The sequence below is a fragment of the Sander lucioperca genome, chromosome 2 (genome assembly GCF_008315115.2).
Source record: "Sander lucioperca isolate FBNREF2018 chromosome 2, SLUC_FBN_1.2, whole genome shotgun sequence".
NCBI classification, from domain to species: domain Eukaryota; kingdom Metazoa; phylum Chordata; class Actinopteri; order Perciformes; family Percidae; genus Sander; species Sander lucioperca.
Genome location: NC_050174.1, coordinates 29,137,032 through 29,632,031, shown reverse-complemented (window position 1 = coordinate 29,632,031; position 495,000 = coordinate 29,137,032). Strand labels below are relative to the sequence as shown.

Sequence of the window (495,000 nt, the reverse complement as noted above, 5' to 3'; positions counted from 1 at the left end):
GGAGACAGGTAGACAGAAAGACAGGTAGACAGGGAGACAGGGAGACAGGGAGACAGGGAGACAGGGTGACAGAGAGACAGAGCGACAGAGAGACAGAGAGACAGGGAGACAATAAGACAGGGAGACAGGTAGACAGGTAGACAGAGAGACAGGGAGACAGGGAGACAGGTAGACAGAGAGACAGGGAGACAGGGAGACAATGAGACAGGGTGACAGAGAGACAGGTAGAAAGAGAGACAGGGAGACAGGGAGACAGGGTGACAGAGAGACAGGGAGACAAGGAGACAATGAGACAGGGAGACAGGGAGACAGGGTGACAGAGAGACAGGGAGACAGGGAGACAGGGTGACAGAGGGACAGGTAGACAGGGAGACAATAAGACAGAGAGACAGGTAGACAGGGAGACAGGGAGACAGAGAGACAGGTAGACAGAGAGACAGGGAGACAGAGAGACAGAGAGACAGGGAGACAGGGTGACAGGGTGACAATGAGACAGGGAGACAAGGAGACAGGGAGACAGGGAGACAGAAAGACAGGTAGACAGGGAGACAGGGAGACAGGGAGACAGGGAGACAATGAGACAGGGAGACAATGAGACAGGGAGACAGGGTGACAGAGAGACAGAGAGACAGGGAGACAATAAGACAGGGAGACAGGTAGACAGAGAGACAGGGAGACAGGGAGACAGGGAGACAAGGAGACAATGAGACAGGGTGACAGGGAGACAGGGAGACAGGGTGACAGGGAGACAGGGAGACAGGGTGACAGGGAGACAGGGAGACAGGGTGACAGAGAGACAGGGAGACAAGGAGACAATGAGACAGGGAGACAGGGTGACAGAGAGACAGGGAGACAGGGTGACAGGGAGACAGGGAGACAGAGAGACAGAGAGACAGGAAGACATCACATCTGATGGATCAGCCCATCTGCCCCCCCCTCACCTTCAGACCTCTCCCAGTGCTGGGCCTCCCTCCTCTCCCCCCCCAGCTCCTCCTCCACCTCTCTCCTCTGCAGCTCCGTCTCCTTCTGGACCAGTTCCTCCTGCAGCTGGAACAACAAACACACTGGATATAAAGATGGCCTCCGCTTCTGACTGGCTAGTAGTCCTTACCTAGCTACTGATCATGTGATCTTACCTAGCTACTGATCATGTGATCTTACCTAGCTACTGATCATGTGATCTTACCTAGCTACTGATCATGTGATCTTACCTAGCTACTGATCATGTGATCTTACCTAGCTACTGAGCATGTGCGACTGCCAACAAAGATGTTCCAGCAGTGAGAGGTCTCACTCTGTAGCTAAAACAGAGACCTGAACACAGGGTGAAAAGAGGAGCTGCAGCAATGAGCAGTACAACTAAAATATGAAACCATGTAAACCTGTTCTGGTACAACCTCAAAATACAATTATGAACCTGAAAATGAGCACTTTAAGAAAATAAAAGTTGGAATATTTTGAGAACGTGTGTGTGTGTGTGTGTGTGTGTGTGTGTGTGTGTGTGTGTGTGTGTCTCTGTGTGTGTGTGTGTGTGTGTGTGTGTGTGTGTGTGTGTGTGTGTGTGTGTGTGCATGTGTCTCTGTGTGTGTCTCTGTGTGTGTGTGTGTGTGTGTGTGTGTGTGTGTGTGTGTGTGTGTGTGTGTGTGTGTCTCTGTGTGTGTGTGTGTGTGTGTGTGTGTGTGTCTCTGTGTGTGTGTGTGTGTGTGCGTCTGTGTGCGTGTATGCGTGTGTGTTTGTGTGTGTGTGTGTGTGTGTGTGTGTGTGTGTGTGTGTCTCTGTGTGTGTGTGTGTGTGTGTGTGTGTGTGTGTGTGTGTGTGTGTGCATGTGTCTCTGTGTGTGTGTGTGTGTGTGTGTGTGTGTGTGTGTGTGTCTCTGTGTGTGTGTGTGTGTGTGTGTGTGTGTGTGTCTCGTGTGTGTGTGTGTGTGTGTGTGTGTGTGTGTGTGTGTGTATGTGTGTGTGTGTCTCTGTGTGTGTGTGTGGTGTGTGTGTGTGTGTGTGTGTGTGTGTGTGTGTGTGTCTCTGTGTGTGTGTGTGTGTGTGTGTGTGTGTGTGTGTGTGTGTGTGTGTGTGTATGTGTGTGTGTGTCTATGTGTGTGTGTGTGTGTGTGTGTGTGTGTGTGTGTGTGTGTGGTGTGTGTGTGTGTGTCTCTGTGTGTGTGTGTGTGTGTGTGTGTGTGTGTGTGTGTGTGTGTGTGTGTGCATGTGTCTCTGTGTGTGTGTGTGTGTGTGTGTGTGTGTGTGTGTCTCTGTGTGTGTGTGTGTGTGTGTGTGTGTGTGTGTGTGAGTGTGTCTCTGTGTGTGTGTGTGTGTGTGTGTGTGTGTGTGTGTCTCTGTGTGTGTGTGTGTGTGTGTGTCTCTGTGTGTGTGTGTGTGTGTGTGTGTGTGTGTGTGTGTGTGTGTGCGTGTGTCTCTGTGTGTGTGTGTGTGTGTGTGTGTGTGTGTGTGTGTGTGTGTGGTGTGTCTGTGTCTGTGTGTGTGTGTGTGTGTGTCTCTGTGTGTGTGTGTGTGTGTGTGTGTGTCTCTCTGTGTGTCTCTGTGTGTGTGTGTGTGTCTGTGTGTGTGTGTGTGTGTGTCTCTGTGTGTGTGTGTGTGTGTGTGTGTGTGTGTGTGTGTGTGTGTGTGTGTGTGTGTGTGTGTGTGTGTGTGTGTGTGTGTGTGTGTGTGTGTGTGTCTCTGTGTGTGTGTGTGTGTGTGTGTGTGTGTGTGTGTGTGTGTGTGTGTGTCTGTGTGTGTGTGTGTGTGTGTGTGTGTGTGTGTGTGTGTGTGTGTGTGTCTCTGTGTGTGTGTGTGTGTGTGTGTGTGTGTGTGTGTGTGTGTGTGTGTGTGTGTGTGTGTGTGTGTGTACCTTCTTGTTGGTCTCTCTCAGAGTGTCGAGCTCCTTCAGTAAAAACGAGACGTTTTTGTCTTGATCAAAAGTCTCAACTCGACCGGACGCTGTGATTGGTCCAAACACGACTTCCTGATGAGAGCTGCAGGAGACAATTTTCACTTAAAGCAACAGTAACAAAGTACATAAAGTACACCCTTTGTTTTACATGAAACAGCCCCGAAATCACCATCACCAAACCCACCAGACTCCATGTAAATAATCTGTACTTTTAGCGTGTATAGAGCCAGCATATCTCCACCAGACTCCATGTAAATAATCAGTACTTTTAGCGTGTATAGAGCCAGCATATTTCCACCAGACTCCATGTAAATAATCAGTACTTTTAGCGTGTATAGAGCCAGCATATCTCCACCAGACTCCATGTAAATAATCAGGACTTTTAGCGTGTATAGAGCCAGCATATTTCCACCAGACTCCATGTAAATAATCAGGACTTTTAGCGTGCATAGAGCCAGCAAATTTCCACATGTAAATGGGTGAATTAAGGGTTTATTTCAACCAAACCAGAGTGTTGATTGTTGGAACAGTGGAAAGATGAACCAAGACGGCTTTTGATAGTTTGATGTAGTTTCTGTCCACTTTGAATGAAGTGTGTTTTACCATGATAAAAGTCCTGATTATTTACATGGAGTCTGGTGGAAATATGCTGGCTCTATACACGCTAAAAGTCCTGATTATTTACATGGAGTCTGGTGGGTTTGGTGATGGTGATTTCGGGGCTGTTCCATGTTAAACTAAAAGGATCTTACTCTTTAACTAAAAGGTCTATCTCTGTAGGGATCCTTTCCATAATGTTGTCAGACACTTAGAATAATGATGAAATGCATGCTGGTACTTTATCTGAACACAAACACATCAGCAGCGGGTCGGCCGGCGGTCAGCCAGGCTGTGATTGGTCAGGACTCCTGTGACATCACTCCGTGTTTCATTAGAGAGTCACCTGAGTGTAGCCGGTCAGGCGTTTTAACCTCACATTACCAGACGAGCGGAGCAGAGACTTTAATAAGCAGCGACTGCTGTAATTCTCTCATATCACCTTAAAGGTCAGGCAGCGTAATAAAGCGGGTAAATAAGTCTGACTCTGCTGTAATTGACTGTTTCTGACTTATAATATCAGCTTCTAATCAACTTCCCTCTCTTTTACTATCTTTCTATTCCTGTCCTCCTCTCTCTTCCACCCATCAAATCCAATCTGAGTCTAATAGGTCACAGCGTGATGGAAACGAGACAAAAGAAGCAGAAAAACACACAAATTACACAACGGGAAGAAGTTTTCATGAAAAAGCAATAATCTTCTCTAAAAATATCAGATTTAAAAGTCTCAGTGACATTATTATTATTATTATTAATCTCTGATGCATTTTACATTAAAAACAATAAAACCTTAGGACAGAAGTCTCAGAGAGCGCCCTGGTCTCTGAGACATCATCAGTCTTTATAAATATTCCTACTCAGTGTGGTTAAACACTATATTTTAAACATAGATCTCAGATCATGTGACCTCAGAAGGCCGTCACACACCGACCAGACGGCCGTCACACACCGACCAGACGGCCGTCACACACCGACCAGACGCCCGTTACACACCGAGTTACACACCGACCAGACGGCCTATCTCCGACTGTCCTATCTCCGACTGTCCTGTCTCTGACTGTCCTGTCTCTAACTGTCCTGTCTCTAACTGTCCTGTCTCTGACTGCCCTGTCTCCGACTGCCCTGTCTCCGACTGTCCTGTCTCTGACTGAACATGTCAGGTCGGCCCTGATGAAGGCCGACGGCTCCTCCAACGGACGACGGCACGAACACACCGACCAGACTCGAGTCACCGACCTCGCCAGACGGTCAGACGGCCGATAATCGGCTCTGTGTGTAGCTGTTTTGAGACATACGGCCTGAGCGCCCTTTTCAAACAAAGACAACGTGGCCGCCATGCAACTGTAAAAGCCTAAAAGTCTCTATGAGAAAAGATGGCCGGAGGTCTAAAAACTACAGACGTTGTAGTTCACACCTACATGTCACCTTGAAGAACTCTGATTCCATATTTGCCGGGGTCCCTGAACGCAGCAGGGGTCCGTGCCCAGGTCACCCACTTCTCATTGTCATCCACTGAGAAACCAATCACTGAATCTGTACTTTCCTAATCCCCAACAAGAGCAAACACACTACGGGCCCAATCTTTCACCGGGCGCGGCACAAAGCCCGACACAAGTGTCTCTGCTAGTTTAAGACCAACACAGTTGTCAGTTTCCGTCCAGCACCCACGTTGTTTTAATAAGAAATGCACCTGCTCCCATCGGTCTTACAGGGAGGTGTGTTCAGGAGCATTCTGGTTACAGGGAGGTGTGTTCAGGTGCATTCTGGGAGTATTGCTATCTTGAGGCAGCAGGAAGTGATGGCTCCATTGACCAACAAAAACCTGGTCTAAAGTCAATAACGCAGCATTTCATTGTTATTTTAACAGAGCATTAGTAAAATGCTCCTAGGCTCGTGCACAGCGCACACACACTATGCTTGTTACACACACAGGGACGCACAGCAACACACACACACACACACACAGGGACGCACAGCAGCACACACACACACACACACACACACACACATGCAGAAGATTACAAATAAAAATATTAGGGTGTAAATCCTCCATCATAATAGCAATGCTCCAAGGTCCAAACGCGCCTGGCTTTTAAAGGGAATGGGAGATGATCTCTGATTGGTTCTCTCTCTTCTATCTCACCTGACCAGCTGATAGCTCACCTGACCAGCTGATAGCTCACCTGACCAGCTGATAGCTCACCTGACCAGCTGATAGCTCACCTGACCAGCTGACTCCCAGAAACATCAGGGGCGTCTCCGCACACCTCTGCCCAGGGAGAGGGGCTTCGGCTGGGGGAAGCATCCACATCCATCCGCCCTGCACAGGGCGGTTGCTGTTTTGAGTTGCTGAGTTGCTGTGTTGAGTTGCTGGGTTGCTGGATTGAGTTGCTGGGTTGCTGGATTGAGTTGCTGGGTTGCTGTGTTGAGTTGCTGGGTTGCTGGGTTAAGTTGCTGGGTTGCTGGGTTGAGTTGCTGGGTTGCTGTGTTGAGTTGCTGGGTTGCTGGGTTAAGTTGCTGGGTTGCTGGGTTGAGTTGCTGGGTTGCTGGGTTGAGTTGCTGGGTTGCTGGGTTGAGTTGCTGAGTTGCTGGGTTGAGTTGCTGGGTTGCTGGGTTGAGTTGCTGGGTTGCTGTGTTGCCGGTGGGGGCAGACGCTGTCGCAGCTCCACGTTGACTCTGGGATTAGCTGAGAAAATAAAAACAGAATCAATGATTTGCGAAGAAAGCAGAGAGCTCAGGTTACTGGTGTCAAACCCAAGGCCCGCGGGCCGAACACGGCCCCTCGCAGATTTCGATCCGGCCCTCCTATTAATTTAGGTTTACAATAAAGTTTGGCTCGTCTAGTTGTGCACCAAACCACAACTATTACGCCACACTCAAAGCAGAATTTGGAAGATTTACCGACTCTGAGACTCAGAAGAGAGTTTTCATATTTAGGCTGTGAAACAAGCTGCTGTAAAACATGGAGTCATCGCCATTCTTGATTCTTCTAAACTCCTACGATGGCTAAGGAGCTCTTTAAAGGGGAAATGAAGCACTCAATCAAGTTTACATGATTTACAAGATGGACTTCCACTATAATCAACAATTATATAAGAAACATGACAATTGTAAACATATAAAAGAAAAAAGAAAAACTGTTATATCTTTAGCGGCCAGGGCGACGCCATTGTGCAGTATTCTAACGTACTCACGGGGTTGGTTGGCTCTGGGCAGTGAACGACAGAGATAGTGAAAGAGACAGTGAAAGATGGAGATAGTGAACGACAGAGATAGTGAAAGAGACAGTGAAAGATGGAGGTAGTGAACGACAGAGATAGTGAAAGAGACAGTGAAAGATAGATAGTGAAATACAAAGACAGCGAAAGACAGAGCTAACGTTAAGTTAGTGGAAGAGACAGTGAAAGACAGGTAACTTAGCTTAGTGGAAGATGGAGACTGAGGAGCCACAGGACAGAAGAATACAAAAGGGAGGCCACTATTGTATTGCTCCTGGATGTAAAAACGAATTTTACAGGGTCAAAGCCAAGGACAAAACAGTCCATTTTCATAAACTGCCGCTGAAACGGAAAACTGTACTGCTGCGCTGGCTAACGGCTCTGAAGAGAAAGAGCCCTCCGATGGGCACTGACTCTAGGGCAGGGGTGGCGAACCTGTGGCTCTTGAGCCGTATGCGGCTCTTTGCCTGCTCCTGTGAGGCTCTTACTGTGTGGCTGGGGGCTGTGTCATTGGTTGATTGTTGTTTTTAACTTTTCTGAAACATACAGTATTTCAGATAAGTACACATTTGAATGCATCTGCCAATACATTTGCCAATTATTTTAAAATGGAAAATAATGCAGCAGAGTTTTGAGGACAGATTCTGCAACCTGAGGAAAAACAGCGGCCACAGATCACCTTCCTCGTTAACCCTTTCACTGCTGAATCCGACTGTTTGAAAGCCCCTTTAGTGACAAATGAGTGAGAGAGTTGCTTCGAGTGGCCACAACCGAGTTCAAGCAAGACCTGAAAAGGACTGTGGATAACAAAGACTGTCAGGTTTCCCACTGAGTCAATCCAAGTGAGAAAAAAAAATGAAAACTGCTATGTATTATGACTGTCATTAGATCTGGAAGACACTGTTGCTGTTGTAGTGTGGACGTGCATGTGTTGTGTGGCTTTTTGCTATGGTGCGTTTTTTTTTGTGGCTCTTTATACCTAACTGGTTGGCCACCCCTGCTCTAGGGTTTGCAGTGAACATTTTCTGGAGGAGGATTACATTGAGGAGAAGACCTTTGAGTTTGGTAAACTAGTTGTTCGCCGGACCAACAGACTAAAGCCTGAAGTTGCTCCTTCTGTCTTCAATTTCACTGCCTATAATGTGTACTCTACTGACCGCCCAACATACTCCGACAACAGCAAGACAGAGGCATCAGTCCGCCATAAGGACAGGGCACTAAAACGCGCCAGCCAGACAGGGAAGAGACAGGTAGGGCATTCAGCGACCCACAGAAGTCAGCATCAAAGATGCCCACACCAAAATCAAATAAACAATATTCACCAACATCTATTAACCTCGTAAGGGTCACTGTACCGTCTATGGTACAGCTTGTCGCTGTAACCTCCATTCATAAACGTTTTTATAACTTTAAAGCATTAAATCTTCAAAATATACAACCATGCGACACACCAATTGAAAGCTTAGACGCTCATGATTCCATTAAGCCCACACACAAAGCATAAGATGATTTATAGCAGTTACACAACTGCTACAAAGTTATAGAAAATAAAACAATACAGCGTAAACAGCGCAGCTGGCGTGTAGTGCATTCATACCTGTTTCCTTGTCCCTTTAGCCACTGCGGGGATTTTTTGCCCTAAACTTTTTTTTCTTAAATCCCCAAGAGTCCAAGGAAATGGAATATCCAAGCCATTATATCCAAAACGAGCTGTTCGCCTCACAATCTTGACGTTTCTGGCCGAATCACAACGGAAAATCGCTATACTGTTACTTAGCCTATTTGTATCGCTGCACGCTTCTCTCCTAAGGCTCCTAGCAACTTGATGTGGGCGTCACTCTATTCTCTGAGATCTCAGGTTTCAATAGACATCTGGTATAAGCCAATCGGTGCAAGTTTGCCTGTGATACACCAATAAGAAAGCTGAAGACTCCTCTGACGCGATTTGAGCCCACGTGTACTCAAGCGACATTTGCTCGGACCAGTTAGATTTAAATGCTATAAGACCTGTCTACATTTTTAGCCAATGAGCAGACAAGTCGATAGATACCAAATGTGCCAGTGAAATTTTAACCCTGTAATGGCTGGAGCTGTGTCAAAGCAAAAACAGGGCCTCCTATACGCACATCACACCCTGTGCAGTTTATAATGACTTATTTCTATACATTTATGTATATAGTTATTTCAAGTATGTGTATTTGTGTATTTATTTATTATTATTTAAGTTACCCCTCCCAACCCAAAACACGTCCCCCTAGCCTAAATATTTCCATAGCAGCATATGATTTATCTGATGTATCAATATAACAGCCAAAATGACAACGAAATTCAAAATAAACAACCATTAAAAACACCTGAAAGCATTCACCTAAAACTCACATCCTAATTTGATTCACTAGCCAGAGAAGGTCAACACAGTTGAGAAAGAAATATTTCTTACCGTGACTCCAACTTTCCATAGCAGTCAGGCTTACACTTCACTTCAGACTCCAGGTTTTACCACCCTGAATTGGCTCGCAACAAAATAAGCCTTTTTGATTGGCTGATGTCATATATATATATATATATATATATATATATATATATATATATATATATATATATATAAAAAAACGTTAATTGTAACATCTATGGACAATCATGCAACTTGCTACATGAGTAATATCCATCTGACTTAAACTAATGTTATAGCATATTAACATTTAAAATTATACTGTCAAAGAGTATATTATAGTTATATTTATATCGTCAGTGTGTGTGTATATATAAAAATACACAGTAACTATCTCTCACCAGGGGAGAAATAATGGGCAATAGTGAGAAAATAATATATATATATTTTTTAACATCCCTCAGAAGTGTAACAAACATCCCTTATAAATACACACACACTGACGATATAAACATAACTATAACTATATACTCTTTGACAGTATAATTTTAAATGTTAATATGCTATAACATTAGTTAAGTCAGAGATATATATATATATATATATATATATATATTTTTTTTTAACATCCCTCAGAAGCGTAACAAACATCCCTAGTGTTACACATTTTACTCTTATGTTAATAAAACACCAAATAAAAGTAATTTTACTGATTTAATCAACAATTACAGCACATAACTGGTATGGACATTGAACCAAAAATTATTATTATTACATGGTTATTGTAAGAATAAAACAACAAGAAACAGTGTTTCAGTATAAGATTCTTTTATATGCTTTAAACCAATAGTCAGGATCTGAGTACAAAGTATTCCATGATAAGGCTGTCAATATCAGTTGGGTACCTAAAAACAGTAAATGTGTTTACAGGTTAGGCAGACATGCATGCGTCTGGTGGCCAGTAGCAATTTCCCAGAAGCTGACATCTGTAAGGAGATAGAGCAGGAGATAGGCAGTGTCCACATCCTCTCGACAGTCAGTGTCAGCACCCAGACCGATCCCCCTGAAAAGGAAACAGAAGAGGGAGGCAATAAGCAGTACATTTGCACAGGCTCTTTGACAGATGACATACTTAACAACTACATAATAAAAAATGACCATTCATATTTTACTTCTGTGGAAGGCTTCTCCCCAGCTACGGCACTGTCATCTCAGCAAGATCTGGAACTTAGCAGTGAGGGCTGTGAAGAGTCTGAGGTAGAAAGTTTAATGGAAGAGAGTCAAGATAATTGCAATGAAGATAAGTTTGAGTTGGGTAGAGAGGAAAGCATCAGTGATGAGGATCAAAGTTTCAGTGATGTTGAGGATGAGGAAACAAATGTCTCACAAGAGCGAAAAAGTATTGTGTCGACAGGAGAATTGTTGAAGCTCTTTCACGTGTGTCATTGGGAAGGCTGTGGCAAATGTTTGGTGAGGCCACCGGCAGTCTCCAAAAGTGGATTTGGGCTTAGGATCAACACAGAATGCATTGATGGCCATGATTTTATGTGGCATTCTCAGCCTTTAGTTAGAGGAATTATGGAATGCAATGTTTCTGTACCTGCTGCTGTATTTGTCACTGGAAATGAGTGCAGTCCATTCATGGAGGTGTGCGACACCATTGGTCTGGAAACCATCTCAAAAAGACAGTGGTTCAACATACAGAAGGCATATGTCATCCCAGAGGTCAACAATACCTGGACAGTACACAATGAGGCTGTACTGAGTGCCTTAGGTGATGAGCGGCTCATCGTGTCAGGAGACTCCAGATATGACAGTCCAGGTCACAACACCTCATATGGAACCTACTCACTCCTGGACATCAAGTCGAAGTTGGTGGTGGCACAGGAAACTGTTCAAGTCACAGAGGTGAAGAACAGTTATTGGCTTGAGGTGGATGGTATGGAAAGGTGCCTTTCTAAGTTGGGAGAATATGGTGTGACCATATCTGTTTTGGCAACCGACTGCCACCCATCAGTGCAGAAAGTCATGCGTCAGGAATATAAATCTATACAGCATGAATATGACCTCTGGCACATTGTTAAGTCTGTCAAAAAACGACTGCTGCAGTGCCACAACGAAGAGTTGTTTGAGTGGATCAGAATGATCACAAACCACCTCTGGTTTTGTGTCACAACATGTGAGGGAAGTGTGACTAAGTTGAAAGAGAAGTGGATCTCAATCCTGCATCACATTACCAATGTGCACCATTGGGTATCTGGTGAGACAATGACCAGGTGTGAGCACCGTACCTACACCCCTGAGGAAGAGAGTCAGCGTCCATGGCTCCTCCCTAGCTCTGCTGCCTTTCAGCACCTGCAGAAGATAGTGCTTGACAAGCAGCTCCTGAAGAAATTGGAGAAAACCACACTGGGCATTCACACAGGACAGCTAGAGAGTCTTCACTCCCTGTACACGAAGTACGCCACAAAGAGGAAGAAGTTTCTGAGGGAGAGTTTGGAGGCACGTCTGCGGGTTGCTGCTATGGATCACAACAGTAATGTGGACCGGAAGACAGCTAAAACAAAGGAAGGTGAGGAGCAACATAAACACCAGTACTCCAAGTCTGCTCAACAGTATGTGGTGACCCCACTGAAGGTGGACAAGGATTATACCTTCAGGAAGAACATAGTGGCAGGAGTGATCAATAGGTGCAAGTCGACATCCATCCGGGCAACACTGCAGGAGCTGAAAACGGAGACTGTTATCACGCTGGCCCAGCACAAAGGTGTGGAAAAACCAGAGAAAGCGGTGTCTGTTGCCAAGCATCTGAGCAGATTCGCATCCTCACAGTCCCGTAACAGAGTAACAAACCCTGACTGAGAAAGAGCAGAAAGAACAACACAAAATTTATTAACATGTTAAAGTGACTAACACTATCCTTGTCAAAACTGTTTTTTTCCTTGATTGTTAATTTCCTTAATTGTTCCATGATTACACTGTATATTAGAATTAATTTAGAGCATTTTTTTTCTAAATGAGTTAAATGGATTTACATTGTAAATTTCCCATTATTTAAAGTACATTATTAGTGCAAGTCTGAGCTCTCAAGGCTTCTCAAAACTACTAAATAGAATTTAAATGCCCATTAAACCACTTGATGAAATGTTACAATAAATCCTCTTTAATGGCAAACTTTGAATGCAACTTAAAATTCATCATATGCATATTCAAAACCATGATATTCCAGGGATGGAAAACAGCCCTGATGGAGCCAACAACACAGGCTGGAATCGGAATCCGGTTCTTCTTCCCCAAACGCCCTCTTGCCCAAAGGGTAAACTGCCGGTATGCAGTCAACCTAAAGAGACTGATGAAAAAAAAAGAAATGTATTGGTTAGGTTTCAAATAATATTTTTTTTTGTACATTTCATGGCCTTATAAAACACTTATTTTGTAATGTATATGTACACATTTTTTAGTAGTTTAGTATAACTACATGTATTCATACATTTACTCTCCAGAACTGTTAGCTATTCATGCAGTTCCACATGATTTAGTTCATAAAAGTTGTTTGCATCTGGCTGTGTAACAAGCTTTCAGAATAAAGTGACAGTCAGTTACCAGGGGAGGTCTGCTGATTGTTGTTTTCACCACAGGGCCACAGAATTCTGTTCAATACAGTTTGTCTTTATGGGTTTTGCACTGCCGAATAACGTTGGTGATGTAATCTAGCACATTACATTATGTATTATTTGTATCTGCTATCAATTACAAGAGGGTGAATAATTCCTGTCAGATTACAGAATATGGCTGCGTTAGTGATGATCTCAGTCAAAAGTTATTGACAATAAACCTGGCTGAATGTAGGAATATCCCGACATCAAACTGTCTACACCACGGTGTTTTGACTGCAAACAACTAGCTAACGTTAGGTACAGTCATTATTAGCTAACAGCTGTAAGCATGAACTAACTCATGCTAACTTAGTGTTTAGCTAATTTAGTGAAGTTTATTAGTACCAGATAAAAAGACGACGTCTAACGTTATATGTAAACAAACTGCACATGGAAACATTGTTCGCGATGTCTGCCATCATATTCCTGTCTCTGTCAACACCATGTAAATTAGAATGTATTTGCTGTAACGTTACTGCATACAGTTAACCTTATCGGACCATTCGGCAGCGGTTGAAGCTAGCTTGACTTACCAGCTATTGATGGGACGCTCCAGTGTCTCCGCTCTGACCTCCTTCAGGGAAAGCATTGCCACTTCCACCACGTCTACCTCCCGGCACAGTATGGCAAATGTGCACGCCATAGTGATGCAGGATTGACCACGCAATACATGGTCAAGATCAGCCTCTTGACAGCAGATGGACTCCGACACGGTGGGCATCGCAGTACAACAGCCACACTGACACCAGGTAGTGTTGCCAACCCGCTCTTCGCCCCAAACCACCACCGGCTGTTCGACATATCGACGTACCACTGCTCGGTTCCCACGCCGTATCGGCTCAAATGCGTACGCAATGGGACACACGGACTCAACAGGTCTTTCAAGTTCGTCTTCCTCCATTTAAAATCAAGTGCGTATTCAGTACGGTCCAGGAACGCTTCACTCTCTTCACTCACCAACAGAACCAACCAACCCTGTTACGTAGACTGTGACGTCACTCCAAAATGGCGACTTGCTAGGTAGATAGCTAGCTAGAAATTACGAAAATAATTTGGTCATATCTGTGGTTTTAACAACTTTTTAAAATAAAATTTTAGGCAAGGTGATTTTTTTTATATATGTAGCTACTACCAGTGCAAAAACATGGACGTTTCATTTCCCCTTTAAGGCAGCTCCATTGTTTCCTGTCTTACATTATTGGACAAACTGATTAATCCACTTGTGTCTGACCATTGTGACTCAGACACATGTGGATTAATCAGTTTGTCCAATAATGTAAGGCAGGAAATAAAAGAGCAGCCTTAAGTTCAGGAAGTGGTGGAGCTGTGCATAGAGCCTATTCTATTATCATAGATTGGATAACAAAGTTATCCTAATGCTGTTTTTTTGGTTTTGAACTTTGCCAAATCTGATCGGATAATGATTAAAAGTTTTGAACTCATGGGCCCAGGCGATTATGTAATAATTATGACAAACCTACCCATAGGGTGGTGGTCCAGCTGTTGCTATGGGTAGCCAACCATCCCATTTTCGACGGTCTGAATAAAAATAACGTTACAGTTCGGAGTTTCTTTGTCAATTACTTGTTGGACAGACACCTAATTACCTAATCCCCACCTTCCAGTGGACCACTCCGTCGCCACAACTGTTATTATTTCACCTTATGATAATGTCAAAAGATTTTCATTCTTACCTCTTCGGCGTGGCAGGGGCAAAAGCCAACAGGTGCAGCAGCAGTGACCAACGGACACTTCTCTCCCCCCAGCGAAATTACGAATCCCACTATGGTAGCGCTAAGACCCGCCCTCCAATCACTACTATTGGCCATTATTTATTCAGGTCCTATCCCCTGACCAATCCGCTATCCTAACCTTAGGATTCGTAAGTTTGCCTCCCCCCAGAAGTTAACGGTCACGTCTCCCGCGCGTGCAACGTTCTTCTTCTTCTTCTTCTTCTTCTTCTTCTTCTTCTTCTTTTTTCGGCGGTTACTGCACTGCCCGTTGTGCAGTGTGGGGCAGAAACATAGACTGTATATATTAGTGGACAGCGCATCCGGTTCAGCAAAATGCGGCAAATGCGGAAGTGCCTTAAACCTGCATTCTATCTGAATTCCAGCAGGGGGCGACACGTGCGGTTGCAAAAAGGAGGTCCGTTTCTATAGAAGTCTATGGCGAAATGACCCACTTCTCACTTGATTTATTACCTCAGTAAACATTTCAATTAAGAGTTTATATTCTCAATCGCTAGTTTTAAGTCTTCTGCAACACAGAATGATGTTCATTTTTTGAATTATGGTCTCGTTGATTTTAAAATCGGCGATAAAGCGGGGGATGTTTTAGGGCGTGGCTATGATGTGATTGACAGTTCGCGGCCTGTCAATCATGACAGAGGTTTAGCAAAGCTTATCCATGGCATGTAAACTTCACTTTGGGGGTTGACCAGCTTTCGTCTTCGTGACTGTGACACTTGGTCGCCTAATAATGTCTTGTTCAACGTTCGGTTGTACGACAAGACACTCAAAGGAGTCGGCAGTTCAGTTTTTCCGGTAAGTAACGTTACATTTTGTTTTAATACCGTTTTTCGTTAGCCAACGTTAGCATCCCAATGAATATCAGTTAGCTAGCTAGATTGCACCTTGCTAACCAAGCTAGCGGGCTAACTAATAACGTTATGCAGACCAGACCGTATAAACGGATTAAAATTAATATATTTAACGTTACAGTCGTATACAGTAGGGATGCACAACGGTCTCGCTGGTAATCTGTTTTTAACCATATGTGATGTTCTTGCTAATCGATGCGCATGTAATGGTAATGTTAGCTTAAAGTCAAAGCCTGATATAGCTAACGTTATAGTGCAAATTCATATAAATCCTATTCGAACGGGATTAGAATCATTTTGGGACCGCGTGTGATTTAGGAAGTACCCCCTCACATCTGAGTTTAGTGTGGGGCATTCGCACGGGACAAGCGGAGATGCTTTTACTTGAATATACTGAAATATATGTACCCCGCCCGAGAGTTGGGCAACGTTACCCGGAGGCGCCCGAAGGACAGGCACAGACACCCACACAGCATCACCGTCACCCTCACCTCGGACAAAGCCGCGCTGGAGCGTGTCGACGGACAGGGCAGTGGGCCAGAATATCCGTTTTTGCAATAAAATGTCGCACATGAAAAAATATATATATTATTGTAAAGTTACATAAGTGTTCTATCTTGAAAAATCTTCAGTTCTGCAGCCAAATGTATTGTATAAAGCACCAGGTTCAATATTCTTTTCTCAAAATTCTAAATATATTATTTCAGACTGTTAATGTACCTAACAAGCATGCTGCAGGAGTTATTAACCACTGTTGCTGATGCTGTTACACTGAGGTCTTTCTTCCACTTACTGTAGTTGTGTCTGCTAATCTATTTGAAGACCTTCTGTCAGCACATTAATCTGTTTTAAGATGAGTCACATACATGTTACAATCTATATTTACAAATTCTGTCTCTCCTCCCTCCCTCTCTCTGTCTGTCTCTCCTCCCTCCCTCCCTCTGTCTGTCTCTCCTCCCTCCCTCTCTCTGTCTGTCTCTCCTCTCTCCCTCTCTCTGTCTGTCTCTTATTGCAGGAGTGGAGTCTAGAGTGTGGGAGTCTGGGTTCCAGCTGCCTCTCATCTACCACAATCAACCAACAATTTGTGATAATACTTTTGTTATAATGAATTTGCAATAACCTTACACAGATTAAACAGCACCTAGTGCATTTTCAATTACCTACTAAACACTTGACTATGTATGTCAAAATAAATATGTCTATAAATTAATCTAAAAGGATTTTGGTGAAGTGTTTTCATGGTGATTAAAATTGACAAGTACATAAAGACACACAAGAAAAGCACAAACTACATTTCCCTGATCCTTCTTTGTCAACATTCAAATATGGTAACATTTGAGAAATCATATTTTTGTTAATTAAAGCCAAAATAGACACTTTTAATCAATTACAAATTCTATCAAATTACCAATGTCTTCTTGTATGACTACAATATTGTGTATGTTCCTATAGTTTCTTCAGAAAAACAAATGTAGCTTTAGAAAGACCTTTATTTCACATTGAAATGGGCATTAACTACAAAAACTACATAAACCACAAACAACACTGGCAATATTTTTAAGATTATGTTAGGGTTAGGGGTTAAATTGATGAATTAAATAATGTAGTTCACCTTTTACAATCCAGTGTAAATTCCACACATAAAACACTGCTGTGGGTCAAGGTAAAGGCAAACTTAACTGTCACAAGACATGTCTGCATAATAAAAAGAGGTAGTTGAATCACTAGTGCCACATTGTTAATTACAGTAGAAATGGTTGACATTACAAACCACAATATAAAAATATAGCTTAACATATAAAGCTTAAAACACTTGTGCAGCACTCTGTTCAGTCAAGTCCAAATGCCTGGGTAAAGAAATAAAAGCTGCCTTTACAATTAAAGTGAGTATAGTGCGACAGTCTGTTGGTTGTCTGTAATGTGCAGTGGAAAAAGAAAAAAAAACCTGCGAGCCTTGGCGATCTTCCCCGGATTGTTAACAGCCCTCCACCTGCATCTCTGGGTGATGCCAGAGAAAACAGTGTGCTAAAAGATGCTAAAATGCTACTTAGTTCTACTTAATTTTTACATGATCATTTGATTCATAGTTAATTTAAATATGTTGATTACTGCAGCTTTAATCGTTGCTATATACTGTATCTAACCATATGGAGCACTGCCAGTTCTCACATGGAACTTTATGGTGGCAGCTAAAATATTTGCTACAGGATATTTGCACAGCCTTGCACATAATACACTGACTCATATATGGACTGTGTTGTGTTGATACAGTACTGTATGCCTGTGGGCAAGATTGGGATTCTAATTCTCATATACATATCGACATCCATTTACTGGAGCATTCATTTAGCTTATATGAGCATTCCAGTCATGTATCTTCTCCTGAGTGTAGGGATTTCAGATAATGTGACTTGCTTGCCTTTAGACACTATGCCTTTAGACAGCATGTGAAATCGAAGGCAATTGACTAAGATGTAGATGGTAGACCAAATACTAAAGCTCTTCACTTCACCTTGATACAGCCTCAAGGCTGTCTGATATCACTCAAAAAAAAAAAGGCCGAAGGTAGGGGATGTCCTTGTGCATCACAGCTGGTGTTGTGCTGGTGAGAATAACTTGGTTAATTTTATGAACAGAGGAAGGTGTGGTTTTTTTGTGTCCTTCTCAATCATCTCAGAAAGAAATATGTCCTTTGGTCTTTATGAATGTTTGATGAAATTACCCTCTGACAAGAGGGCAGAATATAACTGGGAAATGGATTCAGGTTGAAATGTCAACTAAGATCATGCTGAATGTGTCATTTATGAGGGCAAGGATACAGCACAAGGACAGGCTGAAAGAGGAAACACTGACTCCCAGCAGTGATTGACAGTGACACGTGTCTCTCGCTGAGAAATATGAAATTACGAGGTAACCTTAAAGATAGAAATGCATAAATGCATGAAGGAGAGAATAACGTCCACCTGATGAAGATGAATATTCTGTTCAATGTGTTCTTATAAATAGACAAAACTGGGGTGACTTGTAGCTCACCCAGTAGTGTGTGCGCCCCATGTAGGCTGAGGCCTTGGCAGCGGCCCGGGTTTGAACCTGCGGCTCTTTGCTGCATGTCGTCCCTCCTCTCTCTCCCCTTTCCTGTCTTCAAGCTATCCTATCAATTAAAGGCCATAAAAGCCCCAAAAATAAATAAAAAAACAAAACTGATTCACACGCACATTCATTTTATTTGAGTTTAATCAGTTATGGCTTGGATAATAAAGGTTTAACAATATATTGGATTACATGAATATGATTCAATTTCTTTGATAACATGTAGAAATGATCAATACTAGTCTGATCATCTGTGGAAAACGGAATTGACTAATGTGTCATCTGGATCAGATTCCTCAAGATGACAGGATGATGAAAATTACTACATTGTGATATATAATCATCCTGGGTTTTTATTAGCTATTCTAGTGTTTCGTGGTTTAACAAATATATTTTGGCTTTGCTGCACTTTTGCACATTTAAGTAATGGCAAGTGTCTTTATGTCTTTTGTTTGTGGATATAAAATTAAAAATGAAGAAATATGCAGTAACAGGTGGGATGAAAAAAAAAACCCTGAGGGGTTGTAAAAGGAACCCACCTAACATTAAAATTAAAGGCTTGCCACCAATTTACGAATTAACATACATATTTTTTAAATATCTAAAGGACAGAAAAGAATACAAATTCAACAAGACAAGGTAAGGGGTACTACAGATAAAAAAAGAAAAAGAAATACAAAAATTATTACAATAACATATATTTTGCACTGCGTTCATTCACTACCATAACTGAATGTATAAGGAGTGAGAAACACTGTTCCATATAACTGGACACAGCACCTGATTGAAAACTGACCTGATCTGCAGAACTGACTATATAAAAGATAAACAGATCTGGATGATGGTGATTACAGGGGATCTGAGACCTAGTTACAAAAAAACTGTAAAAGCAAATGGGAAGTGAATTTTTACAAAATTGAAATATAAAAGTACCGATCTGAAGTTTATTGATGTCAAATATGTTTAATAACTCCATGGTTTTAAAAGGGCAGTATGAGCATTCCAGCTAGAGTAAAGCCACCTACGCATGATCTGCGGTAGAACCGCGAGGTATGGCGCAGAGCAGAGAGGCAAAGCACAGCGCAGGAACGTTCTGGAATTGGTTGCGTCTTGAAAGGTCAGCGGCAAAGTTGAAATAATTTGGACTTTGAGCACAGCGCTCGGCGCAAATCAGAGCTGTGCGCGATGCCAAGTGTAGCACTGTGCTTAGTTGGCCGGCACCGCTCTCCCCATAGGAAAACAATGAAACTGCCAGCGCAAAGCAGTTTTACCCCAGATCATGTGTAGGTGGCTTAAGTGACCATTCGAACACATTTTTTTTGTAATAAAAAGATAGTTGAGACTGGTTTTATGTGCTTGTCCATACTCAACCCAGTCTCATGGCACTTCGTGAAATGGTCATGTTATTTATTCTATTGATTCGTGTACATGGACACGTTAATCTTGTTTTTTTTTCTGGTGGTCAACACATATTTTAAACTAATGTATTTCAATGGGAAGCATCTTTCGTGATCACAGCACGACTACGGTAGCGAGTAGTATAGATGCTTCCCATTACGTGCTGACCACCACGAAATAAACGATATTAACGTGTCCGTGTACACGAATCAATAGATTAAAAATAACGTGACCATTTCACGAACTGCCGTGAGACCATCTCTTTCCATCTGTGTGCATCCATGTCCCAGAAATGCTTGTTACTAACTTAGCTCTGGGGAGCTTATTCTCGGAATCCTTATGTTTTTTGTGCCCAACAGTTTTCCTTGAATTAGGGTGGCACCTAAATCATGGTTGCAGCTGTCGCCGTAGTCCTGCTCCGCGTCCAGCTATGCCCTGCTACACCCTGCTACTCTCTGCAGTGCCCTGCCATGTCCTGCTGTGCCCTGCTACGTCCTGCTATGCCCTGAACTACTACAACTACTATTTCTAGTCATAGTTCCATTATCTTCATTGTGACTATTATTGCCCCTGTTCATCACACCCCCAACTGGCACCGCCAGACACCGCCTACCAAGAGCCTGGGTCTGTCCGAGGTTTCTCCCTAAAAGGAAGTTTTCCTCACCACCCGAGGTTTCTCCCTAAAAGGGAGTTTTTCTCGTCACTGTGCTTGCTCTTGGGGGAATTACTGGAATTGTTGGGTCTTGGTGGTCTAGACCTACTCTATCTGTAAAGTGTCTGGAGATAACTCTTGTTATGATTTGATACTATAAACAAAATTGAATAGAATTGAATCTAGAACAGGCATTGACATTGGTCGCCTGATATATGCCTGGCTGCGTCATATACCTCAATCATTAGGCATCATTCATTTTCATTTTTGCCACAGACACAATGTCAGCGAACACTTGGTACTATGGATTCTTCAAGACAAGTATTAAGGTCAAGAATGTGAACATGTCAGTTTTTTTAGTGACACCTGTGTTGCTTGTTATTTGTTACTTTTTCCATTAGCAGTCCAGAATGTTCTTGTTACACCAGAATAAAAAGACTCAACATCTATAATGTAAAGTGGCACTTCAGCTTTATGTGACTTAAGTGAAATTGTTATACTTAAAGTAAATAATATGGCCTAATTTGATGCTACACTTGTCACGTCTAGTCCCTGTGTCAAGTTTCTTTGTTTAGTTGGTTTCATGTTTTCTGTTGGTTTTCCCATTTCCTGTTTTATTTTGAAGTCTGTCTTTTCTTCCTAGTCTTGTCTGGCTTACTTCCTGTCTTTTGGTTTTCCCGCCCTTGTGATTGTCTTATGTGTTTCACCTGTTCCCCAGCCCTAGTGTCACCTGTCCCTCGTTTCCTCATTACCCTGTGTATTTAGTCCCTGTGCTTTCTGTGTCTGTTGTTGGTGGATTGTCGTTTGTCTTCTGTCGTGAGTCTTTGTGTGTTAGTTTCTTCCAGTGTAAGCTTTTTTCTTGTGTTCTTTGTTTGTTTTTTTTTCTGTATTTTGGACATTACCAGCTTGCGTGTTTTTGTAGCTCTCTTTGTGTTTTCATTAAATTATTCTTATTTCTACTGCTGCTTCCTCCTCGCATTTCTGCACTTGGGTCCAAGCCAGATTCTTGACAACACTGTTGTTACTCTGCACTTGCTTTTTGATCATTACAAGTAATATTGCAAAATGAACATCCTAAAAAAGCAGATATACTGTCTCTCACATTACATAAATTATGAACAGGTAAGTAAATAGTCTTGAATAGGATTCTTTTTCTTCTGTCTTGGTCTTGACTGTCGCTCATTTGGACTGGGTCTTGACTTGGACTCAAACCTCTTTGGACTCGGTCTTGACTACTCCTAGTCTTGACTTGTCTTGGACTCGACAAAGGTGGACTTGATACAGCCCTGATGTCTACACTCCATTAGTGAGCCCATATAAAATTATGTACTCCTTATGTATAATTATGTATAAATTAACAAATACAAAATGTCACCATTTAAATCAAGTAAGTGAATAAATCAGTGTGAGATTTTAGTCCCAGGGAGGACTGCAGGGTGCGCAAGCGAGCTCATTCTTGTCTCATTTGTGGTTTTATAAACAGAGTGGAGAAAGGGGAATGAAATGAACAAAAGTGTCTTTCCATTGAGTTTTCCACATTGTTTTTCACTGCCTGTAGTTTGACATAACTCTTAATTACGCCATCTTGTTGCGCTTTCTTTTTCTGCAATGGTTTAATGCTTTTCTGACAGGAGAATTGGCGCTACCTACTGCTTATCTCCAGTGTTGTACTGTAACAAAGTACAAATACTTTTTTACTGTACTTAAGTAGAATTTTCATGTATCTGTACTTTTAGTTATATTTCTGGAAAGTTTTACTTTTACTCCACTACATTTCCCCTAAGCATCTTCATTACTCGTTACCTGCAAGAAATGTTTTTGCAAGTTGGAGTGAAAGATTTTTTTCACAAAATTTAAATTCTGTTTGAATTCAGTGTTTAAGAAGGTGTGGAAACTATAAATATTATGCTTTACTATTAGGAAGGCACAATGAAGTTCAGAATCAAAGTTTTTATTCTAATTAGTACATTTAATATCAGAAAATTACTTTTGATACTTAAGTACAGTAAATATCAGATACTTTAAGACTTTTACTCAAGTTATATTCTAAAAGGTGAGTTAAACTTCTACCAAAGTCATTTTCTGGTAAGATACTTGTACTTTAACTCAAGTATTGCTTTCAAGTACTTTATACAAGACTGCTTATCTCTATGAACCAACTCCTAATAATCATGTATTGGTAGTGGATGGTAACAAACATTCATTCGCATTTTCTTTTGCAGATTTTCTAGAAATTAGGTTCAAATTTGGTTGGAAACTTGGCTACTTATAGAGAGAGGTGAAGACTGAGAGACAGGATCCCCTTCCTGCCACAGATCCATCTGGACCTTGTGTTTTATTTTTTCTGTTCCTACACATTCCACTTCTGTTACAAACAAAATAGTTATTGGCTATTTTCTGTTGTCACATATCTGCAAAGGTATTACATATTTTCATGTGGGCTCCTCACCCACTGCTGTTGGCATCCCATGTAAGACTGTCTAGATCCATCACTGGCTATGCAGCTGCACATGCAAGTGCATGCATTTGACGCTAAAACACTAAATGCAGTACTTAAATAATTACATGAATTTCATCCATATGTAGCAAAACCCCTTATAAAACAAAGTCTAAAACATTTTGAGACATTTCAATGCCCAGAACAACACAATTTCTTATTTGTGAGGTAAGAAAGCAGAAGTAGCGTGTAATTTGTTTGACTTTGTGATTATATTTATCCTGCTCTAATGCTAAACGATTCAGTAACTGTTTAAAATGGGACTTAGTCCGGTGCACTGATTGATCCCTGTAAATAAAGCCGCTCAAGTCCATTAATTATTGTTTATATTCTGGTGTGTGCTGTTGTCCCTGCGGTACATCCGGGGTCCGTTTCAGAAAGTAGGTTTAGTGAAAACTCTGAGTTTGCAATACTGCAAGTAACATCTGTCATTCTCTGCACTGTCAAGATCATATGTGATGCTGCATATCTCATAACCAATGTGGAGGCCAAATGGCGTGGGTCTGTGCATGACTCACGGATATACCGTGTGTCTGCTCTGAGCAACAGACTGGAATGTGGTAAGCAGCCTAAAGCTTTGTACAGTATTATTCTCCCTCCTTAAATACACTCAACACTATACATTACAGGAGAGTTTGAAGGCCTTCTGCTGGGTGACAGGGGTTACCCATGCCAGCCCACTCTGCTCACCCCTTACTCTGACCCTGAGCCAGGCCCCCAACGCAACTTCAGTGTGGCCCACTGCAGGACTAGAGCCCGGGTAGAGATGACCATAGGCCTGCTGAAAGCTCGTTTCCAGTGCCTACATCACCTCAGGGTAACCCCTGAGAGGGCCTGTGACATTATTGTGGCAGAGGATCACCCCGCTACTCGCCTCGTCACAGCCGCTCTCGATCCCGTTCTTAAACCTTTCTACCACCGATGTGTTGCCATTTTGATGTATACCCTCCTGTTTTTACCTCTTATGAGTTTCTCCTAATGTCAGCAATTGATTTTTCATTTTTTATTCCAAATCACTTTAATCCTTCTCTTCAGATGTCTATATTGCCACAATTATAGGAGAGCAACACCCTGCCCTAGAAATAGAGGACCCTGATGAGGACCCCATCCACCCTGCAGATTTCCAGGATGGAAGAGTGGTCAGAGAGATTATATGCAGGAATCACTTCCACTAAAACACAAGCACCACCCAAATAAAGAAAAATAATTCAAATTCTATTTTGTCTTTTTTATTTCCTAAAAACAACAGGTTTTCCGATAAGTAACACAATTCACCTGTGACCATGCATCCACCTCTAACTTGTGTTTCAGGATTTAAATTTCCAGATCTGTCTTCTGAATCTGGCGGTCCAACAACACCATTTCTAGATCATTTTTATTCATTTTTTTTGATGAGATGCATTTTATATAGATCCTTCACAGGTAACTGGGAATGCATAAAATCATGACATTAAAATCATACAGTTGAACATTATTTCCACAGAATGATCCTCTGGCAGTTGTTGCACATCTCACTGTGTTCATCTGTGCTGTGGAATTTGATGGACCCTCCGGTTGCCCAGCCATTTTCTGTTAAAAAGTAGAATATCCAGTCATACATGTCCCACTCCATATTCCACACAGCAGTATTAAGAATTGTGAATGTGAAGATGATGACTGTCAGTAACATAGTGGTGATATCTTACCTCTGAAGGCCTCTCTGGAGCCCTCTCTGTGGCAGTAAAATTAAATGTTCATTTAAATGGGCCCTTTTAATTAACAAAACTGGATAGGTGAGAGGACATTTATGTATGTGAAGGCTGTGTGTAGTGTGTTCTAACAGAGTGTAACAAATGTAATTTCCCCACTAGGAATTAATAAAAAGTATAGATTATAATTATTGTGTAAATTAAATATGAAATGAAAACACTATATTGGAACTTGCGCGTTGACCCGAGCAGCAATTTTCTCCCATGCTGTTTCTCTCTCTTTTGCTGCAGCAGCTGTGTTGCTCTTTTTGCGAATGACGGGTTCATACTCGCTGTAGGCTTGCATGAGAATTTCTAATTCCAGAGGGGTAAAATATGCCGATCGATTTTTACTGCTTGTTGCCATGGTGAATCATAGTATCATTGCTCCATTCATGCTGCCTTTTTATAGTGGTAGTGCACACGCTTAACTCTGAGTCAACCTACTCCGAGTTGATTGAGCATGTATGTATGCATCTGTATCTATGTGAATGCATGGGTTTATGTGAACAGTAGGTAGGTAGATTTACGGTGTATGTAAAGATGTATGTATAAGAGAAGCAGCAAATTGTTTTGTATTTAATTAAAGGATAAAAATAGAGAAAGGGGGTAGGACCTGAAAAGTTTGTTATGAACTTCTTCCTACTCCTTTTTGAACATGGGAATTTCTACTTTGAATTACTTACAATAATTTTGGAAGATTATGCTGAGAAGTACATGACCTTATTAAGCTGTCATGTTAATTTTAATTTTATATATGTATGCATGTCTGTATATATATATTTTTATTTTATTTTATTTTTTTTACATGTTCAAAATAAACTACTACTACTACTACTACTACTACTGATTGAACCAACTCAAATCAGCTGTTCTGGAACTGAAAACTCAAGAGTTTCCCATCTCAGGGACAATCAACTCAGAGATCAGGGTTAGACTCAGAGTTTGTTAAACCTCCTTCCTGAAACAGACCCCACAGAGCTGTTTAGACTTGTGAATCACACTGTGTTTACTGCACCGTATTAAAAGTTTCAGTGTGCCCCCACTGTGAGTAGACAGGCTTTGAGAGAAAAAGGACTGGTTTTGGAAAAAGCTTTGACAAAAGAGTGGATGCCTGCTAATGTATCTAACTTACAAATACAGAGGATACAGAGGATTGTGCCAACATGTGTAAAAATCCTCAGTTGATTAGAAATTGAACCAATTACAGAACAAATATACTGTAGCCAGACTAAGAAGCACCATCTGGTTTAAGAAATACCACCTGCTTTAGAAGTTGGCCTCTTAAAACTTCTCTGTGGAGCCTGCTGATGAAAAACAATATTTAGTAAATGTGTGATGGGAACAGACAACAACAACAGTCAGAATCAGATCAGACTCAGAAATGGTTTATTGCCATGGTAAGTTACACTTACAAGGAAGGTGGTTGGTGCATACATAAACAAACACACACATTAAACATTAACATGAAATAAACATACCAGAGCAGACATAGTAATGTCGCTCGCGAAACAATGTCTGATTATTTAAATGAAATGAGCTAGTTTGACCATGGAGATGGAAGAAATATGCACTACTACAGAACAAAAGACATTCTTCCTGCATTTACTTTCTTGACCCCACCCCAGACACATCTGACCAATAAGCGGAGTGAGCGTTCTTGCATAGTGAAACAAAACTGGACCCTGGGGAAATCGCTTCAAGTTCACAAACTCATCAACTGATTCTGACCAGAGCAAACAAACTATAGGTGTAAAAACACCCTTATTTCCATCTGGACTCCTCCCATTGCATGCCCATCTATCACTTTTTATTTATAGCCAGATGAACTATTACGGGACATTTATTTCAATAGCTTCCTCATTTTTAGCCATGCTACCAGCATGGCTATTGGAATGGCAATGTCGCTTTGGTCCAGAAATCTGTCTAAAATATCAGACATTCATGTAGCGCCATCATCAGGTCAAAATTTCACTTTGTCCAGTACTTTTGTTGATGACAGAATTAGCATGCTAGTATTAGCATTAAGCTAAAAGCAACACTGGGCCTTGGTACAGCTACACAGAGCCGCTATAATGGCTTTAGACTATAGTCTTGTTTATCATAGATACTTCAGACAGATAAAGATAGTAGCTTTGAAATACACCCCTAACTATCATGCCTAATTCATAATGCTATTCAGACTGCAAGTTGCAAAACTTGGACAATAACCCAGGGCTATCTTAGCAGCTCATAGACTAGCCAAACTGCTAGTAGAACTTCACTCACACAAAAGTATGTTGAGCTCCAACTTTTCTGCTAGGTAGAGCAGAGTTAAAAGATGCAAAGTAAAATGAGGTTACATTTGCCACCGGCTGTTTTTAACCTTCGGGTTAGAACTGCTCTGGGCAAAATAGGGACTCATTAACAAGGACTCCTGCCTAGATTCAGGCGGTAGGAAATAATGAAAATTGGGTGTTGAATTTATATATAATAGGGGTGTAATGAGACACTTAGCTCACACACAGCTCACGAGACGATACATGTTACTTAGCTCACACACAGCTCACAAGACGATACACATTATTGGGTTTACGACAACGAGACGAGATTTTAACACTATTTTAAAGAAAACTTCAATGATGAAGTACGACTGGAAAAATAATCTTTTATTTAATCAAAAGTCACAAAATGAAAAACGAGCACTGTGAAAGGTTTTGCCAAAAACTCAAATGGCTTCTCTCCTGTATAACAAACCTATTCAGACCTAATAACTGTGGCATTTCCACCGGGAATACTAAATGCTGCCACACAAATGATTTAAAAGTGGCAAGTATGGTTGGGTACCGTTCACACTTTTACCGATATGATAACAGTACATGAAATTAGGTGTCGGTACCCAACGGTACCTTTTTCCAGTACTTTCCCTCTGTAATAACAACATTTTTCAGTTGTAAAAATACTTCCAAACCCATTTATTCAATTTATTTAGAACATTGTTATTTATTTAGAACATTTTACACACCACACAAAATAAAAGACCTCCCAAACCCGGGACAGGTACAACCTATTAAATCAAATAATTATTAATTTCTTACACTGCACTGAAACTTTTATTCTTGTATTTGTATCTTATTCTATTTAAGCCCGTTTTATTTTCATTACCATTTTAAATTGCTCATTATAATAATAATAATAATAATAATAATAATAATAATAATAATAATAATAATATTGACTTTATTCAGGACACAATGGAAGGTCCATAGTGCAGTCAAAAATAGGACATTTAATATTTTATGTAAAGCACTTTGAATTGCCTTGATGCTGAAATCTGCTATATAAATAAAGTTGCCTTGCCCTACAACCTCCAGCCTGTCAGTGAGTCACCAGGGCATAGAGAATAATGTTGTGCCGTCTGTCTCCGAGTGTCAACTGTGCCGCAATCACGCCCAACCCGTTCTCATTCCGAAATCATAAAATAAGGACGTTTGGACAGTGGCTGTCAGTGGCTGTCAGCGTCTGATGTGACAAAAAAGGCGTCTTTCAGCGTGTTTGTGTAACGCACCGGGGAGGGCAGCAGTTAGATAGGATTTAGCGAGTAGTATGTAAGGGCGAATTTCCGCATAAGGAGGTTAGCTGGGGTGGTTGATGGGTCAAACACAGGACTTTCACCCAGGAGAGTGGGGTTTGCGTCCCGCTTGTCACGCTTGCTATAGTTGTTTTTTTCTTTCCTCCCACATACCACAGAACCGTACCGTACGTGACGCCTTTTTTTCACAGTTTGTTTTTGCTTTTTCCAACGTTTTAAATTGTTGTTTTCTTCTACACATTTTCAGCGCTTATTTCTACGTCCCATATTTTCTGATATAAAACAAAAATTGAAAACGGGTCAATTTGACCCGAAGTCAACACAAGGGTTAAAGCGCTAAAGGACTTTTAGCGTCAGTAACAGTATAATAATAATAGTAAAACATATTATAATACTGCTCTTAGAGCACCTTGTCGTATTTAAGTGCAACATTCATTGGCTGCTCTTAGGGCAATTTTGCTGCATAAATTCTAATACTGCTTTCAGGGCACCTTACCGTATCTCCATGCAACATTCATTGGCTGCTCTTAGGGCATTTTTGCTACACACATTGTAATACTGCTCTTAGGGCACATTATGGCATTAGGTCTACAATTGGCTGCTCTAAGGACATTTTTGCAGCATAAATTCTAATACTGCTCTCAGGGCATTTTTGCTACACGCATTGTAATACTGCTCTTAAGGCACCTGTGTCTTAAACTAGCAAAGTGTCTTTGCTAGTTTAAGATCGACGCAGCTGTCAATTTCTCGTCCAGCACCCGCGTCGTTTAAATAGCAAATGCACCTGCGTCCATCTTTACTTCCATGGGCATGCTGGTCTTACAGGGAGGTGTGTTCAGGTGAATTATTGGCGTATTGCTATCTTGAGGCAACGGGAAGTGATTGCGCCATTGACCAACAAAAACCTTGTCTTAAGTCAATAGCGCAGCATTTCATTGTTATTTTAACAACAAATTAGTAATATGCGCCTAGGCTTATACACAGCGCGCGCACACTATGCTTGTTACACACACACAGGGAAGCGCAGCAGCACACAAACATGCAAAAGATTACAAATAAACATATTACGGTGCAAATCCGCCATCATAATAGCAATGTGCCAAGGTACAAACGTGCCTGGCTTTTAAAGGGAATGGGAGATGACACTCTGATTGGTTTATTGCATGTTACTCCCAAAACACACCTATGAATTAATGAAGACACTAAGTACAACCCTTTTGAACCATGTGCCCAGCGCACTGACCCTTTTTTCCACCGTCAAACTAGCAAAAGTGGATTTGGACACGCCAGCCAGTTCATGTTGCGTTCATATAAGGTGCCCTCATATAAGGTGCCCTCAGAGCAGCATTAGAATATCTGCAAAAAAAATGCCCAATGATCTAAGCGCAAGGTGTGAAGCACATGGCACAGGTGCGTTTAGGGTGTGTCCAAATCCACTTGCTAGTTTTATAATATTTTTTCATTCAGTCAGCCTCCCTTGAAACTGTTTTGAGGAACTAATAAGGCCCGCCTCCCACTTTGAAAACCTCTCACCATCCCTGCTGTGGGAGACATTTGAGGACTTTATTAGGGGGTAAATCATGTCATACACCTGTTTTGCCAGAAAACAGAGGAAAAAGGAGATGTCTGAACTGATGACCCGTATACTACAGCTGGATAACATTTATGCAACTTCCCCTTTACCATCAGTATACAAGGAGTGCCTCTCCCTACAGGCAGAATTTCATAACCTTTCTACTATTGAAGTTGAAGGAATGCTGCTCAAATATCACCATACTCACTATGAACATGGTGATAAGGCGAGTAAATTACTTTCCCATCAACTTCGCCAGACATCCTCAGCATAATCAAATCCCCCAAATTCTAACTCCTACTGGTGTAACGACCAACACTCAGCTGATAAACGATGAGTTTAGGGACTTTTATGCCACTCTTTATACTTCCGAACAGTCAGCGGACCCCTCACTCTTTGACTCGTTTTTTTGTAATCTTGCTGTCCCCGCTGTTGCTACAACTTCCAAACTACAACTGGAGGAACCCATAACAGTGGAGGAAGTTTCCCGAGCGGCAGTGTTCTAAGTGCCCGGGACCGGATGGTTTTCCTGTCAAGTTTTACAGGAAGTTTATAGTCAAGCTGGCCCCACTCCTAACCAGCATGTTTGCCTATTCATTTGCCTCTCTCCTTAAGTCCTTATCTCAGGCCTCCTTTTCATTTATATTGAAAAACTGCCCCATTTCTTTACTCAATGTTATTATTGAATTATTTGTATTGGTATCTTTAGAACAAACAAGAAACACAAACACAAACAATCATCCTACCACATCCACCCCTCCGTCCCCGGAGACTGGCAAGCCACCATGTAAATACAGAGACATAAAATGCCGTGCCTATATTAATAATGATACTAAAAAATGTAATTAAAAAAAGGCAGTGTTGGATATCTATATTAGAATAGGCACTAATAGGTATCAAGTGACATTGTTATAATAGTCCAGGAATGGTTGCCAACTCGGAGTAGGTTGACTGAGCTAAGCGCGTGCACCACCACAATAAAAAGGCAGCATGAATGGAGCCATGATACTATGATTCACCATGGTAACAACCATAAACAAACTGGTCGGCGGAAATACTCATGCGCACAAACAGCGAGTTTGAACATGTATTTAGTTTTTTAAAAAGCAACACAGCGGCTGCTGTAAAATAGCGAGAATTGGTGTGGGAGAAAACTGCTGCTCGAGTCAATGTGTAAGCTCTAATATAGTTTATTAATTTCATATTTAATCACAGGTAACCTATAATATTATTGGTGAAAACTGGAATGGTAGTAGGCTACACCTATAATTTCATTTAGGTGCAATCCTACGGGCGAAAAAGTAAACTAGGCTACTACTAATCCCATTCTGAGGTTGCAGCACCATCATTAACAGAATTATGATTTACAATCATTTATTTCTTTTTAATGTCTCTTGGTTTGTGTCCAGGGAACTCTACACAAATGTTTAAAACACGTTTCAGAGCGAGTCACATTCTTCTGACGGCGCTTTGCTATACAGTGGCTTTTATGCTCCGCATCACCAATGTTGTAAAGAAAACTGCCGTTTGCAAAAAACATCATGCGACAAATAGGTAGTTATCTGGAAATGAAAATACATCGTTGGGGTCTCAATATCATCTCCTGACATATGTTTAACTCCCTGCGAAGTAATACAGCTTCTTCATCAACGGGATCATCGACAAAAGGAAATGTCATGTTAGGAACAAAAACGTTTTATAGTCTGCCTAACATGGTTAATAAACCAACACTGTTTTTTTATTAATGCAGATAACAAACTGCGCTAAAATGCGCCTGATACAGACTGAATGAATGAATGAGGAAATGAATGCGCGCTGTGTCAGAGGGAGGAGACTGAGAGAAGTCCACAACCATCTCCACTGTCTCTAGAGCTCAACGCTCTAAAGACAGTGGAGATGGTTGTGGACTTCAGAAAGAACCCAGCCTCACCTGCCCCCATCACCCTCTGTGGCTCCACAATTGACACTGTGGAGTCTTTCCGCTTCCTGGGAACTACCATCTCCCAGGACCTCAAGTGGGAGCTGAACATCAGCTCCCTCGTCAAGAAAGCACAACAGAGGATGTACTTCCTGCGGCAGCTGAAGAAATTCAACCTGCCAAAGACAATGATGGTGCACTTTTACACAGCCATCATTGAGTCCATCCTCACATCCTCCATCACCATCTGGTACGCTGCTGCCACTGCCAAGGACAAGGGCAGGCTGCAGCGTGTCATTCGGTCAGCTGAGAAGGTGATTGGCTGCAATCTGCCGCCGCTCCAGGACCTATACGCCACCAGGACTCTGAAGCGTGCTGGTAAGATTGTGGCTGACCCCTCCCACCCCGGACACAAGCTCTTTGAGCCACTCCCCTCTGGCAGGAGGATGAGGTCCATTAGGACCAAAACCTCACGCCACATAAACAGTTTTTTCCCCTCCGCCACTAGCCTTCTAAACAAGGCTCGGAATCCATCCTGACTCTCTCCACACCCCACCTCTGGCTCCTCATGCCACTGTACCTACTCTGCTGTAGCGTCCCTTTTCACTACTGTTTAACTTATTTTACTATTTATTTAAATTTATTTTATCGTTATTAATACGTACTGTGTGTATATGTTTATACTTATATTGTTTATATCTTTTTATCCTTCTTATATTTGTATGTGTGACATGCTCCAACAACACCATGACAAATTCCTCGTATGTGCAACGTACTTGGCAATAAAGCCCTTTCTGATTCTGATTGTGATTCTGAAACTCAAGGTTTCTTGAAGAACACCTGCTCCCGACCAGGTTAGGTTCACAGACTCAGTTACCATAGTAACTGACTCTGAGGTTAAGTTACCTCTCTTTCTTTAACGGGCTGGAGTTACCCCTCTCTCTCAGGTTTGATTAACCTCCCTTTCTGAAACAGAAAACTCAGAGTGGCACCAAAACTCAGAGTGGCACCAAACGACTCAATGGCAGAATAAGCTGTTTGGCATTGGCAGAGAAGATATGGCAAATTTTTCATGGGCGCAACCCATATACTCAGCGCTGCTGCTCATCCCACAAATGCATGTTCCTTACTAATGGGGCACCTTTTGAAAGGGAACTAAACAGGCTTTGCTACGGCATAAGATTTATTGCCAAAAAGCATTGTTACCACAGAGAAATAATCTACCAAACACAAATTTCCTTACTTTTTGTGCTAGGTTTATATTAGCCGCTCAGTAATAAAAGATGGCATTCGGGAGACCAAATCCCCCTTCCTCCCTGTGACGCTGCAGAACTTCGATCCGACTTTTTAAGTCCCGATACCGATACCAATGCATGGGCTTTGTGTATCTGTCGATAACTGATACCAATCCGATACCGTTGTTGAATTAATAATAAACTGTATACCGTCCACCTTATACACAGGCACCAGACTTTCCTAACTAAACATTACTTTCCCAACTAAGACAAAATAACATAGATGTAACGTATTGAATTCTTATTTATTTGTACTCTCAACTCTTCCAGCATGCGACACACATGCGACAGAGGGAAAAAAAACTAACAAAACTGGATCGGCCCGTGGATCTGTTCATTTTTCCGATCCCCGATCCACCTATTTTGTCAATATCGGGACCGATATCCGATCTTAATATCGGATCGGTGCACCCCTACTGTGAATTACTTCAATTTCGATCAAATTACATGTATTATTTATCCTCCCACACCAACAGGTCTTCAAGGCAATGAAGCTACAGTTGTTTCGGTATGAAACATTTCACCGCCATGCCAGAGCTTTCATTGAACCGGCAGTTATTCACCACTGGAAAGTCACACAGGATGTGAATCTGCAGCGGCTAAGTCAGTAGGAAAAAGTGATACTTGGTGGTGACATGAGAGCTGACTCCCCAGGTATTGATACTTTACTGAATTAGTGTAGTTTATACAAGGGTTAGATATTGTTTGAAGTTAAAAGGAGTGACCTAAATAAAATGCCAGACATAATACCAAAGTATTAAATACTGATTACTAATGTCACTATTTGAATAAAAACAGGCCACTCTGCAAAGTATGGGAGTTATACAATGATGGATCTCTATACTAACACTGTTGTGGACATTCAGTTGGTTCAGGTAGTTTGTCAGAATTTATTTTGTAAAGGGGTTATTGGTTGTAATTTGAAAATCAAAGTCTATAATTCATTTTCTATTAATATATTGTTTTTCTGTGTTAAAAGAGCAACAAGGTTGGTGGTAGCTGCCACATGGAAAAAGAGGGCCTGACGAGGAGTCCAGCATTACTGGAGTCGCGTGGCGTCAACCTTGATTGCATTGTCACTGATCGTCATCCACAAGTACAGAAGTTCCTCAGGGAGAGAAACATAACCCATTACTATGATGTCTGGCACATGGCAAAAGGTATATTGTCAGTGCCAATATGGAGATGAATGACATCCATAGTCCATTATACCATACAAAATCTATCAGTTTTGTTCAAGCCTTTTCCTTTCTTTGAGTTGTTACTGATAATCCTTTTGGTGAGAAGGACCTGATGTTAGATTTTTTTTTAAGCTTGCGTAAAGCTCCCATTTGGTGAAAAGACTTGTCATTACTTGGAAATTGTGACACTATGAGTAAATGGTAACAAATGCTTCGAAATTGATTTTGAAATGCTACAATAGAGTAATCAGTTTGAGTATCTTAGCTAAGTGGAATATATTTTGCTTCCATTGTAGGAATTTCAAAGAAACTAGAAGCAATCAGTAAGCAGAAAGACTGAGAAACTCAAGAAGTGGATGAAAAGCATCAACAACCACATATACTGGACTGCAGCTGGCTCAACCTCTGGTCCAGAGAGAATTGCTAAACCATGTTCAAGATACCCATACATTCGAGGATCCTCTTTACCCCAAGTGAGAGCATGTGAGCTGCAAGACAACTGACAAGAGTAAATGGCTACACACACACACTGTAGTTATTTAGTCACTTTCAGAAATTTACCAAAGATCATTGTTGTAATATTCTGGTTTGTATTGTTTTCTAATATGATATTTTCTTATTGTCTGCAGCAACTCCAGCTTTCTACAAGTTGGAGAAGTTGCTGACAAACAAAAGAATAATGAAGGATGTTGCAAAACTGAGCCCCCACCACCAAACTTCATCATTGGAGGCTTTCCATGCCATCATCCTTAGTTTTTGCCCAAAAGAATATTGTCTTTCCCTTTATTGGAATGCTGTGCAGGTAAAAGAGAGTTTGTTTACTCAATACTTTTGGGAATTGTAGCCTAAAATATCTGTCAATCTTAACACGTTTTGTCTTGTACTTCTAGACTCTACCTGGCTGCTATGCATTATAATGAAAATGCGGACCGACCACAGGCCCAAACGGAGGAAGGTGTACCTCTCTTGAAAATCTCCTTTCCTAGGAAAGGAGAGTGCAGAGCTAAACCTCAAAAGACACAGCCGACCTTATGGTAAGGGTTCATCATTATTTCTCTTGATGAAAAAACAAATACAAAAACACAGTAAAAACAAAACCCAACCAATTAAAAAGAAAAATGTTTGCGCTTGTGTTTTATGATATAGGTTATGTTGCTGACATGGACCTAATTTTTGACAAAGTCTTTGTCAACCCTACACCATACACCGCTAGGACCTATTGGAGCAGTAGGAGAAGCCAGACAAGGTGGAGGTTATTGCCAGCTTTCTGTCAAGGTTCAAACGGGGGGCAGTTTAAACCCTACGTAGTGGCCTTCCTCATCAGGAAACTGCGGATGCGCAGGACCACACAAGCTGGAATAACGACCGGATTCGGAAACAAATATTCCTATGCTCCTATGGATCATCTTCAATGCTTGTTTTGTAAAAATTTACTCTGATGTAAATAAATCTGGACACTGTCTACACTATTGGATGAAAATTAGGCACACGATTTGTTGGTGGTATAAACAGTCAAGACTTTATTTATTATTTTAACTTATGTAACAAAGTACAACTTACTGGTGTATTCCTCTCAAATGTAGAGGACCATAGTCAGCTCTGTATATTTGGCTGGCATTCTGCAGTGAGTACACACTGAAGCAGACAGGCTCTAATCCAGGATGGTCAACCATACATGTGAGCTGTTCTTCGACCTCCTGTAGTCTTCCAGGAACCTAATTAGAATTATAAATGGTAAGTATCATTTTTAAGCACAATTAGTTGTCACATGAAGAAACAAAGTAGTTTCCAATGTACCTGAGGTACCTCCAAGCAGCAAATATTCTCAGCTTCTGTGGACATGAACACATTTTCCACAACGGCACCTACCACGGAGTACAGTCTTCTCTAAACTACAAAGATTACTGATATGACTGATATAGATGCTAATACAGCTTTAGAACAATGGCAAATCATAGCAACATGAAAAGCCAACAATGCAGGCTAGCGTTAGCAGAGGTAGGTAGAGCAGCCAAAAATTGTACTCAAGTAAAAGTACTGTTACTTCAGAATAATATGACTCAAGTAAAAGTAGTCATCCAAATAATTACTTGAGTAAGAGTAAAAGAGTGCTTGGTGAAAAAACTACTCAAGTACTGAGTAACTGTTGAGTAACGTCTGATTTATTTTTTAACACAAGCATTCAATCAGACAGACAAAAATACAAAATAATCATCTTTAGGCAAAATAAATTAAAATTACAAAATAGCTTAAATTAAAATAACCCAGGTAAATTCAAGTACTTAAAAATAAAAAATAAAATAAATAAGCACAAGTAACAAATTTCCAAACCTATATACTTTTTACCAGGCTCTGCAGGCAGAACTAGAACAAGGCAGCCCATAAACTCTCAAAGTGTGTGTGTGTGTGTGTGTGTGTGTGTGTGTGTGTGTGTGTGTGTGTGTGTGAGTAAACATGCAGAAACAAAGCAGTGAGAAATCATTTCTGTGGTTCTCTAGTAAGTCTGTGTACAGAGAGTTTGTTGGGGTGAACCCTCTGTGGATAAAAAACATGCTTTCAATATGAGGCCAGGGGTGTTCCTCCTCGTTGTGTCTGCATTGCCGATGGTTGATTCTGACATTTTTGTTTTGCTACGACTGTAAAGCTAACCCGTCCCGCCGCTGAGATTGAGTATGGTCACGTGACGAGACTGTACAACTACGTTTGATTGGTGAAACACAGTCACGTGGTAGAGCCTTTAGCAGAAGTCTCTCTCTCTGTCAAAATAAAACATAGAAATGAGCTATATACAGTCTATGGAAATGAGGCGTACGCGGGGGGGATAAAAACAATGACGTAGAATACCAAAGAGGTAAAAAGAAAAGTAACTGTCACGATTAGTCAGGAAAGACTAGGTTTGGACCCAAATGCAGTAGAGGTAATTTATTTAAACAAAAAGAGTCTTACACAAAGTGTCCTCAGGCAGGTATCCAGGCAGGAACAAATGAAAAAAAACAGAATCCACAACAGCACAGAGAACCATCCAACAGGAAACACGGAAACAGAATACCAGGCAAACAGAATGTACGGGAAACAGAATGAAATGATCCGACAAGAGACAAAGACAGAACAGGGACTAAATACACAGGTAACGAGGACTAATGAGGGACAGGTGACACAACAGGTGGAACAATCAAAAAAGGCGTGAAACAAACAAAGACAGGAAGTAAAGTAGACAAGACAAGGGAGACAAGACAGACTACAAAATAAAACAGGAAACAGAACATAACAGAAAAACAAGACTACAACAAAAACTCAGAACAAAATACCGAAACCCTGACAGTAACGAGCTAATTGTAGCCTAATGTAGCGGAGTAAGAGTACAGTTTCTTCTTCACAAATCTACTCAAGTAAAAGTAAAAAGTGTAGTGATTTAAAACTACTCCTAGAAGTATAATTTTTTCAAAAACTTACTCAAGTAAATGTAACGGAGTAAATGTAACTCGTTACTACCCACCTCTGAGCGTTAGCTACATGATAATAACTCTAACAGCATACATAAACAAACCAACTAAAGTACCGTATCCAGACACAATATTTTAAACTAACCATTCGGAGACATCCTGCTCTAGCCGCTGAGTTGCAACTTCTTCAGGTGCTTCTCCCTCCGGACCAGATTCTGGGTCAAACTGGAAAGCTTTAACGACGGCGTCTCTACGAGCCATTGCAATATATCCACTGTAAACATTAGCACATGGTGCTGTGGCCAGCAAGCTGGTCAAGGCCACACCCCCACCCTCCACCTTGCCTTGCCTCTCTCCTCCTCAATAGCATTTAAAGGCAGCTCAGGCTCAGTGGTTAGCACTTGTGCCTCATAGCAAGAAGGTTCTGGGTTGGAATCCAGGACCTTCCGGGCCTTTCTGTGTGGAGTTTGCATGTTCTCCCCGTGTTTGCGTGGGTTTCCTCCGGGTGCTCCGGTTTCTTCCCACCATAAAGACATGCATACTAGAACTACAGCTGAAAATTAGCTGACTGGCTAACACTGGCGCATTTACAGAAATGTTGATTAATGTGCATTGTCCTAATCAAATAAACTTACAAACAAAGCTACAGACACAGAAATGGCACGTCCGAAGGAAAGCTCATTAATTCAACAGAATTGCAGCCACTAGAGCCAGTCCCACACTGGCTCTAGTGGCTGCAATTCTGCATCAAGGCTGAATTTCGGGAAAGAGACTTCAGATACAGTATTAGGGGACCACTAAAGTCTACATAAAAGCATCCAAAGAGCAGCATGTTATGGGACCTTTAAAAAAACAAAAAAAACAAAAAAAAAAAATGATTTTGATATTAAAATAGGAACAAAAATAGGAATCTAGGAGTAATTGACATTTTAACTGAATTTATTCTCCCCGCCAAAGAGATGGGGAGGGAACCCCATCGTTGGAGGTCAGATTTAGCTTTATCAAGGGCGGGTTTGAAGTTGTATTTAAAGAGGTCCCCATATTTTCTGGTAACTGTTACTCCAAGGCACTGTACATTTATCGCAGCTCACTTCGAATGGGTATGACTCAAATGACATAAATTTTGCTGGTTTGTTAATGGGAAAGAGCAGGCTTTTAGCAGGATTTATCTTAAAACCGGATATGTCCCCAAACTCTGATATAATACTCATTACTTTTGAAATAGAGACATTTGGATCGGACAAAAACAGTAAAAGGTCGTCTGCATACAGAGCCAATTTGTGTGTCAGCTCTCCCCTCGTAATGCCATATGTCCAGTACCCCTTATTGCTGCTGCCAGGGGTTAGATGGCGAGTTCGAACAAGAGAGGGGAGAGCGGACAACCACACTCTTATCCATGAACAGAAGGAGGCGCCAAATCCAAACCTTTCCAATACTTCCAATAGATATTCATATTCGATTCCATCAAATGCTTTCTGGGCGTCTTAGGTGATCAAGACTTCAGGTATAATTGTAGCATGTGGAGAGTAAATAATGTTATAAAGGCGACACAGATTGCCATAGAGCTGTCTACCAGAAATGAAACCCGACTGGTCCGGGTGCACTATCTTTTGCATTACTGTGTCCAATCTTGCTGCTAACAATTTTGTCAAAATCTTATAATCCATCCCCAACAGACTTATTAGTCTATAATTCTCACATTTCAAAGGGTCCTTCCCTTTCTTAGGGATAACAGAAATTGTTGCCTCTGTCATTGTGGAGGGTAGAGAACCTCGTTGTAATGCCTCAATAAATACCTCACACAGCAATGGGGAGAGCTTAGCTTTGTATTTTTTGAAAAATTCAATAGGGAATCCATCGGGGCCTGGTGCTTTCCCGCTTTTTATAAAATTTATCTAAGGCCTCAATATCCTGCCTTTCCAAGGTTGGCAACGTGGTATTATCCAAAAATTGTTATCCGATAGCCTCTGATGTATATCATTTCTCAAATAATTTTTTTAACTCATTGTTACTCTCCCGTTGGCCAGTAGTTAGTTACCCCCTGCAGTCTCAATCTCTGAAATATAGACATCTGCTTCTGCCTGCCTTAACTGGTGGAAAAGTAATCTGTGTGCACGCTCCCCAAATTCGTAATAATTAAATATAGATTTTGAGTGGAGTTCCTCTGTTCCTCCTTCCTTGTATAGGTCAGCTGATTGTTTAGCTGCATGTTTTGATCTATTTCACTAATAAGAGATGTTAGTTCATCCAAACATTGTGTCCTCCTTCTGTTCATGCTCGCTGTATATGAGATTGTTTGTCCTCTAAGGTATGCCTTCATGTCTTCCCACAGGTTACCTTTACTAGTATCAGGTGTGTCATTGATTTCCAAGAAGTAGTCTATTTGATTGGAAAGGAATGAAACAAACTCCTCATCTGAAAGCAAAAGGGGGTTCATTCTCCACGTGTCTAGAAAATACATTCTCTGGAAAACAAAGTGACAAAACCACTGCGCTATGGTCCGAGATTACAATTTCCCCAAAATCGCAAGAGCTCACTAGAGATATGAGGCGCTTATCCAGTAGGAAAAGGTAAATACTCGAGTAGGATTGGTGCACCCATGAGCAAAGCGTATATAGTCTAGAATCAGGATTTCTGGATCGCCAGGGGTCCACTATTCCATAGGCTTGGAGGAAGGAAATAATATGTTGCGCCAAGTTGGATAGGATCTGCTGGTAGGGCTTGAGCGATCTAGAGTGGGGTGCAGCACACAATTAAAGTCACCGCCTAGAATTAACTGGTGATCATTTAGTTCCGGTAGCATGGCAAAGAAATCATTAAAAAATAACTGGTACATTACATAACTTCCCCTGCACAATTACAAATCGTCCATTTTATCTGATATTACTTTAGATTTTAGGAATTGGGTATCTCTACGTACAAGTATAGCAGGACCTCGACTTTTTGCATTCAAACTAGAGTGGAAAATGTGTTGAAATCCTCCCCTTCTTAGCTTGGCATTGTCACAATTTTTCTCTGACTTCAGAGTCTTAAGGTGCAGGAAGATCTTATTTCGCTTTACCAGGTGGTTAGCACCTCGTATATTCCAACTCGTAAAGATAGTCGGTTATCTAAACTATACCATAGTTAAGCTTGCAATGTCTGACTTCACCACTGAAAATATTGTATAGTTGCCTTTGAATTTAGTAAGAAATAATGTATTTTGCCCAAACACAAATGCACCTATACACAGAACAAAAAACCCAGGCCAGTCCACCCCGCCCCTTTCTTAGCATGCCCCTCCCCAACTGAGAGGCTGCTTGACCATCCCACAAAGTTGTAGCATCTAGCATACAAACGAAATACCTTACCAATGAGTCTGAGCCTCATCCTGCTATGATACTGTATAATAACATTTTTATATCAATGCAAGCATAATCATGTCTCCATTTTATAGGAATGATCAAACAGAAATAGGCACCATTCTAGTAGCGGTAAAAATGAAAATGGTCCTAAGTATATTCAGATAATGGGCTGCCTGAAGAAAAACTACAAATAGTAATATTGCCATTGAAACAAAAATAAGAAAGGCTCTGAGAGATAGGGTAAACATATTCCACATATTCAGTGTATTCGCCCACTCCCTGTGACACTAGACCATCCCTTGTGTTTGAGTGTTTTTGTAACCAAAAGAGGAAGGACAGCAACAGCGGAAAGGTTTTCAGGGAGTAAAGTTACCATCTCAAAGGCTGGTTGGTCAATCTTAAGTTGACAGTAGATGAGCAGGTCGGTTATACCGTTACTGGGTTAGCCCTTTTATTTCAATATTAATAAAGTTATGAATATGTGTATTCATAACTTTACCAAATTGACAAACAATCAAAATGGGGCACCACCCTGGAATGAGGGACCAATAACTGAACTGTCAAACCATCTCATAGGTGGTGTTCCCTTTAATATACAGATCTTAATTAATTTGATTAATTTATCTGGTATCTTTGAAGGAACAAAAGGAAGGGTGAAATTCGAGCACAGACTTGTTTAACCAGCAGTTATTACAACAAATACACAAATAATCACAAACAACTGCTATGTAAAGTATAATAGAATTTATTTAACTTTCAAATTATTGTCAATCAATAGTTCTTCAATCAATAAATCTATATACTTGTTACAAACTACAACAAAGCAAAACAAACAGACATGTAGTGTGTGTGTGTGTGTGTGTGTGTGTGTGTGTGTGTGTGTGTGTGTGTGTGTGTGTGTGTGTGTAAGAAAGAGGGGGAGGTGCCGAGATCGTGTGGGTAGCTAAGCCACGTGATCAAGAGGGCGGAAAACCTTGTCTTGATAATAAAAATATATCCTTGGTAAGTCGAAATTATGAGATAAAAAGTCATAATTATGAGATACTTTCACTTAACAGTTGAAGAAACAGCTATTTGGCAGAGGTTCTCCTATTCAGACACAGAAATGGATTGTGAGTACATTGAGGACTACTTTAAACGTGGCTTTACAACAGACGAGATTCTGCATTTGCTTGCTGATTCACATGGGATTTTACTAAGCAAACGCACTCTTGAAAGGATATTAGCCAAGAACCAGCTCTGGCGTAGAAAGAATAAAACTGCTGTGGCTGAGGTAGCAACATTCATTGAACAGCAACTGGAAACATCTGGTCAGTGTCATGGTTACAGATGGATGCACCAAAAATGTTGGTTACATGGAATTGTGACTGACAGAGAAACAGTATGAATACTGCTACAGTTAATGGATGGTGAAGGTGTTGATCTGAGGTCAAGAAATAGACTGCGAAGGCGTGTTTACCACAGCTGTGGTCCAAACTATGTCTGGCACATTGACGGCTACGACAAGCTTAAGCCATTTGGAATTGCAATCAGTGGATGCATTGATGGGTTTTCCAGAAAGATGATATGGCTTGAAGCTTACAAAACAAACAATGACCCAAAGATCATCGCTGGCTACTTTATGGATGCTGTGATCAGTGCTGGTGGGTGCCCTGCCAGACTCAGACTTGATTTAGGAACAGAAAATAGCCATATGGCTGAAATGCAGCGTTTTTTGCATTTTTCTGAAAACCAAGCTGAAACAGACAGTGTAACCTTTGGTCCAAGCACTGGAAACCAACGGATTGAACGTTGGTGGCTGATCTTGCGAAGTGAGTGTGTCCAGTTTTGGATGGACCTATTTGACAAACTAAGAGAAGATGGCTACTTCTCAGACAACTTCTTGGACAAGTCCTTGATCCAGTTTTGCTTTCTTCAAACAATACAGGTTAATTGTCACGTTATAAAATAAAGGATTGCCACAAATTACCAAGTAAAGTCATTGCATGTGTTCGGTGCAGAAAATGAATACATTATTTTTCTCTTTGACAAAAAGAATATGTGGGTTAAGGTACAGTATTCAGAGCTTTGCATCAAATAAGTAAACATTATTTAAGAATTGTCCTGTGCAAAAAATTGCATGATGCCAAAGCCCCTTTTCTTATTTCGATAGCTGCGAAAATATAATTGCAACATTAGTTGCACTGCAGCAAATTACTTTTTGCAGATATCTATATTATTGTTCCAACCCATCATATTACAACCAGAAGATAAATTTCACATTAAACAAACCATGGTCAGGACTACTTCACCAATGCCCAATATTTTTTATACACTGCCTTTTATATATCTGCCTCACTGACTATTATTTGCCTCGTAGGAAGAACTTAATGAGGTTGTATTGACTTGGAACAACCACAGAGTCCGTCAAGTCCACAACTCCCGATCACCTCATGGACGTCCCTCCATATTGCATGCAGTCCCTCAACTGTACGGAGGCAGAGATTGTTTGCACCATGTGGACCTGGAGAAGGTTCAAGTTTGCCTTGAAGAGTGTGTGTTCAAGGACTTCCCATGTGATGAAGATGTGTTCCATATCTGTGTGGACCTAATGTCAGAGTATAATCTGAAATTAACAAATGATATTTTTGAAACAGTTAACCCCATATATCGAACTCAGACAGCTGATAAACAACGAACTCAATCTAGATCATTAACTTTCCTGGGCCTGTGTCACATTTTATATTTCAGAAAATGTGTGTCCTGTTACATTCAAGGACAAATTGAAACTGGCATACTGATTGCAACTGTAAAATTATAATATACTGTGTTTTCACCTGTGATGAATGCAGATATATTGGTAGCTATTTCACACATCAAAGATGTACTAAATATTTTCAATTCTTTCTAACAGAATATATGTACACACAACAAATTAATTTGTTTGTCCTTACACTATTTGTAAGAACGGATTAAAAATGCAAGATCCACACATGTATTAACTGAATTTTTTTATTCACATATTTAAACAATCACATCATGCAAAACTGCATATGATTTCATTTTAACTGCAATTTAATCTAAGCCTATAATAGTAACCCATGTATTGGCTTATGGAATGGTTGAACATGTCCAGTTGTCTTTTGGTAACAAGAAGAGCACCTGAATAAAGTAAAATAGTGCTTGCAGTGTAAAATTTAAATAAAATACATACACTGTAACAAGATAAGACCAATAATGTGACAATTACCTACTTGTTTTTTATGAACAAAAAATAATTTTAAATGAAGATATTGTGGGTGAAATGAAATAAGTGCTCAAATAAAGATTTCTGAAGTTATCTTCATCAAGAAAATTGTAGTTGCATAGTTAATGGCATACCCTGTTATAAATATGGAAACAATATAAGTGAGCAGCCTTAGTTTATTTGCAACAGCGAAATGTTGGAACCCTTCTGTGCAGCTCACTTATATCGACAGAAATTATAAAGTGAACCTGATGTTTAATGGTGTTTTCTCAAAAAGAACAGTGGGGCTGGTTGTTCTGTGTTTTTGTAAATTTGAAAACAAGTTGTAAAAAGTTAAATGTATCAAATATAACACTGACAGTTTCCTCCATTTTTCTCTCAAAGCCCAAATTAATCAATACATGGCATGCATTTAATAACAATAACAGTAAGCTGTCTAAAATAACTAATTTAACCTCAGGCCTATCGGTGAAGTCTAGCAATATAAATCATCAATCCTAAAGTGCTCATACTATGCTTTTTGGCTTTTTCTCTTTCCTTTATTGTGTTATATATCTTTTTTGTGAACGTTATAGGTTTAAAAAGCCCAAAGTCCCCCCCAAAGGGACTTACCATCTCCAACAGAAAACACTGTTCACCAACTGCTTCAAACTGCTCTATTGTAGTCCAGCCTTTACTTCAGAGACAAACGTGGTCACTTTGTAACACACGTTGTAATGCTCGCCTAGCTGCTAGCATGGCACGCCCTCATACTCTGCTACTGACTGGCTAGTAGTCCTTACCTAGGTACTGTCAGGGCACGCCCTCATACTCTGCTTCTGACTGGCTAGCAGTACTTACTGCACATGTGAAAAAATGATGTTACAGCAGTGAGATGTCTCACTCTGTAGCTAAAACAGAGAGCTCAACACACAGGGTGAAAAGAGGAGCTGCAGCAATGTGCAGTACAACAAATATATGGTGTTTTCTGAAATTAAACCACATAAACATATTCTGGTACAACATCTAAATACAATTATGAACCTGGAAAGTAGCATAATATGAGCACTTTAAATGATTTCCTTAAACATACCACTTACAAAACAAAACTGACAAAAAGCAGCAGAGAAATATCAGCATGTTAAAGCTGTGGCACTCAGTAAGGTCAAACAATGTAGCATACTTCCATCACACAGTAAGCCAAAAATCTGAAAAACCTACAAAGCCTAAACATCGACCTCTGATGGCAGTCCAGTTTCTGTTGGCTGAAGTCTTTGCATTTTAGACAATGTCCATTACCCACACATTGCTTTCTAAGACTTTGTTAATTTCATGTCGAAAATCTGGGTAGTTGTCATAACTGACTGGCAACTCCAGGTAACAGCCACATGTATGAGCAACAGGTCTTCTCTGAAATCCCTGAACTTGTGTGAAGCTGACAGTGATGCTCTTTCCTGTAAAAATGTCTGATCCAGTGCAAAATCTGAGGAAAGAGGAGAGGTGCTGAGTGTCTGACTCTCTAAGGTATGTACTTACATACTTGATAATTTGTTTCTCCTGGGCATTCTGGGTACTGGGGTAAGTAATTGATCTTATGATCTTTCGTGATGTTGGTTGTAGCTCTTCATAGACTGCTGCAATCCTTTTCAGCTCTGATCTAACAGGTGCAAGCGTGTTGCTCCACTGTTCAATCACAAAAGCGGGCTCTTGAATCAGTTTTTGGTGAGCAAGCTCCTTCAAGATTTGCTCAATGTTTTTTGCTGTTGGAAGCCTCTGGCAGTTGTGGTTATCCATGATTTCCAACAATTCTTCTTGGTCAACAACTTCAAAATCTGAACGACAAGATTCAAAGATGTCTTGCTCAGACTCTGATACATACTTGAAAAAGCTGTCCACAAGATCACTCTCAACAAATCCCAAAAGAGCTTGCTCCAGAAGTACAGGTGCCAGTTTTACAGGAAGGTAGTTCTCTTTTTGCCAACCAAGTGTGATTATTCGACCTACACTTTCCCATTCTTGTTTCCCAAAATCATGACGTAGGTATGGCACTTTGAATCCATATCCCATCGTGCACTGCTCATAAAAGTCATTCCAAAATTCGGACAGTACATCCCTCAAAACACCTCCATCATCCACAGCCTTTTCAAGCTTTCCATCGGGAAGAATAACTTGAAAGTAAATGTTGTCCTCCGTGATGCTTTCCTCGGAAAACACTTGAATAAGTTCTCTAAGAATCTGTCCACGATGAACAACAATCATTTTCTTCACTCCTTTTCTCGGGCTGGCTTGTTCCTGCAACAAATCCATGGAAGGAGGCAAGGGGTGTTCAAAAGACAGTTCCTGAGACAAAGGCAAGGTATTATCAAGACTGGAGTACTCCATCCCAGAAATGCTTTCTGTGTGGAAAGTCACAATGCCACTATCCTCTAAAGTATTTACATGAAATAATGTGTCATGTTCTGGCAAACTAGATGCATCAGTTGGGTCGACTGTGGTGTAAAGAAGTGAAACACAATGACATCTGAAGTATTTATCTCCAATGTGTCGGTTGCAGAAGTGTGTGGAAAGTGGCGGTAGATATCAGGTCCGTCATGTGTCTTTTCACCTTCTTGTGCCGTTGCATCACTATTCTCTTCCTCCAGATGTATTTCACTGTCAGTGTCTCTCTTCTTAGTTGTTAAATAGAAACGTAAGAGAGGTAACTTCGTCTTTTCATACAGTTCCCCGACTGTGACACTATCCTCTAATGAGTTCTGCTGAAAGTCAGTTAAATCAATGTCAAAATCAGTAAGGCTTCCCTCCGCATTTTTTCCACCTGGAAAAAACTACTGCACAGTTTTTTCAATCAAGTTCTGTTTTTTACTGTCCTTCGGGACACACTCTTTTCTGGTTCCCCCACCCTTTTTGGTGCGTACCTGCACAAATTCCTGTTCTCTGAAATGCATCCATCCCATCGCAATTTTTCTCTGATTCTTTTGAGCATTCTTTGGAGGAGTTGTACGCTCTCTCTCGGGGATATGATCACATTTGTTTCTCGAGAGCTTTCCTCTGAGTCGCTCAAAGATCTTTGACTTGCGACTGCAAGGTTCTTTTTCCTGCCGTCTGCAGTATCCAAAAACAGCCAGTCGATCACCATAGGATGGAAGATACTCTTTTAGCTGGTCATCTCTCATGAGGTGTATGACACTGGCATCAATCTAAAATGAAGAAATATTTATTAAATTATTACATAATTATGACTTTTTATCTCATAATTTCGACTTACCAAGGATATATTTTTATTATCAAGACAAGGTTTTCATCAGTTTTTTTATTTTTCACTGGCAGAAATAGGCTTCCATACAAAACTGATTTGACCTTGTCATAGTTGAAAAACGACAGTTTGGAGGGTAAATAGGACATACATAGAACCTCAAAATCCCATTGACACCCATTTCCTCTGCAAATCTCACAATTTGAAACTGCTGCTGAAAACGGGCGAATCTCAACAAAGCTAAAAGTTGACGTCAACTCCTCAACTCCTAGTCTTTGTCACTTTGCATAGGCTACACCACTGACCTGAGGTCAGCTTAGTCTTCTGAATCTATTTAGGTCACGAAGATCTCCAGAGGTCCGCTATTTAATATTAATTATAATATTCAATTCACTTCTGAGACTTTTTTATGCGAGAAATCAACTATGTAAAGGGGCCGTTTTACGAAAATTCATGGCTAATTGCAAATTTCGCAAGTTTCGAAGCACCGGTTGCGCCCCCCTGAGGCGTTCAGGGTCGGCTGTCCAATCGGAATTCAGAGTTCTTTTAGACTTCCGGCCATTGTGAAACGTCTCCTCGTGGTTTCGGACTCGTCACATGGAAGTGTGAAGTGAAAAGGCTTGGGAATTTACGTGTAGGCCCAGATTCCTTTGTTCAGGAAACTACATGTCTCTCAGAGGCAGATGCTCTGTGATCTTTTTTGGTTAAAACCAGGTTTAACACTACTGCTGGTCCCAACACCAGCGAAGCTACCTGCTTTCCCAGCGGTGTGCTGTCGGCTTTTGCCGCTTCAGTAGCCTGTTCCAAGTCTCGTCTTAGCTGGTCAATCCTGGCATTTTGACTCTCTGCCTTTTCCTCAATCTTAGCAAGTTGCTCTTCCTTCAGTTTCTCGATAGCACAGAGGTTAGCCAACTCCCCGAACTGCGCGCTCTGTTTGTTAGCAAGGGAGCTAATGGTAGCTAACGAGCCTGCGCTAGTCTCTTTGTTATTTTTCCTGCTCATTTTTCTTGCTCACCGTCCAAAGCAGCCAAAAATGTGTCATTGCGTTGTTCAGGAGCATTAGGTCGTCATAAAACTTTGGCGAGAGATAGGTTGAGTTGGTAATTTTAGCAGTTCAGGTGAGGAGCTCAGTAAGGAAGCGTCCTCACATGTTCCGGAAGTCCTCTTTCATAATGTTTTTTGTTACCTAATGTTGATTATAAAATCTTATCTAAGCTACTGGCTATGCGTTTTGAAACGATCCTGCCTTCTGTAATCTCCCCTGATCAGACAGGCTTTAAAATAGATTTTCTTTTTCTAATGTTAGACGTTTATTTAATGTTCTGTACAACCCCTCCAGCTCAAAAATCTCAGAAATCGTAATTTCCTTAGATGCCGAGAAGGCTTTCAATAGAATGGAGTGGGGCTATCTTTTCTGTACGTTAGAAAGTTTCGGCTTTGGTGAGAAGTTCATAGCCTGGGAGAAATGATTGTACACCCACCCACTTGCCTCTGTCAGAACTAATAACAACCATTCTGACTATTTCCCTCTCTTTAGGGGTACGAGACAGGGATGCCCGTTATCCCCCCTGCTCTTTACAGTCGCCATAGAGCCTCTCGCCATTCTGCAGAAGCTTGTTTACTTGGTGCATAAAAATTCCCCATGCTCAAAATTTTCTGGGGAAGGACCCCCAGCCCCCTGCATCATATGTGGCCCCACAAATAACCTTTGCCTTTGACTTGCCAGGCCAGTGGTGATTAGGCCAAATGTGTGTGCCATCTAACTAACATCTACAAACTGGGCAGCTGAAATGAACATACACTGGCTATTAACAAACTGGGCAAGCCAAATGGCGTTTTTGTGATCTGCTCTGCGTGCACTGCATTCAGTTTATTTAATGGGTCTGGGCTAAGCCCGGACGTCCTCAAGTCCTAGAAACGCCCCTGAGACTGACTCTAACCTGTAATAGAAGATCCCAACCTGTGAACCTACCCAGACACACACACAAATAGTGGGAAGTCTTGTATAATCCAAACATTGTGGCAATGTAGGCCATTCGAACCAGAGAAGTGTTGCTGACTAAGCTGACTAAAATACAGAGCTATAATGTATTAAAGATATGAAACATGAATATATCTACTGTCCAGTACAGTAAGCTGAATTTTTAATTGCATAGGGAATGAAATGCTGACTGACAAATAGTAGTAAATTATTTTAAAAGATGCTACCTGAATAAAACCAACTGTATATATGTTTCATGTATATTGAGGTTTTTGAAATTCATGTTGAAAATTAGGGAATTTATTTGGACACCAATGTCCATTTGTGTAACATTTAACTTGTTTTCATGTGCATTCATGAGGCATGTTGAATGGATTATTACTCAAAATTGACACCTATGCAAAAACAGTACATAACCAATAACTACAGAGAGAATGGTTAATGACTTAAAATGAATAGTTTTTTTGAATGTATTTAACAATATTATTGCAAAGGGAGTGTTGTGATTTATTGTGGAAACACAAAAGCAACATATCATCATCTCCCAGAAACCACAGAAAAAGGCACGCACTCCGTTCTTCTTATCCTCACAGTCCTGAACCAGGTAGTCCTGTGTCTCATATGCCTCCACTTCCTCCTGTTGCAGTACTTCCAGCTCATCATCCAAGTGCACAGCCACATTGGTCTCCAGTGTGACCGAAGATGTGTCCCCATCAGCTAGGCTCACCATGGTGGCCATCTCCTTAAAGGCGCTGACACACCACCCCGATTATCGGCCGTCGGACAGTCTGGCAAGGTCGGTGACTCGAGTCTGTTCGGTGTGTTCCGTGCTGTCGTCAGTCGGAGGAGCCGTCAGCGTTCATTTTGGCCGATATGACTTGTTGAATTGGCCAGTGGGCAGTCGGACTCAATGACCAATCTGATTGGTGGAGTGCTAGCCCTTGACTAGCAAATCAGTGCACGAGAAAACCGGAGCTGACAACATTAGTAATTGACTCTAAGGAAAGTGTATTAATACATTTATCCACTTTGTTAACTGTGTTCATTGAGGTATTTCCATTGACATTTACAGTTATTTGATTGTCTATATGTAAATGCATATGTGCTAGCTATTTTAAACTGATGTTCTGATATTCTATGTTTATGCTGTTCATTACAAGGCTTTGATCATATCTGCTAAGGGGTCTTCTTCTGACTTTAGAGTTTAAAAATTTTGGTTAATAATGTCAGAGTCAGGTAATGAGAGGGAGGGAAAGGAGCAGATTGCTGGTTATCAGTATGAAGTCCAAGACTTACAGAGTGAGGCCCACATGGTGGTAGACACATCAGAGAGACTATGTCTGAAGGAAATTAATGAAGTTAAACAACAAAGTCTAACTGATCTCCAAGGCAAGCTTAATAAGGATGATAACGCTCTTGAAGGTCCTAGACGCTCTGAACGCACATGCAATCCTACAGAGAAAATGCGTGCGCTTCAATATGAAGAGGCCAAGAAAGGAGAGAAAAGGCTGCTCGCCATGTATGAGCAATGGAAGCTCCACACTCGCAAGACGAGAGATCAACTAAAGACTTATATGCCAGGGAGCCAGCTCTGGCCTCTTATTGAAGAACTTAAGAAAGATAAAGAAGACATAATGAATATCTATTATGAAATTCAAAATCTCACACACCCTCCACCGACATAAGAAGAAGAGTTGATACGTGTGAATCGGTGACCACAGAAATCACCAACATTGCCTACAACAGAGCTATAGACGATGAAGGCGAGTTTAATGAGCAGAAGGAAAGACACCGCCTTCATGAACTGCTCCGCCATGACCATGCAAAGTCTGTCTATGGATGCGCTGCTTCTTTGATTAGCCACGGCCAGTCCGACCACTACTCTATATCTTCGGCCATGACAGCAAAATGTGCAGATGCAGCAGCTGAACTAGCAGTAAAAGAAGCAAATTATCAGATGCTGCTAGAGGAAGAAAGGCAAAAGGAATTGATAAGAGTTAGAGGAACAACAACGTAAGGCTCTAGAGGTACAAAGGCATGAGTTGGAGCGATTGCAGGCAGAGAAAGAGATATGGGCAGCTCAAGTCAAGTTGAAGATCTATGAGAAGGAGACAGAACGCAAAGATGCTAATTATGTCAAAAGGGAAAGGAACATGGAAGCAAAGAATGTGCCTGTAACTGCAGTGCCCCTCTCTCAAGTTGCATCGCCCTGTCATACAGACATTCCTTCTCTCGCTCAGATCTTTCAAGACAATATAGCCTTAAATAGGCTTCCTGTACCTGAGCCATTTGTCTTCAATGGCGATCCCATACAAATCCCTAAATGGAAGGCAGCATTTACCTCACTCATTGACCAAAGGGTAATCACACCAGCTGAAAAACTATACTACCTGAAAAAATATGTTGGTGGCCCAGCACGCCAGGTTTTAGATGGCACCTTCTACTGAAATGACAATGAAGCCTACCAAGACGCCTGGAACAAGCTAAATCATCGCTTTGGCCAGCCATTCGCCATCCAGAGAGCCTTCAGAGAGAAGTTCATCAACTGGCCAAGAATTTCATCAAAGGATGCCGAAGGACTCAGACGCTTCTCAGATTTTCTGAATGCCTGTCAAGATGCCATGCCTCATGTTAAGGGTCTCAACATATTAAATGACATATTAAATGAACCGACAAGTCACACAAAGCCTAAACGAAAACCAAGAACTACCAAGTTTCAAGGAGTTTGCTAGATTCACGTCAACTGAAGCTGAGATTGCCTGCAATCCAATTACGTCCTTTCATGCTCTTCGTCCACTAGACACTAGCACTGAGAAGAGAAACCTCAGAGAAATGAAGAAAAACAAGGCCAGCATTCTGACCACTCAGTCACTGACAACCACAAGTCAGAACAGAGGAAGGTTAAGACTCCATGTATCCTTTGTCAAGATAGTAGACACCAGCTTCACACATGCTCCAAATTCACTGAGATGGTGTTGGTTGAGCGACATAACTACATAAAAGAGAATAAACTCTGCTATGGATGCCTGAAACCCGGCCACAGCGTGAGAGAATGCTGTCATCGTCACTTCTGTGACCACTGTAAGAGAAAGCATCCTACAGCCCTCCATGATGACAACTATAAAAGGGAAATGTCTACATCAGAACCAGAGACAAATCAAGGTGCTGCTGCAACGTCGCTCAGTGTAGCAGGCGAAGGCTCATCCAACACATCCATGGTGATACCAGTCTGGGTTTCATCTAAAAATGATCCAACTGCTGAGAAACTTGTCTATGCGCTACTCGACACCCAAAGCGATACTACATTAACTGACCAGGAAGTGAGTGATGGTCTTAATGCTGACAAGTATCCTGTGAAACTGAAGTTGACGACTATGAGTGGTAAGGATACAGTTCTCACAAGCGAGAGTGTTTCTGGCCTTCGTGTTAGAGGATACAGTTCCGCAATTCAAGTCAATCTTCCGGTCGCCTACACAAAAGACTGTATACCTGTTAACCGCTCTGACATTCCCACTTGTGAGATGGCTAAACGATGGAGTCATCTAGCAGAAATAGTGAAAGAAACCACTGAAGGACTGTGTAGTAGGCCTTTTGATCGGCTACAACTGCTCAAGAGCTATGGCACCAAGGCAAGTCCTTCTAGGAGGAGATGAGGAACCCTATGCTGTAAGGATGGATTTAGGATGGAGTATTGTAGGGCGCTCGTTACAAACCCATGTTGAGTTGAGCACACGACATCTGTGTCACAGAATCACAGTTAAAGAGCTACCTCCAGTAACTCCTACAGATGTCATCCGCATTTTAGAGTCTGACTTCAAAGATGGCAGTGACGACAGCAAAACTGTCACAAGATGACATCACATTCCTCAACATACTGGATGAGGGCATAAGGAAAATATACATGGCCATTATGAAATGCCTCTGCCCTTCAAAACCAGACCCAGCTTGCCTGACAACAAAGACTCAGCCATGACACGCCTCCATCACCTTAAAAGGAAATTGTAACGGGATGAAAGGTATATGGACCATTATGTTGAGTTCATGGAGGAGGTCATTGGAACGGGAGATGCTGAGCAGGTCAAAGATGGTGGGAGTGAAGGTGAGAGATGGTACATTCCCCATCATGGCGTGCATCATGCAAAGAAGCCGGATAAACTTTGTGTAGCGTTTGATTGCTCAACTAGATACAAAGGAACCAGCTTGAATGATCATCTCCTCTCTTGTCCTGACATGTTGAACAACTTAAGCGGAGTTCTCATCCGTTTCCGACAACACCCCGTTGCTTTGATGTGCGACATTCAGAAGATGTTCCATCAGTTTCATGTGGACGAAGCTGATCGCAACTACCTGCGCTTTCTTTGGTGGAAGCAAGGAGACTTGAACTCACCGCCCAGCGAGTTTCGTATGAAAGTGCATCTGTTCGGTGCAGCGTCCTCATTCATATGTCAGAAAGCATGGCGATATCTAAAAACATCTCATTTAAAGCTTGCTTGTCAGGTGACTGTCATGAAGGTTGGGGAGAGGAATAGAAACTAGTCTCTCCAGGCAAGCACAGAGAATATGGTCTGATCTATCTTAATTCTTCATGCCAAGTATGAGCTCATTTCTAAACTATAGGCCTAATTTGGACCTATCTCAATTAAAACTTTAAATAATGTTGCTTGAGGCTGCAGGGGCTGTGCAATAGATTCATGATATAATGCATATAGGGTTGTGTTGTGTTGTTCTTGTCACGGTTTGTGAAAGATGAGCAATAGATTGTGGCTGTGTGATGTGCTTCAGTCTGGCTACATATCACTTTGTTTATGTTGTTTTTTTATTGTAAGTCAGCTGTATGATAAAACAATATGTCAAGTGTTATGTGTGAAGCATTTGAACTCAAGGCAGATATCCCTCTGGGGACAATAATAGAGGCTATCGCCTGCAAAGTGGTCTCCATGCTATGTAAAAATTAAAATGTTGTCGTAGGACTAAAACAAACACATAGTTGGAAAGGTCTCAACCTCGACAGTATCATATGTCAGTCTGAAGAGGATACATTACTCCTGCTTTGAAATATTGACCTCTGAACCTTGAACCCAGTACATGTTTGAAGGCTTGTCATTTAGCAACAGAAGGTGCTACACATAGGACCAGCTGTTATAGAAAGCTCTGGACCTTAGCTGTCAAGTAGATATGGTCACCAAAGTTTACCCACTGTAAGCACTGTCAAATATGGTAATAAGCTATTTTGACCTATTTAACGATTACATTTTTAAAATCTGATGACACCAGTGTGTTCCCCATCCAAAACAAACCCAGGGTGTATCCAAAATTATACACTGCCAACTTCTACTTATGAGAAATATACCAATATATTTAAAAACTCCCACTAGAGACGCGCCCCAGAACCTGTTACAAAGCCAGTATAGAGCGCAACAGTCCCGCCCAAAGCGGGTTCCGGAAGTAAAAATACAATGCAATTTCTCCATTGACAGTTGCAGTATAAGCCATAAAATCGTAACCGTCGATGGTAGACTTAAAACCAGCTTGCCGACATGACTAAGCGATTGTATATGCTCATATAAACGCCAAAAATCATGGGGCACTAACCTTGTTTAGAGATAAATGTCTTTTATTCGCGATGTCTTGGATAAGTACTTCATTACCCACAATCCTGAACAATCCCACAATCCCACAGTGATGCCTCTGATTGGTGGAACTCATGCTGGTGATGAGGGGGGGAGGGGTAGCTGCCTGTACGATCCGTCACGAGGATTTACGACACTGCACGAATCACGATCAGTTCCACGCTTCTGACGTTAGCCTCCACCAGGAAGCTAACGTTAGTTTAGCTAACAGCTAATTCGGCTAACCGCTAGCTGACAGCTTGATCCAGTTTAAAATAACGTTAACTCAAACTTAACACTGGGTAAAGCTGGCTACATAAGACGTTATATATGTTAACGGTTATTTTCAGGTTTTATTTTGAGGGTCTTTCAAAGTTATTACATGCTGTCTCAGCTAGCGGTTAGCCGAATTAGCTGTTAGCTAAACTAACGTTAGCTTCCTTTGTTCAGTGGTGCGCGGTTGTTTATGGGATGAGTAGTTCCTTCGCTCTGAGATGACGATATGTACACAGTGTTGTACCTTTGACTTTTTTTGAATTTTCTGTTCGTTTTTTCACTCGAAATGATACGTTGTATGTTTATGAGTCACGTCCCATCTGGTTAGCCTAAGGCATGGTCTAAAACTTTTTATATACGGATTTTTCCAGACGTCTATGGGAAAAATGAATGGGAATTTTACTTCCGGAACCCAAGGTCTCTCGGACAAGGGGCGGGACTGTTGAGGTCTATACTTCCAGGGTGGGTGGGCGGACATGTTCGACTCCTGTTTTTTGGCTGTCTGCCGTGAATGGGCTTCATTCCATTTCAGATTGCCGCCACCGGCCGGCTGACCGAGCAAACAGTACATGAGACAAATACATGAAACTGTATTTTATTATTATTGTTATCTTTGTTGTTTAAATCCTCAAATTAGGGCTGTCAGCATTAACGCGTCAATCGCGATGCAATTAAGGGCCGAGCATAACGCGTACATTTTTTTTTAATCGCATGCCGGCTATTATTAATTTATTTTACATTTCACTTGGCTTTGCGTCGTTTCTAACAGGCTACTATTTTGACCCTTTGCAGCACCTTTAATTATCATCAAGCTGCCAAACTTCCTCCTGCTGCAGACTGCAGGCATGATGGAGAAAGACAGCAGCAACACAACTCTGAATGGTGCTTTTTATTTTCCAAAACTCCCGGACGGTTCGTAGACAAGTCGAAAGCCATATGCACATTGTGTAAAGCTGAATTAAAATATCACTGAAGCACGTCAAGCTTGAGCTACCACCTACGAGCTAAGCATAGTAGTACAGTTAACGTTGATGCTAGCCGCTAGCATGCTACCCACTCAGGCAAAGCACTATTTTGGAGAGAGTGCTAATTGCCGACCTATGGATGAAACCAAATCCAAAAAAATTACTACAGCTCTTGCGAAATGGGTAGCAACTAACTGCAGACCTGTCAGCATCGTAGATGACTCGGGTCTTAAAGACGTACTACGGTTGGCATGTTCTGACCCGTCTCATTGCCGTCAAGGGGGACAGCCTGTATGACACGGAGAAAGCCGCCACACTGGAACTGCAGCAAGGTGCTGCAAACGCTGTCTCATTAACCGGTGATCACTGGACGTCAGTGAGTAATCAAAATTATTTAGGAGTTACTAAACACTATATTGACTCTGGTAAGGATAGGGATTTTTAGTTTTTTAGTTAGGTCTTTTGTTTACAGTAAATAAATAATTACAAATCTTAAAATCAAGTTCATAAAGTAACTTTCTTTGCATTCATTTGATTCACTGGTAAGAATTGCTTTCGATTGTTAATAGGTACTTAAAAACTGTTCTGAAATGCAAAATAATATAATTTTAATCAAGTGATAAAATATGTGATTAATCGCGATTAACTAAACTTAAAAAAAAATTAATCGTTTGACAGCCCTACCTCAAATACAACGTTAGACAAAAACATCAATATTACGAATATTATGTATTTTTATCTTCTTATCCGCCGAGCGGGTACGTACTACGTCACTTCCAGAGTATTCCGGTGATTTTTTTAAACGGTATTACGGTGCATAACTTACTGGAACAAAGCTGAGCAATGTGTTGTTGCTAGTGACAAAACCACTGATTAAATATGTACAGTGAAGTCATACTGTCGTTAAAGACCCGCTGATCGCTATCCGATTCTCTCATATTAATGCCCACATTGCACTGTGGGATATGGGCTTCGCATACTCAGCGAACTCAGCCCATATTGTAATGTTCTGTCTTACAGCATACTGTAATATTTCACCGGTAATAAGACCGAAATAATATTATTAAAATAAAGAAATGAATACCATGATAACATCTAAATAAATGTTGATAGATGTAGCGTTATAGTTTTAAAGATATCAATAAACAACAAAGCAATCCAGCTTCCCTGGCCGAAATAGACCGAAATAATAACGAAATACATATAAACCATGATAAGATCTCGTGAATAAATGTTGATTAAAACAGCGGTTATAGGGCTAAAAATACCAATAATAAAACTGCCACATATTTTGAGTTAAGGGGGGCGTGTTTTTTCTTTCGTCTATATCCGACGGTGAGGGATTAACATGAATGTCTATCTGACGGATCCCCATGTCAATTAGCGATTATTTTTTCAATTAGCGATTATTTTCCTATTGCTCAATTATTAACAATTTACACAAGACAAATTTCAATAAGGTTCAAATCTCTATTTATTAAAATTGTTTAACACTGCACTGTTCAAGTAAAATTAATTTGTAGTGCAACCTGAAGCCAGATGTAGACTATCAATCCAACAACAAAATAAAGTCACTTTCAGGAGGAATACAAAAAATTTTAGCAACATATGAAATCAGATGTATCAAATAATTCCCAAACTAAGGCAAGTTGCAGAGTGTCTAATATAACAGTCTGTAATCGATTGGGTCACTCATGATGATGGTAAACCAAAAAAATAACGCTGCCGACTGACAGCATTTGATGATGCTTAATGTTAAGTCATAGCGGGGCATTAAAACGAATAAACGGACTAACGTACCGTTGGGCTACTACTGGCAACACATTCCGTGTCACTATGTTGATAATCGCACATGCTTGGGAGTAAAGCTTAGATCGGGCACAAAAAAATCAAGCCCGACCCTACCCGAGCCCGTGCACGTTGTGTCTTAGCCCGGCCCGGCCCGACACATTAACTGGAATTATGAGCCTGAGCCCAATTTTAACCCGACAATTTTTTAATACGTGGGCTGTTATGAAGGACTTGTGAGATATCTGAAACAATCTGACCTGGTTGCGCAATTATCGAAGACAGTGCTACAGATGGGGGAGACACGATTTAGCACAGTTTATCTCACACTCAAGTCAGTGCAGGACAAGCTGGAGAGGCATAACTTTCTCCCCACCCAATTCGGCTAATAAAGTAAACACAAATGCTTGATCAAGGGCCCAGCCCGGCCCGGGGATAGTATAGTGGCTGGAAATTAGGCCTGGCAAACTCGATTCCTTTTAAGGAGTCTGGTTATTCTGGGTCACTCACTAAACTGATCCGGGTTGTGCGAGTCACTTGCAGTATTGTATGCCAGCCTGGTCTCACGGCAGTTCGTGTAAATGTCACGTTATTTTTAATCTATTGATACGTGTTCATGGGCACGTTTTTCCTGTTTTTTATGTGGTGGCCAGCACGAAAATGTGAAATAATGTATTTCAATGAAAGCATATTTCGTGGCCATAGCACGAAAATGGTAGGGAGTAGTATAAAGAGCTGCGTGTGAGGCGCCCTTTCCCTGTAGTGTTTTTCCTAAACCCAACCTCCGCCATCCCGTTATTGTGGCGCGTCCCCAGCGGCTGTCCCCCGGCGTGTGAGGCGCCCTTTCCCCGTAGGGTTTTTCCTAAACCCAACCTCCGCCATCCCGTTATTGTCGCGCGGCCGCCTCCCGGCATATGGGGCATCCTTTTCGGCTGTCTCCCGGCCGTCTCCCGCCTGCGTCCCCAGCGGCCAGCATATGGGGCATGTTTTCATTTTGAATCTTTTAATTTTATTTGGAAAATTTTATATCCATAAAACCAAATATTCACCAATTTAAAAATTACATGAAATTATATTTTGAAACTTTAAAAGGACTGACAAATAAGAAAGCCATCCGGATTCTGAACATTTAAAATGCCTTACAACCTCTTTAATGTAAATTCCATGCACCCCTTTTTCATGTATGTATGTATGCATTTAATGTTTTCAATGTGTATGTGTATCTGTACTTGAATAAAGTTTTTTGAAGAAAAACAAAAACTCATGAGTTGTCAGCGAGGCGAGCTTGCAATGTTTCGGACTGTCTGCTCGACCTAATTGCATTTTAATATACTACATTTATACACCAAACCTACAGTAGGCCTAGCTAGGCTACATGCAGAACATTGTATGTTATTTCAGAAGTGAAATAACAATACAATTACCCTGAGCTCAAGGAGAGACTTCACTCGCTCGTCTGCTACTGATCCACTCATAGCCGGCTGATTCGCGCGATTGACTGACTCACGCGAGAACTCATGAATCACCAACAACTCACAAGTCATTGAAGACTCGTGGAGTTCTCAAGTGAATCCCATGGTCTGCGAGCTTCCGGGAAGTTCCTATAACCTGTCTCGGACTGTCTCTCTGCTCACTCAATCGCTTCAGTTGACTTATGGAGTTGTTGCCTACGAAATTGTAAGTTATAAAGCTTTTGGCAGCTAAGATGGCTAGGACTAGTAGTAGCTAATGTTTCTAATGTTGCGCTGTTATCATTTTAGATTGAATTGTAGTAGGACTCAACTGAACCAAGTTAATGATACTAGAGACTCGCGATTCGTGAGTCAATTTAAAGACTTGGGTTAAAGAGCCGAGTGAATCACGACTCAAACAGGTTTACTGGAAAAATCGCGACCCGGCCCATGGGTCAAGTTCGGGCTCGGGCAGAGAATCTAAACTCTACTTGGGAGGGAAAGGGACAAAAAAGTGAGCAGAACTTACGGTGTTTTGCTGTTGTTATCCTGACTCAGTGATGCATTTTTACAAAGTCTACAGACTACCCAATGTTGTTGGCATTAAGAGTAAAATACTCCCACACTTTAGAAGACCGTGTGCGAGCCTTTTTCTCAACGTGTTGTTGAACTTGCGAGGAATTGTGAGTGAGATGTCTCACTCTGTAGCTAAATCAGGGTAAAAAGAGGAGCTGCAGCAATGTGCAGTACAACAAATATATGGTGTTTTCTGAAAATTAAACCACATAAACCTATTCTGGTTCAGCAGAGGTGTTAATTTTCATACAGGTATAGTGGCTTGACGGTTAACGGTTAAGTATGGATTTGATTTGCGGGGGTATTTTGGCAACTGTAATGTTATTAGTGTTGTAAAGTAGCAGTAGACTTAATTAACCAGACCCAGGGTAAGTCTGATAAAAACTGCTGTGTCTGCCTGCATTGCACAGTGCTGTGAAGGAATAATTCGTTTGAAAAAATGTCATATAAACTGTTTGCCAGATTGGATGTCTATACTAGAAAATGGGGAAAGTACCTGAACTTTCTGGAGGGCTCCTAAGAAGATTTGTGCTGGGGAGAGACGTGTATGATGGACTTATGGTGTTGTCGTTTATACATAGGTTTATTTGGTTTATTTTGTTACTATTGTGTTGAATGGTCTTGAATATTGTAGTTATTGTGTCATCTTTTCATGATTTGTGTCTGGGTGGGTGGTGATAATGGGGGGGTGTTCATGTTGCAAAATGTATGTATTGTATTTGTTAGAAAAAAGAAAAATAGAGACTGATGAAAGGTTCGAAAGGTTAACAAGTCTATAAAAATGCACTTTTGTAGATAAGTTTTCATGTGATTTGCTCCTGCCATCTTTAATTTTGTGTTGGTTTTTAATAAAACTAAAATTGTTTGTATATTTCTCACCATAAATACTTTGAATATTCCTGCCTTGCATCAAAATTAAATCCTTGCTGAGATAGAGAAATATTTCATCTTGGATATGTCAATTTGGAGACTCTTGGGAGGGAATGATGGTAGACAGTTTAATAAAGAAGATCAAATGAAGTCGCTATGATTCATCGAGAGCAGCAGTAACCGGAGAAGTCACAGTTGGCTGCCAGCATAGACTGCCTGTCTATTGAACTGACACAGGATACAGGACAGGACAGCTTTTGTACAGGCCTAGGCTGACGCTGCTGCAGCGTGGAGATTGGAGATGATTGACAGCGGGACAAAAAAACTCTCTTCTGGCCTGTCCCATCTCACTTCAGCTGATGAACACAACCTGATAGGGTTCAGAAAATACTTTGAGGGGGTGCTGCCTGATATCACCTAGCCATGCGCTCAGGCGACAGCAAGCAGACTCAGATCCTGTTGACAAGAGGCTTTCATTTCTTTCCTGGGGAGCACATGCAGCACTTCACATTTAACACAGATACAATACACATAGCGTCAGAAATGACTAGGCTCTATGTGCTATTTTTTTGATTTTATATTTTTTTTAAGTATCCAGGTAGAAGGGTGCAAATACAGTGTCTCACCAAATGCTGAGACATTAAATGAAAACAAAACTGTTTGATGTAAAAGTTAGGATTGGGAAACAGGTAATTTGTTTGAGGTTTGGAGAGAGGGACTGCTACAACCAACAAGTTAAAGCCTGGTTCACACGGCAGGATAATTAGGCCGATTTTAGCCCCGATTCACCCCTTCCGACAATCTTAAGGATGCTCCGATTATCGTAAAATAATCTGATCAGATATTCCTGCCGTGTGTGGTGTGTTAAGACTGCTCTCGTCTGCTCGGAAAGACGTCGGGACTGCTCCGATCTCAAATCGGGGATATCCAACATGTTGGATTTTTTTGGCCCGATTTCTCCTTGTGTGTGGTGTCCCCCGTGGACAAACGAGCACGCAGCCTGTGGACTGTGGCGTGTAGCCAATCAGAAAGCGAGGTGACGAGGCGGCGAGGAAAGCACCGGTAAACAAAATCAAAACAGCCGGCGGCATGGCGCACCAGAAAGTCCGGTGGACGTCGGAGATGGAGGACCAACTCGTCGACCTGTGATAACGTTTTTTTTTCGGTTAAAAATAAACTACAAACTATCGCCACTGCATCCTCTTCGTCCGCCATGATTGTTTACTCTGAAGTCACGTTTGATCTCAGGGGATTTTGCGAGATTTCCCGTCTGACCTGGGAATGCTTGGAAGTCAAATCGGTTCGTGTGTGATGTGTTGATTTTGCCGTGCGCTGCGCACCACACACTGTACGACCAAAACTGTTAGACCCTTGATTTTTTATCGCCGTGTGTGGAGTCTCTCAGTATTGGAAAATCGGCCGACAATTTTAAAATCGTCCCGTGTGAACCAGGCTTAAGGGTCAGTGATTAGTATCAGTAGGCCACTTTTCGGTAGGTTTTCCAGCTTGTTTACGTTTACTAAGGTTATCAGTGAAAAGGCAAATTACACAACTGTCCTTGAAAAATATGTAAAACTCTATACAGCAAAGGGAATTTGTCAAATATAAAATGATAATTTTGAGAGGATCAATCTAAATAAGACTTGAAGAATGCTAACTTTCTTCTTCCAAATCTGGCACTATGCCCCTCATGAATGTTTATGCTAACAAAACTTCTAGTTAGCAGCTTTTAAAACGTACTTACAGTTGTATTCTTACTTAATTTCACCTAAGATTCTCAATTCACAATTTCTCAGTCTGTATCTTAAAAGAAAAGGTGCCCATATGAACATTGAAACAGTTTTTGCTTGCTGTAATCATTTCCTCTGTTCATGGACTACCGACCATTTTAGAGATCCTTCCCTAATGAGCCATTAACGTAAGTCATATGGGACAAAATCCACGCAGTACTCAACAAGTTTATCTGCAGCTAATATGAGACTTCAGCTGTCTGAGTTAGTCAAATCAAGTGGATTTTTTTTACAAATAAAGTCTTTTTATTATACCATTTTCTCTTTGTGTTTCCACAGACAAGGTTTCCCTGTTCAGCTCCAGTAAAATAAAAGTAACAAAAAACTGTCTCAAATCTGTCCCAATTATGAAATGGATTTTTAAAGAGATCTGTTTTCTTTTTGTCTTTGCAGCTACTAATAGCGGCAATGTTGTAGCTTAAACAACAAAGCAAAAAAAAAAATCATGTATTTTTTCCCAAATGTGCAGATAACGAAAATTCAGGCATAATATAAAAAAAACCTTTCAATAATTTTCTGCATATAAATCCTCATAACTGAAAGCTAAAAGAGACAGACATTTTACTGGAAACAATTTCTGTGCTATTTAATCCTGGTAGTTACAGGCAATTTAGTGTTAAACGTACAATATTTAATTTTCTGCCCCTAGGGGGAAGAAATTCGGCAGGTAGGAGATTTTCGGCACGAACACTGGTAACGCTAATGGAGACGTATCATTACAGATGGTCACTTTTCTGACTCAGGTGCCTGGGTCTGATATGGTCTGTTTCCCGACGGTTCATTAAAATGCCGTTAGCGTCGTTAGCACCCGGCGCTAAAAGTAAGTAAAAAGTATATGCAAAAGCATTAGATTTAATTTAAAGCAGCCATATTATGCTCATTTTCAGGTTCATAATTGTATTTTAAGGTTGTACCAGAATAGGTTTACATGGTTTAATTTTCAAAAAACACCATATTTTTGTTGTACTGCACCGCTCTCTCTCACTGCTGCAGCTCCTCTTTTCAGCTGGTCTCTGTTTTAGCTACAGAGTGAGACCTCTTTTCTTCTTCTTCTGTACTATCTTTGATTGCACTCGCACATGTGCAGTAGCTCAGATGTAGATCATGTCAGCTAGCTAGCTCCATAGACAGTAAAAGAAAGGCTGTTTCTACAACTTCGGTCAGTTACAAGGCAGGATTAGCTTGGAGACTTCTAAATGAGGGCGCACATGTAAGTAGTTCTTTTGTAGATTATGGTGAACTTGTGTGTGTTGTAGCAGTGCTTTGCTATTGAGAATGAGGTAGCATGCTAGTGTTAGCATGCTAGCGTTAGCATTAGCGTTAGCATGCTGACGCTACGAGCTAATGGTTGCGGTTAGCCTGCTCGTTTCGGCTTGTGACGTCACAAGCCGTGATGATTTTGAACAGCTCACCCAGAGACTGAAGGCAGGACACATTCAGAAACCGTATCTCACTCAAAACAGCATGGATGGATTTATTTCAAAGTTTGTATGTGTGTGGAAGCACCAGAGACACAACATAACACCCCAAATCCCAGAAAAAGTGATTTTTTCATAATATGGGCACTTTAAGTAACTTTAGATTTGTCAGACATCACTCAGCTTTAAAACTGCTATTATGTATATGAATGCCATGATTATCTCACATTTTACTTATTGTTTGACTAGCTTTGCTCAGGGTAACAAACAGTTATCACAGCTGTCAAATTTTAAATAGACATAAACTTTTAAGTTGGGAAAAAAGTAAATATAGTAACCGAACCTAAGTACGGCAAGAACTCGAAGAGACATTCCGAAATCACCAATGCTATAACGTACTATTTGGCCAACGATATGATGCCCATCCACACAGTGGAAAAAAAGGCTTCAAGAAGCTTCTGAATGAACTAGACAAACGGTACCAAATCCTATCCCGCACCTATTTCTCACAGGTAGCTATCCCGCAACTTTATGCACAGTGCAGAAAGGCGGAATTTGGAGTCGGAATGATTGAATATTTTTCATCCACGACCGACCTGCACTGTTAAAACTGTTACTTGGATCTAACTCAATAAAATTAAGACAACATTTTCCAACTACCTTTTGCAAGTTTAGTGAACTAACTGATATTTTGAGTAAGGACAACTTAATAATATGCATTTCAATGTATACGAAAAGATTAAGTAGCATTTTCAGAAAAAGCCAATAAATTGAGTACAATCAATGTCAAAAATATCAGCATATTATACGCATTAGACTTAATTAAAATAGGTAACATTTAAATGAAAAAATACTAGTTAAAGGAGAATTCCGGCCAATTTTTACTTTAATCTTGATTGCTATAAATATGTGTGTACTTTTGTTTCTCGATTCTGCTGGTAGCTAGCTCGCCCTGTTAGCTGCTAGCTGTTAGCTGCTAGCTGCCGTCCGTGATAGGTGTGTTTAGCCAAAATATCACGCAGCAGTTCCGTGTGTATTTGTAGCTCATCCATTTTGTGTGTGATCAATCTGGTGTTGGTGAGTAGGAAGCTTGGCAGTGTCGATCAGTGTAGTAGTTCCCACGACCTTGCTTCTCAGAGCGATCTGCACGCTGTTTACCTTGTACTACACCGGGACTTCAGCGCGAGACTGCAGATAGCCTTCATGTTTCCATGTAGTTAGACAGTCACTGATATGGTCATAACCACTACAGTGCTCAATTACCTATTTTTGAGGGGGAATAAATTTCAAGTTTTCGTCGCCAAGATATGACCTGTCCTCTGGAGGACATAGCCAGACCACCGGGCGCTCACTGGATTGTTTTCGGGAGTGGGAGGCCCGCCAGTCGGGTCTGCTAACATGGCTAAAACTACCACACAAATCGACACTGCCAAGCCTCCTACTCACCAACACCAGATCGATCACACACAAAATGGATGAGGTACAAATACACACAGAACTGCTGCGTGATATTTTGGCTGAACACACTTATCACGGACGGCAGCTAACAGCTAGCAGCTAACAGGGCGAGCTAGCTACCAGCAGAATAGAGACAGGGTAGGTAAATTAAAACAATGTCTGAGTTGAAAACGCATCTTGTTGTAACGTATGGGCCCTGTTCATGTTGCACAGACATTTTAATTGCATTTTGTGTCTGTTAAGAGGAACAAAGGCACTCTAAAACCTGCCCCGACAACTGCCGTTTTAGCTCAGTGGAAGATTGTACACGTAGCTGCAGCTACTCTGTGTAGCCTGCACAGATTTGGGTCAGGGTTTTTTCAAACGACAGTACACACATATTTATAGCGATCAAGACTATCATAAAAATTGGCCGGAATTCTCCTTTAATGTCCTCTGATTTATTAATTTTGACCAATTTGCCTTTTCTTTGTTTTGGAAGTGTAAACGGCTTCAAATAATGAGTTGCTATTATGTCAATTTCCAACATTTATTAAATCATTGCCATATCCAAACAGTAGCAATGAGCTGGACAGTATAATCAATAACATTTGTATTCATGCATTAAATAAAGCATGCCCTCAGCTAATAAAGTGCAGGTTAGTGGAACACCTTCACAGTACAGTTTTTCACTGTGTACATACATAATGTTACAACATTTTAAAATTAAGTCAATAGGCACTTTTGTAACAATTCACAAGCCATATTCAAAATGAGCTGGACAGTGTTAACAATCAATAACATCTGTATTCATGCATTAAAGAAAGCATGACCTCAGCTTATAAAGTGCAGGTTAGTAGAACACCTTCACAGTATAGTTTTTTACTGTGCACATACATAATATTAAAACATTTTAATATCAAGGCAAGGCAATTTTATTTATATAGCACATTTCAGCAACAGGGCAATTCAAAGTGCTTTACATAAAACAAACATTAAAAAGCAAAAATCGAATAAAAAAACAAAATTTAAAACAGATAAAATACAAGAATAAAATTCACAGCGCAGCATAAAAAATGAAAGAAAGGCAACATCAAAAAGAAAGGTCTTCAGCCTTGATTTAAAAGAACTGAGTGTTGCGGCGGAGCTGTTGTTCCAGATATGCGGAGCATAAAAACTGAACGCTGCTTCCCCCTGTTTAGTTCTAACTCTGGGGACAGAAAGCAGAACTGTCCCAGACGAACTGAGAGGTCTGGGTGGTTAGTAGTGCAGTAGCAGATTAGAAATATATTTTAGCCCTATTTTAACCATTTAGGGATTTATAAACCAGCAGAAGTATTTTGAAATCAACTCTTTGAGGCACAGGAAGCCAGTGTAAAGACTTCAGAACTGGAGTGATGTGATCCATTTTCTTGGTCTTAGTGAGAACTCAGGCAGCAGCATTCTGAATCAGCTGCAGCTGTCTGATTGATTTTTTAGGGAGACCTGTAAGGACATCGTTAGAATAGTCAAGTCTACTAAAGATAAAAGCATGGACACGTTTTTCCAAATTGTGCTGAGACATAAGTCCTTTAACCCTTTTTATATTCTTAAGGGGGTATAAGCTAACTTTGTTATTGTCTTAATGTGGCTGTTGAAATTCAGGTCTGAGTCCATGACTACACCAACATTTCTGGCTTTGTCTGTTGTTTGTAACATTGCCGTTTGAAGCTGAGCGCTGACTTTCAATTGTTCCTCTTTTGCTCCAAAAACAACCACCTCAGTTTTTTCTTCATTTAATTTTAGAAAGTTTTGGCACATCCAGTTGTTATTTGTTCAATGCACTTAGTCACTTTTTATATTGGACTATAGTCCCCAGGCGTTAAGGTTATATAAAGTTGTATATCGTCCGCAAAACTATGGTAACTTATTTTGTTGTTTTCTATAATCTGAGCCAGTGGAAGCATGTAGATGTTAAATAGAAGAGGCCCCAGAATGGAGCCTTGGGGAACTCCACACGTTATATTTGTATGCTCAGATGCATAATTACCTATAGACACAAAGTAGTACCTATTCTTTAAATAGGATTCAAACCAGTTTAGTACTGAGCCAGAAAGGCCAACCCAGTTTTCCAATCGGTCTAGCAATATGTCATGGTCGACCGTGTCAAATGCAGCACTGATATCAAGTAATATTAAGACTGAAGTTTTGCCACTATCTGTGTTTAAGTGGATGTCATTAAAGACTTTAACAAGAGCCGTCTCAGTGCTGTGGTGTGACTTCCAACTGGAAGGCATCAAAACTGTTGTTTACTGCTAAGAAAAGGGTGAGTTGTTGAAAAAACGCTTTTTCAATGATTTTACTTAAAAATGGAAGGTTTGATATTGGCCTATAGTTGCTCATTAGTTACGTGTCTGGCTGGCTTGATGACTGCAGTTTTCAGGGCCTGTGGGAAGATACCTGAAAGAAGAGACGTGTTTACAATCTGTAGAAGATCTGAAGCCAAAACAACTTAAAACATTTTTGAAAATGCCCATTGGTAGAATATCAAGGCAACAGGAGGAGGTATTCAGATGTTGTATAATGTCCTTCAGGTCTTTATGGTTGATTGGATGAAATTGTGTCATATTGGAATTTGTTTTTAACTGGACACTGTGACAACACATATCCTGTACTTGATATGGAGGCATTGACTGTCTAATATTCTGAATTTTGTCTCTGAAGAAAATTGCAAAGTCATTGCAGGCATTGGTGGATAAAAGTTCAGATGCTACTGGTACAGGAAGGTTTGTTAACCTATCGACAGTAGCAAACAAAGCATGTGAATTATTTTTGTTTCTAGCAATAATGTCAGAGAAGGACTGCCTTGCATTCCTCAGTCTCTCTTTATAGATTTCATAATGGACCCGGAGATTAGTTTTTCGCCACCTGCGTTCAGCTTTTCGACGCTCTCTTTTTTCTGTTCTTACCAGTGTGGCATTTCTCCATGGAGATTTTTTCTTAACAGGCACTTTTGTAACAATTCACAAGCCATATTCAAACAATAGCAATGAGCTGGACAGTATAAACAACCAAGAACATCTGTATTCATGCATTAAAGAAAGCATGACCTCAGCTTATAAAGTGCTGGTTAGTAAAACACCTTTACAGTACAGTGAGTACATAATATTGAAACATTTTAACACTAACATTACAGGTCACAAGCATGAGCATCTGACCTCAACTTAAGTACAGCTTAGCATAATACAATAGCATAATACCTTCACAGCATGTGTGAATATATATATTTTTTTGACCTATGAACAGATTAGCATATTTAATAAAAAATACAGCGCAGTGACGATACAGACATTTCACACACAGGCCGTACGTAACGCAGATGACCTGTTCATATGAGTGAGCCGTTACTTTTTATATATATATATAAGGTTTAAAATAAATATATATATATATATATATATATATATATATATATATATATTTATTTTTTATTACATTTTCTGATATAAACACAGACAACAAACAACAAAACAACATGGCCACAAGAAAATCTTAATAAACTTAATAACTACCTTAATAAACTATGAAAGTATAACTGGGAAGACAGGGGATCTAAGTATATGTACATACACATATATACATTTACACACTGACATAAGGAAACGCTCAGACCCATTACAATTGACAGCGATGTAGCAAATACATTTCTGAAAAGAAAGAAGAGTAATAAAGAAAATAACAATGATATCAATTTGAGAGAATATGCTATGTTTAAAAAAAAAAAAAAAATTGAATGTCCAACCCTACGACCCAAAAATATCAGTAAGCCAGTTTTCCTCACTGCCATCTATCATCCCTTTTAATACAATAGTTGTAAGTCTTTTACCAGCATATTTAAAGAAAGGGGTCCAGATCCTAAAAAAATCATCCACCCTACATTTGAATCTGTATGTTAGATATTCCATTGGTAGTAAGTCAAATATCACTTTGTGCCAACTCCCAATTGTAGGTGGTGCATTATCAATCCATCTGAGCAATATATTTTTGCGAGCAGCAAATGTGACATTTGGAACAGTTTTCAGACAAACTTGAGTTCATCCTGTGTGTGAGCTGTGGTGTGATCTGCTAGCGATGCAATATTCTAAATTGAGTCTCTCTGGTTCTGTTACATATGGAGATCTCTCTAGCTAGCCATATTTCGAACCATGTTGATTCATCTATTGTAAGATTAAGATCAGCATTCCATTTGCATCGAAGATATTCTAAATTCATATTGCTAGCAGAGTTGAGCTTAGCATACCCCCAACCGAGAACTGCTTTCTTGCCTCTACCAAGAAGTAAACGTTCCATCTGTGAAGTCTGACAGTCATAGTCATACCTACTTTGGTTCTGAATGAAGCTGCGAATTTGCAGATACCTGAAGAAGTGGTTTCTCGGGAGGCCATATTTCTGTCGGATTTGTTCAAATGTAAGCATCACTCCTTTATCAAAGAAATGTCCCAGAGTTATCCCCCTCTCCTCCCACATCTTAAATCCCATATCTGAGCGGGCTGGGGCAAAATCCATGTTACCATATATCGGAGCTAGCGAGGATAATGTTTTTAGAACAACCCTTTAACTTCCTTATTGCTCACCAAGCTTGCAGACTTGTTGTAATTAAAATGTTATTGTCCCCCACATTCTTAGTTTTCCTTGAGAGGCCATTACCTGCATTCACAGATTCCAGATCTAGCCACACCGATTCTGGGTCATTATTAATCCACTCATCTATGTATCGAAGCTGTGTAGCCAGCTGATAAAGCCTAATATTTGGGACGGCTAAGCCTCCCTGCTCTACAGACATATGCAACTTAGACATTTTTAGTTGTGGTTTCTTTCTGTTCCAAATAAATGAGCGGATCCAGCCATTTACCCTTCTAATTGTTTTATTATTAAATAAAATAGGGACCATTTGAAAGTGATAAAGAAGTCTTGGTAGAATATTCATTTTCTCATTTCATGAGTAAGGCAATTCTACCCATCATTAACAGTGGAAGAGATATCCATCTGTCCAAGTCATCACATATACGCTTTAAGAGAGGTTCAAAGTTGGCCTTGTACATTGCCTCTAATGATGGGGTGATGGAAATTCCATGATAAGTAAAGCCTGTGGGTGACCATTTAAACGGACAAGAGATGGGCCGAAAAGAGTTGCCTAGCGGCATGACTTCAGACTTAGAAAAAATTATTTTATACCCTGAAAATTTACTAAATTGATTTATTACTTCCAAAACAGCTGGTATAGATTTTGTTGGATTAGTTATAAAAAGCAATATATCATCCGCATATAAGGCTATTTTATGATCTTTCCCACCAACTGAAATTCCAGTGATATCTGGGCTATTCCTTATAGCTTCTGCAAGGGGCTCGATCGCTATAGCAAACAACAATGGGGATAAAGGGCACCCCTGCCTGGTTCCCCTGCCCAAAGGAAAGTAGGATGAAAGCTGGCCATTGGTCTGTTATTTAACAACCTAACCCATATGTTGAAAGCATCTCCAAATCCAAAGGTATTTAAGGTGGAAAAAAGAAAGTGCCATTCAACTCTGTCAAAGGCTTTTTCGGCATCTAGACTTATCACCATACTGGGCAACTTCTGCTGATGCGACAATGAATTACATTTAACAGCCTTCTCATATTGTTACAGGAGTTTCTGCCAATAATGAACCCTGTCTGATCAGTGTTGAATGGAGGGCAAAACCTTCTCAAGGCGCTAGTGTTTTAGATATTTTAAAATCAACATTTAGAAGACTAATAGGTCGATATGAAGGACATTCATCAGCTGGTTTCCCTTTTTTAAGTATAACACTAATATTGGCCTCTGTAAGTGATCTATGTAAAGAGCCTTTATTAAATGATTCGTTTGGCATCTCCAAAAAAGGTCCCATAAGCTCTGATTTAAAATCTTTATAGAATTCACTGCTAAGGCCGTCTGGGCCTGGAGATTTCCCTGATTGTAAGGTCTGCAATGCCTCTAAAACCTCCTGCTTCTTGATTGGTCCATTTAGCCCCTGTTTTTGTTCCACCGTTAGTATAGGTAAAGTAAGCTTCGACATAAATCTATCAATCAAGTCCTGCACCTCCGGGGGCTCTTCACTACTATATAACTGCCTATAAAATTGCCTACAAACCGTACAAATATTAACTGTATCAGATTTACTATGTACATTTTTGTTTTTAATGGATGAAATTGTCTGAGAGTCAGTCCTCTTGTTCACTAGTCTTGCAAGATACTTACTTGGTTTATTACCATACTCATATAGTCTTTGTTTAGCAAATCGAATACTCTGCTCAGCTCTATGAGTAAGAAGAGAATTTAGAGACGCTCTTGTAGCCAACATTGCTTTCATATTAATATCAGAGGGGTATTTTGCATATGTCTTCTCCAAATCAGCAAGTTTGCCTTCTAATTTCCTTTGGGCTTCTAAAGATTTACGTTGCTTACTTCTAACATAGGAGATAATAAGGCCTCTAGCATAAACCTTACAGGTTTCCCATAATATTGATGGGGTTATATCTGGAGTTTTATTTATTGTGTAAAATATGTTAAATTCTGATTTAAAGTAGGAAATGAATTTGGGATCACTAAGTAAGTGTGGATTGAACCTCCAGGAATTATAAGAGCACTGTTTCTCGGTAAAGAGCAACTGTAAGAATATTGAGCTGTGATCAGAAATAGAAATAATTCCTATATTGCAAGACACAACAGAGGAAAGCATTAATTTAGGGATAAAAAAATAATCTATTCTAGAACTACTCTTATAAGCTTTGGAAAAAAAGGTGAACTCTTTAGAAGTAGGATGCACAGTTCTCCAAACATCAATAAACACAAACTCCTCACATGTGTCTATTAGTGCCCTGGCTCTTTTTGATGGGACCCTAGGATCTGCAGGCATTCTGTCCATAAGCGGGTTTAGGTGGCAGTTAAAGTCCCCACCTACAATACAACATTCAGTTTCAAGTTCTGCAAACTCCAAGAATGCCTTTGTGACAAAGTCAGTAGGGTGATTTGGTGGCGCATAAACATTAAGAATTGAGATGTATTTCCCATACGGCAGACCCTTAATTATAATATCACCCACTACTGTCCTTAACACAAGATTCCAGTTTAAAGGGCAATTTGTTATTTATCAGGATGCATACCCCTCTGCTGTTTGATGTGTGGGATGAGAAAAAAGACTGACCAACCCAGTCCCGTTTAAGTTTAAGATGTTCTTGATCCTTCAGATGGGTTTCCTGTAGGAGGGCAATTTCCACTCCTTTCTTTTTGAGAGAGGTGAGAATCTTCTTTCTCTTCACTGGGTGATGAATGCCCCGTACATTCCAAGTACAGAGTTTAATACTAGGGATATTCATAGTTAAATTAAGCACTTAGCATATCTTAAATTGTTGCTACTCATCACTGTCACATGTCTATCATTATCCACAGCCAACATCCAGCCTGTCTTTGGGCAGCATAAATAGCATACTAACGGGACTGAGCATGCTAATAATATGTAACAAAACAGTGGCCATTCCTGGAACAAAACTATTTACAAAGACTAACACTAAGTCCTTTGTACTGTTCTAGAACCTCTAAACTTGAGATCACACCACAGAGAGCAAGTTCAAACCCTCCTTTCAGGTGGAGGACCCCCTGCCTAACGCTAAATGCAAGCACACTCCCTACTTACTTATCTGGCACAGTAGGTTGTAGTAGTGGTGGCTGACAATATAGAATATAGATATAGAACAATAATGATATTAAGTAACCAATTTATAGATCTAATAGGAAAAGATAAGAAAATAGTAAGAGAAAACACATTTGGTAGGGTACTGGTCCTGATAGCAACCCCCTGAGATTTATTTATTTATTTCTGAAAAATATATCGCGGGCTGAATCAAGAGTCTTTCCGCAGGGGAACATATTAGGAAGTTAAGGTGAAACATAATCAGGATAAGTTCTCTGAAACCTCCCAGTGAAACGCCCGACAATTATCACACGAAAGTGGCTCACCTCATCTGTGCCTCACAGGACAGCTACAGAGAGTCAACAAATGATGAAGCCTCTTCTGGAGAATTAAACGTTTTAACCGTGTCATTCACTGTAATCCTGAGGGAAGCAGGGTAGATCATGGCATAATGAGCTCCCTCGATGTTCTGGAGCCTCTTCCGTACCTGGTTGTATTCGCGTCGTCTTTTCTGTGTAGCAGCAGCAAAGTCCGGGAAGAAGTGAATCCTCGCTCCGTCCTGACGAATATCTTTGAGTCGTCTAGCCGCATCCATCACCCTTTGACGGTTACTGAAGTTATGAAAGCTCACTATCATTGCGCGTGGGAGTCTTGAAGTCTGGGGACCCAGGAGCCTGTGCGCCCTTTCCAACTTGATACAGCCCGCTCTGGTGTCTAGTTGTAGGACCTGGGGAATCCAGGACTCCATAAACTTCGTTGGGGTTGTCCCCTCCAGCTTCTCTTGCAGGCCAATAATCCTCAGGTTTTGCGTCGACCTCTGTTCTCATAATCCTGAAGCCGTTCTGTCAGCTCCTTCGCTGTTTTTTTCCAAGACTAGCAAACGCTGCTCAGCATCAGTAGATGCATTTTCCACCATTAAAATTCTCTGTTCCACCTCACTGACACGGTCAGTGACTTCTTTCAAACTCTGAGAAATATTTGTGGTGATATCGTGCAGCATCTTTTCAAATTTTTCATCCATCATAGTGGCAATATTTGCCGTCATCGTTTCAAGGGCTTTGGTCAGACCCGGATCAGGTGTCATGCTAGTGTTATCTGCTAGCGTAGCATCGTCGTCTTGGGAGGAGGCCACAGGTATATCTTTCTTCTTCAAAAGTTGTTTAGGAGGCATTTTACCCGCAGGTTTGCTCAAGAATCAGTCCAGGGACATCACCCAGAGTAGCCACTCAGCTTTTCCGTGAGATTGGATGCCACCAAGAATAAAAAATGCCAATATTGCAGGATAAGTGTGCCAGAGCTCCGCCAAAACGTGGCTACTCGGGTGCTTGCATCACCGGAAGTCCTCGTGTGTGAATATTTTGAAACATCTTTAGTCAAACATCTCACTGATCCCACCTACTGACCAGTTTTTAGCATAGTATAAAACATGACAACGACAAACCATTACAACATCCTGAAAAATTCAACGTTATGTCCAATGTATAATGATGTTGAACAGACAAAGAAAACAGCTGTTCACAAGTGCAGAGTGACAGTCATGAGTGCCTAGGCAAGGAGCTTGTTTTTCAGAGTCATGAACTTAGGGCTTGGTTTTGGGCGCAGTGTGTCAAATCCCACGAAAAGTCTTTGAAACACCTCAAATGTTTTGGAAAGCTTGGATGGATACTCAAAATGAAGTGCATATGTCAACCCAAGCAGTAAGCAGCATGCTTTGGCCAGATTTCCAAGATGGGTAAGGACTGGTATTCCCTCAATGATGATTCCTACTGCATCTGGCTCATGGCAGACATAGATGCTCATATTCTTCATTTTCAGGTCCTCATGAACAGTGGTCTCTGCAGCCCCCTTTGAGATAAAAGATAAAGTAATTATGACAAACAATCAACAACGCGACAGACAAAGCAACAAGACCAAAGTTAAAGGACAATTCCGGCGCAAAACAAACCTAGGGGTTATTAACAGACGTGTACCCACTCTGTCGCTCTCTGGGACATGTTTTCATGCTAATCGAATGAGTTTGGAGCTTGAAAGACGCTAGCACGGACTGCTGATTAGCTTACAACGCTAGTATTCGGGGCACAGAGAACATAAAAACAAATCGCTATTTATACCACTAAAAAGGCTCAAAATATCGCCAAACTTCAACGGTAGCATAATGAGGGTCCCTAAATGTTAACCGAAGCATTGAGAATTTTGTAAGTGTACAGACAGTTTATTGAAAAGATTATAAAGGCACTCGCGTTCATGTTTACATACAAGTTTAGTGATATTTTGAGCCTTTTTAGTGGTATACAGGGCATGAAATTGGCACCCGCCCACCCGCCAAATGCGGGTAACTTTTGTGATTGGCGGGTGAAACTGTCAATCTACCTGCCACATTGGCGGGTAGCCAATGACAATTGAGTGATTCAGACTCGTAACTATCGGTAAGCAGGGTACATGGTTGCTTACGGGCCTGGTCCAATCAGGGGCCCGCATCACTGGAAGACATTGATTGACAGCCGGGGCCCCCTATCGCATTTTCATTACTCACACAATCCCAGCATCCCACGTGCAGCCACTGACCAAGCGGGAGTGAGAACGGGTTAAATTAATTTCCTAGTTTCTGATATGAAGACGAGACGTGTATGTGATTCGAACATCTCACATTACAAACAAAACGTACAGCGAAAGACTGTGCAAAACATTTCAGACCGTCCTGCCAACCTGTAGACATTTTAACATCAGTGTACGCTGTAACGATTTTTCACTCTAAAGTCAGCGCTGCTGTTTCAAATTGTCGGCTCTCTGCAGCGGGCGGGGCTGCTCCGTTTCCCCCGCGACTGACGCGCACACACAAACACACACACAGACACACAAACACACGCACGCACAGACACACACACAAACGCACACGGTGGATGCAGGAAAAAACGCAGATGAGACGTACAGGATGACCTAAATTGAGGACAGCTACGTTATTGTAAGTGTAATGATAAGTTAAAGTCCAATAAGTACTTTATTAAACCGTATGAATGTGTGTCCAAGGCCAGGATAGGAAATTAACTAAACAATGTAAAGATCAACAAGCCACTGACAATGACAGATATGTTCATATTTGATTCATCCAATAAATTATTTTGTGTCTTAAATCCACCAGCCTTTTTCATATTTTACCAACATTTGCAGCATCCTGAGCCTTTTTGGTAAAGTTCCTAGAAAATCTCAGCCTAGAGTAATTAATTAATAGTAATAAGTATTATTCTCCCCAAAACAAGTTTCCTTTTTATTTATTTTTTTATTTTTAAGAACTATACAAAAAACATTCATGTGTTATGGTGCGCATTCATCAGTGTTTTGTTGTTGTTGTGGTGTGCGTAGGCTACTCCTGATTTTGTCAGTCATCTCATCTCTTATATGCAGTGGCATAACGAGCCAACACCGGGCCCCTATGCAGGATTATCAAGGCGGGCTACCATCAATAGGACAGGATCATAGAGTCACAGCAATTCCTGTTTTTCACCTTTATGACGCAAAAAAAAAGTGGCTGGTAAAAAGTCCCTGTGGCAGGTGGATTTAAAAATCCACCTGCCACAGTGGCTGGTGGTCAAAAAAGTTAACTTCATGCCCTGGTGGTATGAATAGGGATTTGTTTTTACGTTCCCTGTGCCCCGAATACTAGCGTTGTAAGCTAATCAGTGGTCCGCGCTAGCATCTTTCAAGCTCCAAACTCATTCGATTAGCATGAAAACATGTCCCAGAGAGCGATAGAGTGGGTACACATCTGTTAATAACCCCTAGGTTTGTTTTGCACCGGAATTGTCCTTTAATATTGGAGTGGCTAGAACAGCTGCATGTAAACGATGGATAATTTCGGGTTCGGCCACCGTAGGAAGAAGGGCTAGAAAGTAATATTCAGTTGGTTGTCATATACAATTTCACTGCTAGATGGGAGAAATTTTTACACAATGTAGCTTTAAGTTACTAAATAGCTGGATGCATTCAGGAACAGCATTTCTCAGTGCATCATTCCTCAAAAGAGGCAATATTTGTCTATATGTGAATTGTTTCATTATCTGTAAAGGAACAAACTGAGTGCCATGAAACATTTTCAGTATTTCACCATTAAATGACTAAAAAATATAGCCAGAATGAGCCCACAAAGGTCCCCAATTCCTGACAGATTATGGCAAATGAAGACATAAATGTACATTAAATGACACATGGTCCTTTCCATACAATGTTTCAAATAGTTTGACAAAATCTACAACACTTTTTTCAAATTTTTTTACATCCTCTGTTGTAATAATGTCCTTGCAAAGTAAGTACATAAATTTAACAAGGACTAACCAGTGCTGGTAAAATACCCGGGGCAGAATTCCTTTTAGCACAAATATACTATAAAACAGTAACCAGTTCTGCCATTCACAAGCCTTCCAAAACTTCCTTTGCTGAAGAGATCGGGGCACTCTTGTGATATTGCAAGGAGGCTTAATTAGCAAGAGCTGTTCATCAAGTTCATTCACTCTATTGCCAATGTAATATGGCTTCTCATGGTTATCACTGTCCAGCCACATGCTTGCCATTTGGCGAACCACACCAAGATGTATATTATGCATATGGTCAGGAAGCATGCCAAGTATGATGTCAAAGTGTGGAATCTTTATCAGACATGTGGGCCCTTTAACATCCCTCACAGATGTTTTGGTATGTAAAGCCTCTCTTGCATCACTTATGGTTGAAGCGTGGTCCCTCTTTGGAACGTCTTCGTATGGGTATACCCTGAGAGTGCCATGACCCTTTTCAACATGTTCACCGGGATGTAAACAGAGGCTGCATCCATACCAACCTTTAAACTGGGTCATGTTTTGAAGTATGGGCCTAGCTACTGAATCACACATCATAAGAGCTGCCACAACTCTACATTGTTCCAAAATGCTGTTTCTTTTTATCTTAAAGCCCACAGATTACAACTTCTGACACTCTAAAGTGAATGGCTTTAAAAATGTATTAACATTTGGCTTTTTATCACCAAACTACAAGCCAAAAAGTAGAACATTTTCTTTGCGCACAGGGTAAGGAAGCTCGTTTACAATCCCATATAATGGCCAAATACCATAGAGTGATGATTTGAATACTGGCACTCCATCACAGTTAAGTGTTAAGGAGTATCCATGAGTACAGTGAAGCGGGCCTCCAATTTTGTACAGATTATAGTACATTTTACCACTTCCAATATCTTCATAAATTTCAGAATTACATGTGCCATCGCTTGACTTGAGACAATGTGCAATATCTTCCCTTTGAAGAAGATGTTCAAGCTGTGTTTGGATTGGTAAGTATATAAAGAAGTTTCCATTCTTCAGCAAGCTGTTTTTATCCCATGTTGTGTGGCATACAACACATTGTCCTTCACTATCCTGGTCACTGATGTAGTACTCACAGTTTGGACAATATATGTGACATTGTAGATGACCTTTTACTGGCTTAAGTTCTTTTAAGAACAGATGCTTTGAGGTTAACTGTGTGTTTTCTGGACAGTGAATATTGATCAAATCTAGGAGATCAGAGAGAGCCATGCCTGTGAGTCCGTGTCTCAAAACAAATGAAAGTATAAGTAAAAAACTCTGAGCTTGGGTTAGTCGTGAACCAGTGTAAAGTGGCTCTTCGTTTTCCAGAGGAAACTGTTCATGACTGACTTCTCCAAGATGTGATTCCTCATTTACGACTCATCAAGGCTATCTTCAAATAAAATGGAACATTGTTCTTCACTTCCAATAATGGATCCAAAACTGTCATCCAAGTCATCAGGAATACAGTTACTGGTATTTGGTTAAGCTTGGCTGCAATTAGGTTCATCATTGACATGAGGTTCATCCTCAAACAAGAGTGGGGAAGTAGGACATCTAGGAATAGAATCTCCACAGTCAGCATGCAGGCTCTATATATGGAGGAAAGGAAAAAACAAATTCTGATTAGAAATGTTATTTGACTTTGTTATTATTTGACTCACATACACACACACACACACATACACTGTAACTCAGTGTTCCTAGCCCCATGTGATGGTTTGAATGAAAGTGACAGGGAGTGCAGACTTCAAGGTGTAAACAGGGGAACCAGGTCAATGTAATGGTAAATGGTAAATGGACTCATACTTTCTAGTCTGCCCGACTACTCAAAGCGCTTTACAACTCAAGTCAGCATTCACCCATTTACACACACATTCATACACTGTTGGCAGATACCACCTGCTCCTCAGGAGCGTTAATCATTCACACACCGATAGGACAGTCATCGGGAGCTCAGGGGTTCAGTGTCTTGCTCAAGGGCACTTCGACATATGGAGCGCAGGGGCTGGGGATCGAACTGCCAATCCGCCGATCAGTGGACTGTCACTCTACCTCCTGAGCCACAGCCACCAGGAACATTACAATCATAGACATAAACAGAGCAGATGCCATGTTGGCCGCTGCTTTCCATTTGAGAGATGCCTCAATGTCACTGCCATATCAAGGCTTGCCATGCCTCTGAATGCATACATACGTATGACACAGGCGCTAGACAGGGGTAATCAAAGCCCACCCATGGACTTTATAAGCTTGGGCCTCTGCAATATGGCGGCAACATTGACATACAGCCCCAGTGCATGGTCAATGTGATGTCTAGTCTTTTTTATGTCTATGAGGACAATCAGTGAGGGAGCAGACAGGTGAACTAAAATAACTAATCAGTGAGGATTAATGGGAAGTGAGGTAAAGCAAGGGAACTAGGTGAGGAGAGGTTGTGTAAAACTAAGAATTAAAAAGACAATCAAAATCTTTAGAACCAATGCAGTACATACTGTCGGTAAAATGCCTCGCCGTCAGGTGAAAAGACGCTGCTGGCAACTGCAAATGTATCTGAGGAAGAATTATTGGACTACTTGCACACCTCTACTGTACCTGCACTGTACAGATTGCAAAGCCCCTTGAAACAAATGTAATTTGTGATTTGTGGGCTATATAAATAAAATTTGATATGATTTTACTACTTTCTGAAATTACAGCTTTATCAGTCTTAACTATTGGATGAACTGATCCAATGAACCAGGCAGACCTGATTAATCAGTTCATACAGTAGTGTAGGAGAGGAAATAAAGAAGTTATTTCAGGATGTAGTGAAGTTGTGCAAGTCTGGAAAAAAATAATAATAATCACCTGCCACCATTGATGATTCCTCCTCAAGTCCAACCTGAAAGGAGGGGTCAGCAAGCTGGATCCCTCTGCTGATCGTCGGCAGGCTCTCGACCCGAGGAAACTTCTAGCTTTACAAGGTAAATAGTTTTCAGAGCTGGTGCTTTCCAGTTTTGATTGCATCTCTGCCAGGCGGGGGGAGGGGGTTGAGATTTTCGTGAAACAGAGGGGCAGCAGGAAGAGTGAGGAGGGGGAGAGTAATCATTGTTGTTCTGTTCCACAGATGCTGTTGTAAACCAGTTTCCGACGGCCAAGGAAGCTGATGATAACGGACTGTTCTTTTGGCAATTTATTTCTTTGCTTTTCTATAGTTCCCAAAGGTCCTTGAAAGTTTGTATATTATTTATTTATTCATTATTATTTGTGCATTTTGTTTATAGATCCATCCATCCATCCATCTTCTTCCGCTTATCCGGTAACGGGTCGCGGGGGTAGCAGCTCCAGCAGGGGACCCCAAACTTCCCTTTCCCGAGCCACATTAACCAGCTCCGACTGGGGGATCCCGAGGCGTTCCCAGGCCAGGTTGAAGATATAATCCCTCCACCTAGTCCTGGGTCTTCCCTGAGGCCTCCTCCCAGCTGGACGTGCCTGGAACAACTCCCTAGGGAGGCGCCCAGGGGGCATCCTTACCAGATGCCCGAACCACCTCAACTGGCTCCTTTCGACGCGAAGGAGCAGCGGCTCTACTCCGAGCTCCTCACGGATGACTGAGCTTCTCACCCTATCTCTAAGGGAGACCCTCCTGAGGAAACCCATTTCGGCCGCTTGTACCCTGGATCTCGTTCTTTCGGTCATGACCCAGCCTTCATGACCATAGGTGAGGGTAGGAACGAAAACTGACCGGTAGATTGAGAGCTTTGCCTTCTGGCTCAGCTCTCTTTTCGTCACAACGGTGCGATAAATTGAGTGTAATACCGCACCCGCTGCGCCGATTCTCTGACCAATCTCCCGCTCCATTGTCCCCTCACTCGCGAACAATACCCCAAGGTACTTGAACTCCTTCACTTGGGGTAAAGACTCATTCCCTACCTGGAGAAAGCACTCCATCGGTTTCCTGCTGAGAACCATGGCCTCAGATTTAGAGGTGCTGATCCTCATCCCAGCCGCTTCACACTCGGCTGCGAACCGATCCAGTGAGTGCTGAAGGTCACAGGCCGACGATGCCATCAGGACCACATCATCCGCAAAAAGCAGCGATGAGATCCCCAGCTCACCAAACTGCAACCCCTCTCCACCCCGACTACGCCTCGATATCCTGTCCATAAATACTACAAACAGGATTGGTGACAAAGCGCAGCCCTGGCGGAGGCCAACTCTCACCTGAAACGAGTCCGACTTACTGCCGAGAACCCGGACACAGCTCTCGCTTTGGTCGTACAGAGATTGGATGGCCCTGAGAAGGGACCCCCTCACCCCATACTCCCACAGCACCTCCCACAGTATCTCCCGGGGGACCCGGTCATACGCCTTCTCTAGATCCACAAAGCACATGTAGACCGGTTGGGCATACTCCCAGGCTCCCTCCAGGATCCTTGCGAGAGTAAAGATCTGGTCCGTTGTTCCACGACCAGGACGGAATCCGCATTGTTCCTCTTCAACCTGAGGTTCGCCTATCGACCGAACCCTCCTTTCCAGCACCTTGGAGTAGACTTTACCGGGGAGGCTGAGAAGTGTGATACCCCTGTAATTGGCACACACCCTCTGGTCCCCCTTTTTGAAAAGGGGAACCACCACCCCGGTCTGCCACTCCTTAGGCACCGTCCCCGACTTCCACGCAATGTTGAAGAGGCGTGTCAACCAAGACAACCCCTCCACACCCAGAGCTTTAAGCATTTCTGGACGGATCTCATCAATCCCTGGGGATTTGCCACTGTGGAGTTGTTTAACTACCTCAGCAACTTCCACCAGGGAAATTGACGACAATCCCCCATCATCCTCCAGCTCTGCCTCTACCATAGAGGGCGTATTAGTCGGATTTAGGAGTTCCTCAAAGTGCTCCTTCCACCGCCCTATTACCTCCTCAGTTGAGGTCAACAGCGTCCCATCCTTACTGTACACAGCTTGGATGGTTCCCTGCTTCCCCCTCCCGAGGTGGCGAACGGTTTTCCCGAAGCACCTTGGTGCCGACCGAAAGTCCTTCTCCATGTCTTCTCCGAACTCCTCCCACACCCGCTGCTTTGCCTCTTTCACGGCAGAGGCTGCAGCCTTTCGGGCCCTTCGGTACCTTGCAACTGCCTCCGGAGTCCTCTGGGATAACATATCCCGGAAAGACTCCTTCTTCAGTCGGACGGCTTCCCTGACCACTGGTGTCCACCACGGTGTTCGTGGGTTACTGCCCCTTAAGGCACCTAAGACCCTAAGACCACAGCTCCCCGCCGCAGCTTCAGCAATGGAAACTTTGAACATTGTCCACTCGGGTTCAATGCCCCCAGCCTCCACAGGGATGCACGAAAATCTCCGCCGGAGGTGTGAGTTGAAAGTCTGTCGGACAGGGGCCTCCTCCAGACGTTCCCAATTTACCCGCACTACCCGTTTGGGCTTACCAGGTCTGTCCAGAGTCTTCCCACACCCTCTGACCCAACTCACCACCAGATGGTGATCAGTTGACAGCTCTGCCCCTCTCTTCACCCGAGTGTCCAAAACATACGGCCTCAGATCAGATGAAACGATTATAAAATCGATCACTGACCTTTGGCCTAGGGTGCTCTGTTACCAAGTACACTTATGAGCACCCCTATGTTCGAACATGGTGTTCGTTATAGACAATCCATGACTAGCACAGAAGTCCAACAACAAATAACCACTCTGGTTTAGATCAGGGAGGCCGTTCCTCCCAATCACGCCTCTCCATGTGTCTCCATCATTTCCCACATGCGCGTTGAAGTCCCCCAGCAGAACTATGGAGTCCCCCACTGGAGCCCCATACAGGACTCCATTCAAGATCTCCAAGAAGGCCGAATACTCCGAGCTCTTGTTTGGTGCATACGCACAAACAACAGTCAGAGTTTTCCCCCCCACAACCCGCAGGCGTAGGGAGGCGACCCTCTCGTCTACCGGGGTAAACTCCAATGTAGCGGCGCTCAGCCGGGGGCTTGTGAGTATCCCCACACCCGCCCGGCGCCTCACACCCTGGGCAACTCCGGAGAAGAAAAGAGTCCAACCCCTATCCAGGAGTATGGTTCCAGAACCGAGACTGTGCGTAGAGGTAAGCCCCACCAGATCAAACTGGTAGCGATCCACCTCCCGCACAAGTTCCGGCTCCTTCCCCCACAGAGAGGTGACGTTCCACGTCCCCAGAGCCAGCGTCTGCTGCCCGAGTCTGGTCCGTCAAGGCCCCTGACCTTCACTGCCACCCATGTGGCAGCGCACCCGACCCCAGCGGTTCCTCCCACAGGTGATGGGCCAATGGGTTGGAGAGAGAGGTGCCACGTAGCTTTTTCGGGCTGTGCCCAGCCGGGCTCCGTGGCAAACCCGGCCACCAGGCGCTCGCTGACGGGCCCTCCATCTGGGCCTGGCTCCAGACGGGGGCCCCGGGCTTCCTCCGGGCAGGGTCACTCCATCTCTACCTCGTTTTTTCATAGGGTTTTTGAACCATTCTTTGTTTGGCCCCTCCCCTGAGAGCACTTTGCCTTGGGAGACCCTACCAGGAGCACAAAGCTCCAGACAACACAGCCCTCAGGTTCATAGGGACACACAAACCTCTCCACCACGATAAGGTGATGGTTCCAGGAGAGGTTTATAGATATTTTATTTATATTTTATAACAGCACTGCTGAAAGTTTGAAATGGACATTGGTAATTGAAATTGCTTTAATTTATAATTTATATTTTGTATATTTTCTGTTCAATGGCACTTTTTAAAAATGTTGCACTGTTAAGAAATGTAGAGTCAATCACATTTCCTTTGTCTGACCATATGCAAGGCCTATTGTGGTTTTAATAGGCCTGTGTAGCTCTCTACCTCAAATTAGGTTTAGTATCTGTGCCTGATTAAAAGAAAATAAATGTGGCTATTGGTAGATTACACATTAGTCTGTGTTAATATGTGGTATAAAGGTTTGTACATATATTGCAGGTTGCATATTTATTAAGTATTCATATATTGTAGGTGTTACATGTACATATACTGTATTTATCACCATATATACATTGTATGTGCATGTATGTACACATATTGTGCATACATTTTACAATATATATGTACATTTATTTCACATATATTTCCATATAATTGTACATATATTTAAAATATATTCCACAATATATTGAACACATATCTGTACATATATTTAAAATATATTCTACCATATATTAAACATACATGTGACACTATATCTTTACATATATTACCAATACATTTTCCCATATAAATCGGAATACATTATATAATATATTGGAAAATGTAATGGAAAAATAATATATTACAATATATTTCAAGTAATATATTGGTAAATATATTTTACTTTCCTAAGGGCACATATAATAGCTAGGAAGCTATATCACATGCAAGGCTGATCTGTATTTACTGGGGAGATCAGCAACTACCCAGTTTGTGCATTTTCCTCGAGATCTTATATTATCTCTACCAGAACAACCTTCTTGATCCCCACCAGTCTGGCTTCAAAGCTGGCCACTCAACTGAAACTGCCCTCCTTGCTGTCACTGAGCAGCTTAACATCGCTAGAGCAGCCTCTCTCTCCTCTGTCGTCATCCTTCTGGACCTTTCTGCTGCTGCAATGAACCTCCAGATCCTCATTTCGACACTTCAGGATCTAGGTCTTAGGCTCTGCACTCTCTTTACTCACATCTTACCTGGCAGACCGCACCTACCGGGTAACTTGGAGAGGATCTGTGTCAGAACCTTGCCCACTGACAACTGTGGCCCCTCAGGGTTCAGTCCTGGACCCCCTCCTTTTTTCTCTGTACACCAACTCTCTCAGGTCTGTCATTAATTTGCATGGCTTTTCCTACCACAGCTACGCAGACGACACCCAACTAATTCTCTCCTTTCCCCAGTATGAAACGCAGGTAGCAGGACATATCTCAGCCTGTCTGACTGACTTTTCTTAATGGATGTCCACACACCACCTGAAACTCAGCCTTGACAAAACCAAGCTCCTTTTCCTTCCAGGGAAAGGCTCTCTCACCCAGGACCTTACTACAAAAATTGACTTGTGACAACATTGTGGTAGTCCCCACCCATACTGCTAGGAACCTGGGTGTGACGCTCGACGACCAACTTACTCCCTTACTGCCAACAATGCTGCAACTACCCAATCTGTAGATACTGTACATGCTGCACATGTATCTACAGATCATCAGAAGGATATGTCCCTTTCTAACGCAGAAGGCGGCTCATTCAGAATGCAGCAGTTTCGACTGGTCTTCAGCCTCCCCATGTTCTCTCACACTACACCGTTTCTCCACTGCTCCTGCAATGTTTTACAATAATAAACTGTTGTTATAAGTTACAGTAGGTACACTGTAAAATTACAGTAAAGAGCAGGTAAATGTACAGTGTAGGTGACAGTCTCCTTATCGCTCCACACATAATAATGCTGTCTCCTCAGCGGAGCGAAAATCTTCAGTGGATGTTAAGTCACAAGCTTCATATAGACGTCATGATTTGTCCCATAAGTCTGTTTTGCTTTTACACCAACTTTTCCACCTTAGCCAGGAGTAAAAGCTTCTTATTTTTTTAAATATATTTTTTATTTTAATTTACACTGTTTTGACTCAGCATTTTTCCTCAACCTGTTCAATGGAAGCACACTTATTGACATGATTATATGTGATGTGAGACATTTATTACACAGATCTTAAATGTTTCATGGATTACAGAGATTTTGACATGTAGAGGTTTTGTTTTTGAATATTAACTACTACTATTTTCTTTGGTCACTTACAATATTTTGAGTGACTGTTGGTCCTTGAAAGTTGTTAGAACATTAATGCAGATGAAAAGCAGGTTAGTGCCAGTGAGAAAACAGGCCTTCTTTTTCATTCCCATTCTATTTTTGCAGTTTCATTTTTAGCTGACAACAGTCCCATGAATTCTTGATGAGAAGTCTAGGTTTCCAGGGACCATTTCTCAAAGGAGACAACTAAATGGCCAAATTTATCTGTCGCCAGGATATGACCAATCACATCCAACACAGCCAATATTCTCGCTGCATGTGAATATCTTTTGTGGAAAGATGGTGCTTGTGAATCAGATGTGAAACTTCAGCCAAGCTTTAGATCTTTTTTAGTGACTTCTTTGCTTAATCTCTCTTTCCCCCTCTCTGAATTTTATACACATTCACGCACACAGATGCCACCCCATTTTATCCTTGATTTAGAAGTGACAGTTCCATTTATCAAATGGAGAGTGTCAAGAGCTGGAGTTGGACATTCTTCACCCACTTCCATGTGTTTTTATTAGAATAAAGTGATGTGTCTCCATGGAACCTTATTTTGAAGGCTTTCTAATTGAACAAGTAGTCACCTCATTTAATACCATAAACTGTGACAGTGCACAACAGATTTTTTACTAGGGCTGTCAGCATTAACGCGTTAATCGCGATGCGATTAAGGGCCGAGCATAATGCGTTCATTTTTTTTAATCGTATTAATCGCATGCCGCCATTTATTCATTTATTTTCACTTCACTCAGCTTTGCGTTGTGCCTAACAGGCTACTATTTTGCCGTACTTCCTCGTAACACATCCTGCTGCTGCAGGAATAGCAACGCAGATTTCGTTGCCTCATTCTGGTGCCACTGATATGCCAGCACTTCTCTCTGATGCTCTGAAACTGACGTTACAGGCAACAGAAACATTGCTGCACGTGACGCTAGTTAACACTATACTTGAGAGCAGCTAACGTTAGCCTACCACTAGCTAGTAGCTGGATTAAACACGGTTACAATGCTGACAGTATTTCACTGTAGAGGATTCCGACACCGGGATGTAACAATCTGCAGGAAAAACACAGATGGTGCGTTCAATGAAACTGGTAATTTACAGCATCGTGGTGCTTTCAAAGTTGTTGTTAAATGCCCTTTTCCCATCTGGTGGTTGTTTTTGTCATTCAGCAGCTATTTACTAGTGAAATAAGTTATTGTTATAGCGATTACATTATTATTAAACATTTAATTTTGACGATATAGCCTTAGCAATAAACAAGCCATTATTTAATGTCGCCAACTGTTTAGTACCCTTCTTTTTTTTTACTTTCTTAAAAAGTACCGCTTTAGCGTATCCAAACCAAACAATACCCAACCCTAATATTGACTCTAGATTCAAATGTGTGACTAGATTAAATATATAATAAACAAATACAAATCTTAAAATCAAGTTTTCTCAAATTTTCTTTGCATTCATTTGATTCCCAATCAAGATACACTGGTAAGAATTGCTTTCCATTGTTAATATGTACTTAAAAACAGTTCTGAAATGCAAAATAATAGAATTTTAATCATGTGATAAAACGTGGTTAATCGCGATTAAGAAAATGTAATCGTTTGACAGCCCTATTTTTTTACACATAAAACTCGTGTAGCAAAGGCAAATCAAGTGTTTCATAAAATCACATGTGGGTATTTTCCTACCTTAAACTCATTAATAAATATACAAATTATTACATTTTCAGCCTATTTTTTCCTTTAAAATATCCTTAATTTGAAATGTTTTTCATGCCACATTTCTTAATGGATGTCCACACACCACCTGAAACTCAGCCTTGACAAAACCAAGCTCCTTTTCCTTCCAGGGAAAGGCTCTCTCACCCAGGACCTTACTACAAAAATTGACTTGTGACAACATTGTGGTAGTCCCCACCCATACTGCTAGGAACCTGGGTGTGACGCTCGACGACCAACTTACTCCCTTACTGCCAACAATGCTGCAACTACCCAATCTGTAGATACTGTACATGCTGCACATGTATCTATAGATCATCAGAAGGATATGTCCCTTTCTAACGCAGAAGGCGGCTCATTCAGGAGGACTTTAAGTAGGTGTCACATGTTTTTTTCAGTGGCTATGTTGCGTGGGAACAGCTCTTCAGATATTCCCTTAATGTTAGTTATTTCATCAGGCCATCAATAGCCAGCTACACACACACACACACACACACACACACACACACACACACACACACACACACATCCAACAGATAGACATATAATATGAAGATGACATGCAGCAAAAATGTGACCCAGTATCTCTCTGGGAAAACATAAAACACTCAGACTCATGAATGTGGAGATGTTCTACAGCTATCTGCACACACACACACACACACACACACACACACACACACACACACACACACACACACACACACACACACACACACACATCCATTGCACCAGTCCCACAGTATTGCCATTAGATAATTCAAAGAGTACTGACCACCCTGCTGGCCAATCAATAAGACCCGGAGCACATAATTGTGTCATCAGCCAAGGCTGCAGTCAATGCTGTGATGTAATATTTAACCAGAAAACACCTGGCTGCTTTTTACTTGGTTACTGAGAAGCTCAAGTAAAGTAGATACAGTAGGGGTTAAGTCACACCTTAAGCAGTGCTGCTGAGAAAGGGTGGATGACACTTTGCCAATCTGGTGATTTAAATTATTGAAGCTTCTAGTTTGCTTCCTTCCTATTTCTTGTTTGCAAATCATTGATTTTTTTTAAATCATCATCATCATCATCATTAAATCATTATTAAATCAGATTTTTTTATTTATTTTTCATGGGCCTAGTTTTGCCAGTTGCCATTTTTTTTATATCTGGGTCGAGTAAATAAAAGAATTGCTGTGGCTATTGAAAAATGTCAGGTTTGTGCAGGACGCTTCTGCAGTTTTTTAACTCGACCTTCTAGTACCAGCTCAGCTTGATTGAGACCTCGGCCAATGTGGTACCAAAAAAAAAAAACATGTACCAGGTACTATCCACAACTTCTGTCAATGGAAAACCAAAAAAAAGTGTTAGTCAAGTTGAGTCAAGCCGTACCATACAGTGGATAAGCTGCATAATTTAAACACAAGAGATGGCAAGCCTTTGATGATTAAACACATATTTTGTGTATTCAATTTGCAAAATACTATTAGCTAGTGTCTTTTTTTTAATGTAGTTGATGCTGTCCCAAACAGCTTTTTAAAGACGATCATTGATCGATTGTCCAGTCACGGCACAGGTACAGTAGTACTGGTAACATATTTTGTTGGTCTAGGAGATTTCATAACCACAGAGCCTTTATGCTTTATCACCTAGTAACAGGTCACCCTGAATGCCATGGTTGCCAACAACAAGAAAAGGATGCCGGCCTTACATGAAACCCAGTGAGCGGCTTAAAGGTAAGACCTGCCTTCTTGAAGCTTAGTAACTAATCAAACATGACAAATGACAACCTGTGACTGTGACATTTAGTGCAATTACTACACATTATGAATCTCTCCTGTGTGTTTTCTATTGCCAGTCAAAACCTGCTTTCATGCAGATGCCAGTGTCATGAAAAACACCATTTCCAAACTTAAAGGGGTGATAGAATGCATGTTTGGTGGGTAAATAGGACATACATAGAACCTCAAAATCCCATTGACACCTCTTTCCTCTGCAAATCTCAAAATTTGAAACTGCCTCTGAAAACAGGCGAATCTCAATGAGCCACCGAGTTGACGTCAAATCGGTGGCTCCTCCTTATTTGGCTCTAGTCTCTATCTTTGTCACGCCCTGAAATTTACATACACAACTGATCTGAGACCTGCTGTTGTTGTGAATGTAGCTAGGTCACAGATCTCACACACTAGCTAGCTAGTTTAGCTGCTTGCTGCTGTACTTTCAAGGGAATTACAAAAAAGAAAGTTTGGAATATTTTCCAGGATATTGACAATGAACCACAGTTGTAAATGAAGTGTTCCAGGCTGTAAAGAGAATAGTGTCACTTTTCATATTCTTCCCAAGGAACCAAACACTCGACGGGTATGGCTGATGTTTGTCTATAAGAAGATCCCTGTGGAGTTTGACACTCAATTATTTGTTTGCTCGAACCATTTCACCGAAGACAGTTTTCAAAACCTTGGACAATTTAAAGCGGGATTTGCTAAGCTGCTGTTGCTGAAAAAAGGGGCTGTTCATCACAACCGCAAGCTGTAAGTATGATTTTTTCGCTAACAGTTATTAGCAATGCTAACGTACAGGGCTGTAGTACTCGAGTCCCGGTCTTGGACTCGCTGATATTTGGACTTGGACTGTCTCTGCCACTGGTCTTGCCAAATATGGCTTTTGGTCTCGACCGAGTCCAGGTGTCTTTATTATGTTCATAATATTGGAGGAAAAGTGAAACACAGCTTGGACGGGGAGTTTAGACAGCTAGCTAACGCTAACCTCACGTGAGCTAACGTTAGCCTAGCCTTTCAGGTAAATATTACGACTGCCTTCGGAGTTTCCTATATCTGCGTCCACGTTGTCAACATAAGACCTGTGGCGTTAGTGCTCCTTTTGTACCATCATTTTATTGAATTGAATGTTAAGCTTCACTCCTACGACATGGGCTATAGGTAGCCTGTACGTATGCTAGCGGACATTAGCTAACGTTGCTGAGTAAGCCAGCAACTTCGGCAGTAGAGTTTCGGTGAGCTAATCTCGACAGTATTGTCGTCCACAATCAACCTCTGCTGCTAAAAGCAGTCAACCTGCATTGTTGTTTGAAAAGGAGACACACTTATCATGCCTTCTGCCGGAGATCCTGGCCATTATTTTAAGGCATAAACCAACCATAGGGGTCCACTCTGTGGTCACTTATTTTTTCCCCCAGCAAGATGGCTAACTGAAGCTGTAGAATCACGATAGTTTGGTTGCTAAACTGTAACATTACATTACAAGTCGATCCCGTTAGCTTTTAAAAAAGATTGGGAAAGAACTAACGTTATCATTTCAAATTATATCTAGTCAATCTGTTGAAAACAGTGTTTTTTAGACACAATATATTTATTTGCACGTTTTTATTTCAGAGTACATCACATGAACGACAACACACAAAAGACGCAGCATGCCAAAAAGATGCTCCAAGTGTGGCATCTGGGCAAAAATGTTGCTTTCTCCTTCATTGGATTGCTATGCAGGTATGTATGCTCCCTGTGAACTTCACCATACAACAAAACAAGTATTTAGAAAGGCAAATGTGAATGGGGGACAAATTGTCTGCAGAAACTAGTTTTGTTCAGTGAAGGTGTGAGATGTGAGCAATGGTCTGGAGACATCAGGCCTAATTGCCGGCCATCTAAATGCAAATCATTTCAGTTTTAAGGCAGCTACACAGAGCCGACGGCCGACCATTGGCAGAAAAGGCATTTGGACTGATCAGTCTCCCCGAGTTGGTCAAAAAAATGCCTCGGAACACACCAAAGCGACGAGACGTAATACGTCTCCATAACAACAGGCGGCGCTAATCTGTATTGTTGCCCAAAAAATGAAAACCAGCAGCTGATTGGACGAACGCGTCACCTGGGTCTGGCTGTTGCTTCCGGATTTTGGATTTTTCAACCGGCCATTAATGGCGACTCATTCAGAATACGATCTCATATTGTACTAAAATAGTTCACCGAAACGTGTTTCTGAAAACATTTTAAGCAAGAAATAGGCCATGCAGTTGCTGAATCTGTCTTCATTTCAGATCGACAGGTCGACAGGTCAGTTTAAAAGATTTTCGTCAGATTTTGAGAGGCTTAGTCACGGTCATTCCACTTGCCATTTCCGGGTGAGTCCTGACTGCCCTGTCTCCGACTGAGCATGTCATGTCGGCCAAAATGAAGGCCGACAGCTCCTCCAACGGATGACGGCACGGAACACACCGAACAGACTCGAGTCACTGACCTCGCCAGACTGTCCAACGGCCGATTATCGGCCCAGTGTGTAACTGCCTTTAGGCTGCTCTAACTGTAAGGCACTTATAACAACACTGGTTAGAGTACAGCTTTGGCACAGCTTACAGGTTTAGCAACTGCTTTTGTTGTGAGTTAACTGGAGTATTTTTGCTTGGTGTTTGCAAAAGTTACTAATACAATTGTGTTACAAAATTTCTGTTTTTTGTTTTAGGTTGTACCTTGCAGCCATGCACTGCAGTGAGAATGCTGAGCGCCCACAACGGAAGACAGCCAAGGGGAAAAAGAGGGGATCACAACACGGACACTTCTTCCAAGAAAACCCCAGCACCAGCTCACAAAAGTCCTGTAAGCCAAGTGTCTAAATGACAAAACATACCACTCTGAAGGAGTCATTTCCAATTTACAGGCGACTGGTTGCTTCTCTACATCAGATTCATCCTCTGATTCAGGCTCAAACAGATACGGTTCAACACCTAAAGTCTCCATGTTATCTCCACCTTGGATGTTTTAGTGAGCGCCATTGGTCATGTTGCTCTGTGTGCCGCAGCGAAGCTCGTTGTACACCAACCAATCAATGTGCAGCTCATTTAAATATTCATGAGCAAACCATATAAACCAGAAAAGCTCTCGTTTCAATCCAGGCCCATTTAACAGGGTAGCATGAGGGCCAAAAGAACAGCAAAAGGGACATTTTCAGCCCAACAAATGTTACATACCCTATTAGGAGACCTTAAGGAACAGCGTGAAATACCCTATAAAACCATTCTATCACCCCTTTAAAGCTACATTGTGTAAAAATTTCTCCCATCAAGCGGTGAAATTGTATATGACAACCAACTGAATATTACTTTCCAGCCCCCCCCATTCCGAGCGCGTTCTAACTCCTACGGTGGCAGTATTATTCCAAGAAGTACGACTTCGTCCGTGAGTGTTCTTTCCAGTGTAATAATAGTTTTACGTTATTTTGGTACCATTTCATTGCTAACATCAGCTATCAGGTTCCCAAACATATGCAAGCTAATGTTAGCAAAGTATTAGTGCTATCGTTATTCTGTATATTGTACGAGATTAATAGTGTAAGGCAATGTTTACAGGAAAATCGGAAATCGGGCCCGATCACGTGGTTTCAGACTTGATCGGAATTGGACGTTACCTCCCGATCAGGACTCGGATATATATGTATATAAATTCTCATTATTTTTTAACACATCTATAGTTATGCGGTGGCACAGAGTTAGACCCTTTTGACTCCACACAGAAACAGCAACGCGTGCGGCATGACATCACTTTGTTGCAGAGACGCTATTGGTTAAATGCCGGCAAAGTAGAACACGGAAGCAGCTTGATGCGGAAAGCACGAGTATGTCTGCGGTCTGGATGTATTATAAAGTTGATGACAACAACATTGCCATAGCAAACTGTGAGATATGTAACAGAAGTGCTCTGTTTGTTAACAGAGTTGTTGAATGTTAAAATAAGGTGAATTAAATAAAAAATAAGGAACATCCTGGATCTGTTTTTTTCGCTCTTCTTTATTCTTTTTCTATATATTATAGAAGTATCGGATCGGATTTGACAGGATCTTTAGGTCAACATTCAAGAGGGAAATGGGCCTAAACTACCACACATGAGAGGGTCTTTGTCACTCTTAAGCAGGAGAGAAATGGAGGCCTCCGACAGGGTGGAAGGCAGACGACCCTCAGCAAAGGATTCATTATACATTCTCTGTAGGGCTGGAGCAATAGTGTCAGAAAATAGCTTAAAAAACTCAACAGTGAACCCATCAGGGCCTGGACTTTTACCATTCTGAAGTGACATAACCGCCTCCTGTACTTCCTTGATAGAGATTGGGTTTCCCAGTTCCCTACACAAATCCACGTTTATTTTAGGGAAGACAATCTTATCTAGAGGGTTATCACCATCCCAAACATCTGAAGGACATTGTGAAGAGTAGAGGTTTGAGTAGAAAGAACTAAATATCTTATTAATCTCGACAGGATCTGAGGTAACTACACCTGCTGCGGATTTGATTTTAGGGATCAATCTGGATAGTTTGGCTGCACGCGCCTGATGTGCTAATAACCTTCCCGCTTTATCCCCAGACTCAAAGAAACGTTGTTTAGCAAAGAATAACTGCTCCTGTGTTTTACTAGTGGAGAACAAGTCAAATTTGGATTGAAACTGAAGGCGTTCTTTATAAAGAGTAGGGGTGGGAGCCAAGGCATATAAATTGTCGATTCTAGATATCTCCTTGGTGAATGCCTCTGACTCCTCCCTTTCTGCCTTCTTTAAGTTTGAGACATATGATATAATTTGCCCATGCATAAATGCCTTAAAAGTTTCCCATAGAGTGCGTCTAGAGATCTCAGGAGAATCATTAGTGTCAAAGAACAGGGAGATCTGCAAATGAAGGAATTCTTTAAAAGAAGCTTGGGCTAGCAAAGAGGAGTTAAGTCTCCACTGTCTGGAGGGGGGAACACGGCTAGGAAAGCCAATCTCAATAGATACGGGGGCGTGGTCTGAAATAACGATGCTATGGTACTCACATGAGTGAACTTCTGATAAAAATAATTATCCAAGAGAAAAAAATCAATCTGAGAGAATGAATGATGGATGTGCGAAAAAAAGGAAAAAACTTTATTTTTTTAGCTCTCCATGGGTCAAATAATCCTAAACTGATTTTATACGTGTCAAGGACTTTGGATGACTTGGATAGCACCTGAGGATTAGAGGAAGACCTATCTAGGGAGGGGTCTTGAACTAAATTAAAGTCACCACCAATAATTAAGTAGTGGTCATCAACTTTAGGGAGGGAAGAGAAAAAGCTTGAAATGAATTTATCATCATCCCATGTAGGTGCATAACCTAGGCCATAACCACAGGCATGCCACATAGTCTACCAGAAATAATTACAAATCGGCCATTAGGGTCTTCAATGGAGTTTGAACACTCTTATGTATGAGAATAGCCGCACCCCTTGCCCTTACTGGGAATTTAGAATGAAATACATCCCCTATCCAGGGTCGCTTGATACGGTTAACCTCTGAGGAGCAGAGGTGAGTTTCCTGTAGAAAGAAGATATCACCCCTGAGTTGCTTTAAATGAGTCATTACCTTGTTACGTTTAATGAGCTGGTTTGCGCCCTTCAGGTTCCAGGAGATAAAGCGAAGATTCTTACCCTGAGTCGTCATGTCATAAAGAAACAAGGAGCAATAACTCTCCCAGGCCTGACGTGACTCCTGAGCCAAGGAAAAAGGGGAAAAAACAAAACACATAACAAAAACAACATACGCACATAAAAAGGGACCTCAAGGCATCCCTCCACATCCCTCCCACCCCCCATTCCCTTATACAAACCAAACATATCCACATCTTCAATCCCAACAGGATAACACTTTCTGCTTCCATAAACTTCTCTTATTCAAGAGGTCATCCGGGTGAACAATTTGCAAAATATACATCACATTTTTTAAAGATCATATGAATACAGAAAAGCAACATTATTCTTAACATTTAACTAACGTAACAGGCCATCAGTAAGTTTGCCTCAATATATACCTCAAGTAAAAAAAGCCATCCCACTTAATAAACCCAACTGCAGGACAGCGCATAGTACAGATAAATAAAAGCAAGCAACAAAAGGTAGTGAGGTTGGAAAGAAAAAATAAATAAATAAATGATTAAATAAAGTGCCTAATAAGGCAACGCCTGATATAAGATAGATATGAGTGCATCAGAGGCACATCAGCCAAACCAAGGTCTCACTGAAACCAACTTAACAAGTTTACCATCATACTCAGGACAAATAAAAGATTGTAATAAAATCACATATGGTACCCACATTGTACAGTCGGAAGTAAATAAAGTCCCCACTGTGACAAAGCGAAATATAACAAGTCTATGCACATCGCTCCTGGAGCATGATAAGAGTAAACACAGCCATGCGCCTACCCGTTTCCATGGTCACTATGATGCCCGCCGAAGACGTCCGCAAAACAATAATTCTTCGAGGCAGCATACAATGGCAGGAGCAAACGACCTCATCCAAACCGGCGAGGCAGGGGATTCCAGGTGTGGGTGACAGCGGGGGACATTATACAGTGCCCTATTCTTTATTCATCACTCGCTCGTTACATAATGCGTGCGCGTCCTCCGGAGTCTCAAAAGTGAACGTTTCACCCTCATACGAAACTTGCAGGCGAGCAGGGAAAAGAAGCCTGAACTTCACTCCTTTTTGGTATAGGGCTTGCTTGATTTTGTTGAAACCGGCTCGTTTCTTTGCAGTAATGGCGCTGACGTCTGGGTACACCCGCAGTGTTGTTTCGCGTTGCTTAAGCTCATGTTGTCTAGCCCAGCGAAGCACCTTCTCCCTCTCCTGAAAACGATGAAAGCATATCACAAAAGGCCTGGGTCTACCTCCCGGTCCAGGATTAGGGGCTAGAGAGCGATGTGCCCTCTTGAGCTCCGAGAGTTTGGGGAGGACATCGGGGCCGAGGTTCTTCATCAGCATATCAGATATGAACTCGGTCGGGTCCCGTCCTTTTTCACTGCCCTCAGGAATGTTAATTATCCGGAGGTTGACTCTACGGGACCTGTTTTCAAGATCGTCAAGGCGGTCTTGAAGAGAGTTGTTCTGAACTTGCAGTATCTTCACCGTTTTTTCGGTGATTGTTATACACTCAAAGTTATCCCCCACCAGGGATTCTGCAGCGGCGAGGCGGCCATTAAAGTGACTCACCGTCCCGCGGAGCGCGTCCACAGAAGTCTGCAGTGGCCCAACGGACTCCCGAATTAACGCAGACGTGTCCTTCAGAAGCGATGCTCGTTGGTTCTCCAGTTCGGAAACCAACTGGCTCGTTGATAAAATGTCTGGTGAGTCTTTGACAGGGCCAGGTGTGCTGCTGGAGTCCGAGCTCGCGGCCACCATTTTAGCAAGTTTGCTAGCTAGAGTAGCCACCACTCCGCGAGTAACTGGGAAGTTCGGTGTGTTACTCGCTCTCGATTTAGAACCACTCATTTTGCGACTCAGTTCGAGCTATAACTGTTATCCGTCACTTCCCCAAATCAATTGTGATGTTTACAGGGATATATTAGCAGTTCAACCGGGAGCCCTCTAACAAGCGACTATCTCCTACATCGTCACCACCGGAAGTCCTTGTTTTTACATTTTTAATAAATCATTTAATCATTGGTGATTGGTGAAGGTGCTGTCACAGTCATTTGTGTAAAAAGTGTCAAGGAAGCGACTAAGGACACAGCCCTGAGGGGCTACGGGGTTGTTGATGGTGTCAGTGAGTTCTTGAAGAAAGATTATATTCATTTTTTTCTTCAGTTTTTATCTTCTTTACATATCACATCTTAAATATCTGAAGTTTTTATTGTTTTTTATTGCTCAAGATGCAACATACTGCATGGTTGTCACGTGTCTGGTAATCCCTTTTGGCCTGAAAACAGAGTACATAGCACTCATCTCTATATATCTATATTTCACCATAGGTGAGATGAGCAGCCCTCTGTCTTGCCCGTGGAGAATGAGCGAGTACGAGATGTGCCAAGATGGGATAGACTTGTGCCTAATGAGTGTAGTCAATGAATCTTTGATTAAGTCAGTACGTCAAAAGTCTTCCCTTGCCAGTGTGGCTTGGAGTCTCCCTGATGTGCACTTGCACGCAGATAAGCTGCATGTAGTCACAACACAGCCTACCTCACGCATGCACACGCACACACACACACACACACACACACACACACACACACACACACACACACACACACACACACACAACCATCAAGCAAGAAGTTAAAAAAAGAAGCAAATGCTAATTAAAAATGCATGGCTTGGCTTGTGGGAGGGAAATTTGCATACGTTACTCGATATCCTAAAAGTGCTGCTGGCAATCGCATGCTACTGTACATGCAACATACAGCCCAGCACAATGTAGTCAAACTTGTTGAACATGCTCCTATTGCAAAAGAAATAACCAGAAGCAAATGGATTGTGATCTACATGCCTTTGTCTGCAGTTATGAGAAAATGTGACAGTAATCTATCCAACGACCACTTGATGGATCTCCTAAGAACAGTTTTCATAACGAGACACAGCAGAAAGAAATCATCCTCAGCTTAAGCTTAAATTCCTCCTTTTGGTGGTACTCTGCTATTACAATTATCTTGAAGGATTCAATAATGTTTTCAAGCTCTCTGGGGGTTTGAGATTAAATGTAATTGGGAGGCAGGCCATCCTGCTGCCCTTTAGGCGCATCAATTATGAATTGGCAACATTTGTTGCTGAATTAACAAGAGCCTGTTGGTGACTGGTGTCTGGTGTCTAGGGTGCTTGAAATCTGCTTTTCACGCAATGACATACAATCCCAGACATTGGATAGGTAAATCCAGGAAGGTTATGTTGAACACATTTTATTTTTTAAACAGAGATGAAATTACTGTTTCCAGGAGGACAACATGTTGTTGGATTGTACCAGACAGGGCATGAATGGAAAGGCTTGGTATATTTCTCTGTATTGTTGAGATTAACACATCATGATTAAGTCTGACAGACACACAACACAACCTTGTTGTGTTGTGTGGTGTGACTGTCACAGATAGATGAGGCTTGGACCCAAATGCAGTTAAAGAGATTTATTAAAGAGAGGAACACACTTACTAGGAGCAATAATCCACACAGCCAGGAACTAAACAACAGCAAACAGAATGCAAGGCAAACAGAACGATATGAACCGACCCCAGACAAAGACAACACAGAGACTAAACAAAACAGGTAACGAGGACAAACAAGGGACAGGTGACACTAGGCTGGGCAAACAGGTGAAACACATTAGGGCAATCACAAGGGAGGGAAAACTAAAGACAGGAAGTAAACTAGACAAGACAAGGGAGACAAGACAGACTTCAAAATAAAGCAGGAAACAGAACATAACAGAACTCACAATCATGACAGAACACCCCCTCAAGGGACGGATCCCAGACGGCCCAAAGAAAGAGCAAAACAAAAAATGTCCACAAAAGGCAGACCGGCCCAGGGAGGGCGGAGGGGGACTGGAGGAAGGGCGAGCAAAAGGTCAACCACGGAGGGTAGGGATAACAAAAAACAACAAAGTCACTGGACAGGCGACAGCAGAGTTGGGGAACAGAGGACAGTAGAGCTTGAGAACCGACGTGCCAGCTAGGCACGTGGTCCAGGGCTGTGGACAGCAGCGACGGTGGAACCCCTCCGGATGCAGAGCAGGACGACGAAGACCCTCAGGAGGCCGAGCAGGATGACAAAGGTAAAGCCTCTCTGCAGGCCGAGCGAGACAGCGAGGACTCTCCGGATGTCGAGCAGGACGGCAAAGGTGGAGACCCTCTGGAGACCGAGCTAGACAGCGAGGACTCTCAGGTGGCCGTCGAAGGCGAAAACCATCTGAAGACCGGCGGCGAAGGCGAAACCCTTCTGAAGTCCGTTGGCGAAGGCGAAATCCCTCTGGAGGCCAAGCAGGTCGTCGAGGACTCTCGAGGCCAGCGACAAAGGCGGAACTCCTCTGGCAGCTGTCGGCGAAGGCGAGACCCTTCTGGCGGCCGGTGGCGAAGGCGAAACCCCTCTGGAGGCCGGCGGCGAAGGCAGCATCCCTCAGGCGGACAAGCAGGACGGCTAAGGCTAAACCCCTCTGTGGGCCGGGTAGGCGATGGGTCAGCTGGGTTGAAGACAGGCGACGGGTCAGCTGGGCTGAAGACAGGCGACGGGTCAGCTGGGCCAGTGTCTGCCAACAAGGTTACAGGAACGGGAGTCGGCGGGTCCGCCAACAAGGCAACAGGATCAGGCGTTGGTGGGTCCGCCGATAAGGTAACTGGAACAGTCACAGGAATCAAGGCAACAGGATCAGGAACAGGCAACAAGACAACAGGATCAGAAGTCGGCTAATCCACCGACAGGGTAACTGGAGCAGAAGCCGGCTGGACTACCGACAAAACACGGGGAGCAGAGGTCGGCCGGACCAACGACAAAACATGGGGGGCAGGAGTCGGTCGGACCGACAACAAAGGCAAAGCCTCTGGGGGGCAGGGCAAAGGCAAAGTCTCTGGGATGCCGGAGACGGGTGAAGTCTCAGGGGTACCGGGGAAGGGCATAGTCTCTCAGGTGTCGGGCATGAACGTCCCATACACAGAAAAATAAGAAAGAAAGAAAAAATACAGGCAGAGGGCAGGGTCTCTGCATAAAAAAAACAACAATGAACACTTCAACAAACCTCAGTGTGATAAGAACTAAATAAAATGGCTGAAACCATCTTTGGGAAAAATGTATTGGGTATGTACTTTTACTTTTTAGTTTGGCCCATGTCCCATGTGGAGGGGGCGGGATTTATGACCTTTATTGCAGCCAGCCACCAGGCTTCACTTATACAGGTTATTATGAATCAACCTGATACAGACACCGCCAAACACTTCTCGTGGGTCATAAGTAAGGATTATCAGTATTATTATCTTTAGGATGAATTTAAATAACTTGGTGATCCTTTAACTTTACATCATCAGGTCAAAATCGAAAGTAGTTGTTTATGATTAAATACCTGCAAAATAAATGACATTCTTGTCAACATCAGTTCTACTGTTTAGTGCTAATTTGCTAATGTTAGCATGCTAACATGCTAAACTAAGATGGTGTACATGGTAAACATTATGCCTGCTAAACATCAGCATGTTGACATTGCCATTGTGAGCATGTTAGCATGCTGACTTTGGCATTTACTCAAAATGTGTGGCCTAAGTTGAGCCTCACAGAGCCGCTAGCATGACTGCAGTATAGGAAATTGCAATACATTTCAACCTGGCATATTTCCCATAAATCTGGCCATTGTGATTCTGTTGATCAAGCTAACTTTGCACTCGCCACCTCCATTTTAGAGATGGTTGGAAACGAGGTCAGCTTTCCAAATAAAGATGATTTCTACATGTATTATTTTTGTCTCTGAGTCTGACTGAAAGTAAAGAGAGTAGCCCCCTAGAATGGCTATTATGGTTAACTGCATAGGGATCTGGACAACTCATTTTAATGATCAATCAAGACGTAATATTCTAGCCCCTTATAAGAGAAAAAATATGCAAGGACTAAGGGGATTACTGTATATACTGTGCACTACCTTTCTGGCAGATTTACTTGATGCTTTTCAAAAAAAGGTACTGTATGGGTATACACTGTATGTGTGTGTCCCTGAGGGGCTCAGGAGGTCAGGGTGCCGTGCATGGTGCTACTAGCCCTCACTTGTGTGGGAGTTGTTATGGCACGCTATGCAGCCACCGGAATACTGCTCTGACAGGCAACCCTGCCTCACACACGTACACACATAACCCACCTGCAACGCTAAGCCATCCTGACAGGTCCAGACCCCCAGGACAGCATCTACTGTAGGGGATGTATGTAGGAGGAGTAAAAACAAAAATGTGCTGTTGCCATGTATTTTTTTCTATTTCTTTTATGTCTATAATTAAAATTGCACAATTAGATATTCAGACGCATGGGGCTGATTTGCCTTTGATTACAAAAGTGAAAGTCAGACAATCAGTGTTTTTTCATCTTTAATATGATGCATACAATGCAGATCAGTTGACTGACAGGTAATTGTACTTGTTGTCTGTGGAAAGCCATTATGAACCCTCATCCAACTACAACATTATGATTAAGATAATCAGAATGTCTTTATTAATGTGATTATCCTACTGTATTTTAATCCAGAGCTTTAATGTCCCACTGGTCTGCTGTTTCTAAGGAAACACTGAACAGTTTCATCTTGTGAAATTTATTAGCAAGATAATTGTGTGAGTCAACGATATTGAATTTCAGAATATAATACAGCTTTAAAATAAAATGTATATGAGCTATTAAAATCAATGAGAACATTACAATTTTTATATATTATATATTTATATTTTATATGTACAAGATTTACCTGCAGTGACAAGTGAAGGCACCAGTGAAGTCAGGTAGAAGGCTGGTCAGATGTACCTTCCCTGGTAAATCAAGCCAAAATATGCCCGATACCGGCTCCACCATCTTGTAATTTTGGAGCCAGAGTCTGCGCAGTAGTGATCGGGCGGTGGAGCTGCAGTATAGAAGTCCCGGCCCTACACTAAACTAATCGCGAATCAATCACAACTGCTGCCAATCATGACGTTTCACGTTTTATAGTTAACTACCGAAATTATTAGAACAATGAACACTTGAACAGACATCAGCGTGATAAGGACTAACTAAAATGACTGAAACCATCTTTGGGAAAAATGTATTTGACATGTACTTTGACCTTTTAGTTTGGTCCATGTCCCATTAACTAACATGGAGGAGGCGGGATTTATGACCTATACTGCAGCCAGCCACCTGGGGGCGATTGCCATGTTTTGGCTTCACTTATACCAGGGGTGTCAAACTCATTTTAGTTCATGAGCCACATACCCCTAATTTGATCTCAAGTGGGCCAGACCAGTAAACCACCCCAGAAAGATCAGAAACTTAATCTGCCACAGAGTTTCTTGTCAGCTTGATTTTGGCAAACGCAAGTTGCTTCTGCTACGACAGCGTTCTAAGGCCATTGTAGGAAAAAAATTATGTTACGGACCTGGAAGAGAGGGTTAATATTCTGAGAAAAAACTCACTGAATTTTAAGGAAAAAGAACTCGGATATCCTCTGAGATTAAAGTGCTGAATTTGGAATCAGAATTAATTGCGTCCCTGCAATTTTGACACTTTGCAAAGTCATTCAGTGGGCCTGATTGGATCCTTTGGCGGGCCGGTTATGGCCCACGGGCCGTATGTTGGGCACCCCTGACTTATACAACCTCTGCAGTGAACCAGTGTAGTATATGACCATTCTATAACTTTCTATAAACTTTGCTTAAAGGTTTGTTATAAGGGAGTCCTATGAACTTTACTCTACATTCACTGAGAACATCTGGAAATTGTTAACATGAGTAGGGGTCCCCCCAAGACAGAAGATATCTTTTTTGGAGTTGTGCCAGATAACAGGCATCGATTGGTCAGTTACCCATCCAATGGTATACTTACAAAATTACGTCCTATGATGATACAATGCATAGGATATATATGTTGCTCACACAAAGAAAAGTCAGAACGATTTTTGGAAGAATTTGCGTTGGTCGTTCTCCAAGCTCTCAGGAGTTTGTAAAATTGATGCTGAATCTTTGTTTGTAATAAACCTTTTTATAATCAAGAACAGTGTCGGCGGATTCCTCTTCATACAGCATCACAGCATTACTATTTAAGACACCACAATTTTGGCGACGAGGATGGGATCGGTTGCATCTCCCAGGTCATCGTTTCATCATGGGCACTCAGGGACTGACTCCCGCTTCATTGGTCGACTATGAGGTGAGCTTTCTCACTATTTGGGCGCTGGTCAGTTCGTGTGTGACTCTGTGTGTGCGTTGAGGGATTGCACCGTGTCGAATCTGTGTGTATTTTGTGTAGTGATTGCTGTGTGATGGGGTTCCGTTTTAAATTATTTGCGTTAAAATTAGCGCAGACAGGGGAAGTGTGAGTTAACATATGAGAAATAAGAAGAAAACAAAGCAAATGCTTTAAGGAAGCTAGAGAAACAGAGGAAAAGGAATATGAGACAAATGAAGCAAAGGCTTAAGGAAGTTAGAGAAACAGAGGAAAGGAAATTTAAGTGAAGAAATAGAGAAAAGGGAGAAAAAGTAAGGGATTAAGGAATATTCACATAGACGATGTGAAAAGATTTTAAGGAATAGGCAAATTGGATTAAAGAAAACAGTTTAACCCTGGCCAGGGCAATTCGGCTTAAACAACATAAAGAAAAAGGAAACAAGAGAAAATAAAAACAAGAAGTGATAAGGAGAAGAAAAAGGAAATAAGAGAAAATAAAAGAACACAGAAAAGAACAGGAACAATAAAGAGAAACCAACAGAAACAAGAAAAATAAAGGATAACGCCGTTAATCTGATAAAAAAAAGCCCTTTGAAAAAAGGCGATCATAGGATGGGCCGTAGTCTTGAACTTTTATTTTTAAAGTTTGAGCCAGTTCTGAGAACTGAGGTGTAGAATAACAGTTCAATGGTAAGTTTCCCAATCGATGCATTGTTGACGAATAATGTTCGAAACAGACTCCATTGGGCTTCTATACCTAGGTAGCAAAATAACAAAACAAAAAAAAGACAAAAAAAAACAATACGGCGGAAAGCAAACTCTTTTTAGGAATTACATGCATGAATGATGTCGACTTTTGTGTGTATGAGAGAGAGTGTGTGAACAGCGGTGTGTGTGTGTGTGAACAATGGTGTTTCTGCTGTGTGTGTGATAGGCTGTGCGTGCGTCATAAGGATCCTAATATATTAGATATATATATACATATATGTTTTGGTTGAAAACAGGAGTTTTAGTTATCTGTAAGGAAAGATATTCTGTTCATCATGGCTAAAATATGAGTCTCTTTTTGAAGAGAACGTTTTCTAAAGTGTTAAAATGTATGAGCCTTCTTTGGGAGGACTTTTGTTTAATAATCTTATGAGTCTTCTTCGAAGGAGAACGTTTTCAAAAACATATAAAAACTTATGAGCCCCTTTGGAGGACGTGAAAATAGATTAGGCTAACCTATAGTAAAAATAAGAAGCTTCAAATTAGTATTTGTGTTTTATGTTTTGTGATGGTTTGTTTTGTCCTGTGTCATTGTTGTTTTAATGTGGTCTTTTGAAGGGAAAAATGGAGAGACAATAGGTCTGTCTGTTGAGAGAATTTGTAAGAATCATTAAGTTTTCTCTGATTTCTTTGAGATCGTTTAAACTGCTTTATGATAGCATATTGCTATTTGCGTTATCTGCTGCTTTGAAACTAGTGAGATTAAGAAATTTTATGTTGAAGTAAGCTGAGTGATTCTTTAGTTATTCTTTTGGTTGAGTGTGAGCTGGAGTTCCTCTCACTGTGAAATCACACTGCTGACTGATCTGCGCATGCCCAAGAATGCTAGGAATTCAAGTTTTCACAGAAAGTTTAGGCCACTCCTTACCTGCACTAAAGGGCAGAGACGGAGCGGCTAAAGGAGAAGGGGGGTTGAGTGTAGCTCAGTAAAACATTAAAGTGGCTGTTGCTTGACTATGAAACTGTGCGATTAAGATCCATTCAATTATAAATGAGAGTTATGTTGATGGAAAAAAAAAAAGCGAGAGAAAATGTCATAAACACCTAGAGAAATGGCATTAGAATTTAAAATGTCCTTCTAATTAGGAAGCCTTAACTATGCTTGCTTCTGAAGCATGAAAAGAAAAATTGGGAGAAAGATTTGAGGAAAAAAGTAGGATAAATAAGGCTCAGGCCTGAAAGAAAAAGTAAAAAAGAGAGATTAATAGCTGGCATAGGTGATTTGTTGGAACTCAAATCAGTGATTGATCACCCTGGATTAAGAAAATTCCAGCCTCTATACCTCTATTGAAAGTAAGAGATGAGAGGACTGATTGATGGGCTTCAGGATTGTCACCTCTGCCATTTTAAAATGTTGGACCACTTGTTTTGAGTGGCGAGGCATCTAAAACGATTTTACTTTGAATAAAACAATTCAAAATTTGATAATACTATAAGGTTTTTGATTTTGCTAAAGTTCTCCACTGTCACGTGTGGTTATGTCATTGCACCAAGGAAATGAGTGACATTTGTGAAGGTGGAAAACAGAATGAATGAATCTGATTCCTGTAAAGAAACAGCGAGTAATTCAATCCTAATCAAACATTTTGTCTTTTGTTACAAAAGATGGTCAGGAAAGCTGAGAGAAGATGTTAAGTGTATGCTGTAGAAAGAGAAAAGAAAGTTTATGGGACAATGGAAAAAAGGCATGACTTTAAGAGAAAGTTAAGTGTACAATAAGGTATTAAGGTGGTTAAAGACAGAAAGAGAGTGTTGAGAAAGTGACAGAAAGACAAAGAAAGAGATAAATGTACTTTTGAATTAGGATACTGGAGTTCATACTAATATTGTTGTTACAGAGACAACTGTAGCATTGTGGTTATAATCTACAGGAGGGTAAATGTTTTGATGAAAATAGTAAAAACTGCTATACCATAAGCACAAAACTTAGGGAAAAGAGATAAATCATGTCATTTTCAGGAATGACTAATGGTAATCTTCAAGACAAATTGCTTTTGGATATTATTGTAATTTAATATCATAAGAAATGAATTAGGATTTGTGTAGAACAAACATATGTTTATGGAATATGATGTTTTATTGTTGTTAGACTGTTCAACAAATATATAGGTCTATAAGTCCAGTTGAAATGTTTAGCTGTTTCAATACTTAGTTGACAGGACTATTGATCATTTACAGTTTAAAAATGTGGAATATTTTCTACATTGTTACTTTTGATACTTGGAGTACATATTTTATGATACTTTTCTTACTTAGGTAATATTTTTGTAGCAACATTTTGAATCAATAAGGCCATAGGTTAGAAGCAAGAAAACTAAAATGAGTAGGATTAAAGTACAAGTAATGCTTCTCGGAGGTGTTGTGTTTTGTGTTTATTCAGTGTGCCTCGATGGATGTCAGAGCAGACCTGTCTTACTCCTCTACAAGCTGATTTGGTAGTCAACTTTGGTCCCATCCCCCACATACTTGCACCAGAAACTGCATCTGCATCTGGAGCAGCAGAGAAGGAGGGGCGACAGATTTACAACTGTCCATGGTTAAGTGACTGAATTGGACACCCAGATGGCTCTCAGGGCATGACCAGAGACTGACATTAAAGAGGTAACGTCACACATGCCTACCAAGTACTTTGGTGAAACATTCACAGATGAACAATAATTGAGGAGCTGAAACAACCATAAAGATGAATCCAAGCTCCAAAAGTAAGAAGAAAATGAAACATCTGGAAACTAAGGGCAGACTGAGGTTTAGCAAGACAAAGGAGGATGATGATGATGATGATGATGATGATGATGATGATGATGATCAGAGTGATTCAGAAGAGTGTGATGAAAGTGAAGATGGAGACAGTAATGAAGATTTGGAGAGCAGAGGAGCTACAGGATTCCATCCTGCAGCGATTAGCATAGAAGAGATTGAAAGAGACATGGAGCAATTGGAAGAGCACTTTGAGAAGCTGAAGATACAGAGGGACAAATTGCTGAAAAAAGGATCCCAGAAAGTGGAGAAGAAGTATGCATTGCGCCCAAGACAAAGGGGCACAAGGAAGAAGAGGCTTCCAGTGATCATTCAAGATTTGGAGTATAAGCCCTTGCAGAATACCGATATGTCAGATATTCTTGATAAATTGCCTACTCTTCAAGACGGAGCACATCCTTGGATTGCAAAGTTGGAAGAAATTACGACGGGAACACAGTTTGCCATAGGAGATATTAAGAGACTTTTGGCTAATCTCATTGGGATCCCAGCTATGGGAGAGATCTTCCAGAGAGCAGGACTTAAGCGATATGTGGGGACTTCTGTATATGATCCTGAGTTGTTTGCTGCAAGTAGAGGTCGTCTGTGGAGAGCGCTGAGAGATGAGTATCCAACAAATGTGCATCCAGATAACGTCCTGATTGAACCATTGGGACAAGAAGAAAATCCGAAAGCTTATGTGACAAGAGCTTATCAGGTGTGGAGACATATTACCGGAAATGATCCAGATGTGAGCCAACTGGAACAGTCAATTTTGCGAACCAAACTGCAGGAGGTGCTGCCCCTGCCAGTAAGGAGTAAACTAGCAGAGGTGATTGGACTTGGAAGCATGGCAAAATGTGCTTATACAGATCATATAGCCCGTCAAGTGAAGCTATATAGAAATGAGCAGAAAGAACAAGACCAAGAAACTCCCAGAACACTCAATCAAATGCAACTGGTGGAGAATAAGAAGAAGAAGAAGAAGCAGGTTTTGGTTGTGCAGAATCAATGCCCACCAAATCAACATTCACCGCCACAACTTCAGCCGAGCCACGTCCAACCGCAATTGCCCCAACCACCACTAGTGGTTCCAGTTGTTTTATACCCACAGCCATTTTTTGGACAGATACAGAACTGGAGAGGAAGAGGACGAGGAAGCTTAGGCAGAGGAAGAGGAAGAAGATTTGATTCATACTCTATGCAATCACCACAAGCGTGTTTTAATTGTGGACAGGATGGACACTTTGCCCGTGAGTGTAATAGACCAGGAAGAAACTCCAGAGGAAATTACAGAGGAGGATACAGAGGCCAGTCAAGGTCATTTGGAGGACTGGTGAACCCTTATAGGAGTCTGGAACCAAGATTCTAGAGATGCCCAGACGATCTGAAAGGGGGGTGTCAGCTGGTGTCATCAGGACCAGAAAGAGATCCAACAATTGAGGACAAGGACAGTCACAAGTTGGTACAGATCTGCACAGATGAGCGTTGACATCAGCAGACTGACCAGAGGAAGAGGGAGGAGTGAGAGAGATCGGATTTGCTCTGACGCATCGACGCATTGACGCACCAACACATAAAAAGGAGGTAATGCACCGACAAACACACAATTTGAAAATACAATTACTCTAAAGAAGTAATTATTTTTACTTTTAAAATAGAGTTACTGTGTGAACACACCTATGTGAAGGGTTAAGCCATACATCTAAATTAAGCAAATTGGTATGAAAACCTTACATTTTGTCAGTATCTGGTGAAATCTATCCTGTTAAATTTGTAATGATTTTCCTGTGACAGCTTCTAACAAGACTAATGACAAATATGTTACTTTGGTTGCTGTGTCAGGAAATGTTAAAAGAACATTTCACTATTTTATTTTTGTGGTCCAATGACATAGGCAACTTTTGAAGATGTTTCTATTATTTGATTGTTGCCCAGATAATTTATTGGGAAGTAATCTCATGTGTGAATTTGGATTGGATTGATGTAAAGTTGTTATAAACAGCAGATTAAGAGTGCTGTTCTCAGAATTTGGTTAAAAGTAAGCTTAGAGCAATTGTGCAACTATAAGTAAAATAGGGATGCATAGGGAATGCATAAAAACATTAGCAGTGATAATGTGAGAAAGGATAAGACAACTCCCAATCACAGATATAGTCTACTCAAATTAAAAGTTGTTTGCATTGGTTTATTTGTTGTTTATAGTGTATTAGTCATTTGTTCATGATTTCTCTCTAAGATTCGCGAATGGAAATCAGTTATTATAGCCCAATAATGGATCAGCATCTTTTGTCATTTATATAGAGGTTTAGAAATCTGATTTGAATTTCACTATTCTGCATAAGTTGCAGTGGTGTTAATGAAGTCTGTAGAGTTAAAGGGTAAAAACCAAATAATAATAACTTACAAAAACTCCAGAGTGAAGCTCTGTAGTTCATTGAATCTTGATATTGATTACAATTTTGGCTTATTAATTACTGAAACAATTTAATGGAGAGAACGATTGTTCTGCATATTACATTAGCAAGCAGACTTGGTTTTTCTTGTGTCTAATTTAAACAGGAATGTCACATAGATGAGGTTGACAGAGTTGGACATAAGGAGATTTATTACACCCACTATCTGGTAACCAAACAGCGAAGAGAGACTTTGTGTGGTAATTTGTAAAAAGCGAGTAATTACATGCAACAAAATGATTGGATCTTAAAATAAATTTGGTCTTCTCTAATCCCCAATTGGCTACACCAAGACATGTTAAAAAGGGATGTTTATGATTTGTTTGATTTAATTTGTTGAAGGTGTGATTGATGCATCAGGATAAGGGTTATTTTTTAGGAATGATAACTTTTGTTGCTGACTATCAATGGTCGGCGAAGAGGGAATTAGAAATTTTGTTTATAAATAAGGGTTTGGTTTACTGTATGCTTTTTTCACATTTCTTTGGATTTTGTAGTGATATTTAGTGTCTTCTTATTAATCAAAGGGGGGAAATGGAAATGGAATGTGATTCATATTATCATATATTATTTTTGATATTATTATTTTTTATTCTTATTTGATGTTTTTAATTCCCATGTGTTGTTTTGCAAACGATACTGGTCAGTGTTTTCTTTTCTTCCAGAGCATATGGGGTAATGTGCAGAGGGAGATTCAGATACAAATATGGACAATATGAAGGAACTAGGAGACTTCTGAACCAGGATGGTGTGGATCTGTTCAGATTTCACCACATCAACATTGCTGAGAAGCTGCAATGTAGTGGACTACATTCCTGTGTTTGTCTGATATATATACATGTTTACAGAGTAATACATACTTTGTATAATATTCTTGCATTGATTGTTTGAAGAATGATGTTTTTGTCATGAAGTGAATATATGGAGACCTCAGATGTTTTTCTCTTTTTTTTGACGCTTAGGGAAATGGGGTCTAGGAAATAGGAGTCCTTTTTTCAGATCCGAAGGGTCGACCTGCCTGAATTTGGACATTGTTTTGATTTTATTTCATTTTCTGAGGTTTTTACATGTATTTGCTTAAACCATACTTCTACATAAATTGATAAAGATTTATTTTCTAATTGATCTGGAGTACTAAGGTGGTCGCCTAGGCAGAGGGACCGTGAGAGAATTTTCCTATCTTGATTGATTGATGGTTATTTGAAAAGACAGCTGCCAGATGGGTTTTTCGCTCTCACACTCCAACGATTTCATTTTGTTACATTCTATAAATTTGTTTACACTCCGAAAGTTATATTATAAGGAACATGTTATAATGAGAAATGTTATTCCTACTCTTCTTGTTTTTCGAGACTTTATTAAGTCTCGAAGGGGGGAAATGTAGTATATGACCATTCTATAACTTTCTATAAACTTTGCTTAAAGGTTTGTTATAAGGGAGTCCTATGAACTTTACTCTACATTCACTGAGAACATCTGGAAATTGTTAACATGAGTAGGGGTCCCCCCAAGACAGAAGATACCTTTTTTGGAGTTGTGCCAGATAACAGGCATCGATTGGTCAGTTACCCATCCAATGGTATACTTACAAAATTACGTCCTATGATGATACAATGCATAGGATATATATGTTGCTCACACAAAGAAAAGTCAGAACGATTTTTGGAAGAATTTGCGTTGGTCGTTCTCCAAGCTCTCAGGAGTTTGTAAAATTGATGCTGAATCTTTGTTTGTAATAAACCTTTTTATAATCAAGAACAGTGTCGGCGGATTCCTCTTCATACAGCATCACAGCATTACTATTTAAGACACCACACCAGCATGAGCAAAACCAGGGCCCTGAAACTGATGCAGCTAAATGGAATTTATTAATTACACCTGTGCTTTTCCTACTGTGAGATGTCAAAAGTCTGCTGTGAAAAGGCCATCACTGGCAGCGCCAAATGGTAGAATTCAGTAACTGTTTAGAGTATTGCACTTTTAGTCTCACATATCAAAGGCACAATAAATGGAAAACAAATATGTCAGTAAGATACCCAGTTTGTGATTCAGTCTGAAAATACATCTACTGTATATCTCTGTACATGCTCAGAAACAACATTTGAGCATACAATCACACCAAAAGGTCTTTTAGTAGCTCTGAGGCTTTTAATAATTTTATTTCAGGGCCACAGAGGTCATTATACAACTGTTTGTATAAGATCTACAGTACTGAACATAACTGCACGTATACTGTAAACTGAACCCTATGTAAAATTGACAAGCTTTAAAATCATAGCCAAACAACAACAACAACCACACAGACACTGATCTCTTTCCAGAACTTCCAGACCCATGGATAAATTACATTGAAAGGAGCCAGTAGCACCACTTGTAAAGGCCAATAAACCATTAAACATGAGAAACTAAGATCATACTTATGTTCCCGCTACGTGCTTTTTCCCATGCGTTATCTTTGATAAGCTGAGAGAGCGATTTATTTTTCCTGACTAAGGTCTTTTTTTTGGTATATCCATGCATTTATGTCTGAACACATTTAAATATGTGTCTTCATATTTGTGTGTGTATACTGTTGGTGAGGTGTGGAGAGCCATGCAGCAAACGCCTGCATTCCCTAAACATCATATGTAAAATTGGCTCTGGTAATGAGAGCAAAGCTCGCAGTCAGCTTCAGGGAAGTTTAAGGAGGCTGCGTTTCAGCCTCAGGAAATTATGAGGCAAAAAATATTTTATTAATGTGCCATTAAAAATTTATTCATGCTTATTACTTTCTGTGATAACTTTCACCCACTTTGTATGCAGACAGAGAATTTCATTTCGTCCTAAAAGAGGCATTAGTGGTTTGATGCAATAAGCTCTAAATATTCTTTATGCAGAGATGGGTGAATTAAGACCAGCGTTAAGAATATACCAATCAGTATAGAGCTATAAAGACTCAATTATCATGATACTACTGTGTAAATTTGGAGTTAAGTGAGATGATTGAAACATTCCTTGGCTTGCATTTGTTTTATAAAGATCTGAAATGCTGATGCATGTGTGCATAAAATTACGTAACGTAATAATGTAACGTAAGTAAAATGACTTAAGTATTACACATGGGTTCAAACCTATGGAGGAATGAAAATGCCTAATTACAACAAATCTGTCAGGGTTTTGGTATTTTGTTCAGTCTTATTGTGGTAGTCTTGTTTTTCTGTTATGCTCTGTTTCCTGTTTTATTTTGTAGTCTGTCTTGTCTCCCTTGTCTTGTCTAGCTTACTTCCTGTTTTTGTTTGTTTCCCGCCTTTTTTGATTGTTCTGCCCCACCCTGATTTGTTTCACCTGTTGTGTCACCTGTCCAGTGTTAGTCCTCGTTACCTGGTGTATTTATCTATGGTGGAGCCATTGTCCGGCATCCCAGAGACTTTGCCAGTGTCCGGCGCCCCCCCCAGAGGGATTCCGTCTTCGCCACCGGCCGCCAGAGGGGTTCCGCCTTCGCCGCCGGCCTCCAGAGCGTCTTTGCCGTCCTGCTTGGCCTCCAGAGGGGTTCTGCCTTCACCACCAGCCTCCAGAGGGGTTTCGTCTTCGCCGTCATGCTCGGCCCCCAGAGGGGTATCGCCTTCACCGCCGGCCTCCAGAGAGTCTTCGCCATCCTGCTCGGCTGCCAGAGGGCTTTCGCCGTTGTGTTTGGCTGCCAGAGGGGTTCGGCCAGAGGGGTTCTGCCTTTGCCGTCGGTCGCCAGAGGGCTTCCGCCTTCACTGCTGTCCGCAGCCTCTGGTCCCCGAGTCTAGCTGTCCGCAGCCCCCGGTCCTCGAGCCTAGCTGCCCGCAGCACTCCGGTCCCCAAGTCCCACTGTCCTCAGTTCCCAGTTCCCGCTGTCGCCTGTTCCAGCGCTCCCGTTTTTTGTCCTCCCTTCGCCCTCCCTACGTTGACTTGTGTTCGGAAAAACAAGAATGAGCTAACTAATGTTAACATGAGCACTTTGACTCGGTGGGTGACAATTTTAAAGTCATGTTAAAACTATTTCCCCTCCTGTAAAACTACCTGTACAACTACTGTTTAGAGGTGAATTTGTATACAACACTCATCCTTGCATTTCCAGAACGTTTTTTGGTAGACATGTTAGCTCTAGTTAGCTAACATGACACATATTCCAGTGAGTAACAGCAGGTAGTTAGCAGTGATAACACTAACCTGGTGTCTCGAACACAACTGTTTAAGACGCATTCATCACTTGCATGTCTCCCGCAAGAGATATGCTCTTGTCAACTGGCGGCCCGCAGGCAACATCCAATCCGGCCCGCAGAATAATAATGAATTGAGAAAATGTGAAAAGGAAAAAATGCGTTCTGGTATTTAGCATTTCGAACATTCACAGCAGGTAACATTCCACGGGGAAAGCGCAAACCCACCCCCCTGTAATTGCATCTCTATTCACATTCCGATTAGTTTCGGTATTGCAGATCTAAGTCACAATGGACAACACACAGGTAAACCAAGGTTGGTGATTGCGTCGTAGTCGTTCCAAGACATGTAGCCTCAAACTGCAACTGTCCTGCTCTCCGTGCCTCTGAAATAGGCTGACATACTATTTATACACTCATAGTGACCGACACTAGACTCACGCACTGGCCACGGTTACATTCGGTAGCCTGGTGCGCGGTCTCCTCGTGACAGCCTACCTACCATGTAGCAACATTCACTTCTAACATTTAACTTAACATAACTACCAAGATAACATTACGTGTATTTGTTTGTGACATAATACTTTCCCCTTGGTAATGTAGCCTATGAATTTCCATGAACACAATTCTAAGATGCACGAAACATAAAGGCTTCGTGACAGCCTACCTACCATGTAACAACAAACAACAAATATTTAACTTAACATAACTACCAAGATAACATGACGTGTATTTGTATGTGATATCCATCGGTAATGTAGCCTATGAATTTCTATGTACGATCATCTAAGATGCATAAGAAATAAAGGCTTCTGTTATCGGTTGATAACTCAAACTTGCCGAGAACCAAGACACTGCTTGATTACATTAGACTTGAGCAGTTGCACGGTTACATTCGATCTCGTTCAGTAGCCTGGTGTGTGGTCTCCTCATGACAGCCTACCTTCCTTAACATCGAACGTAACTACCAAGATTGCTTAATGTTACATGTAGCATACTTGTACTGTATAGGTTATAATTCTTTCCCATCACTATTGTGTGGATTTGACAGAGAACCATAGACACCGTTTGATTACATTACTCGTGTGGCAGCCACGGTCACTCAGTTTCGTTCAGTAGCCTGACGTTAGTCTTCTCGTTCGAAAAACGGACACCGGTTGATTAGGTCTCATACAGTCGCCACAGTCTCTTCATGTCATTTACATAGCGTGCACCACATTTGTTAACGAGTTTACTTGTACAAAATATTTCAAAGTTATGTTTTGTACAGGCTGCATTAAATGTTATCATTATCATAGCCTTTTATTTGCAGACTCTTGTTGATGTAATGACTCGTTAAATTGCTGGTAGGCTACAGAAGCAAAGCCGTGACAGAAGCTGTTTTTTTATGTTAGTTCACATTTGTAAGTTGCTTGGATAAAAGTGTCAGCTACATGACTGAATGTAATGTAAATGTAAATTATTAAATACATATGGACATTTATTTAAGTTGTGTTAATTGGTTTGCTGTTTATGAGAAAATCTGTGGTTGTGACTTATTTTTAATGCTAAAAATGCAGAATATCAGGGGCTTCTCAATAAGGCTCATTAATGTTGGTCATGCATAAAGTAGCCTAGCCTAGGTGAAGTGTGTGTGTGCTGGGCTTGCATTAGTCTTAAAGTGCATATAAGAACTTAAATGTTGACTGACAATCAAGGCACAAAGTATCTTGGTCATATTCAGACCAGCCCCCTGTCAGTTTGTGAACTTCATTCCAGCTCCTTTTGCCACAGAGACTCAGACAGCCCATCAGTGAAGGCAATGCAGTGACTTCATTAGCTGTCAATCTGGCTACCATGAATACTGTATGCAAGGCAAGGAGTGGTCTTTAGGTCATAAGGGTCAACTAGCAGACACATCGGTACTTACTCCCCACCCCTTATGAGCACAAAACAATCACAGTAAAACACATGACGTAACTTCTCACAGAAAAGACCTATGGAAAGAGTAGCCTGACACTAAACTGTATGTATGTAAATATATTGTATCCCTGAAATACTCTGAACACCTGTAACTTCCACTTGTGTAAAAACAAAGAAATGAAAGGCCTTTTAGGTTTATGTGATTGCTATTATCAATTTAGTATCATAATGTGGTGTGGAGACTGGATTGACATTTCAGTAATCAGCAATGTGGTAGCCAATTTCAGAGGGTTAAAAGTTCACAAACTCCAAACCCCTGTCCGAAGATAATGAACTTCAGGCCAACCTCTTTTTGCCAACCTAACCTACAGCCAATCAGTGACTATAGAAACCAAGAATGAAGTTATTTCATTGGCTGTCCATCTGGGTACTATGGATACAGTAGTGAAGGCAGGTAGAGGTCTTGAGGTCATGAGGTCAAGTAGCAGACACACACACTGATGCCTTAAACCCCACCCATTTTGGACACAAAAAAACTCACAGTAGAACACATTTGTCAGTAGCAAGATGTCATCTCGGAAGAGAAACAATATTTGGGAGCATTTCAAAGAAGCAGGACATCACAAGGCAAAGTGTACAATATGCAAAAGTATATTGTCAGGTCATGGAGGTTCAACCTAACTATAGAAGACATCTGCAGACCAAACATCCACCTGCTTTGCTTCAGCAAAGACAGGACGACCAGCCTGCAGGCGATGCTGCCCCTGCTCCAGCGGCTCCTACCTCTGGCCCAGACATAGGCCTACAGAATGCACCAGCTCGATGTGAGACTCGCCGACCCCAGCAGCAGTCCATTGGGGTGTATGCCCGTCGGGCAATGGGGCCAAACAGACAGAAAAAATTGGATGAGGAGCTATTGAAAATGATTGTCCTTGATTTTCAACAATTTTCTGTAGTTGAGGACAAAGGCTCCCGAGGCTTTGCTAAGGCTCTTGACCCATCTTACACTCTGCCAAACAGAATGGCCCTATCCGGGACACATATGCCACAGCCGTTCCATAAGATAAGGAGTGTGGTAGTGGACAAAATCTGTAATGTGTCAGCTGTGTGTCTGACAACAGACTGTTGGACCTCAAGAAACACTACAAGTGTCATGGCCGTCACCTGCCACTACATAGATGAAGGCTTCAAACTCAATTCCACATTGCTAGACTGTTTCTATATGTCGGAAAGACACACAGCTGACAATCTGGCATCAGAGCTGCAGAATGGCACATAGCAGAAGACCCTCCTTCTAGCCAGGCATTATTTTGGGAGACTTTGACAGCAGAGTGGCTGTGGCAGTCACTGCTAAAAACCCCACAACAGATGCCTTAATGGAAATGAGGGGCTATTTGGCAGAGACACTCATCTCCAGGAGTGAGGATTCACTGACTTGGTGAAAGACCAGGCAAATGGTGTATGAGGGTCTTCAGTTGTAAAGGCCAGACTCTCCATCGTGGCCACTTCTGTGCCATCTGAGAGAGTTTTCTCAAAAACAGGACAAATGGTCACAGAACAGAGGAACAGGCTTAATCCTGAGAAGGTCAGGCAACTTGTGTTTTTAAATGCAAACCTACCCTAAAAATGCACAATGTTCCTTTGTATTTAGTTTTAGTGTTTGAATAATTGTATACATATATCATATAATCAACACCATTTACAACAACTTGACCACCTCCCCTGCTTCTTCAACCACCACACCTGCCTCCCCCCCTCCATCTCAGTCACTCTCATTTCTCTCTGCTGTCCCCTGTGGAGCTTTCACATTTTACCACATGTATGAACAGCGCCACCTGCAGCCTTGATCCCATCAGCTTTCATTACGACCTGTTTACCATCCATCGCCCCACTCATCACTACAATCATCATTTCCTCTCTCAGTTCCGGATCAGTCCCCACAACATTCAAGCTTGCATCAGTCACCCCCATCCTCAAGAAACCTGGTCTAAACCCGGACACCATGTCCAACTTCCGACCCATATCCAACCCCCCCTTTCTATCAAAAATCCTGGAACGTGTTGTCGCTGCCAAAGTTAAAACCCACCTCTCCTCCAATAACCTGTTTGAACCATTTCAATCTGGATTCCGCTCTCAACACAGCACTGAAACAGCCCTCCTCAAAGTCACCAATGACCTGCTCCTCTCCTCTGACTCTGGCCACCTCAACATTCTTATCATGCTTGACCTCACTGCAGCCCTCGACACCATCAACCACTCCATCCTCCTGTCCCGACTGGAAACCTACTGCAACATCAGTGGCACCGCACTCTCCTGGCTCCATTCCTATCTCACCAACAGACAACAGTTCATACACATCCCCAACTGCATGTCACGATTCACTAGGACAGGAACCCAAAAGCAGACAAGGACAAGGTAAGTAGAATGAAAAAAAGGTGAGTCTTTATTTGGCTTTGTACGTGGAAGCAGGTGAGTCCAGCTGGTGAGGCAGTGGGTGGAAGTGGGTCGGCTGACGGGTAAATGCAGATCCAATAATGATGGTGAAGCAGACAGCCAGGCAGAGGTGGAGAGAATTTCCCAGTTCACAAAACTGCAGACAGAGGAACAGGCAGATTAGCAACGGCACAAAACAGCAGAACAAACTTCTCAAACTCACTAACTGATACTCTAGTAAACATACTGGTGAGGCTAACGATCTGGCAGGGAATGGATGTCAGTTCACGGCTTAAATGGTGGAGAGGTGATGATCAGGACCAGGTGTGCAGATTGCGGATGAGATACAGGTGTGATGGTTGCAGATTCTCCCGCCTTGCTTCGTCGCCAGGCAACCAGACAGGGTGCGTTCAGGAACTCCCAGAAAACACAGACTCACAGGCGAAAAACAGGAACTAAGGCAGAAAATGAACTCAAGAGGCGGGATTCATGACACTGCACCTCCTCCATTGCTCCTCTGTCACAAGGCGTCCCCCAAGGTTCGGTGCTTGGTCCTCTCCTTCTCATCCTTTTCATCCTGCCACTCGGAAATATCATACGCAAACATGGTCTTCACTTCCACTGCTACGCCGATGATGTCCAGATCTACACCTCTACCAAATCCATCACCACAACTATATCCTCCACCCTGACCAACTGCCTCACCGATATTCAAACCTGGATGCAAACCAACCTTCTCCAACTCAACTACAATAAATCCGACTTGATACTCATTGGCCCGAAATCCCTCACAAAGAACACCCATAACTTCGGTCTCACTGTCAACAACTCCACCCTGTCTCCATCCCCACACATCCGTAACCTGGGAGTCATCTTCGACAGCAACCTCACTTTTGAAAGCCACATCAACCAAATAATCAGAACTGCCTTCTTTCATCTCAAAAACATTGCCCGTCTCCGCCCATCACTCACCTTCTCTGCCGCCGAAACTATGATTCACGCCTTCATCACTTCCAGAATTGACTACTGCAACAGCAACCTCTATGGTTCACCTGCAAAAGCCTTAAATAAACTTTAATACATCCCAGACTCTGCTGCCCGTCTCCTCACCCGTGATCACATCACTCCCATCCTTCAGAACCTCCACTGGCTCCCTGTTTCCCAATGCATCCAGTTTAAAGTCCTCATCCTCACCCACAAAGCCCTCCATAACCAGGCTCCTTCCTACCTCACAGACCTGCTCCACTGCCATGACCCCCCCCCCCCCCCCCTCCCCGTAACCTCCACTCCTCTGACGCAAACCTCCTCTCCCCACCACTCAGGACCACGCACCATACCTGGGGTGAGCTTTCACCATTGCAGGCCCCTCCCTCTGGAATTCCCTACCCATACACATCCGTGACTGTACTGACCTGAACACACCTCTTTAGATTAGCTTTCTACATACAATAGTCTTACATTTATCACCTGATAGCTACTGGTTTTATTGTTTTTAATTGCTTTTAATATGCTTATTTTCAGCCCAGTCTCATGGCAGTTTGTGAAATGGTCACGTTATTTAATCTATTGATATGTGTTCACAGGGACGTTTTTCTCGTTTTTTCGTGGTGGCCAGCACGAAAATGTGAAGTAATGTATTTCAATGGGAAGCATATTTCGTGGTCACAGCACGAAAATGGTAGGGAGTAGTATAAAAAGCCGAAAATCCGTGTAGGGAGGCTGGTCGGGGTGGTGGATGGGTCAAACAACACAGGACTTTCACCCGGGCGAGTGGGGATCGCGTCCCGTGTGTGGCATTTTGTTTCCCGTAGTCTTCCTAATCACAACCGTCCCGTTGTTGTCGCGCGTCCCCAGCGGCCCCCAGCGGCCGTCTCCCAAACAACACAGGACTTTCACCCGGGCGAGTGGGGATCGCGTCCCGTGTGTGGCATTTTGTTTCCCGTAGTCTTCCTAATCACAACCGTCCCGTTGTTGTCGCGCGTCCCCAGCGGCCGTCTCCCGGCGTGTGAGGCGTCCTTTCCCTGTAGTGTTTTTCCTAAACCCAACCTCCGCCATCCCGTTATTGTGGCGCGTCCCCAGCGGCCGTCCCCCACGGCCGTCCCCCACGGCCGTCTCCCGGCGTATGAGGCATCCTTTCCCTGTAGTGTTTTTCCTAAACCCAACCTCCGCCATCCCATTATTGTCGCGCGTCCCCCGTGGCCGCCTCCCAACACATGAGGCATCCTTTTCGGCCATCTCCCAGCGTGTATGAGGCGTCCTTTTCGGCCATCTCCTGGCGTGTGAGGTGTCCTTTCCCCGTAGTTGCGTCCCCAGCGGCCGCCTTGCGGCCGCCTCCCAACATGTGAGGCATCCTTTTCGGCCGTCTCCCGGCATGTGAGGCGTCCTTTCCCCGTAAGGTATTTCGTGCTGGCCACCACGAAAAAAACGAGAAAACGTGTGGTCTACCTATACTGCTGAAAAAGTGTTGTTTACAATTGTTCAAGACGGTTGATAACTTCTTACAATGTCATTAAAATGACTGATCACACTTTGCTGAATACTTGCATCAACTGCACAACTAAACCCATCAAAGTAGCCGATAAGGTACACAGTTTATCAACAGGGTTCAGAATTAGCACCATTTACCAGCCAAATGCTGATAAAATGTGCAAGTGGCTGGTAGATTTGCTTCACTCACCAGCCAAAAAAACAATGGTAATAACCATAACCAACCACTTTGGACAAAAGCAGTAGTGTTTTTACCACTCCTGCTGTTGTAAAGGTCTTTTCTTTACGGTGCTGTATTATCCACTGTATATTACTGAGTTAGTGTTGCGATTAATGTTTTGCTCAGACAGAAATCATTCATTTACAATGAAAGAATAAGTTACAGATGCATTGTTGCATTTCCAGTGCTGCATACAGTAACTTAGCCTACTTTGTATGTCTCATGAGCTAAACCGGGTATCACTGTCACTATGTCACGAGCCAAAGCATTAGGAGTTTGTTGTAGTAACCAACATAATAATAACTTAGATTCATATAGCGCATTTCATGAAACCCATGGACGCTTTAAACAAGTAACGTTACAGGGGGATAAGGGCAAAGAAAATAGTAAGCCAACACAACACAAAAAGGAATAAAACGTCCCTGCTAAATGGAAGGGGGACGTAATTAATGTAGGATACTGACGTACACCCACATTGCGCATTGTTATTTTATGAATGAAATAGACAAATTAGATACCTGAGGGCCAATTCCGGGTGGGATATGAATTATTTACAATCCCGTAATTGTCTCCATCTGTTAAAGCCCCAGTATCAGCCATAACTACAGCAGATAACTTCTAAAATACAATTAGGCCTGTATAAAGACATTTCCTGCTTCCTTTTACCTGGCTCAAAAGGCTGGATAGGCTAACACAGGCTATCCGGTGTTACAAATAAATCTTTGACCTGTCAGAATGTGTTACTGTAGTGCTGTCTACCTGCCGCAAATCATTCTGTGACTGCGCGGGAAAAATCGAACCCGGGCAGAGGCTTTACTAAAAACTATGTAAAAATGGCGTTCTTTTCACTGTTAGTCTCGTTTGCTGTCACAGGTCATTTAAGATCATTGTATGAAAAATCACATTAAAAAGTTACATATACTCACATTAAGTAGCCTAGTTATCATTATGGATTTCCCAAATTTTTTAAGAGTTTGTTCACACTAATAGATAGCATTAATTTAGTAAGAAAGTGAAAATATCAAACAAGGATAGTCATATTAGGTATAAATACATTTTATTTTATTTATTTGAAAGTCTGGCCCCTGGAGTGTCTGCTTCGAAAAGTTCTGGCCCTTGGAAAAATGTAGTTGATGACCCCTGCTATACAGCTTTCTGCTCATGGGCGTTAACACTACCTGAAGCGTGTAGTTATTTGTTCGACAACATACGCGTAAACGCGAGGTTGATGCCCAATAAAAAGGCCTGAATGAATTAATGTATCCACATTTTGCAACCTAGGCAGAGCACAGGTGCTGTAGAGACACAGCACCTGAGCACAGAGAGTACAGAGCCAGAGAGCAGCACACTCAGCTGCGGTTTGTGATCCCACAGACTCTCCTTTCACTTTTGCCCAGCAGCTGGGAGGCGAGGCATGGGAACTTCTTTATACTTCGTACTGAGAATCTGCAGTGTTTATTCCTGGACAAACTGCACTATACAACTCTGCTACAATCACCGAAACCTCCGTGCACTACAGATGCCCTGAGAGGCAAGGTGAACTTTTGTTTGTTTTTGCGGGCAATGTTGGCCAAGACCAAATGTTAATCTCCTACATACATGGTGTAAATTGACTGGATAGTCTCGCTGTTTCACTTCCTGCCCGGCTCTCCGAACGGAGCGGAGAGCCGCTTCATGCACGCTTCTGGGACGCGCCGTATCAAACATTGACTTGAATGGCTGCAATTGCTCGCGGGGCACCCAACGCAGCGTGGTGGAAATTAGGGGTTAGACAGTCGTGCAGAATGAAGCACTTAGAGCACGATACAAAGGGTATTGAAAGCCAAATGCGACATAAACAACATGTTTTACCTTCTCAGGTAACTATAAAAGTCCACTGTCAAACATAATGGAAGTGCATAGGCGCCGGCAGGGTTCTATTTGATAGTAGCGCCCGCCCACAAGGTCCAGATTCCTACTCAGCAAACGAGTAAGCGAGCAAGATAAAGAGAGATTGATTCATGTTTTTTTGGACTAACATTACTAATACAACACCCATTTCAAATACCAACCATCGGGCAGGGTTTACACAATTATCATTGCAGTGCTTATAAAGTAGGCTAGCTCAAATTTGCAGGAGAGTCATGCAGAAGGCCAAATACACCACACACAGCCAGGACCAGGACACACACACACCGGATCAGTTCATAAAAATTAACATTCTGATTAATAGCAGATGGGTTGTTGGTAAGTGAAATGATACATCATTAACCTCTGGGGTCAGCACCATTAGGATACATTTATCATGTATTTAGATTAATAGCTTCACAAGTTTTTAATCATATAAGCATGAAAACAATACTGACAGAAACCTTATAATTTCCACTCTCAAATGAGTCCACTGCCAAATAATGTCATTTTTAAATTACGTGAATTAGATAAAAGATAAAACACATTACTCAGTCACAGCAGGTAACATTTCACAGGCACAGTGCAAACCCAACCCCCGTATTTGCATCTCTATTCACATTCTGATTAGTTTCGGTCACACTGGTAGAAACGCCCATGGTAAACCAGATAAAATACCATGCAGCTTCAAGCATAATAATAATAATAATAATTAATTTGGAGTCAAACTTTGCATTTTGGAAGATGTACAGCCTTCTGAACGGGAATGTCTGAGCTCCACACACGCACAGACTGTAGTCTGCGAACAGGGCCGCAGTGAAGTGAAGATGATAACTAACGGTACAGCCTAGTAAGTGAATTAAACCTTTGTGAGTAACAAGCCAATACTTTATCAATGCACTTGTTCAACAGGTATCAACATGTTGAAAAGCAATATTTAAATCTGCTCTGTCTGCATGCAATCTCATCCACTGCCACAGTTTAATACAAGCACAGCAGAATACTCTGCAAGTTGTTACCAACAAGCTAAAACGAAAGCTGTCTGTATGCAGTCTCACTGTTTATCTTAGTTTGCCACGAATCTTGAAATTTGGCAAATTTTTGTAATCTCAGCTGCTGGCGGAGACAAACCCACCCCTCTGGTAAATCCACATGGCTAATTATAATGCACGTCAATGACGTGATAGTGAGTAGTGAGGTGTCTATTCTTCATTCTTTCTAAACTTCACTCAGTATTTTGACATCAGGAATAGGGTTTATTTTATTGACAATAGCTCAGAAAAATGTCCACAGCCTATGTGACTATCGTTCACTGTTTCAGAACCATGAACAGCACTGTGTGTGTGTGTGTGTGTGTGTGTGTGTGTGTGTGTGAATGTGTAGGGTTCAGTAGTGTGTCTGTGTTGGTGGGGCGTTGTCCATAGCACTGAAACGGAGCCTGATAATGGGGACACAACACTGGAGAATGTAATTAATATTTTCCTCATTAAAGTTGGTGATCGTCGGGAATGTGATAATGATTGTGACAGCCTTTAATGCATCCACCTATAATGTGCTCTTTCTGATCCCACCCAGTAAGTCAAGTGCCTTGACTTGGCTTACTGTACCACTTTATTACCATAACACCTGAAAGTGGGGGACATCAAGACAAGAGAGTTCCTCCTCTTTTCTCTGCTGAGCAGAACCAGCTTAGTTGTTCCCATTTAGAGAGAAGCTGTGCATATTTTGCACCAGAAACCGCAGCGTAACTTCATTGATTATTTCAGAATGTAAAAGTTAAGTTATTTTTCCTCTGTCAAGTTTACTGTATAATTACAGTTTTGCTACTTAAATGTCCCCTGATATTAGCTGCAGTGACATTACAATTTTACAATTACTGAAAGCAGCCTCTCTAATCATAAGTCTGTCATAGGCCTGAATTAATACAATATATAATTTAAAAGTCAAGGTAGCTCAAGGGACTGGTAGAGGGGGAGTAAAATGTCCATGCGGGTGCAGCTAGGTCTCTAGATCAGAGAAAATTACGCCTAAAAGTTTATCTCGTACGGAAGAATATAGCATCTTGTAAGTAGGAAATACTTTTTTTTTGCCCAAAAACACACTTTATCACCTTGCCTTTCCAGGCTTCTGTGCTGCCTTGCTGCTTGTTGCATGAATGCTGTCGGCAGGTGAGCATGACACTGATGTGAAATGGAGTTTCCTACTTTTATTCAAGAGCATGGTTATTTAATTTGAGAGCATGTCTCAATGATTTCATGTTCAGATTTTGTAATTCTTAACCTCAAAACCCTGCCCTCACACTGCTCACACAGCCACTGTTCACGTTTAAATTTTCTCTTCTTCTGCTCAAACTGTATGCTTGGACTCAAGATATATGTTTGCTCGGACAGATTTTCTGCTCTCAGGTTCAGTACCTGCGTGAAGCTGGCCCCCCTTAAAAAACATAGTAGCACAAATGTTTCTTTTAACAGCACAAATCAGCACAAACGTAGCACAAACGATTGAGACCATTTTGGGGAGATTTGGACATAATGGGGGGGCTGAGTGACGTCACTGGCCAGAAAATGTAAAGTTTAATTACTTAAAACCCTTAACAGCACAAACGATAATTTTTACGGCACAAACGTAGCACAAACATAGCACAAACGAATAGCAGTGTTTTTAAGAATTTTTGGATGACATGGGGGGCCAGCTTCACGCAGGTAGCTTTAGTCCTTCTCCTTACACTCAGACTGCTTCTGCTCTTGAATATCTCCTGCTCTCTTGGATTTCTTTTGGGTTTTAACACTATAAAAATTCCCTTGCAGGCGGTCACTCTGTAACCGGCAACACTGGGTTCATCCACTCCTGCCCTCCAATGCTTTATTATATGTACTTATGTGTCAACGATGTGTACAGAATTGTCGACGCACTTTCACCTGCACCCACCAGCAAACGGGATAAAGGTTTCAAGTTGTGTCAAATTATGTCGACAATTACAAGGGTGAATAACATTAATTAAGCATATCCTATAGCGCTAGCAGATAGCCTAGCTTGATGTCCGTAAAGTTATTGTTTTTCTTCATAGAATTTAACGTGTGTGTGTGTGTGTGTGCCATGAGTAGGTGTAATAAGCATGAAGATAGTTAGCAAAATGTGTTCTGGTTTTAACCAGGTTAAAAATACCAGACATTGTCATAGAATGCATACATTAAAAACAATGTGTATTGTAATTTACTTTAGCATTTTAAATATTTTATATAACCCAACCTAAGATAAGCTAAATAATGTTTCAGCACATTTATCTAACTGAAGATGGTATCTGTATGGAATATAATTAGCCTGCACATTTTCCCTTGGATTGTAAACTCAGTGCTTTAGCAAAGCTCCTTAAAGTTCCTATGACATGCTGCTTTTTGGATGCTTTTATATAGGCCTCAGTGGTCCCATAATACTGTATTGGTAATTCAGCCTTGGTGCAGAATTACAGCCACTAGAGCCAGTCCCACAATGAGCTTTAAATGCTATTGAGGAGGAGAGAGGCGGGGCAAGATGGAGGGTGGGGGTGTGGCCTTAACCAACTGCCATGCTTTGCTCGTTTTCAAGCCATGATGTCGCTCTCTTTCTCATGGGCGGGCCAAATTCTCTGGGTGGAAAAAGCAGAGAAAGGGGAGGTAACCTTTCCCCTTATGACGACATAAAGGGAAGATTCCAGATTGGCCCATCTGAGCTTTCATTTTCTCAAAGGCAGAGCAGGATACCCAGGGCTCGGTTTACACCTATCGCCATTTCTAGCCACTGAGGGACCATAGGCAGGCTAGGGGAACTCATATTAATGTTAATAAAGTCACATTTTCATGCCATGGGACCTTTAAATCTCTCCCTAATTCTCCCAGCCCTGAAAAAGAGCAATTGCCCATATTTTCTACGCATACTAGGAATACATAGGGGACTTGCACCAGATTGGTTGGATTCTGTCCCAGATCGAGGCATTCTTCTCTAACCTCGTTTCTTACATTTGTTCTCTCCCATGGTTCAAACAGGCTGGGAGTGTTTACAAGTGAGGGTTTAAGAGCTGGGAAAATTAATGAAGATCCCCTACTCACCTTAGCACCAGTCCTCAAAATAACCCCCCCCCCCTTCTTTTGTAGGCAGGGATATAACTGCACCAACCCTCACAAATGTCGCTGGCTCAGACGTTTTCCAACTGCAATTCCTCTTCCTCAATCTTATCATGCTCAGGTAGAACATTAGAGATGATCTGTTTCCATCTCTGGAACCCAGATCAAAAAGATACCTACACATCAGGTATAATTTGGGCAGTCAGGAGGCTACAGCGTGAAATTAGGATTAAGTGTATTTACACAACAAAGTTTGGTCCTCTTAAAGGGGGTTTATTCCAAAAAGCTAAAAAGTTTCCGAAAATGAATCAGTAAAAATATACTGTTCTAGACTTACCCTTGCAGACTTATGATTTATTCACATTTAGAAACAAATTGATCTGAGGTCAGTACAGATACCTCTCAGATTATAACACTCTGGCTTATTTCCCTACACGCCTCCTCATGCAGAAACCAGTTTGAGACCCTTTCCCATTTCCATTCTAATATTCAAATGTTAAAAGAGTAAATTAATGAGTCTTGCTTCATGATGGGCCATCTGCATAGCTTAATTAGAATAATCTATCTTCATGGGTCAGGACACAGAGCTCAACTCTGCTGTAACATTTCACTGGAAAATGTATTGTAAGGAGCTCCGCAGGAGTTGCAATTGTTTTTAGCATCTGTGAGAAAATTCTGAAGTGGAACTAAAGTTGAATCGACCATTTTCACAGCAGACATTTTTACTTCTAAAACAAAGGGTTAACTGATCACTAATTGGCGCACTGCAATAATTGTAGGATCAGAATTGGAAGTGGTTAATGTTAATAGTTCCAACTGTGAAATGTCTGCGGAGAAAAAAGGTTTATGTAGCTGTTTATGTGAGAAAGATAAAGGAATAAGAAAAAGATGGAAAGTGTTTAGACAGGGAAGAAAAAAGACTCATAATAATAATAATAATAATAATAATAATAATACTGTATGAAGAACCACTACACTAAGCCGTGCACATTTCAGCCATCAGACACCACAACTCTGGTATACTGAGAAATACAGAGAGCTTTTCTCTGGCAGTGATAGGCTTATCAGTGTAGTTGTTTGGCAAGGGCTTGAATGTAACGAAGTTCTGCACTCTAACTTATCAACACTGATCTTATACATGGCATCTCTGGAATCCAATTGAAGGAAATCTATTGTAGCGAATGGTGAACTTTAATCCCTGTTAATTTCTCTGGTTGTATTTTGGATTGTTGGATTTTTCAGGTATTTAATTAAATGGCTTATCCAGGCATTCCCATTAGGGCTGCACGATATGAGGAAAAGCTGCGATGTGCGATAACATTGTTTAATATTGCGATGACGATATGACTTGCAATAAATATTCAAATGTGAATGTTAGCTATACTGTTCCCATGTCTTAGTGCTTTAATAGGTTCTTTGTGAACCTAAACATTGAATAGCCTATTCCCACTGAATAATTTTTGACATGCTTTTATTGAACAAATTACACATAAATGAGGCATTATAACTATAAGAAATTAACGTTCGACGAAAATCTTTTAAACTGACCTTTGTTGATCTGAAATGAAGACAGATTCAGCAACTGCACGGCCTATTTCTCTCTTAAAATGTTTTCAGAAACACGTTTCGGTGAACTATTTTAGTACAATATGAGATCGTATTCTGAACGAGAAGCCATGACAGTCTGGCTGTGAATTTCCGGAGAAAAAAGAACCGCGTGACGCGTTCGTCCAATCAGCCGCCGGTTTTCATTTTCTGTGAAATAATCAGACTGTTAATGGAAACAATACAGAGCAGCGCCGCCTGCTGCTATGGAGACGTATTACGCTTCGCGTCGTCTCAGTGTGTAAACTGTTTTTCCTTATTCATCGTGTCAGGCTGTCTGTTGCGATGTGTTCATCGCGCTAGTTCATATCACGATGACGATGAAAATTCGATGTATCGTTCAGCCCTAATTCCCATGGTTATTTATCTATACGTGGTTTATGAATAGCTTTTCACAATATAAAATGATATATGCTGTTTGTGTTGGAATTTTAAACTCTGGTGGATTTATGAGGACTATGGTTAACTGCTCCTTAGATCTCTGCAGGGTGAATCCAGACAGCTAGCTAAACTATCTGTCCAATCTGAGTTTTCTGTTGCACGACTAAAACAACTTTTGAACGTACACGTCCTTTGCAGCGCTGTGGAGGAAGGTCTGGCAATGCAAGACTCCCTGCTGTATAAGTGGCATGATGATTGATCATAACACATTAGTTATGAGTCTGACTTACTTACATCTGTCACGCAGTGCATCCATAACATAGCCATAACATTCCTGGAGAGGGTTTATATACAGGTATACATCGTGGCCATCATCAGCCAATCAGAATGATTGTTGATGCAGACCTGGATCCATATACAGGACAGAAAACTACAAAGTAGAGCATTATGTGAAGTCAAACTGTCTCTGTTACAATCAGGTTAGTCGGGATGACCCTCACCTTGCAAAACTCTGTTTGTTTTGGGAAACAACAAAATTGGAGCTAGCAAGCTACACCCGAAAATGGCAAGTTATGAAGAACATTTGGATCGTGCAACAAGGCAGGCTTGCTTGGTTCTTTCGGGGAATGATTGTAAAGATTTACAAAGATATGTTTAAGGCATTTACCATCTAACTGGGACGTTTTAGGACCAACGGCGATACACTGGCGAAAGCAAATTATTATTTAACATCTATCCAGCTAATTTAAATAGCTCACGTTACTGTATTGTGTGAACAGTTAACTTCATTTAGTTTTGTATGTGGTGTTTTCTTTTCGTGGCACCAAAACAAGTTCCTTCCTGAGTCCATTTTGCAGAGTCACTGTCTTTGCATTCGGAGCTTAGCCCCGCCCAAGACGATAGTGATAGGTTTAAAGAAATGCTAACAACCCAGAGCATTTTTTTTCCTATCCTGGAATGTATGTGTGGAGGGGCCAGACCTTACTCCACAGCACTGTGGAGCTAGGTCTGGCAATGTGAGACTGCAATCAGGCACACTATTAGAACATAAAAAACAGGCAGGTTTAATAGAGCAACAACAAAGCCCATTTCATGTTTTATTCTCTTTATTAAAATCTTGAGTTCTTCTTTATGGATGTTGATTCTTGAGCTGTCTTGAGCACAAGTTGAAAAACTTGAGCTGCGTTTTAGAAAGGAACCTTTACTGATTTAATTTGTAGAGCTTTAGACAGGAGGCATTAGGACAGACTTTGTTGGCAATGTAATGTTATATGTAAGAAGTTATGTTCTTGTCTGACTAATGTTTTAACACTGCAACAATATGTTGGTGTTATAAGTCAATTAGGGCTGGGCACTTGTAAAGCATCTACAATAAACAACATAACTAACTAGAAAATGCTTGTGAATGCTGAACAGCTAAATTGCTTAAGCTAAACTAAATTGCTGGCTTTAAATGCGTAAGAAGGTAAAGCAGTGAGAATAGTTGGAAAAGAGGGAATGGTTTAAATTAGTATAACTTAATGAAATGTTAAATAAATGTTTGAATGTATGAAACAAAAGTGGAATATTTTTTTATTTTTCTGAAAAGCTGTCACTACGTTTTTACGTATAAATTGTGTATGGCAAGTAAATATTGTGGGCGTAAGTTATAGAGGTTTTAAGACTATTTTCCCAGGCTTCCCATTATGGTGATGTCATCACCCACTCCTCCTGAATGAAACACTCGACTTAAACAGTGATACCACAAAAGCTGTAAAATATATAATGAAGCTGAATACAACTGTAATAGCTAAAGGTTTTGTGAACAGTTTAAAGTTTGAATGACGTCTGTAGGTGAAGGTATGTTAGAGGAGTAGCATTTCAAAAAGTAAGAACCCTGAAGAGGATTTGAAGATTGCTCCATTGACTTTAATGTAAAATAAAACAATGTAAAAGCTTAATATTTTAAAAAGTATAAATAGCAGAAATAAAGTTTAAGAAGTCCCATCATGTGCTTAAGGAGTTGAACATTTTGATATTTGAATGTTTTTTGTAGCTGAACATATGCAGAAGAGGCAACAAAAAAAATTGAAAAATAAAGAATCAGATAACAATTAACTAAATTATTATTACAGATTAAACATTGTAAAACATCAGTTATTAAAACAACAAACTAAGAGAACTGTGCTGCCTTTTTGGAGGTATATCGTTTAGGTATGTCTTTTTGTCCCATTATTTGTTTCTCATTTTAATGCTCTTAAACAACATGATACAATGATACTTTTAAAACGGTGCCTGAACCGAAAGATGATATATATATATTATATATATATATATAAAAAAAGAAGAACCTTGTTCAATTGTATTTGTCTGTTCTGTATGTTCAAAAATATAAAACAATAAAAAGTTGATCTAAAAAAAAATGGAGTACAAAACGGCGAAAACAATGAAGCTAGCGAGGCTGAGTCTGTGTTTTTCAGACAACGGCAGCTACAGTCTGGTGTTAGAAGCCTCTACAGTGAAATACAGTCACACTTTACACCGTTTAGCTGTCAGCATTTTAACCGTGTTTACTCCAGCTGCTAGATAACGGTAGGCTAATGTTACCTGCCGCTAAGGGTAGCATTGACTAGCGTCCCACGCAGCGATGTTTCAGTTCCCTCTAACGTCCGTTTTCGGAGCATCAGAAAGAAGCGCAGACATTTAAGTGGCACCTAAATAAGGCACCGAAATCCACGTTGCTATTCGGTCCGGTAGATAACGGTCGTTAAGGCACCAGTGCCGTATTAGCACCGGGTCTCGGACCACATTCAAAACTGCGATTTTCACCGAAAAGCGACTAGTTTGCAGGTATGTACTACTCTTTGGCCGGCACGCAAGCCCAAACAAGTGTGTGCAGCGTGCCTGTTGTTTTGTTTCCGGTCTAGCTAGATCCGGCGTGGTGTTGTCGTTTTTCTAACGTTACTAGTTGTTGCAACAGCATGTGAAAAAAAAAGTTTGCTAGGCCAAAAAGAATGTTAATCTCGCGATAAAATAATTGACGCCGTTAAAATGGGTTTGCGTTAACGCCTTTAATAACGCGTTTAACTGACAGCACTACTTACTTTACAGACAAACATATAGCTATCACTGTAATTATTGTAAACGACAAGAAATAAAAGCAATATGATACAAAGCAGAGTAGGTGTAGTTGCAAATGTCTTTTATTCTTTTCTCAGACACTATAGAGCACAAGAGGGTGTATGAGAGGTGGACTTCCTGTGATGAAGGAAAAACGACTGATCCAAAGCAACCTAGCACAGAAATATTATTACTCAGGTTGACCAAAGCATTTCAGTGGAGTTTTTTTTGACTTGCAATAAAAAATCATACGTGCACTTCTTAATTGCAATATTAAAAAAACATTTCTATAAATTATTGTTAATGTCCTCGGTGGTGGCGTCTCTCGCATAGGCTGGCATCTCTGACATCAGCCAGCAACAGTTTGTTTTCAGTCCATGATGTGATTGTGATTTATTTTTCTCTCTCTCTACAGTACAAATGTCCAGCTCTGTGTTCAAGAGATTCCAGCTGTAATAGACTTCGAGGTTTCTGCAAAATAAAGTGCTTGAACAACATGAGTCGAAGCTAAATTTTGATCACAACACACAGTTCTGCAGTTGACACAGCACTGAAAATAACAGTAGAAGAAATCACTTATACTGTAAACAGACAGCAATTACAAAGTAATCTGATCCACAACAGTAATGTATTATTCATTTATAATTTTCCTCGTAGTTCTCATTTATACAACACTGGCTTTAAAGTCAACATCTTTAAATTGTTAACATGACATGTAAGAAACCGAATGCTACATAAGCTTAAAATAAGATATATATAGATAAAGCTGAATTACCCTTTAAAACACTCCACAATATCAATATTCTTTTTGTGAAACCATAACAGTTATGGTTTCAGTCCATTTTACCTTATCTACCAACACATTCTACAAGACTCTGTAGTGGAATGGACTCAGTACATGTCAATGTTTGACTCTCAACAGCAGTGTTCAATTTCACTAAAGCGACCAGTTACACCTCCCTGAGATGAAGACCATGCTGAAATGAAAGCATCTTAACCAGAGGAAATATTTCTAAGCCTAGAATGCTGACCACATACAGTAGGCTGTATGCTGCATTACACAGCAAAAGTAAAAGAAAAAAATTGTGGAAGACATCATGTCTTCTCATATCTGTTTAAATTGGGAGGAATCCATTTTTTAGTTTTGGTTTAGCTAAACTGAAAAGTATCATTTTCTTTTAGCATTAGGCATAATTTGTGTTTGGTAACAATGTCCCCAACAAAGTAATTTCTGAGATCTGGGAGCAATCGCTACAACAAAACAATAAGTCAGGTTGTAAACAAGCCAGCAGTTTAAAAATGATCTAAACCAGTTTACTTGGAGATATACAATCAGAGGTAAGCACTGCTCGTGTTTCTTGCCTTGCCATATCTCAGCAATAACCGGGTGGGTGCAATGTTATTATTACTGATAAGAATGTTGGCTAAATCTACGGAAACAAATGTGATACTGTGATTTTTGCTCTATACAACGGAATTATCAGAATTATCCTTTAAAAGCTTTAAAAATTATCGTCTGTTCCTTATTTCGACAAGAGTCATAGACAGAAGTCAAGCCCGTAGAAGATAATACCATTACAACATATATTAAGAGTCTGACCGGTGTCATTATTGCCATCAACCCCTTTAAGACACAAAGGGGATTTAGCTCCACTGCAAGCATGTATGCAATAAAAGCGTTAGAGTTGAGTTGCACTGTGTACCATACAGAATCTGAGGGCAAAGAGAGTGATTGAGTTATAGATAAAGCCCACAATGCTAAATAATGTATATATTTTCCTTTGATTTCAAATAAATATGCTCTGTTTCATTCAAGTAAAAGCAAACAAAAAGAGTTAAAAACAACCCTTATATTCTCATACTTAGCATCCGGTGCATTGTTAGAAAGATCCACTTTAATGCTCTCAGACTGACAGTGGATAAAAACACAGCTGCAGTGGAATGTCAAAGGTCAATGATGGAGAAACTGTTTAAACTGTACTGTATACCGACAGGTGAGAGTGTTGATGCAGTGCTAGTGTTACAAAAAAAATCTCTTTATTTTCCTCCTCGCCAGGGTGGCTGCGAGAGAGAGAGAGAGATTGAAATGATGTGGAGGAGAGCAGAAGCAGGGCAGAGGCAGAAAAAGCAGGGCAAGCTGACCACAGCTTGTCTGACATCAATCCAATAGTTGTTTTTTTATCTTCGGCCCACGCTCACTGGACACATATTTGATTCTTCAGACTGTTGAAGAAAGACAGACAGAGAGAGGAAAGGATTAGGTTTGTCAGTGATACACAGCAAGTCTCATATTTACAGTTAAATAACGCAATAAGTAAATTATTTCTATAACAATGTCATGTCTTATTAGCTTTATTCACAAATAATATGACATACTGTAGATTTGTACTATTTTGCCCAAAATAACTGTGGTGGTGGTTGTGGTCACCCTTCATCATTCCTCTCGATAATAATATTGTAACTGTAAGTTAGTTGATGAGATCTGGGAATGTAGTGACACTCACTTAACATGAGCAGCCAGATGATCGAAAACACCCATCTGGCTTTGACCTACCAATAATCTGGCTGAACTTTTGTCTTCACAGTTTACAACCTGTTGGATCGTCACACTGCTTGTTTCTTACTCTGTTGGATTTGAATCATAACAGATAAAAGTAAGAGCCTAAAGCTTGATTTATGGTTCTGCGTAGGCTCCACGCAGAGCTTTCGCCGTAGCCTACGTAAGTGGCCCGATGTTTGTGTGTGTGGGCAGCGGGTGATAGAGTGAGGGAGAAAGTGAGAGCGTGACGGCAATTAGCTTCGGAGCGAGTAGTGACTCTAGAGGCATAGTGAGAGAAACAAAGTGTCTCCCCTGTTCTTTCTGACCACGGTGAGAAATCTGTAGCATCTGATTTCATGTTGTTTATGGAGAAGGAGAACCAGGAAATGAGTAGGGGGAAATGCAACGCTACCAAGCCACGGCCAAGCAACGTGCGTCACGGCGACGTGTAGTTACATTTTTCGAGAGGTGCACATCAGGCTACGCCATAGAGTCCGGCGTAGGTTTTTGTCTCCACGTACCTTTGTATGTAGCAACAGCGTAGATTTTACGCAGAAGTATAAATTAAGCTTAATTGTAATAAACCAGAGTTGTGTGTGATTTAAATGACATTTTGTCTAGCAAATTATTCCTCAAACCATTTAGTTTTTCTACTTTAGTAATACTTATGTTAGTAATTGTAGTGGTGTACACAGATTCTTTTAGAGACAGGGGAGGCAATCAAAAAGAGACTCTTCATTTGCAAACACCATCATGGTAATGCCATGCAGACATTTGAAATGCACCACAAACTGAAGTTTAAAGCATTCGACCATGATAATTTCAGAGACTGCACTCCCAAGAAAAGTGACACTATCAGTTGTTTTAGCAAATGCCCAAAAAGACGTATGTATGTTGTAAAGGTCATAGTGACAAAGCTCTTTACTGGCCTTAGTAATTGTGAATCTTGTCTGTACGGAGCAAAAGAGTAAGAAGTGGGACGTTGTTATAGAGCCAAACAGTTGGGTAGGTCTATCCACCTAGACCTCCCTGAACATATTTGAACCCAAATCACAATCTTCCCCTAGCCCTCACCAAGTATTTGTCAAGTATTTTTTGCCTTAATCTAACCAAATCTTAAAAATAGTAGTGTCAGATCATATTATCTTTGAAACAATGATTTGTAATGGTTCTGGAAGGGTGTCAGATGAGAAAATGCTTTTTGTAACACATAATCAAAAATATAGAACACTGATCAATTTTTGAGCCACAAGCAGCAACGCAGGTCAAAGTAACTGAGCTTTGCATGGTACATCTGCATGCCTTCTTTTTATTTCAAACTGAGATCAATGATTGATGTTTTCACATTTGGTGTGCAAGGCATTTTAGCCAGTGTCTGCATGCAGGGGTTAGTCTCTCTCTGGTGTCCCCCTAAGTTTACACTCACGGGACACTTGCAGAACATTTGGGGTGACCTTTAAGGTATAGAGCTGTTCTACAGTCTGGACAAACTGCTCCAGGTGCGTGGCTGCATAAATCAGCAAACTGTACTGTTCCATCGAAACTAAAATTAAATAACCCCAAAGGGAAAAAAAGTTGCCCGTTAGTTTCAAGGCTCAATTATAACAGCGTAAAAAACTAAATGACTCTTAGAGGTAATTAGTTTGGGCAGTGTTACTCAGAGCAATTCTCAAGAAATGATACCTGGAGCTATTGTGATGGATTGAATAATAATATTTACTATTATATGTATCAGCAATATGCTAGCAATAAAGAGTACTGCAGCAGGTTTTATCTGCTAGTCAAATCCCCTTTTCCTTTTTTTCCTGTGTGCTTTATGAGGATTTTGTTCCACATGTTCAACAAAGCTCTTCTCTTTTCCTCTGATGCCCGGTGTCAAAAGGTTGCCATCTAATCCCCGTTGTTGTGTGATTGAATAGGTGAGTAGAAGCATTTCATGTATCGGTCCAGCAGCCTGGACCAACAGATGGCCTCATCTTCTCAGTTAATCATGGCACAATCGATGCCCTCATCTCTCCTCAGCTAGCAGAACTGATATACTCACAGACTCAATCACTCAACCCACTAAGGACTGTGTCAAGACAAGACAATGGCTGTCTATCTCATAGACAGTATAAACAGTATCACCAGTGCTCCCTTGGTTTAATAGCACAGATGGAAATAAATCATGAAGAAACCGGCAGTGTGCCCCAGTGGGGATACACAGTGACAACGTAACCAACGGCGGATACATGACAGATTGGCAGTTAGCATTGTTTTTGTTGCTTTATTTTTACTGCACATAATCAATGCAGTTTCCTCTGTCAGTGCAGGGGGGGATTGTATGTTGTTTTCAGGTGAACAGCAGAATAATCAGTCTCCTCTGTAAAAGGGGCATCCTGCTATGTGTATCCTGTGAGGACAATGCAAATACAACACAACAAGCTGTCATGCTTATTTTGCTGGAAAGCATAATGTGGCAGAACACACCAGTGCAGCAGAATATACAATCAGACATAAACCGACAAAATGCTTTGATTTACTATAATGAAATTTCTTTAGGTACTAGATCTAGTTCTAACCCTAAACTTTAAGAACGACACCAAGCATTTGGAAGATTGCCACAAAAATGTAGGTATTAAGAACAAAAGATGTACAAATCATTCATATGGCTCCAGTATCATCGAGCAGGAGGCATAAAAAGCATAATAAATGGCAATCCAATTTTATTGACTTTATTCTGCACAACTTCCTGCTTTAAATGCATATGTATCCCAGAGATTTAAAGCTGGATGGGAACTTTGCAATCCTTTTTATATCTTTATGTTTTCTATAAGAAGATTTATTAGCTTTTACACCACTGACACGTGCGTTTATGAAAAATAAAGCTATGACAGCTGTTTTACCACAGAGGAAACCATTTTTTCTTTTTTGGCATCCCACTTCCATTGAATGAACTCTCACACATTGTCAAAGTACTGTATCAGATAAAAAAAAGAACATGTACTATGTGTTGTAATGTCAGTTCAATGACAATATGCTGATGCACTGAAGAGCACAGTGGGCAGGTTACACAGCCTTCTACAGTGTTTCCATCAGCCTTTTCTCTATCTCCATTATAGCTGACAGGTACAGTATGCACATGGATACCCCTCCAACCCCTTCAAAGTTTTTGAATGAACTTTAAGTCCTGAGCCCTACAGTAGTTTTCCCTTGTTGAAGTGAGGAGCATTTTCTGTCTGGATTCAGGTTTAGCTGATGTTGCTATGTATGGAATTTTAAATCATTCATAACTGTGTAGACAAACATACAAAGTTGTGTGTAAATGGCCATGAAGATGTAGGCTACAGGTAAGTTGTAAGTTTGTACTTCCAGGATTCTGTCTGAAAGCTCATTCAGGTCTGTGCTTGGAAGCTTAAAGCTGCACTAATCAATATTTTATATTGCAATGGGTTGAATGGCTGTGTAAAGTGAAAGGAGTTGCTAAGTGATGCAACCACAGAGAACTGTCTGAAGAACAGAGACATTTCCCTTAGCTCCAGCTTTTTAGCATCTGCTCATTATTTTGGTTTAACAGCCAAACTTTTAGTTTTGATTCTTTATCAATCTTGTTCCCAGCAGGCAGCTGGTTTCATAAAAAAAACTCTGCTAATGATGATGATGGGGGAGCATTTAGCAGCCAAAGAGCCAGATATTTTTCTTATGAGCTGGTAGAGACCAAAAAGAGCTAAAAGAAGAGTGAATATTGAACTTAGTACTACGGTAGTCTGGATCAATGTAAATACATTTTCAGGATAAAGCCTGACATCCTGCGCATGATCTCAGTCTTTCCCATTTGCTCTCTCTATGTGTTGCCATTGTTAAAATCCCTTAGGAAACAACAACAAACTTCGAGCTAGCAAGCTACACACTAAAAAATGGCAAGTTTTGAAGAAAATTTGGATCGTGCAATAAGATGAGACTGCTTGGTTCTTTCGGTGAATGATTGTAAAGATCTATCAATATGTTTAGGGCATTTACTATCTACTTGGGAACGATTGGCAGGATTGCTGTGGACGAAGTACACACAGCAATACACTGGTAGGAGCAAATTACATTTAACAATGTATCCAGCTAATTGAAATAGCTCACGTTACTGTTTTGTGTGAGCAGTTAACTTCATTTAACATTTTTTGTGACGTTTGTTTTTGCAGGGTGCAAATGTTCCAACAAAAACAAGTTCCTTACAGAGGCTGTTCTGCAGAGCAATTGTCACTGTGTCCCGAAGTCCCCGCAGCTCAAGACAATTGTGATTGGTTTAAAGAAATGCAAACATGCCAGAACATTTTTTCCTTCTATCCTAAAATGTATCTGTGGAGTAGCCAGACCTTACTTCACAGCACTGTAAAGATACTGTAGGTCTGGCAATGCAAGACTAGGTGGACAAAAACACAACTCCAAATGAATCCTAATGTTGCTCTGTGTCTGCTGGACGTGTATATACGGAACTGTTTGCTAAACCTTTTGCCATATCAACTTTACAAGGTGATATGTCAATATTCAGCAAACAAAGAAATACTAGCATAACTTAATTTACCTAGATACTTTATATCCTTGTCTAATCTTAACCCATCAACATACGTTCCTCTAATATTCATTATTATATTCATATACACAAGGTTTATTGACCATGAATTCCAAAAATAAGTGTAAAACATTGTGTTTAGAAGTTGGTGGTCGTTGTGGTGGTAGCTATAAAAGGGACAAAAACATTAAAAAAATTGTTAATTTTCTATTTTGACCCGAGATGACATGGTCGGCGGGAAGACAACGCAAGGGTTAATCCCTTCTCTCACTCATATCTCCTTGCTATTTATCTACAGCACTCTGTCTATCAGACACTGCTTTACAAAGCGCTGTGTACACAATGTATCCACAAAGTAAACCTGTCAAATGTCTTCCAGCACACACACCCATGCATAATTATTACCTTCGCTGGGGATAAAAAAAAAAGCTTAAAAACATTATTTACAGGCATATATCTACATGTATAAGATTAATGAATTATGTATAAACCTAATTTCTAAAGCACACAATAATGGAAGATTCAATAGGTATTCTTATGACACCATTTATTACATATAACCATACAAGTAATCCTTCTCTCTCCACTTTCATTATAATGGAAATGCAGAGTGGGCTGGTGTGATATTAACATGGACAGGTATTGGAGAACATCTCACAAGACAAATGCGAAAAGAACCTTCAGACCTCAGGGGGGAAAAAAGCCTTAAATAGGGAAGAAATAGAGATTGCTAAAAATACCAGTAATGGATTGCTTCCGTTTTATATGCTGCTTTAATTTGAGGTGCTCTTGACTTCTGGTGTCATTCATATCTATAAATGTACACTCAATCCTACGCTTTGCATTGCAGTAAATCCTGTTGTGGTGCATTCAGGATTAGATGGAATCCCCTCTTTTCATAATTCCCCAGATGAAACATACAGCACAATGATCTATTCAAAGAGTGTATTTTCCCCTTTAAGGTATCATTACATTACAACAATTCTTCTTAAATAAAACCACATTTAATGTGATATGATGAAGCTGGTAATCTCAATTTAAAGGCCCTGAACACACACACACACACACACACACACACACACACACACACACACACACACACACACACACACACACACACACAGGTGTTTTCATTAACCTGGTTGATTGGACCTCTTCCCAGGACTGTGTGGGTGTGTAAAGACTGATTGATTGATATCTTCCTGAGTCTCTTGTTAGCTATGTTGCACCTGTTAGGGCAGGACAAATGACACCTTTATAATTCTTATTAGTAGATGGAATTTGTAACATAATAAATTCCCATCTAAGCTCCGGCCCACCTACAACCTAAGCAGAGTCTAATCAGCCAGAATAAATGAAATCACCTGTGAGGGTGTTCAGAGGCTTTAAAATATAATGTTCTTGAGTGTGAAGGTCTCAGGAGCAGAGTTCAATTTGTCCAATTTAGCACCTCATTACACCAGTGAGCAATCTCACAGCCTACAGCTGGATTACACGCCGCCTTTGAGAGCTGTGCGTACATTCTTTTTGTTTGTGTCTACATAGCCTGTAGTAAGTGTGGCTCCCTGGTCAGATGTTTGATCACTCAGCAGTCAGTGTATTTGTCCCTATTCACCTCTAGTGGGCTTACTGTCAGCTGGTCGGAATAGCAGATATTTAGACGGAGGCTCAACGAGCCGCCTGCAAGCACAGTAACGTTATGTGGTCGAGGGAGGTAGAGAGTGACTGAAGAGAGGGAGCGCTAAGCGAAATAAAACGTTTTCGCCGATTTATCACTCGAAATGCAACTGAAGCAAGCATCTCACTATCACTAATGTCCACATTTATATTTAGCAGTGGTGAACCGTGGTCCTGGACCCTGGGCCTTTAATAGGACCAGGGGACCACACATGGCAAAAAAACAATCAAACAAAGCAATACCAATAATAGCCAGAGCCCTATGTCACATTGAAGTTTAGCATATTAAAGGTTTATTAAAAGTTTCTTTGCCCTAAATAGCTTCACGACCATAAAAATATTTCTGTGTTCACAATACACAAAGGTCATTTTGGAAAACCAGAAACACAAAGCAGTTATAGAAAAATAAATGACAAATGTATCCATTTCATACTGACTCATGCCACTTACAATAAGTGCATTCAACCATTAAGATGCCACCCAAAAATTGCAAGAATCATGCAAAATTCATCAAATAAAGCAAAATGTAACAAATGTTTCTCTCTCTACAAGTACACAATATCACAAATATGAGCAATACAAAAACAGCACAGCAAAAAAGTAACGAGCCCAGACGAGTAACTATACAAGCAATATCGTTTAGCTGTTCAGAACCATGGCGCTCTTGTGTGCTGGTGCCCGGGGTTGTGTGTGTGTGGGTGTGATGCCGTAACGTTACTCATGTCGCTTGTCTTATTAACCATGACTGCTACAAATAGTGTCTTCTTCCCTCTGCATCCCTTAACACATTGGCAGTGGCACTGTTCGGGTCAATCTGGATTTTGTGGCATCTGTTGGAACCTAACAGTTTTGAAGGTACTATCCTGTGAGACAAAAGAAACAGGCCACAGGCCTGAAGCCTCCTCTGAGACAAGGGAGCAGCCTGTAAGGAATTCACCAGCCTGGAACGGCACACTCCTAACAAAAGAATTCTTCAAAATGGAGAATGTACCTTCTAACACGAGGAGAAACGTGGCAGACTGCTGGGAGGACTAAGAACTGCAACACTGTTGCTTCACACCTTTAGGAAAGCTGAGGCTTCCCATTGGCTGTGGGTCCTTGAACGCACAACTAGGCTCCCGGCGCTCACCGCCCCGGGAGTGAGAGATAACAGTTTCAACCGCCATTTCGGCCCCATATAGTGCTCCGGGGTGTGTCCCCCTTTTGTCCGTAACACGTGTAGAAAAATCACAGTGTTCCCAACCATTTCAACGTGGGAGTAGCCATCTTGGGCCTTTGTACTAGAAGGACGAAGAGCCTCCAAACACGCGGTCTCCCGACCGCCATTTTGAAATATCGCGTGGTTAGACCGACCACTTGAACCCGCTACTCCTCCCCTTCTCCCTCCTCCCATCCTGCATACACACACACACACACACACACACACACACACACACACACACACACACCAGCTTGCTGCTGCTTTGCTTGCTAGAACTGTAACAAAAAAAAATAGTTTGATGCCTGAAGAATTATTGATCAACCATCAGTATTTTTGAAGTTAAATAAATTCTGTTATACTTTAAATAGCAGTTGTTTGTGATTATTTGTGTATTATATTGTAGTAACAGCTGGATTATACGGGTCAGTGCTCGATCTTTCACCCTTCTTGTGTCCCCTTTAAAGCTACAAAGATAAATTAAAATTAAATTGATCTGTATTTAAAAGGAAACACCACCAATGAGACTATTTCACAGCTCAATTACTGGCCCCTGATTCCAGGGTGGTGCCCCGATTGTCAATTTGGTAAAGTTATTAATACATATATTCATAACTTTTTTAATATTGATAAAACATCTTTGATAATTTGCCAATAATTGAATCTGTACCCTACCTATTCCCAACATATCTCAGCTCACTATCATACTCGGGCAAGTAGTCCAACAACTCCAAATAATTCCATTTGTTCGCCGATTCTCTGCTCTCGTCATGGCCTCTTAACGGCAGTTCTTGCTTCCCACAAAACAACACTGTTTTGATAAGCTGCAATCCCAGTAGTAACGTTACAGCTTGTAGATGCGGGGGCCTCCCGTTATTAGCCGTGGATAGGGACTGTAATGTTTGTTGCTAGCATTAAACTGCCTCTCGTAGCTCTTGCTAGTTTGCAGTAATCCTGGCAAAGTGGGTGATTGTTGGCCTTTCTGGATGATTTCAAGTTTTTCCGTAAATGAAGTGAATCCAGCCACACAGTCTTCTTCGCTAACTGCCGCTATTTACTGCTCTAACTGTTAATCATTTGGTTTGTTGTTGTTCCTTCAACCTAGTGGAAGGTATTCGCGAATGCCCGGAAGATGTGGGGAAATCATCCCTCCCACAACGCATCAAAATATGATTGGCTAAGACACCTGTCACTATCAAATGCATGCCCCTATTCACTTGAATTACACACGCATTTGGTCCAGCTACTGAAGGCCCTGCCTCGCCAGGATGGGTCACTGATTCACCCAGATACCAACAGAAGAAAAATTGTGATTGGTCCATTTCCCCGACCGTTACATTGAACCACTGTTTGCCAAAAATAAGTGAGTCAAAGTTAACAATAATCTAGACACTATTACTATTATTTCAGAGAATAAAAACAGAAAAATAAATACAGTACAAAATGATTGAATTTCTTTTTCTTAGGCCTTAACTGAATACCTTGAAGGCCCAGAGGATTTCCCTCTGGTATTTAGACACAACAAATGATATATCCAGCTAATGAAAGCGTTTGAAAGTCAGAAGTAGGTTGACATAAGTACAGTGTAGAAGAGTTGTTGCTATGGAGATGATACAACGTTTTGTCGCGTTGCATTGGTGTGAACTAGGGGTGGTCACAGAAGTCACGGTTTGGACCTCGGTTCAGACATCACGGTTCGGTACAATGGAGGGAAAAGCAAAACAAAAATGCAGAAGGCAATTTTTTTTTATTGTACATGTCTCAGGCTGTCCACTGAGCTAGCTGTAACAGCTTGAAGTGTAGGCTATAAAGTAAGATGTAAACAGTAAACAATAAGTACCCTGCATCATCTCCAGACTCCATCTGTAACTTGTAGAATAAGACAATCAGCTAGTAGTGTGATATGGGAGACAAGAACTGCTCTCATATGTGAATGCACAGAGCAGGGGTGTTAAAAGAGCAGCTTCGGTTACACAGAGCAGTTGACGAGTTTTGGTGTTAGCTTCACACGCTAACGGCGAAGCTAACAGCTAACGGCGGATCTATATAACAGCTAATAGCGGAGCTAACAGCTAACGGCGGAGCTAACAGCTAATACCGGAGCAAACGGCAAAGCAAACGGGCCTGGAGGCCATTTGTGGTCGAGGCGAGAAGGGATACAGCTACGTCAGTGTTTGGTTGTATGGGACTAGTTTGCTTCATGTGGACTCACTGGACTGACTGACTCGACATGTAGGCAGAGCTCGGGAGCTTCCAAGCTATAGACAGTATATAAGAGCGGACCAACAGATCCCGTTGCTCTGGACGGAGACCAGTGAAGGCCATTAGAAGCACTTTTCCGGTGAGCACCGAGCGTTACTGCGCAGCCTTCAACTGAGAGAGACGACGTAAATGTGACATGAGCAACCTGTCTGAAAGTTATAAGTTTTCTGGTAGCTGTGCCAAGAGAAATCTCAATCATTCCCAATCTTGCAGAGACGGAGAGCGTAGGTATATGTAAGGAGATAACATAGGCACAAGCTAATTATTGCTAACTAAAATGCTAGTTAACATTAGTAATTAAACTTGAACAGCTAATGTAAGTCGAAACTGTCTGCGAGCTTCTCCTGTACTATACGGTAATTCCTCTACTATGCGACAGTACGTCCAGTGGTTATGACACAATTGTTAGCCAATTTTTACAAAAACGTCTGCTACGGAGCCATAACATGACCTACCATGAGGTACAAGGTAATGGAGCCTTTTATACATTGTCGTGTTTCTTTAGAAATAAACAATGGACAAATAAAGTCTTTAAACACTTCAGATGTAAAGTTATTGCTGTCAAAGTGGCGTCAAAATGAATGGCAGTCAATGGAATGCTAACGGGGGGTGAGTGCTTATTAGCATGAAAATGGCACCATAGGAGTTTCAGGTTGTGAGGAGACGCTTACCCCCTTGTTCCGAGCTAAGGGCAGGGCTACAGATTAGGTGTCCCTAATGAACCGCGTGTCTAACAGTAGTTCCGCATCACATTAATTAATTTGCACGCAAGTTTTATTTATTTTTATACCGTGTATTCTCCGTGTAAATTCGTGGACCGAACCGAGATGCCCGTACCGCTTCGGTTCAATACGAATACATGTACCGTTCCACCCCTAGTGTGAACCATAGTGAACTGGCAGGTTTCCGAACGTTGCAGACCAGTGCGTTTTAACAGACACACGCACACACATGTTGTTAATGACTGTTACTTGCTTAACTTTAGCTACGTTTACTTGAGGTAAAGGAAAGGGGATATTTTAGTTGGCAGTTAAAATATAATAGCAATAGTGACCTGTTTGCAGCCTCTTCATCTACTTCAAAGTGGGATATAACCAAAGTTGTTGCAAAAAATGTTGCTTGCATCAACAAAGAAAAATGCAGGAAAAAGGAAGGGTTACAACCTAGTGTATCTTTCTTGTGAGGAACAGCATCAGCAATGTGTGTTACTTTTCTAACGTAGTGTGGGAGTTCTGCTATAAAGAAAAGTAAAGACACAGAGGTTAGTTACGAGTCAAGAAATAAGTTTATACCACGAGCAGGTGTAATTCACTATTCATTATTAACAGCAGTTAGAAAGATGTAGGGACTAATGTTAGAAGAACTAGAGGCAACTTGTACGTGGCGAACACCTGTCTGTGACTACTACATTCCTTTACATTTATGTTGACAGTGACATGTACGTTCTTTATTTTGATGTACTGTGATGTTCAGTTTTATATGTGATTTTATGCTGCATTCACTTGAGATGGAAATGCCCTTCAACATGATGACTTCCGTAGAAAAGTCAAGATCAAAGGTTTCCAGAGACTTTGGGGACATCCCATGGCCCTTATTTGATAGCTCCTCGACTCCTCGGTCCTCGGCTAAACCACAAGTTGTTCTGTCCATCCTCAGTGAAGGCCGTCTCAAAGCTCTTCTTTGTGCCCTGAGGACCGAGGAATGAGCAAGGAGGAGGGATCATCGAGGAGCTATAGGCGAGGATACACGAGAGCAGCCTTCCCGGAAGCCGTGCAGCTGAAGGAGTTGCTAACTCTGCCCAAACAGCTGACAAATGCATGTGACGCTTCAGAGGAAAGGACGTCTCATCCCTCTAAAACACATTTGCTTGTTGCCTCTCTCCTCCCATGATTTCCTTGCTCTCCTGTGTCCTCAATGGGAGGGACTAAGACGCGAGAAAGGGAGGCAAGTGGAGGACTCGAGGAGGCAATTTAAGCAACATGAGATGCAGTTTTTGTCTTGACCATATGTATGTGTGAAACAGCCATCCTCACTTTAGTAACATCACACAAGGTTCAATGGAAGGGAACAATAAATTATCTTTGGATTATTATTTATGACAAATGCATGTATTGTATGTTAGTCTGATCACACTTGAAAGCATGTAATTTCTCTTTTTAATAAGCCGGCTGTAGGTTTTTTATTAGTAGTGGCTTTCTCTCCTGTATTACTTGAATTCTTCACTGGTGAAAGTTACTAGTTTGATAACTAGTTACAACAGTTAAACATTTCAAACATACGTTCAGATAGTCAGGCCACATGATATGTTGACTGACAGAAGGATATGCCAATCTTAAGCCTCTTTAAAACAGTGTGTGGAACAACCGCATTCTGGTGAAGTATTGAGTACTACAATCTGTGTCAGCTCATATTAGAAAGCAAACTAAGATGCTTAGTTAAATCCCATATATTTACTGCAGGATGGATACCCTTTTATCATGGTTGTGTTCACTATTTTTCACTTCCTGGCACAACCTTATGAGTACCTTTGGTGTCAACAAAATGCTGAGTGACAGTGGCAGTGTTTAATAAAACGATTATTTCTTAAGCTACTGTTGCTCAGAGAGAGAGGGAGAGGAATATCCCAATAACTGATTCATTCATGGCAACAGTAATGTTCCGCAACAGTAATGTTCCGCCATAGTAAGTTAAATGTTCATGTTAAAGGAGAATTCCGGTCGATTCCAACCCGTAGCTCTGTTGTTTGTAAATTAGGAGTACTGTCAGTAGCGAGAAAAACGAAACCAATCGGTGCTGCCTACACCGAGTTATCCTCCTGCTAGCGTTAGCACTCAACAGGCTTAAACAGGGCTTAAACAGGGCAAGTTTTAAACATGTTTTTAGCCTCTAAACATGCTCGAAATGCCATTACAAGTGCTTAGCCATGCGCAGTTATTCCTTCCAATGGAACACAGTGAATTTGACTGCAGTAGATGTGACAGAAAGCCATAAAAGTTGTGTTAATCCATACCTCTGTTTATTTCCTGGTTTATGGTGAAGCCCACACAAGTCGAATGCCGATCTCATACAATCCAATATTCCAAAATGGATTTTTTCCACAAAAAAAAAACGATTTGCCGAGGTTCTTCCCATAGTAACGCGTATGTATCAACAAGCTGTAACCTGACACCACAGTGGAGCGAGCAGAGCTGCAGTTCAAGAGTTCAACAGCTAGGTAACCTAGCAACGGCAGCAGGGGGAGGAGCTCACAGAGCTGACAGACGGAGCTTGGAGTTAGATCAGGACTAATATGAGAAAATGGTTCCAGTTTGTGCCTTTCCAAATTGCGGCAACCAAATGAAGAGATATTTGAGCTTGAGCTTTCACCGTCTACCCCTCCGCAACTGGGAGATTTTACAGTTTTGGCTGGTTGCACGTGATGCGGGTACATGATGCTCGTGTGGATACTGTATCGCAATGACCACCGAGGAAGAAAGCCTGTGCTGTAAGGAATGGGATCTCATCCAGCCTGGTCTGGATGGGTCCCCAGATAACGGACATTGTTTCGCCCATACACAGAGGTTTCCCCATCTGATCTATAAGGATGTTCTGGAAGCGTTTTTTTTTTTGTCCTGAAAGTAAATTGGAAGAAGCAGCCTAAACCGGACGGACCTGATGGCCAGCTGTCTAATGAGTGAGTACAACAGGCTTTCGTGACTCTGTCCTAGCTTAGGTACATTTGCTTTTTGTTGTAAATACATATTCAAAACACTAATCAAAACATACCTCTTCAGATTAGCTTTCCACATACAATAATCTTACATTTCTCACCTGATAGTTACTGTTTTTATTGTTTTTAATTGCTTCTAAATATGCTTGTTGTATGTGTTGTTTTATTGCTTATCTGTTTTTAATATGCTATATGTGCTGTTTTTTTACTGTAAAGTGTCTTTGAGTACGATGAAAAGCCCTCTATAAATGAAATGTATTATTATTTATTATAAGTAAATGCATCACTTCTTTAGTGAAATAACCAAAGCTCACCCTTCCTCCCCTCCAGCCAATGCAGACTCGTGGCCTACCGGGTGATTCTGGAGTGGGTTCTGAGACGAGAGCGCCTTGGCCGGGCCCGTGGCACCAGAAGAACTTTGCCTAGCTGTGTTATAGCAGTGATCAGACACGAGTACCCCTCCCCCACTGGAAGTTACATGGGATTCAAAGAGGCAGAGGACATTTTCTGAGTCTAATAATATGATTTCTAGTAATACTTGGTATTGCCATTACTAGGAATAAACAAAGCAATTGCACAGTTCTATTAGGAAAAAGTAAGAATATGTATATTGTACAAGTAAAGTAAATTGTAAGAATAAATAAATTGTAAGAATAAGTACATTGTACCGTTCTATAATATATTGCTGCACCTGTCTGTTATCAGTGGTTTTATAATATAACAGTACACATTACATTTGTGCTTTTGTGTCTTTATTTCAACAACAAAAAGGAAATTACAATATCACAATCTAGACACAATCAATGTAAAGTATGTACAGTGCAGTATGTACAATCATGCTACACACAACTGTAAAATCTCCCGGTTGCGGAGGGGTAGACGGTGAAAGCTCAAGCTCAAATATCTCTTCATTTGGTTGCCACAATTTGGAAAGGCACAAACTGGAACCATTTTCTCATATTAGTCCTGATCTAACTCCAAGCTCCGTCTGTCAGCTCTGTGAGCTCCTCCCCCTGCTGCCGTTGCTAGGTTACCTAGCTGTTGAACTCTTGAACTGCAGCTCTGCTCGCTCCACTGTGGTGTCAGGTTACAGCTTGTTGATACATACGCGTTACTATGGAAAGAACCTCTGCAAATCGGTTTTTTTTTGTGGAAAAAATACATTTTGGAATATTGGATTGTATGAGATCGGCATTCGACTAGTGTGGGCTTCACCATAAACCAGGAAATAAACAGAGGTATGGATTAACACAACTTTTATGGCTTTCTGTCACATCTACTGCAGTCAAATTCGCTTTGTTCCCTTGGAAGGAATAACTGCACATGGCACTTGTAATGGCATTTCGAGCATGTTTAGAGGCTAAAAACACGTTTAAAACTTGCCCTGTTTAAGCCCTGTTTAAGCCTGTTGAGTGCTAACGCTAGCAGGAGGATAACTCGGTGTAGGCAGCACCGATTGGTTTCGTTTTTCTCGCTACTGACAGTACTCCTAATTTACAAACAACAGAGCTACGGGTTGGAATCGACCGGAATTCTCCTTTAACAGATTAACTCAAAGAAGACCTTAACCTGAATAGGACCTATTGCAAGGTAATTATTTGCATGTAAAAACAACTAATGCCAATGGTGGGTCAGTAGACCAAACATTTAATGCTGTTGCACATGTGTGTGGTGACTCTTCACATCTTCATCAGCAATCACCTCCGGATTACAGAGGAAGTTATTTAATAAATTCCTCTCCAGCACAGCATGGCGTCTGACACTTAAAACTTACTACTGATGAGCACTTTGAATAGATAAATCAGTCAAGTGAGAGCATTGAGAAATACATTTTACGGCCTTCTTGGTGCAAATGGCAAGTAAAGATTTAGTTGCTCTACTCAGAAACCAGACTTTTGAGTATCTGAAATCCTTGCTGCTGGTTGCCTTCCTCTCCATCAAAATGTCAGTGCTCAAATGTGCATCCTCCCCAAACTGACAGCAGGACAGGCTTTTAAAGACGCTCTGGGATGATACATAGCCTCAAACCCAGCCTTAAAATCCTTCTGATCTACGCTCCACACACACACACACACACACACACACACACACACACACACACACACACACAGTGCGTTTCACTATCTTTGTGGGGACCCGTCATTGACATAATGCATTCCCTAGCCCCTTACCCTAATCTTAACCATCACAACTAAATGCCTAACCCTAACCCTTACCCTCACCATAACCATAACCTAATTCTAACCCTGATCCTAAAACCAAGTCTTAACCCTCAAACAGCCCTTTAAAATTGTGGGGTCCAGCATTTTGGCCCCACAAAGCTGTCCGGACCCCACAAGTATACTGTATTCCCGGTTTTTGGACCCCACGAATACAGTTATACAAGAACACACACACACACACACACACACACACACACACACACACACACACACACACAGATTTAAAGTCAAGAGTTAAATTTTTCAAAGCTACTGTATATCAAAGCTCCCAGCTTCCTCTTAAGCCAAAGAAAGGTCTCATAAGTAATTCACAGTGTGGCCAGTGTTGGTAACACAACTGCATGACCTCCAGTTGCACAGAGAAACCACACCACCTAGCTGCATCAACTCTTCGAACGTGGCTACTCTGCAACTTATGTATTCAAGTGGCGTGTGACAAATTGTGTCAGCACATTACTCTAGTGAAGCATTTTTCATGCATAATTCATCCTCGAGCCTACATTCCACATGGACGTTTTCAAATCCCTTTGAAGTTAATTCCCTCTTCGTGATAAACATCCTTGCTCGCTTCGGCTATGTTGCATCTTATGATTGTCTGTGTCGTCTGTATGGACGGAGTCACCTGTCCGAAACAATTTTACTGTACAGTACTGGAGTGCTGGAGAGATTTACATTTATTAATCCACCATGAAAAAAAAACCCCAGAAAAAAAGCCTCCTGAATTTAACCAGTTTAACCCCCCCAAAAAATGTTATCATAATGATAAATGTAAAATATGAACTGTTATAAAAGATAAGTGGTTGGCTTTCTCGATTCAATGTAATTGGCAAGCAAAGAAAAAAAATGTTTTCACAACCCCCCCACCTCTGTGTGAGACTTGGTTGCTTCAAGCACACAGCACAGCTGACTAATCAGAGGAATTGTTTTCAGGGCCCGTGAAATAAAGTCGGAAAAATACATATTTATATTTTATATTTATAATATTTGACTGACCCACAATGCTGCAATATTTTTTTACAGAATAGTATGGAATTAAATACAGTTAAATAATAGTATGACTATCAAATGCCTGAAGATAAATATAAATTTGACTAATACTGGAACGATTCAAAAGCGCTTTTGCACACATCTTTTCTGGGGCAGGTGCATCGGAAAAGGCAAAGGTTAAGCACACTGTCCATTACGCATGCAAATACTTTATTTCACAATGTTTCGGTCACACAGATCTTCCTCAGGTGAATTTACACTTCACATTGAATTGTGCGCTAAAGTAGTTTGGTTGACTACTGTGAACCAATCAGAATCTGCTCACAGGTGACGTCATTTGTTCACAAAAACTTTCCATCACACATAGAGTAATGTCAGCTCTCTTTTAACACAGTCAGAATATTGACAACCATTCTACATTAACAGATATTAGAAATCTGACTTGAAATATACAATCTGATCAGTTCAAATACATAATTACATGATGAAGACAAAATAAGATAAGTACATGAAAATAAAAAATAAACAAAGGAAGACATTTATTACAACATGATATTTAGGTTGAACTCATCATTCAGGCCTTTGGGAGATAGTGTTTCTAATGTGAAAATCCAGTACGCTTCACGTCTTTTGAATAACAAAACATGGTTACCACCTCTCTGTGGCAACTTCACATGTTCAATACCACAAAAACGTAGAGATGAGATATCATGTTTAAAATCGTGCAGTGTACCGCTACTGTGTGCTCAAGTAGCTTGGAAGTGAGTACTGGAGAAGTAGGAGAATCCCAAGAGGCCTGCGAATCCAAAAGGTGCCTACCATTGGGAAAACTGATGAGACTTTCATTAGGCGATGGGGGGAGATCCTCAACAAATGCTCCCTGGACCTAATGCAATTAATCGTTGAACAGACTACTGATGCACAGCAGTTAAAGACTGAAATTGAATCACTGGAAAACCGCCTGAAGCAGATGATGGGGCCCGACTTTTCTACCATCGAACGCGCCATAAAAGACACCGTCTCCAAATACAAAGACGAGCTACAGACCATCAAACTGAAGAAATACAAAAGGGATACAGACTCTAAGAATTAAATCTACAATTCGGAGAAGAAAGAACAGCAACCACCACCACAGTCGAGTGCGCCATCACGCACGAGGCCACCCAGGTCAAGAGGAGGTCGATCCACAACAGGGCTATTACACCAATGCAGATAACAGCCCGGTGGAGGATACTCATCCCAAGAGAGTGACTTCACATTCAACAGCGATTCCAGTGGCCCAGCTCAATCCGTGCCTTTTTTAGGGGAGCGGAAAAAGTTCCAGAGAGGAGGCCAAAGAAATGCAGGAGGGGGAAGTGGGTATTGAAGATCCCCGCAACCCTGGACATCATACAACAACAACAACAACAGACAGTAATTAACATTTCATCCAAGGAACTGTCTAATGATCAAACGGCACTTTTGGCCAAGGGACTATTTAAATGTTTTAGACAAAATCGGCTGAGACCTTTCTTTTCCAGAAATAAGGACACTGCCAATACACCCTCTACCACCACTGCCGCCTTTAAACCTAAGAGCATGTTCTGTCCAAACATGACTAACGCCTCCATCAATACTTTTTGTAGACTTGTCGAACGAGACTGAAAACAAAAAGAAGGCACTTACAGAATTAATCAATGACAAAGAAGTGGTAATTAAGCCTGCTGATGAAGGTGGGGGAATCTGTAACCAAGACACAACTAAATATGAAGCAGAAATTGTATCCCAACTCTCCAATAAAAAGTTCTACAAACGATTAAAATCTGACCCGACTAGCACTTACCAGAAAGAAGTGTGAATCTAAATTATTTGGAGAGGGCCAAAAAAAACAATTGGATCTCGAAATCTCAGTTCGATTTTCTGTATTGTCAGTATCCAGTCTGCCCTGTTTTTTATACATTACCAAAAGTACATAAGTCTTTGACTGATCCACCTGGCAGTATAGTGGCCCAAAACTTCTTCATAAAACCCCACGTACAAATTTTTACCAGCATATATAAAAGACACCACAGACTTCATAAATAAGATCTCGTCTCTTACGGATCTACCCCACCAATTTATTTTAGTAACTTTGGACATCGCCAGTCTATACACAAACATACCACGGCGGTTTGGAAGCTTTGGATTTCTATTTAAGAGATCGGGACTATACCGCCATTCCACCTAACTATTAATTGACTTGGCAGCTCTGGTCATGAAAAATAATTATTTTACGTTCAATGGTGAGTATTATCTACAGGTATCTGGCACTATTATGGTGTCGATATGTGCACCTAACTATGCCAATTTATTTGTTGGATTTTTTGAAAGAAGTTATGTTATGAATGCTGATAAAAACATACATCTGCCTAGAATACTGAAATGGTATAATACATAGATTACGTGTTTTGCCTTTTTCATGGCCCAGAGGAAGACCTACTGGAATTCCTAACATTACTGAACAGCTTCAATGACAACCTTACATTTACGATTGAGTACAGCCAAGACAAGGTCCAGTTCGTGGATATGTGGTTTGTTAAAAAAGAGGGTATTTTAACTCCTACACTGTATCGCAAAGAGACAGACAAAAACACCCTCCTCCTTGCCAGTAGTTTTCATCCCACCATGCTTAAGAGAAGCCTTCCCAAAAGTACATTTTTCAGATCAAGGAGAATTTGCGAGAGTACTGACGACTAATTGGAGAAAGCACAGGACATGGAGAGATTCACGCAGCGAGGCTATCCAGCAGAATGCCTTGATCAGATTTACTTAAAAAAAGTAACAGAAAAGAAATTCTCTGTCACATACATTACATCCTATTCTCCACACTCATGTGGAACATCGGGGGCAACTCAGGGTTCAGTATCTTGCCCAAGGACACTTCAACATGGGACTGCAGGGCCAGGGATCGAACTACCAACCTTCCGATTGGCAGGGAACCGCTCTACCACTGAGACACAGCCGCCCCCAAGTGGACATGGGCATGGATGTGTTCACACTTATAAAACGAGCAGGACTTTGGGGTCAACTTTAGGATCCAGGCCCAGGTCCCTAATGTAAAAGTCCCCTTACTGCCTTATATTCCATTATATTTTTATACTTTGAATTATCACTTGCATTTCCTTCACATAAATAAAGGTATTTCCAACATAAATTGGTGCATTAAAAAATTATCAGAATGCAGAAAACAGAAAGTGTTTGATGCTGAAAATGTCCGTAGTGCTTTTCTAGAGGGTCAATGCTCAATCCAAGGGGGACAATAAGCAACACTGTAGCAAGCTGTGAGCGCTACAAAACAATATTACTGTAAATGGTATCTTCAGTATTTTTCAACATGGACCCTATTTTCCCATTTTTGTGTCTAAGTGACTGATGGGAACAACATTTTTTTTAATTGGTTCAGTATTAAGCAAGGCTGCTGCAATTGGCAGTGGCCAAACAAGCTGCTATCTACCTTCAATTTACGTTCACTAAAGTGCAGACATGCTCAGATAACATTGTGTCTGACAACATAATTGTAAGAATCCCTAGAGAGGTCGACATTTTTGGTAAAGAGTAAGATTCTTTTTGTTTAACATGAAACAGCCCCAAAATCGCTATCGCCAAACCTGCCAGATTCCATTTTAATAAACAGTAATTTTATCATAGTAAAACACACTTCAGTCAAATTCAACAAAAACAAAATAAAACTATCAAGAAGCGTTGTGGTTCGTCTTTCCACTGTTCCAACAATCACCACTCTGTTTTGGTTGAAATAAACTGTTAATCCACCCATTTACATGTGAAAATATGCTGGCTCTATACACGCTAAAAGTATTGATTATTTAAATAGACTCTGGTAAGTTTGGCAATGGCAGTTTTGGGGCTATTTTTGGTTAAACAAAAAGGAACTTACTCTTTAACAAAAAGATTGACCTCTATGGATCCTTTTTATAATGTTGTCAGACACTTAGAATAATAATATGAGCATGTCATTAGCAAAAACAGCACTTTTAGTGGACAGAAATTGACTATGCTCATTTGCCTTATAGGATTACATTGAAGCCTGGTTTGCGGCTGCCGGTTACAGCTTTCTTGCTCAATACAGGACAAATTTTAAAGACTTTTGTTTACATTAGTCACTTAGACACCAATGCACTGTAAAATAGGGTCCAGGTTGAAAAATACTGAAATTACCCTTTAAAATTATATTATAATTCATACTAGACATATTACATCAGACATATATCTAGTTTTGTTTTTGATTAAGCTAAATAAATGAGAGTTGTTAGGAAATTACAAATTGTATGGATGAAAAATGGTATGTATAATAATATATAATATAATAATTCCAATATATTATTTCCATGGCCAAGGAAAGTTCAATTAATACTTGTGAACATGAACTGCTACACTCTAGTAAGTTTCATACTTGTAATGTCATCAAGTATAAAGTCTGGAGTGGCTCCATAGACAATACAGCTGGGACTGATTTTCAGACAAAATGAGCTTTATTCTCTTGTTTAGCTCTGTTCTGAACCAGAAAATGTTCCCATTTACTCAAAACATTCCCCTGGGTGTTCTCAGTGTCATCTATACCAACCATCTTTCCCAGTTCATTGTCTATGGTGCAGTTCCACACTTTATACCTGATGACATCACACATTTGAGTTTAAGCACTCTAGTTTTTGGGAGAGAGTTGTTGGTGTTACTAATATTTCTGGACTGTCTTTGACCATTAGTATAATATAAGATGTTTAAATTTTGAAAATGGGCGTAGTTATCTGTTAAATGTACTGTAATGTTTACATTTATTATACTTAGTGAAGTTGCTATGAGTTGTCTACTTATGGTTATAATGACAAACTGCTGGTAAGTCCCGTCTAATATCAGATATCCACGACGTTCTACTTCCGGGATTGCTCTCATTCTGCCAGAAATTCCGCTGGATGTCACTCTTTTCGGAAGTCCGTTTTCAGATGTCCGTTACCTTCAGCTTTGTTTGTGTTGTAATTTTAAACTCCGGTTGATTTATGAGGACTATGGTTAACTGCTCCTCAGATCTTTGCAGGGTAAATCCAGACAGCTAGCTAGACTATCTGTCCAATCTGAGTTTTCTGTTGCACGACTAAAACAACTTTGAACGTACACGTTCCACCAAAACAAGTTCCTTCCAGAGGCTATTTTGCAGCGGCAATGTGGCTCCACTCGGCACTTAGCACTGCCCAAGACGATTGTGAGTGGTTTAAAGAAATTCCTATAAACCAGAGCACTTTTTTCTCCCATTCCGGATTGCTGTGTGGACTAGCCAGACCCTGCTCCGCAGCACTGTGGAGGAGGGTCTGGTATTGCGAGACTAACTATCAGATAATCATGTAAGGTGATCCTGCTGACAGCTCTCAGTCTCTTAGCAGCTGAGCTATTGCTATAATTGCACAGATAGACAGGACAAGCTGCTGCTCAGCCCTCAGGAAGGTAATGAAGTTTTATCTCCCTCATGTGTCTCAGGTTGTGCTAAATGTGATTGTTGATTTAAAATTTGATTTAGAATTAATGATTTGTGTTCTTGTAACATGTAACCATGGAATACTTATCTCACATTTGTTAATTACCACTAAACACAAAGTATAGCAGAGGCTGATGGGAATGTCATTAGTTTGGCAGGTGTTTCATAAACCAAAATATTGGACAACTTGAAATTTTTACCTGATGATGCCCTGAAGTTAAGAGATTACCAATTACAATTCATCCTGGGGGGAACATATATGTGTGTAGTGAATTTCATAGCAATCCATCCAATATTTGTAGATACATTTTACTTAAAGCCCCGAAAGGTGAAGCTTATAGTGGCGCTAGAAGAAATTAAGATTCATTGTCAATGCATACGCAGTATGCAACGCGTATGCATTGTCAATTTGTTTGTACGCTGCTTACCCCTCTCTACGCCTCCTCCTCTCATAGACCAGGACCCATCAACATTGTCAGTCGGCCCCGCGGCCCCCTCACAGCCGGCGGCTGAGGGTGCCGGTGCCATGCGGGTGGTTCGTGATCCCACCGGAGAACCAACTCACCGGCCTTCTTCCCACACCTCGATCTCTTCGGCCAGGCGCAGGATTTTAAAGGAGCCTGTGCTCTGGCGGACTTACTCGCCCGGTCATGGCAGGGACCTCGCCCAGCCCCGATGCCGCTGGCTCGACACACCCACCCGCACGCAGTGCCATCTGTGACCCCCCCCAGCAGTGAGCGTTCTCATACTCCCTCTCCTCGCCCCCTGTTCGCACCCACCACCTTGATAGTGGGCGATAGCATCATTAGGAACATCCATTACTTTAATGCCACCACACGCTGTTTTCCTGTTTCCTCTTCACTTCCACGCCGATGATGTCAGATCTACATCCCTACCAAATCCATCACCACAGCTATATCCTCTACCCTGAACAACTGCCTCACCGATATTCAAACCTGGATGCAAACCAACTTCCTCCAACTCAACTACAATAAATCCGACTTGATACTCATCGGCCCGAAATCCCTCACAAAGAACACCTGTAACTTCGGTCTCACTGTCAACAACTCCACCCTGTCTCCATACCCACACATCTGTAACCTGGGAGTCATCCTCGACAGCAACCTCACTTTTGAAAACCACATCAACCAAATAACCAGAACTGCCTTCTTTCACCTCAAAAACATTGCCCGTCTCCGCCCATCACTGATCTTCTCTTGCCAAAACTTTGATTCACGCCTTCATCACTTCCAGAATTGACTACTGCAACAGCATCCTCTATGGTTCACCTGCAAAAGCCTTAAATAAACTCCAATACATCCCAAACTCTGCTGCCCGTCTTCTCACCCACACCCGTTCCTGTGATCACATCACAACTGTCCATCAGAACCTCCACTGGCTCCCTGTTTCCCAACGCATCCAGTTTAAAGTCTTCCTCCTCACCCACAAAGCCCTCCATAACCAGGCTCCTTCCTACCTCACAGACCTGCTCCACCGCCACAAACCCCCTTCTGGGAAACCATTAATGTCTATACAACCCATTCAATAGTTAAGATATTTCAGTCTGGACCAAAGTGGTGGACTGACCGACTGACTGACCGACATTGCCACCCAAAGAGCCGCAGGGCTAGCTTACCTCAAAATGAGAACAGCATTGATCTTGTCCACAATTGTATGGGGGATTTCGGCACAGGGAGGTTGTAGTGACAGGACACTTTGGGCCCTATCTTGCACCCAGCGCTATTGACTTTGTACACCGGCGCTTGTATCATTCCTATTTTGCACCCGACGCACAGCGGACTTTTCTCTCCACAGACTCACATTGGTAAATTAGGGAATGAACTTGCGCTCCCGGGGGCGGTTCAGCAAAAAGAGGAGGCGTGTTCTGGCGCAAACGTTCCCTAGCGCTATTTTGCAGTTTCAGAAAACAGTTCCGCCACAGACCAGGAAAAACCTAGTCTAAAGTCAGTGGCGCATTATTCAGATGCTATTTTAAGGGCGCATGCTTGGCTGTAATGTAGTGTGCACATCGCACATACACTTTGCTTCTCTCATCTCACGGACCCAGCAGTTCCCATTTTAGCAAACCATACATAAATACAAGGAAAAATATGACCTTGCTTTACACAACATTTCCATGAATCATGGATGTGTTGATGACATAAATGAGGAAATATTAGAGGACTTAAGGAGATGTGATGTTGAACTGCATGTGCCGATGCAACTTAACCCAAATGCCCCAGCAGCAGCACGGGAGAGGAGAGACAGAAGAGCTGCATCGTCTATAGTGAGGTAATCTCGGTCTAATGTTAGACTACATTGCAAAAATATCACCATAACCTCGTGATTCAGTGAGAGTGAGCACAAAACATCGGAAAGTATGTTTTTGTGACATTTCTTTATTTACATTTTGTCAAAAAGAAAAATCAACAGCAAACGTCTGTCTCCTTGGCTGTGAACCGCTCCTGGCGCCTGCTTTTAAAGGGAATGTGAGATAACACTCTGATTGGTTTATTGCGCGTTACGCCCAAACCACACCTATGAGTAATGTAGCTACTTCAGACCAACCCATTTTAGAGTTGCGTCGGGCGCAAGAGTCATTTATCCCGCCGGTATAATAGCAACAGCGCCCGAGATCCGCCCTCAAAGCTACTTGTGTTTGGCGTTTGATACTTGTGTTTCAGATCATTAAAATAGGGCCCAAAATGTTTTAAGGCATCGTTTATCACGATGCATGCTTGGGCTCAAACCCTGTGCATCTGTATGCTATACATAAAAACTTGCCTTTTTCAACAGCAAGAATGATTTCTAACAATAAAACACAGAACAAAGTGAATACGTAATTACCGTCCGTTGAATGAATAAAATGGGGATTAAATGATCAAGGGTTGGCATATCATCTAGCCTCAGTATTAGTAGTCCCCAGAGAGAACATCAGAAGAAGAAAGAGGGAGAAAGAGAAAAAGAAAGCAGGTGAATTGATAGGCATTTGCCCCACTTGGAGGTTGACAATTGCCTGCCAACTGGGTCCCTGAGTAATTTCTCTGTGGGAATAAGGGCTTGCTGAATAATAAGATAAGCATGAAAATCTCTCTCTGTGGTGTTCCTTCCTTTGTCCTTTGTCCCAACCTGTGATGATTGTCATGCCTGGGAGCTGCTCACTTCACACACATAAAGTGGCTTGTAAAAATACCTAGACTGAAAAGCTAATGGGTGCAAGGTTTTACAAATGGCCCGGCTATTCGCAGAGCTCCGGCTGTGCATTCTTGTAAATCACAGACATGGATGATGAGTGCTGGAAAAATATAGGCAGTGAAAATTTCCCCTGCTTTAGCCCACACAATGCACTGTACATGCTCAATATTTAGCCCTCCAGCGCCCTCAAAACCACAGGTGCTCCAAGTCATTTCCCACAGCTTCCCACATACGATCATTTCAAAAACACAATTGCTTCTTTTGTTCTTCTTTTTGTTGTTCTTTATTAGATGAAGTTGTTAGCAGAAGATCACCATTCAGTAACAGCATAGTGTCATTTTCCTAGTCACCTACTTGCAGTTGTCTACATCAGGCAGTTTGGCATGCCACTGGGAGGCAAGTATTAAAGCAAATAAGAAAAGAACTTCAATATAATTTTCATACCCAAAAGTCCTGTAAGTACAAACATGTTTACCAACCCTGCCACCCTGTGATGCTTTATATAAAACTAGTGCAGTGCCTGTTTGGAACGCGTCTGTTTTTTTGGGATAGGCTAATTGCTTGGTTCCCAGTATAATTATTTTTCTACAAACAAACATGTGACACAACATGCAGTCATAAAACACTTGGCTCCCAGCATTGCTGCTTTCAGCGTTGTCGGGTGGCAATGATAAATTTGCCTCTCATTTACCCACTCACATACATGTTTGCAGAGCTGCCATGCAAGGCACTGGCCCACTACATGACGCGGCCTTAGGCTCACTGCTGCACCTTAGTCAGAAGTGACGGAGAGAGGTGTGAGAGAGAAGACCTCTCACGCACGCACGCACGCACGCACGCACGCACGCACGCACGCACGCACACAAAGCAAAATAAGCAGTGTAGGACTTCCCATGTTGTGATTGGTCATTCCCTGTAGGTAGCAAGTGTCCATACCTGACCAGAATTGTATATGCACAAACAGGTCTTAATTTGTGGGAATAAGACATTCTGTCATACCACTTCATGATTTAACCAGCTCCTGGCATAAGCCTTGCAGAGACAAACATTACTGAGGCTGTACTTTTCAATTCATAATGTAAATATTACATTATAAATATTAGATTGTGATGAATTATCACTGACAACGAGAGTTGTGAGAGAGAGATTACACTCTAGATGACAAATTGCCTTTGTACAGTGTGACAGATGGAGAGGGAGCTTCTTATTGTTTGACTTGTGATATGTTGTGAGGCGGAAAATAAGGTTTCTGAGGTGGGGGTGGATGATGAGCCATGAAAGTCAGCTTGTTTGATTTTCCTGCAGGAGACTGGAGTTTGCGTCCAGTCACAGACCTCCAGAGTTAATTTTGTCCTTTTGTTAAAGGAACACGCCGACTTATTGGGACTTTAGCTTATTCACAGTAACCCCCAGAGTTAGACAAGTCGATACATACCCTTCTCATCTCTGTGCGTGTTGTAACTCTGTCTGACGCCCCCAGCGCTAGCTAAGCCTAGCACAGATCCTGGAGGTAACCGGTTCCAACTAGCCTACTTCTAACCGTATACAAACTGGGAACTATATTATCAGAAAGGTGAAGCACTGCTACTTCTGCTACTTGGGCGGAGTGATTTGCTAGCAGCACCTGAAGCCCTCTGGTGAGATGAGAGTGGTATGTATTGACTTGTCTAACTCTGGGAGTTACGGTGAATAAGCTAAAGTCCCAATAAGTCGGCGTGTTCCGTTAAGATAAGATAAGATTTAATTGTCCCAAGGAAAATTTTCTTGGATAAACAAACAATATCTTCTGTTTAAATTCAACACAACATAGTGCATACATACACTCACCTTAAGGATTATTAGGAACACCTGTAAGATTTGTCGTTAATGCAATTATCTGATCAACCAATCACATGGCAGCTGCTTCAATGCATTTAGGGGTGTCATCCAGGTCTAGACAATCTCCTGAACTCCAAACTGAATGTCAGAGTGGGAACGAAAGGTGATCTAAGGAACTTTGAGCGTGGCATGGTTGTTGGTGCCAGACGGGCTGGTTTGATTATTTCACAATCTGCTCAGTTACTGGGATTTTCACGCACAACTATTTCTAAGGTTTACAAAGAATGGTCTGAAAAAGGAAAAACATCCAGTATGCTGCAGTCCTGTGGGGCGAAAATGCCTTGTTCATGCTAGAGGTCAGAGGAGAATGGGCCGAGTGATTCAAGCTGATAGAAGATCACCTTTGACTCAAATAACCACTCGTTACAACCAAGGTATGCAGTAAAGCATTTGTGAAGCCACTACACGCACAACCTTGAGGCGGATGAGCTACACCAGCAGAAGACCCCACCAGGTACCACTCATCTCCACTAACAATAAAAAAATGAGGCTACAATTTGCACGACCTCACCAAAATTGGACAGTTGAAGACTGATTGAAAAATGTTGCCTGGTCTGATGAGTCTCGATTTCTGTTGAGACATTCAGATGGTAGAGTCAGAATTTGGCGTAAACAGAATGAGAACATGGATCCGTCATGCCTTGTTACCGCTGGGCAGGCTGGTGGTGGTGGTGGTGGTGTAATGGTGTGGGGGATCCCTTTCGCCTTAATTCTTTGTGTCATTGATTCAACAAGGTGCTGGAAGCATTCTTTAGAAATGTTGGCCCATATTGATAGGATAGGGTCAAACACGGTATTAGTATGGTGTTCCTTATAATCCTTTAGGTGAGTGTACATTCACACATACATACATAATGTACATTGACACAGACTATTGCATCACTCTGCATGGACATGATCATGTTGCACGCAGAGACTGCTGCTAACCAACAAAATTGCATACTGCCCGTTGTGCAACACATCATAATATCGTCCAATAATCGTCCACTCTTCCGTCCACCTCCCTTACTGATTGCATCTCTGAAATAAAAACCTACACCCAAAACTTCCTCAAATTAAACAGTAATAAAACCGAGGTTCTGCTTATTGGTACCAAATCCACTTTATCCGAAACCGACAGTTTTTCTCTCACTATTGATAACTCCTCCGTTTCACCCTCGCCCAAGGTTAAGAGTCTGGGTGTCATCCTTGAAAGCACACTATCCTTTCAACCCCACATCAATAACATTACCCGGTCTGCCTACTTATACCTACGAAACATCAAACACCTCCGCCCCTCCCTTACCCCCCACACTGCCACCATCCTTGTCCACAGTCTCGTCACTTCCCGTCTGGATAACTGCAACTCTCTCCTCTTCGGCCTCCCTCACAAATCCCTCCATAAACTTCAAGTGGTCCAGAATACAGCTGCCCGCGTCATAACTCGAACCCCCTCCATCCACCACATCACTCCTGTCCTCCAGCAGCTCCACTGGCTCCCGGTCCAGTTCCGTATCCAATTCAAAGTCCTCCTGTTTACATTTTTCAAGGCCATCCACAACCTCGCCCCCCCATATTTGTCTGATCTCCTCCAGGTTCCCACTCCCTCCCACTCCTTCAGATCCTCTTCCTCCATACACCTGTCTGTCCCCTCCGCCCGTCTCACCACCATGGGGAGCAGAGCATTCAGCCGCTCTATTCCCCGTCTCTGGAATTCATTACCACCCCAACTTAGAAACATCGATTCATTCCCCAATTTCAAATTGCAACTCAAAACACATTTGTTTAAAACTGCCTATTCCACTTGATGTCAATTGCTCTGGCTCTTTCTGTTGTTTCTATTGTTGTTTTATTCTTTATTTTTATTTTTATTTATATTTTTTTGCTGCTTTTAAATGTCTTATACATCCCTGTACGGTGTCCTTGAAAGGCGCCTTTTAAATAAAATGTATTATTATTAGTGCTGTCAAACGATTAAAATATTTAATCGCGATTAATGGCATTAATGTCATAGTTAACTCGCAATTAATCGCACATTTTTCTCTATTCTAAATGTCCCTTGATTTCTTTTTGTCCCATAAGTTTTTCTCATTTTAATGCTCTTATCAACATGATAGATACTTTTAAAACGGTGCCTAGATAGATACTTTTAAAACGGTGCCTAGATAGATAATTACTTTTAAAACGACAGACAGACAGACAGACTTAAAAAACGAGCACCTTGTTCAATTGTATTTGTCTGTTCTGTATGTTCAAAAATATAAAACAATAAAAAGTTGATCTAAAAAAAAAGGAGCACAAAACGGCAAAAGCAACCACTGGATGGGAAAAGGGTATTTTACAATAACTTTGAATGCACCACGAGGCTGGCGAGGCGAGGCTGAGTCTGTTTTTCAGACAGTCTGATGTTAGAATCCTCTACAGTGAAATACAGTCACACTTTACACCGTTTAGCTGTCAGCATTTTAACCGTGTTTACTCCAGCTGCTAGCTAACAGTAGGCTAACGTTAACTGCTGCTAAATGTAGGGTTGACGAACGTCCCGTGCGGCGATGTTTCAGTTCCCTCTAACGTCCGTTTTCGGAGCATCAGAGAGAAGCGCAGGCATTTACGTGGCACCTAAATAAGGCACCGAAATCCTTGTTGCTATTCGGTCCGGAAGATAAAGTTGTTAAGGCACCGGTGCCGTATTAGCACCAGGTCTTGGACCCCCCCCCCCCCCTGAAAAGCGACTAGTTTGCAGGTATGTACTACTCTTTGGCCTGCTCACAAGCCCAAACAAGTGTGTCTGTTGTTTTATTTCCGGTCTAGCTAGATCCGGTGCGGTGTTGTAGTTTTTCTAACATTACTAGTTGTTTCAACAGCATGTGAAAAAAACTACAAAGTTTGCTATACCAAAAAGAATGTTAATCACGTGATAAAAAAAATTGATGGCGTTAAAATGGGTTTGCGTTAACGCCGTTAATAACTGACAGCACTAATTATTATTATAATAGTCGGCATAATATGTAAGGGTAAGCCGCCTTATCAACATAAAATCCTGTAAACCGTAACCATGATCTTTTCCTAAACCTCAATCAAGTATTTTTTTTGCCTAACCCTTACAATACCATAACCCTAGCTTATTTGCCATAACCACTATACCCCCTTGTCTTAACCACACTCTACCAACCTGTGCAGTAGCTGTAAAAAAGAAAGAATTAAAAAAAGAATGGTATTCAATATAAAAAAACACAATAGATGACTGACGTTTGTCCTCTAAAATGAGTCTAAGGAAAGCCTGTTTTCTCTTTGACATGGGACAGCCTTGTTGTTATGTTGTATTTGCTTGACTTTAAAATAAGACACAATATATTTGCGGGTAGATGTTTCCCAAGGATGCCCCGATGGTCATTTTGTTTCCATGTCTAAATAAGCACCAGTCAATTTCCCAGCAGACTGTAGCTCCACAACAGCTGAACCAACCTTTGCATACTGTACAGATAACAAATGCTACCAGCTGAATCTTGGTTCCTTTTCAACAGACAGAGTAAATATGTTGTCTGAATTGCAATGAGGGAAACTGTCAAGGCTTATTAGAGAGTGTTCTTTCATGCTTTGAAGATGTGATCATTTGTATGCGCATGTTTTACTTGTTTGAAATAGGTTGAATGGGAGGGAAGAATCATGCCGGTGGTGATGGGTGATTTGTGGCAGGCAGGAGTGAGCCTCACGGGGCTGATTGCTCCCCAGGCTAGCCTCTCGCATCGACTGCCATACCTGAGAGAACACTAAATGAAGATTGTGGATAGACCTTTCAATGACACCCACAGAAATTCTTCACTGCTGGGTTGCTGCAGTGTTGCTGCCAATTGTAGTCAATGGGTGGGAAATCACTAAAAAATAACATGCAGCCTTGATTTTTTTAGTTGACAGTGCACTGTAACTACATTAACAGCACCGTTTGACATTTTGAAATCCGAGAAAAAGTAAATGTAAGATTGTGATAGCAGGGTGTTGTTGTTCTTGCATGACAATGAGAGTTTGACATTGTAATGTATTCAACATCAGCCGGATGACAAATCGCCTCGAGCTAGAGTGTGACAGACAGAAGAGAGCTTTTTTATCGTTTGACTAGAGCTATAAAAATACAAATGAACAACTTTGTTTGAAAAACCTGTTCCATGCAAAGGACTGTTTATTTTTTAGAAGTGAAGCACTAACATTAGCTGTTTGGACACTCTTGTTCTCGTCAAGATTATAATCGTTAACGAAAACGAACAAAATAACGAAAACTAGGTGGGAAAAAACATTGTCGTTCACTGAAATAAAAATAAAAATGAGGCATTACAAAACAATTATAACTAAAACTGTAATGTCTGTTTGCAAAACTAACTAAAATAAAATAAAATTATTGAGTAAATGTCCTTAGTTTTCGTCTTTGTCAATGTCTTTCACAGAGCAAATAACGTTATGTCTTTCGGAGTTGACATTTCCGACCATAGACCTGTTTTATTCAGTCTATGCTGTAGACATATATAGTTTTTGACTGGGAACCCAGAAATTCCGACATTCCATGTTAAATTGAACACAACATAGTCCATGCCCCTCATCTGGCATCGTGGCAGTACCGAAAGTCGGAAGAAAGCGGCAGAGTCCTATTTGATTATGACTGCGTCAGATTAAAGCAAGTGTCTTGCAGTGGAAGGTGGTAAAATATGTGGACAATTTATTAAAGAAAAAAATCCCACAAATTTGAAAGTACATTTGAGAAGCGCGCACAAGGAGGCTAATCTAGCTTACCTTAACAAGCAGTGACAGGGCAAGGAGAACGCAAAGCCCCCTTCCCCCGAAACAGAAGCTAACCCCGGTACAGGGTGTGGATGAATGGGTACAGGGCCAGGCAGCATGACGGAGACAACCGTAGGACAGAGAACACTACAGGCGGGCTTTCACGGGCGACCACAGTAGACAGTAACATTACAGTAGCCTACACAGTACAGCAGCAAATACTCTCAGTCTCACGGACTTTCGCAGGGTCTAACCAAACAGTTACATGAGTTCCACCGATCAGAGGCATCACTGTGGGATTGTGGGATTGTTTAGGATTGTCGGTAATTAAGTCCTTATCCAAGACATCGCAAATAAAAGACATTTATCTCAAAACAAGGTTGGTGCCCCATGAACTTTTGGCGTCTATATGAGCATATACAATTGCTTAGTCATGTCGTAGCTGGTTTTAAGTCTACCATTGACGGTTAAGATTTTATGGCTTATGGCAATTGTCAATGGAGAAATTCTAATTGTGAGGAAATGTCACGCAGCTGAACTGAACTGGAGAATCTATATTCCTGCCTCTGTGTTGCCACGGGACTGTTTCTAAAAGGGGCATCTGTGACGTGTAAGCACTGGGTGTCATAGTGGACAGATCAGAGCATAGGCACTTGTTCTGTTTGCGGCCATAGAAAAGAGACACAAGACACTATGGAGAGAAACAGGTAGGCGTGCATCCAGGCTCTGGCATTACAATATGCCATCCTGTTTCATGTCTCTGGGCTGATCATAGCGCAAACAACCAGGATAAACAGAATAAATCCTGCTGCTCCTGTTAGACAGTACACCCAGCTGGGTTTAACTTGACTGATAACAATACATATTACAGTATGTTTTCCTGGTGGCTGAGGACACAGCATGAGTCAGAGTACCCTACACGTAACTACTGTATGTCATCTTCCCTGACCCCCACCATATTGACTTAAAAGTATACCATGCAGTGAAAATGAAACACAAAGCCTTCCTATTATGTTTTTTTAGCGAAGCTAACACAATGGCTCTTCGGGTGACAATGTTGTTGGGTCAGTCTGTCTACCACTTGGTCTGGTCTTTTGGATGAAATATCTCAACAACTGGATTGGTGATGGATTGCCATGAGATTTTGTATAAACATTTATGGTTCCCAGAAGATGATACTGATGTTGGTGGTCTGCTGATATTTCCTCTACAACCATTATGAGGTTGACATGTTTGTTTTTTACTGAAATGTTTTAACAACTATTTACTGGATTGCCTTGCATTTTGGTATACTAATTTAGTTGATGAATCCCAATATGTTTGGTGATCCCCTGGCTGTTCCTCTAGTGTCACTATTAGGTTGACATATTTTGGTTCTGTGTGAAATATCTCAAAATATCTTGTCTGTGGATTGGTACAATGGGGAAGGGGAGAATGGAATTAGGGCGGAAAAGCAAGCAACAAACTAAGTGACATGTTCTGTCTGTCTGTCTGTCTGTCTGTAGATCTTCTCCTCTCGGCTTCAGTAATATGGACAGCACCCTTACACACAACAAACAGCGCTGTCTATGATTCTGAAACAATAGCGAAACAATTGTTCTTAAACAGCTAAGCAATAGTCACATGTATCTCGGCCAATCATTTTGTTGTTCCTGTTATTTTTCTATAGATACAGTACATGCAGCTTAAACAGAGGGAGCAAAAATACAACTGAGGGGGCTAAGCCCCCTTAAGACCCCTTGTGGTGTCTGGCCCGGCCTGTACTTTAGCTATAAGTTTATGTAAATCTATGGTCTTTATACCCATAGTAAAAAATTTTACATGTAAAATTGGAGGCGGTGGCACGTCAAGTCAGCTGTTTCTCTGTGAAAGAGCGCGAGAGAGAGAGAGAGTGAAAGGTGCGCAACAATCAGCTGTTTTTCTGCTATGGGATTGTGGCACAATGCAATCAGCTCCGTAGATCGAATAATGGTTACTACGTTTTCACGATACATTCAGATGTTTTTCAGAATTGAGGGATTCATCTCCACTGATGTGTATCTGACATTGTATAGTACAGTCAAGTTTGGAACCGTGTTCAAGGGCCCAAAGATCATGAAAACAACTCAACAGTGAGGAAAACAATACATTTGCTGTCACACTGCCTTTCCACAACAGTAGTCTCAGATAAATGGATGTCAGACTTGGAAGGGTAATAATACTAAATGGTTATCTTTAAGCACTGACTATAACCAACATAGTTATACTGCACAGGGCTTTGTAAACTAACCCTTCAACTGCTGTGTCAAATGCAGTGTTGTAATGTAATGAAGGACAAATACTTCGGTACTGTACTTAAGTAGAATTTTCACGTATCTGTACTTTACTTCGTTATTTATATTTCTGGAAACTTTTACTTTTACTCCACTACATCTCCTAAATAAAATGTATACTTTTACTCCACTACATTTACCCTAAGCATCTAGTTACTCGTTACTACAAAATAAAATCAGAAGAAATTTGTTACACTGGAAAAAAGCAGGTTTGGCTGGGGTATCACTCTTTATTCTGGGAAAGAGGTTTTAAGGCTTAAACTGATATATAATAGTCACCATATTCATTTACAGTACGCATCTGATATATTATATGGGAGAACCTGCGGGTCAAATGATTAATTCCTCTCATCGTAAGGTCGTGCATGGATGAGGCCACTGGTACAGGCCATTAATCAGAGAATAAATGTTTCTCACAGAGATGTCTTTGCTACTTTTCCAATGTTTTTGGAAAAGAGTTTGCAAACTAAGTTTGATTGAACAACTTTGATTAGTATCTCCTCTTAGCCTTGTAATAATGCTTCAATTTTGAGCTCCCCGGCTCACCTGGTAGAGTGTGCGCCCATATACTAAAGCTACTTTCCTCCCCAAAGTGCTTGGGACTTTTAGTACCTGGAACAACTTTTAAAGAACTAAAATGTTTCTTCAGACCAATGTTATGTGCATTTCTAAAGGCAAACTAGTCCGCTGACATGTGAAAAAGCAACATGGCGGGATGAGGGCTATTGGTCGCAGGGGTGACCACACACTGCAGCCTGCAGTTTAGTGTGCCCGCCCGTTTACTCTAAAAAAGACGTTGAAAAAAAATACGTAGGTATTTACTGCTGCATAGTACTGTATTCACAACTGCACGTTGGATTTAATGAATTAAATGCAAGGGAGGAAAATTAAATGAAAATTAATGAAAAGGAAAGAGTGTCTCCACAGTAAATCATCTGTTGAGTGTTTGATGTTTTTTTGGTTTGTGCTTTAGAACAGGGATCTTGAACAGGGTGTCCGCGACCCTTAGGGGGACCTCAGAGTTACCACAGGGGGGGCCGCCAAATAATTGTTTGCTAATTTTTTTGAAAGCTTCTTTTTTTCAAAAATTTAAATGTCTGTAAATATATATAAATATGAAACATTGTGCATTCACATATATGTTTAACAATAACACATGACGTATAAATAATGTATGAATATCCCTCCACCGAGTTTAATATGCTGCTCAGTTTTATACAATATATGTAGTAGGTGGTCCCAGCTCTGTCTCTCTTTCAGCTAAAGGGTCCTTGACCTAAAAACGTTGAAGATGCCTGCTTTCAAAATTGAATTTCCTCATCGCTCTTCTGCCCGTAGTTCATCTTAGCAAAGAACAGCCATATAGCCATGCAGCTTGTGGGGCTTTGTTTTCAGTATTGTAGTACATCAATGTGACCAACTTCATATCGATGTCAGATAATCAGACACACACACACGCACACGCACACGCACAAACACAAATCCCAAAAAGTAACCACCAGTGTAAACATACTGTATCAACAACTGCAGATGTCAATTGACCAAGATTGGTCTCATATAGTCAAGTATAATAGGACATTTTAACTACCCCATTTTGTTGGGGCAGACATTACATTACTAACTTTGTGTGACCATTTTTTTCATTTGTCCTAACTACCCAACTATTACTTAACATGTACAGCCATCAGAATGTGGCATTCTGTGACAGCTGGGGTGGTCATCGGGAGATTCGCTCAGGCTCAATAAACTTCTGTTAATAGCGCTAAAGTGTGCATATCACTGAAGACTGTGACAAAAGAAAATTATGCAGAGTAGTGTTTGTTTTTTTTCCTAAGAAAAGACATCTTTGGCCATGTGTAAATAGGACACCAGCATTAAGATCAGCCAAGAGCCAGGCCAGCCAAATCAAAGAAAACATTTTAATTGGCAGTTGACTAAATCTGCCGAAAAAGTCATAATTGCCAACAAAATTGACGGTTGATGAATAAATTAAAACACCTCAATTGGTTTGTTAAAACATTGTTAATCATGTGAGTTGTGACCTGGTAAAAAATCGTGCCACTGGCTGTTTGAAAATTAGTCTCTTTCAAACCATGATTTTGTTTTAAAACACATTTTCCAATTTCCACTCCACACCAATTCCTTTTAGGCTTAGATACACAATTAATGACTTTGTGTTATTCTGTTTTCAGTCTTGTAGTGATAAAGGAAACCAGACACATAAAATATTAGTGTTGTATAGCAGATAAGCCTTTATTCTGTCCGTGTAAACTGGCATTAAACAAATTACCTAAATAGACCCAAGGCACTATGTGGATGAAATCAGGATGGTTGCGGTGGAGGCGGGGGCTTGAGGGTCGCGTGTGGTTTGAGTTCCCTGTGTGTGTGTGTGTGCGTGCGTGCGTGCGTGCGTGCGTGCGTGCGTGCGTGTGTGTGTGTGTGTGTGTGTGTGCGTGTGTGTGTGTGTGTGCGCGACAGGATGGGATCTGCATGGAAACCCAGTGGTTCCAACAAGGCTGCACAGGAATCCGTGACTAAAGCAAGGGGCTGTTAATCGTCATGTCACGTCTCGTGATGCCAGCATCCCTGTGGATGTGTGCAGCCAGAAACTGACCAACAGGGGGAATTAATTCCAGGACATGCACCGTGTTTTGTGATTTTCAAAACAGACTAGTGTCACGGAGCAAAAGTGTGTTTTTAATTGCTTTAAGATTTATTTACTGCGGTTTTATGCATGCTTTTATGTGTTGTGTTTTTAATCCTCCTTGGTTTCAATTGCATGCTTTTATTCTGGCTTTTAGTGACTTTTACTCCCTGTTGACATGACTAATTATTCCCCCAATTGCCTGCACTGGAACTCTTGCCTTTTTAATTGACATGGTTTTAACGTATGATAGATGAAGGTGTGGCAGAGTGGACCTATTCCAGGAACTAGGACATTTTGATGTCCTTTTTGACTGAGAGACTTTTTGGTTGCCTGTTTGTGTTTTAGACATCTTGAAGTTAGCAGGGTTTCATGTTAAGTTGTATATTGTATAATTTTATTAAAAATAAATTAATGTTTTAAATCTCTTTGAAAAAGTAGTCCTCAGTAGTGCTCCCCACCCATGGGCGTAAATTTCATCTAACAGAGGGACGATAAACATAAACATAAATAAAATTTCTCAAAAACAATTTTTGAAGGGGACACAAACAATACAACCAAAATTGTACAGTTGTAGAAAGTATTTGTAATTGTGGAACTCCAGTAAGTAGGCTGGCAAGGCTATTTTATGCACTTTAATGAAGTGGATAAAGTGATTATTTTCTCTAATACAGATGATGCTGAACTGAGATCTGAACCCCTAGCAAGCAAGCTAGCTAGCTAACTAACTAGCCGGCTCATTTTCTGTAACCAGTGAAAGCATGTTGGGTGGAATTAGCAAATTTTGTGCGTCCTTTTCGCAGCCAGCAGAAGTACAGGGCAATGCACCACAGACGTCTGCAAAACGGACCGAATTAAGACAGAATGCTGCCAGTTACCTTTTTTACCAGTTTACTATTTGTTGTGTAGGCTGTGTGTGTTGTGTGCTAATAAAGCTCTTCTTTTGAATAAACATCACGTTCCTGGCAAATTTTCCTTTCCTCAATAAATTCATGTCCTTGATGGTAATATAGTGTAGTCCATAGCATAACAATGAAATGAATATACAACATAATAGCATATATATATATATATATATATTAGGGCTGTCAGCGTTAACGCGTTAATCGCAATGCGATTCATTTTTTTTAATCGCATTAATCGCATGCCGGCATTTATTAATTTATTTTACATTTCACTCGGCTTTGCGTCGTGCCTAACAGGCTACTATTTTGACCCTTTGCAGCACAGTTACTTATCATCAAGCTGCCACTTCCTTGTAACACATCCTGCTGCTGCAGGCTGCAGGCATGATGGAGAAAGAAAGCAGCAATGAAATCCTGAATGGCGCTTTTTATTTTCCAAAAATCCCAGACAGCTCGTAGACAAGTCGAAAGCCATATCTACATTATGTAAAGCCAAATTAAAATATCACCGAAGCACGTCAAGCTTGAGCTACCACCTATGGAGCTAAGCATAGTAGTACAGTTAACGTGATGCTACCCGCTAGCATGCTACATTATACTACGCTATACTACAGCTCTTGCGAAACGGGTGGCAACTAACTGCAGACCTGTCAGCATCGTAGAGGACTCGGGTCTTTTCTTTTGTTTACAGTAAATAAATAATTACAAATCTTAAAATCAAGTTCATAAAGTCACTTTCTTTGCATTCATTTGATTCCCAATCAAGATACACTGGTAAAAAGTGCTTTCGATTGTTAATATGTACTTAAAAACTGCAAAATAATAGAATTTTAATGAAATGATAAAACATGTGATTAATCGCGATTAACTATAGAAATTCAGCGATTAATCGCGATTAAAAAAAATGAATCGTTTGACATCCCTAATATATATATATATATATATATATATATATATATATATATATATATATATTATATACGTGTATATATATGACAGTGATCTGCCAACCAATCAGGAGTGATTTTATTTGTTTAAAAGTAGTGGCTGAGTGAGGAAATTCAAGCCAGGCCAGACATTCTCTGGACAGGTGCGATGTCGCTGCTATTCATATGCTAGTTAGGCCAGACACTCTCTGGCCAGGAGAGGTTTCCCTGCTATTCATATGCTTATTAGAGCCATTAGCATCTCCGCGGGAGCTTTCCACATACGTCATGGTTCGTTTCCGACAATATGTGGCACAGGCGAACGCGACGTTCACAGCCTGTAAATTGTCGTTAACTGCCGAAAATTAGGGAGATTTGCGGGCGTTTATGGGTGTTTACGGGCGTTTATGGGGACGAAAATCCCACTTTTCATGCAGTGTGAATTTTGGGAAAGAGACTTACTAGTATAGTAGAGATACAATATTAGGGGACCACTGAGGCCTATATAAAAGCATCCAAAAAGCAGCATGTCATAGGACCTTTAAACAACATATCAAACAAGCTAGCATCACTTTGTCCACGTTCTGACACTTTTTGATTAACGTTCTATCAAAATATCTGTTCAAATACAAATATAAATGATCTATTAATGTTTTTAGTTAATTTTATGGGGTAAAACTACAGTGTAACTTCTTACCTTTCTGATGGTATATCGTTTTGAGTGTTTTCTTTAGCTTTTACTTTACAAGAGCTGGCTAAAGTACGCTATCACCGGTGAATTAGCTATGCGCTACCCTTGGCCATAACCGGACACCCCTATCTCCTCGCTGTAAACACTGGGCGCTGCTGGTTTTTCAGGGGTATTAAGTCCCATCAATGCTGTCAAAACTACCGCATCGTACTTCCGTCCTTCACATAAAATGACATGCTTCAACAACTATGAATTATGCAATAAAACCTTTTTAGAGGGGAAAGATCGTCGCCCGAGCGTCGCCCGAGCGTCGCCCGAGCGTCGCCCGAGCGTCGCCCGAGCGTCGCCCGAGCGTTCTTACTACTTTCCCTCATCAAAGTCACTTTCATATACTAATTAGACATGTAAATGTCAGTGTACATATATGAAAATTCATACGTAGATTGTTAGATGGGTAAAGATCAATTCTGCTAACATTTTTGGTGATGATTGGAAACGTAAAGTACCGCGAAAAGACCGGAAAGTGCGTCAGGTCGGAAGTGTCCGAATATGATCAATAGCAGAAGTGATTCAAACTTTGTTCTCTCCTTAACAGTGGTGCTCCTATAGAACCATAGACAGTATATAAACTGGACCAACAGATCCCGTTGCTCTGGACGGAGACCAGTGAAGGATATTAGAAGCACTTTTCCCGGTGAGCGCTGAGTGTTACTGGGCAGCCTCCAACTGAGAGAGACAACGTAAATGTGACGTGAGCAACCTGTCTGAAAGTTGTAAGTCTTCTGGTAGTTGTGCCAAGAGAAATCTCAATCATTCCCAATTTTGCAGAGACGGAGAGCGTAGGTATATGTAAGGAGATAACGTGGGCACAGGCTAATTATTGCTAACTAAAATGCTATTTAACATTAGTAATTAAACTTAAACAGCTAATGTAAGTCGAAACTGCCTGCGAGCTTCTCCTGTACTATACAGTAATTCCTCTACTATGCGACAGTAAGTCGCTTGGTTATGACACAATCGTTAGCCTATTTTTACAAAAATGCCTGCTACGGAGCCATAACGTGAGGTACAAGGTAATGGAGCCTTTTATACATTGTTGTGTTTCTTTAGATAAACAATAAACAATGGACAAATAAAGTCTTTAAACGCTTCAGATGTAAAGTTATTCGCTGTCAAAGTGACGTCAAAATGAATGGCAGTCAGTGGAATGCTAACGGCGGGTAGGATCGCCGTTAGGATCTACGGGTTGTTGACAGATGCTTACCCCCTTGCATAGAACGTACTTGTGTGTTTAGCAGACAGTGGACCAAACCACTGTGAGGCAAGGAAAGGGGGGGCTCAATATGTTTTTAAACTTAAAACACAGTTTTTGCCCCGTTTGTATTGTTTTACTACTTACACAATTATTTTAATTACATATTATTACATTTTTAGAGTACAGAGCATGTTTTTAAATAATTTTTTAGGGGGGGGGACAACCCTCAGATGGGGTGGGTCCTGCCCGACCCCCGCGATTTCCGCCTATGTCCCCACCCAAACGAAGAATCCCTGACAACTTTATCAACTACACTTTTCCCCTTATCCCTTACCCTCTACACAATGACTCAACAGCCTCACTTCAGTGAAGTGTTCACTTCAGTAGCAGTCCCATTTGTTTTCGGAAAACTTGTAGATTTGTTTAATGATTCATTTAAGATACCTGTTGTGACTAGCAGGGAATTAGTTGTGTGTAGCTGTTTTGAAATTAGCTTTTGTTTTATAGCTGGTTTCTAGACATACTGTATACTGTAAGAGCTTGTTGATACCAACAGTTAGCTAGTGTAAAAGCAGGAAGGGGTTCAATTAGAGAATTTTCCCTTAGAATTGTAGGCTGAATGGGGGAAAATAATCACAGGATGCCCTCAGCGAAATGGGCCCATCTGAAATGTCTGTCTCAGCAACGCAGCTCTCTACAATATCCTCATCATTTATGCATGCAATGTGTAATGCACAGTATCTGAAGTGCAAAGGCCTCCTTAAGAAGCAGGGGATTTCAAGGATGCAGATCAAAGCAAAGAATACAACATATTTTGGGCCAAAAATAAGGTCTAACATTTAGCACTGCAGCAAAAATAGTTAAAAGTGATTTCCACTTTTAGCTCTGTTGCTGGAGTGAACAGTAGTGTGATCCACTCACTTGTTTTGGTGCTTTGAGCCCTGCAGATGTGCATGATACTGTGCCACCGAGTTCAGTGTGACGCTACAGACTTCACAGGTATAGCTCCGTTTAAGACCTGGAATCAAACAGAAACACATTTTAAAATCTGACATTTTCACATGATTATACAATAACATGATTTTTACTCTACTGCACATAAAAACAAACAACAACAACAACAACAACAACAAACCTAGATAGACCTGCAAAAACATTTCCTCCCTGCAGATACATTTCAGTCTCTGCAGGTAAGCATTCTTGTGTTTTCAAGATTACCATAGCTGATAGATGCTGTTGGTGATGGAGTGGAAAAAAATCAATTTGAACTAGGCAGACAATAAAATCTCATGCATTTCAAAACCCAGGGAAATGAATTCTGCGGATGAATCTTAAAGCTAGTACTTGAGACACATATGCTTTAATTTTCTTCCAGATAAAGAAATGTTTATATGCATATTTTGTGTATGTACCTGAACACATTTTTAGCAATTCTTCAATTGGAAGCAAGAATAGTGTCTTCTAGAAAAAAAAATCTAATATGTTTATTGCATAGAAAACTAATACAAATACACAACAAATGGAACAAAGCACATCAGAATTTGGTCAAACATGGTCGAAAATTAAAACAAAAAAGATGTCTTGTCAAAAGCACTACAAGTGGACATTGAAGAGTGCAAGAAAAAGAGATGGACAAAAAAAGTACACACATACCCATATACATATATTCACAGTGAGACACTACAAAACATCCGCAGCCTGCCCTTTAAAGAATCTCAGTACAGGGTCCCATACCTTATCAAACACATCTCCTCTATCTTCGTTATAGTATCTCAGTCTTTCCAAATGTAGTGTGTTAGACATTTCTCCCAGCCACAGGTCATATGTAGGCACAGAGTAAATTTTTCACATACGTAAAATCTATTTCTTCGCTATCACCATCCCAAATTCAGTAGCCTTCCTCTCGTACCTCTTAGAAAGAGATAAGGGACTTGCCGCTTCCCAACTTTTCCCAAAAGACTCAGTAGCAGTAAAAAATACTTACATACAACATATGAATGAAGTTTCCTGCATGACCAAAAGGAGTTTTTATTGATTATAGACAGGTGAGACACTAGGGTAAAATCTGTGCAGTTTCTCTAAGGAATAGTAGAGTCTGTGGAGCGTTTTAAACTGTATAAGATTGTGTCTGATATGTACTGAACACATATGCACATTCTGTAATCATTCATCCCATATCTCATCAATTAATTCCACATGTAATCTGCCCATACATGCCTACACTCCTAAGTGCTCATCAGAGTTGTTTTATGAAGGATTTGGTAGAAAGAAGGACACCGCCCCACGAGTAGCCAGGTCAAATCTATTCATTGTCTGAAGAGTTTCATGCTTGTTCAGGCTTTTCACATGTTCGGCACACTTTTCCTGATAAAATCTCTTGCTGGTAAATATCTGAAAAAGCTAGAGGCAGGAATATTATAAGCAGTTTGTAGCTGTCAAAATGATGCAAAACTGCCTTCAATATACAAATAATTTATGTTAATAATACCCTTCTGTTTTCAGGCAAAGAACACTGCATCGTTCAGGCCAGGAATAACAGATTGGAGTGTTTATTTTTTTTTATTGTATATATTTGGGGCCTTACAGTAATATAAGATTGTATCTGATCCTATATGCGAATAGTGCCATTAGTTACAAAGTTGTTACTATCTATAGTAACAGCTTAAAAAAGTCATGCTATAGCATGACTTTTTAACTGCGGTGGGGCTATTAAGAAGTGCTAGTAAGGAAGTCTTTCTGCAAAGCAGACGTTCTATGTGTAGCCATGCTGGGCTGGAATCTGAAGCAGAGGGCGGGCCAATAGGCAAGCATGGACAGATGAGCAGCCCAATAATACAGTTTAAAGTGCTCATATTATGCTTTTTGGCTTTTCCCCTTTCCTTTATTGTGTTATATATCTTTTTGTGCATGTTATAGGTTTACAAAGTGAAAAAGCCCAAAGTCCACCCCAAAGGCACTTCCCATCTCCAACAGAAAACACTGTTCACAAACTGCTCCAAACTGCTCTACTGTAGTCCAGCCTTTACTTACGTGACGAACGTGTGTCACTTTGTAACAAACGTTATAATGCTCGCCTAGCTGCTAGCATGGCATTCCCTCATGCTCTGCTATACTTACTGCGCATGTGCGACTCCCAACAAAGATGGTACAGAAGTGAGATGACTCACTCTGTAGCTAAAACAGAGAGCTCAACACACAGGGTGAAAAGAGGAGCTGCAGCGATGTGCAGTACAACAAATATATGGTGTTTTCTGAAAATGAAACCACATAAACTTATTCTGGTACAACCTCTAAATACAATTATGAACCTGAAAATGAGCATAATATGAGCACTTTAAAGTTTGATAAAGCAAAGCCTCCGACATCCTTTGCCTTACATAGATGTTTTTTTGGAAATTCGAATGGCTTTGTAGTTCCTCCAGGTCATCTAGCTTGGCCTGTTGTAGCATACACTGGGACACTAGGCTATCATGTCGCCTCTCCAGCTCAGCACGGCAGTCTCAGTTGAGGAAACTTGTTCAGTAATGTCTGTTAGAGCCGATTTAAGGTTAAGGTCCTTTATTATCGGGCCTTTTTCAGATTTAGGTCCCTTGCCTCTTCTTGTCATATTGTCAATAATGCTACAGCTCTTTTCAAACTCGCTTGAAATTAAAGACTTTAAAGTGAAGTAAAAAAGTAAGGTCAAGGTGGATCTTTCCGCAAACATGTCTACTCCATAGCTGAACCTGGCGGAAGTGCAGATACATCTACATTTTGATATAAAGTTTAGATCTTTTACCTTTTCCTCCCATGCTAGAACTAGAGCATGCTACATGCTCACAGTGACAAGTTAAACATTATACCTGCTAAAGTAAGGCAAGTATAATGTATACCATGTTCACCATCTTAGTTTAGCATGTTGGCATGCAACATGTTCTCATGAATGGTTCCTTATAATATAGTATGAAAATGTATGCAGACCAATACGTATGATATCCTACGAAATTAGGCGACTGCTGGCTGGTCACGTGATGCCTGCTACAGAGGCCGGCTTCAAGACACCGAGCGGCAGTTGCTAGCCGAGCGGCAGTTGCTAGCTGTGTTTAGCTGCCACAGAGCTCCGTGATGCTGGCTACAGAGCCCCATCATATCAGCGGCAGTTGGTAGTTGAGTTACCGAGACTAGGATGCTTTGAGCCGGGTACAGATGCCGGCTACAGAGCTCCAACGCATCAGTGGCAATTGGTAGTTGAGTTACCCGAGAATATGGGGCTTTGAGTACAGGGCACCGCGAGCTGCCGGTCGTTTCCTTGGACATAGCAGTTAAGTTTAGGCACCAAAATGACTAGTTAAGTTCAGGAAAAAGATCATGTCAGTTTGGTTTAAAACACTCCCAAGGAACATGCCTTTCCTGGGTGAAATAATTTTATTTTAAAGATTTTCTGCATAACAGTCAGAGTATGAACAGACAAACACCAAAAAGACAGGATGAAAAACAAAACAAAACAAAAACATAAACTGCCAGTTCATATAAAATATACCAGTATGTAGCTATATATTCCAGTCCAAAAACTGAAAAGAATGTCCACAGATTTTGAAGATTCAGAGTTCCATGGAGCTGGGAAGAAGTGAGGTCAAAGAAGGCCCAAATCAAGGGCAGGGTCCCAGCAAGCAAATTACATGAAAACAATTCACATCATGAGAATAGGAAAACAATTCACATAATACAGTACAACACAATCTAATACCATTAAACCTCATCCTGAGACTGTTCTCTCTTAATATGGTCCGTGAAAGGCCCCCAGACAGGGGGAATCCTATTCAGTTTAGTTTTTGAAAAGTGCAGTCGGTGAATGACTTTAAACTGAATAAGCTGAAGTCTGGCATTGATAGAACATGCCTTGATTCTCTCTAATGCCAATGACCATAGCCCATCTGAAATCTCCTCTCCTGTGTCTTTAACCCAAGCTTCTTTAATGTGAAGAGAAGAGGTAACTGATGAAAAGAGGGCTACAAACTGTGAAATCAAACCTTTGAATGTCAAGTCAGAAGTTGGTAAAATTTGTGTTGTGTGGGCACTGACTCCTTTACGAAGTTTCTACTTTAAAGATAACGAAAAAAAATTGCTGGATGGTAGCACATATTTCTCTTTAAGTTGAGTGAAAGATGCAAAACAATTATTAATATAAAGATCGCTAATAGTAGCAAGTCCCTTCTCTGACCAGTGGGTAAACACTGAGTCCATTAGACCTGGCTTGAAAGAAGGGTTGTGACATATGGGAGCATAAAAGGATAACTTGGGGAGATTCAGCACACCCTTAATTTGTCTAAGAATCTTCAAAGAGTTTGATAAAATAAAGTCACCTTTTAGTTGTTTGATGGACATATTTGGATTTGAAAATAAAACAGCACTAAGAGAAGCTCCAACAGTCTTTGACTTGTGGGACTCAATCACAGGCCAATCTGGACAGAGGTTACTCTCATCATTACATAGCCTATAGTACACTCAGATGCGCCACAATTTATCCCCCTAATTTGGAGGCTGGCTCTAATAGCTATTGCCAGGGGCTCAAGAGCCAAGGCAAAAAGTATAGGGGAAAGGCAGCACCCCTGCCTGGTGCCACGGCCCAGCAGGAATGGGGGGGGACCTGTCATAATTAGTCAATATGGAGGATTTTAGACATGCATATAGCATTCTTAACATTTTCATAAATTTAACACCAAAGCCAAATTTTAGAGTACCAAACATGTATCTCCATTCGCCTTGGTCACAGGCCTGCTGGGCATCTAACAATATAACAGCAGCGTAGGGTAGCTTATTAGAGTACATTGTATTTAACAGGCGGCGAGTGTTAGAGGAGAATCTATCTGGAATGCAACCCGTTTGGTCCGGGTGGATTATTATTACTACTTAGCAAACTTACAGGACGGTAAGATGTGACAACAGTGTCATCCCTGTCTTTTTTCAGGAGAAGACAAACATGAGCTTCATAAAGAGAGCCGGGAAATATCCCCACCTTCAGAGAGCAGTTTACCATACGCAGAAGGAGTGGAGCAATGGTTTCTATATGTGACTTGTAGAATTCTATGCCAAATCCATCAGGACCACAGGCCAAGGAGTGAATAGCTGTTTTGATTTCATCCAGTGATATGTCAGAATCCAGGTCCTGCCTTATTACTGTCACGTTCCGCTCCTATGTCAAGTTATTGTTTTGTTGTAGATTCTTATTTTTTCGGGTTGTTTTCACATTTCCTGTTTTATTTTTTAATTCCCTGTTTTCCTTGTGTTGTCTTTGTTTTACTTCCTGTTGTTTCCTTTTCCCACCGTTAGTGATTACCTGTCCCCGCCCTAATGTTTTGCACCTGTGTCTCATTGTCTTCTCTGTTTGGTGTATTTAAGTTCAGTCTTCCTCTTACCCCAGTGCGAGATTGTCTGCTTCCCCCGTGTACAGCCTTCGAGCGTTTTTCCTTGTGTCCTGAATTATATACCTGATTGTTTCCCTTGGATTTTGACCTCTGACTGTATTTTGGATTCTCCCTTTTGCCTGTCGTTTTTGGACACTGTTGCCAGTAAGTTTATTCTGTCTTTTTAAATAAACTTTTGGCATTCCTACGTACCTGAGTCGTGCATTTGTGGGTCCATACATCTGTGAGCCTGATAATTACATCATCTAGAACTGGAATGTCCAGTGTGTTGAGAAAGTCTGAGATATCAACATGCCTGGCCTTTGACTTTGATGCATACAGTTGACTATAAAAGTCAAAAAAACCTATCATTAATTTGTTTGGGATCAGTTAACAGTTGTCCAGTAGAAGATGAGACCTTATGGATCGCCCTATCAGCTTGCACCCCTTTTAACTGCCTAGCAAGAAGCTTGTCCGCTTTCTCACCCAAAGTGCTTTTATTTCAACTTAAAAATATAGTGCCTGACCTGTTCCCCAAAAATATGGTTATACTCATATTTTATCTTCAAGATGTTATTAAGAATATCATCAGATTTTGACTCTCGGTAAGAATCCTCCACAGCAATAAGTTCAGTTTCAATTTTAGAGAAATGCTTCCGTGTAGCCTTTTTACTTGCTGATTGATAGGAGATGATGTGACCTCTCATAACAACTTTAAAGGACTCCCAGAGGGTTGAATCTGAGACAGCACCATTGTCATTAATAAGTATAAAGTCTGACATCCTAGTGGAAAAGTATTCTTGAAAACAATTATCTGAGTTCAGTGTGGAGTTAAACTTCCAGTTGTAGTGACATGCATGGAGATTAAAATGTATCTTCATGGACAGAGGAGCATGGTCTGAAACTAAGATATTGTGATATGTGGAGCTGATGACTCTCGATATTCTATAGTCTAGCATCAACTAGAAAATAATCGATTCTGGAAAAGCTACCATGTACAGAAGAAAAAAACGAGTATTCTAGACCTAAAGGGTGCTGATGCCTCCATATGTCAACTGTGTCAAGTGATTTAATCAGGTTGTTGAGCATAGATACTGATCTCAATTGTGGGGCTGCTTTAGAAGAAGAGTGGTCTGCCTGAAGATCTAAAAAGGAGTTGAAATCTCCCCCAATAATTATATTGTGAGTATTATGTTCCGCAGCAAGATTGAAAACTTTGCAAAAAAAAGTCAGGGCAGTCGAAGTTGGGGGCATAAATATTCAAAAGGACTAATGGAACAGAGTTAACTGTACCTGAGAAAAGAAGGTATCTCCCACCTGGGTCAGTAATCGTGGATTCGAATATAAATGGAATAAATGGTTTTACGAATAACAATGGCGACCCCTCTTGCCTTAGAAGAGAAGGTGGATTGGTAAACTTGAGACAGCCATACAGCTCTCAATCTCCTCTGTTCAGTTGGGCAAATATGGGTTTCTTGCAAGAAAATAATATCGGATGACAGTGTCTTTAAATGTGAAAATACTTTTCCCCGCTTAAGGACTTTGCCAAGACCCCTACAGTTCCAGGAGGTAAAAGTAATAGGACTCTCTCCTGACCTACTTGAGTAATTATCCTGCATTAAAATAAAAGTATGACAGAGATTTTGGACTAACATATGAAAAATAAAAATCTGGCAAACAACACATAAACACACCCCAAAACAACCCCAGTTGGCTCTGTTACCCGGCAGTCTCCTATCAGGCGGCGCATCCCAAGTACTGATAGGAGACTGCCGGGTAACAGAGCCAACTGAGCAGCCGACTAAAGGCCAAACTAAACCAACAGCTCCGCACTCTCCTCTATTGTAATACATATCATGTACTGCAGCAAAGAGAAAACAAACAAAAAAGTGGACTCAATAGTTTGGTAAGTGGGCTCAAATTCACACTGGGCAACACAGATAATAACTATCTATTGCAGTTGGAAATAATGTACAATATGAATATGCAACTGAGACTCAAAAACAAAATACCTTTGTCTATCCTTACGCAAATAGGGTCACATAACGCAGATGCAATAGCATGGAAAATGTAAGATACACAGACAGCTAATCTGTCTCTTCTTTTGTTATAATAGAGTTGGCAAACCGTTCTGCAGCTGCTGGTGAGTTAAAGATGCTCACTGTTTTGTTGTAGGTCACTTGAAGTTTGGCTGGAAAGTGCATGGTGCACTTGGCTCCAGCATCAGCCAGCCTGTTCCGGACGCTATTGAAGAATTGACGTTGAGCTACCACATCTGCAGTGTAGACGGGAAATATCGATACTTTCCCATCTTTGTAACTGAGCAGTGCCCGTTGTCGGCTTAGTCATAGATATTTCTCACGTCTCTGTCGTTATGAAGTTTGGTGATGATGACCCTTGGCGACTCCTCTCCGGTTGACTTTGGCTTTAGGCTGCGATGTGCTTTGTCTATTTTGACCGGTTTGCTGAAGTTTTCTTGACCAAGTATCTCTGAAATCTGCTGAGACACAAACTCGGCTGGGTGACCATTTTCTTCACCCTCTTTGATACCAACGATCCTAATGTTGAGCCTTCGGAAGCGCCCTTCTAAGTCATTTAGCTTGGCACTGAGACGACCGTTAGCTACTGAATGTGTGTGTAGTGTTGGCTGGTGACTAGAAGAACGTTGGACTGTTCAACAAGTGCAGTTTACTTTAACAGCATATAACAGTTATTAGTAGCTGGCATATTAGCATAGCACTATACATCTAGTAGTTACCATATTTACTCTCCTACTCTTTATACTCAGGGTCTCAACAAGGGGTTGATGCCTAGACCTTGAGGTGTCTGATTTATTTGGGATCTAAAAGTTGTCTAATTTTTTTAAATTGTGCACCAACAACGTCCTCAGTGTCTGTGATAATGGTTGTATTGAGTCAGTGCCCTGTTGCTACAAATTATGAGCACCGTGTGTAATCGCTGTCATGTTGTACTAATCTTATTGTGGTTTGAAAAATGGTCATCATGATTGCCTTGCTCTCATAATTAAGTTAACTCTTTCATAACTACACCTCAGAGCTAAAGGCCAAGAGAATATAAATGTCATCCTACAATCATTGAATTACATTTCCATATCCTCTTTATCAAATTTCCCCCATGAATGATCGTTACTCTAAACCATCACACCAAGGAATGAGCTGCTGAAACTCGAAGTTATTTTCTTTCAGGGTAGTGGCAGGTGATGTTGAAAATGTTCCTTTTTCCAACAACTTATTTTTCAGATATTGATGTCAGCTGTTTTCTTCTAACATTTTGATGGAGGGCAATATTCCCCACAAAGAGAGAGAGAGAGAGAGAGAGAGAGAGAGAGAGAGAGAGGCAAATCTCTCTCTTTCACTTTCCTCCTGATAAGCTGCACAATAACCACTCTGTCAGTCTGCCGCCACCAGGACTGAGATTTCAATTTTGCAAGGCCGTCCCCAGACGCAGTCATGAGCTGACATTAAAGTTCTGCAGCAGGCAATGAGGGCCTGCTCTGCAGTGGCCCTTTGACAGCTTGCTTCTCAAATAACTTTTGAAAAGGTGAAAGATTATACAGCGGTCCCGGTATCCATCACTGCCAGCCACCTGCGGCTCTTCCCACACGGCGCTGCCCTGCATGAGTGATTAAGCACTGGGAGCCTTTGGGCCTCTGCAGTGCTTCCCCTCGATCACCTGTACCTCTCCCTTTCTGAGGCATTGTCTATGAGTCATTGGAGACTTGTTTGTTTTGGTTAACTTGTCCCTTAGTCGAAAAAAGAGACAGCTCAGAAGAGGATGCAGAAGAAGAACAATGTGCTCTGCAGTCTCATATATTTGGTTAGATTGGAATTGTTGAAATGAAAACAGGTTGTGGAGCTAAAGCATGCAGAGAAAAATGATATCTGATGTCTTTTATCTTCATTTGATCTTACAGGCATTTTCCACTGGGCATGTGTTTGGTTTTTTTCCATCCTCTGCCACGCGCCATACAAAATCAGGAGTGTCTCAGAAGCGGAGCGTCTTGCTGCCCGACTCGCAGATTTTATTATCTCTACAAATATTTTACAGAACAATTACGTGTTTATTAAACAAGTATCTCCTGCGTGGCCTGCCTTTGGCGAGGGGGAGGAGGGTTCTCTGCATCAGCCTTAGGCTTGGCCAGCAAGTGGTATTTGAGACTTGACGTACTCCAGTGGTAACTCAATTCACATCTAGAAGGGCTTTGAAACTGAACTTGCCATTCAAATTACCCTTTTATTTATCCCTTTCTGCTCAAGGAGGTTTGTTTCTGCTAGCCATCCACAACATTTCTGCTGCATCGCTTTCTGATTTCCCGAAAATACTGAGCGTCCCGAGGCCCAAATCACAGAAAGCACGCACGTAAATCGTGTTAAATAAATTGTGGCTTTAAAAGGAATTTGTGTTAACTCGTTATTATCGCGTAAACTTTGACAGTCCTAGTAGAAATATAAAATATTTATGTACGTATGTTACGTATTTATGAATACGGCCATAAATGATTTACAGTTTACTGTGATTTAGTTAAGTGACTGGCACTTAAAGTGTGGATGTGAGCAAGTTACCTTTTTTCATTGGAACTGTGGCCGAAAAGATTGACCCTTACAAGAGTCAAAGATTCAGCTACATCCAGCATCCGCACGTCCATATAGGCGATTTAGGCTTTTGCCTAGGGCAGCACTTTGCGTCGGGCGGCCAAATGTGGGCAAAAAAAGATATTAATGATGATAAGCAAAATCGTGATGAAAAGTAGGCTTCATTTGCTCTCTGGTTTAGGTGTTTGAAGCACATGAGAAAGTGGTGGAGACATTTGCCCTGTATTTAGTTTGAGGAGCTGAAACTGGATTATTTGGAAAACATATAGTCATGACTCTGCTGTAAATAATTTGGAACCTAGTTATTGGAGATATTATACAGACCTGTTTTGTGCGTTATTTGTGGATCTGCAAAATGCTTGCATATTGCTTCATGCATTCTTCATTATTGTTGACACTTTGAGCAGGCCGACGTTGCACTAGACCATTTGCATAATATGTATGGCATATTGGTCTTTGTGTGTCGTTGCTGGTATGGTGCGTTGCAAATAGAGGGGTGGCATATTTGTTTTTCTCCTAGAGTGGCAGAAGTACATGCACCGGTCCTGGCTACATCAACCACAGATCTGATCCAAATTTAGAAAAACCTCAGTCGCAATTTTGATAGGCAACGTGTGCACTGACAATACTTATAGGAGCAGTCAGCACAAGGAAAGTAATGCTAGCTTAGCAGCTAATGCTACTACTAACTGGCACCCACTCCTCCTGGTTACTGAAGGAATGTGCTGTTTTATTTACAGGGGCATGTGTCATAGGGCATTATTGAAAGTATTACATTTAGAATGATAACAAAGTCCAAGGAACTGACGTAAACACTGAAAAGATCCTCCTCTACAGTACTTGATGTCCTCCCCCAAAATGTATGGAATCAGCTTTGAGTTACAGTGAGTTACAGATGAATCTATATAATCTTTGTATACAATCGGTGACTGTGTATCCACATACATATTGCATCGTCTGAGAGGGAGAGATATACACCCCTGATGAAACAAAAAGTACCTTTCACTTTTGAATGCAAACCATTTACTGCAGACAAGCACTAATGGAAAGTTAATAAACTACAATCCAATCTCATTGAAAGCTGATAGAACATGGTAACTGCTAGCTAGTCTATATCTGGCACACTCGCCTCTACATTGACTCGCCAATAAGCCACAGATTGGGGTGCTGAGTTGAGTTATTTTGTTTGCTCTGTAGTAAATCTCTGGTGGTCTCTCAGCTAATTGAGACCTATAGCTTGAGCCGTTGGCTGGGAACATGGTGGCAGAATGACTGATCAGCAGTGTAGTCCTATGGGACTGTTTATGAGCAGGGAAAAAGGTGGTACAGGTCCAGGGTTCATGCTAAATTAACCAGCAGCCATCTGCCCCACTCAGATGGTGCAAGTTTAGCTCATTCCTTCTCTGATTGCAGCAGGGCGCCCAGGCTGAAAGAGCATATGCTAAATCCGAGTCGGTATGAAAAAAATTGTTTGGTAAGTTGCAACCGCGGGACATATTATAATGGATTGCTTTGTGAAATGGACTTTCAGAATAAAATCATCACTCAAAAGTGTTTTCAACCCCTTGAAGCAATAAAACAGTCATGCTCACCAAATCACAGATAAGATTGGTCTCTGAAATTGGACACAGTTTGGAAATGGGCAGTAGGTAGAGATGTAATATCTTGATGAGAACAGGCTTTAGCTGTGAAATGCATTAGCTGTTAACAAATGGCTGGCCTTCTTGTGGTCTAATCAGGTGTTTAAGTTGAACAAGTTAGTGTGCACGGTGGCAGACTTTGCCTTTTGTTTCCCCTTGAAGAGGACCTTGATCAGCCAGGCTTAAATAGATCTATTTTAAGATCAGGGGGGAGTAGCAAATATAACACACAGCTGAGAGCAACAGCTTGAGAACTGCAATTGCAGGGCTCTATAGAAGGAAGAGCTGGAAAGCACAGGAAGTGAGAAAGAGGGGGACAATGTGCTAAATCACATCTGCCTGTCGGGGTGTTCGACAGGCTAGACTACTGTCTAAATTTAGAGTTTTGGAGTGAGCACTGACCAATAGCACTGTGTTGTCTTTCGGCAGCACAAGGTATCAAAAGAAACTAAGCGATCAATATAATGAGAAAAATCCATGAGAAGTTCAGACAGCCGAAAATGATAATGTTTATTGCTGGTCAACATTGGGTACAGTGTGTTCGTACAAGCAATACTTTTTACGAATATTTTCCTTGACCCTCCCTGACTCGGGAAAAAAAGCATGATCCTCCCTCCATCATAAATAACCACATTTTATTCACACAAATGGCATATAAGAGAAAATAAAAGGCAAAGGCTGACCTTTTCCAACCATTATATTTAACAGTGAATGGGGAAAAAAGTAAACTACCAGTCTAACATACTGTGCGATCTCCATACTGCCAATGTTAACCATGTCAATTCCAGCTCTGAAATAAAAATAAGATGCTATTAGTACAGATAATGCAACAAGAAAACAGCACAGAGGGAGTGAGCGCTATTACCAAACAAACAGCTAATTTCTTAGGCAAAACACAAATCCTCCTCACAAATAATCGCATTACCGAAAGAAAACTGTCCACTTCAGGAGAATATAGATGCATGCAGCCATCCCTCCTATCACACAAGCAACATTTAATAAGCCTGCAGTGGCGCCAGCAGGATTATATTTTATAGTGTCCACAGTAACCGCCCGCCGCAAAGTAAAGGTACCCACGCACAAACATACAGGTAAGCTACTCAGCAAGCGAGTGAGGGAGCAAGAGAGAGATGACAAATTCATGTTTTTTTGCACCGTTACTGATACAACACCACCATGAAATTTGATTAGCCTACCGCACACATTTTAAAGTGGGTTCACACAATCATTGCAGCTCTAATACAGTAGCTCAAATTTGCAGAAGATTCACGCAAAAGGCCAAATACACTCAGCCAGGAGCAAGCCAAACCGGTAGACCAGTGACACACAGACAAATGCTTACAGATTGTATTGACATCAACAACCCCGTGGTTAATCCGCTGATCGGGCAGGTCAGGTCATGTAAATCAACATTCTGATTAATAGCAGATGGGTTGAGAGTGGGTGAAATAATACATAATTAATGGGAAAAATATTAATTACATTATTTTAAATGTGAATAGAGCAGAGCTGCTGTGTGTCCCCATTAAGAGAGACGCTGTGCACATTCACCCACACAGCAACTTCATTTATTATTTCAGAAGCTAAAATGTATTGCAACGTTTAGAATTAGGGTACTGAAAGCAGCCTCTCTAGTCATTAAAGTTAATTGTTAAAGAAACACCCGTACATCAATACAATACATAATTGAAAAAGCAATAGCCTACATGGACTGGTAGTAGGGGAGTGAAAATAATTAATTTGGGTGGCTGTGGGTGGATGATTTAAGTGTGAAAGCAGATTCAGATGCATGGCCAATCCACTGAGGAGCGAACGGGTGAAGCTGTTTTGGGTCAGTGTTCTCGGCTAAAAATAAACCAATCTCCCGTGCGCTGTATAACTTTGGATTCGGCAATCCATTTATTCACAGTTCTGTATAACCACATGCTCACTGTAATGTCGGAGACAAAAGTGAAGTTCTACATTAACCGGTTCAAAACCACTCTAAACATAGCAAGTTTAGCGAGTCCCGTCATGTACAGGGGGTAAAAGATGTATTTTGAAACAATAAAAATGTAAAATACATAAACTTAATTGATGTCCCTCCCCTATTGCCAAAATAAAGAAATTGTGCTTAGAAAATTATTTGACGTGCATCCCCCGTTTTGAACCAACTCCCATCTTTCAATGAACAAATCTAACGAACAGTCCCTAAAAACTTGGTAGCATATGGATAATTGGACTTATGATGAAAACTGTTGGAATTTATAGCAATTTAACTTATATCTGTCCTGACAGATGATAAAAAAGTAAGTAACTTTTTGCTTCTTTGCACTACTGTTACAAAATAAGCAACTGTTGTAATGGTGATATTGGGATCTTACAGTGGTTTGCACTGCTTTAATCATGAGACAAGGTTGTGTGAGGGCCACATCACAGATTTTACAGAACATATCTGTAGATTATTGAGCAGTACATCAAGTTAAATAATATATTATAACCTACATTTCGATATTTACTATGAAAATGAACACCATGGCTGCTAATTTCCACAATCCTTCTTTCGTATTGTACTGAGAAAGAACAATACAGAATTTCTTAGAATACACAGTGGCACTTCTTTAGATTAATCATGCTCTCTTAGCAAATAATTAAGCATGCTAAAATGCATAAAGTTCTCTTGTATCTTCTCATAAAAATATTCCACATTTGGATAATGACTTGGGTCAGCTGACTGCTCAAACCTCAGTGTTAGTTCTCAGCTCTCTTTGCTTCGCTGTTATGTATTTGTTTTTTTGGAACAATCAGATTTGATTCCAGTTGCTATGAGCTGAAGTGACCACTTGACTACCACTATTTACTTTATTCATCAAAACCAAGGTAAACCAAGATTGGTAGGAGATGACATCACTCTCTTATTAAGGTATTTAGCAACAATAAAAGATTATAAGGGTAATTCTTTCAAAAATGGCAGAAACATGCAAAAATATATCCATGATGTTCCACTTCCGGGATTGCTCCAGTGCAGCTGGAAATTCCGCCGCATGTAGCTCTTTTCGGGTCGGATATCCGTTACCTTCCGCTTTCTTTGTGTTGTAATTTTAAACTCTGGTGGATTTATGAGGACTATGGTTAACTGCTCCTCAGATCTCTGCAGTTTACGGTTTACAGTTTACTGTTGCATGACTAAAACAACCTTTGAATGTAAACATGTTCCACCAAAACAAGTTCCTTCCTGAGGCTATTTTGCAGCGGCACCGTGTCTCCGTCCGACACTTAGCATAGCCCAACACTTAGCACTGCCCAAGACGATTGTGAATGGTTTAAAGAAATGCCAATTAACCAGAGCACGTTTTTCTCCCATCCCAGAATGCTGTGTGGACTAGCCAGACCCTCCTCTGCAGTGCTGTGGAGGAGGGTCTGGCAATGTGAGACTACAAAATATTAGACTTAACCAGTTGTAAATGCAGGTACAATGACAGTATGATATAATACATAATCTTTGGTTTGTCCTATCATGTTGTTGTAAAGAAACACATTCAGTACAGCATTAAAGCTATAGTGCATAGTTTCTGTCGCCCCCATGAGGAATTATAAGTAATGACATCAAAACTGTCAGCATGGTTTAATGTACTGTAGAGCATGTGCACAATGTGTTTGCTCTCAACATGAATACATCCTGCCTCTCTGAGGAGCTACCTCACCAGAAGAAGCACTTTGTTAATATATGTTGCTCAGCCTGAAACTATCTTCAGGGCCTGTTCGAAAAAGACACGCACCAGACGCAGAGCAGGCATGAAGTATAATGGACTGTTCTTTTGACAGCCATGGTAATGGATGGGAGTGAAAACAGCTGCTGTGGCACCGCATGGAGTTTAAGTGAGTTCATATTTTCCTTCCTGTACTTTGATTAATTTTTACATATTGTCAGCTAAGGGACTGTTCGTTATTTAATTAAGGGGCCACCGGAGGAGTTTTGTGGCCTCTAACCTAAAAAGACGTGACCCTCCCCTCGTCAGTAATAATTTTCCTATGACCCTCCAAAACGATTTGAAAAAAAGGAATGACCCTCCCCTCGCGTGCAAGTTTGCAAAGAAGTACAGATTCCATTTGATTTTTACAGCCATGTCATACAGGAGTTAACCTCTGCATTCTCATCTTACACATCCCACTCCTCTGTTAAGGTGTGGTGGCCATTTCAGTAGATTTACTTACTAACATTGTTGTGGAAACACAATAAGCATGGAAACTAAATGCACACTTCATGCATTACTGCATTACTTCAGATACTAAGTTCCTCCTCTAGTAAACTAGTATTCATATGAAATAAAACAATAAAACATTGAGACCATGGACCAATTGTTTACATTCTGCAGGCAGCAGAATGTAAAATATACATCAGCGCTTTAGTAGTGTTTTAATATCCATCACCATATTCTTTGTATCACATACAGCATGTTTAACGATCACTCAAATCTTTTCTCATTTTTCGGATCACTCAAGTCATTTGTCACAGAGTCACAGACAAAAGTAAAACTGAAGAAAAGCTGACCATTCCCTCACATCAAAAACAGGTAGCATATGTCTCTTGTTGCACTGTATAGAACATACGGACTCAAGCTCTGTCCAATAAACTGACTTGTAGTTGTAACTGCAACAAAGATTGGATCATCTTGAAAAGGCTCAGTTATTCTGTCAAATCCTTTCAATATCACTCTGTCCAATCAAGGGTCCCTGTCATCTTTAGTTCAATCTCACATTGCTGCACTTGTCAAAATAGTAAAGAAGTCAAAAAGTCACAATGCAGATTTTCCTTCAGATTAAAATAAACATATGCTACATCACAACTCAGAAAATAGAATTCAGAATGGCTGATCCCAATGGGAATATACAGTAAACCACTTAATGTTTTTCCGTTCAAGCTCTTGTCTACTTTACATGATTAAAAATATAACATTATCCTCTCTGGCAAGAAATGAGATGACAAGTGGATGTATTTTATGTCTGCTAGTGTTGAAAATAACATTAGGTAAAGTACACAGCCCAAGTAAGAATGATTAATAAGACAAGGGAAATAACAGCATATACATACAGGCATATTTATTTAATTTTTTTCTGCTAGAGTCTGAACAGAAAATGGCAGAGCTAATATAGCTCTAAATTAGATAAAACTTTGAGCGTGTATAATGTCACACTTATGCAAAGTTATTGCTGAGCTAAAGACCAACAATATGTTTCTGACGTCAACCAAACCCTAACCCTTGATATAAAAAGCAGTTGGCCCATTTAATGAACTGGTGACTGTCTGCTGTCTGGTATTCCAACCCGGTCTCACGCCAGTTCGCAAGTAGTCACGTTATTTTTATTTATTGATTCGTGTACAGGTCTCGATTTTCTCGTTTATTTCGTGTACAGGTCACAATTTTCGAACGTTATCATTTCATGAACTGCCACGACACTGGGCTGCTCTGTGGGATGCAACAACGGGGAAAGTAAACGCCACAACGGGGAAATTAAATGCCACACGCCGGCGACAACAACAGGACGGACCGTCACACAGGGAAATTAAATGCCACACGCTGGCGACTACAACGGGACGGACCACCACACGGGGATGCGATCCACGGGCGCAGGGACACGAACCGTGGTCTCTGTGGCATGCAACAGCGGGGACATGAAACGCCACAACAACGGGACGGTTGAGGTTAGGAAAAGAAAAACTGGGAAAGGAACCGTAACACGCCGACAACAACGGGACGGTTGTGGTTAGGAAGAGAATAACGCGGAAAGGAATTGCAACACGCCGGACGCGATTCCCGGTCTCCGGGGTGAAAGTCCTGTATTGATTGACCCATCCACCACCCCGACCAACCTCCCTACGTGGATTTTCTGCTTTTCATACTACTCCCTACTGTTGTCATGTTGTGATCACGAAATATGCTTCCCATTTAAATACATTACATTAAAATTCGTAATCACCACACGTAAAAAAACGACAAAATCGTGTCCTGTTCACGAATCAATAGATTCAATTACGTAAACATTTCACGAACTGCCATGAGATTGGGCTGGGTATTCCAATATCTGGTTGTCTGTCACTGTCAGGTATCAGAGTAAACCTGGGACGGTTTTTCACTCAGCAGAACAGATGCAGAGGCTGCAGCTCCTGTTTCCTTTAGCTGCTGGATGAAGACAAAGTGTAGGAAGATTAAAGAGTTTATGTCTGATGTTCCAGCCTCTTATATGACTTCAATTTAAAATGTCCCTGTGCAACAAAGAGAATTAGGTAGCAATCATCTCTTTGTATTCCTCTAGTTTAAGATAACTACAGTTAGTGCCCTTATTACAAAGGCCTGTGCCAGAATAAGACTCAAGAATAATTCCTCTGGATGATTTTACCTTTCAAGCTTACAGGAGCTGAATGTTTGAAACTCAAAAAGATAGATTTGGGGTTCAGTATTAAACATAACCTATAATTTATTCAATCACATAAAGCACTTTATTCCAGGCTGTTCTCATGAACCAATCGTACATATAGCGGAGGTCGAGGTGGATGGACGGGTCCTAAAAAACACAAGGCTTTCAAGCTGGGGAGCAGAGTTTGTTAATTCTCTAACCCAGGAAACCCAGGTGTTTATGTCTAGAGAGTACTACTTAAAGGTGCAATATGTAATACTGACAGCTAGTGTTTAAAATAGTTACTGCAGTACAATTTTAAAATACTGGAGACAGTCGTCTCCCCCTGCTCCCTCCTCCCCAGACTCGAAGTTCACGGAGGTTGCCAGGCTGAGAACGCAGCTATTGTTAGCTAACATTAGATGCTGGCTACATTGACATCATCATAGAAGCCCATGCTCACGTGGAGCTCTGTACCCAACTGACAGACACACTTTTTCGGCTTAGAATTACGGTAGGAACCGCTAAAAACACAACAACCTCACCGTCCTCTCTACCCGACGGACAGACACACTTCCTAGGCTTAGAATTACGGTAGGAAGAGCTAAAAATAACACTACCTTGCCGTCCTCTTCACCTGACTGAACACACTTTATTGGCTTAGAATTACCGCAACCAGACGCGTAACTATCGGTAAGCAGGGTACGCAGTTGCTTACATGCCCGGACCAATCAGGGGCCCGCGTGTCTGGAAGATATTGATTGACAGCCGGGGCCCCCTATCGCATTTTCATTACTCGTGACAATCCCAGCAGTCCCACGTGCAGCCACTGACCAAGCGGGAGTGAGAACGGGTCAAATTCATTTCCTTGTTTCTGATATGAAAACGAGACTGTTCTCTTAATACATCCATGGACGAGACACGTGTGACTCGAACATCTCACATTTACCAACAAAGCGTACAGCGAAAGACCGTGCAAAACATTTCAGACCATCCTGCCAACCTGTATACATTTTAACATCAATGTACGCTGTAACGATTTTTCACTATAAAGTCGCTGAAAGCTGCTGCTGTTTCAGTCCTGTCGGCTCTCTGCAGCGAGTGGGGCTGCTGCTCAGTTCCCCCGCGACTGACGTGCGCACACACACAAACACACACAATCACACACGGTGGATGCAGGAAAGACCGAAGATCAGACGTACAGGATGACCTAAATTGAGGACAGCTACGCTCGTTATTGTAAGTGCAATGATAAGTTAAAGTCCAATAAGTACTTTATCAAACCGTATGAATGTGTGTCCCAGCCTAGGATAGGAAATTAACTAACAATGTACAGATCAACAAGTCACTGACAGTGACAGATATGTTCATATTTTATTCATTCAATAAATTGTTATTTTTTGTCTTAAATCCACCAGCCATTCTTATATTATACCAACATTTGCAGCATCCTGAGCCTTTTTGGTAAGGTTTCTAGGAAATCTCAGCCCAGAGTAATTAATTAATAGTATTAATTATTATTCTCCTCAAAACAAGTTTCCTTTTTATTGTTAAAGAACTATACAAAAAAAAATTGCAACTTTCACTGTCTTCCGCAACTTTTATCGCAATTTTTTACAAAAGCTCCCGCAAAATCAGGCATTTGGGCCGCAACAATCTCAAAAAAAGGCTGCGAAATCCTGGAGGGACTGCCCTTGTGTGTTTTTTCATGTGTTATGGTGCACATTCACCAGTGCTTTTTTGTTGTTGTGGTGCGCATAGGCTACTCCTGATTTTGTCAGTCATCTCATCTCTTATATGCTGTGTCTCTATGATCCTATCCTGTCCTATTCATGGTAGCCTACTCGTGGACATTGCGGCGTTATCACGTGCTGTAGTAGGGGGGCCCGCCTTGATAATCCTGCATAAGGGCCTGGTGTTGGCTTGTTACGCCACTGACGGCAACAATTGCTAAACACACTGCAAACTCACGGTCATATCTTCCCGATTTACAGCCCCCCTCTCTTGGTTTAAAATAACTCACCGTTGTCGGCTACGGCCGCTGAACAGGCTAACGTTACACGTTGTAAACAGCCGTGGCCCGTCTGCCTGGTCCTCCGGTAACGTTAGCAGGGTTAGCATGGCGCCTTTAGCCAGGACCAGTTGGGATGACTTTACTGGCAATGTCTTAATTAGTTTTTGCGAGTAACCAGCTTGGGTACTCTAGCTATATAATGGCATCGTTTTGTCATTGATTACATGCCACTTTGCAACACATTAATACAACAGAGACCTTATCTATTGTGAGCAATCTATAATCCAAAGTAACCTGAATTGTGAGAACTGAATGTGAAGACATATAGAGAGTTGCATTTTCAGTGAGGATCAAATTTTATTGGACTTCAGTTTCAAAAGAATAAATTCAATTTAAAATTATACTATTCAGATTCACTTTTTTCAATGCAATGATTCAAACTAAACAATACAATTTCAAATTATTTGATTCAAATTCAGTTTTTCAATGCAATTATTCAAGTTTAGAAATTCTAATTCAAATATAAATTATTCAAATTCAGTTTCTGGTGGCACATATTTCAGCCCATAAAAAGACACCATTATCTCTTTTAAATCCACTGCAGTGATAACCAGGCTAAAGTGCTTACACAATCTGTCCACATTAGAGTCTTAATGGACTGTCTACCGCATAATCATTTTCCATCCTATTTACAACTCTGCAAACATTACAGTTCTCACTGTTACAGTTAATAAAACATTTCTTCTTTACACTATTCACTTTGAACAGAATTTAATCACACAATTAAATCACTCAGATCTAAGAGTAATGGACTCTTTGCAAACTTAAGTTATTTGCATATTATTATGTGAAAGACCAAAATGACTTAAAGTGGAACTATTGTGCTTTTCCGTATTTTCTGTCATATCTATAATGTTAAAATGTCGGATTGTCATGTTAAACATGGCCAGATCGAAATAGATAGAAATCCCTCAATCAGATTTTCAACTGTTCTGAACGTTCCAGTTTCAGCAGTTTTTCTACTGCTCCAGGCAGGAACTGCTGGAGTGTTTTTTTAAGCAAAAAGTGTTAACATTGTACCATGTAGCTGCATGCTAACGACAGTAAAAGATGGAATCTTGGCTGCCAATGTTGTTAAACTGTCCCCAGTTACGGGTCAGATTACTCCTGAAACATTTCCGGTTATGCAGTATTTGTTTTTAAAGCCTTTATCTGTGATTTGTGACGGTGAAAAATGCTGCTATATTCTGTTAGTGTCCACTGCTAACTACAGTAGCTGCATGCTAACGCCAGATAGCTGTAATCTTGGCAGCCAATATTGGTCATTTCTCCCCAATTTCGTGTCACATTACTGCCGGAACATGTCCTGTTGTGTAGTAATTTGATGGTAGAAAGTGCTGCTCCATTCCATTCCAATCTTACATTAGCCTACTGCTAAATATTAAGTAACTGCATGCTAATGCCAAATAGCTGTAATCTTGGCTGTCAATGTTGGTCATTTCTCTCCAAGCCCCAAGCCTTTATTGGTGATTTTTCACGGTACAAAGTCTTGCTATATACTCCGTTGCAGTCAGTCTTAGGTTCCTGAGTAAAACAACATAGTGGAGAATCAGAGACTTGCGGACATGCGCTGACCTATCAGAGCAGACTAGGCTTTTTTGGGAGGGGGGCTTGAAGAGACAGGCACTCCAACAGAGTGTCTCATACAGAGGGTGAGTACAGGTGCAGCAGCCATGGGCAGTATGAGAAAAATAAAGTGTTTTTCACAAAATACAAGTATGAACCTGAAAATGCTATATAATAGGTCCGCTTTAAGAACAGAAGACATTTGAAAGAGCACAGGTGAGGAGTTACATCAATTTTACAGTATGCTGCAAAATAAGGATATATTTTCTCATAGCTGCACAGTGCTGGATACACAACAACAATATGCAGACCCCTGGATGACGACACCTCTTCCTTTATGGGAGCTGTTGAATATTTCATCACATCTTCAGAGTCAGACTGCACATTTTTCAGCAAGTTGGGAGGTGTACAACGCTGGAGGTCAGGGAGAGGGAATGGCGAGATGCCAAGATGAAAAAAAGAGCTCCAAGTAGAGGCAATGGTGGATGCGTTCTCCAGCAGCAGCAGCATCAGCATCAGCATCCACTGCCTCCCCTCTCTATCCCGACTGCCTGGCTGCCCGCAATGCCTGCTGCGGTCCCATTCTCTTCTCCACAGGCTCACAGAGCTGGTTTTGCCTGATAGGATGATTTGCCACTTCATTACTAATTGATAATCGCTGGAGAGAAAAGCTCATTAACTCAATTGCTGAATAGTGTAGCTAGCATGCTGACATTTTCAGCCTCTCCATGACTGTGTTGATGTTGGCAAATCCATCTCCTCCTTACACAGTGCATCACAGCCATAGAGCAAAAGAGATGAAGCCAAAGATAGGGATGGCTTCACGTTAGTGGAGAGGTGGAGAGGAGCCTTTGGTGCAGAATCCTGACTGACTTCAGAAGAGTGTTCATGCCTTTACGATAAAATAACAGTAATAATTACTGTTTTTAATTTACTATGTTTGAACAACCCACTGACTGTCCTTAACTCCTAATCTTTATTCATTCTGTACTAGTCACATGCTCCACCCTGACCCTTAATACCATTGCCCCCAAGGGCTCCGTGCTCAGCCCTCTCCTGTACTCCCTGCGTGGCCACAAACAGCTCCAACACTATCATAAAGTTTGCTGCCGAGGAGACAGCCTGAAGAGAGAAGGTCAGAGCCCTGACATTTGAGTTTCAAGACAACAACCTCCATCTTGCCGTCAGCAAAAGAAAGAAGCTGATTGTAGACTATAGGAAGAAGTTCCAGAGAGTAGGACACACCCGCAGCTCCATCAACTGTACAACGGGGGAGAGAGTCAGCATCTTCAGGTTGCTCGGGGTTCACATCAGCGAGGACCTGACCTGGACTCACCACAACACCATCACAAAGACTGCTAGACAGCGGCTCTTCTTCCTTCTCAGGCTGAGGAGGTTCGACCTGGACTCCAGGATACTCTGTGCACCATCAAGAGTATCCTGACTGACTGCATAACCACCTGGTATGGCAGTTGAACCGTCTCAACCATAAGGCTCTACAGAGTGTGGTGAGAACTGCTCAGCACATGATTGGGACGGAGCTGCCATCCATGGGGGACCTCTACACCCAGCGGTGCAGGAAGAAAGCCAACAGGATTATTAGAGACCAGACCCGGTGCCAGACACAAATTCACGGACGGGCATGCCATTGTTTTTGGGGGGGCACAAATTAAATAAATCTCATCATGTAACATTATCTTAATTATCTTCCAAATGAGCATTGAATTAATTCATACAGGTCTACACATATAACAGATTTTATCTGGTATTGAAACAGGTAAGTCATGGACAACTAGCCTACCATTGCGCAGAACCGGCTTATACAGAAAATAAAACGAGGAGCGTTAGGCCTCTTGAACCGCAAAGCATCAACTTAGAAACAGTCTAAATCGTGTGGTATAACATTAAGCTCAATTACCTCCCAGTCTCGACTGCATGCTTCCAATCGCAAAATCCACTTAGCATAAAGGTCGAGTCTACAGCAGAGGAGGGTGCTCGAACTTTCTGCATGGGTAGCAGAAAGCAGCGTCTATGCTACCATACCAGGTGCTGTTGTTCTTTTTTTGCCTGAGAACAAGCGTGCAGAAAAAGTTTTCAGGACAATTTGATTTGGTTTCTCAATGCCGAGATCCCCTGGTTCTGCCGCCTGTGATGAAGACCCTTGCTTTGGGTTACAGTGTCGGATAGCAGCACCGATGTGGTGGCCAGTGCTAGCTTCGGCAGTGACAATCCTTGTTCTTCAGAACTAATGTTACACCCTGTACTTTCGCCGTCTTTGTCACTTTCTTCCACCAACCTTGGTGGTCGTTGAATAACATTAAGGAAACACCGTATATCCATAGCCTAATTCTCTCTAGATCTTTAGTTTACATGAAGCTACCAGCTATTCTCAACAAAATTCTCAATAGCTGCCTGACATGCAGGCTGCATGTCAATTTCCGTTTTAACCGCATCAGTTTTGACAAACCCATCAAATCCATTTACAATTATTTTAATAAAATTAAGAACAAACACCCTTTTATTTTTATTCATGATTTATGTATATTCAAAACGAGATAGTATATATATATATATTGTACAAAACAAAAGGTGGGATTGGTGACAGGCTCGTCAGTAAAAAAAAAAAAAAAAAAAAGGCTTGTCCATCCACAGCTGACTCTGGCCCCCTAAAGCCCACCCATAACGCTGAGACTGTCAGAGACCCAAATCACCCCAGCCACAAACTGTTTTGCCTGCTTCCGTCCTGCATCCGGTCCCGCAGCATCCACAGGCCATCAGATTTTTAAACTCTTGAGCTCTGAGCTTATCACTTCACTTTACCCTAAACGTGTTACATCTTTAAATACTTTAATATACTGTTTTACAACAGTTTTACCTCTTTATATATATACGTATATATGTATAAATATGATGTTACTTCTCATTATGCATATACATTTACTGCATTTGTGTTTACATTCAGAAAATTTGCAATTACTGCCTTCTACAAATTATTACCTTATTTCACATTGTATTGTGAATATATATTATAATTTAATAAGCATTGTTGGAGGGAGCCTGATTTTTAGTGACAATGGCTGATTCTGTAATTGTTGTGCATCTGACAATATTTTAACTGTGAAACTATTAAGATCAATACGTTATAGTAACAGGATATTATCTGATTATCTGTAAAACAATGGGAAGAAGTATACGGAACTGAGCTCCTCGTGATGCTTGGAAAATGTAATTAGAATTTATCCATTTTCAATTAGTTTATGACACTTGGTAATGCAATTTAAAGGCCCTAAAAAATATTTTCTCAATTAGCTTCACATTATGAGTGAAGTCATGGGGTCTGAAAAGAACACACAAGTTTCTGCCAAACTTAAAACAGTTTTGGTTATTTTACCTTAGAGATTCCTGCATTTCTTTTGTTTCTCTGTGCTCTTCTCACATGTTTTAAAGAGGCGCTATCCAGTTTTTGCCATTTCTTCGCTGTTTTCTCGTTTTTTTGCTTGCAGGTTTTTCTATAGAGCTCCCCCTAGAGCTTTGGAATAGATATTTGGCAGCTCCTATGTTTACTTGTGTCTGACTCCTCGCTCAGCTCGGTCAGTCTGCTGTTTCCTCTTTCTCTGTTCCTCCGACAATGCTTTCCTAGCTTTCTGCTTCTTTTTTGCCGGCTCAGCCATGACGATAGTGTGAAAAACTCCATCGCTACCTTGTTAGCCGGTTCCTGAATGGGTGTATGTGTGCAGTGCCGTGAACCAATTCGATGCATCGCGAGACCTGATATCACGCGATACTTCCTGACACTGAGGTCGGTGGCTCGCCGGCCGAAAGTTGCAATGGTGTTTTTTCCGCTCACAGGCGCTAGGGGGGAGCGAGACGACCACCATTCAACTCGAAAAAAGTCATATAACCATTCGAATGACTCCAAAGCTGTTCAGTTAAGGTAAATTAAGCTAAAAAAGATGCATAGTTTCCCTTTAAGATGGGGCTTGTCGTGTTGGGTTCTTAAGATATCAAATAAAGACACAGCAGGGTAGATTCACATGGTTTAACTTTATTCACTCACAAACTATCTTCCCATACAACCCTTGTGATTCCCCTCTACTGTCCCCTGGTGCCCCGGCAATGTAACAATATTATAGATCACACCACATCTCCCTTTCCGAAAAGCAATAGACTGTGACCTACATCATTTATCACCAGGTTGCATCAAACTCTTAATCTCACTTTTGTATCACTGTGAAACATTTGGTCTACTATAATACATATCTTTACAGTGCTTATTTAGCACTCTTCTTTCCTGTGAACTCATATTGAGACCGGATTACACTAAAGAATATGAACTCATTGAGGCCTCTTTAAGCTACGAATGAACACACAGTAGACAGTTAACACACAACAGGATTCAACCTCCCATTAAACCCTTATAACACTTACATTAACAAACTACCCTGTTTTTCCCCCAATACATTTAGTATATTTTCTTTTTTTTTCAACATTTCCATTTCTTTCTTTTTTTCATTTGAATTCTCACAGATCCAGTCAATCTGGCTTTGTGACCTGCCAGACCTGGTGCTCACAGTTTGGGGAGTGCCTTAGGCCCCCCCGGAGACACCTGACCAGTGTCTGTCGAAGTATCCTGCAGGTCAACCCCTGCAGCATGCTCTTGTGTTTTACTGCTGTTGTCTGCCGACGTGGGCACAAGGTGGCGGCGATTCCTCCTTAAAGTGCCCTGTGGTCCACTGACCAGGTAAGATCTAGGTGTTTCATGTGCAGATGTCACAGTACCTGTATATCTTGTATCTGTGATTCACACTTGATCTCCTGGTGACAGGTCAGAGAGATTTATCACTCTGTGTCTGCGGTCATAGTTGCTTGCGTCAATCCATCTCTTCTCCCTTTCTTTACGCTGCACCGACCGAAGGTCTGGGATGGCTGGCTCCAACACCGCCAGGAAAGCTGGCACAGTGGCACAGGCCCCATGAGCAGCTGGGCTGGACTGAAGCCATTGCTCAAAGGAGTGCTCCTATAAGCCAGCAGCGCACGGTAGGGGTCAGTTGCTTTCTTTCATCATCATTTCAAACCATCAGGTTTTTGATGGTTTGGACAGCACGCTTGGCCTCGCCGTTGCTTTGAGGGTATCTTGGGCTGCTCGTTCAATTCATACTCAGTGGCGAAGGCTATCATGTGAGCCCCAACGAACTGAGGCCCATTGTCTGTGACTAGAATCTCCGGTATGTCGTTCCTGGCGAAAATTGACTTGAGGTGCTTTACCACATCCACACTTCTTGTCGGTCTCAGCTGTGCCACCTCCACATACCTGGAAAAATAATCCACAACAAGCAAGTAGACTTTGTTTTTCAATGTAAACAAATCAGCTCCTAGCTTTTGCCATGGCCTATCGGGTAGCTTGGAAGGTATAAGAGGCTCAGTCACATTGGCACGTTCTTTAATGCATGCCGTGCATTTCAACACCAGCTCTCCTATTTGGCTACTTAGCCCAGGCCACCACACGGATTGCTTGGCTCGTTCACAGCATTTGACTATTCCCTGGTGCCCTTCATGAATTTTCTCTAGCACTCTATTCCTCATTACTGAAGGGATAACTAGCCTAGTACCCCGCAATAATAGTCCATTGTGAGTGCTGAGAACAGCCCTTTCAGTCCAGTAGGGTCTTACTAGCACATCCAGTCTGCTGCGATCTGGCCAGCCCTCAATGCAGTACTTCATCACTTCAGCACACACGCTGTCTGCACTCCGCAACTCGGACAGATAAGCCTTGCTTGCTGGTAAGTTTGCAATTACAGAGTCCACATATATGTTTGTTTCCTCCATCAAGCCATCTCCATCAGTCACACCATTCATCAGTGGCACCCATGACAGTGTGTCTGCTGTAGTGAGCCTTTTCCCTGGGATGTGCATGATTGTGTACCTGTATCTCATGAGTCTCATCCTGAATCTTTGTATTCTAGGTGGGAGGGAATCCAGCGCTTGTCCACCCAGCAGGCTCACGAGGGGTTTGTGGTCTGTCTCCAGCTCAAAATCGAGACCGATGATGAAGTCACTGAATTTTTTACATGCCCAGGTCAGGGCCCGTGCTTCTTTCTCCACTTGAGCATAGCGCTGCTCCGTACTTGTGAGCGCCCTGGACGCATATGCCACCAGCACCCAGGTCCCCTGGCATTTCTGCAGAAGTACACTGCCTAGCCCATACGATGACGCATCGGCTGAGATTGTAAGTTCTTTGTTTGAGTCATACAACTGCAGGCCCAGAGTGGACGCTAACTCTTGTTTGAGTCTGGTGAATGCCCTCTGTTGTCAGGCCCGCAATACCACAGGTTCTTTTTTGACAGCAGGTCTCTGAGAGATTTATCTTTTCAGCTGGGTTGGGCACAAACTTGACTAGTTGATTCACCGTGCCCAGAAAGCTCCTGAGCTCACTGACGTTGTGTGGCGGATCCATCTCACGTACGGCACGTGTCTTCTCTGGATCTGGGCTTATCCCATCTGAAGAGATGATGTATCCTAGAAATTACACCTTGGTTTTGCTGAACTCACACTTGGCTGTGTTCAATGTGATGCCAGCCGCCTGTGCCCTCTGCAGAACCGCATGCCCCCGTGTGTCGTGCTCTGCCTGTGTGGAACCCCATATAAGGACGTCGTCCATGTAGCAGACGACTCCTTCTAAGCCTTCTGTCACTCCCGTCACCATCCAGTTTTGAAAATGTTCTGGAGCTGAGGCAATACCAAATGGTAAACGGTTGAAGAAATAGCGCCTGAATGGGGTGATAAAAGCGGTGTAAAGGGCACAGTCTTTTGATAATGGGATATGCCAAAACCCCATGTTGGCATCCAGTTTTGTGAATATTTTTGCAGCAGACAGCATGCCTAGCTTCTGGTCCACAGATGGGAGGATGAATGTTTCCCTGCACAGCGCTTCGTTGAGGGGAGAGCGGTCTATACATCATCCTTAGATTTCTTTGGTGCAACCACCATGCAACCACTCTGTCGGCTGCTCGATCCGGCTGATGACTCCTAGCTGCTCCATGCGCTGGAGTTCCTGCTTTACTTTTCCCATCAAGGGCAGTGGGACACGGCAAGGCACTTTCAAAGACATGGGCTTGGCATCTGGTCTGAGCTTAATTGTGTACTGCTGCTGTGCTAAACCTAACCCGCCGCACAGCTTTGGGTATTGTTGTTTTACAGAGTCCAGGTCGATGCTATCTACTCTGGCTAGCAGTCTGAGGCTAACTGAGGCGGGTCTACTCAGCAGAGCTGTGTTCAGGTGCTTCACTACATAAATGTCCTCTGGTGCGTTTATCACCACATTTCAGTATTTCTCTGGCTACACCCACTACAGAGAGAGGTACACGGCCTGGCCCAAACAATAGTTTGTTACCTGGGGTGAGGTTGTATGCGGTGCCTCTGTATATCTGTCTGTACACCTGCTCTGGTATGACAGTAACGTTGGTCCCTGTATCAAACTTGAACCTCACATTAGTATGCCTTACTTGAAAGTCTACTGTCCATGCATGTTCTCCTGCATCAACGGTTCCCAGGAATGTTGTCATCTTCTGTGACAGCACTCACACTTTTGGTAGACTTGCACACTTTGCCATAATGCCCTCTCTTACTACAGTTGTGGCAGTCTGCATTATTTGCTGGGCACTGGAATTTAGCATGCGACTTACCACATTTAGGGCATGACTTATGCTCTGCTCCTGATTGTGCTTCGTGCTTGTCTTTGTACTGTTTAGCTGGCTGTCTTTTTTTTTTCCAGGCTTGCTGTTTCGCTTTCCTAGTGTGCACTGCATCCACTAAGATAAAATTTTTCTGGAAACTGATATGTTTTTCTAGAAGACTTATACTGCTTAAATGGACATAAACCCTCTGAATTTTGGTGTATGCAATAAAGAACTACCGACCTAACTTCTTGAAAAGGTTACATGGCCGATTACGGTATAATGTATTTAGATTTGTAAAATACGACTACAAGAAGCTACTATCTGAATGTGTTTCTCTTCATGTCATTAGTATTATTCATATATGTATTTGGATTATACACACATATATATATATATATATATATATATAAGATGCTAGAAAATAATTGGCTTCATTTTCTGAATTAAATTGTTACATCTACTAATTAAATCTACTGCTATTTATACTACTTATACATTTATCTATGTTTCGCTGCCAACAAAATATATCATTAACCATGTACATGAATGAATCTAGTAAATACATATGAACCCTACCTTAAAAAAAAAAGAAAAATGTAAGCCTTAACTGAGTCTAAATAAAAGCTCACACACAGCGCATTAGCTTTTCACAGTCAAATAATGTATTTGTACTGGGGTACACCCCTTGTATATGTATACTGTACGTGTGGATATGTATATGGATGTATGTACATAGAGATGCATATCCATATACTGATTTATCTCTTGTACTATTGAACAAAAGACATGGTACAACTGGGTTGGGACTCTGTTGGAGTGGGGTTTAAAATGCTCAAACACATTCAGTTCTGTACAAATTATATCATTGTTTTGTTTAATATAATTGCTTAAAAAAAGAAAAAAAACTATACTATAATGAACTATAATGCTGAGTAGTGATGTTCAACCATGGGCCAAATGTATTAAAACCTGAAATAGACATCATGTACTCAAAACCTCAACAGCCAACATGACAAAGCTGAACTGACTGCAACCATTCAATTTGCCCTCAGCCAGCGACAGCACACCCATAGTTATAAAGCACCAATCAGGCCTGGAGTTAGGGGTCCATGTCCAATCAGCTGTGAGGACTTGTTTCTCCCATTCGATGCGGTCACGCGCCGATACCCTTTACAATACCTCTGGGCACACTCTGCTTTTCTGGCAGCCGACCCTGCACTAGCTGGAATAATATTGTGTAATTGTTATTGACATATTGTGACTGGGAGAGGATGAGCAAGAATGTTCTCTCCTCCTCTTCCTCCGTAAAATTAACAGCTTGTGACGTGCTAGTGGACTGCAGAAGGCATCGAGCTGACAGCTCTAGTCAAGAGGGCTTCCAGTTAGAGGACTCACAAATGATCAGAATTATTTCCATTTGTAACGCTGGTCTCTCTCACTAATCATTATTACACATCACATTATTGGCTACAGTGTCTGACAAGAATTACGACTTAAACATCCTTTACATCAGTACAGAAAAATACTTCACACATCTACAACGTGAGACAGGTGCATCGGAGGGGGACAAGCAGGTCAAAAGTTGCAAAGAAAACTACCGCTCACTGTCTAACTTGCAAAAATATATAAAGTTTAAGAGTAGGCAACGTTTCGGTACTAGACCATCCTTAGGCACATTTTTCCTGAAAATGATGGTCAGACATGAAGTTAGACAGTGAGCGGGAGTTTTCTTTGCAACATCCTTTACATAACATTTTAACATTTTTTTACCATTAGCAAGTTAAGACCAAACCAGAGCTAGAAGGAGAGGAACTATTGGGATAATATTTGCCAGGTGGGCAGAACAATTACTCAAAATGAATGCTAATGCTGCTGGGTGTGTAAATATGCAGCTGTTATATATGATACTGTAATGTTGAATTTACAGCTTGTTACACTGTCCCCAAGTGGCCAAAAACCTAACTTAATATAACTTAATACACCTCCAAATGAGGAATTTCACCTAGGGTTATTTTTGGAATAGTCCCAAATGTGTCCCAAAACTGTCAAACACAGGCAGGTCAAAAGTTAGGGTCAGTCAATGACAGCACCCCAAGAGCCAGCAGGGTGTCAGGGTCTTGCTCAAGGACACTTCAGCTAGCTTTAGCCTGCCTGCTGACAAGTGGCTTGAACCATAATGATTACTATATTAATGGATGACTTCTCCCATTGAATTACATTGTACTGTGGATGAGAAGCTCTGGGGTCAACATGACTGTGTGGCATTACTTAACACCTGTCATGGCTGTTCCATCAGTCACTCTACGAAAGTGTGAGTCTGACACAGGTCACAAAAGAGACACCTGTCCTGTCCGATAACCTGGTGCGCCATGTGGTTTGTTAACACAGAACCATCTGAGAAGGCGTCATTGGAAACTGTTTGGAAAAGGGCAGGCGCTTTAAAAAAAATACCTGGCAGGTGATTGAATGAACCATCTGTCTATCAAGTTCACCATCATTGTTTTTAACGAATAGTCACGGTCGTCACACACACCTAAACCACGCCGGTAGCTGCCAGTAGCTCCTCACCGGATGCTGCTTGGTTCGTTCCACTGCTTTTCGAACACAAACGCATTGCTTGAAGCCTGACAAGATGGATTTCCGTCTGCTATGTGATCCCGCGATTCTCGCATGATCTTGTGATTTGGTAAAGAATTAACTTTAGGCGGACATTTTATCACAAGACAAATATAATTATATTTATCAAAAAGGGGCTCACTAACAATGTATGCATGCGCTTTCTTGGCGCCTAACTGCTTCGACTTAAATCCTACATTTAAACGTAGAAGTTGCCACCTTGCAGTCTAACAATACATGGAAAAGAGTAGAGTTTCAACCAAATTCTATGACACACTTCATATCACTAAACAATAAAAAGACTACAACAGTCAGAATATAAAAAGTATTTCATGACTTCAATAGTGCTCCGTACCTTTCATCTCTCCCATGTCCAGGGTCTTGCCCAGCTGCTCCAACAGGTCTGCTCTAGCAGCATTCTTCTTGTGCTTTTTGCCATCATAATGTTGCTGAGCCATGCCTGGGTTGTTGAACCAGGCGTTGCATAGCTGGCAGTAGCGGTCAGAGTCGCGGCGCTGTCGCGGGGAGGTCATTGGAGACGTTTCTGGGGAGCTCTTTACAGGACTCGGTGATGCCTCTGATGGAACAAAAACAAAACACACAATTGAGGATATGCAGGGATTTTACTGGTTTAAAAGGAGACACGTGCCTCAGTGACTTGTTTTTTATTTGCCAACCCGGATGTAAAAACCAGAGTAAATCACCAGTGAGACCAAATCATTTTTCACATTCACACACTCGCATATGAAGCAAAATGCTTGCACTGTAGAGCTCAGATGGGATTAAAGAGAGCAGCACTGCAACATTAGCAGGCAAAACACAGTAGGAGTTCAGCAAAGGAAGAATCCGATTTTGATTGGCTTTATGTTAGCTGACACCGATCCATTAAAATATGCCTGAATCGAACCTGATACTGATCCCCAGGATGGGCTCGGAACATCCCAACAAATTTATGTTGTTTGTCATGGCAATTATACTTTTAACGACCAGTGCTACTTAACTATCATCCTGCTACCGTATGCTGTCTTTTCACCTCGCACCATAGTTGAGTTATTTCATACTTAGAATTGCAGTTAGCCATTTAATACAATGTAACTCTTACAATGGATATGTGAATATGACAGTGTTATATTTTTCACATGGAAATTAAGGAAGATGACCACCTCTCAGTTCTCTATGCAGGAATGCAAAAACACTGCTTAAGAATAAAATTGTTTTACTGCGTACTGCTTTAAAACATACATATTTTTACACATTTGTAACAAGAATGCAGACTACTACTGGCATGTCAACACAGCCTAAAAACACAAGTTGAGTTTTGTAGCCAGCAGACAGAGAACAATGTAAAGGTTTTAATGAGCACTCATCAGCAGCAATGTGACAATGACTGCTACTGCAGCCCCCTGAATAACAAGCTGTTATCTCCATTAAGCGCCTGAAGAGGAAAACCTAAATTCTACTTGGCAAACGGATTAAAAAGCCTGCTGTCCTTGTGGCTGCCCACTTGTCCCTTCATGCATGGATGACTGCATTAACCCTGAGCGAGTGCCGCGTTGCACTGAGCGCTCCCCAACACAAAACGACACTATGAACTTAATCAGTTTTAACCCTTGAGTGCTCGGCCCACCCTAAGTCAACATTTAGTGCTGTCCCATTACGTTCCATTACACCAGTCAACATTTCAAAGTGGCAACTCCAGTGAAAAACATAGGGGAGAGAGAGAATCTATAGAACCTTAACTGTCAGCATTTTGCTCTCTGTTTATACTGTGGGTTCAGCCTTCAGTGATTCACAGCTGAGCCCCAGGCAGAGCAGAGTTTACATTTGCATTATATTTTACATGAAAATGCTCTCATCCACAGCAACTGGCTATTATGTAGGATTTGAATCTGTGCATTTGCAGTTATACTGTAGGGTGACATTTCCAACTAATAGGCCAATGTAAACTGTCAGTGTAATTTAATCCCTGTAGTCCCCTGTGCAACAATGCTAGAGGTCAGCTACAGAAGCCCAGGGGCTGTTTTTGATTTAATGCCCTGCTCAAACAGAAAGATGCTTTTAGAGAGAGGTGTGTGCATCCGCCATACACTTTAGCAACTAAATCCAAGGATTAAAACTAGCCATTGCATAACATGCCTACCCACTAAACTTCAGATTGAAGGTGCCCCACACACAGCAGGAGTTCCATCTGCTCTTTTGCTAGTCAGTGAGAAAACTACAGTTGGTAGAACGACATATATAGAGAACTAGGTGCAATTCTCCATCAAAGCTGTTTAGACACCTCTGGCATATGAGACATAACCTGAAAGCACAGCTCTTGGTTTGAACAATAACAGTCAGGCAATTACCTAGCAGAGCAGAGAAAGGGATGACAGAATTTAAAAGAGAATATTAAAAGGCTGTGGAAAACTCAAAGAAGGTGAAATATTTACTTTGTGAGGATGATAAGAAAAAACAAACGTAAGGCAATTAGGATTTCAAACAACAACTTGACTTTATACTATACTTTCTGTTTGCTGCTTTTTACTATTTTTATTATTATTGGTATTATTAATATTATAATTAGTAGAAGTATTGTTGTTGTTATTATTGGTATTATTACTACAGCAGTGCCCAGTGGCCTCCAGTATTGCTGCTTGCAAATCTTTACAATTATTCCCCAAAAGAACCAAGCAGGCCTGCCTTGTTGCGTGATCTAAATGTTCTTCAAAACTTGCCATTATTAGCGTGTAGCTTGCTTGCTCGAAAATATATTTTTGTGTCCCGAAGCAAACAGAGTTTGAGAACGGCAACACACAGAGGGCGGAAGGTGAGGGACATCCAGCAGTTATCCTTGAAATGTACTTCCGTTATTCCAGACTAGCTACAATATAACATCTTCAGTTTCTTTTTCTTCATCTGTTCTTGAATGTACTGTAGCAAGCGATGGAGAGCAAGCTGTACCAAGCATGCCATTAATAGGGGTCCCCTCAATATACACTACGCAGTGTGTACATAACGCATTATAAATATTTCCAGTAGATCTCAAGAGCTCAAACTCAACACTGCACTTCCTTGGGTCGTCACTCAGAAATACAGTCGCCAAGTGTACAGGTCGATCGGATGAACTGTTGTTGAGAAAATCAAAGGACAGACAGACACAGACTCCTTCAAATTTAGTGAGATTATCAGTCCTAGTCCTAGTAGAGAAGGTAGCTAAATGCTAATATCGCCAATAGAACTAATACATTTAGTGTTGACTTTATTGCACACATCACCACTTAAAGTAATACAATAGTATTGAGCAAACTATGGAGCTAGTGCCTGAAGGAGATTAGCTCGGGTTTGGCATAGAGAATGAAAGCAGAGGGAAACAGCTAACCTAGCCTTGTCTAAATTTTATATATTTAAATATATCTAATTTGTAGAAATGAGAGGGTAAGCTCGGCGTATCAACTACCGGCTCTAGCTTTCTAGTTGTTGTACATGTCATGTGAGGGTATCAATCTACTCATGTAACTCTTGTCTCATTTAGATGATTAAACATATAACTCACTACACATGTCCTGACAATACTGGCCTGGTGTTATTACTTGTTAGTCTTTGTAGTGACCTATAAACATATCTGCATAGAGTGAACAGTTCTGTAATACTTTCAATTGTTAAAAAATTCAAATTCAAAAGTATATATATATATATACAGTATATGTGTATGCATATATACAGATTGTTCATGATTATGCCCAAAATATTTCCTTTAATGTCCCATTATTGCACATTATGTCCCGTGAGTCAGTAAGGCGTTGAGTTGTAATAAACTATAAAAATCCAGTGTAGTCTACGAGACCTCGACCTGAGGTGGATGAGTTGTAATGTCTGATGGCAACAGCAAGATGGTGAAGAGGGTGAGAGTAATTGTCCATGACGCTTTGCAGCTTGCGCAACATCCTCCTCTCTGACACCACCACCAAATAATCAAGCTCCACCCACAGGACTGAGCCAGCCTTCCTGATGAGCTTGTTGATTGTGCTGGCGTTGACTGTCCTCGCCCTGTTGCCCCAGCACACAACAGAAAAATAAATTCCATAGCATTGTACAAGGACAATTAATGACACCGTACTTCTTGTACACAGCCTCAGTGTCCTTAGCCCACTCCTGCTTGTTGTCCAGCCTCAGAGTTCTTAGCCCAGTCCTGCTTGTTGTCCAGCCCCAGTCCTGCTTGTTGTCCAACCTCAGTGTTCTTAGCCCAGTCCTGCTTGTTGTCCAACCTCAGTGTTCTTAACCCAGTCCTGCTTGTTGTCCAGCCTCAGTGTTCTTAGCCCAGTCCTGCTTGTTGTCCAGCCTCTGTTCTTAGCCCAGTCCTGCTTGTTGTCTAGCCTCTGTTCTTAGCCCAGTCCTGCTTGTTGTCCAGATTGTAGTATTGTGCAGTCCACATCCACTCCATGGATGGAATTTGGTTTAGGGGTATTATTTGGCTGCTGAAGTCCACAAAAAACGTGTTAAGCTAACACTTAACGAAGGAGTCCACAACGCCTCTCGACCCAGCCTCATCCTTGCTGATGCAGTTTACCATTGCAGAGTTGTGGGAGACTTCTGCAGGTGGCAGGACTTGGAGTTGTAATATATTTGCTAAAGTGTTCTCTCTTATATGAGTTTTATACTTGCACAATGTATGTCGAGAGAAAATGTAAGGGTACTTTGCTTGTATTGCGCATCTCGAAAATGATATCTCGTTCTATTTGCAAGAAATAAAGATGTAAAAAAGGACTTGGAGTTGTAGGTGAAATCTGAGATAAAGAGGATAAACAGAAATGGTGACATTTTGTTGCCAGAAACACAACTCTAAATTAATGCTAATATTGCTCCCAAACAAGTTGTTTGCTAACAAGTTTGCCATATCAACTTAAAGGGTGATGATATGTCAGTGCTGTGTTGCTTCTGTTGCCTCCAAGTAGCCAAAAAAATAAATAAAAAAACAATCAAATCAGGTCTGTGATACCTAAGCATGACTTTTTGTGGTTTTGTTTTGGCTACTCAGAGCACTTGATTAAAGCTATAGTGTGTAGTCTCCCCCATGAAGAATTCTAAGTAACGACAACAAAACTGTTGGCGTGTCCACATGATACAAGCCTTCCATGACCATGCACCCCCCCCCCCCCACACACCTCCTACACGCAGTTGCCAAGGAGGACACGGAGGATTAAGAAAAGAGGATGGACTCTTCAGAAGAGGTAATTATCTTCACTCAAGTTTCTGCGCGGGAAAGTCACCGGACAACACAATCTTCTGAACACAGCCATACTGAGAAATACAGAGAGAGTTGTGTGGAGCTGATAGTCTTAATTAGCTTTGTAGCAACTTATTTGGCAATGGCTTGAATGTAACGGACGTTCATTAATATCAAAAAGTTACGCACTAAAGCTTTAAGTTTAAACAAAATTTCAAAACAAAATCAAATCTCTTCGGTTAAAGATTCCGAAAAGTTGAGATTGAAGCGAAAATGAGAAGCATAGAAGAGAAACTCTGGCAAATTATTTTGTGCAAACATACAGGAAATAGCCCATGATTACAAGACATAAGCAAAGATCATTTATCATCATCAGTGCAACCTCTCCGTGCAGTATTCTCCTCCAGCAGAATGTAATCACACTGATTTAATATTCTTACTGATTTTACGACGAGTGTCCCGGCCATTCGTCTAGCAGCCCACCAGTTTTACCTAAAGTATTTACTTTCAATACAAGGTGACAGATTCTTCATTCATATCGGGCTGCGTTATTGCACAATAGCTTTCCAGTCCCATAGATAAGCCAGCAGGCACATAAAGGAATAAAACCCTTTCCTCACATTAAGTGCATCATTAGAGCCATACTGTTTAACACCCCTATCTCCTTTGATCGAGGGTTCAGCTGAGTTCAGAAGGCGGGGCTCATGCCATCGCCAAGAGGCAGATGGTGTCGAATCAGTGCAGCACCTGCTGCGTAAAGGACACTTTAAACTCTGTGAAAAGGCCCTCACTTCTCTTTATTATAGGTTTAAGCGGCAGCAAGATAAAAATGTGCCTTATACTGCTGCACAGAGTCAAATTCATGAGCTTTGGACACACAGTGCCAAGCACTGACAACACACTAAAAACCACTCTGAGAGGATTGTAGCTTTTTCCTGAAGTCTCACAATTTTTTTGACATTGATGTGTGAGAAGAACATTTTTTTGGGAGAATCATCAGTACACCAGGGTATGAATCATCCAAGCCTGATGGTCCTGATTTATCATCATCAAGTCAAGAAGACAGTACGCATGCCACATTTCAGCCTGGCAGCCTTGTAGCTGGTTAGTCAGAGTGTGCACACGCAAGCACACACACACAAACGCACACACACTGTAAAAAGGAGGAGAGATTAAAGCAATCTAGCAAACAGGCTTAACAATGCAGCATTTTTAACACTTCTTCCATTTCTGTTTTGGTTGAGAATTCACCTAATTTTGCAATAGGAGTTTTAAAGTTAAAATTATATAAATGGTTGGATCAAGGTGGGTATTTCACAGCTAATTTTGGATTACTGTAAAGCTTCTTTCTACTCTGAGTCAAAATACCCAGACATAAATGTTATACAGCTAAATGATGAATAATCTAATCTAATAATGCCTCTGAACCATATGGGGAAAATACAACATCTCTTTTTCTTAAGAGCCTAGTCCTCCATGAAATGCATATGTAAATATAATGTGAATGGAATATTTTAAGTGTTTTTGCCTGTACAATATATGTCCACTTTCTCACCTGGTTCTTCCAGGTCCCTCTCTTTGTCCACTCTCTCTCCATCCTGCTCTCTGACAATCACATACAAAACATTTTGTAATCAACTAGAAAATAATCTTCAAATAAAAGAGAAAACAAAACACAGTAGTCCTACTATATATAAATGTGTATATATATATATATATATATATATATATATATATATATATATGCTTCAGCACCCCTAAAAATAGCCTAGCGCCGCCTATGTTTATGTCATCAACACATCCATGATTCATGGAAATGTTGTGTAAAACAAGGTCATATTTTCCTTGTATTTATGTATGGTTTAGACTAGGTTTTTCCTGGTCTGTGGCGGAATTGTTTTCTGAAACTGCAAAATAGCACTAGGGAACGTTTGCGCAGGAACACGCCTCCTCTTTTTGCTGAACCACCCCCCGGGAGCGCAAGTTCATTCCCTAATTTACTGACGTGAGTCTGTGGAGGGAAAAGTCCGCTGTGCGTCGGGTGCAAAATGGGAATGATACAAGCGTCGGTGTACAAAGTAAATTGCGCTGGGTGCAAGATAGGGCCCTAAGGGTGCTTTCACACCTGCCTAGTTTAGTTCGGTTGAATCGCACTAGAGTTTGTTTGTCCTGCTGGTGCGGTTCGTCAGGGCAGGTGAGAACGCGGCATTCGCACTCGGGTGCGCACCAAAAGCGGACCAAACAAGCGTACCGAGACCTGCTTGAAGAGGTGGTCTCGGTACGCTTTCAATCAAACTCTGGAGCGGTTCATTTGTGGTGAGAACGTGATCCTACCTCGAACTGCACCAAAGTCTGAGCTAATGTCTCCTGTAGTCAGGTGTGTTTAGCAATCTGCGATGCAGCAGAGCAGCAAACTGTAGCAGCTTGCAGTGTTTCTATCACAGAAATAGACTGCGGTCAAGCTTGCTGTCCCGCTTGCTGTCACTCGCATCTCCGTGGTCAAACCAGCTGCCGCTAAAATTGGAGACAGACGCCGGCAGAGCAGAGCGAAGTCTTGGTGACCAGAGCAGACGTAGTAACGTCTCTCACGAAAAAATGTCTGATCATTTTAATTTTAATGAATTTTTCATTTTAATGAGCTGGTTTGACCATGGAGATGCAAGAAATATGCACTAGTCCAGAACACAGGACCTTCTTCTTGTATTTACTTTCTTGCTCCCACCCCCAGGCACATCTGACCTATATGAGGAGTGGACGTTCTTGCGTGATTTGTAATGGCACATTTTGGTATGCTTGGATTTTTCTAGGTGTGAAACCGAACCGAGGGCAAATCGCTCCAAGTTTACAAACTCACCAACGCAAACAAACTACAGGTGTGAAAACGCCCTAAGAATAAAAGAAATCAGATAGGATTCTGTATGTTCAACAACTGGTGATTTCTTGGTGGGGCTATGCTGGGGCTATTGTAATTCTTGGTGGGGCTATAACACCACCGTGTCCCAACTTGGAAAATGCAGAATTTGACCCGAACACAAACAAAGCAGGCAGACAGGATGAGTTCAATAATGTATTGCCAATGTGAAGCTGTATATATTGGCCTACATGCAGGCAGACAGGCCAACAAATCCATAGGGTCAGGCTGGAAATCCAAAGTTCCAAAGATCAGGCAGAGGTTAAAACAGGCAGGTAACAAATGACATATTCCAGGTTTGGGGTTTCAGATAAGAGATAACAGAATACAGAAGCTAGAAAGCAAAAGCAAGAAGCACATTTGAACATTTTCGACCGGGCAGGTAATGAATGAAACTGGGTCAGTATATAAACTGGGAGGCTGAATGAATTGGATGAAGGTGAGGGAGTGGTTGGGGAAGGCCAGGTTAATGTAGACGTCTGTAGAAAAGTGAGGATCTGGTGAATGGATGGAAAATGGCAATAGAAGGACCTGGGGAATAGGAAATGAGGAGGGACAGAGAGACAGACACATCCATTCATGGGTTGTCTGTAGTTGCTCAACCCAGTGCAGGACAGAATGACGCATGTTTCATTAAAGGTTCAGAAGACTGGCACCCCTGTAGTTGCTGAGCTGTTTAAATCTAAAGGCTGCATTGTACCAAATTCAGTATGTGCCAGTATGTTGCAAGAATGTGTCTGTACAACAACAAAGATTCTCAGGCCTTTATAGCACTTGGAATTTAAAGTGATTCTGATTCAGATAGTGGCGTCCCTGTCCTTCACATGTTCTAAGACAGTAATTGATGTTTGTTTCCTGGGAGAAGCGTACCACTCTTGCTGGATGAAAAGCTTACATTTCAAAAGGCAGCTTTACTTAAACTTCATTTTAAAAATGCAAATTGTATAAACTATAGAGCAGCATTTATTAAGGCTTTATTGGTGAGGAACTAAAACAAATGAGTTGTGAGGTTTCACTTTGTGATTGCTCTGCTGCTTGGACTTTATGCCGCTCTGTGTAAATATAGTGTTGGCTTTGTCATCTGCCAATTTAAAGCTCATTCATATGTATTCATTCAGCTTTCACTTGCTCTGTTTTGTGCTTCAGGAAGATATTGTTTGAAGATTTTGCTCATCACTGACCAACGTACTTAATATCAGAAGACCAAAAATCTATTTAAAATCAAATATACGGTAGGGCAAAGCAAACACCTCCCTTTCCCCCGCTCTAAGGCTGAAAGAAATACACTACATTGTTTCCATATGCCACGATGCAACATTTTATTTCTCATCTGAAGTGCAATATGTCATTTCACCTGCACAAGTTTAGACCACTGATTTGTATTTAAAAGCCAAATCCCCTCCTTGCATGGCCTTTGTATGCAGACAGATAGGCAGTACAAAGTAGACCTATTTAGCGTGAACCAAGTTATAAATCTAAGGAGATTCTGTGAGGAGAGGGCATCAAAGTGCTTTGAATCCATGCAGTTATCTCTTCCTACAATGCAATCCTTTTGGGCTTTCTACTCACCACCCTCTCCTCTGCCTACATACCTTGTACAACTAAGGAAACTAAACAATTTCTCATATTTTCACTTTGTCTCTGAGGAGGAACCTCTGTAAGCTGTACAGGTCATGGAAAACAAATAAACAAAAAATCTCCATCCCCGAGATGGTATTACTACCTGAATCAAGCTGAACCTGAACTGCAGACTGTTTGCCCTTTAGAATCTGTGAAGTTGGAAATAGGAAAAGAAGACTGAGGGGGACATTTACTAAGCCTGCTGTAAATTACTGCAATTTCTCAATGTTGTGCAGTATTTACTAAAACTACAAATATATTTGAGCACACCTGTGTGCTGCATGAAGTGTTGTTAAATTAGATTGAATGCTGGGCTGTTTGGACGTGTCTAAAAGAAAAGACACTTCTGTAACCACAAGCATGCATTTATCCCCCAAGAAGGTTATATGTGAGGCAATGATAGTTAAATAGTCTGTTCAAAAAGTCAGTGGAATCATGAAAAATCAGTATGGGAGATTTTGGCAAAAAAACAGCCAAATCTGTACCTAGTAGCGCTGGGGACAGAAGTCATCCGGACCCAATGTTTACTTCCCGGAAAAGCCAGTGTAAATCACAGTGCATTTTTCTCCTCCAGATGATGTCATTAATCCAGACATGAGGTCGTTTGATTGCCCGACGTATCTGTGACTTTTACAACAGGTATGAAGCAGCAATAGCAGCAACAATAATATTTTCGGCCATATTGATGAAGGAAAGATATGTTTGTTAATGCGTACAGCTCTACACCGGCAGGAGAAACACGAGTAGCACGAGTAACTTAATTAAACACAAATGATCCCAATATGATCCCGAGATCAAACTTACGCGATGAAAGCGACCCAATACGGCGTGTGAATGTGCCATAAAAGTCTCTATTTAAGGTTGTACTTTGCTATGAGCTAAATACTAAGGGCAGCATGCTAACATGCTCACAGTGACAATGCTAGCATAACAGGTATGATGTTCACCATCTTAGTTTAGCATGTTAGCGTTATAACATTTGCAATTAGAACAAAACACAAAGTACGGCTGGTGGACATGCTATTAGTTTTGCAGGTAAAGTAAGAGGAAAGTTTATCCTGTGGAGAACATGAATTTCTGCAACAAACCAGGCACAGTGTTATGGGTGGGTCTGACGGGCCTAGGACCACCCACTTTTCAACCGGCCCACCCCAAACTTTTCTTCAAAATAATTTTTTATATAAAATAATTTTAATTTTGTCAAGAATTATTAAAAATCGGCAAATAATCTCATAATTTGTGCAAAAATAGTCTAAATGTTTAGTTTTCAAAAACAATTTAAAAAAGCTGGTTATGTCTATTTTGTTCAGCAGACAGTGAGGTTCGGGATCAGATGTAGCTTGTCGGTATGCTAGGCTAGCGCCAAGTGATCTGAAAGTGTGAAAATCATTTCCAGTAAAGGACAATGTTGCAACAGTCGTTGTTTAGGTACCTTAAATGTGCACGAACGGTCTCGGAGCCATCGCTGCAACCAGGAGATGGAGAGCTGAGATCCACAACACCTAACACATCTTTGTCTCTGCCACCCCAGGATGCTAGCGCGGCTAGCGCGACCAGCGCCGGTGCTAGTACCTCTGTTTCTGACTCGCGAGTGGATGATATAGCCCTGTGGATCTGTCTTCCATTGATGAGCCCGCAACTCAACCAGTGCTAAAGTATCCGGTCGCTTCTTCTGCTTTAGCAAGTTTAATTGTGTAGGACCGCCAGAGGATAACAGTAAGGTATGTGAAGGCTACTCTGCCTGTATTGTATTATGTCGTTTATATGAGATATATGGATTAAAATAATCAATTCATAACTCGCTACAGAGCTGCAGGTGCATTTCTATTTCTATAACAGCTTGTTGTCAAGTTCTTTTTCCCTCATGGTTTTCTCTTGTTATGGCCAATGATGCTTTAGGGCTTGTTAATGTGATTTATTTCCTTGAACATACATGAATCACACTAAAGTAACAGTTTGTCTCGGTAGGAAATAACTTGAGTCTTGTTTTACATGACAGATGATGTTGTCAATGAACAAGTTCTGTGCCCGAGTATTGTTTGAGACTGTTGGGCAGTGTTGTTGATCTGTATTGTTGAAAACTTAAAACAATTAAACAGAATTGTGAAATATTCGACCTCACGTTATATGAGCAGAACTAAACTATGTTTTGAAGAAATACTAGATTCCTGACCACTTTTACAGTCTATAGGCCATAGGTCTATAGAGAGATGTGCTATAGCACAGCCAGGTATGGTGCGTAATGGAGATTCCAAAGCGCTCTTCTTTTGGTCAGAACCAAGGAGAGCGATAGCGGATAGGTCCGTCCTTTGCACCGAACTTTTTTACAATGCAACAACATATTTAAAGAGCATCAAGCTATTAAAATCTATATTATGTAAGCACAGATAATATAACAGTATATTAGTCATTTGTATTAGGTTAAACAGTGATTTGATAGCGTTTTTAATTTAAGGCCCACCCACAATTGGTCTGGCTATTCTTAATGCCATGCTGCTAGCATGGCTAAAAATACATTTTCATAATTCATTTTATAAAGAATGTAAATGTATGAAAATGTAAAATGGTATGAAGCCCATTAAAAAGTTTGAATAGCAGAGAAGCAGAAGGGAGCAAAAAATACTTGGACCCTTTAAATATCACTATGATTCATATACTTTAACTGTTGTTTCACTGTTAACAGACTGAGACATTTAGAGTCATCAGATTATAGTCTTAATTATATGTAAAGGAAAAGAGCCATAGCCATGTTACCATAACATTTAGCTCCAGATTTCTCCAAATCACTTCCCAGTAAATCAGTGCCTGACATTTAGCTGCAAATGTTAAAGGAAGTGACATTCATGGCAGCTATTGTGCTCACGGCCCAGAGAATTAGAAACAGGCCAGAATGTAGAAACAGTGCTTAGAGAAACCATGTGGAGGAATATGAAAATACATGTTGCTGTTATTATATAAAAATACTAATGACAATTTAACAGCCTCCCTGAGCTTTAAAATAGAAACTGAATAGGAATTGCAACACTAGCAGTTAATATTTAACTCAAAATGCATGCAGATGAGCATGTGCTATATAGGTCAATGAAAATATTGACATTTATACAACTGTACCTGAGATAAAGGGCAAATAAGGGTTATTTGTTAACCTATAAGGGCAGAGTGTAAAACAGCTGAGGAAACAGCCTGCGGTAACAACATTAAACATTCACTTCAACTGTAAAATGAAATTCTTGCATGTTCAAAAAGTTCATTTGAAATTCAGAACAGCTCATGCAGGGCTTTTCAGTACTATGACTTCACATTGATCTAAGGTGCATTTTGGAAATTTATATCATGGGTTTTGAATTGGGGTTATGGACCCAAAGGGATGATGTACACCATCTGTTCAAAGGGGGGAAAAAGTATCAAGTCGAATTTATGACGCTCTCCCACGATGAACATGAGATGAATAGAGATCCTATATATTCTCATCTGTGTTTATCGAGGCTTGTTGCAACAGCAGCACCTGCATGGATCTTTGGTGTTTTGGGTGAATGAGGAAAAAAATGCTTGGCAAGCTTGAATTTTTGCAACTGAATACAGGCTGACAGCAGGCTGGAACAACAGCGAGTCCCAAGAGGTCTACTGATCAACAGAGGAACTAGGCCAGTCTGCTGACGTTACTTATGTAGAAATCAATAGCCCGGGCCTCCCGGTGCCCTGGATTTATCTTCCTGACATTTTCTATTTGTGACAGATCTGGGTGCCTGTACAATAGAGGTGCTTTAAATGGCTGTTTCAGAGGATAAAACAAGCTCAGTCCAAAGCTAACAGTTCTTTTATTTCAACTGGAATATGGGTCGTTTGGACAAGAGCAACAGACTCAACCTTTTATTAACATACTCAATGTTTATATTCTGATATTTGCAACTATTTGTATGCACTGATAGTGAGACAAAGCAAACATTTAGTGCTTGAAGGTAAAATGTGGATCTGATATTTTTATTTCATCATATCTATGAATATTAATGCTGAGTTTATTGTCCCATGATGTTTTTTCAGGCTTTTGCTGAATAAATGTGCTTTTTTAATTTTTTGCGATGGAAATGGTCAAATTTAAAGTGAATGGATCTTGGCATAAAAAAACTGGATATCAGCAGCTGCAATCCAAAGATGTAGGACTGTTTTTGTTTTTTTTATGTGTCAGTTGGGTAGAAGGTTCCAGTGTCCCAGTAGTTTGCTGGGTGTCATTACGATTGATGGCTGTGTCACCCCCCTCTTTTGGCTGCAATTAAGGTGCCTCTGTTCTGAACCATTGGCCACAGATGGCATGCTTAAAGGGATACTTCACCGATTAGCATTAAGCTTTGTATCAGTAGAAACCCGGTAGTATTTTCGAATGACCGTGCTTCCCTCACCCCATTGTGTGTCTGGAAAAAAATCTCTGATGACGCAAAAATCGTCGTTTTGCATCATCTGAGGCATTTCTTGCCAGAGGCTATGGACTACAGCCAGTAGCAGCAGCTAGTTCCGCATGTTTTCAACCCGCCCATAGGAGGTGGGAACTCAATCCCAGAATGTCTAAATAGTGTCAGCCATCTTAAAGCTAACAGGCTTTTGCTCTGTGGAGAAAGCTGAGTAATTAATCTATACTTTAGTAGGCTAACCACGATGGCGGAAGGTAGTTTTGAAGATGATATGGCAGAAGGGGATTTTGAAGATCTGGTGCGCGAATCCAATGCTCGTGGCTACCTGTACGAGCCGCAATACAGAGGCGGCCGGAGCAGCTGCTGCAGTAGAATGTAAAATGTTTGTCTGGCAAAGACTTTTTCAGCAGTAAGCTTGCAATTATATGTGCATTCAAACTACCGCACATGTGTACCAATGGGATACTGGTACAGATCGGAGAATATGCAGGAAACTTTATTACAGACGGAATACTCGACACACTACACGACGCAGACCAGCACCTGTTAAGAATAAAACTTGAGTTGGTGTCAGGCTCTGTTTGGATACCTCCACAAGAACATAAATATTTCAACCAGCCAAAACAAGAGCAGAGAGAGATCAGAGAATCCCCCTGACACCCCACAGGTGGATGATAGGTTGTAAATGCAGCACAGGAAGCAGAATCAGCAGCACTTTAGGCCATGACTATTGTGCAGCCGACAAATGCTGAAGATTTCTGGCTGATTCAGATGAAAATTTAGGCTCTTATTGTAATTTATTTCATTTTGGGTGAACGTAAACAAGTTTCCCTATGGCTGCAACACTGCAAATACTGCCTGAAGTAGCTCTTCAGACTTCACATATTCTGTCCTGCTATTCTGGTGCTTCTTTTTTCAGCAAAATATTTTAAGAATCTGTCCAACAAACATTAACTCAAAGACAAGAGCTTTGTGTGCAAATCTACTGATTCAATCCCACCACTTTAGAGGGGAAAAAGGCTGCAGTGGCTGAGGCAGTATAATGTGGGATAAATTCAGAATGGGCGACTTCAGATAATACCACTATAAAAATGCACCAGCTTATCAGTCAACAGAAAACTTCAAACAAATTAAAAGAAAAGTAGTAGTGAGCAAAAAGTAAAAGACAAACCTGTGAAGTGCATATAAATGACTCGGTCAAGTGGAGCACCAACAAGCCGCAGTAAACAAACCAAGCTCAAGGCTGATCTATTCACATCCACACTGCTCACAGTGGACTCAGGTGTTCAATTTGAAAATATATTGTTTACCATGTTTCTCATTCACTGTTTTCCCGTGGCCTTCGCTCATTATTCTCCCACAACTGCCAATTTGTAAGTAGATTCAAGGTGAGCAGCTGTCAGCGGATTACAACAGCAGCAGACCTCAATCACCCGAAGGTAAGGAGCAGTTTAAATAACACACGCATAGACACACAAACACACACACACACACACACACACACACACACACACACACACACACACACACACACTTAGAAAAACCAGCCAACCACACCAGCTTGTTGGCCTGCTAGTAAGTTGTAACTGGGCCCAAAATACATGGCATGCAACATTTTCATAAACAAGATTAAAGGGCCGTCCACACCAACAATGGTAACTGTAACGATAGTTTATAGCCACAACGTTCCACTTAGGGAATTGCTCTTGTTCTGCCTGGATATCACGTTTTTCAGATGTCCTTTTCGGATGTCCGTTACCTTCCTCTTTCTTTGTGTTAGCATTCTAAACTCCGGTCGATTCATGAGGACTATGGTTAACTGCTCCTCATATCTCTGCACAGTAAATCGAGACAGCTAGCTAGACTGTCTGTCCAATCTGAGTTTTCTGTTGCACGACTAAAACAACAATTGAACGTACACGTTCCACCAAAACAAGTTCCTTCCCGAGGCTATTTTGCAGCGGCACCGTGTCTCTGTCCGGCGCTTAGCGCCACCCATGACGATTGTGATTGGTTTAAAGAAATGCCAATAAACCAGATGCACATTTTTCTCCCATCCCAGAATGCTGTGTGGACTTGCAAAGCGAGACTAATTGGAGACAGACACAGTAAGTTGGCAACTGACCATCCAAAATGATAATCTTAATAGAAGTGATGTGTGAATGTCAGACCATGGTCCCCAAGCGTCCCATTTTCTAGAAAATCCCAGCATTTTATGAATTGTTTTTTGTTCCTTTTCCTCCCAAAACGGTTAGTTTGACCAAAAGAAATCTGGTGATTTATTTAAATGATGCATTAATTTATTACTTCCATAATTTACTCAGGTTCCATGTCATAAACATTTCTATTTGATCTAACAAGCAAAGTATCTTTAGTTGAAGAGTTGCATAGATACACTGAAAATGACTAGGGACGTGATTAAAATCATTATTCTAATATACAATACATGACCAGACCTGTTCTAGCAATATTACTGTCATCTAGACAGAGAAAAAACGCTCCGTCCGAGATAACAAAAGAAAAAACGTGTTGTTGTTGAGCTTTAGAGGGGCTGGTAGCTGAAGCTTCACATTTACCAAATCCATGTATCATGTATTTTTTTCAGTTTTAACAATTTGCTATGTCGTTATTTATTTATGAATACAACAATTTTTTTTTTTCATATTTTGATTTTATGTTTAAGTCAAAAATAGTAAATGATTTTGATATTCCTTAGCTGTGTTCGAAACCGTTGCCTATCACGGAAATAGTGCAATATATAGTGTGTTTGCCATTTTGTAGTGGTGTTTGAATTCTCCGCGGTTAATTTCATTCACTATATAGTCCACTATAAAATACCCACAATGCACAGCTAATTTGAGCGTACATACGATGTACCCTACATTTTACTCCCTTATACCACAATGCAACGCAGTCGTGTTTTCCCAGAGGAGAAGAAGAAGCAAAAGGACCTGCACAAACTGAATAGGAAAAATGGACCAGGCTTTTGTTTATACCCATTGGAAATTTAACATGCAACATATACTGTGAACAATCTTTTACTATCCTCCTGAGTGCTCAGTTTGTTTCAGGGACGTATTATAAGTATTTTTGTTTGTTTACATAATGCATACAATGTTAGCTAATGTCCGCTAGCATACGTAGAGGCTAACTAAAGCCAGTTAGCTTTGTGTGTAACGTAATAAAAACCCACCCATCTCGTAGGAGCGAAGCTTAATATTTCATTCAATAAAATGATGGTACAAAAGGAGCACTAACGCCACAGGTCTTATGTTGACAACGTGGACACAGATATAAGAAACTCCTAAGGCAGTCGTAATATTTACCTAGCAGGCTAGACTAACGCTGTTGCGCTAACGTTAGCAAAACATCGGCGTAGCTTTAGCTAGCAGTCTAAACTTGTCTTGAGTCCGGACCTTTAACTGTCTATGGTCCGGACTCGAGTACTACAGCCCTGACAGGTAGATATCACTTAGCTGAACAACTGAACAAGCTGCAACTTTTCTGATTGATGCAATGGGAGCCTGACTCTTGCATATGACCCCAATCTGCCCTTCTCATGGCATGAAGCCATAACCTTCGCCGGTTTTTGGCAAAAGCATGCTTCCCCCTAGTTAAGTTAAACATCAGGCACCCATCACTGGCTCTGTTTGTACAATTAAGCACGCAACAACTCCTTGGCATTTTGACTTACGCTATGCTGCTACTACTACTAGCTACACGAAACACGTCTTCTTTCTGCCCCCCGGTTGCGTGTGCGCAAGCAGTGATGACGTTGCCGAGAAATCCATGTATATAGTTCACTATTTAATAAATACTATACTGTATACGGTTTCAAACACAGCTAATGTGTCCGATTTGTGGGATCAGGAAGTTACTGACTTCTTCCTGTGTTGCACTACGAGTTATTTTTGATCAGGACATATCCTTCAACGCCCACTTAAAACAAACCTTAAGAACCGTAAGCCTTTTTTCATCTTTGTAACATTGCCAAAATTAGGCACATCCTGTCTCAAAACGATGCTGAAAAACTAGTCCATGCTTTTGTTACTTCCAGGCTGGACTATTGTAATTCCTTACTATCAGGTTGCCCAAATAAGTCCCTTAAGACTCTCCAGCTGATCCAGAATGCTGCAGCGCGTGTTCTGACAAGAACTAAGAAAAGAGACCAACTTTCTCCTGTACTGATGATGCCAATATCCAAAACTTTTTTACGAATTTAAACGCCCCTGTTATCAGTTCCGCCCATAAAGTAGAACTAGAACACCTTCGACTAACAGAAATTTCAAATGCGATTTCGGCAATGCAAAGCGGCAAGGCCCCGGGTCCCGATGGATATCCAATTGAATTTTATAAAACATTTTCAACCAAATTAGCGCCACTTATTCTAGAAATGTTTAATGATTCGCTGGGTACTGGGGCCCTGCCACAGACGCTAACTGAAGCATCCATAACACTTATGCCGAAACCCAGGAAGGACAGAACACAATGTGGATCATACCAGCCCATTTCGTTGTTAAATAGTGATATTAAAATTTTAGCTAAGGCACTTGCCCGGCGTCTAGAATCGGAATTTCTAGATGGGGGAGGGAACACAAGGTGGCTCTATATGCCGACGACTTACTGTTGTATGTGTCTGATCCGGTGCGGTGTGTTTCCCACATAGTCCAGGTGTTGCATAGATTTGGTATCTTTTCGGGATAAGACTAACCTTACGAAAAGCGAGTGCTTCCCAGTGAACAACCTAGCTCTTGCAATTCCACAAAAGGACCTGCCATTCCACCTGGCCAAATCTGGCTTTAGATATTTAGGAATCAATATTACACGGACTTTCCCTAAACTATACAAAGATAACTTCATACCCCTCATTGATAAAATAAAAGACGATTTACAGAATTGGAGGTCCACTAATCTTTCACTGGCTGGAAAGATCAACTATTAAAATGAACATGTTACCCCGATTCCTCTATCTTTTTCAATGTCTCCCTATATTTCTCCCAAAATCCTTTTTTCAGTCCATTGATAAAACTATATCATCATTCATTTGGGGAGGTAAAGCCCCTAGATTACAGAAAAGGCTTCTTCAGCGACATCGATCCCATGGCGGACTGGGTTTATCAAATTTGCTTCACTATCACTGGGCGGCTAATATTCAGAAAATCATATACTGGCTTCATGCTCCAAAGCTGTCGTGGTGTGAAATAGAAAATGAGTCATGCATTCTGGCATCCTTTCCCGCCTTGGTTACTTCGAGTCTCCCTCTGTCTACTTCACCCTATACCTCTAACCCTGTTGTTATCAATACTTTACGAATTTGGTCACAATTTCGAAACCACTTTGGTTTAAGAGATTTCTCTCATCTGGCTCCTATTTGTGATAATCATCTTTTTGTTCCGCCTAGATTAGACAACACCTTTGCCTTGTGGAATAGACTTGGCCTCTCCAAATTTAAGGATCTCTGCAGCGAAGGTGTATTCTCTACCTTTAGTCATCTCTCTCAAAAATTCAGCCTCCGCGGCTCAAGTCGTTTCCAATATTTCTAGATCCGACACTTTATGCAAAATCTAGATTCAAACTTCCCCAATGCACCTCAACCTACTGCTATGGATGACATCTTCCAAATTCCCTTCAATTTGAAAGGCTTCATTGCGAGAATCTATTCCAACATATCATCTCTCGGAGACACCTCTCTCAATAGAATTAAAGGGAAATGGGAGGAGGAGCTTGGGGATGTAATACCTGAGGAATCCTGGACTGATGCTCTGAAGAGAGTTAATGGAACTACTTCATGTGCTAGGTTAGGTGTAATTCAGTTTAAAGTCTTGCACCGTACCCACCTCTCCAAGTCTAGGCTGGCCAGAATTTATCCTGAGGCGGATGAGAATTGTAGCAGATGTCATGTCGCCCCGGCAACATTAACACACATGTTCTGGTCATCTGGTCTTCAGAATACTTTCACAGGCACTATCCTTAAATTTGCAACCTAACACCTACTCTGCCATCTTCGGTATAGTGCCAGTTGACCAACGGATTATCAATAAGCATAAGGACATTATAGCATTTACAACTCTACTTGCCCGCCGAAGGATATTGTTGCACTGGAAATCCCCCCATACCAAGTACTAGATCCTGAGGGGTGACGCCTGATGTTGTACAGCAAGCATGGCCTCCTCATTTATTTTCAAGCTTTACTTTCAAATTAGCTGCTTCCACCCTCTTCTTTTCTTGAATGATACCTTCACCTATTAATATCATAACCTTTATCTATTTATCTACTTATTTAATCTCCTTAGATTGGGATGCACTGGATGTTGTAGGGAGGGGTGGGTGATGGTTGTATTTGTTTATTTGTTTATGTGTTCTGTGAAAAATCCAAAAGTATTGTCCTTCTATATAACTGTCTTTCTGTACCTTGTTCTCAATAAAAAGATAGTTGAAAAGTTGGCTCCCTGTAAAATCCAGGATTGAATTTAAAATCCTTCTCCTGACCTACAAAGCTCTAAATCACACGTGTCAAACTCAAGGCCCGCAGGCCAAATCCGGCCCCTCGCTGATTTTGATCCAGCCCGCATATCAATTTAGGTTCACCATAAATTTTGGCGCGCCTAGTTTTTTAGTCGCTTTTTCTGAAGTTTTTGTCACTTTTGCAGACGCATTTGGTGCCTTTTTTCCGACATTTTTCCCGATGTTTTGGGGCCTTTTCTGGCGTTTTTTTTCCAATGTTTTTTGTTGCTTTTTTCGACATTTTTTGTTTTTTTTTTTTGATGGCTAAGTTACTTTTTTGGGGCTTTATGTTTACCAAGCTGTAAGTGAGAAGGCTATATGAGACACACAATAATCCAGTAAAAGATCCATGACTTTTTCGATGAAATAAAAGCATGTGAACAAACTAAACATGTCCGGCCCTTGATATGATTCTTAGTTTCCAGTGTGGCCCTTAGTGAAATTGAGTTTGACACCTCTGCTCTAAATGGTCAAGCACCATCATATCTTGAAGAGCTCATAGTACCTTATTGTCCCACTAGAGCATTGCGCTCCCAGAATGCAGAATTACTTGTGGTTTCTAGAGTCTCTAAAAGTAGAATGGGAGCCAGAGCCTTTAGCTATCAGGCTCCTCTCCTGTGGAACCAGCTCCATGGTCTGTGTTCGGGAGGCAGACAGTGTCACCACATTTAAAAGTAAACTTAAAACTCTCCTCTTTGATAAACCTTATAGTTAGGGAGTGAGGAGTTGCAGCGTTCGTCTAGACCGGCAGGGGGAGGGTGTATTGCTGAAGACACGGCACCCCTTCTCTTCTCTGCTTCTCTTCATAGTCATCAGATTAATCTACCATATAACCAATGATATAATCAAAGTAGAGGAGGCAGGCCAGTACAGACCGATCTGGCAGGGGAGAGTTCTAGCCCGACCAGGCTCCTCTCTTTAACCTGTCTCTGTTAATTATGCTGTTATAGTTTTTTGACTGCCGGGGGACTTCCTTTGACACACACACTGAGCTTCTCTCTCCTTTCTCTTTCCATCTGTGTGCATCTTTGTCCCAGAAATGCTTGTTAGCTCTGGGGAGCTTATTCCCTGGAGTCCTTATGTGTTTCTTTTGTCCAGCATGTTTCCTTGGATTAGGGTGGCACCTAAATCATGATTGCAGCTGTACCGGTGGTCCTGCTCTGCACCCTGCTATGCCCTGTACACCCTGCTACGCTCTGCAGTGCCCTGCTACGTTCTGCTGCGTCCTGCTACGCCCTGCTCCATCCTGCCATGCTCTGCTGTGCCCTGCTACGTCCTGTAATGCCCTGCAGTGCCCTGCTATGCCATGAACTACTACAAATACTATTTCTGGTCATTGTTCGATTATTACATTATTTATTATGATTATTGCCATTGTTCATCACACACCCAACCGGCACCGTCACACACCACCTACCAAGAGCCTGGGTCTGTCCGAGGTTTCTCCCTAAAAGGAAGTTTTTCCCACCACCCAAGGTTTCTTCCTAAAAGGAGTTTTTCCTCGCCACTGTCACACTAAATGCTTGCTCTTGGGGGAACTACTGGAATTGTTGGGTCTTTGTAAATTATAGTGTGGTCTAGACCTACTCTAGCTGTAAAGTGTCCTGAGATAACTCTTGTTATGATTTGATACTATTGAAATTGAATTGAATTGATAGCCTAACTTTGCAGCAAATACACTTGTGCAATGTCCTTTTGTTGACCTGATTTAATGTAATAAATGTGAGCTTGAACATCAATATAAGTGTTTTGTTTTTTTCAATTAAGTCTTCACTTGTGAAGAAATACACTTTTACAAGAAACAGGGAGTATAATGTTGCTATATATACAATGAGTTAGACTGTGGCCGGAACGTGAGCCTTGTTTTATTTCAGTTTGGAAAATGAAATTTTGCCGAATTAACTACTAACAGTTCATTTCTTGCTGTGTTTCATTGGATGTACTGATAACTATCACCGAATTACTTTGACACTGAAGAAATCTTATAAACCGGTGGGTTTTAAGGTAAGTTCAGAAGTGTCCCAATCTTGTCCCAGTACACTCATACAGTGAAGTGCTTCAAATTGAGCCTTTTATTTTCCCATTTCAAAAATACCTATGTTCAAGCTCATATTTATTACATATGGGGATGCACCGATTTATTGGCAGAACATCAGTATCGGTATATTGTTGACTGCCACTGGCCTAATGACAAATTAGATGCCATTCACCGTTGGCAGTGGCCGATGTTTATGTATTGTTTTTTTGCGGTCGGACCAGGACCCAACGATTTCGGTCTTAATTTCTATCATTGTACACAGGCTCGGGCCGGGCTTGCGCTCCACGTTGCGTGGTAAATGAGCAGTCAGGTGATGCGTTTCGATGCGCAAAAATGGATGCTGAGGAGGTGAAACGGAGACTGGCCTCTGGAGGACTTATTTTGTGGCCTATAGCCTAGTTAGTCATGAATAAATTGTGTTAAAAAATGTATAAATGACTCATTCTTGACAAAAGGCAAAAGAGCTGTGTGCGTGCGCACATTTGAATAATGTCGGGCTGTAAACGGGCTCGAGCTTTTAAAAAGCTGTCAATCAAAATGTACTTGTCGGGCTCAGGCCTTGTTGGGCCTAACTTTTAAGGCCTGATTATAGCTCTAGAGTGAACCTCTATATATGGGCGTGCGCCCTAACAGGTGAGCTCCCAGGCGCCCAGAGTATGAATTTAATAGTGCACTACTCATGCCAAAACTTATTAAGCACTCATGTCAAAGAAACTACACAGTACACAAAAGAAGCTCAGTTATTGGAATAACAACTACAGTAAATGTGTTCCTCTAGTGGCCATGCTGCTGTATAGGCATAGCACCTCTGTGTGTATGTGACGTTTCAGAGCACTGAATCAAGAAAGTGCAACTGTACAGTAATATGTACACTGGACAATAATATATCAGATATTGACAACGGTATTTGTCAGAATTCAAGCTCAGAGTCAACAGTAGCAGAGATGTGTGGAGAGCACACTCTCAATCTGAACTGAAAGCTACTTAATTATTTAAAATCAGGTTCTACTTCACTTCACACGTACATAACACCACCAAACATTGTCAAAACATATGGCTGCCTGTGTCTCATTCCTTAGTTATTTTTCTTTTCAATAATAAATCCCCTTTGGATACATGTACTGTAGCTCCTTTATCATTTATAACCACAGTGCATTTTGAACAAGGGCTATACCTTTGGTTGTGATGGCAGGCTGCTCCCCCAGCAGCAGTTTTAGCCTCTTGGCGTGGATTTTACCCTGGTAATGTGACTGTGCCACCACTGCTGAGGTGAAGGACATGTTACACAGCGTGCAGCACTTATTCTTGTCCACGTCGCCCTTGTCGCTGCCCTAAAAAAAACACAGTAACATCTTATCAATGATACAACAAGGAATCCAATATGTCATTTATTTATCGTTGGGAGCTTTTAAAACATGATACAATCAATCAAATGTATTATGTAGAAAGCACAGTATACTGTTCTAGCGAGGCAGCTGGACAATGAACACATCACTAATCTCTACCACTTCTGATTCAGATGAGGGGAGGGACGCAACACTCCGCAACACTCCTCGCCTAGTCTTTAGATCCTAGTGGGATGCAAATGAAGTCGACTCGTGTCGTGTGTTTTAAGGGGTGATAGTGGGGCCAATACAGCTGATGGTGGACCACTCCCTGAGCCTCCATCTGTGCAAGCTGCAACAAAACCCATTACACTCAGAAAATGTGGAGGAAACAGAGCAAGCCGCCATGCACTGAGAGACGGATGCTACAGTTTTTTTGTTGACAAGTAAGAGGGAGGAGAGGAAAACAGCCCCGCCAGGCAGGCTGGGTCAAGAAAGGGCTGATATTCAGAGAGAAGGAAGAGGAGAGGAAAGTGAACTCCATGACCTCATTTAGATGTCTGTTCCTCCAACTGGTGTACTCTACCAGATATAGTAAATTAACAGCAGGCCTAAGCATGGAGAAATGTGTGTGCATGTCTCTTCAGGTGAATTGTCTCAGCTTGAGACAAACGAGAGAGAGAGAATTAGCCCATTCACCTCCATGATATACTCTACAGCTACGGCACAACTTTGTATTATGTTTCTGCTCATGTAGCTTTTTGTAGGCCACTAACTGATGTGTCTGGATTTAAGATCCTTTTTTATTTTTTATTTTATTTAAGGTATACTAAGCAGCATTGTCATTGGTGTCTGTAAACACAGCATTCATAGTTGGCAGAGAGAGAGAGGAGAGAGAGAGAGAGAGAGAGAGAGAGAGAGAGAGAGAGAGAGAGAGAGAGAGAGAGAGAGAGAGAGAGAGAGAGAGACAAAAGCAATGGTTGAGCAAGCTAGTGAGGTAATGAAGAGAGGGAGCCGCGCTGGTAAGAACAAAGCCGTGAATCAGAGAAAAAAAAGTTATTTTCTGATTGCTTTCAGTTACGTACTAAAAAACCAGTGACTGTAAAAAGAAACACAAATAAAAACACCCACAGTCACACCTCTGCACAACCCTGCAGGAAGGTGCCGCATTGCCGGATTTTGTGTGAATGCAGAGCTTCATCCTGTTGCTGCATGTGTGTCCGTGTCAGTCAAACAGACACACAGCAGCACAAACACAAAGCGATGTGAACGGGCTGCACCCCCCACTGGGAACACATCGCCCGCGTAATAGGTGTTATATACTGAACGCATCCAAGCTGGCGCGCGCCATCGTGACGTCAAAATGATGTCATATCCTGCCGGCGCGTCCGATTTATAGCGTGCGCCGAGCTGACAAAGCGGAAACAGGAGGCCGAACAGGTCCGCAGCCAACCGGATGCCAGGGCTCTCACAGTGACTGCTAGTCTCTCTTGTAAACTTACTGGGTTAAGATGAGTTCTTTTATAATGAATGAAAGGCTTGATCCGACGAAGTAGCTCATCCAATCAAATCGAAGCATTAACGGCAATGCTGCTGCCAGTTCTGACGTTGTTTTCCTTTTTCTTCTTCTTCTAGTCCGTAGAAAGAGCAACGTCGGTAGTCTTTCCTCATTAGCGCCACCACTGTTCAGGAGAAGACTGCAACTAGTGTCGCGATCACCAGCGCGGGTATAAATGGTCACGGCGATCTCATGACGTCACATTTGGATGCGCCACTCGGGCTGCGGTTACTGTAAAACGGCCTTAAGTGTCGCGTAGTGTAAATAAGTACCTGATCGTGCGCCTGGCCATTCAGAGTGCATCCATTTTGGCAACACGACTGGAGCGTGGTGTCGTGATGTCATACATCCATGGTTGATGCTCCACGCCCTTGACCGGCAGCTGATTGGACGAACGCGTCACGTGGGTCTGGCTACTCCCGAATTTCAAAACGACAGTATGGCGGCTTGTTCGGAATACGATCTAGTATTTTACGAAAATAGTTCACCGAAACATGTTTCTGAAAACGTTTTAAGCGAGAAATAGGCCATACAGTTGCTGAATCTGTCTTCATTTCAGAGCGACAAAGGATGGTTTGAAAGATGAAGTCTTGAAAGTCTACTTCTACTGGATAGTCGCGTCACGTTCAATGGATTAATTTGTATAAAGATGGGCATCGGCCAGCTTTATTGATGCGCAGCATTTTTTCAAATGCGCGTTAAAGTCGCTTGACATCACCCATAGGAATAAAGTGGCATGACAGAAGCGTTGCACGGCCTACGGCGGACAGATTGCAGCATGGTAACATAACATGGTCGGCGAAATAAAATAGCTGCGCTACGCTGCTATACGCAACACTTACGCCTGCATTGTGTTCCCGGTGTTATTGTGTGTAACCCACCGCGTAGTTAACCATGTTGTCAAATTGGATATTACCAGTGTTAGGCAAGCTACTTGCAAAGTGTAGTTTGCTAAGCTACCAGTTACTCTACATTATAGGGGCGCTATGCAGTTTTGGCCATTTCTTCGCTGTTTTCTCGCTTTTTGCTCGCAGGTTTCTCTATAGAGCTTCCCCTACAACTTCGGAATAGATATTTGGCAGCTCCTATTTTTACTTGTGTCTGACTCCTTGCTCGGAGTTTTCCTAGCTTTCTGCTTTTTTTTTGCCAATAGTGTGAAAAACTACATCGCTACCTTGTTAGCCGGTTCCCAAATGGGCGTATGTGTACAGTGCCGTGAAGCAATTCATACTTCTTGATGCTGAGGCCGGCAGCTCGCCGGCCGAAAGTTGCAAGGGTGGTTTTTCCGCTCACAGGCACTAGGGGGGAGCGAGACGACCACCATTCAACTCGAAAAAAGTCATACAACCATTCCATTGACTCCGAAGCTGTTCAGTTAAGGTAAATTAAGCTAAAAAAACTGCATAGTTCCCCTTTAATTGAAGCTTCATTACACTGAAGCTAACGTTACCCCCCAAAGAAATGAAGCAAGCTAAGTTACAGCAACATTGCAAAAGTACAGTACTACATCAAAGGTATTTTTTTTTCTGTATACATCCATGTACATGACATACACATCTGTGTTAGGCAGTGGTGTCAATCAGTACGTTTACATGCACGCCAATATTCCACTATTATTCCGAATATGACAATATACCGAATTTTACGCCGACCTTTGCAAGAAGCTGGTTGAAGGAATGAAGGGGGGACGCTGTGTTCACACGGTCCAACAAGTCCGCCACCGCTGGTAAACTTTGAAAAAAATTATTAAAGTAAAGTATTTTGCACGGCTGCATGTAAACGGGAATATTAGTGGAATATTCACTTTCATTAGCCATGTAAACAGCTTAGTTGGAATATCGTCTTTTTCGGAATAAGGGCAAAAACCGGAATATTATGTGCAAACGTAGTCAGTGATCCTTAGCAGTTTTATTTCAGTCCACAGCAGAAAGCTTTGCTGCATTTGAGCTTCAGAAATGTTCGGGGAAATGTAGCTTGTGTGGATGCTACCGCACTACTTGCTCAATGAAAGAGCTAAGCTACTAGAAAAGCAATTTGATTCATAAAACAGCAACGATACTGAAATTACAAAATTTCATTTCAGACATTTATTTGGCACCGAAACAATTCGTACAACACATCATAAGTTAAGGTTTGTTTTCAAAAGAGATTTGAGGACTTTCAAAAAGCCAACATCGACGTTCCAGCTTTAGCGGCAAATTATCTCTTTACACATTGCTCTAGAAAAAAAATGTGGGCATCACTAAATGGAAAGCTGAGTTTGTTCTGAACATTTTGATATGAAACACATGGGGATCAGTTATATGCAATACCTTAAAAAGGTACATTTAAGAAGATATGTGAAAATGCCCTTAGACCTCAGAGGGTTAACTAACTGTAGCACCACGCGCGCAGTGACAGAGGGGCACTGTTTCGCTCTACCAGCTAAAGAAGAACATTATAATGGAATGTTTTGATAAGGGAAAGGGCAGTAAAAGACGCAGCCGTGGGAATCATAAATTTAGTTTTTCTTCATAAGAATATTTTAATAGGAAGTCGGAATGCTTCCTTTGCCACTATACATTGGGATTCTTCTTCTGGGCACCATGGATGTCTACCAAATTTGATGGCAATCCATTCAATATTGTTCTATTTCTTCAAGACGGGATCAAACCGTTTTTGTACACATTTTACAACAGCATCTAAAGATGGAATTTTGCTCCTACATGTTAAACCTGTTTTATTCAAACCGCAGAATTGGCATTTGTCATTATAACACGTTCTGGCAAATTAAAAGAGTAGCCTACATCAGCAAACCTGTACCGACGGCTTCACAGCCATAAATCAAACTTGTATTGCATTATTAATAAACCGTATTGACAGCAGAGTTACAGTGCCTTGCGAAAGTATTCGGCCCCCTTGAACTTTTCGACCTTTTGCCACATTTCAGGCTTCAAACAAAGATATAAAAATGTAATTTTTTGTGAAGAATCAACAACAAGTGGGACACAATCATGAAGTGGAACGAAATTTATTGGATATTTCAAACTTTTTTAACAAATAAAAAACTGAAAAATTGTGGCTTGTGGCAAGTCCACTGGACAAGGCCACTACTTTGGTATACATACTGTACACATAGATAACCAAGCCTCTGTCCAATTTTGTTCCAACAGTGTAACCGCGGGGAGAGAGAAATGCATTAAATTACTGAAATGTAATGTTCATAATGGTCTGCTGAAACTATGAAATTGGGACAACAGCGTTGTTTATGCTTTGATACACTGGATCAAAGAAACTTTGATTGACCAAGCTACAAGCCCTGTTTGTAGATGATATGACTCGTGATTAAATTCTAGTGGTGCAAAATGTTTGTTTACTTTGGAAGCCTTTGCATACAGTCACGTAGAATGCGGAAACAGCTCTGATCTGCAAAAGTCAACTACATTAACACAGGTGACATTTTAAACTCATTGTGTTTTCCACGTTATTAGTTACCAGGCAATACCAGTGGCGGGTCATGTGTCTTTTCACCTAGACCCCACGTAAACATTCAGCTTGATGAAGCCAACATGACAGTGTCTATAACCACAATATATTTCATGTAACACACTATTGAGGCTAGTGATTAGGCTAATTAATTGTTTGATGCTGAAACCTGCAAACAGGGTTGGATTTGAAGCAGTAGTTTAATACAGGTGGGAGAAATCACCTCTTGCCCTCCTTTTCTTAGTGTTGAATCCATGTCACAGTGGACTGGTTTTGCATGATAGAAGAGAACTGTTCCAAGACAAAAGCTTCTCCCAAGAGGAAACCAATGTCATTGTGTGGGAGGTTCTGAATCGCAGTAAGCAGACATCCAGGTCTCCAAATAAGCTGAGGGCAGAGGATGTACACAACCATTTAGGAGGGGATGATTGCTGTATTATGTACAGTTGCTTGAATAGATAGTTTGGATATTTTGGAGTGGGGTTGTATGAGGTACTTATTCACAGTCAAACTATCCCTTTTAATGTTAATGTTTAAATGTTATTGTGGTTGTGTCAAAGTCAAATTGGCCAATGTATTATCTAGAAAAAGTGTTAGTGAGCTTGTATAGGACAAGAACACTCTGTGCCTTGTATCAAGTGCTTTATACCTTGTCCGAGGAGCTCTTTAAATCCAATGATCTTTCCTATGAAAATTAAACACACCTGTTAACTATGAAGCTAAAAGAGTCTCAATAAAGATAAATGCACACACTAGATTCACATATGCACACACAGGATTCATACATGCACACACATGATTCATAAATACACACACAGGATACACAAATGCGCACAAAATTCACAAATACACACACAAAATTTAAAAAGCACAGAAGATTCACAAATGCATACAAAATTCATAAATGCACACAAAATTCATAAATGCACACACAATTCAGAAATGCAAACAACATTTACAAATGCACACAAGATTCAGAAATGCACAGGACAAGATTCAGAAATGTTTTTCTGATGCACACACAAATATATCTTGATTTACAAACTGCTTGCAGTCTGTGAACTTCACTGCATTTGTGTGTGAATTTTGAGACTGCCCTGACTTGGCTCAACACACAAATGCCTTTTTTTAAACAGGATCTACAACCAATCAGACAATCAGATATCGCCCTACTTATAAGCCAATCACATGAACGCGTTCACACAGCGCTATATGAATGTGGGTGGAGTCATCCATTCTCGTAGTAATTCACGTAATGTTTTGCTCAACTTTAGGAGCTCCACACAGTCTGACGAGAAAGCGGCAAACTCCATACCCAGTGAAAGTCACCGTTTCTCGGTTATTGAACGACCGGGGCTCGGGGCTCCGTGGAGCTCTGGAGTTGGCTGGCTGCCAGCTGCCGGTATAACTTTCGTATATTTACAGTTTGAATTTTGTCACGCCACTTATAGAACATCTACCCCAAGGTCTTATAAAGCTAACTATGGTGTCCGATTTCAATTTAATGCATTTTTGTAAACATTAGGGGTCTCCTTAGGAGGAGCTGCTAGCTAGGCTAGCTATGTGTCCCATTTAATCCTATGGGAAAGATCGTTGCTACACTTTCGGCATAATTTTTGTATATTTACAGTTTGAATTTCGTCATGCCACTTATAGAACATATACCCCAAGGTCTTATAAAGCTAACTATGGTGTCCGATTTCAATTTAATGCATTTTTGTGAACATCAGGGTTCTCCTTAGGAGGAGCTGCTAGCTAGGCTAGCTATGTGTCCCATTTAATCCTATGGGAAAGACTGTTGCTACACTTTCGGCATAATTTTCGTATATTTACAGTTTGAATTTCGTCATGCCACTTATAGAACATATACCCCAAGGTCTTATAAAGCTAACTATGGTGTCCGATTTCAATTTAATGCATTTTTGTGAACATTAGGGGTCTCCTTAGGAGGAGCTGCTAGCTAGGCTAGCTATGTGTCCCATTTAATCCTATGGGAAAGATCGTTGCTACACTTTCGGCATAATTTTCGTATATTTAAAGTTTTGAATTTCGTTTGAAATGTAATGCTTTTTTGTGAACATTAGGGGTTTCGTTTCAGAGGTCTAAGAGGAGGCTAGCTAGCTCTCATTGATAGAGCTCCAGCCGCAGGCTTTATCAATGAGACTCGCGGACAAGAGGCGTTTATTTCCCCGATCGTTTTAACTCAACACACATATCCATTATGAGATTAACTGGAACCCGTGGTAAGAGATTGCAGGCGTAACAAGCTCGCTGACTGCGCTCTCACTCACACACAGCGGCCATTTAGCAGGAAGAGAGGAGCTGCAGGCCCTGGAGCTCTGTCAGGGCAGCGGCGTTTGGTAGTCCATTAACCCAAAAAACAGTGACTTTGCGCGGGCATGGAGTGCCGTGGCCTGCCAGCCGTGACGGAGCTCCATCTACCTCCCAGCAGGCCGGGCGGCGAGGCAGCAACACAGGCAGCACCGGCCGCTGAACTCCCGACACACAGTCGGACAAAATTTGCAATTAGCCATCAATTTTTGTAAAACGTCCCATATTTGACCTCTACATAGTTGATTTCTCGCCTAAAATGTTGTCAGAAGTGAATTTAATGATGAATAAGAAGGTGAAAATTGTTAAAAATGTCCCATTGTTGGTTGTTGCTCCGTCTGCAAGTTCCGAGTTGGCAGTGGGCGTGACTTATAAGTTCGACCAATGACTCCTACACCACATTCATATAGCGCTGTGTGAACGCGTTCATGTGATTGGCTTATAAGTAAACAATCCCCCACGTGGGGTGCGTTCTTGTGATTGGCTAAAACAAGGGAGATATCTGATTGGTTGTAGATCATTCCCTGTTTAAAAAAAGGCATTTGTGAAATGCAGTGAAGTTCACAGACTGCAAGCAGTTTGTAAATCAAGATATATTTGTGTGTGCATCAGAAAAACATTTCTGAATCTTGTCCTGTGCATTTCTGAATCTTGTGTGCATTTGTAAATGTTGTTTGCATTTCTGAATTGTGTGTGCATTTCTGAATTTTGTATGCATTTCTGAATCTTTTTAAGATCTTTTTAATCTTTTTTGTGAATTTTGTGCGCATTTGTGTATCCTGTGTGTGTATTTATGAATCATGTGTGTGCATGTATGAATCCTGTGTGTGCATATGTGAATGTAGCGTGTGCATTTATCTTTATTGAGACTCTTTTAGCTCCATAGATTAACAGGGTGCAATTTGTGAGAAAAAAAAGCAGAGGGGGGGAGGGATGTTTTTTGATCATGCACAACAAGAATTAAATTCCCCTTTCAATACCATGGATATAGTGCCACTATATAGTGGCGTCCCGGAGCTCTGTAGCGGCTAAATATAACCAGTAACTGCTGCTTGGATTTGATCGTTCTATGGCACTATGTTTTCACGTTACAGTGCCGTACTTAGTTCAAAATAAGTATATGGTAAAGGTATATGGGATATATAGACCAGAAAGGGTGGAAACCCCTTGCACCCCCTCCATCAAAATCGCACCCTTCCTTGTTACTGTGCTGGCATCAGACTACACAATATTTTGCCTGTCGAGACACAATGGCAGACGTTAAACCTCTACCAGTCTTAGGGTTTTTCACATCTTTACGTACGTAGGTGACAGAAAGAAGACTTCACTGTTCCACCTCTTTCCATTTTCTATACTTACAGTTGTGCGTTATTAATTAATGATTGAGGGCAAACATATTTGGACAGGATTGTCTTTTTCCTGGGACGTTGCATCTCAGGAGCTGCGTCGGTTGTCTCACTAAAGTCAGGTTTCCATTCAAATGTAGTGCAAATGTAAACCACGGTTTGTGTATTTCCATCCAAAACTGTTATGCGATTATTTAGGAGGGGTTAATTCCCCAGCTGAGTGCCATTAAAACATTGCAGAAGAAGAGGACACAATGAGATGACATAATTAAAAGAGCAGCAGTCCATTCTCAAACGAAGGAAAACCATGTAGAAAACATTATTGAAATATGACATACATGTTTGTTTCATGTATTAATTTGAAAAAGAAAGGTTACAGTCTCCTCATCACTCAAGATCTGATGTTTTCGTCGCCTGCTATTTTTCATCTCTTCAGTGATGACAAATGAAGCATGACTTGCTTCATGTAAATAATCAGTACATGACTTATAAAGTAAGTCTGTTTCCATTGCACTTTGTCGCATTTTGATTTTATTGTTACACCAACTTTTGCACCAGAAGGCGTACAATTTTTTTGCCATATTTCAACTTTAATATCCTATATAATATTTTACCTGTTGTAATTAAGTTAGGATATCGTTCACTATGAGGTCACATCCAGCCAGGGTAATATGATTGTGTTGAAATAAGTATCTCTGAGGACCCTCAACATGAGCAGTACCCTTATAAGGAGCTGTGAGGGTGATCAAAGTTTGATTTGTGACTTCTGGAGTTGTTGGTTCTGACAGACTCATCACTGCTGCACAGCTGCATTTTTCCCGTTGCAAAAAATAACGTTCTGCAGAGAGGTTTCTGAAACAATGTGTTTTTTGTAAAACAATTTTTTTATTTTCTTTTAATAAGAATGCCATCTCCAGAAAGCTCCTAACAGCACACTTCTGAAGCTGAAAGTTGATTAAAATGCTTTTACTTCTAGTCCTAAACAATTGATAACACAAAAACCGTAAAATACATGTATGTCCAATTGTCTTGATAGTGTCCACAGCTTTGAAATGTGCCCAACACAAAATATGATTACATTCGAGGAATAAAATACCTTTGAGTTGAGAAAATCACATCGTAAACAAAGTCGGTGTGGGCGTGGATGTGTTACACCAGCGGGGGTACCATGCTGCAATTTCAAATTGGACCCTTTACTGAAATGCTATTTGTAGTGAGCTGTAATCTGGTGCAGATCACCACTGTGTGTGTGTGTGTGTGTGTGTGTGTGTGTGTGTGTGTGTGTGTGTGTGTGTGAGAGAAGACAAAGACACAGCTCTTCCTCCCACAGTGTGTGATAACAGAAGAACACTGCTGCACTCACTGAGTCATTTTGACACATGCACGCACGCACGCACGCACACACACACACACACACGGCCCCTCGTTCCACCCTTGGCCTTGTCCTTCACTAACTATACACACACACCCTTTCATCAGCTACCAGGGTAGCAGAAGAGCCACTGGATTGTGCAGAATATCATTATAATGAGCAGATATATATTCAGAAAGAGACCAAAATACACCGGGAGATGAGACATCACCTCCAAAAAGGAAGGAACCATAATTTCATGGTTAATTAAAACTGGATAAACAAGGAGCTAATTGCAGGGAAATGTAATTAATGAAGCGGTAGGTAGGTGTATGTTACTAGATTGACAATTACCGTGTAATATACAGACCTGCCGGTCAGAAAGTAGCTGTATCAGTGTACTGTATTTTGGATAAAGGGTGGCTCTAGCACAGCGGAGTAGAGCAAGTATAATTGTAATGTGAAATGATTATCTAAGTTTAGGAATGTGGAGACATTTCTGATATCTTTTTTTCTTTCTTTTTGGTTCCAGAAAACCCACGAGTCTGAAACACAACATATCTAACCATATTGCAGCAGTCATGTATGGTGTGCTTCATTTTTATGTGCTATCATAGTGAGAACTAATCGGAGTTCTGCAGGATATACTGCTGTGCTGCACTTCTCTGCATATGTAACTGAGAGGGAGACAGAGACAGAGAGGGAGACATTGCATTTTGAGGAGTGAGATAGAGAGATAGGGACGGGGGGGGGGGGACGGGGGGGGGGGGGCTCTGCCTCATTCCCATTCAAGCGAGGCGTAATAAAATAATCTTTTTGATTTGCAAGCAGTAAATTCTCTTTGCTGTCAGCACTGTGCTGCACATTTTCATCTTGCTTTTAAATGAAGCAGCGTGCCTTTGCCTGCCTGTATTTGTGGCGTAATATAAACGGGCAGTGTGATGTCTTACTGCACTGGATTTTTCTTTTGTCACTGCATCAGAAATGCCACAGCGTCAACATGCTCAAGCTTGCAGAGACTCCATCTAGGATGCAACATTTTCTTTCTATTCCTGAAATCAACAAGCTGCATTGCTTGAGGTAATAGCTTTGGGCTTTCGGTTAGCCTGGACTGAATTGGCATGATCCTGGCCTGGCTAAGCACCATATTATACCTGGGCTAAATCTGGAGATCAGGGAACACTCATTATTCATGTGCATCTCCCCTAAGGCACACTCGCAAGAAATAGGACAGCCAAGTGCAAGGGTATCCCTGCAAAACAAGGGGAAAAAAGGACCTGCTCCTAACATAGCAAGTGGACAATGCAGTCTATTGCTGCCAACACAGCTTACGCCGACTACACACTGGATGCGTGGCGTGAGCGTGGCGTTTCTGTTGCGTGTCAGTTGCGTGGCGGCTGCGTGCCGTTTTCTGTCTTTGCACACCAGAACCATGTCTGACGCGGCACTGCTGCTGCTAGCCTTTTCTGTACACATGTATGTTTCCCATTGATAAACTGCACTCAAGCAGTAGTATACTTCATGTTAAACATAAATATATACTGATTTGATTACAGCAAAGACAACATCGGCAGTATTGACGGCAAAATAGGCTACAGAATATCTCGTTCTGTATTGACAGGTACAATATTTGAATATTGAATATTTTTTTATTACATTTATATCTGCATTTTTGTCAAAACCTAGATACTTTCAAACATCAAAATGTCATTTATGAAATATATTCGTGTCAAAATGACATACAAACATCTTTTCCTATTCTATTTTGAATGGAAACACTTCCAACATGCTTGTGTGTCGCGTGAGAAATAGGCGTCGGTCCTATTTCTAGCATGCACGTGTTTTCGACGCGGCTCGAGACGCGCCTGAGACGTACGTGTCACGCAGGCAGAGTGCAAGTTTTAACCTGTTAACATGGGTCCCGAAATATAAACGGACACGCCACGCAGCTGACACGCTCACGCCACGCATCCAGTGTTGGTGGTCACAGCTGCTGCTGCTACTGCTTCAGCCACGAACAATAAAGTGAAATTCAATTCAAATTAAATAGCAGGCAGTACCAACAGGGACAGAAAATAGACCCTGTCTGGACTCGCCTAGAAAGTGTCTCACAAGAAAAAAGTGATAGTAAAAGTGGCTTTACACCTTTTACCCTGAATGCTTACAAGACTTTGATCCTCCTGCAAGAACCACTTGCAACATATGACTTCTTGAATGACATATATGAGTGATTTAAGAGAACTGCAATCACCAATTTTGTCATAGACCAGTGAAAGATCGCTTTATAATGGAATGTCGTTTTGTATCCATCTCTATGACCGCCACAGCCCCTTGGTCACCACCCATTTTAATCATGCGACAATTCAGCAAGACTTAAAAAAAAAAAAAAAATCTAACTTAATGTCAAAACACTTATGTCATATGTAGCAAGCATGATAAAACATGCTCACAAGCAAATTATATTATTTCACACGGACATATATTAACTTCCGATCGCACAGTGGCTAGGGTAACAATAGCCATGTTAGCTAAGGCTAGCTCTAATGTTAGCTTTGGGTACATCGGCAGGGATAGGTCTACATGAAATTACTTTCTGGGCATTTCAAAAGCATTGCACATATCCCAATAACAGAATGGATGAGATAAACTTAAACAATAACATTCCGTTATTTACCGCACTATGTTGCCCTACATTGTCAAGACAATAGGCCTATGTCACACAACAACTGAAGACCGGAAGTACATCTTTGAGTGGGAATACGTCTCTTCCGGTTAGCTTTTTACAATGGCGGAGTCCGATAAGTGCCGCTGGACCAAGTGTGATGTTCTGTTGTTGATCTGGAAAAAGGGAGACCTCTAGTGGTGACTCCTAATGTAATGTAATGTTATGTTGTACTAGCAGTCTTGCTACAGTTCGACCATACATGGTGAAGTTAACAGTCACATATTTTCTCTCGGGACTTAAATTGGCCAGAAAAAACGTTTGCCTGTAAGTACGAGCTCATACAGTTATCTTGTCATTGAGTACTACGAATACTAGTAATGAAGTCCTTTGTTAATGAAGCTAAGCTTGTTTTAAATGTGTGTTTTGATCGCATAGGCTAAACGTTAGCATCGTAATGGAATTTCACATAGAGGTTAGCATTAAGCTAGCGCATTTGTTTCATACGTTTTTAACAGAAAATACATCAATATTGTTTTTGAACTACATATGTAATCGAATGAAATACTGAGATGTATTCTTTGTTCTTTGCAGTTTTACAGTACTTCCTCAGTAAAGTTTGGAAAGAATACACAAGCTTCATTCTTGTCTGGAGGAAACTGTTAGCTATCTGCCGAGCTAATGTAACAGGCTAGACCGCGCCACAGAAGCGGGGGCAGAATAGTAAAAAGGCAGCTCTCTCAACGGTCGGCATTCGTCGTTCTGTGAGTAGAAAACCAACTAAAGCAACCACCATGGCACATAGAAGAGAAAAAGAGGATTTTGATGAACTAGAAACAAGATCACAAATATCCAACTGCTCAAGGACCAGCAGACAATCTGTGGCTAATTCTATGGCATTGAAAGCATGGGCTAAAGCAGAAGCTGCACGTGCGGAGCTTGCATTTGCTAGAGAAGAGGCAGAGCTAATAAAACAACAAGCCATTCTAAATGCCAGTCTGCATGAACTGAAATTAGCAAGGGCGGCGGCTGCCGCTAACGCCGAAGCTGAAAGTCTTGAAGCAGCTGCTGAAGAAGAATATGAACTGTCAAATCCACTTCAGCAAATTAAAAATAACACAGTGCCTCTGACTCCAGTCGAAATTCATAGTGAAATTGCTGCAATGCAGATTCCTATTATACATCCAGGTCACCAGCCTTATCAGAGTGCAAAAGCAGCCAACACAGCAAATTCGGTTACAGTCTCACAATCAGATGCAAGACCACAGACGACCTCGCGTTCACCAGTGCGCCAGCCTTCCATGGACAGCGGTAAAGCTAACAGATGTGAGAATCAGGGCAATGCGTCACCAAGTGAAATCAGTGACCACGAATTTATGGAGCTAGCTCGACACCACTCGCACAGAGGAGAAGCCACCTGGACCCCAAATCAGGCACCCAGCACTGCACACAGAAAATCATTCAGCTACAGAGAGCTCCCCCACAATGTGAAACAAACCAGTGATGATTTCAAGCCTCCCCAGCCTTACTATGCACAGTCATTCCCTATGCACAACACAAACCCATCCAGTGCAGTGGCTGCGACAGACTTAGGGAAGTACCTGATGCGACGAGAGCTGGTGAGTTCGGGCCTACTGAAGTTTGATGACAAGCCGGAGAATTACTGGGCCTGGAAGGCGTCCTTCATCAGCTTCATCATCTGATGACCTGAAACTCTCTGCCAGAGAGGAACTTGATTTGCTGTGCAAATGGCTTGGGCCTTCGTCATCTGAACAAGGTAAAAGGATCAGAGCGGTACACATTCACAATGCACCCACAGGCCTCGAGATGTTATGGCAAAGACTGGAAGACGTTTATGGCTCACCTGAGGTGATTGAAAACACTCTTTTGAAAAAAGTTGAAGATTTTCCTAAGATCTCAGCCAAAGAAAACCACAAGCTAAGAGAACTGGGAGACATTCTCATGGAACTTGAAGCAGCCAGAGCAGATGGATACTTACCTGGTCTCTCGTACCTCAACACCTCCCGCGGAGTAAGCCCAATAGTCCAGAAACTCCCTCCCAACCTACAAGAGAGGTGGATTACTGTGGGATCACGTTACAAGGACCAACACAGGGTGCCATATCCTCCCTTTGCAGTCTTCGTCAACTTTGTCTGTGAACAGGCAAAAACACGCAACGATCCCAGCTTTGCCAGCATAACAGGAGCATGGTGTGCAACAAAGACAGAAAAGAGTGTTTTCCAGCCAGCCAGTCATCCCGTGAGAACATCAGTTGCTGTGAGAAGGACTGAAATCTCAACAAGTGGCGGCGACAGCGACAACACAACAGCAGTCAGGAAACATGACGATCCTGACAAACAGTGCCCACTACACAACAAGCCTCATCCATTGAGAAAATGTTGTGGCTTCAGAAACAAAACTCTTGAGGAAAGGAAAGCGTATCTGAAGGAAAAACACATCCGTTTCAAGTGCTGTGCTTCATCCACTCATGTCGCTAAGGACTGTAACAAGCCTCTGCTGTGCCAGGAGTGCAACAGCGACAAACACCCGTCAGCGCTACATCCAGGGCCCGCTCCATGGAAAACTGATGTATATGTGAGTACCGTGGATCACAGCGGGGAGCGGCAGCCGCTGGATGCAAGTGCAAGATGCGAGTATGAACACGTCAAAATCCTGCTCAAAAATCTGTCTTGAATTAGTGTATCCTGCTGGACAAAAGAACGAGCCATTAAGACCTACATTGTTCTTGACGAGCAGAGCAACAAGTCCCTTGGAAGAACGGAATTCTTTGAACATTTCGGAATTCAAGGTGCAGGATCGAGGTACACTCTGAAGACGTGCTCAGGAGTGGTGGATACAGCCGGGCAACGCGCCAGCAACTTCATAGTGGAGTCAGTGGACGGCAACATCCACATTCCCTTGCCTATTCTGATTGAGTGTGACATCGTCACAGTCGTTCCAAAGTCAAGCCCTCTGAGGAAACTGAATCCAATTGTGGACAGGGACGGCCTGCTGAGAGTTGGAGGACGCATTCCTTTGGCTGATATACCCTGGGAAGAGAAACACCCAATCATTGTCACCAGAAAGCACCACGTACCAACCTTATTGGTGAGGCATTACCATGCAAGGGTCGCTCATCAGGGAAGACATCTGACAGAGGGTGCTGTTCGCTCTGCTGGACTGTGGCTGATTGGAGGTAAGAGACTGGTGTCAAGCGTCATACATAGATGCGTGACCTGTAATAAGTTGAGAGGAAGAATGGAAGAACAAAAAATGACCTACCGGCTGAACGACTCGACCCAGGGCCTTCGTTCACAAATGTAGGTGTTGATGTGTTCGGGCCATGGACCATAAGCTCAAGACGAACTCGCGGTGGCATTGCAGAGAATAAACACTGGGCAGTCAGCAGTCAGGGCAGTTCACTTGTATGGTAACAAGAGCTGTGCATATCGAAGTGCTCGAGTCTCTCTCTTCCTCAAGCTTCATTAATGCACTAAGGAGATTCACAGCTGTCCGTGGTCCTGTCCGCTTGTTTCGTTCTGACCAGGGAACAAACTTCATAGGGGCATGCAAGGAACTTCAGATCAAATCCGATGACCATGAACTGAATACTTACCTTCACGATCAAAGCAGCACCTGGACCTTTAATCCTCCCCACTCCTCCCATATGGGCGGAGTGTGGGAGCGAATGACAAGTATGGCCCATAGAATACTGGACGCGCTGCTGTTAAAGACAAACACTGCTCACCTGTCTCATATTATAACAAGCGGGGAGTGTGATGTTCTGTTGTTGATCTGGAAAAAGGGAGACCTCTAGTGGTGACTCCTAATGTAATGTAATGTGATGTTGTACTAGCAGTCTTGCTACAGTTCGACCATACATGGTGAAGTTAACAGTCACATATTTTCTCTCGGGACTTAAATTGGCCAGAAAAAACGTTTGCCTGTAAGTACGAGCTCATACAGTTATCTTGTCATTGAGTACTACGAATACTAGTAATGAAGTCCTTTGTTAATGAAGCTAAGTTTGTTTTAAATGTGTGTTTTGATCGCATAGGCTAAACGTTAGCATCGTAATGGAATTTCACATAGAGGTTAGCATTAAGCTAGCGCATTTGTTTCATACGTTTTTAACAGAAAAGGCATCAATATTGTTTTTGAACTAAATATGTAATCGAATGAAATACTGAGATGTATTCTTTGTTCTTTGCAGTTTTACAGTACTTCCTCAGTAAAGTTTGGAAAGAATACACAAGCTTCATTCTTGTCTGGAGGAAACTGTGAGCTATCTGCCGAGCTAATGTAACAGGCTAGACCGCGCCACACACACACAGAAGCGGGGTCAGAATACCAAGGCTCTTCGCAACCTGCCTGAAGTCACCTATGATGATGTGGTTTGGTTAGTAAATGAACACTCTCAAGTAGAAACGTCAAAACTGAGGAAAGGATACAAGTTCTTCTGGGAGAAATTCATTTTCAATTACAGAGGTAAGCTGTCGCTAGCTAGCTTGAATGTCAAAGTGTATTTATATAGCTAGCACATGAATGTGTCAGATAAGTGTAATACGTGTGTCAGATAAAACATCCTTTTTAATTAATCGAAAAAATATGATTTACAATCATTGGTAGGAATACATATTTAGTTTCTCATATCTATCTAATCTATCTATCTTATCTATCGATAATCTTTCCCTCTCCTACTGCAGTGTCAGATTTAGATTTAGTTAGTTTGTGCATCAATGGGACTGTTAACTTAGGGCTACCTTCCTGAACACGTTAAAATGTAAATCTGGTTAAACCAGATTTTTAATTTTGGGATTCAGACAATATACCCACCTCAAATTCGTAATATGTAGCGCCTAATGAATAGAGCATGGTTTCTGACCTGCACAAATTCAAGTTAATGTTTACTGTCTGTGTTTTTATTACTATTGTTTCTTGTTGCTGTTCCAAAATGCTCTCTCTCTCTGTTCGGATCTGCTGTTGCAGATTGTAATGTTCTGTTTCATGTCTGCGGTTGCAGATTCTCTGTTCTCATATTTTGTTCCTTAATCCACTGATGTTTATGTGTTTCCCTGAAGTATGTTCTCCATGTCTAGATTGTGCTGAGTGCAGTTACACCGGTGCAGTTAAATGGATGCTCCTGCTCATGTGCTGCTGGAGAGGCGTTATGCAATCATGTGGTTGCACTCCTATTTCAGACGCATCACTACAGCTTCACAGGGGAGAAATGCGTGCCAACGCTTCTGTCGTGCACCAGTGAGCTTCAGTCATGGCACCGGCCAAGGACACAGGTTTGTGTGTATCCCTCAGGTCTAGCCAAACATCCTGTATAGTCTACTCAATAATAGTTTTTGAAGTTCTAGTATTTAGACATGTGACTAACGCTGGGTTTCTCCAGTGCCATGACATCAGTTGTCCTCTGGGCTCTACTCCAGTAGACTAACCTGGAAGCTGAGGGTGCGATGGATTTCCAAAACGACCAAAACACTTTCTCAGACGGAAAGTGGGTATAGAATCGGAATTCGTCGTCCGTTGCACAGTACCTGTTAATGTTAAGTGTAAAGGATAGGTCCCTTAGTTGGCTTTCTAGATCTCTCACTTTAGCTTCCAGTAGCCTGATGGTTTCAGCATCCACTACATCCATATCCGCGTCCACAACCGCGTGGGCATAGTTGTGGTCTGAGGCAGGTTCGTGATTACCGGCGGCAGACTGTTTGTCCTCCTCCACCGCAGACTCAACACCAGCCTGAACGCCAACAACGCTACTCCTAGGCGTGTGTTAACACGGTCAAAAACTGACCAGCGACGGGGCTGATCATCCCCCCAGTTATTCCAGGGAAACCGGGTTGGTATAGTATTTGCTTTAAGTCTCTTCCGACCACTTTCCAAGACGTAGATGCTCTCCTTATTGAAATGCAAACTGCAAATGAAAGTGCTGCCCCGGAGAATACTAAAAGATGGCCCCTCATCCCTCCTTATTAATCTCACCCAAGACTTGCGGAGTGTTTCATCCTTCGGGAAAGCGTGGAAGCTGAGGTATGGCTGTCTACGTCCTGATGTAGAGCAACCCGGTACACTACAACAACAGCTGCGAGTGGAGGCTGCCATTGTTGTTATAGAGCTCAAGTGACCCTTTTTAAAAGCTCTGGTTCCGGACGTTTCGAAAATTGCTTATATAGAGAGTTTTAAGTCTGGAACCAAGCAAACCAGCTATGAGATTAATAGTGAGCATAAAACATTTAATTCGGCGCAAAAAACATTTTTAAAACGGCCAAAAAGGCAAACGTATAGACTTCAATGGTAGAAGCTCACTCTAGCCGGACGCTGGTACGGTAAACGTTTCTATGGTAACAGCGAGTTGGACCAATCAGAGACATTGCTGTTACGCTTAGGATTGTGGGTAGTGTAGTTTTTTTTCTCCATAAGATCGCAGATAAAACATGTTTTCTTAAAACAAGGTTGATTTCATACAGACTACTAGCTTCTACAGGAGCAGAAACCTTCATTTCACAACCACATAGCTCGTGGTCAGTCTACCTTGGATGGTTTAGACATTATGGCTGATATTCTAAATCCTTATGGAGAAAGAGACTGTTGACCGGACCGTACTAATTCCCTACTCCGCGTTCCGGAAGCAGGAAGTGTGACATAGGCCTATTATACAATTGTAAAGACAGAAACTTTTCTTCTTTTCTCACAAGGAGGCCCTGTGTGGGTGAGATTGCAATAAAAGTGACTAATCATTAGAGGGCCAGTGCCTCCCTTGTTTTTTGCCCCCAACTTGTCAAAAGTTTGATTCGCACAAACAGAAATCTTCGAGAGCAGAGTTACTTATGAGATAGTCTCATATTGTCAGACCTTCCTCCACAGCGCTACGAAGAAGGGTCTGGCTACTCCACACAGCATTACGGGATGGGAGATAAACATGCTCTGGTTTATTGGCATTTCTTTATACCAATCACAATCGTCATGCCCCAGAGCCCCGGTGCCGCTGCAAAATAGCTTTGGGAAGGAACTTGTTTTGATGGAACATGTGTATGTTCAAAAGTTGTTTTAGTCGTGCAACAAAAAACTCAGATTGGACAGATAGTCTAGCTAGCTGTCTGGATTCACCCTGCAGAGATCTGAGGAGCAGTTAACCATAGTCCTCATAAATCCACCGGAGTTTGAAATGCCAACACAAAGAAAGCGAAAGGTAACAGACATCCGACCGAAAAGAAGGACATAAGGCGGAATTTCCGGCGGCACCATAGCAATCCCGGAATTGGAAGGTTGTGAATATAGACTACCTGTGAGAGTGTGTAGTCCCCCAGTGCTGTGAAGATGGTTTGCTATGGTTAGTTCAGTGTCGCAGATTAAGGGTGTCAAAGTTTGTTAAAGTTGACCTTGACACAAAATAAATAAATTATTCAAAACAATGTTTAGTAAAGTTTTGCTGTTTTAAATGGTGTGACAAGATCTTAAGTTAAGTTAACACAAGCAATTATTTACTACAAATTTGTGCAGTTCAGAGGGTTTGCTGAATCTGACACCTCACACAGAAAAAGAGAGATTCAGGATAATAATACAAAACTTTTCTTGCACGAGGCCCATTAATCGACACACATTTAATCCGACATTTGCCAATTTTCTTTGTCTTTTCACAAGGTTAAACAATTCTTTGCTCATCCCTATCTAAGCCTTTCACCACGTAACATAATTGTGAACAGCAGGTTCACTGTGGATGACCCAGCTGAGGGACTCGGAGAATATTGTTATCAGTTACACCAACTCAGCAAAACGTGCAGCTGGGGTGGCTACATGCTCAGCGCTTTTAATGAAGCATATGAAGCTGACATATTCACCTAAATTAGTTTCCCATTGTTGCAGTCACACCTCACCTTGATGATGAGGTCCAGGCAGTTTCCTGAATGAATTCACAGTTTGAAAATGACTTGGATAACTATTTAAAGCAACACACTGCATGATGTTTACCTCACATTTCAGCCATTGTATCAGACTAAATCCCATACTGGGGCTGCAAGAGAAGAACGCACTATTCTCTAAATCGCATAAATTGAATTGACATTGACATTCAAGCCCAAACCTTTGTATTGAGCAACACAGGTTCTGTTGGAATCCTTCGGTGGAAAACATCACAGACCAAATGATTACTTCTTGCTGTAATTCAATTAAATTCAATTAAATTCAATTCAATGTTATTTATAGTGTCAAATCACAACAGGAGTTATCTCAGGACACTTTACAGATAGAGTAGGTCTAAACCACACTCTCTCACTATCAACTCACTATCATTTACAAAGACCCAACAATTTCCCTGGAGCAAGCATTTGATGCGAGGAAAAACTTCCTTTTTACAGGCAGAAACCTCGGACAGACCCTGGCTCTTGGTAGGCGGCCATCAGCCACTGCTGGTTGGGCAATGCATTCTCATGAACGGGTTTGTATGATAATGTAGGAAAAGGTATGCACACTAAAGCATATGATATCATATGAAAACTAGGAGACCGCCGGTCTGGTCACGTGACATCAGTTACAGAGCTCTGTGCTACAGAGCGGCAGTTGCTAGCTATTTAAGCCACTACAGAGCTTTGTGATACCAGCTACAGACCTTCGTCACAGCTCCTCGTATCAGTGGTGGTTAGTGAATGGGTTAGCTGCTACAGAGCACCGCGAGCTGCCGGTTGTGATCATCCCCTTCTATTCTCTTGAAAAGGTCCACTGTGAAAGCCAGTGAATGTGGAATATTAACATTACTCTGAAGATTTAAACTTTACACAGGGGAAATGAGAAATACGGTCCCATGTGATGTGGGGATTGCACAAAGCTCCAGTCTAATCGAGGAGGAGGAACATTGTCACATCTCTCACACCTTCTAGCTGGAAATGGCTTTGTTTCTATAGCCATTGTTTAACTCCTTTTTAGAAAGGTCATTTTTCAAATAATTCATTACTGTATCTCTGCTGGGTTCTGCTTTCTGCGAGGTGAGGTTTTTGCTAAATCACAGCCCTTTACTGGGAATAATGGCCCAGCTCCCTCTCAGAGAAGCAATTCACATGTATCCCCTTTGCAAAGAAGCTCAGAGGACATTTTAATTGTTAACTGGTTTTGGGAGAAAAATGGTGTGGAGTCCAGGATCCACACTAAAATAAGCTGCAAAATACAGTTAGATCATCCTCTCCTTAGTTCATTTTTCAAACAGAAGAAAATTAAAACTTCAGTTCATGGGAAACATTTGATATACTACCTAACACTCTGAGGTGCTTCTATGTTTATTCAGCTTTGTGTACTGTAGAGTCTGTATGCGTGTACCTGCTAGTTCTAAGCCTTAAAGTGATATTTAACTGCTTTTTTTATGTCACATGATACAGATGAGATTTAGAGTATGGTTTCAAGGTAAATGTGGCTAAAATGCTGCATCAAGGCATGTAAGCAAAAATACAACAAATTTAAGAGTTTAGAGCAAATGTTAACCTTTGTGAGCACGGCAAGTTCTCCGCGTATACTTGTTTCTACATCCAGAAGAAACAAGCTCATGAACGTGCTGCGTTGCTACGACAACAAACTGTTGCTAGTGCACATGTCCATCGTGATGTCAAGAGCCTGTCAACGCGAAAGATCTGGGTAATTTTTTAGCTCCATGACTGCATCATGCGCTACTAAGCAACTCTCATTGGAATGAAGGGGGCTTCGTGCCGAATGTTGTTTCCAGTTCACTTAATACATCCATGGGTTCACACAGATAAATCTTCAGAAAGGAAAAACAGTGTAACAATTTATGATACAAATTCATGATACCAATTAAAACAGGTGAGAGACGTTGTTCAGAGATTTTAGAGAATGGAATGTAATAGATTCACAACAGTTTCTAAAAGTCGCTAGATGACGTCATACGCTCATATGCATATCATTTGCATAAAGCTTGGTGGCTGTGTCGACTGACTGCCTGCTGCTTGGAGCAGAAGAGGGAGAGACACCTGTGCACATGGCAGAAGATCCGTGGACCGTGATTACTCTGAGTAGCATGCATGGAAATCAGTTACAATATGATATATTCTGCGTTTCCCTTGATGGTCTAAAGTTGCTAAATTTGTCGCTTGTTGCTTTTCAGAAATAATGTCCCTAAAAGGGTCTGAAAAGTTGCTAAATCTAGTGCGAAAGTCACCAAGTTGGTTGTGTATATCGTTGACGTTCCACTTCCGGGATTGCTCCGTTACCGCCAGAAAATCCTCCGGATTTCACTCATTTAGGCCGGATATCCATTGCCTTGGGCTTCCTTTGTCTTGGCATTCTAAACTCTGGTCGATTTATGAGGACTATAGTTAACTGCTCGTCAGATCTCTGCAGGGTAAATCCAGACAGCTAGCTAGACTATCTGTCCAATCAGAGTATTCTGTTGCATGACTAAAACAACTTTTAAACGTACACATGTTCCACCAAAACAAGTTCCTTCCGAGCCTATTTTTTATCGGCACCGCGGCTTTTCTCCGGTGAGTAGCCAGACTATCCTCCACCGCGCTTTGGAGGAGGGTCTGGCAAAGCAAGACTACCAAGTTGGCAACACTGAATACATGTTTTGTTCCAATCAGTATTCCCACCCAAATCATCAAAAATCGTAATGTGTGTCCCAGCCATAATGTTTATTTATTGAAACCTTTTGAGAAGCAATACAAAAAAATAGCCATAACGCTTTCATTGTTGTCAATGATGTGAATCTGGTTTCCTATTATCCTCTTTTTGTTCATAGTGGCTGTGCATACCTTTGGTTTTTTACATTATTTGGAGCAACCTAGCATGACACTCAAAAGCTTGGAAACAAAGATACATGAGACAGACAGTACAGTATGTTTTTCACATGTGGTACCACCGTATGCTGTTTAACTGAGATGAACAATTGGTAATAGAAATATGCAAATAACATACATACATTATGGGCAAGTGTGAGTACTGGATTGCATGGCTAGATACTCTACACGGTACAGCCATCTGTAACAATAGTGTCCCTCTCAATTAGGGCTGGGACATATGGAGAAAATCAGATATCACGATATTATTGACCAAATACCTTTAATGTCGATATTGCGACAATATTGTAGGGTTGACAATTGGTGCTTTAACAAAATATTTTCACAATAATAATTTAGAATCTAATCATCAATAATGTGGATATGATGACTAAGTGGTTAAAGGCAAATAACAGAATAGCTAGAACAGTATGGAAAATTCTGAAAATAACATCACTTTATTGTATCTCTGCTGGGTTCTGCTTTCTGCGAGGTGAGGTTTTTGCTAAATCACAGCCCTTTACTGGGAATAAAAACCAGGAAAAGACAACACTTACCATATAATGTTATGACGATATCCAAGACGATATCTAGTCCCATATCACGATATCAATATAATATCGATATATTGTCCAGCCCGAGTCTCAATCAAAACAAAAGCCGCCTCAGTGAAGTAGCGTGGGATCGGAGGAGTTGTAGTCTTTATTTCCAATAAAAATCTATCTGACTTAGATGACTCAGGCAGAAATAATGTTTACAGACGAGTTCATGTATTAAAGTTTTATTTATGTTACCTTTCGTAACGTTCACTTTATGTTATTTCAACACCTGGCTCTATTTATCTAAATGTGTTTACAATTTTGTTTCACTTTTTTGTTTCGGTGTGTAAAGTGTAAAGTGTGAAGGAGTTCAAGTACCTTGGAGTCTTGTTCGCGAGTGAGGGAACAATGGAGCGGGAGATTGGTCGGAGAATCGGCGCAGCGGGTGCGGTATTACACTCAATTTATCGCACCGTTGTGACGAAAAGAGAGCTGAGCCAGAAGGCAAAGCTCTCAATCTACCGGTCAGTTTTCGTTCCTACCCTCACCTATGGTCATGAAGGCTGGGTCATGACCGAAAGAACGAGATCCAGGGTACAAGCGGCCGAAATGGGTTTCCTCAGGAGGGTGGCTGGCGTCTCCCTTAGAGATAGGGTGAGAAGCTCAGTCATCCGTGAGGAGCTCGGAGTAGAGCCGCTGCTCCTTCGCGTCGAAAGGAGCCAGTTGAGGTGGTTCGGGCATCTGGTAAGGATGCCCCCTGGGCGCCTCCCTAGGGAGGTTTTCCAGGCACGTCCAGCTGGGAGGAGGCCTCGGGGAAGACCCAGGACTAGGTGGAGGGATTATATCTCCAACCTTGCCTGGGAACGCCTCGGGATCCCCCAGTCGGAGCTGGTTAATGTGGCTCGGGAAAGGGAAGTTTGGGGTCCCCTGCTGGAGCTGCTACCCCCGCGACCCGTTACCGGATAAGCGGAAGAAGATGGATGGATGGATGGGTTTCGGTGTGTGCCTTTGCTATATCTGACATACATGTACCAATTCATGCCCTTGACTCTGCTGTATCAGTACTCAAATATTGCAAGCATTTGTAAATTTTTGTTCTCAAAATGTAAGAATTAACACATTTAAAGAGTAAAAGCAGTTACTATTTTTTTTATGTTTACCACCATATATTTACAATAAATGAAACTCCCAGCAAATGTTACCTTATTTTAAAGGTCATCAATATTAAAGCAGCAACTCCTATAATAGAACAGAATTGTAATTTTCTGTATGCGACCCCACAGTTAACTTAAACCTACAGAGGCCTTTTTTCCATCACTGGTTATCTCTGACCATACTACAGATGTAGTGTGCATGCATGCTATAAGAAATGTGTGTACTTGCTGTAAGTGTCTACGCGCCAAGTGTGCAATCTGTTTGATATTGCTCCAGGAGAGGTTGAGGCAACGAAGCATAAGACTGCAGTCACTTCATGTTCAGTCAAGGCAGTGCCGGACACCTGTGCCATCTCCAGTGTGACTGCTCCATCTCACAGATCGGGTGGCCACGCTGCAGGCCTGATTTAATGGAAACTGGCAGTTGAATAAACTAGACAGGCAAACACCGACTCAGCCAACCAAATGTAAATGTCTGTACTTATAACCATTTATAATGGATATTACTTCTGCTTTACAAAGTACTAAATTGTGTATTGATTAGCACAGCAAAGACAATTTGTATTTAAGAAATGTTCTCACTGATGAGAGACTAGTGTAGAAATCATGGACCTCTTCAGAGCAGAAGTGCTTCAGTTGTCCTGCCGGAAAGGTTTAGGTTTAAGATTAAAAAAGGTTTAGGTAATCCTGAAAATATTCACTTTAAAGCAACCTCCTACAATTTCAGACTGCAATTCAGTTAAACAACGCTGTCAAAAATATATACAGCTGTACACGTGCATTTGTTATGATTACATTACTCATGAAAGCTAATATTTCTAGTCCACTGCTAGTCCAAAAGCAAGATGGCCAGCTCGCCGTCTGTCTTGCAGCCTTTTAGTTTGTGAAGCTATCGCCAACAACTAATAGCCAGTCCAAGATTTACTCTTGTCTGGGCGGCCTTTTGCTCGGTCACTTTCGCTTTTTCCCCAGAGGATGAATCCTAATGACTTTGGTGATCCCCTGACTTTTCCTGTTTTCCTAGATCAAAGTCTTCACTTATCCTGTAAAATATCTCAACATCTAATCAATGGATTGACATTGAATTTGGTGCAAATTCATGGTTCCTAGACAATGTATCCTACTGAATTTTTTCATCCTGACTTCTCCTTAAGCGTCAACATGAGGTTAACAGTAGTGTTATAAGTGAAATGTCTCAAAAGCTACTGGATAGAATGTCATGACATTTGGACAGACTCTCATCCATGCTCCCAAGAGGATACATTGTTAAAACAATTATGGTTATCTTGACTTTCAATATAGCATCATCATCAGGTCAAAATTCTTATTTGTCTAATAATTTAGTTCATGATCAAATACCCGAAAAACTAATAACATTCCTATAAGCCTCAGCTGTACTTTGTGTTTACTGATAATTTGCTAATTTTAGCATGCTACCACAATTAACTAAGATGGCGAACACGGCACAATACAGTACCTGCTATACATCAACATGTAGCATTGTTGCAACAATAGTCTTCTACTAGCAATTCTGGGATCAAATGTTTTGTTCAAGGGCACTTTGACAGCAATTCTAGGTAGGGGACAATACAGGTTTCCTTCTTTCAGCTGCTGTAAGGATTGGAATCAGCAACATTTCTCTCAAAAGTGAACTTCTTAGCTTATTATGGCCCATGCTACAATTGAACCAACAGGGTACAAAATGTGTGTTGCTAATGTACCCATAGCATAACAGTACATTAATCAAAGAGCTTATTTGTCAAAAGCTCATGTATTCAGTTAGAAAACATTGTATTGTATGTAATATGCATGAACAGGCTTGTATAAGGAATCTAGCTTGCCCTGAGCCATGCTAAACTAAATGTGCTGTGTGTCAGAATGAAGTCTCCTCCTGTGCTGTTGTACTGCGATGACTACCATCACCATATTGACGTGGGCAGAACCCTGGGAATAAGACAGCACAAAGCATCTAAGGTACCATCGAAGCAAACTCCCTGCAGTTTTAATAGGTGTCTTTGGCAAAGCTTTCATACAACATACTGAGACAAATAAAAGCATGTCCCCTGTGTTCAGAAACAAAGCTGTGATGGTTCCTGGGAGTGAAAGTGTAAAAGTGGAGTGCTGTTTTCTTGATTAAAAGTATTGCCTCATGTTGCATCTGTGCAAGGGGGATTTCATCAAACATCAATCTCTCCTGGTTTGCATTCGGTTTACAACTGTCAATTGCATTTCAAGTTTATTTCCTAATTTTAATTTTAATAAAAGCATAGGCATCGATTCAATGGATGTTCAGGACCTTGGGATCTATGCTAAAGCCACCCCAAGGCAATTGTGAGCACCCAAGAGGATATCATACTGTGAGGTGGTGTTATTAGAAGCATATTTGAGTTTCAGCTGTGAGCTAAACCTATGTCTATACCTTTCTTGGTGATCTCCAACAGTCGCATATAAGGTTTGACTACAGTGGTTTCTTACAGTGATACAAAGCACATCATTTTGCATTACTCTGTGAACCGGAATGCACGTTAATCACAACTTTCAAACCAAGACTGTTGCAAAGTGAGTTAACGAGTAACAAATCCTGTTCATTAAATGGACAAAAGTTACGTGTATATGTATTTCAAGGAGGGCTGCAAAAAACACTGGCATTGCAATATAACTTTTTCTGCCACATACAGTATATTACAGTATGAAAAAATAGACTACTACATTTTTACCCTCTAGGGGAGTCCAGGGGCTTGCTCTACTGGAAGAAGATGTGAGGAGAGCATGCCCCTGGACATTGTACAATTTAAAGTCAAATGCATCAATCTGGTGCACTTTGAGAGCAAAATTAAGAGGGTAGGTCTATGAAGAAAACTTTGTGCTCTAGTAAACAATTTAATTGTAACACATTGGTTGTATAGGATATTATTATCCTGTGCAAGTGCAATTATCAATCATGGACACATCTGTATAATTGAAAGGTGTATATAGTTATTTAATTGTATTTGTATTTTTGTGTTGTTTTTATCTTGTTTAATTTCTGGAATGGATGGTTAACTCAGGACAATAGACTGTTTAAAACTTCACTCAGGGCACGTGCCAGCTGCTGACTCTGCTTTAGTGACACGCAAGCGCTCGCTCCAAACCACTTTCAATTAATCTTCTACACCCCTGCACTACTTATGCAATAAGAAGCTACTCTTTTTAAGTCTGTTTCTTGTATTTAAGTCTGTCTCTTTGGTATCAGTTGCATGTTTTCATACAAAAGGACACAGACACAACACAGTTGAAGACTGTGGTGTTTTATTATGTAGTCTTTATTTTGGTGTTCATTGCAAGATTCCTCAACAATCATTCCCAAAACACAATGTAATGTCTTGACAATTTCAAAAAATGAAAAAGTCAAAAAATCAAAAGGTGTTCAATTTACTTTGATATTACATGGAATGATTTACAGTATAACATTTGTCAGACGATTTTTCTGTCAACTTATTAATCGATTAACACGCTCATCATTTCACTACATGTATAATATACAAATCGTAAGGGAATGTTCAACTTGTGAAAAACTGTTTTGCACACTGAGGACATACAGCTGACATGTGCAATTCTCATACAGCTATCCAAATCTGATATTTGATAATTTGCATAAGAATGCTTGGATTGAATTCAGCTGCTGTCTATAAATTTGACCTGACTGAATGAACTGCAATAACAAATTAGAAGCCATTCAGTAGAGTAAAAACCACAGGCTGAACAGGCAAACAGGCAAAACTGCAAAAGACAAACAATGGGAGATAAACAATGAATAAACATAAACCTGTATGGAACAGGTTTATGTTTATTTTGTCTCCCAGGTTTCTTTTTTTTTTTTAAAACAAAATATTACGTGAATGTAATTGTGTTCAGCAGCTTCTGCATATCTGAATACTGAGAATACAAGAGAACAACAATCATCTCAACCTCAATAGATTGGTCCCAAAATCAGCCTAAACCAGAATCCATAATCATAAAACATGCTATTTAACCATTTTAGGCCTCAAAACTACAAAACCCCAAGAACATACTATTTGACTGACATTCCCTCCCCGCATAAGAGCAGGTTATAATAGCGACTAGCATGACCAGCAGCATGTACACTTGTCAGATGCCATCAGCTCAACCAGGTCCAGACGGCGGGCCATGCCAGGCCGTACACACTCCCCCAGTCTCTGGAGGCGGTGCTGGTGAGTGTATTTTTAGACATTGCCACCTTATAAGCACAGCCTGGTCGCATCACATCTGTGTTGTTTAAGTGGAGCCCTCCCCCATCGAGGCAATGTGCCCTTTTACCAAGAGCCTAAGGTCAGACTGCAGAATCGACATAAATGTATTGTGACACTTGAAAAAACAAAGATGAAACAATGTGTAAGGCTGTCCCTGGTTTGATCACAAATTTTGTCATCCTTCAAAAGCCAAACCACATTTAATGTACAGTAGGGTGGTTTAGAAGTTTTAGAAGTCCAATTGAAATCACATTTAGTCATCCCTTCTGTAGTCAAATATAATGTTAGTGTGTTTTCTTTATTTACCAGTAGTGTTAATAGTTTTGTATTATTAAAAAAGAAAAAAAGTGCCAGCATTACTGTCACGTTTCACACCCATGTCTATGTCATGTTTGTTTTCTTTATTATATTTGGCTCTTCACCCAGTCTCTCATTCCAGGTCACTTCACTTCCGGTCTTTGTCTACTTTCCCGCCTGTGTGGTCACCTGCCCTACCCTAATGTGTTTCACCTGTGTCTAATTGTCTCCCTGCCTCCCTTAGTATATATACCCCCCTTCTCACAAGCTTTAATTGCCAGATCGTCTAGAACCTTAGTGTCTGCATTCCAGCAGTCAGGTGGGTTTTTCTAGTGAGTTTTTGACCTGTTGCCTGTTTTGACTCTGCCTTTAGTCTAGCGAGTTGTACCTCTGACTTGTGCCTGTTTTTTGGACCTCACCCTTGGATTTTGATTTGGACAATATTACCTGTTTTTGGAATAAACCCGTTGGTGAACTTCACTCTGTCTGGAGTTGTGCATTTGAGTCCGTACTGGTTGTGCCTTGATAGTTACTCTGTAGGTAACGAGAGAAAAAGTAAACTTGCAATGTAGCCTACATGTGGGTAATGTTTGTTTGGTTGCCTGTTAAACAAGCTAAGGTGCAGAACAAGACTCGTGTTCATGTTTAAGTTAGGTAAGAAGAAGACTTTAGCAGGGAAGCAAAGGGGTTGTTGTTCAAAGTAGTGGCCCTTGTGTAGCAGGCTGCTGTCTGGCTCACCGTAACCACAATCTTCCCCGAACTTTAATCGTTATGTAATTACCATGTGCAGCGATGTTTTGAGCTTAATGCGATTGTCCGCATGTTTCAATGACAATGCTAACCTTCTGATGTTAAGCAGGTATACCGTTTACCATTTTCACAACCATAGTTTTGCATGTTAGCATGCTAACATTTGCTCATTAGCAATAAACACAAAGTACAGCTAATGGGTATGTCATTAGTTTTGCTGGTGCAGATGATTCATCTGATGTGCCATATGGTGTGTTACACAGAATAATCTGAGAAACTGCCACTGGAAACTGTTTGGAAAAGGGCTAGCACTTAAAAGAGAACTCCGGGCAATTTTTACGTTAATCTTGATCGCTATACTTTTTTGAGTACTGTCTATAGCAAAAACCATGAGCCGAATTGGTGCTAGCAACATGGAGCTTCTGTAGCTAATGCCCAGAGCTCCCATTAGCTAAAACTGCAGTTATGGGGGCATAAGCTAAAGAGTGCCTTTGTGCCTCTTAACAGACTCAAAATGCTATTAAAATGTCTGTGCAACATGAACAGGGCCCTTACATGACAACAAGATGCGTTTAGCAACTTAGCCGTTGTTGAAATTTACATACCCTGTTAGCTGCTAGCTGCCGTCTGGGATGAGTGAGTGTGTTCAGCCAGGCTTCGGTAATAATCATTACGCTGCAGTCCCGTGTGTATTTGTAACATAAATATCCATTTAGTGTGCAATCCATCTGGCGTTGGTGAGTAGGAGTCTTGTCCGTGTCGATCGTTGTGGTTTCCTTAGCCGGACTAGCATGCCCGGCCGGCGTCCCTGCCTCTGCTTCCTCCCCGCCCTCCTGGCTTCACGCGGCCGACAAAAATCCAACGAGCGCCCGCTGGTCTGGTGGATGTCTTCCAGAAGACCGTTCAAGCCTTCGCCGCGAAAAATTGTATTTTATTTCCCCCTCAAAAATAAGTAATTAAGCACTGTAGTGGTTATGACCATATTAGTGACTATGTTACATGGAAACATGACCAAATTATGTTTGGGTCCTGTACAGTAAAATAGTGTTTTAGACGGCTAGCTGTAGTCTCGCTAAGTCCTGTGGGAATTCAGTTGTAGCAGGAAAAAGGTAAATAGTAGTGTGCAGGTTGGAGGAGCGTAGTGTGTGAAGAGTGAAGATCGGAGTTGTTCACAAGGGAAGAAGTTTGGAGCAACGTAACTGGAGGCGTTTGAGTTTGATGATCGTCCTTATTTATTCAAACCCGAGTATACAGGCGAAGAACTAGCATCACAAGAGTTGGAAAGAACGAGACAGACAGAGGGGCAACTGGCAGATGAAGCATATGCTTCAAGGACACGGATTTCGGGCAACTGGTGTTGTTTGTGTGGGTGTTGTGACCCAATGCCTACCGAGGAAGAAAGCCTGTGCTGTAAAGAGTGGCATCTCATACAGCCAGGTAACGAAAACTGTGTCACCTGTACAGAGGAATTTGCTATTTACCTTTTTCCTGCTACAACTGAATTCCCACGGGACTTAGCGATACTACAGTTAGCCATCTAAAACACTATTTTACTGTACAGGACCCAAACATAATTTGGTCCGTTTCCATGTAGCATAGTCACTAATATGGTCATAACCACTACAGTGCTCAATTACCTATTTTTGAGGGGGAAATAAAATACAATGTTTCGCGGCGAAGGCTTGAACGGTCTTCTGGAAGCCATCCACCAGACCAGCGGGCGCTCGTTGGATTGTTGTCGGCCGCGTGAAGCCAGGAGGGCGGGGAGGAAGCAGAGGCAGGGACGCCGGCCGGGCATGCTAGTCCGGCTAAGGAAACCACAACGATCGACACGGACAAGACTCCTACTCACCAATGCCAGATGGATTGCACACTAAATGGATATTTATGTTACAAATACACATGGGACTGCAGCGTGATGATTATTACCGAAGCCTGGCTGAACACATCCCAGACGGCAGCTAGCAGCTAACAGGATATGTGAATTTCAACAACGGCTAAGTTGCTAAACGCATCTTGTTGTCATGTAAGGGCCCTGTTCATGTTGCACAGACATTTTAATAGCATTTTGAGTCTGTTAAGAGGCACAAAGGCACTCTTTAGCTTATGCCCCCATAACTGCCGTTTTAGCTAACAGAAGCTCTGGGCATTAGCTACAGAAGCTCCATGTTGCTAGCATCAATTCGGCTCGTGGTTTTTGCTATAGACAGTGATCAAAAAAGTATAGCGATCAAGATTAACGTAAAAATTGCCCAGAGTTCTCCTTTTTAAAAGAAGAGAAAAGCCTTGTGCCATTCTTTGGAGAGAAATACTCTCCAGTTCTGATATAACTGATGCTATTTGGCATCTACGCTAACCTCTTCAGGAGCTGCCATCGTTGTCTTGAACGAACAGTCACCTCTCCTTGTCAGGATACACACCTTAACTATGCCCGTAGTTGCCAGTAGCTCCTCACAGGTCCAACACAAATGCATTACTTGTAGCCTGACAAGATGGATTTTCATGTGATCACCAAAGATAATTCCTGTGAAAACCTTTATATTAGCAATAAACCAGATTCTGATTCCTAAGAAGAGTCTCAGGGTCTAAGGTCTCAGTGCTACATGTCTTTCCCCTTTAATGTACACATTCTTTTAAAATAAAGACGAAACCATTAATATTGACTTTAAGGTGTTATTGAGGTTGGAATTTTGGTTTATGCTCTGGTCTGAAATATTTTCAAGTATAAATTGATATTTTAAGGGATTATCATTTAGTATTCAGTTACACAATACATTTACCCCAAATTTACGGTATTAAATAAATGGATACTAATATTCAAGCTAGTTTTTAAGTGGTGTTCTGAGACCAATTACAGACAAAGCACAAAAAACTAACAGTACAGGGCCCCATTTCAGGAAGGTGGTTTAACAAACTCTGAGTCTAACCCTGATCTCTGAGTTGATTTACCCTGAGATGGGAAACTGAGTTTTCGGTTTCAGAACAGCTGATATGAGTTGGTTCAATCAACTCAGTAGGTTCACGCGCGTGCACCACCACAATAAAAAGGCAGCATGAATGGAGCCATGATACTATGATTCACCATGGTAACAACCACAAACGGGTCGGCGGAAATACTCATGCGCACAAACGAGTTAAAAAAACAACCCAGTGGCTGCTGCAAAAGAGAATTTGCGTGGGAAAAAACTGCTGCTAGAGTAAATAGTCCAATATGGTGTAGCCTATCATATGTAATCATAAGTATAGCCTAATATTACTGGTGAAATGGTATTGAACCTATAATCTATTTCATTTAGGTGCAATACTGCAGGCGAAAAAGTACTACGCCTACTAATCCCACTGAGACTGCAGCACCATCATTAACAGAATTATAATTCATAATCTTATTTTAAAGGGTTTACATCATTCACCTGTAATTCTGTGGAACTCCTTTTTAATGGCTCTTACTGGTTTGTGGCCAGGGAACACTACAAAACATTTAAAACACGTTTCAAAGCGAGTCACACTCTTCTGACGGCGCTACAGTGGCTTTACTCCGCAATGTTGTAAAGAAAACGTTTTCAAAAAAAAATGTGACACAAATAATCTGCTGGGATGGAGAGCATGCCCAAGATGGGTGACGTAAGTGATATGAGGACGGATAAGGTTATGTAGGCTATAGGCTGCATAACAGACTGGGAAGAAAAACGATACCGCTCAAATAGGAAGTTATCTGAAAATTAAAATGTCGGGGCTTCAATATCATCTCCCGACAACACCCTACGAAGTAAAGCAGCTTCTTCATCAACGGGATCGTCGACACAAGTAAATGCCATGTTTTTAGAAAAAAACGTTTTAAAGTCTGCCTAACATGGTTAATAAATCAACACAATTTTTTTTATTCATGCCGATAACAAACTGTGCTAAAATGCGCCTGATGAATGAGGAAATGAAAGAGTGTTGTGTCAGAGGGAGGAGACTGAGAGAAACTCAAGGTTTATTGAAGAAAACCTGCTCCCGACCAGTTTAGGTTCACAGGCTCAGTTACCTTAGTAACTGACTCTGAGGTGAAGTTACCGCTCTTTCTGAAAACCCAGAGTTTCCCTCATCTCAGGGTTAACAAACTCAGAGTTTTCACTAAACCTGCTTTCTGAAATGGTGCTCTGGTTCCCCTTTCTCCTAGGCTTTAAATATTCTCGCATGATCTTGCGATATGAGAATCCAGCTGCTGTGCAAAGTAAGATGTTGATGGTTTTGGATTGTCAGGCCACAATCACAATTTATCCTGCGGGGGACATGAATGATTGTACCAAATTTCATGGCAATCCAATGGTTGTTGAGATATTTCACTCAAAACCATAAATGTCAACCTGCTGGTAGTGCTAGATGAAAGGTCAGGGGTTCAGCAAAGTCAGTACAAATGATCCTCTGGGGACCATGAATGTCTGTAAAAAAAAAAAAAAAAAATTCATTACATCCATCAAATAGTTGTTGACATTTCATTCAAGAACAAAGTGATGGACCAACCATGGCTAAAAATGTAAAAACACAATCTGGGGTTTTGTAGAATTGTACGGTCGTTTCTGGTTATGCTACGCAACATAGTGCTCCAGCTGGAATACAAGACAGGGATTTTGCATATATGGTATCCATCTCTGCACCTTTGTCCAAAACCAAAGATTTTCTAACACCTTTGCTAATTTTTTGTGCTGATGATTAAATCAAGAGTTTCATGTTCATCCAAGCCTTGGAATCTCCAACTACAAGTCATTGCCATTATCAATGCAGAAAATTACTGGGACCATTACTTCTGAAACCATGAATACCTGAAACTTTTCCCATTTTGCAAATTTGATAGCAGCCAACCAACTGACCAGTAGACATCCTTGAGGCCCTACTATCAGCGGAACAAATATCCCTCCATGACTGACCTACAAGTAAAAAGAAGTGCTACCTAAATGCAATACTTAAAGGTACAATATGTAACATTTCTGCATTAAAATGTCTAAAAATGACCATATATATATATACACACAACAAAATTATAAACGCAACACTTTTGTTTTTGCCCCCATTTTTTATGAGCTGAACTCAAAGATCTAAGACTAAAACAATTTCTCTCAAATATTGTTCACAAATCTGTCTAAATCTGTTTGTAAGCACTTCTCCTTTGCAGAGAAAATCCATCCACCTGGCATATCAAGATGCTGATTAGACAGCATGACTATTGCACAGGTGTGCCTTAGGCTGGCCACAATAAAAGGCCACTCTAAAATGTGCAGTTTTACTGTATTGGGGGGGGGGGGGGGCGTCCGAAAACCAGTCAGTAAAAAAAAGAAGTTGCTGGATATTGGCAGGACCTGGAACACGCTGTCGTATACGTCGATCCAGAGCATCCCAAACATGCTCAGTGGGTGACATGTCCGGTGAGTGTGCTGGCCATGCAAGAACTGGGATGTTTTCAGCTTCCAGGAATTGTGTACAGATCCCTGCAACATGGGGCCGTGCATTATCATGCTGCAACATGAGGTGATAGTCGTGGATGAATGGCACAACAATGGGCCTCAGGATCTCGTCACGGTATCTCATTAAAAATGCCATCAATAAAATGCACCTGTGTTCATTGTCCATAACATACGCCTGCCCATACCATAACCCCACCGCCAGCATGGGCCACTCGACCCACAACGTTGACATCAGCAAACCTCTCACCCACATTAAGCCATACACGCTGTCTGCCATCTGTCCTGTACAGTGTAAACTGGGATCCATCCGTGAAGAGAACACCTCTCCAAAGTGCCAGACGCCATCGAATGTGAGCATTTGCCCACTGATGTCGGTTACGACAACGAACTGCAGTCAGGTCGAGACCCCGATGAGGACGACGAGCATGCAGATGAGCTTCCCTGAGATGGTTTCTTAAAGTTTGTGCAGAAATTCTTTGGTTATGTAAACCGATTGTTGCAGCAGCTGTCCGGGTGGCTGGTCTCAGACGATCTTGGAAGTGAAGATGCTGGATTTGAGGTCCTGGGCCGGTGTGGTTACACGTGGTCTGCGGTTGTGAGGCCAGTTGGATGTACTGCCAAATTCTCTGAAACGCCTTTGGAGACAGCTTATGGTAGAGAAATGAACATTCAATTCACGGGCAACAGCTCTGGTGGACATTCCTGCAGTCAGCATGCCAATTGCACGCTCCCTCAAAACTTGCGACATCTGTGGCATTGTGCTGTGTGATAAAACTGCACATTTTAGAGAGGCCTGCAACTTGTTGTGCCATTCATCCACGACTATCACCTCATGTTGCAGCATGATAATGCACAGCCCTATGTTGCAAGGATCTGTACACAATTCCTGGAAGCTGAAAACATCCCAGTTCTTGCATGGCCAGCATGGGAAGCTGAAAACATCCCAGTTCTTGCATGGCCAGCACACTCACCCATTGAGCATGTTTGGGATGCTCTGGATTTTTTTTTTTTTTTTACTGACTGGTTTTCGGACCCCCCCGGACCTCCCCAATACAGTAAAACTGCACATTTTAGAGTGGCCTGCCAATATCCAGCAACTTTTTTGTTTACTGACTGGTTTTCAGACCCCCCCCCCCGGACCTCCCCAATACAGTAAAACTGCACATTTTAGAGTGGCCTTTTATTGTGGCTAGCCTAATGCACACCTGTGCAATAATCAGAGAAGTCTGTTATTTTATTTTCAGACACGGGATGTTTCCTTTAGTCGCCTGTAGGAGGCGTCATATAACCTTTCACCCTCTAGTTACTCGTAACTTCCGTCAAAACACGGCACCCAGATGATATGTTCGAGCGTAATTGTAAATCATACAATGTCACAGAAAAAAATACTCCTAACCGTAATACTGCTTTTTCTGCCACAAGGCATCATTTTGTGCTTAATTACATGCCACTGTGCAACACAGTAATACGGCAGAGATCTTATTTATTGATACATATCTTTATTGATCCAGCTACAATGTGTTGGTTGATAAGTAGCTAACTTTAATGCTAATGCTTGGTGGATAACATTATAGGGTTACAACATTGTTTAATACGCTCATAAAAGTTATTAGTAGCATGGTTGTTTTCACCACGGATAAAAGCAGCACTGGGCTAACCCACGAATGAGTTCACCAGTAACTTTAACGTTAGCCTATAGATAGATGACTAACTCCAATGCTAATTTAGCCAGCTAGCCCAGCCCGGTCTGTCTGCCTCACTCCCCCCGGTGCAAAGAGATTCATTCGGGATGAGAGCTGACAACACAGCTGGGACATGTAGCAATAGCTAGTTACCGTTAGCCCATAGCCAGCCAACAGCCAGCCACTATCATTACAGCAATCCATACAGTACTATAAGTACTATACAGAATTTAACTCCGGTGCCGGGTGCTTACGACGCTAACGGCAGTTTAATAAAGCATCGGGAAATGGACCATATCAGACCCAGACCCCGATCCGAGTCACAACAGCGGCCATCCATAATGTTAGCTACGTCCCTGTTAGCGCTACCGGTGTTCGTGCCGAAAATCTCCTCCCTGCCGAAATTCTCCCCCCTTCACATTTAGCTGTCTTTACAGTTAGCTAAATTAACCCGACAAAAGGTGGGTTAAGCACCAAAACAAATAGTTACGATTAAAGAAAAGTGAAGGGGGAGATCGTTCCGGGTAGCTTGGAGATGTTCTGCTGCTGCACAATGGCCATCGACCGTCCTCGCCGTCCCGGCTGGAGATTCCCCCGGCAATCCCCACCCACACCCATCTCTCAGCCTCGTTGAGTAGCTAGCTAGCGTTAAACAAACCCCGTCCGCCCGGTGTTGAAACCATCCAAAAGGTGACATTGACATGTGAAATATATTGTGATAGTCACTGTGGTTTTAGCTGCTGGCTAATGTTAGCTTGCTGGCTCACTTAACTCAACTGGTCAGCTACCAATCAGGCTTGTACAAAATTCTGAATTTCAGAATTGGCCTCCATTCAATTCATGAATTTGATTCATGGCAATTCAAAGAAATTCCACACAGTCACACAACAGAAAGAATGTGTTGAATCTCATATACATTCAGTGTTAGGAAGGTTACTTTGGAAATGTAATTGCTTACTGTTATAAGTTACCCATTATAAATGTGGTTTGGATTACTGTATTTGGATTACTTTATCAATGCAAAGCAATTTCCTTTTAATTTGATTAGTAACTAATTAAATTACACATTTTACCTCAGTAATACAACTAACTACAATTACATTAATTTTGTAATTTAATAACATAATTTCATTACACGTAACCAGTCACTCCTCAACCCTGCATACATTTTGTTCCAAAATATAGATGATCAAATTCTTGAAATAAATTACCCCCTCAATGTTGTTTAATTAGTTTTGTTCCAGTGTTATTTTCATTTAAAAGTAATCAAATAACACAAAGTCGTTGTAAATGCAGTTATCATTTCTTCCAATGCAAAACTCAATGAGCAACACTGTTGCATCTAATTCTCAATAGCTCCTCAAATGTTTTATCATTGAGTCTGCACCGTAATACGGTAATGCATTATGGTTTGTTTTTTTAAAAAGTGAATAATGTGTATTACACGTTCTTGAGCAGTGACCCCAATACTGATGATATCAAATATCAGTAGCATAATACCACCAAGAGATGGTTTTCAAAATAAAAGACTGTCTGTCTGTTAACTTACTTGTAGATGCCTTTTGAAATTTGAAGTGGCCTTGATGGAGCCACAGACTGGAGCACTGCAGTGATTGCATATGGCTCTGTGGTTTCCAGGTGCTCTTGTTGGAATTGGTTTTTCAAAATGAACTAGTACAGATGACCTTTTAGGCCTGCTATTACTTTCCATGTCGCTGTTATTACAGGTGTCAAATCTATAAACGTTTGTAATCTGAAGTTGTAAGGGACTTCTGAAACTTAAAAAGTCCAGTGTTGACCATCAAACTGTGTAGAAAAGAAGCTTTCAAACAAATGTCCACCTCAAATTGTTTGGCAACAATTTATTTTAAATACTTGTTTAAAGTAAAGTATTCTGGGAAATGGAGTCATGTTCCATCATGTTCCACAAATTACAATTACAATAAATCAAACTTAATTATTTGTTCTGTGACTAGAGCTTTTAACATTCATTGCTGGGGGAAAACATTTCCTGTTAATGTAATCTGTACAAGTTGTTCAAACTAATATCATTTATAGAATATGTAATGCAATCATATCTGACATACATTGTAAAGCTTCATTGATTAAACACTTAAATTATGTATATGAATTTCTTTGACTTTTTATTGAAATGCAATTCTGCTTCCTTTAATTCAAATTTGAATTGTAATTCTAGATCCTGTTTTTGACATCAATTCAAATTCAAGAACTGAATTGGAATTTAGGAGTCATTCTCAATTCAATTCTGAATTGTGCACAAGCCTGCTACCAATACAGATTGAATCAAGAAAAACGTAATTATGTTGGGGAAAATGCAGCTATTTTATTAGAATGACATGAATAAACGTTACTAAATGTAACGTGAATAAACTTGAATGGGTAAACTCATCCGTGAACAGATGCATTCTAACCAGCGAAGGTGTTTAACAATAAAAACTACAACTCCTATAATTCCACGCAACTTCCCAACGTCAAAAGTCTGTGTTTACGATCCATTGTTTTGATTGAGAGACCCCTAGCGGCAGAAAGTTACATATTGTACGTTTAAATTTAACTATGGATATTGCAGTTATAACTAGATTTATTTATGTGAATGCTCCATGGCTTTGTTTTCAAATGTTAATGTATGCAATGTAAAATATTGGGTATAAAACTGTACTCATACATTATCCAAATATACAGTATAATAAATGACACATGACAGATCAAGAGGCTGCAGATGGTGAACTGTCAGAGGGGAAGCTGAGCAACTGCAGCAGAAAACAGCAAAGGATAGTAAACCCCCAACCTCACAAGTCCCACACACCCCCTCATTCCCTTCCCAATGAAACAGGAGCGGTCTGTCTCCCCTGGAACAGATATTAGCCCCAAGGTTTATTTAATTTGAATAGCAGTGAGGCTCAGAGGAGTTGCTCTATCAGCTACAAACCCCTCCCTTGGCTCTCACTCTTGATTCTGTATCAAGCTGCACGACCCATAGATTTTTCTGTCCCCATAGCCTACTACAGAGGTCCATGTGCCTATTAGCGAGCTGAAGTTGGCAATTGATTTGTGATACGCAGATGGGAGCATGTCACTATGGGCATATTTGAAGGCTGCTGTCCTGGTGGATGACATCTCGTTACAAGCAATACATTCACTGTCAACAATGGGTGTCACATGGAAAGTACTGTGGCTGAAGACGAGTTTGGTGGATGCCTAATAATAAAGACATGTTTACTGTTTACCACTGCAGTCACAGAAGTAAACTTGATTTTTTTAGGATAGAACTGAGTAAAATGGACTAGAAAAAATCCTGAAGTTGCATTGCATTGAATTAAACATAGGCACAAGGCTTTTAATATTTAATGATATTCACTTTATTGTAGTTTTAATAGGTGTGGCTCTCTGGATACACAAACCAGTTCCTCAGTTCATGGTATTATTAAAGGTCCCGTATCATGCTCATTTTCAGGTACATACATGATTTTGGCTTCCTACTAGAACATGTTTATGTGTTGTAATGTTCAAAAAACACATTATTTTTCTCATACTGTCTGTCTGAATATACCTGTATTCACCCTCTGTCTGAAACGCTCTGTTTTAGCGCCCGTCTCTCTAAACCCCCCTCCCGAAAAAGCCCAGTCTGCTCTGATTGGTCAGTGTGTCAAGGGCTTCCACATCTGAACTCTTTGAAACTCTGTACGGTCATTTCAGCCGGGGAATGACTATAACGGCACTGTAGCAGCAATTTCTACCTATAAATAGCATAGTTGTGACACAGCAATGATATAGCACCTATACCTGCTTTTATAATTTAAAAAAAAACACAGAAATCTTACTTTGTACAATATGGGAGCTTTAAAATAGCTCTGACTTTGTTGGTTCTAGCTATGGTAAACTTTATCCTGGGATATGTAAGCTGTAGATATGACTAACACATAATCTGAGACAAAATACATCCTGAGGCAAATTTAATACAGGCTGATTTATTGAATAGGCCCACAGACTATATGGTCATTGACTTAATCCTATTAGTTGTGTTTTCCTTTACACTTTAATTTATCTGTGAAGAACGATTAGGGAAACAAGATTAGGGAAACAAGTCCACATCCTCAGCAGTCTGGAAGCTTAGCTGACATGCACAACCAAGTAAAGGTAATGAAATATGGCCCCCTACCCTTAGTCAGGTTATATTCATGGGAATCAACTATGAAACAAATAATTGTAAATAATCATACTGTATACTGTACTGTATTTATAACAATGCATTTTGTGTATATTGAAGTGTTTATTCAAGTTGAAAGGAATGTATCAACCTGATATAAAGGGAGGAAATTATTCTGAGGTCAGGAACTTGGAAAGCTTCCCTAAAGTTTATAGCTGCACCACAAATAAATTAAGTGAAAATGATTTATTTTAGATTTGAGATCATCATTTCTGCATTTAATGTGCGATAATATAATTATGCATGAGAAGTCCTCAATTAGGTAAAGAGGAGGCTCAGAGCAGATCACATACAGGTCTTTATATGTCAGTGTTACAATGTGTTACTACAACCCAGCAACCAGTTGTCCTGATAATTTAAAAAACCACGCCAACCAAGTTTTGTTAGTAGCTTCTCAAGTAACAACAGGAAGGATTGAATGCAACAGCAATATGTTTAAATTTCCTAAAGAATACATTCGGTGATATTCTATATTTTTTATCTGTCAACAAACCCCCCAAAACAACAACGCATGTATTTTAATGATTAAGCATTTTTTCTGTATCCAAAGCCTGATATAAGTTGTTGTCCAAAAACTATTAGAAAATACATCAATGAGCCACACTGTTGCACTGGGTTACATGTTCCTCCTTCCTTAACATGAACACACACACACACTGTAGCTTATTTTGACTCAATACCACATAGTGGATATACTCACTAGAGCACCAAATCTGAGGCTGAAAAATGCACTACTAACAATGCACAATTTTCTACTGTTTAAGTAATGTTTGCTAAAAATTACAGTACCCTACGCAGTTTAAGGAAATTACTACGTCTTTTTAAAGAAAAGGGGTAAATGACCCAAATTAAATGACACATCTTCAGTGGGAACCAACCCTAAGGAACCAATGGGATTGGGGTTTAAGTGCAACAGACAGGGCAATAATAAAATGATCTCCACATCTCCAGACTTATCCTTTAGATATCATTTTTATTTCTTCGAAGATTTGACATCCTGACAGAAATACAGGATTTAACATTTAGTGTTATCTTTAACTTAACTTTAACACATGATCAGCGGCGTACTGACAAATACAAGTACTGCTGATAATGCTTATTAGATCCCCTTAGAGATGTGTTAAATGAGACCTATTATACTATTAAGCGGTCGTGACAGTTAAGTTTAGCCACAAAAAGGTGACTGTCATGCGATGACGTGACAGTTAAGTCTAGGCACCAAAACGACGTTAAAAAGTGTGGTTTTGGTTAAAACACTGGTCCCCTTAAGTAGTACTTCTGGGACATGAACATGCATTTTCTGGGTTGAAGTCTTGTGTTTTGCCTTTAACTTCTTCAGGGACATGAACTCTGTTCCCCCTGCATTGCCAGACCTATCTCCACAGCGCTGTGGAGTAAGGTCTGGCCCCTCCACACACACTGTGGCGCTAATCTCCGGACGCATAGACAGTGGATCTGTAAAATGGCCTCAGGAAGGAACTTGTGTTGGTGGAACATTTGCAACCCGCTTAAGTAAATGCCACATGCAATATTAAATGAAACTAACTGTTTACGCAACACAGTAACATGAGCTATTTAAATTAGCTGGATACATGGTTAAATGTAATTTGCTCTTACCAGTGTATCACCATATGTATTTTGTCCATTGCAATTCCCTGCCAATAGGCCCCAAAACGTCACAGTTAGAGAGTAAATGCCTTAAACGCATTCTTTGTAAATCTTAACAATCATTCCCCAAAAGAACCAAACAGGCCTTTCCCCTTTGCACAATCTAAATTTTCTTCAAAACTTGCCATTTTCAGTGTGTAGCTTTCTAGCTTGGAGGTTGTTGTTGTTGTTGTTTCCCGAAGCGACCAGAGTTTAGAACGGCAACACAAAGAAAGTGGAAGGGGAGGGACATCCGGGGGAACATACCGGCGGGATAAATGACTCTTGCGCCCAACGCAAATCTAAAATGGGTTGGTCTGAAGTAGCAACATTACTCATAAGTGTGGTTTGGGCGTAACGTGCAATAAACCAATCAGAGCGTTATCTCACATTCCCTTTAAAGCAGGCACGCTTGTTCCATGCCGGATTGCTATTATAATGGCGGATTTGCTAGGCGCACGCTCTTAATACATCCATGGTCGCACGCCAGGAGCGGTTTACAGCCGAGGAGACCGACGTTTGCAATTGATTTTTCTTTTTTGTCAAAATGTAAATAAAGAAATGTCACAAAAACATATTTTCCGATGTTTTGGGCTCACTCTCACTGAATCACGAGGTTATGAATGCATGGTGATATTTTTGCAGTGTAGTCTAACATTAGACCGAGATTACCTCACTATAGACGATGTAGCTCTTCTGTCTCTCCTCTCCCGTGCTGCTGCTGGGGCATTTGGGTTAAGTGGCATCGGCACATGCAGTTCAACATCACATCTCCTTAAGTCCTCTAATATTTCCTCATTTATGTCATCAACACATCCATGATTCATGAAATGTTGTGTAAAACAAGGTCATATTTTTCTTTGTATTTATGTATGGTTTGCAAAAATGGGAACTGCTAAGTGTATGCGCGGTGTGCACACTCTACATTACGGCCAAGCATGCATAAAATATCATCTGAATAACGCGCCACTGACTTTAGACTAGGTTTTTCATGGTCTGTGGCAGAACTGTTTTCTGAAACTGCAAAATAGCACTAGGGAACATTTGCGCCGGAACACGCCTCCTCTTTTTGCTGAACTGCCCCCGGGAGAGCAAGTTCATTCCCTAATTTACCGATGTGAGTCTGTAGAGGGAAAAGTCCGCTGTGCGTCGGGTGCAAAATAGGAATGATACATGCGTCGGTGTACAAAGTCAATTGTGCTGGGCGCAAGATAGGGCCCTATGTGTTTTGGGACCCATATGCTGACCTGACTTCCTCGCTACAAGGATTGTCACGGTCTTATACAGCAACATCACCCATCTCCTCACTTTCGGAGTAGGTGCTCTGAGTGTGTAAATTGATGTGGATGGGTATTACAGTTGAAAACCCGGGTCGACTACATGGCGTAAAATGATACGCGAAAAGCAAAAAAAGCATGTTATACCACATAAAATTACTTAACAAATTGTCGTATTATTCATATGCCTTTTGTGAGAACAGGCTGGACAGCAGAGCACAGATGCAGAGACTCCGAAGATCCGAAAATATAGTATATAAAAGATCTCCTTTAATCTATGACACCAGGCGCTAGGATTTTACTTCAAAACAGAGCTGAAAATAAGTTGTGAATAGAAGAAGTCATTTGTATTAATTAATCATCCTATTTGTCAACCAATTGATCTTTATGTTGCTGCCATACTCTTTCAAAGCTTATTTTCACTCTAAAAAAGATTAAAGCAGCTCCCAGACCTTTAAATCATAGACTTGCACAGAAACACTGAGCTCAACCCTCCCCCACACCAAGGCCTTTAGATGATACAAGCCATCAAGGTCACATCACATGAACTAGCATCAAACACTCGACTAGAGCCCTTTCCTGTTAACTCCCTGCTCAGTGATGCTGCAGTATGGACAGTGATTCTGGAAAAACAGCTGAATCCATGTAGAAACCAATTACCCTGCAGTTCCTGTTAACACAGCCAGTAAAAAGTACTCCTAAACGTTGACGTTCATTTTAGTCTTCACAATGAGTTCTAAAACAGTTGTATAATGTCTTCTGTGATTTTGAAGACATCCCTCCAATGTTTAATAAACGTATAGTTAAAAAAATAACTCTGATGATGTCATAAAAGACACTACTGAGTTGCATCATGGGAGTTGTAGGATCCAGTGTTTGTGGTGCTTGACCCATATTGTATACTAAAGGTTATAGGATATTTAGCCCTCTGTTACTTCGACTTTCCCTTAACTTAATGGAAGCGTAATACAGAACCCAATCACTACCGTCACGACAGATTTTCATATTAAAAGCCAACTAGAGGGGTATTATGTCCACTAAACCCCTAGAAGAATTTGAAACGGGAAGGGAGTGCTTAGTTTCATTGACGTCAGCCATCAGAAATATTTAGTAAATGAAAGCGTAGTTTCTGTTATGGCGTGTTCACACCAAATGCTAATGATTACATAAGAAGTCAATGCAATGGCGCAAATAGGTGAGAATTACGCATATTACTCGACACAAATGACGCAAACATTTTCAGCACGAGCGAGACGCTGTGTCGGCAAAACCCATCAGCGTTGAGAATCTCCTGCATATCATAGCCACGATCGATCCAAACTCAATTCAGAAACAAGCATTTTATAAAGTTGTTTGCTTGTGTTCCTGCGGACAGACCTGACAAAACATGACTACACAAATCATCATCATGATGTGGTTATTTTGGTATGAACATTAAAGCTTTAGTGCGTAACTTTTTTATATTAATGAACGTCGGTTACATTCAAGCTATTGCCAAATTAGTTGCTACAAAGCTAATTAATAATAATAATAATTCCCTCTTCTGAAGAATCCATCATGTTTTTTTAATTTTCCCTGTCCTTCTTGGCTACTAGCAACTGCATGGAGGGGGGAGTCACGGTCTTGGAAGGCTTGTATCATGTTTTGGGGCATTTTAGGCCTTTTATTTGCATAGGACAGCTGACGACATGAAGGGGGAGAAAGGGGGAACGATATGCAGCAAAGGGCCGCAGGTCGGAGTTGAACCCACGGCCGCTGCGTCAAGGAGTTCACCTCTACTGTATATACCCACCTCTACCCAGGCGCCCCATTTTTATTTTTTTATATCCAGGGTGCGATTTGCTGGGAGGGATGCGTGGGATTTCCACCTTTCTGGTCTACATATCCCTGCCTCTGCTGAATTATTTTTTATCCCCAGTGGGGACAAAACACACCCCCCCCTCAAAGTGATCAATGCTAATTCACCAATAGACCATTATATAGGCTACCTAAAATAGAAGATTTAAAACTAAGTAAAGCGCTGTAACATTAACAGTTTATAGTGTGATAGAACAATAAAATTTGAGCGGCAGTTGCTGGTTGTATTTAGCCCGCTACAGTGCTCCAGCATTGCGAGCCGGCTACAGGCACCGCCAGATGACGGTTCTTTCAGGGGCCAAGGTGATAACAGTTAAGTTTAGGCACCAAAACGACTAAGTTTAGGAAAAAAATTGTGGTTTGGATTAAAACACTCCCGAGGAAGGAACAAGCGTTTCCTGGGTGAAAGTATTTTGTTTTCACCCGGAATTAAACTCCGCTCCCCGGCTTGAAAGCGCTGTTTGATGTCGACACCAGGTTGCTATTTCATATGAGATTATTTTTCATTGAATATTGAAGTTCATAAATAAGTGTTTTGGCATGGCTGGCCAAGTGGCACTATATCCACGGTATTGAAAGGGAGATTTAATTCTTGCATGTTTTGCATGATCAAAAAATGTCCCCACCTCTGTTTTTTTCACAAATCGCATCCTGCTAATATCACATTTGATTCACTTGATATTGATATTGATATGGTACTGGCTGATTTTGGAGCTCTCTCTACTCCACTCAAGATTTGTATAATGCAAAAAAGAAGTTTCAGATTTGAGAATTTATTTCTTTAATTTTCAGATAAATTTTTAGCATACATGAATATAACTATAATTATAACCATCAGCATCAAACACAAGTTTACCACCACAATTTGTCAAAAACGAGTCTCATCACTCTGATCCCACATGGTTTCAGTGTGAAGGATAAAAGCATCAGCAGAACGCTGACAGGAGATAGAGTACAAGACTTATGTGTCGCAGAGATTGCAAAAAATCAAATCAAAGAGTCACAGAAAGACCTTTTGTAGAAACGGGCGGAAAGGAAAATGAGGATAGGGGAGAAGAGCAGGGAAGAGAAAAGATGGGAAACGTACATGAAAAGTGAAGAAGAAGAAAGGAAAAGGGGAACATGATGTGAAATGTGAGAGGAGGAGGAGAACTAAGGGAAGGAAGAGACAGATAAGAGAAAGATGGAAATGGAAGTTTTGGAAAAAATGATGAATGAAAATAAAAACAGTGCAAAAAAAAAATGCAGAAGAAGAGGAGAAAGGTTATGACAGGAGAAGAAGAAAAAGGACATGATGAGGGGAGAGGGGATCAAAGGGAGGGGAAAAACGGTTGGGAAAAACAATGCAACCGTAGAGGATAAAATGGATGAGGGGTATAGAGAATCAAAGGGATAGAGGGAAAGGACAGTAAAGGAAATGAAAGTATAGGATAACAAAGGATAGGAAAGGAAATTACAGCAAATTTGTGGAAATGAAATAAAAGAAAAGTAGAGGAAAGGATTAAGATAGCAATGTAATGGACTGTGGAACATAGATGTAAGTATAGAAAAGAAAAGAAGAGGAAAGGAAAGGAAAGTTGAACGAACGGAAAAGGGTAGGAGAGGAAAGAACAGTGGAAATGAGAGGAAAGTGAAGGAAAGAAAAGGAATGGAAATAAAAAGGAGGGGAAAGTAGAGGAAGGGGAAGAAAAGGAAAGCATAGGAAAATAGAGAGAAAGGAACACACAGTAGAGGAAAGGAAGGAAAAGAAAAATAAGAGGCAAGAGGAAAGGGAATGGTGGTAAAACAGATGAGCAGTGGTGTGTGACGGGGCACACAGAGGGCTGATGAGGAGATGAGAACAAAAAGAAGACAGAGGCAGAGTATAGAGTGATTGGTTAGAGGGGATCAAAATGTACAGTGAAACAGACAGAATAGCAAGACTGGATGATGTGTCCTTATCTGGTTCAGAAGCCCAGATTTCCAGACTGATAGCTGGCAAACTCCCAGTTATCAAAGTGGAGACCGGAGTCCATCCACTCCAGCCTCTCCTCACCTCCTCCATCACACCATGCCAACCTTAAAGCTGTTTCATGCTTCTTGCATTCAGCGTGGGCGGCGCAGTGCGGATGGCGTTATGACGCAAACGCGGCCTGGGCGACTGTGCGCAGAGGGTCTGCGGAGGGTCTGATCGGCGAGCCGCGCACCTCCAAGATTTTGTAACAATGCGGATGCGGTCGCATCAACGCGTTGCAGTGATTTACTACAGGAAAGAAGAAGTCAGTTCTTTGAGCCGCTTTGACTGCAATCTGTATGAAAGACCAGGTGGTTCGCGGCGAACATGCACGCCATCCGTAGTGTCCCGACCGCGTTGAACGCAAGAAGCATGAAACAGCTTTTAAATTCTACATTAAAGGAAATTGGAATGGAAATGCCCTTTCAATGTGACACTTAAAGTGCTCATATTTTACTAATTTTCAGGTTCATAATTGTATTTAGAGGTTGTACCAGAATAGGTTTACATGGTTTCATTTTCAAAACACCATATTTTTGTTGTACTGCACATTGCTGCAGCTCCTCTTTTCACCCTGTGTGTTGAGCTCTCTGTTTTATCTACAGAGTGAGGCATCTTACATCTGTTCCATCTTTGTTGCGAGTTGCACATGCGCAGTACCTAGGTAAGGACAACTAGCCATTAAGAAGCAGAGTATGAGGGCGTGCCATGCTAGCAGCTAGGCGAGCATTATAACGTGTGTCACAAAGTGACAGACATTTGTCACGGAAGTAAAGGCTGGACTACAAAGAGCTGTTTGGAGCAGTTTGTGAAAAGTGTTTTCTGTTGGAGATGGTAAGTCCCTTTGGGGTGGACTTTGGGCTTTTTCACTTTGTAAACCTATAACATAAACCAACACAAAAAAAATATAAAACACAATAAAGGAAAGGGAAAAATCCAAAAAGCATAATGTGTGCACTTTAAACTCAACCTGCACCATGTAATCTCAACATTGTGATGCTTATCTGAGCGGAGGCAGCAAAGTGGATGTAAAAAACCTTGTTTTAGTCTTTCCCCAGTGGAGGCATAGAGGAGCAGAACCAAACAACACACATCACCACCCAAACAATTATTGAGTAGGGAGTGACAGGCCACATAATTGCGTCTGTCAAACACGTCATTGTACTTCCAATTTGCATGACAGGGAGGGCTGGGAGGGCCAGACACCTCACAATGTGTCTTTGTATTTAATGAACGGTTGGCATCCCTTAGCATCAGACCACAGCAACGTCACTGTTGCATTGTTCATTGGTCTGAAAATGTGTGTGTGTGTGGGTGTTTGGGGAGGGCGGGGGGTAAGGCGGCTTTTGGGAAAGGAGGAAAATCCATTAATATTAAAAGTTTCCATATGAGTGTGGAGTTCAGTGGTTTTATGTGTGCATGTTTCTCAGTGATTACTAACACTGGGGTGAAACTCTGCGGACAGGAAGATGTATAATTCACACAGGACTCACATTGTCTGTTCTGAGCTTCTTGGCAGGGCAGCCTCCATCCACAGGATGTAGCATGTAATACAGCCGGACTTTGTTGGCGTGTTTCCGACTCTGAAGGAGAGAGAAGGACAAAAAAGTTAGTATTAAAGTAATTTAAGTGGTAGATTCTTGTTTTGATGTTTCCCGGTGATGATATCTCCACAGTTGTCAATCAAACAGAGCAGCCAGATGTGTTTTGTTTTTTCTTGAATGTATTAGAAGGCACTTTATAGAGCATACATGCCACAATTACAGTGTGTTTTAACAATCATTTGCCATGCCCTCCCTCACTCCCCACTGGCACATTTCACACAGAACCATAACTATGTGAGCTACATTGAGAGCAAGGGGGCAGGGTCCAAGGAGAGTAGATTTTTATATTGAAAACACTTCACAAAGTCAAGTTTTGAAAGGCCCTATAATTCATATTTTTGTATCAAATGACTGGAAAAACTCTGTGACAACATGAAAGTTGCTTTTACAGTAATGACAAACCTACAGAGAATTATCACCTGAATCTGCAGCTCCGCTCGGCTTTAAAGTGAGTTTCAGCTCACTGTTTAGCTGTCTGGCCCACAACTTTACTGTTTTGGTTCACTCTCACCGTTCTTATTGCATGTTGCATTGTTATGATTTGACACTGTACATTAAATTGAATTGATTGCTGATCTTCATGAATTTGACTGTTTTTGCAATGAGGTTCATTTGGCCAATTTTGTGCCAAATGTATGCATATACGTACAAATAGCACGGGAGCACCGAGACGCCATATATCTGCTTGGCAGCGCAGTTAGGGGTGCCTTTCACCCTTTGCAGGTGCTTTGAGAATTACACAGTTTATTTTTGTCTTTTTTGTGCAGGTTTAGTGGCCACAAATCTGCGCAATCCTTTTGTGATTTTACCTGTTAGTGTGTGTGATAAGGCTGGTGGAGTCAGCACCCTGTTGCTGCAGAGTATAAACACTAGGTAATCACCGTCACGTACTATTGATATTGTGATGAAAAACTTGTTTAGTGCCTACACACTACACAATTCAGTTAACTCCCTGTTAAAATCTGCTTATAGAGCACAAGGCTGTATCATATCAATCTGTAATGGAAGTTATTTGAAAAAGTCACACATTATTTACTCTACCCTCTACCCAGAGACGTTTCAGAATCGAGACGCACCAACACAGATTAGTTTCCTGTATCTGTGTCACGTGGGTTTTGCCACGGCCACACCTCTTTAGGAGACTAGCAGCAGGTCCTGACTGTATTGATTCCAATGGGAGAAGTAAACGTCAACACAGGTTATGACCGATTATTTAGGCGCATAATCATCGGAGGAGGAGGAGGAGTTTAATTGATAATGAGTGCTTGGCTCACTGAGGGTGAAGCAAGAGCCTTTTTTTTAACAGCAGACCATCGATCCCCCAGGATCTGATTGCACAGCCACGACAGGATTTGGAAGGACAGATTAGTTTATCTGAAAATGATTCTGCTTCACAGAGAGAAGCTTTGCATGTCAAGAGAAGTGATACAGAAAGAGGAGGGGAAAGCTTCCGTGATATTGTCATTGCACCAATCGTCAAGGGAAGCCACAGATGAGAGTTTATAGTTACAAGATAGCGTCTAGTGAGGCATGTAGGAGTGTGGACAGGTGCCCGGTGTGTTTCTCTGTCAGGCAGAAGGACAGCCACGGCATCTCTTCACAAGGGCATGACAGAAGAACCAATCTTGCCTTGCCAGGGCTGAGAGTGAGGCTGCAGGAATCTATTTGTCGTGCCTGTCTGTTTTTTTTTTTGGCAGAGATACCGCAACGTGAGCTTTTCGGCTTCTTTGAGGAAAAAAATGACCCAGTTTGAAAAGCATGAAGAATACATAGCATTAAACTGACTATACTCTTACTGTTTCTTTTAAACAAGTAATCCTGCATTGATTATGACACATTTCATTCAAATGAACAAGAACAAGGCGTTTTTTTTGCCTTTATATAAAACACCAGTCTTTTCGACTTGTATTTTGGGAATGTAAAGTTCATATTGCATTACCCATTGAATACAACATGCTCGTTTTAGCAGATGTTTCATACTCTGTATGAACAGAGAAGAAGAAAAATAGGAGCATTTGAAATTCAGATTCTCTCCCCCACCTATACCACTAAATAGCCAGAATATAACAAGTAAAATAACTTTTTCTTTGAACAATGGCAGTCAGCTTTGTACTGTTCAAATGGTTTGTTCCTGTGCTAAAAATATGATTTTTAGATCTCTTTTGCCATGGGATAAGAGATAATGATATGAAATATATAAAATGCTTTCCCAAATCATGGTGCACAGGGACAAGCCAATTAATCACAGTTTAACATCAATTTCCTGTGAGGTCACTGCCAATAGCTACCACAGGGGCACCATTTGCTGCAGGCTGGGCTTTGATTCACCACCGGAAATCATATCAGTGCTTTCTTTTTTTTTCTTTTTTTTTTTTTTTTAACGTGCAATCAATTGCACTGGTTCCCAGACGCATTATTTGTTATGTCATCCTAAAGTGCCTTTTTAGACACTGAGGTGACATCTATTCTTTGCAGCAGAGAGCTATTTGGGTTTCTGCAGAGCAAACATCCATCTCCAAACTGGATAGAAATGTTCCACTTCACCAGCTTACAGTGGACATTGCAGCAATAGGGCTATTGTGTATATTGGCCTTTATATTTGCACATTTAAAATTCAACTTATTTGCTAATTATTTTAATTGTGATTATATATTATTCCCTTTATTTTTTTGTATATGCAATTACAATTGTTTTTTGCACTCTGCCCAGGCAATGTTAACATATCCAGGGAGTCTGCTACTGTAGATCTGTCTTGGACTAACTGCTGCACATTAAAGTAATAATTTGATATTGTGGGTGGTCAGAATATTCAGTTTTGGAAGCAACCAGCCTGGCTCTGTCAAAAGTTAACAAAATCAGCCAACCAGCACCTCTTAAACTTACTAATTAACACATTATATCATGTTTGGTAAATTAATAAATAAAAATGGCTGTGGCTTTACAGGGACTCATTTGCCAGCCAGCATTAGTGGCTTCCTTGCTCCCGGGAGCAAGGAATAATAATGTCACAAACTCCACCATAAACCATACATTTTCCTACAGGGTACATGCCAATCTCCTTACTTGATCGTTCCTCACTCTTAAATCTTTGATATCGATAGACCCAGAACTTGATTGGGTCCTCTGTCATTCAGGATGTTCCGATGCTCCTATTTTTTCTGGGATGAGCTAGGATTGAGAAGTGCGGAAGATTCCCAAAGGAGTCCTGAACAAGGCAACGCATTCTCATGAACGGGTTATGATATCGTATGAAAAACCTATGCACAACAATTGATATGATATCCTACTGAATTATGTGGCGACTGGTCACATGACCGTTACGTTTAGCAGTCGTTACAGTTAGATTTAGCCAAAAAAGGTTCAAAAAGAACGAAAAAGGAGATGTTACTGTAAGCCGGGTAACCATGAGGTTATGGTCGTTTCAGCGGCCATTGCAGTTGAGTTTACCTGACAAAAGGTGACTGTCCTGCATTTAGGCACCAAAATGATTAGCTAGGATAAGAAAAAAAGATTGTGGTTTGGATTAAAACACCAGTCCCTTACGTAGTACTCCTGGAACACAAACTCTGCTCCCCAACTTTAAAACCCTGTGTTTTAGGACCCATCTAGTCTCGCATTGCCAGACCTTCCTCCACAGAGCTGCAGAGGAAGGTCTGGCTAGTCCACACAGCATTCCGGGATGGGAGAAAAAATCAAATCAAAATCATCTTGGGCGGCGCTATGTGCCACACGGAGCAACAGCGCCTCTGCAAAATAGCCTCGAGAAGGAACTTGTTTTGGTGGAACGTGTATGTTAAAAAGTTGTTTTAGTCATGCAACAGAAAACTCAGATTCAACATACAGTCTAGCTAGCTGTCTGGATTTACCCTGCAGAGACCTGAGGAGCAGTTGACCACGGTCCTCAGAAATCGACAGTTTAAAATTCAAACACAAAGAAAGCAGAAGGTAATGGACATCCGGCAAAAATGAAATACACCCGGCAGAATTTCCAGCGGAACCTGAACAATCCCTGAAGTGGAAGGTCGTGGATATGGACTAGGACCCATCCATTCACCCCGCCCTTCTGCTTACATGGATCTTCACGCTCTTATACAGCTATAGTTACCGTGGTGCATACTATACATACATGGAATACATACAAATTACAGTGCATTACTTTTCGTAACTGTACAAATGGTTCATTGAATGAGGGCACACAAGACCATCCTACAGTATAACACCTCTGTTAGAGCATGTACTGTAAGAGTTTGTCCCTTCATCCCTGTAAGCATCACAATATGTCAAATCATACAGTTTTACAGTCTACAACAAAACCTACAAATACAACTCTTCTTACATCATGTATATAGAATAGCAACGTGCTGTGTTTTGGACACTCTCCATGCTTCTGTGTGCATACAGGGTCTCACTGTGTTTGTGAGGTTTGTTTAACTATAGCCAATAAGTGACAGGAGACAACTGTATGCTGATATTGTTTACAGCAGACAATGTGTAACCGGTGTGGTCTCTATTCTTCTAGAAAAAGAAGTTGCAAAAAAAGTTAGGACTAATTCCATAATTGGCTCATTTGAAAATGTAATCAAAGTGTGCATTTGGAAAGCTGATGTCATTCATGTGGGAGTTTATATCCAACACTAGTTTTTGCCAGCAGGTCCCCCGTTGCCTCCTCCCACTGTACTGCACTAAATGTCAACCTGTACTACTGCATGCATCTTTCAAAACTGTAAAACAAGCGGGGTACTATTGAGAGATATTTGAGTAAAATAGCTTACTTTGTGGTTTTTAGTGAAATGTCTCAACAACTATTGGATGGATTACCATGCAATTTGGTATGCACATTAATGTGTATGTATATCTACTAGGGGTGTCACGATTCTCCAAATCCTCGATTCGATTACATTTTCGATTCAAAGGTCACGGTTTGATTCGATTCTTGATTTTTACATTTATTTTTTTTAAAGCACAGGTTGCTATGCCATTTTTAGACTAGATTTTATGCAATATAATATCTGACCTTTGTTCGCAATGTACCACACTACATTGTCAAATTTAAAACATTTATTAACAACATAATGTAACAATAACTTATATCTATAACCTGCCATCTAGTTTCTCTTTTGTAACTGCAGTCTTCTTCACAGAAGATGACATTCAAGTTCACAACAAAACAAACAAAAAACAATAAAACAGCCATGTCCATAGTCTTCTCTGAACAATGAAGTGTCTTAACGTACTATTTCCGAACAGCTGAACATATAACACACAGATTAACTGCCATGTTAGTCATGCTGCCAGTGGAAGAATATGGTACACGCCAAGGTTATAATCGTTAATGAAAATGAATGAAATAACGAAAACTAGGTGGGAAAAAACATTGTCGTTAACTGAAATAAAAATAAAAACGAGGCATTACAAAAAAACGATAACTAAACTAAAACTTTGCAAAACTAACTAAAATAAAATAAAATTGAGTAAATGTCCTTAGTTTTCATCTTTGTCGATGTCTTTCATAGAGCAAATAACGTTATATCTTTCCGACCATGACATTTCCCGTAGACATGTATAGTTTCCGACTGGGAACCCAGAAATTCCAACATTCCATGTCAAATTGAACACAACATGTCCGTGGCTCCATGCCCCTCGCCTGGCATCATGGCGGTACCGAAAGTCGGAAGAAAGTGGCAGTCCTATTTAATTATGACTGTGTCAGATAAAACCAAGTGCCTTGCAGTGGAAGGTGGTAAAATATGTGGACATTTTTTTAAAGGGAAAATCCCACGAATTTGAAAGTACATTTGAGAAGCGCACACAAGCTAGGTGGCTAACCTAGCTTATCTTAACAAAGTAACGAAGAACGCAAAGCCCCCTTTCCCCGAAACAGAAGCTAACCCCAGTACAGGGCATGGATGTATGGATACAGGGCCAGGCAGCATGACAGAGACAACAGCAGGACAGAGAACACTATAGGAGGGCTTTCACCGGCAACCCAATAGCTGCTGGTTAGTAAATACGCAGGAACACCAAAAGAGGGAGGAAGCGTGGGTTAATATGTGGATTGATACTGGGATGTCTACACAACTGTGTGAGTCGATTGACTTCAAAAAGTTCGCCAGTTTACTTGAACCAAAGTTCAAAACACCTGTTCACGTATGTCTTCTTTAGTCTGTTGGCTATTTAGGTTTTTTCCTGGCACACGTCACTTACACATTTTGCACTACTGCGGCGTCTTGTGTAGACTGTTTCTGACCATATATAGGCTACATTTAATGTACTGGTGTTATTGCTGAACACATTGTGAATGCATTTCTAAAATTGTATGATGGTTTTGTTGAGTTATTATTACATAATACTTTTTCTGACCTTTTTGAATCCAAATAACCCATATTACAAAAAAAGACTAAAACTAATAAAAACTAAACTAAAACTAAACATCTGCAGTTGCCATGCTATCTTTTGACTGGCTGTAGCTAAATTAGAGGAGGTTGACTGGCAGCACTTCAACACTAGTGTTGACGAACTGTCCGAAGAGTGGGTTAATTAACCCGAGTAGTGTCACTGAACCGGGAGAATGAACCGACTCACTCCTGTTTTTTTACCTCATTCGTGCTGATCGGTGTATGCTTAAAAATCCTTCTAACTTGAGTGGATGGTGGAGTCCACACCACAACTATAACGACAACGAGAGCGTTATCGTTAGGATCACTGTCAGAGCGATTTAATGAACGATAGAAACACTGACAGCCAATCACAATCCATCTGAGTTTAAAACTCGAAACCGCCCGCCCGCTCTCATCCCCGGCTCTCTGGAGCTCTGTGCGCCACTGTTTCCTGGAAAAGGCAGCGGTGTCTGCGCCCCGTGGACCACTGGTCAGACTTTTTTGGTTCATAAAATGAACCCGAATTCACAAATATGTAGGATATTAATAGACATAATCATACGTTGCAACGTCTGCTGTATATCATGTATAATTATCAGGTGGAGCGTGCAGTGCGTGCTTGACATCGCTGGTTGCAGAACGTTATCGCTCACACCGTTATAGTTATGGTTATAGATATCGTTCTTGGTGTGGACGGCCTTTAACAACCAGACACACTGCCATGGCTGTAGACTTTTAGTCTTGTAGAAACTGATCCAGCTGATTCCAACTACATTACTGTGCAATGATGGCAAATATTTGACAAAATTAAAACCAAATTGGATTATCATTGTAGGGCTGCAACTGACGATTATTTTCATTATTGATTAATCCGCAGATGATTTTCGCACTTAACCAATTGTTTTGTCTATGAAATGTAATAAAATGTTGAAAGAAAGTGTTTTTTTTACATGTTCCCAAAGATGTCCAGTTCACTATCATGTATGATGGAGCAATTTATTGTGTGTATTTTAACAAGTTAGTCGCTACATGTTGATTTTCACGCCATACTAAAAAGAACGGGAACTAATTGACTGGGAGACAGGAACACTGCATTTAAAGATAGGACAGTGGGTTTGGAAAGTGGCCTGGCGGTTTGAAAGGTATATGTGATTTGGAGTGAATGGGCCAAAACAAGCAAAACCCAAGTGACTGAGAAAAACAGCAGGCAACACTTTGCAGGTACACTAGTGAGAAGACATATGCACTTGTGAGGTGCTGACTAATGAAGGATACATTTAACTGATGGGAGCCTGTAGGTTATTAGTGTGAATTTGTGTATACTGCTGACTTACGGCTAGGGTTGGGCATCGTTTTGATTTGAACAATTCTGATTCCAATTCCGATTCTTCCATTTGATTCTGGTTCTTATCGATTCTCTATCTCTTATCTCAATTCCCTAACCCGATTCCTTGAGGGGTGGAGTTGAAAATGGGTCACATGCTTATTTCACGGACAAGAGGACATTTTTATTTTGATTCACTGGTGATTTACAGTTTTACCAGGCTTTTTCAGCTACACTTTAGAGCGCCGCTTACTGTGCTCCATGGCTGCAACACAACAAGCGCCTCGCCGCTACGGAAACCAAAATTTGTGCATGTTAAATTTGTAAACCAATAATCGGATTCGAAACCACATTTTCCAAACATTACACTTAGCTGACACTTGTATCCAAAGTGACTTACAATTGCTATATATGTCAGAGGTCGCACACCTCTGAAGCAACTAGGGGTTAAGTGTCTTACTCAGGAACACATTGGTTGATGTATCGCATTGGGAATCGAACCCAGATCTCCCACACCAAAGGCATGTGTCATATCCATGCGCCATCACCACCCCCTAAGCTAAATTGCAATGCATGTCCCCTATTCCAATAAAGAAACACTTCATTGGAATCGTAATATTTGAAACAATTCCAAATTGGAACTGGTTCTCAATGCTCAATCCTACTTACAGCTGCTTGTTTCAGCTGATTGTATGATTAGAAAAAATGATCCCTGAAAACAGAACTATATTGAAACTGGCACATTGTGGGATGTGTTTGTATGAGAGTGAGGCTAAGCGCACACTTGACACAATCAGGGCTGAAGTAAAATCCATACTGCATTACCACCACATCAGTGAGCTAATCAGCGCTTGTGTGGGCTCAGACATGCCCCTCCCCAGGGCCAGGGTGGGTAACTATGGAGGACAAAGGTCAAATACTCCCAGAGGAACTTCCAAAAGAAACTGTAAAACCACATGCAACTAGAAACTAGCCTTGTTTCTAGTGGGAAATAACAAAAACGGACCCTACTTAAAACGGATCTTCAGTGATATAAATATGTGAGGGAGGCAGTAGTGTAGTAGAAAGTCTAGTAGAAAGTGGATGAGTGCACATTCATTCCATCTAAACAGCTGCCAGCCAGGTGCTCTAAAGCACAGAACTTAACCCCACACAGCTCCATTGTAGCTGTTTAGTAGCTGTCAGCAGCAGGCTGCAGCTCTTCTGGGCAGGCCCTGGTATACATGTGAATCAGGGCAGCATTAGTATCAATGATGTCATGTAATGAAGGAAAAGAAAAACACAATGCAAATACTTTTATTATGTGCACTATGAAGCACCATACAATGTTTTCAATGCTGTTAAAATATCTTTTTTGTATACAAAGAAACAGGGCTAGAGCCTGATTGTTCTTGTTCTGTGATGCTACATAAAATAATTATTGAGTGTTGAAATAAGGTTAAAAGTCAAAGCTGATGATCAGGGTCAGGCATCAAAAAATGACCAATGACCAATGACCAGAGTGTTTATACTAATAACTAGAATTACCGCCTTGCAGTTGTATGTCTCCACCAACCAGTCAAGCAGAGACTTTCTTTTTAATTGGTAAAGGTTAGCCCCGACCCCTATGCTTTGGCCACGCCCCCTGTCACAGCTAATGAACTGTATGACGTAGAGTCTTGTGTGAGGTATCATTGAACTCTGCAGGGAGTTCCCTTTTCATTGGTGACGATTTGCAGCGTCTGCGTGCCGTGCAAATGCACGGTCGCAAGGAGCGGCGAACGGCGGTAACTCCGACGCGCACAGAGGAGCGAGGGCCCGTCCAACGCTGCTTGCAGCTTTAATTATTTATTATTCTTCTCCACGTAAAACTCCAGCTACAGCCTAAACCGTACATGTTGGGGGGGGTGTCTTTTTCAGGACTGGTCCACAACTCCGCAAGGACCTCAGGCGCAACAATTGATCCACTTTCACCAGTAGGTGGCGCTATAGCAGAAAAAACGTATTGGCCCTATAACTCCCAAACTGTACACCGGACATTCAAAAACCATATATCACTGTGTTCCCTGGATCAAACTGAATCTCCTGATATAGGCCATGCCCATTTCCGCCTAGACTTTTATGCATGAAAAATCGTGATTTATCAAAAACCTACTTTTTCGATCTCCTCCTAGACCGTGCAACCGATCTGCATGAAACCTGGCACGTAGCATCTCCAGACCGACCTGACAAAAAGTTATTAAAAGAATTTTTATAGGATAAAAATTGCGGATGCACCTCGCTACTCTGTGGTTTTTGGAGCATTCTACCAAAACAGCCCTGAGTGTTTTGTGACTTGGAATAGACCAGTGGCTGTGTGCTGGCAGACTCAGTGAGCCCTCTAATTATAGAAAGGCAGACAAAAACAGTTGACTGAAGTCAGGTAAGCTCCGAGACACTCAGGACCCGGGCTGAGCTGTCTTACTCAACTGCCCCTGGATGATTCAGGCACAGATATTCTACGACTACTGTTGCTGTACCCCCTCCAGTCTCTAACAAAGCTCTCTACTGCATGCAAACATGGGAAAAGCACCAAAGTCCACACTCATACAGGCATTATCTCATGAATCATCACTTGTTTACATCAAAACAGCAGGCTCATGCAGGGTTTTGTGGGGGGATTACAGTGTGTTTACTCAGAAAGACCTCCAAGGATTTGACGCGTCCAGCACAGAACGAAGCAAAGTTCTGCTAAAGCTTCTCAAAACAAAGCAGCAGAGTAGAGAGAATGGTTCAATTGTTGCCTAACATAAACAACTTGTATGTGAGCACTTAGACTAGAATAAAACATTTTTATGGCAATGTTGATCTGTCGAACCACCGGATGAATCCTACTGACTTTGTTAAACCCCAGACTGTTCCTCTAGCACCACTAGGAGGGTGACATATGTAGTTTAGCATGAACTAGCTCAAAAAAACTATGACATTGATTGCCATCTCCTAACTTTTCATCTAGCGTCAACATTTCATTTTGTCTAATACTTTGGTTTATGAACAAATACCTATAAAACTAATGACATTCCCATCAGCCTCGAACCATTAGAAAGTGTAAGCATCTCACAAGCTAAATCAACATGGTGAACATGGTAAACATTACATCTGCTAAACATCAACATGCTAGCATTATCATTGTAAGCATGTTAGCATGCTGATGTGACAATTAGCTCAAGTACAGCCTCATAGAGCTGCTAGCATGGCTGTAGGCTATTAGTCTTGCTTATTATTATTTTTATATATTATTTATAGGCATTTCATTTCTATGCCTTTATCTAATAGCAAAGTAGAGAGAAAATGGGCAATTAGGGGAGAGAGAGATAGGGAATGAAATGCAACAAAGGTTCCTGGCCAGTTGCTTGGTTTATGGTTGGCGCCTTAACTCAGCTGTCAGGGTCCCACCGTCACCAGCACTCACTCCTCCCACTCGTGCACATTCCCCAGCACTCACTCCCCCCACTCGTGCACATTCCCCATCATTCACTCCTCCCATCCGTTCACTATCTCCTCAGTACTGATCACTCACACCTGCACTTCATCAGGCCTCATCTTCAGTTCACCACCTGCACCTCATTAGTCTCCATCTTTATATACGGCACACTCTCATTCACTCCTTGTCTGGTCTCATCGCTACATGACACCTAGACTCTCTCCTGCTACGTTACCATTGCCTACCTGAAGATTCTGCCTGCTATCAACCTCTCGTCATCTGCAGCCTCCCTAAGACTCAAACTTCCCCAGCTAAGTTCTGTGTTGTGATCTGCCAGCTTACCTTGTCTCCTTTGGAATTGTGTGAATAAAGCCTGTTTCACTTACCACCAGTCTGTCTCCTGGTCATTCCGTGACAGAAGACCAGACCAACATGCAGAATACGACGGAGCCCGTGGAGAATCCTTTACGCGATCCATTCGCGGAGCTGGTGCAAGCTGTTCGTCAGTCTCTCCTGCCATCACCACCCAGTAATCCACCCACCATACCCGAAGAGATCCTCCTCTCAGCACGCCAGCATCTACTTCCGCAAACATTCGCTTCTTCGTCTGCTGCCTCTGCGAGTCCCATGGCCCGACCAGCGACATTCTCTGGAGAGACGGAGGATTGCAGCGGGTTTTTGCTTCAGGTTTCGCTATACTTTCAAATGCAGGCTCATCAATTTAATAATGATTCGGCCCGGGTGGCCTTTGTCATCTCTCTGTTGTCAGGCCGAGCTCTCCAGTGGGTCCAATCACTCTGGAATTCGGACTCTCAAGTGGTGAAATCCCTTTCCAACTTCATTCAACATTTCAAGGAGGTTTTCGGACAGGCGGCTGCTGATCTCACCGTTCATGACCAACTCTACAGGCTTCGCCAAGGGAATTCATCTGTGAGTACCTACGCTCTTCGTTTCCGCACTTTGGCGGCTGCTAGTGTTTGGAATGAGACTGCCCATCATGGCTTTTCGACATGGCCTCAACTCAGATGTCCGCCAGCTGGTGGTAGTATATCACGACACTATGGGTCTCGAAAATCTTATTCAGAAGACTAGTCGCGTGTCTCAGCGTTTATCTGCCTGTGAAGATCCTGCTACTACTGTCACTCCTCCGCCCTCGGCTCCTACTGTCGTTTCCCCAGCATCTGAGCCCATGCAGATTGATTCTACTCACCTGTCACCTATGGAACGTCAGCGCCGTATCCAACTCAAGCTCTGTTTATACTGTGGGAGCGATAAACATCTCATCGGAGACTGCCCGGTTCGACCTCAGCGCTCTGCGGTGAGTTCCATTCAACTTCCTCCGAAGATCGAAACACTGATTCGTACTCCTGTTCATGTGTTGACCTCACGTATCTGTGTCGCAGTGCAAGCCCTCGTTGACTCTGGCTCAGCGGGGAACTTCATCTCCATTCCACTCCTACAAAAACTAAGAGTCCGCAAACGCCGAAGCAGTCATGAGCTCAGAGTTCAAACCATCCAAGGTAAACCACTGGGTCGGGGTCGGATTCGCCATTTCTCTCCCACACTTACGCTCCGTATTGGATGTCTGCACTCGGAGGACATTACCTTCATGGTGCTAGAGGAATCTACTGCTGAGCTCATTCTGGAAAGGCCATGGTTAGTGCAACATCAGCCCACCATCAACTTGACATCCGGCGAGATCCTTCGTTGGGGTGAGGACTGTTTTCATTCCTGTGTCACACCTATTAAGAAGGTTCACAAGACTCCCCCTTCCAGTCCATCTTGTTCATCTTCAGTGATAAAGCCCCAGATTCACATATATTCCACTTCCATCGACAGTTCTGAGGGTCAACCCCGAGTGGAGATCCCGGTCGAGTACTGTGAGTTCCAGGATGTGTTCAGCAAGCAGTTGGCTACTAAGTTGCCTCCACACCGGTCATGGGACTGTGCAATCGACCTGCTGCCTGGAGCCACTCTCCCTAAAGGTCGGGTTTATCCGCTCTCCATCCAGGAACAGAAGGCCATGGAGGAGTATGTAGAGGAGGCTCTTCAGCAGCAGTTTATCAGACCATCCACTTCCCCTGCTGCTTCCAGCTTCTTTTTTGTGGCCAAGAAGGACGGGGGTTTGAGGCCATGCATTGACTACAGACTCCTCAACTCTCAAACTGTGAAGTTCAGCTATCCCCTCCCCTGGTTCCGGCCGCGCTGGAGCAGCTGCGTGGGGCCCGCATCTTCACCAAATTGGATCTACGCAGTGCATACAACTTGATCCGCATACGTCGAGGTGATGAATGGAAGACGGCATTCGTCACGCCATCGGGTCATTATGAATACAGGGTCATGCCCTTCGGGTTGTCCAACGCTCCAGCGGTCTTCCAGGGGTTCATGAATGAGGTATTCTGGGAGTTCCTCAACAGATTCGTGATAGTTTACATTGACGACATTCTCATCTATTCCTCCTCCCTGTCTGAGCATCGGCGCCACATCCGCGTGGTTCTGGAGCAACTCAGAGACCATAAATTGTATCTGAAACTGGAGAAGTGTGAGTTTCACACCACCTCAGTGCAGTTCCTGGGCTACATCATCGGCCAACACGGAGTTCAGATGGATCAGAAGAAGGTGGATACCATTCGGAACTGGCCTCAACCCTCCACGGTAAAGGATCTGCAACGCTTCTTAGGATTCGCCAACTTCTACAGACGATTTATTCACAACTACAGCATTGTCAGTGCTCCTCTGACCTCCGCCTTAAAGGGCCAGCCCAGGGTATTGTCCCTGTCTCCTGAAGCCATCCCCGCCTTTAAACGCCTCAAAGATGCCTTCCTGACCGCTCCCGTCCTGATTCATCCCAACCCTGACCTGCCCTTCGTTGTTGAGGTCGACGCGTCCTCCACTGGTGTAGGAGCTGTCCTTTCCCAGCGGCAGGGGACTCCTCCCAGACTCCATCCATGTGCCTTCTTCTCCAAGAAGCTTTCCCCAGCAGAGCGGAACTATGACATCGGGAATTGTGAACTGCTTGCCATAAAGCTTGCCCTAGAGGAATGGAGGCATTGGCTGGAGGGAGCCAATCACCAGGTGGAGGTCATAACCGACCACCGTAATCTGGAGTATATCCGAGAGGCTAAGCGACTGAATCCCCGCCAGGCTCGATGGGCCCTCTTCTTCACCCGCTTTGATTTCCTCGTCACCTACCGACCTGGTAGTAAGAACGGCAAAGCGGATGCTCTCTCTCGTCTGCATCAGCAGTCATCGGAAGATCTCCAACCCGAACCTATCCTCCCTTCAGCCATGCTCGTCAGCCCTATCATCTGGGATATTGATGAGCGGATCTCCCAGGAGAACCTTCTTCATCCCGCTACGTCAGGATGTCCAGTGGAGTTGACCTTCGTGCCTCCTCAGTTTCGTGCCGCCCTTGTGGACTCCGCTCACGCCGCTCCCGGTTCTGGACATCCGGGCAGCAGGCGCACCCTCTCGCTTCTCAGTCAGCGATACTGGTGGCCGTCCATCTCTCAGGATGTTTCCAGATATGTCTCTGGATGCTCAGTCGGCGCCATAACCAACACTCCCAGAAGGCTTCCAGAAGGCAAGCTCATGCCTCAAGCCCATCCCCATTCCACAACGTCCATGGTCCCACCTTGGGATAGATTTCATGACCGACCTCCCCAGATCCAATGGCCACACCTGTATCCTCGTCGTTGTGGATAGATTCTCCAAGGGTTGTAAACTGATTCCCCTGTCCGGACTCCCTACCCCCTCCCATATTCCGTAACTTCGGCATTCCCGAAGACATCGTGTCCGATAGAGGGCCGCAATTCATCTCCAGAGTTTGGCACGCTTTCTTCAGGCTCCTCGGGGTTACTGTTAGCCTGTCTTCAGGATACCATCCTCAGACTAACGGACAGACTGAGCGGAAGATCCAGGAAATCGGACGTTATTGAGGACGTATTGTCACCAGAACCAGGACGGCTGGAGCCGTTTCCTCCCATGGGCGGAATACGCCCAGAACTCCATGCGTCAGTCCACTATGGGCCTCACCCCATTTCAGTGCTTCCTGGGTTACCAACCTCCTCTCTTCCCCTGGTCAGGAGAGTCCTCGGAGGTCCCAGCAGTCGACCACTGGTTCCACCAGAGTGAGAGGGTATGGGAATCGGCTCACGTACAGCTCCAACGAGCTGTACGGAGGCACAAGGAGCAAGCTGACCGTCGTCGGTCCGATCCTCCTCAGTACCAGCCTGGTCAAAAGGTGTGGCTTTCGACTCGGGACATCCGCCTTCGCCTGCCCTGCCGCAAGCTGAGTCCTCGGTACATTGGACCCTTCACCATACAGAAGCAGTTGAACGACGTCACATACAGGCTAAACCTTCCACCGCAGTACAAGATCTCACCATCATTCCACGTCTCTCTTCTGAAACCCTTCACTGACCCTGTCTCCTCTCCTTCCACAGACCCTGACTCCGAGGTGCCTCCTCCTCCCATTCCTGTCGACGAGGAGGCTATCTATCGAGTCCGCACCATCTTGGACTCACGGCGGCGAGGTTCGCGCCTGGAGTACCTGGTCGACTGGGAAGACTACGGTCCAGAGGAACGGTCCTGGGTGCCGCGCAGTGACATCCTGGATCCCGCTCTCCTCTCTCAGTTCCATGTCGACCATCCCGATCGCCCCGCCCCCAGGGGTCGGGGTAGACCTCGTCGCCATGTTCGCCCCTCTTCTCTGTCGTCGAGAGCCGCCTCGGGAGGAGGGGGTACTGTCAGGGTCCCACCGTCACCAGCACTCACTCCTCCCACTCGTGCACATTCCCCAGCACTCACTCCCCCCACTCGTGCACATTCCCCATCATTCACTCCTCCCATCCGTTCACTATCTCCTCAGTACTGATCACTCACACCTGCACTTCATCAGGCCTCATCTTCAGTTCACCACCTGCACCTCATTAGTCTCCATCTTTATATACAGCACACTCTCATTCACTCCTTGTCTGGTCTCATTGCTACATGACACCTAGACTCTCTCCTGCTACGTTACCATTGCCTACCTGAAGATTCTGCCTGCTATCAATCTCTCGTCATCTGCAGCCTCCCTAAGACTCAAACTTCCCCAGCTAAGTTCTGTGTTGTGATCTGCCAGCTTACATTGTCTCCTTTGGAATTGTGTGAATAAAGCCTGTTTCACTTACCACCAGTCTGTCTCCTGGTCATTCCGTGACACCAGCTACCATGGTGCCCCCAATTACAATTTTACAACATTTACCCAAAGTGTTTATCACCCAAATAGTTTCTGCCAACTTTACAGGTTAACATATAACATGGTAATAACTCTTAAGAAGGTCTATTAATAAGGTTACCACTTCCTGCAAGCTTTTATTTTATTAGTGCCTTTTTAATATTATGCAACTTTTATTTTAAAAACATTAGGTTTACTAATTCAGTGGCTGGTCAGTTTAATTTTGACACAGATGAAACGGAAGAAAAAATCCAGTTGTGCGTTGTCAGAGAGCCACCTACTGTACCAGAGGTAGAGTTACACCTGTCATTCTTCCCATTCTTCCCCGCTCATGTATACTCATGTGAATTGGCATAAGACCATACCCTGGTTACTGCTGTGCATGTAAACGCAGTAAGACCCCCTCAGATGGTTTCAGAGAGGTGCTTCATAAGAAATCAATCTGACACCATGCAGCTCCACTGTCACTTTCACATGTCAGAATTCATTGGTAAAGCCATGCCAGCACTGAGTACTGATACAACTTATTACTAATATAAAACACTAGTACTACATATAGCTGTAGTATATAGATCACAACATCCCAGTTTGATTCTGGCTGGAGCAGATGGTATCTTAGCTCTCCTCACTTATTACTATCAATATCTGCTATAAACTGTCAAACAAAGACAAACTGCCAAAATAATAATCTTTAAGTGTGGAGGCTCAGGTGCTAGATTGGGTTGGCCATTAACAGTACAATATGTAATTTTAAACTGCTATGGGATCTCTCAATCAAAACACTAACAAAAGTTAGACTTCTTGATGACGTTGTGAGGTAGCATGGGATCGTAGGAGTTGTTGTCCTTATTGCTAACACTAGAACCACCAAGCACTTTAGTGGTAACCAAGTCTGACGCCCAAGAACTTGTTTGTTCGCGCTAATGGGCAATTAATGTATCATCACTCTCCATCTCCATGTGTTCCATAAGCAGCCCCTACACACCAATCACAGCCAGGCTGATAGCAGCTTACAACTATCTTACAACTAACTGCTTAGCAGTGTAAAATGTACTATTTTCATATGCTATCTACTGCCACCCGATGCATTAATAGTCTGATGTGTGTTGTTCAGTTCAGTTCAGTCAACAGTCAAAAGAAATTCTCTGAGGTTTCTGTGGGAAACACCCACAAAAAAAAACATTTTTAATGAAAAAACACTGTTTGGTTCTATCTGATGCTGGTGTGTTTCCCGTGTTTCACCGGAAGTTAGAGCGACTAGAGCGGTTATAAGACGCCATTGCTGACCAAATGACATGGTCTGTGTCCTTGATTAAAATTACAGATTTATCTGGGTTTGAACATTGTTGGAAACATTTTGGAGAAAGTAAGTACACAACCCATCAAAATATATAACATAGGTCTTACTATAGACTTATATCTAACCTTCCATTTCTCTCCAAGATCCTTGAGAAGGTAGTTGCTAATCATGTGATTTTCTACATAGCAATAGTTTATTTGAGGACTTTCAGTCAGGATTTAGAATACATCATAGCACAGAGACAGCACTGGTGAAAATTACTAACGACTTTCTAACTGCTTCAGACAAAGAACTTGTCTCCGTACTTGTCTTATTAGATCTTAGTGCTGCATTCGACACTATTGACCATACCATCCTGTTACAGAGACCAGAACATTTAGTTGGCATTATTTATTATTATATTCTCCTTATATATGCTTCCTCTAGGCAATATTATTAGGAAACACTCAATTAACTTTCACTGTTATGCGGATGACACCCAAATACTTATCAATCAAGCCAGACAACACCAGTCAGTTAGGTAAACTTCAAGCATGCACTAAAGATATAAACTCATGGATGACCTACAATTTTCTGATGTTAAACTCAAACAAAACTGAAGTTATTGTGCTGGGCCCTAAACATTTCCGAATCTCATTATCCAAAGATATAGTTACTCTGGATGGTATTGCCCTGGCCTCCAACACTACTGTCAGAAATCTAGGAGTTATTTTTGATCAGGATATATCCTTTAACGCCCACTTAAAACAAACCTCAAGAACAGCCTTTTTTCATCTTCGTAACATTGCCAAAACTGTCTCAAAACGATGCTGAAAAACTAGTCCATGCATTCGTTACTTCCAGGCTGGACTACTGTAATTCCTTACTATCAGGTTGCCCAAATAAGTCCCTTAAGACTCTCCAGCTGATCCAGAATGCTGCAGCGTGTGTTCTGACAAGAACTAAGAAAAGAGATCATATTTCTCCTGTATTAGCTTCTCTGCATTGGCTTCCTGTAAAATCCAGGATTGAAATTAAAATCCTTCTTCTGACCTACAAAGCTCTAAATGGAAGAAGAAGAGTTCATAGTACCTTATTGTCCCACTAGAGCACTGTGCTCCCAGAATGCAGAGTTACTTGTGGTTCCTAGAGTCTCTAAAAGTAGAATGGGAGCCAGAGCCTTCAGCTATCAGGAACCAGCTCCCAGTCTGGGTCCGGGAGGCAGACACCGTCACCACATTTAAGAGTAAACTTAAAACTCTCCTCTTCGATAAAGCTTATATTTAGGGAGTGGAGTTGCAGCGTTCAGCCAAACCGGCGGGGGAGGGGGTGTGTCTGCAGACGCAGCACCCCTTCTCTTCTCTGCTTCTCTTCATAGTCGTCAGATTAATCTACCATATAATCAATGATATAATCAAAGTAGAGGGAGGCAGGCCAGTACAGCCCGATCCGGCAGGGGAGAGTTCTAGCCCGACCAGGCTCCTCTCCTTAACCTGTCTCCCTTAATTATGCTGTTATAGTTTTAGACTGCCAGAGGACTTCCTTTGACACACTGAGCTTCTCTCTCCTCTCTCTTTCCATCTCTGTGCATCCTTGTCCCAGAAATGCTTGTTACTAACTTAGCTCTGGGGAGCTTATTCCCCGGAGTCCTTATGTTTTTTTTCATGTTCATGTTTCCTTGGCTTAGGGTGGCACCCATGGTTGCAGCTATCCCAGTGGTCCTGCTCCGCGCCCTGCTATGCCCTGTTACACCCTGCTACGCTCTGCAGTGCCCTGTTACGTCCTGCTGCGTCCTGCTACGCCCTGCTACGTCCTGCTATGCCATGAACTACTACAACTACTATTTCTGGTCATTGTTCCATTATGTTTATTGTGACTATTATTGCCATTGTTCATCACACCCCCAACCGGCACCGTCAGACACCGCCTACCAAGAGCCTGGGTCTGTCCAAGGTTTCTCCCTAAAAGGAAGTTTTTCTCATCACCCGAGGTTTCTTCCTAAAAGGAGTTTTTCCTCACCACTGTCGCACTAAATGCTTGCTCTTGGGGGAATTACTGAAATTGTTGGGTCTTTGTAAATTATAGAGTGTGGTCTAGACCTACTCTATCTGTAAAGTGTCCTGCGATAACTCTTGTTATGATTTCATACTATAAATAAAATTTAATTGAATAGTTTTTGAATATTTTTTAGACATTTTTATGGGGCAATACTACATATTATATCTTTAAATGTAGTTGGCAGTTAATGTTGAATTAGCCCTGAACACTGAACTCAAGTTGGTCACAATCCAAAATCCAACACCATAATCTAGAGCAGTGGTTCTCAAAGTGGGGTCCGGGGACCACCAGGGGTCCTTGAAGAGGTTCCAGGGAGTCCCCAGCAAAAAGGGTAATCATTTATTTTCACTATAATTTCATCCATTAGTAACACAACGACAGATTGTATGACTATTTTACTCATGTGTTTCATTCACTTTCTGTAATAAAACATCTAAAAGCAAAAATTGTTTCAGGTAGGGGACCCTGGGACAAAGTCTTATCAGATGGGGGTCCGTGGTCTAATCTGTATCAGTTTAGGAGTCCTTGATGTGAAAAAGTTTGAGAACCACTGCTCTAGAGGTAATGAATGCCCCTACACGTCATTCAATTATTATTTTTTTTAATTTTCTTTAAACAATCTATAGCCTGGGAATACATGAAAGATTTCTTACATCTCAAAGCTGCATCGATCAATATTTACATATTAAAAATTGATAAAATGACTATGGGTAATGAGAAAGGTGTCACTAGTGACAAACCTACAGATGTTACCCAACTCAGCTCCCCTCAGCTTTACCGAGCATTTTAGCTTCCTTCAGCTTATTGTTTCTGTTTTATGGCTCGCAACTTTACTGTTTTGTTACACAGTTATCAGCAATAAAGTTCTGACCTGCCCCAATACCAAACAGCAGACAGACAAAGTTACCGACTAGCTGGTGAACTCAGTGGAGCATATAACTGTTAAATAGCCAGGTTCTTTCTTGAATCAGTGGAGACCAGACCGAGCCTGGCTGGAGAGTAAATATTAGGCCTGTAACAATTATTACATAATTGTCTAATTGTCAATACATATATACATAATTGCCGTTTCTTTGTTTCTTTGTTGTCTTTCTCTTCTAGTTGTTGGCACTTGATCCTATACACGTCAACAAAATTGACAAGGGGGGAAAGAGAAAAAATGTTTTATGATAATACCGAGGCGTGGCTTACTTCATAGGCTGTGTATTTGCGTTATTACATATCCGGGTCACATGACAGTGATATATAACCAAAAGATGTATCCTGGGGTTCGTTTATAACTTTAATTTATTTTAAAAAATAATTAATAAATAAATATTTGTTAAAATCTGACCAAAAGAGACAATTATATTGTTAATCACAATTATTTCTGAGACGATTAATTGTACAGCAAAATTTTGAATTGTTACAGCTATAGTGAATATTGGACTTACATTCATTAGGTGGACACAAACACAACTCTAAATGAATGATAATGTTGCTCCATGTCTGCTGGATGAGGCAACCGTGTGCATATAATAATATGTTAATGTTGAGTTGCACTGTTTACATGTGGTAAACATGAATCAACTAATGCAAGTTTGGAGTTTTATGTAAAAATAGACCAATTTCACGAGACTACCATTTTCACCATATTTTCCCAAATGCATGATGAATCAACACTAGCATTTCTAACTTTTCAAATGTATTTGGATACCCATTCAAATAGATTCACACACATCTGAACAAGATTTTTGTTACTCATTATTTCTCCTTTTAAAATTATTTGAAATCAAATAAACTGGGGAATGACTGGTAAACTCATGAATGACAGGCCGGTTTGTACTTGGTCTTAACTTGTGGTAAAAACATTGGTGAAATGCATGTCTTCTAAATGTCTCCTAAACTGCAGGGGGCAAGAGGTCTATCTAGAGAAAACTTTAGATGTTTTTTTCTCCCTTCATCCCTTTGGATGGCACAGATCATCACAGACAAGCCGGAATACACAGAAGGAAACCCTTACAGGATTTGTGCTGTATTAAAGTTCAAAATGGTTTCACTGCCAGTTTCAGTCCATATAATGTACATGAAATGAGAAATGGTGGAGGACTAATGGAAGTATCTGGGTATAGGAGCATCCATGCTCCTGCTGAGCTCCAGTGGGAATAGACATATTCCCACCCTGCACTCTTTTCACCAGTATACTATCTATCATGACTTCTTTGCTTCTTTACCGCAACTATACTTGCTGTTTTTTTGGATTGTATTTAACTTGTTTTTATTTAATTTTTTGTTCATAGGTAAACTCAGTACTTTGACATAATGCTATTTTGTTTGGCAATGTTCATTTACTTTATTTCCTTTTAGTTTTGTGCAGATGTAGTGTGTGTGTGTGTGTGTGTGTGTGTGTGTGTGTGTGTGTGTGTGTGTGTGTGTGTGTGTGTGTGTGTGACTGTGTGCGTGACTGCGTATGTGCGTGTGTGTGTGTGTGTGTGTTGGGATTGCAGGAGAGCCCTTATGTATTCTTGTACCCTTGTTGATGTAATGATGCTGATTGTTTTGTGTTGCTAAGATTATTCATTTTATTACCTATTACTATTAGTTATGTATTTATTTTTATCTGTTAATTTCCACGTTTTTGAGTCGGATGACCCCCTTGAAAATGATGCATCTCATGGAGTTTATCCACAAACTATTCTGAAATATTATATAACACCTCTCATTTCAAATAAATTTTCCCTGTAGCCTTGCATTTGTCACGCTAATACATGCCAACCTATTCGCTGTTGGAAATACACCGCACTTCAGCTGACTCATACTAACACAAGCAAATGCAATCAGAGCATAAATGAAAGTTCAATTTGTTTCTCAGACAGGAACCAACTTCATTATTTACTATTGACAGTCTGATTTGAATAAACTACAGCCACTTCATTGTATTTAACAACAAATATGAAATCTCAGATGATTACTAGATAGATCTTCTTAATCTATTACTGCCTTTATAAGGTTTAACCATTTCTAGACTAAGACAGCCCACTGGAAGCTGACTGGGCTTTTACATTAGCTAAACCCTGTTGAGCAGAGATCGGTAAACAATGCGAGGAACAAACCCTGAGACAACTGACAGAACACTGTCACGAAAGTAGGCCATGCAGTCAATTCTCAAACTCCCACTAGAAATACGGTATTGACTGCAAAAAACAAAACAAAAAAAACAAACTCTGAGATCAAAGAGAACAGGCCCGTCGGCTTTGTACAACATCCCATATTAGAAAGCACAAATGCAGCTATTTTACTGGCTTCCAGAGAAATTACATTATGCAGATGTTTGTGTCGCCTCAGTTGTACTTTTTGTACTGACAATGTCACCTGCAGAGCTAAAGAAACAGAACAAGCCTGTCAATGTGTTGATGATACACACATACAGGTCTGCTTGTACCTGTCTACCTATGACCATGCCATGAAAGCTGCAGTTAGGTTTAGATGTTTCTAAGAAACAATGAACTGTCAGAAACAGATTTATATAGTAAATATATTATGATTCTGTGGGCGTTTCAAGCACAATTCTCCCCGCTAAGCATGAGGACTTTTCACTCTACTGATTTTCTTTTTTGACAGCTCACAATATTATATCTTATTTCAATTCCCCAGAGCTTAGAAGGCTTTTGTTCTTCTTTCCATCAGTAGATTTCAAGATGATTTCTCATGAAAGTTGGACTGATGCAAATAGGGTGTGAGCGCTGCAATACAAAGGAGACTAATTTCTTCTTATACTCTATATGATAAAAACCTGTCCTTACAAAACCTTGATCAAAGCCCATAAAATATAATTATTACAATTTTCACACTTATGCTTTTTGAGAGGTGGGTAGTTACTTCTATCCATCCATCCATCTTCGTCCGCTTATCCGGGGTTAGGTCGGGGGGGCAGCAGCTCCAGCAGGGGACCCCAAACTTCCCTTTCCTGAGCCACATTAACCAGCTCCGACTGGGGGATCCCGAGGCGTTCCCAGGCCACGTTGGAGATATAATCCCTCCACCTAGTCCTGGGTCTTCCCCGAGGCCTCCTCCCAGCTGGATGTGCCTGGAACACCTCCCTAGGGAGGCGCCCACGAGGCATCCTTGCCAGATGCTCAAACCACCTCAACTGGCTCCTTTCGACGCAAAGGAGCAGCGGCTCTACTCCAAGCTCCTCACGGATGACTGTGCTTCTTACCCTATCTCTAAGGGAGACGCCAGCCACCCTCCCATTTCGGCTGCTTGTACCCTGGATCTCGTTCTTTCGGTCATGACCCAGCCTTCATGACCATAGGTGAGGGTAGGAACAAAAACTGACCGGTAGATTGAGAGCTTTGCCTTCTGGCTCAGCTCTCTTTTCGTCACAACGGTGCGATAAATTGAATGTAATACCGCCCCCGCTGACCCGATTCTCTGACCAATCTCCCACTCCATTGTCCCATCACTCGCGAACAAGACCCCAAGGTATTTGAACTCCTTCACTTGGGGTAAGGACTCATTCCCTACCTGGAGTAGGCACTCCATCGGTTTCCTGCTGAAAACCATGGCCTCAGATTTAGAGGTGCTGATCCTCATCCCAGCCACTTCACACTCTACTATGAACTGATCCAGTGAGTGCTGAAGGTCACGGGCCGATGATGCCATCAGGACCACATAATCTGCAAAGAGCAGTGATGAGATCCCCAGCCCACCGAAATGCAACCCCTCCCCACCCCGACTATGCCTCGATATCCTGTCCATAAATATTAAAGAGGTGACGGAGGTCAACCCTAGCCTGAAATGAGTCTGACTTACTGCAGAGACTCAGGTTGGTAATACAGAGATTGGAAGGCCCTGAGAAGGGACCCCCTCACCCCATACTCCCGCAGCACCTCCCACAGTATCTCCCGGGGAACCCGGTCATACGCCTTCTCCAGATCCACAAAACACATGTAGACCGGATGGGCAAACTCCCAGGCTCCCTCCAGGATCGTTGCAAGAGTGAAGATCTGGTCCATTGTTCCATGACCAGGACGGAATCCGCATTGTTCCTCTTCAACCCGAGGTTCGACTATCGGCCAAACCCTCCTTTTCAGTACCTTGGAGTAGACTTTACCAGTGAGGCTGAGAAGTGTGATACCCCAGTAATTCGCACACACCCTCTGGTCCCCCTTTTTGAACAGAGGAACCACCTGCTCTGGCACTCCTTTGGCACTGTCCAAGACTTCCACGCAATGTTGAAGAGGCGTGTCAACCAAGACAGCCCCTCCACACCCAGAGCTTTCAGCATTTCTGGACGGATCTCATCAATCCTCAGGGCTTTGCCACTGTGGAGTTGTTTGACTACCTCAGCGACTTCCACCAGGGAAATCGACGACAATCCCCCATCATCCTCCAGCTCTGCCTCTAACTGGTATTAGTTGGATTTAGGAGTTCCTCAAAGTGCTCCTTCCACCGCCCTATTACCTCCTCAGTTGAGGTCAACAGTGTCCCATCCTTACTGTACACAGATTGGATGGTTCCCCGCTTCCCCCTCCTGAGGTGGCGAACGGTTTTCCAGAAGCACCTTGGTGGCGACCAAAAGTTCTTCTCCATGTCTTCTCCAAACTTTTCCCACACCCGCTGCTTTGCCTCTTTCACAGCAGAGGCTGCAGCCCTTCAGGCCCTTCGGTACCCTGCAACTGCCTCCGGAGTCCTCTGGGATAACATATTAACATAACATAACATATAGTCAGACAGCTTCCCTGACCACCGGTGTCCACCACGGTGTTCGTGGGTTACCGCCCCTTGAGGCACCTAAGACCCTAAGACCAAAGCTCCCTCTTCCGCAATGGAAACTTTGAACCACTCGGGTTCAATGCCCCCAGCCTCCACAGGAATGCACACAAATACACAAATTCCCAATTTACCCATCTCCATCTCCATCTTCGTCCGCTTATCCGGTATCGGGTCGCGGGGGTAGCAGCTCCAGCAGGGGACTCCAAACTTCCCTTTCCCGAGCCACATTAACCAGCTCCGACTGGGGGATCCCGAGACGTTCCCATGCCAGGTTGGAGATATAATCCCTCCACCTAGTCCTGGGTCTTCCCCGAGGCCTCCTCCCAGCTGGACGTGCCTGGAACACCTCCCTAGGGAGGCGCCCAGGGGGCATCCTTACTAGATGCCCGAACCACCTCAACTGGCTCCTTTCGATGCGAAGGAGCAGCGGCTCTACTCCGAGCTCCTCACGGATGACTGAGCTTCTCACCCTATCTCTAAGGGAGACGCCAGCCACCCTCCTGAGGAAACCCATTTCGGCCGCTTGTACCCTGGATCTTGTTCTTTCGGTCATGACCCAGCCTTCATGACCATAGTTAGGGTAAGAACGAAAACTGACCGGTAGATTGAGAGCTTTGCCTTCTGGCTCAGCTCTCTTTTCGTCACAACGTGGCGATAAATTGAATGTAATACCGCACCCGCTGCGCCGATTCTCCGACCAATCTCCCGCTCCATTGTCCCCTCACTCGCAAACAAGACCCCAAGGTACTTGAACTCCTTCACTTGGGGTAAGGACTCATTCCCTACCTGGAGAAGGCACTCCATCGGTTTCCTGCTGAGAACCATGGCCTCCGATTTAGAGGTGCTGATCCTCATCCCAGCCGCTTCACACTCGGCTGCGAACCGATCCAGTGAGTGTTGAAGGTCACAGGCCGATGATGCCATCAGGACCACATCATCCGCAAAAAGCAGCGATGAGATCCCCAGCTCACCAAACTGCAACCCCTCTCCACCCCGACTACGCCTCGATATCCTGTCCATAAATACTACAAACAGGATTGGTGACAAAGCGCAGCCCTGGCGGAGGCCAACCCTCACCTGAAACGAGTCCGACTTACTGCCGAGAACTCGGACACAGCTCTCGCTTTGGTCATACAGAGATTGGATGGCCCTGAGAAGGGACCCCCTCACCCCATACTCCCGCAGCACCTCCCACAGTATCTCCCGGGGGACCCGGTCATACGCCTTCTCCAGATCCACAAAGCACATGTAGACCGGTTGGGCATACTCCCAGGCTCCCTCCAGGATCCTTGCAAGAGTAAAGATCTGGTCCGTTGTTCCACAACCAGGACGGAATTTGCATTGTTCCTCTTCAACCTGAGGTTCCCAATTTACCCGCACTACCCATTTGGGCTTACCAGGTCTGTCCAGAGTCTTCCCCCACCCCCTGACCCAACTCACCACCAGATGGTGATAGGTTGACAGCTCCGCCCCTCTCTTCACCCGAGTGTCCAAATGTGTCAGTGTCATATCACATATGGCGCTACCTTTATTTATTACACAGCTTGGTTGAATACTCGATTCTGATTGGTCTATCACGGCATTTTACGATCTGTTATTTCTGTATGACAAACCGTTGCTAAGTATAACAGACCATTGCCATGGACGGAGCTCTACAGAAGAGGATTAGGGCCACGTGAAAAAATGTATTTAAGTTCTGCGTTTTTGTTATTCTCAGAATTCTGACTTTTTTAAAAGCCTAAATCTTTTTTAGGTTTAAAAAAAAAAAAAAAAAGCCAGAATTCTCAGAAAAAAGACCAAATTCTGACTTCATCTCAGAATTCTGACTTTAATCTCAGAATTCTGAATTTTTTTCACGTGGCCCTAATCCTCTTCTGTAGAGCTCTGATCATTGACTCATCAAATCAATAAAATAATTTTAAAATTTAATATTTGTGCTCATACGAAGCTTATCGTGATGATCAGCGGATCACAAAGGGAGAGAAAGGGTGGAGGAAACGGGGAGCACTAACAGCAACAGTGCAAAGAGGGCATTAGTTAGCTCTATGTTTCGCTCACTCACCGGGGCGACCTGGCTTCCTCCGGAGAGCTCTGCTCATCAGAGGTAAAATCAACTGTCCCGACCGGGACACAGGCGTTATCAGGCCGTGTAATAAGTGGGATAATGTAGAGCGAGCTGGTAAATCGGACAGTCAATGTCGGGATTCTAATTCGTAATAATGACCGGCTCACTCTACATTATCCCTACTCATTTGATTCCTTTTGGCCTTGATCTTTTTGAAAATGTAATTGCATTACTTTACTAATTACTCAACTGCAAAAGTAATTATTAAAATGACTCCAAACCCTTCACACCCACGTGTCAAAAAATTGGACATTAACAAGCAGTAGCAATCTACAGTTAGGAGATAGCTAGCTTAGCTCCTGTGACTGCATACAGCACTCCAAAGCCCCGCCCTCAAAGTGAAGCCTCCATCAAAGCCAGGTGAGTTCTGAGTGTAGACTTACAGCTGGAACACACCGCACGCATAAGTGTCGCGTAGTGTAGATACATGCCTGATTGTGCGCCTGGCCATTCATATCGGACGCATATTTCTACGTATTTCTAAAACTGTGGTAATTGTAGCCTAGCCTATGTGGCTGTGTGTGTGTGTGTCTCTCTCTGTCCGTCGTTCTCTCTCTCCGTGTGCCTAATCACATGTCTTGCTGTGAGAAGTCACCATGAACCTGGCTGTTTTATTTTGAAATGTGTTTATTTGGTAAAGTATCCAGCTGCACTGTGGTCTTCCTGTATGTGATTACCTGCCTGGCTTGACACATATGCTCACGTATCGCGCAAGAAATATAGGACACTATCGCTGCAGCGCGCGCCCAGTGTGGCGGGATAGATTGGATAACATGGCCGCCAAAATAAAAAATAGCTGCGCTACGCTGCTTACGCGTGCGGTGTGTTCCGTCACTGAATAACTTTAGCAAGCCAGCTAAGAAAACACAACATGTAAATAAGACATCTTTGAAGTTACCGGGAAGAAGATTTTGTCTGTTTTGCAAGCCATTTCCCCACACCTCCAGCCCCTGCACAATCAACACATCCTGGACAAGTCTGTTCACTGGATCGTGCAAGAGCACAGTTCAGACTAAAGCGAGCTCAGATGGAGAACGTTGGTCTGAAGTCAGTACATCACAAAATTGAGCATCTGTTGTTTGTCAAAGACGAGGAGTTCAACATTTTGGGACATACAGTTTTACTTTGTTGGCAATAGTTAGATAAGAGAAATTAATGCCACTTTTTTTGTAAAGCTACAGCCAGCAGCCGTTTAGCCTAGCCTAGCATAAAGGCTAAAACGAGGTAACAGCTAGGCTGGCTCTGTCCAAAGGTAACAAAATTTGTTTACATGCAGCTCTAAAGCTCACTAATTAAGTGTTTCCCATATGTAGATTCTACTTGGGCGCTCTGTCCAGGTAGATTGAGATCCGCCCAGGTAGGTAAAATCCAAATACATTTTTTTTCTCCAAACAAAGGTGTATTTTTTTTTACAGTGCACACAGACCAGCTGCCTCCAGACCCTCCCCCTCGTGAAGTTGCGCGCGTGCATGACAGCAATGGATCAACGCTGCACTTCAGGCTCAGAGCTAGTTAGTAGTAGTATGCTGCTGGTGGTCTTGCCATGGGAAACACCGCGACCACACTGCTGTGAAAGTTCCCTGAACGTCATTTATCAGAGTCTGGTTGTTAACCCTCTCCGCGGCAGTCTCCTCCGCTCCATATCTTTATAACGGAGCTAACCGGAGCTCACTGGAGCTAACCGCTATTCGGAGCTAATTGTTACTAACCAAGCCATGGACTCAAGCCTGAATAAAACCCGTAATTTTATCAAATTGGCTTTTAAACTACAACTCTGAGTTGTTTGATTGACAAAAATCTGCACAGATGAGATCTTAATAAGTGCAACAGGACATGGATTAAAACACTTAAAAAATGAACAATGATCTGACAAACAAAATGAACAAGAATTTACTTTAGATAGCGCTAGTCTTTTATGATTTAACAGGAGTTAGGAGGAGACATTGTTGACGTAACTTTCTGTATGGCTCATATTATAGTATTATGGGTATTTTATCTGAACTGTTAACATCTGGCAAAAAAAAAACAAAGATTTAATTAACAAAGCACATGTTTTAAATTCAACGAGCAATTTGGTGTATTTTAGCAGAATACTGAAAGCAGCAGAAAGATCGTGCAGCCCTAATAACTACCCTGAAATTATGTCAGATGCAGCATAGTGTCGCAATATTTTCATCTGTATCTGTATTATCTTTTAGTCTAATTTGTTTAAAGTGCCCATATTATGCTAATTTTGAGGTTCATAATTGTATTTTGAGGTTGTACCAGAATAGGTTCACATGGTTTAATTTTTAAAAAAACATATTTTTATTGTACTGCACATTGCTGTACCTCCTCTTTTCACCCTGTGTGTTCAGGTCTCTGTTTTAGCTACAGAGTGAGGCATCGCACTTCTATCCCATCTTTGGTGGGAGTCGCACATGCGCAGTAGCTAGGTAAGGACTACTAGCTAGAAGCTAACGCTGCTTTAGGTAATACCACATCAGCTAGCTGTTTCTCCAACTTCGGTCAGTACAAGACAGGATTAGCCGGGAAACTTCTTCTAAACGAGGGCGCACTTCCAACTTTGCATGGAATACCTGCAGACGAGGGACATGTAAGGCAAGGCAAGACAGCTTTATTTGTATAGTACATTTCAGCAACAGGGCAATTCAAAGTGCTTTACATAAAACATTAAAGAGCATTTAAAAACGATTACAAAATTAAAACATTAAAGAGCAGTTAAAAACGATTTAAAAAATTTAAGACAGATAAAAGACGAGAATAAAATGTACAGTGCCGTATAAGAACAAGTTAACCGAGTCCAACTCGGGACTCCCAGAGGACTTATGTTTTCTGTTGCAACTCAGGTTTCAAACCTTGCCTCCCAGAGGACTTATAAATTAACAATTATTTAAAGAAAGGCAACATCAAAAAGAAAGGTCTTCAGCCTTGATTTAAAAGAACTGAGAGTTGCGGCGGACCTGCAGTTTTCTGGGAGTTTGTTCCAGATATGTGGAGCATAAAAACTGAACGCTGCTTCCCCCTGTTTAGTTTGGACTCTGGAGACAGCAAGCAGACTTGTCCCAGACGACCTGAGAGGTCTGGATGGTTCATAGTGTAGTAGCAGATCAGAAATGTATTTTGGCCCTAAACCGTTTAGTGATTTATAAACCAGCAAAAGTATTTTGAAATCAATTCTTTGAGGCACTGGAAGCCAGTGTAAAGACTTCAGAACTGGAGGGATGTGATCCATTTTCTTGGTCTTAGTGAGGACTCGAGCAGCAGCGTTCTGAATCAGCTGCAGCTGTCTGATTGAGTTTTTAGGGAGACCTGTAAAGACACCGTTACAGTCAAGTCTGCTGAAGATAAAAGCATGGACAAGTTTTTCCAAATCCTGCTGAGACATAAGTCCTTTAACCCTTGATATATTCTTAAGGTGATAATAGGCTGACTTTGTCTAATTGTCATAATGTGGCTGTTGAAATTCAGTGTCCATGACTACACCAAGATTTCTGGCTTTGTCTGTTGTTTTTACCATTGTTGTTTGAAGCTGAGCGCTGACTTTTAATCGTTCCTCTTTTGCTCCAAAAACAACGTAATGTAAGTAGTTCTTTTGTAGATTAGGTGTGAACTTGTGTGTGTTGTACCAGTGTTTTCGCCTAGCAGCGGTTAGCCACCTCGTTCTCAATGGCAAAACACTGCTACAACACACACAAGTTCACCCTAATCTACAAAAGAAATTGTATAGAACTACTTACATGTCCCTCATCTGCAGGTATTCCATGCAAAGTTGGAAGTGTGCCCTCGTTTAGAAGAAGTCTCCCGGCTAATCCTGCCTTGTACTGACCGAAGTTGGAGAAACAGCTAGCTGATGTGGTATTAGCTAAAGTGGTTAGCACACACCAAATGTTTCGGCCAATGACGTAGATAGCCATGCTGAAATGAAAATGTGCCTATTTGGAACGGGCCAGATTGCTTGGGCTGTGGTATTGCTGCTTGTAGAATTCTTCAAAACCAAATCGTACCCCAAAATTACTTACAGAAGGACCAAAAACCACTTAATATGCAACTCCACTGTATAGCCTACTACTGAATTACAGTGTAGGCTACGTCTATATCAGAGGAAGACATTGTGTTTCTATATTTACCTGACAGAGAATGTTGCAGATTCAGAATGTAATCACAAAATATCACAATGAAAATGTGGAGTAATCAGACATTAGCCTCATGGACTCATGGCAGTGCGCTACCCACCTGGCCCGTTATGAGAGCTAATCAACACCTATCTGCGTTCATCAACCACCAGAAATGGAGCGAGTAGCCTACAGAGACAATCTCACATTTAGCTCCGGACTGTTTGTGTGTGTGTGTGTGTGTGTGTGTGTGTGTGTGTGTGTGTGTGTGTGTGTGCAGAGAGAGAGAGAGAGAGAGAGAGAGAGAGAGAGAGAGAGAGAGAGAGAGAGAGAGAGAGAGAGAGAGAACATTGTAGTGTTGTCTTTTTCGTCAACGATATTGCATGATATCACCACAGTTTAATGACGGCGGCATTGTCTTGTCTCTCGTGTGATGTCCATGTAGCAATCCGCTGTTGCTCCGGGAAACAAAGAAAAGTTTGGTTGTTAACGTAACATATCCAGTAATCAAGTAACGCAAAACAGTCAAAGCCGTTGAACCTCCCCCCGATGCTGTACAGAGTGTTGTCAACATTTTTTTTAAATTGCTGCAGTCAACCTAGGGGAAAGACTGTTAAATACATGAAATTATTTGGTGTTGTGTCGTAGTCTGTTCCCCCATCGGGTACTTTATTGTGATTGTAGTAATCTATTGACTGTAATAAATATATTGGCCAGGTTTTCGGTTTTCGTGAGGGAGATATACGTTATAGGCGTAACGTTACAGGTACCCTAGTAATAGGCGTATGTTTCACCTTTTTTTAAACGGCGGTATTAACGTAATAAGTTATATGTGGTGAAAGTTAGAGGCAAACTTACACAACAGTTGCGATGTTCCTGTATGCTATCCGCTCGTGCTCCAGGAAAGTGAAGAAAAGTTAGTTTGGTATATCCAGCAATCATGTAACGTTGGATGTAACGTTGGAAGCAGGAAAAAGTGTACCGGAGTCAAAGCCGGTACAAGTACATTCTCAACCTGTGAGAAACACTGTAATTAACATGTTTTATTTGATTTGTTTAATCCATATAAAAAGTTGTGCCTTAATTGCACAATCACCTAGCTAACTATTACATGGCCAGGCCTCAGATTTTTTTTTTTAAACAGAAAATAATTAAAATAACTTTATATAGGTCTACAACATGATAGAAGTTTGTAAATGTAAATGTTCGTACGCATACTTGGGATGTCATATAATATCCAAAGTTCAGTAGATTAATATAGATGTTAATATACTAATATCAGACACTCCTCCATATCAATCTTTGGAGTCCTGTATATTTTTGCCTCCTTGAAAATAAACAGTATTCTCCAGAAATCCAGCTTTGACTTTCTGGATGGCTCATTAAACTGCTCACAGCTTTTACCCTGGAGGGTTAAAGAGGATACGAGTGGGAAGCAGTAACTTCCTGAAGTCTTGTCATTGTGTTCAAAAAGTGACATGTGGAAGGGAGAAGGGGAAATAGACCTATGAGGATGTATTTCTTTTTCATTTCTCTGTTGAGGTTTTCATTTTCTACACCACCACCACCACCTGTATATGTGCATATGCAATTGTGTTATTTACTAAATTTAAATAAAACATCAAAATGTGTCCCAAAAATGTGTCTTGCAAACCTAAACCAACATAGCTCGATCAAAGCCTGTAAAATGTCTCAATGACTACAATTTACTCATTAAATGTTTTGCCGAGGTAATGCACAAAATGATCATAACATCCCACAAATCCCTTTTTACCACGCCACCAAAGGCAATATTCACAATGTTGAAAATGTGGCTTGTTTTGAATTTGTGCCTCACAGGGCTGGAAGCACATGTGGCGAGGAACAGGGAAGGGGGAGGTGGGAGTGTTATATTTAAATTAAAATCATGCCTGGGATTATGAGCTGAGTCATGCCGAAACTGTGAAAGAATTCAATCTAAGTGCGAGTGGAATCTCACACTCTTTAAATTTGACATGCTTCATCTGCTAATCGCCTCCCTGTCAGAACGATTCCGGGCTGTTTAAAACTTGTTTAATCATCTTTCAAAAGCCGAAAGAACTGTTTCACCTATCTCGCTGTCTCTCTCTCTCTCTCTCTCTCTCTCTCTCTCTCTCTCTCTGTCACGCTCTCTCTCACACTCACTAACGCCAAGTTTTAAAGGGCAGACTAACAACTGATCTCTCAGGACTATTTCCATTAATAACCCCTCTGTTTCCCGGCGAGACAGGCTCATAATTAAACTGTGTAAACGCCGCTGCATTTGAGTGAACTAAATAAAAAGGACTAAGCATCTCAGCGGTGCAGTTTTTGCTTACACAAGAAGCTTTGGGCCACTTTTATTTGTGCCAACATGTTTGGAAGCATTTTAATTACTTTATTCCTAGCACATGGCGTGGAGACAGATTCCTGAGGAGGTTTGTCTTTTTTTCATTTTAATTTAATGAGGACTTTTATTTAAAGGCAACGTAGCTTTACTGTTGATTATGTGTTACAGTCTGCACTGATCACACTAAAGGCTCTTTGGAACACTTTCCAGCCTCTTCAATTATCAGAGGCACCATGATGATTCCGTCTCATTTCATTACTGTAGATTATATTCTGTCAGCACTAGAAATGGCTAATATTTCCATCCCATTAACTCCAAAGCGCATGAGAATGACAGGAAATGATCGATGGGTGCAGTGTGGACATCACTCTTGCAGACGCAGACATAAGCATCTATAAACTCTCTGACCGACCTGCTGAAACTATTAGGAGACCTCACTGGGCTAATGATGCATGAGAAGTAATTATAAAGGGATCATGGAAATTAGTTTCTTTCTTTATCTGACAAACATGTTCCATTATGAGAGACTGCAGCAAAAAAAATGCTAGCGCTGCAACCATAGACTGTATATTAATGGACAGCGCATGTATGACGTCACCCATTGGTTTGTGGAGATCAGCTATCCATCGTTGAGTTTGCCGTTACGGGCGCAGACATCCTGGTTGCAGATGTGACAATTTTAGATGAGAGGGAGGAGCTGCTTACACTCTATGTTACGTAACACACTTTCACTGGCAATCACATCATAGCCACGCCCTAAAACACCCCCTGCTTTATTGCCGATTTTAAAATCAACGAGACCATAATTCAAAAAATTAACATCATTCTGTTTTGCAGAAGACTTAAAACTAGCAATTGAGACCATAAACTCATGAAAATGTTTACTGAGGTAATAAATCAAGTGAGAAGTGGGTCACTTTCTCATAGACTTCTACAGAAGCCGACCTCCTTTTGCAACCGAACGTGTCGCCCCCTGCTGGAATTCAGATAGAATGCAGGTTTAAGGCACTTCCGCATTTGCAGCCGAACCGGATGCATTGTCCATTAATATTAACAGTCTATGGCTGCAACTTCAGGAAGGGTCAGTCTGCTGTGAAAGTGTATATTTCTTATAATATACAGTATATTGGGGTGACCTCTAGCTAACCCCATGTAGGCTGAGTCCTTTGCAGCGGCCCTCTCTCTCTCCCCCTGTCTATCCACTGTCACTATCTAATAAAGTAAAAAAAAGGCCAAAAGAATTATCAAAAAAAATATATATATACAGTATATATATATATATATATATATATATATATACTATATGCTTGTGCGTGGCAGTTGGTGCGTTTACAAATGAGCTCCCCTATGTTTGCTGAGTGCTTGTGTAAAGTGACATGTTGGGGAGAAATTATTAAATTCAAAAAGACATTTATTTTCTTCACTCTTGAAAAATACCTCTTTGTGTCTGTTTAGAGTGATACAATTTGAACCAGAGGGCAACTACTAGTACTCATACTGAGCTACGGTGCTTCACTAATCCTCTCCTTCGAAAATCAATATTTGTAAAGGTCAAACAGAGCGGGAATGGAAAATGCAGATTAGCTCGTCAATAACTGACACACTTTCCTACACCCACATGCTACGAGCTGGCGTTGAGCAGATGTGAGCGGAGGCAGCTGTAACAGCTTAGGGTTTATAAAATGTTAACTTCTTATACTAAGCCTTCTAAGGTTACCTTAGAATAAATAAAAATTGATAAAAATGTTACCTTTCTTTTCTCTTTATGTGTATGTGCATTAAAAATATGCACATTGTGAGGATATTTCTACAAGTATATATTCCGATTGCTATTGCTATGGACATACTAACAGTTACACATGGGGCTACACCGGTATGAGCAGATTATGTTTAACCATCAATATAGGTAATTCAAGTAGCTCACGTTACTGTATTGCATGAACAGTTAACTTAATATATTGTATGTGCCGTTCTCTTTTGCGGCAAGCAAATGGTCCACAAAAACAAGTTCCTTACCGAGACTATTTTGCAGAGCCACTGTCGTGCCACTTAGCTTCACCCAAGACAATTGTGATTGGTTTAAAGAAACGCAAACAACCCACAGCGATTTTTCCTACTATCCCATAATGTATCTACGGTGTAGCCAGACCTTACTCCATAGCGCTGTGGAGATAGTTCTGGCAATGTGAGACTACCCTGAATGACACACAGAGGCCAGAAACAATGATAATCACAAACAAAGTGGTTTGGAAGTGGGGAAAACTGAGAATGATACAGTCATCCAGGCATTGTTAAGGGCAGATGATATCGCCAGAGCCAAGTGCAGTTATTAGGCCCTGTGGGCTCCTCCACACATCTAAAGCTTCATACATATTCAGCAGCCTGATTGGACTGCTGAAATGTGGGAATACAGCAAACAAAACACCCAGGACAAGGGTGGAATATACAGGGAGGTATTTTCCTAAGTGGCCAGCATGTGTAGTTTCACATTTATTTTTACCAGTTGTTAGAAAAAGTTTCTTTTCATACATTAACAATATTTCCAATCTGTCAGCAACATAATTTCTGTCATAACGGCAATTTTTTTTTTTTTTTTAAATATGGACAACAGTAAAATGTAAGACATTTCATGTCACCTACCAGTCCGCAACACCACCTATACTGCTGCTATTATATCATACATATTACACAGTACATAACAACATGTGACCTTAATATGACTGTTGAACCAATCTCACTATTTAAAGAACAGATCAACATTTTGGGAAATTCCCTTTCTTGCTGAGAGTTGGATGTGAAAGCCAATAAGCATATTTCCCAAAATGTTGAACAGGGTTCAAAAACAATCTCCAGTTCCAGAAAAAAAGTCTCCAAATGACCAAAGTGTATACAAGGGTTAAGAAATATTGAACTGGAGGGTATAGACCGAAAATATATATATATATATATATATATATATATATATATATATATATATATATATATATATATATATATATATGTATATATATATATATATATATCAGGCTTGTGCACAATTCAGAATTGAATTGAGAATGACTCCTAAATTCCAATTCAATTCTTGAATTTGAATTGAATTTGAATTGATGTCAAAAACAGGATCTAGAATTACAATTCGAATTTGAATTAAAGGAAGCAGAATTGCAATTCAATACAAATTCAAAGAAATTCATATACATAATGTTTTAACAATGAAGCTTTACAATATATGTCAGATATGATTGCATTACATATTCTATAAATTATATTAGTTGAACTACTTGTACAGATTACATTAACAGGAAATGTTTTCCCCCAGCAATGAATGTTAAAAGCTCTAGTCACAGCACAAATAATTAAGTTTGATTTATTGTAATTGTAATTGTGTGTAACATAATGGAACATGACTCCATTTCCCAGAATGCTTTAATTTAACCAAGTATTTTAAATGGTTGCCAAACAATTTGAGGTGGACATTTGTTTGAAAGCTTCTTTTCTACACAATTTGATGATCAACACTGGACTTTTTAAGTTTCAGAAGTCCCTTCAGATTACAAACATTTATAGATTTGACACCTGTAATACGGCATGGACAATAATAGCAGGCCTAAAAGGTCATAGACTACTGTTCATTTTGAAGAACCAATTCCAACAAGAACACCTGGAAACCACAGAGCCATATGCAATCACTGCAGTGCTCCAGTCTGTGGCTCCATCAAGGTTACTTCAAATTTCAAAAGCTATCTACAAGTAAGTTAACAGACAGACAGCCTTTTATTTTGAAAACCATCTCTTGATAGTATTACGCTACGGATATTTGATATCATCAGTGTTGGGGTCACTACTCAAGAACGTGTAATACACATTATTCGCTTTAAAAAAAAAAAACATAATGCATTACCTTACTTGTTATTCTCTATGGCTAGTAACTCATTACATTACTGTAGCGCAACACAGCAAGAGCCTGGCATATAGCTCATAAAGGCCTTAAACACACTTTCAACTCACAACACAACAGTAACAGTAACATTAATGTGTTAACGTTACAGCCAAATGTGATTATATTATGGCATTATTTTGTAAGGAGTTACCCCCGACACTGGATATCATATGTGTTTAAAAGCATGCAAGCACACTTTTTACTTATATTACTTATTGTAAATCAAGAAAACACTTCTTGTCAATTGTGGAATTAATAGAAATATGTATTCTCTTAAAGAGTGATCTATATTTTGGAACAAAATGTATGCAGGGTTGAGGAGTGACTAGTTACGTGTAATGAAATCATGTTATTAAATTACAAAATTAATGTAATTGTATTTAGTTGTATTACTGAGGTAAATGTGTAATTCAATTAGTTACTAATCAAATTAAAAGGAAATTGATTTGCATTAATAAAGTAATCCAAATAAAGTAACCAAACCACATTTATAATGGGTAACTTATAACAGTAAGCAATTACATTTCCAAAGTAACCTTCCTAACACTGAATGTATGTGAGATTCAACACATTCTTTCTGTTGTGTGACTGTGTGGAATGTATTTGAATTGCCATGAATTTAATTCCACTTCCTGTCATTCAAATTCAAATTCAACTTCCTGTGGGGCAGAGTCAATTCAATTCAAATTCCAATTCATGAATTGAATGGAGGCCAATTCTGAAATTCTGAATTTTGCCCAAGCCTGATATGTATCGCAATAAATTGTCACATTTACAGCAATACAAAATTGACAGCTGCAATAGACACCTCATCTGTTCCAACTGCGGTTTCACAATGGCGCAAGTCTTTTTTCTCCCCAATAACTTTATTTTAAGTTTATTTCTGTGTAAGCCTTTTTATCTAAAATCTGTGAGGCTAAAATTAACCGAACAATACATACATGCTGTGACTATAGCGGACCGAACGGTTCAAAGTTTTTACTTGAACCGTTCCATCCCCTGTTCAATACTAATTAATAAAGGTTGGAAAAAAACATCCCATTGGCCTGGCAACATAAGCAAACTGACATTTTAGTTCAAATGTTGCTAAATCGTGATTGGTGCACGGAAGTACAGTACACACACTAAAAACTCCTGGGTTATTTCTTCAACCCAGTTTCTGGGTTATTTGTGTTGGGTTAAAATTATGGGTTATTTTTTCAGAGAGTAACCATTTTATGGGTTATAGAGCTAATATTTTGACCCAATTCCTGGGTTGTTTGGGTTTCTGGGTTATTTTTCAAAGAGTAACCCATGTTCTGGGTTATAGGGTTGGCTCTCTCTCTCTCTCTCTCTCTCTCTCTCTCTCTCTCTCTCTCTCTCTCTCTCTCTCTCTCTCATTCTCTCTCTCTATAATGTATTTTTTGTTGGAGGGGTGTATTTTATGGAGTTATTATATTATCATGTCAACATAGTTTATAATATGAACAATCACACTTGTGTGTTGTGTACATTATGATAAATGTGCTTGACTGCGAGAGATCTTCAATTTTGAAACTTTCACTCAAATCCTTCACTTCCAAATCCTGCAGCTGGTACCCACACACAGATGCACACAATCAGTCTCTCTCTCTCTCACTCACACACACACACACACACACACACACACACATGCACGCACACGCGCACGCACACAGACACACACAGACACACACAGACACACACTCATGAGTCATGACATGGTATGGAAAGAGTAAAAACATGACATAAAAGATGTATAAAATCATTACATCAGATCATATCATATGTGTATAAGTTTAGCTTAGTTTAAAAACAGTCTAACGATTTTATAATAATAGCCTGTTGATTTTTTGTTTTATTCAAGTAGTTATAAAATATAAATCCCATTTAAACCAATCACAATTGTCTTGGGTGAAGCTAAGTGGCACGACAGTGGCTCTGCAAAATAGTCTCGGTAAGGAACTTTTGTGGACCATTTGCTTGCCGCAAAAGAGAACGGCACATACAATATATTAAGTTAACTGTTCATGCAATACAGTAACGTGAGCTACTTGAATTACCTATATTGATGGTTAAACGTAATCTGCTCATTAACCCCTCCCCCCCGCTGGATCTTCACACAGGAATAAAAAACAAGTCACCACCCCCACATCGTCTCTCGGTGAGTTGTCTTGACATTGGACCAGCTTATTTTCTCCGCTAAACGACACTTTGGTTCCTGGGGCAGGGAGGCGAGGTGAGCATTTTCATTTTACTGGTAGTTTGTTACAGAAAATGTGCTTGTTTAAACAGTGCTTCTAGAATAAACTCTCTAACGTTCCATTAGCTAACATAACTTAGCTAGCTAGCGCGAACGTCCATGAACGCACGGACACTACGCCGTCATGGATTAAAATCCTGCAGCGCACGCAAGGGCCCCCTGCTCAAACCAGTGCATGTCCAGGCCTGTCTGAAGTTTGCCAATGACCATCTGGATGATCCAGAGGAGGAATGGGAGAAGGTCATGTGGTCTGATGAGACAAAAATAGAGCTTTTTGGTCTAAACTCCACTCGCCGTGTTTTTAGGAAGAAGAAGGATAAGTACAACCCCAAGAACACCATCCCAACCGTGAAGCATGGAGGTGGAAACATCATTCTTTGGGGATGTTTTTCTGCAAAGGGGACAGGATGATTGCACCGTATTGAGGGGAGGATGGATGGGGCCATGTATCGCGAGATCTTGGCCAACAACCTCCTTCCCTCAGTAAGAGCATTGAAGATGGGTCGTGGCTGGGTCTTCCAGCATGACAACGACCCGAAACACACAGCCAGGGCAACTAAGGAGTGGCTCCGTAAAAAGCATATCAAGGTCCTGGAGTGGCCTAGCCACTCTCCAGACCTGAACCCAATAGAAAATCTTTGGAGGGAGCTGAAAGTCCCGAAACCTGAAGGATCTGGAGAAGGTCTGTATGGAGGAGTGGGCCAAAATCCCTGCTGCAGTGTGTGCAAACCTGGTCAAGAACTACAGGAAACATATGATCTCTGTAATTGCAAACAAAGGTTTCTGTACCAAATATTAAGTTCTGCTTTTCTGATGTATCAAATACTTATGTCATGCAATAAAATGCAAATTAATTACTTAAAAATCATACAATGTGATTTTCTGGATAAAATAATAGAATTACTTACATGTGCGCCCTCATTTAGAAGTCTCCCAGCTAATCCTGCCTTGTAACTGACCGAAGTTGTAGAAACAGCCTTTCTTTTACTGTCTATGGAGCTAGCTAGCTGACATGATCTACATCTGAGCTACTGCGCATGTGCGAGTGCAATCAAAGATAGTACAGAAGAAGAAGAAGAAGAAAAGAGGTCTCACTCTGTAGCTAAAACAGAGACCAGCTGAAAAGAGGATCTGCAGCAGTGAGAGAGAGCACTGCAGTACAACAAAAATATGGTGTTTTTTGAAAATTAAACCATGTAAACCTATTCTGGTACAACCTTAAAATACAATTATGAACCTGAAAATGAGCATAATATGGGTGCTTTAATGCAATAAAAATGTAAAAGTGCTTAAAGTGTGTAATTTAATATAAAACAAAGTTTTATTTTCTGAAATAAGGCATACTGAGGGCTCCAGACTATCTTTTTCACTAGGAGCACAGTGGCCCCCAACTGAAAATTTTAGGGGTGCAACCATAAATTTTAGGGGCACACACCGTAAATCAACATGCTAACCAAATATTCACATTTCTACTAATTTCCACTGTATTACTAATAAATACTTTGATAATAGATGCAGAAATTACAATGTTTTCAAATTCAGTGTCACTTTTGAAGATGCAATATAGAAGGTTAACCGACAGCACCATCGTTGTCATGAAAAACTAAATATATATATATATATATATATATATATATATATATATATATATATATATATATATATATATATACACCAGCTCTAATCTACAATTACAATGAATTCAACTTAAAATTAAACATGCATTGTTTAGGCTACTACTGAACCAATATTGGTACCGATACCTGAAATTCGGTTCCGTTACCCAACGGTACCTTTTTTTTGGTACTTTCCCTCTATAATTACAAAACAATTATTTCAGTTGTAAAAATTATTGTCAAACCTATTTATCCTATGTACTTAGAACATTATGTTATTTTATTAATTAAACAAAATCCTCCTCCTCCCAAACCCCCCTACAACCTATTAAATTGAATAATTATTCATTTCTTACTGACTAACTTTTATTCTTGTATTTGTATATTCTTTTTTAGCCTGTTTTATTTTCATGACTGTTTTTAATTGCTCTTTAATGTTTCATGTAAAGTACTTTGAATTGCCTTGTTGCTGAAAGGTGCTGTAGAAATAAAGTTGTCTTGCCTTACAACCTCAGCCTGTCAGTCAGTCACCAGGGCACAGAAACCACTGTTGTGCCTGCTTAGAAAGTGTAACGTCAACAGCACCGCGACCGCTTTCGGCTCTCCATTAAAATCATATCGCAGCAAACGCTGTCTGCGTGAAGTTTTGAAAAACTGTAACCACACTTGAAACCACTTTATCGGCATTTCCGTGACTCACTGTGACTTCAACAAAACTGCAGAGCCGATGTAGTTTGCACCGTCCGCAGCTATGTGTGTGTGTGCGAGTGTGTGTGTTTGTGTCAGAGCTCCGCTCTCTGTCAATTTTCAGAAAGGACAGATAAGCTTGAGCTTACGCGCTCTCAGGTACCGAAATTTCGACATTTAACGTGTAAAAAAGGGGGCAAATTTACTGGTCGCACATCTGCGACTGGATGTAAAATTCAGTCGCGCACACTCAAATTTTGGTCGCAAAATGCGACCAGTTGGTCGCAGTCTGGAGCCCTGATACTGGCATAGTAACCCAAGTCCCAACTCCTGGGTTAAAAAGGGACCAACTAATTTCTGGGTTATTTCAACCCAGAAAATGGGGTTGTTCTTTTGACCCAGAAGTTGGGTTATATTAACTACAATGTTGGGTTATTTTAACTACACTGTTGGGTTATTTTAATCCAACATTTGGGTCAAGTATTTAACCCAGAAGTTGGGTCAAAAAGAATAACCCAATTTTCTGGTTTGAAATAACCCAGAAATTAGTTGGTCCCTTTTTAACCCAGGAGTTTTTAGTGTGCAAGACATCAGCTTTTTTTCAACTGAGCCCTGCCTACTTCAAACCAGTGTAAAAAGGCTCAAATACACTCTCTCAAGTGAAATAACTACAACTTTTCGAACTTTTGGGGAAAATGGTGTGATTATGTGGAACCCCACTCATTGTAAAAAGCTGATTGAGAAAATAGGTTTTCTGTGCCTTTATGGTCTGGAAAGGATTCATCATCTGTAATTTGATTAATTCTATTTATTGCATAGCTCTATTAAAACACAGTTTGAACTGTTTCCAGAAATAAATTGGGATCTTGATATCACAAAATGATGTATCAGCAAATGCAACTACAGACATCATGTTAACTTTCATTTTGGATCCACACTCACCTATGTTTTCACAATGCTGCAGACCAACACAGCATATAAAAGTTATTTCAATTACCTAAATGAACTAGAGTCTGTATTACTGTAATCTGATGGTAAACCTGACTAAACATTCTGACACCTTACCTGAGAACCACAGCAGAGTAATAGTGTGAGGAACAAGGTACTGAGAGTCATTATATTTGAAGATGTACTGTAAGGTTACACTGTTCTAAACCTCTCTACTCCTCCTGCAAACCAACCGAGACAATTGCTGTACGGTCAGCAGCACAAGCAAATTAGCATTTAAAACATTGATAGGCAAACTTATTTTGCAATGCATCCAAGATAATGGAAAACCAATTAGTGAAGACATGAAGTGGACAAAGAGCACAGCAGTCAGAACAGCACAAGTCAGCCAAACGCTAGTCTATATCCTTGATGTTCCACTTCTGGGATTGTTCCGTCGCCACAGGAAATTCCGCCGAATGCATGTATTTTCGCCAATGTCCGCTTTCTTTGTGTTGGAATTTTAAACTCTGTTGGATTCATGAGGACTATGGTTAACTGCTCCTCAGATCTCTGCAGGGTAAATCCAGACAGCTAGCTAGACTATCTGTCCAATCTGAGTTTTCTCTCGCACGACTATTTTAGAGCGACTCTGTGCGGAGCTTAGCACCGCCCATGACGATTGTGATTGGTTAAAAGAAATGCCAATAAACCAGAACACATTTTTCTCCCATCCCAGAATGCTATGTGGACTAGCCAGGACCCTCCTCCACTCCGTAGCGTGTGGATGGTCTGGCAATGCGAGACTAGCCAAACGCTAACGTTAGCGTCTCCCCCATGCAGCTTAATACTGCCGTTATTGTCACTGTCGCTGGCTGCTGCACCAGAAAAGGATTATGCTCCGTTTTGTGAGGAGAATCAGGGGTTTATATTAGTATGGTGGCAAGACTCTAGTGCTGAAAAATACCAGTTGACATGCTTTGTCCCTGAATGTAAGGAATGAGATTATCCAGGCTGAAGTAGATAAAATACACAGAACTTTAAAAAGAATACCAGGCAATTATGATTGCTGACCAAGCAATTGGAGCAACGTTTATTGCTTGACCTCATTCGGGGGAAAAAAAGTAATCCTTTCTATCAGTGTTGATAAATTCTTAGATGATTTTGACTTAAATAAGAGAAAGAGGTATTTAGGAACTGCAATGTATTTGAAAATGATTCCTCGACATTAGTATTCCACCATCATATTACTACTCCCAAACCTAGCTGAATGACTACTCCTGTGTCACTCTTCATTCTACTTTCTCTGAGCACCAAAAACTGTTTCCATGAGCTTTTATCACAACGCTTTTCACATCAGCCCAGGGAAAACACTTTTTTGCAATATGTTGGCTTTTTTATTAAATTTCGGCTGTTCTGCTCTATTTAGTTTTTTTTTGTGCACAAATTGAAAATGCACATAAAAACATTACTACACAAACTACTGAGCACCTAAATGCACCCAATACCCAAGCTACACTCAACATCCATTGCTACATACTAATTAATTTGCTGGCCTTTGACTTAAACACAAGAAACATGCATTGAACGTTCAATTGCTTTAAAGAACTGCAATATATTTGTTTGAAAATGGTTAATGTTAATGTTAATGTTCTGCCAGCACACACACATTACTTACTCCCACACCTCGCTCCTAGGTCACTCCCCATTCGATTTATTCTGTAAAGTAACAGGCAGTGATTTAAAAGAGGCTCTCCTGCAGCGCTTGGAGCAGGGCATTCTGTCAAGAGAGGCTGCAGCGCACCCAATCCAGTACACATATAAAAAGAGACAGATGCATATATTAACATGAACCACACAAGTCTTTGAACTGTAAAACCAGAGACGGCTCTGATCCGCTTTGCAGAAGAGCACTAGCTTTGATGTGTTGAAAAGAAGGTTTAAGGATCAATTATATCTTCTGTCTCTACTGTCACGCAAGGACTGCTTTAACTTTGGAGTTTACCGACGGTATCGGTATGTGGACGAGCGAGGTAGAGAGTTACTGAAGAGAGAGAGCGCCAGGCATCATTAAAACAAAGCAGTAAATCAGACAAATAAAATGTTTTTGCCGATTTATCACTCGAAATGCAACTGTAGCAAGTATCTCACTATTATTAACGTTATCCAAATTCATAATTAGAAACAACAATAATATATCCAGCTACAAAAAAGCCAGAAAGTTGAAAGTTAGACAGAAGTACAAAGAGTCAATGGCTATGAAGATGATACACAGTCTTGTCTCTTCTCATTGGTTTAAACTGGCAGCTTTCAGAATGCTACAGACTGGTGTGTTGCAAGTAGCTGCAGGATTTATCTTGTCTCGTCGCAAATCTTTGGTCTGGACTTGCCACCGCACACACAGTGAGTGATACAGAGTGAAATTGTAAGTTGTTGTTAATGTCTTTTACTTGCTTCACTTCAGCTACATTTACTTGAGGTAAAGATAAAGGAATATTTTAGTTGGCTATAGAAAACAATAGCCTAGCTAGTGTAAACAAGTGAAATACAAGAAATAGCTTGCCTAGTAAGGTATCCAAAGCTCTCTATTCTTTACCATTAATATAGCCTGCTATCTCTATAGTATTAAAACAATATCAGTCCCTAAATATCATAGTGTCACTGTTAATGCTATTGTACCAGTATATCCTTCAATTCATTGAACAAATGGATACTGGAAGATATTTTAGGAGAGAGAGAGAGAGCGCCTAAACAAAATAATTTTATGACATTTATTATATATGCTTGATTCTGACCAACTTAACTTTCTGCATTCCTTTGCTGTAATAAATTAAACAAGTATGTAGATGTTGCCTAAATGTAGACTAGGCTATATATGAGCATACATACATACATACATACATACTACAACTTTTATTCATCTCGCCATCAGGTTATTAAATTCAGACATACAGTATCTCATAAAAGTGAGTACACCCCTCACATTTTAGTAAATATTTCATTATATCTTTTAATGGGACAACACTGAAGAAATTACACTTTGCTACAATGTAAAGTATTAAGTGTACAGGCATGGGGTACTTTCCATAAGATCATCTCTCAATGCAAATCAAACCAGCTATTAGGCTAACTGACATAAAACCATGCCAATCTCTAGGTATGGTGAAGGGTATGTGATGATGTGGGGCTATTTTAATTCCAAAGGCCAATGGAACTTTGTCAGGATGCATAGTATCCTGGATCCATGAAATAACTGGCCTTTAAAAATAAAAATTTGCCTGCCTCTATGGGAATTTAACATAGGGGTGTACTCACTTTTGTTGCCAGCGGTTTAAACATTAATGGCTGTGTGTTGAGTTATTTTGAGGGGACAGCACATTTACACTGTTATACAAGCTGTACACTTAATACTTTACATTGTAGCAAAGTGTAATTTCTTCAGTGTTGTCCCATTAAAAGATATAATGAAATATTTACTAAAATGTGAGGGGTGTACTCACTTTTGTGAGATACTGTACTTTAAATCCTTGTCAACCATATTGCAACGAGCTAGTTCAGTGTATCATGCCTGATTGGAGTAGTGTGTTTTTCTTTAGGAGTGGGAAGGGCAGACAGCATGTTTCCTGTTTCGTCATTTGGGCTGCCTTGTTGAGTGTAGCGGCACTGAGAACATTATATTTCACACAATTTAAGCTCTTCTTTTAAAAATGAAATAGGATTAGTCCAACGAATCGTTCGGTTTGTAATGTGCACCTAACCGAAAGCCTCGTACCGAACGGTTCAATACGAATACGTGTATCGTTACACCCCTAGTAATTAAATAGTCTTATTTTGACCTGCAACTTATCTAATAAAGAGAGGGATTACGTATGGTATTACTTTACCACACATTTACACGGGCAGCTAGATAGCAGTTAAGTCTTAGCCTAAAGAAGACCTCAGCAGAAGCACAGTCTGGCCTAAGTAAATCCCCCCATGCAGCTTTGATGTATCTAAAAGCTAACTTTAGAGTTTGTAAGTAAGATTTTGCAAGGGAAAGTTTTGCTGTCTTTCAATCCTAGTGACGTCCCTGCACAGCACAACAGGGAATAATTATAGACAAATCTATGCGGATAAAACTGGAACATCATCTTCTGTAGTGCAAAATGACCTCCTCTATTGGATGGAAAGGAAAAGTTTGCACGTCCTTTATTCCCATCTGTTTTGTTTTTGTACTTGCTGTCGTCACCATGACCCAAACATGTCACGATGCATTAGACCCTAACTGTGCTAAAACAGAATCCCGATATGCCCGGTCTCCAGGAGGCAACAGGCCGAGTGCTGTATTCAGCATTCACCACACAATAACAAAATTAATATTTGATTTGGATTGGTGCAGTCCACTTCCTGTCTCCTGCAAACACCCTGTACAACAAAGGAGTTCTCCTGTTACCCGTGGACACTTAGGACTAGGACTTTAAATAGCAGTCCACAGCACCACAGTGAGCACAGTGCCCTGCAAGAAATACAGTTTGACTTGTCAAGAGTTGCAAAAGACAAGTTGACTCAAAGACAAAGTAACGCAAACTTTCAACAAAGTGACACTGTCAAATAGAATCAATAAAACTTGATTTCTATTTGATGAGATTTCACCTCAACAGCAACCTGCTCTCTATTAGGAACAACAACAGAAAATCTATAAAAATGCTACACTGACTCAAGTTCTCAAATCATTTTCTTCCGGTCTCAAAAGGAGAAAAAAAACAAGCAGCCACCCTTTGCTAATACTTATGAGTGGACCAGTGTTCATATGAGTCCCTTCAACTCCTGTTACTGCAGATGTCCGACAGCATGCAGGAGTGCAGTCAGACTCACCGGTCTTGTAACTCAAAGTGACAGTAAGTGAGAGGCAGCATTTGCAGAGAGAAAAAATGTCCACTACCTGACAACACTCAAGACATGAGGGAAGGAAACCAACTGGCTGCTTAACTCAAACTGTCCTTGAGGTAGCTGATCAGGGTCGCTCGTTTGGTTTTTGTGTGTCAAGCTGAATCAGATGGTGGTTTACGCAGGTATACAACTCATGCAAACCTTCTAAAAGGAGAATTTACATACATGTACATGTGTATATACTAGGGGAGGGGGAAACATTGATTCATGTATGAATCGTGATTTGTGAGGATTTTTAGAATCGATTATTTTCCCTACAATTGACATTCTTTATATTTTTTTAACAATATTTGTATCTGTTTATACGGTACTGCTGACGGTGACTACATCATATCCGTTTCCAGCAAAACAGACCGAAAGCAGAAAATGCAGAAAATACATGTTATGTACTTCTTGAAATGAAGGCCGACTGACTGACACGTGATGTGCATTCTTTTTTGCATTTTTAGAAATGTCTCATGATATATTGCCTCTAGATGTGTATTATTCAACTTTAGTTTTTTAAAAGAAGGAAAAGAAAATCGCAATGCTCAATATAATCGAATCACAAAACTTCTAGAATTGGAATAAATGAAAATCGCAATACAAAACGAATCGGCACCCATGTATCGTGAAAGAATCGAATCAGGACAAAAGCATATCGTCCCAGCCCTGATATATACTTAATACAGTCAGGGACATGTCCAAGTATTGACTTAAATTATTATACATACATGATTGGATTTGTTGAAAAAGTGACTATATGTAACTTTTTAATGTTTCTGAAGCTCTGTCATTTTTCATACAATGGTCTTAAATGACCTGTGACAGCAAAAGAGACTAACAGTGAAAAGAACACTATTTTTATATAGTTTTTAGTAAAGCATCTGCCCGAGTCCGATTTTTCCCGCAACGTCACAGAATGAGTTGCAGCAGTGATGTGGGTGTACGTCAGTAGCTCACATTAAATTACGTCCTGCTTCCATTTAGCGCGGACGTTTTAGTCCTTTTAGTCCGTGTTTGTGTTGGCTTACTATTTTCTTTGCCCATGTCCCCACTGTTACTTGTGTAAAGCGCCCGTGTGTTTCATGAAATGCGCTATATTAATCTAAGTTATTATTACGTTGGTTGCTACAACAATCTCTTAATGCTTTGGCTCGTGACAGTGATACCCGGTTTAGCTCACGAGACATCCAAAGTAGACTAAGTTACCGTATGCAGCACTGGAAATGCAACGATGTATCTGAATGATTTTCTGTCTGAGCAAAACATTCATCGCAACTATATGACCTCCCCGTAACGCTTACTCGGTAATCTACAGTGGGCAGTAAAGCACCGTAAAGAAAAGACCTTTACGACAGCAGGTGTGGTAAAAACATCACCGCTTTTGTCCAAAGCGGCTGCTAGAATCAACACAAACTGAAAGTTACATGTAGCCACTTTAAGGAGTTCTCAAAGAATCCAAGCAGTAATGAGGATTCTGCCAGGATAACTGTTTCCAGGTGATTTCTGAATGTAGGCTTACAAGTTGCCAACTAGCAGCCAGTGTTGCCAACTCTTTTCCAATAAATGTAGCGAGCACTAGCTCCAAAAGTTGCCAGATGACATCATACGATCATTAGCATATTGGCAATGTCATTGCGCAATCATTTGCATAAAGCTTAGTGGTTGTGTCGAATGCTGCGAGGGAGAGACCCCGTGCTGTTGACAGGCGGAGCAGAGCCGGCCACTGCAATTTCTCTAAGCAGCATTGGGAATTGATAACAATATAATGTATTTGAATATATTTCTTGCTTTTCCCCTGATGTTCTGAATAAGTTGCTGAATTTATCGCTGGTCAGTTTTTAGAAATAAAGTCGCTTAGAGGGTCTGAAAAGTCGACAAAGTTGCCAAGTTGGCAACACTTAGAAGCTAATAAGACACAACATGTAAATAAGTGGGAGGGATCTCTTTTCTTTTGGTAGAGACTAGCCCCCTCCCCACAACTCTATAGCCCTTGTGCTGAGCTAACAAATCGCAGGCCAATCTGTCCACTGAACACTGGGAATAATAGATATCAATCCATCTAACTCCTGATAAGACAGCAAATAAGCTTTACTGGGATTGGTAACTGTGATGGACTGCATTTATATAGCGCTTTTATCATTTTTACCATAGACCTTTACAATTCTTATTCACACACACAAACGCTGACAAACCAATGCCAGTGAGCTACCATGCAAGGCGCTGGCTCAACCATCGGGCTTAACCGAATTGGGGCTCAGTGTCTTACTCATGGACACTTCAATACAAGGGACAGGAAGAGCTGGGAACCCTTGTGAGCTGCTACCCTGTAATTACTGAATATAAAATTGCGATTCCTTACAATACTCATTACTGAAAAAAACAATCACATCATATTACAAGGTAATGTTACTGTATGTTACTAAATAACACTTGATGCTGCAACTGCATAGCATTGAAGTATACAGGAAAGCCATTTATCAGGAAAAATGGCCACAAAACACACACGATATGTGGTGCAGACTTGATTATTCTTGTGTAAATATGTGTGTATTACAAAGTACTTTTGGCTGCACACTGCTGGACTATCTGTCATGTTTGCAGCCTGTATGTTTAGACACTTTCTCAATTTGCTATACAATCAAGATCTGACAGCATGGTACAACACCATTTTTTGCTTTGCTTGTTTACTGTAATGAGACAATAAATATAATATGGCAATGATGGATTGCTGTTAAAAAGCCATACATGGCACCTTTAAAAAAAATGCATGCATAGGCATACCACTTAAATTATATATTAAGTTCAATTGCAATGATTTCTTCATTTCCATTGTAGCTCTCTACTAAGAAAAAAAACTCAGGTGTGTGGTGTTTGTTGGCAGAATGTCAGCTGCAGGGCTCAGGTGGATATATCAACCAAGTGTCTCCGGGGAGACAGCCAAAACAGCACGACCCTAAGCCTTTCATTAATGACAATAGAGTGTAGTGTATCAGAGTCATGTAAGGTAATGTGAGGGGGCGCTTTCACCTCATAATGGGCAACCCTCTGGGATTCGGAGATGAGCTGAGCGCTGCACACTTTGCAGTAGCTGTCTGTGAAAAGCCCTTGGTCCACCTCTGTTGACTTCATCTGGAGAAAAAGACAAACACAGACATGGTTACTGACCTAGACACACTTCGTGGCAATGATCTGAACACGCAACGCTGACCAGTTTAAAATAGAAAAGGCTCTGTGTGTGCGTGTGTCTGGTGTCTTATAAATATCTCGAGAACAGTTCATCCAATCTAACTTCACACTTGCCGAGTGCCAATTGCTGAGGACCCAATGAAGCAATATCGCAGTTTTGGTGTAGTTTTGACACGCAACATGTACATGAACTGTGAAACTGAAATGACCCGCAGGCGCAAAAGACGTCACACGCAGCACGCTGTTGTACGAGCCTCTGTATAGCAGCGAGGGTGGGGTTGCTACATCCGTAGCAAGCTCATTGACTGCGGTTCAAATTGTTTTCTTCAGGAACAGCGCAGTGAAGCCACTAAGCCTGTTTGGCAATGAATACCTCTGCTGAAGTGTTAAATTCGTTAACAATTCCCGCTTTACTTTTCATCCTTTCTCTAACTGGGTTGGCAGTGATAGAAGAAGTACTCAGAATGTTTTTTTTTTTCTGAAGTAAAACTATTAGCTATTATTAGTAAAACTGTCGATACTGCACAGTATACAAGTCCTGCATTCAATTGTTTACTTCAAGTGAAAAGAGAGGCAATATATCAGCACAATGTACTTTAATTTACCTAATGTCTGTTCAAGATGGAGCTTTTAAATCTAATTTAAAGTGCTCATATTATGCTCATTTTCAGGTTCATAATTGTATTTAGAGGTTATATCAGAATAGGTTTACATAGTTTAATTTTCAAAAATCACCATATTTTTGTTGTACTGCACATTGCTGCAGCTCCTCTTTTCAGCCTGTGTGTTGAGCTCTGTGTTTTAGCTACAGAGTGAGGCATCACACTTCTATTCCATCTTTATTGGGAGTCGCACATGCGCAGTACCTAGGTAAGGACTACTAGCCAGTCAGAAGCAGAGTATGAGGGCGTGCCACGCTAGCAGCTAGGCGAGCAGTGAGATGTTTGGGTAATGTGTTGAATCCCTGGTCTGCAACATTCTGAACCATGCTTGACCTCATTCAATAACCAAATTAGTGCTGAAATGGAAATTGGTATTAAAGTTATGTCCACAAGATTTACTATCTACAGTATACAAAAAAAGCAATCTCATTTTTGTTGTTACTGTCACACAGCCTTGTTTTGTAGGTCTGTAGGGAGCTAAGACAAACCAACCAAGATGTAATAGAGCAAGTAAACAATAATCTAATTTCATTCTTTCATGGGTGTAAATCAATATTTCATTACCTCAAGCATTTGAGTTAGTGACAGAGGCTGAGCAATGAGTCAGAAAAAAACATTGCGCATCAAACATTCCACTAAAACTTGAAGGCCGTGAAGTTAAAATTATATTTTAGGATGATGAATAAATAACAACAGATCACGCTGAAAGTTTTTTCCTGGAAAGGCATTAAAATATATGGCTGAACTTGTTGCTGTGTTGGAGAAAAGGGGATTCAGAGAGAGAGACAACTGCTGACAGCTGAGCCATCTCTGCTTTCTATTACTAATTTAGCCCGGCTTCCAGCATTAGGGGCTCACATTTCATATTTGGAAGCAGTCATGCTCAACTCATCCTCATTTACACAGGCACATCTTCATTAGAAGCAGCAGGACAGATGAGAAATAAGGTCATGTGGGTTTAAAAGCAGACTCTCTCCAAGTTTGAATATTCTTCACTGAGAACGGAGATGAAATAAGGAGTAGAAAATAGTTTTTAGAGCTAATGCTACATTTTGTTTCTTCAGTTTTGCATACAAATGATGCTTTCAAATGTTTTCCAGACAAAATGTGACCATCAAATCTTCACACACATAGGTGGTAGTTGAGGCACTGCACAGAATGACAAACTGCAACATGCTTTAATATATTTTCATAAATGCCAACTGGTCTGCAGGAAAGGCTGACTGATTTTAGATTCTTCCGAATTAAATTCTTAAACTGACTAGACTTCTGTTTGTGGATACACCAACACATTTCTGACATTAAGTGCATTTCAATCAGGAGAGACTTTGTTGCAGATATGCAAAGATTTATTGTATGAATGTATGATATGACATGTACAGTCTTTGGAGATTAGACTCCATCATTATGAAATGATATATATATTTAGGGGGTTAGAAAGCCAGAAGTTGATCCCCCGATGGAGTCTAGACACTGATGGTGGTGTGAGGAACCCGAATACCGAACCGAGGAGCCGATGGAAGTCTTGTCGGAGGAGGAACCAGGAGCCGTGCAAGATGAAGACCGGAGGAGCAAGGGGAGGAGGAGGGTTGTGCTCTTAACCTGAATAGACAACTGAGCAGCAGAGAGAGACAGGTTTAAAACAGGGATGTCATGCTGTGATTGGCTCGTGAAATTCAAGGCCGCTTCTGATTGGTTAGATAAAAGTGAACAGCTGTTCAGTTTTAGAAGAGAGAGAAATGTGATTAAGTTTAGAAGTCTTCCTGCAAAAATTTACGCTGAGCTCCATTAGAGCCTCTGTTGTCATTCAATAAAGTCAAAGATATTGAATGTTATAAGTTGTAAACTGGGAAATAAATGATGCATTCTGTGGGTTGGACCTACTTCCATGTTGTTTTCTGTCAGGACCTAACATGAGAGACATATTACAGCATAGACTTCAAGTAAAGGACAAATGTGCGAAAATGAATGAATTTGAAAGTTGAACAGTTATTGTTTATTGCTTATTAAAAGGATCCCCATTAGCTGATGTCATAGAAGTCTGCTACTCTTCCTGGGTCCACACTAGACACACAATACATACCCATTACATCACAGACATTACATTGCAAGAATATATGTAAAATCACATCAATATGCAATACACTTATCCATGCGAAAAAGAAAAAGAATAATATAGTTACCAGATAGATGCCTCAGCATATACTTTTTGAATCATCCCGATATTCAGGGGTAACTTATTCCAGTTTGTTATGGCTCGATACATAACGACATAATAACGCATCGATGAGCAAGTCCTTAGGTACAACGATATGGCCATTACTAGCAAATCTGGTGTTATGGCTGTGCATATTATTACAGTAAACAATTTGGTTGAATAAAAAACATTGGCTTATTTAAATTAATAACACAACTTTAAAAATGTAGCCATATTTAAGGAGATCCTTTGTTCAATGGTGAGCCAAGAGAGGCTGGAGTGCAACTGTAAAGTGCTAGTTCTCACAGAGCACCCCAGAACAAGTCTAGCAGCCCTGTTTTATGCAACTTGTAATTTTGCAAGATTTGTTTTAGATGCAGATGACCATACAACCGAACAATAGTCCAAATTACATAAAATTCATGATTTGGATACATCACTCAACATATGTGATTCTACATAAGGTAAACACTTCCTTGTAACTGCAATGCCATGGCCCATTCTTCAACAACTGTGTCCAAGATAGGTGACTATCTAGAACCAAGCCCAGCAATTTAGCTTTGTCAACCTGTTGGATAAGTTCACCAAATATAGATAACTTCAATTTGGGTTTGGAAGCCAATTTATGTTGTGATCCAAAAACAATATCTTCGGTTTTTGATATATTTAAGACTAGTTTATTTGTTTAGATCTTATCATGAATAACTTTCAAATTGCTAGACATAACTTGATTTACTTTGTGGTAGCTGCATAATATAACGTGCAATGATCAGCATACATTGTTAAACCAGCATTTTTCACTGTACAGGACAAGTCATTAATAAAAATTGAAAACAGAAGTGGACTCAAACAACTCCCTTAAGGTAAACCACATGCTAAATTACTGCCATTTGATAGACTACCATTATAAAAGACCTTCTGTGTTCTAGAGGAAAGATAACTCCTCATCAAGGTGGTCACAGCTGGGCTGAAAATCAAATGCAGCACTAAAATCTAACATAACAGCAGTTACTTTGTTTGTTTAGACCATAGTGCAGCTTTAAGTGACGTGACGTGTGCTATAACTTTGAGTAATAAGTTGAAGAATTGGAACATATAAATTTTTTTTGTGACACCTGTTGTTATTTGTTACATTTTCCATTGGCAGTCCAGAATGTTCTAGTTACACCAGAATAAAAAAGACAACATCTGAAGTGTGAAGTTGGACTACGATGGTAGTAAGAGCCTCAGCATTTAATAAAAACTGGCTTTAATCGGTTAACTATTTTCTATGTTTCAATATGTTTCATGCGGTTTCATGGGCAGGGACACCGGACAAATGTATGTCTAAATAAGTCCTTAAACTTTCGGCCAGCATGTGACCTGAAGCTGGTCTCTAATTGGTTTCTTAAAGATTCTCCTCCAGACGCACCTCGCTGCGTCCCTGGCGAATCAGAATTGGATACATGTTATTTTATCCAATCTGATTGGTTCTCGACACCTGTCATTCAACTTTACGCTGTTGGCTGCTACTGTGCAGGCAATACCGTCAATCCGCCAAAACCTTGCTAGCGGACAATCACACAGTGACACAGATCACTTTCCTAGAGATAATGGCAGCAATTAAACCAAATTCTGTCATTGATTTACAAAAAAACCTTTTCACAAGCCGTTTGCTGGAAGAAAAAGAGGATAAAGGATCTCGGAGCGGACCCAAAAAAAAGTCTGGGAAAGTGGATTACAAGCAGCGACAGGGTCTGAGGCAGCTGAAGGGAGCTTAGCCGCAGCAGAAGGTGCAGAGGATGCGCAACAATTCGATTTCTTCAGGCGCCCAAACTCCAGTATACTGGATATTTTTTTTCAAGTTTCCCCCACAACAGGCGGCTTTAACTTGTTCTGGTTTCATAACTGCGTCGCGAGTTATAGGAGCTTAGTTGGGAGCTTCATGGAGACAGCTAAAGTTAATGTTAGCTGTCCTACAGCTGTCAGAGTTAGCTTTGACTTAATATATTACCTTCTAACAGCTGTATTCTCAGTACTGTGACAATCTGCAAGAAACGGGTTGCTTATAAATCACTGAAATAGTAGTGACAGCACCGTTTGGCTTAGTTATCAATGCCGTTAGCATCGTGGCTTAGTTATCAATGTCGTTAGCATTGTGGCTAACACTGTTACTTAGTTTAAGACAAATCATTTCGGCTGTGCTTTCTAACACAATGTCATTGTGCTAACCGAGCAACGTTAGCCTTTACAACAGAGACGCTTCAATATACTTGTTATATAATGTTTCATTACAGAGTTCTCTGCTGATTTGTGTTTGTTGCTCTATCTGTAAAGTGTCTCGATATAACTCTTGTTATGATTTCATACTATAAATAAAATTGAATTGGATTTGAGCATTTAATGTTCAAATATTATACGAATTACGATTTGTGTGTCTCTCACACGCTGGATGTCCCTCCCCTCTCGCTATCTCCGCTATTGGGGCTTAGCACCACCCAGAATGATTGTGATTGGTTTAAAGAAATACAAACATGACAAAACGTTTTCCCCTATCCCAGAATAGATAGGCAGTGTAGCCAGACTATACTCCATAGCTGACACAGCACTAGGTCTGGCATGCAAGACTACTGTGAAAGCCTGATTCAATGGTGGTAAATCCTGCAGAAAAATTTCAGCATGGCAACAACTGCCTACACAGCAAAACAACCCAAAATAGGAAGACTGACTTATCAAAAAGACAGTCTAAAAGAGTCTGACAATAAATGCAATGAAAAACATGTCAGTATTGGCAAAGCGTTTCAGAGATAGAGAGAAAATTGTTATGGTTTCAGTATTTTGCTTGTTTCCTGTTCTAATTTGTATCTTGTATTTTGGTTCTATGTCTTGTCTCCTTGTGATTGTGTAATTTATGGTCTTGTTTTGTATTATGTTCTGTTTCCTGTTTTATTGTGATAGTCTGGTTTTCTATGCTGTCTTGTCTAGTTTTACTTCCTGTGTTTTCCCACCCTTGTGACTGCCTGATGTTTCTCACCTGTTTCCCAGCCCTTGGGTCACCTGCCTTTTGTTACCTCGTTGTCCTGTGTATTTAGTCTTTGGGCGTTTCTCAATCTCAAGAATGCAAAGAACGGACTTGTGTTCTTGGGGAGGACGTTCTTGCTTGGAACAATGAACCCGCAAGTTCACAAGCACAGAAAACACTGTTAACAGTTTGAGACAATGCGTTCTTCCTGTTATTGCTCAACACCCCCTGCAAAGAGGCTACCTGCAGTGCTCCAAAATAACAGCTAGAAATAAAAGCCACAACAATATAACCACTTTGTATTAAAACAATCTCCAGACAAGAAAACCTCATAATGCTACAACTATTGCAATAATATTGAAAAATAAAACTTATTGAGCTTTAATTTTATTGTTTATAGTTTAGCTCAAACACCCCTTACTTACTTATTCAAAAGAGTGGAACGCGATCTCTACTATTAATAGTGTATTAGTTTAAGTCTTTTAAGTTTAAATAAAAAAATAAGTAGGCCTATGCACTGGTGTGCCCTATGTGTCCCTATTAGTGTTATGCGGAATTATCATTTCTATATTATTGTAGTGCACTGTATATGCCCAGGGAGATGGAAATTAGCAATTCAAATTATAAAGGTTGGTGTCTCCCCTTTAGTCTACATAACATGTCATAGCATGTTACCACTTTATGTACAACTGTTCATTTATCATACAGACTGAAACTCAACTTCTAATAAATCAGCAAACAAATACACCACAAAAATATGAACTAAATGCTAAATCTAATGTATAGCCTATGGCATAATTTAAACAAGTCTCCCGAAGAGAAACAGGTATATCTCTCTCCCCGCCTCTGCCTGCTGCGCTGTGTGTGTGTGTGTGTGTGTGTGTGTGTGTGTGTGTGTGTGTGTGTGTGTGCTTGTGGAGTTTAACTCCGAAAAGGCAGTTAACCACAGGTTCCCGTTAATCTTATGATGGACATGTGTTGTGATATTTAAACAAACGATCAGTCAGCAGCGAAATAAGAGCCTCTTATTTACGAGACCGGTCTGAGAGACCCTCCAGCTTACAGCAGGGTCTCCGAGCGTGACCGTTCAAGCGATGAGCTAGCAGCCCCGGCAGGCGCAAGCTGGCTGCCGCGTCACTTTATGGAGCTCCTCAACTCCGAAAACTTTGGAGCAAATTGTCAATTCGGCAAAGATTTTCGCAAGACTGCCTATATTTCAAATCTAAACTGTTCATTTCTCGCCTAAAATGTTCTCAGAAGTGAATTTAGTGACGAATAAGATGGCGAAAATTGTTAAAATTGTCCCGTTTTTGGTCCGTCTATGTACCGGAACCCCGACCGAATGTCGAATCACTGAATGCCGAAATGAATGTTGGGATACGGGCGATGCCAAGTTCATACAAGTTACCAACCAATGCATCCTCGGTAAAATGGGCGTGTCAAGAACATTTCCGGGAATCTTAACTGTTCTTGGTGAAATGCGAACTTGTGTATTGGGACAGTACTACAAGATGACGTTTCACAGGGACACAAGAACACAAGTCAATAGAAGAACACAGATTGAGAAACGCCCTTCGTCTTCCCCTGGTCCTGTGTCAGATCATTTTGTTATTGTTCTCGTGTTGAGTTTACCTTGCTGTCACTTATTTCCAGTTTTGATATTGTAGGTTATATTTTGTCAATAAAGTATGTAGGGGCTTTTAGAATCATAACTTGGCCATTGTGTCTGCTCTTCCTGACTGTTTGTGAGAAAAGCCATCTGGCAGATATAATTTAAAAAAAGGAGTACCAGGACATTGAGAAGATAATTTGAACTAATCAAAGAACTGTTAGATCGGCAGGAGCAGGGAACAATTGTCAAGTTATTCGCAAGCAGTGAGAAGTATGATGCAGGTTGTGAAATGTCCTTGGACTCTCACGCTGGTTGGATAAGTCTGCAGAAGATAAAAAAATACACAGGTATTCAGTAATATGAACATTGTAAAACATTTTGTAACCAGTGTATATATTTGATAAATAGAAAGCAACTGTAAAATATCCCAAAAGTAACAAATGTCGATTTCGGCCTGGGAGTGTGAGAGTCAAGGTTGACATTTTCATACATTGCGCTACTCGTGGCAGGGACGGCATGGAGCCGGGAGGATCTGGACTGTATCCAAACTGATCACAGCATCACCAGAAGATGGGACAGAAATGGATAAAAAGACAGGTTTCTAACTGGACAATATCAGATGCTGGCAAGACTCTGTCGGTTTGTTAGGAGAGATAGACTTGTCTTGTAATATCTGATCCTTGTGCACAAGTTTGTATTCTGCAATATCATTCACTAAAGCTTGTTATATTTTAACTGAACGAACCAGTAAACGAACACTTAAGATTTGAGGGTGTGAGGTGTAATGACATTTTAGAATTGGAATCAGATTTCTCTGGCCTTCTTGGCCAGACTGGTCATCGGTGACATTTTTAACACCAAATCTTACAATATCCTGTTCTGTTTTTTATGCGTCATTCTGGAAATCAGTTTTTGCCGACTGCTCTTGGGACTCCTCTTTTGTTTGAACCTTGTTTTTGTTAATACATTTTGAAATGACGAAACTCCTGCCTTCTCTCTGCTTTTGGGTCCACCATTCCCTGAGTATTACGACAGAATGATCTGACCATCATGGACCCAGCGGAGAGGCGTTTGTTTGAATAGAAGGTGTCGGAGTTTGACCAGACTGTTGCTAAATTGGTAAACTCCAAACCAACCCAGCAGTCTCCTATCCTGGAAAAGATCGCCGTACAGCAGTATTGGTTGAAGGAGAGACCGTGGGTGAGTCATTTTGTTCCCCGCCTGGATGAAATCAAGAAAAAACGTGCGTTTTCTTCAAACTCATCCAAATGACTCACCCACCTACCTGCTTACTTCCCGGCCTGCTAACACAGTGGCTACTGAGGCATTGTCTGTCGCCCAGCCTGCCCCTTTGCCTGCTTCTCCGAGTCGAGCCACTGCTCCACCCGGAGAGGACCCAAAGACTTTCACATCCTTGTTCAGACAGTTTGCTATGTGGCTTAAACAGACTGAGAAAGCCAAAAAAGCCAGCCTCCAAGCTGCTAGTCAGAGGCCCAGTACTTCCACTAGCAGCTCCTCTGATGCAACCTGGTACCCACCTGGCTACCGACTTTGGTCTCTGGCGCCCCTGAGACCGCCCCAGTGACTTTGCCAGTCCCTGGCGCCCCTGAGACCACCCTTGAGACCGCCTCCTGAGGGGCTCCGCCTTGGCCGACCTGCTCGGCCTCCAGAGGGGCTCCGCCTTGGCCGTCCTGTGCGAACTCCAGAGGGGCGCTGCCCTCGCTGTCCTGTTCGGCCACCAGAAGGGTTTTGCCTTTGCCGACGGCTGCCCAAGGGTCCTCAACGTACTGCCTGGCTGCCTGAGGGGCTCGACCTTTGCCGTCCTGCTCGGCTTCCAGACAGTGTGTGCCCTTGATGCCGCCAGAGGGGTTCCGCCTTCGCCGCCGGCCGCCTGGGAATCGTCGACGGCCTGTTCAGCCGCCGGAGGGGTTCCGCTTTCGCCGCCGGCTGCCTGAGAGCCCTCGACGTCCTGTTTGGCCAGCGGAGGGGTTCGGCCGCCAGAGGGGTTCGGCCGCTGGAGGGGTTCCTCCTTCGCTGCTGTCCGCAGTCCTGTTGGCCGCAGCCTTTCTGCCCACTGTCCCCGGTTTCCGAGTGTCCACTGTCCCCGGTTCCCGAGTGTCCACTGTCCCCAGTCCCCACTGTACCTAGTTCCCCAGTGCCCACTGTCCCCAGTTCCCCAGTGACCAGTGCCATCACTTCCTCGTTCCCCGAGTCCACGGCCCTCAGTTTTCGCCCCGTTGACTCTCTGCCTTCCCTGGACCTTCTCTGACCTCCTTGGGTGTTTTGCTTTTTGTGGACTTGTTTTGGTTTTTTGTTCATCCCTCTTCGTCCTCCCTGGGTTGTTTTTTGTTCTGTTTTGGACGTCTGGGATCCGTTCCTTGAAGAGGGGGTACTGTTATGGTTTCGGTATTTTGCTTTGTTTTCTGTTCTAATTTGTATTTGGTATTTTGGTTCTATGTCTTGTCTCCTTGTGATTGTGTAATTTACAGTCTTTTTTGTATTATGTTCTGTTTCCTGTTTTATTCTGATAGTCTGGTTTTCTGTGCTGTCTTGTCTAGTTTTACTTCCTGTGTTTTCACCCACCCTTGTGATTGCCTGATATTTCTCACCTGTTTCCCAGCCCTTGTGTCACCTTGTTACCTTGTTATCCTGTGTATTTAGTCTTTGTCTTCCCCTGGTCCTGTGTCAGATCATTTTGTTCTTGTTCTCATTTTGAGTTTACCTTGCGGTCACTTATTTGAATTTGATATCCTAGCCTTCTCTCTGCTTTTGGGTCCACCATTTCCTGAGTATTACGACAAAAATGTTACTAATAGTTTAATCTTCTCCTAACTGTAGCCAAAGGATCGAGGCTGTGGCTAGCTCACGGCTTACAGATGAAGCTCATAGCTACAGTTAGCAGAAGGCTAAACTATTAGAAATGTTTTCTCACCATGTCTAAAACACAATGCTGATATGCATTGCAATTCCAATTATTCCTTTCAATTCTGGTTCTTATCGTGGAGTTGAAATGGGTCACGTGCTTATTATACAGATAAGGGGAATACTTTGTTTTGATACAATGATTTACAGTTTTACCAGGCTTTTTCAACATAAAATAAAGCCACACTTGCTGTGCTCCATGGCTGCAACACAACAAGTGCCTGGAAGTAGGCTACGGTGGCCACTACGGAAACCAAAACTTGCACTAATAAATTTGGAACAGATGATCGGTTTCAAAACCAAATTTTCCAAATGACTCCAATAAAAAAATGTGACAATTTTTTGAAACGGTTTAAATTTGGAACCTGTTCTCAATTCCCAATCCTACTCAGCAGCAAGTTATATCCGGATGTACTCTGCCTCTGACCAACTGCACTTCTGCTCTGTACCCTGCAGCACACAGGCCAAAGCCAGACTGACTGGACAAGGATAAAACATGTCAGGGGGCAATGTGTCTGCAGACAAGAGGCTAAGGAAGAAGACAAATATAAATAAATCAGTGACGCCACTCTCCTTCTCAGTCTTGTAATCATTCGAGAGCAGCGGGGTTTCCTGTTCAGATTCTACAGGACAAACACATAAATGAGCGGCTTTGAGAGCTCTATCAGCTTGTGCCAGCATTGGGCCAAATGCCTTTTTTAGCAAGGGTACACAGATGCTGGAAATGAATAATTAATCAACCTAAATTTTGAAACAGAAGCATCACCAGCAGCACAAGGAGATGCAGCAGCAGCCTGGGAAAGAACTCTTATTTTAGATTTAATTTCCCGCAGCTAGAGGAAGGGTTCATTCCCAGTTGTTTCATTGTTAACTTTGCATTTTCACCTGAATTGCCCTGATCCTGCAATGTGAAATAAACAGATAATATACAGTTTGTTTATTTCCCTAGTATGTCTCAATAATGCATCGCAATGCTGGAGAAGAAACTTTGAGTTTTATCAGTTGTCAAGATGTGACCTCTGGCTCTAACTTTTATCTGCATGTAAAGACAGTGGGAGTTTATGTATTGTTACCAAATAGTGCACAGCTCTGGAAGGATTACTATGGCTTATTAATTATTTTTATGGTTTTGGCCATCATTGCTATCAGTCCTGATAACATTGTACCAAACTAATTGCTAAATGAAGTGTAAAGGGGCAAGATACATGAGCAGTCAGACAAGCCAAGAGTTTGACCACATAATCTTTACAAGCAGTCCCCACTAGGTTTGAATGAATGAAAACTTTATTGAACAACAATCAACAAGAGGTGTTCAAAAGGATAAAAACACAATAAAGCCCAAAGGCTTGTTTCCATTGTGGTCCTTAAGATGGAAGGGGAATACAACACATGGACTAAAAGCATTGAGGACAAAGGGGAAAGGGGTCAACTAATAATCAAGACAGACAAATAAAACAGATCTAAAACACAATAGAAAACAGGGACTAGGTTCCCTGACAGACATGCAGACACTTAAACAGCCAATACAGTACAAACAACAGTACAATATTCCTAGTACTTCAAGGATCTTTTGAGTTTGTTTATGGGCTTGATAACCATTTTTTTTATTGAAGATTTAAAATGAAAGTAGGAGGAGCTCAACAATTTAAGGTTGGAAGGTAAGCCATTCCACAAGACCGCTGCCGAGTATAGGAAAGAGTACTTTCCCATACAGCTCTTAAAACAGCAGGGCCTGTAATCTGTGGAACTTCCCCTGGTGGAATAGCTATGCGTATCACTAATTATTGAAAAGTAATTACATAAACACTTGGGTGCCAGGTTATTTCTTATCTTATAAACTAAACACAGTTTAAGTTGGGAAACTCTCTCCTCCACTCTGAGCCACCTAAGACTGGAGAAATGGTCAGGGAGAAGATGAGTTCTAGGATGGAGTTTAAGGACCACTCTGATCAGTTTATTTTGACAGATCTGTAGCTTGTCTTTAAGACTTTTAGTAATGCCTGTATACCAAGATGTACAGGCATAGTCAAGATGGCATTGAACAAGAGCATCAGCCAGGATTGTCAAGGTGTTACTATCTAAGAGGCTGGATATTCTTGCCAGGAACTTAGTCCTTTGGCTTACCTTTGAGATAATTTTTCGGTCCATAACCTCCCCTGATAGTTTGTTGTCCAGTATACAGCATAAGTGACTGCTTCCTTGGCCGTAATTTCAACATCACCTGCGACTACCCTAAACCCCATAGACTTTTTCAGTTTAACTCTGGACCCAAAAAGAATTGACTCTGTTTTGCCCAGGTGGAGAGACAGCTTGTTATCTGTTAGCCAAACACTGAGGTTAAGGAGCTTTAAACTAAGCAACCTTTCCACCTCTGATTTCTCTTTATGAGAGACTAAAATAGCTGAATCATCTCCAAATAAAAACAAATTACAAGTTATGGCAGCCGGTATATCATTAACATGTACAAAAAAAAGAGAGAACCCAAAATACTCCCCTGGGGAACTCCACACGTTAATTTAAGTGGTGAGGACAAGGTCCCTTCCACATCTACCACCTGTTCTCTGCCAACCAGGTATGACCTCACCCACTGCAGAGATGTACGAGAAAATCCCAGAGCTTTGAGTTTGTTCAAAAGGATATCATACTGAACCGTATCAAAGGCCTTTTGAAGGTCTATTAACACCATGCCACAAACGTTCCCCTTATCTACCTCTTTCCTAATAAAATCTGAAAGGTAAAGCAGACAGGTATCAGTGGAATGGGCTTTTCTAAAGCCTGATTGAAAGTCAAATAAAAGGTTCTGCTCTGCTAAATAACTGTCTATTTGTTCATAAATGATCCTTTCAACAATTTTTGATATTGAACACAGGATAGATACAGGGCGGAAATTTCCAGGATCAGATTTGGGCCCCTTTTTATATAAAGGTATCACTCTTGCCACCTTAAATTTATTTGGAAAATGGTTATTTTTAATGGATAAATTAATAAGATAGGTTATGACAGGAGTGATTATTTCAGCTGCATCTCTTAGAAATCTGGGAGGGGTGTTGTCAAAACCGGTAGCCTTAGAAGGATTCAGGCCTTTAAGTTTTTGAAGTACCAGCTCCTCTGTTACTTGTTTGAAATAAAAAGTGTTTGGCTGGACTCCCTTTTCTTCATAAAACTTATGTACCCTCTGTGGATCACTAAAAACACCAGAAATAGATGGAAGCTTCTGCACCAGATTTTTTGCAATTGTTGTGAAGAAACTGTTAAAAGTTTTGCCACCAATTTCTTAACATACAATACGGACCCATTAATATCTAGGCCTATTTTACCTTGTTTTTGCTTAGGGTTCTCTTTCGTTCCCAAAGGCCTAAGAGTTGCCCACAATTTCTTGGGATCCTTTTTATGCTCCTCAATTTTAGACAAAAAAAATCCATTAAAAAGAGCAGGCAGATTGTTTTTTTTAAACTCACTTAAAATTGTATTCCTCAAGTAAATAGTGTCCATGATATCATTGTTTATCCAAGGCTGAGATCTCTGTTTAATCTTGGTCTCTTTTAATGGGGCTATCTTGTCAAGTACTTCCAAGAAAATAGATTGAAAGTGATCCCATGCTATATCAACGTCACATATGTTGGTAATTTCCAACCAGTTACTATTATTAAGTATGTCCTGAAAGTTGTTAACATCGTACCCTTTTAAACTTCACAGATTTATGACGTTTAATCTGAGCCCTCTTAACTTTCCTGGTACAGTAAGTTAAAAACTGGTCACTAATTCCATACACAATGACACCACTTTGTAGGATTTTACATGTGTCAGATACCATGATATGGTCAATAGCAGTTTGGCTATGTTCCGTTATTCTGGTTGGAACATTAATTAATTGGATTAGACCATGCATGTTCAGGAAATCACAAAAGCCATTGTACAGTGGCCCTTCTGCATTCCAAGGTTTGGATGAAGTCATTCTGATTTGGAGGTCTATAAACAACACCAAACAATATTGGTTTGCTTTTTGGAAGTAAAATATCAATCCATACAGCTTCAAGGTTGACATTGGCCAAGTCCTGTCTTAATTTAAAATCAATATCCGACTTCACAAATATGCATGTCCCTCCCCCTTGTCTATTCCGGTCTTTGCGAACGATAACAAAGTTTTCAATTTCAACTTCGGAGTCAGTGATATGAGAATCTAACCATGTCTCTGAGGAACATAGTATGCTTGCCTTGATTTTCCTGGCCAGCTCCTGCAAACCCTTCAACGCAAAAACGGATATCTGCTCCTCAGTGAAGTCCAACGTGTTACTTCTCACTGAAGTGGCCTTGGGCAACACTTTAGTAGCCGACACTACTGGTGTCCCCAACAACACACAGTGCGTGTCAGCCTCCTCGCTTCCCCGGGGAAGCAGCCCCGTCAATGTCTCCACCGGTGTTATAATAACTCCAATGATCTCCGCGGCCCCGTCCTCGTCCCCTCCGGCACCTGGTGTCCACTGGGGTTGGATATTGCAGCACACTGCGGCCTCCTTCTCGTCCGCCTCAGCACCCGGCATCCGCTGGCTCTTGAGTTTACGACCGCCTTCGCACCAAGCAGCTCACGCTGCGTCTGCCGCAGCTGCCAGTGTCTGCTAGCCTCATCGCAGACAACGCCGGACGGTCCAGCAACATCCAGCAGACCTATAGACAACCTGCTCTCCAGGCTCACGTCCGCGACCGCAGCAAGCCGCAGGCGGCTGATCGCCTCCCCGTTCACCGCCTTTGTGGGAAGGCCGGCCAAACTCGTGTTTCCTCCGAGTGCAGCCACAGGACCAGGGCATTGGTGTATATCGCCAGACAACAACAAACAGAGTGAGATTAACAACCCCTTGCTATTTTGGTGTTTGCTCACGGTCCAGGATTTACGCTTTGGTCCAGTGTGTGGAGACTTAGCCCAAACGCAAATATGAATTACACCCCTTCCAAAGCCGAAATGTTTGTAGCCGGTGCCTGCTGTTTTTGAACTTATATCGATCTGGATTTCAAATCCTTGGCATTGGGAGGAAATTCTGTTCTGTTCAAATTCCTGTTCAAATAAACTTCAAGACTTTCAGTTCGATTTACACGAAGGCTTGACAGTAAAGCATACAATAGGAGAGCAGCAAGTACACCTGTCTCACCTGCCGCCGCCATGTTACGCGTTCTGTGGGGCGGTGGATGGTGATATAACCACCACAAATGTGGATATTACAATACAACACAATACATCTCCATAACACAATTTATCTTCCCTCCTTCCTCTGAAGAAAACAACACACAGAGATTGAGTAGCTGAATGGAGGATGACTGACTGATGACCTTGTACTGATGATCTGCTTTAAATCAGTATCCTGTTGGTGTGGCAGGGACTAATGAGAAAACATGCAGCACAGGCAGCCAACTTCAACTTAACTACAGCACAAAGAAAACTATAATGTTTTATCATTATTTAGCTTGTTTGCCAAATCCAAATCAAGTTCCAACAAATTTGAAATCAAAAGGTGGTAACGCACCACGAAGGCGGTCAGACGTCAGTCCAAGTTGGCAGATGGTGAGCGTCAGTTGCCCTAGTTTTTGCGGTGTGTCCTGCACCGTTGCCACTAGTCAAACCTCAGTGTTTTTTTTCCCAGAAGTGGCAGTGAGAGGGATTAATCTGATTGAGCAGCTGAGTAGCGACAGTTAACGTTGGTACTCTCGTCCACCTTTGTCCTCCATAGCTGAATTGATGGATTTGCAATGATGGCCTTACAGCGCATTGAGGCAATGAACGGAATATAGAAACTTATTTTTAGAAAATATGAAAATGTAATAATTTGCATCATGATTATATATATATATATACCATTTAGTTTACTTGCCAAAACAAAATTTTCAAAATTTAAATTGATTACAATGTTTCAGCATTTGTTTCCAGTCTTTTATGTTTTACGCTGAGCTTACAACTCAAAACAGCATCAGAAAGAACCAATGAAAAATGTTTTTGCTGGTGTTGCTCATAATAACCTTTGAGACTTTGGGCCCTATCTTGCACCCGGCGCAGTGCAGTGCGAAGCCCGACACAAGTGTCTTTGCTAGTAAGATCGACGCAGTTGTCAATTTCCCGTCAGCACCCACGTCGTTTAAATAGCATATGCACCTGCGCCCATTTTTGCGCCCATGGGCGTGCAAAAATATGTTTTCTAATATAGATAGCAAAATAGCACATTTTCACTGCTAAAAGTTTACCACTTTTGTGTGGGTTTAAGCTGTTAGATAGACTATCTGGCTGTGTATGGTGTGTGGGGACTGTATAGAGATTGACGGAGTTGAAAAAAGATGATTCATTAATGGCCCATCAGCCAAACAAAAGGATATATAAAGATATAGACACTCTTGGGCGTCGGGTCTGACGGTTTAGCTACCCCTAGTGTCTGGCGGAGCTAGTGTTAAAAGATTTACATACACATTACAAAATATACAAAAGAATACTGTCCTATATCGTAAATCTTAATTTAAAAAGCATAGACCTCTCTCTCTCCCTCTACACTGTGGTTGATGCTAGACTGACATCTGAGCCCCCTAGCAAGCAAGCTAGCTAACTAGCCAGTCGGACGGCCGGTCAGCAAATTAGTCATATTTAACAACTTAATGTTTCATTCACACACTCTTGTCACAGCATAAGAAAAGCACATTGCTACTGCCAAATGAGTGACAACTTTGTTTGGCTTATTTTTTGTAACCAATGTAGCATGAAGGCATGATGGGTGGAATTAGCAACCTAGCTAACTAGCCAGCCATCTGGGAGACTTCTTGCTAGGGCTGGGCGATATGTAGAAAATCCAATATCACGATATTTATGACCAAATACCGATATCGATACCGTAACAATATTGTAGTGTTGACTATTGGTGCTTTCGCAAAATATTTACACAATGAGATTTTTGATAAATAATTGTCAGTAATGTGGATATAATGACTAAGTGGGTAAAGGCAAATAATAGAACAGTTACAACAGTCTGGTAAGTTCAGAAAATGACATAACTTTACTGTAATGCAGCCTTTAAAACCAGGAAAAGACAACACTTATGCCATATTACGATATTACGATATCCAAAATCTAAGACAATATCTAGTCTCATATCTCATCGATATAATATTGATATATTGCCCAGCTTTACTTTTTGCAGCTTTTTGGCCAAGACACCACAGTTGGCCTTTATCGGCACTAGTTATTTGCCGTTTGCCTAGTGTGTCAGACTTGTTCGAATTATTTGAACACAACCTACATAGTCTATCCTAAAAAACTGTAGAATTCTCATTCATTTGCAGTGCCTCAGCTCCCTCACTTGAGATAAAAGCTTAACTTAATAAAAGAGAAGTCACTAAAGAGCCTGTGCTTCCACAAATTAGATGGTTAGGTGTTATAATTATCCATTCAGATGGTTAGGTGTCATGATTATCTGTTCAGCACCGCTCACTAGTTTTCTCCATTTTGTGTTAGCAAAGAGAACAACAAAAGCAGTGGGTCAGACAGACAATTTGTTTTAGGAACGCCCACACTGTTTGGGATTGGCACAGCCTGTTTTGCTTACACCTCAAATCTTGAATTCAGTGATTATAGATAAAGTATTAAATTACTAAAAGCAGCTGAGCACACCTAAAATGGCTGTGCTAATCTATGATGGATGTTTCCAGTAGACAATTTAGCTAGTGATTTACTGTTAGCCTTTGTTTTCTCTTCCACATAAGTTTAGCCAACCTTGGTACTGCTCTTATCAGCTTGTGTGTCTTGCTGTGTCAGACTACTTCTTAGCAATATTGCTGGAAGCCTTAAGCATTCTCAGCACTTAGCGACTAACTTGTTGAGAACGGGAATGAAGTAACATGACGCACCAGATGGTTTGTTAGACAGAATCTTGCAGAAGCCAGACTGAAGAAGAGAAAAAATATCTTGTCCATCGAGAAAAGCTTTCAGTGCCGTTCTTTGCTCTTCTTTCAATGAAGAAATAATCTCCATGTTCTGATATTACTGATGCTATTGCAGCATCTGCGCTAACCTCTTTACGAGCCACCATTGGTGTTGAACCATTGAACAGTCGCCTCTTCGTATTGTCAAACACACCTAAACTATGCCCGTTGATGCCAGTAGCTCCTCACCAAATGCTAATTGTTACAAACCACGGTGGTTCGGACACAAATGCATTACTTGAAACCTGACACGATGGATTTTAGTGTGAACCCGCTATTCTTGTGTTATCCTGTGAACGGGAATCCAGCTGCTATGCAAGGTAAGGAATGATGGTCATAACTACATCAGCATCACTTTATTCTTGTCCCTGAGTGTGTCTCTCACTCCGCAGCGCAGGAAGGAAAGCAAGGAAAGTCTTGCTGAGTGTGAAGTATACATCTCTCCAAAGGCAACCCCTGCTCACTAAATGAATATGCCACTCTCCTTGGCGATCAATTCATTAAGCTAATGGATTTTTACCGTCAGATACAACCCTGTAATTGCAAAAGGTTGACTCTCTTCTAAATGAGATGCTAAGAAAAATATTAAATTTCACCAAGTGTAATTGGATAAGGGAAGGCATCACATTGTAAAACAACAGGGGGGGTTCTCTACACAATTCAATCATCAATATCTGATCAGAGCGGCTGTTGTTTTACATTGTTACATTCAGGCTCTCTCAGCACAGCACCGTGAGCTCATTACAGAAGTTGTATTACCACTTTGGTGAAGGAGAAACAGGACAGAGAAGTCATAGAGGAAACAATGCAGAGTGCTTCAATTGGATGATCAAATTAGCAGGAAGCCAGCCTGTTTCTCACACCTAGTCAACACTGTTTACCATCTGTCTTTGACAATGACGAGCCGCCAGCAAATCAGCCGAGGCAAGCTGCGAGGAGCTTGAAGCCTGAGGCTGGAGGGGGGATAGAAAAAGCTGATGAAACAGTGGGAGGGAAGGAGTGCAGAGATGAAGGGGAGGTCACAGCAGTGAGTGCCCAGCAGCTATAAAAGGTCAGATGTAATTAATCAGGGTGGTTGTTAAGCTGGAAAGCTAAAAAAAAAAAAAAAAACACCCACATAGAACAATTGGACTCATACTGGTAGGTCCTCCTTTGACTGAGGACAGCTCAGATATGGAATTCTGATCACCACAAGGCACAGTTGCTGTCACAACGAAGAAGATTGACTTTGATACCAATGGCAAGTTTAAAGGAAGATACATTTGGAACTGGGATACTATTTTCACCTCAATGTCCATCACACAAACAGATTGCTGGTAATGGCATAGTGAGCCTTTGTGCAACACACACAAGTCTCTTCTTCATCTTAACTGTGCGTGAATGAAAGAAAAGGTGTTTCATTCAACATCAAACAACACAGCTCAAAGATCACTGGATTGTGCACAATGTTCTGTGTCAATTGTGTGCCTTTTTGTGTGTGGGGATAATCAGTTGTTATTCAAAAGCTTTTTGTAGTTATTGAAGAATCCACAGCCACACAATCAGCTCTTTGAGGTATTACTTAGGCACAGCAATGCTTTAAATGACACGCTAATGTCCACTTACCAGTGAAGCCAATGGGAATGTCATTAGTTTTGCAGGTATTAGGTCATATGTGTCAACAAATGGAAATTTTGACTAGATGATGACACTCAAAGTCCAAAGGGGAAGAGCAAAGGTGTTATTAGTTGAGACATTTCCCCCTGAATTAAAAATGTCCTGACAAGTGACCAATTTCCAAGTGACTAAGAAGGGTAAAGCTTGATTTATGGTTGTGCAGAGGCTCCACGCAGAGCTTTCGGCATAGCCTACATAAATGGCCTGAAGTTTATACTTGAGTGACGCGATTAGCTTCGAGCGAGTACCGACTAGACTCATAGTGTGAGAAACAAAGTGCTGTAGCAGGAAAAGTTCACCCTCTCCTTGATTTCATGTTGTTTATGGGGAAGGAGAACCAGGAAATAAGTAGCCATCACCATGACGTGTAGTTACATTTTTCGAGAGGTGCACGTTGTGACAACTTGGAAGTTATCATCAGCTGTTCTAATCCAGCAGAACCGCCCAAGGGGATAAGCTTCTCTCCACAATGCGTACTTCCTATGGCGCCATTTTGATGCTAACAAGCACTCACCCGCCGTTAGCATTCCATTGACTGCCATTCATGTTGACGTCACTTTGACAACGAATAACTTTACATCTGAAGTGTTTAAATACTTTATTTGTCCATTGTTTATATCTAAAGAAACACGACAATGTATAAAAGGCTCCATTACCATGTATATCACGTTATGGCTACGCGACTTTCTGTCGCATAGTAGACAAATTACCGTACAGTACAGGAGAAGCATGCAAGCAGTTTCGACTTACATTAGCTGTTTAAGTTTAATTACTAATGTTAACTAGCATTTTAGTTAGCAATAATTAGCCTGTGCCTATGTTATCTCCTTACATAAAGCTACGCTCTCCGTCTCTGCAAGATTCAGAATGATTGAGATTGCTCACGTCACATCTACATTGGCAAGCTCAGTTTGCAGCTGCGCAGTAACGCTCAGCCATCACTGAAAAAGTGCTTCTAAAAGACTTCACTGGTCTCCGTCAAAAACAACGGCGTCACTTTGTCCATTTTTCTTTTACTGTCTGTGGGTGGAATCCCAGTGTTAGTTTTCTTTTGAGACTAACTACCAAATATTGTCTCATCGCCCCAAAAAACACATGAACTTGTGTGCGCTGTTCCCCCCTCCCACAGCTACTGAAATGTGATCTTTTAGCGCCTCGTCTTGGCAGAAAATAGGTGTGACCAAACTAGGCATGGGCCGGTTACCGTTTTCATGGTATACCGCGGTTTGAAAAAGTCAAGGTTTAAAAACCACTAACATTTTCCGTCATACCGTTCCTAAGGTATGAGCTATTTTTTATGAGTGGTTAAAGAGAGAAACTGCAGTTTAGAAATCCCTCTCCCTGCCAGTGTGCAGTGTGTTTTTTGTTTTTGTGACATCCCCGTTTTTCAGAGACAGGCCACCAAAAACAGGAACTTAAAAAGTCACCAAAAGTCAATAGGATTCATCTATTGGGGACCATGAATGGCAAATAAGTCAACCTGCTAATGCCACTAATAAAAAGTCAGAGAATCAAACAAGCCATTGGCATTCATCCTCTGGGAACCATGACGGTACAATATTTCATGGCAATCTATCCAGTTGTCTGGACCAAACTGGTGGACTGACTGACTGACATTGCCATTCCTACAGACCACTTGGCTAAAACCACAACACTGTCTTTGCAGATATCTCTGGCTCTGCCTAATACCACTAGACCGTTTCTACATTGAGCAATGATCTCCAAGAACCAGAGCAATAAGAAACCAAATGTGTCTCCTCCTTAGTTAATTTATTTTAAAGTGCTATTGTATTCAGTGGGGGATTCAGCACCTCCAATGCAGAGACCTCAGATTCATTTTGTGAGAAGCTGTTGTGGCAAATCAGTCCTAGGCTGTTCTTTCCATCATTAAACTGTCAGAGAGCTGTAGCACAGAGCACAGTACTTTAAGAAGAGAGGAAAATAGGCATTTTAGTGTTTCCAACACTACCATAACTGCACTTTGCATGTCTGGCCACACTGGTACCACACCAAGTGCAACACTGATTCACAAAAACTGAGCCCAAAGTCCATAATGAAACAAGTATACATTTCATTTTCAGGTTATTCAAAATTTCACTGTTAATTTCACATTAGATATAGGTAGCAGCAACCAGCCAGCCAGTTATGTGTGAAAACCAAGACAGGAGCTCCATGGTAAACAGCCATCTTATACCTGAAACATCACCACTGGAAGATGTCATGTCATACTTAAATGCATGAACATAACTGAGCTACAAAACAAGTAAAGTGCTTAAATAACTGATTTGCAACTACAGAGAGAAAAACACACTTGGTGGGATAGTATAAAACGAGACACTTTAAAATCAAGGTAACATTCCACTGATGTCAGGTCATCCTAAAGCACTCCTACAGCCCCACTTCACTGGGTCATTACTGAATTTAGGAGATAGATGGCAAAGATAATTCATGACAAAGAGACTATAATTTAAGCAGTATTAAACAGGTCTGTGAATGATACAGTTTAGATTTTTGCTTTTTAATTTGCAAGTAATTTACAAAAAATAAATAAATACAAGACATATAGTGGAAAGTCACAGATTAGCAATGATACATTGTGGAACAGGAAAGCACTCTGTGTCAGAGCTTTGACAAATGTTCTTAAGTACACTCTCCATAGACTGAGTGTCTCGCCTGCCAGATGGATGAATCAGTATTCACTGGGCACTGGGCAACAATTCAATGACAGGAAATGATGTGTGGAGAGAAGAGAATCCAAACAGAGACAGATATGAGCCTTTTAGCCTACATCTATCTATAATCAATCTATAAACGGAAGGAATCTGTCTGTACGTCCGTCCAAGTCAAAAAACCTATTACAAACTGTGGCAGACAAACAGGGATTAATTATCACTTACAGGGCGATATGAGGTCAACAATAGATTATTGTTGTACGTATAATATATGCAGCAGCAGCAGCAAAGACATGGATTGACTACAGTATAGCATTACTTTTATGTATAGGAGTTAATTAAGTCAACCCCCATTAAGAAGAGAGAAATGCATTTTTATGTTGCATGTGTTTTGGGGTTTGTGTGTTTTTTTACTTTGCGTTGTCTCTGTATTTGCAGCACATTTCTTCTAATGGAAATGTTTTGGGTCACTTTGACACATTTGCCCTGGTTGGCCACCGTAATTTCGGGTACAATGTTTCTGGAGAAAGCTCAAAGCAGTAATATCGGAGGCCAGGCAATACCGGAGGCCAAGCAATCGGCTTGTTCCAAACGGGCACGTTTTGAACAGGCACTGCACTAGTTGTAAAAATTTAAGATTTGAAAAAAGTCAAATTCAAGGCAACAATCTGTACATTGTACCAATACGTTTCTAATTTTGCTTGATTTTTAAATGTCTTTTTGTATTTTTTGTTTTGTGCTTTTTCTTACTGCATAATGCACCACAGCTATTAGTTATCAGTTCATCAGGAGTCACTCACTTTTCTAGCTGTTTATTTGCATAACTTCCGTTCTTTCTTTAAACAGTCATCATTTATACTTCAACAACTAAATCTTTAGTGCGTAACTTTTTGATATTAATGAGCGTCCGTTACATTCAAGCCATTGCCAAATGAGTTGATACCAAGCTAATTAAGCCTATCAGCTCCACAAAACTCTCTCTGTATTTTTCAGTATGGCTATGTTCAGAAACTGGTGTCGTCCGGCTACTTTCGCACGCAGAAAATCGAGTGAAGATAATTACCTCTTCTTAAGAGTCCATGTTTTTTTTAATCCTCCGTGTCCTCCTTGGCTACGGTAGGAGGAGGGGTGGGGGGTGGTGCACAATCACGGAAGGCTTGTTTCATGTGGATGCGCCGACAGTTTTGTTGTCATTACTTAGAATTCCTCATGGGGGAGACAGAAACTACACACTATAGTTTTTTTTTAACATGGTTTAGATAAGTTTTGTTACAACAAATTAACAATTCACCATGAGGACACATTGGGCTTGTATACACCCACCCCCGTCCCCCCACCCGTGAAAATATCAGAGGGTGATCAACTTAAGCAATATTGAAAATAAAAACAACAGTAAAGAAATAATAAATAAAATAAGGTAACAAAAGTAAATAAACAAACCAAGATCTACAGAACTCAAGTTATTCACATTGATATCCGGGGCATATGGACAGCACAGGATATAAAAATAAAAGATCAATAAACAATGCCATGATATAATCAGCAGATAGTTCAGTACTACACGTCCAACTCTGCTAGCTGCGTACCAAAATCTTCACTCAGCCATAAAGTCATCGGGGGCCAAAGCATCAAGGCGACTAAGGAAAGGTTGCCATATCAACATAAATTTGTCAGCTGACCCCTTGACAGAATACCTTATTTTCTCTAATTTAATAAAATACAGCATGTCCCTTACCCACTGCGCAAATGTTGGGGGATTACAATCTTTCCACCTGATCAAGATTTGTCGTCGGGCTATCAGTGTGGCAAACGACAGAAGTCTTAGTTTATTATTATTTAAAACAAAGTTTTGTGTCACCACTCCAAACAATGCAAGAAAAGCCGATGGTTCTAAGTGTTCATCAGTGGTCCTGGAAAGCATATCAAATATCACTTTCCAATAATCAAACAATTTAGGACAATCCCAAAACATGTGAATTAGAGTAGCTTGGTGTAGCTTGCAGCGATCACACATAGGGTCTATATTGGGCGTAAACTGTGATAGCTTAACCTTGGTCCAGTGTAAGCGGTGGATCATTTTAAACTGTATAACAGTATGTTTCATACATATTGAAGATGAGTGTATTCCCCCTATCATCTTTGACCAAAGGGAGTCTGAGATTTCAATACCCAGATCTACCTCCCACTGGTCTCTGAGGGAATTAAGGCTGGTCATTTTTTCTGACATTATCAAGGAGTATATTTCACCTATCTTTGCCTTCCTGGATGAAGTAATGTCATTGACTGAATCTAGGAGGGTCTCTGGTGGCTGTGAGGGAACGTGAGCTGTATTTGAGGTTAAGAAGCTACGGATCTGTAGGTATCTAAAAAAAATGCGACCTGGGAATGTTGAACTTCTCAACTACCTGGTCAAAAGAGGCGAATAAGCCATTCATGTACATGCTTCTAAATGAACAGAACCCTTGTTTGTGCAATGTACTGAATACGGCATCTGTCATAGATGGCAGGAATGACAAGTTTTTCACAATGGGAGCAAGTAATGACAATTTACTGATCTCAAAAGATAGTCTGAATTGTTTCCATATTTTCAAAGAATGAACAACAACTGGGTTAGAAGTATATTTGGTTATAGGCTCATAGAATGGCAACCCTGAGCATAATAAGGCAAACAATGAGGTATCTTTACAAGAGTCTCTCTCTAGAAGTAACCAATCAGGTACGGCTGTTGCATCGTCCTTCTCCATCCAATAGGAAATCATTTTAATATTAGCTGCCCAGTAGTAATGCTGAAAATTTGGCAAACCAAGACCTCCTCGCTGCTTAGGTCTCTGCAGTATAGCTTTGCGTATACGTGGATTCTTTTTATTCCAAATAAAGGAAGAAAGCTTCCTGTCTAGGGAAATAAAAAAATATTAAGTTAGGAAAACTAGCACACACTGAAACATATAAAGAAGCTTGGGTAGTATGTTCATTTTAATGGTGTTAATTCTGCCTGCCAAAGACAAGGGTAACAGATCCCATCGATCAATGTCTACCTTTAGAGAAGACAGGTGAGGGGGGAAATTTGCTGGGAAAAGGTCTTTAAATTTGTGCGTAACATATCATCCGCATATAATGAGATTTTATGTTCCAACCCTGCCCTTGTAATACCCTTAACATCTTTACTGTTACTAAAAGCTATGGCTAGCGGCTCGATTGAAATTGCAAAAAGTAGGGGGGACAAAGGGCACCCCTGCCTTGTCCCTCATCTTAGTAAAAAAGATAGTGATATATTATTATTAGTGTACCAGTGATGTTCACAAGTCATTTTTTCAAGTCCAAGTCAAGTCTCAAGTCTTTGAGCTCGAGTCCAAGTCAAGTCTCAAATCTTTTGGCATGAGTCCATGTCAAGTCCAAGTCAAGTCTCAAGCCTCTGGCCATCTGAGTCGGCCCTAACACTGTATTGTTAAATCTTATGAATTCAAAGCATGTCCTGTAGCTGTCACATCATATGGATACAACTATAAAAATACAATTTGCATGTTCCCAGCATTAGCACAACACTTTGCAATGGTTAGCTTGTTACCTGTGATGATATGTGCTAAATGTAATGTCTCTTTTACTCAAAAAAATGTCGAAGTGGAAATCAGAGAAAAGTGGCAGCGCCACACCAGTTACAGAACAACATGCATCTCAGTGTCAGTCCAAATTACGCACAATAAGCAGTTTGAACTCACTGATGTAATGCCATTTATTTTCTAAGTGTTAGTACGCTCAGTGAAACTTAGTCCAGCGCGAGGGAGACCCGACTCAGAGGAGGAGAGGTTAGTGAGGCCAGCGTCTCCACGGCAGGTGACTGTGCGCACGGCTTACTGCCACTGTTTACCAAATTATTGAAAGCAAAACTAATGACAAAAGGCACAACTCCAGGAGGACTTGGTGTCGCCATCTGCAATGCATTTTGAGACATGTACGCGCACATAGGCGCATGCGTTACGTTGCACATTATGGCAAAGGGCAGGGGACATATAGCTCGTCATACGTTTCCCCGTATATGCGCCAATAAAAGAAAATATAAATACATTAATACATTTAGATTTAAAAAGCAATAATTGTATGAAAACAGGTTGTTGATGAGTCTCGAAGCTTGAGTCCGAGTCAAGTCTGAAGTCTTTTGGGTCGAGTCCGAGTCAAGTCTGAAGTCAGCTGTTTGTGCGACTTAAGTGCGACTCGAGTCAGAGTCTCAGACTCGAGTCCCCATCTCTGGTGTGTACCGCCGCCAATGGCGAACTATATAGAATTTTGACCCATGATAAAAACTTTGGCCCAAATCCGAATTTCTCAAGCGTATGGAATAAATAGTCCCACTCCACCCGATCAAAAGCCTTTTCGGCATCTAAAGATATAATAACTTCTGGATGGTCGGCTGGAGAGGGACCGTAAATTATGTTATACAGACGGCGGATACTAAAGGAGGCCTGCCGATTCTTTATGAAACCAGTCTGGTCCTGTGAGATTATAGTAAGACGAACTGTTTTGAGACGGCGAGCAACAATTTTTGCAAGGATTTTACTGTCTACCTTAAGTAAAGAGATAGGGCAGTAGGAACCGCATTCCTGTTTGTTTTTGCCTTCTTTCAGGATAAGTGATATGGTTGCTTGCCGTAATGTTTCGGGTAGTGAGCCAACCAACAAGGAATTACTATATACAGAGTTTAGAATGGGAACCAGTTGGTTTGAAAATTTCTTGAAAAATTCTGTTGGATATCCATCTGGACCGGGAGATTTCCCACACTACATACTCTTAATGGCCATTTCAATTTCTCCAATTGAAAACGGGGATTCTAACTCGGCTGCTTTTGCAGGATCTATATGAGGGATGTCAATGCTTTGGAGAAATGTTTTGATTAAGTTATCATCCCCTAGTGATTCAGATGTATACAAGTTACTGTAGAACCTCATAAAGCGCGAGTTAATGGCAACATGGTCTGTACAGACCATACCAGATTCGTCACGGATCTCAGAAATTGCCTGACTTGCTGCTCTTTGGTGAAGCTGGTGAGCAAGAATTCTCCCAGTTTTTTCGCCATGTACCTTAATGTCTTCAGCTGATGTTGTTACTGCTAAATGTGAGTCAAGGTGACCAATAATCTGGCCTCTTAAATAAGCTTTAAGCGCCTCCCATACTGTTGATGGTGACATATTAGGAGTCTGGTTGATTTCCAAAAAGAGATCAATTTGTGACGAGATAAAATCTGAAAATTTTTGATCAGAGAGCAGAAGTGGGTTGAGACGCCATGGTCTGTAAGCAGGCTTTGTGTTCGGTAGATTAAGCTTCATCATATGCGGAGCGTGGTCAGAGATTACAATCGGATGATAATCACAATCCTGAACTGAGGAGAGAAGACGCCTGTCCATAAAAATGTAATCTAAAGACAGATAGTAATTTGCATGTTAGGCCCCCTTTACTACGTAAGTCAAGGCAAAAAAAACAAGTGCAGAGAAAAAACACAATCAAAAAATAGTCAGAATGTACTAAGACCCTCATTTCCCTTCCCATCTCACCCATCTTAACTGGGTTCGAGCTTCTCCCTAACATAGAATATCAACACATTGTGCTTATAATAGGGGAACTAACCAGCTAAACGCTAAACTCAACAGAACATGAAAAAACTATTAGGCGTAGATATCAAAACGTAAAACAATCACTTCCAAAAAGGTTTGGTAAACTGACATTAACCTCCAGTTATTTATGCATGTACACACATCAATGGAAGGAAGAGACAGCTAGATACTACAGCAAACCTCTCCAGGTAGGCTTAACATAAAATGATTCAAGGTGTGATGCGTACACACACACACACACACACACACACACACACACACGCACGCACGCACGCACCTTAGCAATGTGACATTGATTTGGCACTTAATACCCCAAATGGGTGTAAAGATTAAGTTTATGCAAGGTCACCTCAGCTATAGAGATAAGTAGCCCCCTGTATTTGTTGAAAACGACATCACAGTCCAAACACACTGAAGGTATACATAACCGTCACCTGAATGACATAGGTAGTGTAAAAATAGTGTATAACCTACTGTAAACAGTCCGGAGTAATAGGCGTGCACTGACGTTAAATTTACATCATAATGGCACTTCACCTGATTTATGAGTTTGTAAAGACAGTCAGAAAATCCTCTTCAGTGAGAGACAGTTAACGGTCAGTAGTCGTCGCTTGCCTTGTAATGTCCTGGGAAATGTACTTCAGGGCTTCATCAGGCGAGGTGAAAAATTTCTCCACTCCATTGTGAGTGATATGAAGACGTGCCAGGTGTAGTATGCCGAACCGAAGCCCCTCAATCCCACGCAGCTGCTGTCTAATGCCGTTGTTGCTCGTGCACGGGCAACTCTTGCTGTGTAATCCGGGAAGACTGAGACAGTTATGTCGTTCACCTTCACCCTCCGCCGTTCTCTGGCAAGACGCAGGATATTGGAGCAGTCATGAAAGTAATGAAGTCGGGCCATGATGGCTCTAGGTGGGGCCCCTTGTTTCGGTGGCGGTTGTAAAGTCCGGTGTGCTCTATCCAATAGAGGGCATTTTCCAGCTGGAAAGCTTCTTTCAGCAGCACGGAGACTGCAGTTGTGCTACAATTATGGCCCTCTGGCACCCCAACGATTCGTATATTATTGCGCCTGGATCTACCTTCCAGGTCCTCACATTTATCTTCTAAGGCAGTCACCTAGGTTGAGAGCCGTTGTACAGTGCGCTGTAGAGCCACAATGTCATCTGAGCATCCAGAAAGTCCCCTCTCCATCTCCTTCATGGTGTTCCCCATCGCGGTCACCTGGTTTTTTTATAGCAGCCTTGAAGTTAGAGACCTCCATCTTGGCACCTTGTATTAGAGCTGAAGATCTTTGGTCTTAATTTCTATCATGTTACACGGGCTCGGGCCGGGCTCGGGCTTGCGCTCCTGGTTGCGCAGTAAACGAGCGGTCAGGTGAAGCGTTTCGATTGGCGTGTAAATGGATGCTGAGGAGGTGAAACAGAGGCTGGCTTCTGGAGGACTTATTTTATTTCTTTGTTCCAACTTCCAACTGGCCGATAGCCTCCGTTAGTCATGAATAAATGATGTTAAAAAAAATGTATAAATTACTCATTCTTGACGGAAAACAGCTGTGTGCGTGCAGCGCAGTCTCTTTCTTTCTATCCCTTTTCCGCCGAGTGGTGCGTGTGCTCGCTTGCGGTGTGAAGAGCTATTTTCGGGTTAGGGTTAGCTAACATTAGCTTCTTGTCTCATCTGGGGTCTGATAAACAGTAAATTCATCAAAGTCAGTGCCAATAACGCTATTTTCCAAACGACTGTAGCTGTCATATTTCACTGGGTTTTCATGGTAAATCAGCCGCTGATGCTTTCGTCGCTGTTTGCCACTCTGCCTGAGGAGAAACTGCTATACTCGCGCTGTTTATTTGGTTGTCATGACATGAGTAATGACGTCCTGTCAGTGTTCCAGTTGCTCACCCTCAAAGAGGAAAGAGAGCGGAAGACTGTTCGCTTGAGTTCATTGGAGCACACAGCTCTCAAGAGTCGTGTAATTACGACTTCATGACATTTTTTTAAATACTGAAGGAGCGGCGGCAATCGCTCCTTCAGTGTCGGACCGAATGTATATAGCGGAAACACTGCGTAACGTGCAAATAAACCGTAAATAAAACTCGATTTGTGATCATTAGGAGCCGAAATCGCAATCACGATTAAAGATTTGATTAATTGCACAGCCCTAATGAGCACACACGCATGATAGTGGTAACTCATAAATCAGAAGTTGGTCAATCATTCCATATGCAGTTACATGTAGTAAAGCTGACAATTAGTCATAGTTGCCCTACACATTAGGAGTATCAGCTTGAGAGGGAAGCGCTGAGAAGCTGTGGCTTTGAGTTACTCAGTGCGTTTACATGCAGTTTAAAAAAACGATTATATAACATTTTTTAAAAGTATTCAGCAATATGCCGTTTTCTCATACGCCATGTAAATACCTTACCCCGGTTAAAATCTTATAATAACCCGGTTAACAGAGGTAGAGAACTCCTTCAGTAACCGGGGTATTGCCCCATGTATACACCTTAACCGGGCTATGATCGGTTTAAGCGTCTGCGCTTGCTTCAACTGCGCCTCCACACTCCGCTGCAGTGGTTTTTGAAGCGGAAATAATCCGTCCGCACGCTGTGAGTCGTAGTCGTTGCTATGACACCATACAACAAAACTTTTAGTGGGCCATCGGCAGCATGGAGCCTGCGGTCCATCTGTTTTACTGCCTGAAAAGTGAGGGGCAGAGTAGCCCCACCTGCGGCCGCTGACTAACGTTAATGTTAGTTAGCTAACAACAGAGCGCCACCTACTGTACCGGAGGTAGTGTTACTCCGTCATGCTTCCCATTCTTCCTTGCTCATGTAATGTTTTTTTGTTTTTTTCGCCCAGCATATTTCCTTGGATTAGGATGGCACCAAGATCTTGGTTGCAGCTCTCGTCGTGGTCCTGCTGCACTCCCTGCTACACCCTGCTACGCTCTGCGGTGCCCTGCAGTATCCTGCTACTGCTCCTGTACGTCTGCTACTAGACCTACTCTATCTGTAAAGTGTCTCGAGATAACTCCTGTTATGATTTGATACTATAAAATTGAATTGAATTGAATGTAGAGGTCGACCGATTCATCGGTTTTGCCGATTAATCGGCACCGATAGTTGATTGGTGGAACTATCGTTATCGGCAAAAATCCATACCGATGGTTGCGTCCGTTGCTGGAGCGGCTGAGAAGCGCGCTGTTATTCATTACACAGTACGCGAGAGCTGAGAAGGGTCTGCTGGCATCATGCATTACAATAGCGGCCTCTAGAGGCGAAATAAAAACTATCACTGATGCCTGGTGTTGTTTATTTTCGACACGTGTTACTGCGCGCTGCACGCAGAGCACATGCTGTGCGGAGAAGGCTGACATCAGATACACGTTTAAAGCATCGACAGCAAAAAGGTATGTATACAGTTCATATTAATTTGTTGAATAGATGCTGCATTAGTAGAGAAAGAACAGCACAACAGTATATTTGTTTGCTTTCGAGGCTGAGATGACGCTAAACATTTGTAGTAGGCTAACTTACCTCAAGCGGTTAAAACACTGACAAAAATAAACGCAAGTCTGACCCAAATGTCAGAATCAGAACCCTAAAGGCTCGTCCACGATCCCAAACGGCACCTCTGATTCATATTTAGATCATTTAATAACAGTTAAATGTAGAGACTTACTGATGGCTGCAGCTAAAAGCTAACGAGTTAGCCGTCACGGGGGTGTCTTTGGTGTCTTTCTAGCCTCTACAAGTGATTTTCTATCCAGCCTGGAACTTGTGCCTTTTTTCGGGGTTGTTGAGCATTAAATCCAAACTGTTACATCCAAGATTTATCCACTTGATGTCCATAATTCATCACGTTTTCGGTCATTTCTGCCGCTAACTCCGTGCTACGTGCAAATATATATATAGTATAAAGTGGGAAAGATAGATCCCTCCAGGTCAGAGATCATCTGTTACCGTTCTAAACCGTTCTACAGAGAAGAATGGCGTCACTGTTTTGAGATTGTTTGTCCTTTATATGAATTATAATGCTCATTATGTTTATTTTTGCACTGGATGACTCCAAATATGTAGAACTGTTTTAGACAACACACATGCTTGTGTAGCATTGCTGTGGGTGTAATATCAATAAATATGGCATTATTATTTTGATTATTGGCAAAAGCGTCTGAACTTTTTTTGAAACAATGTATGTATTTTGACAACTGTAGAAGTTATAAATACTATCGGTCGATTAATCGGTTATCGGCAAATACGGCCCAACCTAGCTATCGGTATCTGTAAAATCCACTATCGGTCGACCTCTAATTGAATGTATACGTGGAGAACTGGCATAACCGGGGTAAGAGCATACCCCAATTACTGCTGTGCATGTAGACACACAAAAAACTGCTGAAGCACACAATGCAGTAAAAGTCATAATGAGGTCTTGTTAAAAAAAAGGCTCATGTCTGCATATTTTTCAGGACACTTGAAGAAGTCAGAGTTATTGGTGGCTGTTCAGACTGTCTGACTTCAAATTTTACAAGCGGGGCTCAAGACTAACTTTTTACTTTGGTTGCACTGATGCGCCTAACTTTTTCATTTAGGTGCACCAGCACATAATTTAGGTGCACCCAAAAAGTTTCACCGCGCCTTTTGGCGCCGCAAGAATATATTTTAACCATTACCTTTTGTCAGTTCCCATACACAATTGTTTACGAAGTTATTGAAAGCAAAACTAAATACAAAAGGCACAACTCCAGGGGGACTTGGTGTCGCCATCGTCAATGCATTTTTTTTTTTTATGTGAGTGCGCGCACATAAGGCATAACGCATGCGTTACGTTGCACATTATGGCAAAGGGCAGGGGACATGCAGCTCGTCATACGTTTCCGTAATGCATATGTGCCAATAAAAGAAAATAGAAATACATGAATAAATTTAGATTTAAAAAGCAATTATTGCATGAAAACAGGTTGTTGACGAGTCTCGAAGCTCGAGTCTGAGTCAAGTCAAAACCGGAGTTTAAAATTGCAACTCAAAGAAAGCAGAAGGTAATGGACATTCGGCGGAATTTCCGGCGGCACGGGAGAAATCCCGGAAGTGGTATGTCGTGGATATAGACTAAGACGTATGAAAATTACGTAGAGAGCGCACGCATGAGGACAACAGATTTGTGCTCTGTGTGCTCTGCTTTTCATCACCGGTGCCAGCTGTTGAGTGACACATGAACGTGCGCTCCAAACCACTTTCAATTAATCCTTTCAATCCCTGCACCACACACACAATAAGAAGCTACTGTTTTTATGTCTATGTCTTAATATGTTGCATGTTTTCATACAAAAAGAGCATTACGCACAACCTTATTATCACAGCTGAATATTTTATCACTGTAGCCAGAGTGGCTGGTGATCAAAGAAGCTAATGTCAAGCCCTGAATGTGTGCAATGACATGCATATAAAAACACATTTTAAGTGATATATTACAAAGGCATGTATTTAAATCTAAATATATCCAAGACACATGATCATGTCATGCAACTGCTGAATTAGAGTGATCATGTGTCATCAACTGATAACCTTTTACCTCATAACAATTATGAAGTTATGGTTATGATTAGACATTCTTCTGTGATTACATAGCATGTTGATGATCTGGCCTTTTTATTAAATATCCAGTATGGACCAGTGTGATCATACAATAGTTCCTCCCTGACCTGAACTCCAATAAAGCGGTCTCTAAATCACCCTGAAGAGCTGCTCACCCTGCTGTTGTTTAGAGTTGCTGAATAATTTATTTATTCTGGATTTCTCTGCAAGTGTTTACAGTTCCATTATGAATGTTGAATGCTGAATGTTGTTAGAGAAGATATTCCAGTTTAGCCAGTCTCTGCAAACCTGGTGCTGAAAGAGAAAATGTAGTTAATTGTAAAAGAAACTTCTTTGGAGCAGCTCTGTAGATGCAGATGTATATTTCTAAAATCAATGGATCATCCATTTTTTTTGTCAGTGTTGATTTGTAGCAAATAAAAGCATACAAAACATAATTTGCAATCTATCCAGCCAGTAAAGATTAAGTTGTCAGAGGTCATGGTCATCATAGTCATATTTATTTAGATTCTGGATAAGTCCTATACACCACCTACATTATTTCTCATTTTGCCTAACTTCAAGTGAATTAAATTAGTTTTCAATGCCCAGCACAGCAGAAAGAATCAATCACTGATGGTACAATGGCAAGAATTGTACTTTTTAAATCAATTGTTATCTTTGCTGACCTGTTGCTGACAGTGAATGATGATAAGGAATGGAGTGAGCATGTCGGTCATGAATTTTGGAGGACATCCAATGCAGCTATCTTGGGCCAGATATAAATGTAAAACCCAGTGTAGGCAAGAATCCTCAGGCTGAAAAAGATGCCATCTAAAAGTCTCAAACTGTCTGTAGCGCTGAGTATCATACACTCTACAATCCTGGGTAAAGTACAATGAGATTATGCTTCAAACTGCCATAACAGAGCAAGCAAAAGGCAATCTTTGTAATTATGTATCACATCTACACTGATGTCATTAGCCACACAGCCTATAGTACACAGATGAAGGTAAGCAATTACAGTATCATGCCTGTTGAATCACCATGTCACCAGAATATGATGACTAATTTAATTTATTGTAGCATGTGTCAGAAACACCTGTGTACCTATCATACACAATATTTCATCTCTGTTAGTTTAGGGTGTATTAACTGAAGCTGATACCAATATTTTATTATTTTACTTTTTATACTGTACTGATGCAGACCCTAGCACATGTGTGTTGCCACCAACTTTGAGTATTTCAATGTGAAAACATATTTAAAAATGTCAAAATTAACTCAATAACAAGTTAACGCAAATTCATGCATGATTAACGCATGCACGTTCTGCATCAGGAATGCAGCTAGGGCTGGACGATAAAATTATCTCCAAACGGATTCGCGATAAAACTCAGGTCCATAATGATGATAAGCTTTGGACATATTTACCTGATAACACAACTTCTGTCTGCCTTTTCGGCTTGGATACCGGACACGCCCACTTCCTATTGTGAGTGTTTGTCTGAGTTGCCGGATAAGAAGGTGAAGTTGGAAATGGGGAGAAGAAATTAGCGAAAGTGGGCAACGAAAGTGATCGTCAGAAATTGATTTAGAAACAGGAAGTACTAAAATACCAAAATTGGTTGCTTTAGGCCTTAAATTGTAACTACCGTTTTTTCAACCTGGACCCTATGTTCCTATGTTTTTGTGTCTAAGTGACTGATGGGAACAACAATCTTTGACATTGGTCCAGTATTAAGCAAGATCGCTGCAGTCGGCAGTTAGTTAATAGGGCAATTGTCCAGCTTGTATTATCCTTCACAAAAGTGCTCGTTTTGCCACTGACAGCCTCAGATTAATATTATAAGTGTCTGACAACATTATGGAAAGGATTTCTAAGGAGACTGACCTTTCTGTTAAAGAGTAAGATCCTTTTTTTAAACATAAAAACATCCGCAAAATTGCGTTCGCTAAACACACCAGACTCCATGTAATAAACGGTAATTTTAGCATCGTAAAATACACTTAATTTAAAGTTGATAGAAACAAAATAAAACTATGAAAAGCCGTTTTGGGTCGTCTTTCCACTTTTCCAACCATCACAACTCTAGTTTTGATTACATAGTTTACCGATTTACATGTGAAAATATGTTGGCTCTATACACGCTAAAAGTATCACTACTACTGCAGCATTCTTGCTTATTACTGGACCAATGTCAAAGATTGTTATTCCCATCAGTTACTTGAACACAAAAACATTGGAAAATAAAATAAAACGGTAGTTACCCTTTAACTACAGTTTATTACAACTTGGGTATTAATTTTGTAGCTCAGGCCTATTGGTTCTTTTGGTTATGATACTGTAACACTTACAATTGCTGAGATCTCGCTGCAACATCACTAAAAATAGGTCCAACTGAAAGAGAAACACAAGTAGTCAGAAGATCAGACTGTTTAGCCAAACTGTAGCATATTTTGGAAAAGAAAACGAAGGTGAACAATTTTTGACAAGATTTTCATAGACTTTTTCATTCAATTTTTACCTGATACTGTATTAGCCATAGTTGTGTACACACATGGTTTTCTTATTGAATGAGTAATGGTCCTTTTTCATGAAAGACACTTAAACATGTCACGGTAGCAAAAGCACAGGTGTAGTTAATACCACTAATGATGGCTGAATCCCATTTAGCAGCTGATTTTGCATGCTGGCTCACAGTCACTCTAGCTGTGTTTGAAACCGTTCCCTATCACGGAAATAGTGCACTATATAGTGTGTTTGCCATTTTGTAGTGGTGGTCGAATTCTCAGCGGTTGATTTCATTCACTATTTAGTCCACTAGAGGTGTGACGAGATCTTGCGAGATTAAAATGTGACGAGACTTCTCGTCGAGGTAAAAACTGTTTTGCGATATCAGTCACAAGTGCAGAGCAGCCGCCAGCAGACGGAGTCTGACCTGGTTGGTCTTATAATACATCTGGCTTTGAAGATGAGTCTGGCTTGGACCTCTAAACTAGCATAGAAGATCCCCTGCCCGTTCGCCACAGATGACTCTGAGTTCACTTTTGCAGAGAGGTAGCAGAGTTGCAATTGTACAAAGCTGCCTGTAAAACCCAACGTTATAACGTTAGAGGGTACGGCCGCTCTCTCTCTCACTCGCGCCCGACACACACACACAGACTGCAGCGTGCAGGTCAATGTGGCGCTGACTCACGCAGATCGCTCTCTTCCTCTGTCTATTTTTAAAGAATAGAAGCAGAAAGCAAAAACGTAATTTACTTTTAATGATATTAAACAAACAAGAATGTTCTCCCCTCGTCTTAAAATGGTCATAAATCAATACCAGAGCAGCCTACTTCCTTGTTTACTGCTGCAGTGAAACGTTTAGTTACATTGAAACCTTGGTTCTCTGAGTAAAGAGTATTTTTCCAGTCATATTTAATTGAAGTTTTCTTTAAAATAGTGTTAAATCTCGTCTCGTCTCATTCTCGTGAACACAATCTTGTGTCTCGTCTCGTAAAAATACCCACAATGCACAGCTAATTTGAGTGTACATACAATCAAAGATCCTCTATACTAAAGATAGTACATTTCAAGCAGTGCGAATGGTATGAAACGGTGCACACTTCCTGTCTCCTAAAGGGGCATGGCCTCGTTTGAACATGTAGTGAACGTCGTGTGGATGGATAACAAGTTGTATTTAAATAATTTATTACCATGTTCTTTTGCTAACGTTAGATATTTACACAGCTAAGACTTATTTAGCATCACGGAGATTAGTTTTGTTAGGGCGTTCACGAACGTTAGCTTCTCTGTGTTGCCAGATCTCGCAAGAGTTCGTCCTGAGACAGAAACAGGTCTCAAACAAAGTTAATTTTCTCCTGATGTGTCCGTCTGAAAATTTTTTGTGTCAGAATGTTCTGGAGATATGTGGCTTGTGAAAAATTGGTCCAATATATACTTTGGTGACTATGGGGTGAAAGAATCGCTCATAATCTGTGTTCAGGTTCACTTCTCCCTAGAGCTTAGATCGGCCCAAAAAATCAAGCCCGAACCTGCCCGAGCACGTTGCGTCCGAGCCCGGCCCGGCCCGACACATTAACTGTAATTATGAGCCCGAGCCTGATTTAAACCCAACATTTTTTTAATACGTGGGCCGTTATAACTGACGTTCTCAACTACAATTCAGAGTTGTTTGAACTACAGAAATCTGTTTAGAATAATACAACAAGGACGAAGCATGTAAACTGCTGTTAGTTTAGAATGGAACGGATCGCAAATGGATCTGAATGAAGAAACGTAAAAAAAAAAAAAGAAACAATGATGAACAACATATTGTTGTTACTGCCCACGACTTGTTTAAACTGCTTCCATACCTCCGACTTTCCTCCACACTTGCTCAAAGTTAATTCTCCTGTTTTTCTTTTCATCTTCAAGCTCCCGGTGATGCGTGCGAGAGGAGGAGACTCCGCGCATGAAGTGCTGCATTTTGTAACTGCAGCCTAACTTTTGTAGGCTACACATTTGTTACTTTTATATAGCCTATATATATATTTATAATATTTCTGATTATGGCATAGCTTTCTCCCCACCCAAATAGGATAATAAGGTAATGGATACAAAAAAATAAAAATAATTGCTTGATCAAGGGTCCGGCCCGGGCCCGGCCCAGCCCAAGGATGTGGCGGAAAATAACGGCCCGAGCCCGACCCGAGGTCCGATCTGGCTCGGGTCGGGCTCAGGCTCGGGCCGAGAATCTAAACTCTACTTCTCCCGTTGGAATCAATACACTCAGGACCTGCCGCTAGTCTCCTAAAGAGGCGTTGCTGTGGCGGAGCCCAAGTGACTCAGATACAGGAAACTACTCTGAGTTGGGGCATCTCGGTTCTAAACCGTCTCTGATACGATGTACCCTACATTTTCTCCCATATACCACAATGCAATGCGGTCGTGTTTCCCCGGAGGAGAAGAAGCAGAAGGACCCGCAAAAACTGAAAAGGAAAAATGGACCAGGCTATCGTTTATTAACATTAGAAATTTAACATGCAACATATATACAACATTTTATTATCCTCCTGAGTGAACATTTTGTGTTTCAGGGACGTATTATAAGTATTTTTGTTTCGGTTTGTTTACATGATACTGGGCGCTCCTGCTTCCATCACACAAATAACCGGCACACATATTGGCATTGGCATATTGGCATAAACAATGTTTAGAAAATGTATCTGAAATCTTGTTTGCTCATTCCCTATATAGTTTACTATTTAATAAACACTATAGGGAATAGTGAGTGAGAGAATAAGGGAATGGTTCCAAACACAGCTCCTGTCTTGACTTACTGGGACACTAACTGAGCCATTGTTCATTAGTAACACCTGTGCTTTCTCTACATGTCAAAATGTCTGCTGTGAAAAAAGACTATTATGAGCAACATTACTGATTAACTTACTTTTAGTTTTAAATAAAGAAGTTGTGATCGGGCAACCTGTCTGATCGTCTTGGACCTATGTTATCGCAATCTCAACAATAACTTTGGTGAGTACATTGTTATACATCTATTGCAGAGTTTCTGCAGGTTTCACCAAGTCAAATTTAAGACCTTTTTAAGACCATTATGAATACAATTTAAGACCTTTATCACAGCATCAACCAAGCCCTACATTCAGTTTTTTCAAGCCAAGTATCCCCAAAATTTCCCATAGCTGAGGAATAAAATCTGTTTTATGTCTGTGTAACAATCCAAAAGAGACTCGCGCCAATAACACGAAAGCTGATTGGATGAAATATAAGTTGCATTTTGGCCTCATTTGTAGTCGTAATACAGCGAAATTATATTTGGACTAAAGAAAGAAAGAACTACAACACTACAGAATTAAAAAAAAGAGCATTAGAGGTAGCGTTGCATGGACGTAGGATAATTAAGACCTGTTTAAAATAATTTCACCTAGAACACAATACTTCAGCAAATTAAAGACTTTTAAGGCATAATATTTTGATTTTGAAATGTTACTTTTTTTTTTAAGATTATTTTTTGGGCATTTTAGGCCTTTATTTATAGGACAGCTGAAGACATGAAAGTGGAGAGAGAGAGGGGGAATGACATGCAGCAAAGGGCCACAGGTTAGAGTCAAACCCACAGCTGCTGTGTCGAGGAGTAAACTTCTGTATATGGGCGCGCGCTCTCCCAGGTGAGCTACCCAGGTGCCCAGAAACTTTAGACTTTTTAAGACTTTTTACAACCCCCCGCAGAAACCCTGTATTGGTTTGTGGGTGAAAAAAGTTCACCCAGAACAAAAAAAAAGTTGTATGTGTGAAACCCAAGTTTACAATTATAAATCACAACCTAGAAGTAAAAATACTATCTGCCGCCAACCAAACCTTCGCTGTCCCCAGGCCCCCAGGAAGTATGCCGGGCTTTGAAGCCAATTTGACATAGCGGCCGAACAGTGGAATTACAACTTACATGGAAAAAGACATGTCTGTAAATCAGTGAATACATTTTTTCGAGTGTCAAAACCCCCCGAAATATTACTTGAAAATGTTATCTTCAACACAAATGAGACTACCTGCTGGTAGGTGGTTTAGTAAGGAAGAAGGGAAAAGCTGCAGATATAAGGATGAGAGCAGCTCTCTGGCCTCCCTGTGCTCACTGTGACCTGGAAGGTTTTTGGAAACTGTTACCTCTATCATCAGCAGCATTTTGTCCAGCTGGTGCTCCGGGGCCAGTGAGAGACTCAAACATTGCTCCTGGGGGGGAGGGTAAATTAGCCAGACTGGATGAGTGAAGCTACACACTCACATAGCAGAGACTGTACTTCCTATCCCAGAGCCCTGTGCATTGATCTGCCTCCCATTCTGTCTCTATCATTTTGCTTTGGCTTTGGGGAGGCAAAGGGAAGCCAAATTGTAATGCCATGCCTTGAGGTCAAAACAATGAGCTAGTTACTTTGTGTTTGCTGCTAAGTGGCCTATTCCCATGAAGTGTGACCTAACCACAGATCTTCAGAGTGAAAACATTAACATGTGCACTGGGCAGACGGCCTGCACTTCAGTAATATAATTGGCTTGGTGTTCATCCAAAGCAGATATTTAGGGCAAATGTCGAGTTGGTGTGATAATAAAATTGTGACACTGGTCAGCCTAATGAGATTAAATCTTTGCAGTGCAGACACAACATCAAGCTGGATGATTCAAAATGAAAATCATCCGCTGTCAAGGAAATATTACAGCCTATGCACACACCTGTTGCAAGAGACTGTAAATTCAGTATCTCTTAGATTATACCAAGTACAAACTGGTAAAAGGCTCACTAAGTCTCATTCACAAAGCACTTGACTGTAAGATGAAGTGTGTAGATCCATATATCGACTCCATCTAAGCTTTAAAAGACTCTCTTGGTGTAGCAACAGCCGATCAGGGAATACAACCACTGATCTGTCCAGTTCATTTTTTGTAGCATTTCCTCAATGTGTGGATCATTACTAAAAAGGTCTTTAGGTTATCTGTGACTTTTATTGACCACTATTGATGATCAGTAAATACTGCAACAGTCAACTTTTTCCTTCTGAAACAACTCTCTCTCACACACACACACACACACATCAACCATCTTTCCCCCTTAAACTGCATTCTAATGAGCAGTAATTGACTTAAACGGGCAACTATTATATAGAATTTTCAGTAGTGTTAATTTTGTCATCTATTTTTAATTTAGTCTTAGCCACATGTCCTTCTTAGTTTTATTCATATTTAGTCATTCACATATCTTTTTTTGTTAGTCAAGTTTTAGTCGACTAAAAGTCTCGTCATTTTAGTCTAGTTTTAGTCAAAAGAGAACTCAAGGTATCTTAGTCAAGTTTTAGTCAAAACATTTTAGTCTTTTTTTAAACAAATTATTTCTGAGATTATTTCTGATAACCATCTCAGTCAAATAGTGTTTCACACATCTCAAATATTGGTTAAATGTCATAATTACCTGACAAAATACACTTGTTGAATGATTTTTGTTGAATGCAACTTTGTTAAATGCGTCTGGTTTTATATTGAGCCTCTTCCTTCATGCAAATACAATCGTACACAGACACATGTTAGATAAGCGCCAGGGTTCCTGGGCTCTACAACACGTTGTTTTGTTGCCAGCGGTTGCATACATGTCTCCGGCCGTTCTGCAAGCTGTTTAAGAGCAGCTTCACCAGCAGGCTAAGCATGTCTCCTTCCCTTGCCCAGCACATCGCTACGCACTGTAGCAGCTTCTCCAGCAGGCTGAACGGGGCTTCCCCCCCCCCCGCCCGGGCCACATCGTTAACTGCATGTGTGACGGCTAGACGAAAAAAAGGGGACACGCCGAATCTCTAGATGAGCCGCAGCCAAGACGCGCTTGATTGAACCGCGCTTAGTTAGATAAAGTTGTGGGGGGAAAAAAATACTCGGAACCAAGCAATTGGCCTGTTTGGAACAGGCACGCGCTCCAAACGGGCACTGCTCATGATGAAAAAGTAGAGACGATTGTAGACGAAAATGAAGAGAGATTTTATCTTCATGCAAAACATTTTAGTCTTGTCTTTTTTCGTCAACAATAATGCATGTTAATTTAGTCTTAGTCAGCGTTTTTGGACATTGGTGCAGTCTCGTCATCGTCTCGTCTTAGTCATGGAAAAAAAACATATTTAGTCTCGTCTGACGAAATTAACACTAATTTTCAGGATAATACTTGTATTTTGTGTTTGTACTAGAACGTGTTTACCTGCTTTAATGTTAAAAAACCACATTTTTTATCATACTACCATGGCTGCTACGCCCTGTTGGAGCCCATGTCTCTTCAACCCCCCATCCCGAGTTTAGATTCTCTGCCCGAGCCCGAACTTGACCGACGGGCTGGGTTGGGGCCCGATATTTCCCACCACTATCCTCGGGGCGGGCCGGGCCCTTGCTCAAGCATTTGTGTTTTTTTAATCATTACTTTATTAGCCTAATTGGGTGGGAAGATAGCTATACCTCTCCAGCTTCTCCTGTAGCTCTGGGTATATATGTGCTGCACTAACTTGAGTGTGAGGTAAACCGTGCTAAATCGTGTCTCCCCCATCTGTAGCACGGTCTTCGATAATTGCGCAACCAGGCCAGATTGTTTCAGATATCTCACGAGTCCTTTAGCAGCAGATATGGTCTCTCCTATACATGGCATGCAGACCGTGGCGAAGGACAGAATTAATTAGGTGATCGAGACAAGAAAGTCTCCTATATGGTTCCAGGGCTTTGAATATGTTGCTGCCTTGATCTGTTACCCACACTATTCGGCTGAGGGAGCTAGGGTCGAGGTTTTTTTTTACGTTTCTTCATTTGGGTCCATTTGCGATCCATTCCATTCTGAATAAACAAACAACGCAGTTTACATGCTTCGTCCTTGTTGCATTATTCATTAAGATAATTCTAAACCGATTTCTGTAGTTCAAACAAGTCAGAATTGTAGTTGAGAACGTCAGGTATAACGGCTCACGTATTAAAAAATTGTCGGGTTTAAATCGGCCTCGGGCTCATAATTCCAGTTAACATGTCGGGCCAGGCTCGGACACAATGTACACAGGCTCGGGTAGGGTCAGGCATGATTTTTTACACTTTACAAAACCATTAGCCCGGCTACATTGATCCGTTGTGTCTTCCTGTTTATAATTAGTTTACAATGAGCAGTATCCATTTGTTGTACAGGGCTGATGATGTTTCCATCTTGACGGACAAATGCAGGATTACAGGTTCTAATTTAAAAACAAAACGGGTCCCCGATAAAGTATTTTAAAGGAGACACTTGATAGGCTACATTGATTCATCACAAAACAGAGAGAAAACTGGCAGAAGGTATTTCGGTCTGTTACGTTTGTAAAATGAACCTGTAATCTTGCGTTTGCCATCAAAACGAACACAAATCTGCTGGAGATGGCAGATTTATCTTACGCTAATTAGCTGAAATTAGGTCAAAGAGACACTGGAGTATAAGGTAACATTATGGAGTGTTTGGAATATTTCATGCCATTAGTCAGAGACAGTCTAAAGTGAATCCTTTATTTCTTAACAAAATAAACTTAAACAATATCTGATGAAATATATACTAATTACATTTTCCTTTTATTGTCAGTACATAGCTGTATCCCCAATGTCTATTTCTTAAATTTCTGTTTATATTGTAGTGGCCTTGTCTGTACTTGCCTTTTACATCAGCAAGTATTAACTAAAACAACAAGGTGTGTATTGAGTTACATGTAGAGCTGCAATAATTATTCGATTATTTGTCAACTATTAAATTGTTCGCCAAATATTTTAATAATCGATTTATCGGTTTGAGTAATTTTTTGAGAAAAAAAAAAAAAAAAAAAAAAGAATTCTCCTATTCCAGCTTCTGAAATGTGAAAATATTGTAGTTTCTTCACCTCTCTATGACAGTAAACTGAATATTTTTGAGTTGTGGACAAAACAAGACATTTGATGACGTCATCTTGGGCTTTGGAAAATACTCATCGACATTTTCTGACATTTTATAACCAAATAATGAATCGATTAATCGATAAAATAATCGTCAGATTAATCAACAATAAAAATAATCATTAGTTGCAGCCTTAATTACATGTAAACTGTGCTACTATGCATACTCATATTGTCCCAAAATTAAAATCGTTTTATTTCAACACATGAAACTCATTGGTTAAGTATGTAAAGTAACATGAGTCAGCTGCCAACAATAATACTCAGGGCCCTATTTTAACGATCTAAGTGCACGGCATGGTGCAGGTGCATTTAAGGCGTGTCCAAATCCACTTTTGCTAGTTTGACGGTGGAAAAAAGTGGCCTTGCGCCGGGTGCATGGTTCAAAAGGGTTGTACTTAGTGTCTTCATTAATTCATAGGTGTGTTGTGGGCATAACATGCAATAAACCAATCCGAGTGTCATCTCCCATTCCCTTTAAAGTCAGGCGCATTTGTACCTTGGCGCATTGCTATTATGATGGCGGATTTGCACCGTAATATTTTTATTTGTAATCTTTTGCATGTTTATGTGCTGCTGCGCTTACCTGTGTGTGTGTGTGTGTGTGTGTGTGTGTGTGTGTGTGTGTAACAAGCCTAGTGTGTGCGCGCTGTGCATAAGCTTTGGCGCATTTTATTAATTTGCTGTTAAAATAACAATGAAATGCTGCGCTGTTGACTTTAGACCAGGTTTTTGTGTGGCAAAATGGTGCGAACCCTTCCCATTGCCTCAAAATAGCAATATGCCAAGAATTGTGCTGGGTGCAAGATAGGGCCCTAATAGTGAAAGCACTGAATTTCATAATGATATTTACAAAGAAATTGTATTTAACATGGACCTGGCCAATACCTTGATTTGCTTAATAAGATCTGTATCTGTATCGGCACCAATACCAGCCTGTAGGCCTGTCACGATAACAAATTGACGATAAATTGTCCCAGAAATTATTGCGATAAACGATATTGTCATTCTGAAACCATTTTCATCTAATATAATGATAATGGCATAATAATGCAGGTACACCTCTTCAAAGATCAATAAAGGTTTATTTCTAAAGAATATTTAACACTGGAACTGGAAGACATTTTAAATATCCACAATAAATGAACAAAACAACCAAAAACAATAAATAAAATGGACTCTCAGTATGTTAACAAAAAATGCACTTGAATAAAAACCAAATACAATCAAAAACAATAAATAAAATGGAAATTAAAAACCACATACAACCAAAACAATAAATAAAATGGATGTAAACAAAATTGCACTTAAAAAAATATTAAACACTGGGCTCAGAATTAAAAGGAGTGATATAGGACTATGAAGGTAAATATGGTGCAAAAAGGGAGAGCTTGTAGAATACAATGTGAGAACTTGCAGAACAAAAAATCTGAACTTGTATGTTAAAATTTGCACTTGTAAAAATTTTATTTGCACTTGTAAAAATAAAATTTGCACTTGTAAAAAATATTCACACACGTGATCTGAATTTGAAGTCATACAAAGAAAAAAACATGAGAGCTTGTAAAAAAAATCTGAACTTGTAAATTGAAATTTGCACTTGTAGAAAATGTTCACACACCTGTATTCTGAATGTGAAGTTACAGAAAAAATATTCACAAATGTGTAGATTGATATTTACATGAACACAATGACAGCTGCAAACTTATAATGCAACATTTACTCGTATACTTTTTTTTTTTTTACTCTGGTTCATTTTCCATCACAACCACAACTCAGTGATTACAACCTCTCGAATCTGTCACTGCAACTTCACATATGTGCTCTCTCGCATCACAAAGTGGCCAATCTGCGCACCTCGAGTTTCACAACACTCTTGACGATACATTTGGTGCAAAACTAATTTGTACCTGTGGACTTAGGCTGTGGAGCTCTGAGCTAACAGAACGGGAAAAGCCTTCTTATATACAGTCTATGGGAAAATCAGGGTTTCTATCGCCAGATGAGGGACAACTCTGTCTGGCTTATTTATGTAGCATGGAAGCTTGGTGGAATAGCATGCTAGCGTTAGCTAGCTAACTAGCAGCCAGCCCGCTTCTAAATAAATACCTTTTAATTGTCTAAACACTTTTTAACAGTCAAACTTAAACACTCTCTCGACTGCATGCTTCCAATCGCAAAATCCACTTAGCGTAAAGGTCGAGTCTACAGCAGAGGAGGGCGCTCTGAACTTTCTGCATGGGTAGCAAAATGCAGCGTCTGCCTGGATGGAGTATTCCAGCCAGCGTCTGCTACCATACCAGGCGCTGTTGAAAGTTCTTTTTTTGCCTGAGAACAAGCGTGCAGGAAAAGTTTTCAGGACAATTTGATTTGGTTCCTCAACGCCGAGATCCCCTGGTTCTGCCGCCTGTGATGAAGACCCTTGCTTTGGGTTACAGTGTCGGCTAGCAGCACCGTGGCTAATGCTAGCTTCGGCAGTGACAACTTCAGAACTAACGTTACTCCCTGTACTTTTGCCGTCTTTGTCACTTTCTTCCACCAACCTTGGAGCTCGTTGATTAACATTAAGGAAACGCCGTATATCCATAGCCTAAATTATCTCTTTAGTTTACATTAAGCTACCTATTCTCTCATACAAATTCCCGATAGCTTCCTGACATGCAGGCTGCATGGCAATTTCCATTTGAACCGCATCAGTTTTGACAAACCAATCAAGCTTGTCAGTTAAAAAAGGGCTCGTCCGTCCAGGGCGGGCACAGCAGACTCTGGGGGCGGGCCCGGCCCCCTAAAGCCCGCCCATAACGCCGGGACTGCCCAGGTCAGACGGGAAATCTCGCAAAATCCCTCGAGATCAAACGTGACTTCAGAGTAAACAATCATGGCGGACGAAGAGGATGCAGTGGCGATAGTTTGTAGTTTGTTTTTAACCGAAAAAAAAAAACGTTATCAAAAGAAAAGGCGATGGTCAAAGAAGTGGAGACAACGCGAGCATGGACTATACTTGCTATATTTATCTCCGACGTCCACCGGACTTTCTGGTGCGCCATGCCGCCGGCTGTTTTGATTTTGTTTCCCGGTGCTTTCCTCGCCGCCTCGTCACCTCGCTTTCTGATTGGCTACACGCCACAGTCCACAGACGTCCTTCCGAGCAGACGAGAGCAGTCTTAACACACCACACACGGCAGGAATATCTGATCAGATTATTTTACGATAATCGGAGCATCCTTAAGATTGTCGGAAGGGGTGAATCAGGGCTAAAATCGGCCTAATTATCCTGCCGTGTGAACCAGGCTTTAAGTGGTTTACCACAGTCATTCGGTTTGAATCCGAAGCACTCCCACACTGCAGCTGTCGCGTTTGGCTTTGAAACCAATTCCATCTTTTTTTTTTTTTTTCATTCCTCCAATTCTCAACTAGCGTTTTCTCTGGCTATACTCCTCTTTTGCTGCACTCTGTGGTAGGCTACGCCAGGAGTCCCACCTCCCCACACAGAGACCATGCGGCTGACAAGTGACGAGGGTTCACTCCTCGTTACGCTAAGGAACCGAGAGGGGTCACCGATGCACCGGAGTGGTCATCCATTCTCTTTGGTAGAGGAGAGAGAGAGACGGGGAAAACAAACAAGCATGCAAATGGAAATTATCGCGGCCGGAAAAATGATCAAGCTCATTTTTATTTATCATGTGATTAATTGATTTATTGCATATCGCGACAGGCTTGCCAGCCTGTGTATCAGAATGGTACATCCCTGACTCTAGTGGCTGAATTCAAATGTCTGGACTTCCACACACTTGCAGACTCACAGACCTAACAGGCACAGGGAAGTCCTGGAGTGTCTATGGCTGTCCAAATCCACATCTCAAGTCTGCAAGGGGAGCTGGCTGGGGGGTGCAGACCATTGATGCCCAAATTTAATCGAGACAACATGAAACAAAGTAACAATGATTGCAGAACAACATATCTATTTCTGCAAGTGATTTGTTTAGTTATGAAAAGTTGGACCAGCAGAGTTCACGGAAGCCTTGAAAGGCAAGTTGAAGAAAAAGCTTTTTTGGGAATCGTTGGCCCAAAACCCAAATGTAACTCATAAATACGTACGTAGACTTAAACATTTTGGTTTTGGCCACCAGTAGTATCTTCTAGGACATAAACTTTTAGTTCTTTATTGGGCTATTTTGAGGGCAAGACAGCCGTGCTGAAAGCTTATTGCATGATACAAAGGGAATTTAAAGTGTGGCCAAGTGCAACATGAACAAAAGGTTTTATCTTCGTAGTTAACTAAAAAGGTCTACTGTAAAACATAAGGGAACTGTGTATACCGCTGAACACATGGCTACTTAATATTCACGTGAATGAGTCATCGGACTATGTACAGAGAATATTAATTAGCCATGTCCTCATATATCTACACTGTTTTAACCTAAGTCAGCGCTATACACAGTTCCATTAAGTTTACACAGTAGACATTTGTAATTTACTAAGACGGTAAAAGCTTTTGTTTATGTTGCATTTGGCCGAACTTTCAATTCACTTTGTATCATGCACTAAGCCTTGAGCACGGCTGTCTTGCCCTTAAAAACAGCCTAATAAAGAAGTAAAAATGTATCTCCTACATAGAAGATACTATTGATTTTTTTCACCTTGCCTTTCAGGGCTTTCGTAGTTCATAGAAATAGAACATAGAACGAATAGAATAGTAGAACAGTAGAACGGACGGATCAGAACGGTGGCCAGTTTTATGTGTACTGTTTCTATTGCGAAGAACTGTGACAGTTGATGTGGGTTAACTCATTCTATTTCTATTGTCAATGCACAGTGTGCCATTTTCTTTTGAACTAGTCAAATGACCATGGCAAACGGTTCAATGTATTCATCCTATTTATATGGGTTGGTTCATATCCAGCTAACAAAAATGAAATTAGATCTTGCTTGCATTTCCATGGAAACGAGAGATTTTTAAGCCCCGTCTCATATACTGCATTTTATATCCTCCTGACCTTTAAAGACTTGACGTGATCACAGTGAGCACTTCAGGCACGTTAAGAGTACATTTGATCAAAGTTTGCCAGGTCTCAATCTGCAAGTCCAGGGGCTGGATTTGGATTCAGCTGATACCTCTGCTGCATCAAATTCCACCATTCTTTTTTTGTTTTGTATCTATCTCGCTCAGATCACCAAACTTGTAATACTAAATGGCGGACTCCTTTAAAACTAAAGGGTCAGCATGATTTTTTGTAATCATTTGGTGGTAAAAATGTACCTTCAAACTCATTCACAGGTTTGTGAGTTGAATTATTAGCTTGCCAAGCAATGACTTCACTTCACTAAAGTGTCATGGTGTATTTGATTTGAAATTTGCATTTGTAAAAATTTTATTTGCACTTGTAAAAATAAAATTTGCACTTGTAAAAAATATTCACACACATGTGATCTGAATTTGAAGTCATACAAAGAAAAAAAACATGAGAGCTTGTAAAAAAAATCTGAACTTGTAAATTGAAATTTGCACTTGTAGAAAATGTTCACACACCTGTATTGTGAATGTGAAGTTACAGAAAAAATATTCACAAATGTGTAGATTGATATTTACATGAACACAATGACAGCTGCAAACTTATAATGCAACATTTACTCGTATACTTTTTTTTTTACTCTGGTTCATTTTCCATCACAACCACAACTCAGTGATTACAACCTCTCGAATCTGTCACTGCAACTTCACATATGTGCTCTCTCGCATCACAAAGTGGCCAATCTGCGCACCTCGAGTTTCACAACACTCTTGACGATACATTTGGTGCAAAACTAATTTGTACCTGTGGACTTAGGCTGTGGAGCTCTGAGCTAACAGAACGGGAAAAGCCTTCTTATATACAGTCTATGGGAAAATCAGGGTTTCTATCGCCAGATGAGGGACAACTCTGTCTGGCTTATTTATGTAGCATGGAAGCTTGGTGGAATAGCATGCTAGCGTTAGCTAGCTAACTAGCAGCCAGCCCACTTCTAAATAAATACCTTTTAATTGTCTAAACACTTTGGCGGACGCCCGGGCTGTCAATCAGAATAGGTGTCACTTTCTGGATGCTTCATTGGATATCTCTCTTAGAAACTACAAGTGAAAAACAGTTTGCATGTTAGTTTAAAAAAAGAAGCACGTTCTGCAGATCCAACATTTGCCATTCTGCTGCTATGAAAGACCAGAGGAAAAGATTCATCACGTTTGATGAATCCCACATTTCCCTCTGTGATGCGGCTGATTCTGCTCAGTTGTTTGCTTCAAAACCACTTCTATACTACTTTAAAATGAATGTGTTCACCTGAGATTATTGGAGCTGTTTGTTTCTTTGTGTGCTATTTATAAAAATCCTCAGACCCATCTCAGTTGACCTTCTATAAAAAGAAATAATAGAGATGGAACAGCAAACAACTGCTGCAAGAAGATGTTGGAAGCAACAAAGAAGCAGGGCAATTTTTGTTTTCTTTACAAAAGCAAACAATTATTGATGACATCGAAGCACTGAGCTTCAAAGTCTTTTATTTATAGGCATCGCAAATTACAGACAGCAGACTGGGGAATAATGGAAGTGGGTTTTTTTCCCCTCTATAATTTTTTCGAAAATAGAAAAGATGACTGGAGGGCCTGCAAAGACGCAGGAAAATCATTAAAGAAAGGGTCGAGGAAGGAGCTTTACTATCTGAGGCTGCTTGTAACGTGTTGCTATTTAGTGAAGAACTCTCATGCGGTGTCTTAGAAGAGAGCTGAAGTGATAGAGACAGGTTTGTGTCATGGCAAATATTTTGAGAAAGCTTCAAAGCTGCCAAAATGGAGCCATCTTGTGGTTTACAGCAGGAGATGGTGGGGAAAGAGTCAATTTTAAATTAGGCAGATTGAGATGGAGCTCAGAGCGCCTGGTTGGTGAAATGCTGCATTATTCTTTTCCATCATGCTGGAGGCTGCAGAATAAAACATATCATCCATATCTGGATCTTAAGTATGTGTTAAACTAGTGTTTTAGGAAAAAAAATGAAATATCTATGGTTTGAACAAAGTAACACCTACTGTACTCAGAAAACATTTTTCAAAAGACATTTCTATGTATCTGCTGATTACACATATTTTGGAGGGGTTTTTTTATTATTATTTTTAAGCAGAAATGACAAACACTCACTGGCTCCAGCTCCTCGAATGTGAGTATTTACAGGTGTTCTTGGTCTTTATGGTAGTAAACTAAATAGCTTTGGGTTTGGGACTGTTAACGAGACATTTGAAGACCATGGGAAAATTAAATGTTGATATTTTCCACCACATTCCGACATTTTACAGACCAAACAATGAACTGATGTCTTGATTAAGCGATAATGAAAATAGATCGTAATAATGTTGTTTATTATAATAATAAAGTTGCAGCCCTAATTTATAATATCAAAGTGTACATCCCACTAGGTAGAAAGAAGGGGAAAAAAACATATTTGGACTGTGCATGGAAAACAAAGCAATAATGCTGCATCTAATTAGTGAGAGCCACCTGAGAGACATCAAGGCAAAGACTGTAACAACCCTGTTCTGTAGTTTCTATTTTTGCTTTTCTGTACAAGAGGGAAATGATCAATGAAGTCCTGAATGGCAAGTAAACGATGCAAAGAAAGAAAGAAAGAATTGAATTTAGATTTTTTGTTTAGTTTAAGAGCTCAAAATCTATTAGTTGATAAATCAATGATTTTTTTTTATGAAAGGGGACAGTGCAAATTAATAAAACCCATGATTGTACATTGGTTGAAAATGCCAGGCTATTTTTCCTCTGTAGTCCCCTGCCCTAGGATGTTAAAAAAAAAGCTTTTAAAATACAAAGAAACAAAAAGAAAGACAACACAAGCAAAGCTGAACTTAGCACAAAACAAGACACTGCACAGAAGCAAAAAGATTAGCAATAAACAAAGCAAAACAACAACATAGGGTACAAAGATTAGACAAGACACAGCTGTTAAGAGCAATAAAAGCAATAGAACTGAGAGTAATATTATATATATATATATATATATATATATATATATATAATGAATTATTGCTTCAGTTAGCTTCTCAAAAGTGAAGCTTTGATGTTTTGTTTTTTCTCCACACAGAATAGAAGACTGAACATCTTTGGGTTTGTCAGTTAATCTCGGGCTCTGGGAGATTAAACCGAACATTTTCACTATTCTTAAACATTTTATCAACAGAATAATGAATCAATTTATCGAGACAACAAAAGACACATTATTCAATAATGCAACTAGTCCTTGGTTGCAGCCCTAATATGTTTAGCAATGTATATTTCCAGAGCATAGCAGCTTATCTATCAGGAGTCCTTTCTCTTCTGGTGTGCTATACTGATAGACCATTCATTCTGTTAAGGATGATAGCCTACATAAAAAAGGCGGTAAACTATGACCTCCAGTATACAACCAAATATATAAAAAAAAAAAAAATCAGGAAAAGTTATTTTTTTTGGCATTTGACCCACAATGTCAGTTCATGTGATTAGGATTCATATGAGCTGTAACCAAGCACTGTAAAGTATTCCACAGAGGTGAGAAAGGTGCTACATCACTGCTTCTAATCCACTTTAAATGTCACCTTGAGAGAATCGACCAGCCGTTCTCCTGCATGCAGAACAACCTCCGATGGGATGTTGATGCTGACATCGTTACTTTGCTTCATATTCGTCACTTTGTCCACAGTAGAAATATATATATATATATATATATTTTAAAAGCCAGACTGCAGAATTTACCTTATTTTGTAACTCTGAAACAGATTCCCAAGGCAACTGTAGCCTACAGATGCGTTTGCCTCTTGGATGCAGGAGTTTTAATAGCACTGGACTGTATCAGTTGTTTGTTGAAAGTTAAATCTCTGATTGGAAGAGTAAAGACATACCTACTAGCCTACATTTCTGATGTCTGTCTCAGTCACAGCCTACTCGGGGTACTTCCGTAAGGATCCCCTGGGGTGTCCCCGGCCAGACACCCCAGTCAAAGACCCGCCGCTCTCCAGCATGCGGGACCTGTTTATGAGACGTGAGGTCAACCTCCACCAGGCTGCTCTGCTGACTTTTTAAACCCCCATGTGTACCGCACCGCGCGTGCAGCCCCCGGCTCCGCTTCGTCTCCCGGCGGAACGCAACAAGAATCTCGGCGAAGGAAAAAAAAAAATCTGCATGCAACACGACAACCATGCCTCCCCCCCCCCGCAGTAAAGCATCTCCATAAAGTCACACACACTCCTCTGCACGCATGCACCGCTCTTTCTCAAGAGAAGAAGAAAACCACACGGGACTGACAAGAGAAATGCGAAAATAAATGTACCTGTAACTCCACACTGTAGCCCTGGCAGAAGTGTGTCGGGAACACCGCCAGCTGATGTTGCACTTGGAGGGAAACTGTATAATCCATTAACCAGAAGATGCTGAATAGCGACAGACAGCGCGGGATACGCGTCTACTGTTGGCGGCAGTTCTCCACTGTAGTACAATCTGCCGCTGCTCTCCGCCCTGCTGCGCTCCCATTGGCCGCACTCGCTTATCAGCCGCGTCAACTCACTTGAGGCTGATCAGGAAGTGGAAGCCCACATCAGCAAATGTCATGGTCTGCACCCAAACTATTCATACAGAGCGGAGCAAGCGCCGATGATTTTTTTTTTTTTCAATGAAGAGGCATTTACTATTAGCAGCCAACCTTTATTAACCTATGTCTATTTCATTATTATTATTATCAGCCTATTATTGTCATAGCCTAATTCGCTTTTGTTATTATTAGTAGTAGCATGGGCGATTTTAGACCCTTTTTCAATCTCAAGCTCAATCCCCCCCTAAATTTCATCTGAGCGCCCTTTTTATTTTAATCAATTTTGGTGCTTCACGTGAGAGTTTGTAAACGTGTCTGTTAGTGACAGAGGACAAACAATTACAGGTTCAAAGGGCTTAAAACAGGTTTAATATCATATGTGGCTGTAGCCAATGCTATGCACCTGTAACCCAGTCAAGGAAGCAAGTTTTTTTTTTGCAGGCTCCTCTTGCCTAAACATAACCCTCCTCTTGTCTAAACCTAACCAACCCAACCAGAGCAGGCAACGAGTACTAGCCATTCAGGGATGAGTTCCCTAATGAATATTCATGAGTCTTCCCCTATCATCCTGCAAAAAAAAATTTGCGTCAAGGAAAGGGTTAACAGAAACATAGTTTTGGCCAATCGGAGGTGGTTGTGCCAGAATCCCGCCTTTGGCTGAGTCTCTATCTAATCTGTCAGAGGGAGAACAGAAGAGCGGTTGTGAAGTTAAACATTGGGAGTCCCCGGAGAAGAAATTGGTAATTCCATGGCGCAGATTAGAACCCAAATTGAAACATAAGTAACTAAAATTGTTGAATGTTAGAACATTGTGTCAAATTGGTTGTTATTACTGTGACTTATAAAGTGTCAGGTTAGGTAAAAACGTTAGCTGACGTTGTTCAGTAGCTAGCTCAGAGATTACCGGCTAATGAAATTACTGATTTAGCAGGGGGGGGGTTAACACTTTTGCAAGGCACTGTATCCGTGTCACATTCTCATTAGGGGCTGAACCCCCCTAAAGGTCTGATCCTAAAATCGCCCCTGAGTAGTAGTAATAGTTGCCAGTATTTTGGAAATACTGAGATCACATGTCCCACTTTACCCTTCTCAGAACATTCTGACTAAATACCAAAAGTTCTGCAACAATTATGAATTGATTGTTTTTTTAATTTATTCAACCTTTCAATTGTATTTGTTTGTAATTATTTTCCAGGATAAAGGTCCAAATGCTTAGCCTTTTCTTGTCAAGTTTTGTTGGCTTAAGTGGACAGATTTAGCTGCTCTAAATCATTTTGTTGACCAGTGTTGGGCAAATAACTTGAAAACTGTAATCAATTTCTCAGTCATTACACATTAGTCATTGAAAAAGTAATTACATATTACTCAGCAGCAAAAGTAATGGGTAATTTGCACATCTGTGAAGGCATCATTAATGCTGCAAGGTATATACAGGTGTTGGAGCAACTTATGCTGCCATCCAAGCAATGCGTTTTTCAGGGACGTCCCTGCTTATTTCAGCAAGACAATGCCAAGCCACATTCTGCACGTGTTACAACAGCTTGGATTCGTAGTAAAAGAGTGTGGGTACTAGACTGGCCTGCCTGCAGTCCAGACCTGTCTCCCTTTGAAATTGTGAGGCGTATTATGAAGCGCAAAATACGACAACGAAAATCCTGGACGGTTGAGCCACTGACGTCATACATCAAGCAAGAATGGGAAATAATTCCACCTACGAAGCTTCAACAATTAGTGTCCTCAGTTCCCAAAGACTTATTGAGTGTTGTTAAAAGGAAAGGTGATGTAACACAGTGGTAAACATGCCCCTGTCCAGCTTTTTTGGAACGTGTTGCAGGCATCAAATTCAAAATGAGTGAAATGGAATGTTCACAGACAAGATGAACATAGTTTTATTGATCACCTCCCTCCAGAATGTTTTAATTTTGTCACACTCCCAGACACAGTGCATAAATGTTATAAGGGCATAAGTTAGCCATATTGCATTTAACACACATTTAACAGTTGTGAATGTCTGCATCAACCAATTTTACGGGAGTAGCTTTAAATTAGCTAGCAGTAGATCAGTATATTTCAGAGACTCAAACTGGGAGCTGCATCTGAGTGATGATATTTCGCCAAGTGAACACATTTTTGTCTAGACCAATTTGTTAAGTAAAGTTCTGGAATTTCAGAAAGTTCAACTTTCAGTCAAGCAGCAGTTAACTAAATAGCCACAAGGTTAGCGCAGCTTTGGTCAAAGTTCCACAGATTTGAACTTTCTTTGCACCCCTGCTCATCTCAGGGTACCACGGAGGTTCGTGCAAAGGTGTTGCAATGCACCACATACACAATAATGAGGAGGCACACGCTAAATATGTTTTTCCACAATATTGTGAATACACCTGACCATCCAGCAGGTAGCTTAGCCTCTGTGACTGCATACAGCTCTCCAGAAGTCCCAACCTCAGATGCACAGTTCACACACCCTCCAACTCTAAACAAAACTAAGTGACTCCTGAATGTAGGCGTACCTATGGCTAATGTTAGCATGCCTGCCAAGAATAATAACATTGTGGAATTACCAGGAGTCACATTTCTCCTCTCTTGGTAGTAGCTAACTGCCTCAACCCCACCTCAAGCCTCTGCGCCAAGCTAACGGACCTCCGTCTTTCAATGACAACAGAGAGACCATTCTGGTGTCAATCCACCATCCAACGTTAATGTAATTACTGAATTCAAATTTTAATCCTTTACACTACTTGTCATGCGTCAATATCCTTTCCGTCAACAGTCATGTAATGACACAGGTTTTCAACAAAAAGTGCAAACACTTTGCTATGGCTCCCTAACCGTAACAAAGTGGTCATTTTACCCAAACAATGTGTCTTCTACTTCACTGAAAATTCACTGAATTCAAGGTGTTTTGGAGGTGGCAGGATTCCACATCACACCTGTGTAAGTGACATATATGATTGGCTTCCAAACTTGTTGAGATGTGATGATGCTTTATCAAAGACATCTTCAAAATTGTAGTGGGGGAGACCAGGGACAGTTGTAACAGGGGATGGTTGTAACACCTTGAATTCCTCCAATCAGAAACAACCTAGAGTGATGACACTCACTGTGCTCATGCAACATGCAACATTTGAAACTTCCTGATGGCGTTATCTACAAAAGGTTGTTTTTGAGGTAAAACAATTACTTTTCTTTCTGATGCACTTTTTTGGATGCTGTTATAAGATCAAATATCTATGAATTCAAACAAGTATTATTAGAATCGGCTCGTTTTGTAAGCTAAAAATAGAAATGGTTAACAAGTGTCAAAGCAGTCATGCTAGCTCACATGAGATGAAAACATGGTTGGTAAAACTGGGACGGTTGTTACAACCGTCCTAGTATCACCAAACAAGTTTCATTTATATTTTAAAAACTAGCTAAGGTTAGGGATAGAGTTGCAGATATTGGTATTAAAGGGAAACTATGCAGTTTTGGCAATTTCTTTGCTGTTTACTCGCCGGCCCAAAGTTGCATGGCTGGTTTTTCTACTCACAGACGCTAGGGGGAAGTGAGACGGACACCATTCACCCCAGAAAAAGTCATATAACCATTCCAATGACTCCGAAGTTGTTAAAAGGGAAATCACTCAATCTTGTGGTTGAGGGTCATACTTAACATATCTAAAACCCATTTAACACCGGATTTCCCGTTTAAGTTAAGGTAAATTAAGCTAAAAAAAACTGTATAGTATGTAGTGGAGAGACTGTATTAAAATCAATTTTGCAACCTGTACATATTTCATAAAACCACTTAAATACATTGTTTCAGCAGTTGACAGATTGAAGTTTATAATATAACAAATTGGTTATTCCAGTGTAAATGTTTTTTGATGTAATGCTAAAAATTGCAAAAAGTGTTACAACTGTCCCTGGTCTCCCTGCAATGCGAGACCATGTAAAATACCTAGATATTTTGTATTCAACAATATTTGTCCAGGTATTATGTGCATTTAATATAAATGTATTTTGTTTTACAATCCATGGATGGAAGCAAATTTACCTGTTGGGGCCTGGTCCACCTGTCCCAATTCCAAAGTTAATCTGATGCATATGCAGAGTTTGAGGTGGGGGCCAGGGGAAGCTAGTGCTCCCCCTGGCCAGGGGGAGCACTGGTGGCTGAAACGGGTAATTGCATTCTTTCAAAAATGAGTGGAATAATTACTTTTGGCATGACCACATATTTTATAAATATTTTAAATAACACAAAACAACTAAATGGTGGTAGGTAATACATCTGATTTCATATAGGCCTACTGCTTTAGTAAAAAAAATATTTTTTCAGGGCTCTGGCTCTCACCTGAGACCATATGCAGGACGCAAAAAACGAAAATTACCATTGCACTAGTCTGGACATCTTACCGTGCCAACGTTGCAATAAAGGTTGCCTAAATGCCATGTATATAAATTTGCTCTCAGCTTACTAATTGATTGCGCGTTTTGTGTAGATTTGGACTTTCATACGTTTTATTCCACATTGTTTAAACGGCAAAGTGGATCTACTGATCGCTGTGGATTACTTTTTTTGTGTGTCATTGGATTACGGCAAAATACGGATCTTTTTTCTTAACGTGTCTTAACGTTTTATGGTGTGATTGCGCTTCGTTTCTGCGTTTGGAGAGACATCTCAACAGACTGTAGCACGAACATTGATTGTTCACTGATACATTTTAGTTGAATTTAAGTGTCGAGGCATCCCGCCACCGTCTGTCTATTGCGTTCCAAGACAGCCGTGCTGCGATTGGATTTCATAAGGGCGGATTGTTAAATTGTTACAATGTAATTTAAAGTTTATTTAGCATGTTTGTTTTGTCCATATGTGCTCGTGCTGTGTTCCCCAAGTGGTAGGCCAGGTCTCAGCTGCTACAATGAGTTTTTTTTTTTTTTTTTTGCCCCCTCTGGCTCGAATGTCAAACTCCGCTTATGATCTGATGTTTAGATGAGGGATGACCAAAGCAACAATATTTTTGTTTGGGTGAATTATTGCAACAATCTTTATCAGTGGGTCAAGTAATTAAGTTGCTGTAATGTAGCCTATAGTGGGAATAACCCACTAATTATGTAGCCCTTAGGCACAATGCTCTTCATCAGACCATATAGACTGCTGATGTTTGTGGTGTGCAGGTAGTGCAGCAGCTGTCATGCTACATAAACAGGATGTGTCAAAAGAGTATGAAATAGATAGTTAGAAGACAAGCTCCTAGCGATGCCCCCAGCACCTCCTGCTTCAAGGTCTACTTCAGAATGTGGGTTGAGGTTTAAAGGCGGTGCATAGCTGCAGGGCAACATTTATGTGCAAATAGAGTCGGCGATGCAATTTGCAAAATATCCCCACTGCTGAATATTTTAACTAGGTCACAATATCAGGTCAGTACAGAATTGAATTCGGTGGAGGGGGAAAAAAGAAAATATACAGAAGAGCGGGCAAATGTCTGTCATCTGGCCTTGAGCACAGGGTCCATGGTCCAGATGGTACGACAAGCTATGTTTGCAACAGGAAACATGTCACATCCTTTTTTGGCTTCTGTGCGCCATATTTACATTTTTGGCATTCATCCAGTGTGTCTTGCAGTCAGCCAGCAGGTAGGTGCTAGGCAGGGGAACTGACAGCGGTGTCATGCTATTTGTTTAAGTACCGGAGCGCACTCGTTAAATTGTTGCTCGCTTTGAAGGTTATTTAACCTCTGTTCATACGAAGTGTACATACTTTAGTCAACTATAACTATAAAATGAATGGCTGTTTTGCTGCCTTGTCATATTTACTAGTTAACAGTTAGCTAGCTATGGACTGAGAAAAAAATAATTCAATTCCCTGTGCCGCTCAAAGGCTACCGCCAGCAGCTACCTGCAACTTTTAAGGTGGAATGTTTTCTTGCATGTTACGCAAGTTGACGTTGTGAATCAATTAAGACACGTTAAATGTCAATATAACGACTTTGACTATTCCATTTGTTTTTATTGTCTCACTTGCATGACAAACGCTTTAATCGTTATTGGATCTTCAAGAGCTTAAAAATAATATCAATTTCAACCGGATTATGCAAACTGAGAATACTCCTCACTTGGAGAAAAAAAGTGGCAGAGCATCATTCCGGTGCGCTCCGACAGCACTACACCCCTGATTACTGACGGATAACTGATGTGCAGGCTGCTTTGGGAATCAAACCTGTGACTTTTTAGTAGGGAACAGAGTTGGTCTCGCCACCGTGCCACCCTGCATCCAGGCGGATAAGAGCTCTCACATCACAGCTGCATGTTGGCCACCAAATGGAGCTGTGAAAAGAGAAAATGTGTCAGGGCCAGATGATCTATTTTTGTTCATTTGTAGATTTCTTTGCATCTCATTACTCAGTACTCGGTTGTGGAATATATTCATGATATGCATTATGGAGGAGTGGTTGTAGCTGAGCACTGAGTATTAATTCTTCCCTCTTTTACATCGTTTCCAAAATCGGATTCCCACCTCCTAGGCTTAGCACGTTAGCTGCATATTTGCATCAAGTTGAATGCATTTTACAGTACACTTTTAATAAAGATTGTCACAAACTGCTGCACTTAGCAACAAAGCACATAAATGCAAAGACTCCCATTGAAATAAGAGTGCAAAAAGCACTACCTCCAGGATATCTTATGAAGCGTGAGCAGCAAAATATAGGCCATTCCTAAAGGTTGAGGATTTATGGGTGAAATCCCTGCCTCTGGTAATAGAATACCATTTCACCAGGCTCCCTGAGAAAAGAAGCAGGAGTCATATTTCCTTAGACAGTGGATCTTTACCAGAGGTTCAAACAAGTGCTCTACAATGTGGTTATATTATTCTAAACACAGCAGGTAGCTGCAATTAGCTTTTCAAACCTGGCTCAGTTTGTTGTGGGGAGCCTCCGTGTCAGCCTGCAGCACACATGTCTGTCTGTTGCTGGCATGCTGTTTTGGCTCCTGTCTTTCCTCTTTTTCTTTTTTACAGCTTGAGCTGCCACATTAAGCCACCATCAGTCAATCTCTGCCTCGTAGCCCCTAGCAACCAACCAATACCACAGCATCAAACTGACTGTGACCCTGAAAGCAGGAACATACTGTAAGCCAGCCAGTCCTACTCATCATATTTTATCTTTAAAAAAAGCAACTGTTTGAATGGACTGTTTTATGTGATATTGGCATGGCACTGACTGAATCTGTTACTATTTTACTGTATTTACATGCAAAAATAAGCAGAGTGAACATACCAAAACACAGGGATCTCACACTCATGAATGGAGAAGACTATTTTAAAATTGAGACAATATGTTCACACACACACACACACACACACACACACACACACACACACACACACACACACAGCCAATTTAGTAACTGAAATAACCAAGTGCAGCTACATCATCCCTACTGCACAATCTGATCTCACAGAATTCCATGAAATGAACACGGCCCCTTAACTCAAAATCTGTGGCAGTTTCATGGAATTGCAAAACATTCCGTGATGGGCCCACGGAAGAATTCCGTTAAATAAACACGGCCCCTTAAGTTAAGGAAAAGGTCATGGGTGGACTTACGGTCCCGTGACACGCAGGAAGAACGGGACCGAAAAGAAGAAAGCGACTTTAGGAAACTTGACATGCGGGACATGAACCCCAGTCTTCTGGGTGAAAGACCTGTGTTTGACCCAACCAACCTCCTCGCAAAGTACAGCTGAGGCTGATGGGAATGACAATTGTTTTGCAGGTATTTCATCATAAAATAAATATTAGACACAATTTACAATTGAATCACACAAATTACCTATTTTGGTTTCGAAACGGCGATTTTTCGCAGATTTTTGTTATATACATGGTCACATACAACGTCATATATGATATATGTATGTTGATTTTGTTCAATGTCAAGTCCTTATTTGATCATGTGATGAAATGATACAATATACGGTAGCTAGTTTAGGCACAATATCTGTCAAGACTGACTGAGCACATCTGCAAGCCGAACGCCTAAATGGCTTATGTGTGTGTTTCATAAGTAGTAACAAGTGTGTACAAGGGCACGTCATAATAACCTGCACTGCTGCCCGTCGCAACTACCTTACGCGACTGCATGACACCATGCGTTGCATGACATTCTAACTACAGAAATTGTTGCCAAAATCCCCACTGGCACCATCAGCCCCAAATTATCTGTTTAGAATTAAACATCTTCGTAATTTTATCCTCATAATTTGGATGGCCTCACAGAGTGTGGGGGGTAAACATTGTGTATCTGTTTGCACAGTGGGTGTCAGGACACTTCTGCTGTAGCTGCAAACACAACAGTAACTTCTGATGTAAACGGACAGAGAGCTCTCACACAGAGCAATTACCCATCTTTAATTAAAAAGTAATCATTGACAACGTTGTTACATTTAAAATGAATGCCGCAACCAACAATTATTTTTATTGTCGATTAATATGTTGATGATTTTCTCGATTAATAGATTAGTTGTTTTGTCTATAAAATGTTAGAAAATAGTGAAAAATGTAAATCAGTGTTTTCCAAAGCCCAAGGTGATGTCCTCAAATGTCTGGTTTTGTCCACTACTCAAAGATATTCAGTTTACTGTCATAAAGGAGTGAAGAAACTAGAAAATATTCACATTTAAGAGAATTTTTACTTTTTTTTTCATAAAAAAAAAAAACAACTCACTGATTAATCGATTTTCAAAATAGTTGCCGTTTAGTTGACAACTAATTGATTAATCGTTGCAGCTCTACTTAAAATGCTTATGATCCATTATGTACAGATCCATGAAGGTGTAAAATATGCACAGTGTAGACATGGCTGATGGTGAGGTTTGCTGCAGGTTGTGTACCCTGTTGAGTAGAATGTTTCCCAGAAGACATTAGATTGATTTTTTTAGTCAACTATAGATTTTAGATCAGAGAATCCATTATATGTGAATTGAGTTGGACTGGGTGACATTATTCATTTCTTTGTAAAAAATAAATCACCCTGCCACAATGGTGTTACCTTAACACACAAACACACACACACACACACACGCACGCTCACGTAGGCCTGACATTGCCGACAATGGGCTCTGGGAACTGACATGACAGCAGTGGAGATGACAAATCCTGACAGGTGAAGTATGAGTTCCACTGATGCAGGGAAAATGGGGATAAGCCAGCAAGGTTCTCACACACACATGGACATGCATTCATATGTCAGCGTACCTTTCCCTGACAAATTAATCATCTTCTTTCACTTAAGGTTCTCATACATCAGAGCAGAGATTCACATATGAAGGTTAGGTTTCAACAAGGAGAACGATTTTTGACTTGTTACTTGTGCCTCATCTTCAACTCTTTGTGGCTGCCGAATGACTATTACTGACCCTATCCTGAAACTTCCTGATGGTTAAAATGCGGTATTCCAAAATGCAACACAGGTAGCATCAGTTGACAGCTGTAGGATACAGCCACTTGGTTTTTTGAAACTGGATGTGACAATTTTTTACGAGAGGGTGGAGCTGGTGAGGGTGGAGCTGGTGAGGATGACGCGGCCAAGCCAGTGTTGTTTATGGTTGCAATGGCGCTACACTAAGCTAAACACAGTGTACACAGTGTCATGGTTAGCATTGCTAAGTATCTGACCTGATTGACAGGTGGGTGTGTAGCCACGCCCTAAAGCATCCCCTGCTTGATCATCAATTTTAAAATAAATGTAAATGTAATTTTGCAGCATTTAGCGTAACCTTTCTCTTTTTAATGCGTTTCTCTCATTCTCCTGCCCAGTCCATTTGTTCTCCACACTGATCGGCCACGTGCACGCCACCGATCGCATGTGATGACTGATCTACAGTTCTTAGTGACTGTGATTGCCACTAGGGGTGTTGAAATTAATCATTGCATCGATGCATCGCGATGCGTACTTGGACGATTCTGCATCAGTGCAGTGACAGACCAATTGCCTACTGATGGAACTTGTTAATTTTTCGTTTGCTGCTTTTTTTTTTTTTACCTTTTGTCTACAGACTCCGCTACATTCAGGAAGTGTCCTTTTTAAGAACAGATACAATAAAAAGGGGAGTTCATATATATCTGACTGCTTGAATTTGTTGATGAAAACCATGTATAGCAATATATAATAAATTTGAGGAGGTGGCGCATCGTGATGCATCATCAAATCGTTGACAGGATAATTGCAATCGAATTGAATCGTCACACCAGTGAAGATTCACACCCCTAGTTGCCACAGGTTGTTTTTCTCCCACCCATATTATTTTTCAGTTTTAACACTGGCTTGACACTCCGAGCCAATCAGCTGGCCGGGGCCAATGGGAATTCTCACGGTGCCATCCAAGGCCAGTCCAAGTTCATCAACCCTCTGTGTGTCAACTTACTGTGTTGTGCCGGCTGACATGGTAAATATTGTTCTTTACCGTTAGAGAAAGAAGGAGGTTGTTGTGGTTTTGGACATTTCTGTTAGGTTTCAGTATTTTACTTTGTATTTTGTTCTATTTCTGTTACCTGTATTATTGATTTCTGTATGTTCCCTGTGTTTGTATATTTATTCTGTTACCTGTTTGGATATTTCTTTTGCCTTGTTTGTAGATTTCTGTATGTATCTTGTTTTGTATATTTCTGTTGTGTATATTTGTATTCCCTGTTCATTGTGTAGTTTGTTTACCCTGTTGACTGTTCTGTTCTCTGTGTATATTTCTGTTTCCTGTTTTATTTTGATAGTCTGTTTTCTGTCTTGTCATGTCTAGTTTTACTTTTTGTGTTCCCGCCTTTGTTGATTGTCCTGCCCCGCCCTGATGTGTTTCACCTGTTGTATCACCTGTCCCTCATTCGTTCATTACCTCATGTATTTAACCTCTGTGTTCACTCTGTCTCTTGTCAGATCGTTTTGTATCCGTTGGTGTCCTCATGCCGTCAGTTTATATCCTCTAGCGTCAGTTTGTGTTTTCACCTTGTCTTTTTTGTGCCCTTGTGTTTGGATTCTTCCCTGCGTTGTTTTGTAAGTTTTTCCTTACCAATTTTTTCCTGTGGTTTTTCCAGCCCGTGTTCTGCCGTTTTTTGTTTTTTTAATAAATCCTCGAGCTCAAACCTTGCTCCTGCCTGCCTGCCTCTCACTCTGCGTTTGGGTCCACTTTTCCTCACTCATCACAACAGAGGTGCTGTTTAAATACTGAAAAAGTAAACACCTTGTTTGCTTCGAGTCACAGTTCAGTTTTTCAGTATTTAACCAAGATGTCTCATCTTTCCCACTTTAACCAAGTGCAACTATAAACATACAAATGCTTTAGTTGTTACAACCATATATTATAGGAATTAAATAAGTTGCCAGTAAGTGTTTTGCAGAAACATTCAGTATGGATAATTTTTGACTTTACAGATACTGTGTTCATTGGAAACACTTCATTGTGTTAATGAAAAAAAGTAATTGCAATGCACAAGACATAGGTCATGGTCTGTGTTCTTAACTATTACAAGGACCACACAGGTCAAATATAGTGTCAGAGTAGCAGGTTAGCAGTTTCCCCTCCTTTACCCTAAGATCCCTAAATGTAACACAGACCACTGCCTGACTGATCGCACAGGGTCACAGTTGACTAGTGAGTTTGATTGTATCCCCTCTTTCTCTGTCTCACACCCTCTAAATAATGCAGGGCCTGGGATTTATATTCTGCACAGACCCTTGTGGTAAATGAGCAGATATGGTAAGCGGAAGTAGATGGTTGGATCATTCTAGTGCTCCATTGTTGAGTGCTTCATTGAAATTGCCTAGTGCATCACAGGAGCACACCAGGCAATTACTCACACACATTGCAATTATGAGACAATATGCGTTTGCAGACAAAAGCACTGGGGGTTGAGTAGAAAACAAGCACAAAACACACTTTGCTGAAAGGTACATGCTCACGGATGAATGAAGAGCTTTCAGGTGGTCATAGTGGAGGTCTGCAGCTGTTGACAGAGTTGTGGCTTTTGTCACCAATAATTAACCACTCATTTATATGGGTAACAATGGCTTTGAATTCAAATCATGATTTCTAACTAAACTTAAAAGAGACCTTTTATGCTTTTCTGTATTTGCTGTCATATTTCTAATACAATGTCGGATGTTCATATTAAGCCTTGTGCAGTCTTCCTGTCAACCATGCAACTTTTGGTTTTTCTGGGTCAAGATTTAGGCGTTTTTGTTACTTTTCCTGTTTTTTTGTCACTTTTTCCGATGTAAATTTTTTCTGCTTCTTTTGACATTTTTGTTTTTTTCCACACGTTTTTGAAGCTCTTTACGATATTTTTGTCACTTTTTCAACGTTCTATCATTTTTTTTTCAAATGTTATAAAATTGAATGAAACACCCACATCCAATGAAAGGTGTGGACTGATCTTTTTTTTTTGCTTGTGAAGAGCGTTCTAGGAAACCATCCCCATTATTTGTTTTGAAAATTTGGTTGAAAGCTAGCCTAGAAATCTAGACGCACCCTAGCGGCAGCAAATGTAATTTGCAGCCAGGGTCAGTCTAGCAACTCTCCGTTGGCTTGCGAGCTGAAAAAAACAAATTCTGGTCAGGTCAATCACATCATGTATAGAGTTGGTGGGCAGAGTTGCGACGGTTCCGCTTGAATTCATTACATTACATTACAGTCATTTAGCTGACGCTTTTATCCAAAGCGACTTACAATTGCTATTGCAGAGGTTGCACGCCTCTGGAGCAACTATGGGTTAAGTGTCTTGCTCAGGGACACACTGGTTGATGTATCGCAGTGGGAATCAAACCCAGATCTCACACACCAAAGGCATGTGTTATATCCACTGCGCCATCACCACCACTGGTACAATTCCCTGCTACTTGAAAACAAAGAAGATGGCTGCTGCTGCTGGCGAACAGCGGTCTTTCGAATCGGCTTTGGCCGTGACTCTGGAAGACTTGGAGTTAAGCACTTAAGTCATTCTTAAAGTAGGAAGATGTGTTCGGAGTTTTGCCGACCGGATACAGCAAAAGTTTAAACTATCAACTAGCGTTGCTCTGGTTGGCTATAAGTGCAGAGGGAATTTGAAATACAACTGTTTATCCCGCCCCTCAGATTGAGCCCTGCCAATGGTGAGTTCCCAGACCCAACATCTTGATGTGGGTCTGGCTTGTCAGGCTAGTTGAAACCCACATTTCTGATATAAAAACCTTTTGAAATGGGTGAAATTTCACCCGAAGACAACAGGGTCAAACGTGACCAAAGCTTCAAATAATGAGGTAAACATATTTAAAAGAAATCCCTGTAAGCAAAAACCTCAGATTTCCCACTGTTATGAACATTCAGGTTTCAACAGTTTCAACCATGTCATGTCATACCGAGCCGGTTTTCTATATATGGTTATCTGCTCCAGGCAGGCACACCACTGCAGTGTTTACATTACATACTATGCCATACCGGCTAATGTTAAGCTAATGTTAGCAAACTTTAGATTGCTGTGTAACGGACATTACTGAATATGTTTGCTAACTTAATGACTCTTTTTTAATATACTGTAACTCCCCACAAGACATGTTTGTTGCATCATGACGGTGGTACTATTCCACTGGCTTTATCCTTCAAGTCATTATCTTACAAAATTAGTTAAAACCATTAATACATGTGTTTTTTGTTAGTGTTGTATTAAGACTGTCACTCTTAATTTTGGAATTGTCTATTGTCTGTAAAGGTTTTTGGATAAATCATAATTTCCATAAATGACCATGCTTTCTCTCGCTGCAGTTTCGAACGCTGTTTTATTTCATTTGTACAGCAGCCCAGTTTTAGACTTGCTGTGTGGCCCACTGAGAACCTAAGTGTTTTGCCTTCACAGGGATACCACAGGGAAAGTGTGTTTTGTGTACAACTGCATCATGAAATTTCAATGCATCAGTGACATTTATATACTTGAATGGACCCATTTTCAGAAGGGTAGGGGTGGACAGCTATGTACCAAATAGAAGTGGTCTACAGCATTTGAAAGCTGGGAACCTGAGGATTAATTTGACATGCAGCTCAGCACTGTGTATCAAGTTTTTCAAGTGAGAAATACCACGTTAAGACACCAAGACCTTGAGGAACACCATAGAAAATCCATGCTGTGATTTGGTATCAAAAACTTTTTACATTTGAAGATTTCTGCAAGAATTGCATTTTTCAAATATGAGCCTACTATAGCCTCTGAAAGACAAAAAGTCAGTTGTGCCTGCCGGGGGGCCGTCAAAATGGCGAAGGGTTAACTCAGATGACACTTCTTAAAACGGCCTTGATTGATTTTTTGGCTACTTGGGGGCAGTGCAACAAATTGTAAACATTGACATATTATTATGACACTTTTTTATTTACACATATGGCAAACACAGAGCCAAATTAAAATGAAGTTATTTTGCTTTTAGCTGCTTTGGTCTCCACCAACACCAAGTTATATATCTGTCTCTTTAGCTGCTAAACGCTACACATTCACCAGCTTGTCTCCAACTTGTCTGCCGTTTGGTGCTGAGCAGGTACAGTGGGTATATCAGAGCATTTTCACTGGAGATGCCTGCTGCTAGTGGAAACCGGGTTGACGAGAGCGGTGAGATTGAACCAAAACAGTAAGGTTGCGGGTCGTAAAAGCAAAACAATGAGCTTCAGCTAAAATTATTCAACTACAAGACATGATAGAGAAGGATGTAGCTGGTCTAAGAGGATGGATCTGGTAATCCTGTCATACAGACTCTATGGTCTGAGTCAAGCCCTTTGCTATGTGGAAGACGTGCACTCTGAGCCCAAAATAAGACTGCCAGCCCACGCAACTCTGAGTCAAGGATCCCTTGGCAGTGCACTCCCCATCTTTACCCCCTCAAGGGTGAGAGTCTGCCGCTCGTCACAGGCATCACCCTATGCACAATATGAAGCTTGTGGCCACTACTGAGGGAGCTATGACTCCAACCTGCTTTGAGGGTGTATGACAGCCCATGCCAGTGACTTGAACAGCCTTGTCCTTTGTTCAAAATATCTAACCTTTTTTCCCCCTTTCATGAGTATGTTTTTAAGGGATGCTAAAAGACAAAGAAATGAGTTTCTGAGCTGCACAGAGGAATTTATCATACCCAGTCTTTTATTGGCATTAGGTAATGGAGTTTAAATGTTTTTACTTTATGTACATTCATCTTCATTAAAGGCATTTTGTGGTAGATTTATGTATCTCTTCTTACAGAGAACTTTTTATATCGGTGCCATATTTAATGTGCAGGTCTAGGAACAGAAAGACAGGCTGGTGAATATGTGCATAAACACACCTGGCATGTTTCCAGCCATTACACTGCTTTACTATGCTTAACATGGTGCAGCTGTTTGCATGACAACACACACATGCAAACACATTCCACTTAGGTGCACTCATTAAATGAACAGGCACATTCACAGACACACACATGCTGACAGGCGCATACACACACACACTAACATACAGTCTTTAATACTGAGACAGACAGTAAATATGAAGTTGCTTGCTTTTAATTTTGCTGCATAAATCAGTAGTAAAGACATTTATTTGCTGCTGTGATAAATGTGTTTACCTGAACGTCTAAGTCATCTCTACCTGGAACATCTTAGGGAATTCAATTCTGTAAAATGCAAAAAATGAGGACTGAAACCGGCAGTGCTTCATTACAGTACTGTGCTCTGTTACAGAGAATATTACACAGAACTACTGCTATTACTGATACTGCAGTGTCACTACTGTTTCCACTGCAACTACTGTACTGCATCCCCTTATACCATTAGCGCTACTACTACTTCCTGTATTATTAGTTATTCTACTGCTGCCCCTACAGTACTACTATTGTGAATGTCATTCTTAAACACAACTACGACTATGAATGTTGATACCACTATCACTTGTATTGGGCTGCCATTCATGTACTCCAGTACAACTTAAACGGGTTCGTATGATATCGTACAAGAACTTATGCACACCAATTTGTATGATATCTTACAAAATTAGGCAACCACCGGCTGGTCATGTGACAGTTAAGTTTAGCATTTTTTTACAGTTAGATTTAGCTGACAAAAGGTTACTGGGAGCCGGCTACAGAGCACTGGGAGCTGTCATATCCTCTCAGGGTCTGTGGCAGTTGTGAGTGTCATTTGGCGATGAAAGTTACGTTTAGGCACCAAAACTACTTAAGATTAGAAAAAATATTGTTGCTTGCAAGGGCGTAGGTTTTCTTTCAACATTGGGGGGACACTTACAATGTTCTCAATGCTTTGGTTAACATTTAGGGACCCTCATTATGCTACCGTTGAAGTTTGGTGATATTTTGAGCCTTTTTAGTGGTATAAATAGCGATTTGTTTTTACTTTCCCTGTGCCCCGAATACTAGCGTTGTAAGCTAATCAGCGGTCCACGCTAGCTTGTTTCAAGCTACAAACACATTTGATTAGCATGAAAACATGTCCCAGAGAGTGACAGAGTGGATACACATCTGTTATTAACCCCTAGGTTTGTTTTGCGCCAGAATTATCCTTTAAAGGTTGGATTTTTCCTCATTTTTTTAGTTAAGGCATTAAGATATATATATATATATATATATATATATATATATATATATATATATATATATATGGTGTATTCACTTATGCTGAGCACTGTGTATACTTGTTTCTGTATGTATTGTTTATTTCACATAATTTAATGTTTGTTTGTTTGTTTGTTTATGTATGCACCATTCACAAATTGCAAATTCCACTTAAGTGCAACTTATTGTTGCAATAAACCCTTTTCTGGTATTGATTATTATTGTCAATTAGGGGTCCAAGCCAGAGGGGGCTGGGATCCGCATATGCAAGGAAACCTGAATCCCAGTACCATCAGATCTTTTTTTTTTTAACGCTCCTGTTGTGTTCTTTAACCCCCAAGTGTAACACAACTAGACACAGTTCTTGTTTTCCGTACATATTTGAGCCAACTGAACGATTATTTTGACCTCTTTTGGGGAGTGGGTTGTCTTTCAAGCTTTTCCCTGGTGAACGTCTTCTGTTTTCCCCAGGACGTGAACTTCGCTCCCCAGGATGAAAACCCTGTCTTCAGGCAAGCCTGAGACGCCCTAACTATAAGCTTTATAAAAAAAAAAAGGAAAGTTTTAAGCCTACTCTTAGATGGTGTCTGCCTCCTGAACCAAAACTGGAAGATGATTCCACAGGAGAGGAGATTGGTTGTTGAAGGCTCTGCCTCCCATTCTACTTTTGAAACCATAAGTAAACCTGCAGTGCAGTGTTCTCTTCTCAAGCTCATTAAGATATGATGGTGCGTGACCACTAAGGGCTTTGTAGGTGAGGAGAAGCATTTAAAATTATAGTCTGGATTTTACAGGGAGCCAGTGCAGAACAGCTAATATGGAAGAAATATGATCTCTTTTCCTAGTTCTTGTCAGTCCACGTGCTGCAGCACTCTGGATCAACACGAAAATCTTAAGGGACTTATTGGGACAACCTGATAAGGTATTGCAGTAATCCAGCCTGGAAAAAAATGCATGGACTCGTTTTTCAGAATCTTTTTGAGACAAGGTGTGCCTGTTTTTTGCAATGTTACGCAGGTTTAAATGGCAGTTCTTGAAGGTTGTTCAATGTGGTAGCAAAATGACTTCCTGAAAAAAGATTTCTTAGGGTTGTGCTGGAGGCCAGGACAATGCCATCTGAAGATATCTTTATCTTTATATGTGTTTGGGGGGTGTTTGGGGCCAAGTACAATACGTTCAGTAAGTAGAGTAGAGTTTAACATCAGAGTGGGTTCACAGTGGTGTTGGGAATTGGGGGGTACAGATTCAATTATTGGCAAATTATCAAAGATGTTTTATCAATATTAATAAAGTTATGAATATGTGTATTAATAACGTTACCAAATTGACAAACAATCAAAACGGGGCACCACCCTGGAATCACGGACCAATAACTGAGCTGTGAAAATACCGATCTTAATTAATTTGATTAATTTATCTGGTATTTTTGAAGGAACAAAAGAAGGGGTGAAATTCGAGCACTGACCTTTTTAATCCAGCTGTTATTACAACAAATCAATAGTTCTTCAATCAATAAACCTATATACCTGTTACAAACTACAACAAAGCAAACAAACATGTGGTGAGCATGTGTCTGTGCATGTGTGTCTGTGTGTGTGAGTGTGTGAGGGGGGGGTCAGGACAACCGCATGGTCTTGTCTTTCAGAGGCAGATGCTCTGAGTCTTTTGTCCAAAAGATAATGTTTAACCCACTGCTGGTTGGACCCAACAGTGGGTTCATCAAAGCTTTTTCCACTGAAAAAGGCCAACTGCTGCTAGATGCTGGGTTGATGGGAGCAGTAAGAATGAACCATTTGGCGGCCACAAAAAAAAACTAAATAATGGGATGAAAGACAAAAAAAACACTCCATAGAGCTAAAGGGAACTGCAGATGAACGGGATAATTATCTTTGAGTTATACAAGAATTCCCTAAGTCATTTGTTCATAAAATTCTGAGTAGTGCACACAGGCCACTTTTCCCCAGAACACACATTAAGTTGATCATACAGTATGTAGCAAGGTAACACAAATCTGTGTTGGCCAAAACTGTGGGTTTGAAAAAGTATTCATCCCTTCAAACACTTATGCCTCAAACATAGCATGCCCACACCCAGCTAACAGTAACTTAAATTTTAAATTACATTTGCCCTCTCTCCTTGCTTGATGGATTACTCAATGATATGGGTAGATTTAAGAATCAAATGATCTCCTGCATCCATTTCCTGCATTGTCTGGCTCGTATTGTTGGCATCTGTAGCCTACAGTGTCTGCGGAGCCTCTGCCACATTGGGCCTTCAGTGGGGTGATTTATTAGGAAATACATGCTAGATCAGCTCCCAGCAGCAATACATGGGCCTGTATGGCTGGCTATTGGAGCTATATTTCATAAGCCAAGAGTACAACCCCCCCCCCACCACCACACACACACACACACACACACACACACACACACACACACACACACACACACACACACACACACACCTCAAACAGAGGGAGGGAAATCAACATTGGCCAGCAATTATGAGCTAACAGTGAAATTCAATCAAACTTCTGACACTTATCCCATAGCAGCGTTGCCTGATGGAAACTTCATGGATTAAATCTTCATCGGCGGCCAATATTCATCAAGAGTCTGGTCAAATGCCCTCTAGCAAGGCATTGAACCTATATTTACTCAGTCATCCCACATTGTTCTGGAACATACTGTACATGTCTAACAACTGGACCAAAGCATGCATGCACAGATGCTCAATTCACCCACACAGCAAGCACACTAAGAATGTGAGCTTGGGTGCTAACAGAGCCATTGCATGCTAGTTATTTAGTGCAGTAAAGGCACAGCTTTATGCTTTACGCTACAGAGCTTAGGTCAGGCGTCCACAGACATGTTTCATGTCAGCACAATTATTAGAAACATGCGATGTGTGACAAGCCAACATGAGTTAGCCTGATTCCTATTAGTTGTTAATGGCTCTGTCATGCCTTATCATGCAAAGGTGCAGGTCACTTCCATCTACTGCACTGATTTATATCCTTCTGACAGAGCTGCACTTTTCAGTTCATTTCCTCTTGATCCAGACACCTTTTAATTCTAAAGCAATCACAGTGAGAGTGGTTAGCTTGGATGGAACTTTTTGGAGTTACAGACCATGATGTTTTCATCTGCAGAAGTGCTGTGATCAATGGAAACCTGGCTGAGCTCTATTTTTCAGAGTTTGTCTATGCTGGTGGAAAGTGGTCAAGCCCCTGTGAAATTGGGAGCAGGAAATTGAGTGCTGATCAGTCAGTTTGTCGGCTCTGGGAGGATATACTGTGGGCCCTGCTGGGTTATAGCACTCTAGATTGTACATTGCTAATGGGACTGGCCAGTCATGGGTCAAATCTGCAAATGGCCCACTGTTTTAAGCCTGCATCCCAGATTACGACTTCAGTAAGTGGGACAGGGAAAGTGGTAAGGGACTGTACAAAAATTTGTGGTGTGGGGAGGGGGGCTGAATCTTCCCAGTGTTTATAATATTTTCTTTGGACCCTACCCTTGACTTAAAAAAAAATAATACAATACCCTCCTCCGGAAATCTCTAAACAATACATTGTCAGGTAACATAACAAAGAGATGAAAATATAGCCACTTTCAAACTTTTAATAAAGTGCTGTTAAATATATTAAATGGTTTTACAGCCACCAAATTTGCTTTTGGCATAATGTTTTCCTATCGTTGGCTCTTACGGTGGTGGCATTGCTGTTATTGCTAGAGGAGATAGTGGATCACATTTAATCGAAATCATCCTGTTACCTTGCACTTATCCTCACCTTGCCAGACAGACAAAAAACGAGAAGAGGATTAAAGCTCAGTACCTCTGCCAGGATGACAGGAGAGGGAAGAAAACAACGCCAGGTGAAAACCACTCATCAAATCCTTCGCTAACCTCATTATAACCTCAAAGGAAGATAACTGAGGCAGAAAGGGAAAATCCCCTAGCTCTCAGCCATGACAGAGGGCTGATCGTTCCTTATCAGCAACATGGAACTTCAATTCTCTTGACTAAGGTTTTAGCGTTGGACAAGCTGCCAGCAGCCTAAACAGCCAGTAGCTTCTCATTGCCTCGCTAGTCTGACTAAAATGAATCACCTGGGTTTATTACAAGGGTTACACACCCACGTCAGGCTGTAAAGATTTGATATCGGCCTGTGACTGTTCAGCTCTGATATGATTAATATGGTGCAGTTGTTATGTAGTTATATAGTGATTAGTGAGAGTTATAGAGTGTTAGTAATTGGAGAACTTATCAATAGTTCACTGGTTGTCAATGGGAAACCGGTCATCTAGAGTTAAATCCAGTGCATCATTCAATCAATGACACTTCCACATATCGTCACTGTTCAGTGAAAACCTTGTATGTCCAAAACCGTTGCTTTACAGGAAATGATGAAAGCTAATTTAAAAAACATTTTATTAAGCTATTTTTGTCAGACAGAGTCTCCTGCCTCGTCACTGTTTAAATATTTGTAAAACCTACAGACAGACATAAAGGGTGACCAATAGCATTGGTTCATGAAAATAAATTAAAATGATGACTCATGGAGATACAAGGTTTCTGCCCGACAGCGGCGATATGTAATGAGATTATTGATAGTGGTAGTAATATGGAAGTAGGAGGAGAAGGTGGAAATACTAGTGAAAACAATAAATATTTGTTTAGAGCCACAAAAAGAATCTTAACTCAATGTCCCTGTATTTGCCTTTTCCGGGGCTTTCAACCACATTTCTTTATTCAAGTTTGTTTAGAGCAAAGTAAATAATTACAAACAAAAAAAAGTTGTGGGTCGTGAAACCAAAATAATGAGCTGAAAGACGCTTAAAGCACTTCATAGAGGTGATCATTATTTTGTAAGTCTGTCATTCCGAGCATCCCTTTCACATCACACATATCATATAATCCTCTGTTAATATAAATGTATTCATTGACACAGCTTTAAAGAAGATATGAACCAGTTATTAGTGAAATGTATTTTATCTCTTATCTGTATTGTTCTTTAATTAACACTGACAAACCAACAAATATTCTTCAGGACTCATTGAACCACGAAAGCAGTAACCTGAATCATCTAGATCAGGGGTATTCAACTTAAATTGCAAGAGGTCCAGTAAGTCAACCCTCCGCCCCTGCTGAGGTCCGAACAATTCAATACCTACAAATACTAAAGGAATCAGTTTTGTCGACATTTTTATTTAACAATGCAGACTACAATGTTCTTAGTTTTATGTTTTGTTTATGTTTTATGTTTTGGGGAGTACCTTGACCAAAGGATAGAACTCTGCTATATTCTGTCTTTCATGCTGCTTTGTTAAAGCTTTTTGGTAAAATGCTAAATAAACTCAAACAGGCTGATGAAATGAAAAACAAAGTGCCATAAACCATATTTAAATTTGCTTTGTAAATATTTATTTCAGTCCATAAAAATAAAACCTCCTCAAAGGAAAACTAAATAAAGTACTCTTTTAGGCTGACCTGATGGACATTTTTCAGGCTGATACCTCTCTATGTCAACAGTTCTTTTATGGCCTGATGTCTTCGCCTCTGGTATGTGTTGTAGCCGTGACACCTAGGGCGTCCTCACAAAACTCTTTCCTCTCTGCATTGTAAAATCTCAGATATCGTCGAAAGGCTTCGCGGTCCGGATGGAAGCCTCTTGCAGTCCAGTTTTGGACCGGAGTCCGCCAGGTGTTGAGCCCTGATCTAGATTCATGTACTTGATTTTTTTCCCTCAACTACTGAAATGACTATCCTTAGATTCCCTCCACTTGTGGTGAGCATGCAGCTGCTGATTAACAATTCACCCAGCAGAATGGCTTGTTGTTAGAAGATCAGTGGTCCTCTGGGGAGGGTACAGTCAAGAGAAGAGGGGAAACCACCACATCTCCATGTACAACAGATCAATAGTCCACAGTTAAACATATCAATCACTCGGACACTTGGGACCCAGGGCCTCCATGTACCCTTATCCATGATGATGAATAAACTATGAATCCTGGGACCATCCATCCAAACCTCAAAGGATTCTATCTTTAATGGTGGGGCTCTTAGGTACTTCTTTTCTTCCTTATGTAGTTTTTGCATGAACAATGAGATACAATAAGAAATATAAGGATTGTGCAGTATACTGTTTTTGGCTATGGTGCTGGGTAATGAATAAATATCTGACAGTGTCCTCAGTAACGCTAGAGAACAGCACCATCTTAAGGTAGTCTGGCCACAAGACACAAGTCATGCAGATCATGCCTTTTTATTTTATTGAGGTAAACTAAATCTGTACATTATATGCTATGTATATGTATATATCTACTTACATAGCTATAGATTTATTATTATTTTTTTTTTTTACACATTTTCCTTCTTCATCCTATTAAAAATAAGCGTGTTTAAAGCATTCCTTTAAAGGAAAAGCCTGTTGAGCTGCTATATTTAATCCTTGTGTTAAAAGTGGCTTTACTTCCTACATACCCCAATGCTGTGAAAATAATAAAACGCTAAAATATTTTACTGTATGGTTGCACTTAAACATGTTCTAATTTTTTGTTATATAGTTAGCGTATATTACATCTATTATGTACTAAAAACACACAAGGCAAATATAAGTTTAACTTTATAACTTCATATACAGTATTTTGTTTAATATTTATTCTATTTATATCTTTTACGACAGTGTATTGCTGCCACACCCAAACAAAAAGATCAGTATCACATTAAAACATGAAAAGCTTATTGTTTGTTTTCTTTGTCATAGCTGTGGCCTTAAAGGTGCAATATGTAATACTGACAGCTAGTTTAAAATAGTTATTGCAGTACAAATTCAAAATACTGGATAGAGTCGTCTCCCCCGCCCCCTCCTCCCCAGACAGAGGTTGCCAGGCTGAGACCGCAGCATACACAATGTTGCTAGAAGCTTGTCTCACATAGCCAGACATTACTTCACAGCACAGTGGAGTAGCTAACGTTAGATGCTGGCTATACTGACACATTGTCATAAAAGCCCATGCTGCAACTGATAGACACACTTTTTCAGCTTAGAATTACGATAGGAATCGCTAAAAACACAACAACCTCGCTGTCCTCTCCACCCGACAGACAGACACACTTCCTAGGCTTAAAATTAGCTACAGTAGGAACCTCTAAAAATAACACTACCTTGCTGTCCTCTCCACCTGACTGAACACACTTTATTGGCTTAGAATTATGGCACACTTAGAATTATAAACACACTGCAAACTCATGGTCCTCCCGATTTACAGCCCCCCTTTCTTGGGCTTAAAATAACTCACCATTGTTGGCTATGGCCGCTGAACAGGCTACATGTTGTATACAGCCATGGCCCGCTCGCCAGTTAGCAGGGTTAACATGGCGGCGTTAGCCAGGACCAGTGTTGAGTGTAACGCATTACAGTAACGTAACTACTTTTTCGGGTAAAAAGTAGTGTAATGCGCTACTACTGAAAATTTGGTAATGAAACGTAGTTCCTTTTTCAATTCGGCGCAACGTTACTTTTCCCAGGGACAGATTTGACAGCGACACTGCCTTCTCAGCTGCGCGCTCACAAGCTCCACACGGGACGTGACAGAGGCTGGTAGCAGAGTAATCATGGCAAGCGAGAAGCAGCCAAAGCTAACTTTTGAGAGCGTTTTAAGCTTCGTGGCTTTTTACTAGATGGCGCTCTGAGCCAGGCAGACACAAAGCTGACAACCTCACAGATGGATGCGGTGGAGATGGCCTCATACATACACGCAGTATACCGCTGCACGGACACGCAAGGATTTCCAGAAAAGAGGCTGCATGTGTCTACAACAATGCACGGCCCATCATGCCTGCGCGACCGGTACAAGTCGATACAGACATTACATAGTATACACTAACACCGTGTAACAGCCGCTAGAGGGGTTTCGCCTTCGCCGTCAGCTGCTAGAGGGGTTTAGCCTTTGCCGCCAGCCACCTCAGAGTCCTCGACGTCCTGCTCGACCGCCAGTGGGGATCCGTCTTCGCTGCTGTCCGCAGCCCTGCTGTCCACGGCCCTGCTGTCTGCGGCCTTTCTGTCCCCAGTTCCCTAGCCTAGTTTGACTTTTTTGTTCCTCCGTTCGTCCCTCCTCCGGTCCCCCTCCGCCCTCCCATGGTTGACTTTTGTTCGGTTTGTATTTGGGACGTCTGGGATCCGTCCCTTGGGGGGGCTTCTGTTATGTTCTGTTTCCTGTTTTATTTTGAAGTCTGTCTTGTCTCCCTTGTCTTGTCTAGGTTACTTCCTGTCTTTAGTTTTCCCTCCCTTGTGATTGCCCTAATGTGTTTCACCTGTTTGCCCAGCCTAGTGTCACCTGTCCATTGTTAGTCCTCGTTACCTAGTTTATTTAGTCTCTGTGTTGTCTTTGTCTGGGGTGGGATCATTGTTCGTTGTGGTGCTTCATGTCGTGTTATGTGCTGTCGTGGCTACTAGTTTCCTGTGTTTTTTTTGCTTCCTGGTCAAGTCTTTCGGGATTATTTTGTGTTTGCCTGCCTGCCAACCCCTGGACACTCTGATTTGTAAGTTTTTGTTCAATAAACTCCTTCTTCAAACTTAATGATTAATTACTGAATGACGGACTCAAGCACTAATGATTAGTTACTGATTAACAGACTGTGTGTGTGTTACTGTATTAATGAATAATTAGGAAATCTGTTCATGGGATCTACGGATCAAATAGTCCGACGCTGTTTTTCAGATCTGTTTAGAGCCAGCTGACGGTTTAAAAAGAAAAAAAATCTCGACAGGCAGAGTCGCATTCTACCAAGCACCACATCTGAACAAACCCCACGTTTACCAGAACTCTACTGGTTAATAAGTAAGTACTACAAACCGAAGTAAAAAACAAACCTGAAGCTGAAAAAACCCTAAACGTTAACGGAAAAGACCCGCGAACCTGAGTGACTGAGGGAGAGACATAGAGAGATAGAGAGAGTTGTTCTGTGTGAGTGAGCAGAGCTGGACACAGCAATACAATCTGTATGTGTGTAGGGGAGGGGCGCTGTGACGACTAGCCTATCACAGAACGCAGACACAGTCAGCTCCCAATGAGGATTTTTATTCAATCCGAGCACAGATATTGACTCGTATTACTCGTATAATACTCGTACTCGGCAAAAGTGCTTTATCCGTACCCGATACTCGTTTCAGCCGAGTATCCGGCACAACTCTAGTAGTTAAAGACCAAAGAAGGATTGATCCTTAGTTAGCTGCTACTTATTAACAAATGATTACCTAACCATTATTTACCATTACTGAACCATTGTGCGTACCTGCAAATAAAGTGATGCATCATACTGAGTGGTTAATCATTAACGAATGATAAGTTAAGCATTCACTACCATTAGTTAAGCATTGTGCGTACCTGGAGATAGTGATATATCATACTGAGTGGTTAATCATTAACGAATGATTAGTTAAGCATTCACTACCATTGGTACTAAGTGGTGGTTAATCATTAACGAATGATTAGTTAAGCATTCACTACCATTAGTTAAGCATTGTGCGTACCTGGAGATAAAGGGAGATATACTGAGTGGTTAATCATTAAGGAATGATTAGTTAAGCATTCACTACCATTGGTACAGAGTGGTGGTTAATCATCAACAGTGTTGGGAACGTTACTTTAAAAAAGTAATTAGTTATAGTTACTCACTACTTGTTCCAAAAAGTAACTGAGTTAGTAACTGAATTACTCTATGATAAAAGTAACTCGTTACCAGGCAAAGTAACTATTTGCGTTACTGTTAAAAAAAAAAGTTGCTATATGTCAAAGAATTTGGATTTTTTTGAGCAGTTTTTTTTGTTGTGAGGCAGAAAGATCTAGAAAAGCTCGAGCTGCTTGGAGGACTTTGCGCCGAGTCCTTCTTTGCTAGTGGATGGTGAGCTATCATCTGTGGTGGAGGTATCGGTGTTTTTGGCCACTAGCTTTGTAGATGCGTGTGTCGTTGTGAGCTACAACGGATGTCGACACACATTACATGCACGTTCTTGCCTTTGACCACAATGAATTTGAAGTAGTGCTTATATCTCCACCTTGAAAATGCCAACTTTTCATCGGATTGCTCCTGATTCGCCATCTCTGCTGCTTCATCGAATCTCTGTTTAGCTGTTGTGTGTGTGTGTGTGTGGCGTGTGCTGGCATGTCTGTAAAAACACTGGCTCTGATTGGCTACCATGAAACATGACTCTGCCTTAGCCAATCATAATCGCTTACCTCGTTATTAACCCACCTCCTCACTAGCTGTGAGCCAGGGGTGCGTTCGGATTACACAGTTTATTCAATCAATGCATAGTAACGTACCGCATTTAACGTCCAGTAACGTTAACGGCGTTGTAACGACGGGAAAAGTAATTCGTTAGATTACCCCGTTACTGAAAAAATAACGTCATTACCTAACGCCGTTCTTTTAAACGGCGTTATTCCAAACACTGATCATCAACGAATGATTAGTTAAGCATTCACTACCATTGGTACTGAGTGGTGGTTAGTCATTAACAAATGATTAGTTAAGCATTCTGAATGCTTAACTAATCATTCATTAATTAACAATTTTCGCAATCTTCTATCATCTATTCATCACTAAATTCACTTCTGAAAACGTTTTAGGCAAGAAATGAACTGTTTAGATTTCGAATAAAGGCAGTCTTGTGCAAATCGTTGCTGAATTGACAATTTGCTTCAAAGTTTTCGGAGTTGAGAAGCTCCATAAAGTGACGCGACAGCCAGCTAGCGCCTGCCGGGGCCGCTAGCTCGTCGCTCGGCTAGTTATGCTCGGAGACCCCGCTGTAAGCTGGAGGTCTCTCAGTCCGGTCTCGTAAATAAGAGGCTATTATTTAGCCGTTAACGGATCGTTTGTTTAAATATCACAACACATGTCCATCATAAGATTAACGGGAACCTGTGGTTAACTGCCTTTTAAACTCCACAAGCGCCTGCGGGCTTGACGACCTCGATGGCCGGCTGTCACACACACACACACACACACACACACACACACACACACACACACACACACACACACACACACACACACACACACACAGACATGGCCACAGCGCAGCATGCAGAGGCGGGGGATAGAGAACTACCCATTTCTCTTCGGGAGACTTGTTTAAATTATGACATAGGCTATATACATTAGATTTAGTATTTAGTTCATACTTTTTTTGGTGTATTTGTTTTCTGATTTATTAGAAGTTGAGTTTCAGTCTGTATGATAAAAGAACAGTTGTACTAAAGTGGTAACATGCTATGGCATGTTATGTACACTATAGGGGAGACACCAACCTTTATAATTTGAATTTCTAATTTCCATCTGTTGTCCCTGGGCATATACAGTGCACTACAATACTATAGAAATGATAATTCCACATAACACTAATAGGGACACGCCGGTGCATAGGCCTACTTCTTTTTTTAATTTAAACTGATTTAAACTACTACACTAATAATAGTAGGGATCGCGTTACACTCTTGATTAAGTAAGGGGTGTTTGAGCTAAACCATAAACAATAAAATTAAAGCTCAATAATTTTTATTTTTCAATATTATTGCAATAGTTGTAACATTGTGAGGTTTTCTTGTCCGGAGATTGTTTAAATACAAAGGGGTTATAATGTTGTGGTTTTTATTTCTAGCTGTTATTTTGGAGCACTGCAGGTAGCCTCTGTGCTGGGGGTGTTGCGCAAAACCAGCAAGAACGCATCGTCTCAAATTTTTAACAGCGTTTTCTGTGCTCATGAACTTGCGGGTTCATTCTTCCAAGAACAACCAGCAAGAATGTTCTCCCCAAGAACACAAGTCCGTTCTTTGCATTCTTGAGATTGAGCCTTGAGCCTTTGAGATTGAGCCTTTGTTTCTCTCACTATGCCTCTAGAGTCGCTACTCGCTCCATATATAATCGCTGTCACTCTCTCACTTTCTCTACCACACACTCCCCACACACAGAGGCGCCAGCCCTGCTATTTTCTTAAAGAGATCGACGCACACACCGACGCACAAGTATAAACTTCAGGCCACTTACGTAGGCTACAGCAAAAGCACTGCGTGGAGCATTCGCACAACCATAAATCAAGCTTTACCCCCAAAAGATTTCCTAGTGTTTCCCTTTCATGTTCCTAGTGCTCCCATGTCTGTCTCTCTCTCTCTCTGTTCATGTTTTGTTTGTGTGTGTGTTGGTCTGGGCGTGGTCTCCCTTCCTCTTCCTGCGGGCTCCCTCATCATGCACACATGTCTGCAATCAGCTCATCGCCTCTCCCAGTCTGCTCACCTGCCTTCCATCAGCTCATCAGCTTGCAGATTATCTACTACATCTCTTCAACCATTCTTTGCCAGATTGTTTTCAACCACAGTGGATCGTCACTCGCCTGCCTGTCTTCCTGCTTGTCTACCTGTCAGCAACCACCTTTATCTTAACTTTATCCCACACTCACGCCACCCCAGTTCTTCATTATCTCCATTCTTCCCAGGATTCTTATTCCCTGCCATCAGCCCCTCATCCAGATCTTCCTGTTCAGCCTGAAGGCTGCTGGAAACTGCTGCAAACTGTCCGACTTTACCGTGGCTTTTTGTCACTGCCTGATGTTTAACATACCTAGGGGGAAGCATGCTTCATGTTTTGCCAAAAACCGGCAGAGGTTATGGCTTCAAGCCATAAGAAGGGCAGATTGGGGTCATATGCAAGAGTCAGGCTCCCATTGTATCAATCAGAAAAATTGCAGCTTGTTCAGTTGTTCAGCTAAGTGATATCTACCTGTCAGGGCTGTAGTACTCGAGTCCGGACCATAAACAGTTAAAGGGAGACAAATGTAGACTGCTAGCTAAAGCTACGCCGATGTTTTGCTAATGTTAGCGCAACAGTGTTAGCCTAGCCTGCTAGGTAAATATTACGACTGCCTTTCTTATATCTGCGTCCACGTTGTCAACATAAGACCTGTGGCGTTAGTGCTCCTTTTGTACCATCATTTTATTGAATGATATATTAAGCTTCGCTCCTACAAGATGGGTGGGTTTTTATTGCGTTACACACAAAGCTAACTGGCTATAGTTAGCCTATACGTATGCTAGCGGACGTTAGCTAAAGTTGCAGAGACAGCGGCAGTAGAGTTTCGGTGAGCTAACCACGACAGTGTTGTTGCCCTCTCGCCCACAATCAACCTCTGCTGCTAAAAACAGTCAACCTGCAGTGATGTTTTGAAATGGAGACACACATATCGTACCTTTTCCCAGAAATCCTGGCCATTATTTTAAGGCATAAACCAACCATAGGGGTACACTCAGGGGTGACCCTGCTGCTAACATTGGCTATTACATTAGCCTAAAATGATAATTATAGCCATACATATATATCACAGTAACACTGCAAAATTAAAGACAGACAACCAGATCCAACTAAAATCACGTTTTATTTCATAATCCCCTCTGAAGGCTGGCGGCGAAAACCATCTGAAGTCCAGCGGCGAAGCCGAATCCCCTCTGAAGGCTGGCGGTGAAGGCAAAACCCCTCTGAGGGCCGGCGGTGAAAGCAAAAACCATCTGAAGGCCAGCGGTGAAGGCAAAACCCATCTGAAGGCCGGCGGCGAAGGCGAATCCCCTCTGAAGGCAGCTGGGCCAGGGTCCGCTAACAATGCAACAGGATCAGGAGTTGGCCAGTCTGCCGACAGGGCAACTAGTACCGTGACAGGAAACAAGACAACAGGATCAGGAGTCGGCAAATCCGCCGACAGGGTAACTGGAGCAGAAGTCGGCCGGACCACCGACAAAACACGGGGAGCAGGAGTCGGCCGGACCGCCGACAAAACACAGGGGGCAGGAGTCGGCCGGACCGCCGACAGGACACTTGGGACACCGGGGAACGGCAAAGCCTCTGGGGCGTCGGGCAAAGGTAAAGTCTCTGAGGTGTCGGGCAGCGGCACATTCCCTGAAGTGCTGGGGAAGGACACAGTCTCTGAATAGCTGAATAGCAACGACACAGTCTCTAGGACACTGGAGACCGGTAAGGTCTCAGGGGCAGTCTCTGGGGTGCCGGAGACCGGCAAAGCCTCTGGGGCAATCTCTGGGGCGCTGGAGACCGGCACAGTTACAGGGGCAGTCTCTGGGGCGCGGGAGGCTGACAAAGCCACTGGGGCAGTCTCTGGGGCACCGGAGACCGGCAAAGTCTCAGGAGTGTAAGTAAATGAACATTCGGGGAGAGCAATCGATGTAGACTCTGGGATGTCGATCGATGTAGATTCTGGGATGTCGATCGACGTAGACTCAGGGAAGCTGGATGTCTCTTGAAGAGCGGTCATCGAAGACTCTGGGCGACTGGAAGATTCTAGAAGAGCAGTCATTGAAGACTCTGGGCGACTGGACGTCTCTTGAAGAGCGGTCAGCCGAGCCTCGGGGAGGCTGCGCGTCAGCTCGGACTCTGGAAGGCTGCACGTCAGCTTGGGAACACTGGTAACACTGGTCAGCTCAGGAACACTGGTCAGCTCGGAACACTGGTAACACTGGTCAGCTCAGGAACACTGGTCTGCTCTGGAACACTGGTAACACTGGTCAGCTCTGGAACACTGGTCAGCTCTGGCTCTGGTCCGCTGGGCAGCTCAGGCTCTGGTCCGATGAGATGTTGATGCAGGGCATGGCGCTGGGAGCCATGTTGTCCCTTCCTCCGTCTTCAGCCTCCACGAGTCCCAGGAAATATAGCCAGACGGGTCCCTTCAAAAGACTGCTGGTGGTCGGGGGCGTACGCTGACCGGGTTACATCAGAGGGGCTGCTAGCAGGAGTACTGGGCCTCTGACTTGTAGCTCGGAGGCTAACTCTTTTAGCTTCCTCAGTCTTTCTAGCACACATGGCAAAATACTGAAACAATGTCATATAGGTCTCTGGCTCCTCTCCAGGTAGAGAAACATCCTGACTAAGAGAAGCAGGCAAAGAGGCAGGCCGTGCGACAAACAATGCACTAGTAGCCAAGGTGTTAGCAGGCTGGGAATTAGGCAAGCTGGTGGGTGAGTCACTGAGAAGAGTGAAGAAAACACTCTAGCTTCCTCTCAACTTCATCCAGGCAGGGAACAAAATGACTCACCCACGGTCTCTCTTTGAACCACTGTTGCACACACACAGCGATCCTTTCCAGGATTGGAGAATGCGGGCTCGGTTTGGCGTTCACCAGTTCTGCCACAGACTGATCAAACTGGGCCACTTTCTCTGCAAAAAGGAGCTTGAATATTTAATGAATAAATCCAAACAAAATGTGTCCAGCAAAACAGCAGGCAAAGAAAAATCGAAAATATGTGAAAGTCAAAACGGGAATAACAGGGACCAAAAAACACAGAGACTAAACGGGTAAACTAACAAACTGACACTCCAAACAGAACAACAATACAATGATCTGACACAGGACAAGGGGAACACAAAGACTAAATACAGAGGGTAATGAGGTAACGAGAGGCAGGTGACACAAGGGCTGGGAAACAGGTGAAAAAAAACATCAGGCAGTCACAAGAGCGGGAAAAACCAAAAGACAGGAAGTAAAACAAGACAAGACAGAAAACAGACCATCAAAATAAAACAGGAAACGGGGCAAAATACAAAACAGAAAAACAGACTACCAAAATAAGACAAAACACAGAACAACATACCAAACCCATAACAACTGCAGGGCGTGGCAGGACGTAGCAGGGTGTAGCAGGGCACTGCAGCGCGTAGCAGGGTGTAGCAGGGCAAAGCAGGGTATAGCGGGGCACGGAGCAGGACCACCAGGACAGCTGCAACCATGACTTAGGTGCCACCCTAATCCAAGGAAAACTGCGGGGTGAAAAAACATAAGGACTCCGGGGAATAAGCTCCCCTGAGCTAAGTTAGTAACAAGCATTTCTGGCACAAGAATGCACACAGATGGAACAAGAGAGGAGAAAGGAGCTTAGTAGGTCAAAGGAAGTCCCCCGGCAGTCTAAAACTATAACAGCATAACTAAGAGCTGGTCCAAGGCAAACCTGAGCCAGCTCTCTAAGGGTTTGTAGATTAATCTGATGAATATGAAGAGAAGCAGAGAAGAGAAGGGGTGCCGTGTCTATAGTTATAGGCTACACCCTCCCCTGCCGGTCTAAGCGAACTCTGCAACTCCTCACTCCCTAACTATGAGCTTTATCAAAGAGGAGAGTTTTAAGTTCACTCATAAATGTGGTGACGGTGTCTGCCTCCCGAACCCAGACTGGGAGCTGGTTGCACAGGAGAGGAGTCTGATAGCTAAAGGCTCTGGCTCCCATTCTACTTTTAGAGACTCTAGGAACCACAAGTAACTGCATTCTGGGAGCGCAGTGCTCTAGTGGGACAATAAGGTACTATGAGCTCTTTAAGATATGATGGTGCCTGACCATTAAGAGCTTAAATCCTGGATTTTACAGGAAGCCAATGCAGAGAAGCTAATACAGGAGAAATATGATCTTTTGTGGTGTGTGTTTGGGGGTAAGCACTTTTTATTTTACTATAGCTCTTTACATAAATATTTTTTTCTACTACTATGGGCTAACAGTTAACATAGAAACGATCAGACATACATTTAAATGCCCTCTGTAAATAGACAGTATTACATGGCTATGCTGCCGCTTGCTGGTAGGGGCAGTAAATTACAACTTCACCTACTTTCACTTAACTACGGTGCAGTAAAGTCAATCAGATGTCCATGATCTGCGTAACGGCAGTACAATGGGACGTTTGCCTTCAACAGAGCGACAGTAAAAACCTAATATACCATAATTACTGAGAGTAAACTACATTCTCAGTTATGTTTGCACATGTGCAAAGTGTGATAGCATTCCACGTTAACGCTTTTTCTCTCTCGCTCGAGACCTCTGTGTCCAACGTTGCTACAACTGACAGGGAGAGAGAGAGAGAAAATGTATCACTACAGCCAATCCAGTCTGCTCAAAGCGATGGTCTTTTTCACAAATAGGTTGCACGTAAGGGGGAAAAAAAGTAGCTTCCACTTAAGGGGCAATATCTTGCACCCTGCGCAGCACAGCGCAAAACCCGACGCAAGTGTCTTTTCTGATTTAAGACCGACGCACTTGTCAATTTCTCTGCAATTTACCGTCCAGCGCCCGCGACTAGGATTAACGTGTGTCTGACAGGGTGGGGGGCGTGGCATGTCGGCCAGCCATCACAATGGACGATGCCATTGGCACAACCCTAATCCTGATCAAATGTTGGCGGTTGCTAGGTCCGGGATACTCATATCTCGTATAGGTGGGGGGGTTGAGCAACTAGAGGCCAGAGGCTGTGGATGTCCTCCATAAGATCAGTGAAAATTTGTGCGTTAGTGTCCATAATATTTTTCACGAGGCGCTCCTCCTCTCCTCGCTCTGTTGGAACTGCTGCATAAAACTGTTCTGAATCTGCTCCATGCTGTCCGGGAAATGTCAGCAGTGGGCCGTCGTCTTGCACTCCCTGCAGAGGACAGTGAAACTCCTGCAGACAGAAAGATAATAACAATAAGTGCTTGGTGCTCATTGGGCCTCATTCACCGACAGTTCTTATGAAGAAATGTGTTCTTAAACCCCACTTGCGCACTTTTTATGAAGATTCTGATGATTGATCGCGATATTTATAGGGCCAAAATGCAGTGGTGGAACGTAACAAAGTACACATTCTTCGTTACTGTACTTAAGTACATTTTTCAGAATAATTTGTAACAATGTAATCATTGTAACAGGATATGTGTAGTTGTGGAACTCCAGTAAGTAGGCTGGCAAAGTTATCTTATTCACTTTAAACATTGGATGAAGTGATTCTTATCTATACAGATGATGTTGAACTGAGAACTGAGCCTCCTAGCAAGCAAGCTAACTAACAAGCCAGCCGGCCGGCCACTAAATTAGTAAAGTTTAACAACTTGATGTTTCATTCACACACATTGTCACAGAGTGGAACGCACAGTGCTCTGTCCAGATGAGTGAGAACTTTAGGCTCATTTTCTGTTAGTAGTGAAAGCAGGTTGGGTGGAATGAGCAAGCTAACGTTAGCTAATTAACTATCCATCAAACTACCAAACAAGCTAACTAACTTTAAAACTGCTAACATAGTGGACTTGTGGAAAAATACATAATTTTTTTGTCATGACAAATTGATTAATGACTCAGCATCACATGTATTAGAAAAAAGAATAACTTTATCCAGTGTTTAAAGTAAATACTTTTTTTGTTTGTTTTTTTGTTTAAAGCTGTAGTGCGTAGTTTCTGTCGCCCCCATGAGAAATTCTAATTGACAACAACACTGTTGGTGCGTCCACATGATACAGCCTTCTGTGATCGCGCACGCGCCCCCACCCCTCCTCCACGCAGTTGGCAATGGCTTGAATGTAACAGACGTTGATTAATATCAAAAAGTTAGGCACTAAAGCTTTAAAGTGAATAAAACAGCGATTTAGATGTTTTGGCTTCACTTATACAGTCTATGCATCAACCCCTGCCCCAAGACAGGACAAAAACATAAATAATTGAATAAAAATTGCTGATTGTACCTTCAAATGAATTTGTCTGTACCTAGAAATATAGGCACTTATAAACAAAAATATATAAAATATAAAAAAAAAAAAAAAAAACTATTTATTACCTAATATGAAGTCAATGTATGTCAGTTTATTTTATTTCATTTCTCTTCAGATGAACGGAAACAGGTAGGAAGGAAAGAGTAAAGGAGGAAAAATACATCAGGGTTCACCCCTCCACACATCATTTGATAGCATTTCAACCCTAACCACTGCCACCCCTTTCCAACAACCACAGGCAGGCAATCAGGACTGTTTCCATTTAAAACAAGATTCCAGGAGGCAGAGAAAAAGCCATAACCTAACCTGAGGGAAAAGAAAATGAAGCACACTATGAACACACATGGCCGTCACCTTTCAGGGAAGGCTGGGAGAGTTGGCGGGGGGTTGCCGGTTGTACGCCAGTCGTGCCCACAGAGATGGAGAGCTGCCAGGCAGCTGCATGTTTGTCTTGGCATCCCGGCATGGAGAAAATGGGGAATAAGGAACCTGCTATGCTGCCAAGCAAAAAATTGAATATCAGTGTAAATGTCCAACAATATCTCACCTCATCCTCTCCTGGCCTGAGTGAAGAAAAGGCTGGTATCCAGAGACCAGACCTGAGGTCAGGCAGTATGTGAGAATTGTTTTATCATTTGGTTTAAGCTGCTCAGAGCCGTGGCCTGTTTGGGTTTACCACATTGTGGATCAGTTGTTAGCCAAAAAAGCACTAAATTGAAATAGTGTCAACTTTCTGTCACTTCTGTATTTTCCCTGTGGCAAAATGTAATCTGATAAATCCAAATTATTTAAGGAAATAATCGTGTAGTGTCATTTTTATAAATAAAAAAAACACACATTGATTTATATAACCTCAAATTTCAAAAGGAGAGCATAAAAAGGCTGTAAATGTGTGAAAATATATACTTTGAAACAAAGATCTGGTTCCTTCTCTTCTCCTTTAGACTTTGTTAAAACAGGCCTTTTTTTTTTTAATTTTCCTTCAATAACCATATTCATATCATGGTGATAATTATAAACCTTTTTTGTTTAGGACATTACACAGATGTGTATTAACCCCCAATATAATAGAATTGGTTTTCTTTTTGTAAATCTTGTCTGAGAACTTATTTGAGAACTGGTGAACACAACTACATACTTGAGCATGAATGTTTATTGTTGACCCTGGAAACGGTATTTTAACAAACAATAAAATCCTAAAATGAGGTCCTAGTTATTTTCCATATGTTTAACTGACTCTTTTCTGCTAATTGTGTGTAGTGTTTTGAAAAAGAGGTCCCTGTATTCAAAATAGTGCTTACAGTAGTTTTTTTTCTGATTGCTTAAGCACTATTTGAAAGCAGGGACCGTTTTTTTCAAAACACTACACACAATTAGCACAACCACACACCAAACATATTTTGTTACGAAATGAAACATACACGTTTCATATGACTTAATTCTGTTTGAACCAGTTACACACTGCTGTTGCTAACCTAAAACACGTTTAGCAATTCTACTTGTTAGTGATTAGAGTACTGTAAATGAAGTACACAGAGAAAGTGCAAATATAGAATAAGTTCACCAAACACTACACAAGACCAATGCTGCAGACTGTAACTGATTGACCCTGAATGAAAATATAATTTATTTCTGTCCATATACCCAAATCAGTCAACATATCAACATGGAGAATCACAACAAAACATGTCCCAGTTGTCATACAGCTACTACAGTAGTAGTCTCTGGATTCCCGCTTTCACCCTCCCTCTTCTGACTCCTTTAATTTTGGTTGAAGCCAGGTGAACTTAGCTGCTGCATTTTGATAGTGCTTAAACCTGATTGGTGTGTCTACAATTAAGCAATCATGTGTTTACACACCTGATGGCTGTGTTTCACAGATTGGCTCATAGGTGTGGTAATGTGACAGTCAGTGCTTTGGAATTGCAAGGAAGTGACATCATGATATACGTCTGTGTCTAATGAATACAAGTGTGTTTAGTGTTTTGCAAATCACTGTGTATTTTTTTGCAAAAAGTGTGAGGCTGACATTGTGCTTATAGTGGTGCACATCTGGGCCAATGTTTTGCTCCTTCAGTGTAAAGTTTTGATAATTGTGTAATACTTTTGATTTCAGTGTGTAAGCAATCGGCAAAAACTGTAAGCAATCGAAAAAAACTACAGCCTTTTACAGTGTGACTACTGTATTGTTCTACAAGTGCCTAATACTGTAAACAGATATTTAATATTGTATCACTTGCACTACTTGCAGCGTACAAGATATTCACTGTACAAGTTGTGATATACTTTTTGTTTTCATTGCAAAATGTGTTTACTGTATGAAATAAACTAGGCCTATTTGTTTCTGTAACATGCCCTGGACACTGTGTTCTCGAATTGTTGAGGTAATGTCTAATGAATGCTCTATAGTGTTTAGTTATTGACTGGCTGTGTGTATGATCAGAAAGCACTGTTTGATTTTGCCAGCAGAGTCAGGTGTGTTGTGAATATAGTTTGAGAATTTGGTTTTGTGTTTACAGTTTGTAAAGAAAATGGGTGAGGGTTTCAGGAAATGTCTTAGCAATGAAGAAAAACTGTATTGCTAAAGCTCTGATTGCTAATTGAACAATTGTGCAACGTGTGTTTGCCCATATGAGGAGTCAGAGTGGATAGTAGCACATTTAAGGCTAGCAGTTTTAATTGGCAGTGTGTTGCATGTGAACACAAGGTATGTTATTTAAGAAGATAGTGCCAAATGTAGAGAATTGTGTGTAGTGTTTTGAAAAAGTGTGGTTTAGAACTGCAATCTGAGTGTATTGCAGGAAATGTGCTTGTATTATAACAGAATTGGTTCAGGGGGTTGGGACATGAGTTTCAGGTTGCGGCCATTGTGTCTCAAGTACCAGTATTAGTGCCATAACAATTGAGAAAAACTGTAAACTGCATGACATACAATGCTGTGTTTTGCTGTGACACTAGCTCTTATGTAGCACTAGAGGGAGCCCCATGCCAACCCTTCAGACTGTTCAGGCCTCCTTGAATGAAAGAGACTGGTATCAATCTTGTCATCTCACTCTCGGCAAAAAAATGAACGTTTGTTTCCCAAAATGTGTGAATGACTATTCATTGAATTACTTTAAATACTGTTGGATAGTTTAACTGGATAGTTTATCTAGTAACTACGAAATACTACTAACTAGCTGTCAAATACATGTAGTAGGATAAAAAGTACAACCTCTGAAATTAAGTGAAGTAGAACTATAAAGTAGCATAAAACATGATGTTTTGTTTTTTTTCACATAAAAAGCCCTGTCCTTATGGCCTACATCCCTTTGACTCTACGTACTGTGATGTGTGCCATGCCTTCCCATAATTAAGATTAATGTCAGTCTTTAAGGTAGGAACGGTGATTATATGCGGGGTTTCCCTCTCCGACGTCAGGCTACACCAGTGAAAGGATGGAAAATGTTCTCTGTGGTGAAAACAACTTTTAAATGAGAGATAGATGGAGGGTGTGATGTCTACGGAGATAACCAGGGAACCATATAATTATTCAGTCACATTGTATTTCCCTTCCATAATCTGCTTAGCTCTGTCACCAGCTGCTATTGGCACAAAATCCATCCTGGGATACATCTGAATCACACCAGTTGTGTCCAGATCCAACTCCTGCTAGTTTTTCTATCTCTGGATTTATCCTGATATCAGCATGTCGATGTTGACCTCTCATTAAATTCCAGACATCAGCCAGTTAGACTGTTCTCTCCATCAATTTGATGGACGTTTCCTTTAATGCTTCTTTAAAAGCAGCATTTGAGGTTTTTTTCACTGAAATGTCTGTACAATTTCAAAATGTTAACATTTACTTTCAGCAGCTTCAGTATTAACCGTGTTAGTGGTTTCAGCTTTCAAAAACTCGTCTCAGTCGAAGCCCAGTCGGTAATGTTTTTGCTGACATTGCTGATCTATGACCTGATACTGTTGCCGTAACAGAAACACCATGTCGTTCATTATGAGCCCTGCAGGCTTGGACAAATAGCAGTTCAATCTCCCATTCAGGGCCAGTGAAACATGAGACTCCAGACTCATTCTTCACTTTATTCTGCTGTCCACGGTTCACACCAGCATTCCTCTATTTCTACTGTAACCTAGCAGCACAATATATGCAACATATGCATACCAGCCAACTCTAGTTTTTCAACAGTAGGTATTCTTTTTTTCTGGGGACTAGATGGGATTTCGAATGCTGAAAAGCTTTCTGTGTTGTATATTTTGCTTAAAAAAAACCCCAAACCAATGCAGATGTACATGATGTCAAACATTGTCTTGTGTAAAGTATTCCAATGCTTACTGTATGTCTGAAACAAGTGAGGCATACAACCCACGGGGCAGGATTGGAGTCCATTTATTTTCAGTTCAATCAATCAAGAGAATATTCTTCAAAATGAATTGAAAGCCTGGGACTCAGTAAAGGATCTTATCTCTGTTAGTTGAATTCCAATTTCGGTCCCACACTGGTTCTCCTGCTCTAGGCAAAGTCTAATAGGATTTTGTAAAATGAATGAACTCTAAAATGCTGCTTTCATACAAATTAGGTGTCTGCGTTATTACGTAATTCAATACAATACAATCTATTTCATGGCAGAAATGTGGACTTGTCATAGCCGAAAAAGCACATGTAAAACAAATTTCATTAACAGTGGCTCAGTTCCATCAAGTGTCCCAGTTCGCCATGACAGTGAGCCAGCAAGCACAATACAAGGACCAGGGAACCAACTAACCTGAAGGGAATGCAGTCATTTCTAATGACGAGTGAGCAGTGTTGCCAGATTGGTGACAGTTTCCTCCCCTTTAAGTAGCAATATTTAGAAATGTAGTAAATACACATGGAAAAGGTTGCATGCTTATAGTGCAATGCACTGTACATGTAATATTGTTTTAAGTTCCTAAAATTATCCAACACCAGCCCGCTATTTATTAACTTTCCAACAGCACTTTCATCATAGTGGTGCTCCAGAGGGCCACCAAAACTGGCAAGTGAGTTAAAAAAAGGGTCACGTCATAATTCACCTGTTGGTTTCTATTGGCCGCCGGGCTGGGTTGAATGTGGCTTACCTGCGTCATAGTCTGCAAAAGTGGAAGTGAAGCAGACACTTTTGCGATGAAAACAGACTTATTGAGAGACAGAGGATTGTGTTTCTGTCGTGACATTTCCCAACAAAGTTGTGTTAATGGTATGTCTGCGTCTTAATTGTCTACAAATGAAGTGTTGACGCTGTGAGCTGGCCGCAGAGGAGTATGCCGCAGAGTGGAGGAGAATACTGCAGAGCGGAGGAGAACGCTGCGCCTGAAGTCTGTGACAAAGGTAGGCCTCTAATCCTTAACGCCAGTCTGGCGGTCTAGAGTTAGCTTCTGCAGTTTTGAAATGCACGAGCAAAACCAAGCACAGCCCCATATTTGTAGCCCATCATGCCATCTCAATAGTGTTGCTTTATTGACTATTATGGGTATTGCATTATCATATTTTAACTTAACGTATATGCCTCATGCGGATCGCCATGAGGGTCACGAGCCATGCAGTGAGTAACACTGGTTTATTGCAGGGATGTCCCGATCATAGTATCGGATCGGAGACGATTTGGGCATTTTTTAACTGATCGGGGATCAGCAATCACCCCGTTTACCTTACTTCGATCATGTACATCAGCTTGTAGTGATCGCCTCCTTTAATCACACATGTCTTGCCCCACAAAAGCACCGCCAGACTGCCTGGATGTCTGCACTTTCAAATCAACATGGCGCGCCAGGTCTATTTTCACATGTGCCACGGGCCGTTTTGACAGCCAATAGACAATAGATATTTGATATTTGATTGATAGACAATGCCAGAAAAGAGAATGCATGGAGTTTCACTGCAGGAGTGCTTGTTCTGTAAAGTACTTGTAAAGACAATAAAATCTGCGAGTCGGGCATCAAGACGCTCTGCTTGTGAGACGCTCCCGGTGTGGTATGGCGCGTGGTGTAGGACGGAACTAAACCGTGGAAGAGCCAATAACGCAGCAAAGACGTGCCCGAGGGGTAATCCAGGTTAGTCACCCGTTTTTTACAGAAGCGGATTACTCCAATTCTCCACAATTCTTCCGAAATCACGCTTTCAGGCCGTTATTCCCTGGAGCCGACATCGGTAAACACGAGAAGAAAATCTAAAGTTGACTATTAAGCGCAAGAGGCGTCACTAAGTTCATTTTTCGTTGTCCAGCGGGGAACTTCGTTGGGGGTGGGATCCTAAAGAGAACTGTTTTGGTGTTGAGAGAAAAGACTGATTTGCTGCACTAGGTTAAATGTATTAAGCTTAAGACATATTTTAGTAACTTTGTTTACGTAGTTATTTTTTTTTAAAACAGTGTGCAGCTCTAGTATCTGAGCAAATACAAGTATTGGATCGGGACTCGGTATCGGCAGATATTCAATATTTAAAAAAACGGATCGGATCAGGGGCTCAAAAAAGCTGATCGGGACATCCCTAGTTTATTGTCATAGCATGCTAGCATTTGCTAATTAGCACTAAACACAAAGTTCATATAAAATGGAAATGTCATTAGTTTTGCAGGTATTTGGTCATAATCCAAATTTTGACCTGATGATGGAGCTAGGTGATAGGTCTGTCAAATCCAACTTTAGGGTTGTGGTTTATGTTTTGACAGCTACAATTTATTCAAAGTTAGCTGTGTAAGCGTCTGGTCATGGTTAAATGAGAGAAAAATCCACCAAAATTGTAATCTTCAATCACAGAAGAAAGCATAGCATAACGTTAGAGTTAAAAGCAGATCATCAGAGTTTAAAGTGAATATCCATCCATCTAACCTCCACAACTTTGTTTTTATTTTAATGCCAAACTGCTTATTTCCCAACATCTCTTTCATTTATTCCTTTGGTGGTAGGGAATGTGTTTTTAAGGCACGGTCCACAGACTGAATTCCTCAAGGATTTGTGGATCTATGGCACATTAAAGCCCTGTCATCACTCTATTGTGACAGAAATTCAAGAGTTTTGCTCAATTACACTTTTGGGCTTTTTCCATTGACATAAATCACCTATAAATGCTGAAACTGAGTTCATGGGTTCTCAAACAGTTTACATGCACTTAAGGAATTGGGTTACTGTTGGCTTTCTGTAGTAACCAGCTTTTTTAAACATCATATAGCCTATGAGAAACTAATTTTCCATAATCCTGGTAGAGGATTAGAGAAACCTGATTTCCTCAGCCAGATTTCTCCTGGAGAAGGCTGATACCTTGGCCATGTTGCAGGTAACTGGGTTTCTAATCCGTTTTTGCTGCCTTCAAACAGAGCTTATAAGATCATATATTTAAGTTGAATAATGCAACGCAACACGTGAGAACATTGTTGCTACCAGTAGCATCAATGACAATCTTCAAAAGTGTTAAATTAATTTTGTCATACAATGTCATTTTTTTTTTTTTTTTTTGATTATTTTTTGGGCATTTTAGGCCTTTATTTATTGAACAGCTAAAGACATGAAAGGGGAGAGAGAGAGGGAATGACATGCAGCAAAGGGCCACAGGTTGGAGTCGAACGGCCGCTGCTTTGAGGAGTAAACCTCTGTATATGGGCGTGCGCTCTACCAGGTGAGCTACCCAGGGGCCCGATACACTGTCATTTTAAATGCTATGAGTACCACAAACAAAATCCCATTCACTGGCCTTGGGTAGAGAAAAAATCCTGAGCAACTAAAATAAAAAAAAACATTTACATGGCTATTTACCATTAAAATTTTGTTTTTCTATGATTACAATGAACTGACCCTTTAAAAATGCAACTTGTAATCTTGAATTAAAAATTAAAAAATTCCCACTTCCCCCTCCAAAGTTGTGAATACCACATCAATGGGTCATTCAAACGGACGTCTGTCAAAATTCAAGAACACAGTAAAACACGACCCAACTTGAAGGCACCATTACTTCCCAGAACCTACTTTTGGCCCAAGAACTGATTCTAATTTTGAGTTCCCAGAACACTTTCTTGTTGAGAAAGATCCACAGCGAGTCATCAGATCTTTTTATTTTTTTCCAACTCTTTTTTTATTTGAATTTTCACAACAAATGACATACGACAGACTTCTCTTCAGCGTTCAATATCATTCAGCCCTACTTGTTGGCTGAGAAACTTCAGGCTCTTTTTAACTAGAACCCTAACTTAATTGGCTGGATACTGGATTTTCTGTCAAATAGGTCGCAGTGTGTTAGGGTTAATGGTGTCTTATCCTCAAAAGCCCTTACTTCCACAGGCTCTCCACAGGGCTGTGTTCTTTCACCATTGCTTTTTATTTTATGCACAAATGACTGTAGGAGTAAGTATGAGAATAGGCACTGTGTGAAATTTGCAGATGACACTGTTATAGTGAGCCTTTTGAACAATGATGAGGTGGGGCATGGTCCTGCTTGATGATTTCATTGCTTGGTCTGTCTATCAATGTTTTCAAGACAAAGGATATGATTATTGATTTCCGTAGATCACAGCAAAATGTTTCATAAACTGTTATTCAGAACATGAATGTTGAGACAGTAGATTAATATATAAATATTTAGGAAAATTTTCAGAGCAACACAGATGCTGCCTGTAAAAAGGCTCAACAGAGACTTTTCTTCTTGAGGAAGATGAAATCATTCAGCGTGTGCAGGACTCTGATGACTTTGTTTTACCAGTGTTTTACTGAATCAGTCTTGACATTTTGTATTGTGGTGTGGTACACAGAGATGTTCACAAGTCATTTTTTGCAAGTCTCAAGTCTTTGAGCTCGAGTCCAAGTCAAGTCTCAAGTCTTTTGCCATGAGTCCAAGTCAAGTCCAAGTCAAGTCTCAAGTCTCTGGCCATCTGATTTGTCCCTAACACTGTAGTGTTAAATCTTATGAATTCAAAGCATGTCCTGTAGCTGTCACATCATATGGATACAACTATAAAAATACAATTTGCATGTTCCCAGCATTAGCACAACACTTTGCAATGGTTAGCTTGTTACCTGTGATGATATGTGCTAAATGTAATGTCTCTTTCACTAAAAAAAATGTCGAAGTGGAAATCAAGAGAAAAGTGACAGCGCCACACCAGTTACAGAACAACATGCATCTCAGTGTCAAATTACGCACAATAAGCAGTTTGAACTCACTGATGTAATGCCATTTATTTTCTAAGTGTTAGTATGCTCAGTGAAACTGAGTCCAGCGCGAGGGAGACCCGACTCAGAGGAGGAGTGAGGCCAGCGTCTCCACGGCAGGTGACAGTGCGCACAGATCCGCTGCGCCACGCATGGATGAAATAATGAAATAGTAAATAGGGCTACAGTAACAGAAATATGTGCAGAATTAAGACAGTCAAGACGGCCCAGTGTTTGGTGGACCGGGTACACCTTGTTCACTTAATAGCCTACAAATCATCCACGGGATCAATTACGCATCACCTGAGTTTGCCCACCCGACACAGCGTTTGTTCCTGGGAAGATGGATCCATGCGTCCCGCCTCCTGTGCGCCATGGATTTCTTAGCCTCAGCGACTACTAACTATAAAGATACTATTTGCCTGTTCCCAGCATTAGCACAACACTTTGCGATGGTTAGCTTGTTACCTGTGACGATATATGCTAAATGTAACGTCTCTTTCACATTAGCGTGTGAGTGACTGACCTATTTGGATGTGTTTTGAGACGCCTGATGAAGTCCGACGTTGTTGATCCGGCATCATTTATCTTGGTGCCACACACCTTGCATGTAGCTGCTCGCTTACTGCCACTGTTTACCAAGTTATTGAAAGCAAAACTAATGACAAAAGGCACAACTCCAGGAGGATTTGGTGTCGCCATCTGCAATGCATTTTTTGATATGTGCGCGCACATAGGCGCATGCGTTACGTTGCACATTATGGCAAAGGGCAGGGGACATACAGCTCGTCATACTTTTCCCCGTATATGCGCCAATAAAAGAAAATAGAAATACATTAATACATTTAGATTTAAAAAGCAATAATTGTATGAAAATAGGTTGTTGACGAGTCTCGAAGCTCGTTGACGAGTCTCGAAGCTCGAGTCCGAGTCAAGTCTGAAGTCTTTTGGGTCGAGTCGCAAGTCAAGTCTGAAATCTTTTGGGTCGAGTCCGAGTCAAGTCTGAAGTCAACTGTTTGTGCAACTTAAGTGCGACTCGAGCCCGAGTCTCAGACTCGAGTCCCCATCTCTGGTGGTACAGTGGTCTTTCAATGACCAACAAGCATAAGCTAACAAAGCTGGTAAACGTAGCGTCAAAAGGTGGTTGGGGTACAGCTACCACAGCTACAACATATATATATATATATATATATATATATATATATGATAAACGGGTCAGGGGTAAGGCTAACCAAATTTTAAACTGCCCTGATCACCTACTCTTTGGGGAGTTTAATCTGCTCCCCTCAGGTCGCCGTTTTAGGCTACCTATGTTAAGAACTAGACGTGCCAGGGATTCCTTTATTCCTGTGGCTATTAGGAACCTGAATTCACTTGATTGACATCGCTTGAAAATGTTATACAGTATGTGATTATTTATTTATTTATTCCTGTCCATGTTCATTATGACAGATTTACCTGTGTACTGTCCAATTTGGATTTTGTCATTGGTTTTGGGGGAAGGAGTGTCTCCATTGATGTGTTGTAGTGTGTCCTGTATTGTGTTTACAATGTTGTTGGCATCTGGTGGTGCTTTTTCTGTGTATGTGTTTTCAGACATCCTGCTGCACACTAAATTTCCTTTTCTAAGGACAAATAAAGTGGAACTTGAACTTGAACAGCAGAGGCCATAGTGAACGAAGCATAGTCAAGACAGTATGTAAATTCCCCTCAAGTATCTTCAACTGCATTTTTTTTTAAAAATCAATAAACAACAAAAACATCAAGAATATTTTGAAAATCAGTACAGATCCATTTTTATTTCATTATTTTATACTTTTGAGGTACCAAAGTAACAAGTGAACATCACTGATACAAAGTTAAAGAAAAAACACCCAAAACAAAACAGAGGGTTACTTCTACTTTACATAACACTTTTAATTTATGTTCATTTAGTTTGTTGTATTATTTGGATGTCGCTTTGGATAAAAGCTTCTGAGAAACCATAGCACTAAGAAACGGATCAACAGAACAGTAAAGTCTCAACTCATACATTCAACTCAACACAACTCACACATCGTGCTGCTATTAAGAGGCTGAGACTGATGGGAATGTCATTAATATTGCAGATATTTTGTCATAAAAGTACTGGACAAATTAATAATTTGCCCTGATGATGGCACGAGATGAAGAGTTAAGGGATCACCATAGTGATTACAAAGTCATTAGGATTCACACCATGGATATCTGTATTAAATTCAGACCAATCTAGCCAATAGTTGTTGAGACATTGTCGCAACAAGCAGTGGGAATTATCATTTTCGACACAAATTTTTGTTAACATCTAAAATCACCGGAGGTGACATGGAGGAAAAGAAAAAAAAAACGAAGGAAAAAAAAAATATATATAATAATCAATATGGATATCCTGGACTTTTGTGCTGCTTATGGATGTTCGAACGAAAGAAAAACAGCAAGGCATAACATTTCACAAGTGAGAATGTGTTTTATGATATATATGCTGCCTTCGACCTGCAATCTGAGCTCCAGTGGAAGCGGGAGCCGGAGAGTTCTGTGGCCGGCGGCAGCGTCTCTTCCCCTGGGAAACATCGCTCGGATCCACTGCTCTCTAACTACGCGATCGGCTGGTACATCAAAATCATCTTGGATATCATTTAAATCTGGTGCTGTGTCATCCTCCGTAACTTCATCAATATCACTTCCTTCACTTGAGTCAGCCATGACGGATCGGTAGCACGGTATTTAAAAATGTCAACCAAAACCATAGACGGTAAAAGAAAACGTGCTGTACGTTTAGGCTTATTTCGACCAATCACAAAGCATTTTATTAGTCACATGTGTTTAAAACAAATCCCTAAGCATCTCTGTCACTCACCCTAAGAATATTTCAGCCAATCACGGTGCATATAATTGGCCATGTGCCTTGAAAAAGACGACACCGCTTAAAATGACGCAGACGCAGGCTTAATGGTGACTACACATAGATGCGTGATCCGGTCTTAAAGGTAAACACACACAGATGTGTGATCCGCTCTGAATGGGTTAAGCCATGACGAGCACATATGGAGGAAGAATGAGCCACAGCCAGAGCAAGGTACCATTGTTGGTCCATAATAGTCATGTTCAGATCGCTCTCCCATGCAGCTTTTGTCAAAGTACAAGTGTTCGCGGAGGCCGAGCATAATGAATCGTACAATACAGAAATTTCTTTCGGTTCGGGTCTGTTGCCAGGAGGGAATCAGTCAGGGTTTCGGGGGGGCAGTTTGGAAAGTGGGGGAACATCTTCTTGACAAAGTCCCTAATCTGGAAAAAGCGAAAGAGGTGTGACTTTGGCAAACCATAAAGGAAGCGAGCTCTGTGAAGGACGCAAATATGCCATCCTTGTATAGGTCTCTTGTATAGGTCTTTGACACTGACGACACCATTACTGTGCCAGGCCCTGAATGCCAGGTCTGAACTTGAAGGTGTAAAGACATGGTTTTTAAGCAGGGGGGTCAAGACGGAAGGGCCCTGTAAGCCAAAGTTTTTCCTAACTTGACTCCAAATCTTGAGCGAGAGGGATACAATCGGGCATGCGCCCACAGATGTTAAAGGCAAAGGGAGCTGAGAGCAGAGGACCAAACGCAGCGGAAGGCGCGACCCCGCCTTTTCCAAATGTACCCAGACGGGTAGCGAGGCGCAGTCGTCATTCATCCAGTACAGGAGTTTTTGCAAGTTAGCTGCCCAGTAGTATCGCCTGAAGTTAGGGAGCGCCAGACCCCCCTCAGCCTTCGGAGACTGTAATATCGCTTTTCGGATCCTAGCAGGTTTGCTACCCCATAGCAATTTAGATATTGCCCTGTCAACGATAAGTACGGGGATGTGCTGGAAAAGATAAATGAATTTGGGGAGGACAACCATCTTAATCAAATTTATCCGGCCCACGAGGGAGAGTGGTAAGACCGACCAGCGGTCCAAATCACTTTCAGCTTTTTTGATCAGAGGTAAGAAGTTTTTGCGGAGTCATCAGATCTTTGATAGGAGCTGCTCCCAGCATGCTACAACCACTGCTCAAAGAGCTTCAGGAAAGTGACAAAAATAGCAAATTAGACAAACAAATCACGTGTTGAGGAATGTATAAATGGCATATCAAGCTTATGACGCTTTATAGTTCTTGAAATACAGTACAACTGAAATTTAAACAAGATCACTCTCAGAGGGTTTAAATATGAACACTTCCAAGTTGGCCTTGTAGTTGAAAAGGGCTGTTGACAGAACATAACAAAACTTGCACCCACAAAGTAATAATATGGGACACTGGAGTTTATCAAGCTTAAGGGTCAAGACCTTATGTGTTTTTGCTTGATTGCGTCAAAATATGCACATGGAAATTACTAACACTGATATTTGGAGCTCAGTCAATGCTCTTGACCGCTTAAATGGTGACAATTTGTGGACTTCAAAATGGAATGATGGGTTGGAAAAGTTTGAGAAACCCTGGCCTATGACTGTATTTTAAAAGGTTAGTGTAGAAGAACATGTCACTGAGGCATTGCTTTCTCTATAGTGTGTGTGTGTGTGTGTGTGTGTTTGTGTGTGATGAAACAGAGGGCCCCAGGGATTTTTTTCCCCTTAAGTGTACTATATAAACAGAGCTGGAAAAATCCTCCCACTGGAATATCATTCTGACATCAAATTTATGAGTGTTTTCTTAGCAGCTTGTGATTTCAAGTTTATTTAATCAGAGCAAACACAAAGGCCCAAATCATCAGACATGTTGTGAACAAGCCACTGTCAAAAGCCGTGCCCAGACTTGATATGCTCATCACAGGGTGCCAACCAGCCCCAGGTTCTTTTTTATGAGCTTTGACTTGGCAGTGACTCACAGTCTTAACTATGGTGGTGGTGGTGGTGGTGGTGAACAAACCCTAACAAAATGAAAATAATACTTGATTTTGTGTAATGCAAATTGAAAAGATGACACCTACGTATCCTGTATGAAATAAAGTTTTTCACAAGAATAATTGAGAAAGAATGTCATATTAGGTTTGTGATTGTTTGAAGAATGTTAAAGGTGCAATATGTAAAATGCTCATACACACGCATTCATTCTCCCTTGTGTTTCAACCATAGACTGTATATATTAGTGGACAGAGCATCCGGTTCGGCAAAGTGGTGCAAATGCGGAAGTGCCTTAAACCTGCATTCTATCTGAATTCCAGCAGGGGGCGACACGTGTGGTTGCAAAAAGGTGGTCGGTTTCCATAGAAGTCTATGGCAAAATGACCCACTTCTCACTTGATTTATTACCTCAGTAAACATTTCAATGAAGAGTTTATATTCTCAATCGCTAGTTTTAAGTCTTCTGCAACACAGAATGATGTTAACTTTTTGAATTATGGTCTCGTTGATTTTAAAATCGGCGATAAAGCAGGGGGTGTTTTAGGGCGTGGCTACAATGTGATTGACAGTTCGCGGCCTGCAAAGCTTATCCATGGCACGAAAACTTCATTTGGGGGTTGACCAGCTTTCGTCTTCGTGACTGTGACACTTGGTCGCCTAATAATGTCTTGTTCAACGTTCGATTGTACGACAAGACACTCAAAGGAGTTGGCAGTTCAGTTTTTCCAGTAAGTAACGTTAAATTTTGTTTTAATACTGTTTTTCGTTAGCCAACGTTAGCATCCCAATTAATATCAGTTAGCTAGCTAGATTGCACCTTGCCAACCAAGCTAGCGGGCTAACTAATAATGTTATGCAGACCGTATAAACGGATTAAAATATATATATATTTAACGTTACAGTCATATACAGTAGGTATGCACAACGGTCTCGCCGGTGATCTGTTTTTGTGTGTCTGTGTGTATGTGGTGTTATTGCTAATCAATATTACCTGATATAGCTAACGTTATAGTGCAAATTCATATAAATCCTATTCGCACGGGATTAGAATAATTTTGGGACCGCATGTGATTTAGAAAGTACCCCCTCACATCTGAGTTTCGTGTGGCGTATACGTTATCATCCCTGCCGCGGTGGCACCCACACAGCATCACCGTCACCCTCACCCTCGGACAAATCCGCGCTGGAGCGCGTCGACGGACTGGGCAGTGTTCCAGAATATCCGTTTTTGCGAAAAAAAAAAATATATATTATTGTAAAGTTACATAAGTGTTCTATCTTGAAAAATCTTCAGTTCTGCAGCCAAATGTATTGTATAAAGCACCAGGTTCAATATTCTTTTCTCAAAAAATTTTAAATACGTTATTTCAGACTGTTAATGTACCTAACAAGCATGCTGTTGCAGGAGTTATTAACCACCGTTGTTGATGCTGTTACAGTGATGTCTTTCTTCACTTACTGTAGTTGTGTCTGCTAATCTCTAATCTATTTGAAGACCTTCTGTCAGCACATTAGTCTGTTTTAAGATGAGTCACATACATGTTACAATCTATATTTACAAATGCTGTTTATTACCAAAATGTACATATCACTAAAAAAGTGTTGCGTACAATACACATTGTCTAAGATAAATTTGACATGTAGGAGTATGTTTACTTAATACTGCATGTCCTCAACTGAAGCATACATTCATGTGCAAGCTTATATATTAATATAATTCATTGTGATCTACCATGCCTTAACTACATGTTTGTCTTTTACTGTAATTACAAAGGTATCCACACTGAAAACTGAATGACCAGAGCCTACAGAAGGAAGACCTGGTATAGAGCAGCGTATTTGGTGCCATTCATCTGGTTGTGGAAAACAGATTGCATTGACCACATCCAAAGTTCTCAAATGTGTTCTGTATTTTATGTGTTAATAGTATTTTAACGATCCCAGAAAATCATTTTTGGTTCAGCTTCTTCTGCTGAAAGGACACTTTGGCAGTCATTGGTAGTTAGAGGTTCAAAATGTGAGTCCTGTAATAGATGTGTCCTCCTTGTGTTACTGTTAGCCCTGCTGCTCCTAGGTAGCTTCTCTGTCTCTCCTCTCTCCCTCTCTCCCTCTCTCTGTCTGTCTCTTATTGCAGCAGTGGAGTCTAGAGTGTGGGAGTCTGGGTTCCAGCTGCTTCTCATCTACCACAGTCAACCTCTGCTTCATATACCGGGTCATTCCTCCACTCTGCGTCATACCATACTCAAGGCGACCACAGTTCGTCTCGCTCATGATAAACCTTGCTATCTGTTTAGTCATTTGTGTATTTGCCTGTCCTTATCCTTTCTCTTGTGCCTCAGCTGCCATTGGAACCTGACTCCTGCTACCGCTTCAGTCCTGCTATCCACCAGACCAGAACCACCACCATCACTGGGCCCCACCACTAGCCAGCCTACTGTGTTCCTCTGACGGACCCGTTCTCCATCCTGGAAACCTGGACTCGATACTTGAGTACTTTAAATAAACCCTGTTAATTCACACTCCTGGCTCTGTGTTCTGTCTGCATTTGGGTTCTGTTCACCATTCAAACCTAACAGTTACCACTTTAGATGTATGTATTAGGCATATACGTAATTTATATATTTTATGTATTTAGGATTAAACTGTTAGAATTAGATATTGACATTGCATGTCATTGTATGGTTTTTAGTTTTCATACTTTAAAAATGTCAGTGCATGCAGTAAATATGGTACATTTGATTTAATCATTACATTGAATAAGTTGTTCATTTTTCCTTTGCAATTTGTGATAATACTTTTGTTATAATACATTTACAATAACCCTACACAGATTAAACAGCACCTAGTGCATTTTCAATTACCTACTAAACACTTGACTACGTATTTCAAAATTAAATATATGCCTATAAATTGACCACCCCAGCCGAACCAATAGATGTAGACATCTTCAATGCCAAGGTTGTTCCTCATGGTCTTTGCCTCTCTTTCGGCCCCACGCCACACGTAGCTGTCTCCAATGATCCAGACTGTTGCTGGATGGAAAAACACATTGTAATAGTGAGAAAAGTATCATATTTTAGGCTATAGAGAAAAAGGATAAATGAACAGCACTTTTAATTACAGTTATTTGAAAATGCATTATTACCTCAGCTTAGTTGTACAAAACAAGTCTGCTAAAAGTTTAATTTTGTACCATAAATAGCAAAAGAAAAGTAACTATTACTAACTATTACTTACTTCTGAGGCATTGGATGGGTGCACATGCCATCGTGGCTCTCCGCACTCCTATTTCTGAAAGAAAGAGAAAGAGTCATCAATTTCCATTTGAGCCCCTCGTAGTTAAATATATATGCACACTAGCATGTAACTGTACTTCATTAATTCTCGGGGGAGAATACAGATGAATCAACAACAGTCTATTGTTCTTTAGTGTAACTTTAATTTAGTTAAATTGAGCTTATTTCTGCTAACGTTAGCTCTTAAAAGCATGTTGTTATGACGGCGGCCGTCGGTGGGCAGCAGGCATTCCTCGTCCTCCTCATCTCCCAACCGGCCACGCTTTTGCTTTGTGTAACTTTGCTTTAGATTAGATATTGTTTTTGGTTTGTTTAGTAAGGGTGGACCTCCAATCTTGTTTTCTCCTGTTTTTGTTAGTTAGGGAGGTAAGTCTTTTGTAATTTGTTTTGCCCTTTTGTTTGTTAGGTTAGTTTTATCTCCCAGTCAGAATTGTTTTGTTTGTTATTTTGGTGGTAGGCCACCCTGAAGCCTTAAACGAATATATGTTATGTATATATTTTTTCGTTCTCTGTAAAATAAATAAGTTTGTTGATACCTAACCACCTAATTGTTTGTGGCTACTTGGGAGAGGGGGAAGATGGGGCCTTTTCGTGTTGCGTCCTAGGCACCCCTAGACTGGGGCGTAACACATGTAAAGGCTAAATGCGCCAACCATAGACTTATGGCGCAAACAGTAGCAAGACATTATCAGTGCATTATGGTTATTACAGTTAACCAAACGTTCTAAGAAACTTGGTTATACATTTGCTAATACTTAGCTTTAGATAATGATAAGCATTGACAATCCCCGTTTTGCATTTCGTGACACTACATTTAAATTAGGAAAACGTAAACTTCGATTTGCAGAAAATTAACGTTAGCATGTTTTACCATAAGTGGCTAGCTAACGTTACAGACAATTTACATGGTAACTTCAGATACATTTACTTTACAATGTGACTCCTCTTATATGTAATATAACTATTGGACAAAGATATATTTAAAACCTAGCGAAGCTATAGCTTACCTCGAATTATGTATGCTAACTTTCAGCAGCAGTTGCATCCAGATTGCCAGTGAACGTGTGTAAGGTAACGAAGAGTGTAAGCAGCGTTGGCAACTAAAAAAAAAAAAACAGCCAGATACTGCCCGACAGTCTATGGCTCCTCCCTCACTCCTCCCTCTTGTCTAAAATCGTCACATCCGCAACCAGGATGGCTGCGCCCATAAACGCAAACTCGACCACTCTTAGCAGATCTCCACAAACCAATGGGTGACATCACACATGCTCTGTCCATTAATATTAACAGTATGGTTTCAACCGAACCAGGAAAGAAAATTCCTCTGCACTCATTGGATAGACAACCAACGGAACTCAACTCAACTCAACTGTCAACCATAGACAGTATATAAGAATGGACCAACAGATTCTGCTCTGGACGGAGACCAGTGAAGGATATTAGAAGCACTTTACCGGTGAGCGCTGAGCGTTACTGCGCAGCCTCCAACTGAGAGAAACGGCATAAATGTGACGTGAGCAACCTGTCTGAAAGTTGTAAGTCTTCTGGCAGCTGTGCCAAGAGAAATCTCAATCATTCCCAATCTTGCAGAGACGGAGAGCGGTATATGTAAGGAGATAACATAGACACAGGCTAATTATTGCTAACTAAAATGCTAGTTAACATTAGTAATTAAACTAAACTAAATAAATTTAAACAGCTAATGTAAGTCGAAACTGCCTGCGAGCTTCTCCTGTACTATACGGTAATTCCTCTACTATGCGACAGTAAGTCGTGTGGTTATGACACAATCATTAGCCTATTTTTACAAAAACGTCTGCTACGGAGCCATAACGTGAGATACAAGGTAATGGAGCTTTTTATACATAGTCATGTTTCTTTAGAAATAAACAATGGACAAATAAAGTCTTTAAACGCTTCAGATGTAAAGTTATTCGCTGTCAAAGTGACGTCAAAATGAATGGCAGTCAATGGAATACTAACATCGGGTGATCGCTTTGTAGCATCAAAATGGCACAATAGGAGGTTCGAGCTCTGAAGCGAAGCTTACCCCCTTGCTGTCAACAGACGAGACGGTGTTTCGTCTCCATAGCAACCACTCTTTGCACAATGCACTTCCGTCCTGACTTTTTTGAAGCTGGATATATAATTTGTTGCGTCTAAATATGAATGTGGATAATGTAAGAGATAGTGAGATGCTTGCTACAATTACACTTCTAGTGATGAATCGGTGAAAACATGTTTTATTTCTCTGAGTCACAGCTTTGTTCTAACGCCGCTGGGCGCTCTCTTTCTCTTCAGTCTCTCTCTATCTCTCTCCACCATATACCGCTACCGTGCTTTCGGGCGGTTGTTGAGGCTCCGCTCCGTCTAAAACTCTGCCATTTTGTAAAGCTGTTTGTAACGTAGAAATAAAATGGATTATTGATAATTTTATTTCTATAGTTTATAGCTGACTTCTCTATTGGCCGTTGAAACAGGTGAAGTCTCTTACGTTCTAAAACCAGCCTCTGCGACTTCAACAGCTGAGTCGCAGTGACACCATCAGCTGTGTGTGTGTGTGTGTGTGTGTGTGTGTGTATGTGTATGTGAGAGAGACGTTACTTTTCGTTACTGTATCTGTCCATCAACGTATAAAGGCCGCCCTCACAATTTGATTGGTCCGAACAGCTTTTGTTTGAGCATAATTGCTCCACAACAGATCAAGTCCAGACCGAACTTCCCGACCTTGAATGTTGTGGGCGGGGCTAAGTTCGGCTGGCATCCAGGCTGGGGAGGAGGGGCTTAGGAGGACGTTTTGGGCTTTAACAGAAAGGGGGGAGGGATTGAGAAGTTGTTGATGTTCAAATTTTTTGGCTAAGTCCTGTGGTGTGTCTCAAATCGCGCACTTCTGTACTTATACTAGCTATTTGAGTACACTCAATCTGTCACTCGTTGAAGTGTGGTAAATGCAGTGCACTACAAGTACCCGGATGGTGCACTCATAACGATCAAAAAGTTGAGTGTGGATCGATGGACACTTTCCACCCTCAACGGTCGCCATCTTGGCTACGTAGCGGAAGGGGCGGAGCTAACAAAAGGTGAAAAACTTTCGATAATGGCGGCCGAATACGCGACAGCGAGACCCACGGAGTATTACAAATGTAAGTTGAACATTAGTCTTTTGCTATACTTGTATAACATATAAGCCACCTGTTTATGTATATTTGGTTAATTTTGGAGTCGGTGATGATTTTTGTACCGCGAATTATAACGTTAATTTGTACCGTAATTTGATGTGCTATCAAGCTAGCTTTAGCTAACCTTAGCTAGCTAACAGCGGCACAGTTTAACCAAAGAAGTTACGGGTAAGTCTATACTCTTTGGTTTAACCACTGGCAAATAAGTTATAACCTAGCTAATGTTACATGTGTTGTGGTATACGGTTGTTTGTTGTGTTAAACTATCGTCCTCACTGTAGACGATTTTAGCGTTAGATGTGTGATCTTGTAGATATACATTAAGCTGCGAGCGTTAGTAGTAATGTTACAGTACGTTAATGTATGCTATGTTATAACGTATTAACAGTGCTGTTTGTGTCCTGACTTATATAATCGTTAGGGACACAGACGTGGCCGTCAATGCTGCCAACTTGAGGGAAGTCCTCCTCTGCTGGAAGGCGAACGACCTGGGGGAGGAGAGAGAGGATTTCCCTGCTGGTATTGTGGACAGCACGGTGCACAGTGGCCCGGGGCATAGCGAAGGCTCTGGCTAAACCACGATAAGAGGTACCGCTGGCTAGCCAAAAGAGGAAGACAAGGGCCTCGATGACGGGTCCCCAGCCATGGTCACACGCCATGCCGAGGATGTACCGTTAAAGGATCCCCCTGGAGAGTCTGAAGTCCACCATCATATCACTTTCCCCATCAAAGTACAGGGCCAGCAATGAATAGAACAATGGGATATATTTAAATGTCTATTGGGTTGCCTCTGCTTTCACTCTTGTATTGTCACTGTAATTAATAGCTATTGCAATAAACACCCTTATATAAACATATAATATGACTATTTTCTATGTATGTTCTTTATGTCAGTTGGACACCATTTGAATTGCCTCTAAAATAACTAAAAATGGCCATTTTGGGTTATTTTTTACAATGAATTAAGAGCAAAAGTATGAATATCATCATACCGGTAAGTCTACGGTTGCATAAAACAGAGGGCAAAAACAAGCAACAATAAAAACAATCACATTCATTTTGATGAACAAAGCAGAAATGTGTTTTTCACGAGTGACAACAGTGTTGGGAATGCTCTGCCTTGGGTACATTTCACAGAAGAAGAAGAAGGAGGACTGAGATGTTGTGATGTAATTTCCTGTAAGTACATAAGGCAGTGCGCGATTTGAGACAACACTACCCCGTCAAATTTTACGCACTATGCAAGTAAGTACGTAGTGTACAAAGTGCACTTCAGTTAGTACACTAACGGAAGTGCGCGATTTGAGACACACTACTGGATCTTCCCAATCCTACCTACAGCACCTTTAACTTCTAAACTCTAAGCAAGCTGTTTTGCAATCTACAACCATGCGTAACTGCAACTTAAACCAGTTGATGGAAACGCTTCTAATTTTCATTTTCATTTTTTTTCTTTTTTTGCAACAAGTTTGCTTAAAAGTCGCTTGACAATTAGATGGAAACATTCACTGTCACCAGTCACCGTTTGTCTGCTACGGCTGCTAAACAGAAGCGGGGGTAGAATTCCGGCAGGGGAGAGATTTTCATTGCTATTACTTTCCAAACCCTGTTATATATACACTACATATATATATATAGATATATATATCTATATATATATACAAAATTAAATAAACATATAGCCTTTATTCCGATTAAATGATTAGAACTTTTTCTACACTTATATGTAGATGAATACAAATATTTGTTGTTGCATGATCTAATTTACCAAAAGCAGCTTGTCACTGTACATTACTCATTATGTGTACCTGCTCCACAGCCACAATCCCCTTTCACCATTGCAGCCCCCTCCCTCTGGAACTCCCTACCCACATCTTTGACTGTATTGACTGTACTGACCTAGAAACATTTAAAACACACATTTTAAACGTATGAAAATAAGTTGTGTTTAATTCTCTCTGCACGAGACACCCGTCTCCAGCCTGCAGTTCAGTGCGACTGTTGGGAAACACATATTTCTCTTCTTTTTCTGTCTTTTTTTAAAATGACTTTTGAAGCCAACAGCAAAGCCTAACTTTACTTTTAATGAAATCAAACAAATTAGTCAAAAATGTATACTAGAGTAACCTACTTCTACGCCATCTGTGTATCTCTACAACAACACAGTGTACACAGCACACAGTGTGAGGTACGGTTTTTGACAAGTACTGGCTGTATTAAAAAAAGCCGATGCTGTGTTAAACGTAAGGGTTTGCAGTGGTGGTTTAACTGGGGCTTGCGGTTTCAGTTTGTTGTGGCATTTTGGTGAAATAAATTTGCTATTTGTTCAGCAACATTTGTGCTTTGTGTCAGACAATGTTTGTGCCATGCTGTGTGATGCGCTCTGATGCAGACATCGAGTGACTGAGTTTCTTTTAAGTTAATTACGGCACACCTGTGCACAATAATGAATGAAAAGGTCACGTTTGCTGTGGAGCCGCAAGTTGGAATCAAACCAGCAGCCCTTTCATCAAGGACAGAGCCACCCATCCCACTAGGCCACCCATAAGTACATGACCAATGAAGAACCGTGCGTGCGTGCGTGTGTGTGTGTAAATTAACCGTAATGTTGCGTTCATCTTCATATTACTGTCTGTAGTTACAATCTGACTGTCTGGAAAAAATGCTGCGTCATGCTTATTAATCAGTGGCCATGTTTGTAAACACAGAGGAGATTGCTTTGATCTCTGTAATCAGCTAATGGGTGCAACCTGACCTCAGGAACAAACGCAATCTCCAAAATAAGAAACGAGTTCAAGGATCTGTAGCACCCACTTCGTTTTAGGTAACAAACTCATGTTAAGTGATAGCTAGCTGCCAGTAAAAAAAAAACCCTCAATAGTTAAATTACCTCACTAAATTGATTGTAGCTACCTAGCTAAACTGTAACGTTAAATTAATGTTATGGTGCCAGTGTTGTAACGTTAGTTGATATGCTTTAGCTACATTTTGACTGTGACACCCGTTTCCAATTACTTGACAGCATTACATTACCTGGGTATTTTCTGTTGTGGTAACCTAAGAAAGATTACCCAAAACATAAGAGCAACATTGTTTTTCCATCAATGTACGCTATACAAATAAATAACCTAAAGTTACAGTAGTTTAATTGCACCAGTATGCTGCCCTCTAGACCCAGTTTGTGTCTCATGTGATCATGGTTTTTAAGCAATATCATAAAAAGAGTGCACTTTTTACACAGGAATGAACATGTACACAGGGATGTACAGTACATGTAACCATATGTATGGATTATGCCAGGAATGTATGATGCTCAGCAATGTACAATATTGTCAACACTGTTTCTGTCACTTGTTTTATTTTAGGTGCGCCATCTATGTCACCCAGATTATGTTCCATCAGTATTTGCACACAAAGAAGACATCCATGGTTCCCAGAAGTTGGAGAGGTACCAGAGAAGACAGGGTAGACAATCTCTAGTTGTGTCCGTCGATTCACCTTCCATAGAGGTCACCCATGTTGACCATGAAGAGGGATGCACTGCTGTGGTGGGTACAGATCTGTCAATGGCAGACATTGACCAGCTACAAAATGAAAACACTGAATTGAAGAGAAAACTGGCTTTACTGGAGAAGAAACTGGAATCTCAAGAAAAATACCTACAAGATTACACGTCTGGCAGTATGTCCGATTTTAAATGATGACAAGCACACTCGGTCAGCCATCTGCTTCTGTGTTTTTCACTCTCCTCACTTACCTGACAACAAAATGGAATGCATCATTAACCATATTTACCCTTCCTGAGCAGTTTCTTGTGGTCCTGATGAAGCTTTGTCTAGGCTTAACTCATCAAGACCTAGCTTTTCGCTTCAGAGTGAGTTGTGGAACTGTCGCATACATCTTTCATGAATGGCTCGAGGTGATGGCTAAAGAGTTCCAATGCCTTGTCCGGTGGCCATACAGAAAAGATATCAGAAGGAATCTACCCACCCTCTTCAAGACTACAGCTTTCCAACATGTCAGATGTATAATAGACTGTAGTGAAGTGTTCATTGAGAGGCCAACTAGTTTGCAAACACGAGCAATCACCTATCAAGGCTCAATTTTCCTGAATACTTTGCCACCAAATGTGTCCGTCTCCACGTACCAGCATCTACAAAGGGAAGAAAAAAACTGACAGGATTAGAGGTGACACACTCTAGAAAAATATCACGAGTGAGAATCCATGTGGCAAGGGCCATAGGAAAACTGAAGTGTTACATAATTTTGCGGAACACCCTGCCAGTCAGCATGATCAAACGGAGGACAGTCTTTGCACAATAGACAAAATATTGTTTGTGCAGCGCTTTCAAATCTGGGGAAACCACTGATACCAAAATAAAGCAGGACTGATTATTACGTTCGTTACTACAACAAACTCTTAATGCTCTTAATCCGGTTTAGCTCACGATACATCCAAAGTAAGCTAAGTTACCGTATGCAACACTTGAAACGATGCATCTGTAACTAATTCTCTTATTGTACATGAATGATTTTCTGTCTGAGCAAAACATTCATCGCTACTATATGACCTCCCGGTAACGCTAACTCAGTAATACAGTATAAATTCAGTAATGAACACCAACAACTAGCAATAAATAATTTATTGACTGATGAATTTTAGAAAAAAACAGGCCCTTGCCCATCTGCCCTGCCATGTTGGACTGATTCTAGATCTATATATCATAAACATTTGCACACCCTGCACTAATTCATACAGCCTATTTTTTCTCAATGTTAAACAGTTATCAAATTGTTGTACTTAAAATATATCTATCAAGGCAAGGCAAGTGTTGATTATAAAAAAGTTAAAACATTGGTGATGTTTTAGAACAATATACTTTTAGGTCAAAAATGTAACTTATTTAATGTAAACTGCTGTGCGACTGAGTGACACTGAAACTGAGCCGAGAATGATTGTTTCAATGCTGATTAAGCCTAATCCTCACCCCAAACCCTAGCTTCTAAAGAATTGAATAAGTCACGTCTGTTATTTAGCATAAAGGTAGAAGCTCTGGAAGACCTATTGTTTAATCAACTTTGAGAGCCATCCCCTGTTGGGCCAGACAAAGAATGAGTATTCCTGTAGTTTGGAAACAATTGACACTGACTTGGTAAGATCCTGTGGCCACAAGACACATGGATTAGGAACACCTTTTCCTTTGAAGACATCTGACCAATACGGAGGGATTTAATTTGAGGAACCACCCTCAGCTCCTTAGGATAAATTTGGAAACTTCGCAATGGTTAAGGACTGTTTGAATGTGTCTCCCGAAGGGGAGGCATGTTTGGCAGTCCACTGCTGGCAGTGTTTTATTGATGTATTGTTTTGTCATGTTTGGACTGCAGACTGTGACCTCACAAGGAAGCATGTCTGTATGTCCGCTGCTTGCAGTGTATTGTTTTATCATTGTCACATGACTGATTGATGTGACTCCAGAACGGAGATGTATGTTTTCAGTCCACTGTCAGCTGCAGTGTAACATTTGCTTTTTGTCTTGTCATTTTCACCATGTTGTTTATTAAATCTTTTTGTTTAACTTTCAATTGGACCCAAGCCTTCTCCTTCGTCCTCAGGAATCAAACGAACACGTTGTGTGCTTTTAAATTTTCTAACACAAGGCAGCTTTATTTGTATAGCACATTTCAGCAACAGGGCAATTCAAAGTGCTTTACATAATACATTAAATAGCAGTTAAAAGAGAATCATATAATTTCATATCAGTTATATTGTACATATTTGTTTCTGTATTTACTGTTTATTTCATATCAATGTTAAATATGTTCATGTATGGACCAACCACCAAGGCAAATAAATTATAAGTGTGACTTGGCATGAAAATTATTTTCTGCACTAATGAGCTGCTTTTGAGACCATTTCCATGTAGTTGTTGCTCAACTGCAGTCTTCCCTCTACAAATTCATCCACAACGTTTGGCAGCATGAGAAGCTACGTAGCCATTGCATATATGTGATGGCAAAGTCATTGTCATAAGGCACATCAAGCTCCAGGTGTTGTAGTGGAGTCCAAATAACAAGACTGGCTGTTTGTAGCCCGAGACAGTGCATCCCTAACTGTATCTGACTATAGTAGCCTTTGGGGCCTTTTGGGTTCATAATGTACTGTCCGTCTTCCACTCTGATGTCATGGTTCATAGCAGTGAATGCATCATTAATGGATGTGCATGCACTGAGGGTGATGGGACATTTTATTTCTAGCAGCTTATTATCAATGATACCATCAGGGCTAGCTGCCTATGGAATGCTGTTTTATTCAATATTAAATACATGAATAAATAAATAGATATGACTTTGAAATACATCATGAAATAAATAAATGAGGCAATAAATATTTAAATAATTAAATACATGTAAATATTCATATAAAAATGAATCAATTAGCTAAATAAATATATTAAAAGGTTTTACTTTTAATTATTTCATGGTACTTTTATTTCATAAAGCCACATTTATTTATTTCTGTGGACTTTTATTTCCTAATGCCACATTTATTGATTTCCCTGTCTATTAATTTCCAGTTCTTATATGCAAATCAGGGAGCGTGGCTATCTCTCACATTCAGAACAGAGCTGTGCCCTGTACCCAGCACACAGTCACCTGTTCTGGGGTAACTGAACCACCAACTATCGCTGACCTGACAGAGCACCAAACCGGCAGCTCTCTGTGCTCTGTACACAGCACACAGTCACCTATTCTGGGGTAACTGGGCTGGGTACAGAGCACCGCGAACAGGTTCTGAGGCACTTTGCTGGCTGTGCTTGCTGTGATGCGCAGCTTGCGTGCATCATGCCAGAGTGGTTCTATACTTTGCTTTCTGGTGTTTCTCTCTAGTTCTACCACTTGATCAGGTCTAGTAATGAAGGCGTCATAAAATGCTGTGCAATTTAGACAGTTTAGAGTGCTACCATGCTCACTGTGGGGCTGAGCTAAACTGCTGAACACATTTGGTTCCTCTCCATGCACATCCCTGACTGCTGGTGAAAATCTGACTACCTGACTCCGAAGCTGTGTCTGTCTCACTGCTGTCACACATGGCAGAAAAGAGAGCACAATCTGGCACAACTTCCTAAAAGAAATGGAGAAAATACCTAATTTACCTTACCTGCCATATTTATATAGTAGGCTACTGAATAATTAACAATATGGTTAACTGGTGGATTTGTTGGAGACATGTGAACCATAACTTACCTTCAGGGCTTTATAAAGCTTCTTTGGTGACCCATCTGGATTTAGTGCGGGAAGGCAGAGGTTTCAAGAAATTGCATTGAGCTACTGGTTGTGCATCAGCCTGTGAGGATATTTGAAATACATTATGCCTATATCTAAAAAATTATCATTGAGGAAATAAGGCAATATTAAACTTTAAAAATTAAAATAATAAGGACATTTGTGTTTGGTAGATTATTTTTCTGTGGTAACAATGCTTTTTGGCAATACATCTTATACCGTTGGAAAGCCTGTTTAGTTCCCTTTCAAATGGTGCCCCATTTGTAAGGAACATGCATTTGTGGGATGAGCCAATGCCAAACAGCTTACAACAGTAAAACAGCCATTGACTCGTTTGGTGTTTGGTGGATTGGATGATTGAAGTTTGAAGAAACTAGACATATTGGAAATTAAACAATTTATTCATTTCACAAACAGCGTGTGGAAGAACCATACACAGCCACAACAGCCTGGCACCTCCTCCTCATGCTGGTCACCAGCCTGGTCACACACTGCTGTGGGATGGCATCCCATACTTCAACCAGCATTTGTCGCAAGTCAGCCAACGTGGTTGTGTTGGCCACTCTGGCACGAACAGCACGCCCAAGCTGATCCCACAAGTGTTCAATGGGTTTGAGTTCAGGACTGCTAGCAGGCCATTCCATCCTCTCCACTCCCACATTCTGGAGGTAGTCTCTGATAAACCCCGCCCTGTGGGGGCGAGCGTTGTCATGTTGGAGGATAGAGTTCGGTCCCTGACTGTGGAGATATGGGATTGCCACTGGTTGCAGAATCTCATCTCTATATCTCTCTGCATTGAGATTGCCTCCAATGATGCCAAGCCTCGTTTTTCCAGTGAGGGAGATGCCACCCCACACCATCACACTACCTCCACCAAAAGGTGTTACTCTATCGGTGCGGCAATCAGCATAGCGTTCTCCGCATCTTCTCCACACTTTGACCCTACGATCCAGCAGCCGTAGGCAGAATCATCCAATCCACCAAACACTAAACGAGTCAATGGCAGAATAAGCTGTTGGCATTGGCAGAGAAGATTTGGCAAATTTTTTATGGACGCAACCCACATACTCAGCGCTGCTGCTCATTCCACAAATGCATGTTCCTTACAGATGGGGCACCATTTGAAAGGGAACTAAACAGGCTTTCCAACGGTATACGATTTATTGCAAAGCATTGTTACCACAGAGAAATAATCTACCAAACCAAATTTCCTTACTTTTTGTGCTATCATTACATCTGTAGCGTTGGACTTTTATTATCATAGCTACATTCATTTTGCTAACAAAATATCACTTCACTGTACCACATTTCACACTGTGAGATTTGAAAATATAGTAGATAGTGTGTCATATCGTTAAAATGCTCACCTTCTTAGTCACCTGTGACCAAACAGTTGGTTTTGAGGTGACAGATGGGCCACTCTGGAGTCCATCTTGGACACACTGCTCCACAGTAACCAAAATCATGCCCACATGACTACACACCTCTCCATTGCTGGGTAGATCCAGATAGACATTTCATTATCAAACGGATAAGTGGCAGTAATGAAAAAGCTGATCCAAATGCTATCGTCAAATGTACCATGATCCAAATGCTATGGTCAAATGTACCATTAACTTACGTTATATATGGCCATACTTACCATGCCATGCAGGTGCAATGCCCACTTTGGACTTCGCCGGACTTTGTTGCAACAATCCAGGCGGAGTATCGTTTGGAAAGTGTCTGACCTGCCTCGATTTCCCTGTAAACGATACCTATGTCGTTTACCGTCGACACAGGTATTTCCATTTTTGTAGGTTAGGATGCTTTTAACTTTTCCGGAATGAAAATAGTTGTATGCATCCAAGCTGCGCTGAACGCCTCCCTTGTATATACATTATTCACTCTCAACTAGATATTCAAATATGTGTATCTGACCAACCTCCAGTAAATCAGACAGGTCCATAGAGAAGAAAAATGTTCTCATCATTTTGTCGAACGGGTCTGGTAGTGTAACTTTATCACATTTGAGTTTGGCCACATAACGCTTCTTTTCTTTGACTGGCAACCCCAAATAATACTGGCTAGACATAGTTTTAACTACAGTAACAAGCTAACTTGTTATTGTTGGCGGAAGTCTGCTGGAAGTCAAATTTGGGCCATAGTAACGCACATGCGCAGTACCGTTTGTTTATGTTGTTACCGTTGAAAGCGTCTATAGTTGCCGTAAGTAAAATGACCTAATCGTGAGCGCCAGAAGGCCTTTGCGAACATATTGGTATATAATTTGTGTAAATAAAAATAAAAAATGACTCTGAAATTGCAGTTTCAAAATACTGTGCGTTTGCGTTTTGGCTCAAGTGATCCACCAACCGCCTTGTCGCTCTGAGGCAGATAATTCAATAACTATAAGTCCTATAGCTTACGTACATTGGCTGAAACTAGACAAAAATACCTACGTTTTAACATATGAATCACGTATGACAAGTAAAAATGTGGGTGTGAGAGCAATTTATAGAGAATGGACTAAGATGATTTTTTTAAGGATCTGTGCTATAGTGATGACATCACCCACGGTAAGTCACGCAATACACACCCATTATCAATGCTGAAAAATGCTGAAATGAACACTAAACTTACACAGTGATTTCACAAAAACTGTAAAAGATATCAAACTGCTGACATATAGCCTAATAGCTGATTTTTTCAAGAATGGTTTGAAGTTTGAATTGCATCTGTAGGTAAAAGTATAAAGGAGGAGATTGATTTTGAAGTAGAAGAGGATTTGAAGGATTTGAAGCCTACTCTCATTGACTTTAAATGTAAAAAAAATTTAAAAGCTTAATATTTTAAAAAGTATAAATAGCAGAACAACTGTTAAAGAAGTCCCAGCATGTGCTTAAAGAGCTGAACATTTTGATATTTGAATGTTTTTTGTAGCTGAACATATGCAGAAGTTACAACATTGCAGATTAAATGTCACCAGGTTGACAGAATGAGAATGATTATTAGCGAGCCGTGTGCTGTGACGTCAGGACTTTGACTCTCTATTAGAATTAAAATAATGAACAATATGTTTTTCCCCTGTTCAAAAAGCGTGTTGCAAATGCAACCCATACATACAGTAAGGTTCCTATTGTTACAGATTTCCCCTCAACCTGTGTCCTGCACTCTCATTGGCTGTAGCTCCCCGACAAGTCCAGACATTTTAATCTGCCGGATGTCGGGATTGCGTCTGCAAGGCAATCGTTGAACAGTTCACACATCACGACACAAGCGCTGATTTGCGAGTGCCATGCCAGAGCTGATTTGCTTCTGATCAGCGAGTGGGAAATCAGGGCTAAAGTTGTGTGATGTGATGCATTAGGAATGATGAAAATAGAAAGTTGTGAAAAATTAGAAAGTCATATCTATATTAACTTAATCAAAATCATGAGATTCTAAGTCAGGATTTTTACTTAGTACTACTGCTTCCATGTCAAAATTACGGAATACTAGTATCAATGTACTTATATAACTATTGCTCTTAAATTAGTTGTTTGATTTATGAAAATAAACATATTAGTAAGTACATTTTTAATTACTATCTATGTACTATATAATTTTGACTCATGATTATATAATTTTGACTTATTCTCAATTATGACATATCTTATAATTTATTTTCATCTATGTTTTTATCCTTTTCCTGGCAGAAAAGGGTTTCCATAGGTTTTGGAGAGTTACATTTAAAGTTCCTGCTTAGCAGTACAATCCACATCATGACTCACAGAACTGATCCAACCCACGTACAGAATCATAATATTAGTTTTAATTGGCTCAATAATCACAATTATAGCCCTCAAAAATCTAAATTGTAGGCCATTAAGCAAACAGACACTAGACTGTCTTTTTACCATCACCTGCAACCATTATCAACCATAATTTACAAAATTATCTGAGTTTCTGTAGTCAAACAATCATATCTTTGCTCTTTCACATGTCTCTGAGTGGTACAAGAATCCATTTTTTTATTGAGGTTTTTACAGTGACTAATGAAACCTTTGGTCCTTGATCCTGCTTATTGTTGCACGGTTAAACATACAAAACATACATTATCTAAATGCTATAATTTAGATATACTAAATGCTGCAAATTAAATATGGCTAACATTGTGCATTTATTTCTCTCAACGTTTCTAAGTGACTCTTATGTAAATTGTTTCACTTGTTTCCTGGTAAGAGTACATTCAGTGTTACTGCTAGTAAATATGTGCATTCTTTTCAAAGACCACTTGTACCTTCAACATTTTCCAAAGGGAACTGTGCCAGGAAAACTAAATATGCAACGTGCGTTCATTTCAGGCGGAAAAACCCCATGAAGCTGTCTTTTTTTGCATAAATATATCATGATAACATAATAAGTAGGCAGTCATAGTTCAAAGTCTGGACTGAGAAAATCAACCCAGAGAATAATCACTTATGTGCTGGAGTTACAAAGGGCATGATGGAACAACCCTGGGAGAAAGATAGTAGTCAGTGAAAGCTGCTATTATACATGAGTAACTACCCTTCAATAACTGCTGGCTTGATGGCTCTGCTGTTAATTTTCCAGTAGGCTGTGTGAAATAATCAAAGACGGTTAGTCAAGGGATGCTTGGTGTGTAAATTTTCTCATTGATGTAGAGTTTCTGAACTGCCCTTGCAGGAGACACTTGTCAATTAGTCTCACATTGCCAGACCTATTTCCACAGCTTGTGTGTCTCAACAAGTATCAGATGGATTGCCATGAAATCTTGAACAGACATTCATACATGACTTTGGTGATCCTCTGACCTTCCCTCTGACTCTACCACCAGGACAGAGTTTACACTTAATCTGTGAAATATCTCAACATTTACTGGACAGATTGGAACAAAATTTGGACATTTATGGTTTCCTGACAATAAAGCCTGTTAACTCTGGTGAACCCCTGACTTATCCTCCTCTGGCGCCACCATGAGGTTGAAATTTGTGAAGTGAAACATCTGAACAAATGTTAGATGGACTGCCATGCTTACCTCAGGATGAACGCTCATCTAATCACTTTGGTGGACCTGACTTTTTATCTAGTGCCATCATCAGGTTAAAATTGTCCAGTACTTTGGTTTACAGTATGACCAGTTAAACTAATGACTTTCACCAGCCTCAGATGTACTTTGTTTGTGTACTATTTTTCGCCATTGAGCAAGTGTAGGATGCTAACATGTTAAACTTAGATGGTGAATATGGTAAACGTGATATTTACTTAACATCGGCATGTTAGCATTGTCAGTGTGACATAACATGCATACATGAATAAACAGAATCTATCTAAAATCTATATTTAAATACAAAATCAAATTTACCCAAAAACAAATTAAGTAATTCATGACAGGAAATTATATATATATAGGCCATCATACTCTGAAAAAAACAGATCACAGCTCAGAATCCCATGTCTTTGTTATTACCATAATTTTCCCTTTGTTTATATCAGATTATTTAGTTGTACCTATCAAAATAATTATTTCCTGTAAATAATAATGCTTAAAATAAGAAAGAAATTGGTTCAATAATAATGTATTTGTATTGTTGAAAAATGAAAGTTTTTCCAATTAAAATGACAGTATTAAGTAATATATAATGATCCTGCAAACCCCAAATTATATTAAATGGTTATAAATGAAAAAAAGATGCCTTGATCAGCTGCCAGTCTGCCACTTGCTGCCAAAAACATACAACAACCAGGCAATACCAAAATAAATGCATTGTGTCTTCTACCTACAAAATCTACATAAATCACAATCAGCTAATAACCATATTTTCAGCATTTTTCTTGTGGGCAAAATCTTGTAAAACTATTTAAGTTGGAAAGCCCATAAATAAGTAGAAAATGATGCCTTGTAAATAGATTTAAATATGTTCTGCCAGGGAAGCGGAACATCAAAAGTATTCTCCCAATGTGTGAAAATGATATGACTGGGAAATTATCTTTTTAAAGGATACGAAAAAAAGATAAATCTCAGAATACATTTTATATTTAGCCAACCATTTGTAATTTCTAATAGGAGGTCGACAAACTTCTAAATTATATTGTGATTGTTTAATCTTAGTTCTCCATAATAATGGGATTGCAGACAATAACTGCATGTAACAATACTTTGTACATATATTTCCATACTTTGACGGTAAAAACTTATACGTAAGAAAATCTCCTTTGTCATCCAAGATATCATTGACAAAATAAATGTGATGATCTAAAAATGAAGGCCAGCATACAGGTTTATTATCAATACAAATATCCTCATTTGGTTATAATAGCTGTTGTCTGGCCTCTGATTAATTTCTCGGTGGTAGTATTTGGAATTGACACCATAAAGATATTGACTTAATAAAGAAGCGTGAGAAATTAGAATAACGAGTAAACACATTCTTTACCCAAGATTGGGATAAGTGTAAAAAAGGATAATATTTTCCCACCAAAGAATCACTGAAAGACATAAATAAACCTAGACCCCCATCACATGTATTGTACAGGTAACTGCGCTTAATTTTCTCAGGTTTATCATTCCAAATAAAACTAAAAATGTTCTTCTCATATGCTTTAAAAAAGGCAGCATTAGGAGAAGGCAAAGACAAAAGACAGTACGTAAATTGCGAAGTTATCAGAGAATTAATAATTGTAACCTTACCATAGATCAAAGTATTTACCTTTCCAGGCCTGCAGAATTGTGTATACTTGTGAGCCTGTTAGCATGCTGATTTAGGCATTTAGCTGACAGCACAGCCACACTGCCACTATGGCTGTGGACTCTTAGTCTTGTTGTTTGACAGTTGGTGGTAATCACTGCTGATGTTTATACAGTTCTTCAATTTATGGCACTCAAACTGAAATACTGTAATTCCTCAAATAAAAACCGGTAGTCAATTAAACGCCAGGCCTAGCGGCTGGGGGCGTGGTCAACACGGACAAATAAAGACCGGGGAAAAATTTGTGTGCATAATCTCTTAAGTGCCTTTCATATAATATTAAGTAAAAGTAAAATTCAATTTCATTGTAATGTACATTATTACCAATTTAATTTAACAGATTCAACAATATATTCATGCTTTTTTCCACACTTTGTTTTTCTGGATTATGGTACTCATGTAAAGTATTATTGTCCTACCGGTATTTTAGTCAATGTAGCTGTATGTGTTACTCAGCCAAGTGTAGTTTGTAGTAACATACAGGTGCCAATAGGTGGCAGTAGCTACATTGGCTGTAACACGGGTCTCATTTGGTGCTAGCAGAGAATGACTGGCTCTGGTGCTAGTGACGGACTTTTCAACAACTTATTGAAAAGAAAAAGAGTTTTAAAGTATGCAGAGGAAAACTAGGGTGAAAAAGCTGCGAGACATTTCGACATTGACCCCAGGAGAATCCGATACTGGAAGAAACAGAAGGATGAGCTGACAAGATTAGCCGACGCGAGCAGAGCACGAGTAGCTGGAGGTGGGAGGAAAAAAGTTAGCCTGGAGCTAGAAACAAATAGCTACCGTCTGTAACGTTAATCAGATACTGGTGTGCTGCAAACCAGCAACTACTGTATGCTCTTATTGTAATCTACCAGCAATACCGTAGTACCTGCATTTGTAATTAATACCCGGTACATTTACAGGGTTAAAACTGACACAATGGTGGTGTTTGATTAATTCTGACCCAAATTGCTTTGTCGCCCTTCTGGCTGTTGTTGTATATGGTGATATTTTTGCAAATGAATCATGTCTACTGGAACGCTATGGCTTTTCATTTAAAACAGTTTATTTAAAACAATTATACTTATCAAACAGATGGAATTAGAAATAAAGGCCTGCCTCTAACAAAAGCCTGCTTCAAATAAAAACCTGTTACCTTCTGCTGTTTAGGTAAATAAAGGCCCCGTTTTTATTTGAGGAATTACGGTATTTAAAACACATTTTAAAGGCAAACTATTATGCTTTTTTGTAATTCCTGTCATATCTATAATGTTACAATGTTGGATTTTCTTATTCAAATAATGAGGTAAACGTATTTCAGAGAAATCCCTGTGAGCAAAAACCTCAGATTTCCCAATGTTATGAACGCTCCGTTTTTTCTATTCTCGGCTCCGTGTCACGTAACTTGGAGCTGGATTGCTATGATTGGTCATCTGCTCCAGGCAGGCTACTGAAGTGTTTTTTTTAGGCTACAATTACTGCAGTGTTTATTGCCACAAGTATTGTAGCTACATGCTAATAATATATGGTTTATAAGCCTTTATTGGTGTTTTTCACAGTACAAAGTCCTGCTGTGTACTCTGTTGAAGCCACTGACTGTACAGAGAGAGCAGCAACAACAGGAACGCTGTAAGCTGGAAAGCTGACCAATCTTGACTGGGCTTTTCCGGGTGGGGGGCTTAAAGAGACAGGCGCTCCAACAGAGCGTCTCATACAGAGGGTGAATACAGGAGCAGCAGCCATATGAGAAGTTTTTTTTAAAACATTAAAGCATGTAAACATGTTTTAGTAAAAACAAAAAATGAAAGTATGAACAAGAAAATTCTGTATAATATATCCCCTTTAATTCAATGGCAATAACAAAGTGAAACTAAGTGCTAAAGCCTTCAGTAGATAAAAAAGAAAGCAATGTAAAATGTGTATTGTAAATGTATTTATAAGTGTATTTTAGACAGTGTTGTGATGACAGGATTGATCAGAAAATGGAAAGTTCAAGAAGTTGCTATTTGACACCCGTCTGTGGCTCTGTTCATATTATTTGTTTGTACATTAGTAGATTAGTAGGAATGTGCGCTGTCAACAGCGCCACGTGCATTACAGAACAGTCACATAGAGCAGCATACAGTTGCACCCTGTTTTTCCCCTTGAGTAGCTTGAGATTGTTAAAATGATCCTACTCCACTGACAGAAATGTATACATTTGGTGTCAAGTGTGTTCCAAGTCTTCATTGAAGCTCCAGGTTCTCCTGGTTTAGTTGGTAACTTTGGAAACCTTGGGATTGCCGCTGAGAAATTAAAAATAAAGTTCTGTAGAACTGAACTGAGTTTGGCTGCACAGCATGACTTAGTAATGAGGTCAGTGGGGGGTTTTAAGAGGTCAAAAGACACCACTTCCTGTGCAACAGGGGCAGTTTCGAACCACCAAGACCTATATGATATGTTTACAGCAAACTCACAGTAGCAAGTTGAACCATTACTGTGTTTTTGCAATCAGTAGTATATAAAACAAATGGAATATTAACCCTGTATAAATATATAGAAATGCATTAAAGAAATTGCTCAGTGGAATTGCAATTGTTCCAAAGTTGCAATTTGATTGACATCTGTCTCTGCATAATTTCTTAAATTATTTGGGTGGGGACGGAGGCTGGACCTTATGTTTTACTTATTGAAAAGGTAAGGCTCTCCCAGTGTTGGTTCCCACGATGTCCCTAGATGATATTTTTACTACTTTGGTGATCCTCTTTTCAGACCTTTCTTCTAGCACCACCTGCAGGACAAAGTTTTCACTTTTCACTTTATATAAAATACATCTACGAATGGATTGGCACAACATTTGGAACAAATAAGCAGTGTTGGGCAAGTTACTTCCAAAATGTAATACATTATAGATTACTAGTTACTGTCATTTGAGAGTAATTAGTTATATTACAATATTACTGTCTCTGAATTGTAATGCGTTACACTACTTTTGCATTACTTTTGAGTTACTTTCACCAAAATAACAGGGGAAATTTGATTTGGCAGCTAGCTTGTGAATTTCACCACCGGATCAATAAAGTCTCCTCTTTATCCACTTTAATACATCATAGATTATTCATATTTTGTATAATCAATATAAATATGCAAAGTAACTAAAGCTATAAAAAATAGATAAGTAAAATGTATAACAGGCAAGTAGGAGAAAATGAAAATACTCAATTAAAAGTACGACATTGTTGTAAAATGTTTGTTTATAGCACTTGAATAAGAAATTCATGTTGTTTAGTTTAAAACACTCTAAAGGAAATGTTCAATTATAGTGTGATTAAAACTCACTATTTACATTATTTACAGTACTTGATTTACAGCTGATTTGTGAAAAGGTAGCCTAAACAACCTTATTTAACAGTAATTTAGTTTTACTGCGAACCGTCACAGGAAGTGCTTTTATTTTGAAGTAGGCTACACGGACGTTGTCTGTTGTGTAGCCTACTCTTGCTAGCTTACTGAGATGCAACATGTCCGTCAGGCTCCAGTTGTTCACTTTCTTGTTTGTAAAACTGCAACATACTGAACAGTAAATGGTCACAGTAAAAGACAAGCGCTTTTGGTCGTCATTCGAAGCCATTCCACTACAGGCAGAGTTACTCTCCACGGCTGATAAAATGCAATGATATTTACGTGTAGCAAGCCTCAACATTAATTCCCGACATGTTTATATCTGTCAGCCGCTGACGTACCGTCACCTGTTGGGACATACATGCTGACCGTACCGTCTCTGGTTCTGGCTCTGACCACGGGAACAGAAACAGGACAGCTCACTTCAACGCAGCGTAATAACTCCTGAAAATGTCCATATCGCAAATGTATCTGTCTCTGCAGTCATCTCAACCATCGAATACAGCGACAGGAAAATAATACGGCTTTTTTTTTCCTGTGAAAAAATGTGCGGTGTTGGTGAATTCTTTAAAAAAACAATGCACCACTAAATGTTGCGTTAAAATGCGTTGTAACTCGCGTTACTGAGATTGTAACGAGTATAATATTACCGAAATTTAATTAGTAATGCGTTATATTACTGCGTTACAGCAAAAAGGAATACATTACTGTAATTGCGTTACTTTTGTAACGCGTTACTCCCAACACTGCAAATAAGCATTGTGCCCAGACAATGTATCCTGCTAACTTTGCTGATCGTCTGACTTTTTCTCTAGCGCCACCCAAGGTTGACCTCTTTAGTTCTTTATTGAAATACCTCGACTATAGAATGGATTGCTGTGAAATTTGCAGACATTCATGGTCCCCAGAGGACAAATTCCAATAACTTTGATCTCCTGACTTTCCGCCTTTAATGGACAGGACAGATGAGAAAGGGGAGAGAGAGGCAGAAGACATGGAGGAAATCGTCACAGGTCAGACTCGAACCCTGGACCTCTGCGTCAAGGCATAAACCTCTAAATATACATGCGCCTGCTCTACCACTGAGACAACCCGGACACACACAAATGTTTGTATTCTAACACACTAAACCAACACGGTTAACATGCTAAACATTATTCTTACTTAAAATCAACATGCTAGCACTATTGTTGTAAGCATGTTAGCATGCTGATGAAGCATTTATCAGCCCCACAGAGCCACAAGCCTGGGTGTAGATTCTAGTCTTGTTTTACAATAAAACTCAAACAATATATGTTTCCAACAGTGATTTATAACGGTTTAGAAGGCACAGACAAGGGATGTTATCCTGTTGATACAGGTGTCAGATAAGAAAGCACTATGTGTCATTCTCGAGGGCATTGACAAACAACGGATTTTGTCATTGAGGACTTGTGGTCCCTTCCAACACGGTATCACGGCAGTTCGTGAAATGGTCACGTAATTTTTAATCTATTGATTCGTGTACACGGACACGTTTATCTCGGGGGGGGTTTCGTGGTGGTGAGCATGTAATCGTAATGGGAACACGAAGGTTGGGTTTAGGAAAAGAAGAACGGGGAAAGGAAATGTGACACGCGGGAAACGATCCCTGGTCTCCGGGGTTGGGTTTAGGAAAAAAAGAAAGGGGAAAGGAAACGTGACACGCAGGAAACGATCACCGGTCTCCGCGGTGAAAGTCCTGTGTTGTTTGACCCATCCACCACCCATCCAACCTCCCTACGCGGATTTTCGGCCTTTCATACTACTCGCTACCGTAGTCGTGCTGTGATCACGAAAGATGCTTCCCATTGAATACATTAGTTAGCAAAACGTGCTGACCACCAAAAAAACGAGATAAACGTGTCCGTGTACACGAATCAATAGATTAAATTACGTGACCATTTCACGAACTGCCGTGAGACTGGGTTGTCCCTTCAGCAAAAGCAAAGACACACAACCCTCCCCCTTATTTTGTATATATTGGGTGGATTTGAGATAAAACTGTTAATTTTGATGTGAGATGTTTGCAATCACATGAAAGAATAATGTGCATTAATGTAAAGTAGGTAATGATGATGCATGTCAGAGAAATGAGTGCAGTTAAAACTTGGTGAAAGTGAGTTTGGGTGGGTTTACACTCCCCTACATCCTGGTCATAACTTTACTAAGTAACAGATGCTTGTGGTTTATAGGGGGAACAATTTATGAAATTCACTTAAAACTGTTGGCTTTGGAAGCAGGAGAGGCATTTTTGAGAGCAACAACTGAACTTTTAACAGGCTGTCAGGATGGATTTGGATGATTCTGAGCCGTGGAGCTTTCTCCTCATGCATCAAATAAAGCACTGTATGGCTAACACAGCCGAAGAATTTATTGTAAATGTGCCTGTTGCAAACAGGGAAACCCTATACAACTCAGTTTGCACGCAGTTTTATTTGCAGAATAGTTTGCTATATTTTAAATCTTTATAGTGCGTAATAGCAAACTGATGGCGTTATGTGAATTTATGGTATGTCAGGAAAGGTTAGACAAATGCTTTATGGAAATGTAGAATAGATTCCTTTTGTTTTTGATGACCAATTGTTAATTCTTCTCAATCATCTAAAAACATTTTAAGATCAGAAACCCAAGTTGACCCAGCTGCTTCCATTACAGCACAACTTTGAATTACCCTCTGTGGTTATTTCTGACAGGTCTTCATGGTTTTTAATGACCACTCATAAATTCTCATTTTTTCACCAAATGTTTTTACAACGTGTGGCTGGTCACTGGTGATAGCCAGTGAAGTGCTCCCAAAACAGCGCAGCCATGTTGACACTGGCATCAAACAACTTTATCCAGAGACTGAGTATTTGCTCAAATCTTCACCCAAGTTCATAGACAAAGAGGATACGACTCAGTGAGAGGTTTCTAAAGATGAAGAGGTTTAACTGCTTGCTGAAAGCTTTGAATTAAAATCGGAGTCAATCAAAAATCTACCACTGCTGGAAGGAGACCTGATCCCCCCCTCATCCTTAAGACCAGTCACTTATGCAACAAAAGCCTGATTTGATTACAACTTTATGTTATCCGGCTGAGGTAATGTACCCAATGTAACCAATGTATCGATGTTTATTGCAAATATTTGCTCACCTTTCTCAGTAAAGAATAAGAATCATGCATTGCAGGAGTCATTTCAGGGATCTGATCCAGGACTTTAGGAACATAGTTACTGGAACAGCAATCGTACACTGACATCACCCTCTTAAAACTAATGGCTATTATTCAAAAACATATGGCTGCCTGCCACATGTGTAGTCCATCCCCACCCCCTCCTCTTGCTCACTTGTGGTCTGAAAAAGAAAACAATTGTTTCTCTGTTTCATTTTCCTTTCAGGCTATTCCCTTTTCTCCCTGGATTTCAATAGTTGATATAGTCGTAATCGCGTGCTGCAAGCTGTACTACCGAGAGGAAAACAGCCTGAGGTTTTGGGCGTTGAACAGCCAGAAGATTGATATAATAATCTATCGATTTGATTGCGATCACAGAATTCCAGAGGAACCTGGTCTCTAACGCAGTGTGCCGACTCATCCCTCTTCCTGAATCCTGCAGACAAGCCAGAGACATTAATGGTTTGCTCTGTAGCACAGGGTCTGCAAAAGAGCCAAAAACAATCCTGTATTTATAGTGCGTTCCATTTGTAGTCGGAAGTCGGATTTTCCAAGGTCAAAGTTGGAAACACATCCCCAAATGTATGCAGTCACACACTCTGAAGAAGCTCTAGTCATGCTAATGTTGTATTTTAGAATTTCAAAATCCAGTCCAAACTGAGTTAAAGAGGATGTATTTCATATGTGTAACTACAGGAAATCCTTAAAAAGTTACATTCTAACTGTGATTTGTATATATGTTCCTGATTTACGATGGCGCATAATATAGGTGACTGAGCTGCCAAGACAAAATCCTCAGAAATGACCCCATAAAACAGAGAATACAGCTATACCATTAAATACAAAGGATGGTTTTATAGCAGTCGGGGCAGTGGCAGCAGCTTTGAAGGCATATACATGGATTAAGAACAGAGAAGTGCCTCACTTTTTAAAACCTCAAGACTCAGCCATGGTTCAGAGATCCATAAAACTAAACATTTGGACCTGGTGAGGAGAAATAACAAAATAAAGTAATGTTAGGGTGGCTTATTTGCTGCCAATACTGCACTATACGTCTTAATAACACTTTATTGTTTCCTCCTGTTAATGTGAGGATGTGAGTTGCATTTAAATGGACAGTGGTGTCTAAAAGTTCTCCAGATGTGTCTTTGAAACGCAGAGGGGAGAAAGAGGTAAGTAGAGCCTCCTGTATGGAGTTATTAGTCCCAGACTCACTGTGATCTCAGAGGTCGGAAAAGTCTTTGGGAAGCAGTTTTCTGAAATGTTATGTGGTAAAGTTTTTATAGGAAGTACCTCTAAAACTGTACAGAAAAAGTTTCAACACTTGTGAATAATGTGAAAATACATAACACCAACTTCTGTACACGTTTAAGTTATAATAGGTAGTATATTTGTACAGTAGCCTATCATTGGTTCCTAATAAAGATATAATATATTTTTTTAAATGTTCACAAATATAGTTTCATTTTAAAAATAGGCTCAGTAATTTCCAAAATCGCTGGGCACTGTAGTTTTTAGCAAATGTTACACAAACAGGAATTTGGCATCTTAAATTGGCATTTAGTGCTCTATTGATTAGGCCTATTTACTGGCAGCAGGATGGTACATGTGGGATTGAGTCAAATGTGTGTGTTCATGGTAATTAAGGAATATGTCACCCAGTGCAACAGTGTGTCTTACAGATGTGTTTGATAGTTTTTGGATAACCATGGAGCTGCGACACACAGGAATAAGATATATAAGGCTTTGGATACACAAACAATACTAGTTAGTAGGACCTAGGATTTATTGTTGATTTTGGTATTTTCATGGGATTGTTGAGAAAATATTATCTGCATAATGCCATGTTTCCACTGCATGGCACAATTTGACTTAACTAGTTTTTGATTTTTGGTTTACAAAAGTTGTGGATAGTACCTGATACTTATTTTGGCACCACCTAAGTCTTTGTTCCAAGCAAGGTTAGTGGAGAAGGTGGAGTTAAAACAATTTGAATCGTCACGGTGTCATGTGTCCTCTTCAAACCCACCATTTTTAAATAGCCAAGCTACCGTCAATAGTGACAGCATTTAACTGAGATTTTTTTTTAAATGGCAGCCCAACGAAACGTTCCTTTATTCTGTTGCCGATGAAAGGATCCAACGAGAGTTGCCTCGCGCAAGATGATGTTACAGCCGTTTTATGCGTTGTTGCTATGGCGATTAAGAATCCCACCTACATTGACAGAATATATATGCAGTGGAAAACACATTTTAGAAATGTACCTGCTAACAAAAGTAAGTCGAGTAGAGTTGAGTCGAGCTGTACCATGCAGTAGAAATTAAGCATTAGTCTTTGGGGTTTCAGTTTGGCAACAGAGGTGGCTACCAGTTATTATGGCAAGTGCCTTTTGCTACAACCCAGAATTCTGTCAGACATGCAACAGAAAAAAACATCTTGTCTATCTAATAAAGCAGATTAAGAAAGACCGTCAATAGTGTAGTCTGCAGGGTTGGGAGGGTTACTTTAAAAATGTATTCCGATACAATAATTAATTAGGCCTACCTGTTGAAAATGTAGTCAGTAACCTTATCTAAGTATTACAGTATTAAAGTGATGTAACTAGATTACTTTCCATTACTTTTTGATAACCTTTATTACAAATATGCAAATAAAGACAAGAGAAAATAAATCTCAATAAGATTACTTTTTTATTTAAACTTAACAACAAAACAATGTAACCTTAGAAATGAAACTAGCGAAAGCAAGATTTTTAGCATCAAAAATGTATCCTCTGCTCTGTGTATTTTCAAAGAATATAAGCATATTCAGGCAGTAGCTTAGACCTACAATGAATGTGCGCAACACAAGACCACATTGGTTTCACCAGATTGGTGTGAGACCCGTGAAGTATTGTAATGGGGAGAAGCTGTAATGTGCTGCCATCGACAATGTGGGAGTCAATAAAGAGTTTATCGTCTTGGTTCAGACTACGGAGCCTCCATGTTATAATTATATCACCTTCAAAAGTATAGATGAAACTTATAACCCTTGACTACAGTAGCATATAATTTTTTATTTAAAAATGTATTATAAAATTGTAAACCTATTTATGAACTACTACAACTACTATTTCTAGTCATTATCTTTATTGTGACTATTATTGCCATTGTCCATCACACCCCCAACCGGCACCATCAGACACCGCCTACCAAGAGCCTGGGTCTGTCCGAGGTTTCTTCCTAAAGGGAGTTTTTCCTTGCCACTGTCGCATTTACGCACTTATGCATGCTCTTGGGGGAATCACTGGAATTGTTTGGTCTTTGTAAATTATAGTGTGGTCTAGACCTACTCTATCTGTAAAGTGTCCTGAGATAACTCTTGTTATGATTTGATACTATAAATAAAATTGAATTGAATTGAATTGAACCCTGTTTTTAGTAAATGTATCAGTAATCTGATTACGTCTTTTGTTATGTAACTTATAATACAGTTACCTTTTTTGTATCCTAAATACATAACACCTTTCCATGTATTCCATTACTTCCCAAGCCTGGTTGTCTGACACAGTAACACTGAACTAATAATATAAAAATAAATATAGTCTTCTGTGTTACATTAACTAAGCTCATGCATCAGCTTTTGTCTTCCACATTGCTCCGGTATGTGCACACGTTCGTCTGAACTCACTGTGAGTTGGTTCGCAAATTAAATCCTGGCAGGAAAGGTAAAAAGATATATCAAGAGACAATCACAGAATGCAAATACATTGAATGGATACTGCTAAAAATATTCTGGCTATAAATAGTGTGAAAATGGGGATTGATATAATGAAAATCTTAACTGACTTTTTTGATCACTTGGGGGCAGCACAACTAGCTTCAAGCACAATATTGCCATATTAACACCTTTTAAAGTTCATATAGCGACCAAGTGAGGAAACAGTGACTTATTTAAACATCCGGAAGACACAGAGTTAGCATTCATCTGGAGTAGTGTTTCTGTCCACCTGACAAATGTAAGTCCTATATATTTATTCACTACATGAAGATGTTGTTTTATTACATTATATTATATTGTATAGGTCTCCACCCCTGAACATAAGAACTGTCATTAAAATTAACATTATTTTTCGGTTCTTTGCACGTCATTTTGCATTGATCACTCAATATTGGGAGCTACATTTCTCACTATATTATTAAACAGCTGTTTAGCAGACAATAAAGGAAGTGTAGGTTTTCATCAGGGCAAAGGTATTTGCTTAAACAGAAGCACATTTATGCAGGTTCTGGTGACCATATACCTGAAAGCTCTCTATCCAGTCAGACTTTCCAGTTGTCAACTTAGCATGTTATCACACAGACTGTATTTAAGTGTGTGGTATTAATATTGGAGTGATAATTGAATATTTTCCTAGCCTCTGAGATGGAAACAATCAAAATAGTACTTCATCAGCTTTGTCAATTTGAGGTTTTTGGTGAGACGATGAATCAAACAGGAGGTTATGCAGATCTTCTCTTAATTGTACAAAGTTGGATATCGTCCACGGGTTTTCTGGGTCTCTTTTGAAGGCAGCTGAAGTAAAGACTGGAAAGCAAAGTCCACATCTGAGATATATTTTCCAATACAAAAGCCATTATTGGAACCAGATGGGGCAAGATGTTGGTCCGTTTGATACTTCCTGGATTTTAACAAGCCTTTTTATTGACAGAATTGTTTCATGTTTTGTTGTTTACGCTTGTTGCACTGACATGATAGATTTCAACTTGTAAAAGTATTTACATCAAAACATTCATCATCGAGTTACTCAAATCTATGTTACTTGCGAGGGGAAGTACAAGCCTTCTCTGTAAGTGTTTTGGATTCTGTACACATTTGCATGTTACTGTTCATAAATCAAATGAAATGGAATGGGAAATCATGCCTGTTTAGCATGGAAACCATATCCATCAGCACTTTGTGATTTTTTTTTAAATTTTGACAGTTGATTAGACAGTGCTGCCTTTTGGTTAAGAAAGCATTGGAGTTCACTATCAGCATGTGCTGTTAATGATGTATATCTCAGGATTAGCATTTACACACCACATACCAGACACCAACAGCCTGTAAAACCACAATGAACCTTCCGAGAGATGGGGGGGTGGGGGGTGGGGGTAAAATGAAAACTTGCATGCCTGAGAGATCCTTCGGTGTGGAGATCTGGCAACGCCATACTTTATCTTTCCAAAACGCGTGAAAATGTTAGTTTGGCACAGCTCAGAAAGATTGTTCTCTGTTTGACATGATTGTCAAAGCAGAAGCTGGCAGTTTTAACAGCATCCCACACAGCACATGCAAAGACCGAAATGATGGTTCACAGAAAGAGAAGAGGTTGGACGGCATGGGCGTTTTTAGACCCATTTTAAGGGGGGCTCAATCTGTCAGATGGAGAGCAGGAGTGCTGATATTAACACTTTTGCATGCACTATATCCGTGTCACATTCTCATTATGGGCTGCGCCCCCCCTAAAGGTTTTATCCTAGAATCATCAGTTTTGCAAGTTTTAAGATGCCAAAAGTGTACAAATAACTACTGTTTGATATAGCTCTTATGCACACATAAAATAAGCAAATGAGGAACTTTTGTATACATGCTGTTTTCTTTTATTTTAGTGGAGGATTCAGTCTTTCATTCATTCAGACCGTGGTAATATTTTAAATAAACTTCACTTAATTGATATGATTGATATTACATGAAGGTAATGATGATATGACATGATGGTAAGCCTGATATCAACTGGCATGTGAATGTCCAACGTGGTAATTAACACAAAAGATAAAGTACAGCTGAGGATGATCGGAATGTCACAAATTTTTTATAGTATTTTGTCATAGAGAAACCTGATGCTTATGCTACAGGTGAAGTCATGGGATCACCTACATCATTAGGATACTCCGTCTAGGACAGTGTTTCCCAAAGTCGTGTCCGGGGACCCCCAGGGTTCCTTAAGGGTGTTTCAGGGGGTCCCCAGCAAAAAGGGGACTCATGTTTTCACTAATGTTTTACCATAATTCAATCCATAAATTACACAATGACAGAATATATGACTATTTTGGTCATGGGTTCTGTACTTTATGTAATGAGACATCTAAAAGCAAAAATCCTATCAGATGGGACACCCTGGGACGAAATCTTATCAAATGGTGGTCCATGGTCTAATTTGTGTGAGTTTAGGGGTCCTTCACATGAAAAAGATTGGGAACCAGTGGTCCATGAGCCAAAAATGTCTATAACAAGTTTCATTTCATCATCATTCAATTCAGCCTGTAGTTGGTGAGATATTTCACTCGACCGGTGGACCTACCAGCCAACCAACATTGCCATGTCTATAGAGATCCATGAAAGAAGATTCAATCATATAACGAATAATATAAAGACACCAATCAGTTTTCCATATTTATGTAAAATTTTGTATGTACATGTAATAGGCAGCAATGGACCACTGACATTCAAATCTGAAACAAAATAGTGCTAAAACAGACCAGCAACAGTTGAGCAAAACAAACAGAACACAGAGTTGGCAATATTTGCAACATGACCGCAAAGCGTTTTCCATTACAGATGAACACTGATTACTGCAGTTAGACTGGATCTAGAGAGACAGAAAAGTGGTGAAAAAAAAAAAAAAAAGGTTAGCCAAGTGTCAGGTGACAACACACAACAAGAAAAGAAGAAATCTGCCACACAGACCTACATGTTATCTCATGATGCAGATTGGTGGATATTCTCTTAAGATTGTTCAAGTAATAAAAAGAGAGGTAACAATGACATGTAAAGGATATGATTAAAATTATTGGTAGTGCAGTCTTTAGTTTGACAAAACAATCAGCTGACGGCAGCACTCTCTCATACTTCTGTCAATACGTTATTCAACAGGAACCCTATGTGGAGCCGCTCTGTAGGCCTACATGTGGCTTTTGAAGCTCCAAATACCTGCAACTGCCAATTATGAAGTCTAATCACTAGTGTTATGATTTGTTATTATGATCACAAGGAGAGAGATGTTAAAGAATGTTGAAGATTTTTCTTGCTTAGAGTTAGATGAAAAGATCAAAACCACTTTCATGTCTAGAGAGGGGTGGTATCAATATACTCATTGAGCTCTCAGTAATAAAGCAAACGTATATTTCCCAAACTACTTCAACTATCCCTTTAAGCAAAATCCACTGACCTGTTGAATGAAAGTGTAACAAAGTATCTACATACGTATAGTGGAAATGATTTCAGTTTACTACAAGAAGCCCAACCCTTTTTTGTGGTGTCATCACTCACTACTATCAACTACAACTTAAGAAAGGACATTTCAAAGTATATCTGTAAATATACAAAGATATATAGATATATAAACAGGACAATAGAAAGCAAAGTTTGGGATTTTAATGCTTGTGCAAGTTCATATGTAGGATGAGATGCGACCAAAAGAGGAGGGGGGCATATTATTTGAAGACATTATCAAAAGCGGGACATTTGTAGGTCTTGAGTTTCTTGATGGCCTTTTTGAACTCTTTGCTGGACTTGTCCCACTTGTGGATGCCTGTTAGCAGGTACTGCTTATCAACCTTGCGGCCCATGATTAGATACTGGTTTCCCAGGTTGTCCAGCTGCTGACAGGGGCAGTCTGCACCGTTCTTCAAGTACAACACCAGCGTCTTCATGTCCTTCTTGCTCAGATTCCCCTCTTTCAACATCTTCTTCCTCTTCTGCAGGATCACCTTGCGGTCCATGTTTTCTCTCTTCACCTCCCTGATCTTGGCCTTGAAAGCTGTCGGTGAAGAAAAGGAGAAAAAGCGGTTACCTTGTGCTTAAAGGTGGATGAGTTCTTGTCCAAAATGTTTGGTCTAATCCCACTGTTGCCTCTAAAGACTGCTAGTTAATATTACAAAATTGCCAGACATGCATGTGTGTCACCCTCTATGCTAGCAAAATGAAACATGATAAAGGGTATCAGCGGCAAATCAGCACCATCTATTCAGGGACAGTATGCTAATGTGATACTGTAAAGCATGGGTCGGCAACCTTTTTAATATGAAGTGCCATTTTAAAAAGTTCTTGTTAATCAGTGTGCCATATCAACATTAAGCCTGTTCATCTACTGAGCCCACTTAGCCGGTGTTTTTTTTTTGTATCCTTCGCTACAGTACTAGCCAATCAGAGGCAAAGTAGGTCAGGTCTTCGTGGAATGCGGATGGGGAAAAAGTCAGTCAAACTACCGTAAATAACAGTCTGTGCTCCTGCCAAAAAATTATCTTAAAAAAAATAAAATAACGAGTACTCAACTTGAATGTATGTTGCTTAAAAGTTATAAGTGAGTTGATAAAAATGTTATTTTGTTAATGCCAATTGTTTCAGACCTTGAAACTTGAATCAAAATCAGATGCGGACCTTTGAGTAATACGTTTGAGAACCCCTGCTGTAAAAGTTAGAAAACAATCCACCTCCACTGCAACATTTCATTTACTGTCTTTTTTCTTTTACAATTTATTTTCCTTACTCTTTACATCAAATGGTTTGAGCATGCACTCACTCTTCATCTTGACACACAGTCGATTTCGTTCCGATTGAGCATCATTCAACTTCACCGGTATTTGCACACATTCCCACCACAATGGCTGATGGCCACCAAACACATCCACTGGAGTGCCTGGCTCAAGGGAACCTCCATTATAGTTGTGTTAACAAAAAAGGAGTTGACCATTCACTGAATAGAAGGAATCACAAATGTAACTGTGCCTTTCTACATTACAATTAATGAGAGTCAAAGTCTATTTATTATTTCGTGAAATAACTATACTAAATTATGAATATAGATACTAAAATCATGCATTAGCTAGATTGTGGTTGCCCCCAGTGCATTATACTAACTTTCTGGCATATTGCTTTACTGTGTTGGTGACCGACATTATCTAAAGCGAGACTGGCCCTTCACTGTTATTAGGGTGTGTAATATGAAGGAAATTCTGGTATATATCCTGGTATAATGTAAATGTATATCCATATATATTGTGATATAATACATTTTCTGGAAAATCAATTGTGAAATTGGTGATGGATACAACATCTGTTTCAGAGATGGTCTGATACTAAATCATAAATGTTCCATCTTTCCTACACATGTAAATGGGGTGGCAGTAGCTTTGGGGTGTAGGGAGTTGGGTTGGGAAGTGGAGGGTTCAAGTCCCCATCCGGACCAATGTATGGTGGTGGACTGGTATCTGAAGAGGTGCCAGTTCACCTCCTGGGCACTGCCAAGGTGCTCTTGAGCAAGGCACCGAACCCCCAACTGCTCTGGGCGCATGTCCATCAACAGCTGCAGCCCCATCACTCTGACCTCTCTCCATTAGTGCATGTATAGGTAGTGAGCATGTGTGTATTTCAGGCCTGTGTGTAATCTACATTCTAACACCAGAGTGAAAAAAATAACTGATCTTTCACTAAACTCTATTTAACCTTCTAATCTCTCTGTTTTCTCCAGTTCCTGTTCTGAAACAAAGCACGAGTCAGACTTTGGTGGTCCAAATCTCCATATGCCTCCACGTATTACGTTCTCTCACTTTCCACTGACATATAGTGATGTGTGTTCGGCACGGACGAGCTTATGACACGGCAACGTGAGGCAAAAAAAGCACTGGTGTCGGGATAAATCACAGAGTCATGTCGGAGACAAAGTCTTGTGACTTCAGCGCAGGGAACAGCCTGATTGAGTGTGAATCGTTTTCACACTCCAGCAAAGCTTTGGATAACACAGTAACTTCTGTCCAATTTTTCTCCACAGTCTTAGACACCAAATCCCTTTTGACTCACTTCTCACAGAATCATGCTTGACAGTAAAACCTGAATTGGGACATTAAGAAACTTCCAAACGTTTCATCTCTTCTTTTGCGCTCGTATCTTCCATTGCTAATTAAGTGTTGCCCTGTTTTTCCCAGTATTAAGAGTGCACATGGTAGGGATTAAGACTTTTATCCCCTGTCTCTAGTCTCTCAAACGGTCTCCTTGAGGAGGCTTAGCGTTCAGTGAAATCAAAATGGGCAGCATTCATAATTAGTGAGCCATAAAAGACAAGGCCTGGCCCACCCCTGAAAGGTCTTGATAAATCCTCTATCCTCGATAATCCTTTGACGCTGTGAACTTTCTTTGCACCTCGTGTTGTTTGAGAGCTCAATCTCTTTAGACACTGCATACAGTAAGAAGTTAACATCAGATAAATTAACTGTTTAGCTGTTAACATTTGCTCACAGCTAGCGAAAAAAGTCAGAAGAAGACTTTTTTTCTCAGAATTCTGACTTTAAACTCTGAACTCAAATACATTTTATACATGTGGCCCTAATCCTCCTCTGTAAAAAAAAGCCAAGTACTACACTTAGGTACAATTTTGAGGTACTTTAATGAACTTGATTTGATAGCAAAATTTTATTCTACAAACAAACATATAATGTGCTAATAAAATATGAACTTATCAGCTACTACTATGTACTCATTATAGGCTATGTGAACACAAGTTTTGAGTATTTCAACCAAAAAGGGATTTTCCTTCTCTGAAAAAGACAAAATATCATCATATATCCCTTTCTCCCTCCCCGCTTCCAAACAAAGAAGAGTTGAATCTCACTCAGTGGTCCTTCCTGGCTCCCTTCTGGTCAGGATGGATGCAAAGATAACACAAACAGGGATTTATCTGTCATTCCTAACTTTAGTGGATCATAACTTCTCTGGTATGGAGATGCTCCTCTTCAACATGAGGCCAAACGTTTCTATGGATGGCAGTTTTTGAGCCTAGCCAATTGTTGGAAATGCCTTTTGCAAAACTGTAAAGCAACACAACCGCAAGAGTTCCTTGAGCATACAGTGATAAATGTCCACAAACAATATTAGGCTGATAGGTCCAGTAATGTGCAAGATTACAGATCAGACAAAAATACACGCACGCACGCACGCACGCACGCACGCACGCACGCACGCACGCACACACACACACACACACACACACACACACACACACACACACACACACACACACACACACACAGGTTTGTGGCACTATCTTTGTGGGGACCCGTCATTGACATAATGCATTCCCTAGCCCCTTACCCTAACCTTTACCATCACAACTAAATGCCTAACCTTAACCCTTACCTTCACCCTAACCATAACCTAATTCTATCCCTAATCCTACAACCAAGTCTTAACCCTCAAACAGCCCTTTAAACTTGTGGGGTCCAGCATTTTGGCCCCACAAAGCTGTCGGGACCCCACAAGTATACTGGACTCCCGCTTTTTGGACCCCATGAATATAGTTAAACAAGCCCACACACACACACACACACACACACACACACACACACACACACACACACACACACACACACACACACACACATATGAAGAATGAAAGCTTACGCCTGACGGAGATAATCATGATACATACCTACTAAAAGTCAGTACACAATAATTCCATTAGTTGTCTAGTTCTGCATTTCTGCTGCTTTCAGCATTCTGCTAAAATACAACAAATTGCTTGTTGAAAACGATATATTGTGCAGCCCTAATTTCTATCAATAGAAAAGTCAGAGTACATCTTACATTAAGTTTTAAGCTCTTATTTTGTGGAACACAGTGTGTATGTAGTTCAAATGCCCATATTAACTTATTACAAAAACTAGATTTAGGTATTCATGTACCGTTAACTTGACATATAAAAACTAGATCTCAAAAACTAGATCTCAGAAACTAGATCTCAAAAAATAGATCTCAAAAGATAGATCTCAAAAAATAGATCTTAAAAACTAGATCTTAAAAACTAGATTTCAAAAACTAGATCTTAAAAACTAGAACTCAAAAACTAGATCTTAAAAACTAGATCTCAAAAACTAGATCTCAGAAACTAGATCTTAAAAACTAGAACTCAAAAACTAGATCTTAAAAACTAGATCTAAAAAAACTAGATCTTAAAAGCTAGATCTCAAAAACTAGATCTTAAAAACTAGAACTCAAAAACTAGATCTCAAAAACTAGATCTTTAAAAACTAGATCTCAAACACTAGATCTTAAAAACTAGATCTCAAACACTAGATCTCAAAAACTAGATCTCAAACACTAGATCTTAAAAACTCTCAAATCTCAAATAATGCAACGCTAAAACTGTTATATGGTGTGGGGGGTTTCCCTGACCTGATTTATTCCACCAGTTCAGAGGCACAGACAGGACCTCCAGCTCCCAGGGTGTCATAAACCCAGCAGGAGGGTGTGTACTCCTCCCCATTCACAATAATGGAAACACAACTGATCCGATGAGCTGAAGTGATCAGTGCAGGGCGCAGGGCAACCCTGTGGTTTACTGCATTAGCAAAGGAAAGGAGCAATTTGGCAATGACAACAAAGTGAGTTGTCCGAGGCAGAGGAGAGATTTAATTGAAGGATGCTGTAGCTTTTTGGGACAATGAGGTACCGTAAAACCTTAAGCACAGAGATAAATTGCAGTGGGAACAAAGTGTTGAGTGGGATGAGCTGTAAATCTGTTACCAGCTGAGTGCTGCAAATAGGATGTGTGTGTATAGGCATGCGTGCGTTTGTTAGAAGGAGATTCATCAGGGTTTCGGAGAAATCAGGGAGTGTCCGTTCTCGGGAAACTAAACATGCTGGACTGAGAGCCTGTTACTTATTACACAACTGTGATGTAGATGCTTTTGGAGCCACATCGAACTTAGAAAAATCTTTCCTCCTCTGCCATATCATCTTCACATCCAACCACCTTAAGTCAAAAGCTGTCTTGACGCGGCATTCTCTGCTTTTATCAGGGTCAAACCGCATGGAGAAGTCAAAAGCGCTTGTGCATTTGATGGGAAGCAATTATGCATGGCGTCAAGCAATAGAAACACTATTATCACAAAAAAACTACTTCACACTTTTACCTTAACTGAGAACAGACCTTTCACAACTTCCAGTAAGTAAGGTTTTCTGTGAACAAAAATGCTTATTCTCTGCCAGGGTGGGGATATTTTACACATTATTGGTCCTCGCAGATTAATAAAGACTTCAGTGCAAGTCACTGATTCATTCCTCAAGCCTCTCTGTGGTTTTCCACGGAGAAGAACAGGAAATCAATCTATCATATCTTTTTTGTGGACTTGTCCAAACAAAAAAGACAGGCATGTCTGCTCCTAAAACTGCTGCTACCTACCGTGTCCATCCACTCTCAGTCAAAAGCAGCAGGATGCAATCAGAATGCTGGTCTTATCTTTCGTCGTTGGTGGGATAAAAGACATCATGATTAAAGCTTGTTTTTTTTTATCCATCTGCATATTTTCTTTTTCCTCAAGACAAGACATTCACTCCTGTTTGACTTCAGCTGCTGTCAGCTATTTTTATAGTTGCAGTTTTCACCCCAGACTACAACTGAATTCCATCGGCCTACTGGAAAAACAAACAAACACGTCTTTAGCCTAGCTGGTGATATAACCTGTGATGCTATCTCTTGTCAGGCAGTGCATTAAATGTTTACCTGCTGCAATCAACTCGTACGCCACGCTGAAATCACAGCGACGTTTGTTGCATTCCAGAGGAGGCCGGCCCCTCATGGGTTCAAACATGCAACATAAGCAGCGCAATGTCTCATCCTCAGCCTGGTACTAAATCTGTCTGTGTATCCTCACATGTCAGCTGGTTAGGAGGCTTATGACAAGCAAGCAAAACAACATCTGTCTTCATCTGAGATGAAACAAGCCAATAATGTGCCACTCTCCTCTTGGCAAACCAGGATGCAGACTAAAAAAAGCGAGTCCCATCACCGCAGAATAAACAGCAAGGCAATTCGTTAAACAAATGTAACTTTAAACTTTTCCTGAAAACTGGAAGAAAGTCTGCTTCCAATGTGTATCCAGTCTATGTTTGCCCGACCTAGCACCTGGAATTCAAGCTGCCACAAACTTTGTCCCAGCCAGGGAATAAAACATGAAAGCCTAACATCTTGCATCTTGTGTGCATCATGCACATATGATTCCTGGACATCCTCATGACTGGAATTCAGTTGATGTTGGTTTTTAATTGAATTCAAGACTTTGAATCGTACTGGATTCCTCCTGCAAAACTTCCACAACTATATCAAGTGCCCCAATCAGCTAAAGATGTTCCCTCTCAACAATAGCCTAGCTTACTGAGAGGGCAACATGGCATGCAGTGGGTTAGACGGCGAATTTTAGGAACACCCATCCTTTGAGTACAAGACATGGCCTGTTGCGCTTTTACGTTGTGAACAGATCAGATTTGATCAAAGAAAGAATTTCTCATTTTCTAATTTCTATGTATGTACACACAGTAGCCTAAGTAGAGCCATTCACCTAGCTCATTAACCAACACAGGCTCAGGGTCAGGTAAAGTACTTTTTTATATATAATATATTCTTTTCCACCCGGATAAAAAAAACCACACATTTGAAATAAATGTTATTGAATAAACAACAAATACATAGTTTATCATGAACTTCTTCATTAAGAAAGGCATTTAATGACCCCATGTGCAGAAGGTATTCTGTAACCCAGACAGCAGAACAAACATGACCTGCCACATAAAGACTTTAATGACCCCAATTCATTAGTCACAGAACATCATCCTCTACCAAACCAGACAGGCCGGTATATCTGACCAAGAGATAAAACCTCACATGTAACCTTTACATAAAACCTGGCAACATTGCTGACATGTAAGAAGTTCTATAGAGTTCACTGGGGTGGAAATGGCCTAGTACGGTCTGATACAGGGTGCACTTTTGGAAGAAAAATGCAGCTTTACATACTTTGTTAAGACATTATGGACTGTTTTAAAGCTTGAAGCGTGAAGATACAATTGATGCAATCTCATGCGGTTCTTCTGATTTCATGGAGCGCTGTGATACATGTCAAGGCATATTACAGTGTGTAGTTTGCATGCTGTGTTGGCGCAATGGATGTCAAGATGCTTACCGAACTCGCTGGCACACATGTGCTCAAGCATGGCATCTGTTTTCATTTCATTGTCACATGGAGGGCAGATGGGAGAGTAACCTGTGGGGGAAAAAATGAAGGGATATGGTTTGGAAATTAGTGGAAAAGAGGCAAATATTAAATGCAAGTTACAATGATATCAGCTATGAATCATTCACATGGCTTTACACTGGAATAATTAACATCACAACCAACTTGGAATGCAATGAAAAGAACAAAGAAAGAATCAAGAGCATTTCTCATTTGAAATAAAAGGGGAGTTAAACTCAATTCATAAAAAAAACATAAATATTCCAATTTCAAATTATTTATCCCGCAAATCTCTACACACACCTAACCTCTCTCTGCATGCAGAGATCCTATTTAGTGTCTGGTGTCAGACGCCTGGTCTCTTGGGCTTCGTACGCTCTGATGACCTGACCTCAGTGAGGAATGTCTTCAGCTTTTATAGCCAGCTGTAACTAAAAGCCGCAGTAAACACTCTTCCTCACTCTCTGTTACATTTAGACCGTTTTCCAAATGGATCGTTCCATAAAGGCTAAACAGCGACGTATACACCTTAAATGTACAAAAAAAAAAAGATTTGAAATGTGGAAGGAATAAATGGTAATGATATTCAATCCAAGTTTAAAGGAATGCTCTGACATTCCAAAAAAAAAGAGAGAAAAAAACGAAAGACAATAATAGCCGGCTCAGAGACAAAAGCCCGACTGCAGACAAAGAGCCAAAATGTGTTTTTGCCAAAAAGTAATTCAGTCTAGAGGCATATCTTCGAATATTTTACCAACACGATTTTTCAATTTTTTTCTACTACCGCAAATGATCGCTTCATGCCAAACAGCTGAGATTACTTTCCAAACAAACTTGGACCTGCAATGTGATCGCAGCATCCTGCAGCATTTAATTAAAACCGACTGCATTTCAATGTCACAACGTGGATCTGGATCGATTGAGCAGAAGGGGGGGGGGGGGGGGAGGGGAAACAAACTCACCATTGCCAGTTGTCCTATACATGTGTTTAACAAAAGCTTGTGAAAGTAACACCCAGGTGTAAAGAGCTTATGAAAACAGACAATGTTTACAGAGTCACGGGGTCCCTTTGTCAATTTGAGCTTGGTTCTTCTTTAAATCAATTATCACCAGTCTGTGTTCAGCAGTGGCGTGGTAAGCACTGTTAGTTGACCTCTATTAACAACTATTAAGGAGAAGATTAGGTGGCTTTTGGTTGTCCTTATCAACCTCTAGATCAGATATTGCTACTTTCCCAGAATATTAATGGCCGAATAGGAAATTCCATGACCTTCCGAATAACAGGCCTGACTCTGTGTCCTGCCGACTTTATTCATCACCAGCGCTGACAACGAATGATAACAGGTGAAGGCGGGAGCGCGTGGAGCTCTGTGTGGTCCCCCTACACCTAAAAATAGGAGTCTTTTTCAGAAAAACGGGCCTCCGTCCATACCACCATGTCATTCAGTTACACCTACCCCCTCTACATACACACACGGGACATGTTACCTCTACAGATACAGTGAGCACTGTGTAATTGCTGGGAGATTCACAGTCCCCCCATTTATGGCCCACGTCTTCAGCAAAAATGTCTTCAAGTCATGTACAGCTTAGGATTGAAATATAAGTAGCCTAAGTTGATGATGTGATGATGGAAACCCCCCTCTATTTTATGGTTAAAGTGAATGAGGTGGTTGTACTTTCCCTTCCCTGGTGTACACCTCACCTAGGCCACCAGCGAACACTGAACTGAAGTTTCAGACCAAAACTATTCGGAATCAGGCCAAGCTATCTTCCCCAGACTTGTTGCTTCAGGGTTTCTCTGGTATTTGTCAGCTTGGCCCATCGGGTCAGTGCTGGAAGACCATTTTTCTTATGTTTCTACACCCCCCCTCCTTCACCGATGCTGCATGAGGTGTCCGACTCTGTTTCATGCCAACACGCATTATTTGGACAGTGTGTTTTCCAAATTATGTCTTTGTCTTTCCATCTTTCGTCTGTTTTAATGCATTTGTCAGTGATGGCGCAGTAGAAAATGGGGGTTAATAGATGCAGGTATTCACTTTTTGCTGCTGGACTTCCTCCCAGCATTGTACTCCAGCTCAACAAATACTTTGGAATAAATCACTACCATCTGTTAGAGCTTTTTCAATATATAACTCCAAGTCAATAACAAGCAGCTTCACATTCACATGTAAACCAGAGTTTATGCTTGCAGCTTATAGATTGAAAAGAAAATGTAACCACATAAGACTTTTTTTAAGAAGCACAAAGGTGGAGGTGGGTTGACATTGTTAAAATTAGATCAAATCCAAGGTTTCACAGCTGATTTCCCCCCAAAAGGTTATTTGGTTCGTTTGTGTTGGGATTTACATCTGCAAACACACCTTCAGCCCTGAAACAACATTCTCAAGCCCATTTAACTGCATGGGTGTCATTTTTTACACAGTGCCAAAATGGTGGCTATTTGTTTTCTCAGTCAGGTAGTTACTCAGAGTTAGGTAGATAATGCTTGCATATTAAGGAATCCCAAATGGTTGTATTGTGGCCAACTGATGGAAAATTAATCACTGATAATTTTACAAACTGATTAATCATTTGAGTCATTTATCAAGCAAGCAATGCTAAATATTTTCTGTTTCCAGCTTCTATATAAATTGTGAGAAGTTGTTGCTTTTCTCTGTTTTAGACCCAATACTATATTAAAATGTGACTACTTTTAGTCCACTTTTAACTCGTGGCAGTGTGGAGAAGGCTTTGAAATGGCATTTACACCTCGATGTGGGGAAATCAAATTTACTGAAAATATAATTAAAGACATCTCATTGAGTGTCTGGTCAAAAATATTCTGGGGGGAAACTTTGGCACATGATCTCAGTATTTCTAAAACTCTGGTTACAGACCTGGGCATTGGCAACGTGTGATGGGTTTTTCTAACTATTTTCTGGAATTTTTGTCCAAAATATGAATCAATTACATGAAAACTAAGTCTGATAAACAGCAGATTTATCAATAATAAATAAAATATTATTAGTTGCAATCATAGTGAAAACATGCCCGCATTAGTTAGACTACTACCACTTTTTTTTTTATTATTTTCTTTTACATGCATTAGGGACATATAGAGGGGAGACCATTTCTGGTCAGAAGCCTTCTTTTATCAACTACCATTGATGTGCTCTTGAACCAGGCATTAAACCCACAGATGTCCCAGTGGAGCTGCTTAGGGACCACCACAACACGTGTTTTTTACTGGGCAACTATATTTAAATAATGGGATATTTTGCTGTAAAATGGCATTCACACTCAATTGGCTTCTCTTGATAGTAAATGAATAATTAACACTTTTAAATGTAGGAATCCATCAGTGAGACAGAGTGAAACAGTGAAACACGCCAATTGAATTACCTGTGGGCTTGGTGGCCTCGGTCGCATTGGGCTTCGTCATAGCAATGCACACGTCGTCTTGGGGGAACTTGTCACAGGTGAGCATCTCCGGCCAGGGGAACCCGAACGCCTCCATGATGGGGGTGCAACCGTCCCGCACGGCCTCGCACAGCCAGCGGCACGGGTAGATGGGTCGCTCCAGGCACACGGGCGCAAAGAGCGAGCAGAGGAAGACCTGCGTGCCCGGGTGGCAGTTCTTGTGCACCAGCGGCACCCAGCTGCTGGCCTGCTGCTTCACCTCCGCCATGGTCTCGTGCTCCAGCAGGTTGGGAAGCAGCATCTGGTTGTAGCCCACGTTGTGACAGAGCCGCAGGTCCTCCGGGATGTCCACGCACTGGGGCGGCTTGCTGTAGCTGGGCCCGTTGTAAATGTCCGAGTTCCAGCTGAGGTACTCGTCCTCTGACGCTCGGCACGCAGACATGAGCGCCACTGTCACAGCCAGCCGGATCATCCTCCAGAAGGATTCAGAAGCAGACATGATGTTCTCTTTTTTTCAGCAATAAAATGAATGGAACTCAGCGCGGCTTAGACAGACGATTCAACACTCACTTCATTAAGAAATGCAGAGTAATAACACGAATAATAACAAGAAATAAATGTAGAAAAGAAAAAAAAAAAGCTGAGCTCTGCTGATCGATGCGCGTAAAACGTGTTGAGTTTCTGGTTTGGGTTAAGTCCACAGGCACTCTCCTCTGGCTGCATCCCCCTCGCGCTCCTCTGGTGCGTCTGGCTGCTGCGAGAGTTTTGGAAGGTAAAGCGCTCTGCCTGTTCGGAGCTTGGAAACAAGAGGAGATTGTAAAGTGCGCTCCGGCCAATAGGAATGCGTCTGCGCCTTTTGGCACTCTGCTGTCAGTCAAAAAGCTTAATTACACAGTGTGTAAAAACTCTCTAGGAGCCTCCCTACCCTTCCTTTACTCCCCTGCTTGTACTTCCTTTGTCAAAACAAAATACTGAATAATTACAAAAAAAATTAGAGGATGGCAAATGGAGGCACACTACTATAAACCTGAGATTGTGACTTCTTATGCAAGTTGCACAGAATAAAAGTGTATGGAGCACTTCTTTCATTCCAGTTCCCAAAGTGTGGTATAGGGAACAACATGAGTCACTGAGGATAATGGAAGTTCCCCCCAGTAAAGTGAGGCTAATTTAATTCATATGCATTAACTAGAGATATCCCTACAAGAGAATATACACAGAGAATGGCCTCAGTTTGTGTCTCTGTTGTATTACTATATGGTCTTATAATACATCCATGGTTGTATTACTATTACATTCCAGTCACAGAAGTAAGCATCCATTTCACTGAAAAATAAATAGGTTGTTTAACAAAACTTAACAACATACTGTTTATCTTCTGCACCGTTAAAAAAAAAAAAAAAAAGATTCAAACCCTTTTCTCAACTTGTGATTGATGGATCTACTTGCTCTTTTGTACAACACAAGCATGTTTTTTTAAGTAACATCAACAGAGACAAATAAAAATGTAATTTCCGGCTTCCGTCTTTGTTTGGATTAGAAAAAAGAGGAACAATTTAGGAGAAAAGGAAAAAAATCTTCTTCGTCTTGCAGCCGACAATTTTTTCTGACAATTTTTTATTTATTTTTTTTAAGTCAGATGGTTAGAAGAATCTTTGCAGTTTGTAGACCCTCTATTTTTTTGGTATTTAGTTTTTAAAGAATCTGATGGTTGGCTCTGCACTTAAATGTAAGGATAATGAGAGGCACAAACTGGGTCAAGGACTTGCTTTTATTCCAGCGGTTCCCAAAATGTGTTGCAGGAAACACAATGAGTCCCTGGGGATATTGAAAGAGGACCTCCAAATGTTTTCCCTAATATTAAATCTGTCCCTGCAAAATAATGTTTTAGATCATGTTGCTTTTATCAAAGTTTTAACTTTGTAATAAAGTTTAGAGCCAAGTCTTATCTGACAATAAACAGTTGTCTTGAGGAGTTCTTGTGGACATTATTTTATTGAATGGGGGTTGGTGCTCTACTACAGCTCTGTTTGTGCTTGCTGCACATGCAAAGTTGGGGAAGTGCTTCCTTATCCAACCTAATTACACACTACAGGCTAAAGTCAATTTGCTGAGCCCCAAGTGTCCATCTCCTCCCAGCTTTGCCTTGCTCTGCGACAAGACTGAAGGTGTGAAATCCCTCTATTTAAATGTGGGCCAATTTGCATTCCATTGTGTTGGTAACAGTTCTTGCAGAGCAACAGATAACACAAAGCACTTAATTTGATTTTAAGTGTTAACGCAGCAAACACAGACCTTTTAGAGCAGTGGTCACCAACCCGTCGATCGCCATCGACTAGTAGATCTTTGAGACTTTAACTCTAGCTCCCAAAAATAACAGCCTAAGAAAAATAAACAATCAAATGTTGCCTGATTGACTTTTGATTTTTCAACTGCATCTCTCTTGAACCCCTCTGCCAGCGCTGTTTAGAGGCGTCTCTTTCAGCGGCGCTAAGTGTCCAATGAGATACAAGAAAAGTACTTATGTATTGGCCAATAAGAACGGCACTAGGAGAAGCGTAAAAAACGGGCGATACCACAGTTAGCTAGCTAGCATGGCGGACGCTCCACGTAAGAAGGCGAAAAAGGAATTTGTTTTTTACCTTAGTAAAGGACAAGTGTGTATGTATGCTATGCCACCAAACACAAGCGCTGTGTAAAAGAGGAAACCTCGAGTGGCACCACAACACCAACCACCAGAAATTCAAAGACAGCTACCCACCGAAGACTGCGATCCGTGTGAGGAAAGTCGAGGAGTTGAAATTGAAGTTGAAGGCTCAGCAGTCCCTCTTCACAAAACCTACTGCACAACACAAAGCTGCTACTGAAGCATCATTTCTTGTAAGTCACCTTTTGGCCAAACACAAAAAGCCTTTTACAGATGGCGAAATATTTAAGGAGGCAATGGCAATGGCAACGACTTTAAAAACAAGGACAAAATCAAAATGGCGCTCCACAATGTCCCCCTTGGTTCCGCAACAGTGACAAGACGGGTCGAATCACTGTCCGAGGACGTGGATCGACAAGGACATGTCACTTTGTGAATATTTTTCACTGCAGCTGGACGAATCCCTGGATATAATGGACACAGCTCAGCTCGTTGTATTTGTCAGAATGGCTTTCCCGGATTCTACAACAAAGGAGGATTTTCTCACACGTTTACACTTGAAGGACAGAACAAGAGGTGAGGATATTTACAGTAAGTTCAGTAATTATGTCTGTGAAAACGACATCCCCATTCATAAACTGGTGGCAATCACTACTGACGGAGCCCCGGCAATAGTTTTATTTATTGCTCTCCAGACTTCGTGAATTATCACTGCATAATTCATCAGCAGGCCTTGGTTGGGAAGGTCCTGGATTTCTCTCACGTGATGGTGGTCAAATTGATAAACTCGATTCGAGCAAAAGCTCTTCAACATCGTTTATTCATGTCATTATTGGATGCATACCTACCTACTTCTCCACGCCTGTTCGGTGGTTGAGTCCAACGATTTGTTGAATTACTGCCAGAGAACGAGGCTTTTCTGTCGACGAGGAATGAGGAGCACAATCAACTGTCAGATGATGCGTGGCTGCTTGACCTGGGATTTCTCACAGACCTAACAGCAAAACTGAACGCACTTAACACTGAGCTCCAGGGAAAAGACCGACACCTGTCCCACATGATAAGCGCTGTGAATGCGTTCAAGGCCAAGCTCAGTGTTTGGACCACACAGCTAAAGAACAGGCAGCTAACATACTTTCCCAACCTGGAAAAAACATCACAGGCCATCAAAGACAAAGTTGCTTTTCACCCAGAGCAGTACTGTGCTCACTTGGACAAAGTTGCAACGGAGTTCAGTCGGCGTTTTACTGAGTTAGATGCCATGAAAGATATTGCTTCATTAGTCTCAAACCCATTTCAGCCCATTGATACAGAACAGGTATCAGCCAAAGTCCATCAAGTATTTGCTCTGCCAAGTGGTGTTGACATGGAGATAATTGAATAGTAAAATGACATCGATCTAAAGGCCAGATCAAGGGACAGTGCCTTTTGAAGACTTGTAAGCAGAGAGAAGTTTCCTCTTCTCACTGCATGTGCACAAAGTGTGAGTGCCTACTTTGGATCCACTTACCTGTGTGAAATGGCGTTTTCACAGATGAAAATCATCAAATCAAAGTACAGGAGCCACCTTACTGACAGACACCTCACAGACTGCCTCAGACTGGCTGTCTGTAGCTATGAGCCAAACTACAAACTACTTAGTGACAGTATTCAGTCACAGCCATCACACTAATGAGTGAGTAACATGACTGCATGTAAAGCTTTTTTGCATTCTGATGACCTTATGAAAGTGATGCTTGAGATGTGACATTGAACTGCATTTATAGTTAACTGTGTATTTTTGTTAATTTTGTTGGCACCAGTGTTGGGCAAGTTACTTCCAAAATGTAATACATTATAGATTACTAGTTACTGTCATTTGAGAGTAATAATTAGTTATATTACAACATTACTGTCTCTGAATTGTAATGCGTTACACTACTTTTGCATTACTTTTGAGTTACTTTCACCAAAATACCAGCGGAAGTTTGACTTGGCAGCTAGCTTGTGAATTGCACCACCGGATCAATAAAGTCTCCTCTTTATCCATTATCCAACCATTTATACATTTTACATCATAGATTATTCATAATATTTTGTATAATTAATATGAATATGCAAAGTAACTAAAGCTATAAAAATAGATAAGTAAAACGTACAATAGGCAAGTAGGAGAAAATGAAAATACTCAATTAAAAGTACCTTACAGTTGTATTGAAGTATGGCATTGTTGTAAAATGTTTGTTTAAAGGACTTGAATAAGAAATTCATGTTGTTTAGTTTAAAACAGTCTAAAGGAAATGGTCAATTATAGTGTAATTAAAACTCACTATTTGCATTATTTACAGTACTTGATTTACAGCTGATATGTGAAAAGGTACACAACCTTATTGTTTAACAGTAATTTAGTTTTACTGCGAACCGTCACAGGAAGTGCTTTTATTTTGAAATAGCCTACACGGAAGTTGTCTGTTGTGTTCTCTTGCTAGGTTACTGAGATGAATATGAGATGCTAGATGCAAAACCATTGATATATATAAAATGGACCAACAGATCCCGTTGCTCTGGATGGAGACCAGTGAAGGATATTAGAAGCACTTTTCCAGTGATGGCTGAGCGATACTGCGCAGCCTCCAACTGAGCTCGAAGACGTAGATGTGACGTGAGCAACCTGTCTGAAAGTTGTAAGTCTTCTGGTAGCTGTGCCAAGAGAAATCTCAATGATTCCCAATCTTGCAGAGATGGAGAGCGTAGGTATATGTAAGGAGATAACATAGGCACAGGCTAGTTATTGCTAACTAAAATGCTAGTTAACATTAGTAATTAAACTTAAACAGCTAATGTGAGTCAAAACTGCCTGCGAGCTTCTCCTGTACTATACGGTAATTCCTCTACTGTGCGACAGTAAGTTGCGTGGTTATGACACAATCGTTAGCCTATTTTTACAAAAACGTCTGCTACGGAGCCATAACGTGAGGTACAAGGTAATGGAGCCTTTTATACATTGTCATGTTTCTTTAGAAATAAACAACGGACAAATAGAGTCTTTAAACGCTTCAGATGTAAAATTATTCGCTGTCAAAGTGGCGCCAAAATGAATGGCAGTCAATGGAATTGTCATGATTGTTATTTTCTGTTATGTTCCGTTTCCTGTTTTATTTTGTAGTCTGTCTTGTCTCCCTTGTCTTGTCTAGTTTACTTCCTGTCTTTGTTTGTTTCCCGCCTTTTTTGATTGTTCCACCTGTTATGTCACCTGTCCCTCATTAGTCCTCGTTACCTGTGTATTTAGTTCCTGTTCTGTCTTTATCTCTTGTCGGATCATTTCATTCTGTTTCCCGTTCATTCTGTTTGCTGTGTATTCTTTTGCCGTGTTTCCTGTTGGATGTTTCTCTGTGTTTTTGTGGAGTCTGTTTTTCGATTGTTCCAGCCTGGCTACCTTCCTGAGGACACTTTGTGTAAGACTCTTTTGTTTTAATAAATCCTCTCACTGCATTTGGGTCCAAGCCTAGTCTTTCCTGACTAAACCTGACAGAATGATCCGACCATAAAAATGGACTGGGCTAAACGTTTTCTTTCCACTCCAACTCCTCCACCTGCAAATGAGTTGTGTTTGTCTAAGCCTGTTAGCTCCACCAAGGCGGAGTCTACTCCAGTGCCAGCTAGCACCCACTAGCCTGCCTGCTTTTTGGCCTGCTAGCAGTGTGGCTACAGGTTCTCTGTTTTTGACCCCGTCTGCCCCTTTGCCCGCTTCGCCCAGTCCTGTCTCTCTACTTGGAGGAGAGCCAGAGACTCATATGACTTTGTTTCAATATTTTGCCATGTCGGTTAAAAAGACTGAGGAGGCCAAAGCAGCCAGCCTTTCAGCTGGAAGGGAAAAGTCTAGACAGCTCTTCAAGACTCTTCCAGTCGTCCAGAGTCTCCGATGACAGCTCTTCAAGACTCTTCCAGTCGTCCAGAGTCTCCGATGACAGCTCTTCAAGAGTCTTCCAATCGTCCAGAGTCTACGTCGACTGACCTCCCAGAGTCTACGTCGACTGACCTCCCAGAGTCTACATCGACTGACCTCCCAGAGTCTACGTTGACTGCCCCCCCAGAGACTTTGCCTTTGTCCTGTCCCCCAGAGACTTTGCCTTTGTTGTCGGTCCGACCGACTCCTGCCCCCGTGTTTTGTCGGCGGTCCGGCCGACTAATGCTCCAGTTACCCTGTCGGCGGAGTTGCCAACTCCTGACCCTGTTGCCTTGTTGTCTGTTACTGATCCAGTTACCTTGTTGGCAGACACTGGCTCAGCTGACGCCTGTCTCCAGCCCAGCTGACTCGTCGCCTGTCTCCAGCCCAGCTGACCCGTCATCTGTCTTCAACCCAGCTGCCCCTTCATCTGCTGAGCCTGCCTGGCCACCAGAGGGGATTCGCCTTCACTGTCGGCCTTCAGAAGGGATTCGCCTTCGCAGCCAGCCTTCAGAGGGGATTCGCCTTCGCGGACGATCTTCAGAGGGGATTCACCTTCGCCGCCGGCCTTCTGATGGGTTTCGCCTTCGCTGCCGGCCTTCTGATGGGTTTCGCCTTCGCAGACGGCCTCCAGAGGGGTTTCACCTTCGCGGACGGCCTCCAGAGGGGTTTCGCCTTCGCGGACGGCCTCCAGAGGGGTTTCGCCTTCGCGGACAGCCTCCTGAGGGGATTGGCCTTCGCCGCCGGCCTTCAGAAGGGAGTCGTCTTCGCCGCCGGCCTCCAGAGGGATTCTGCCTTCGCCGCCGCCCTCCAGAGGGGTTTTACCTTTGTCGACGGCCACCAGAGGGATTTCCTGCCGAGGCCTCTCTGTTCCCTGTGGCCGAGGCCTCTCTGTTCCCTGTTGCTGAGGTCTCTCTGCCCTGTCCCGGGGCCTTCCTGTCCCGGGGCCTTCCTGTTCCTTATTCCGAGTGGCCCCTCTCCGTTCCCTAGCCCCGTTTGACTTTTTTGTTAATCTGTTAACTGCAACATATTGAACAGTAAATGGTCACAGTAAAAGACAAGCGTTTTGGTCGTCATTCAAAGTCATTCCACTACACGTCACGTACCGTCACCTGTTGGGACACAGATGTTGTCCGTACCGTCTCTGGTTCTGGCTCTGACCACAGAAACAGAGATGGGACAGCTCACTTCAACGCAGCATAATAACTCCTGAAAATAATGTCCATCTCGCAAATGTATCTGTCTCTGCAGTCATCGCAACCATCGAATACAGCAACAGGAAATAACACTCTTTTTTTGTTCCTGTGATGAAATGTTTCGCAGTGTTGGTGAATTCTTAAAAAAACAAAACGCCACTAAATGTTGCGTTAAAATGTGGATAACGGGTATAATATTACCGAAATGTAATTAGTAATGTGTTATATTACTGCGTTACAGCAAAAAGGAATACATTACTGCAATTGCGTTACTTTTGTAACACGTTAGTCCCAACACTGGTTGGCACACATTAACGTTCAAAGCCGAACGTTAATGTGTGCCAACAAAATTAACAAAAATACACAGTTAAAGCTCCTAAAGCTTAGTTCCATATAAATGCACGGATTATTTCTTGTTTTGTCGTCATTGAAAAACAATATTGACCTCGTAGTTGAAAAAGGAGCCTCATATGGAGTCCGTTCATTCGCATTCGGATATCAACTCATTTTGACTGCCAAGGTGGTAGCAGCCAGAAACAACAAGACCTACGGTGAGTTGTTCAAAACCTTTCTTTTTAGTAAACTCTCGGTACACAAACAATGTTGTCAATGCTTTCGTTAAGGTGTAGAGCCAATGGTGATACTTCAAGCAAAGTTTCATGTTATAAAAATAGCTATTTTGAGGGTAGCATAAAAGTGCCCCTAGCACTCCCATTCAAAAGGCCATTTGACCAAAAAACTAAAATACGGTAAATCTTAAAAGTGGCGATCCCGTCCTAAATATGCTTTTAAATGAAAGTTTGACTCGGGTACATTCACAAAAAGACCTAGGTTGCATTTTACGCTTTAACTTAAGTGTTGCTAAATGTAAGTAATAATTGTAGTAACTTGAATGACTGAAGTTGATGAACAATACAGTTACATGGCACTACATATGATCTGCTTATTGCAAAATGTGTGAATTAGTCTCTTTGTTGTCCACAATGAACACAATAATCTGAATGTGAATAGAAAATAGCCCATTTATTCTTTATAAATGGATGGTATGATGACACAATTCTTAGAGCAAGATAGCTACAGTATGGCTTGTTTTATATTCCAGTTACAGGTTTTGTTTTATTATAATAAATTTTTATTGCATCAAATTGAAAGTTGGAGCAAAGTATTTAATGTTATTCAAATACATTTTGCATAAATAAAAGGCCACAAGTTAGAAGTGTTTTTTGGCATTATTTTTCTCTCAATAATTTGATGAGTAGATCTTTCATTTCCCCAGGGCAGAGGTCAGTGATCTAGGGCTTAAAAAGGTTGATGGCCACTGTTTTAGAGTAATGGCTTTGTTGAATGTATTTATCAAATCAATGTGTTTTGCAGCTGTCTCCACCGCAGAGGACACCACTCACCTAGACATTTTCTTCTTCTTTCACTTCTTGAACGGAGGCCAGGAGAAAACATTCTGCAACAGCATGCAGAATGTTAAATGCATTATGCAGTATGGATGGATGGTGATAGATGGCACCATTATCAAAATGTGCTGGGTGCAAAGGTTGAAATGAAAAAATGAAACTGTCAAAACATTGCTGTTAATCATTTTTCAGCTATAATCAAATCAGAATCATGAAATGTTGAAAAAATAGCCTTAGATTGCTCATCAGTTAAATTATCATTAACTAAGACCTCTGCATAGCAATCTATATGCCAAAGTGGTGATGTGTGTTAAAAAGAAGGCCCGTTAATTCTCCAAAGTGCTTTAAAGATGACACCTCTGTTAACATTTTAAATTAACGTGATGGTTTAATAAGGGTGGCTGTGTTATGGCGATGCTACACTGGCTGCTTTATGGGCTGATGGCATCCAACAACAGTTGGTACATAGATGGTTGCTAAGGCAAACTTAAAATTTAAGAGACAGGAGGTTTTTTTTCCTCCAGACTAGGTCTGGCTTTGCTCAAATGCATGTGGAAGCTTCATGTCAGTAGGAATAGGCCTGCTGAAAGCCACCAGCGGGACAGCAACAAGCCAAAACCCCAGCGAGACAAAGAAATGCAGCGAGTGGAGAGGTTTCATTCCCTTTCCGTATGAGTGTACAGAGAAATGGAAAAAAAACCTTCTGCTAACAAAAGCAGATATGATTATTTAGGCTTAGATGTCACTGTTATCACTACCACATTCACTTTCCAAACGTTGTGCTTTAACAGTGTGTGACTAACAATAGAGAGACTAAATATTTGGACTTGCGGGCCTCTGGGAGGACAGAGCTTGCCAAAGAAAGGCTATCCATCTATATTCACTGTTTAAAGTCGCAATCTCGCATACATGTGCATGTATTGCCATGAAAGGGCATTTTGGTCCTGGCAGAACGAACATGCATGTCATTAAGCATCTGTCATCAGCGAGCGTTGGCTAAACACTGGCTCTGCTTCAGAGCATGACGTCAGTCGTAGACTGACGAGGTGTGTGTACATGACGGATGCTGCGGGCGAAAAAGCTCTTTTATAACCTATGTTAAAATTAAGAAATGACAAGCACACCTGCTTTTAGTCAGGTAACACCAGGAGAGTGCAGAGAGCAACAGATATCATTTTTTCAGTTGAGTTTTATTCATGTACTATATGGCATTGTTTTATTTAGTGACGTATTGTAGACTGGTTCCATTTAGTTTTCTCTGAAGTCTCTTGAGACATGCTTTATGATGAAAGGATATGTACTTGACTTTTCATGAGCAGCTTGTAAGAGGGGTTGTCATGGAAAAAAAAACACAGTTGCTACATTGTGGGTGATTGGCAACAGACTTGGCTGAAACTGTATGATTCTTAACATTTAGTGTTGAAACGTGGATCTGGTGAAAGTTCTTTTGAGATTATGACTTACCTCATTTTCAGAGTGTTCCTGATAAAGTCATGTAGATCTCCTGTCACTCTTCCTTCTAGCTAATTGACCTTTGACCTGATTGAGTTCTCCTAAGGGCATCGGTATGCCTAAAACAAAGTACTTGTTGGATTGCCTAATAGTGTTGAAACCTCTTTTCCAATAGTGGAACACTGACATCAATTAAATTTCAATTACATTTTATTTATAGTGTCAAATCATAACAGACATTGTCTTAGGACACTACAGACAGAGATGGGTGGTTGCGACCGGTTTAGGGTGAGGGGTAGGAGGGAGAGAGAGAGAGAGAAAGAGAGAGAATACTACCTAACCACAATAAATACAGAAATATGACTAATAGTAATTATAGCAGTGGGTATAATGGAATGATGTGATGAACAGTGGTAATTATAGTAACAGTAAACATAATAGAACTATGACTAATAATAATAGTCATAGCAGTGGGCGTTGAGTAGGACCACAGCAGCAGCTGCAACCACGATCCAGGTGCCACCACAATCCAAGGAAATCAACCTCAATCATCAATCACCTTTTAATGGTGCTGTAGGTAGGATTGGGAAGATCAGGACTTAGCCAAAAAATTTGAACATCAACAACTTCTCAGTCCTTCCCCCCTTTCTGCTAAAGCCCAAAACGGTCTCCTAAGCCCCTCCCCCCACAAGGGAGAATGAATGCGTGTGCACGAGCAGTGATTGACACACAGTTAAACGTTTCTCATTTAGTTAATGTGTGCCAACAAAATTAACAAAAATACACAGTTAAAGCTCCTAAAGCTTAGTTCCATATAAATGCACGGATTATTTCTTGTTTTGTCGTTATTGAAAAACAATATTGACCTCGTAGTTGAAAAAGGAGCCTCATATGGAGTCCGTTCATTCGCATTCGGATATCGACTCGTTTTGACTGCCGAGGTGGTAGCGGTTGGAAACAACAAGACCTACGGTGAGTTGTTCAAAACCTTTCTTTTTAGTAAACTCTGAGTACACAAACAATGTTGTCAATGAACAGTGGTATAACAGTGCAGTATACTGGCCGCAGCCGACTTGTCACATGCAAATGTGACGTCATGGGAGCGCCGTAACTATTTATACTTGCACGTGGTGGTCGCGACACTAGTTGTAGTCTTCTCCTGAACAGAGGTGGCACTAATGAGCAAAGGCTACCGACTTTGCTATTTCTATGGACTAGAAGAAAAAGGTAAACAATGGCAGAACTGGCAGCAGCATTGACGTCAATGCTTCGATTTGATTCGATGACCTACTTCGTTGGATCAAGCCTTTCATTCACCATAAAAGAACTCATCTTAACCCAGTAAGTTGACAAGAGAGACTTGCAGTCACGCTGAGAGTCCTGACATCCGGTTACCCGTGAGCTCGTTCAGGCTTCCTGTTTCCGCTTTGTCGCGCGCCGCTGAAAAAAATAGAGTGGCGCGGCAGCTAAATCAACATCATTTTGACGTCACACTGGCGCACGCAAGCTCGGATGCAGCCACTGTAAAATGGCCTTTAGACACCCCCCCTGGCCCTGATTGGTGCATCTGAACAAGGAGCTGTGGATTTTTGCAAATCACACTACAGGCTGTAGGTGGTGCCAGAGGAGCCATATTTACCTGCTTCATGTAGTTCTACTCAAACATAGGGTCAGTTTCAGCAAACATGACAGAAAGTTAGTCTTACCTACTGCACCTTTAAGTTGATATGGTGAACTTAAAGGTGCAACAAACATTGCATTTTTACACATCTAGCAGTTACAGAGTAATATTATCATTCATTTGGAGTCGTG

General features: G+C 41.1%; 3 protein-coding genes and 6 long non-coding RNA genes across 9 annotated transcripts in view; 3 read left to right on the top strand and 6 right to left on the bottom strand.

The window, feature by feature from the left end:
* mipol1 (mirror-image polydactyly 1) overlaps nucleotides 1-8,097 on the bottom strand; it is a 59,402-nt gene extending 51,305 nt beyond the window's left edge. Inside the window, exons 1-4 of the mRNA XM_036008344.1 lie at nucleotides 8,060-8,097; nucleotides 5,710-6,291; nucleotides 2,848-2,971; nucleotides 942-1,047 (exon numbers count right to left, since the gene is read on the bottom strand). Of these exons, the coding sequence (XP_035864237.1) occupies nucleotides 942-1,047; nucleotides 2,848-2,971; nucleotides 5,710-6,291; nucleotides 8,060-8,097 (850 nt within the window). The remainder of the gene's footprint in view (nucleotides 1-941; nucleotides 1,048-2,847; nucleotides 2,972-5,709; nucleotides 6,292-8,059) is intronic.
* Nucleotides 8,098-9,907: 1,810 nt separating this feature from the next.
* On the bottom strand, nucleotides 9,908-10,799 carry LOC118493970. The gene is made up of 2 exons (XR_004896026.1): nucleotides 10,269-10,799; nucleotides 9,908-10,159 (listed from the first exon to the last, which is right to left on the bottom strand). It is a non-coding gene; the product is annotated as an uncharacterized LOC118493970 (long non-coding RNA).
* Nucleotides 10,800-33,551: 22,752 nt separating this feature from the next.
* On the top strand, nucleotides 33,552-34,244 carry LOC116047645. Its single transcript, XR_004104441.2, has 3 exons — nucleotides 33,552-33,729; nucleotides 33,874-33,950; nucleotides 34,055-34,244. It is a non-coding gene; the product is annotated as an uncharacterized LOC116047645 (long non-coding RNA).
* Nucleotides 34,245-47,595: 13,351 nt separating this feature from the next.
* Nucleotides 47,596-57,406, bottom strand: LOC118493965. The gene is made up of 3 exons (XR_004896020.1): nucleotides 57,322-57,406; nucleotides 49,432-49,441; nucleotides 47,596-47,605 (listed from the first exon to the last, which is right to left on the bottom strand). It is a non-coding gene; the product is annotated as an uncharacterized LOC118493965 (long non-coding RNA).
* Nucleotides 57,407-133,234: 75,828 nt separating this feature from the next.
* Nucleotides 133,235-387,897, bottom strand: zmat4a (zinc finger, matrin-type 4a). The gene is made up of 7 exons (XM_031296570.2): nucleotides 387,668-387,897; nucleotides 333,857-333,958; nucleotides 282,330-282,419; nucleotides 232,068-232,224; nucleotides 208,564-208,785; nucleotides 176,187-176,283; nucleotides 133,235-134,293 (listed from the first exon to the last, which is right to left on the bottom strand). The coding sequence occupies exons 1-7, from the start codon at nucleotides 387,752-387,754 to the stop codon at nucleotides 134,266-134,268; spliced, it is 783 nt and encodes a 260-aa protein (XP_031152430.1). The 5' UTR covers nucleotides 387,755-387,897; the 3' UTR covers nucleotides 133,235-134,265.
* LOC118493961 lies at nucleotides 215,562-236,795 on the top strand. Its single transcript, XR_004896017.1, has 3 exons — nucleotides 215,562-215,572; nucleotides 231,755-231,760; nucleotides 236,642-236,795. It is a non-coding gene; the product is annotated as an uncharacterized LOC118493961 (long non-coding RNA).
* Nucleotides 387,898-412,418: 24,521 nt separating the features above from the next.
* LOC116047678 lies at nucleotides 412,419-426,399 on the bottom strand. Its single transcript, XR_004104454.2, has 3 exons — nucleotides 426,389-426,399; nucleotides 419,310-419,314; nucleotides 412,419-412,709 (listed from the first exon to the last, which is right to left on the bottom strand). It is a non-coding gene; the product is annotated as an uncharacterized LOC116047678 (long non-coding RNA).
* Nucleotides 426,400-443,339: 16,940 nt separating this feature from the next.
* On the top strand, nucleotides 443,340-444,436 carry LOC118496461. Its single transcript, XR_004899030.1, has 2 exons — nucleotides 443,340-443,540; nucleotides 444,006-444,436. It is a non-coding gene; the product is annotated as an uncharacterized LOC118496461 (long non-coding RNA).
* A 26,099-nt stretch (nucleotides 444,437-470,535) lies between these two features.
* On the bottom strand, nucleotides 470,536-483,362 carry sfrp1a (secreted frizzled-related protein 1a). The gene is made up of 3 exons (XM_031296571.2): nucleotides 482,545-483,362; nucleotides 479,107-479,187; nucleotides 470,536-471,914 (listed from the first exon to the last, which is right to left on the bottom strand). Exons 1-3 carry the CDS (start codon nucleotides 483,059-483,061, stop codon nucleotides 471,589-471,591), a joined length of 924 nt encoding a protein of 307 aa, XP_031152431.2. The 5' UTR covers nucleotides 483,062-483,362; the 3' UTR covers nucleotides 470,536-471,588.
* Between the last annotated feature and the right edge of the window lie 11,638 nt (nucleotides 483,363-495,000).

What these genes read in the sequence shown, in the direction of transcription:
- zmat4a (XM_031296570.2), bottom strand. Translation starts at nt 387,754, where the DNA reads ATGGATTATACAGTTTCCCTCCAAGTGCAACATCAGCTGGCGGTGTTC. An exon ending in GCTACAGTGTGGAGTTACAG is followed by an intron (nt 333,959 to 387,667) that starts GTACATTTATTT and finishes CTTTTTCTCCAG; the next exon opens with ATGAAGTCAACAGAGGTGGA. An exon ending in GCCTGCCATCACAACCAAAG is followed by an intron (nt 208,786 to 232,067) that starts GTATAGCCCTTG and finishes TTGTTCCATCAG; the next exon opens with AGGCATCACCGAGTCCTGTA.
- sfrp1a (XM_031296571.2), bottom strand. Translation starts at nt 483,061, where the DNA reads ATGTCTGCTTCTGAATCCTTCTGGAGGATGATCCGGCTGGCTGTGACA. An exon ending in CGAGGCCACCAAGCCCACAG is followed by an intron (nt 479,188 to 482,544) that starts GTAATTCAATTG and finishes TTTCCCCCACAG; the next exon opens with GTTACTCTCCCATCTGCCCT. An exon ending in CATGTGTGCCAGCGAGTTCG is followed by an intron (nt 471,915 to 479,106) that starts GTAAGCATCTTG and finishes CTTCACCGACAG; the next exon opens with CTTTCAAGGCCAAGATCAGG.